Raw genomic sequence first — 576,716 nt, forward strand, 5'->3', positions numbered from 1 at the left:
TTGGTGGGAATGTAAATTAGTACATTATGGAAAGCAGTATGGAGGTTCATCAAAAAACTAAAAATAAATTACCATTTGATCCAACAATCCCAGTTCTGGATATGTATCAAAAAATTAAAATTAATAAATCAAAGCGATATCTGTACCTCCATGTTCATTGGGATATTATTTGCAATAGCCAATATCAACCTAAGTGTGTATCAATAGGTGAATGGATAAAGAAAATGTGGCATATATTAATAGTATATACAAAATGAAATACTATTCAGCCTTAAAGGAAATCCTGCCATTTGCAACAACATGGAAGAACCCAAAGAACATTATGCTAAGTGAAATAAACCAGGCACAGAAAGACAAACATCTAAAAATGTCAAACTCATAGAAGTAGTAATTGAATGGTGGCTACCAGAGGGTCAGGGAGAGAGTAAATGGAAGACTGGGGAGATGGTGATCAAAGGATACAAAGTTTCAGTTAGACAGGAGGAATAAGTCTTTGATATCTTTTACACAGCATGGTGAGTATAGTTTATAATGAATTGTATATTTCAAAATTGCTAAGAGTAAATTTTAAATGTGCCACCATGTAAATAAATTAGGTAATGGATATGTGAATTCACTTGATTTAGTCATTCCACATTGTATATTTCTATGAAAATATCACATTGTACCCCATAAATATACACTATTATTCATCAGTTAAAATAATTTTTAAAGGAGGATTTGTAGGAGTAGCAGGTCTCTAGACCTCTGGAGTTGAACAATTTGGCTGATGAGATTAGCTTGCATGAGAATTTCAGGAAGGAAAAAGCAGGTGTGTTGACCGGCAAGCACCGACTATGACTTGGGCCTACTAAATTCCTTCCAGTTCTTCCAACAAACTAAAAGTCTAATGACTTGGAGTCTTTGTCCATGCTATCCCCTCTGTCCGGGATGCACTACCACCTTTTACACCATTTTTGGTGACACACAGCCACAGGGCTTTCAGACACAAACCAAATATAATCTTCTGAATATTTCACAGGAATAGAGGCACTTTAGTGTTTACATGGCTTCCTCTATTATATACCTTCCTCACATGCCACTATCATTACTTTTTAGCTTTTCTTCCTCCATTCAGACTCTTAAGATCTTCTAGGGTAGAAGCCACGGGCATTCCTTTAAATTCAGTACCTATCACAAAATAAGCACATGAGCATTAATATTCTGTTTTTAGTCTTTGTTATGCCTTTTCTAAATTAATTTTAATAGTGCCAAAATTGATTAGCTTCAAATCATGTTTTCTGTCAGTAGAAAAACGTGCATACATCTTAAGAATCAGCTATAGGCAGGTTATTGACCTTTGCCTATAAATCTTGCCACTTTTCCTGTGTGCATGTAAGCATACATTTTGGTAAGCATATATGTACATTGAATAGTCATGATGAGAAATAAAAATAATATCCTTGGATTTTTCTCCCAGCACCCAATTCATCTGAATAGCCAATTGGTTGTTGTAGTTGTTGGCAAATGATGTCTGAATTTGTATGTTTCTAGTCAGCCCAGAGAAACAGGAATCAATGAATTTGTCACTTTCTATCTCTTCTAGCTTCGTTGTTTTTGTGATCCTTTATTCCACTGCAGTAAAGTGTTAATGCAATTGACTGGTAGTGCCTACAAAATAAACTCGCTCCTCCTTTTGATAGGCCATGCTTTGAAGAGCTAAACGGCAAATCTTTTTGATCTAAACAGTTTAATTACCTTGCTAAAAAAAAAAAGAATGTGTATCCCATGCGTTGATTATCTTTCTTAGTCATCTCTCTAGGAGCATGCCATTTTTTCCTTACTAGGCTCTCTGTTTCTTTAAACTACTCTCCAGATTTTCCAAAAAAGTATAAAAACCCCATAGTGTGTGAAAACTTTGCAATTTTCACTGGGTACAATTCCAATTAACTCAAATATAAGGATCAGTCCTAAGGGCTGCATGATATGTCTATGTTAGAACAAACTAATAAGTGAAACAAAAACATCACAGCCTAGAGAACAGAAAGGAGCACTTTTCCTGAAATGCTTATAATCTGAATATGAGCTCTAATGACCATGTTTTGATTAATTTCCAACAGAGATGCCTACCCAGGCATGAGAATTTTTCCACTACAGCCTGCTCAAAAAAGACTTCTGTGTTTTGAAACAACACAACAACACTCATGACTGCTGCTTTTTGTTGCTTTATTTTTCTAGAAAAGCACTTCTTAGCTTGACAGATGTTCAGCCATTCTGTCAAAAGGATTTCCTCAGAAAAGTTAGGGGATACTGTGTAGGCCATGTCTTCCCATAATGTCATTGGAAAACTAACAGGGAGTCTTAGCAGGCTTTCATTCACTCTCAACCACCATTACTGCTGAATACATTAAATAATACTTCCCTCTTTAGTACATTTCAATGTGAAAAAGCAACCCTGGATTTTAATGTGTTTGTGAATTTGAACTGGATACGTTTTTTTAAAAATCATTCAAAACTTCAGAATTATACATTGCTGCTACTGCTTTACCAATACTGTTCTGAAGCAACCAAGGATTATGGGGCATAAAATTCTGGAAATTTCTGTTAGGCCTGGTTTGGTTTCAAGTAGATTTCTCTAGTGAAAAAGAATATTCAGAGTGCTTGAGGATATTAACATGATACTTTATGAGGAATTTCCAGATAGTTATAATTAACCCCAAACCAAACGCTAATCTCCTGAAGCTGTTCTACATAAGGGTGGTTCTCTCAGATTTAGCCCTGTTCAATCAGGGTACCAGACTGGGTATTCTGGCTACCTCTGAAGGCCAGCACCCATCCAGGATGTCTCTGTGATAATATTAGGCTTCCTCCTTAATGGTTGGCTCAAGGATGTCCCTGGATTGGAAAGTCATATTCTTGAAAAGCCTTTATTTTCCCCTAGCAATGCCAGTCAGCATTAACTTACTATTAGACAAGAAATTCTTAAATACAGAGCCGATTTTACTTATCTAGGATCAAGAAGGAAAATAACATTTAAGAGTCTATAACGTACCAGAAACCTTGTTTAGTATTTTGTATCTTTAGTCTTCCTAAGAAAACTAAAAGGAAGTCACCATTATTTTCATTTTCTGTATGAGAAAATTCCTAATAATCATAGAAGGCAATATCCTAAATATGATAGCTGCTTTCTTCGTATATTGTTTCATTTCCCAGTTTTTTCTTCATTTTTTAACATTCTAAACAAAAGAGATCCTGTAAAGAAATTACAACTGTTTCCTGTCACTTACATATTTATAACCATGTACTAATTTTCGTAAAAGGATGGTGACAAAACTCAACACAGTCCCGAAGCTCTCCATATCATCTCTCCCATGTCTCCATGGACCACGTTCCTTTCTTCTCTCTAATGTTCCTTCTGCTTCTAATGCCCCAAATGTGCTGACTCCTCCCTGCCCTAGAGAGCATATGCTGTTTATTCCATCCAAAAAGATCTCTCTAATCCTCTCCACTCCCAACTCATCAAGCAAACTTGTATTCATTCTTTAATTCTTAGAAAAAAAAGAACTTCTTTAAGGTAGTTAAAAATATCATTTCTGCAAATATATTGAAATATATCTTTTGCTGCTATGAGGGCATATAATAAATCCTGTTTTATATTGTATAGCAAGATACATTGTTTTACGCCCTCATAGCATCCTCTACGTAGTTGCCAGAGAATGTATTTTGATTTCAATTAATATTTACCTAATCATATGCTTTTCATATTGCCTGTAACTGCAAGAGCCACGAGGGCAAAATCTATGTCTACTTTATTTACTGCTGAAACCCCATGGCCTAGAACAGTGTTTGAAACATAGTAGGTGCTCAGTGAATACTTGTTGAATGAATAAATGAGCCACTGCTCTGCATAATTAGTGTCTTTATTTTACTTAAAAAGCCATAGGTGAGTTTACCCTGAATTAATATTTCCAAGGATTTTTTCCAATTTTTTCCATATCTGAGTGTTTAGCCATCTTTCTGTGAAATATGAGAAATCACAAGATTGTAACATGTTAGAAAATAAAATGAAACAGGGCTGTTTTCAGTCTTGAGCTCCAGATTTGTATTTATATCAATATATCTTATTATTGATTATATAATTTAACCTACATTCCACAAAACATAATTTTGCTTCTTGACCCTTTCATTTAATGTACACTTGTTGGTTCTGGTAAACACATACTTTGGAGAGTTAGAAAGGAAATTTGAAGTTGAATAAAAAGAAATTTATCTACAAAAAACACAGCCTGACTTTCATTCAACTATTAAGATTTCATTAAATATAAATAAAAATGAAATACACGTATTTGGGTTTGTGCATAAAAGAAGAACCACACATGTTCTGGTTTTACAATTTCTATCTTATTTCACCCCTTTGTAGCATTAAACACTGTTGATAAGTCTTTTTTCAAAGTCTTTTCTCTGGGCTTCCATGACACCAGGTTTTCCTCCTAATTTTCTTCCTTTCTTTCTATTGCTACCCATCACTCATTTTCCTGGCTTTTCTTCAACTCTTTCTTCCTTAAACAGCATGTATTGAAAGCTCACTGTGTATCTGGTGCTGAGCTATATTCTGGAATCAAAAAATCTTACTCTTTTTTCATCTCACTAAACCCTCTGGAAGGGATTAAACACAATTTTTGTTTTATGCTGATTACTTCCAAATCTGTACATAGTCTACACTGTTCTCCTAAGCTTAAGGCTCACATGGCCATCTGTATAATGGGCATAAACTATCTCAGACTCAGCATGTCCAAAGTGAACTTGCTATTCTCTCCCCAAAACCTTTCCACACTCTATCTCATAACTGGATAATTGTACCCAGTGCCATAGTCTCCCAAACAAGGAACATGCAACTCATTCTGACTTTCCTTCTTTATTCTTCAAATGCAATTGGTTCTAGAGTCCTAAGTGATTAACCTTTTCTTTATTTCCTTTGCACTGTCACTGTCCTAATTTTAATGCTCATCACCCCTTTTCTGTATTGCAATATTTAACTCATAACTGGTCTTCTCTCCCTCATTTCTTTTTCTCTCAAATCCATTTTTCATACTGCCACCAGAGTGCTATTTCTAAATTTAAATACGGCCATATGGCCCAAACTTAAAACTCATCCATGGCTTCAAATTTCCTCTAGGGTAAAGCCTAAGCTTTGTAGCACCATATTTTGTCATGATCTGATCATAATTTACCTCTCCATCTTCCTACACCTTATCTTGCACCTATGATGCTATCACAACATAAAGTGTCCTCCATAAGACATTGTATTTTTATATTTCTGTACTTTCAAAATGCTTTTCCTCTGCCAGAAATGTCTTCCTCACCTTGTACACTAGAAAACCTAACCACCAGAATTCATATTAGACATCTTTTCTGTTAAGCTTTCCATGGCCTCTTCAGAAAACGCTGTGCCACCACAGATGTTCATAAATATAGAACATATTGTTCCCTAATGCAATTACAAATGTACACATTTGTCTCCAACTGTATGTTTAGAACTATAGGACCTAGCACCATAAGCCATGGCACATAATGGGTCCTGAAGACCAAAATAAAATAAAACTCCTAAATTTCTCCAACAGACACTCCTTCGACTATAAAAACCCAAAATTTTAAGTTCCCTTCCAAGGTAAGATGGGAGGCTAATTACGTCCCATTTGCTTTCACCTTCTTTTACTCATTCATCATTACTAGATTTTCTCAAAAGCCAGCTTGAGAAAACAAAAGATTGGAAGGCCCCTCAGCTCCTCCTGTTGTTATGGCTCCAGCATAACAGCTATTCCAGTTCACAAGGAATTTCTTCTTCAATACTGACTACCGGCTGTGGACTGGTTTTGGCCAGTGTCCTGAGGATGCACAGAACTTGTACACTATATTTCACCTTTTTATGTATAGAACCTAATTATAATGCATGTAAATGTTAAATTGCCACCCCAAAGTGAAAATGGGTCATAATGTATGTTTCACACATGTAAACCTAAAGTGCACACATGTGAGCATCTTTCATGAATATTGATAAGTCCTCCCATCTCCTGTTAAATATGTACACCCTGCCACCCCATTTAGAATATATACCTATCTCTTCTTTCTCTCCCTTTGAAGCATGGCTTTATGGTTTTGGCCAGAGGCTTACTTCCCACCTGCGCACCTGCAGGATGGAACCCCCTTGAAATAAATCTCTCCATTTAAATTTATTGACTCAACAGTATATAACAAACTTCTGTGGAAGGAGTGAATTAATGATCATAAGTAAACTAGTAATAAATTAGACTTCTCCTTTGACAAAAAGTCTTTTCAAATAAAAAGTCAACTGGGAAAGCAAGATTAGTATAATGAAATCACATTTATGGGAATTCAAACTAATATTTTATTAACAATTACAAATCAGAAGATAAACAGATGGGCTGCAGAAAAGGTTTGAGTTTTGTTCATGAGGTGAAAAGGTCATCCTTGAGTATTACCAGTACATATGCTCCTCTACTTATGATGGGGTTAGTTCCAACAAACCCACTGTAAATTGGAAATACCATAAGTCAAAAATGCATTTAATACACCTAACCTACCAAACATCATAGCTTAGCCTAGCCTACTTTAACCATGCTTGGAATACTTACATTAGCCCACAACAGGGCAAAATAATCTAACACAAAGCCTATTTAAAAAGAAAGTGTTGGATATCTCATGTAATTTATTGAATACCGTACTGAAAGTGAAAAACAAAATGGTTGTAAGGATAAAGTACGGTTTCTACTGAATGTTTATCACTTTTGTACCATTACAAAGTTGAAAATTTTAAGTCAAACTGTTATAAGTTTGAGACCATCCTTATTAAACTTGGCATTTTATTTCTGAAATACCACCTTATCCCTATCCTAGTTCTGAATGGTCACCAATAGCCTCCCTCATAAATGTAGAAATTCAGGAAGATATGCTCCTTCTCCTTCCAATGGAGATACAGATTTTTTGTTAATTTATGACATAATCGTTCCTGTCTGAGCCTTTCTTTCAGGAATTAATTTCCTAGGGAACATGAACCATTTTCTGTTGTTCTTAATAACATTATGGTCTTGTCAATAAACATGATGATCACAGAGTTCTAAGCATCTTTAATTCCTATCCAAAACTTGCTGTAAGTGTGCTCTATGTTGGTTTGTCTAAAATTGGTCACAACGGACACATTTCTGCTCTTGTAGTTGATATTATTTGCATAGAGAAAAAGTTGTTGCTAGTAAATGCTTAATAATTTCCTATAAAATAGTGATAGTATCTCACTTTGGGGAAGGGAAAACTGAGTCACGTGGAATACATTTTGTTTTGGAATTCATTTCTCTTGGAAAACTAATTAGAGTTCATTTCATTCTGGTACATGGGACAGGGACACAAAAATGCTAAGGTTCCCAGTATTAATTAAGTTGTGTATATCTAAGCAAAACAATCTGTTGATCCAAAAGTAATTAAGCCCACACTTCTTTAAGAAGTATTAAGAAAAAATAAGAAAACGAGAAGTAAGCCTTAGCTTCTGATGTGGCAGCCTTGGGGAGATGGACCAGTGGGAAGCTAATCTTGCCATAATGGACAGGAATGTGAGAATATTATAGAAGGGCTGAGATATGAAGCAAAATTACTGCTACTGGTTAATACCATCTATCTTGTTTGGGTGCTTCTACATCTCAAACATCCTCCTCTGTGTTAGTCTCTTTTTGCAGCTAGCCTAATCTACCTCCAGGGGACTAATTCCTGGAACATTTTAAACATCCTGCTCTGGGAAAATACGATGGGCAAATGGTTAATACGACTTCCTTCTTTGTGCATTGTGCTAATAAATATGCCTCTTTTCCACTTTTTAAAGCCCCAACGTACAGTGTGCTCCATCTATCCAAAACAGATAGGATAGGACTATATGAATCAGAGAGGACTAAGACAACCAGTCCTTAACATGTACGTCAATATTATTCAGAAGTCTCTGCAGCAATGAAGACAATGGTGATGGCGAAATCTAGGATGTTGCTGCAGTCTAGACTGCAATCTCAATCTAGGATGTTGCTGCTGTAACACACAGACAGGTGGAAAATCCCACGATAATTTTTAAATGAAGGAATCCCCAGGAATTCCCATGACCTTTTCACCATCTTTCAAGCTTCTGAATGTGGTCTATTCATTTATTTTGATTAATCCAATAAATTAGCTTTGAATCTCTACCTTTCTATAAAATAAATTTAGTTAGCTCTATTATTGTTTTATTTAAAAGAAAGTATAAAAACCTAAGATATATAGAAAAAGGTACCAAATAATAAATAAAGTAAGCTCTATCATTTTAAAGAAATAACTGGATTGCAAAGGAAAATTGCTGTTAATGGAATTGTAACATAGTCCCCAAACCAAAGATGTAGTAATCCAGACAAGTATATTGTAGACTAGAGATCAGGGCACAGTTTCTATAACACATAAAACTAGGTTTTATTCTCTAAATCTGTGTTTAATATATTTTACCAAAATATAAAGTCAAATTGGTCTAATATAAATTTATAGCATTGAAAAGTTATAAAAGGGAGTTGCTATGCATTTAGAAAGGATCTAAGTTGAGTAAAAATTTGATAAATTTTGCAACTTTAAATTACCTGAGTTTATTAGTAAAACACTTGAAATCTTCTCTGTAATTCTCTCATTTCTCTAGATCCCTTAAGAGCTGTCAGGTGCATCCTTGGAAGTATCATTGCTTTTGTTTTCATCAGTTCACATATTCATGGCATTTCCCTGCTGCTTGTCAAAATAATTAATATCTGGAGTGGAAGAAATAGGTATACTGCATTTTAATAAAAAATTTTATACAAACATGGTTAGAGAAATAGTCTATTAAAAGTGTGAGCTTTCAGTCTTTGACCTTTTGTTACATTGCAAAAACATTTCTGATCTGCTTAAAGAATTATGGACACAGCTGTCATCTCTGTAGCATTAATGAAGGGTTTATTTTCAAAAGAATTATCTTGCTAAAGTTTTGAAAAAGTCTGGATATTCATCAATTTAGGATCTGCCTCACAGTCAATAAGAATAAATAAGAAAAAAAAAATCTGCTCTATGGAACTGTACTGAAAGCTTATGAGAACTTAAAGTGCCTATCACCTTGAATATACAATTTTTGCTCATTTACGAATAAATGTATTTAATTCCATCATATATTCTTGCTAGCTACAAGTAGGTTATCAGCCACTTCCCTGGGTGACCTATGGAATCAAAATAACTGTGATATATTAGATCAAGTTCTTTTCACAATCCATTATAAAACACAATGATTCACTTTCCCAAAATATGACACCACCCAATATCTTGTATTCTTCCTACTGATGCTGGGAACATTTAGATTTATATCATCCTCCATATAACACACCTGAAGTTTTTAGGTCCCATTGCCTCTGCTTTTAGTCTATGGTTAGGAACATTTTGTTCTTTTGTATGAAATCACTCTCTCTCAAGAGTTACTTAAATCAACACAGAATACACAGTCCCATAAAATGGGCAAGTGAAATATATTAGTCCAGCAAACAAGCATCAAAAGTACTAACACAATGACAAATTATTGGAAAAGAAGGGAATATGGTCTTCCTCCTGGTGTATTACATTTAAAAAAATAAGTCTTTTAGGAAAAATTGAAAATAATTGAGTCTAAATAACAAAAAGGATTGCAAATATCATACAAATTCTTAGCACACTTCATAACACACTTTTCTCCACAGATACCCAATGACATAGGAAACAAAAAGGTGTCTGATGTTTTTAAAAGGCTCCTAATTTTATATAGTCCATAACTTTAGCTTCTGAATTTCAGATAACCAAAAACAATGTATTTTTTAAAATCTCGATTTCCTGAATCCTTAAAAATAATGCACATACATACTATTTTTAAAGAAAGAATTATTAAAGTAAAATAATAATAATATATGTAGAAGCATCTAGGAGATATCTGGCACAAAGCAGACACAGGAAAATCAACATTCTCATTCTTTATCCTTTTCTTAACCAAAAGAATGTAGATACAATTTTGCAATATACAAGCATACAGACTTTTCATAGATGCTAAAATCTCTTCAAGCAGCACACCATGGAATTTTATTTTAATTTTACCTATTACTGATCTGTAAAATCCTGAATTGGCATAATAGATGACAATTAAGTCAAATCAGAAAATAATTTTATATGCTTTCATTAAAGTTTAAAGTAAATTGATGTAGAATTTGATCTAGTTTTTTTTTTTTGAAGCAGACAGCCATCTGTATCTGTGTGGGTTCTACATCCACAGATTCAATCAACTGTGGACTGAAAATATTCAGTTGAAGGCTGAGGCAGGAGGGTCACCTGAGGCCGGGAGTTCAAGACCACCCTGAGCAACATAATAAAATCCCATGTCTAAAAAAGAAAACAATTAGTCAAGTGTAGTGGCACATAGTTGTAGTCCCAACTGCTCAGGAGGCTGAGGTAGGATTCCTTGTGCTCAGGAGTTTGACACAGCAATGAGCTGTGGTAGCACCACTGCACTCCAGCCTAGGCAACAGAATAATGTCTCGTCTCTTAAAAATTCACAGAAAATACAATTTAAAAATACAGTATAAAGACTATTTGCCTAACATTTATATTGTATTAGATATTATAAGTAATCTAGAAATGATTTAAAGTATATTGGAGGAGACGCATAGATAATATGCAAATATTATGCCATTTTATACCAGAGACAAGCATCTGTGGATTTTGGTTCCCTAGGGGTTCTGCAACCAATCCACTGCAGATTCCAAGGGACAATGGGATACAATTTCATTTAACTACATAGCCTCCCAAATAATAAACATTTCTCCAGTTGCGTGTTGATGCTTAAAAATGCTTTGGCAGAAGACAAATCTTACTCCACGATGGTAGACTACACTTAAAATATGTAAATATAATGTTTTAAAACCAGCAGTTTAACTTCAACTCACCACAAAGTTATAGGGACTGATGTGTGAGCCCCTCTGGAAGTGAGTTTTGATAGGAGTCAGACAAGAACACTGAAGAGAGGTGAAGAAAGAAGGAAGGTGAGGAGAAGAAAGGGATATAAGTTAAGGGTAAACATTGCCTTCTATTTGCAAAGCCTCCTCTTCTGCCTTTCCATTTTCCTGTCTCTCTTTCCCTTTGTCTTAGCTCTAAACACTTCTTTCCTCATAAGGGTGACAGCATGTGCACATTTTAAAGGTCAAGAGGTGCTAAGCTAGACATTTCCTCAAGCATTCTTTTATAGGTGTTCCAGATAAAAGAGTTGGTGTTAGGCCGGGATTTAAAAGACTGAGAGAAAGAAAACCATGATAATTTCCCTTATGGCTTTTTTTCTAGCCCTGGAATTATAAAAGTTATAAAAGTGATTCCCTTACCCCCTGGTTTAAAAAAAAAAAAGTGACTACTATGGTAACATGTTTACATCCAGTCTTAATGTACAGAAGTCAAGAAAAGCTGAGTTCATGAATATTTTCCAGAGCTATGATACAAATTTTTCCAATTTAAAGCCAATTTCTTTTTATAATTCATTCACTTCCTGTCTCAGTTAAAATAAAAACAAAAAAATTAAATATATTCCTGGAATTTACAAGACATGGTCACTATTTTATTCCACTCTGAATTATTTTGCCCTTCTATCCTTCTTGAAATTTGCTGAAGGTCAGGCTATGTGAATATTTGCTTCTATTGATTAGAATTGAATAACCAGCATGTGGTAAAGTTGAGTAAAGTTCAGAAGATTGCACAGCAGACAACAAGACAGAGATGCCAAGGAATAATGGATTTCCAGAACAGCACAGACCTGTGTAATTTAGCATGAACTTTCTGGTTTTCTATGTACAAGTGTACTATTCATTGGCAATTAGGAGAATTTGTATGAACTGTGTGAAGTTTATTAAGTCTCAAGTTTTATATTGAATTTCTGGGTCTGATTGCATAGCAGCTCCAAAGTTTGCTACTGAGAGATACTTAGATTTTTGTTTGTCGAAAAGTGATCTAGATCCTAATCTCTCTTCTGCTCTTTTTCTTTTTTTCTGCTCTTTTCCCTACTTCAAACACTACCACCTCGGGAAGAGCTCACTTAAGAAATAATTTTCTGAAGATTAAAACTACTTAAAGAGCATCTTAATATTTAACATTTATAATGAGAGCTCTTCCCTTTGGGTCCAAGAAAGATTGTAGCCAAAAATAACTAAATATCAAACGCTAAAAAAAAAAAGAGAGAGAGAAAAAGATGTACACATTCAGATTGTTTTTCTCTTCTAGAAAGGTGAATTCATATACCTTGTTAACTTGTGCTTATGGTATAAAATTATTTATTATGGATCAATATTTACCTTATCAACTATAAGTAGAAGTTGATTTCTTTAATTGGAGTTCTCTTTGACTGCCTACATTGCATTTGTGTAATGGCATTGGTCTTATTTTAGTTATTCTTTCCTGTATATATTCTCAAGCTGTTTGGTATAATTAACCCCTTGACTTATAAATTGATAGAGATTTAACCATTTGTGCCTTGCGGATGCCCAAGCTTTAATTACAGTGCATATTTTCTATATGTTTTAATTTTGAAAACAAATCAGAATATCCAGAATAATTATTCCTTCTCAAAAAGCACAAAAGTAGGTGGACAGCAGTAACTTAAGAAGAAAACTAAGTTTACCATAAATGTCTCTCTTTTCTATTACACAGTTGGAAAAAGTATAAGGCAACAGTGCTGAGCCATTCAGAGAAATATTGTGTTTAATGTCTTTGAGAAGCTTTGAAAAGAGGGAAATATTTTTTCCTTTTATTGATGCTTTGGGAGTTTAGCCCAATAGCACTATAGTTGTGACTTGAATTGCATTGGAAATTGGATTCTGTACACTAAATTAATCTTTAAAAGTGTTCAAATAGTATTATAATTTATTGACAGTGTGACGGTATAATATACTAAAGAACTAGACAATATTCTCCAGCAATACATTAAACAAAAACTTGATTATAGTTCAGATTATATTGGTGCTAATTGATCTTTATTTAGATAGCTGAAAATTTTCTATTTCTGTTTCTGATAAAGAAAAAGTAGCAGCATCTACTTTCTTAGAATTCCAGGGTTTTTTTTTGTTTTTTTTTGTTTTGTATTGCTTGTACTTAATCTTGCTATTTAAAAAAATGAGAAACTAGCTAGAATTTAGGAGCCAGGAAATGTATTTTTGATTTGGTCTACTTTAATGTTTCTGGGCTGATTTGGTTGACCCTGTTGATCAAATAATTGGCCTTGTTTGCAATCCCATTACTGGGCATATACCCAAAGGATTATAAATCATGCTGCTATAAAGACACATGCACACGTATGTTTATTGCAGCACTATTCACAATAGCAAAGACTTGGAACCAAGCCAAATGTCCAACAATGATAGACTGGGTTAAGAAAATGTGGCACATATACACCATGGAATACTCTGCAGCCATAAAAAACGATGAGTTCATGTCCTTTGTAGGGACATGGATGAAGCTGGAAACCATCATTCTCAGCAAACTATCACAAGGACAAAAAACCAAACACCGCATGTTCTCACTCATAGGTGGGAATTGAACAATGAGAACACATGGACACAGGAAGGGGAACATCACACTCTGGGGCCTGTTGTGGGGTGGGGGTAGCGGGGAGGGATAGCATTAGGAGATATACCTAATGTTAAATGACGAGTTACTAGGTGCAGCACACCAACATGGCACATGTATACAAATGTAACTAACCTGCACGTTGTGCACATGTACCCTAAAACTTAAAGTATAATAATAATAAAAAAGAAGTAAACAACACAGAGCTTCAGGCTGATATAGTTACAAATATTTTAAAATGGGAGTCTGATATGGAAATGATAATTCTTCATTTGCCTTCCCAGACAGGCCTTCTTAAAATAGTTATACCCACTATCACAAAACACCTTATACTTATAAACATTCTTCCCTTTGCTTGACATGTACTTGGAATAAGTTTTGAAGTATCTGTAATACAAATAATTGAGTTCAGTAAAAGAACACTGGGATTAGAAGAGTGTGTGTAGTCTCACCATTAAATAGCTCAGCACTCTTAGATAAATGACAACGTCTCTCAACCACGATTTCTCTCTCAGCTCTAAAATGAGGCATTAGACTTAATCATCTATAGTCTCTGGCAGCTCAAATTCCTGTAACCTGTTCCAATTATACTCTCTTGCCCAATTTATCTTCTGTCAGTGGTCCCATTTAAAAGATTGTTGGCCAGTCAATATTTGCAATGAAAATAAGAGAGAAATATATTCAATTGTTATAGAAAAAAATCAGAGTTCTTACTCTCATTTTATTAATTTATTATATAATCAAGACTGAGACAGAGAGATAAACAGAAAGAGAAACAGAGAGAAAGAAAGAGGTAGAAAGAAAAGCACTGTAACAGTTAGTACTCCATAGTATTTCTTTTATAAAATTATCATCAAGGTTCTAGTATATGAGGAAGTTTAAGAGAAAAACCATATATAAAAAAAATTTGCAACTGGGTAACATTTTATAGGAAAATTTATAAAAATATAGACTATGCAAATATAATTAATTTTTATTATAGACGATGGCTTACAGTGCGATTTAGTGTTTTATCTTAATTTTCCTAAAAAAAAGGAAACTAAAATATTGACAATCATAACCTCTTTTATTAGGTACAATGTGTTTTTCACGATGTATTCCTGCCAGAGAACCAGCTTTCTAGTAGTATTTGGTTATATGGTTTGGAAATTAAAAGAACTCCATTAACCTCCTGGGTCCATGAGCTGATGAGTAGCATTCTTATACCATCATTTCAAAATGACTTCTTATTACTAACACTAGTTGTTCCATTATAGTTAAAATTAAAGACTATGGAAGCTTGTTTAAAGGAAGCTTAATGTGGACTTTTACACTGAAAGAGTGCTAATTCGCCACAGCAAATATACGACTACATACAGCAGTTATTCATCATTTTGACTTTAGAGCAAAATGAGAATTTGTGGCCATGCTATTAAAAGACTTAAAGGGCATCTTTAGTATCTTTTTCCTCTCCCAGACCTCTAGATACATTAAAATACTAAAGAGACACAGTCATGCAATCTCCTATGATTTGAATGTGTCTCCCAAAGTTTATGTACTGGAAACTTAATCCCCAATGCAACAGTGTTAAAAGAGACGGCTAAGAGGTGATTAGGGCATGAAGACTCTGCCCTCACCAATGGATTAATGCTATTATCATGAGAGTAGGTTAGTTATTGTTATAGAAAGATGCAGCAAGAAGGCCCTTGCCAGATGTGGGCTTCTCCACCTTAGACTTCCCGGACTCTAAAACTGTAAGAAATAAGTCTCTGTTCTTTATAAATTATGCAATCCCAGGTATTCTGTTATAGCATCACAAAACAGGCTAAGACAAAATCTTAAGAGTATTTGTTTGTCTGTAGAAAACAATTTGGGGCTGAGTTATGAGGTATGAAAAACAATCTATTCATTAAGTTAATCATCAGTATGAAAGGAAATTAGGAGTTGGTTATCCATAAATAAATAAGCATATGAACTTTGAATCTTAATTGAAGATTACTAAACAATGAAACTATATAAACATTTAATTTCTCTATTTCCTGAAGTAGCAGGAATCTCTCTCCTCTTAAAAAGTTTAAAATAATCAATATATAAAAGATTGAGGTGGTAGATGGATTACTTGAGGTCAGGAGGTCGAGACCAGCCTGGCCAACACAGTGAAACCCCGTCCCTAGTAAGAATACAAAAATCAGCCAGGCACGGTGGTGTGTGCCTGTAGTCCCAGCCTCTCGGGAGGCTGAGGCAGGGAAATCACTTGAACCCAGGAGGCAGAGGTTGCAGTGAGCTGAGATCACGCCACTGCACTTCAGCCTGGGCAACAGAGTGAGACTCTGCCTCAAAAAATATAAATAAATAAATAAATAAATAATTCAAGAAAATATATTTTTGTTGTTATTTTTCAGAATATCAGTCTTTTAGAGAGTGAAGTCAAAAGACTAATCATCTATTGGATGCCAGACTTTTGCGTGGTTTTGGTTGATGTTAAAAAATAAATTAGGCTTAAAAACATAAAGCAACTGACCTTTACTGACCATCTAGTGTGAGCCTGGTCCTGTGCTAAATATTCCAAAATCATCCTATTTCATTTGATTTCATCAAGAGACTGAAGGAAGATTTTGCTCTTTTGATCCACAGGTCAGATCTCTTACACAGTCATGAGAAACTAAAATGGCTTTGACTTGTTATACATACTAACAGCAGCAATAATTTAAACGTATTTAGGTTTTTTTTAAGATTTGATTTTTTAAATAACTTTTTATCAACATACATAAAACATATGGCCAAGTTGACTGCATCATTAACAGTTGTATCTAACCTGTAGTCACAGAATCAACATATAGGAAATATTAAAGAGTTAACTAGTAAAGCTATTGCAGCAGGTAGTGGATGTGTATTAGGCTGTTCACACTGCTAATAAAGACTGGGTGATTTATCAAGAAAAAATGGTTTAATGGACTCACAGTTCCACATGGCTGGGGAGGCCTCACAACCATGGTGGAAGGCAAATGAGGAGCAAAGTCACATCTTACATGGCATCAGGCAAGATAACTTGTATAGGGGAACTCCCCTTTGTAAAACCATCAGATCTTGTGAGACTTATTCACTATCACGAAAACAGCATGGGAAAGAACCTACCTCCATGATTCAATTACCTTCCACCAGGTCCCTCCTACAACACATGGGAATTATGGGAGCCACAATTCAAGATGAGATTTGGGTGGGGACACAGCCAAACCATATCAGGGTGTGTGACAAGAAGGGGGATAATGTAATCAAATATTCCATCCAACACAGGAATAGCTCCCAGTTACTCTGGTGTAGTGAAGAGATATTCATTAACAATGTTTTCTTCTTTTCTGTATTCTCAATGCTCTGGCATCCGGGCCTTGAAGACTGGGGAGAGACTGCCCCTCTCAGGGCTAGCCAATTCTTAGAAATACCAGATGACTTACCCAGGAGCATGCCTTTGATTTGCAAACCAACTAATCCAGACCCCATACCTCAATCATCTATTTTATCTAATTCTCACACACCAAGCCAATGTTCCCTGTTCCATAATCACCCTGGGGTCAGGTACTATACAACCAGGGGCCACTCATATAGCCCAGAGTCTACCAAAATTATTCAAACTATCCAATCCTAAACCTGTACAGCTGCTTACCCTGCCTCTCTCACTGCATCCCACAACAATCACAATAAAGGTTCTGATCCATGCATTCCCCCTGCTCCATCTGTCTCCTGATCAACTTTGGTGCTTCTCCATGTGGCCCTGAATGGCTTGTTGTGCCCCTACTCTTGGAAGCTATAAGTAACAAACTACCTTTTCAATGGAAATTTTCTCCTGATCTGTTGGCCTCACCATATCTGAAAGAAAAGAAAATTTCGGGTGCATTTTAAAACAGAGTAATTTTTAAATAACAGTCAGTTCTGAAGATGTTCTCTTCTACCCAAAATGTCAAGGAGCATAAGTTTAGATATAAGTCAGGGTCCTCCAGAGAAACAGAATGAATAGGATGTGGCTCTATCTATCTATCTATCTATCTATCTATCTATCTATCTATCTATCTGATATATATACATATATATATATACACACATATATTTATGGAGAGAGACATATTGATTATTAGGAATTAGCTCATGAAATTATGGAAGGTGGAAAGTCCACCATCTGCTGCATGCCACCTGGAGACCCAAGAAAGCCAGTGGTGTGATTCAGTCCCAATCAGAAGGCCTGAGAACAAGGTGAGCCAGTGATTACGTAAATCTCATTCTGAAAGCAGGAAGAGATGAGATGAGCTATCCCAGCTCAAACAGTGAGGAAGGAAAAAGGTGAATTTCTGTTTACTCCACCTTTTATTCTATTCAGGCCCTCCACAGATTGGATGATGCCGACCTACATTGGGGAGGGCAGGCTACCATATTAAATCCACCAATTCAAATGCCAATGTCATCCAGAAACACCCTTACAGACACACACAGAAACAATGTTTATCCTGAGCACCCCATAACTCACTCAAGTTGACACATAAAATAACCCATTGCAAGGGGGAAAAATATCTTCCCATTCCACCACTGCAGCTCTTTGCAACAGAGAACTACTGAAGATAGGCCAAAAGGTCACAGCAAAGTTCCGAAAAGCCATTCCTGGAGTAAATGAGTAATCAGTTGTAGGGATCTTTTTCAAAGAATATTGGCAACTTCCCTATATTTTTTTTGTAGTTGCAACTGGTGGTATCTAGAATTATATAAATATACTCAATAAAAACTATGTTCTAAGGATTTAATGTGTGTAATTTGAGCATTTACAAAAGAAGACAGAGAATTTGCTGTAATTTTTACAAAAGCCTTGGTGCAGTTAGGCAATAGATAATGCAGAACTCAGAAGCATATCACTGGAGAATACTTAAGTAAAATCATGAAAGAAAAAGGGGCATTTTCTGAGAATTGAAGAAGGAAACGTCCCCCTAAACCACTGGCCCATGATTCTAATAGGAAGGGCTTGGAAGAAAACATGAGAACCATATTCAGTATGAACTATATATAGTTCTCCTTCCACAGCATGGGTTTAGACACTTCATTGCCTTTAGTTTTAATCAGTTTTTCAGGTCTTTTAAAAAATAGCTGCAAAAGCAGTGGACCCAATTGACAACTATGGTCATGATACTATACTAGTACTCCATCTAAACACACCAGGTAGGCATTTCATTCATCTATGCTGCCTTAAAAAAATAATTCCAGCTATGTACCAGTAATTTTGTTCAATTCCTTCATTTTTATCCATTAAACTGCCAGAGATTAAGGAAGAGGAAGAGAAGAAGGCTATCTGGGGAATAGTCAAATTTATTGATTAGATACACTGCATTTACAATTAATTTGATTTACTGACTTGACTAGTTCATGTATTTATTTGTTTATTCACTAGCAAATATAGATGGAGCACTACTTTGTGGTAAGCACTCTGCTAACTTCTAGGTAGCAATAATGGACAAACTAAGCATGTTCTTTTTAATTTAGGGTCTATTCGGAGAAGCAGACGTTGAAAAAGCAAACTCACAGAAACAATCTAGAATTGTGGTAATGCTATAAAGAAAAGGAAAAGTCCTATGAAAGGGAAGAGTCAGGAGGCTGTGTAGACATATTCTGCATCAGAAATTAATCAGTCACATAAATGAGCTGATGTTACAGAATATTTTTTAAATAATTAAATTTTTGTATTTCATAAGTACGTGTTTTGCTTTTTGAAGATTTTGGTGGTAAAATCCACTCAATTTGACAGCTCCTTTTCTCTTTCTGTTCTTTCTTCATACCAAACAAGGGTTTTCTGATTATTTAAAAAATTTTTTTCTCAGAACAGTTTGACTTAAGATTTCCCCAAGCATTTTATTGGGCAAGAGATGATATAAATTATTCATTTTATAAAATGTCTTACTATTCTACCAATACCCATAGGAATATATGTTTTAGAACTTATTTTCTAGTCCAATAAAAATTAATCTCTACATGAGCATTACAGGCTATGTCATTCAGAACTTGTTTATATGATATGTTAGTATTTCTGTGGTGTATTGAGCTTATATTTCTGTTTAGATAACCAATAATTTAAAAAACAAAGATTTTTATTTTATTTTAATTAATTAGACATGGGGTCTTGTTATATTGCCCAGGCCGAAACACAGTGGCTATTCACAGGCATGATCATAGCATACTACAACCTCATACTCTGGCCTCAAGTGATCCTCCCACTTCAGCCTCCCAAGTAGCTGGGAGCACAGTTGCATGCCACCACACCTGAACAAGAATCTTAATAACAATAATAATAATGATAAAGTATCCCATAATTTAATACTTATTTAGAAGATCTATATAATTATATGCTTTTAACCAGAAGGGAATACACAGTATAATATTTATTAACCCTTTACACTATGGTATGCACTGTGAATCTTCTGATCAAATGCAGTTTGATTAGACAAGCTTAAAAATCTTTTCATATTACCAATATTTTACCAATAATTCAAGTTTGTGTGTGTGCATGTGCACATATCTTTAACAGGAGAATTATTTATAATCATATTTAGTATAATGACTAATATACTTAATTTCATTACTTCAATATTAATTCATATATGCTTATTAGCTCTTTTCAGCATTTTTTTCCTCCTCGTGGCAGCACTGAAATGTAGTATTGTATCCACAGTCAAATGAGAGAGTTGAGGTTCTGATTTTGATGGGAATGCTTCATGCATATTTTCATCTTTGAGTGTGATTTGGCTTTATCATGTTAAGAAAACATCTTTCCAGTTTAAGAAGCTTTATATCAGGACTTGATGTCAAATTTTATCACATCTATTTGGAACTGTTAAAATAATTACATTTAATTTTTCTTTGATTTAGTGATAAACTGAGCTGCGAGTTTCTAATATTGACCATTTGCCTATGCCTGAAACAAAAGCTTCTTGATCATAACATGGTGTTCTTTTAGCATGTGGTGAGTTTTCAATTGTATTATTTTATTTGTGCTTTTACATCTATAATCATGAGAGAAATTGGTTGGCTTTTCATGCTTTCTCAGGTTTGGGTAACAAAAAAGTAGCACTTGCGGCATCTTTATATAAATTCCCAGTGTCTGGAGTAGACCGGGCAGGGCTCACAGCTGATAAGCAGGATATAACAGACTATATTCAACACCTACCGCTGCTCGCACCCTTGGCCAGGGACTCCTGGTCAGTAAACTTTGATATGTTGTGACCCCAGTATCGAGGTTACATTCACTACCTTAAGTTTGGCAACTTCTCTTCTTTTTGTGTTTATTCTTTGTCTTTCATGACATTAATAATCTTGAAAAATATGGCCAGCTGCATTACAGAATATCCCTCAGTGTGTGCTTTCTGATTTTTCTTTTTGATTTGATTTAGATTATGCATTTTAGCTGAAATAGTACAGTGATGCTATGTACACACGTCATTCAGAGGCACATGATATTCACTGCTTCTTATTGAGGATGTTAATTTTGATCAGTTGTTGACTGTTTTCTGCACAGCATTAAATGTTTTTTTAAATTTTTTTATTAGTAAATAATTTGTGGAAAGATACAGTCATGCTTACCTTAATAACAGGAATATGTTCTGAGTAATATATTGTTTGGCAATTGTGTCATTGTGTGAATATCACAGAGTGTACTTACACAAACCTAGCCTCTATAGCCTATACACACCTAGGCTACATAGTATAGGCTATTGCTCCTAAACTAGAAACCTGTATAGCACGTTACCATACTGAATACTGCAGGTGACTATAACACAATGGTATTTATGTATCTAAACATCTAAGCACAAAAAAATACAGTAAAAATACAGTATCATAATTTTATGAAATCACTGCTGCTTGTGTGGTGGGTCCATTGTTGGTCCAATGGTCCAAAACATTGTTAAGCGTGCATGACTGTATTTTGGGACTATTAAATACATGTTCCTCATTAAATTTCCCCACTCTCAGAATCTATTAATTATTCTTTTTGTTGGAAACCTGAATTCATTTTTACCATTATGGTTGTAAAGTGGTGATGCTTAAATTCCCATCATTCTTTTTTGGTTGTCATTCTGCTATTGTTATTCTCAAGACAAAAAAAAAAAGACCTTTCATTTGAGCAAGTTCTCAACCTGTCTGTACCTCAGCTTCCTTATCTCCAGAACGGTTAAGAACTATATCTCTTAGGGTTTATGTGAAATTGAAAGAAGATAATGTATATAAGTATATTAACATAATGGCTAGTATAAAGTAGCATGCAATAAACGTTAGTTTCCCGATCTATTCTTTCCAACATAAGTTTTTAATTTATTTACTTTAAAAGTTCTTGCCTCTTTAATGTATAATAGATATTCTAATAAATAATAACATTCTAATAAAATGATTTCTAGATAAAAATACTTCAGCAAATCATGTGATTTCATCCTCCTTGATTTAAGCAAATTGTTAATATGACCATTTATTGAAACAATTGCAGATTCATTTGATACTAATCTTTGGAGTTTCCTGATTAGTAAATGTGGGGTTTACACAATTCTGTAATGCAGCTGTTATTGGAAAAGTCAGTACAAAGTTCAGCTGCAGTCTTGGAAATAGATTTCATTGTGTTTTATTTTTAGATGGTTCTTTAATTTCTGTTCCCTTTCTAAAGAAAGACTCAATTTCACTGTCCCTGGTATGTATTATTTCCATTCTCTTGGCTCAATATTTTCTATTATTTATTTTTCCAAGTATAAAATTTCATTTGTGGTAGCCCCTTGGGTCATGGTTATCAGAAACAAACAACTGAAATAGATACGTGGACGAGATTGGACTCACATACCATATTGGTTGGCAAACTACAGTAAGCCAATAAGGGGTTTTAGGACATATATTTTAAAAGTCCCAGAATCATTGTAGATATCAAAGATCTCTGAATCCCCTTTCAATTTGCCTTGGGTCCTTTGCTAACATGCCACACAAATCAGTCAACATAGTCTTTAAACTTTTGCTTCCCCTCTAGTTTCATGAATGTGAGCCTGGGGAAAATATGTCAAGCCTGGGGAAAATATGTTCCTCCCTCACCTGTCTTTTTTCTTAAAAGTCACACCCATTGGGTAATGAGTGAATACACTGGGTATTCTTTTTAATAAAGAACTATTTTGTGCCAAAGTGACCATTTCAGTTGTTCCTATGCTATGTCATTAAAAGAAATACATAAAAGGGGCTACTTCCCACTTAGACATTCTAAAATGTTACCTCAAAAGATAGCCCCCTACCAATCATATTATCAATTTCCTGCCAATCCCACTATAATCAAACTTTTTTCTTTCAACTAATTTATCCCCCTGTTAAATTCCAATTCTTTCCCAACTTTACCACTAAATGCTCCCTCTATACAGTTAGCAGTCCCATTCATACCAAGTTGCAGTAACTGGAGTTGATGCGGCATAAAGAGAGCCTTAGTCTCCTTCCCTTCCTGATTCAATTTGATCAATGAGACCCCCTTTGTCTTATTCATGTCGGGTTTACAGTTGCTTGGGTCTTGCTTCTACTCAGTCATCCTCACTTGAGCCAGGGTACTGATCCCTGACCTCCTAAGAGAACTATTGTTATCTAAAGAGTTCTTCCACGCTGCCTCCTTCCCATATTCATTGGAACCTTGTGATCTCCTTTCAAGCCCAGACCAAATGGTCATCTTCCATTTTCACTGTAAAATAGGAGTTGAAAGCTTTACTCCTCTCCCAGGAGCCAGCTCTAGACCTGATAGTCTAACTTTTACTCCCTCATGCCTGCTGGCCATAAAAAGGAAAGTGGGACCCACGGGGTATCATCAATTTATATCTCAAAATAATATAATTCTTCCCTGTCCCACAACAAGACAAAGTTCAAGCCCTTTCCACAAGTGAAAATTAACGGAGAAACCAAAAACAAAAAAATTTAACAGTTCAGCTAAACGTGTACACACATGAAATCTCTTCATTTTTTTTTAGCTGCTGTTGGGAAACTCTTAAGCAGATACCAGGTAAGCATGTGGTACTTTGTATTTCAATCATTTTGATTAAAAGGATGGAGGCACACTCATCAACATATGCCAAGATAGATGAGCCTACAATAATAGAGCACCCTGGTCCTTGAGGTTTCTGCAGTCAGCTTCCTTTATACTCCAGATTCCCATGGTACAAATGTAAGTGACCTGGCAGCATTCTGTTAAAAGTGTTTTATGCCCTTTGCCCTCGGAAGACAAACACATTCACTTTAGCCTTTGCACCAGAATATAGCAAGCTGGACACCAATGTCTCCCCAGGCATAAGGAACTATTACTCCGTCTCCATTCTCTAGAGGAATAATACAGTGCCCACAGAATCCATGGGAGTTAAATAAATATTTGCTACAAATAACACTGGTGTTTGGAATTCATTATTAGGGAATTGTTGTAATGGATTTTTCAGACTGTTCCTCAGATAAATCTTCTGACTACCCCCTGATGAGCAGCAGAAGTGCAGCAACTCTTAAATTGACATGATTAACCTAAATTGTAAGTTGTCACCATGTTCTATGCTATATATCCTTTCAGCTTTGAGGCTAACAAGCCTTTCCTAGAAAAATACAAAAATGCCATGCATTTTACCACTTCAACACATGATTATTTATTGCATCACTTCACTTGAATCCCAGGAGTTAGATCTGCATACATAACTCTGGAATCACCGACATAAACTGTAAACCACTATACAAATATAAGCATCCTCATTGCCATCATCACCATCATCATCCTCATCATCATTATTCATAAAATCTGTTCTTTTTCCCTCCAGTATTTCCCTATGAATCACCATTTCCTCTCCGGTACACAATCACTGTCCTTCTGGACCCTCATTGCCTCATGCCTGAATATCACAATGCATTTGTAAACAACTTTTCTAACTCCGTGATCTCCCAGCCCCCAATTCATCTCATACAGGACTATCAGATGCAGCTCACTAAAAATCTGCATTTACTATGTTTGAAACGCTCTAATTCATTCAATATTCACTTATTGAGAACATACCATGTAGAAACATTCACTATGAGGGAAGCAAAGATGAACAAGACAAGAGAGCAAAATATGTATACACAAATTACTATAGTCCTAGGCAGAACTGAGAGCTGACAGAACAGAATTAAAACACAGTTCTATGCAAACTCAGAGATGGTAGGATTTAATTCTCATTGAGTACATTCGGAAAGGTGTAATTGAGGTGGTGGGATCTGGAGGCAGCTTCAAAGAAAATAATAAATTTTTTGAATGGTAGAGATAGGAAAACCTATAGGAGGAGAAAAATGTGAGCTAAGGTACAAAAGCAGAAGATCATAGGTTATATATTTTAGATATATATATTTACAGCAATGCCATGATTACACCGAAAATGCAGTGTGTGTGAGTTTCCTATACCAATTTATACTGTAGATTTATAGATCACATATCCTCCTCGACCCGTCCACCCTTCATCAGCCAGTACCCACATTAGAAATAACAGGGGGAGAGTTGAAAAAATGGAAGAAAAATTAAGATTCCCTTATCTTTTTATCACCTGTTAGTTTTTTTTTTTTTAATTAATTTTGCCAGATCAAACATTTTAACTTACCTTAAGGTGGGACAAAGCTGTTTCCAACAGACCCTTAGTTCTTCCAGAAGAAAGCAAAAGGTGATTCAGCTGACTAGTTAGGAAAAAGCTGAGGACAGTTGTTTTCCTTATAAGTTGATTTTCTTGCTACTCTGCCAATTTAATCTAATAACCTACCTCTGCTTCTAAAAGTCACAAGCACCATAGCCACCTCCAAACAAGAAACAGGTCATGTTCTCTTTTTGGTGCTGTCATTTGCCTTGCAGTTTACTGCCCCAACTCTGACACCAATTGCTCCCACTGCCTAGTCTCTAGTTGCTATGTATTTGTGTTTATAAAAGTATAGTATAGGAAATACCCAATAATTTGTTTTATTTTGTTCTGTGAGTCTTGTTTTATGTTTTTCCTTGATTATGAATCACTATGATTATAGTGATTTGGGGGGATAATACCAAAACCTATGTTTTTATCAGGCATCTCAGAAGAATTCAAGCAAGAGCAATTCATTGTTTAAATTGAATTTATGGCTGCTGAATGAAGACAAAACTTATGTAAAAAGGCTAAAGTTAAGTATAGAAAAGATAAGAAATCCTGCTCTTGGAGCTCCATATTAGCCAAATGACAGAAAGCTGAATTCTGACTAAGTTTAAAAAAAACTGTTCAAGTCCTTAACTGTGAACTCTTCAGTGTTATGCGAAACCCTGTCTCTACCAAAAATACAAAAAAATTAGCCGGACATAATGGTGCACACCTGTGGTCCCGGCTACACAGGAGACTGAGGTGGGAGGATCACCTGGGCCTGGGAGGCGGAGGTTGTGGTGCACTGAGATCACACCACTGCAGCCCAGCCTGGGCAACACAGTGAGGCACCATCTCAAAACCTCCCCCCGCCAAAAACAAAACAAAACAAACAAACGAAAAAAAAAAAAACTAAAAAAATTAACCCCTTCTTTGCTCAGGAACTGAAAACCACCTTTGTAAAGCTAATGAAAGGCCACAAGAAAAAGGTTATGGGAGGCGTCTGAACTTTGTCACCTTGGCTGGAGTACAGAGGCATGATCTTGGCTCACTGTAGCCTCTGCCTCCTGGGCTCAGGAGATCTTTTCACCTCAGCCTCCTGAGTAGTGGGAACTACAGGAGTGCGCCAAAACCGCAACCCCTGCCCAGGTAGTTTTTTGTGTTTTTGGTAGAGAGGGGGTTCTGCCATGATGCTCAGGCTGGTCTTGAACTCCTGGCCTCAAATGATCCACCCACTTCAGCCTGCAAAGTGCTGGGATTATAGGTCTGAGCCACCATGCTGGCCCAGCGTTGTATATTAAACAAGATCAACAAAAAGTCCAATTCATTCTCACAAAAGTGGCTAAAAGAATATTCCTCTGTTACCATCTTGCTGACTCTTCTTCGACTTTCTGATTTTTCTGTTTGTACCTCATGTTATTTTTATTCATCAGCATCTGCACCTCATACCCGCTACTGCTTCAGGGCTCTTCTTGGAGCTGCTTCTTGGCCTTTCCTTATATCAATGCTTTAAAAAACTTCATTTAATGTTGGGTGCGATGGCTCACGCCTGTAATCCCAGCACTTTGGGAGGTCGAGGTGGCCATATCACGAGGTCAAGAGATCGAAACTATCCTGGCCAACATGGTGAAACCCTGTCTCTACTGAAAATACAAAAATTAGCTGGGTGTGGTAGCAGGAACCTGTAGTCCCAGTACTTGGGAGGCTGAGGGAGGAGAATCGCTTGAACCCAGGAGGTAGAGGTTGCAGTGAGCCCAGATCGTGTCACTGCACTCCAGCCTGGCGACAGAGTGAGACTCCATCTCAAAAAAAAGAAAAAAAAAACAAATAACAAAACACACAAAAAAACTGCATTTAAGTACAAAATATGTATAAGTTAAATTTACATATTCTCATTTGTCCAAGGAGTTAAATTAATCCTCTGCCTCCATTTTGGCACACTCATCACAGGATTGTGCAAGAACCCCGTCTTGATGTATTTATTTAATTTCATTTTATTTCCATTCTAATAAGCTTTGATATTCTTTTCATATTAATATATCCTACAAAAACATGTATCATAGTTTGAAGTGCATAAACTTTTTATTTCATTGACAGTATTGTTCTATAGCTCCTATTGTAGTTCTTAGGCATATAGAGCAAACATTTTGCAACCAGATGCCCAAGTTCAGATCTAGAATGTCCACTTACAATGTCACCTTATATACCTCAGCTTCTTCATCTATATAAAACATGGATGTAATAATCCATCACACGGTTGTTATGAGCTCTGAACAGTAACTGGCACATAGTAAATACTAGTAAGTGTTTTCTATTATTGTTAACATTACTATATGTTTCATATATCCTTATTTCATAAGATCTCTCCATGTTACTACACAAAGCTGGGCTATGACTTCTAACTGCCACATCATATCCCATATTGTATGTCCACTATATTCCATTTCTCCATTATCCCTACTAGACTTGATATTGAACATCCCCTTACATGCCTGATAACTGAGTAATTTTTCTGCAAATAGTCTGCTCCTACTTTTCCTATATTTTATTGTTTTTTCCTATATTTTTCTTATTTATTTGTAAAGTTCCCTGTGTGTTGTAGACATATATCTCCTGTCAGATATAGACATTATAAATACCTTTCCCATTCTTTTCTTTTTTTTTTTTTTTTTTTTTTTTTTTTTTGAGACGGAGTCTCGCTCTGTCGCCCAGGCTGGAGTGCAGTGGCGCGATCTCGGCTCACTGCAAGCTCCGCCTCCCGGGTTCACGCCATTCTCCTGCCTCAGCCTCCCGAGTAGCTACACAGGCGCCCGCTACCACGCCCGGCTAATGTTTTGTATTTTTAGTAGAGACGGGGTTTCACCGTGTTAGCCAGGATGGTCTCGATCTCCTGACCTCGTGATCCGCCCGCCTCGGCCTCCCAAAGTGCTGGGATTACAGGCGTGAGCCACCGCGCCCGGCCCCTTTCCCATTCTTATATCTGTTTATTTTGTTCATGACACCCGTAATTTAAAAGAAATCTTTAATTTTAACACAATCAAATAAATCCATTCTTTCAGCTCATGATTTGTGCTTTTCAGATTTTCTTTATGAAGTCGTTCCTCAACCTTAGGTGACAAAAATAGTCTCCTATATCATAGACGGTTAACTTTGCAGGATTATTCTACCTGAAATCCAACTTTGTAGTGTTAGGCAGAAATTTAGTTTCATTTTGCTCCACGGAGTGATCCAGTTTTTGCAAACTATTTACTAAACAATCTGTCCTTTCTTCATTAATTTGGGCTGGGATGATTTCTATGAAACACTCTGGATGGCAAAAGCCAGCTGCCTAATATATAAAAACCTATCCTAATGCTAAATTCTGTATGTTTCTCTCTAAGACTATTGAGTTCTTTTGGTCGGGTGTGTACACAAAGCTTTCATGCATAATCATTTCCTCTCAAGTTTATGTGGGCATTTCTTTTACCAAGTTCACATGGGACAATAAATTCAAAGCAAATATTCAACTTGCCTACTCGTTCACTTGCAGAGACTGGTATGCTTGTTTAAAGAACAAACTTAAACAGGGCCTAGTTTGGCCCTTGTTTTGGATTCTGTTTCTGAGAAGTGGCTTTCCATTTTTCTTATGCCAAAACTAGCCTTTTCTTGGAAGCCTCCTTGAATTTATTTTCCTCTAGCTACCATGTTTCTCCCGAGTCTCCAGAAGGATTTTATCATTCAACCAATTTTGAGTAACTACTATGCACTAGGCAAAGTACAAGTTAAGCTGTGTGAACAAGACAGTGAATAACAGTAAACTGCACAGAGGCTCTGATCCAATGGAACTAACAGTGAAGAGACTAATTAAATGAATAATCAAATATATCTACAAATTATAAACTATGGTAAGTGCTAAGAAGGAAATCACTGAGGTACTGTGTGAGAATATAATTGAGGAGGTAGATGCCTTACTTAGACAAGGGATTTTTAAGGCATTTTTGAAGAAGTGGAGTTTAAGATATGAGCTGATGAAGTAGGAGTTATCCAAGTGGAGGAGCCACATGTGAAGGCCCTGAGAGGGAAACGAGCTTGGTGGGTAACTGTGAAGCCCTGAAAGAGAGTCTAATGGCTGCCAGAAAGGTTTTATATTGTATGATTAGACTGTGATTTGAGATCATGGGAATTGGAACCATTTAAGTCTTTCTAAACCAAAATTCTCACAAAGACCAGGATTCCATGGTGTTTCTGGAGGAAACTACCGATTAAGCAAAATTGTTTAAAATCCTCAGAGATTCTTAGAAGTTCTCTAAAGCTGAGAGTTCCAAATCAGGATACGAAGATTGAAAAGATAGTTCTCCTTCCACTTACAATGTACATAGATGCAAGAGAGTATCACTTTCATCCTAAGTACAAGGAAAATTCAGAAAATCTATAAAGTCATAATTTTTTTGGAACCTATGAGAGCCAAGTTTTCAAAACAACCAAATATATAGAATTCTAAAATGCTTTTCCAAGAATTGGGAACTATTAACTGTTGTGCCCCTGGCAGAACATGGGAAGAAGAGGTAGCAGCAATAGAAGTGAGTAAAAAGGAAACAACGAATCTTTTAATGTATCTTAAAGGCTAACTGTGGGCTAACACGATAATTTAGAATCCCTGAGAGCTCCAGACACAAAGGGAGTCTGCACAAACTCACCAGCAATTTTACACCTCCTTCTACCAGCTGCTCACAAGAAAGACTGAGAGGCAGAAGACATGAGAGAGTCTCTCTCAGGGGTACCATCATAGAAGTGGCACAGTAGTATGGAGAATTGGCACAAACCCAGCAGTGTCCTAGACTCATATATCTTAGAAAGTAAAACCCTCACACTCACCTCCCCCTTACCAGGTGAATGATGATAAGCACTGGGGCAGTGTTGGAAATTAGTGTCCCATGATGTTGGAAAAAAGACTAGAAAGCGCTCCTAAAAACGAACCCCCTGGAAAAAAAAAAGTCTTTAATTGCTGGGGTGTGACAGAAATCCACCCTTCCCACGCTGCACCGAAATGAAGCAAAAATAAAAACATCTGTCACTAGGGGAAGGACAGGAAGTGCATTCATGTTCAGGATCTTAAATTAATACAAAGCAGAGGGCTGCTGCAATAAAAGAGAAACAGGAAATTTGGCTGTACCCAAGATCCCCCAAAGACAGAAAGCAGAGTTTGGCTGACATAGGAAGAAAGGTCAGGAATGTTAAGAAAGCCCACTGCTCAGGCTCAAGAACAAAAAGCTACCTAAGACTGATGCCGGATAAGAAAAACAAAGGTATCCTCTAATATCACCACAAACAGTCTTGAAGCAAGTAAAAAACAATGGCACATTACCACAAGGGAGGTGAAAGAGCACCACTGCGAGAGACACATCTGACCTGCAGGCACAGAAGGCCTGCTAAAAAGAAGGATGGATCTGAGGATGGATGAGGAAGACTCAGGACTACCACTCCCTCCCATTTCACTCTGGAAATCTAGAACTTCCACTAAGAACAAAATAACATGTTTTCTACTGTAGGAATTTGAAGTCTATGTCACAATAAAATAACTAGCAACAACAAAATTCAAACCCAGTGAAACTACTGGGATTAATTTAACTCCCCATGCTAATGACCTGATAGGAAAAGAGGTGTGGCAATTGCAAGGCATAAATACTATTTCCTTCAGTTTCTACTGACCTATATACAATGTCAGCAGTAAAAAAATATGAGACACAAACATGACAAACTCACAGCTAACATCATACTGAAAAGGTAAAAACTGAAAACCTTTTCTGTAAGATCTGGATTAAGACAAAGATGCCCACTTTCACTACTTTTATTCCACATAGTGTTAGAAGTCCTAGCCAATTAGACAAGAGAAAGAAATAAAAGGCATTCAATTTGTAAAAAAAAAAAAAAAAAAAAAAATCATATTAGCTTTCCTTGCAGATGACACGATCTTATACTTGGGAAAACCTAGACTCCATCAAAAAAGTTTTAGAGCTGATAAACAAATTCAGTAAAGTTACAGAATATGAAATTAACATAAAATGTCAGTAGCATTTCTATATGCTAACAGCAAACAATCTGAAAAAGAAACCAAAAGGGTAAAACCATTTACAATAGCTTCAAATAAAATAAAATATAAGAAGTAAACTTAGCCAAAAAAGTAAAATATCTCTACAATGAAATCTGTAAAACATTAATAAGAGAAATTGAAGAGGACACAAAAAAATGGAAACATAGTCTCTGTTTACGGATTGGAAGAATCAATATTGTTAAAAATGTCAATACTATGCAAAGCAATCTACAGATTCATTGCAATCCCTATCAGAATACTAATGACATTCTTCACAAAAATAAAAATAGTAATATTAAAATTTATATGGCAACACACACACATAAAATAATAGCTAAACCAATCCTGAGCAAACAGAACAAAGCTGGAGGCATTGCACTACCTGACTTTGAAATGAACTACAAAGATATAATAACAAAAACAGTATGGTACTGGCATAAAAACAAACAAATAGACCAAGAGAACAGAACAAAGAAGCCAGAAATAAATCCATGCATTTACAGTCAACACACTTTTGATAAAGGGACCAAGAACATACATTGTAGAAAGAACAGTCTTCTCAATAAGTGGTGCTAGAAAAACCAGATATCCATATGCCAAAGAATAAAATTAGACCTCTATCTCTTGCCATATATAAAAATCAAATTAAAGTGGATTAAATAGTTAAATGTAAGACCTGAAACTGAAAACACTAGAAGAAAATATTGGGGAAACAATCTAGGACATTGGTCTGAGCAAAGATTTCTTGTGTAAGAACTCAAAAGCATAGGCAATGAAAGCAAACATGGACAAATGGGATCACAGCAAGCTAAAAAGATTATCCACAGCAAAGGAAACCATCAACAAAGTGAAGATACCACCTACAAATGGGAGAAAATATTTGCAAACTACCTATATGACAAGAGATTAATAACCAGAATATACAAGGAACTCAAATAACTCAATAGTAAAAAAAAAAATAATAATAATCCAATTTAAGAATGAGCCAAAAATATGAATACGTATTTCTCAAAAGAAGACATACAAATGGCCAAGAGCCATATCAAAAAAATGCTCAGTATCACTGCTTATCAGAGAAAGGCAAAACTACAATGAGATACCATATCACCCCAGTGAAAATACTTTTATCAAAAAGATAGTCAATAATAGATACGGGTGAGGATGTGGAGAAAAGGAAATGCTTACATTGTTGGTGGGAATACAAATGAGTACAGTCACTATGGAGAACAGTATGGCAGTTTCTCAGAAAACTAAAAATAGAACCATCATATGATCCCATATGATCCAGCAATCCCCTTGGTGGGTATACATCCAAAAGAAAAGAAATCATTATATGGAAGAGATTTCTGCAATCCCATGTTTATTGCAGCACTATTCACAATAGCCAATATATGGAATTAACCTACATGTCCATCAACGGATGAATAAACAAAATATTGTGCATATTCACAAGACAATATTATTCTGCTATAGAAAAGAATAAAATTCTGTTATTTGCAAAAACTTAGATGAAACTGAAGGACATTATGTTAAATGAAATAAGCCAGGCACAGAAACAGAAATATCACATGTTCTCATTTATCTCTGGAAGCTGAAAAGTTTGATCTCATAGAGATAGAGAGTAGAATGATGGTTATCAGAGGCTGCAAAGGGTAGTGGGGAGGGATGAACAAAGATGGCTTGGTTAATAGGTACAAAAATACAGTTAGATATAAGGAATATGATCTAGTGTTTGGTAGCACAATAGAGTGACTATAGTTAACAATGATTTATTGTGTATTTCAAAATAGCTAGAAGAATAGAATTGGAATGTTAATAACACAAAGAAATGATAAATGTTTAAGGTGATGGATATTTTAATTACAATTTGATCATTATACATTGTATGCTTATATCAAAATATCACATGTACCCCATAATTATGTGCAACTACCATGTATCCATAAAAATTTTAAAACTTAAAAAATTATGAGACATAAAATATCAGCAAGAAAAATAGATCCATTGTCAAGAAATTAAGCAGTCAACAGAACTAGACCCAGAGATGGTCCAGATAATGGTACAACCAGATAGAGACTTTAAAATGAATATGGGCTGGGCACAGTGGCTCACACCTATAATCCCAAAGCTTTAGGAGGCCAATGCAAGAGGATCACTTGAGGCTAAGAGTTCCAGAGCAGCACTGGGCAACATAGCAAGACCCCATCTCTTCAAAACATTTAAACTTTAGCCAGATGTAGTGGTGTATGCCTATAGTCCTAGCTACTTGGGAGGCAGAGGCAGGAGGATTGCTTGAACCCAGGAGTTCGAGGTTACAGTAAGCTATGATCGTGCCACTGCACTCTGGTCTGGGTGACAGAGCAAGACCCTGCCTCAAATAAATAAATTAATTTAATTTAATGAATATGATTAGTATGTTAAAAGCTAGATGAAATGGGCAAACTCTTGGAAAGAACAGATAATAATCATAATAGCTCTACATCTACTAAAGAAATTAAAGACTCCTCCAAAGAAAACTCTAGACCAAAATGGCTTCACAGAATGAAATCAACCAAAAATTTAGGAAAGAATTAATATAAATTTTAGATCACCTCTTTAAGAAAGTCGACAAGGCTTGACACTTGACAACTCATTTTATTAGGCCAGCATAAACCTATCACCAATACCAGAAAAACACTGCAAAAAAACACACAAAGATATACTTTATAAATATAGAAGTAAAAAAAATATAAATATTCAAATCTAAACACAGTTTTTAAAATTACTAGCAGTCCAATCCAGCAACATACAAAAAGGACAATACAACACAATTCAGTTAGCTTATCCTAGGAAAGCAAAGTTGGTTCAACATTAAAACTTCAATTAATTTAATTCATCATATTAACATACTAAGAAAGCAAAAGTAACATATGACTATCTTGATTGATGCAGAAAAAAATTTAACAAAATTCAACATCCATTCACACAAAAATTCCCAACTTGAAACATAAGGGAATTCTTTAGTCTTAAAAGGAACATGTGTAAAATACTACAGAATACATACAACGGTGAAAGACTGAATATTTTATCCCTAAGATCATAAAAAAGACAAGTTGATCCACCCTCACCACTCCTAATGAACACTGAATTGGAGTAAATTTGCACATTCATGCATGTGGGAACACATATACATACACACACACACATACACACACACACACACACACACATACGCACCATACAGGTTGGAAAGAAGGAAGTATAACTCTCTCTCTCCACAGACTACATGATTGTTTACATAGAGAATCCCAGGAAATCCACAATAATGCTACTATAGCAAATTTGTTTATAATATCAAAAAGCTGGAAATAGTTAAATGTCCATTAATTGGTGAATGAATAAACACATTGTGGTGCATAAACGCAAAAGAATATTCCTTATTAACATCAAGTAAAAATAATTGATACATGCAACATGGATAAACCTCAAAATCATTATGGCCAGTAAAGAAGTCAGACATGAAAAGCTGCATATTGTAAAATTCTTCTTATACGACATTCTAAAATTTTTACAAAAAGCAAAACAAGTTTAGAAAATGGATCAATGCTTGCCAGCAGCTGGGGCTAGAAACAAGAGATTGACTGCAAAAAAGCATGAGTGAACTTTTTGGGGTAATAGATAATAGATATATGCTATATCTTGATTGTGGTGGTGGTTATGGTAACTATAAATCTGTCAAAATTCATTGTTTACTCTAAAAGGTATATTTTAGGGTCTTTAAATTGTACCTTAATAAATATAGCTTTTAAATGAAAGATGACTAGGACAGTCTCTGTATCATGGAGTTTGCAATTTAGTGTTGGAGACAGATAAATGAACTAACTATAATATAATGTGTTAAAGGTAGCATTTCAACAAATATTTCATTTGACATGTATTTGTGGAGGTCATACTAAGTGCTAAGCACTGTTTTAGTCCTTAAGATACATCAGCAAAAAAACCAAAATTTTTAAATGAAGTTTACATTGTATTGAGGGCACATGCATAATAAGTTTAAAAAAATAAAGAAATTATAATATATTAAGTAATAAGTGCTATCAAAAAAGGAAAATTAGTACAGGGTAAGGGAGATAGGAATATGAAGGTGGAGGAGGTAAAGGTCTTGTTGCAATGTAAAATCAGGTGGTAAGGGTAAATTGCACTGAGAAAGTGATATTGGAGCAAAGAAATGTGAGCCATGTAAACCATGGGAAAGCATGTTCGAGGCAGAGGTAAAATCCCATGAACTGGCCAATGAATTTGGTGAGAGAATGTGTGATGTGTTCCAGGAATAGCGAGTAGGTCTGGAACAGACTGAGCAAGGCAAAGAATAGTAGAAAACAAGGTTAGAAAGGTCATAGGAAGGTGAATTGTGTGGGACCTTTATAGACCGTTGTAAGTGATATAGTTTGGCTGTGCCCCACCCAAATCTCATCTTGAATTGTAGTTCCCATAATCTCCACGTGTCATGGGAGGAACCAGGTGGAGATAATTTTGAATCATGGGAGCTGTTTCCGCCATCCTGTTCTCATGTAGTGACTTAGTTCTCATGAAATCTGATGGTTTTATAAGGGGTTTCCCCCTTCACTCATTCTCCCTTTCCTGCTGTCCTGTGAAGAGGTGACTTCCTCAATGATTGTAAGTTTCCTGAGGCCTCACCAGCCTCAGGAACTGTGAGTCAGTTAAACCTATTTTTTTTTTTTTTACATAAATTACCCAGTCTCAGCTATGTCCTTATAGCAACCTGAGAATGGACTAATACAGTAAGGATTGGGGTTTTTATCCTGTCAAATGGGAGACATTGAAATCAACCTAAATGCCTATCAATGACAGATTAGATAAAGTGTGGTACATACACACCATAAAATACTTTGCAGCCACAAAAAAGAATGAGATCATGTCTTTTGTGGGAACATGGATGGAGCTGTAGGCTATTATCCTTAGCAAACTAATGCAGGAACAGAAAACCAAATATCGCATGTTCTCACTTGTAAGTGGGAACTAAATGATGACAACTCATGGACACAAAGAAAGGAACAACAGACACTGGGGCCTACTTGAGGGTGGAAGGTGGGAGGAGGGACAGGAGCAGAAAAAATAACGATTGGGTACTTGGTTTAGCACCTGCGTAATAAAATAATCTGTACAACAAACCCCCATGACACGAGTTTACCTATATAACAAACTTGCACTGTACACCCAAATCTAAAATAAAAGTTAAAAAAAATTTTGTTTTATTTTGTAAATTTCTATATTTAATAATTTTATAATTTTAAGTTACATAATAAAATATAATTCCAACTGTACAGCAATATAAACAATGCAAAATTACAAAATTGATAACAAATAACTTCTGTCCATTGCAGGATCTTGAGAGGAATATATCATGATCCGACTTTCATTTTAAAAGGATCACTCTGGTCTTCATGTTGAGAATGGAAGGTTGGGACAAGGGTAGAAACCACTTAGGAAACTATTAGAGTAATCCTAGGGAAAAGATAATGATGACTTAAAGATGGTGATAAAGGATATAGAGAGAAAGGTTCCAATTCTGAATGTATTTCAGATGTTGAGCCAACAAGATTTCTTGATGGATTGAATATAGATATAAAGCAGAGGCAAGAATGAATGATTTTGGACCTGATCAATGACAATTATGAAGTTGTAAATAACTAATGGAAAACCTTGTTACAGAAGTTGGGAGTAACGCAGGGGTTTGGTCTGAGATATTTGGGGGTAAAATTTGTACTACACATTGAAGTGAAAGTGTAGAGTATATAGATATATGCCTCTGGGGTTTGGGAGAGAGGTATAGGGTGGAGATATACATTTAAGAGTTGATGGCTATATATCATTTAAAACTTTATGAATGGATAAAATCACTAAGGGAATAAATTTAAAAAGAAAAGAGTACCAATCACTGAGCCTTGAGTTTCTGAAGTTAAGGAGACTGAGAAGATGAACCTGAGAGGAAAAGGAAAGGAAGAAAATCAGAAGAGTGTGGTGAAGGAAGTATGTCAAGAATTATGTCAAATTCTGCTGATGGAATAGTAACTAAGGATAGTCCACTGGGTTCAGTAACATGGTAACATGAATAAGCTTTAAAAAGTGTAACTTCAAAGGAGTGGAGGGGCAAACATCTAAAAGAGGTAGGTTAAAAGAGAATTAAGGAACACAATTAAAGACAAGGACTATAGATGACTCTTTCAAGGAATTCAATAATAAAAGTGAGCAAAGAAATAGTATGGTAGCTGGTAGGGAAAGTAGGGTCAATAGGTTTTCTTATTGTTTGTTTTACTTTTTATTATCAAGAATTTTATATATACACGTAAGTACAGAGAATAGTATAGTACTCATCACCAAGCTTTGATCATTATCAATATTTTGCTAATCTAATTTCATCTATATCCCACCTCACTCTTAAAGCGTATCTTATGTTTCATATTATTTCACCTAAAAATACTTTAGAATGTAATTTCAACTGATGAGAGCATTTTGGCATAACCACAATACCACTGTCACAGCAAACAAAATTTATGACAAGTCCTTAATATTGTCTAGGACCTAATAAGTTTTGTTTTGCTTTGTTTTTTGAGATAGGGGAAACAATAGAATGTATTTATGATAATTACAATAATCTAGTAGGAAAAAAATTGACTGATATAAAAGAGACAAAAAATATGGTTGGAATTGTATCCTTGAGTAGGCAAGACAGGCATGTGATCTAGTGCACAAGCAGAGGAATAGCTTTAGATAAGAGTATGGATAGTTTATGATAATAGATGAGAAAGCATAGTATTTGGTGTGGTTACAGGTGCTGGCTGGGCACTTTGGCAAATAGGGTAGTGGGATAATGTGTAATATCTCTTACATCTGCTTTTATTTTTAGTGAATAAGATGCAAGGTCACTAGGTAAAATAGAGGATGGGCTTGGAGATGCTGGGAATTTGCAGAGAGAAAATAAGATGTCAAATAATAATCCAAGATATTTAGACAGTAAATAGCTAGGGACATCCACTATGCTTTTATGAGCTTACTTGAAAGTTGTGGTCATATATTTAAGGTGAGAGTAATCAATGTGGTTGAGAATTTTTCTCTAGCTAGAATCAGTTCCAGAATGGTGGAGCTACCCACAGAATATTATACATTTATGTGGGTCTGGCTAGCCCCAATGACCAGGGGAAATGTATTTTGAATGATGCAATAACCAACATGAGCCTAAAATAATAAAGATGAATCAGAAAAAGAAATGTGGTGAATGGCAGGGTGAGAACACAAGAAGAGGCACTGAAAACACACAAGGCAAAGAAGTGAGGGAAAAATGTTTGAGTTTAAGAAAATACATCAGTTTGATTTTGCTGAAATTTAAAATGTAAAGAATGGAGTAGTAACACATCAAGCTAGAAAAGGATGTAGACCACACAGAGCTTTATAACAGACCTGGGTTTTATCCAGCAGACAATGAAAGGTTAACAAATGGTTTTAAAAAGGGAAGTGTAAAGATTCCATTGTACAGTTTGAATAAAAATAAATAAAATAAGACATGTGAGGATTTGGGAAAGACACACGCAAAGTCAGGAACCACCATGAAGTGAGGCGTTTGGAGCAGGAATCCCCCAGTCAAGAAACAACAAGTTTCTGAACCAGAGCAGGGGAAAGGAAAAAGGCAGGAAATGAAAGAAGGAAATCAATTAAACAAATATTTAGATGTGGAATTAGCAGGATTTAATAATTATTTCAGGGATCTCCAAAATGGAGTAGAATGACTATATAGTAGTTATAGGAAATAAATATTAGAACTTCTTTTATCTTAATAAATAGAGTTTTCTTATATTTAATACATTGATTGATAATGCATGTAAATAATAACTAAATGAACTCATTTTGAAGTGCCTGATTAACATTTTTTACTATTAGGGTGCAAGTTCACAATAGTTTGGAGACCACTGTTTAGATGTGGATAGAGTGTAGGAAGAAAAAGGAATAGAGAAGACTGGTTTCTATTCAAGTGACAGGTATATATTTTTGCCACCAAATAAGACAGAAAATAACAGATTAGAAGACAGTTTTAGGGAAGAGTGACAATAGATTTAATTTTGGATGTATGTTTAGGTATCTGAGGACATCTTGGTAGAGCTTTCCAGCTGACAATTGAATAAATTGGTTTGAAACTCATTAGTTAAACGTACAGATTTGGAAACTAATAAGGTACAATGCTGGTTAAAACTCTGGAAGTGGGTAAGTGGAAGACCACTAAGTGGCAGGTCCAGGTGGAGGTGAAAGGGATAACGATATTTGCTGGCAGGAATGGTAGTGTCAGTGTTGATAGGGTTGAGGTGTATGGAAAAGATAGTCATGAGAAATTCAAAAAGAAATAAAGATGAGCAGAACTAGAAAAGCTGAATACAGAAAACAACAGTGCAGAATATTTTAAGAAGTAGCAGGTATCAATAGCATCAATGCAGGAAAGGCACAATGAAAATAAAGAAGGGAAGAATAAATTTTGCCAGCTGGAACATTTGTATCCTTCATGTAAGCAATATTTTAGAAAAAGTAATTGGTAGCAGAAAGGTAAGTGCATGGCGGAGTAAATAGAAATAAAGAAGGAGAGGCAGTGAATATAAACTACCTTTTGAGAATTCTGGATAAGTAGGAGGAAAAGATATTTATTTTGCTCATATCCACTTCAATTCTTCTTTGTCTCCATGTCTGTAAGTCTTCATCGTCTTTAACAGTACTATTATAATAATTACTGCCCTCTAGGGATGAAAGAGACAAAGAAAAAAAAAGAAGAGACAATATTAGCAGTTACAATAACAACAATTGCAATGATACTATTTAATATTTAAATACCACAGCAACCCACTTAGGTAGGCCCTTAATTTTTATTCAATTTTTGTAGGTGAACTAAGACTGAAAGTGACAAGTGATTAGATCGAAGTATACAGCTTGTAATGTAGAAATGATTGCTATGCACCTTGAGATCAAACTTTGTACAATCCAGAGTGAGTCTGGTTCACTCCGCCTTACAGGAATAAGACTGGCCTGAAGGCCCAGGAATTTTCCTCTTCTAGAACCACCTCTGGCTATCCTTTTCTATATATACTGAATTTTTAGTCTTCATTCTGTGTTATGAAGTTGTTCCTTTCTGTCTGCTCTGTACTAGGACTTCAATCCCTCTTCTTTAGCTTTCACCAGAAAGAAATCCCATTCCATGTGTGTTTAAAGGCCACACTTCACAGAGAGTTTGGCTAGATGGAGAGCAGGAAGTAACATCACAGCAAAGAAAACAACTTCATACTTGTTATCTTTGTTTTTTTTTAAGTCTTTTAGACAATTCTGGCCATTCTGGTTCCGGGTTCTTTCCATGTTATTTGACTCCATCTCTCTCTTTCCCTTCTCATTGCTACTTTCAAGATTCAAAATGCTGGCTTATCATCCTATATATATATATATAGAGAGAGAGAGAGAGAGTAATGTCACTCTAGTATTTTTGTTAAATCTTCTTCAATTCCTGGTGTTTTTCTTTCCAACTCCAAGTGACCTAAAATTTGCATATCTTTATTTTCCTAAGTAAGGACTGTTCCTTCCCTAAAAGGAATTTTATTTTCAGTGAATAAAAATATGCTTTCTCATTCAGTCACACATGTAAAAGCTTTGGTCATGCATCTTTTGATCTATAATCACAATTGATTAAATCAGCTGTTTTTGCTGACCATAGTTGGAAAACTGCCAAAATTCATGGTTAACAATTTAATTATTTCTCTAATTGAATATATGTTTAATGACATTTGCAATTTATGGTTTACTACAAATATGAACTTTGCAAGAACCCACAGATCTAGAATTTGAATATACACTTAATATAACCCCCCTGCAGATCTAATTAAACTAAAGAGCTTCTGCACAGCAAAAGAAACTACCGTCAGAGTGAACAGGCAACCTACAGAATGGGAGAAAAGTTTTGCAATCTAGCCATCTGACAAAGGGCTAATATCCAGAATCTACAAAGAAATTAAACAAATTTACAAGAAAAAATCAAACAACCCCATCAAAAAGTGGGCGAAGGATATGAACAGACACTTCCCAAAAGAAGACATTTATGCAGCCAACAGACACATGAAAAAAATGCTCGTCATCACCGGCCATCAGAGAAATGCAAATCAAAACCACAATGAGATACTATCTCACACCAGTTAGAATGGCGATCATTAAAAAGTCAGGAAACAACAGGTGCTGGAGAGGATGTGGAGAAATAGGAACACTTTTACACTGTTGGTGGGACTGTAAACTAGTTCAACCATTGTGGTAGACAGTGTGGCGATTCCTCAAGGATCTAGAACTAGAAATACCATTTGACCCAGCCATCCCATTTCTGGGTATATACCCAAAGGATTATAAATCATGCTGCTATAAAGACACATGCACACATATGTTTATTGCAGCACTATTCACAATAGCAAAGACTTGGAACCAACCCAAATGTCTATCAATGATAGACTGGATTAAGAAAATGTGGCACATATACACCATGGAATACTATGCAGCCATAAAAAAGGATGAGTTCATGTCCTTTGTAGGGACATGGACGAAGCTGGAAACCATCATTCTCAGCAAACTATCGCAAGGACAGAAAACCAAACACCGCATGTTCTCACTCATAGGCAGGAATTGAACCATGAGAACACTTGGACACAGGAAGGAGAAGATCACACACTGGGGCCTGTCGTGGGGTGGGCAGAGCGGGGAGGGATAGCATTAGGATGTATACCTAATGTAAATGACCAGTTAGTGGGTGCAGCACACCAACATGGCACATGTGTATATATGTAACAAACCTGCACGTTGTGCACATGTACCCTAGAACTTAAAGTATAATAATAAAAAATATATATATAAGCCCCCTACAGGAAAACAATAATTAAAACAATACTAAAAGAAAAAGGTACTCCTTAAGCAAATAATGCTATTCTTTGCACATAAAGAATAGGCATAAGAAAGATGACAATTTACTTTCAAGACTGAATTCAGTTGAAAGCCACATGGATGCTCAGCTGATTTATTTACTACTGAACCCCCAGTGCCCAGAAGAGTGCCTGGCTCATATTAGCCACTACATAAATATTTGTTGGATGGACAAGGTTCAGTTCTAAGTTAAAAACTAAATGCTTGAATGTGAGCTTATTTTGACCCAATTCACATACTTCTTCAATAATTTTAAGTTAGGTTCAGATAGCTAGGGAAATTAAGAAAACTATTTAACAGTTTTAATAAATGAGTCTAAAGTAACATCTACCAAGTCACTATATTTAATTTGGATAGTGTAACCATTGGAACATGTCAAAGGAGATAAAAGGAATTAAATATGAGATTGAACTCCAAAGAGAAAAAACTCTGTTAACATTTACTACATTATGCTATATATTTATATTTCACCAATTATATTAATATAATCCTTGCAAGGTAAGTGGCTGTGATAAGCAAAATAAGGCAACCTCCCTACAACCACCAAAAGATATCCATATCCTGATCTCCTGAACTTGTGAATATATTGCCCTACATCGTAAAAAAGTATTTTGAAGCTGTAATTAAGAATCTCAAGATGAGGGGGTGGGTCTAATTTAATCACATGAATACTTAAAAGTGGATAAACTTTCCTGGCTGTAGTTTGTCAGGGAAAGATGCAGTGTTGCTGAATTTGGAGAGGAAGGAATGCATCCAGCATCTAAGAATGCGTGTAATCTTTATAAGCTGAAAAAGGCAAGGAAACAGATTTTCTCTAGTGCTTCCAGAAGGAAATGCAGCCCTGTTGACACATTGATTTTCACACAAGACCCATATCAAATTTATCAAATTTGATAATAAATTATCCTATAGTTCTGGATGTGAGAACTCTGAAATAGATTTCACTGGGCTAAAATCAAGATGTCAGTACTGGTCAGCAATTTCATCACTCCAATCTCTGCTTCCTTCATCACATCTCTTTCTTTCTGGACTTGTTGGCCTCCCTCTGATAAAGTCTCACATAGGCCAGTCACAGTGGCTCATTCCAGTAATCTCAGCATTTTGGGAGGCCAAGATGGAAGGATTGCTTGAGCCCAGGAGCTTGAGACCAGCCTGGGCAACATAGTGAGAGTCCATATCTGCAAAAAAAAAAAAATTTAATTAGTTAGGCATAGTGGCATGCAGCTGTAGTCCCAGCTATCCAGGAGGCTGAGGTGGGAGGATCACTTGAGCCCAGGAGTCTGAGACTACAGAGAGCCATGTTTTCACCACTGCACTCTAGCTTGACAGTGACAGGGAAAGACCGTGTCTCTGGGTTGGGGGGCAGGGAATCATGATTGCATTGGGTCTACCCAAATAATCCAGAATAATCTTTCCATTTCAAAATCCTTAACTTTATCACATTTTTAAAATCTCTTTTACCATGTAAAGTAACATATTCACAGGTACTGGCAATAAGTTTGTGGACATATTTGGAGAGCCATTATTCTGTGCACCACACCTACAGAACTGTAAAATAATAAATTTGCATTGTAAATTCACTAAATTTGTAGTAATTTATTATAGTAGCAATTATAAACTACTACAGTTGCATTATCCTTCATATGCTTTCAAAGAAACAAAGTTTCATAGAAATTAAACATTTTACCCTAGTCACACAACTAAAGAAGGCTGAATTTTCTGAGAATCATCTTTGTCCTAAATACCATACTAACTTGGATATTAGTAGCAGTACGAAAATTAGAATATACTACTAAACATTTCATTCATGCATTGATTCAACAAACAATTATAGAGTGTCCACTATACACCTGGACCTGTTCTGGATAATGAGTTGTCTTGGTTATTAAGCATCTCTCTTCCTAACTTTCCTGTTAATAATCCCTAATCGATAAAGTCCAATTTCTGTATAAAATAAATTTATTTTAATATTATTTTCTTTACATACTACAATATACTCTGATATTTTATGAAACCTTTCAGAAGAAGTTTTACTGAAAATTATATTTAGAAGTTGGAAAGTAAATTGGCAAATTTAAGATAAAGAAGGCCACTCCCGAGCTACTCAGGTAGCTTCCTAAGGGCATGTGTACTCACCTTCTCCAATCCACTACTGTCTTAGTGTATTAATTAGTTTTCACACTGCTATAAAGATACTACCTGAGACTGGGTAATTTAGAAAGGAAAGAGGTTTAATTGACTTACAGTTCCACATGGCTGGGGAGGCCTCAGGAAACACAATCATGGCAGAAGGGGAAGGAGAAGCAAGCACCTTCTTCACAAGGCATCAGGAGAAAAAGAGAGCAGGGAAGCTGCCATGTTTATTTCTTTTAATTTTTATTTTTTTATTTTTATTTTTTTGAGACAGAGTCTTGCTTTGTCACCCAGGCTGGAGTGCAGTGGCGCAGTCTTGACTCACTGCAGCCTCAACCACCCGGCTTCAAGTAATCTTCCCACCTCAGTCTCCCAAGTAGCTGGGACCACAGGTACACACCACCATGCTCGGCTAACTTTTTGTATTTTTGGTAGAGACAGAGTCTTGCCATGTTGCCCACGGTGGTCTCAAACTCCTGAGCTCCAGCAATCCACCTGTCTTGGCCTCCCAAAGTGGTGGGATTACAGGTGTGAGCCACCATGCCCGGCAGGAACTGCCACCTTGAAACCAATCAGATCTTGTGAAACCTTCCTCACTATCACAAGAACAGCATGGGGAAACTGCCCCCATGATAAATCACCTCCCACCAGACGCCTCCTTCGACACATGGCGATTACAATTCAACATGAGATTTGGGGGGGACACAGAGCCAAACCATATTACTTAGTTTGAGTACTCAGAGAACAGACTCTGTGACAGAAATTTACGTGTAGTAGTTTTCTTAAAGGTTGCTCCTAGGAACAAGATTTGTAAGGAAGTGAAGGAAGCAGAATTAGGCAGAAATGGAAACTGAACTGTTACAGACAACAGGGGACTGAGAAAATCACACAGGAAGTCCAAGAGCTGAGGTTACCCCTCATATGTGCCTGGAATTGAGGCAAAAGGGCTGAGTCCCTGAAACCCCATATTGACTAGTCATTGGATAGCAGGGTTGTTCCCAAAGAAAGGGCATGACCTTTTTAAGGCAGGTCCCTTTGGATAAAAACAATCGGTAGAGAGGTATTCAACTCTAAGCTAAGAGCAGCCAATACTCCTGGCAGCCAAAGTGACCATACAGCAGCCATACCTTCAATTTTAATATGATTCATACTGTGTCTCCTGGTAGACCCATCCCCACTCTGTGGAACAAGAATTCTAGTTGCTCAGAACCTAGAATTTGAGGACAGGAAGCACAAATTATCCCAGTAGACCACCAGGAATGATAAGCGAGGCCACTCCTGCCTCATACTCTGTCAGTTCACAAGTACTGATGTTGGCTGAGGCTTAGTTTCAGGAAATGCAAAAAACCCCAGACTATTATGTCAATTCCATCCTGGACCTGCTCTGAGCCCTAGTGAAAACTAAAATCTTTCAGTCACTTGTAAATGGGTCTGAGCACTATTACTAAGTAATGAGAATTATAAGATGAAACAATTTGTACTATACATTTGAGGGGATGCCCCACCAGTTTGCAGACCATTCTGTAGGTGATGAAATAGACCAATTACGTTTTGTAGAGTTTAAATCACACCACTAGGCATGTCGTGTTCTAGTAAACATTTCCATAGCTTTCTGTAAGTCAGCACACACATACACAGAAACACACACACATACTCATGCACAAACATACACATACACATGCCTCTCTGACACTGCCACTCATTTATCTTGCTTCAAATGGTTTAAATACTGTAAGCTGGCTTTGATTATTCCAAAATCCTAACATTTCCATTGCAATTAGGGACTCCAGTTCTGTAACACCAATTCTATCATCAGCCATAACCCACAGAGGACGGCCACCACTGAGCTTCTCAGTGAAGCTGGTTCCTTTCACGAGAACATTACTTACGGCTGTGGAAAATGGAGTATCCTCTGTGCTTACCTAATACATCCCTCCTGCATGTTCTCCGAGTCTCTTGGTTTCTTCTTCCATTGTCTGCTATAGCAACTCTAGCATTTCTGCTTCTTTAAATGTGTGCCATTGCTTTCTCCAAACTTCTAAGAACCAACTTATTTGCATTTTAATAGCATTTCTTGGGGTCTTTGATGCAGTGTTAAATCCTATATCAGAAGAAAGCATTTCCATATCAATAAACTATCTTATCCAACTAAGTTCTGTTCTCCCTCAATTCAGTTATCCCCAGAATCCAGCCCCACACATATTCTCCAGGCTCTTCCTGAAACACATTAACTAGGTCCTTTCTTTTCTATAGAAAGTCCAGCATTATCCCAGTTGGGTTATGTTAATACAAGAGGAGAGATGGAGGTCAGCATGTGTTGTCTATATCATCTTCCAGAAGATGGTAGAACATTTGTCTTCAACAAGGAAAAGTCGGCCATATCTGCACGCTGAGATTTCAGAGGAATGTGAGGATTCAGGTTTTCAAGTGTTTTGACTCAAATGTCCCCATCCCAAATCTCAGGATTCTATACCTTCTCAATAAGAGTTTTGACCCTGATACAGTAGACTTACAAGGCAAGGAGTAAATATTCTCTGGATCTCTGCTGCCCTCATAAATAAATTTTAGGCCTAATTGTCAGCATGCTCCCTGCTGCATTTACAGAATATGAAACTATTCTAAATTTACCTTTACTCAACTTGACCAATAAACATGGAGATCACTATGGCACTCAACATCTATACATCTACACCCCTGAAATTTTGAACTACTGAAATTCCCTTCTCTGATTCAACTTCCTCCTCCTACAGCTGGATTTACTGATCTTGTTTTACAACCTCAACATAATTTACCGTTAAATTATCCATTCCTAGTCTCATTTCCTTCCCAATCCAGTCTAAACCCTACTTCAACTCCTTTCTTACCAGCTTTCACAAATCTCCTGGCCATCCAAACTTTTACCATAACAAGTTCTCCTATCCTCAACTTTGAAGAACAAAAATACCTGTTTTTCTATTTCTTTCTGCTGGACTATTGCAAACTACTGGAGAAAAATGACATAACAGTAAAGATCACCTACAATAAAATTTATGTTTTTCAACTTTAGTAGTCTTCAATGTTTTCCACCCATTATTTTACTTATCATTATTGCATAATTCTCTTTGTCAACGGAACAAAGTTGTTTCAAACCAAATCTAGTATGATTAAGCATTTGTTCCCAATTGATAATCTAACTCCCTTCTTTGAAAAAAAAACAAACAAACAAACAAAACTTGAGTCCATCTGATATTTTCTCCTTCATTTTACCTCGTACATGTAAACTATAACATCATCAGTACTATCTTCCTCAGTAAGAAAAGGTGATGCTTATTTACTTTTTTACACCAATACCTTCATCTATGATTTCTGTTTAGGAGCTTTCTAACAACAACAATAATAATAGCTGTTGTGTATCTCATGTTTACCACATGCCACTGGACTAAGCACTTTAAAGTACTGTAACACCTAATCTTCACAACAACCCTAAATTATCCCTCTTTAAGTAAGTGACAAAACTGAAGTTTGTCCAGGTCCACAGAACTAATAAAAATATTTTTATAAATATCTATTATAAATTCAAGTTTCAAACTCTAGTGGTCTGGTACCAGATCACACATGATTAGCACTGACTGATAATGTCTCCTCTATTGCTTATCCCCAATCTATTCCCAACCTCTTATTCCTTCTGTTTCATCTCTAAACATGCTCAAGTATTTTATCTGAAAACTACCTGTCCTTGGTTTTAATTTCCCTTCAAGTCACCACACCAACTTTTTCCACTCCTTTATCATCAAGCTTCTAGAAAAATAAGATAATACATACTTTTTGCCTCCATATTCTCATCTCCAGTTCATTCATCAACACTCTATAGTCTGCTTTAATTTCTCATCAGTCTAGTAAAATTGTCAATGATCACTTTCTTAAAAACAAGTAGCCTTTTGTCAACCCCATGCTTCTCAACCTCTCTGCAGTATTTGGTTCTCCTCTCATTCTAGATCTCTTTCTTTTGACTCATGATATCATTCTCTTTGGCTTTCCTAACTTCTTATGTTCACTACCTCTCAGTCTTATATGTTGCTCTACATATTTTACTAAAATATTGGCCTCCTTGCCCTTCTCTCCCATTATGCCTCTCCCTGATGCACCCCAGTAAAACATTTAAAGAGCTGATCACTGCCCTGAAAAAGCTTATTAACCAGTTCACTGAATAGTATATGTAATACTCCAAACACATTTACAGAACCTGGGTGACCAGGCATAAATCACTTGCAAAGTATTATGGTACATTAAGTGTTTGAGGAAGCACAGGATAAAAGATTCAATTGTTAGAATAATTCATAAAGGTATACTTAGTTGTTGAAGAAACTATGAAGAATATATTCTCTCTCATCTACTTAACTTGGAAAAGATGGTAATTTATGTTCCCCCATTCTCAAAGAGAGCCAAAGAAAATCATTCAGCAAGATGCTTTAGTTATCAATCCTGTGTGTTTAATGACCCTTCAGTTATTTTAACTTAGTCATCTATGAAATCATGAATGTCTCATTAAGTTCAAATTCAGTCTTTACCATCACTTTGAACATATCCACATCACAACTAATTGAATTATACTTGCTCAGCTTTCATCAAACACTAAAATGGATAGATTTGAAGATAGCTAAATATTCTTTCAATGAATGACACATTAATGCGCTCAAGCTGTTCTACGGATGCCACATGCTTCTTTTCCTTCTCACGCCCCACCACATAGTGTCATAGTCATCCAGAGTTGATGTCACATTGAGTTAATTCAAATCCCTTTATGGCTTCTTGTTAGCAATTCAACCTTTGGTTCATTACTTGAACTGAGTCTTCATTTCCTCATACATATGGTGGAAAAAATTATACACACATAGGAATCAGAACATTGCTGTGAGAATCAACGAGGCAATTTATGTGAAATCTTGACCCAAAGAGGTTGGTCAAAAAATGTTGATTCTCTCGTTTCCTTCCATCTCCACTGCAAATTGAGAATTTTTTTTGCCTATTCCTCCCATACATTGTGTAGAAAATAGAGGGGATAGAGCAAAGAAAGCATTAATTTTGAAAAAAGAAATTTTAAATTAGGTTGTTTCCAATTTGTTGGCATTATGAATGTGCGGCAATATGCCTTGCACCTCTCTCTAGCATATTGTGTTTGACATTCCCAAGGAAACTTAAATACGTATATCTTCTATTGAAGTCATTGTGTGTTATCACTGTAAGAGTTATGATAGAAATAATTACAAAGATATTGCCAATCTATCACTGTGATGGCTCTGCACACTTTCCTGCTGCTTATTATCTCTTTTCTGTTCTATTTAAAGAAATATTACTTGGTTCTTTTTACCATAGAGAAGATAGTGATACTTAAAAATCTGAGTGGAAAAATACGCAAGGAAAATTATGCATATGTCAATTCAGCAAACATTAAAATATGGAAGAAAATATAAGCATTATGGGAGTCCACATAAAATACGGAAAACACCTTTGCAGGTAAAATAGTTAAGTTACCAATATATCCCGAAACCCAATAACAATAAGATGGTGTTATGGAAAGGGGTTAAAATTAAGAGACACCAAAAAGCTCTAAGATAGGCCAGGGTTAATATAATGACAGAATATAGTGCTTCTTGGGGGAAAATGAATGTATTTTCTTTTATTGTCCACTGAAAACGGCCATACAGGACATGCTGCAGAAACAGAGATGTCCGTTTTTCTAGAAGACAAAGAAATGGATTTGAAGGAGATCAATATTGCTTGAAGAGCAGAGAAAACATGTAACTTATAATACCAATTCCAATTGGGATTCATTCCAAAGCTGAAGGAAGTGGTAAATGTTAAGAAAAATCTCTATCAGCTATATGTCATGTTTTCCTATAAATTGGGGTGGGACCTACAAGCTACAGAAGAATGAATGTAGCTCTATATAGAAAAGAACCATTAAAAACCATAATGAAGGTATTTTATTTTCAGAGAGCAGTAGTCTTTTAGAATGTGCTAGAATTTTTTTCCTCTGACCCATTTTATCTCACAGGTTTCAGTTTTTGGCTCTAAACTGTATATCTCCTCAGCAATTTCTAAATTTTTAAAGCTAAGATTGCTTTGCATTAAGCTGCTTTGGCAAAGCCCATAATGAGAATTTTAAATCTGAGCAAAATTTCTTGAAGTTCTAAATGATGCCATCAAAGAGAACATTCACCATATGGAACCAGTGATTGATCTAAAGACTGGAGTCTGGCTTTTAATCTCTTGTTTTCCAGCAAAGAGAAATTTTGTAGAATCTTCTCTCTGCATAAAGACTTAAACTAAAATAGGTAGTTAAAATGGAAGGAATATATATACCTCATGTATATTTACAGAATGGAAAGTAGTACATTGTTAGCCATATCCCAATAAAGAGGCAAGGCTCTCTAAAGAGAATGTGAATTCCTCCTAATTGGAGTTCCTGTTCTGTTACGACTCCCATGTTCACTGCTGGATAGAGGGCAGTCCCAACAAATGCCATGTCCCTAAATGATGGCCTCTGTCTGAGCCTAAGATTGTTCACTAATGTTTATGATTTCCTCTGATTCTTGGAGACACTTGTAAATGTATTTCGCACCTCCCTTCCATCTCAGCAAGGCTTCTTCTTTACTGTCTCCCTTTCCCTATATACCAGCTGAGTAGAAAGGATGCTGAAAATAGAGAAGAAGGCAGAGGCATAACTAAAAAGAGCCTACATGTCTGATTTATCTCAGGGACATTAGGCATTTGTGTGAGCAATAAATTTGCATTGCGTTAAGCCACTACAATGTTGGGTTTACTAGTGTAGTTAGCCTGACACTGTAACACCATGTCTCATTCAGGATCTTGCACATACAGAGTCAATTCAGCAAAGAGGAAATTGTGGAATGCAGACATAGTTATTTCAGATAACTTCATGAATAAAGTCTCTGTCTGATGTGGGTTTAAAGTTTTTAAATGTTCCTAGTGAAAGCACTGACCAACCCTGTCATTAGTGTCTGTGATGATTAAGTTTATGTGTCAACTTGGCTAGGTCATGATACCAAGATATATGGTCAAACACATTTGGATGTTGCTGTGAAAGCATTTTTCAGATGAGATTAACATTTAAATCATAGACTTTGAGTAAAGTGGACTAACCTCCATTATGTAGATGGGCCTCATCTCATCAGTTAAAGCCCTTAAGCAAATGACTGACCTATCCTGAACAAGAGAAAATTCTGACAGAAGACTGCTTTGGGATTTGAGCTGCAGCATCAACTCATCCTTGGGTTCCCAGGATGTCTAAAGACTAAGAATTTTTTAAAAATCTTTTTCTCTCTCTCTCTCTGTGTGTGTGTGTGTGTGTGCACGCGCGCATCTGTTGCTTTTGTTCATCTGGAGAACCCTTACTTCTAAAGTGTCTATTTTAAAATAAAGAGGTAGACCATAAAAGAGATCCAGTATGAAGACAATAACCATTGTCAATTAGCCAATGTCAAGTAAAATGGCATCCTAGGTTGATTCTGGATTTAGTACACTTGACATGGAAATATGTTTAAGTATTCTTCATGAGTCCTACTACTGCTTTTGTATCCTAAATATCTCTTATCTTTTCAATTATAACTATAAACAACAATGAGTGAAACAAAAAAGACTTTCATAGAAGGTTCCATTGGAAAAACATATGCACATGAGCTAACAGTAATTAACCAATTTGAAAATTATTTATAGGACATATTCCCTTATTGGGCCTGTGTTAGACATGGCGGTAAGAAAACTGATGGAAACCTGGGTCCTTCCTACCTATGACAAATCATATTTTCCAAAAATAGCAGCAATAATGCCAACAAACCAATATGCTCTTCTTACTATATGACTTTGATATTTCTCCAATCCAAAGGTAGAGTCTATGCCTCCTATACCTCTGTGGGATTTTGCCTCAAGAAATACAGTATGTTAGAAGGGATGCAATCTCAAAACAAGGCCATAATAATGCCATGTTCTTCTGCCTTGCTGTCTTGAGACACTTGGTCTGGGGGAAGTCAGATGCCATATAAGCAGTCCAATAATCCCAAACAGGTCAACCTGGAGGCAGTGCAGAGCGATCCTATAAATATGTGGAGAGAGAAAGAGTAGGGGGAGAGGGAATAACACAAGAGCAAGAACAAGGGAATCAGCTCCCAGCTTCTCCAACCCCCTATATTTCAGCTCCATCCACTATCTGACTAAACCACATAAGAGACTATTGAATTGTGTCCCTTCTCATTCTTATGTAGAAGCCCTAACCCCCAAAGCAACTATATCTGGAGATAGGGTCTTTAAGGGGGTAATTAGGATTAAATGAGGTAATAAGAGTGGGGCTCTAGTCCAATAGATTTGGTGTCCATACAAGAAGAGAAAGAGATATCAGAGACCTTTCTCTCGCCACACATGTACAGAAGAAAGGCCAAAGAAGAAAGTAAGAAGTTAGTGTCTGCAAGCCAGAAAAAGAGGCCTCACAAGAAACCAATCCTGCTGGCACCTTAATCTTGGACTTCTTGTTATGGCAGCCCAAGAAGACTATTACAAAGACTTTAAGCAAGAACCATCCAGCCAAGCCCTCCCCTAATTCCTGACTCACAAAACTATGCAAAATAATCAAACAGTGATTCTCATTTTAGGTCACTAAGTTTTTCTGTGATTTGTAACACAGCAATGGATCATTGGAACGCCACCCTTGAGGTGCTTATTGTTTATCAGGGGAGATAAAACACATAACTAATTATATATCAAAGTGCTATGGTACTTATGTATCAAATTCTATGAGTGAGGAGGTAAAAAAACAGAAGACAGAAGGTTTTTGAACTGGAAATTATTTAATATTAAATAATTGACCAGAGTGGTTAGACTAGAATGATGGAACCTTAGATGGGTTCAAAGTGGGAGAAGAGAAACATCACTGAAGAGTCACTTGGGTAATGCCATGGTCCAAACTGTGTTTTCCTAAAATTTGTATGTTGAAGTCTTAACCCTTCATGTGATTGTATTGGAAATAGAGTCATGAAAGTGATAATGTTACATGAGGTCATAATGGTAGAGCCCTGAACAAATAGAACTGGTATCCTTATAATTAGAGGAAGAGACACCAGAACTCTCTCTCCACCATGTGAAGACACAGCAAGAAGGCAGCCATCTACAAGCCAGACAAGATCTCTCACCAGAATCTACCCATGCTGCCACCTTGATGTTGGAATTCTAGCCTCCAGAACTGTGAAGAAATAAATTTCTGTTGCTTAAGCCACGCTATCTATGGAATTTTGTTATGACAGCCCAAGCTGACTAATACAGGTGACTTCACAATTTTTTCAGTGTTTAATTAGATTGGGTATCAAATCCTTAGTGGATGTGAAGAAAAATAAAAATATATGTAAAATTTGTTTTATTAACACAACAGTTTATGAGCAACCCCAAGGCAAGAATTATGTTCACTGAAGTATCTCCAGCACCTAGATTATGGACTGTATCTGAGCTGTATTAATTGCTAAAGGAAAGGAGAAAGGGAGGAAAAGGAGGTAGAAAACTGAATCTTGCAGTGATACAGAACTTACTACCACCTAGTAGAATCTCTAAGAAAGGAGCCATCTGGAAAAAAGTAGGCCAGGCGCAGAGGCTCATTGGGAGGCCAAGGCAGGTGGATCACCTGAGGTCAGGAGTTCAAGACCAGTCTGACCAACATGGAGAAACCTGACTCTACCAAAAATACAAAATTAGCCGGGTGTGGTGGCACATGCCTGTAATCCCAGCTACTCAGGAGGCTGAGGCAGGAGAATCACTTGAACCCGGGAGGTGGAGGTTGCAGTGAGCTGAGATCACGCCATTGCACTCCAGCCTGGGCAACAAGAGTGAGACTCTGTCTCAAAAAAAAAAAAAAAAAAAAAAGAAAGAAAGAGGAAGTAGAACAGATCAAGTGATAGACTGGAACATGCCGAACATATACACCATGGAATACTATGCAGCCGTAAAAAAGGATGAGTTCATGTCCTTTGTAGGGACATGGATGAAGCTGGAAACCATCATTCTCAGCAAACTATCACAAGGACAGAAAACCAAACACCGCATGTTCTCACTCATAGGTGGGAACTGAACAATGAAAACACTTGGATACAGGATGGGAAACATCACACACCAGGGACTGTTGTGGGGTGGGGGAATGGGGAAGGGATAGCATTAGGAGATATACCTAATGTAAATGACGAGTTAACGGGTGCAGCACACCAACATGGCACATGTATACATATGTAACAAACCTGCACATTGTACACATGTACCCTAGAACTTAAAGTATAATAATAAAAATATATATAAAAAGATATTGAATAAGAAAAAAATAAAAATTACATTCATAATGGCCAAAAAAAAAAAAAAAAGAATGGAACATGCCAAAATGGAGAAAGCCTCTATGAGTCATTGGCTTAACCAGTGTAGGCATATGCAAAAGGCTGGTTTTATTTGTGCCTATGCTTTAGCCTGCTCATTTTCAAAAATCTCTTCCTACTCATTATTCCCTAAAAATTATTCAGTGCTGATAGAACTATTTGTTGTGACCAACCTGGGCTGCATGGCCTCCCACTAGTTCCTGCCTCGTTTTTCATCCTCCAACAGCTCTTTCTCTGTTGGCTTCAGTGTTTCTCCGTAAGCTTCCCTGTACTTACTGTTCAGTTCTTAAATGTTAATCCACATCTAGTTTTGGACACTTTCAAATGTAAAGAGTGTAAAGAAATGCACCACACTCAAGTGTTGTTAAAAGAGTTTAAAACTTGTTAAAGACTAACTACATGCAAAATAATCACTAAAAGAGAAAGGCCATTAATTGTGGACTTAAGAATTCAAAGACTGGTGTAAAGCAGGAAATGAAAGATAAGCAGAAGGGTATATAACCAAAGGAATATAAATCATGCTGCTATAAAGACACATGCACACATATGTTTATTGCAGCACTATTCACAATAGCAAAGACTTGGAACCAACCCAAATGTCCAACAATGATAGACTGGATTAAGAAAATGTGGCACATATACACCATGGAATACTATGCAGCCATAAAAAATGATGAGTTCATGTCTTTTGTAGGGACACGGATGAAGCTGGAAACCATCATTCTCAGCAAACTATTGCAAGGACAAAAAAACCAAACACCGTATATTCTCACTCATAGGTGGGAATTGAACAATGAGAATACATGGACACAGGAAGGGGAACATCACACACCGGGGCCTGTTGTGGGGTGGGGGTAGGGGGGAGGGATAGCATTAGGAGATATACCTAATGTAAATGATGAGTTAATGGGTGCAGCACACCAACATGGCACATGTATACATATGTAACAAACCTGTACGTTGTGCACATGTACACATATGTAACAAACCTGTACGTTGTGCACATGTACCCTAGAACTTAAAGTATAATAAAAAATATATATTAAAAAAAGAAAGATAAGCAGAAATAGAAAATCAAGTCCAAGATCTCACAGTACAACATTTTTCTTTGTCTTTGTGATTGTAAGCACTTATTTATAAGAAGCAGTTTCTTTAGTGAACTTACTCGAGGCCCAATTTTCACCTGGTCTTTTGATTATAATCTAGTGCCAAGATAGGAAGATAGACCAGGCCAACTCTTAATGACCCTGTTCTGGTCCTTTCATTCCACAGCCCTAGGACAGATTTGGCCTGACTAGTTTGATTGCATATAGGGTTTCATAGGAAGACAAATTGAACTGAAACTTCAGTTCCCTTTAACCTGAATATCACTTTGTAGTGGTTTGCTATTTAATCTCATGTGTAACTTGAGCAGTCATACTCCACGGTTTCTCCAAAAGGGAGTTACTGTTTAATGAAATGGGACTAGGTTTCCAAATTTGCTTTTTACATAGACACGTATTTCCTTACGGGTCTTTTATTGGATCATAGCAGCAGTGGAGCCTACTGAAATGTGAATTATATATGAGGGATACATCCTTATTTCTGAATGCAATTCAATTCCAAATGTGTGCTAAGAGGTGAGTCCTAGTAGGATGAGCAACATCAGCAAGACTGTTGACTAGAGGTAACTGGTGCTCATCCTCCCACAAAAACAAAACAACAAGTAAACAACTAAAATTCAACTAGAGTCTCCGAAAGAGAGTACTGCTGTACAGCGATGAACTGGTGAAATCACTGTGGTGCACATAAACCCATGACAGCAGTAAGGAGAGGGAAACAAAGCATCCCATCTCTGCTCCCTCGTATCCCCCATAAGGATTATTTAAGAGCCAGGAGAGACTTCCTCATGCAGGGAAGAAGTAAACAGAGGACCCCCCAAAAGCCTCCACCGTGACTTCAGATACCTGCAGTCCTTGCTTCAGAAGAATCCAGCAGTCATCACAGACACTGAGCATAATTTAGGGAGCTGCCTTGAAATCATGTAGCTGCATTGCTCCAGAGTAGGGGCCCAAGTTGAGCACCTCCCTCACCCTCAGTGACTGTAAGTGCCACTGCATGGTGCAATCTTGAAATCAGAGCCACTGCTAGACTCTGGCCTTTGGATTCTGGGCTCAGCAAAACAGCCATGACTATGTTGCCCAAATCCACAGAATGCCCTACCCCTAAGGAATAGGCAGTCCTGCACAGTGTGGAAACCAAACACAGGCCAGCTGAACACATGAAAGTATAAAAGTAAAAGTATAAAACTCACTAGTAAAGGTAATTTCATAATCAAACTCAGAATAAAACAATACTGTAATGGTGCTATGTGAATCCTTCAAACCTCTAGTATAAATGTTAAGAGTGAAAAGTCTCAAATATAACTAAGCTACAATTACTTGTTAAAGAACACACAATATATACAAAGGTATAAATTAAGGCAATAAAAATATAAATTGAGGGGGAGAGTAGAAGTCTAGAGTATTTTTAGATGACCAAAGTTTAAGTTGTCATCAGCTTAAATAGTATATTATAACAAGATTCTTTATGTTAATCCTGTTGTAACCACAAAGACATTGGAGCAGACACATAAATGAGAAAGATAAAAGAGTCAAATAACTAACATCAATTATTCTCAAACTATTCCAGAAAATTGAAGAAGAAAGTACTCCTAAAATTATTCTACAAGCGCACTGTTACCCTGATGCCAAAACCAGAGAAGGACACACACACAAAAAGAGAGCTATAGGCCAGTATTACTAATGAACATAGATGCAAAAATCTTCAACAAGTTGCTAGCAAACCAAGTTCAACAGCACATTTAAAGGATCATCCACCATGATAAGATGGAATTCATCCCAAGGATGCAAGGATGGTTTAGAACATGCAAATCAAGAAATGTGATATACCATATTTACAGAAAGGAGGACAAAAATCATATGATCATTTCAATAGATGCAGAAAAATGCATGTGATAAAATCCAACATCTCTTCATAATAGAAACTCAGCAAATTAGGTATAGAAGGCACATACCTCAACACCATAAAGGCTATATATGAAAAATCCACAGCTAAATCATAGTAATCAGGGAAAAATTGAAAGCTTTTCCTCTAAGATCTGGAAGAAGGCAAGTATGCCCACTTTCACCACTTCTATTCTACACAGTACTGGAAGTCTTAGAGCAATTAGACGAGAGAAAAAAAATAGAGGCATTTGAATGGGAAAGTAGGAAATCAAACTGTCTCTGTTTACAGATATGATTTAATAAATACAAAACCTTAAAGACTCCACTAGAAAAACTGTTAGAACTAACACACAAATTCAGTAAAGTTGCAGGATATAAAATCAACATGCAAAAATCAGTAGTATTTCTGTACCTGAGTAATGAACTATCTGAAAAAGAAATCAAGAAAACAATTCCATTTACAAAAGATTTAAAAAAAACAAGATACCTAGGAACAAGTTTAACCAAGGAGGGGAAAGATCTCTACAATGAAATCTATAAAACATTGATGAAAAAATTGAAGAGGACACAAATAAATGGAAATATATCCAGTGTTCATTGATTGGGAGAATTAATATTGCTAAAGCGTCCACACTACCCAAAACAATCTACAGAGTCAATGCAATTCCCACCAAAATACTAGTAACTTTTTACAGAATATACAAAACAATCCTAAAATTCACATGGTACCACAAAAGACTACTAATAGGCAAATCAAATCTTAAGAAAACAAAAGCTGAAGCCATGAAACTACCTGACTTCACAATATACTGCCAAGCTATCATAACCAAAACAATATGGTATTGGCATTTAAAAAGAAACACAGACGACCAGAACAGAATACAGAGTTATGAAATAAGTTCATACATAAACTGTCAATTGATTTTTGACAACCAAGAACACATATTGGGGAAAGAACAGTCTTGTCAGTATATGGTGCTGGGAAAATCATATGTCCACATGCAGAAAAATGAAAATGGACCTCTATATTTTATCATATGCCAAAAATCAACTCAAAATAAATTAAGGACTTAAATGTAAGACCAGGAACTATGAAACCACTAGAAGAAAACCATAACAAAAAGTGCTTCATGACACTGGACTAGTGAAATATCTTTTTTTGGGATGAGGATTCAGAAGCACAGGTAACAGAAGCAAACATAGACAAATGAGACTACATCAAACTAATGAAGCTTTTGCACTGCGATAAAAACATTTAACAGAGTAAAGGTACAACCTACAGAATTAGAGAAAATATTTGCAAACTATACATCTGACAAGGGGTTAATATCCAGAATATAAAAGGAACTCAAACAACTCTATAGCAAATAGACCAATAATTCAATTTTAAATGGGCAAAAGATTTTAAGAGACATTTCTCAAAAAAAAACCACAGCCAACAGGTATATTAAAAATTGCTCAACATCACTAATCATCAGGGAAATGCAAATCAAAACCACAGTGAGATATCATCTTATTCCAGTTGCAATGACTATTATCAAAAAGAAAAAAAGATAACAAGTGTTGGTGAGAATATGGAGAAAAGGGAACCCTTGTACATTGCTGATAGGAATGTAAATTAGCACAGCCATTATGGAAAATAGTAGAGAGATTTCTCAAAAATTTAAAAACAGAACTACCATATGATCCAGCAATGCCACTACTGGGTATATACATCCAAAGTAACTGAAATCAGTGTGTCAAAGAGATATCTTCACTCCAAAGTTTAGTGTGGTACTATTTCCAATAACCAAGATATGGAATCAAACAGTGTCTAATAATGGATGAATGGATAAAGAAAATGTGGTGCATATATATAATATATAAATTTACATAAACATATATATATTGCTTATATAAATTGTATATATTATATAACCATTACCTATAACATATAATAAAATACTACTAATATATACATAAAAATACCATTCTTTCATAAAAAATAATGAAATCCTGTCATCTGTAACATGAGTGAACTTGGAGGACATTACGTTGAATGAAATAAACCTGATAGAGAAAGACAAATACCACATGTTCTCAACTCATATATAGAATCGAAAAAAAGTTGATCTCATAAATAGTGAATATAACAGTGGTTACAGAGACTTGAGAGGGTAAGGGGAAAGGGCAACAGGGAGAAGATAGTAAACGGGTATAGAGTTAGAAAGGAAGAACAAGTTCTGGTGTCCTATTGTGCAGTAGATGTCTACATTCAACAACAAGGTATTGTCTATATCAAAACAGCTAGAAGAGAGGATTTTGTTCTCACCACTAAGAAACTATAAATGGTTGTATATGCTAATTACCCTGATTTGATCATTATACGATGTATACGTGTATCAAAACAACACATTGTACCCTGAAAATATATAAAATTTGTCAATTTTTAAAAATTGAACAAATGATTCAAATAGGCATCTCAAAAATAAAGATATACAGATGGCAAATAAGCACATGAAAATATGCTTAACATCATATATCATTAGTGAATTGCAAATGAAAATGAGAAATCGCTACACTTCTATTAGAATGGCTAAAATAAAAAAATTTAAAAAAACACTGAAAATACCAAATGCTGGAGAGCATGTACAGCAACAGAAACTCTCATTGATTGTTGTTGAGAAGTCATTTTGGAAGAGGTTGATGTTTCACATAAAGTTAAATGTAGTCTTAACCTATGATCTAGCAATCATGCTCCTAGGCATTTACCCAAATAAGTTGAAAATTAATGTTCACACAAATTTTGCACACAAATGTTTATTGCACACTTTTTTTCATTAAAAATGCCAAATTGCCAAACTTGGATGCAAACAAAATACTTTCCATAGATAAATTGCCAAATTGCCAAACTTGGATGCAAACAAAATATTTTTCCATAGATAAATGGATAAACAAACTTCGGCACGTCCATTTAATGAAGTGTTTATTATTCAGAAATAAAAATAAATGAGCTATACAGCTACAAAAGGACATGAAGTAAACTTAAATGCATATTTCTAAGTGAAAGAAGCCAACTTACAAAGATTATATGCTGTATGACTACAGGTATATGACATTCTGGAAAAGACAAAGCTATGGAGACAGTAGAAATAATAATATAATAGCCAGTGTTCTTGCAGGAGGCAAGAAGAGGATGAATTGGTAGAACATAGGATTTTTAGGAAAATGAAACCTCTTTAGGATACTGTAATGGTGGGAACATGACATGTGTTTGTGAAAGCCCATTGAATAGTCAATACATACAGTGTGTACTAATGTAAACGATGGACTTTTGTTAGTTATAATGTGTCAATATTGGATTAATTATATTGCCAATATAATTAATCAATATAATCAATAACAACTGTAACATATGTACCTCACTAATGGAGGATATTAACAATAGCAGAAACTGTGTGGTCTGGGAGGAAAAGTGAGTATTTGGGAATTATATTTTTTGCTGAATTTTTCTGTAAACCTAAAACTTAGCTAAAAAATAAAGTCTATTAATTTTTGTAAAAGTTATTTCTTAAAAAGGGTTGAATCCTGCATTGCAGAATAAACTAGTACATTGATGTTCCCCAGCTACAAGCCACATAAGAACTCTCTGGTCCAGATAAACCCTGACATAAAACAGGATTGAATTATGGATAAGCTATGAAGACATTACTTTCTAGATAGAAGACAAAACCCCTGTGTTTTTGGTTAAGATAAGTGACATCACATCCTCCATGACTGCTGCAGACATGGGAGAGCAGAACTATTCTGACTACAGCTCATCCTCAAAACCAACTTCAAATACAACTGAGCAACATAGATTATAAATATTCACTGAAAATCTGAATGAGAATAAAAGGTGGCTCAAATTGGCTCAAAAGGTAAAGAATTTTTCTTACAAAATTGTACTAGACACAACTATAATTTTAATTTTTTCACAAATCCTAAAACACAATTGGATTTTCTAATGCTTACAGAGTATAAAATAATCTATAATCTGATAGATTGAATGCTAATCATTTCAAAGTTCAATCTCTGACAGGAATGTTTTAACATGCAACCTACTGGGTGCTGCTTCTAGTTTACGATTATTTTTATTCTTGAGAAGATTTGAAACTGGAATTGCCATGAATTTGTGTTTATATCTCTAATGAAGTTAGATTTTAGCTTGTGGAAAAAATAATTTCTAGGCTCTGATGACTTCACATGGCTTTAGCCTATTTCTGTAGCACTGATATGCTAGTTTGATAGTAGTTCCATTGCAAGTCTGTGGCTCCAGATTTCATGTTTTCCCTGGCATCAGTTGGACTTATTAAACAGCACTCTGCTTTTGTGCATTCCAGCATTTCTCTGCAACTTACATGGCAAAGCTGCTCACTCACACCACATCTTTGCTGCTCACATCCTATTCCCTGACAACCTGTGAATAACGAGTGAGTCTTCACTGGGTGATTGCTTTGTGAAGAGAAATGAATAGTTTACCTGATAATCATGGTCATCTATCAGACTATGCATTTTCCCCTAATAAGTGATTTTGCTATGCTTTGCTAAACTTATGCTGAATTTTTCATGAGCTGGATGAGTGCATTCTGGCATCTGTTTATAATGTCAACTAACATTTTTTTATGAAATGAAACCTTGGGACATGAGAACAGGAAAACTGGGTGTTTAAAAAGATATATTACCTTTCAGAATGGGGGCTCTCTGTGCCTGAATTATAAAAAGGTCTCCAGGGGTTTCACAGTAACTCACTGTTTTCAAATCTTTTGCTCAAATGATCACATGCTGCTCAGTATATTGTGCATCATTTGCACACTTTTTGGAAGATCAATTTGTACTTAGTGCTTTGAAAGATGGGAGTCACAGGAGTTGAGTACCTATATTCAAGTATTCTCAATGAGTGACACCTGAAAAATTGAGCACTATAATCTCCTATTTAAAAACTGAGCTTGAAACCTTAGGAAGCAAGCTAACTTGCTAGTCTCTGAGAATATCAAAGTCATAAAAGATTATTTTATTCACTGAGTGATTACTACTGAGAAATGGAACATTAAATGGAAAAATAATCTAGAGCAGGGAATTTTAAATAATTATCTTATAAAATAATACCAGCTACTTACACAGTTCTAAGAAAATTTTAATAGCGTAAACATATCATTTAAATAATAACATATATTATTAAAATATCATTTAAATAATCTAAATAAATAATCATTTAAATAATAACTTGCAGTTTCAAAGGTACTGCTGTGATGATCAAGTTTAATATATTTTTTAATTATCTGAAATTCAAAGTTTTATTTTTTTTTTAAATTAACCTAGAATAACTTTTAACTTCCGGAAGCTTAGTAGAAGCAAAATGGAGGTAAATTAATTTCGTTTGAATATCAACTAAAGTTATTTTTTAGTTTTGTTTTCAATGTATAATAATCATTTTGGCTTCTGCCATTTAAAAATTCTGGAATATAGTGCAACTGAAGTATCGTAATTGAGTTTTAGACTAAAATGTGAAGACATGAAAAGAAGAGATAATGTCTCGTGTAAATATGTGTCACCAGTACCTAGCACAATGTTTGGCATATAGTAGGCACTCAACTAACATTTGTGTGAACATTTGGCAACTGCAAATTAATAGAAATATACAATTTTCCACTATCAGTGAAAAGGGAAAATTGATAGGAATTAGGTTATGACAAGGCTTAGTTCAAAAAAAGATTAGAGTAAAAGATGAGCCAAATTTAGTATAATACAAATAATAACAATGCTTGTCACAATGTGAAAATAAAATCTTGCTTTTTGCAAAAATTTTGAGGTTTAGCTTAGAAAATGATAATTATGAAATTTGTATAGTGTTTTATAATTTATTAAATAATTCCATATTTTCATATTTGCTCTTCTTTCCTGGGATTTGAATATTAATATTTTTGTTTTATTTATTCTATTTAATTGAAAGATAGCATGGAATACAGGAACGTGCATAAAGCACTCTCATCTTAAGTAAAGAATGATATTTTTTACATATATATGTATATGCCTGAGTAAAAATCAAGATATAAAGGCTGGGTGCAGTGGCTCACGCCTGTAATCCCAGCACTTTGGAAGGCCGAGGTAGGCGGATCACGAGGTCAAGAGATCGAGACCATCATAGCCAACATGGTGAAACCTCATCTCTACTAAAAATACAAAAATTAGCTGGGCATGGTGGTACACGCCTGTAATCCCAGCTACTAGAGAGGCTGAGGTAAGAGAATCACTTGAACCTGGGAGGTGGAGGTTGCAGTGAGCCGAGCTCATGCCACTGCACTCCAGCCTGGCAACAGAGCAAGATTCCATCTCAAAAAAAAAAAAAATAATAATTCACAGAATAAAGATGTCTTTGTGCCAGACTACTTTCCCTCAGTATTACATAACATCTATGAGTTCAATCCATTTTGTTACATATACCAGAGTTGGTCATTTTTTACTGTTGCACACCACTTAAGAAACAAACATTTGTTTCTTTATTCACCTGTTGATAGACATCTGGTTGTTTTCAGTTTTGTGCTATTATGAATAAAACTGCTATGAACATTTTGAACATATATTTTGTTGACGTGCATTTATTTGCTTTTTTGTATGTAACTAGGAGTGAAATTGCTTGGCCATATATTACATATGTATTTAGTAAAAGATGTTATACAATTTTCCAAAGTGGTTATACAATTTTAAATTCCTACTAGCAACATATGTTTAATTTGCTCCATTTACTTGTCAACGCTTTATATTGTCAGTCTTTTTTATTTTAACCATCTAGTAGATATGTCACAGCATTTCATTTTAGATTATCCCCATTTTAAAAATAGGAAAACTAAATTCAGATCAATTACATGTCTTTCCCATAATTGCATATGTAGCAGAAGCTACAACCTCTATTTTGGTTTCTGATTCTATATTCATTTATTTGCTTTTCTTATTACTCACTCCTGTTTTTCTTTATTTCACTCCTTTCCTTCTGTCTTCACTTGTCTTTGTAATTTTCATTACAAAATATTTCAAACATACAGAAAAGTACAGAGAAGAGTATAAGAAATATCCATATATCCATAACTTAGATTCAACATGTTATATTTAATTTGTGTAGTTTTTTGGTTAAACATTTAAAATTAAAAGTAAATCATACAGATCATGACATTTCACACTAAATTTATTATGATATTTTATTATGTGAAATGAAGGAATTATCATAATTAAACAATAAACCATAAATTCTACTATTATCTAACACCCACTCTCTAATCAAATTTTTTCAATCATTATAAGAATGTCTTTTATAGCTATTTTGTACACAATAAGAATTAAAGACCATGAATTCATTTTACTACTACTATGTGATACTTTTAAGAATTGAAATTTTATTGTTATCATCAATGTTGCTATTTAGTAAAGTATTATATTAAGCATATATAAGGTTCTTCTCTTCTTAAACACTTTTTAAAGTTTAAGTATTAAAGAACATAGCACAGCTAAATATTTTGTTAAGTATTTACTTGACATTTAAACTCTCCAATGTGCTATACACTGGATAGAGTGCAAGACAGTAGATACTGCACCAAAATACTAAATATTTTTTAAAAACAAAAGAAACAAAAAATCCAGAGATGCTTAGACAAAAGAATATGAAAATTTCAAGTGATATTGGGCAAAAGAATTCGTAAATTAAAAAAACTAATTTTGGTCTTACTTCTCTAAAAGCATTACTATTAACTATCAGTCTTTTTTTCTCACATATAATTTCCATTCTCAGTAAGAATGAGTTAACCTTTTATTGCTACTATTATTACTAGTGAGAGGAACACCAGATGAAAGGAGTCTATATTCATTTTGAATATAAAATCAAATAAACCATGAACATCTTTCTCAGTGCAAAATTGCATTAGATTTTTCTTGTTGCTCCAATTAAAATTAGAGTTTGGTAAAATGTTTATGACATATCTAGAGCAAATATGCGCAATAAAAATTTACCATATTCTTTTGTATCTATTTCCTATAAAAGCTTGGGCCACTGAGTATGCTGGGAAGAATGGCCCAGATGTTCATAAAATATCAAAGGGCTGACCAGCTAGTTTGAGACTGCGATTTTTTTTTTTTTTCTCAGACAGGGCCTTGTTCTGTCATCCAGGCTAGAATGCCATGGCGGATCTCATCTCGGCTCTTAAGCCATCCTGCCACCTCATCCTCCCTCCTCAGCCTCCAGAATAGCTAGGACTACAGATGCCCACCAACACACTCGGCTAAACCTTTTTTTGTTTTGGTAGAGATGGGGTTCCACTATATTGCCCAGGCTGGTCTCCAACACATAAGCTCAAGTGATCTGCCATCACTGGCCTCCCAAAGTGCTGGGATTACAGGCCTGTGCCTGCGCCACTGGCCTGTCCAAGGCTGTGCTATTTTTTATTGACTACCACATATCACTGCTCAATTACTCTGGAGTTATTCAGATTTGCACAATCCTTACCTTGAAAAGAAAAAAAAATCAAGGATTCCTACTTGCTGGAAAGTTTTCTTCTGAATATAAGACAAAAATGAAGATGGTTTCTTCTTAAGAAGGAATTACTCGTGGCCCTTTTGACGTTTTAACAACACATCTGACAGCTATCTCTGTAAAGTATTGCCAATCAGTTTTCTCAACCATTTCTCTTTTCTAGAGGACATACCAGGAGCACAACAGGGACCACCCTTTCTAAATAGAGGAAGTGAGCACTCTGTTGAGGGTTATTAGGCAAACAGGCGTTGACTCTCACAAGCTGATTCAGTCCTTGATATGAACACAAGAAAGGCCAGGAGACTATTCCAACAGCTGGAAACGAGTGCAGAAAGCAATTGTTTTACTTGTAAGGGTAATTGGTTCTCCCCTGATGTTCAACATGTTGGTGAGAATATTTTTCAGGGGGTGCAGGGGATGTGTGTCAGGATATGAACTTTATTGAGCTTATCGACCAGAGTAAAAGTAAAGTCTTAAAGTCAGTAAAAACTAAATATTTATTGCTAAGACTTTCGCATAGCAATTAAACTCTTAACAGATTTTTTAAACAATCAATTCAATTAAAACCCACTACTTCAGAATCAATAGCTTGTTTGAAGCCACAGTAATACCTAACTATGTTTAAGACTCAAATGCATAAATTTGTTGGCTGGAAAGCTCCCAAATTGCCAAAACGTAATTCAAAAAAATAAAAGGGTAAAAAAATACAGTCCACTGACGTCAACATTGGACGGCTGTTAGAATAGTTAGTCTTGAATTGAATATTTATTTAGGTAACAAGGAATCCAGTCAACTGCTGACCGTCCTTTCTTCAGAATCAGTTTTGAGGATGTGAGGAATTACATGCCACTGGCAGTAATTCACTCAGATGAGAGTCCAATTCTTCCTCTCCATGAACAGCAAGATGCCAGTGAGAATGGGTAACACTGACAAATGGTTTTTAGAAGCCTTTTCCTCACTCCCAGCTTCTCAGTGATGAGGGGTTCCAGTAGGCTTACGCCATTCCCAATAGCACCCACACTTCTGTGACTGGATGTACCGGATTTCCGGTGTCGGTCAGCATGGCCTTGCATGGACTGCACGTTGGCTCTGGCAGGGAAGCCACTCTCTGTCTTGGCTTTCACACTAGCAAGGCAGAGAAAGTGCGCGTCAAACACCGCCAGAGACCCCATTGCTTCTCATGCCGCTCCACCATTCACATGCCTGCCTCCAGCCTTCCTACTCATTTCCCACTAGAACTGAGTTTTGTTGGGAGAAACAGGAAGAGAACTCAAGGGACTGTTGTGGGGTGGGGGGAGGGGGAAAGGATAGCTTTAGGAGATATACCTAATGCTAAATGACGAGTTAATGGGTGCAGCACACCAACATGGCACATGTATACATATGTAACAAACCTGCACGTTGTGCACATGTACCCTAAAACTTAAAGTATAATAAAAAAAAAAAAGGAGTAGCCAAACCACAGGTTTGAGGCATTTATACAGATATATATTTTCCTTTTCCCAAAGTGCTAATATTTTTACCTATGAATTTGCTATTATGCTGCCCTTAAATTATGGAATTTCTGCTAAACATAAGGAGAATAAAATTCTTTAGTGCATGGTGTTTGCTTATTGAGAATGACTTTTGGAATTGAGAAGCTCTATTTACAGTGATGTGACAGTTCAGCAACAGAAATACGTAGGAAAGCAAGTTGGCACAGAATCTGTTAAAAAAGGTTACTGTGTTAAAAGTGAAACTTTGGAGATGTTGAAGTTGAAGTTTAATAAAATATTATGGGACTTTTGTTTAAAATCTCTCAATTCAGTTCAAGGCAATAAGGAGAATAAGAAATATAAACAAAATACTATCTTTAAACTAGAGAGTATAACAATCCAGGACTAGGAACACCCACTTGGACAAATATTTAAGTGAGAAATAAAATTCTCTTAGGTTTGAGATATTATTTCAGTTTAGCACATGTATGTCTAATATTGTCATAAAGCTAATAGAGCCTGTATTTCAACAGTAAGACTGATTCTAAAGCTGATATGCTCTCTCCCATTCTTTCCTTTTGTAGCAACCTTTCTAATAATTTTTTAAAACACGTGCTAAAGTTTCTTATAAAAGTAAACATTTACTGAATCTATGACTTAGTGAATCGACTCCTAGGTATTTTCCCAAAAGAAATAAATATACATTCACAAAGGTTTGTATAAGAATGTTCATAGCAGCTTTGTTCATAATAGCCCAAGACAAGAACCAACACAGGTGTCCATCAATAGAATGGATAAATGAACTGTGGTATATACATGCAATGGAATACTACTCAGCAATAAAAACTAACAAACTCATACACTCCAAAACGCAAGTCTCAAAAACATTATATTAGTATACTATATGCTGAAAGAAGCCTTACACAAATCATTAAATATTGTATGACTAAATATCTATTAATTTAGATGAAATTCTAGAACAGGCAAAACTATTCTGTGGTGCATAAAATCAGATTAATAGTTTCTTATGGGGATCGGGGTACAGAGACTAATTGGGAAGAGGAAAAAGGAACTTATCTGGATTGGTGATGATGTTCAATGTCTTCTTAGGGATTTAGGTTACACAGGTGTATGCATTTGTCAAAGGTCATGCAAAGGCACACTTACTGTTTGTGCATTTCTTTATTCGTTAATTTTACATAAAATGTAAGCAAATATAGAACTGTAGTTCATGATATGCATGCTAAAGCCTTTAGAGGGAAAAGTACTAATATATGAAATCTATTTTGAAAAACAAGATGGATTAAGGATACAGAGAGGGATGCGGATTTGGAGATATATATTGTGTCTGGAATTGGTTCCTTTCGGTGGGTTCTTGGTCTCGCTGACTTCAAGAGTGAAGCCGCAGACCCTTGCGGTGAGTGTTAAAGTTTTTAAAGATGGTGTCTGGAGTTTGTTCCTTCAGATGTTCAGATGTGTCTGGAGTTTCTTCCTTCTGGTGGGTTCATGGTCTTGCTGACTTCAGGAATGAAGCTGCAGACCTTCGCAGTGAGTGTTACAGCTCTTAAAGGTGGCGCATCCAGAGTTGTTCATTCCTCCTGGTGGGTTTGTGTTCTCACTGACTTCAGGAGTGAAGCTGCATACCTGAGCGTTACAGCTCTTGAAGGTGGCGCATCCAGAGTTGCTCATTCCTCCCGGTAGGTTCGTGGTCTCACTGACTTCAGGAGTGAAGCTGCAGACCTTCACCGTGAATGCTACAGCTCATAAAGGTAGTGCGGACCCAAAGAGTGAGCAGCATCAAGATTTATTGCAAAGAGCGAAAAAACACACCTTCCACAGCATGAAAGGGGAACCAAGGCGTGTTGTTGCTGCTGGCTGGGGGGTGGCCAGCTTTTATTCCCTTATTTGGCCCTGCCCACGTCCTCCTGATTGGTCCATTTTACAGAGCACTGATTGGTCCATTTACCAGAGTGCTGATTGGTCCATTTACAGAGTGCTGACTGGTCCGTTTTTACAGAGTGATGACTGGTGCGTTTACAAACCTTTAGCTAGACACAGAGCGCTGATTGTTGCATTTTTACAGAGTGCTGGTTGGTGCATTGACAAACCTTTAGCTAGACAGAAAAGTTCTCGAAGTCCCCACTCGACCCAGGAAGTCCAGCTGGCTTCACCTCTCAATATGATAATGCAAATATAGTAAAATGTTAAAGGTAGCATGTTGGTGGTGGGTATTTGGGTATTTACTGTAAAATTCTTTCAACTTTGCTGCACACTTGACAATTTTCTCAATAAAATGCTGGAGAAAAAACTGTGTGCTTACCATTTCATATCAATTATCAAATCAGCAAATAGTTGATTATTCTCAGACTTTTTAAACTACCTACTTTTATATTCATATATTCTAAAGGATCTTTTCTGCTTTCTTAAATCTAGCCAAACGATGATATGTTTCCACTTCTATAAGATATCGCAATTAGATTATGTGAAAATGACCCAGTAGGAAAAGCTAAGAAGACTTTGTTTTTTGAGTTTCATCCATTTACGCAATTTCTTTGGCTGTTTTGTTAAATACTAAGCAGTTGTTATGAGTGTAATAATAATTAATTAAAAGACACCAGCTGACACCAGTTTATAATAACTCATCCATACAGGCAGCTTTACTTCACAAACAAGGATACATAGCAACATACTACTACGTAAAATTGCGTACTTCTCTAGACCTCAGATTCCTCCCTAGAGAGACTCAAAGCTTCCTGTGGCACAGTCTGATCAGGATGAGGATCTCAACAAGCTCTTCAAGAAGCTTAAATCTCCTGTTTAAAGGTAGTATTTATATTCTTTTGACCTCTCTTAATTATTCTGAGAACTCTGGGTAAGTATTTGTCTGTTGACTTGCACATTTCTGAATGTTTCCAGAGTCTACATGAATGGATTGGCAATTTCCCAGGTACAGAATTTTCGAGCCAGGCATGATGTACTTTCCTGAATAGTCAGTGATATTTGAATACTTAGGATTGTTTGTAAACGTCTCATTCCAAAAAGGTCTTCAGATGACTTTTTTTTTTTACTTCTACAGAAGTAAAAAACAGCAATAATTATATATAATTATATTTTTTAAAGTCCAACACATTCGATCTTCAAGGTAACAGGCTGTCTTGATTGTGAACTTGCTTTTGTTTCTCCTTTAGATCTATTTCTAACTTAATAAACCTAGTAATCAGTTTATCAGTTTTATGTGTTTTAAGGTATAGTTATTTATTTATTGCATTAGGAAAAAAAAAAAAGCAGGCTTTATTTCCTGTCAGTACAACAACGACAAAATTAGCAGAGGATGTGATTCCTTTCTTAAAGTCATCCAAAGAGAAACCAGAGGAAAACAAAATATCCAGAAATAACAAATAGGAACAAAAAAAATAAGTCCATGAAAAATCCTTAGAGAAAATTATTTTTCTTTCCTCACGGTTCGTATATAATTATGCTTGTAAGCAATTTACAAATGTATTTTTCCTTTTCTTATACTTTTTCTTTTAACATAATGGTGAATCAGAACTGTGTTGAAATCTTCCATATAATGGCAGATTTATTCATTTATTCCTGTGATTTAATTTTTGCTTTATATATTTATTTTGAGAGCGTTTTATTTTATATTTCCATATTTAGAACGGTTTTATATCTTCTTGATGAATTAAATATTTCAGTATTCACATCTGTAATCCCAGCACTTTGGGAGGCCAAGGCAGATGGATCACGAGGTCAGGAGATGGAGATCGTCCTGGCTAACAGAGTGAAACCCCATCTCTACTAAAAATACAAAAAATTAGCCAGATGTGGTGGCAGGTGCCTGTAGTCCCAGCAACTCGGGAGGCTGAGGCAGGAGAATGGCGTGAACCTGGGAAGCAGTGCTTGCAGTGAGCCAGGATCATGGCACTGCACTCCAGCTGGGGCGACAGAGCAAGACACCAGCTCAAAAAATAAATAAATAAATAAATTGTAGGGAGACCCCCTGAAATGATTGCTACGGAATAAAACATGAAATGCTCCTGGTAATTATAAATACAAAATTGCATACAGGATTGTGTAAAGACAATGCCAGGTTGGACTGCCAGAATGAGCCAACAGTGCATGATGTGCTTCCCCCTGCAGAGAGCCTATGAACGGATGTGCAGTCAGGAAGGTTTCACGTCACCAAGATTCCTATCCCAGAAAAGCAGATGTTCATAGCTCTGGGATTGGATTGCGACCCTTGTGAAGAGTCTATAAGTGGATGAAGGCCGGCCCCTGTTCATATGGATAAGATAGGGCTATAAATGCCCTCATCTTGCCATGAGGCCTCTTTAGGATTAAGGCATACTCCCTTCTGAGAATTTCTGGTCTAACCGGTTGTCTAGCTTCACATGCTGTTTCTATGGATTGTTTGTAACCAGTTTTTGCTGCAACTGTTACTGCTGATTAATATCTTGCTAATCATAGGTTATGGAAAGACTGTATTTCTGTTTCAAGGCTCTGTTAGAAATTACTGATGCACACACTGTATTGTAACATCTTATCTCTGTATACTGTACTTCTGCATACAGATGTTATGCTAAATAATTACTTCATCCCCATGTGGCCATCTCACCTCATAATCAAATGACCCTAAATCCCTCACTAACCTACCCCCACCCTAACTAAACTTAATAATAAATGCTGATATATACAGTGCATTGGCGGCATCATGGGACCAGAAGGCGGTGACGCCCCTGGACCCAGCTTTCACTATCTTGTATGTGTCTATTATTTCTCGACCTGCCAATCTGCCTGGGAACAAAGAAAGAGCCCTGTTGCATTGCGGGCTGCTGGCCAGATCCCACAATATCTGGTGCCTAACGTGGCCTTCTTTGTTCCTCGGCTCAGTGCACTCCGAGTGCGGGTTTGTGATGACTAGTCTTCAGTCTCAACAGTAAGGTCTCCGGGTACGCTTTTTCCGACCCTCCCCTCTTTTTGGTTTTGTCGACTGGTATTATTCCAGGGTTATTATGGGACAATCACCATCTAAACACCAGGCTTATCTGTATTTTATTAAACTTCTTCTTAAACAGGGTGCAATCAAGGCTGATTCCAATAACCTTATTCTCTTATTTCAGACTATTGAAAAATATTGTCCTTGGTTCCCTGACAAAGGTTCTGTGGACCTGTTAGACTGGGATAGAGTTGGCACCACTCTCTGCCAACTCATGAGAGATGGTGTTTTACTTCCTATTTCTGTTTGGACTGACTGGGCTCTTATTCGTGTTGCTTTACTTCCTTTTCAGTCTGGTGATACTCTTCAACTGCCACAAGTTAACGCGGATGTTGAACCACTCCCTTTACCTCGGGTAGCTGACTCCCTACCAATCCTCCTTGTGATGATGAGGAGGAATTCGATCTCTCCTTGTTTTCTCCCCAGGAGAAGGAACCTGGTGATGATACCCTCCCTCCGCCTCCTATCTTGGAACCTGTATATGTTAACTCTTCTTCTACTAAGCCATTGCCCCCTCTGCCAGAGGAGGATGTGTGGCATTCATCTGAATGGCCTGTTTCTTGTTCCTCTTGTCCTTTTGGACCTCTCCCCTCTTCTAAGCCTACTGTTTCTTTCGACGCTCCGGGACCCCTTCTTTCAGAAGCTTGGAATCCTCCTTCCACCTCGTCTGTGTGCCGGCGCCCTCACTCTCCTTCTCTCTTTTCCTCTGCCTCTGCACAATGGATGTGTGAATCACCTGTTTAGGTAGAGCAGTGGCCACTTTTCAAACACAAGTTGGAGGCTTTAATTGAAATTGTTAATGATTTACTACAAGCAAACACTATTGAGCCCTCCTTGTCTCCATGGAACTCGCCTGTGTTTGTTGTACAAAAAAAGTCAGGAAAATGGAGAATGGTAACAGACTTAAGAGCTGTTAATGCAGTTATTAAACCTATGGGGGCGTTATAACCCAGTATGCCCTCCCCCTCCATGATTCCTAAGGAATGGCCTTTAATTATCATTGACCTTAAAGACTGCTTTTTTCATATTCCTTTAGACAAGTCAGACTGTGAAAAATTTGCTTTCACTATAGCTTCCATTAACAATTCAGCTTCTGCAGCTAGATATCAATGGAAAGTTTTATCTCAAGGAATGATTAACAGTCCTACTATTTGTCAGTTTGTCGGTACTGTGTTACAACCTATCCGACAGACTTTTAAAAATAATTACATTCTTCATTATATGGATGATATACTGATAGCTGCTCCCACTAAAGATGAATTAATTCAATGTTTTACCTCTATAGAATAAGCTGTCGCCAATGCAGGACTCAACATTGCTCCTGATAAAATTCAACAAGCCACTCCTTTTCTGTACTTAGGAATGCAGCTAGAAGCTCGCTCCACTAAGCCCCAAAAAGTCCAACTTCATACGACAATTTAAATACCTTCAATGATTTTCAAAAATTACTAGTGACATCAATTATCTCAGACCAACCCTAGGCATCCCTACTTATGCATTGTCTCATCTATTTGCTACTTTATCAGGAGATTCAGATTTAAACAGTCCTCACTCTCTAACTGAACCAGCAAAACAGGAGTTGTCTTTTGTAGAATGAGTGAGAGAGGCACAAATCTCTTGTATTGACCCAAATTTGCCTTTACAATTTTTAGTTTTTCCTTCCATCCACTCTCCTATGGAACTTATAGTACAAAATGATTCTCTAGTTGAATGGGTATTTCTTCCTAATTCAGCCTCTAAAACTCTTTCAATATATCTTGATCAAATGGCCACGTCATTTGATTTAGTGATACGTCAACGTATCACTAAAATTTCCAGCTTTGATCCAGACATTTTTGTGGTCCCTTTGTCAAAAAATGAAGTTAAAAATGCCTTTTCTACATCTTTATGCTGGCAGACTAATCTGGCTGACTTCATTGGCACTATTGATAATCATTTGCCTAAGTCAAAATTCTTTCAATTTCTATGAAATACTTCCTGGACCCTAAAAAAACTTAACTCGTTCATCACCACTAGAGGCAGCCACTACCATTTTTACTGATGGATCCAGTAATGGGAAGGCAAGGTATGTAGGACCAAAAGATAAAGTCATTTCTACTCCATACACTTCTGCTCAAAAAACCTAGTTGTTTGCTGTTATCTCTGCATTACAGGATTTTGATCAGCCTCTTAATATTGTCTCCGACTCAGCTTATGTAGTCCATGCCACTAAGGCAATAGAAACAGCTACCATCAAAAATATTACTGACACTAATATATTTTCCTTGTTCTCTTTGTTACAAAAAACTACCAGAAACTGAAACCACCCTTTTTTCATCACTCACATTCGTTCTCATACTAATTTACCTGGACCTTTATCCAGTGGTAATCATAAAGTTGATACTCTAGTTTCTCTAGCCATTATAGATGCAGAACAATTTCATCAACTCACTCATACTAATGTCTCAGGTCTTAAACATAAATATTCTCTCAGTTGGAAACAACCTAAACAAATTGTACAACACTGTTCTCAATGTCAGGTTCTTGTCTTACCCACACAATCTCCCGGAGTTAATCCCCGAGGCCTTTCTCCTAATGCTATTTGGCAAATGGATGTTACTCATGTTCCTTCTTTTGGAAAATTAGCTTACGTGCATGTCACTGTTGACACCTTTTCCAATTTCATCTGGGCTACCTGTCAAACTAGAGAAGCCATTTCTCATGTTAAAAAACATATGTTTTCATGTTTTGCGGTTATGGAAATTCCTGGTGAGCTCAAAACAGACAATGGTCCAGCCTATTGCAGTAAAGCTTTTAAAAATTTTCCTGATCAGTGGCATATTAAACATGTTACTGGTATTCCTTATAACCCACAAGGCCAAGCTATTGTAGAAAAAAGTAACAGAACTTTAAAATTACAATTACTTAAACAAAAAGAGGGGGATAAGGAGTTGTCTACCCACCACATACAACTAAACTTGGCATTGCTCACATTAAATTTTCTTAATATTCCTAAATCTAGTTCTGTTACTGCTGCCAAAAAAACATTTCTCTGGTAACCGTCCCACAGTAAACCAAGGAAGGGAAGTATGGTAGAAAGATGTTCAATCTACTATATGTTCAAAAGTTTCTATTTTAATGTGGGGAAGAGGCTATGCTTGTGTTTCCCCAGGTGAACATCAATCTCCTGTTTGGATTCCTACTAGACACCTGAAATTGTGGCCTGAAGATGCATGCAAAAAGGAGACGGAGAAATTTGCTGAGAAAACGCCAGAGCAGGAAACACCTAACACATCCAACCATCAAAAAGAAAAAGTAACCATGCTAACTCCTTTACAACAGACAACCCAGTCAGTCATCCTGAACAACTCGTCTCCAGAGATCCAGATCTGGCTCAACCTCTGTCTCCTCCTGATGACACTGATCCTTCTACCCTCTGTCACTCCACAGACTGTTAAAAACTATATATATTGGGCCTATATTCCTTTTCCTCCTCTTATTTGAGCTATGACATGGATGGACGCTCCTATCGAGGTCTATGTTAATGATAGTATTCGGATGCCTGGTTCTGTAGATGATCGTTTTTCTGCCCAACCTGCAGAAGAAGGAACCCCTTTCAATATCACTTTAGGTTTTAGGTATCCACCTTTGTGCCTGGGACCCACTAACGGATGTCTCTCATTAGATATTCAAACTTGGGCAGTCACACTACCATCTGGTCACTCTGTCCCTCCTTTGGGACACTTGGTATCAGGGCTCTCATTAAAACCTCTAAGGCAGATCAAAATAGGAATCGCTGATTATATTCATACATCCCAACATAAGCCTTTATGTTGGCTCAACTTGTCTTCAAATGCTGAAGAATTAATATGGAAGGATTGTGTTAGTTCAGAAGGAACTGTGTTATTTAATTCTTCTCACTACAGCATTGTTGATTGGGCCCCTAAAGGTCATATTACTAATGATTGCTCTCAAGGTCACAGAGATTGTCAACATTTTCTCTATGATATTACTTATCAAAACAATAGTGACAACCCTCCCCTATTATATCGTAGATTTAACTCCTTTTTTCCTTTTAAGTAGAAAGGGGCAGGGGCTGCCCCTCCAAAGCCAAGGCTGGTTGTTCCCCACTTAGGACCTGAACATTCAGAATTATGGAGATTAACCTTAGCTATGACTGGTATGAGAGTTTGGGCTGGAGAAAGTGTTATAAGTAAATTCACTTTGTCACCTCAAAAACTAAGACAACAGATTAATTTATACTACTATTTCCACACAGCCAAAAATATCACTATGGCAATCATCAAAAGGTCAATTCAAAGCTGGGACAGTAAAGATTATGAGGACTTATACCCCCCCCCCCATTGCTAATGTCCCCCCACCACCTCTCATACAACCTATTCCCTCCACCCCACAATCACAAAAAAGAGTACCATCCCAAAATATATATACTATCTATATGGAATCCAACAAGACTATACCACTTAAAAGTTGTGTTAAACCACCATATATGTTATTAGTAGGAAAGATCTAGGTTAGTTCAAAAACCAACATAATTACGTGTTAATTGTTACTTGTATGCTTGTATTGACTCATCCTTTAATCAATATCATAGTATTTTAATAGTCAGAGCCAGAGAAGGTATTTGGCTCCCTGTAGCCTTACATAGGCCTTGGGAATCTTCCCCTTCTCTCCATGTTATTAATAATATTCTACAAAAAATTCTTAGAAAGAGTAAACGATTTATTTTTACATTAATTGCAGTAATAATGGGCTTGATTGCTGTTACTGTGACTGCTGCTACTGCTGGAGTTGCATTACATCAATCTATTCAAACTGTTCATTTTGTGGATAAATGGCAAAAAAATTATACTCAGATGTGGAATTCTCAGTCAGGTATTGATCAAAAATTGGTCAATCAAATTAATGATCTAAGACAAACTGTTATGTGAGTGGGAGATAGAATTATGAGTTTAGAACATAGATTACAAATGCAATGTGATTGGAATACTTCTGATTTTTGTATAACTCTGTTTCAATATAATGAGTCTGTTCACAATTGGGAATCAGTAAAATGCCATTTACAAGGAAGTGAAGATAATTTAAGTTTAGACATAAGCAAGCTAAAAGAACAGATTTTTGAGGCCTCTCAAGCACACTTAACTGCTTTACCTGGTGCTGAAGTTTTAGATGGTATCTCTGAGGGGTTATCTAATCTCAACCCCATTCAATGGGTAAAATCTTTGGAAGGATCTACTATCGTTAATTTTGTTCTGAGTACAATTTGTGCCATTGGTTTTTGTTCATGTGTAAAATTGGAAAAAATTTTCTTCAATCCAATCATGATCAGTGCCAAGCTATGATTGCTATGGTTCATTTAAATCAGAGAAAAGGGAGAGATGTAGGGAGACCCCCTGAAACTATTGCTACGGAATAAAACATGAAATGCTCCTGGTTATTGTAAATACAAAATTGCATACAGGATTGTGTGAAGACAACGCCAGGTTGGGCTGCCAGAATGAGCCAACAGTGCATGATGTGCTTCCCCCTGCAGAGAGCCTATGAACAGACATGCAGTCAGGGAGGTTTCACATCACCAAGATTCCTATCCCAGAAAAGCAGATGTTCATAGCTCTGGGAATGGAATGTGACCCTTGTGGAGAGCCTATAAATGGACGCATGAGGGGTGCCTGTTCATATGGATAAGATAGGGCTATAAACGCTTTCATCTTGCCACGGCTCTTCTAGGCCTCTTTAGGGTTAAGGCATACTCCCTTCTGAGAATTTCTGGTCTAACCGGTTGTCTAGCTTCACATCCTGTTTCTATGGATTACTTGTAACCAGCTTTTGCTGCAACTGTTACTGATGATTAATATCTTGCTAATCATAGGTTATGGAAAGACTGTGTTTCTGTTTTAAGGCTCTGTTAGAAATTACTGATGCACACACTATATTGTAAATTCTTATCTCTGTATACTGTACTTATGCATACAGATGTTATGTTAAAGAATTACTTCATCCCCATGTGACCATCTCACCTCATAATCAAATGACCCTAAATCCCTCACTAACCTACCCCCGCCCTCACTAAACTTAATAATAAATGCTGGTATATACAGTGCATTGGCGGCATCACGGGACCAGAAGGCGGTGACCCCCCTGGACCCAGCTTTCACTATCTTGTGGGTGTCTATTATTTCTTGACCTGCCGATCCACCTGGGAACAAAGAAAGAGCCCCGTTGCATTGCGGGCTGCTGGCCAGATCCCGCAATAATAAATAAATAATTCAGTATTATTTAGTGACTATAATGTTGTTTGGTTTAAAGTTGTGTAGTCTAATGTTAGTAGAGCAACACCATATGGCTGGTTTTTTCCTGATATATCCTTTTCCATTCTTTAATTTTCAGTCTTTGCATATTACATGTTTTAGATGTATCTTTCATAAAAAGCATGAAGCTAGATTTTTTCATAGTGTGACAGCCTGTGCTTTTTAACTGTAATTCTAATCACTATTTATTGACAATGATTATATATTTGCACATTTTTATCTAACCTTTTTATTTTAATTTTTACCCCACTTTCCATGTTTGTTTCTTCTATTTCCTTACCTATATAAAAATTAATATCTATATATTTCTTTAAGCAAAACAAAAACTTTAACATTTTCTAAATATCTCTAGTTTTGCCTTTTCCTCTTTTAAATGTGCATGATTTTATATTAAGTAGGTATTTTCATCCTAGGCTATCATGAAAATATATATTTTTTTCTTTTGTGGAAAAATGCCATACATTTTTAAATAACAATTTTACCAAGGTATCTTAAAACTCTTAATTTTTTTTATGAAAAAATATGCAGCATTGTCAGTATATTTTTTAGAAGTTCCTTCAAAAAGTTCTTTCGATGAAGGCTTTTATGTAGTATAACTTCAGAGGTTTAAGTAGCTGAATATATGATTGCTCGAACATTGAAATATCAACATGGAAGATAAATGGTTCTAAATCCAAGTTATATGCCTTCAATATGTTAAAAATATGACTCCGTTGTCCTTTTGTATACAATGTTGCTATAATGAAGACTGCTGTTCATCTTCGAATATGTTTTGCTCCTTCAGGAGTCTTAAAATTTTCCTACTAAGTACTGCACTTTATTATAACATGTCTGGATGTCAACTTTTTCTTGTCTCTCCTGTTTAACACTCTGTGCCTTGTTCATCTGAGGCCATTTATTTTTCTTTAATTCTGTCATGTTCATCTACATTATGTTTTCAATATTTGCTACTCTTTATTTTAATAATTTCCTCACTACAATTTATATTAGCTGTATCGTACTAGATCTACTTCTATAATCTATGTGTCTTAACATTTTCCTTCTTTAAAAAAAAATTTTAATTGTTCTACACTTCATTCCAAGAGAGCTCCTTAGATTGTTATTTTAACTCCTTAATTTATCTTTCACCCTCACCCATTCTATTTATTATATGTATTGCATTATTTATTTTAACTATTATAGTTTTATATCTAATATTTTTGTTAATTCTTAAAATTACTTTTTTATATTGAGAATATATTATTGATATATCTTCCCCTGGAGAGATAAAGAGTGGATTGAACTACTAAGCATGACAGTAGTCTAAAGCAAAGTTTGGCTTATGGTAGCAATTGTAAAATAGATAACAGATATGTCTTTTAAGCTTTTCTCTTGTAGCACTCTGCTATTAGCTTGAAATCATGCCTGCATCCTCACTAGAGAAATTAAGGAGATTGATCCTATGTTGGTAAAGGTGACTATGAGAACAATACAAAGCCTGTGCAAAAATTCTACTTGGGTGAGGTACTGATTAAAACAACCATTGTAACTATCTGGGCAGTCATTCTTCGGCCCTTCCATCTGGAAACTCCTGGGGCTCTCAGGTAACGAACTAGAAGGACAACCTCCTTCGAGTGCTATTTCTTCCAGTGAAAAGCCCTCATCTAAGGAGATGCTTAGTGGAGAGATGAATGGCAAACATTACCCATTCTAATGTGGAACCCAGTGCCTTCTGCCTTAAGGGTTATCGCCTCCCTTTATCCTGGAACTCACTAGGGGTAAATAATATTGTTAAGAGCAGAATTTTTTAAAATTGAAATTACAGACAAGGTGATGATCAACAAAGTTGGTACTTTGAAAGAGTAATATATTAGACAAACATCTGATAAAATCTCATGAAGTAAGAGAGAATAGAGGGAAGCCATGGATAAATTGTATTTTGAATGCCAAAAGGGACATAAGTACAGAAATAGAAAATAATTTTTAAATAAAACTACTACTAATTTTATGCCAATATAGCTAAATACTTAATAGACACATTTCTAAAAATTAATGTTTATCAACTTACAGAAAAAATAATAGAAAGTCAAGTAGTTTTATAAATTTTTTATAAAGAAAACACCTGATAGTTTTATAGGCAAATTCCACCAAATTTCCACGAAAAGATCATTTTAATTCTATGACTACTTTTCAAAAAAAATAGACAAAATAAATATTTTCTTACTTATTTAATGAATCCAGGATAATCCTGATACAAAATTGAAAAAGCACATTATAAGAAAGAAAATGTTACATGAAACTGTGATGCAGAAAACTGTATCAACACTATTGAGATTAAAAACAAAAACAACACTATTGAGATTAAAAACAAAAAAAAATTGGAAGATTCAATGTTATAAAAATGTCAATTCTCCCAAAACTGATCTATGAATTCAGTGCAATGCCAAACAAAACCCTATTAAATTTTCATTTTGGGTGCTGGGGTATAAATTGATAAGCTGATCCTAAAATTTGTATGTGAATGCAAACCAACTAAAAATATCCATGAAACTCAAGAAAAACGAAGTGAGTTAAAATTAATTCCTATGTTCCATATCAAGCTTATAAAAGTATAACAATTAGGTCAGTGAGGTATTGATGCAAAAGAACGAACAAATATAGGAAAGAAATCAAATAAGGAGCCCAAGAACAAATCTCCAACATACCTGACACTTGATAATTGAAAAAAGTCACTTTAGAGTAAAATAACTCATATTAAGTAATAAGAACGTATGCAACCCACTTATAAATAAACAAAAGAAATGGCCAAGAGACTTTAACACACAATTTACAAATCGGGATAGCCAAACAGCCAGAAAGTATATTAAAGGGTTTCCAACCATAGTAGTAACCAGAGAATTAAATTAAATCAAATTAAAACCACAATGAACCATTGTGGGTTTGGGTAAGATGAAGCATACTCTAGCCTGTCTCCCTCCATGAACACAGGTATAAAATCTTGTCAGAATGCATGAAGCAGCTGTTTGAAGGCACAGAAAATTAAATAGCAGCGGAAGAACTGGGGGAGAAGACCAGAATCAAAGTGTCACTGAATTGGCAGTATTCAATATTGTTTTCTTTCAATATACCCTGACCTGAACTCAAAGCTCCAGTGCCCCCAAAAATTAGCACTGGGATACAAATGGATAATATATCTAGTTTGAGGGGCTGGAAAAGGAACTGCTAATGTTCAGTAAGAGAGCAGCATTATGTGTTTTGTTTGTTGTTTGTTGTTTGTTTTTTTTTTGTTTTTTTCTCTTTCTCTCATCTCTTCATTGTCTGGCCCCACAGTTTCCAAGAAGTTCCATGGTCATGGTGGTGGTGGTGATGTTGGCAATGACTGGTAGAAAGAGCCCCACAGGAACCAAAACTCTGAAAGTTTCTTTCTAGTTGGTGAAGTAGGGGTTTCCAGAAGGTGGGACCAACCCCATTGCTTTTTTTCTCTGTCCGTCCTCTCATTGCTTGACCCAGATGTGAGCACAGTTGTGTAATTACAAAGCAGAAAGGCATAGTTAAACCCTCAACTTCTTGCCAGAAGGCCAAAAAATAAAATAAAGTACTTGATGACCTATAGTAAAAGTAGTAGCAATGGAGTAAAATGTATGACAACACTGCAAAAAGGATGTGAAGAATTGGGAATGTACTGTTGTATGTGAAGTGAAGCAGAATGTGATATTATGATATAAGAAAGTGTATTGGGTCTTTGTGCCAGTTCCTAACATAAGAACTTCTAAAACGCTTGGAAATGTGTAAGTGACAGGGGTGACAGGAATACCTTTTGTTACTCTTAATAAGCTTCCTTCAACCATACTGGATTTTATGCTAATGAAGTGACTTTTGGTGGACCCATAGATAGCTTCATATGCAAACGGGCTGCTCAAGGACCAACCATGTCGTTAGAGGGTTGGAACTTTCAGCCCTATCCCCTGATCTCCCAGAAGTGGAGAGGATCTGGAGATTGAGTAATCACCAAAAGCCAATGATTTAATCATTCGTGCCTACATAAAGAAATATCCGTTAAAAATGCCTAGCCAATAAAATTTGGATAGCTTCTAGTCTGGTGAACACACTGAGGTACTGAAAGAGTGATATGCCTAAAAAGGACATAAAAGCACCTCTTCCCATATACGCTGCCCTGTGCATCTCCTCCATTCGACTGTTTCTGACTGATATCCTTTAAAATAAGAACTGTTAATAGTAAATTGTTAATACTAAAAGAACTGTTAATAGTAAATAAATAGTAAATAGTAAATAAATGATAAGAACTGTTAATAGGAAATAAAATAGTAAATAAAGCACTCTCCTCAGTTCTGTGAGCCATTCTAGCCAATTACAGAACCTGAGGAAGGGGTTGTGCACCCCTGACTTATAGTTGGTCAGAAATATGGGTTGCCCAGACTTGTGACTGACATCTGAAGTGGAGACAGTCTTGTGGGATTGAACCCTTAACAATGTGGGATTTGTGCTAACTCCAGGTAGTGTCTACATTGAATTGATTGATTGGCAGGACATTGAGTTGGGTCAAGGGAGTTGAAAAATTGATTGGTGTGAGGAAAACCCTACACATTTTGTGTCAGAAGTATTGTGAGTACAAACAGTTTAGACAGTATATTATTCGAAGATAGATTGTGACTAATTAAAGACATAATTATATACATATATGCACTCACACTAACGAGACAGTAGTGAAGATAAAACAATCATGAAACATAAATAATCCAAAATTAGAAGAAAGTAATTAGAACAAAGAGGAAAAGGAAAAAAATCTAGCAAGATGGCATGATTTCATCTAATGATATCCATAATTACATTAAATATAAAAGACTTAAACACTAATCGAAACGAAGTTTGGATCTAAAGACCAATCAAAAGAAAGATTGGATAAAAAGTGAGACTCACATACCTGCTGTTTACAAGAAACTCACATTAAAGAGAAAACAGATAGGTTAAAAGTATAGAACAAGATGCACCATGCAAACACTAATCAAAGGGGAGCAGGTGTATTTGTCTTAATAAAAGGCAAAGTAGACTTGAGAACAAAGGATATTGCCAGGGCATTAAGATAGATATTACATACTCATAACAAGGCCAATTCATTTATAATATCCTAAATGTGCATCCATCTAATAGCAGAGCTTAAAAATGAAGCAAAACTGATAAAATTTAAAGCAGAATAGATAATCTACAATTACAATTGTAGACTTTATCACTCTTATCTCAGTAATCGGTACAGCAAGTAGACGGAAAATCATTTAGCATGCAGAAGACATGAATAAGACTATGCACCAACTTGACCTAGTTAATATTTATTGGATACTTCATCCAACAACATCAGAAAATACAATCTTAAACTGTACATCAATTACCAGGATAGCCCATATACTAGGCCTTTAAAAAGGCCTCACAGATTTTTAAATGACTTACATCATACAAAATATGTTCTCTTATCATAATGGAACTAAACTAGAAATCAATAACAAAAAGATATATGAAAATTTTCCAAATATTGGGAAATTAAATAGCATACTTCTAATGAACTCAAGTCAAAGAATCAAAAAGGAAATTAGAAAATATTCTCTTTTTTGACTGAGTTGTGATTACATGGAATTTCATGTCACAAAAATTTATCATGTATACATTTTGTTTGTTGTACTTTTCTATATGTATATTATACTTCTCAACACAGTGAAATAAGAACTATAATGGACAAATGTCTAGAAAAATGTAATTTAGCGAAATAGAGTCAAGATGAACTAGAAAGAGAAGTTGGAGCAAGACTGGAGCTGCAGTAGGCAGCCTAGTTGGGTAAATTCCACAAGCCCCCAACCAGTCAAAGAAAATGATATAGCAAAGAAAAAAATCCACGGACAACATTTCAACAAAACTATATGACATGTTATCTCCATAGATTCCAAAATACAAGTGGGTGCCATCAAATTTCAACAGTAATAATAAAATGTGTGGCATCAGCAAAGTGCCCAACAATGAAAGCAAAGGAAAAGCAAAATGACTTTTGAGAATCCCATATATTGAATTGTTGACAGGTAGTCATCTCTGCAGCAGAGTCCCTGCTCAATAAAGCTCAGCAGGCCAATCTGCAAAGAGCAGACAAATCTAGAAAGAGGTTAAGTGAGAGTGAGGGGAACACAAAATTCAGGTGGTGCTGGAGGGATATGGGTTTATGAACTTTTGAAACTAACCAACTGAAGTTCTCTCAAGCTAGAATGAGCAAAACAGGGACAACAGTGGCTAAGGGATGGTACAGATAAAAACTGGAGAAGGAGAGCAGAGGAGACACATCTCAGAAAGGTCATATTTTTAGCACTTCACAATAAGAACAGAAGAGGGAGCTCTAGAGCCATGAAACTAGGAGCGTCTCCGGACCCATACTTCCCTACTAATAATAGTTTAGGAAAATCCATCTTACTTAGTACTTGAGCAGCAGAAAATGGTGGCAGTTAAATCTCAAAGTATGTCACAAAGTTTTGTAAAAATCCACCTTTTAAAAAGGCAAAAGAAACCTTTATCAAACGAAGGCTTTTATTAAGTGTTAACAATGTATCGTTACAAGATTATGTGACACATAAGAGACTAAGATGATGTTTTATGTGGCACTTATTAGCATCTATTGTTCTTTAGTTTTGATTAAGAAATAATTTTATGCCAATATAACTACCATAATATACATAAAACTCAGAGTCCTGGAATTTTTGCTTGGTGGTTTCTTGTAGTTAAAATGCATCGCTGGGTCAAATAAAATATCTTAAAACACTTAAAGAAACTTTTGGTAATAGCAGAGAAGATAGAAGATGTTGCACAGTGATGGATGACAACATAAACCTAGATCTATTAAATTCAGGAGCTTGCATCATTAATGTCAGTAATTATTTCAAGCAGTGACTGCCCAGAGGAAAAGTGGTCTGTGCTGCTGCAGAAAACAGCAGAGCAATAGCTTTTGGCCATTGCACAGATTTACAACACTATAAAAACTGATTAGTTTGGGCTTTCCCATTCTTTCTTCAAACACCTATAGTGAGTATAATGGAATTGGACTAAATAGCCAAAAGAAAGAGGCACATGGTTTTACAAGTGGCAGTTATGGGTAGAGTTTAGGTTCTGATTGAATATGAAGACTTTTGATACTGTTTCTAACTGGGCCCTAACTGAGTTCCCATTTTTGAAGATCCAGTTCTGAAACTCAGCCTACATTTTACTTTGCTTTTCAATTTCACTAGTTGGTGCCTCTTTATTTAAAAAAAGTATTTGTTTTTGTTAACTGTACAAATATTTGTCTGTCTAGTATAATTGCAGGAATTTATGTAACTGCCAAAGTAAGTCCTTTCAAAATGGAAGTTTGAGATAATTATATAGACTCAGATATTAAAAATATGTACTTTTAATAGTATCAGCAGTAATATTTTCAACTGAGAAGTGATTCCATTAAAACATGACAAAACATGATAAATCTATTAATAAAAACTCTGAAATAAGACTGTTACACAGTGTTTAATAATTAAATTAACTTTTTTACTGTTTTACATACTTGAATCCAATTTTCCTCCTAGCTATTAAAAGAAAAATCATATTTCAAATAAAACAGAAGCAAAATCTTTTGGCTTGTACTATTACAGTAGTCTCTTCATCTAATCTCCTCACCTCTGCTCCTTTTCTTACCCTAACCATCACCTGTTCTATTTCCAATATAAAATACCTTCCTGTCATATTTATCATTCCTCTTTTCAAAATCCCATCAATATAATAGCAAGTGGGTTAAAAGATTTAATCCATAACAGCAATGAGGATTGAAGTTAGAAATATCAGAAGACCTAAGATCATGATGAATTTATGCAACAGGGGATAAAGGGACTGTGTTGACAGATAAGCCAGGGATGGAGGTAGATCTTGAATAGATACAAAGAAAGATGGATCAAAGACAAAAGCTGTTCCTGGTATGAAGGACAGGTGAGGGAACTGTGGCATAAATCAAGATTGAGTACTTTCTGGAAACACAGAATATTATACTTAGGAAGAGCTAGTGCTCCCGGGTTGGGGCCTAGGGAGCATGGGTGAATGCATAGCTAATCTATCTGCTTGGTTTACATATACACAAAGTAAAATCTGCCATGGACAAGCTTAATACATATTTGTTGAACAAATTAATAAATGAATGCAGAGATATTATTTCTATTACACACCAGTCATGAGGAAAATCAATGGCCTAAGCTGTTATCCTGGAAACACTGAGCTCCAGACCCACAGTTAGAAAAATTTTAACTCCTCCAACTCCTCCCAAGAGACTAGAAAGGTTAGAAGGGAAAAAATACCCAGTGGCAACTTTTCCAAGGGTTCACACTATCTCAATTCCCAATATCAACTCACTATTGCTCCCATACCTTACATTTCCCAGCCTCAACCATTACTGCAGTTTATGACTCCTCTCCAGTTGCTCCTAATTACTCAGTCAGGTGAGCGTTACCATCCCTGCTCCAGCTTATCACCTAGGAGCCATAGCTCCTTCCACCCGACAGAGAAATTTCTCTCTGTGTGACAGTGATTTCAATCCACGTTAGATAATTGGATTTCTAAGTGATAAAATTCTTTCATTCTACCCAAAGTAGCCATATTCTTTTAGGGTAAGTTGCATTTGTCAAGGAGCGGGCTAAAGAGTTCTTTGTGTGACACGCCCCTGCCTCCCATGTTTAGACTTACTCTAAAGCAATTACTTTGTCCCCTTGAGAGTGTACTGAAACTTGAGCTGTGTTTTGCCTTCTTTCTCCTGCCATAGTAAGAGACTCTGACCTGGTGTGGACCGACCATTATTACCCATGTCCCTTAATCCTGATATTTGCTCATACAATCATCAATTACCGGCTTTCCTTGACTCTTCCAAATTGCCTAGGGAATCTTATGCACAAAGGAACCCAGCGGTCTGCTGAGATGACCAAGAATTCTTGAAATGAATGGTCCTGTAAGGTAAACTAAATTGTAATTATTATAATTATATATTCAATACATTTAGAAGTTTTTCATTTGAAAAGCATACTGGCTATATTTTATCACTAGAATTATTTTAGCAACAATTATTTCTTATAATTTAAAAGCAATGGAGTATAATATTATGAAGTTATTAGACTGGCTTACTCACATGAAGATATCAGTCCTCTATCTTTTTGGTTATATCATGTTATTTTGACTTCACATTCCTCACTTTCTTCATTTACTTTACATATCTAATTTTTTCACTGTGTTCATTGAGAATCTCAAGTCAAGATGATCTTATGATAGCTCTCAGTGGCTTGAGCATCAATAAGTCAAAACGGGAGCTTTTACAGCTTTAAAAGTTGAAAGAATTTCTGTGATAAAGAAACTTGATCCCCCAAAATAATGAATTACAGTTGTAAATTTTGTATTTCTTGACATTTTTATTCCACTGCTAAAGATTTTACTTACTCTTTTTAATAATTTTTGTGTTTCCTTCCATGCAAATCAGAATCCCTAGTTTTATTTTTCATTTTTTCTTTTGTGTTCATGTAACAATTTGCTGACACAGAAACATCTACAATGTATATGCATACAGGTTTTGTTTAACAAAAAATAGTCTTATACACATACTTTTGTGTTTTCTTGCTCTCTCTTCATGTGACATGCAGGCTCTCTTCTGCCTTCCACCATAATTGTAAGCTTCCTAAAGTCCTCACCAGAAGCACATGCTGGCAGTGTGCTTTATGTATAGCCTAACTAACTATAAGAGAAATAAACTTCTTTTCTTTATAATTTACCCAGCCTTAGATATTTCTTTACAGCAACACAAATGGACCAACACACTTGGTTTGTGCATTCAACAATATGGGGATCCCGTGAAGTGGGATAAAACTCTTAGGTCATTTGCTTTAATGGATGTGCCATGATTTAGTCAGCTCTTTTCCCATTCATTGATGGGCATTCATTTTGTTTTCAATTTTTCCTGATTACAAACAATGTTGCCATAAATATTTGTTTCAATTTTTGATTTTTTCCTAATTACAAACAATGCTGCCATAAATATTCTGTACCAATATATTCAGTACAGGTGCTTTTATTTCTGTGGGAGTCAATTCCTAGGGGGAAGATTGCTGAATCTAAAGGTACGTGTATTTTTAATTTTAATACAGGTTGCCAGATTGCTTTCCAACACTTTGCTTCTCTGCCAACTATACATAAAAGTACTGCTCTAGGTTTCCCTTCTTTTAAAGTACAGATTTTTAAATTTCTGTCTTAGCAAATTTCAAATGTTCAATATATTAGAAGGATTATTACTGATAATACTGCTTTCCATTAAGCACTGTTCAATATGAATTTTATGAATCCAAGCACTATAGTTTCTCTTCATTTTCTACCCTTACCTGTATTGGTAATTTTGTCATCAAATAAAACAAAATAACCTAGACAGATGGCCTTTCCTACTATTTTCCTGAGAAGCTAATATCATTAAAACTCAATTTACTCCCAAAGTTATTGTAATGGTTTCAAATCTTGCCTTGCAGTGTTTGAGTAAAGAATTGCTCCCCTCCCTACCTCTATGCTAACAATAATTTTACTGATGATTAGTTTTATTTATACTGAAACTAAAGAGAATGGGAGTAAGAAAGCAGATAATAACACTTCAGTCATAGTGGATTCTCAATATAAGGGATGCTAATGAGCAGCAGTTTTTTAATATTGTTGATATCCAAAGGCAAACTGCTTGAGGACAGTCTTAATTCCTGTGTGTCATTTTTGAAGTGTCAAATACTCATTAAGTACTGGTTAATTATGATTATAGATCAGATTCGAAAAGTTCTCTTTTATTTCACTAATATATCTGTAGAAAAAGAGGTAGCTCAGGACTATCACATTCTCACAAATTATCTTAAAATAACATTTTCTTATTTAAATGGAATGTACATGTGTACTTATAAAATAGGTGACGTTTCCACTAATAACACAATAAAAATATTGTTCCATCAGTATTCCACATTGTCTACAACTCTCACCAAGATTCCTTTTAATAAGGAAGGCAAAGGCAATTCATATTTTAGTATCTACTATGCCCACAGCCCTTACTGTTTTATAATCTCATTTAATAAGTTTATTTTGAAAATGCCAGTGGAATCTGGGAAGATCATCTGAAACTTTTATCAGCCATCTGTGCCTCACTGGAAATTAAGCGTCAGTACCATAGCACAGAATATTAGAACCAATAGTTAGACAAGATGATCCCAATAAGTCATGTAGGTCAGTAACTCTTGTTTTACACCGGAAGAAACTGAGGCCTACAAACATTCAGGTGCTAAGATGAAAAGGTTAGTTCACAGTAGCAAGACTAGAATACACATTTATTGACATTCTGTCTTAGTGTTCTTCTCTGCACTATCTAACATGATTAAACCTGAAAGGAGATTAAAGTTGAGTAAAGCTCTAGACTGCAGAATGTAAGAACCGGGGTGTATTGGAAGGAGAACGGAAAGAAATCAATTGGTTCCCTAAGGAAAATTAATGGCAAATAAAGAGAAGGTAGGTGGGTGATGGAGAAGGGGTACTGATAAATTCCTTACAGAGCAGTTTTGTCAGGGCCATCACAGCAGCTACACAGCATTTTAAAACAGCATTAAACCTATTGTCAAGATCCTCTCACACAGTAAAACTAGTATGGATGGGGGCCTTTCAAGGTTATATCCTTTCATCTACTCTCTAAAGCTGTTTTATAATAGTCAAGAGGATTCTGTACAGTGCTTTATTTCAGCTTTGCTCTCATTAAGGACTCATAAACTTAATTACTAAATATTCCTTAAGAAACCCAGCTTGAAATAATTACTTCATTAGAGAAATTTAGCAGTGTTCATTCTAACTCTCTTGAATAGATTCTTATTTTAGAGTTGCTGAAGGTTTTACTTGTCCTTTTATTCTAAATGCAAACCTTTCTCACCTTCATGTCGCTCATAGAACTGCATTTCAAATACCATGTAAGGAGAAATTTTTAAAATACTACATGATGTCATTTTGAAGGCTATTCCAAATTAGCATGAACTACAGCTTAAAGAGTTCTAGATACATGTATTGTTGGTAAATATTATATAATATATGGTAAAATAAGAAAAGGAAAAGTTGGTTTTAAAAGAAATTGTGTTTCACTGTGGCAATTCCTTAAAGAACTAAAAGTAGCAATCTCATTACTAGTTACCTACCCAGAGGAAAATAAGTCATTATACAAAAAAGATACTTGCACATTTATAGCAGCACAATTTGCAATAGCAAAAATGTGGAACCAACCCAAATGCCCATCTATGAATGAGTGGATAGGGAAAATGTTTTATATATATATATATATATATATATACACACACACACACACACACACACACACTGTGGAATACTACTCAGCCATGAAAAGGAATGAAATAATGGCATTCACAGCAACCTGTATGGGATTGGAGACTATCATTCTAAGAGAAGTAATTCAGGAACGGAAAGTCAAACATCATATGCTCTCACTCATAAGTGGGAACTAAGCTCTGAGGAAGCAAAGGCATAAGAATGATACAATGGATTTGGGGACTCGCGGGAAAGGGTAGAAGGGGGATGAACGACAAAAGACTACACATTGGGTACAGTATACACTGCTTGGGTTATGGGTGCACCAAAATCTTAGAAATCACCACTAAAGGACTTACTTATGTAACCAAACACCACCTGTTCCCCAAACTAAATATTTTCTTGAAATTAAAAAAAGAAAAAAAAAGTTTTTGACTACGGCATTTTACTCATAATAAAAATAATTATTTAATAATATTTGTCAAAAAAATAAACTGATTGTTAAACCTGAAAATTCTCTAAAGAGTATTAAATAAATCAAGTTAGGTCTAATATTAGCTACTGGAATATTAAAAGATAGTTGTTTTAAGTTTCAAGGTGAATTGCTGCATGTTACTCCTTTGCTGAAAAATCTTCAGTATTTACTTAGCCTACAGGAGAGAGTCTAAATTACTTGACCAATAAGCTTATCTTCTAGTATTTTTCCTTAAACAAATCTCCACCCTCGTCACAGGACCTTACTCAAGCTCCTTTCATTGCTCCTCTACAGCCTCACTGTCTTCAAGCTATTCTCAATATTCCCTCTCTGCCTCCATCCTGTGTGCTCCTCACTGTTTCGCTTTATTCCTATCCATTCCACATGAGCCAATTAAAATTCTGTTTCTCACTTGATTACTCAGCTCAAAGTAATGTCTCCTACCTCGAATATTCCTATCACCAAATGCCCTTGATATACAGCTCAGGATATACAAAGTATGAAATTGTACCCTTACCTTTTGTGCTGCACATGTTTTATCACTCTGAAGCATACTATAAACTCCTTGCAAGTAGAGATCATCTTATATTTGATGTCCTAACAGAGTAGACTCAGATACTCTTGATAGATTGAAATTAGAGCTTATTATCAAGGGATCCTATAATATGAAGGGTATGTATGTAATTTTCACGTGGAACATATTTTCGAGTTCAATCATTTTTGAGTTTAAATAATCACTGCTTCTAATATCAAAATGAATTTAAAAATTTATCTGCATAGTATGATCACAATTTTGTCCAAATGTAAAGATTAAATTTCAGTTCATGAGAAATATTTTCTTAAATCTGAATACAACATATCTGGGTGGTAGAGTTGTTGGAAAGACAAAATGTACATGCAGATATTTTGAAAACAATAAATCACTATACAAAGGTACAGAGCATACTGTCTTTTCAGTGTTGATGTATTAGGCACATACTGTCTATTCAGTACCTGTCACTTCTATTTCTTCCCTGTTTTTTGCATTTAGCAATCTGAAGAGAATTGGGCTTTATGAAATCCTGCTGAGCTCATGGCTGAGATATGGCTCCAGTATGGTTGAATCCTAATCAAGTTTTCTTCCCCAGAGTAGGGATGGGGGCAGTTTCTCCAATACTGTTCTTGTGGTAGTGAATAATTCTCACAAGATCTGATGGTTTTATCCAGGATTTCTGCTTTTGCATCTTCCTCATTCTCTCTTTGCCTGCTGCCATCCATGTAAGATGTGACTTGCTCCTCCTTGCCTTCTGCTGTGATTGTGAGGCTTCCCCAGCCATGTGGAACTGTAAATCCAATTAAACTTCTTTTGTAAATTGCCTAGTCTTGGGTATGTCTTTATCAGCAGCATGAAAATAGACTGATATGGTAAATTAGTACCAGTAGAGTGGGGCGTTGCTGAAAAGATACCTGAAAATGTGGAAGTGATTTCCAAACTGGGTAACAGGCAGAGGTTGGAACAGTTTGGAGAACTCAGAAGAAAATTAAAAAAAAAACAAAAAACTGTGGGAAAGGTTGGAACTTCCTAGAAACTTGTTCAATGGCTTTGCCCAAAATATTGATAGTCATAGGGACAATAAGTTCCAGGCTGAAGTGGTCTCAGATGGAGATGAGGAACTTGTTGGGAACTGAAGCAACTTGTTGGGAACCCAGTGGGAGATAACTGAATCATGGGGGCAGTTTCTCCCATACTGTTCTCATGGTAGTGAGTAAGTCTCATGAGATCTGATGGTTTTATCTGGGGTTTCTGCTTTTGCATCTTCCTCATTCTTTCTTTGCTGCCATACATGTAAGATGGGGCTTGCTCCTCCTTGCCTTCCACCATGATTGTGAGGCTTCCTCAGCCACGTGGAACTGTAAGTTATATGACTCTTGTTACGTTTTAGCAAACAGACTGGTGGCATTTTGCCCCTGCCCTAGAGATTTGTGGAACTTTGCATTGAGAGAGATGATTTAGGGTATCTGGTGGAAGAAATTTCTAAGCAGCAAAACATTCAAGAGGTGACTTGGGTGCTGTTAAAAGCATTTCCATTTTAAAGGGGAAACAGAGCATAAAAGTTTTTAAAAATTGCAGCCTGACGAGATGGAAAGGAAAATCCCATTTTGTGAGGAGAGATTCAAGCCTGCTGCGGAAATTTCCATAAGTAATGAGGAGCCAAATGTTAATTCCCAAGACAATGGGGAACATGTCTCCAGGGCATGTCAGAAGTCTTCATGGCAGCCCCTCCCATGACAGGTGCAGAGGCCTAGGAGGAAAAAGTGGTTTTCTCGGCAGGGCCTAGGGTCCCTCAGCTGTGTGCAGCCTAGGGAATTGGTGCCCTGTGTCCCAGCTGCTCTACCCATGGCTGAAAGGGGCCAACGTAGAACTCAGACCATGGTTTCAAATGGTGCAAGCCACAGCCTTGGAAGCTCCCATGTGGTGTTGAGCCTGTGGGTGCACAGAAATCAAGGATTGAGGTTTGGGAACATCTGCCTAGATTTCAGAAGATGTATGGAAATACCTGGATGCTGAGGCAGAGGTGTGCTTCAGGGGCAGGGCCCTCATGGAGAACCTCTGCTAGGGCAGTTCAGAAGGGAGATTTGGAGTCAGAGCCCCCACACAGAGTCCCTGTTGGGGCACTGCCTAGTGGAACTGTGAGAAGAGGATCACCATCCTCCAGACCCCAGAATAGTAGATCCACTGAGGGCTTGCACTGTGTGCCTGGAAAAACTGCAGGCACTCAATGCCAGCCTGTGAAAGCAGCCAGGAGAGAGACTGTACCCTGCAGAACCACAGGCGTGGAGCTGCCCAAGACCATGGGAACCCACCTCTTGCATCAGTGTGACCCAGATGTGAGACATGGAGTCAAAGAAGATCATTTTGGACCTTTGAGATTTGAGTGCCCCGCTGGATTTCGGACATCCATGGGCCCTGTATCCCCTCTGTTTTGGCTAATGTCTCCCATTTGGAATGGTTGTATTTACCCAATGTCTGTAACCCCATTGTATCTAGAAAATAACTAGCTTGTTTTTGATTTTACAGACTCACAGGGGGAAAGAACTTGCCTTGTCTTAAATGAGACTTTGGACTGTGGCCTTTTTGAGTTAATGCTGAAATAAGACTTTGGGGGACTGTTGGGAAGGCATGATTAATTTTGAAATATGAGGACATGAGATTTGAAAGGGGCCAGGGGCAGAATGATACGGTTTGGCTCTGTGTCCCCACCCAAATCTCATCTTGAATTGTACTCCCATAATTCCCACATTCTGTGGGAGGGACCCAGTGGGAGATAATTGAATAATGGGGGCAGTTTCTCCCATACTATTCTCGTGGCAGTGAATAAGTCTCACGAGATCTGATGGTTTTATCTGGGGTTTCTGCTTTTGCATCTTCCTCATTCTCTCTTTGCTGCCATACATGTAAGATGGGGTTTGCTCCTCCTTGCCTTCCACCATGTTTGTGAGGCTTCCTCAGCCACATGGAACTGTAAGTTAAATTAAACCTCTTTCTTTTGTAAATTGCCCAGTCTCAGGTGTGTCTTTATCAACAGCGTGAAAATGGGCTAATACAACTCTCTACACTAAACATGCTGCATCTGATCCTCAAACCTAAACATTTCTATATCTGTGACTAAATGAATCAGGAACTTAATCTGACCTCATCTTACATGTGTGGGTACGTGTAGTTTTCCTGGCAATCCTTAGCCCAACTGAAATATGTTTCTTCTATTTGCACACTAAAGTGCTTTCTAAAATTCCCATTAATTTTCCAGTAAGAAGTAAGTTAATTTTCATTGTATGCAAAAGGCTTGGAAAATTTTTCAGTGTACAAATGAGAACCTAAGTGTCAAAATGAAAAAAAAATGATGTAGAAAGAAATTCTAGGCTAAAGCTTATCATATAGAATATTCAAAATACATAACTGTCATCAAATTTGAGTTAATTGATGAGACTGATACCCTAATGGCAATCTTTAAATGTCTCAGCCTTCACCTACAGAAACAAAGCTTCCTTGATACTATATATAACTGCTAGTCAAATAGTATCTACCATGTCCAAAACTGTTTGCTAATGGGCACAAATATCAATGAAACTTTTAAATTTAATTTGTGCTAGACAGCTTTGCCTCATTCATGCACACTTGAACTCTCATATGAAATCTAATAAGACTGAATTAAGAACATGACTGCTAGCTAGGCATATCAAAAACTATTCAGAAAAGCGGGAAAACATGGGGAAACTCAAAGATGGTGACAGGGTGTTAATGCTTAGATGAAATAATATGATTTCAAACATTTAATGTAAGATTTATATTTCTTCTTCAGGTCATAGTAGAGGCTTTCCTCTTCACGAATTCAGGGATTTAAGTTTCCAAAGGCACCAAGGAAACAGAGAAGAGAGCTCATAGAGAAGCCAACCTGGTCTTTATTCTTTGGGCTACTCACTTTACAGTGGTTAAGCTGATTAGACACCCTGCAATATTCTTTGCCTAGAAAAAGGAAACTGATTGTTGAAGATTAGTCAGTCTTTACCATACTCGTCACTTATTTTAATCAAGAATTTTTTCAACGCAAAATTATTTCATGTCTGAGTGCACAGGCTCATGCCTGTAATCCCAGCACTTTGGGAGGCTGAGGTGGAAGGATTCTTTGAGCCCAAGAGTTCGAGACCAGCCTGAGCAACAGAGCAAGATCCCATCTCTACAAATAATAGAAAAATAATTAGTCAGGTGTTACGGCAGGTGCCTGTGATCCCAACTACTCAGGAGGTTAAGGCAGGAGGATTGCTGGAGCCTGGGTAGTCAAGGCTGCAGTGAGCTGTGATCATGCCACTATACTCCAGCCTGGGCAACAGAGTGAGATACCATCAAAAACAAAATCATGTTAGTAAGCACCTCGGTGACAGTGAGATCCCACCAAAAAAAAAAAAAATACTCTGAGGAAAATTAAAATAAAAATTTAGACAGTGATGAAGACAATTTGACCAAAAAAGTGTTTTCATTATCTGAGTATTTCCATTAAAACTGTAGATGATTATGTTAGATGTTGTAAGAAAAAGGACTTAAAGATGCTTTTATAAAAAAAGATGAACTTTGGAATTTTAGGACAGGGCTAAATATAAATGTATTATTAAATAAAGAACAGTTAACACATATTCTGATAGTACATCAATGCTTAAATCTTGCACTAGATGATTAAACTTAAACAGCCAGCATTTTAATGACTGTGTCCCCCAATGTATCTCAAATGCACTCTATTAGCAAACATGACAGTCCAAGTATTTCCATGGCACTTAGCACTTCATGGTGACTATTGCCAATAGTAGAATATAGGGTGGGAAACATGCCAAAGAAGTTAACTGATTTTAAAGGCTAAAATATTGCTCACATTGAAAATTCAGGGTTTCTGTAAGGCTAATTCCCTTGACCCTGTTTAAACTCACCAGATAAGTAAATACATTGTCACCTACTTAAGTAATAACTTTTTCCCTTTATATTATGCAAAAAAGTACATAAGCCAATTTTTCCACAAAGAACATGTTAGTAAAATTTTATGTCATATAAAATCAAACATTTGTTTTACTTATCACTGGAGAATAGAAAACCACTCAAAAATACATTGCTAATCCATTATACATTGACTTGGTCAACATCAATAAATCTAGAGAAAAAAAATAGCCTTTCATTTCAACTGATGCTTGATATGATTTGGCTGTGTCCCCACCCAAATCTCATCATAAATTGTAGCTCCCACAAGCCCCAGTTATGGTGGGAGGGACCTTTTGGGAGGTAATTGAAGCATGGGGGTGGGTTTTTCCCATGCTGTTCTCATAATAGTGAATAGGTCTCATGAGATCTGATGGCTTTATAAAGAGGAGTTCTTCTGCACATGCTCTCTTGCTTGCTGTCATGCCTTTGCTTCTCCTTCACCTTCTGTCATTATTGTGATGCCTCCCCAGCCATGTGGAACTGTGAGCCCATTAAACCTCATTTTCTTTATAATTTATGCAGTCTCTGGTATTTCATCATAGCAGTATGAAAATAGACTAATACAGTAAATTGGGACTGGGAGTGGGGCACTGCTGAAAAGATACCCAAAAATGTGAAAGTGACTTTGGAATTGGGGAACCAGCAGAGGTTGGAATCACATGGAGGGCTCAGAAGAAGACAGGAAAATGTAGGAAAGTTTGGAACTTCCTAGAGACTTGGAGGGCTCAGAAGAAGACAAGAAGATGTGGGAAAGTTTGGAGCTTCCTAGAAACTTGTGGAATGGTTTTTGCCAAAAAGTCTAGGCTGAGGTGGTTTCAGATGGAGGTGAGGAACTTGGGAACTGGAGCAAAGGTGATTCTTATTGTGCTTTAGCAAAGAGACTGGCAGCATTTTGCTCCTGCTCTAGAGATCTGTGGAACTTTGAATGTGAGAGAGATGATCTAGGGTACCTGGCAGAAGAAATTTCTAAGTGGCAAAGCATTCAAGAGGAAGCAGAGTATAAAAGGTTGAAAAATTTGCAGGCTGATGATGCAGTAGAAAAGGAAAACCCATTTTCTGGGGAGAAATTCAAGCCAGCTGCAGAAATTTGCTTAAGTAACAATGAGCAGAATGTTATTCACCAAGAAAATGAGGAAAATGTCTCCAGGGCATGCCAGAGACCTTCACAGCAGCCCCTCCCATCACAGGCCTGGAGGCCTAGGAGGGAAAAATGGTTTCCAGGGCTGGGTTCAGATCCCCCCTGCTGTGCGCAGCCTTGGGATTTGGTAACCAGCATCTCAGCTGTTCCAACCATGGCTAAAAGGGGTCAAGATACATTTCAGGCCATGGCTTCAGAGGGTGCAAGCCCCAAGCCTTGGCAGCTTCCATGTGGTGTTGAGCCTGTGGGTGTACAGAAGTCAAAAATTGAGGTTTGAGAATCTCTGACTAGATTCCAGAGGCTGTATGAAAACACCTGGATGTCCAGGCAGAGGTGTGCTGCAGAGGCAAAGCCCTCATGGACAACTTCTGCTAGGGCAGTGCAGAGGGAAATGTGGGGTGGGAGCACCCACACAGGGTCTCCACTGGGACACTGCCTAGTGGAGCTGTGCAAAGAGGACCACTGCCCTCCAGACCCCAGAATAGTAGGATCCACTGACAGCTTGCACCGTGTACCTGGAAAAGCCACAGACAGACATTCAATGCCAGCCTGTTAAAGCAGCTAGGAGCGGGGCTGTACCCTGCAAAGCCAGAGGGGTGGAGCTGTCCAAGGCCATGAAACCCACCTCTTACATCAAGGTGGCCTGGATATGAGACATGGAATCAAAGATCATTTTGGAACTTTAAGATTTGACTGCCCTGGTCATGCACGGTGGCTCACGCCTGTAATCCCAGCACTTTGGGAGGCCGAGGCGGGCGGATCACGAGGTCAGGAGATCGAGACCATCCTGGCTAACATGGTAAAACCCTGTCTCTACTACAAATACAAAAAATTAGCCGGGTGTGGTGGCGGGCACCTGCAGACCCAGCTACTCTGGAGGCTGAGGCAAAAGAATGGCATGAACCTGGGAGGTGGAGCTTGCAATGAGCTGTGATCACACCACTGCACTCCAGCCTGGGTGACAGAGTGAGACTCCATCTCAAAAAAAAAAAAAAAAAAAATTTGACTGCCCCACTGGATTTTGGACTTAACATGGGGCCTGTAGCCCTTTCATTTTGGCCAATTTCTCCCATTTGGAAAGGGTGTATTTACCTAATACCTGTATCTCCATTGTATCTGGGAAGTAATTAATTTGCTTTTAATTTTACAGGCTCATAGGTGGAAGGGACTTGCCTTGTCTTGGATAAGACTTGGGACTTGGACTTTTGGGTTAATAAGACTCTGGGAATGAGTTAAGACTTTGGGAGACTGTTTGGAAGGCATGATTGTGTTTGGAAGGCATTATTGTGTTTTGAAATGTGAGTACATGAGATTTGGGAGGGGCTGGGGTAGAATGGTTTGGCTGTGTCCCCACCACATCTCATTCTGAACTATAGCTCCCATAATCCCACATATTGTGGGAGGCACCCGGTGGGAGGTAATTGAATCATGGGGGTGGGTTTTTCCCATGCTGTTATCATAGTAGTGAATAAGTCTCATGAGATCTGATGGTTTTATAAATGGGAGTTCTCCTACACATGCTCTCTTGCTTGCTGCCATGTAAGATGTGCATTTGCTCCTCCTTCACCTTCTGGTGAAAACCTAAATACTTCATCAAAAAACTATCAGAACTTATAAACAAATTAATTAAAGTTGCAGCATACAAAAATCAGTAGCATTTCTATATGACAACAGAGAACCATCCGAAAATGAAATCAAGACAGTAATCTCATTTACAATAGTTAAAAATAAAATAAAATACCTAAGAGTACACTTAACCAAAGAAGTAAAAAATCTCTGGAATGAAAACTATAAAACATTGATGAAAGAAACTGAAGAAGACACAAAAATTGGTAAGATATTCCATGTGCATGGATTTGAAGAATCACAATTGTTAAAGTGTCCATATTACCCAAGGCAATCTACAGATTAAATGCAATGTCTATCAAAATACCAATGACATTCTTCACAGAAATAGAGAAAACAATTGTAAAATTTATATGGACCCACAAAAGACCAAGAATAGCCAAAGCTATCCTGAACAATAAGAACGAAACTGGAGGAATCAAATTACCTGACGTCAAATTTTACTACAGAGCTATAGTACCAAAACAGCATGGTACTGGCAAAAAAAAAAAAAAAAGACACATATACCAATGGAACAGATAGAGAACCCATAAACAAATCCACACACCTACAGTGAACTCATTTTCAACAAAGGTGCCAAGAACATAAATTGGGGAAAAGACAGTCTCTTCCATAAATGGTGCTGAGAAAACCAGATATCCACGTGCAGAAGGATGAAACTAGACCCCTATCTCTCACCATATACAAAAACCAAGTCAAATAGATTAAAGACTTAAAGACCTCTAACTATGAAACTACTAAAATAAAACATTGGACACTGGAGTGGGCTGCACAGGCAACCAATGGAAAAATGGACAAATCAGATCACATCAAATTAAAAAGCTTCTGCACAACAAAGGAAATAAATAACAAAGTGAAGAGACAATCTACATAATGGGAGAAAACATTCGCAAACTAACCATCTGACAAGGGATTAATAAGCAGAATACGAAAGGAGCTCAAACAACTCAATAGGACAAAGTGTGACAATCCAATTTAAAAATGGGCAAAATATCTGAATAGACATTTCTCAAAAGAAGGCATACAAATGGCCAACAGGTATATGAAAAGGGGCTCCATCATTGATCATCAAAGAAATGCAAATCAAAACTACAAAGAGATATCATCTCACCCCAGTTAAAATGGCTTTTATCCAAAAGACAGGCAATAAAAAGGCTGGTGAGGATGTGGAGAAAAGGGAACCCTTGTACTCTTGTGATGGCGGGAAATTAAATTAGTACAACCACAATATAGAACAGTTTGAAGGTTCCTCATAAAATCAAAAATAGATATAATTTATAATAGCTATAATACTATATAATTATAATAGCTATAATTGATAGAGTACTTAAAGAAGTTGTCATAAACACAGGCATTCGTCATAAGCCTATGAGGCAGGTATACTCTTATGCTCATTTTACCAACAAGTAAATCGAGGCACAGAGGAAATAACTTGCTGATGGCAGAGATGGGATACAAATCCAGATAGCCTTGTCCCCCAGGCTCTCTATCTACCTACTGCATATTTCCCCTCTGCATGACCTTGGGTCACCTCTTCCCTTGTACCTCTAAAAAGTTGATTCTTCCTAAAGTGGATTTGGATTTATATATGTAATTAGGATTCTAAAGTAGATGTTGGCAAACTTCCTGTAAATGGCCAGATAATAAGTATTTTAGGCTTTACAAATCAAGCGGTCTCTCTCAAAACTCTGCCACTGTAGTATGAAAGCAGCCATGGAAAGCAAATTGACATTAGGTTCCAAATAAAACCTTTATTTACAAAAACAGGCAGTGGGCTGGATTTGACTAGCAGGCTGTAGTTTGTCAACCCATGTGCAAACTATCATATGTAATAATGGAATGATTCGGCTAGCTTTAGCAAGAACAAATTTAGGAATATTCAACATCATTGTGATAGAAGAGATCTTGACACATCAGACTTTCATGTTTTCTGCCTTCACAACTACATTATTTGGGACATATGATGTCTGACTGACTCTTGGTTTCTAGGAAGAAAGACTATATAGATTCAAACACCAAATTAATCCCTGTCAGTTTTTATAAGTTCAAGACAGGTGCACATTTGCACTCATTGCTGTATTTCAAAAAGCTATAGTCTGGTAACCAAATCATGATTAGGCTATCAGGATAGTTCACTCAACTCTATCAGATGCATGTTATGGTAAAAATACTACTCATGTGCAATAATATACACACACTCATACACATACATTTCCACAGAAAGAAAATCTTACACATACATATTTTAGTTACATTTGCTAAATAAAATGTAGTAAACTTTTATTATCTTTAATAAAAATATAATCTGCAGAAAACATATTTGTACCAAGAACATAGATAATCTCCTCCTTAAGGGAGCTGAGGGGAAAATCTTGTCTAATGTTTCAATCTCTGTTATAGCTGTATCTATATGATAATTCAAAACAACTTAGACATTTCATTCAGTAAACAGTCTGATATTCTGCTTTATGTCTAGCACTAGAACAGAATTTCTGGGGAATATGAATTAAATGATTTTGTCTCTTTCCTTAAGCTGCTTATACTTAATTTTGATATATAACATTCCCAAAGAAAAAATGTTTACTAATGATACATATGTTGAATAATAATGCTGGGATTAAATCACAATAATAGCTAAAAAGGAATTAAAAATAAGAATACTATATATGACTATATTATATTTACCAGTTGAGGGTTAAGAAACCTTATATAACTTAAGAGGAAGAAGAGAATCCTATGGATTAGAGTACCAGCAACGATCTGGAATTTCATAGTTGTACAGTTCCTTTACTAAACTTGAAGTGGAGTGACATTATTTGACTGTGATAACTAAAAAGAACAAAAATAGGAAAAATATAATACAAATGGAAAGAAAAATGTAAATGTAAATTCCAACACATCAATAATTATGTGAAATGTAAATGGTCTAAACACTCCAATTAAAAGGCATGATATGCCAGATTGGAAAAGGATGGGATAGTTAGACCCAATTCTATACTGCCTACAATAAAGCCACTTTAAATATAAAGATACGTAGAGATTAAAAGAATATTTTGTAAATCAATGAAAAAAGACTATGCAAATCCTAGTAACAACAACAAAAAAGACAAAAACAAACAACAATAAAAAACCCCAGCAACAAAACCAAAAACTTGGAGTGGTTATACTAATATCAAATGAAGTAGACTTCAGAGCAAAGAATATCACTAGGAACAAAGGCAATCATTTTCTAAGGATAAAACAGTCAATTTATCAAGAAGCTGTCACAATCATAAAAGGTTATATGCCTAATTATTGAGCTTCAAATACAAGAAGCAAAAGCTGATAGAACTGAAAGGAGAAACAGAAAAATCCACAAATTTAATTTCAATATTACTCTCATGATAATTGATAAAACAAGTAGCCAGAAATATCAGGAAAGATACAACTTAAACAATAATATAAACCAATTTAATCTAATTGAGATTTATGAAACACCTAATGAAAAATATACTATACAATCAGGTTAAGTGCACATGAAACTTTACCAAGATAGATAATATTCTGAAACATAAAACATAAAACAAGTTTAAACAAATCTAAAAGGATTAAAATAATATAAAAAAATGTTCCAACCACAATGATATCATACTAGAAATAAATAACAGAAGCTTACCTGGAAAATTCCAAATTATTTGGAAACTAAATCACAGATTTCTAAATAACCCATGGTTCAGAGAAAATAACAAAGGTAAATTAGAAAGTGTTTCTAACTAAATGAAAAAATAACATTAAAATTTGTAGATGTAACTAAAGCAGTAGTTACAGAGAAATTTTAGTACTAAACACCTGTACTAGGAAAAAAGAAGGTTCTCAAATGAATAACCTTAAGAAACTAGAAAAAGAGTAAATGAAACTGAAAGTAGAATAAAGGAAATAATAAAGATCAGAATGAAAATCAATAAAACAGAGATCAAAATACAAGATAAAATGGATGCAACTAAAAGTTGGTTCTTTGAAAACATTAATATGTAATCCCAGCACTCTGGGAGGTGGATCACGAGGTCAGGAGATCGAGATCATCCTGGCTAACACGGTGAAACCCCATCTGTACTAAAAATACAAGAAAAATTAGCCGGGCGTGGTGGCGGGAACCTGTAGTCCCAGCTACTCGGGAGGCTGAGGCAGGAGAATGGCATGAATCTGGGACGCCAAGCTTGCAATGAGCCAAGATCGCGCCACTGCCCTCTAGCCTGGGTGACAGAGCAAGACTCCATCTCAAAAAAAAAAAAAAAATTTAATAAAATTCATAAACTTCTAGCTAAACTGATCAAGAAAAAAAGAACATACAAGTTACAAATATCAAGAATGTGAGCAGTGACATCAACACAAATTATAGATATTAAAAAGGATAAGGAACCATCATGAATAACTTGATGTCAATAATTTGACAATTTAGAAGAAATGGAGAAATCCCTTAAATGAAACTACCAAAACTCTCTTAAGAAGAAATCATTTGAATAGATAGATAGCTATGATATAAATTGAATTTTTAGTTTTGCTTATCACAAAGGTTTCACTGGGGAATTCCATCACACATTTAGAAAAACATACCATTTTATACACAAACTCTTCCACAAAATAGATGAAAGAGCACTTCAAAACTGATTTTATAAAGCCAGCATTACCCTGCTACCAAAACCAAAAAAAGAAAACTACGGATAAATATATTTCATGATGAGAACACATGGACACAGAGAGGAATAACACACACTGGGGCCTTTTGGACGGTGGGAGTGTAGGAGGAGGGAGGGGATTAGCAAAAATAACTAATGGGTACCAGGCTTAATACCTGGATGATGAAATAATCTGTACAAGCTCCGATGACACAAGTTTGCCTATGTAACAAACCTGCACTTGTACAGTTGTTTAAAAGATTTTTTAAACTTTTAAAAAAATCCTTCATAAACATAGATATAAAAATACTTAGCAAAATTTTACCAAATCAAATCTGACAATACGTAAAAATGATAAAATCATGACCAGGTAGAGTTAATCTTAGGAAAGCAAGAATGGTTGAGCATTCAAAAATCAGCATGTCAATATATAGACAGAAAAAAAGAAAAAAAGGATCATTTTTATATAAAGTATTTGATAAATCACTTCCAAATAAAAAATGTATTCTTGATTTAAAAAAAAAAAACAAACTCACACCAAGGTAGGAATAGAAGGGATCTTCCTCTACCTGGTTATGGCATCCCTGGGAAACCTACAGCTAACATATTGCTATGTTAAACTCATTAGGATAAACTGTCAGTTTTTATTTGTAGTATTTATCCTTTTTTGATAAAGCTTTATTGATGTGGAATTTACATATAATAAAATTCACCCATTTTAAGCATACATGTCAAAATGTTTTTAAAAATGTATCCAGTCATGTAGCTATCACTACAATTATGATATACAAGTCCTTTCTTCTATGAAGTCAATCTTCTTTCCTCACCTGCTGGCCCCTGGAAACCACAAATATTCTTTCTGCCTTTTCTAGAATTTCATATACATGACATCATATAGCATGTACTCTTTTGTGTCCAGCTTATTTCACTCACCATAATGCTTTTCAGATTTATCCACGATTTTGTGTGCATCGGTAGCTAGCTGGCTATATTTATTGCTAAATTGTTGTCCATTTTATGGCTGAACCACAATTTGTTTATCTATTGATCAGTTGAAAGAAACTTAGGTTGGTTTCCAGTTAGGGCTATTATGAATAAAGCTGTAATTAATCACATTTAAATCTGCATATGGAAATGTATTTTCTTCTGGGTAAATACCTAGAGGGGTTATTACTGAGTCCTCGCTGAGTCATATACTGAGTTAAGCATTTAACTCAAAAAATAACAACAACAAAAAAACAAAAACGAAAAACTCAGCTTCCAAAATGGCTATTGTACTTCCTGTTCCTATAAGAGACCATGTGTTCCAATTGCTCCACCTCTTGCCAGCCATTGAAATTAGGTTTTTGTTTTGTTTTATGTATTTTAGTGTTAGACATTTTAGTGAGTGTGTAGTGGTTATCTCCTTGTGGATTTAATTTGCATTTCTCTAAAACTAATGGTGATAAGTTTCTTTTTGTGTGCTTGTCAATTGTGTATATTTTCTTTGGTGAAGTGTCTGTTCAGAAATTTTCTATTTTGTTGTTTGTTCATTCTCTTACTGTTGAGTGGTTAGAAATTTCATATATTCTGAATATAAGGTTCTTTACTAGCTATGTTCTGCAAATCTATTATCTTACAGCTTTTTTCATTTATTTGAGAGTATATTTTGAGTGCTTTTTTATTTTAAAGAAGTACATAAAATGTAACAATTTTTCTTTTGTGGCTTATACTTTATGTGTAAGAAATGCCAGACTAATCAAAGGCCTCAAAGAAATTAGGTATGTTTTATTAACAAATTAGATACTATATTAAAATAATGATTATGTACCATTGCCTTTGGTTTCCATTTATTTTTGCATCTCAGATGTCCTCTTGTCATTTTTTTCTTTCTAGACCAATCCTTGAAGATTTTAGCTTTTGGCTCATTTTCAAGCTATTCAAAATAATTCCTTGTCACAATTTTGGTAACTCCAGTATCCAAAAAGACAATTCTTCCAAAACCAAAACCTCAGCTCCTTGACTTCCTTTATTCACATAATCTCATCTCTCTTCTTTCCTCTAGTTGTTCATTCTCATGGTCAACCCCTTCTAAAATCTCAATTTTAAGCATTTTACTTAACAATTGTTAGGTCTAATCATTTCACCTTCCTCTCTGGAGGATTTCAAATCAAATAATCTTTCAATACATAAGAACCTACAATCAATTGATCCTATCAACTTTTCACTGTACCATACATATCCACCCTCTTGTCTCCACCTTCCTTTTGATCCAGCTTAAACACCACGGTCACAATATTATAAAAATTAACTTGCATATAACATCAACTCCCTTGTGCCCTTCCTTGCTTACTGTATTCTCTTGGCTTAAGCAAAACTCTGGTTAAACCCAACTCACCACTTACTCCTTGCCAACCCATGCACAGTGTAAGGTAGCTGGAGAAAAACATAAAACTTTGCTAACTCATCTCATGACCAGTAAATCACAATAACACTTATTTTCCTATTCCATTCACTCTTTGACAATTATTTCACATACTCTTATCTCCTAAAAACTACCAAAGCTTTTACTATTCTAATTTTTAGTAGATGACCTTGTTTCCTACATCACTGAGAAAAAAAACCCACAAATGCCTACTCTATGTCTGTGCCCATTTATTCTGTTTCCCCTTCTGTTACTTTAAATGCAGTGTCCATGCTCCTAGCAAAGGCTAATTCCACTACTTACTCACTAAATCCTATTCCCCTTACATCTATTCATGACATTTACTCCAGCTCTTCCTCTCTACCATCAATTTTCCTTCTCTACTGCATCATTTCCATCCAAATATAAACATGTTTCCATTTCACATTTCAAAAACAAAACACACTCACAAAAACAAACAAAAAGCATCTTTTGGTCCCCGTCTGCATTAGCTGCCATTCCTATTCCACCCATTACAGCAATATTCCTAGAAAGAGCAGTTTCTAAAATCTTTCTTCTCACCGTCATTTAAACCGAATCCAATCAAAACTTTTGCCCTCACTTACTTAATCAAAACTACTCTTATCAAGGTCAAGGTCATCACATCCGGAGGTCAATTCACATTGGTCATCTTTATCACTATTTTTCCATGGTTTTAAAATTATTCACCTCCCCATGCTGACTGTGAACTCTTTGAGATGCTGTATATCATTTATTGTGCTATCTTGAATATTTAAAAAAATTCATTATATGTGTAACCCTTAAAATGTATCTGCTTAATGAACAAACAACAAAATTTAACATCTGAAAATTGGAAATTCCAATGAGAGCACATCATTATTTACTAATCACAAATTCATGTAGAACCTTGTGTGAAAGTTCAGATAAATTTCTGAGGCTTATTTTACCTCCAGTGATACTTTAGGAGAGTATTATGAGGAGATAGAACTAAAAATATGAAATTTTGAAAGCAGATATTCCAATATTTTTATATATGAATTTTTTCATAAACCTTTTTACATTATATCATAACATATTTTATTGTAATTGAATCCTATAAAATGTATGAGTTACCCCTCCACAAATTAGAAATAAAGTCTAAGGACTTACATTTTAAATAATTAAAAATAAAACCAAGGGGCATGACAGGGTGTGATTGTTCTAAAGGGTACTCTAAAAGTAAGTATAGAAATAACTCATAATGATAGCTACACTACCTACTATATTTTACATTTTCTTTCACCAAACAAATTGCTAGGTCATTGTTCATAAGACACTTATATGTCAAATGAAGATGAAAGCCTTCTAGCTGTAGCTGAAGTTATTTTTTTTCAAAAATGTAATTGTTAGAATCTAGATCTTACCTCAGTTTCCAATGAAAATCACCAATGGACATCATAAAATTAAATTACAGTTCATTCTTCTCCATTTGTATTTCCAACTACCGTGTACACAATTATAAAAAGAAATAAAGCTGCACGATTCTTAGGACCTATAACAATAACTCAGGAAAATAATGCGAAGAAATGGAACCATAAACATGTATTACAGCTTCCATGGAACAGCTTTTCAAAATTAAGTTTGAAAGTAGACAAAGCTTAGTATTTTGAGTCATCTATGACTCTCTTTTAACTCACAGCGGCTGAAGTGAAAGTGCGCAATATGTCAAATTAACTTGCTAAAATTACTTTTCTCAACTTTACAATGCCCTTTAGGAACACTATTACTGAGAAGCTATTGTTGGCATTTACAGCATAAAACTTGATTTTGGAAGGCTGATATTGCAATAGCCTAAATATTACTAAATTGAAAACTGTATAGTACCAGTTATTTGATCATGCTACATGAAAAACTTAGTTTGTCAATGATCCACTTTTAGTTGAAAACGAAAAAAAAAGCAGGGTTAGAGTTAGAATGATTTTAATGGTTGATTTATATTTAGATACAAGGAAAGAATAAAAAACAGTATCTACAATTAGAAAAACTTATTGAAATAAACTCATGACTAAAAATGAATAATGTAATATATTCGTGTATTATCTTTCATATACTCATTGTGAGTTAAGATATAAAAAATAGACATTCACATATTGTATTAATCTTACCGGTGCAGAGACATCTATTTAAATAAGACAAATCATAGTGTTAGCCATTTAAAATAATTTAGAAATGTATTCTCCTTTATATTTTCAAGTTCAGTACAAGTAAAATATATCACTAAGGAAAATGCATAACAAATAAGAGTAGAATGCTTATCAGTATGAAATAACCAATCTATCTCTTCAATGAACCATGTAAAGACTTCATTTCAAACAAAGAATTATAAATTGATATGGGTATCAAAAGCAACTCCTAAAAAACAATTATGTCCAAGGACAACAGTTTTCCTACCACTTGCCATGGTAAATAGTATCATTGTTCTTCCACATGTAAAAGAAGCAGCTGTAGTTTTATCCATTTTCCTTTACATGTACAGACATAAAGAATGGAAGAAATACTGTCTTTTCCTTGTCTTATGGGCTTTCTGCAGCTAGTCAAAATATTATTTACACTATTACTTCTCCTTTCCAAATTCACTGGAAACAATATTTAAATCATCTGAATAAAGGAGATGTAAGTTGGGACTTTTTTTTTTTTTTTTTTTTTGAGACAGAGTCTCACTCTGTGGCCTGGCTGGAGTACAGTGGCACAATCTTGGCTCACTGCAACCTCCGCCTCCCGGGTTCAAGCGATTCTCCTGCCTCAGCCTCCCAAGTAGCAGGGACTACAGGCGCATCACTGCACCCAGCTAATTTCAGTATTGTTAGCAGAGACGAGGTTTCACCATTTTGGCCAGGATGGTCTCGATCTCTTGACCTCGTGATCCGCCCACCTCAGACTCCCAAAGTGCTGGGATTACAGGCATGAGCCACCGCGCCTGGCCAGGACTAACTCTTAAACATGAATAAGAACTAAAAGTAAGCTAGATCTGATTCTATAATAACCTTACAAAACAACAAATTTACAAAAATGAATTCACAAATTGAGCTCATACCTACTTAAATATATCGTTATACTTCTCAGTATTTACAATATGTATATTCACAAAGTAAATGTTGTTACAGACACAGAAAAACATCAAGCCCCCCTGCTGTGTTTAAAAATAAATAAAACCTAAATTTAAACCGTGTGTCTCATGATCTATGTGCTCTGCAGTCTAATGTTCCGCATGTCTCTCAGCAGCACTGTTCGGTAGTTTTGTTCCAAAATTTCCATGTATTCAAAATAATCACTCACTCGAAACCCATGCAGTGCTTCTTCCTGCCAAAAATTACAAAGGGAAAATTATTTACTTGAGTAAGACACACAATTCCAAGTTAATGAATTTTAAATAATTGATATACCATTTATTTTCAGCTATAGATGGGGTGGGCTGTTTATGTTGCCAGTAAATGTGTCATTGCTTTTTATTTAGTGAGCTGTGCATATATGTGACAGGAAGAAACTATATGTCCCCCTTAAATAAAGTTTTCTATTTTCAAAACCAAAAATGATTTACAGCTACCAAAAAAACAAAAGCAGATAAGGAAATCTTTCTAATTTTAAATATAGTATCATGTTATACAATGATTGTTCAAATTTGTAATTAGTAAAGACCCTAAAACTTATCTACCAAAGGATACTATAATAGTGCAAGAAATATCTGTTGTATAAGCTACTGTCCATAAAACCTCCAAGAATCTGCAATTACTAATGTTGGTACTATGCACATCTATACTAATTTGGAATTTAATGGTTAGTGTTCCAAACGAGACACTCAAGAATAAACAGTAAGAACACCCGTTTAACAGTTTAGAGTCTTTTAGGGAATTTTATGACCATTCCTTTTAGTACCTCCAAATACAATCTACGCAGTACCTACACTCAAGGCAAAACAAAATATGCGAAGAAAAGTCATCTTTGATTCAGTGTAATTAATATTTATAATGTTAGGAGTTGCAGAGGTTACAAAAACTTTGGAAAATTCATGCCTTTCAGGAGTTTATAGTTTAAAGGCAAGAATTACTATAAGAAGAAGAAAAAAAAGCAACCCAAAAGAATAAAAGACAATGCATATCATATACTAGATACTGTGTTAGAGGCAGTTTATACAGAAGAAACCTCAATATAGAAATAGCTAGGAAAACATTACACAATCTCGATGAGAACAGATGTTTTTAAAGGCTTCAGATATCACTTATCACTTATGGTTAGTAACCATTCACAGCTTGCATATAACTTGGGGTAACTTTATTCTTATTTTGCCATCATTACCAAAAATCTACATAGTTTGAGGGAAAGGTTAGTTGGGACATTCTAAAAAATTAACGACTGATCTACAAGGCTGATATTACAGCTGAAGAAATGAAATGGTGTTGTTATATACTTAATACCATTAAGGCTAGAACAAATACCTTCCAATGTAAGTATCTGAGCTCTAATCTCAAGATAATTGTGAAATTATTTCAATCCTTCTTTCACTTCTTCACTCATTCATTCTCTTATTATACGTAAGGTTCTTGATTAGCACTGAAGACACGAAGATGAGTGAGAAGAGCCCTGCCCTAAAATGTTGACAACTGAGGTGTATATCATGTCTCTGATTTTATGTATAAGTAACTGAGTCAAAGGGAATATTTTTATCCTATGAATAGCAGAAATACTTGGTCTTTGTAAATTCCTGTCCCATTAAAAATATTTCACTTTTTTCTTTGGGGAAAAAATAGGATCAGAGTAAGAACAATCCTACTGTTCAAGAACTCATTTTAAACAGTTATTGTTATAGTCGTGGAACAATTATGAATTTATCCATTCATTTCATTCAAATTATGTGTGACGTGGCTTTAACTACCTCTTCACTAAAACTATACCTAAGATGGGGAGGGATTATGGTAATGTCTTATTCTAACCAGAGACTAAAGATCCAATGGCAGAAGAACTGTTTCAGGACATATTATTTTCAAAGGAATACTTATTGTTCATTAAATACGAATTATAATAGGAGATGACAGCACTTGAACAAAGCTCTAATAATTCATTTCTGGGCAAAAAATAAGCAATATCTATTTAACATCTTTTAATTATTGTTTCACTTTAATAAAAACCACCTAGGGACAGCCACAGTTATAACTCAATTTAAATATATTTTTTCCTCAGAATGTATTTTTTGAAATCATGGTTTCCATTTTAAACATTAATTGTAAATGCCCTGATAACTACACCAAAGAGATACCCATAAAAATGACACATAAGGCTATTAACGTCTTATTTCATAAGAGAAAAATTTTAATACACATTTAAAAAGGAGTGTTTTCAAATGATATAGTTCATTATTGAAAATCTGTAGGCAATTTTAGCTCTGAATAAAATTCCAAAATATCTACATTTTACATTTTGTCTTCAAAGTAGAACATTTTTTCATCTTATCCTAAATGTTCTCTAATGGCCTTTTTAGTGGATAACTTTTACTTGTAATTATGACTATTTAGACTGCCAGCTTATCGTTCAAGTTGTAACAGACTAATTCCTCAGACTAGTGCTTCATTATAATTTCATCTATAGACCAAAGTATATCAAACTCTATATAAAATATAAATGCCTTGATTATTTAAGTAGCAGATGCATTAATTACATAAGGTAATAACACTATTCCACTTTATATTAACCGTATAGTATTTGCTCAAGAAATTTTTTTAATAGATTACTACTAGAATGATTTAAGTTTTAGTTAGGAAGTTCATTTTGAGCTTATTGCATTTCGTTTGTTGTATCTAATGCTAATCAACTGGTATGTTTTTAATAATTTGCTGCCTTCATTAATTCTGAGTTTCAAATGTTGAATCATCCAAAAGTATTAAAAATTCCCATTCTAAACCACAATGTTGGATGTATTCAATATTATATAATATGGTATATACGTAGTTTCCCTCTTTGCTTTGTGTACAGAAGTCCAGTTTCAAATTTCAAATATGCATTCATCTGTTTTCTTTTAACTATTGAGAGCATTTGATTTGGGACCACTGAATCTAGGACATTGATTAAAATATCAGACTAGTCAATGAAAAACAACTTGATATAGTAAAAGGAACACGGGATTTGGATTCAGACCAAATGAAAGGGTTTGAATTCTCCTATGTTAGTTACTAGATGTATGAACTTGGGTAAGTTTATTGACTCTAAGCCTCAATTTTTCATGTGTTAAATGTAGACAATAATATCATATGATTGCTCTCTGGATTAAATATTCTGAAATCTGAACTTCTTACCATAGATTAGGGTATCTTATATGATTTGGTCCCTGTCTCATCTCTTACCTTTCTCATTCCTTCACCTTGTTCTGGTCACAGTGGTCTTCTTGACACTCTCTAAGTGAGCCAGCTCATTCCGACCTCTGAGATCTTGCACTTGCCTTCATTCCTATTTAAGGAGGCTTTTGCCTAGGAATTCTTTGTATGACTTTTTCTTTTGCTTCATTCAGGTAGCTGTTTACCCCATCAAGGGTGGTCTTGCCTGGCCTCTTTATCTAACTGGCACCTTAGACTCCTCCATGTTTGATTTCCTTATTAGAAATAGAATAAGGTCTACAATACTTAAGATATTATGTATTTGTTCATTTATTTGCCTTCCAGGAGAATTTAAGGTCAATGTGGGCAGAGTAGTTGGTTCACGGTTGTTCCACAATAAATAGGTTAATAAGTCCATGAGTGAATGAGCAATACCTGTAAAGCTCTTTGCCCAGTGTGTGGCATACAATAAGCACTCAAGATATTCATAGTGGTCATAAATAATGAGAACACATTTTTATTAATGATGGTCTTTGAAATGGCTTGCCTACATTTTCTTGATCACACTACAGACATATGATGTTAGGCATGGGTTGGCCTATCATGGATTACTGACTCCAGTCTCTGCTCCTCAACCCCTTGCCAGGAATATAAGGGAGCCATTTATCTAAAATATTAGGATGTTACTGGCTTTTCTTGCAACTTCAAAAATGTGTCTATTTTGAAAAGAAAGCTATACCAATACCTTGAAAAGTTATTTGTATCAGTTGATGTTTGCAAAAATACTGAAGATACTAATTTTTAGCAGAAATTTGTTTAGAACTCCTGCAAGCCATGTGAGCTTAAAATCTGAATTGAAGATAAGGCCTTTTGCAGTAGTAAACAGATAAAAAGCACAAAAAGATCAAGTGTGCTAACATGGTATACCCTGGTTTATGAATTCAGGACCAAGTTTAGATATTCTCTGATATATTCTTTCCCAAATATTTAATTATTAATGCCCTTGCAAAATGATGATTTTTAAAATATAATATAGCTCTTTATAAATTACAGAGAAAAAAGGGTAAGGTAAGTTACTTTGAGTGGGTTAAACTGGAAGAGTTGACTTTTATTAATAACACTATGAGACATATAGAATAAAAAATTACCACAAAAGGTACAGAACTTAACATATACTTAACAAAAGTTAAAGACTTGCATTAATGTCAAATCTCATATAGAAAGCTCTTGAGAGAAGGAGGATTTATGAATATAGTTCTGCTCTTTACCCTTACTAGAGATAATCTTTTTGTGTGTTGTGTCTTACATATATATACACATATATATACACATATATATATACACATATACATACGTATATATATACACATATATACATATATACGTATATATATACATATATACATACATATATATACATATATACACATATATATATACATACATATATATACATACATATATATACATATATATATGTGTATATATATATATATATTCTTCTTGATCAAAGTGATAGAAACATAACAACCGGTAAGCAATGTTTCTTCCACTATGTTCCTTCTGGGGTGTTCAGTAAAACTAGAAACTCCTGGATGCAGTCCCTTAAATTTTCGAATCCTTGGCATTGGCATTGGCATTCTGGATTCTGATTTACCAACCAACTCCAAAGGTCACAGTTTTATGTATTTTAAAGGTTTTCAAGCTACTTAAGATTTTCTACTACAATCTGACAACTCATGCTTCTGCCAAATAAATTCTGATTTAACAGGTCTGGGAAGGAATCTAAATACATTAATTTTCATAAGTACCCTAAGTGATTCTTAGGACCAGAGAGTTTATATAGTGTTTGTAATTCTGGATAGAATGTGAAGTTCTTACAGATTCAGGACATAGTATGTGGTTCTTGAAGATTTAAACTCAGCTGAAGGGTACTTGGAAATATGTGATTGTACCAGAGACTTGACTTAGTCTTGGCTAGGTTAATGAGGGAATAGGTCCTGATCAGAAACAGTATAAGAGGGTATTTCTGACCAAGGTGTGAAGGTAATGTCATTGACAGGTATTACTATTACATGATATCTTAAGAAGTCTCAGGAGCTGGAGAAAAATGGGAGCAAAAGTACACCAAAGTGTAGGTATGCACTCAGAAAATTCTGTTTCCTTTGCTTGTATTCTCTACATATCTTCTTCTGTTAACAAAGAAATAAGAAGAATCTAGTAGAGGGATGTAGCAACTTAATAACCGCTAAGTTTTTTTAAGTACTTACTATGTTCCAGATAATGGTCTAAAAGTATTTTACAAATATCATCTCATTTAATTCTTCAACAACCCTATGTGATGAAGAAACAAGCATAAAAGTCTAAGCAATGTACTCGAGCTCACACAGTGAGTGGCAAAGTTAGAATTTGAAACCAGATAGAATCAAGTAATATAAGGACAATGCAGAAAACGTATCTGCAAAACACAGCTGACAGTGTACTGAATACCTTTAAAATATTTGCTCAGATGGTGAACTGTTTTAAATATTATGTATACTTTTATCTTATAAAAGCTTAGTATTCAATCAGATTTTCTCAGTCCGATCTTCATTTCTCACCCTGTCAACATTCTCTGGTAATAGCAGCTGCAATAGCACCAACAAAAAATCCCTCTTGACAATTTACTGATTGAGTTGAAATTAATCTGATTTTTTCATAATTATAAATTGATTTTGTTACAATATGCAAGATTTAGTTGATGCATTTTAATTAAGTATTTTAAGGCTTCACAACCTGATTTTCACAGAAAGGCAATCTTTTTCTAGGCTGGTATGTCAGTGAAGTTTGTCCCCAGGTTGAATTCACAAACTAAAGCCAAGATTGCTGACAGCCTATTAGCATGTTAGAGAAGAATACAACACAGCTCACTAAAACACTAGGACATCCACATATGAACTACTATTAAACTGTCACTAAACCTGTTTGTGTGTGTGTATGCGCGCTACAGATGAGTTGAAAGAATATCCCAGTTGCTGGGATATTACAGAATATTTACTTTGTTGGATGTTTTTCCCCTTGGAAATATCTACAGACTTTCTGAACCATCATCTGTCACAGATAAAAATGTTTAGAATTCCGGGCCCAAGGACTGAGCTCTTTCTTCAGCATATCTTCAGAGGCTGCCTTCTAGCTCGGTACTAATCCATTAATCACCACAGCATGAAAATGATGCAGTTAACTGCTCTAATATCCAGCCCACATTCTTGTTGTGTCTAAAAGGATACTGTGAAACAATCAGACAATGTTTTGTTGATATCAACTTATACCCAAGGCGTTCATCTAATCTTTCAGTGGTCTAATCTGAAGAGGAAAAATAAGTTTTTCTTTCCCCCATAAACCAGTTCTGCCTATTAGTGTTCACACCACCTTCTGATCCAAGAAATTCCAACTTATCTTTTTAATATATTGATTTGGAATCATGAAGAGCTCTTTAGTGACCTATTAGAAATGTAGGCAATAAGTCTATATCCTCAATTACCTCATTTAAAATCTTGAGCCTAAACCAAAGTGACTACAAATGGACTGATATTTTCTTGATACTGAATATTGCACACAGATTTTTATTTCTAAAACAATGCTTTTATCATGTCATTTTATCTCAATACATGAAATTTAAATCAGGAAAAGAATTGTGTATCTTCACTTCCTCAATACAACTGATAATAACTGAAAGTATAACATATTTGTGGTTTTCAATATTTTGAAAATGAATTCTGTTAGGCCCGATTATTTGAACTCATTTATAACAGTCAGATGCTTGATCTATTTATTTTTATATACTTATTCAATTTCTTCTTAAAAATAGTTTTATGATAAAAGAAGTATGAGCTCATTCCTCAAATATAAAATAAAGCCCACATAAATATTTACAACAAAAAGTAGAAGTATCTTGTTTTACTTTATCTTCATTCTTCTTGGAAGCAATCATTATTAAATATGTAGAGCGAGGGGATAATGTGATTAAATAATCTATACAAGAATATTATTATGGCTGTGGTATGCAGTTACATGGGGAATTTTTTTTTTTTTTTTTTGAGACAGGGTCTTGTTCTGTAGCCCAGGCTGGAGTGCACTGGTACAATCATGGCCCACTGCGGCCTCGACCTCCTGGGCTCAATTGATCCTCCCACCTCAGCCTCCTCAGTAGCTGGGACTATAGGTGTGTGCCACCACACCTAGCTAATTTTTGTACTTTTTTTTGGTAGAGATGGGATTTTGCCATGTTGCCCAGGCTGGTCTCAAACCCCTGAGTTCAAGCTATCCTCTCGCCTTGACCTCCCAAGATATGGGGATTACACGTGTGAGCCACTGCACCTGGCCTATATAAAGAATTATTGATAAGTCTTTTTTCCCTCTGTACAAATCTGAGATTTTGAATAGGAAAGTGTAAAACATAATTTCCAAGGTTCAATCTCTATAGCTTCAGTTGAATGAGGAATTCTTAAATCATGTGAGTATTTTTGACAGGGGATGTTTCTAGGGTAGGCAAAATAAAATCAGTTCATTAATCAATACTTCATTATTGGTTATTATATGAATAAGTGAAAAATGCTGTACATATATACTTCACAGACAAGAGACTATTTCAGGGCCAAATGGAGTAGTTAAAGGGATATGTAAATACATATTTAAATAAACTATACCAGAGTTTATCTCACAAGAAAAATGAGTGCCCATTAAAAGAGAACAGTGAATTTTGACACCTACCCACTGAAAATAAAACAACAAAAAAAGTAAAGTTATGGTATCTATCAAAAAAACATTTGTCCTAATCTCTCAGATAAATGAAAACAACAAGGGTAAAAAGTAAGGTTAGTTCTAGGACACACGCTAAAATTAATTCCTTGCCTACATGTTCTTAGTTTGGATTTAAACCAACGCTATTCAAATTTTAGTAATTTAACAGAGGCTTAGGTCATAATCTCCTCTCCCCATTTAATCCTTTAGTTTTAAACTGACAGCATTATGCTGAAAACACAATGGAGAATGGTTTGGGAACATTTAAAGAGGTTAATATTTGCAAACTCTATTATAATTTTTCCCTCAAATAGTCAAAAGAGAGATGAAACTGTAAATCAACATTAATCAAATTTAAAGATGATGCTTTTGATAGGAAGAAAAATAAGTGGTAGGCACTTAATGAATTTAGTAATGTTTGTTATTTGATGTGAATAAAACAAAGTTTATTCATCTTTCCCATTTATTTATTTACATTATTTACTTACACAATCAACAAATATGTATTGAATACCTATTATCTACCAGGTATTGTTTGATATATTGTTGAAAATACATCAGTAAATGAAACAGACCAAGTCACAGTCCTTATAGAGCTTACACATTTTACCAGAGAAGACAGACAAAAACACATATAAAATAATTTCGGATGGTGATAAAAACTGTGAGAAAAACTAAAGTAGGATAAGATGTTAGAGAATTATGGGTTGGGGGATACAGACAGATAAGAGTACAGGAAAATTTCAGACTCTGAAATTCCTATAACTGACCACTATAGATGATGAAAACGTCCCTTACTGAAAATGAACCTACATTTTGTATTCAACATAATTTCAATTTGCTTAACACTTCCTGTATTCCAAATCACCTCTTAGAGAGCATTCTTTTATTTTTCTATCTTAGTTTTTCCTCTACATGTGCAATCATTTTTCTCAGCATACTTTTTCATTAAGACTGTTTCTAATCTAGTGATATATATCGAAAGTTTAAAACCTTTTGAATTCTGAATTGATGAAATAAAAATGATAATTTGGCAATCTTAAATGATCAATGGTATTTATTTAAAGAAAAATATCGTTAAATGGAAAATAACCCTGGCAGGTATTTAATGGTAAAAAATAAAATTAATTTACATAGAAACTGTTTGTTGACCTAGAGAAAGCCTAGCAAATGATGAATGTTGTTTTTAGTGTATACGTGTATATGTGTTCCTGTGGGATGGCAAAGGTAGTAGGGATAAGGAAACATTTTAAGTTCAAAGATTCTTTTTTTTTTTTTTTGGAGACGAGTCTCACTCTGTCCCCCAGGCTGGAGTGCAGTGGTGCGATCTCGGCTCATGCAAGCTCCGCCTCCTGGGTTCACGCCATTCTCCTGCCTCAGCCTCCTGAGTAGCTGGGACTACAGGCGCCCGCCAACACAGCCAGCTAATTTTTTGTATTTTTGGTAGAGACGGGGTTTCACCGTGTTAGCCAGGATGGTCTCGATCTCCTGACCTTGTGATCCGCCCGTCTCGGCCTCCCAAAGTGCTGGGATTACAGGCGTGAGCCACTGTGCCCAGCCAAGTTCAAAGATTCTTAACTGTAAACAAATAGCTAGATTTCCACCAAAAAATGAACACTGGGATGTATTTATATCTCATGTACTTTCTAAAGTCCCCAACTTCCAAAATGACATTATTGTAATTGAGAAAGTAACTATATCTTTTTTAAAAATAGCACCACATTTGGTGATAACTTTTTAAAATGAGTGCTATGATAAAATAATCTTTCATGAAAATCTTTTATAAAAATGGAAGTTTAGAAAAATATAAAAATATGAAAGCATAGGAAATTAATATATTAAATATATTTAAAAAGTATCAAACCAATAAATTAAACTTTTATTGACCAAATAGCCCATAGGAATATTTTTACAATATTTCTTTTTTGGCATAGCATGTGGGTTACAAAGTGTTGGATCCAGACAGCTTATTTCATATTCCAGTTCCACTTTAGCTATACGGTTTGGGGCAACTTAACTCTGTGCCTCAGTTTACTCATCTCTAAAATGGGGATGATAATAGTATCTACCTCTCACCATTGGTTTTTAGGATTAAATGAGTGCCTAGAAAAAGTATCTAATATTAAGCAACCAAAGTTAGCTATTAACTCAACATTTTCCTCTCCATATAAACATACTTACTTTTAGGAAAACTTGCAGATCTTGAGTCTGAGTGTGCTGTAGAATGTCTTGCTGTAAATGTTTGAATACAGCTATACAGATATACACTTGATAATCAGGACCAAGGAAAACACAAGTAGCAATATAATGGCAGATTTCTATCCAATCTAAGTAATTCCAAAAACACTGGGTTATCCATTGCAGGCAAATCTTTAAAAAAAAAAAGTAGTAAGTTCATTAAAAAATTTATAAAACCACATTTGACTTTTAAAAAACATTAACCAATAACTCATACAAAACCAGTGAAAAGCTTAGGGCTTAATCAAAATACAAAGACAGTCTTCATAGATGCCTAAAAAGGATGCTTCTCCTATTTGCTTCAGTTGTGAAAAAAACTTTCATGGCCTTGGAATTCAGGCCTTAAGGGTAACTGATAGTGGTCACACTCCTCATATACCTATTACTCAATGCCTTTTTTATTCTTATTGTGCTCCTCTTACCCAAAACACCAATCTGCTCTCTACAGATAACAAATGCTAAGAGACTATTTTAATTCAGAGATGGGAGTTTTTTTTTTCTATACTACCTACAACCACAGATGTATAATTATGCAGATGACAGATTGCTAAATGTTACATTAATGCAAATGGACTCTTCCTGAATCAGAAAACAATTTAAACCTAACGGAATTACATAACATAAAATCTGGGAGCTAATGCAGAGAATATTTTAAAAATGAGACTTTTACAAAAGGAATTTTTTTTCCTGTTTATTTTTTGAATAACATTTGTTCAGATTATAAAAGCAATGCGTGCCCACTGTGGAAAACAGGAAAGTTTCAGAAAAAACAATAGCAATGACACAGAGATTATAAATACTGGAAACATTTTGATACATCAATGTTATGGGTAAAGTTGAGCCCCACTCAAAAGATATGTCAAAGCCCTAACCCCCAGAACCTCATAATACAACTTTATTCGAAAATAGGGTCTTTACAGACGTAATCAGGTTAAAATGAGGTCATTACGGTGAGCCCTAATCCAATACGACTGGTGTCTTTATAAGAAGGGGAAATACAGTCACAAAGACAGGCAGACAAAAGGAAGACAATGAAAAGACACAAATGGAGAACACCATGTGAAGAAGCAATATGTATCTGCAAGCTAAGATTCTAAAGGCTGCTAGAAACCAGGAGAGAGGTAAGTAACAGTTCTTTCCTTAGCAACTATGGAGTGAACATAGCCTTGTTAACACTTTGATTATGGCCTTTTGGCTCCAGAACTGTGAGAAAATAAATTTCTGTTGTTTTTAGCCACCAAGTTCATGGTACTTTGTTACTATAGTCATAAGAAACAAACACAACTACTTTCCAATATTTTCATTTTCATTTATGATTTACAAATTACTTTACCTTCGACAAAAGATTCCCCTTATTGAATATCTCTTCTCCTTCAGTTTTATGTTTTTTTTTTTTTTTTTTTTTTTTTTTTTTGGAGATGTGGGGAGGAAAAGGGAAAAGATTTAATGGCTTATCTCAATTTGTCATAGGTATAGAGGATACAGATATACAAAATTTCCTTTTGTTTTCTATCATTTTGTTTTTCTAAAAACATATTCTTGAAAAGGTTCTAAAAGTTGTTTTTTATATCCTTGATTCAACCTTTTGGCATGCTGATCCTGCTTTTAACTGACTTGAACAAACTAACACGTATTAGTTTGCTAGAACCACAGGCAGGGGGGGCTTAAACAATAAAAAATTATTTTCTCACTATTCTGGAAAAATCCAAGATCAAGCTATTGGCAGGGCTGGTTTCTTCTGAAGCCTCTCTGAGGCTTATAGATGGTTGTCTTTCCCTGTGTCTTCACATGGACTTCCCTTAGTACATGTCTGTGTCCCAATTTCCGCTTTAATAAAGACACTTGTGATATTGGATTACGGTCCAACTTAATGACCTCATTTTAACTTAATTACTTCTTTAAAGGCCCTATTCAAATATAGTCACATTCTGAAGTAGTGGGGTTAGGATTTCAACAGGTGAGTTTTGAACAGACACAATTCAGCCTATACCAGAGGGTATTATTGAATTTTTGTTTTCCAGACATTATTACTCATATCAATTATTAACCTTTAAATAAGGCTATTAATTCTGTTCTCAGGTGTTAAGAGTTTCCTTTACAACTATAATGTTCCCCTCCTGTTAAGTTCCAAAATCTTTCCAAAGAGCCCATAAGTTTTAACTCAATATTAAATTAGAATATATCTATGAATACCCAATATTTGTCAACAGGCAGTATATATTAAATTCTCCTTGGTCCTACTTTACTGTTTACTTGGAATTAATAGGATGCATCTCCCAAATTGCAACATGGAGGGTAGGTTGGCATGCAGAGTACGTTACTAAATCTCCATTGCCCAGACCCCAATAAATCCCTGTAATATGGCTCTAGTGGACTGAGGAAGAAGTATCTCCTGCTCCCTCTCGACTAGGCAGACTGAAGCAGTCAGTAGTACTTTGACTAGAAGCAATAATTCCTTAATTGCCTGTTGCCCTGCTGCCAAGATTCTCTCTCTGTTCTTTGCTACAGCTATTAATGCCAATCAACTTAAGGCCATACTGTGTTAATGAAAATCTAGAGTCTCTGGATGGATAACGAAGGAGAAACAATTCGAGAATGAAAATAAATACAAACGATCTCCACAGCTAGAGAAAACAGTTCCCACTCAATTGTTAGTTTCAGGAGTGAATGGGAAGTTGATAAAGGTGTGGGGTCTCAGCTTCTGTCCACCATATGCATTGGTTAAAGGAAAGTCACCCTAGAATCTGCAACAGTTCATTATTATACATAGTTTCTAATGCAGTTATAATTTTTTGGCATGTATATACATTCAAGCATTGTTTCCTGTACATTGTCTTTTTCTTCATTAAATGGATATAATACCTATATTTTTCCATCACATGGGAGGGAAATTTCGAGGAGGAAAACTGAGAGACTGTAACAGAAAGTACTTTGAAAAAGTGCTATATAAATGTTATTTTATAACAAAGGTATAGATGTTATTATTTAACAAATATTTTTTGACCACCTAATATGTACAAGGTAATATTATCATTTTTTATGTGAACAAAAGAAATTTATCCCAGTTTCACAAAGTTTACAATTAAAGGGGAGACATCCTTTTTAAACATATGACCCTCTTTGCTTGGTAGAAATTATATTGGCTTTACTATATTTGCAAGTACTTCAGACTTACATTGAAACAGCAGAATTCCAAAACACCATATCCCTGGAAGAATGCTGAGCTATGAGTCATAAATTTTAATCTCTGAGCAAGTAACTTCTGTATTTTTTTTTTTGAGACAGTCTCACTCCATCACCCAGGCTGGAGTGCAGTGGTGCAATCTCAGCTCACTGCAACCTCTGCCTCCTGAGTTCAAATGATTCTCATGCCTCAGCCTCTTGAGTAGGTGGGATTACAGGTGTGTGCCAAGACCCCAGCTAATTTTTGTACTTTTAGTAGAGACAGGGTTTCACCATGTTGGTCAGGCTGGTCTCAAACTCCTGACCTCAAGTGATCCATCCATCTCAGCCTCCCAAAGTGGTGGGATTACCTGCATGAACCACCACACCTGGCCACTTCTGTATTTTTATAAAGTTCTGCAAATCAACTGACAACCTAGAATTCTAATAGGACAGAAGAAATAGTATGTGTCCAAACAAACATGATGTAGTTTTTTCTTTAACAATTATTATGGAATTTTTAAAAACATATATAAAGGAAGATAGAATAGTACATGAACTAGACAATTTCAAATTTTGCTTGGTTGATTTGTGTCTTAAGTTACTTTTCTCCTATAGGTTCCCCTCCTTTCCTCCATCCCTTTCTCCTACTAAAGATGTTTCCTCCAACTGCATAATATTCCATTGTAGATAAACCACAATTTATTCAATCAAGCCCCATTCATGGACATTTGCAGTGTTTCTAGTCTTTAGATACTATAAAGAATACTATAATAACATATTTGTGGATACGTATTTTCAAATTTTTTTCCCAGTGTATTCCTCGGTTAGAGCTCTACAAATGAGTCTGCTGTGTTAAACAATAAATAGACATGTAATTCTGCCAGAAAATGACAAATTACCATTTATATGTCTCAAAAATACATTATTACATTTTCAAAAACGATCAGTTGAGTCTTTATATTCACTGGAAAAAAATGCTATTATCAATAGTAATGAAATGGGCTTATAAAGAAAGTGAAACAAATGAATTTTGTTTTATGGTAAACCACCATTCCATAAATAATATAGAACTAATTACACTTTAAGACATTTAAATAGCTTTTTAGGTTTGTAAGGAAGGAAAATCACTTGCACAATATGCATTGAAATCTACCACAGCTTTCCTAGGCAATTTTGTTCTTGAACCATACTTAACATTATGCCAGAGGACATTAAGATGCCACACTGAGGTGCACATTATTTTATCTGAGGTAAATTATTCCTCCTTGTAACTAGAATTAAAAAACAATCTTCAAAGGTTCTCATAAGAACATTACATCTTCCTCTTTTCCTATTTGAATACCCTTTATTTCTTTCTCTTGCCTGATTGCCCTGGCCAGAACTTCCAACACTATGTTGAATAGGAGTGGTGAGAGAGGACATCCTTGTCTTGTGTTGGTATTCAAAGGGAATGCTTCCAGTTTCTGCCCATTCAGCATGATATTGGCTGTGAGTTTGTCATAAATAGCTCTTATTATTTTGAGATACGTTCCATCAATACCTAGTTTATTGCGAGTTTTTAGCATGAAGGGGTGCTGAATTTTGTCGAAGGCTTTTACTGCACCTATTGAGATAATCGTGGTTTTTGTCATTAGTTCTGTTTACGTGATGGATTACATTTATTGATTTGCGTATGTTGAACCAGTCTTGCATCCCAGGGATGAAGCCGACTTGATTGTGGTGGATAAGCTTTTCGATGTGCTACTGGATTTGCTTTGCCAGTATTTTATTGAGGATTTTTGCATCGATATTCATCAGGCATATTGGCCTAAAATTTTCTTTTTTGTGTGTGTCTCTGCCAGGTTTTGGTATCAGGATGATGCTGGCCTTATAAAATGAGTTAGGGAGGATTCCCTCTTCTTCTATTGTTTGGAATAGTTTCAGAAGGAATGGCACCAGCTCCTCTTTGTACCTCTGGGTAGAATTCGGCTGTGAATTGGTCTGGTTCTGGACTTTTTTTGGTTGGTAGGGTATTAATTACTGCCATAATTTTTGAACTTATTATTGATCTATTCAGGGATTCAATTTCTTCCTGGTTTAGTCTTGGGAGGGTGTATGTGTCCAGGAATTTATCCATTTCTTCTAGATTTTCTAGTTTATTTGTGTAGAGGTGTTTATAATATTCTCTGATGGTACTTTGTATTTCTGTGGGATCAATGGTGATACTGTACATTTAGAAAACCCCACCATCTCAGCCCAAAATCTCCTTAAGCTGATAAGCAACTTCAGCAAAGTCTCAGGATACAAAATCAACATGCAAAAATCACAAGCATTCCTATACACCAATAACAGACAAACAGAGAGCCAAATCATGAGTGAACTTCCATTCACAATTGCTACAAAGAAAATAAAATACCTAGGAATACAATTTACAAGGGATGTGAAGGACCTCTGCAAGTAGAACTACAAACCACTGATCAAGGAAATAAGAGAGGACACAAACAAATGGAAAAACATTCCATGCTCATGGATAGGAAGAATCAATATCATGAAAATGGCCATACTGCCCAAAGTAATTTATAGATTCAATGCTATTCCCATCAAGCTACCAATGACTTTCTTCATAGAACTGGAAAAAACTACTTTAAAGTTCATACGGAACCAAAAAAGATCCCACATTGCCAAGACAATCCTAAGCCAAAAGAACAAAGCTGGAGGCATCACGCTACCTGACTTCAAACTATACTACAAGGCTACAGTAACCAAAACAACATGGTAGTGGTACCAAAACAGATATATAGACCAATTGAACAGAACAGAGGCCTCAGAAATAACACCACACATCTACAACCATCTGTTCTTTAACAAACCTGACAAAAACAAGCAGTGGGGAAAGGATTCCCTATTTAATAAATGGTGCTGGGAAAACTGGCTAGCCATATGCAGAAAACTGAAACTGGACCCCTTCCTTATACTTTATACAAAAATTAACTCAAGATTGATTAAAGACTTAAACATAAGACCTCAAATTATAAAAACCCTAGAAGAAAACCTAGGCAATACCATTCAGAACATAGGCATGGGCAAGGACTTCATGACTAAAACACCAAAAGCAATGGCAATAAAAGCCGAAATTGACAAATGGGATCTAATTAAACTAAAGAGCTTCTGCACAGAAAAAGAAAATATCATCAAAGTGAATAGGCAACCTACAGAATGGGAAAAAATTTTTGCAATCTATCCATCTGACAGAGGGCTAATATCCAGAATCTACAAAGAACTCAAAAAAATTTACAAGAAAAAACAACCCCATCAAAAAGTGGGCAAAGGATATGAACAGACACTTCTCAAAAGAAGACATTTATGCAGCCAACAAACATATGAAAAAAAGTTCATTATCACTGGTCATTAAAGAAATGCAAATCAAAACCACAATGAGATACCATCTCATGCCAGTTAGAATGGCAATCATTCAAAAGTCAGGAAACAACAGATGCTGGAGAGGATGTGGAGAAATAGGAACACTTTTACACTTTTGGTGGGAGTGTAAATTAGTTCAACCATTGTGGAAGACAGTGTGGAGATTCCTCAAGGATCTAGAACTAGAAATACCATTTGACCCAGCCATCCCATTACTGGTTATATACTGAAAGGATTATAAATCATGCTGCTATAAAGACACATGCACACGTATGTTTATAGCGGCACTATTCACAATAGCAAAGACTTGGAACCAACCCAAATTTCCATCAATGATAATAGACTGGATTAGGAAAATGTGGCACATATACACCATGGAATAGTATGCAGCCATAAAAAGGATGAGTTCATGTCCTTTGTAGGGACATGGATGAAGCTGGAAACCATCATTCTCAGCAAACTAACACAAGAACAGAAAACTAAACACTGCATCTTCTCACTCATAAGTGGGAGGTGAACAATGAGAACACATGGACACAGGGGAGGGGAACATGACAGACTGGGGCCTATTGGGGAGTGGGGGCCTAGGGGAGGGAGAGCATTAGGAGAAATACCTAATGTAGATGATGGGTTGATGGGTGCAACAAACCACCATGGTATATGTATACCTATGTAACAAACCTGTATGTTCTGCACATGTATCCCAGAACTTAAAGTAGAATAATAATAATAATAATAATAATAATAAAACATTAAGTCAAAAAAGTTTGGTTAAAACAATTACCTACAGATGCTTGATTAAGCCAAAATAGGTATGATTTATAAATGATAAAGTTTTCTGATTCAAAGACACTATTTTTAACAACTCCTCTGGCTTCATCTGCTTTCATCATAGAAGAAGTACCAGTAAAGTAAGGAAGAAAACTAACTTTGGAATAAAAGTGGTTTCAAGTCCTTACACTATCGGAATGACCTCCGCAAGTCAATTCACTTCATTGATCGTGAATTTCTCCATGTGTCACACAATAAAGGTTAAAATTTTAAATGAAAAAAGAACCACTCTTTATACTATGAAGCAACATGAAAAACGTAAGACTATTTCTGTTGCACTTCTAGGCAAAACACTGTGTCAGAAAATCAAGGGACCTGAAGTGAGGCACATATATATCCATACCTTTAAAGATCTTCAACTAAAAAGAGCAAGACAAAGAATACAAATAATGCACATGTGTTTCTACTAAAAGAGGGGTACAGAAGCAGTGTACAAAGTGTGTACAAAGCAGTGTACAAACACAGAGCAAAATCATCCACTTGTATATGATCCAGGATATTTCCATTTGGACATATATTAAAGGATAAGTACTGACAAGCAAAAATAACTCACAGGAAGGGAGAAGGTATCATCTCAAGGCGCAACATCCAAAACATGAAGAGAGTGAAGACATACACATTTATAAAGACATATGCCTTTATAAATCTGACTCTGAACAAGGGCCATGCCCAGCATTCATATCCTGCTTTGCATTTGTATAATTTTACATTTTCAAAAAGCAATGTGTCACAAAAAAATAATGAAACAGTTTTCTATAATCCTGCTTTCATAATAGGGGGAAAAAGAGCAAATGAGAAAATCCATGCAGGTTTTTATACTTTATATCCAGGGGATTATCTGTGTTAGCCTAATTGTTGACATAGTACAATATAATAATCAAAGATGTGCAGGATAGTGACTCCAAGGAATTATAAAAGATGAATCATTAAAGATACATGGTACTTCTTAAGCCAGGAAAATGAACAAAATACAGTAAGACTTTTTTTAACAGAAGATAAAATTGGTCATAAAGTTAATTAGAATATGTGATTTTCTGTTGCTCATTTAAAAATAATATATATTCAAATTTCTATTTTCTTTCCAAACTTAGTAATTACCAAAAGAAACTATACAACAAATATGCATTTCTTGCTACATTTAATTTTTTGTACTCTAGTTGAGCTTATTTTTACTTTAGAGATCTGTGTATTTCATTTAGCAATCTGCCTACAAATCCTTCACTAATCAACCAATTCCTCAGTGCCTAAAAATACACAACTTCAAAAAGCACTGCTTCTAATTAGATCAAAATGAATAAGGTATGAAATTTGTATCCAAATAATTACTTAATCACATATACCCACTTAGTTACTTAAAAGCTGTTTTCATATTTTATAATTAGCAATAAAATGGTAAATAATATCAACAGAGCAATGATACGATTTCTTAAGACAGATTAACTCACATGGGGAGTCATTAAAAGGACATTTTTACATTACCTTAAAAGAAAGAATAGCATTACTGTTTCAAAATAATGAAGTGGTTGTTATTAAATAAATCTGCTATTTGTATGTAGTTTCAAACTAATACAAATATATAAAACTGATAAAGATATATCCAATTACTAGATGGATAGTCTCTTTTTAATCACTAAATTAATATAGCAGGGCTTGAGGTATAGCAAGGTTTTCCCATAGTCTTTGTTAGTCAAGTTTTAAATTAAAGAGTATATGGTATGTACCCAGTAGTCATTCAGGAGCAGATCGTTTGGTTTCCATGTAGTTGAGCGGTTTTGAGTGAGTTTCTTAATCCTGAGTTCTACTTTAATTGCACTGTGGTCTGAGAGACAGTTTGTTACAATTTCTGTTCTTTTACATTTGCTGAAGAGTGCTTTACTTCCAACTATGTGGTCAATTTTGGAATAAGTGCGATGTGGTGCTGAGAAGAATGTATATTCTGCTGATATGGGGTGGAGAGTTCTGTAGATGTCTATTAGGTCCGATTGGTGCAGAGCTGAGTTCAATTCCTGGATATCCTTTTTAACTTTCTGTCTCATTGATCTGTCTAATGTTGACAGTGGTGTGTTAAAGTCTCCCATTATTATTGTGTGGGAGTCTCAGTCTCTTTGTAGGTCTCTAAGGACTTGCTTTATGAATCTGAGTGCTCCTGTATTGGGTGCATATATATTTAGGATACTTAGCTCTTCTTGTTGAATTGATCCCTTTCAGAAATAAAGATGTTCTTTGAAACCAATGAGAACAAAGACACAACATACCAGAATCTCTGGGACACATTTAAAGCAGTGTGTAGAGGGAAATTTATAGCACTAAATGCCCACAAGAAAAAGCAGGAAAGATCTAAAATTGACACCCTAACATCACAATTAAAAGAACTAGAGAAGCAAGAGCAAACACATTCAAAAGCTAGCAGAAGGCAAGAAATAACGAAGATCAGAGCAGACCTGAAGGAGACAGAGAAACAAAAAACCCTTCAAAAAATCAATGAATCCAGGAGCTGTTTTTTTGAAAAGATCAACAAGATTGATAGACTGCTAGCCAGACTAATAAAGAAGGAAAGAGAGAAGCATCAAATAGACGCAATAAAAAATGATAAAGGGGATATCAACACCGATCCCACAGAAATACAAACTACCATCAGAGAATACTATAAACAACTCTATACAAATAAACTAGAAAATCTAGAAGAAATGGATAAATTCCTGGACACATACACCCTCCCAAGACTAAACCAGGAAGAAGTTGAATTCCTGAATCGACCAATAACGGGCTCTGAAATTGAGGCAATAATTAATAGCTTACCAACCAAAAAAAGTCCAGGACCAGATGGATTCACAGCCGAATTCTACCAGAGGTACAAGGAGGAGCTGGTACCATTCCTTCTGAAACTATTCCAATTAATAGAAAAAGAGGGAATCCTCCCGAACTCATTTTATGAGGCCAGCATCATCCTGATATCAAAGCCGGTCAGAGACACAACAAAAAGAGAGAATTTTAGACCAATATCCCTGATGAACATGGATGCAAAAATCCTCAATAAAATACTGGCAAACCAAATCCAGTAGCAAATCAAAAAGTTGATCCACCAAGATCAAGTGGGCTTCATCCATGGGATGCGAAGCTGGTTCAACATATGAAAATCAATAAATGTAATCCATCACATAAACTGAACCAAAGACAAAAACCACATGGTTACCTCAATAGATGCAGAAAAGGCCTTTGACAAAATTCAACAGCCCTTCATGCTAAAAACTCTCAATAAATTAGGTATTGATGGGACGTATCTCAAAATAATAAGAGCTATTTATGGAAAACTCACAGCCAGTATCACACTGAATGGGCAAAAACTGGAAGCATTCCCTTTGAAAACTGGCACAAGACAGGGATGCCCTCTCTCACCACTCCTATTCAACATAGTGTTGGAAGTTCTGGCCAGGGCATTCAGGCAAGAGAAAGAAATAAAGGGTATTCAATTAGGAAAAGAGGAAGTCAAATTGTCCCTGTTTGCAGATGACATGATTGTATATTTAGAAAACCCCATTGTCTCAGCCCAAAATCTCCTTAAGCTGAAAAGCAACTTCAGCAAAGTCTCAGGATACAAAATCATTGTACAAAAATCACAAGCATTCTTATACACCGATAACAGACAAACAGAGAGCCAAATCCTGAGTGAACTCCCATTCACAATTGCTTCAAAGAGAATAAAATACCTAGGAATCCAACTTACAAGAGATGTGAAGGACCTCGTCAAGGAGAACTACAAACCACTACTCAACGAAATAAAAGAGAATACAAACAAATGAAAGAACATTCCATGCTCATGGATAGGAAGAATCAACACCGTGAAAATGGCCATACTGCCCGAGGTAACTGATAGATTCAGTGCCATCCCCATCTAGCTACCAATGACTTTCTTCACAGAATTGGATAAAACTACTTTAAAGTTCATGTGGAACCAGAAAAGATCCCACATTGCCAAGACAATCCTAAGCCAAAAGAACAAAGCTGGAGGCATCATGCTACCTGACTTCAAACTATACTACAAGGCTACAGTAACCAAAACAGCATGGTACTGGTACCAAAACAGAGACACAGACCAATGGAACAGAACACAGCCCTCAGAAATAATACCACACATCTACAACCATCTGATCTTTGACAAACCTGACAAAAACAAGAAATGGGGAAACAATTCCCTATTTAATAAATGGTGCTGGGAAAACTGGCTAGCCATATGTAGAAAGCTGAAACTGCATCCCTTCCTTACATCTTATACAAAAATTAATTCAAGATGGATTAAAGACTTAAATGTTAGACCTAAAACCATAAAAACCCTGGAAGAAAACCTAGGCAATACCATTCAGGACATAGGCATGGGCAAGGACTTCATGACTAAGACACCAAAAGCAATGGCAACAAAAGCCAAAATTGACAAATGGGATCTAATTAAACTAAAGAGCTTCTGCACAGCAAAAGAAACTACCATCAGAGTGAACAGGCAACCTACAGAATGAGAGAAAATTTTTGCAATCTACTCATCTGACAAAGGGCTAATATCCAGAATCTACAAAGAACTCAAACAAACTTACAAGAAAAGAACAAATAACCCCATCAAAAAGAAGGATATGAACAGACACTTCTCAAAAGAAGACATTTATGCAGCCAACAGACACATGAAAAACTGCTCATCATCACTGGCCATCAGAGAAATGCAAATCAAAACCACAATGAGATACCATCTCATGCCAGTTAGAATGGAGATCATTAAAAAGTCAAGAAACAACAGGTGCTGGAGAGGATGTGGAGAAATAGGAACACTTTTACACTGTTGGTGGGACTGTAAACTAGTTCAACCATTGTGGAAGACAGTGTGGCAATTCCTCAACGATCTAGAACTAGAAATACCATTTGACCCAGCCATCCCATTACTGGTTATATACTGAAAGGATTATAAATCATGCTGCTGTAAGGACACATGCACACGTATGTTTATAGCGACACTATTCACAATAGCAAAGACTTGGAACCAACCCAAATATCCATCAATGATAGACTCGATTAGGAAAATGTGGCACATATATACCATGGAATACTATGCAGCCATAAAAAAGGATGAGTTCATGTCCTTTGTAGGGACATGGATGAAGCTGGAAACCATCATTCTCAGCAAACTATTGCAAGGACAGAAAACCAAACACTGCATGTTCTCACTCATAGGTGGGAATTGAACAACGAGAACACATAGACACAGGAAGGGGAACATTACACTCTGGGGCCTGTTGTAGGGAGGGGGGAGGGGGGAGGGATAGCTTTAGGAGATATACCTAATGTAAATGACGAGTTAATGGGTGCAGAACACCAACATGGCACATGTATACATATATAACAAACCTGCACGTTGTGCACATGTACCCTAGAACTTAAAGAATATATAACAAAAGAGTATATGGTAGAGATTTATAAATTATTGGATGCTTTAGACAATACACATTACACTAACGTAGATTAGAAAAGCAAAAGGGAACTCTCAGGAAGATACTGTTCCCAGTTGAGCTTTTTAGAAGAATAGAAAGAATTGATTATTGAGCTTATGGTAAATGTTTAAACAACTGCCTCTGACTAGACTTAAAAAATTTTGTGATTTAAAGTTCTAAAAAATGTTTTAGGTATATATAGCAAGAGCAAAAATTGGCCAAGGAAGAGTATTCCTTTACACTACATGCAATTCATTGCTATATTTAAATTTCTTATTAACTTCAGAAAGTTTAAAATAGGAAGAATAATCTCATACAAATAAATTTAATAAATGATATAAAGTTTCTTCAAAATAAATATGAAAGCTCATATCATAATATCAAGAAAAACTACTGTCTAATTAAGTGGAAAAGATTCCCTATAGGATAAATCTAAGGAATGCAAGGATATTTTACTATTAAGAAGTCTATTACTGTATCACATAAAAATATCAAAGAAGTCCCAGGATCAACTTAATCTTAATCATAGAATATATTGGTGAAATTCAACACTATAATTTAATTAAAAGAAATGAGATAAAATTCAATACTTTAGAAACCAAGACTGGAAGGATTCTTCTATAGCACTGATGTAGAATAATTCTCTCTAATAGACTCTACTTAACGATAACATGCTGGATAAATTCTCAATAATTCAAGTCTAAAACATATAAACAATTATGTAGAATTATTTTGGAAGAACTAGATAATTTAATAAAAATAAAATGAAACAAAGTACATTAACATTACAAAGATGGAGAAGATAAGTAAGTTGACACAAGTCTAGAAAAAATATAACAATGAATATAAAAAGATATATATTTAGTAATTATTAACCATAGGCAAAGAGAAAATAAAATTGAAACAGATCTCAAACTACACTCACTGGCAATATCTGTAATGAGAAATGTACCATATCCATGTGGAAAAAGAAATGGTTTTACTAGATATGATACAGAACAAACAAATGGAAAAGCTTACTATCTTCCTAGATAGACTGAGTATAATAACACAATTTTTCTCCAAGTAATTTATAATTTAACATAATAGCAATCTAAGTCTGATCCAAATTTAAATGGCCAGTTTAAATTGAGCAAACTCATCTCAAAGTATATGTAGTATATACAGAAATAGTTAATTAACTTTTTAGAGGAAAGTAGAAAGTAAATGATAGGCTTATTCTTACTCAACATTAAGACATAATACAAAGTTACAATAAGTAATATATAATTTAGGAATTGAAGCAATTTGGACAGTTGTTGCTACTTTAAAATATCTACAAATCAATAAGAAACACTCTAAGATAGGTGGGCAATTAATGACATTCAATTAGTTAACAAAATTATGGACATATCATTAAACTTACTAATGTTCAAAGAAACACAAAATTTTTAAAAGGGTAACAATTTTCACCTATTAAATTAGTGATTATTTTTGAAAAAACCAAATACCCAAACATGAAGAATAGGGACAGTCTTCATTTCCGTTAGGAGAATAAAATCAAATTCATTTGATAATATGAGTCACGAGCCTTAAAACTATTAATAGTTACAACTTTAGATGAAGTATCTCTGCTCTCTCAGACCCTGACCTAAAGATTTAATTCTAAAGAGAGATGAAGGTTTAAACCCTACAATATTAATTTTAGCCTAATTATAACATAGTGAAGCAACAATGCACACCTCCACCAACGAAGGACTGGCTATACACAGAAAGAAGGATCTGTGGCTGTATATGACCACCAAGGTTGTGCACTGTGTAACTTGAGGCCCTAGAAAAAAACATTAAGCCTTCCTAGATCCCGACAGTAGAAACCAAGCTGAGGCATACAGGTTAATCCGCGGGGATTTTTTGTTAGATAAGACACAGTATATCATATACAAAACAATGCTGGTAAGAATTCTTGCCCTCTGTTACCTCAGTTAATCACTGGCATTACAAAGCAAGTATTACCATCTCCATTAAAAAGCCTACATGTCATACAGACTTTCAGAAGGTCTATGCCCTGAATAGCTGAAATTCTGTGAATGGTAGAAAGCATTATAAAGCAAACTTACATCATAACAGGCCTGGGGAGAAAAGCTAGCTTGAGGATTTTAAATACACTTTTATTAATTTAAAGGTATTTCCTTATTTGATGAGAACACAGTTTTATTTGAAGACACTGAGATAAAGGAGTTGGAGAAATGCTACTCCCTTATGGATTACCTGTGATGGTGCAAAACCAGACATGTGAAAAGCTGAAAACACAAGAGGCAACTCAGCCTTCAGTAGCATTTCAATATAATGGGTGCTGCAAAAATATACTGGATGGATGCCAGATTCTACAGTGTCATTAGGAAGGTAACTCTGCATAAAAGAGAAAAATTAAAAATTTTATTAATTTTATTATTTAATAAATATAGATCATTTAAAATAATCCAACATACCTATTTTCCTTTTGCTGTAAATTGCTGCTTCAAAATTAATATGGTGGCATAACAAATCACTGTAAATAAAATTATGTAAAGTAAAAAGTCAGAATGTTAAACAGTGTTGAAAGAAGAAATTTTGATAAAGGCAGTGTTATATACCTTCCAAGACTCAGGAAAAAAGTTAATAATTTATAATCTTGGCAACTTAAATCCTTGTGGAAAGATGAGGAGGGCTGTTACATGAAAGAATAAATACACATATAAGTGAGTACACGAGTAATACTTTACATTTTAATACTAAGTGTACTGAAATATGCTTAATATTCTTGGCTTTGGCCAATGATTCTATAATGTCAAAGGATTTTAGCTTTGTCAGCTGTTGAAGATATTTGCATTGTACCCTTTACTATGTTGATATTAGCCTAAATCTGACCCTGAATTAATAATAATTCAAATTGGGAATGATTTGAGAAACTCATCTCTAAAACTGGGAAAGAAGTGCACAAGGCATTCCCATCAAGGTTCTCAGGCCAACTATTTTGTATAAAATTTATGTTTATTTCCATATAATTTTATATTGATAGTTACTTATATATATGTGAATATATACACACATCTATATTTACAAACATATTGTTTATTTTTTCAATTTAGTTCTTAGGCACAATTTATCATTGCAAATGATCAATAATGTACTGTGTATTACTATAAAGCCAACATATACCCATAATAATTGTTTTTTAACAAAGAGTAATAAACCTGAAGATACAATTTTAGGTAAAGAAAAACTGTTCAACTAGCAATTATATCAACAAAAAAAGTTAATCAAATTAGATCTGAAGACTTTACATAGTTAAAAGACTGCCAAAAAGGCATCTTATCTTCTTGCTTTTACTGGACAAATCTTATTTTCAAACTTTTTAAATAAAGTTAATGCTTTTAAATTAAAACAAATTAAACTCATAGCAATTATATGAGTTGAAATACAGAAGATTTATGTAAAGCCTTATTGCTAATGCTAGGATGCTTTTAAGAATTTAGGTTTGAGTTATACACTAAAGTTTCTGAAATCAGCAAGTTGATTTACAGTGGTTTTTCGGTTTTATCATTCATCATAAATGACTTATTTCACATTGCAGAAATATATATTTGTAGAAACATAAATATTTATGTAAATGTATATTTATGAAGGTTTCTCCAGGAGATACCTCACAGCACTTGAAAAAAACATTATTTTTGTGCATTAATGAATGAAGCATAGCACAGTAAATGGATATCTTGTAGCCAACTTTATATCGATATGTAGAACAAAAAGAAAACTTTTTACTGAGTTGTTAAAATAATAATATGGACTGAATGAGAAACAGTATCCATTGATTTATCTTCTTTTGTGAAATATTGCAATGTGTTTCACTAATGACTATTTGTAGAATGACTAAATCTAATAGGCATATATGAAAACAAAAATCAACTCATAAGTGTATTTTAGTTTTTCCATGCAAACTTAGGTAATAATTTTCTGAATACATGTCTAATAGTAGCATAAGAGTTCTATGTATAGGAAATGATTCATATGCAGTGTCTTTTCTAGGCTACATTAGAAATACCTTTAGAGTAGGTCCATTAAGAGATAAAGACAATAGATTTATTAATTATATTTTCAAGGAAAATAAGTTATTGTTATGTAATGGACTCCCTGAATTGAGGTAAGAGTTCTTCTACTCTTATAAATTAGACTCTGTTGGAAGAAAGTTTGCCATACTTTGTGGTAACACAGCTCCTGATACCAAGCCTTGCATAGAATAGATGCTCAACATATTATTGACTGAATGCCAAGAAGAAAATACACTAATGATTGCACACACAGACTGCACAGTATGCAATCATTAGTGTTTTTTCTTTTTGTCATAAAGTAAGCTCACTTATATAAAAAGTTTCATTAGTTGGTCTATTAATTACCATTTCATGCCTCTATTTTACAGTAAACATTGTTCATAAAACTAGATCAATAGTGAGAGCTCTAAGTCACATGAATATAATACGAGGTCTTCTGAATCATCAAATGATAAATTGTTTATTATACTTATAGAGTTTTGATGTAATTTGTTTATCACTCTCTGAAAGGACAGTAACTCTCTGTCCTGTTTACCACTCTCTGAAAAGACAGTCACCACTCTCTGAAAGGACAGTAACTCTTTATCATTCAGAATATTGGATTAATGGAACACATGCAGGACAACAGCATTTAGCATCATCTAATTAATAGTCTAATATATAAACTACGCTAAGACAAAGTGCAAAAAAATTGTCAATAAAGACATTGGCTTTGAGATCCTAGAAAGTGACATAACATGAAGCAAGGACTTTACAACAAAACACTCTTCAGAATACTGTATATTACTTTAGTGATTAATAATAAAAGATTTATGCTTAAAAAAAAACATAACAGTCTTAGTTTTTTTTCTTCCATTATAGATCTTTTGGGGAGTCATTTTATTCCTGATATTAAGAAAAAAACTAGTTCTACTTTGCTATGAAAATTAAATAGAAAGACCCCATTAGAAAGATTTGAAACTCTCCAATTCAAATGGATTCAGTCTAGTCTGGTCCAGTCTAGTCCTCCATCTTTCAGACTTTGTGGGCTAAGGATGTGCCACGCTTTACAGCAATGTTGTAGTTAACTTGTGCATCATGCATAGAGGTAAACAAAAAATTTTGCAGATTTTTTAAAACTTTGATTCTATAATTCTAGATAATATCAATCTTTCTCCTCTCAGAAAAAAATGGGAAAACTGAATCGGCAAATATGATTAAGACTTATAGTCACATATAAGAAAGGGAAGGGGTTTTACACTAGACATCTTTCCTACAAGTGATTGGTCACATGGCTTACATTTGTTGATGTTCTACAAAGGGGTAACAAGTATGTCATGCCATTCTAATAACTGTAAAATTTAAATGTAAATTTATACTTGAATACAATTAGAATTTTTAAATCCACGAACTTTCTGAACTAGGTAATTGTTATTTTAAGAAGAGTAAGGGAAGGCTTCTGTAGTGATTACCCTACATTATAACTATTGCATGAATTTCCTGTTGAACTATATTACTTCATTTGAGCATTACTTTAGCCTGATTTATCATAAGTGGAGTTTTGTTTGTATGTGCATGTAAAATACTCTGGTTTTTATTTCAGTTTAATTAGATTTCCTTTTTCATATGCTTTTACAGAGAAAGGAAATTTATGATCACTACTTTAATTTATTCTTTGAAATTAGATATTTCTACTATGAAAATAATTTCCTGATTTTTTAAAATATATCATTTTATTAATGGCTTCAATGTTAACAACTGGCCAAACTCTGATTCTTGATCAAACTCCATAAAGAATAACTATTTCAACATTTACAAAGTTTTTTTCTTAGTAGCAAAGAATAATTGAAGATAATTTAATTAAATCAATACATTAAAGGGTTCTTCCGGTGTAAATGATTTCAAAGGATAATTTTTCAAACTATTTTTATCTCATATGAGTAATATAGTCATAGTTTATAAAATTTTAAGAACTTCAAATTAATTTTTCATTACTTCCTGTTTTGCTTATCCTAAGCTTATTTTTTTTTAAACCTTTTTAAGGTCATTTGTTTACAACATTCTTATGAATGCAGGGGATCTAATATCTTTCAAATACATTTTCTAGAGTAATAAAAGCTTACAGATCCTTACATATTTCTATTAAAATATTAATTTATGTGGCTCATGCCTGTAATCCCAGCACTTTGGGAGGCCGAGGCTGGCAGAGCACGAAGTCAGGAGATCGAGACCATCCTGGCTAACACGGTGAAACCTGGTCTCTACTAAAAATACAAAACATTATCTGGGCGTGGTGGCAGGCACCTGTAGTCCCAGCTACTCGGGAGGCTGAGGCAGGAGAATGGCGTGAACCCAGGAGGCGGAGCTTGCAGTGTGCCGAGATCATGCCACTGCAGTCCAGGCTGGGCGACAGAGTGAGACTCTGTCTCAAAAAAAAAAAAATTTTATATATATATATAAAAATATATAAATTTACACACTCAACATACATTTATTGAGTGATTACTATGGGCCTATAGTTTGGGACACATCTATGAACAAAACAGAAAACTGTTTTCAAAGGACTTTCATTAAGTGTACAGATAGATAAATAAATATTAGGACTTGATATAGGCTATAAAAAAGGTAAAAAAATAGGACAGGGTAATGAGGTTGGGGTAAGTAGAATTGAGGAAATAGGTTGATTTCTTTTGAGGTTGATTACAATAATGTGAGGCTGAGCTAAAGAAGGTAGACAAGTTTGTACTATCAACAGCTATAGCCAATGTGTCTGTCACCATGCTGCAGATTTGTTCATATTATCAAATTGCATAGAAACCATCACCACAATGTTTGAGACAATGGAACAAATGAAATAGAAAAGGTATCACTTTTAAATAATATATTAAGACTTACTGAATGTACTATCAAGTCAAGTGACATAGGGGAAATAGCAATTCAAAAGATTGTTAGTCAAAAACATTTATACTGTCGTATAAATGTAAGATATTAGTAGCAGCACTTAGCTAACAGTTCTAGATAGAATTCCTGTCGAGGAATCTTAACAGCATGTCATCTGTTTTACAAAGAAGCATCAAAACAAACTACTGGTAATAAAACATTCAACTTGATGTATTTGTAATTGAAAAGAAAAAATGATGCTATGGAAGGCACTGCATTAAGTCTTCACTGACAGTGTAGCTGCATCAGTAGAAAGGTGTCAAGGCTTTACATCAAGAGATCATTCCGAAAACCCCGAGCCAGTAATGTGTCACTCCCTTCCATTCATATATTCCATATTCAATGATGCTATCAAAATGGTAAGTCAAATAAAATTCAAGCTGCTGGAGTCCTGCTTGTTTTCAGTTTTATAGAAAGAAATGCTATCAGAACACAAGATCATTGATGTTATGAAAAAAAGTACGATTTTATAGGCTCAAAGTATAAATGCAACTTTACAAAATTATGGTTCAATATGATTCACTGGTGATGTTTAGATGGTGTCATAATCTGAACACTAAAGGCAGAACTGTTAAGACTAGTGGAATGTAGACATTACTTTAAAATATTTCACAGAAGAATGAATGATTGGACACAAAATCCATACCCATTATCAAAAGATTTTCAACATTACATTTGAAAGTGAAAAAGAGAAAAGGCTGTTAGATTTTTTAAAATCTTCAAGTACAGTTTAAAGGAATAGAATTACTCAAATTCTGGTTAACAGCAGGAAAATAGTTCTACTGATTGCAGAAAAACTAGTGCATGCTTTTTTTGCCATTAGTTTCTCTGTGTTCATGGGAGGAAAATTTCTCATTATGGTGAAGAACAAGAATTGGATGATCTTTTTAAGTAACTGTATATAGCTACTTGAAGCATAACATTATAAAATTTTAATATTTATTGTATTCCATGATGAATTGATTTTATTTTCCTTATCACAAATATATATTGTAAAAAACACCTAATGAATATTTTCATCTCCACATAGATACTTGCCAATCTCCTTAGTTTATCCTTGACTGTCATGTGATTTCACTGTCCAAATGCAACATGTCATGGAAAAGGTTTGAGAAACATTAGCATAGCTGATATTTTTGGCAGTTTCCCCTAGTTGGAAATCTTAACAGCAAGCAATAAACAAATAAATAAAATAAACATAAACATTATAAATTGATTGAAGGATATACTTACCTCTAAAGTAACCTCTGAGATTGCATAAGACTAGTAAAATCTTTTAAAATACATTACGATACTTTAATAAACACTCAGTATAGATTTACAAAATGTATATAATTTTCTATAGAAAATAGTTACAATATCTTCCTAATAAATGATTTTCTTATACCATAATCAGCCAGAGATTCTTTTTAACCAAGCAACAATACAAAACACAAGTCAATAGTTCTCTTTTTAGGTGCAGAATTTAACTGATATAACTATCATTTTAATTTCATTATCATGTTTCTACTTCATGAAAATGCTTCTAATATAAATCATTCAGTTACTATTAGGTAAGACACCAAGTATTTGAGAAAATATCAAATCTATATAATCAAAGAGAATTAGTCAAAAAACATTCAAGTAGAAAAATGAGTATAATTTATTACAAAGTCCTTCACAAATAAAATTATGCCCCAGTGAATGTAAGTATAATGTTCTTAAAATTTCAAACCCTCCTTTAAAAACAGATTGAAGTCTTACAGAAATATGTAGCCTTGGCAACCAAAGAAAAGCAGAAGTCAGAAGCCTGGAGAATTGATGAAGAAATTGGAATGTTTTTTCTTTGTCTCCCAACATTATCATGAACAGAGAAGATACAAACCAGTCATGGCCAGCATAATTCCCTTGCAGGCAGACTGAAAAACACAGTTAAGAAAACTTTACAATATTTTGTAAGATAAAATATTAAAATTCTGTAAATAAAATAAAATGAATATATTAAATAAAAAGCAGACATTCTTATTCTGAATTTATGAAACTTAGTTTTTAAATATTCTTAGACATGTCTGAAAATACATTCTAATGTCTTTATTCAGTTTAAGATTCAATGAATGAGACTAAATATAATGATTACAACTCAATTTAACAAAATTCATATTTAAAATACAGAATAAAATACTGTAAGAATATATCATAACAAATCACTAATATAGCTTAAAGTACTACTTTACTATAAATGTGTCAAGGTATATCATCAAAGAATCATGAAAAATATGTGAAAAAAATTAAGCTATTGTGAATATACTCAAAAAGGATATGAAGAGAAGATTTTATGGAAGTTTGCTGCTGTTTCAGGAATCTCTCACAATGCTTTAAAACCCAGGTAAGATCATTTTCTGCACCATCTTTTAAGAGACTGAGGAATTTGCCATACCTATATTAAAAGCCCACAAAACATAAAACATATCAGGTCTTGCATTGAATGTTTTAAAATTACTTCTTTTAGCATAACTATGTTATACAGAGCACTTATGAAAGATTAGCTCTCAATACATGTTTCTGATGATTATGATATATTTGGATTAACAGTATTCATCTGGCAAATACTGATAACTTTAAAGGAAGATGAAACAGTAATGAGAGAACAACATGATGATATCCTGTAGATGAAACGTATAATATAAGCATTTTTTCCTGAACTTAATCTAAAACATGGAATGTTGACAGGTTAGTTTTACAAAATGTTGAGTCTAGAAGTACCTTTAGAGTTCAAACAGTCTAATGGTCCTAAATGGAGGTGGTACTTCCCTCAGGGGCCACTCTGGAAATGTGTAGGACTATTTTTGATTGTCATAGTGACTAGGGGGCACTACTGGTACTTAATGAGCAAGGGCCAGGTGATTAGACATGGGACAGTCCTGAACAGCAACTTGCAAATGTCCTATTTGTTACTGGTATGGATGAAAAAGTTGTTTATAATTGTCTGAAACTAATTCTGTCTTACAAAAACTTCTGTACTTTTTAGTATACATACAATGCAACTATGTATAAATCAAGCAAAGGTAGTGCTTTTGTAATTTTTCTTTTGTACTTCTGTACTTTTGAAACCTTACTAATAATTGTTCACCATTTTTTAAAAAGTCTCTTTTTAAAGAGACTTGGTGGCTCACACCCGTAATCCCAGAACTTTGGGAGGCCGAGGTGGGTGGATCATGAGGTCAGGAGTTTGAGACCAGCCTGACCAACATGGTGAAAACCCATCTCTGCTAAAAATACAAAAATTAGCTGGGCATGGTGGCATGCACCTGTAATCCCAGCTACTCAGCAGCCTGAGGCAGGAGAATCACCTGAACCTGGGAGGCAGAGGCTGCAGTGAGCCGAGATCGTGCCACTGCACTCCAGCCTGGGTGACAGAGCGAGATTCCATCACACACACACACACAAAATCTCTTTGCTCGTGGCCACACTGTAGTATTTGAGGCATGAAAAGAAAAATCCGTCTGTATTTGTAGCTGCTGGAGTCAAAATTATTTTACACTTGGATGCCAGCTATATCTTATACTGTAATATATTCAAACATTTCATAATAACTTTGCTTATTTCTTACAAATAAGATATTATATTGAGTTAAAAAATAGGTGACTAGCCTGCTTATATTATCTACGAAGTCCATTTCAGAATAGCAATAGGGCATTATAAAATATTTGTACAAAAAGCAGGCACAACATCACAAAACATAATTAAGAGAATCATATGCCCTATGTGATACAGGCATGTAAGTTCAAATTATTAAAAAAATCACTTTCATCATGCTGTGAATTTATAAAAATACCCAGCTTTTTAAACAAATCTTACACGTATCTTTTTAAAATTTGATTCTGAAGATGACCCTATAAGTAAAATGGGAATGTTAAAATCCCCATTTAATAAGCAAGAAAGGGAAGTTTCAAGGTTTCAGTCCTTAACTCTCTGTTCACTGTTTAGCTTACCTGTTTCTTTTCAAAATTACAACTTGAGTATTAAAAATTCAAACTGCAATAAGTTTTTTAATTTTAACTTCTGCATCTGTCCTTCAGGTACTTTTGTACTCATCACCATGGAATTAATCATATTCTAGAAAATAGTATGACTGTGTTACCAACGTGCTGACTTTTACAATGTTATTTTTGTAAAAAACCTGATAGTCATGAGGGCTTAAACACACTGTAATTGGCCTCTGGAATAACAATGAACTGTAACTGATTTACCTAGAGAGGTAATTTAATCATGTGCCAATATCCTCAAAAACAAAGTCATTTTCCGAATGATAAACTCTGCATTTAAAGTATACAAAATAGTTGGTTGTTAAATTAAATACTACTGAGCACATATGAGGCAGATAAAACAAATTCTAGAAATGCACAAGGGAGCTATTTCCCTATAATATACCTGACAGTCATTTTAATGCCAAGCTGCTGCACAGATGAAAGACTTTCATTCTTCACATTTGCATCAGTAGCTAAAGACAACAGAAAACTGAGTTATAAAGTGCAGAAAAGTTTGCATAATAATCACATTTTAATTGAAAATTGATGAAAGCAATATTTTTACATATTTTAATGTGAATTTTGAAAACACTGATGAATTTATTCTTTTAGGAACTGTCAGTTACATTTTCAAAGGAATTAACAGAAAACTTTTTACAAATAACTTTTTCCCATAAAAAGCATTGGAAAACATATTAAATACATAACAATAGTAGTTTTAAAACAATCTATTTTACTTGGCTCTCAGAATAAAAAGAGCCATTGACCCAAAAAGTGGTCTAGAAATACTACTTTCATCATGCAATGCATACATAAAACTCTGAATTACAAATATATACAAGAATGGTTATTTCGTTCCTGATACTAATCTTTAAGTAATCAGTGTTCCACTTTTAATGTATGGTAACGTATGAGGGTAGAATGAATGAATTTCTTCCTGCAGGCCAAGTTTTCTTTGCGAAGTAGTTGTTGTAATCATCTAACCAAAAGTGAAGAAAGGGTTAGTTATATTTTATACTGTAATATATCCAAACATTTCATAATGAATCACTTTTCATTTATTTCTTACAAATAAGATAGTGATTAGCTTGCTTATATTATCTACAAAGTCCATTTCAGAATAGAAATAGCATAGTACAGAGGACTGCAGGTGAGGCTGAAAGTCTGGATTAGTTCTTGAGAACAGTAGAGGACCAAACTAACAGTGAACCCTCAAAGGCACAACTAAATAGCATTCAGGGTCTAGCTGAAACTTTCAATTTCTGGCTGAGAAAACTGTAGCATGCATACATACACACAAACACATGAACACACAGTGCATGCACACACAATTAAGAGACTCATCACATAGTTATCTAGTGGTAGAGAAGACCAAAACCTAGGTTTTCAGAATATCATGAAGTTTTTTTTTTTTTTCCTTCATTACACATTGGTGTTTCTCATACTATCAGTATAATCTATTTCACTTCCAGGCTCATTCATCCCCTTAGTAAATCATCTCTGATATAGTAAGTATGGAACACCATGCAAGAAGCTATGAGGGATAAAAGATAAATCATACCCTAAAAACCTGTCCAAGTAGTGTCAGAGATCAAATGTATATAGATAACTCTGATAAAGGTATTTTAAAGCCCTATATGAAATAGGAATGATACAGATAAAGTGTTACATGAATTCAGAAGATGAAAAGATTATGTCTAGCTAGGAAGAAGTGGTATTTAAGTTGAACCTTAACATATAGATCTGTGTGCCTATAGTAATACTAATGTTTTTTCTCTTCTGGAAAGTATGATATAGATAGATATCTTACTGGTAAAGGATGAGTGTGCAGTGGGTGGAGAAAGGTGTTAAGAATGGGCATTCCCATCATGATGTGTTCCACAGACCACAGTGGATTCTATCAGGAAACACTGACCTAGCACATCAGTGAAGAATGTAATAAAGTTATGCAGCAAGGTGAGAGGAGTTGTCCAAAGGAATTGGATGTGTTAAATAGTTCTTCCCTGTGAAAGAAAAGAGTTCTTACATAGTGGTCTAGTTGTGAGGCCTGAGATGAGTCCTTTCACTTTCCTAGAGTTGTACAAATAATTTCCAAAGTCTAGACCCTCTCTAAAACTTTATGACAGTGTATCTTCAGAGTAAAAAATTAACTCTGAACATTTCAACAGATAATGGTTCTAAACTATGGTGGTTCATCTTCTGAGGGACTTTTTAAAACTAAAGATAAATAGACTCGACTCCAGACTACTAAATAAGATTGCCAAGAGGGAATGTCCAGTCATTTGTATTTTTAAAGGCCTCTACAGCTTATTTGTTATACAATAAAGTTGAGATTTACATTTGAAGGAATAAAAGTTAAATTTAGATAGAGTTACAATTGGACAGTTATACAACACTATCCAAATTTCACTTTAATGTAGTGTAGCAAATTCTCAAAAAAGCTTTTAAATGAGAATATATGGAGGTGTTGGCATACCAAAACAAACATCGAACATCCATTTTAAAAAATCACTGATGTGAAAGAGATGTATATAACTTTGGTATGAACAAAACTATGCAGATAAAAATATGCAAGGAATAAAAACTTCCCCAAAGCAGCAATGAAGACATCAGAAAATGGGTTAGGGGCATATATTTAAAAAGGGGCTTCAAGTCAGGCTTGGTGGCACAAGCCTGTAATCCCAGCACTTTGGGAGGCTGAGAGGGATGGATTACTTGAGGTCATGAGTTCAAGACCAGCCTCGCCAACATGGTGAAACCTGGTCTCTACTAAAAATACAAAAATTAGCCAGGCGTGGTGGCACATGTCTGTAATCCCAGATGCTTGGGAGGCTGAAGCAGAAGAATTGCCTGAACCTGGGAGACAGTGGTGGGAGTGGGCTGAGATCATGCCACTGAACTCCAGCCTGCGTGACAGAGTGAGAGTCCATCTCAAAAAAACAAAAACAAAAAAAAGAGGTTTCCATTTTAAATTTGTATTATATTTGATATACAGTATCAATATACAATAAATCACTGTATATCATTGATACACAATGATAACTTAGCAAGCAAATTTTATATTCCAAATACATCTCAGACAACAAAAGTTAGGTGGAAGAAACTTTTATTATACAAAACTCTGGACTACATTAACTTATAAAGCAGGAACTGAAATCTCAAAAATAAAATCGATGGGGAAAAATGAATAAGTAAAATTAAATAATTTTAAAAATGGACGTCTTCAGAGGATTTTGATCCATATGCATGGCTGGTAACGAGTAATTAATTGATCTAGGAAAAACAGTGTGTAGGATACATAACACATACTTAATAAACAATGAATGAATGAATGAGTAAATGAATGAACCAACATCCAATGAATAGCAACAAAAGAAATTATACTTTAAATATCAAACTAGAAGCAAGATGGAGAAGAAAACAGACATAGACTTAAAAATATTTTCTGTATATTAAAATCAAGTAACACATAGAAGAGATAGCTCCCACTCCCTGAAGTCACTGTGAAAAGAATAATGAAAAGAATAATGTATGATGCTGTACATGCTAATGACATGTATAGCATCATACTTACCCACTTACTAACAATGCTTAATTCAATCTAAGCTAGAGTTAATCATTAAATTATTCAAAATAACCAATACTTTTAACTATAAATGCAATAGTTTCAAAATAAAATGAGTTGACAAAATTTATGTCACATGAACTGATATCACTCAGTGTGGGTCATGCATTCTGTTCTGTTTTTGGTTTGCAAAGCTAGCACATACAACAGCAGTAGAAGAAATTAAATCTATTCTGCCTGGCACCTAATAGTATGGAAAAAAATAAATTTTCAGAAGAGTAAAGAATTTCTCCACTGGAGGACAAATCCATGGTTGGAGAGGCAGTTACTGGTTGGCTGCTTACTGACTCTCCTAATGCCCTCCCTTACCTGTCCTAACTTAAGAAAACTCTTACTACCCAAAGGAATCAACGGACTACATTTCTTCCTCCCTGCTTCCTTTCCCAAAGTCAGTCTGTAAGTTCTGTTGCTTCTTTTCTAATATGTAATTGTATCCATGCATTTTATTCAGTTCTTACTACCACAGAATTCAGTACCTTGTGACCAGTCTACTGTACATGTCTCAGCCTCCTAATTGATGTAGTCAGTGTAATTTGGGAAAAATAGCATTTCCATGTCTTGATTATGCAATTACCCCTGCCTGGAAGACTTTTCCCCTCTTCTCTTGCTTATTTCCATTCTAATATCCCAGGAGGCAGCACAAGTACTACGCCTGCTCTCTATTAACGCTTCCTCCTCTTATTTTCCATGATGGCACCAATTTGACACTGATGTCATTTTCTACTGGACACCTGTGGCCCTTAAAATAAAACCCTTCATTGACAATTACCAAATTCAAATAGCATATTAAAAAGCACATTGCCTGAAACCAAGTAGCCAGCTGAAAAACTGTTTCTTTTATTTTCTACCTTACTATATGCTGCAATTTGTTTAATTCCTAATTTTAGGTATATGTCCTATTTTTCCTTCCTGAGGAAAGGTTCATATTAAATATCTCTTTGCAATTATCACACACTGTGCTTTACTCACAAACGTTTCATAAATGTAAGATAGAAGAGAGCATTTTTGCTTTTCAAAGAAAATATAAAAGGTGTTTAAGAATATTTAATTAAATTTAAAACTATATTTTAATAATCAAAAGGTGAAACAAGCAAAATGTTGATTTTTTTTCTAACATTTTGATTAACTAGCATTACGAAGAGAAAAGAAATAAAAATACACATCACCCTGAAAGGGCCATTTAATTTATCATTTCAAAGAAGCAATTACACTAGAAAAAAATTCCCAACTTGTTCCAGGGAATTGAACCAACAAAAAGGAAATGTCTGTTAAGATATGGAAAGATACCTATATGAATTTACAAACTGCAAATGTGCAGAAGTTTATCTGTTTGTTCTTTCCTCTTTCTTTAAAGGGATAAACAGCCAAACTAATTTGATTTTTCCAGATTTGCAAATTTTATAATGGATTGAAATCCTGAGGGAGCTAACAACAGATGGATGATTGTGTAATTCTAATTTCAACTACCTTAGGGTTTAGAAGGCTGTCTGTCATTTCTTAAAAGATAATCAATTTCTCATTTCCAGAAACCTAAAAAAACATTGAATACATCTATCCAGTATTTGTTTTAAAACATTTTATATCAAAACAATTTTTAATTTAAAGCAAATACAGTGAAATTCTATAATAAAAAAATCATTGTTCCACCAGCCAAAAAAATACTTGATAAAGGATGAGAATACCTAAAGCCTTGGGAAGAAAACAATGTACTAGCAACAAGCTCAGTATATCAAAATAATAAATATTAAACAATCAATCAACAGAAAGTCACTTCATTTTTTGGCTTTACTATAAGACTGGTGAATAGCTTCAGCTGGAACCTTTAAGGAATTTAAATCCGCATTCAGGGTTTATCTGCCTAGCTAATACATTCAACAAAGCCGACATCTGAGATCTCACTCGGCATAATTTAGAAACATAACAGAGGGCAGTAACGCATGCACACTGAGCAATCAGTTTTGCTGAATATTTAGGTAATATATACAATATAATTTTAATTTTAGATTTTCTACAGAAAATATGGTCCAATAAAGCAATGTGAAAAAGAGAGCTATACGAATTGGAGATTATTATGCTTAAGTCTAAAGAAATGCCCACTTTGGTCATGCAAATTTCCATGACTATCACACTTCTTACTCATTTCCTATTACTTCCCAACTTAACCATTAATAGCTGTATGTTTTTCACATAAATTTTTATGTTCATTCATAAGTTCATAATTTTCTTCACAAATGCTTTCCTTTAAAATCTCTTCCCAATTTATGTTTTCTTTCCTCTATGCCTCAATTTCCTCATTTTAAATATGATGATTATGTCTAGTTCAGAGAACAGTTATAGGGTTGAATGACACAAGGTATATCAAGTGCCTCAACATAATACCTAATTTAAAAGAGGTGATCAATAGATATCAATTCCTTTCACCTACCTTAACTTTCGTTTAATAGTATCTTGTATTTTCTTCTCATTTCTTTGTTTTAATTCTCTTAAGTCTCTTTTACCCCTTTCCCAGGTTTGCATTAGATATCATTATGTGTAAATAAATATAGGGTCATCTGTATATTCACATGTATCTAATTATGTGAATTGTTAGATATTTAGAATTGTTACAGAACTATAATACGTTTCTTTGAATATAGATGTGAATATAGTATGTGTATATATATATAATTAAATCTCATATTGAAGATACAAAGGAGTTTGACACCTAATGTAACAATTTAGCCATATACAATATAATAAAACTATCAAAATGGTAGTTTAAAGTGAATGCAGTAGGAGCAGAGAAGAGAGAATCCTGCTTAGGAATAAGAGAGGTTACATTCTAGCTGAAACTTTACAGGTGAGTCGGGCATTATCATGTGGATGTCATGGAGAGGGAAGCATCCATCTAGAAGGAACAACAGGAGCAAAAATTTAGTGAGGCAAATGCGCAGAATGTGTTTGGGCAGTTAATGGTAATAAGGCTAGAAAGATATGTCTAACTTGAATAAATAACACATATTTGAATGATGGTTTCTTCAGCAAAAGAAGAAATCATATCACCCTTACAGGAAAGATGATCTGTTATCAGTAGTATATGCTAACTCTACTTTCTTCACTGTCTCTTTATTCACTGCCCCTTAAGTATTGGATATTCATCCGTGGAAAACTTCATTTCTGTACTCCATTTTTTTCCTTTACACAGTTACTATTATCGAATAATCTTTGTAAGGTACAGGTGAATCAAGTAAAGTTTCTGCTCAGAAATCTTAAATGGTTTACTCTATTGCCTATTAAATTAAGACACTAATTGACACATTTTATAAAGCCTTCCTCCATCATTCTTTTATCCATTCTTTCCTTTATTTGACAAACATTTATTGACGTTATTGTTCTAGGTGCAGAGAATGAAATGATAGGTAAAACACAAAAACAACCCTAAAGAAATTTACAGGAATGAGAAGAATTAGACACTAAGTCAGAATTTGAGAAAGAAATTACAATGAGATGTATTGGCTTTATATACCAAGCTGATGGCTTAGTAATTTGTATTTGTAGCCCACACTTTTCCTCTAAACTCGATTCACATGTCCAGAATGTATAAAGCATATTTACTTGAATGTCCAACAAGTATCTCAAACAACAAAAAAGCCAGCACCTAATCTCCCCTTCCTTTCCTATTCTTCCTCTCAATGTACAATCATTCCATCCTCCTAGTAACTCAGAAAAATAGCCTGTTGTCCTCCTTGACTTCTTTCTTTCTCTCATACCCCACATTCAATCTGTTAACCAATTCTGTTGGCCCTATCTTTAAAATATATCCAGAATCCAAAAACTTCTCACCGTCTCCATTACTGACATCCTCATCTCAGCCATTCCTGTTTTTCAATAGCCTCTTAACTCATTTCCCTGCTTCAGTCGTTTCTCTTCCTTCAGTCATTTCTCAACACCACAGCCACAATGCTCTTATAAAATGCAAATTAGGATGTCATGCCTATGTTCAAAACCCTGCAATGACTTTCAAGATCCTGTATCATGCTCTCCTATCTGACTTTTAACACCACCAATTCCTCTCCTTTACTCCTTTCTAGCCATATTAGTCTCCTTTGTGGCCATTTGTTAGCACTCTCTTGCCCTGAAAATACCCATATATCTTGCCTGCACATCCCCTGCTGAAGTGTGGTAAAAAAAAAAGAAAAATGCATCATCAATAAAACTTTATATGAAAACTATTTAATACTTTAATCTTCACTCCTAACTAAAACTTCCCAGATCCTTTTTCTGTTGTGTATTTCCTCATTTATCATTACACCTTTTAACTTACTGAATATTCTACTTATTTTCTGTCTTCCCACTAGAAAGTAAACTCCATGAGCAGAAGACTTTTTCTGTCACAGTGTCAGTACCTAATACAGGATAATTTGTTGCATAATGAACACATGTGTGTCTGGGACAGGGGGTAGTTGGGAGTGATGTGAAGAGTTTAGTGTTCTGCATGGAAAGAAAGTATGATGCTTGAGAAAAGGAAGGGGCAGGATAATGTAAGATCATGGGTACCATGATAATAAGCTGAGACTTTATGCTATGGTCAATGGTGAGAAATGGCAGAGGAATGAGTGGGTTAGATTTACATGTCAAAGATCACTCTGAGAGCAGTGTAAAGAGCACCTTTGAAAAAGAACCAGACTCCAAGTAGAGATATCAACTAAAAAGGTTATTATGACAACTTCTCTTGTTACAGATCTTAATGGAAGAGCTTTCTATTTTTCCTCACTCAGTATGATGTTAGCTGTGAGTTTATCACATATGGGCTTTACTGTGTTGAGGTATGTTCCTTCTATACCCAATTTGTTAACAGTTTTTTATTATAAATGATGTTGAATTGTATCAAATGCATTTTCAGCATCTATTGAAATGATTCTACAGTTTTTCCCTGGATGATCTATCCTTGGCCAAAAGTAGAGTGAAGTCCTCTACAGCTGTATTGCAGTTAATCTCTCACATAAAGTCTAGCAATATTTGTTTTATGAATCTGGGTGCTCCAGTGTTAGGTGCATGTATATTTATTACTGTTATATCCTCTCACTGAAGTGATCCCTTTACCATTATATAATGACCTTTTTGGTCTCTTTTTATAGTCTTTGCCTTAAAGTCTATTTCATCTGATATAAGTATAGTTACTCCTATCCTTTTATGGCTGCCATTGGCATAAAATATCTTTTTCCATTACTTCATTTTCAGTCTATGTGAGTCTTGATAAGTGGAGTGAGTTTCTTGTAGAAAGTATATAGTTAGGTCCTGTTTTGATATTCAGCCATTTTGTATCTTTCAATAGAAAAATTCAGTCTGTTTACATTCAATGTTACTATTAATAATAACCATTTTAATACTTGTTTACTAGTTATTGTGTGACTCCTCTCTTCCTCTATCCTTTCTTACTACCTTCTTTTGCATTTATTTTTTTCTGCTAGTATTTTTTTTGGGTATCTATTATAGGTTTTTTTTTGTTTGTGTTTACCATGAGGCTTACAAAGCCTTCCTATAGTTATTATGATGTTATTTTAAAAAGATAACTTGATTGCAAAAACAAACAAAAAAAACTATACACATTAATTCCTTTCTACCACCATTTTGAATTTTTGACTTCACAATTTATATTATTTATATTGCCTATCCCTTAAAAAATTGTTGTAGTTATCAGTTTTTAATAGTTTGTCTTTTAGTCTTCTTAGTAAAGATTAAGTGGTTAACATACCATGACTAAATATTAGTGCAATAATCATGTTAGCATCCTTTTCCTTCCATTTTAAAACTCCCTTTAGCACTTCTTGTATGTAGGTCTGAAAGTGATAAGTTCCCTCAACATTTGTTTGTCTGGGAAAGTCTTATTCTCCTTCATTTCTTAAGGATAGCTTTCCTGGATATGGTATTCTTGGTTTACATGTTTTTATTTTTTACTTTTTTTTCCCAACATTTTGAGTATATTGTCCTACTCATTCTTGTCCTGTAAAGTATCTGTTGTCAGGCATATTGGAGCTCCCTAATATATTATTTGCTTATTTTCTCTCACTGTTTTCAGGATCTTCTCTTTGTCTTTGACTTTTGAGAGTTTGATTATAATATGTATTGGGGTATTCTTATTTGAGTGGAATCTAATTGTTGACCTTTGACCTTCTTGTATCTAGTCATCTGTACATTTTTCCAGGTTTGGAAATATTTCTGTTATTTTTCCTGGAATAAACTTTCTAGCCCTTGTCTTTCTCAGTTCTCTCTTTAATTACAATAACTCAAATCTTTGTTTTTTTGATGTTGTTATATATCCTATAAGCTTTCTTTATTCCTTTTCATCATTTTTTCTCCTCAGACTATGTATTTTCAAATTGTCTTCAAGCTCACTGATTTTTTTTTCTTCTGTGTGATCAATTCTGCTGTTGATGCTCTTTATTACATTTTTTCATTTTCCTTTCAATCATTGTATTTTTCAGTTCCAGGATTTCTGGTTAATTTTTAAGAATGATTTCAATCTCTCTATTAAATTTCTCTGATAAGTTTCTGAATTGATCTTAGTGTTTTCTTGAAGTATGTTGAACTTCCTTAAAACAATTTAGAAATCTTTGTGAGATCACACATCTCTGTCATTTTATGATTGGTCTTCGGCATCTCATTTTGTCCATTTGGTGAGGTCGTATTTCCATGAATGTTCTTAATACTTGTGGACACCCGATGATATCTACATGCTGCAGAATTATGTATTTATTTTACTCTTTGCAGTCTAGCTTTATTTGTGCCTATCTTTCTAGAGGGCCTTCCAGGGATTCTAAGCAGACTAAGCAGACTGAGCCTGCGACTATTGTACCCATCTAGAGAACATTCTAAGCCCAGGCTTGCTGCATGTTTTGCAAGGCCTGAGATTGACATAGCTTTCCAGCCCAGAAAGACATGGGGAAGATCCAAAGAGAGCACTGGAGCTATGCAGGAACTCTGGCCAGGAATCAGAGTCCAGATGACTGTAAGCCCCAGATAGGTGCGCTTCCCAGCAGGTCTCTGTATAAGGAAGACTGGAGTTGAGACTAGGCCCCTCGGTATCTCCTGTAGGAAGGAGGCTGATAGGCTATCTCGTTGGCTCAGACAGGGATGTGTAAGCCAGCAGGTCTCTGCACAAGTGGGGGTAGTTCCTCAGTTGCAACGGGGGGGTCAGAGCTGATACTACGCTCCTCAAGATCTGCTGTGAGATGGAGCCTCATGTGCCTATCATGCTGGCTCAGATGTGCACACATCTCCTAGCAGGTCCCTGCACTGAAAAGACAGCTCCCCAACTGCTGTAGAAGAGACTAGAGCTGATACTAGTACCCTAGGGATCTGCTATGAGATAGAAGCTGGAGAGACATGTCTCAGCTCAGAGGTGTACATGTCACCCAGTAATTCCCTGCACAGTTAAGATTGCAGCAGAAGAAGCCAGGGCTGAGACTGGGCCCTCTGAGTATCTGCTGTGGGACACAGGCTAGCATGCCCATCACACCGACCCAGACAAATGCATGTATCTTTTGTGAGACATAGTGAGTTTGAGGGATTCTGTGGCATATCCAGGTGATGTTTACTTACTAGGCCACTGGAAATACAAGAATAAAGCCTATAGTAGATCTTTGAGTGAACGATGTAAATTTTGAAATCATCAATATATGAGAGATAGGTAAAACAGTATAAGCAGAGGAGACCACTAGGGAATAAATGATAGAATCAGAAGAATAGAAGACATTGCTTAAGGCAAAACAACTTTTAGTGGATAGAGAGAGAAAAAGAAAGCTCAAGAAAGAATCACAGAGTTACAAGGAAACCTAGACATTTACAAAGAAAAGAGGCTTAATGATATCTGGAATGTATATGGCACCAAGTAAGAGATTGTTAGGATGAGAAAACTGCCTATCTGTAATATCATTACACATCTCCATTAATTATCTAGTTACATACTGAGTCTTTTTCAAACTTCACAATGTTTAAAATGTACCTGTATACTCCACTGAAGGGAAGTAGCATTCAGATGGGCTTTCAGTGAGATGAAGCACAAATTTTTCAAGTAATTCTATTAAGGCTGTAATAAACAAAGGAATAATTAGGATATTAAAGGTCAGAATAATATGTGACAATGCATCCTTAAATCACAGAACTAGTAGGTAAAAGTCATCTGAACTTCACAGATACACTCTAAGGGAGTTCAATTCAAATGCGTACTGTTTTAGTATTCATAACACTGTTTCTGATGCAAATTAAACTTTAATAGCTTAGCTAAGAACCTAGTCAATATAAAACTGAAAAAGGATCATCTGTTTTCTTTAGATCCTCTAAGAATTATTTCAGAATTTGCTAAATGATTTCAAAACTGAAAAAAAAAATCACTAATTATGCTATAATACCTTACCTTTGTTCTTTATGCATAACAAAAAAAAAGTATTAGTGGGTTCTAAGGCTAGGATCAATGCATAGCTCATTCAAAATCAGGACATATTATATGTTTTATATGCTTTGCAACTGACGGTATCTATTCAAGGCAACCAATATCAAAAGAAGGCTTGACCTATCTGGCTTGGAAGTGATAAAATGGTTATTTTCTAGGCTGGTTTGATAATGCCACTAGGCTTGCATCTAATACCCCTGAAATGGATATAAACAGGTACAATATAATTAATATGCAACCCAGAGTTTGTTGTGGTTTTGAGTTTTTTGTTGTTGTTGTTGACAATAAATAAATTTGTAGAGTCAATGTTATGCTTTAAATAACAAGTACACTTTACTCACTATGTAAAATTGTCCCTTAATTATATCCAGGATATTAACTCTAACCTATATTAACTAAATGAACCCTATTCCACAAACAAGTACATTTTAAGAATATAATTCTTGGAGAACAATTAGTGTTCAACAGGTGAAAAGTCCAAAATCAAAGAGGAATAACATATGCTTTTCAGCAATTGTAGCTGACAAGCTCTATCTCATAATATTTTAATGGCTTAGGACAAAAATGAAATGATTTTATTCATTGAACTCTATTCATATGATGATTTCAAAGTTGAATAAGTATTAAAAGTATAAGAATCCAATTGTCAAGGGTCAGAAAGGACATCAGTATTGTAAGCTATTTATGTTTATAGTTGCTTAGACTGGTTCTATCTTCATGTGTAGACACAAATTTTGCCATATTTATAAAAATGTTTCAAGTCTCTCTTCTATGAATTAACAAATTAAATAGCCCTCAGGTGAGAGCATTTCAATTCTATGTGTACAAACTTCTTTCTTTATAAATCACTTAATACTGTCTCGAGATTATAAATTTTACAGAAAGAACAATGTCTTGATGAAGTTCAGATATAATCATTCTTAGTTTAATGATAATAATTTAAGATGCAAGATATACATTAGTAACAAAGGTTATACAGAAAGACACTTTTATAACTCCAAACATAATGTAATTATTTTTACTTTGGCACAACCATGTTTGCTACACGCTATGTATTTAAGTAAAGTGCTTGAGTTAATGGGAAAAGACAAAGCATATTGCTAAGCAATTCTTTGAATCCTGTGCCTGAGATTAGGTCAGAAATACAGAAAATTCATTACATCTGTGAGGGAACTACACACAAAATAATCTGATACTTAAGAGTCACATGACCAACTTCATACGTAGCAAGCCACACTATTTTCTGGCAAGTACTGATATTCAAATATAATGTTATTGGATCAGTACATTAGAGGATTACGGAGGAACAAATTCTATATTGCATAGGTAAAAATGACATTACTAAAGTACTCCAAGAAGGTTCTAGATTTCTACTGATGCCTATTTATTCATTTTGCCCAGCAACCCTTATGAACAGCAACATATATTTTCAGGTATTTTGAGGGATAGGCTGTACTCATGTAACAATGCTAAAAATTGATCTATATGTGGTCATTGAACCTATGACTCTTATCTCAGTACATCTTTCTAACCAATTGTAAGTGTAGCTGAACTACATAATTACTAGAGTGGCTACTTATCTCAGTATGACCAACAGCCTCACTGTCAACCCACTGAAAATTCCATTAACACAAGGAAATTAATTCATGTCACAAAACAATCCTTAATTATAAAACAAATTAATTCTAGGATGTTACTGTCCAGAAAGTAAACTATAGAATATTGTTCCTCTAAAGTAAATTTTTACATTTTAAATGACAGATCTGGAATTTCTATAGAGGGTTTTAAATTATGGGCCTTCTCCCTTTAATCACATCTATTTCCTGGGGTAGGAATACGACATGAATAGTCTATAAAACCAAAATTTATAATATTTATATACTAAGAAGAACACGTGGGTTTTCTGCTGAGAAAAAACTAAGGCAGACTGTTCAAGGATACTTGGGTATTGATTCTACTTTCTCCTTGGGCTTTGCCATCTGCTATGGTCTGAAGGTCGGTATCCCTGAAAATTTCTTACGTTAAAATCCAATACATATCCAAACAGATAGTACTCAGAAGTTTTGCCTTTGGGAAGTGAGCAAGTCATGAGGGCTCTGTCCTCATGAAAGGAATTAGTGCCCTTATAATAGAGGCTGAAGGGAGCTGTCCTTCCCTGTATTTCACCATGTGAGGATGTAGTAAGAAGGCACCATCTTTGAAGTAGACAGCAATTCCTTACAAGACACTGAATCTGCTCTTGCCTTGATCTTGGTGTTCCCTGCCTCCAGAACTGTAAGAAATAATTTTCTAATGATTATAAATTACCCAACCTCAAGTATTTTGCTTTGGCAGCCTGAAGAAACTAAGATATCATCATAACAATAACTGATTCCAAAACTAGGACAGCTCTATGCTTTGAGTACCCATACAACCATTCTGTTTTTCACTTTCAGTATAGTATTCAAGAAATTACACTTTATTATAAGATAGTTTTGTGTTAGATTTTGCCCAGCCATAGGATAACTTAAGTATTCTGAGCACATTTAAGCTAGGCTAGGTTAAGCTATGATATTCAGTAGGTTAGGTATGTTAAACGCATTTTCAACTTATGATGCATTTATTAGGATGTAGCTTCATTGTAAGTTGAAAAGCATCTGTATAATATTGTACTGAGTGAAATGTCCAATGAAATAGTATAGTTTATATTGACTGATTTTGATTAAAAATAAAAAGTGATAATATATGAAGGATGAAATTACAGGCAAATTTTAGCTCTTTATTTTGCTTATTTATAATTTCTGATTTTCCTAAAATAAACATGTTAGATAATTGTCCAGTTGCTAAATGATGAATACTTAAAGTAGTGGCAGAAGATATGAATGAGAAAGAACAAATTAGAGACAGACTTAGGAATAGCATCTGTAAGACTTGATGACTAAGAGGACAGGTATCATTCAGGGGATAAAAGGAAGAAGTCAAGGAAAATTAAGTTTCTCCTTTCAATGATTGAGTAGATACTATTGGTAATAATCAGAAAAGAGAAAGCAACAGGAAGAACATACTTCATTTTATACTCTCGATGGTATCTCACACAGGAAAAACCTAAAAATTGGGAGCACTAAAATTTAAACAAAGGGGACAACAGGATTAAATTACAAGAGCAAAATAAAAAGAAACTTAAATATAACCAAAGGTAAATTAGAAATCACAAAAACATATCCCTTTTTTAAAAAGAAGACTCTTATATAAGAAGACTTTTTATAATTATGAGTAATTATGTGGAATCACCTAATGCTCATTGCTAGAGACGAGATTTTGCCCCAAAACTATAGCCCATAAAAAGGAACCAAAAACTTTTAGACTCTATTTTTAAGAGTATCAAAGTAATGAATAGGCAGGGCGCGGTGGCTCATGCCTGTAATCTCAGCATTTTGGGAGGCTGAGGCGGGTGGATCACCTGAGATCAGGAGTTTGAGACCAGTCTGGTCAACATGGTGAAACCCCGTCTCTACTAAAAATACAAAAATTAACTAGGTGTCGTGACATGCGCCTGTAATCCCAGCTACTCAGGAGGCTGAAGCAGGAGAATCGCCTGAACCCAGGAGGCGGAGGTTGTAGTGAGCCAAGATCGCACCATGGCACTCCAGCCTGGACGACAGAGCAAGACTCTGTCTCAAAAACTAAACAAAGTAATAAATAACTGAGGTCCAGAATTGTGGAAAGTGCCCTAAGATACCCAGATTCCAAAGAGAACACAGTTTTAATGGTAATGTTCTACATGTTTGTCCTGTTTCAGAGGAATGAGTAAGAGTTAAACAGCTGATACTTCTCTTTTGTCTTACTATCCCTGTTAGAGATAAACTCAGAACGACATACGAATTTAGTTCCTGTATTTAAACTGAACATCATTCCAGTCTGCTGCTTTCTTAATTTGTTGTGCAAATTAAGAGTTTATATTAAACTGTGCAGCCCACCATTTATATTAAATATTCTCTATTATTCAATCAATGGTAAATATATACTTAGAATAGATATTTTATAAATATCTGGGGGGATAAAACATAGTTTAACTGCTCACTTTATACTCAAACTTTGGAGAACAACATTTGATTTCTTAGCCATAAATATATAACATTATTCTCTGGAAATATTTCTCCAAGAACTAACAATATAAAAACTTTTCTATGAAAACTATAAAGCATTGCTGATAAAGTACACAATACCTTTTAAATTACGGTTTTCAGGAAATCTAGCTTATATTGACATTAGAACTTTTTTCTAAGCACTTCTTTTTACATTATTCAAAATAAATATGTTAATTTAAAAAATGATGATTTCAGAAAACAAATGCGCAAGTAGATAACTGAATACAAATAAACTTGTTTGCTAATTTAGAAAACATAGCTGTTCCCTTAAAACAAAATTTCCTTAGGAGTCACTAAATTTACTTCCATGAATATAAAAGTGATTCAGAATAACAATGTTGATTAAAAAATCAATAAAATTTCTAAAAAATATAACAATATGTCATATTCAGGTAAAAACTGAATATGAAAAAAAAAACCAAGCAAATTGCTACCTAGTCTAGTTTTGCTCACCAAGACTGTTTAGACAGTTCCAAAAAGAAAAAAACAATGCTTAGTAGTGTCTCATATTTTAATTTGTGTTCTCTCAGGATCCCAATTTTCTCAGAAATCAGCAAACTTCTGGATTTAGCATTATGTTTTCTACATATGCCAATACTAATCTTTAAGAACCACAGATTCTATTAATATAATTTTCATACATAAGAAAACCCACAATGGAAACAATGTACTTACCCTCTCCACTGATTATATCAGGTTTGGCTTTCATCATTTTGCAAAATTGTCTTTGGCAGTTTTCTATCCATTCAGTTTGTTTATCAGATATTTTGAGGCATAATAAAAGCTTGTCAAGATCATTGTCTAATCAGAAAGATAACATACTATTATAATAAGACATGCTAGATATACTGAAAAATTATTAATGTTAACTATGTAAACAGTTGAAAATTCCATATGGAATACATATGGCTTTCAAAGGAAAACAGATATTCTTCTGTAATTACATCTTATACCATCAATTGTTTGTTACATGTATTAAAAGTTGACAACAATGAATTACTGAATTATTAAAAGCTCATAAAATGGATTGTGATTTGTAACCATAATTCTTGAATAGTCTTTTTCTTATATGAATATGGCTCATTACTGAGTATCTGTTTTAATAGACAGCGTGAACCTTAAAATTTCACTATGTGGACTGACAGGAACACTACACTCATTCCTCATGTACTTTCAGATACAATTTTTTATTCACTTCTTTAAAAAGCAAAAAGAAAGCATAAGTGTAAAAAATCTTTAGTCAATCATTTATTCATCTTGGAAAAAATATGCTGCTGAAGGGGTTAAAACATGCTATTCTGGCATATTGATTATTTAAATTAAAGACACTGAAAAACAGCAAGTGCAAGATCACGTTGAGCTTCGTGTTGTTTCTCTATAAAGAAAATGAAATTCTCATGTGAAAGACACTCTCTATACTAGAAGAAAAGACAACATATTTACCTTCAAGGATGAGAAGTTGAGACCAGAGAATACTTTGCAAACCTTATTAAAATGACTTATCTTTTAAGCCTCCCACATAATTTAGTCACATTTTCACAGTTTATTATTCTTTGTTCAACTCAGTATATAGGTAACTGCTTCTTTGAGTCTTCATTTCCCTATGAGAACTCTCATGCCATGTAAAACTTGTATTATGCTTTTCTCCTGTTAATCTGTTATTTCAGTTTAATTCTCAGATTCTGCTGGGACCCAAAGAGGATGGAGGTAGAGATTTTCTGCACATAAACTGAAGATAATGAATAGAGCTAAAGAAAGTATTTATGGCTAAAATGTAACTTTTCTTCTAAGTGAACTCATTAATACATAGCAGATTCCATTTAATTGCATAGCTTTAAAGGTACTTATACCCATGAGATTTTATTTTTAAAAAATCAACGAATAATATAGTAAATGAATAGTTAAGTGTTGTTAAAAAAGATATATGCATATGTATTCATATACACATATACATATGTAAAAATTCAAAGGTGACGAAAGAGGCAAAGATGTTCTCTTATTTTCTAGAATAAAATGGGAGAACCAGTAGCCAGATTAATTCATACCTTTTTCTTTACCACTTCTCTTGAAAGAGATTTTGATAAAAAGAGAACAAGAACCTTTTGAAATTATAGGGTTAAAGGCTTAATTGTTTCTGCTCTAAATTATGGTATGGGAAGATTAACACTACAAAATCATCTACCTAAGCTCTATTTTAGGTTAATTAACCCCACCAGCAAGATACTAGTGGTAAACGTGATACTTGAGAGGGTTTCAGCTAACAATGTCTTACTTTTTTCTTAAAGAAAATTATAATGATGAAAACAAGTCTTTATTGTTCCAGGTTTTAAAAATCAAAGAAGCTTTCCAGCATAATACAACTATTTAAATTTAACTTTTCAGCCCAATTTTTATAAAATTCCATTTACTATATACAGAAGTCCTCCTGTGTGGATATAATAATCAAGACAATATCACTGCCCTCATGAAATGCACATGTCATATAAAGCATATGCATGTATATGTGTGTATATACATGTAAACAAACAGAAAATAATACTGTAATCAAGGTATGTCATTCCTGTGATGTAAAATTTCAGTGTTATTTAGCCCTAAGAAAACTGCTACGTATTGCTGCATGATCCTCATGATTATCATATATAAAATCAGATTTATGTAAGTATTTCCCTATTTGACATTTACGTCAGAAAAACCCTTTTTATACCAAAGCTACATACATACTCTCTCATACAAACACATGAATACACAGATACATACACCAAACACATGTGGACTCACATAAATACACACATAAAGCAAAAAGCTCTTTTGTTGAAAGCATATGTAATTCTGCTATTCAGTACTAATCTATTTTATTTGAATACCAAGACTACAATGATACGTTTCACAAATAGCCTCTGTCAGAAGCAATAACTAGAGAAAAATTATCAAGCATTAAATCAAAAGAGAAAATGATTCTTTTTAATAAAAACACTTAAAACTATAAACTCATAAAATTTCAACACAGCTAATAATTTTACTGAAAATTATGTTATTGCTAACAAAAAAGTTTTAATGTTAAATGTATCTTGACAAGAATTAGGTAAAGACTTAATTCGACATTATTGAAATTGAATTTTTATTGTTTTCATTTAAAATATCCACATTACATATTGCCAAGAATAAAATATCTACAGTCTAATAAGAAACACTAGTGACACATGATTGCAAAGATAATGCAGTTTTTTCATCTTTGTTTCCTCCTGTTTTCTTCTTCTACTCATGTGTAACTCCATCTTTTACCTCCTTCAAACAAAGGATGTTACTACCTCCTTCAGAGGACATCCATATAGCCCTTTCATAGGCTATCTGTTATTTATAAATCTGTTTTCTTTTTACTCCTCCCTCCTCTTGCTCTCCATTCTCTCTCCTTTCACACTTGCTATTCTGTTTTGCTTTCTCATCATCTCATTCTAAGGAAAAGAACACAAGGCACTATAATTGTAAACAGCACCGAGGCAGCAGATGTGGTATGCGCCTGAATCTACCAGTTGGTAGACAGCCTGAAGGACCCAGTTTAGATAGCTGGAAATTGGATTTGAGGCAATAAAGAAATGCTGAGCTGAAAACAGGCTGACTAAAAGACTATTAGAGAGACAGCTTTGTACCCTGCATTATACTTCTGGCTACTCTTCCCCCAGCCACCATTGAGAGTATATGCTTTACAATTTGCATTACTCAAAGTTAAAAATATGAAATGATGTGATATGATATTAACTGAAAAACATGTATATCTGTGATATTACTGAGTTTGAGGGGAACAATAAATAATTCATTTATCTTCTCCAAATTTGGGACCAACTGAGAAGCCAATAGGTATAGATAAACAGAGTTCAAAGTTATCAGTGTTAGTATATAAACAGCTAAATTAAGCATCATTGCTTGCATCTACTGCCACATGGCCTTCTAGATGTCTTCCCTGAACTGAATACCATAAATCTATTCAGCCATAGGCAGACAGAGACAAAGGCCCCCCTGACTGTTCTTGCTAGAAAAAGTGCAAAAATAATCTAAAGACTGGCTAAATTAAAAGTGCAGCCTACAAGTAGGCTAGCCCATGACCTTCTATTCCTTCTTCCAGATTCACTTATCAGCCATTCCTCTTAACTTATGCAGAATGAGTAAGGAAGTCCAGGGAGAGGCCAGTGGTATTACTCCAGCAAAGGCCCTTTGATATGGAGACATGAGGTAAGGGAAAATGAAAGCTCCTCCATAATAGATATTTTATATGACAATTCTAAATTAGTGACTGTGAGTGTAATATGAAAAATACATAGAATTCCATATTTCCCAAAATTTATATATGGAACATTTCTATATTTATAATCAGGAAAAAAAGAATATTAAAAAAAGTTTTCCTTCTGGCCACGATGGAGGAACTAGGAATAGACTTGCCTTCTGCTGTAAATAACCAGACTGGATAAAATATATCAAATAACTGTTTTCAGACATTAGCCAATGGGCAGTGCAGGACTGTAATGTCTGAGAAAAGGGAAACCAATGAGGTGAGCTTTATGGTTGTCCACTTTCTTCCTGGAGGTTTTGCTGAATTAAGGAGACAGGTGTCAGATTTCAAAGAGATTAAAGAGGCTAAAATTTGTGGATTAGAATACTGGAGAGAAAGAGCTCTAGCAAACTGGCTAACTATTTGTCAAGTTGGCTGCTGATTAATCAGCTGTGGAAACTAAGGGTGAAATTTCACAAGGCTGAGAAAGCAACAGCTGGGGGTTATAAACTGAATAATTCCCAGAGCACACCTAGAGTTACAAGATGTCCAAGTTCCAAACAGAATGGAGAGTACTAGTTAACTACCTGGGTTTTCCACAGAGGTCCCAGAAAGGTCACACCTTGGTAACAGGTAAAATTAGTCTTAAAGTAAGGCAATTATACATCCACCCTAACAAAAAAATGGAAGCCCTGACAGTCAAGCTGATCCACAAGCAACTTAGATGCCCACCAAAAAAATGTCCACCACTCCTTAAGGAAAGGCAACAAAATTTAGCACTCAATGTAAAGCTAATAATGTCTAATGCCCCCCAAAACTCCCCTAACATGAATAAAAAGAAAGAATGTGACTCATAACTTGCAGATACATCAATTAACAGATTAATAGACACAGATTCACAAAAGATTGAAATTATCAAGGACATAAGAGCAATTATTTTTAGGGATTTAAAGAAAACACAAACCAAAAGTAGATGTTTAAACAAACTGTGGTTTTTCAATACTGCCATCTCAGTAAAAAGAGACAAGTGAATGGGACATGTAACAACCTGGGTCAATCTCAAAAACATGATGCTAAGAGAAAGGAAACAGGTACAAAGAATGTATCCTATGTAATTCTATTTGTATGAAATGCTGGAACAGGAAAAACTAATCTTATAGCAGTGGTTCTCAAGTGGACATGGTTTTGCTCCCCAGGGAACATTTGGCAGTGTCTATAGACATTTCTGATTGTCACAACTGAGAAGAGAGAGGGAGAGTTTTATTGGCATCAAGTGGATTGGAGCCAGGGAGGCTGCTAAAAATCCCACAATGCACAGGAAAATCCCCCCCTGGCAAAGAAAAGCAAATTACCCAAAATATTAATAGTGCTAAGACTGAGAAGCCCTGACTTATAGTAACGAAAAAAATTAATGGTAGTATGCAAGTGGGTGGAGAGAAGCTGACTGCAAAAGACAAAGGGAATTAATGTGAGATCATGAGAAAATGTTCTATATTTGATTATGGTGGTGGCGATCTGTGTATGAATATTTCTAAAAATTCAAACTCCTTTCTTAAAACAGATGTATTCTGTTGTATATAGAAATTTTATTATATACACATGTGTATGTAAACAAGTATGTGTATGTAAACAAGTATGTGTATAATTGAAGGTTACTTAAGTGATTGAAATTAAGCATACTAGTACGTTACTAAAATATGAGCAGTTATAGTTCATAATTAGTTATAAAGTCTATATCAGAACTCACTAAGATTTAATTAAAAGTATATGCATGTGTAAAATGATTCACTTACAAGAACTCTAATGACTATATTATGGTAAAGTGTTTTAAAGTATACATTTTTAAAATCCTCATTAATATGTCCTGATAAGAGGTTCTGACTGCTTTCTGAATGAAATACAGGCTCCTGTAATGAAATGAACATTCACTTCTTAAGACTAAATAAGAAAGTAATTTATATTTTCTAGGTGATTAAATATAATAATCCCTTTTAAACTCACAATGCTTTATTTTTATAGCAACCATGTCTACATTCCTCTAAAAGTGCAGTATTATTTCTAGAGACAGAATATAATAAATGATGTCTCAGTATATCCATTCTATATCCAGTTATGATGAAGTCACCATGGAAAACTACCAGTTTGTTTTCCCAAGAAAGGTTTGATTTATCTAATGAGTAAGGTAGAGAAAGAAATAGTCTTCTTCTCTATATTCTTTAAGACCACTATGATTTATAGACAACTATGAAAAATTGGAAGAAGGTAAAAAAAAAAAAAAACAACTACTTTATTCTCTGTCCTTACCACCACTGAGGAAAAGGAAAACAAAAAAGAACACATCAAGTTTCATGTTTAAAAAATCGATTGATAGTTGAAAATATTTCAAAAACTCTAAAATTCTTTGTTATGGTAAGCATTATAATCTTTTTATATTTGGGGATATTATATAATTATTTTCTCAGGTCATACAGGAAAAAAGAGTATATTAAAAATGTAAGATTATTATAGATGATGTAGAAAGAGAGACTATACAGAAAGAACTTCTGTATAGTTCTTTCATTTCAAGGGGAGGGAAACAGTAAGGTCGACATAAATATAAAGGAAAACATGCAATCTACACAGAAAAAGTTTAATAATTACTTTCTAGGATGTCAGTCAGTAATTTTGAGTGCCCATTTTTGAAATAACAACTGACATTTCTAAAGGGAGAAAAAGTAAAATAAAGACTTTATAAACTAGCAAGAGATTCCTAGGCTTAATTTAGATAGCCAACATTGTATTATCCTGAAGTTTATTTTTGTGTTTCTACTTACTTTCTCTTCCTCCATTTAGATTAATGCAGTCAGCATTTCACTTTACTCTTACCATAATAAGCAAGGAAAAACATTGGAGTGGTCCCTGAGAAGCAATTCTACAGAAAACTAATACAAAGAATTTATACATCATTCCATCTATAAATTTGGGAGTATCCAAATTCTGACAAGTCTCTATTTTGTGTGAACAACTGTGGATTAAGGTATGTCATCCATATCTTACATAGATTATTCCTTATTTTGGATTTATCATCCCACGTTTGCTTTTCATTAATATTTGATAACTAAGCACTTACTATGGGAGAAATCGGTGGAAATAAACAAATGAAGAATTAGTCTTCCCTTGTCATCTTACTGCACCTGCACTAGTAGAAGATCTATTTTCTCTGCTATAGATAGATATGACAGTAAAAATACATGAAAACTAAGTTTTACTTATCAAAAGAAAATACTTATTCTGATTTTCTAGTCATCTCAATAGCTGCAGCTCAAGATTTACTACAGAGGGGAAAAACCATAATCTCAGTCATACTACCACTTCCCTCAGTTCATAGGTTGATGTCAAATAAAAGTCAATTACCTTTATCTGCAGAAAATAAATCTTAATTCCAAGGTTAGAAACAATAAGAAAAGAAAAAAGCATGAGAAAATGCCTGACTTGACATAAAGGCCTAGATAAATATTTGATAAAAGACTATATCAACAAAAAGTATTTATAGACTATATGTGTAAGACAGAATACAAAAGGCTTTTAAAATAAGCACACACAATATCTGTCATCATGTTATATTACACTTCATATAGTACCATATTATTTTTCTTTTTTTTTTTTTTGAGACGGAGTCTCGCTCTGTCGCCCAGGCTGGAGTGCAGTAGAGCAATCTCGGCTCACTGCAAGCTCCGCCTCCCGGGTTCACGCCATTCTCCTCCCTCAGCCTCTGGAGTAGCTGGGACTACAGGCACCCGCCACCACGCCTGGCTAATTTTTTTTGTATTTTTAGTAGAGACAGGGTTTCACTGTGTTAGCCAGGATGGTCTCCATCTCCTGACCTTGTGGTCCGCCCGCCTCGGCCTCCCAAAGTGCTGGGATTACAGGAGTGAGCTACCGTGCCCAGCCATACCATATTATTTTTCAAAGAATTTTTACTCATGCCTAGGGGATTCTATTTTTAGTTGATTGGGGGGAATTAGTAATCCTAAATTTTACATAATTCATCACACTTGCAAAGGCAATCCAGTCCAGTCATTCGTTAAATAGGCAATTTTCATTATTTTATCAAAATGCAATTGCAATTACAGTCCATCTCATTCTCCCCTTTTCTCTCTTAAAAAGTTTATTTCCACATACTATGCAGGTAATATTCCAATTTTAAATCTTTACTATTAGAATTGGAGAATGGATTGTCATCAATTTGTAAATGAAATGGCAATAATTCATCAGAGACATGAACGGAGACTTAATTTCTGAAAAGGCAGAAAGTATCAGCAAGAATCAACACCAGTGAATAAGGATATATATCCAATAAGAACAAGAAAAATTGTTAAACAAAATCAGTATAGATTAATGAAAACTATCTTGCTAAATTAAGGATATTGTTCTAGTGAAAAAAATAGACATTTGTAGTTAAGAAGGCTAAATTTCAACATCTTTTAATGCAAAAAAAACCTTAATATCAGCATAAGGTGATAAAATATGTAGGCATCCTAAGATTATAATTATAAAACCCAAGAACTTTTTTACTCACTCACTGAACGCTGCATAGCTCCAGAGACACAGAATATGGTATTCTTGTTCTTTGGCCCCATCTCTGATTTAGAAATGTTATCTATCATTAGTTTTGTTATTAACCAAAATGCATTGCAACAATTTTCTAACTGTTCTATAAACAGTACTTTGCAACTATAAAATATTTAAAATAAACTTTATATATAGTAATACCTACAAAAGGAATACCTTTTCCATTCCCCAAAATATTAATGCATTAACATTGCCAGGGGTTTGTATTTTCACTTGTCTACTTTTATAAAATGCCAAAACTATGCAAATAATACAGATGCAATATAGTGGCTTAGCATCATGGTCTTTACCTAAGAGCATAATATGGTTTTCAAGGACATTTGACTCATACATAGAACCCAATGATTCAAGACATATTTTATACTGAATTCATTCAGAGCTGAAAATTTACAAATGATGAAAAACAAGTTCTAACTAGAATTCGCTTCTGTTTTATATAATATATACCTCCCCCCACCCTGATCTCATTTAATTTGTAGTAAAAAAAATTACATCAGGTTGGGGCAAAAAAAAAAAAAGATACTATAGAGGGATATTTATATTTTACATATTATTAACTTTAAAATGATCTGTTTTCTCATAGAGGAATAATATCATCTGAAACTATCTGGCTAAAAGTATTGGAATGATCTGACTGTAAAGATTTTAATATTATTTGGTATATTACATTAAAAGGAATGATTATAACCATATAACTTACTCTTTTATATAGTATTTGAAAAAGAATATTTTACCAGGCAGAAAATCAATTTCCTATCAGATAAGCAGAAATGTGATGGAGAAGGTAGTCAAGTAAGATACTGAAGCTATAAAAGACTAAATTTGAAGTAATCGCAGACTAAAAGGCTGTACATTTTTTAGTTATTTTTTTCAATTGTGAAAAAATAGGATGTAATGCTAACAATGCACACCTTTTATGTGCCATAAAAATGTAAAGTACCACTTGCTAAATGATGAAATAACTATAATAAAGGTGTCTACTTCATGAATAATATATATGGAAGTCTAACTCAAGAAGCTTTCTAACTGCAAACTTTTGCATACTCTAGAACATGAGTCAAATCAGAGGTTATTCCAAATATGAGTAAAAATTCCTAAATTTACTTTAGATTAGCCTGAACAAAAGTTTTAATGTCCAGTGACAGAGTCGAAGAGAGAGCTTGATAATGGAAAAAATACAGGAGAAAGAAATCCAGCATTGATTATTTACTTTTTCATTCAATAAATATTTATGTACTGCCTACTACTTAAGGCAAACAGCATCTTTGCTTCATAGAAATTACATTTTAGGGTAGTAGACTATACATAAATACATAAACTCACTGTAAGGTACAAATACTCTTAGAGAAATAAACAAAGGTCCAGAGAGAGAAATAAGGAAGAGAAGAAATATATTTTAGATAAGGTGGAGATAACTTCTCTGAAGAAGTGACATTTAGACTAAGCTCAAAAGGTTTAAACAGGACACCCATGGGAAGAGTAGGAATTAGTATTCCAGGAAAAGGGAGTATCAAGAGCAAAGGATCAGAGGCATAAGCCTAATGTCTTTTAAGGAGTGAAGTTTGCAAAGCACTTATCTCAAAAGAAACTTATGTCTAGAATACATAAAGTGCTCTTACAACTCAATTATTAAAAAACAAATAACTCAATTAAAAATGGGCAAAGTGATGGAACAGTCACTCTCAAAGGAAGATACCAAATGGCCAAAAAGCACATGAAAAGTCTTCAGCAAAATACAAATCAAAATCACAATGAGATACCACTTCATAGCCACTGGAATAGTTAGATCAAAAGGTCAGATGAAGAGATATAGAAAATAATTTATGTCAGCTGCTCAAATGATTAAACATAGATTATCATATAATCCAGCGACTCCAATCCTAGGTATACTGAAGAGAAATGAAATGCATGTTCACACAGAAACTTATGCATGAATGTGTAGGAGTTCGGTCAGGGTGGTGGGAAAAGTTGTAAAAAAAAAAAGTTACAGGAAAGACACAAACCTTTTTAAAAAGCCGGAAGGTTTTGCAAAAGCTTTAGGAAAAGGTTATGGCTAAAGGCAGCCTAATCCTCTTACCTTTAGCTAATAGCAAAAAGCAAATAACAAGGGAATGTAGAGGAGTTTATCTAGATAGCTTGTTTACTTATGTTGTCCTAAAACCGACTTTTGATCATTCATGTGCAAGACTGCTCTCTACTCGAGGGGTCAACAATGTTTATTACCGACAAATTGTGTTTGCTCCAAGCCTTTGTCATTAAATCTGTACTAAATAAATGCGAGCATCGCCAGCTTAGGGGGGCTGCAAACTCTTTTTGACCCCTAGTGCCGGCAGTCCCCTAGCCCGCTCTTTCACTGGATACCTTTGTCTAAGTACTCCTTTCATCTGTCACTCAGCCAGTGTCTGCAGGGCAGACTTGGCATGAATGTTTATGCATAAGATCAGAGAAAGGCAATCTAATGCCAAGTGGCATGACTGCCAGTAACCTTGTGAGTCAGCGCCACTTCGGATGTTCTATTGGTCTCATTAGTAGCACTAGAAACATATAAAAAATGACCAGAAAAATTACTCTCCTCTTTAAAGATAGCAGCCTCAACTGAGTAAATATACATCCAAAAGGTTTCTTGATAAAGATAGAAATTCCATGATAGTAAGATAAATAGGATATAGATGTAATTTAGAATGCTGATTATTTTATAGGTCATCCTGAATAAACATTATAAAAGTATTTTTAAGTAATAAAATGGATATAGGAAGCTAGATGGGGAAATAAGAACAACAAACATCTCATCTTCTTGAGATGTGTCTCTGTGATGCTTTCAATGACTGGAGTATGCTATCTAATTCCTCAAGCTATTTTTAATTTTCTATATGGAAGTTCTGAATTTCCCATACTCCTCTGAGAAAGAAGTCCTCATTCTGAGCATGCTGAAATGCAACATAGTAGAGTGGACTAGCCAATGGGGTAATAACTCCCGGGAAATCTAATTTTAGCTCAGAAAAACAAAAACAAAAGAAATTAAATTACTATTTTACTACCTTCCTGTTCCATACAGAAGGGAATTATGAGGCAATCTCCAGTAGTTCACCTTAACAGCTCCTAACATGCTAACTGGTACTTGCTTTTGACCATAGTATGACTATTCTTTTCCACCCAATCTGCTTGCGTCTTCTTTGTCTTTTGCAGAGGCAGTAAGTTATAACACTAGTACATATAACTAGTGCTTATATTATAGTACTAGCTATAACATTAGTACCATAATATAAGTTACAACATTAGTACGTATTATACTACCTATCTATACCCTCAGGTAACAGAGAAATGATATTCTAAGTAGAAATGATATTCTAAGTAGATATTCTAAGTGAATTTTTTGTGTGTGATGATCCATACATATACTCATATACATGTATTCAAGTGTACATATATACACATATGTATACATACATACACAGAGAATGTATAGATCAATAGCTTTTAAATGGCCACTTACATTTTAATATGATGACCCTAAAAATGTTCATAAAGAAAAACAATTGAACCAGATGATGTCTCAAAATTCTTATTTATAGATGAAGAAGAATCATCTAATGGTTAACACTGATGCCAATGAGCTAACAAGAGGCAATCTAACAGATGAGATGCTAACTGTAGCAAACAGAATAAATCTAGAAGCTGGGAGACAAATGAAGAGGATGCCACCATGTGCACACAACCGAAGTGATTTTTTTCCCACAACAATGAAATTATATCCCAAAATTGTGCAGTGCAAATGATGACTAAACTAACACCTTACAAAATCTGTGAATCATTACATGTGAATCACAAAACAAGAATGGAAAGTAGATGACTCTTGCTGTTAAAATAACTTTGGTGTCTTAAATATTGCTACCTTAAGCATAGTATTTTTTAAAGTGCACTATTAATGTTTAGCTTTATTTAACGGTATTTAACCAGACACATACCTGTTAGAAACACATTTAGCTCTATTTTTTTTTTCATTGAGTTCACAGAAAAAGCATCACTCTACTCTCTTAGGTACAAAATGAAGCTGGACATGCTTCTGACTTTCCCATTTTCTGCTAAGAGTATATGGTCAGTGACACAGATATCAGCAATATCAGAATGAGATATTATGAATTGACTAAATCCCTGTAAAAATATCTTCCTAGGCTATCTATTGCTGCCTAGATCATGCTGTCTTCCTTAACAAAACCACAATAATATCAGGATCACTCTTATTATGAGGAAGTATCAGGTACTAGTTTCAAATTGGGAATAATGTCTTATTCAAACACTTGTGCTTTAGAAACAGAAAGAAAGTAAGAGTTCCTATCCAGTATGGTGGGAAAATAAGCAATCAAATAAGGCTTAAGATAGTACTACACTCCCTAAAACAGAGCATATGCCAGTAAAGATGTCACAAATGTGTTAGGCCTTGTAAGCTACAGGGAAGTCACTGAAGGATTTCGATTAGAAGAGTAATATGATCTAACCCATGTTTCAGCAGCATTCCTCTGGCTGCTGTGTTGAGAATAGACTAAACACTTGGCAGGACATTGCAGCAGGTAAGAAATGTGAGTGGTAGTAGATGAGTGAGAGTGGTTTTATTTTAGATATGTAAAGATTTGCTGACAGATTAGATGTGGGGTATAAAGACAGAGACGAGTGCATGAATGCCGTTAGGTTTATTATCTGGAGAACTGGGAGCAAACAGTTGCCATTTCTGAAAGGGGAAAAAATGCCAAAGGAACAAATTTTGGGGGAGTATTAAAAATTTATCTGAGACATGTTAAGTTTGATATATATATTCAACTTACTAGGAGAAATGTCAAGTAGACAGTTTAATACATGAGATATGAGTTCAAGGCAAAGATAAGTATTAGAGATATAAATCTGAGAGCCATCAGCATATTGGATAGTATTTCAGTCATGAGATCCTCACAACAGTAATGCAGCTAGAAAAAAAGAAGACAACTGAGAACTGACTATGGGGCATTCCAAAGTTTAAACGTTAGAGAGATGTGAAAGATCCAACAAATGAGACAAAAGAATTCATCAGAGATGCAGGAGGAAAACCAAACAAGAGTATTTTCTGGAAGTCAAATGAAGAAATTGTTTCAAAAAAGAGGGCAGGTTTGAGTGATACTGCTAGGTAATGAGGACTGAGATCTTACCAGTGGGCTGAAAGCCGGTGGAGTATTAGGGTGAAAGCCTGATTAGCTTACAAGTGGGTCCAAGAGAGAATGGAAAGAGAGTAATGGGAATACTCAGCTAACTCCTTCAAGGAATTCTGAAGTAAAAGGCAGGCCAGAAGTGAGATTTTAGTGAGGGGAAAGTAGTCCAAGAGAAGATATTTTAAATATAAGAGAATAAACACCATGCTTGTTGGCATATCAAAAAGATCAAGTAAAGATGCTCCAAGCCAAAACATGATAATAAAGAGGAAGATCAGGCTTTAAAAAGAGAGAAATCCTATCATTTGTGACAACATGGATGAACCTTGAGGACACTGTGTTTGGTAAAATAACCCAGGCACAGAAAGAAAAACACTCTATATAATCTCGCTTATGTGCAAACTGAAAAATTTAAACTCATAGAAATGGGGCATAGAATGGTTACCAGAAGCTGGAGGGCAGGGTATTGGGGGAGATGGTCCAATGATACAAAATTTCAGTTAAATAAAAGGAATATGTTTTAAGATGTCTATTGTACAACATGGTGACTATGTTATTAACAATGTATTATATATTTGAAAATTGCCAAGAAAGTCATTTTAAATATTATCATCAGAAAAATAAGCATGTGAGATTATGCATATGTTAATTGGCTGAATTTAGCCATTCCACAATGTACACATATTTCAAAACATGTTGTACATGATAAATATATAGAATGCTTATCAATTAAAAAATAAATTAATTTTTAAAATTGCAGTGGTAAAAATCAGGTTCACTCAGGAGACTGGTGATAATATAGAAGTCCCTGGTCAAGGAGATCTACCTGAATAGGATTCAATAACAACCAGAAAAGGGTTAATGGATTAATGGTCTGTATAAAGTTGATGAAAAGTGATATTAAATGACTATATGATTTGCAGAGGTTAAAGAGTAGACATAGGGCAAGTAGAACAGATAGGTGTGGAGGCTCTAGCTGGAGAGAGAAAACAGTTTAAAGCCTTGAAAGTAAACAAAGCTGGGGTAGGCAAGATCAAAAGTGAGGCAATGCTAGTTGAAGACTGATGTGAAGGATGGATGCCTTCCATCATGCTATGCTATAGATGCTAAAAATCAACTGTATTAGGGTTCTCCAAGAAACAGAACCAATAGAATTTGTACATATATAGAAGGAGATTTATTATAAGTAACTGGCTCATGTGATTATAGAGGCTGATGAGTCCAAAATCTACAGTGTTGGCCAGTAGTCTGGAGATCCAGAAATAAGGGAGAAAAGAAAAAGGGAGAACTGCTAGAAGCAAAATCTTTCAGAAGAAACCAGATGGAATGTAGCGCACAAATGGAGAAATTGGTTTTCACAAGTCACACTGGCAGTTCCTTCATGATAATAATAGAAAGCCTAAATTGGCACCGATGTAGTTAAGTGAGTTGATATGCCTCAGGAACACATGGAAGCTCTTTACTGGCTATTTCTATATCATTGATAAAATAGGAAACATGGCTATTAACTAAACGAAGCATGGGGAAGGAGAAGAAGGTTTGAGAAGAGAGAAATTTTGAAAACAGTCATCTAGGAGACTAGAAAAGTAACCTGGAGACACACCATACTGGGTATACTGGCAGCAGTACATTCACGCCTAAGTCAGTCATCTGCAGTTATATTCTGGGTTACACAGAGAAACTATTATTACTCCTTTTCCTGAATCATAGATAAGAGGAGAAAATAAAATTATACTTCTCTGAGCACTGATTCCTAGGAACTAATAATATATTTTTCTACTCAAAAGTGTTCATTTAACCTAATTTTCTCATTTGTATTTTTTAAATTTTAGATTCAGGGGAAATATGTACAGGGTTGCTATATGGGTATATTGAGCGACAGTGAGGTTTGGGATACAGATGGTCCTGTCACCAGGGTGATGAGCACAGCAGCCAACAGCAGCTTTTCATCCCATGCTCCCCCTTCCTCCCTCCATCACCCTATCTAGTAGTCCCTAGTGTATATTGTTTCTATCTTTATGTGTATGTGTTTTCAATGTTTAGCTCCCACTTATGAGAATATGCAGTATTTGGTTTTCTGTTCTTGCATTAATGCACTTAGAATAATGGCATCCAGCTGCATCCATGTTGCTGCAAAGGACATGATTTCATTCCTTTTTATGGCTGTGTAGTATTCCATGGTGAATATGCACCATATTCTCTTTATCCAATCCACAATTGTTGGGCACCTATGTTGATTCCATGTCTTTGCTATTGTGAATAGCTGCAATGAAAACACGAGTGCATGTGTGTTTTTGATAGAATGAGTTATTTCCTTTGGATATATAGTCAGTAGTGGGATTGCTAGGTTGAAGGGCAGTTCTGTTTTAAGTTCTTTGAGAAATCTCCAGAATGCTTTCCACAGTGGCTGAACTAATTTGCATTTGCACCAAAAGTGTGTAAGTGTTCTCTTTTCTCGGAAGCCCTGCCAACATCTGTTATTTTTTGACTTTTAAATTATTGCCATTCTGACTGGTGAGAGATGGTATCTGTTGATTTGGTTGCATTTATCTGATGATTAGTGATGGTGAGCATTTTTAATATTTTTTTATTTTTTTATTTTTTTTGAGACGGAGTCTTGCTCTGTCACCCAGGCTGGAGTGCAGTGGTGCAATCTCGGCTCACTGCAAACTCCACCTCCCGGGTTCACGCCATTCTCCTGCCTCAGCCTCCTGAGTAGCTGGGACTACAGGTGCCTGCCACCACACCTGGCTAATTTTTTTGTATTTTTAGTAGAGACAGGGTTTAACCATGTTAGTCAGGATGGTCTTGATCTCCTGATCTCAGGATCGGCCTGCCTCGGCCTCTCAAAGTGCTGGGATTACAGGCGTGAGCCACCGCGCCCAGTCTCATATTATTTTTGTAACTTGTATGTCTTTTTTTTTTTTTTTGAGAAGTATCAGTCCATGTCCTTTGCCCATTTTTTAATTGGAATATTTGTTTGTTGGTTGGTTTTATTATACTTTAAGTTCTGGGATACATGTGCAGAACGTGCAGGTTTGTTACATAGGTATACATGTGCCATGGTGGTTTCCTGTACCCATCAACCTGTCATCTACATTAGGTATTTCTCCTAATGCTATCCCACCCCTTGCCTCCCAACCCCCGACAGGCCCCAGTGTGTGATGTTCCCCTCCCTGTGCCCATATGTTCTCATTGTTCAATTCCCACTTACGAGTGAGAACATGCAGTGTTTGGTTTCCTGTTCCTGTGTTAGTTTGCTGAGAATAATGGTTTCCAGCTTCATCCCTGTCCCTGAAAAGGACATGAACTAATTTTTTTTTATGGTTGCATAGTATTCCATGGTGTACATATGCCACATTTTCTTTATCAAGTCTATCACTGATGGGCATTTGGGTTGGTTTCAAGTCTTTGCTATTGTGAACAGTGCTGCAATAAACATACGTGTGCATGTGTCTTTATAACAGAATCACTTAAAATCCTCTGGGTATATACACACTAATGGAATTGCTGGGTCAAATGCTATTTCCAGTTCTATATCCTTGAGGAATTGCCACACCATCTTCCACAACGGTTGAAGTTTACACTGTGACCAACAGTGTAAAAGCGTCCCTATTTCTTTTTTTTTTAGATGGAGTCTCGCTCTGTCACCTGGGCTGGAGTATAGTGGCACTATCTCAGCTCACTGCAGCCTCTGCCTAGCAGGTTGCAGCAATTCTCCTGCCTCAGCCTCCCGGGTAGCTGGGATTACAGGCATGTGCCACCATGCCCAGCGAATGTTTGGATTTTTAGTAAAGATGTGGTTTCACCATGTTGGCCAGGCTGGTGTTGAACTCCTGACCTCAGGTGATCTGCCTGCCTCAGCCTCCCAAAGTGAAAAGCAGTCCTATATCACCACATCCTCTCCAGCATCCATTGTTACCTGACTTTTTAATGATCACCATTCTAACAGGCATGAGATGGTATCTCACTGTGGTTTTGATTTGCATCTCTCTAATGGCCAGTGATGATGAGCTATTTTTTTTCATGTTTATTGGCTGCATAAATGTCTTCTTTTGAAAACTGTCTGTTCATATCCTTTGCTCACTGTTTGATGGGGTTGGTTTTTTTCTTGTAAATTTGTTTAAGTTCTTTGTAGATTCTGGGTATTATTATCCGTTGTCAGATGGATAGATTGAAAATTTTTTCTCCCATTCTGTAGGTTGCCTGTTCACTCTGATGATAGTTTCTTTTGCTGTGCAGGAACTCTGTAGTTTAATTAGATCCCATTTGTCAATTTTGGCTTTTGCTGGAATTGCTTTTGGTGTTTTAGTCATGAAGTCTTTGCCCATGTCTATGTCCTGAATGGTATTGCCTAGGTTTTCTTCTGGGGTCTTTACGGTTTTAAGTCTTACATTTAAATCTTTAATCTATCTTGAGTTAATCTTTGTATAAGTTATAACAAAGGGGTCCAGTTTCATTTTTTGGCATATGGGGTCCAGTTTTCTCAATACCATTTATTAAATAGGGAATCCTTTCCCCATTTCTTGTTTTTGTCAGGTTTGTCAAAGATCAGATGATTGTAGATGTGTAGTGCTATTTCTGAGGCCTCTGTTCTGTTCCATTGGTCTATATATTTGTTTTGGTACCAGTACCATGCTGTTTCAGTTACTGTAGCCTTGTAGTATAGTTTGAAGTCAGGTAGCATGATGCCTCCAGCTTTGTTCTTATTGCTTAGAATTGTCTTTGCTATACGGGCTCTCTATCGGTTCCACATGAAATTTAAAGTACATTTTTTTAGTTCTGTGAAGAAAGTCAATGGTAGCCTGATGGGAATAGCATTGAATCTATAAATTGCTTTGGGCAGTATGGCCATTTTCATGATATTGATTATTCCTATGCATGAGCATGGAATGTTTTTCCATTCGTTTGTGTCCTCTCTTATTTCCTTAAGCAGTGGTTTGTAGTTCTCTTTGAAGAGATCCTTCACATCCCTTGTAAGTTGGATTCCTAGGTATTTTATACCCTCTCTTGCTAGACTGCCCTGGCCAAAACTTCCAACACTATGTTGAATAGGATTGGTGAGAGAGGGCATCCTTATCTGTGCCAGTTTTCAAAGGGAATGCTTCCAAATTTTGCCCATTCAGTATGACATTGGCTGTGGGTTTCTCATAAATAACTCTTATTATTTTGAGATACGTTCCATCAATTCCTAGTTTATTAAAAGTTTTTAGCATGAAGGGGTGTTGCATTTTATCAGACTTTCCTGCATCTATTGAGATCATCAATGTTTTTGTCTGTTCTGTTTATGTGATGGATTATATTTATTGATTTGCATATGTTGAACCAGCCTTGCATCCCAGGGATGAAGCCGACTTGATTGTAGTGGATAAGCTTTTAATATGCTGCTGGGTTCAGTTTGCCAGTATTTTATTGAGGATTTTTACGTCGATGTTCATCAAGGATATTGGCCTGAAATTTTATTTTTGTTGTGTCTCTGCCAGGTTTTGGTATCAGGATGATGCTGGCCTCATGAAATGAGTTGGGGAGGAGTCCTTCTTTTTCTATTGATTGGAATAGTTTCAGAAGGAATGGGTACCAGCTCCTCTTTGTACCTCTGGCAGAATTTGGCTGTGAATCCATCTGGTCCTGGGCTTATTTTGGTTGGTAGACTATTAATTATTGCCTCAATTTCAGAACTTGCTATTGGTCTATTCAAGGATTCAACTTCTTCCTGGTTTAGTCTTGGGAGGGTGTATGTGTCCAAGAATTTATCAATTTCTTCTAGATTTTCTAGTTTATTTGCATATAAGTGTTTATAATATTCTCTGTCGGTAGTTTGTATTTCTGTGGGATCAGTGGTGATATCCCCTTTATCATTTTTTATTGTGTCTATTTGATTCTTCTCTTTTTTCTTCTTTAGTAGTCTGGCTAGTGGTCTATCTATTTTGTTAATCTTTTCAAAAAACCAACTCCTGGATTCATTGATTTTCTGAAGGGTCTTTTCTGTCTCTATCTCCTTCAGGTCTGCTCTGATCTTAGTTGTTTCTTGTCTTCTGCTAGCTTTTGAATCTGTTTGCTCTTGCTTCTCTAGTTCTTTTAATTGTGATATCAGGGTGTCGATTTTAGGTCTTTCCCACTTTCTCTTGTGGGCATTTAGTGCTATAAATTTCCCTCTAACACTGCTTTAGCTGTGTCCCAGAGATTCTGGTACATTGTGTCTATTCTCATTGGTTTCAAAGAATTTACTTGTTACTGCCTAAATTTTATTATTTACCCAGTAGTCATGCAGGAGCAGGTTGTTCAGTTTCCATGTAGTTGTGCGGTTTTGAGTGAATTTCTTAATCCTGAGTTCTAATTTGATTGCACTGTGGTCTGAGAGACTGTTTATTATGATTTCCATTCTTTTGGATTTGCTGAGGAGTGTTTTACTTCTAATTATGTGGTTGATTTTAGAATAAGTGCTATGTGGTGCTGAGAAGAATGTATATTCTGTTGATTTGGGGTGGAGAGTTCTGTAGATGTCTATTAGATCTGCTTGTTCTACAGCTGAGTGCAAGTCCTGAATATTCTCGTTAATTTTCTGTCTCGATCAACTGTCTAATATTGACAGTAGGGTGCTAAAGTCTCCCACTATTATTGTGTGTGAGTCTAAGTCTCTTTGTAGGTCTCTAAGAACTTGCTTTATGAATCTAGGTGCTCTTGTATTGGGTGCACATATATTTAGGATAGTTAGCTCTTCTTGTTGCATTGATTCCTTCACCATTATGTAATGCCCTTCATTGTCTTTTTTGATCTTTGTTGGTTTAAAGTCTGTTTTATCAGAAACTAGGATTGCAACTCCTGCTTTTTTATGCTTTCCATTTGCCTGGTAAATCTTCGTCCATGCCTTTATTTTGAGCCTATGTGTGTCTTTGTATATGAGATGGGTCTCCTGAATACAGCACATTGATGGGTCTTAACTCTTTATCCAATTTGCCAGTCTGTGTCTTTTAATTGGGGCATTTAGCTTGTTTACAGTTAAGGTTAATATTGTTATGTGTGAATTTGTTTCTGTCATTATGATGCTAGCTGGTTATTTTGCCCATTAGTTGGCGTAGTTTCTTCACAGTGTTGATGGTCTTCACATTTTGGTTTGTTTTTGCAGTGGCTGGTACTGGTTTTTCCTTTCAATATTTAGTGCTTTCTTCAGGAGCTCTTGTAAGGCAGGCCTGGAGTGACAAAATCCCTCAGCATTTGTTTGTCTGTAAAGGATTTTATTCTTTCTTCACTTATGAAGCTTAGTTTAGCTGGGTATGAAATTCTGGTTGAAAATTATTTTCTTAAGAATGTTGAACATTGGCCTCCACTCTCTTCTGGCTTGTAGGGTTTCTGCAGAGAGATCTGCTGTTAGTCTAATGGGCTCCTCTTTGTGGGTAACCTGACCTTTCTCTCTGACTGCCTTAAAATTTTTTCCTTTATTTCAACCTTGGTGATTCTGTCGATTATGTGTCTTGGGGTTGCTCTTCTCAAGGAGCATCTTTGTGGTGTTCTCTGTATTTCCTGAATTTGAATGTTGGCCTGTCTTGCTAGGTTGGGGAAGGGTTCTCCTCGGTAATATCCTGAAGAGTGTTTTCCAACATGGTTCCATTCTCCCCATCACTTTCAGGTACACCAATCAAATGTAGGTTTGGTCTTTTCTCATAGTCTCATATTTTTTGGAGGCTTTGTTCATTCCTTTTCATTCTTTTTTCTCTAATCTTGTCTTCATGCTTTATTTCATGAAGCTCATCTTCAATCCCTGATACACTTTCTTCCGCTTGATTGATTTGGCTACTGATACTTGTGTATGCTTCACAATTTTCTCGTGCTGTGTTTTTCAGTTCCATCAGGTCACTTATGTTCTTCTCTTAACTGGTTAGTCTAGTAGCAATTCCTGTAACCTTTTATCAAGGTTCTTAGCTTACTTGCATTGGATTAGAAAGTGCTCCTTTAGCTTGGAGGAGTTTGTTATTACCCACCTTCTAAAGCCTACTGTCAATTTGTCAAACTCATTCTCTGTCCAAAGTTTTGTTCCCTGGCTGGAGAGGAGTTGTAATCCTTTGCAGGAGAAAAGGTGTTCTGGTTTTTGGACTTGTTGGCTTTTTTTTACTGGTTTTTCCTCACCTTTGTGGATTTATCTACCTTTGGTCTTTGCTATTGGTGACCTTGGGATGGAGTTTTTGCGTGGTCCTTCTTGATGTTGATGCCATTGCTTTCTGTTTGTTAGTTTTCCTTCTAACAGACCCCTCTTCTGCACATCTGCTGGAGTTTGCTGGGAGTCCACTCCAGGCCATGTTTGCCTGGGTATCACCATTGGAGGTTGCAGAACAGCAAAGATTGCTGCCTGTTCCTTCTTATGGAATCTTCGTCCCAGAGGGGCACCCACCAGATGCCAGCTGAAGCTCTCCTGTATAAGGTGTCTGTTGAACCCTGCTGTGAGGTTTCTCCCCATCTGGAGGTATGGGGTCAGGGACCCACTTGAGGAGGCAGTCTGTCCCTTACCAGAGGTCAAGCACTGTGCTTGGAGATCCACTCCTCTCTTCAGAGCCAGCAAGCAGGAACGTTTAAGTCTGCTGTAGCTGCACCCACAACCGCCCCTTCCCCCTGGGGCTCTGTCCCATGGAGATGCGAGTTTTATCTATAAGCCCCTGACTGGGGCTGCTGCCTTTCTTTCAGAGATGCCCTGCCCGGAGAGGAGGAATCTAGAGAGGCAGTGTGGCTACAGGGGCTTTGAGGCACTGAGGTGGGCTCCACCCAGTCCTAATATCCAGGTGGCTTGTTTTACATTGTGAGGGGAAAACCACCACTCAAGCCTTAATAAGGTGGATGCCCCTCCCACCACCAAGCTTGCGTATACCAGGTCGACTTCAGACTGCTGTACTGTCAGTGAGAATTTCAAGCCAGTAGATCTTAGCTTGCTGGGCTCCATGGGGGTAGGATCTGCTGGGCAAGACCACTTGGATCCCTGGCTTCAGCCCCCTTTCCAGGGAAGTGAATGGTTCTGTCTTGATGGCATTCCAGGAGACACTAGGGTACAAAAAAAAAAAAAAAACCTCCTGCACCTAGCTTGGTGTCTGTCCAAATGGCTGCACAGTTTTGTGCTTGAAACCTTGTGGTGTAGGCACCCAAGGGAATCTCCTAGTCTCTGGGTTGCGAAGATGGTGGGAAAAGCGTAGTACCTGGACTGGATAGCACCGTCCCTCATGGCACAGTCTCTAATGGCCTCCCTTGGCTAGGGGAGGGAGTTCCCCAAACTCTTGAGCTTCCTAGGTGAGAACAGAGCTACCCTGCTTCTGTTCACCCTCCGTGGGCTTCACCCACTGTCTAACCAGTCCCAGTGAGATGAACCAGGTACCTCAGTTGGAAGTGCAGAAATCACCCGCCTTCTGCATTGGTCTCACTGGGATCTGAGGACTGGAGCTGTTCCTATTACGCCATCTTGTCAGGGAATCAGATTATTTGTTTTTTACTTGTTGATTTGTTCAAGGCCCTGTTAGATTCTTGATATTAGCTCCCTACCTTACCATATACAAAAATTAACTCAAGATGGATTAATGATTTACATTTAAGATCTCAAACTATAAAATTCCTAGAAGAAAATCTGGAAAACACCCTTCTCGACATAGGCTTTGGCAAAAAACTTATGGCTAAGTTCCCAAAAGCCATTGTAACAAAAACAAAAATTGATAAGTGCAACCTAATTAAAGAGTTTCTGCACAGCAAAAGTAATTACCAACAGAGTAAACAGACAACCTGCAGAATAGGAGAAAATGTTCACAAACTATTCATCTGAAAAAGGTCTAATAGTAAGTGTGTAGGCTTGTTTCTGGGTTCTCTATTCTGTTTTATTGGTCTATGTGTCTGTTTCTGCACCAGTACCATGCCATGTTGGTTACTTTCACCTTATAGTATAGTTTGAAGTCAGGTAATGTGATGCCTCCAACTTTGTTGTTTTTACTTAGTATTGCTTTGGTATTCCAGCTCTTTTTTGGTTCCATATGAATTTCAGAATACATATTTCTAATTCTGTGAAAAATGATATTGGTATTTTAATAGGGATAGCACTGAATCTATAAATTGCTTTGGGAAGTATGGCCATTTTAACAATATTGATTCCTACAATCCATGAGCAGAAATATTCTTCCATTTATTCATGTCATCTCTGATTTCTTTCAGCAATGTTTGTAGTTCTCCTTGTAGAACTACTTCCCATCATTAGTTAGATGCATTCCTAGGCTTTACTGTGTGTGGGTGTGTGTGTGGCTATAGCAAATGGGATTATGTTCTTGATTTGGCTTTCAATCTATACTGTTGTATAGAAAAGCTGACTTTTGTTCATTGATTTTTTATCTTGAAATTTTACTGAAATCATTTATCATTCCTAGGGTCCTTTTATTAGAATCCTAGGGTTTTCTATGTATAGAATTGTATCATCAGCAAGGGGAGATAGTTTAACTTCTTCTTTTCCTATTTGGATGCTTTTTCTTTCTTTCTCTTGCCTAATTGTTCTAGCAAGCACTTTCAGTACTATGTTGAACAAGTGTAGTGAGAGTAGGCATAGTTGTCTTTTTTCAGTTCTCAAAGGGAATGATTCCACTTTTTACCCATTCAGTATAATGCTGTGATGTTAGCTGTGGATTTGTCATAGATGGCTCTTATTATTTTGAGATATGTTCCTTTATGCCTAGCCTATTGAGGGTTTTTATCATGAAGAGATGTTGGATTTTACTGAGGGCTTTTTCTGTGTCTATTGAAACGGTAATGTAGTTTTTGTTTTTTATTCTGTTTATGTGGTGAATCACATTCATTGATTTGCATATGATGAACCAAACTTGCATCTCAGGAATAAACTCTAACTTGTGGTGAATTAACTTTTGCTGCTGGATAAAAATATGCTGCTGGATTTCATTTACTAGTATTTTGCTGAAATTTTTTTTGCCTATGTTCATCAAGAATATTTGGCCTAAAGTTTCTTTTTTTGTTGTCTCTGTCAGAGTTTGGTATCAGGATAATATTGGCTTTGTAAAATAAGTTATAAAGAAGCTCCTCCTCTTCAACTTTTTGGAATAGTTTCATAAGGATTGCTATCAGTTCTTTATACATCTAGTAGAATTCTGTATGAATCCATCTGGTCCCAGGCTTTTTTTTTTTGGTTGTTAGGCTTTGTATTACTGATTCAGTTTTGAAATTTGTTATTGGTATGTTCAGAATTTTACTTTCTTCCTGGTTCAATCTTAGGATATCATGTTTTCAGGAACTTATCAATATCCTATAGACTTTCTAATTTGTGTGCATTGAAGTGTTCATAATAGTCTCTTTGTATTTTGATCTTTTGTATTTCTGTGGGATCAGTTGTAATGTCATTTTTGTCATTTTTGACTGTGCTTATTTGGATCTTCTTTTTTTTTTCTTTGTTAATCCAGCTAGCAGTCTATCTATCTTGTTTTTCCTTTTAAAAAATCAATTATTGGTCTCACTTATCTTTTTTATGGATGTTTGTGTCACAATTTCATTCAGTTTTCTTTGATTTTAATTATTTATTTTCTTTTGCTAACTCTGGAGTCAGGTGGGTTTTTTTTCCATTTCCTCTAGGTATGATGTTAGATCATTAATTTAAGGTCTTTCTAACCTCTTGATGAAAGCCATAGGACTATAAACTTATCTCTTAGCACAAATTTAGCTGCATCCCAAAGATGTTAGTAAGTTGCATCTCTACTTTGATTAGTTTCAAAGAAAGTTTTTATTTCTGACTTAATTTCATTGTTCACTCAAGGGTTATAAAGAGCTAGTTGTTTAATTTCCATGTTTTTGTGTAGTTTTGAGAAATCTTCTTAGTATTAATTTCCATTTTTATGGCACTGTGGTCTGAGAGTGTGCTTGGCATCATTTTTAAAAATTCACTGAGATTTGTTTTATGGCCAAGCATATGGTCAATCACAGAATATGTTGCATGTGTAGAAGACAAGAATGTATATTCTATCATTGTTAGGTGGAGTATTCTTTGGATACTTATTAGGTCTACTTCACCAAGTGTCAAGTTTAATTCCACAATATCTTTGTGGAATTTTCTGCCTCAGTGATCTGCCTAATGTTGTCAATGGGGTGTTGAAGTCCATCACTATAATTTAGGGGCTATATAAGTCTTTTCCAGTGTCAAGAAAAACTTGTTTTGTGAATCTGAGTGCTCTAATGTTGAGTGCATACATATGTAGGATAGCTAAGTCTTCTTGTTTACTTGAACACTTTATCATTATGTTATGGCCTTCTTTATTCTTCCTGGTTGTTGTTGGTTAAAAGTCTATTTTATCTGATACAAGAACTGCAACACCTGCTCTTTTATGTTTTCCATTTGTGTGGTTGTTTTTCTGCATCCCTTTGAGCCTGTGAGTGCCATTACATGTGAGATGTGTCTCTTGAAGACAGCAGACAGTTGGGTCTTATCTTTTTATCCAGCTTGCCACTCTATGCTTTTTAAGTGGGGTGTTTAGGCCAGTTACATTCAGGGTATTAGTACTGATATGTGAGATTCTGATCCTGTCATTCGGTTGGCAGTTGGTTGTTTTATAGACTTGATGGTGTAATTCCTTTATACTGTCTGTGAGTTATGTGCTTTAGTGTGTCTTTGCGGTAGCAGGTTTTGATCTTCCATTTCCATGTTTAGCACTCTCTTAATGACCTCTTGTAAGGCTGGTCTGGTAGTAATGAATTCCCTTAGTAGTTGCTTATCTGAGAAGGATTTTATATTTCCTTTACCCTGAAGCTGAGTTTGGTGGGATATTAAATTCTTGGTTGAAATTTCTTTACCTTAAAAATGCTGAAAATAGGCCTCCAATCTCTTCTGGCTTTAAGGTTTCTGCTGAAAAGTCTGTTGCTAGCATGATGAGGTTCCCTTTGTAGGTGACCCAACCTTTCTCTCTAGCTGCCTTTAAGTTTTTTCTTTTGCAATGATTTTGGTAAATCTGATGATGATGTGCCTTGGGGATCGTCATCCTGTATAGTATCTTGCAAGTGATCTCTGTATTTCTTAAATTCTTGTGTCTACATCTCTAGCAAACTTGGGAAAATTTTGATGGACTTCAAATGTTTTCCAAGTTACTTACACTCTCTCCTTCCCTCTCAAGAATGCAAATGAGTCATAGATTTGGTCTCTTTACATAATCTCATATTTCTTGGAAGTTTTGTCACTTTTAAAAATTATTTTTTCTTTGTGTCTGACTTAGTTGATTCAAGAACCAGTCTTCAAGCTTTGAGATTCTTTCCTTAGCTTGGTCTATTCTGCTATTAATACTTCTGACTATGCTTTAGGACTAATTATGAAATTCTTAAGGTGAATTATTCAATTCCAGAGGTTCAGTTTAGTTCTTTCTTGAAATGGTTATTTTTTCTTTTAGCTCCTGGATCATTGCACTGGATTCCTTGGATTTCTAGGACTGGGTTTCAACTTTCTCCTGGATCTCAATGATCTTCCTTACCAGCCAGATTCTGAATCCTAGGTCTGTCATTTCATTCCTTTCAATATGGTTAAGAACCACTGCTGGGAAACTAGTGCATTTGGTTGGAGGTAAGAGGACACTCCAGCTTTTTGAATTGCCATGTGGAGTGCTGGTGTTCCTTTAACTGTGAGGTAAGTTGAGTATACTCAGTTGGCTTTGTTTCTGGGTGCTTTCAGAGAGCTACAACCCTATACAGAAACTTTATTTGTGGCTGAATTTTTGCCTTAAGTGTCACAGGCACTGTATACTGGCAAAATGTTTTTGGTGTTGTAATTTGGGCTTCTATCCAGTAGGTAGAGTTTAAGAGTGGTGGCCTGCAGATAGGCCATGTAGCTTCATCTTTCATCTTAGAATTCTCTAGCCTAAAAATTCTGTTTGAATTTTAGTGGCTCATAAGATAATGTCTAAACACCTGAGTTTGATCTCCACTGGTCTTATGGCTGGGCTTACATGTTCAGTCTTACTTCCTGTCACTCTTGCTGTCACATTCCAAATCTCAGACATTGTTCAACTACCACAGTTCTCTGACTATAACTTGCTTCTTCCAGCCCCTCTGCTTTTTCCTCTGCCAAAAAGAAAAAATGCTCTTCTCTTACTCAGAAAATAAATATTTAAACTACATGCCTCATTATATACATATTCTTCTTTGGAAGAGTATCCTGCTTATGGACTATCCTAGCAGGCTATACATTTTTCTATTTAGTTCCCATCACATTGTACTGCTATACAATTATCTAATTATTTGAATGCATTCTGTAAGAGTTCATGACTCCACAAAGGTGGGAACCATAATCTTCACTAATTTCAGTTGTTGAGTATACAAGACCTGTGTATAGCACATAGCAGTTACTAAAAATTACTACTCTGTTGATACATACCTAGAATTAATTGCACAAATCAAAGACCATTACTTTTTTTTTAATCAAACAGCTGTTGCTACTGGACAGATCAGCTACAGCTTAGCAACAAGAAATAAGAATAATTAGCCTCATACAAATAGTCATGCATTGCTTAATATAATGAGAATACATTCTGAGAATTGCATCCTCAAGCAATTTTGTCACTTTGTGAACACTGTAGAGTGATCTTACACAAACCTAGAGGGTATAGTCTAACTCTACACCTAGGCTACACGGTGTAGCCTATTGCTCCTAGGCTACAAGTCTATACAGCATGTTACTGTACTGAATACTGTAGGCAATTATAGCACAATGGTATTGTGCATCTAAACATATTTAAAGATTTTAAAAGGTACAGTAAAAATGTGGTATAATAATCTTATAAGACCACCTTTGTATACTTGGTCCATCATTAACCAAAATGTCATTATGCAGTGCATGACTGTACCAAGTTAGTAAGAAACATGAGGAAAAAAATACAAAGAAATAGGCATAAATGCACACATGTATACATGCTAAATGCAGTCAATATTCATCTTCCTTAATATTTTCTTTTTTTCAAATTATAACAAAAGCTTTAAAAATAATATGGCATTTGATGGTAAATATTTTACCTTGTTTTATACCAGCATTTCTTGTAATGTCTGACAGATAGCAGTTTGGCAATGGATATGATGAAAACATTGGCCAAGGATATGGATTATCACTCTAAAAAAGAAGCAAGACAGATGACTTTAGGAAGTGGTCTAAAATAATATTGAATTTTAAAGCTATCTGAAATATTGTTAACTTAAACTGGCTTTTCTTGCTCATAAATTCTGCAGTTGTTGCCCAGTTAACCAAAAGCTATTTGATACTATACTTCAATATTCCAATGGGTAATACTTAAAACAAGCTGTAACAGAAACAATATTAAATTAGTACTGAGGACAAACATATGGTAACTTGTAGTAAGCAGAATTGATAATGATAAATTTACTGTGTTTTTTTTCATAAAAGGAAAATTGTAATCTTCAAAAGAAACCTGTGGTTTTTTCCACAAAACTTTTTCTCGTGCTGTCAGTCATTTCTATCTTATCTTTCCGAGAGTGACAGTCAAAGCAAGAAGGTTCTTAACAACAATGAAAACAAATGAAAAACCTTCATGAGAAACCCATACTTGAATACTGATGGAAGGAGAGGTACTCAATGTTTCCAATAAAATAAAAAATAATGTCATTTAATAATAAAAGTTAAGTATCATGAATGAGAAAGACATTGAAAGTAAAATATTCAAAGGCGCATAAGAAAAATAACTTTTTAATAAAACAATACCTACTCTACTACACATGCAAACAATACATACCCTACTTTAGCATTCATGACCCTTAGACATCAAAAATATTATTTTAGTTTGAAAGTATTTATTTGCATCCTAAATATTCTCAAGTAATAAGTTCAACTCTGTGATGTAGACATTTAAGAGGTAAAGTTTAGGGTGACTTTGAGTTGGCTATCTTGCTTCAAAATATGTCAGAAAAACACATCCCACTTCTCTTTGCCCCACACTCACCTTTTCGAGTAACCTCGGAGGCAAAATCCGTTCCAATGGCCCACCAACAAGATTTATTCTAACAAGAACATGATTTCTCTCCACTGATAAGCCATCAATTATAAAGTCCCTGAAAAAATAAATATATCACCTTTGTCATCCTTTTGATTGAATATGTGTTAATTTTTAAATCAAGTCTCTGGATTGTAAAGAAAAAAGGCAAAAATATTTATCAATCTATTTCTTTTTCTTTACTGCATTTAGCATTTATATAATTTTATTAAGTTCAGGGTACCTGTGCAGGATGTGCAGGTTTGTTACATAGGCAAACGTGTGCCATGGTGGTTTGCTGCACAGATCATCCCATCACCCAGGTATTAAGCCCAGCATCCATGAGCTATTCTTTCTGATGCTCTCCCTCCTCCCCAGCTTCACCCTCTAACAGGCCCCAGTGTGTGTTGTTCCCCACCATGTGTCCATATGTTCTCATCATTCAGCTCCCACTTATAAGTGAGAACATAGAGTATTTGGTTTTCCATTCCTATATTAATTTGCTGAGGATAATGGCCTCCAGCTCCATTCATGTCCCTGCAAAGGACATGATCCTTTCTATAGCTGCATAGTATTACATGCTGTATATGTATCACATTTTCTATCATTGATGGGCATTTGTGTTGATTCCGTGTCTTTGCTATTGTGAATAGTGCTGCAATGAACATAAGTGTGCCTGTATTTGTCTAATAGAAGGATTTATATTATTTTGGGTATATACCCAGTAATGGGATTGCTGGGTCAAATGCTATTTCTGTCTTCAGGTCTTTGAGGAATTGCCACACTGTCTTCCACAACGGTTGAACTAATTTACACTCCCAACAGTGTAAAAGCATTCTTTTTTCTCCACAACCATGCCAGCATCTGTTGTTTTTTGACTTTTTAATAATAGCCATTCTGACTGGTGCGAGATGATATCTCATTGTGGTTTTCATTTGCATTTCTCTAATGATCAGTGATGTTAAACTTTTTTTCATATGTTTGTTGGCCACATGTATGTCTTCTTTTGAGAAGCATCTGTTCATGTCCTTTGCCCACTTTTTAATGGGACTGTTTGCTTTTCTCTTGTAAATTTGTTTACATTCCTTGTACATGCTGGATATTAGGTGTTGTTAGATCTTTGTCAGATGGCCAGATTGCAAAAAGTCTTCCCTATTCTATAGGTTGTCTGTCCACTCTGATGATAGTTTATTTTGTTGTACAGAAGCTTTTTAGTCTAATTAGATCCCATTTGTCAGTTTTTGTGTTTGTTGCCATTGCTTTTGGCATCTTCCTCATGAAATCTTTGCCCATGACTATGCCCTGAATGGTATTGCCTAGATTTTCTCCAAGGGTTTTTATAGTTTTGGGTTTTGGGTTTACATTGAAGTATTTAATCCACCTTGAGTTGATTTTTGTATACAATGTAACTGAAGGAACGTATCACAAAATAATAAGCACCATATATGACAAACCCACAGACAGTATCATACTAAATGAGCAAAAGCTGTGAGCATTAGCCTTGAAAACTGGCACAAGACAAGGATAGCTTCTCTCACCACTCCTATTAAACATAGTATTGGAAATTCTAGCCAGGGCAATCATGCAAGAGAAAGAAATCAAGTGCATTCAAACAGAAAGAGAGGAAGTCAAACTATATTTGTAGATGACATGATGCTATATCTAGAAAACCCCATCATCTCAGCCCAAAAGCTTCTTAAGCTGACAAGCAAAGTCTCAGGATACAAAATCAACATGCAGAGCCAAGATGGCCGAATAGGAACAGCTCCAGTCTACAGCTCCCAGCGTGAGCGACGCAGAAAACAGGTGATTTCTGCATTTCCATCTGAGGTACCGGGTGCATCTCACTAGGGAGTGCCAGACAGTGGGCGCAGGCCAGTGTGTGTGCGCACCGTGCGCGAGCCGAAGCAGGGCGAGGCATTGCCTCACCTGGGAAGCGCAAGGGGTCAGGGAGTTCCCTTTCCGAGTCAAAGAAAGGGGTGACGGACGCACCTGGAAAATCGGGTCACTCCCACCCGAATATTGCGCTTTTCAGACCGGCTTAAGAAACGGCGCACCACGAGACTATATCCCACACCTGGCTCAGAGGGTCCTACGCCCACGGAATCTCGCTGATTGCTAGCACAGCAGTCTGAGATCAAACTGCAAGGCGGCAACGAGGCTGGGGGAGGGGCGCCCGCCATTGCCCAGGCTTGCTTAGGTAAACAAAGCAGCCGGGAAGCTCGAACTGGGTGGAGCCCACCACAGCTCAAGGAGGCCTGCCTGCCTCTGTAGGCTCCACCTCTGGGGGCAGGGCACAGACAAACAAAAAGACAGCAGTAACCTCTGCAGACTTAAGTGTCCCTGTCTGACAGCTTTGAAGAGAGCAGTGGTTCTCCCAGCACGCAGCTGGAGATCTGAGAACGGGCAGACTGCCTCCTCAAGTGGGTCCCTGACCCCTGACCCCCGAGCAGCCTAACTGGGAGGCACACTGACACCTCACACGGCAGGGTATTCCAACAGACCTGCAGCTGAGGGTCCTGTCTGTTAGAAGGAAAACTAACAACCAGAAAGGACATCTACACCGAAAACCCATCTGTACATCACCATCATCAAAGACCAAAAGTAGATAAAACCACAAAGATGGGGAAAAAACAGAACAGAAAAACTGGAAACTCTAAAACGCAGAGCGCCTCTCCTCCTCCAAAGGAACGCAGTTCCTCACCAGCAACAGAACAAAGCTGGATGGAGAATGATTTTGACGAGCTGAGAGAAGAAGGCTTCAGACGATCAAATTACTCTGAGCTACGGGAGGACATTCAAACCAAAGGCAAAGAAGTTGAAAACTTTGAAAAAAATTTAGAAGAATGTATAACTAGAATAACCAATACAGAGAAGTGCTTAAAGGAGCTGATGGAGCTGAAAACCAAGGCTCGAGAACTACGTGAAGAATGCAGAAGCCTCAGGAGCCGATGCGATCAACTGGAAGAAAGGGTATCAGCCATGGAAGATGAAATGAATGAAATGAAGCAAGAAGGGAAGTTTAGAGAAAAAAGAATAAAAAGAAATGAGCAAAGCCTCCAAGAAATATGGGACTATGTGAAAAGACCAAATCTACGTCTGATTGGTGTACCTGAAAGTGATGGGGAGAATGGAACCAAGTTGGAAAACACTCTGCAGGATATTATCCAGGAGAACTTCCCCAATCTAGCAAGGCAGGCCAACGTTCAGATTCAGGAAATACAGAGAACGCCACAAAGATACTCCTCGAGAAGAGCAACTCCAAGACACATAATTGTCAGATTCACCAAAGTTGAAATGAAGGAAAAAATGTTAAGGGCAGCCAGAGAGAAAGGTCGGGTTACCCTCAAAGGAAAGCCCATCAGACTAACAGCGGATCTCTCGGCAGAAACCCTACAAGCCACAAGAGAGTGGGGGCCAATATTCAACATTCTTAAAGAAAAGAATTTTCAACCCAGAATTTCATATCCAGCCAAACTAAGCTTCATAAGTGAAGGAGAAATAAAATACTTTATAGACAAGCAAATGCTGAGAGATTGTGTCACCACCAGGCCTGCCCTATAAGAGCTCCTGAAGGAAGCGCTAAACCTGGAAAGGAACAACCGGTACCAGCCGCTGCAAAATCATGCCAAAATGTAAAGACCATCGAGACTAGGAAGAAACTGCATCAACTAATGAGCAAAATCACCAGCTAACATCATAATGACAGGATCAAATTCACACATAACAATATTAACTTTAAATATAAATGGACTAAATTCTGCAATTAAAAGACACAGACTGGCAAGTTGGATAAAGAGTCAAGACCCATCAGTGTGCTGTATTCAGGAAACCCATCTCACGTGCAGAGACACACATAGGCTCAAAATAAAAGGATGGAGGAAGATCTACCAAGCCAATGGAAAACAAAAAAAGGCAGGGGTTGCAATCCTAGTCTCTGATAAAACAGACTTTAAACCAACAAAGATCAAAAGAGACAAAGAAGGCCATTACATAATGGTAAAGGGATCAATTCAACAAGAGGAGCTAACTATCCTAAATATTTATGCACCCAATACAGGAGCACCCAGATTCATAAAGCAAGTCCTGAGTGACCTACAAAGAGACTTAGACTCCCACACATTAATAATGGGAGACTTTAACACCCCACTGTCAACATTAGACAGATCAACGAGACAGAAAGTCAACAAGGATACCCAGGAATTGAACTCAGCTCTGCACCAAGCAGACCTAATAGACATCTACAGAACTCTCCACCCCAAATCAACAGAATATACATTTTTTTCAGCACCACACCACACCTATTCCAAAATTGACCACATAGTTGGAAGTAAAGCTCTCCTCAGCAAATGTAAAAGAACAGAAATTATAACAAACTATCTCTCAGACCACAGTGCAATCAAACTAGAACTCAGGATTAAGAATCTCACTCAAAGCCGCTCAACTACATGGAAACTGAACAACCTGCTCCTGAATGACTACTGGGTACATAATGAAATGAAGGCAGAAATAAAGATGTTCTTTGAAACCAACGAGAACAAAGACACCACATACCAGAATCTCTGGGACGCATTCAAAGCAGTGTGTAGAGGGAAATTTATAGCACTAAATGCCTACAAGAGAAAGCAGGAAAGATCCAAAATTGACACCCTAACATCACAACTAAAAGAACTAGAAAAGCAAGAGCAAACACATTCAAAAGCTAGCAGAAGGCAAGAAATAACTAAAATCAGAGCAGAACTGAAGGAAATAGAGACACAAAAAACCCTTCAAAAAATCAATGAATCCAGGAGCTGGTTTTTTGAAAGGATCAACAAAATTGATAGACCGCTAGCAAGACTAATAAAGAAAAAAAGAGACAAGAATCAAATAGACACAATAAAAAATGATAAAGGGGATATCACCACCGATCCCACAGAAATACAAACTACCATCAGAGAATACTACAAACACCTCTACGCAAATAAACTAGAAAATCTAGAAGAAATGGATACATTCCTCGACACATACACTCTCCCAAGACTAAACCAGGAAGAAGTTGAATCTCTGAATAGACCAATAACAGGATCTGAAATTGTGGCAATAATCAATAGTTTACCAACCAAAAAGAGTCCAGGACCAGATGGATTCACAGCCGAATTCTACCAGAGGTACAAGGAGGAACTGGTACCATTCCTTCTGAAACTATTCCAATCAATAGAAAAAGAGGGAATCCTCCCTAACTCATTTTATGAGGCCAGCATCATTCTGACACCAAAGCCGGGCAGAGACACAACCAAAAAAGAGAATTTTAGACCAATATCCTTGATGAACATTGATGCAAAAATCCTCAATAAAATACTGGCAAACCGAATCCAGCAGCACATCAAAAAGCTTATCCACCATGATCAAGTGGGCTTCATCCCTGGGATGCAAGGCTGGTTCAATATACGCAAATCAATAAATGTAATCCAGCATATAAACAGAGCCAAAGACAAAAACCACATGATTATCTCAATAGATGCAGAAAAAGCCTTTGACAAAAGTCAACAACCCTTCATGCTAAAAACTCTCAATAAATTAGGTATTGATGGGACGTATTTCAAAATAATAAGAGCTATCTATGACAAACCCACAGCCAATATCATACTGAATGGGCAAAAACTGGAAGCATTCCCTTTGAAAACTGGCACAAGACAGGGATGCCCTCTCTCACCGCTCCTATTCAACATAGTGTTGGAAGTTCTGGCCAGGGCAATCAGGCAGGAGAAGGAAATAAAGGGTATTCAATTAGGAAAAGAGGAAGTCAAATTGTCCCTGTTTGCAGACGACATGATTGTTTATCTAGAAAACCCCATCGTCTCAGCCCAAAATCTCCTTAAGCTGATAAGCAACTTCAGCAAAGTCTCAGGATACAAAATCAATGTACAAAAATCACAAGCATTCTTATACACCAACAACAGACAAACAGAGAGCCAAATCATGGGTGAACTCCCATTCACAATTGCTTCAAAGAGAATAAAATACCTAGGAATCCAACTTACAAGGGATGTGAAGGACCTCTTCAAGGAGAACTACAAACCACTGCTCAAGGAAATAAAAGAGGACACAAACAAATGGAAGAACGTTCCATGCTCATGGGTAGGAAGAATCAATATCGTGAAAATGGCCATACTGCCCAAGGTAATTTACAGATTCAATGCCATCCCCATCAAGCTACCAATGACTTTCTTCACAGAATTGGAAAAAACTACTTTAAAGTTCATATGGAACCAAAAAAGAGCCCGCATCGCCAAGTCAATCCTAAGCCAAAAGAACAAAGCTGGAGGCATCACACTACCTGACTTCAAACTATACTACAAGGCTACAGTAACCAAAACAGCATGGTACTGGTACCAAAACAGAGATATAGATCAATGGAACAGAACAGAGCCCTCAGAAATAATGCCGCATATCTACAACTATCTGATCTTTGACAAACCTGAGAAAAACAAGCAATGGGGAAAGGATTCCCTATTTAATAAATGGTGCTGGGAAAACTGGCTAGCCATATGTAGAAAGCTGAAACTGGATCCCTTCCTTACACCTTATACAAAAATCAATTCAAGATGGATTAAAGATTTAAACGTTAGACCTAAAACCATAAAAACCCTAGAAGAAAACCTAGGCATTACCATTCAGGACATAGGCGTGGGCAAGGACTTCATGTCCAAAACACCAAAAGCAATGGCAACAAAAGCCAAAATTGACAAATGGGATCTAATTAAACTAAAGAGCTTCTGCACAGCAAAAGAAACTACCATCAGAGTGAACAGGCAACCTACAACATGGGAGAAAATTTTCGCAACCTACTCATCTGACAAAGGGCTAATATCCAGAATCTACAATGAACTCAAACAAATTTACAAGAAAAAAACAAACAACCCCATCAAAAAGTGGGCGAAGGACATGAACAGACACTTCTCAAAAGAAGACATTTATGCAGCCAAAAAACACATGAAGAAATGCTCATCATCACTGGCCATCAGAGAAATGCAAATCAAAACCACTATGAGATATCATCTCACACCAGTTAGAATGGCGATCATTAAAAAGTCAGGAAACAACAGGTGCTGGAGAGGATGTGGAGAAATAGGAACACTTTTACACTGTTGGTGGGACTGTAAACTAGTTCAACCATTGTGGAAGTCAGTGTGGCGATTCCTCAGGGATCTAGAACTAGAAATACCATTTGACCCAGCCATCCCATTACTGGGTATATACCCAAAGGACTATAAATCATGCTGCTATAAAGACACATGCACACGTATGTTTATTGCGGCAGTATTCACTATAGCAAAGACTTGGAACCAACCCAAATGTCCAACAATGATAGACTGGATTAAGAAAATGTGGCACATATACACCATGGAATACTATACAGCCATAAAAAATGATGAGTTCATGTCCTTTGTAGGGACATGGATGAAATTGGAAACCATCATTCTCAGTAACCTATCACAAGAACAAAAAACCAAACACCACATATGCTCACTCATAGGTGGGAATTGAACAATGAGATCACATGGACACAGGAAGGGGAATATCACACTCTGGGGACTGTGGTGGGGTCGGGGGAGGGGGGAGGGATAGCATTGGGAGATATACCTAATGCTAGATGACACGTTAGTGGGTGCAGCGCACCAGCATGGCACATGTATACATATGTAACTAACCTGCACAATGTGCACATGTACCCTAAAACTTAGAGTATAATAAAAAAAAAAAAAAAAAAAAAATCAACATGCAAAAATCGCTTGCATTCCTATACACCACCAACAGGCAAGCCAAGAGCCAAATTATAAATGAACTCCTGTTCACAACTGCCACAAAAAGAATAAAATACCTAGAACTACAGCTAACAAGAGAAGTGAAGGACCTCTTCAAGGTGAACTACAAGCCACTGCTCAAAGAAATCAGAGATGATACAAACAAATGGAAAAACATTCCATGCTCATGAATAGGAAGAATCAGTATTGAGAAAATGACCATGCTGCCCAAAGCAATTTATAGATTCAATGCTATTCGTATTAAACTATATTGACATTCTTTACAGAATCAGAAAAAAAATATTTTAAAATTCACGTGGAACCAAAAAAGACCTCAAATAGCCAACACAATCTTAAGCAAAAAGAACAAAGCTGGAAGCATCACACTACCTGACTTCAAACTATACTACAAGGCTACACTAACCAAAATAGCATGGTACTGGTACAAGAACAGACACATAGACCAATGGAACAGAATAGAGAACCTAGAAATAAGGCCAAACTTCTACAACAATCTGATCTTTGACAAACCTGACAAAAATAAGCAATGAGGAAAGGATTCTCTACTTAATAAATAGTGCTGGGAGAACTGGCTATCTATTTGCAGAAAATTGAAACTGGACCCCCTCCTTATACCATATACAAAAGTCAATGTATTTCTTAAAATACAAAAGCTAAATTCACTTTTCATTTTAAGTTCTCTTTGCTAGACAGCAAAAAATTGATGGAGATACAATGACATTAATTAAAGAATACTTTCCTTGATAAATTTTACTGCATTTAAAGAAATGGAATTAGGACACGCATTATTTCTACAGTGACTTCAACAATCATAGTTTCAGTCAAGGTTTTCTTAAGTTTTAAAGCTGGTGCCTTAAATTCAAAATCTAAATGTTGCTTATGAGCAGCTTCCATACTCAGCAGCTGTTAATCTTTTCCTTCTACAAAAAACCTAGAGTATCAAGTAATATACTCCATAATAATTTTCCAAGACCTGGCTAAGATGCAGACATACTCTTTTTAAAAATTAATTACAGACATAAAGGCAATGCCAGCTATTGAATGTGTATTTGACAACAGTCAGCCAAATTGAGGTAATGGCAAGTGTGATTTATTAATGAAAAAAATTATCAGGATATTACCATAACCTCATTTTGGAAATAATCAGAATTTATGACTATGAACTAACATAATTAAGAGGATGGAATAAAGAGTGCCTCTGCAAAGGACACAAAATCAAAAATTTTGTTCAATGGGTCATCTTACAATAGCAGCTGAATTAAAAGGCGATATGGTTTATGGAACCATTAATAAAGTTATTATTGAACCATTAATAAAGTTAGGTCTTACCTAGTATTTTATGTATTACATATATATACACACATACCACACACATACACACACACACACACACGACAAAAGCAACAGACTTGAAAGTAGTACTCTGCAAGCACTCTCCAAACACTTCTATCATAATCTTTCTGTGACATTTACACTTTAGCTGCTTTGTATTCTGTTATTTAAATTGATTGAATTTAGAAAGCAGAAAAACATTAAACAAGCTATATCAAAAATTACTGTCTTAACAAAACATCTCTAAAGAAAACTGCTGTTACTCTGTTTTAATCACCCATTTTTACCTGTGGCTCTCAGAAATCTCCAAGATATTTTCTTCTTGAGCATTTAGTAACATTTCAGATACCTGATACTGAGCCTCTAACAGGAGAAGAGTGTCCAGATCACAGCATATCACACTTAATAACCTATATAAAAAAGAAAAATAAACGTAGATTGTGTAAAATATGTCCCAAAAGCATAATTACATCCTTGATGTCTCAAAGTAATACCTGTACATCAAAATCTAAATCTAACAGAAAGTATCATTTAGTTATTTCAGATATATTTTTAATAAATTAGAATAGTAATCTCCTCTTCAAAAGTTGTTCTGAGTATTTTTAAAAGACCATGGGTAATTTCCAATCTAGATTTTTTAAAATGTATCTAAATCTACATAAATAGTAAATTTTCCTCTCAACTGCCACTTAATTTAAAAATTCATCAGAGAATTTTAGCAAATCCAGAAAAACTCCAAATTGCCACAACTTTTTATTCAGCAGTTAATTACCAAAGTTATGACAGAATCATCATTTTGCTGCCAATCTAGAAAATGTTCATTAGATAAAATGTCAGTGGCTAATTTTATAATTGTCAGATCAAGCTAAGAACACCTAAGCCCACTTATCTATCTTAATATTATTAAAAGATACAAGCAGAAATCATGTGTCTCCTATTATAATGCAAGAGGACATACACTGCACTGTCTATGAAGTACTCTTGCCCAGAAAACTGAACCTCAATCTAATCAATCCTATACATCTCATTATCAGTTTACAGGAAACACAGGCATTAGAGAAACATATTTAAAAACACTGTAAGGAGAAAACAGTCAACCAAATTCAGAGTTTTGAGAATCCTACACATTATTATATATATATTATTTGTTCAGAAAACAAAAAGTCTTAAAAGAAACAGAGACGAAAAGAAACTCTTACAAGTTAAAAAAAAAAAAAAAAGGACCAAATGTCAAGATTTTGTTTTGATCTTTGATTCAAGCAAACTTTAAAAGTGCATTTTTAAATCACACAGGAAAATGTGGCAGTAATACGAGATGAGATGAGAAAAATATTGTTAATTTTGTTAGATGTAACAATGGCACAGTAATGAAGGTTTTTTGTTTTGTTTTTTAAAACATGTCCTTACTTATTAGAGATATGCACTGAATGTTTTATATGTATCAGATATTTGCCTTATCTAAATATCAGCATATCAGATATTTGCAGGTCTAACATGATTACATATTAAAACAGATATTTGCCTTAAAGTACTTAAGAAAAAAATGTATGTGGAGGGAGGGAGATGAAACAAGACTGGTGAAATACTGATAATTAATAAAGATGAGTGGTGGGCACATGAAAGATTATACTATTCACTACATTTTTATATGTTTAAAAATTCTATGATTATAAAAAGTGTTCAAACAAACATATCATGAGAATGCTAGGGGGCTATGGTAGAGTGGGTGGTTAGGTAAGGTCTCTCTGAAAGGTGGTATTTGAGGAAATAGGCGATCCAAGAAGAAACCAATCTTCCAGTAACACTGGAAGGTTATATATCCACTTAGAAATAACCCAAAAGCATGGAGGAGGGAGAAAAACAGCATATCACAGAAATGTTTAACCACAAAATAAACTGAAGGGCAGCCAAAGGCAGTAAAAATAGGACAAATGGTGCTGGGGAAGGGAACGAATGAGACAGGATATTGTGGCTGTTCATGATATATATATATTCTCTCTTGAATGCCACCACGTAAGATGTGCCTTTCACCTTCCACCATGATTATGAGGCCTCCCCAGCCACGTGGGAACTGTGAGTCCATTAAACCTCTTTTTCTTTGTAAACTACCCAGTCTCAGGTATGTCTTTATCAGCAGCATGAAAATAGACTAATACAGTAAATTTTGGGCTCCTCCTACCTTTAAGTCAACAGGCTAAGGAGTTACAATGTTGGCTGGGGTGACTGACCTGGACTATCAAGATGAAATCAGTGTACTACTCCACAATGGAGGTAAGGAAGAGTATGCATGGAATACAGGAGATCCATTAGGGTGTCTCCTGGTATTACCATGCCCTGTGATTAAGATCAATGGGAAAATACAACAGCCAAATCTAGGCAGGACTACAAATGGCTCAGACCCTTCAGGAATGAAGGTTTGGGTCACTCCACCAGGTAAAAAAACCATGACCTGCTGAGGTGCTTGCTGAAGGTAAACAGAATACAGAATGGGTAGTAGAAGAAGGTAGTCATCAATACCAGCTATGACCATGTGACCAGCTGCAGAAATGAGAACTGTAATTGTCATGAGTATTTCCTCCTTATTTTGTTAAGAACATGCTTGTGCATGTATACACTTGTACTAAGAAAATATCTTCATTTTATTTCCTTTCTCCTTTATCATGTGACGTAGAGTTATTGACTTCATATCAGCATTTAAGTGTTGTTAACTTTATATAGCATTTGGGTTGGGGATTGGTGTGTTTCCGGTTGTATAAAGGATAGTTATATTATGTTAGGTGTAATTATAATCTTTTTGTTGCCTTTATTTGAAGATTACATATGATTTCAGATGTTTATGAGCTCACACTGACGAAGGGTGGACTTGTGATGGTTAATATTGAGTGTTAACTTGATTGTATTGAAGGATGCAAAATATTGTTTCTGGGTGGGTCTGTGAGGGTGTTGCCAAATGAGATTAACATTTGAGTCAGTGGGCTAGGAAAGGCAGATCCACCCTCAGTCTGGGTGGGCACAATCTAATCAGCTACCAGCGCAGCCAGAATAAAAGCAGGTAGAAGAGCGTGGAAAGACTAGACTGATTTACTCTTCCAACCTACATCTTTCTCCCATGCTGGATGCTTTTTGGCCTCCAACATTGAACTCCAAGTTCTTCAGCTTTGGGACTCAGACTGGCTTCCTTGCTCTTTGCAGGAGGAAGGCTTCCTTGAAGATGGCCTATTGTGGGATGTCACCTTATGATTGCATGAGTCAATACTCCTTAATGAACTCCCTTTTATATATACTTGTATCCTATTGGTTCTGTCCCTCTAAAGAACCCTGACCAATATGAAAATAAAAGCAAAATAAATTTCTAAGAAGAAAAACAAAATAAAATTCCCAAAAATGAGGAGTATAACCCAAGAGGCAATGCCTAATCCTCTGTTTTCAACAGTGGAAATGGAGTACACAAGACCCCCAATATGACACCAAGAAGCAGAAGGAGCACAGTGGAACCAGAAGTCACAAAAAACTCTATTAATAATTAATTACTAGTTAGATTACAGAGACAATTACTAACAGAAAACTGTCTACCTCCATATCAAGATATATGGGGGGTACCAGGGGAGGGGAGAGGATGGCCGGAAAAAGGAGCAAACACACACATACAAAATTTGGGCCTTTAGAAAAATTCCATCTAACCAGGAGCATGACCCTAGCTTCTCTAGCTTCTCTTAAGCATAAGCCTCCTACAAACAGCTGCTGTGAAAAAGCTCACATCTCTCCAAAAAGAAGTACCATACAAAGGTGCTATAAGAAAAAATAAAAAAAAAAGATAAAAAGATGGAAGATACATACTAAAAAAAAAGTTGCCTTTAAATATTAAACTGTGAACACACAATTTTCTATGAATTAAACAAGTTTGATAAAGCAGTGGTCTCCATTAAGCTCCTTGCACAAAATAAAAATCTATGAACACAGGGAAGAAATGGCAACCAGAAAAAGTAAAACATGAGCTGGCAGAGCTAAGGAATGAAATAGAAGAATAAAACTGTCATAGAAATGAAAGTATAATTGCAAACAGTAAAAAAGAAAACAGATACTGTTAAGAAGATAATAACAAATATAAGGAACAGAATGACAAAAATGTGAAAAATATAATGGAAATAAGGAGTTTAAATTATTGATTTCTTGAAGAGAAAACTGAAATAATCTAACATGATATATCTTTAAAGATATTAGTCAAGAAATTCTCCCCGGGAGAAAAAAAAGTCATCAATCTAAGTACATAAACTGTACAATATGTCCCAGAGTAAACTGAATCAAAAGAGTCAGCACGGAGACAGAACCTGGTAAAGTTAAGCTTAACAAGTAACAAAGAACCATTGGGGTATCCAGGCAAAACGACCAAGTTACTACAAGAGTGGGGCGAGTGACATGGAAGGAGGGGAAATCAAATTGTTCCAGACATAGCTGCAGCAACATTCAATACCAGAACAGTAGGACAAAACTGGAAGGAGGTCTAACATGATTAGATATTAAAACATATTACAAACTGTAAGAATTTAAACAGCTTTAATGACAAAGCAAAAGAAAGTCAAGACATAGACTCTAATACACACAGGAATTTTAAATTATGTTAAGAGTAAAGGGACCAGGCATACTGAATCATGCCTGTAATCCCAGCATTTTGGGAGGCTGAAGCAGACAGATCACTTGATTCCACGAATTCGAGGCCAGCCTGGGCAACATAGCAAAACCTGTCTCTATTAAAAATACAAAAAATTAGCTGCTCATGGTGGCACACACCCATAGGTCCCAGCTACCGGAGAGGCTGAGGTGGGAGAATCACCTGAGCCCAGGGGGTCGAGGTTGCAGTGAGCTGTGACTGCACCACTGTACTCTAGCCTGCGTGACAGACCTTGTCAAAAAAAAAAAAAAACTGATAAGATTTCCTGGTGAACTAATTATGATGTAGAGTAAAAGAAGAAAGAAATCAAGAATGACTCTTGGGTGTTTAGTTTGAACAATAGGGAGGATCAATGTTATCATCAACCCAGATATATAAGGCTGTAGGTTAAGAAGGTTTAGGGAGACACTTTTCTTTCTTTAGGCTACTAAACCACTGAATAGATAATGAAAATGACTGTCAGTGGATTTTGAGTTAAGATTTGAAAAGAGAGGTCTACAGGATCTGGATGTACAATGAGGTGATCCAAGGTGAATTAGGGCAACTGTATGAGTAAATACATACCTGGACTGAATTCTGCTAATTAGGGAATGAGTAAATCTAAAATAACAAATGACGTAAGACTTTTAAAATCTTACAAGTACTAGAAATAATGTAAAGCTTAGCAAATTTAATCCAGCAGTTAATTAAAATAGTACCATATTGTGACCAAGCACAGCTCATTCCAGGGATAAAAAGAGAGTTTAATATTAAAGTATCTCCTGATGTAATTTATGACATCAATATGTAACAGAAGAGAGCCATATAATCATCGGAACAGATGCTTAAAAGCTCTTTGATTTAAGATTCAACATCTACTTTCTATTCCTTGTCCCCCAAAACATTCTGAGTAAATTAAAGAAAGGTTACCTCTTTAATTTGATTTTTTAGAAGACAAATCTATCTCAATACAAGATCTAAAAGCATAAACAGGAAAAGCATTCCCATTAAAGTCATCAGGAAGGCAAAACTGCCAATTATTTTTTAACATCGTTCTAGAAATTCAAGATAATGCAAAAAGACAAGAATAAAATAAAGAGGCATGCTATGCAAAAGGAGATAGAATGTTCATTATTAGAAGACAATAAAACTGTTTGTGAATCCATCTCCTAATCACATAAATTTCAATTTACTAAGAAAAACACTGGTTGAATACCTACTAAGTGCCTACTACTGTTTTAAATGTTGGCAATTCGCCAATAAACACACATACATACAAATATCCCAGTCTTTATGGAACCCTAAATAGTAGGGGAAGGGAACAACGAACAAAATTAAAAATTAAACAACAAAGTAATGGATACTACTAAAACAAGAAAGTGAAAAATGAGTTTTAACAAGCAGTGAAAAAAATATATCACTGTGTGTAATTTTAAATAACGTGGTCAGGAAAGAGCTCACTAAGAAGGTGATAACCTTCTTAGGAAAGACCTAAAAGTAGTGAGGAAGCAAGCCATGTAGCTATTGGGGGAAAAGGTGTTCCAGGTACAGCAAATAGCTTCAGTCAAATACCTAAGGTGAGAGAATTTCTAACCTGTTTGAACAGGAAGGGGGCCAATATAGCTGAAGTGGAATAACAAAGGGAGAAGTACACATTGAGCATCCCAAACTCCAAAATCCAAAATGCTTCAAAATCCAAAATGTTTTGAGCACCAACATGATGCCACAAGTGGACAATTCCACACCATGTTATGGATCACGGTCACAACACAGTCAAAATGCACAACACACAGTTTACTTGGCATCCCTACTGTTCAATGTACATTACCTGTTTTTCTCCCCCCACCCCCGAGATGGAGTTTCACTCTTGTCCCCCAGGCTGGAGTGCAGTGGTGTGATCTTGGCTCACTGCAACCTCCACCTCCCAGGTTTAAGCAATTCTCCTGCCTCAGCCTCTGGAGTAGCTGGAATTACAGGCACGCGCCACCACGCCCAGCTAATTTTTGTATTTTTAGTAGAGATGGGGTTTCACCATGTTGGCCAGGCTGATCTCAAACTCCTGACCTCGTGATCTGCCCACCCGCCTCAGCCTCCCAAAGTGCTGGGATTACAGGTGTGAGCCACCACACCCAGCCCAAGGTATAGTAACCTTTTAATCAAAACACGGCATCATAGGTGGAGACCGAAAGCCTGCAGTTTTATGTTCAACAGCTAAGAAAGGTGTTCTGGTGATGCTACTGTGCTGCCAGTTATCCTGAATATGTCATTTTTTTTTTACTGTATAAATGGTATGTTACATTTTTTAGTGTTAAATACTATGTGTGAATAAGTGTAAGGAAATGATTGCTTATCAGTAGCTGATATAGTCTGGATATGTGTCCCTGCCCATATCTCATGTCAAATTGTGATCCACAATGTTGGAGGTGGGGCTTGGTGGGAAGTGACTGGGTCATACGGGTGAATTTCTCAATGGTTTAGCACCATCCCCTTGGTGCTGTTCTCATGATAGTGAGCGAGTTTCTCATGATAGTGAATGAGTTCTCATGAGATCTGGTTGTTTAAAAGTCTGTAGCATCTTCCCTCTTGCTCCTGCTCCTGCCATGTAGGACGCTTGCTTCTCCTTTGCCTTCCACCATGATTGGACGCTTCCTGAGGCCTCCCCAGAAGCAGAAGCTGCTATGCTTCTCGTATAGTCTGCAGAACCATGAGCCAATTAAACCTCTTTTCTTCATAAATTACCCAATCTCAGGTATTTCTTTATAGCAATGTAAGAATGGACTAATATAGTAGCATACAAATTTAGAGTCAGGAAAGATGGTGACAGCAGGCAACCATAGATTGCCTACATTGGTGGCTGAGATAGTGACACCTTTGCTTTCTAATGGTTCAATGTACACAAACTTTGTTTCATGTATAAAATTATTTTAAAATATTGTATAAAACTACATTCAGGCTTTGTGTAATAAGGTTTATATGAAACATAAATGTATTTCATGTTTAGAATTGGGCCCTACCCCCAAGATATCAAACTATGGATATGCAAGTATTTCAAAATCTGCAATCTGAAATACTTCTGATCCCAAGCATTTCAGATAAGGATACTCAACTTGCATTAGGAGATGAGGTCAAAACAATACTAGGTAGGTGTATTAGTCCTTTTTCACACTGCTGATAAAGACATACCCAAGACTGGGTAATTTATAAAGGAAAGAGGTTTAATGGACTCATAGTTCCACATGCCTGGGGAAGACTCACAATCATGGCAGAAAGTGGAAGGCACATCTTACATGGCAGCAGGCAAGGGAAGAAGTGCCAGCAGGGGAAATGCCAGACACTTGTGAAACCATCACATCTCATAAGAACTCACTATCTTGATAACAGTATGGGGGAAACTGCGCCCATGATTCAATTATCTCTGCCTGGTCCCGCCCTTGACACGTGGGGATTATTACAATTCAACATGAGATTTGGGTGGGGACAGAGAGCCAAACCACATCAGTAGGGGTCCTGATTACATAGTCATCCATTGTGATGACTCTGGATTTTGTTATGGTGACATGAGAAATCACTGGGGATGGTTTCATACTGATGATATGAAAAACTTTGTGAGTACAGGACTGAGATTACCTGATTTGTATTTTAATGGGATCACTACAGCTGCTATGCACGTAATAGGCTAAAATTAGCTAGGAGCAGACAAAAAGAAACCAGTTAAAAAGCTATAGCAATAATTTAGATAAGATAGTAGCTTAAAACAGGGTATTCCTAGGATTTCTGGACTGAAAGAATGGCTCTGCATTGTCCAGATTCTTAGGGTAGCCCCCAAGATCCCCACCTCCTGGTGCTCATGTTCTTGTGTGATCCCCTTTTCCTGAGTGTAGGCAGGTCCTATGATATGTCTCTAACCAATGGAGTATGGTATAGGTGATACAATGGATGTGATTACAAGATTACATTCCATAAGACTGTAGTGCTCTTCTTGTTGGGTGTCTCCTGTGCTAGGAGTTGAGGGCAACTTTCAATAGACAGCTGTAAGAAAGGACCTCCAGACTTTAGCTAGCAAGAAAATAAAGCCTTCAGTCCTAAATCTGTAAAGAACTAAACTCAGCCAACAACCTGTGTGAGTTAGGAAGCAGATCTTTCTCGAGTTTCACATGAGACCACGGCCACAGCCAACATCTTGATTTCAGCCTTGTGAGACTGTGAACAGAGGAACCAGCTAAGACGTGTCCAGACAAAAACTGAGATAGTAAACAGGTGTTGCTTTAAGTCACAAAGTTTATAGAAATTTTTTAATAGAGCAATAAAAAATAATACAAACTCCAACTTTAACACCTAAGCAATTAAAAGTATGATAATGCTATTTGGTTGATAAGGAGAAAACAATTGGAAATGGCAGGGGGGATACATATACACACATACATACATATATATACACACACACACTAAATATATAGATATTTACTTTACATATAAATATGTATATTTATTTTATATATGAAGACAAAAACATATATATATATGTATAGTTTGTGTGTGTGTGTGTGTGCATGTGTGTGAAAATTACATAGGTGGCCTGTAAAAAAAAAAGTACCAAAAATAAAACTCCAATAAATTTACTTATAACATACCAGCAATAACCAATGAAGCATTACCATGGAAGAAGAGACCCCATTAACAATAGCAAAAAATATAACAGATGATAATAAAACAAATGATAATAATAGACGATATAATATTACAGATGATAATACACAATATAAAAAGGACAGGATCTATATGAAGAAAGCTACAATGTATGACTGAAAAATGTGAAGAGTTCAATAAATAAAGTCAAAGCACCTACAGGATGAGAATGTTAAATATTTTAAAGACGTGCATTCTCGACTAACTTTATTTATAAATTTAAATAAACATTATGTAACAATTTAATCAAAACTGTACAAAATATTTGTGCAGAATGTAACAAAATAACTGCACTAATAATCTAATCTAACAGACACTTATCACTACTTATCAAGTGCTTACCATGTTCTAAATTTGGGAGAGTTGTAGTGTATTTAGTTTCATGAAAACTTGGTAAGAAACATACAGCTTTTGTCTCCATATATAAAAGAAACAGAGGCACAGAGAGGTTAAGGACCTTCCCTAATATCAGTCTTGCAATGTGCTTCCAGTGTCCATGCTCTTAACTGCTCACTGATATTGTCACACATTATAATATACACTGGGGAACATACTATCAAGCTAAAAAAATTAAATCCATGAAAGATATATGAGACTTCTACATAGAAAACTACAAAATTTTAATGAGGGTAATTAAAGAATACCTAATTAAACAGAGATATATGTCATGTTTATAGATTGGAAAACGGTATTATGCAGATGTCAATTCATCCACCATTGATCTCTAGACTCAATACAATGATAATTAAAATCTCAGCGACTTGGTTTATGTGATAAGCTGATTCTGGAATTTATATGGAAAGAAAAGGACTAAAAATAGCTGAGATATTTTTGAAAAGACCAAAGCAAGAAGAATTGCTCTATCAGTTATTTTAACTTATTACAAAGCTATAGTAACTAAAATGAAGTTCAAAAAGTAACAAAATTAAAATATATTGTTTAGTCAGACACACAGACCAACGGAACAGAATGAAGAACCCAGAAATAAATCTACACACTTACAGCCAACTCCTTTTTGACAAAGTTTCCAAGAACATACAGTGGGGAAGAAACACTCTCTAATAAATGGTGCTGGGAAAACTGAATATTCATATGTAGAAGAATGAAACTAGATCTTTCACCATATGAAAAGTAAAGGCTTAAAGACCTAAATGTAAAACCTGAAACTATGAAACTACTAGGAGAAAACGCTGGGGAAACACTACAGGACACTGATCCAGGGAAAGATTTTTTGGGTAAGCCTTCAAAAGCAAAGGCGACAATGCAAACGTAGACAAATGAGATTACATCAAGCTAAAAAGCTTCTGTGCAGTAAAGAAAACAGTGGACAAACTGAAGAGACAACCTGCTGAATGTGAGAAGATATTTGTAAACTATCCATACAATAAAAATTTAATAAGCATAATATATAAGGAATTCAAACAACTCAGTAACAAATAATGATAATAATAATAACCCAATTTAAAAATGGGCAAAAGATATAAACAGGTATTTCTCAAAAGAAGACATACAAATGGCCAAGAGGTATATGAAAAAATGCTTAACATCACTAATCACCAGGGAAATGCAAATCAAAACCCAAACAAGATAACATTTCACTTCAGTTGGAATGGCTATTATCAAAAAGACAAAAAATAACAAGTGCTGGTGAGGATGCAGAGAAAGGGGAACATTCATACACTATTGGTGGGAATGTAAAGTAGAACAGCCATTAGGGAAAAGAGTATGGAGGTTCCTCAAAAACTAAAAATATAACTACCATATTGATATGGTTTGAATCTGTGTCCCCACCCAAATCTCATGTCAAATTGTAATCCCCATTTTTGGAGGAGAGCCTGGTGGGAGGTGATTGGATCATGAGGGCAGATTCCTCCCCCTCCTCTTCCCGTAATAGTGAGTTCTCATAAGATCTAGTTGTTTAAAAGTGTGTGGCACCTCCCACTTCTCTCTCTCTTCCTCCTGCTCCAGCCATGTAAGATGTGCCTGCTTCCCCTTTACCTTCCGCCATGATTGTAGATTTCCTGAGGCCTCTTCAACCATCCTTCTTGTACAGCCTGCAGAACCATAAGCCAATGAAACCTCTTTTCTTTATGAATTACCCAGTCTCAGGTATTTCTTTGTATCAGTGTGAGAACAGACTAATAAACATATGATTCAGCAATCCCACTGCTGGGTATATATGCAAAGAAGAGGAAATCAGTATATCAAAGAAGTATCTGCACTTCCATGTTTACTGCAGCACTATCCACAATGGCCAAGATATGGAATCAGCCTAAGTGTCCATCAACAAATAAATAAAGAAAACGTAATACATTTACTAAACGGAATATTATTCAGCCATCAAAAAGAATGCAATCCTCTCATTTGCAACAACATCGATGGAACTGGACATCATTATGTTAAGTGAAATAAACCAGGCACAAAAAGGCATATATCACATGTTCTTACTCACATGTGGGAGTTTAAAAAGCAGATTTCATGGAAGTAGGGAGTAAAATGGTGGTTCACAATTACTCTGATTTGATTACTACACATTGTATACATGGATCAAAATATCACACATATCCCCAAAATGTGTACCACTATGACATATAAATGTAAAAACCCAAAAATATATACACTGTCTAGCAATATATGACTAGGTAGTAAAATATATATAAGTAAACCAAAGAAGTAAACATCATAAAAGTCAAAATAATTGTTACCATTAGAGGGAAGGGACAGAGTCATGACCAACAAATGCAAATAGTACTTGCAAATTCTCTGTTTACTTGATTGAGATTTCATGAGTATTTATTTTATAACAATTTGTTAAGTTGTATGTTTATATTTTATCACATATTTATATTTGTACTATTTCATTAAAAACTGAAGTGTTATGCTAGGGTAGGTAATGAGAAAAAGTATATATTATATCAACAAGAAGTCTAAATGGGTATGCAACAAATGAACAAACTCAGAATACTAATAAAAGAATGCATACTTTCATGATTATGTATAAAGATTCCTGTAAGATTTGATATCAGCTAAATGCCATTTGGTACTCAATTATGTAATCATCTAATAAACAGACTTAATGGCTCATTAATTATACCAGCATATTTGTATAAGCTAGCAGTTAGACTAAACATAGAAGGAAACAGCACTTGAGTAACAGAATTTATTATTTTGCTTAACCATAATATTAAGGCTAGGTTTACAAAGTGAATGGAAGTATACAGGTTATGTTATATCCACCAATCTAGCAAAATTACCAGAAAAATACATCTGAAAACATTCCTATTATTAGAATTATAAGCAACAAATTGTCAGGTTTTATTTTTGTTGGCCCCAACCCAAATTTCCCAATTATGAAAAAAAATCAGGTATGTATTTCACATATAAAGCAGGCTGAAAAAAAAAGTCAACAATTATCCGTGTTAAATCCAAATTAACAGGTAAATGGATACAAGTTTTAATGGTGTATTTTTAGATTTTTTTAATGAAAAAGATAAAGTATTAAAAATCATTTAAAGTAAATTTATATAAAGATATCAACAGTATATTAACAGGGAAATTTCAGAAAACAGAGAGAAAGAGACAGACTGTGTGTGTGTGTGTTTGTGAGTGTGTGTAAATACACCAGAGCATCTCTATGTATGTGTCTCTTAGGACACAGTTAGAAAAATAGACTAATTCTGTCTATCCCACACAAAAACAGTCTTACAGTAGGCATTATGAAGTTACTTTTATCAAGATTTAGAGAAGTTTCTGTACACCGAAGGAAAGACAGTAAAATTCCCAGCTGTTCCTTTATTCCCTATTTCATACAATGCTAAGCAGTGTTCAACTATTATTCCACTATTATAATTTTAAGGCTCTCAGAGGCTCCAAAAGTCTAGTACCCTTGAGGATACGGGATGATGTTTGAAGATGATAAAGACATAACAGTTTGTTTGCTTGCAGCAAAGCTTTAGAGGCACGGCAGGTGGCTAGAGGTGGGAAGTATCTAGACTCTTCTGGTAAGACTAGGAAAGCATTTGTACACTTGAGGTGATATTCAGTCAAGTGTCTCACCTCCCTTGAGTCAGGTTTATCAACTTTCTCACTTCACCTCAGGTGTTGAAGGCCAAGTCCTTATTTCTATTAGGCATCTTGTGCTACACATAAGTATGATCTTACACAAATAATTTTCACAGAAACCTATCATCATTACATCTTCTCTTCCCTTTTTGTAATAAGTGAATTAAACCTTCTGTGAAGAAATACAGAAATCTCTAAAATATATTACATAAATAAAATGGTCAAAATTTATGAACTGTATGTATACCCATTGGAAAGAAAAAAACATAGTACAAGACGTCAATGGAGAGTTGCAGAATTTCTCCAACAGTCTTCTCACAGCAATAAAAAAACTACCCATATGATTTTATGGCTGCTATCAAAACCCTCTGAAATACTAAACACAGACAATACACACTATGTGCTTCAGGGAACAAACTTCCCATATACACCACAGAAGCTGGAAGTATTGCTCAATCTGCCCAATGATCTTAGGTTTCCTTAAGCTTTACAATAGTGTATCTGTTCATTACATGTAACAAAAGACATCATCAATATAAAAATTTCTTCACAAGAGTGAATCAACACAGTCTCTATGACTGGGAAGATACTACTGACTTGGCCAAATGTGAATGTCAGAAACAGGTACTTTCACCAGGCACGGACAATGTATCTTTACCATTTTATCAAAATTTGGTCTAGGGTAGCCTTGATTGTCCTAGCAAGCCAGAGGTCATGATGAAAAACTACTTCATTGGTGATATAATATTAACTGGACTTAGGTGGGCAGGAAGTAGCTGGTACTCCATATGCTTTAGTAAAACAAGAATTCCAGAGGGTAAGTAATCCATAAAAATTGAGAGGCTTGCCATCTCAGTAAAGTTTCTGAGTTCTAGTAGCCTAGAATCACCTGTAAAATGCATGACAAATTGCTACATCTCACATTAACTACCACCAAGAAAATGGCATAATGCACGATTTTAGCCTCTTCCAATTTTGGAAGCAACTTCTCTAATATTTGGGTGTACTGCTCAGAACTACTTATGACATCACCTGTAATTCTGTCAACTTTATGACCTACAGCAAAAACAAATAAAAAACAAAACTCATGCAGCCTCCAAGTTCAGATAGTCTATCACTTGGACCTTTACTCCAGCAGGTTCAATGCTGGTCATGGTTTCAATGACAGATTGGATAGTACAGGAACTTCTGACAAGGTGCAATACGAGATCACACACAGATTTCTAGGATTTTGGAGTGAATCTATGTTCCCTTTGTTAAATAACTATTCTTATTTTGTGATCCTCAATTTGATAAACATAATTTTGAGCTCCCACCATCGTGGCCACTTTGCACATAATCCCATTCAAGCAAGCACTAGGGCAGCTGAGGAAAGAGGCCGACCTATCCATGAAAGGGATTATTTTGCCTCCTTTGCAGGAAGAGGAAGCCCTTGAAGAACATTCACAAGTCAAAATTATTCCCTCAACCTGTATGTATTCTCAGAGGACCATGTATATACTTTTTTCCACCAATCTTCTCATACTATTCTGTAAGTTTTTTTTTTTTAATTCTGAGCCCCTGACCATCTAGACCAACCATTAGCAATGGTCCATAAACCTATACAAATCAGTACCTGAAGTCTCATCTGTCTCCAAAGTAAATGAGTAGATATGCTACTTCAAAATTTTCCCTCTTTGAAAAGTAATCCAATTCTAGCAGGTACTAATATATGATACAACCTATAAATCAGATTTAGTAACCGTTTTTCTTCTCTGGTCACCTAGTTAGAGAAAATTTCCCATGAGCCAGAGGTATACGTTGTGAATGTGAGTCATATGCTCATACAATTCACTTGTGTTATCAGGGCTAATTTAAACTTATCTTACAAATGCCACTTTCACTTGATGATGGAGTGCTATTGTGCACATATAAACTATATTTTAGAAAGTCATATAATGCACAATGCCAGATTGGTTGCCAAATTTGTATAGGAAATATCTGTGAGTTGAACAATATGGATTCCCTTATCAGAGATGATCTGACTACAGCTATTACTGAACATCCAGATTGCCATAGGCAGAGACCAACCCTGGACTCAGAAGATAGTAAATAACCCTGGGGAGACCAACAAGCTACCTAGTGGCAGGGTGATTACATTAAAAATGCCTTCTTACACCATACACAAAACTTCACATCCTTGGCTACTATGCTTTTCTATCAAACATTATCTTACTATGGACTTTCTAGGGGTGATGGCATCCACAAAACACTGTTTCTGACCAAGAAACTAGTTTAACAATAAAAAAAAGTAAGGCACTGAGCAAATATTCACTGGTCTTATGATGTGCCCTAGCTCCCAGAAGCAGATGATCATAGATATTGGTGGAATGGCATGTTGAAAACTCAGTAGGATATCACGCAGGACACAACACCTTGGAAAACTGAGGTGCTGTCCCACAAAATGCTCTGAACTAGAAACCAATGTATGATGTTATTTCTCTTATACCTGTAATACATGAGTCTATGAACTAAAGAGTAGAAGGGAAAATGATTTTCTTTGGTTTTCTAACCCTTTAACTTTGTGAAGCGTAGCGAGAAAGTTGATGGTTTAGAGATCTTATTCCAAACTAGAGTACTTCTACTAGAACTGAAAATTTAAACTTTCTTCTAATGTTTGAAGCTTCTCATATTCCTAAATCAATAGCAGAGTAAATTAACTGCGTTGGCTAGAGGAATTGATCATGATTATCAATGAAAGAAAGACTGCTCCTATGCAATGGAGGCAGAGGTAAATAAAGCCTGGTGCCCCAGGGATGCTCTGTAGCACCTACTAGTACTGCCATATCTAGTGGTAAAAATTGATGGAAGACTAACGCAAACCAATACAGAGAAGATGACAAAGGGCTCAAGAACCTCAATAACAAAGCTTTAGATATAAAAAAACAAAACTTAGATATAGATAATATATAGCATCCTAACCAGTGGGGTTGTTTGAATTACAAGAGAAAACAGAATGGGAAGAAGGGGAAAAGTTATAAATACCCACTAAAGCCATACGTCCACTTATAGAGACAAAGACTGTACTAACTAACCATATTTTAAACTTTGCTCTGTTAAGTAAGCATTTATATATTAAAAAGGAAATTTATAATTTCCTTTTTCTCCATCTCTCTCCTGCTTTACGTAGGGTGTTGATTTTGTAATTTAGTCTGTAGGTTAAAGGATATGAAGATACGACTAGAACTAAAGTAACAAAGAAGAAATACCACCAAATAAATACTGATGGGACTCTAGATTTCCCTGTTAGGGAAGAGGGTAAGGCCATTTTTGTTGTGGAAGGAAAATTACACTGTATTAGCTGAAAGAATGTTACTGCTATTGCTGTTGACTAAAACTTTAATGCTCTGAGGTTTAAATGACTCAAAATATTCAAAGAGCTTAGAATGGTCCTGCCAACAGTAAGCACTCTTGTAACTACTAGATATTAGTACTGAATTATTATATTTTGTAATAACAATCTTGGGATAAATTACCACTAGATATATAGAAAAACTAAGCAAATGAGAAATAGGAATAAATGATTCCTTACTAATTCTAGAAAAAAAATTGGGGAAGGAAATAAAATATAATCATAATATATCTTTGAATTGGCAGTGAATAACATTTAACCATTTTTAGCACAGTATCCCTTCTCTCAGGGGCACTTAGTATCTCTGATTCATTATTTTTCAGAAGGCAAAACCCTCCAATGTTCTGCTTAAGCAGGAGAAAAACAGTCACTCAGCTAAATGGTGTAGGAATGCAGGAAATCTGAAAGCATAACTAAGTCTTATAATTGGAACTAGTCTTATTATTGAAAGGGTTAGACTTTCACCTAATCCTCTACTTTCATCTGCATTCTCAGTAGTGCCCTTAATTCTAGTACCTCTGGAATGTTGTAATATGCAAATAAGTAGCTTCTGAGTTTTCCCTACTGCCAGCTTGGGTTTTAGCTTTCCTGGCCTAATAAATCAGTTACAACTTGTCCATTGGTTTTTCAGCTCCTGAAATTATATTGTGGAAGCCTCCAACCCATTCCCACCTTGAAAAACTTCCTCCGTACATCTCTTCCTACTGAGAAAGTGGCTCCATGAAAACAAGGGAGTAAACCAAGATAGGTAATTGGATCCCAGGTAACAGGGGATCTAACCCACAAGAGAGAAAAGAAATTCCCAGGATGATGATGAAGGGAAATCCCATGAAGGCTGATGCTCAGGGCCAAAAAAAAAAAAAAAAAAAGTCCTACAGTACAAAGTGGAACAAAAGAATGTGATAAAAGGAAAAAAAATAGATTATCTGATGCCCTTTAGCTGGTTGAGAGTTTATGTTTTCACAAATATGAATAGGATATTGTCCCTGCCCTCAAGAATGTGAAAGCCTTGTAGTTATAAAACATAATTGGAAAGAATGATTGTGGGGCACCTTGACATATATTCTGTGAAGCAGTACAATATATGGGTTAGGCATTACATTCTTTGGAACCGGTCTATCTGGATTCAAATACCAACTATACCAACTACCAGTTTTGTCACTTTAATTGAATGGCTTAACTTCTCTGTGTCCCAGTTGAATCATTTGTTTTAAAAAACAAAACAAAACAAAGGAGATATTAAGAGTACCTACTTCATAAGTTTGTTCTGAAATTGAGTGACTCAAATATAAAACCAATACAAATACCTGAGACATAATGAGCACTATATTAGTATTATGCAGTAGCAGAGGTTAGCAGTATATTTTTAGGATAGTCTAGGGATATATTACTAGCATGTACTTTGAAAATAAAGTAAATGTAAAATATTATGTAATTATTAACTCCAAGGAAAGTAAAGTTTTAGGAAAAAGGATACATAGTCATAACATACTACTTAAACTACCAATAAATAATATTTATACAGACATTATAATGGAAGCTTTTAATAGAGATTTAATCAAGAATATGACAAAACTATAGAACAGAGAGAGAAGGAGAGCCAATGAAATCTAAGTCCTAAGCTTCTAAATCCCTAAAGATAAGAGATGAAGGCTGAAAGTTAAACAAATCAAGATAGTGTAAGCGTGTTATTTTTAAAACCTGGAGATGAATCCTCCCCCCAACAAAAACAAAACAAAATAAGGAATTAAAAGTGGCAGCCTCTGAGGAGTGGAACTTGGGAGTACAGTAGAATGAGTAGGGGATTACTCTTCATTCTTAAAAACCTTCCCATACTTTTTGACTTTTTAAAATATGTACATTTATTACTTCAATAAAAATAAAAAATAGTGGTTAGTAGACATCACACAGACCATGAACTATTATCTTCTCTAGCTGCTCTGCCAAAAAGATAAATGTGGGCTCTGGGCTGGAAGTGGAAAGGAACTGAAGCCACACAGAATCTGGACCTTTATTTGGCCTTTGCTCCAATAGATAAAACAAAAACAAACATATTTGTTTTCTAAGCTCTAAACTGTCTTTTTTAAAAAATTATTTTCACCTTATTAAATTTTATCTCTAATGTAACAAAACCGAATTAATATGATTTAATTGTTGTCATAAAGAAAAATATTTGAGGTAAATAAGTTATTTTGTTTTAAAGAAACAAATGCCAATTTGACATCCCAAAGAAGTTTATCTTGTTTACATTAAAAACCTGAAATAAAATTCCTTCTGGGTAAAAGATTTCAGTTTAACCATAGGAAACTGGCATTTTTGACATCCCAAAATGGAAGCGTACTCAGGAACAAATCACAGCATACTCAATCAGAACTTCAGGGCAAAGAATTATAACCAGGGTCAGTCCAGAGCCCTGAGACTCACAGGATTTCCATGCTGAACATTAAGACTGACACAGTGAGTCTAACTGAGCATTTCCAACAGATAATATATTGTTACATGATATTAATATTGTATTAGTATAATTTTATATTTAAATATTAAATATTATTATAGTTAATATTAATGTTCATTATATTGACCCTATAAACGTTTATATGTTTATATGTTATATCTATATATTATAAAATGTAAATACACTAATTAAGGGCTTCTTATGCACTAGAAAAAAATGCTTGTAACATGTTTGATTCTAGAGCCCCAAGTAGTTTACAGACATCTAATTTATCATCATAACACTATACACAGCTGCATAGCATGTCAGCATTACCCAGGAGACATCAATATATATTTGAATATGCACCAAAAACACAACTAGCATAACCTAGTTATAATCAAAAGAGCAGTCTAAGGACAAGATATACATATACCAGCTCATACTAACCATACTGTGAGCCCTCCCTGGGGTTTTCCCATCAGTCCTGAAGAGACTGCTAGGCCCAGAACATATACCCTAAGTAAGACAGGACACTAAGAATTTTGCACTTGATCCTCATGTCCAATTATGGAATTATGGACAAGATACATTGTTTTGCTTCAGATACTAAGGGGCATTCCCAACTAAATGCCCATTTTAGTGTGAAAATGGGCATTTAGCATCACTGCAAAGAGGTAGATTTTAAAACACCACACACTATATAATTTCTTTCTTTCTCCTAGCCCAATACAGACACACACACACACACACACACACACACACACACACACACACACACACACACACACACGACCCTCTCCGTCCCCCACCACCCTCCTTACCTCTCCTTCCCAACTTCCCGGCAAGCCTCCCGCTCTTTCTCTCACCTGACCTCCCTCCTTTCCTCCCCACCAGTTCCAACCTCCCTCCTTCCCCCTCCACCTCATCCTTTCCTCATTCCCCCTCCACCTTATCCTTTCTTCCTACTCTCCCATGCTCCCTCCTCCTCCTCTCCCTGCCCCCCACCGTTCTTCCCTCTGTCTTCCTTCCCACCTCTCCTCTGCACACATACCCCTTCCCCCCACACACATCCACTCTCTCTACCCCCCTACACACCCACTCTCTCTACCTCCACCCCACATCTACCTACTCTCCCTTCCCTCCTCACTATCATCTTCCCGCCTCTAATTTTATCTCTGGAAATGAAAATCAGTGTCTCCTTTATGTTAAATGCTTATTTGAACTATCTGGAGGAATAAAATAAACTGTAAGATGAGGGACTAGCCTTTTCATCTGTTTTGGGACATATTTTGGATATGGTGAATCCTCTAGGAGTTTACTTAAAACCCAAACCAAATCTCACCAGAAACATGATAACTCTCTGGTCTTAATTACTATAAACTTTTTATGTTGCTGTTAAAATATTATCACATCATTAATGTGTGGAGGCAGGCGTTTGTCTGGGGTAACGAATGATTCTATGAAGTTTAGTGTTAGCTTTCTATCATTTCCACTTGAAAGAATCCCAAACATGTTCTTGGTTTATCTCACAACTACAGTCATAAGCCCCTTCTCTTTATCCCGCCACTTTCTCCTAGTACTAATTTAATATATACAGGGAAGAAAAACATTTCTTTTCTATTAACAGTCTAAATAATTCCATCTATACATCACCATAAATTATACTTTTACAAACTCTAAGCAAATACAATGTGTGTATGCATATATATATATATATATATGCACACATATGTATATGTGCTTGGTTAAGATACATATGCATGTGTGGATATGTAATATACATTTACATGTACATATATACATATATTTGGATATATACACATATCTGCATATATGGAAATTTTTGTTATATACATGCATGCACACCCATGTGCACACATATGTATCTTACTTAACCAAACACATTTCATTCCCCTAACATAAAAGTTTTCCTTCTGATTGGCACACACAAAAGTAGCAGAAATGTAAATCGCAATTCCTTTTCTGTCTGCTATCAAAATCAAGAGAAGAACATAAATTACATACAGTAACCACACCCTCAAATCTGAAGCTTTCAATTTTTATTTTTTATTTTTTATTATACTTTAAGTTTTAGGAAGCTTTCAATTTTCAATACACATACAACCATATCTGGAGAAGAGAAATAGGGAGCAGGGTCAGCTTGCCGATAAAATTGTGTAAGAATTTACACAATTCTGCAAAGAATGAGCGGAGACTATAGGAGGCCTGCTCACTTACTCTATGTACCAAATTCAGATCTGTGTTTTAGAAAATGTTCTGGATTGCCTGCAGTTGGATATTAGTTGGAGCTTTTGTAAACACACAGAGTATGGTTTTCGGGCATGTGGTGATTAATACTAAGTGTCAACTTGATTGGATTTAAGGATGCAAAGTACTGATCCTGGTGTGTCTGTGAGGGTGTTGCCGATGGAGATGAACATTTGAGTCAGTGGGCTGGGAAAGGCAGACCCACCCTTAATCTGGTGGGCACCATCTAATCAGCTGCCAGCGAACACAAAGCAGGCAGAAAAACGTGAAAAGGCGAGACTGGCCTAGGCTCCCAGCCTACATCTTTCTCCTGTGCTGGATGCTTCCTGCCCTCAAACATTGGACTCCAAGTTCTTCAGTTTTCAGACTTGGACTGGCTCTCCTTGCTCTTCAAGCTCACAGACAGCCTATTGTGGGACTTGTGATCATGTAAGTTAATACTTAATAAACTACCCTTTATATATATATATATATCCTATTAGTTCTATCCTTCTGGGGAACCCTGACTAATACATATTTTGGTACCAGGAATGGTTCTAAAGGAATAGAATATTAAGGATGTTCTTTCATTGGTTTTGGGGTTTCTGGAGTTGGCTGCTTAATATGTTCAGATCCAAAAATGCTAAGGACTCTACTTGTAATAGTATGGAGAACACTGATATTCCTTGGCATGAACTGTTTAGAGAGTTACATAAAATAAATAGATTTGACACTCCTGATTCACCTCTCATGAGAGGAAAGGAGTTTAGTGACTCTACATAATACCTTTGACCATATGTGGAGAACCAAGGAACATAATGAAGTTGGTTGGTTGCTCCTAAGTTCAGTGGACAAAGTAATGAAAGAAAATGATGAACTCTGGGATTCTGTCTCCTGGCTTCAGAAGCTGAGGCTCAAATCCGCTAAGATTGCCCATAGTGAGTGGCTTATTTCCTGTAGAGAAAGAGATGAAACTGTAGAAAAACACATGCAAGCTCTTATGCCAGTGGCTGACCTGCAACAAAATGTGCATGCACAGCCTCACCAGATATCTACTGTTAAAGTGAGGTCATTGATTGGAAAAGAATGGGACCCTGCAATTTGGAATGGAGATGTGTGGTAGGACCATGATGAAGCTGAGGACACTGAGTTTGTAAACTCAGATGAAACTTTTTTGCCAAAAGAAACAGCTTCCCCATCCCCAGTAGTGGCAACATCTCCTCCCTGACCCATGCTGCCATCAGTCTTTCCATCTTTGTCTGAGGAGACAAACCTTGTGCTACCTAAGACAACAATGATGGCCTCCCCTGAGACAGTTGCCCAGAAAATAATGTTGATTCTCCTCAGGAGCCACCTCCAACACCCCTGTTTACTTCTAGACATATAACTAAAGTCCTGGCAGGCCTCTAGAGGTGAGATTGAGATTGTGACCCAAGAGGTGGTGCACTACACTAGAAAAGAACTGCTTGAGTTCTCCAATCTCTATACACAGAAATCTGGAGAACAGGCATGGGAATGGATATTAAGGGTATGGGAAAATGGTGGGAGGAACATAGAATTGGATCAGGCTGAATTTATTGATTTAGGTCCACTAAGTAGGGACTCTGCATTTAATGTTGCAGCTCAGGGAGTTAAAAAAGGTCTAACAGTCTATTTGCTTGATTAGCTGAAATACAGATTAAATGATGGCCCACTGTGAGAAAGCTGGATATGACTGATCTCCTTTGGTTTAACATAGAGGAGGGGATCCAACATCTTAGGGAGACTGAGATGGTGGAGTGGATTAGTAACTAGACCTACTCATCCCAGTTGGGAGGGTCCAGAAGATACACCCTTGACCACTGCCTTGTGAAATAGATTTGAGGGCTGCACCTGAATCTTTGAAGAGCCCTGTAATTGTTCTTCTCTGTATGTCAGGTCTAACAGTGGGAACTGAAGTCATTCAACTACAAAATTTAAATACAATAAGAATAATTGGATCCCTATGTGGCAAGGGCCAAGTGGTGGCACTCAACCATCAAAGGCAAGGTGGGCCTAGCTACCGTAATGGACAACAGAAACAAAGCAGCAAACAGAACAGTCTGACTCATGTAGAGCTCTGACATTAACTAATTAATCACAGTGTTTTCAGAAGTGAAATTGTCGGGAAGCCTAATGCATTCTTGCTTAATTTATATTAGCAGAAAACTTTTAGGTCAAATGGACAAAAGATTAATTTGAATTATAAAAAGAGAATCACAGCGCCTCAATCAATTTCCAGACTGGAGCCAGTTTACAGACCCAGAACCCCTTAAGTGAAGGAGAGACTGGGTCCCCCTGAGGAAGCACCCCACTTCAGTACCAACAATCTAGGCTGTGAATATTTCTCCCATCCTTCCCTAAAGAGACCTTCAGCTTTGTACCTTCAGCAATGTAGAGGGTAACTGTGAATTGGGGAAAGGAAAATGATCAGACATTTTGGGAACTACTGGACACTGGCTCTGAGCTGACATTGATTCCAGGGAAAAAAAAACATCACTGTGGTACTCCAGTTGAAGTAGTGGCTTATGGAGGTCAGGTAATTAACGGAGTTTTAGCTCACGTTGACTTACAGTGTGTCCAGTTGGTCCCCAGAATCATCTGTGGTCATTTCCTCAGTGCCAGAATGCATAATTGGCATAGACATACTTAGAAGCTGGCAGAATGCCCACATTGACTCTCTGACTGGTAGGGTGAGGGCTACTATGGTGGGAAAGGCCAAATGGAAGCCATTAGAGCTGCCTCTACCTAGAAAAATACTAAATCAAAAACAGTATCACATCCCTGCAGGGATTGCGGAGATTAGTGCCACCATGAAGGACTTGAAGGATGCATAGGTGGTGATTCCCACCATATCCCCATTCAACTCTCCCATCTGGCCTGTGCAGAAGACAGACAGATCTTGGAGAATGACACTGGGTTATTGTAAGCTTAACGAAGTGGTGACTCCAACTGCAGCTGCTGTACTAGATGTGGTTTCATTACTTGAGCAAATTAACACATCTCCTTGTACCTGGTATGCAGCCATTGACTTGGCAAATGCCTTTTTCTCCATTCCTGTCCATAAGGCCCACCAGAAGCAATTTTTCTTCAGTGGCAAGGCCAGCAATATACCTTTACTGTCCCACCTCAGAGGTATATCTCTCCAGCTTTATATCATAATCTTACCCAGAGAGAACTTGATTGCTTTTTGTTTCCAAAAGATATCACACTGGTCCATTACACTGAGGACATTATGCCTATTGGATCCAGTGAGCAAGAAGTAGCAAACACACTGGAATTATTGCTGAGACATATGTCTGCAAGAAGATGGGAAATAAATCCAACTAAAATTCAGGGACCTTCCACCTCAGTAAAATGTCTAGGGGTCCAGTGGTGTGGGGCCTGTCGAGATATTACTTCTAAAGTGAAGGATAAGTTGCTGCATTTGGCCTCTCCTACAAACAAGAAAGAGGCACAACACCTAGTGGGCCTATTTGGATTTCGGAGGCAACACATTCCTCACTTGGGTGTGTTACTCCAGCCCATTTATTAAGTGACCTGAAAGGCTGCCAGTTTTGAGTGGTGTCCAGAACAGGAGAAGGCTCTGCAACAGGTCCAGGCTGCTGTGCAAGCTGCTCTGCCACTTGGGCCATATGATCCAGCAGATCCAATGAGGCTTAAGATATCTGTTACAGATAGGGATGCTGTTTGGAGCCTTTGGCTGGCCCCCATAAGTGAATCACAGCAGAGGCCTCTAGGATTTTGGAAAGTCCCTACCATCTTCTGCAGATAACCACTCTACTTCTGAGAGACAGCTCTTGGCATGTTACTGGGCTTTGGTGGAAACTGAATGTTTGACTGTGGGTCAAGTCACCATGTGACCTGAACTGCCTATCATGAACTGGGTTCTTTTTGACCCATTAGCCATAAAGTGGGTCATACACAGCAGCATTCCATCATCAAGTGGAAGTTGTACATATGTGATCGGGCTCGAGCAGGTCCTGAAGGCACAAGAAAGTTACATGAGGAAGTGACTCAAATGCCCTTAATTTCCACTCCTGCCACCCTGCCTTCTCTCCCCCAGCTTGCACAGATGGCCTCATGGTGAGTTCCCTATGATCAGTTGACAGAGGAAGGGAAGACTAGGGCCTGGTTCACAGATGGTTCTGCACGATATGCAGGCACCACCTGAAAGTGGACAGCTGCAGCACTAATAGCCCCTTTCTAGCACATCCCTGAAGGACAGTGTTGAAGGGAAATCTTCCCAGTGGGCAGAACTTCGAGCAGTGCACCAGGTTGTGCACTTTGCATGGAAGGAGAAATGGCCAGATGTGTAATTATACACTGATTCATGGGCTGTAGCCAGTGGTTTGGCTGGATGGTAAGGGACTTGGAAGACACATGATTGGAAAACTGGTGAGAAATAAATTTGGGGAAGAAGTATGTGGATGGACCTCTTTGAGTGGTCAAAAACCATGAAGATACTTGTATCCCATATGAGTGCTCACCAACAGGTGACCTCAGCAGAGGAGGATTTTAATAATCAAGTGGATAGGATGACCCGTTCTGTGGACACCATTCAGCTTCTTTCCCCAGCCACCCCTGTCATCACCCAACGGGCCCATGAACAAAGTGGCCACTGTGGCAGGGATGCCATGGTAGCAGGGATGGAGGTTACTCATGGGATCACCAACATGGACTTCCACTCACCAAGGCTGACCTGGCTACGGCCACTGCTGAGTGCCCAATTTGCCAGCAGCAGAGACCAACACTGAGTCCTTGATATGGCACCGTTCCTTGGAGTGATCAGCCAGCTACCTGGTGGCAAGCTGCTTACAATGGACCTCTTCCATTATGGAAAGGGCAGAGGTTTGTCCTCACTGGAATAGACACTTACTCCAGATATGGGTTTGCCTATCCTGCACACAATGCTTCTGCTAAGACTACTATCCGTGGACTCATGGAATGCCTTATCCACTATCATGGTATTACACACAGCATTGCCTCTGACCAAGGCACTCACTTTACGGCTAAAGAAGCAGGGCAGTGGCTTATGCTCATGAAATTCACTGGTCTTACAATGTTCCTCATCATCTTGAAGCAGATGGATTGATTGATAGGAGGGTGGAATGGCCTTTTGAAGTCACAAATACAATGTCAACTAGGTAACAATACTTTGCAGGGCTGGGGCAAATTCTACAGAAGGCCACGTGTGCTCTGAATCAGCATCCAATATATGATACTGTTTTTGCCATAGCCAGGATTCATGATTCCAGGAATTAAGGAGTAGAAGTGGAGGTAGCACCACTCACCATCACCCCTAGTGATCCATTAGCAAAATGTTTGCCTCCTGTTCCCACAAGATTACATTCTCTTGGCCTAGAGGTCTTAGTTCCAGAGGGAGGAACATTGCCACCAGGAGACAAAACAATGATTCCATTAAACTGGAAGTTAAGGTTGCCACCTGGATACTTTGGGTTTCTCCTACATTTAAGTCAACAGACTAAGAAGGGAGTTACAGTGTTCACTGGGGTGACTGACCCAGACTATCAAGACGAAATCAGTCTACTACTCCATAATGAATGTAAGGAAGAGTATGTACGGAATACAGGAGATCCATTAGGGCATCTCTTAGTATTACCATGCCCTGTGATTAAGGTCAATGGGAAACTACAACAGCCCAATCCAGGCAGGACTACAAATGGTCCAGACCCCTCAGGAATGAAGGTTTGGGTCACTTCACCAAGAAAAAAACCATGACCTCCTGAGGTACTGAAGGCAAAGGGAATACAGAATGGGTAGTAGGAGAAGGTAGTCATCAATACCAGTTACGACCACGTGACCAGCTACAGAAAAGAGGACTGTAATTGTCATGAGTATTTCCTCCTCCTTTTGTTAAAAACATGTTTGTGATTGTATACACTTGTACTAAGACATTATCTTCATTTTATTTCCTTTTCCTTTATCATGTGACATAAGATTTATTGACTTCATATCAGCATTTAAGTATTGTTAACTTCATGTAATAGTATTTGGGTTCAGGATTGAGGCGTTTCTGAGTGTAAGAAGGATAGCTGTATTATGTTAGGCGTAATTATGATCTTATTATTGTCTTTATTTGAAGATTATGTATAATCTCAGGAGATGTGTATGGGTTCAAGCTGACAACAGGTGGACTTGTGATGGTTAATACTGCATGTCAACTTGATTGGACTGTATGATACAAAGTACTGATCCCGGGTATGCCTGTGAGGGTGCTGCCAATGAAGATTAACATTTGAGTCAGTGAGCTGAGGAAGGCAGACCCACCCTTAATCTGGTGGGCACCATCTAATCAGCTGCTAGAGAATATAAAGCAGGCAGAAAAACATGAAAAGGTGAGACTGGCCTAGCCTCCCAGCCTACATCTTTCTCCTGCGCTGGATGCTTCCTGCCCTTGAACATTGGACTCCAAGTTCTTCAGTTTTGAGAGTTGGACCGGCTCTCCTTGCTCCTCAAGTTTGCAGACAGCCTATTGTGAAACCTTGTGATCAGGTAAGTTAATACTTAATAAACTCCCCTTTGTAGATATATAATATATATACACATATCCCTTTGTGTATAATATATATTTTATATATTATATATATGTGTGTATAATATATATAAATATATATATTATATATATATATAATATATATATATAATATACACACACACACACATATATATGTATCCTATAAGTTTGGTCCCTCTAAGGAACTCTGACTAATACAGGGCATATTGAGTTTGTGGAGCTTGCATGATACACAGATCCAAATGCCACATAAAACTTGCAAATATGCTCAGGACAGGCTTAGGGCTGGACATACAGATATAGGGGTAGTCAGTAAAGAGTGACCGGCCTGGCACGGTGGCTCATGCCAGTAATCCCAGCACTTTGGGAGGCCGAGATGGATGGATCACGAGCTCAGGAGATGGAGACCATCCTGGCTAACACGGTGAAACCCTGTCTCTACTGAAAATACAAAAAATTAGCCAGGCATGGTGGCAGGCGCCTGTAGTCCCAGCTACTCGGGAGGCTGAGGCAGGAGAATGGCATGAACCCGGGAGGCGGAGCTTGCAGTGAGCCGAGATCCCGCCACTGCACTCTAGCCTGGGCGACAGAGCGAGACTCTTGTCTCAAAAATAAAAAATAAAAAAAAGAAGTGATCATCGAAGGCACTGTAGATAAAATGGAGGGTGAACTAAAGACATAACTCTAGGAGACAATTCAAATTGAAAGTTTAATAAAGGAGGAAAATAAAGAATTAGCAAAAATGAACGACACAAAAGGAATCCCAAAATAAAAGAGAATAAAGTCACTGATGCTGCCAAAAAGACTGTATCTAAGAAAGTATGGCACTTAGCAAAGACGCAATAAATATTTTCTGAATGAATGAACAAAAATGAAAGGAATACATTTCATTAAGTAGGCAGAATATAAAATGCTACAGAGAGCTCAAGAAAATTAAATCATAATAAGGGTGTAGATAAAAATACATAAGGTTGGAAAATGTGCCTATCCTTTGACTTAGCAAGTGTATTTCTACAGATTTGTTGTGGAGCAACAATTATAAACATCAAGATATTTATCCATAGATATTTAAAAATAAAAAAACACCTACGTGTGTAAAAACAGAAAATTGAGATTCAATCGTGTACTGGAATATTACTTAATCCTTTAAAATTATGATACAGATTAATATTTATAGGTGTGAATGGATAATTTTAAATACTGAAGTAAAAAAGGAAGTCTCAAAACAATAACACTCCTATTTTTCAAAAAAAAATCTGTAGCTAAAGATCAAAATATGAGCATAATAGGGTTAACAGTGGTTACCATGAAGAGGTAGGGTAATGAGTGTTGCTTTCTCCTTTTGTTTTCAGCATTCTTGAATTTTTCTATGTAAACAAGAATTGTTTGATTAAATTAGAATTTTGAATTAGTTACTGTCTTCAATCAGTAATCGATCATTTTATTATTTTTATTATTAACTTGAAAAAATAAATTCTAGATGTGTGTGTATATGTATATATGTATACATGTGTATATAAAATCTAAAATATGGATGGTTTTGTCATCATGTTATATTCTAATTTCTGATATTAAAAAAAGATTACAAGAGGTAATTGTGAGATTATTTCTTGTTACTAAGGTTAATCACATTTAAGTCTAGTTAGCAACTGGGTCACTGGAAATAAATAATTTGGTGATTTGTTGTGATGAAATACTAACATTTGGCTATGTTTGTTACTTGTTAAAATAACCAAACTGCTTTTAATTACACTAATTTTTAAAACAAATATGAATTTTTAACTTTTCATATTAAAGTCATCTCAGAGGTCAGACTTTTTTAACAAAGAAGCTAATGATGCATAAACCTGTTCATTGTACTATATATAAAACTTACTGTTGGTGGGTAAATATAAAATAATAACAAATGGCAAATGATTAATTTTAAAGGCTGTTCTGTAAGTATAGACTCCCAAGTTTTGTTTTTAAGAAAATTAACAATAAATAGGCCACATTATAGTTTCAAATGAGCAAAGAAGAAATAGGTTTTAGAAGGACAATATTAACATTTTTAAACCATGTTAAATTTTAATATATATTTAACTAAGAGTTACTACGTAAGATTTAAATTGTTAAAACTAAGTACATCTTTAGCATTGAAGATAATTCAAAGTTAAAAAAAAAGCTGCAATTCCACAGCCTATAATAAAACTTAATGTGGTCAGTTTGATATAAAGAAAACTATTAATGTTAAATGATGATATAATGTTTCCCCACGATATTTACAGCTTTTGTTTTGAAATAAAATGTCCAAGAAGGAATATAACATTACTCTAAACCTACTAAAAATGGTTAAGAAAAGTTTAAGCTGCTAAGCCTTGGGCAGTATCAAAAGTTTCCAGGCAACTGTTTTAATCAGTCAGCAGATTTAACAAATAAATGCTAACCAAATAACTCAAAACGATCTGGCAATGTGGTAGACACGAAAGTAGAAGAAAATAATACTCCCTTAGGAAACTGAAGTTTTATTCAGAAGAAGAAATAAATTAACTATTAAATCTGTGGGAAGGACCATAAAGGCAAGAGGCATGCAAAGAGAAGACAAGATCAGAATGGGCTATAAGTAATTCATAGAGCAAGCTTTGTGTTGAAGGATGGGTTGAATTTGTATAAGTAGACAAAAGCAAAGACAGTAGTCAAGACATAAAAAACAAGTACAGAAGCAGGAATAAATGCTGTTTTGTCCTTGAGGGAGATAAGGAGTCTAACCTCCTCGGAGCATTAGTTCAGGCTAAGGAAGGGTAGGAACTATTGTACACAGGAAAGGTAGAGATACATTAGGGTAAGACACACAATGGTGTCCAGAATTGCCAGTAACTTAAAATGATAAAAGATGGGTGAGGGCTTTATAAGAACATGTTTCTTTTCTGCCTTAATTACTTCACATTCTTCGATTAACTAATTATCTTACTCCTCACTAGATAACAAGGTTAAAGAGAATGAGCACCACATCTGATTCACTCATCATTGCATTCCCCATACTAGCACAGTCTGTAGCTCAGAATACGTATTCAATAAATACTGGTTGAGTAAATATAGAAGAGTACATTTTTAAATTGTAAATTTACTGTGTAGTCATACATAAAAGGCACTTCACATATTAGGTAACTACACTGAAAAATGCAGATTAGCTTATTGCTTAATCACACTCCTGGAGAGGGAGGAAGATAGGGTCTCTGACTCATGACGGTGGGTTAGGAAATGGGCAAAGGAACTACTTTTTAACACAGGTGAGGACAGGGGAAGTGGGCAGCTGACAAGAGCATGAATGTCTTCATCTATCATAGCAGAGTTGATCAGTACTGTCCAAAAGTGAAAAATCACACTCAAACCTCTTGAAATGTTTTACACAATGTTTTCTCTTTACCTTAGAGGAATCTCTTCGAAAATAATGACCCCTGGAGAGAAAAAACAGTTATTTGAAATTCAGCAATTCCTTCAGTCTCACACTGGGGCTTCTTTTTTTTTGTTTTCCTATAAAATTCAGTTCAAATTTAAAGTGGCAACTGTACTATAATTCTATTTTTATAAAAGAATTTATTTTTATATATCTGCATATCTTTCTGTCTGTATATGTACAGAAAGATGCCTAGAATGATTTTCCACAGTGTTAATAATGACCGTTTTAGAATTACAAGGAATTTCATTATATTTAATTTTCTGCATTGGTTAATTTATTTATAATAAAGATCAACTATTGTTTAAAAAAACAGAAAAAAGTTATGATGACTTTCAAAATTAAGCAATTAAAGAGACGGTTGGGTCACTTAATGAGACAGAAATGAAAGATGTATTTTGTTTGTTTTTGTAGAAGGAGGTTTGGGAGACCCAAGAGTTCAATTTTCAACATGTTTAAGTGAGAAATGTATAAATTGAGATGTCAGAAGGCAGGTGTATATATAGGTTTGGTAGCTGAAAAGAGAGGTCTGGGCTAGAGATATAAATGGGGGCATCTACTAGCATATAAATGATATTTAAAGGCAAATGTTTAAGTGTAATAAATTAAGAGTAGAGTGCACAGAAACCTAGGATCCTTGGTCCTGGGTCCAGGACTAAATCCTGAGTATTCCAACATTCAGAGGTTGACTAGAGAATGAAAAAAAAAAAAAAGAAAGAAAGAAAAAGAAACCGCAGCAATAAGAGTGTGTGATACACAGAAATGAAGAGAATTTTTCACACAGGAAAAAAAAAAAAATGGTCCCCTATATCAAATGCTACTGACAGTTATAGTAAGATGAGAAAAGAGAAGAATTCACTAGATTCATTAGCATGGAAGTTACAAGTGATCTAGCGATGAGCAGGATGAATAGTTCTGACAAAATTATAAAGTCAATGTCAAATCAAAGTGAGTTGAGTAAATACGGGTGAGCAACTGAGGACAGTTTGTATAGACATATTTTGCTATATAGATCAGTGGCTGCAAGGAGACACAAGGTCAAGGATATTTCTTTGGGTGGTTTGTTGTATTTCATTGTAAGATGGGACATATGAAGGCATGTCTTCACACTAATAGGAATGATCTAGCATAAAAGGATAAGTTGGAAGAGGGAGAAAAGGCGTAGGGGTGAAGGAGGGAGGCTAATCAAAGGAGCACCCTTCTTGAGTATTAGTCATTTACAATGTAAGATTTGTAAGATCTTGGCAATTTAAAATTCAGAACTTTAAACAGAATGTGATGCTGTTCACGCCACATTTCACTAAGCCTCATATTAGCTTCATCTGAGTGTTGTGATAAATAAGTTGTACCAAGCATTACACTTAATGCTACTGCTACAGTTTTGAGGCAGAAGAAAATATAAAGCAAATGGAACAAGCAATGAAAAACATAGATTCAGACACATTAATGGATAATCCACTGAAGAGAAAGGTACAAGGAAGGCTTAACTAGAAACAAACAAAAAATACTATGGGAATAAGAGAGAAACATATGGGTAAAAATCCCAAACACACAGAAACACAAGGTTTATGAAAAATGCAAAGCTATGATCTAGATTTATCACCATTAGATATCAATGACCAATAATAGAAATTAGTAGAAAAATGAAAGTAAATTATTAGCTTAAAATGTATGACTTACAAATATACCTGACCTAAAGATTATTATGAATAGAAATCTCAAAACTACATTTGTGTAAGAAAAACTTGTTAAAAAGCCAATAAGGTTAAAATACAAACTTTTCCTCAAAAAGTAATTTTGTCATTTTCTCTTTTTGAATGCTGATACAAAACAAGCAAATTACTAGGTAGCATGTTTATGACTACTGAGATACCGAAAAAATGAAGACAAAAATTATTTCATAGTAAAACACAAAAACAGCATAGATCAAGTAGATATAAAGAAAGACATGAAGAACTGCTATTAGAACTATTAATACTACTGTTTTTACAGTGTTTTCTGTGTGCCAGGTACTATTTTAAGCCTTTTTAATTTTTCATATCAATTATGAAAATAACTCTGTAAGGAAAATAATGTAATTATCCTCCACTTTACAGATGAGTAACTGAGACCCCATCTCACACAACCAGTAAAGAGCAGGCAGTTTGATCACAACGTCCATGTTGCTAACCACCATACTGCACTATTCTTTTATCTATCAACAATGGGACAGTAAATTCTTTACAGTAGCATAGAATGATAACATTTGGATATTATGAGAAAGCACATACTATGAAAATTAATGTATGTTATTCCCAGGAGCATTTCACTTCTTGGATTGCTTTTTATATAACTTAATAAAGTCTTATTGTTAAATCTTCTTCCAAAGAACACTACAGAAAATATTATTCCATACAAGCAAGAAAATATACAGGAAAAAAAAAAAGAAATTTGCTCAGTATATCAACAACAAGAGGCCAAAATCGATGTTCTATAACTGCAAAACTCAGAAACATACTTGTTATGCAAAAGGAAATTCTACTGTAGTTTTTCCTAGTTTCCCCCATCAAAACTTGCTATCTGATGTATCTGAGACTATAGACTAAAAATTAAAATTTAATGTGAAAACACATTTTGAGATAAAGGGCACGCCACCCAAAGAACTACAATAGTAGCACCTTTGTTATACCTTCTTTGTACTATAAAGTCCAAACACGAAGCTCATCTATTAATATACGGTTAAAAGTTAAAAATATACTATCATCAGAGAATTCTAACTTTAGAAAAATAATTGCTTCCTTTCTTAGGTGGCGAATTATCATTGATCTCCCTCAAGTCTAAAAAAGTTACTTTGCTAATAGAAAAGAAAGAAAAATCATGAAACTATGAAAATGGAAAATTTCCTTAATTCACCTGCTTTTAAAGGTAGTAATTTACAGGAAGGGAAGCAAATTCTATGTTTACATATGACCAAAAGACTGTGAATTTCATGAGTCCCTGTAGCCCTACCAACTACGCCTTATTTCCCATTTGAACATGGAAAATAAAATGTCAAGGAATATGAACTCAACTAGAAAGATTTAAACTTCAGGCAAAGTAAAGTTGAAAAGTAATGATTAACACCAAAGAGCAAAACTTGGGCCTCAGGATAAATCATCCTTTTCTAGGCCTCTTTTGAGGGTATATTGTGACAAGAATCTAACCAAATACCAACCCAGGGAAGGTCAAGTTGACTCCTGAGTACACTAAATGAAATAGTCCCTAAAATGCCTCTATTAAATTAGGGAATGGGAGACACTATAATAATATAGAATCCAAATTCAGACAAAGGCCATGGTACACATATCTAATTGCCTTAATTTACTTTGTTTATAATGTTACAGGAAGACAAATTACCTTTAAGCATGCTTTTAAATATTAGCTAATTTTAAATACTTTTTTAAAGTATACAGGACAAATGCTTATTTTTTGTGGAACATAAAATATAATATCAAAAGTAAAATGTAGCATTTTACCTTAGACCAAAGATATGTGATTGTTCATAGTTGAATAAAGAACGAATCTTAGCTTCAGAATTCAAAATTATAAGTCTATCAATAATATCCTGAAAAAGACAGACAAAATGAGACTGTATTTAACTGATATCATTTAAAGAAAATTAAGTCAACAACAATTTATTTAGATTTGTGGCTCTCAAATTTGCCTTTACAAGGAAATCACCTGGGGAGCTGTAAATAATAAGAAGAAGAAGAAGAAGAAGAATAATAGTATAATGCCTGGGTCCTAACCCTCAAAGTTTCTGAATTAACTGGTCTGAGTGTGGCCTAGATTTACATTAGGACTGTAAAAGTTTCCGAAGTGAATCCAGTATTCAGCCAAAGTGGAAAACACTGATTTTGACCCTACTCTGGCACTAGTGAGCACCTTATACCATCAGTTAAATACTGATAAAATTGCCAAAAATGTAAACTACTTTGAAAAACAAATATAAAATCCACAAATTAGAAGAATGAACAACGGATCAAAATGTTGTAACTAGTAACTAGATTTTCTCAATAGAGACTATCTGCCTCATGTAAATCAGTGGTTTCCAACCCTGGTTGAACATTAGACTCACGTAGGGAACTTAAGAAAGATACACAGGTGCCCAGGCTCAACCCCAGGCCAATTAAATCACTATGTCTAGGGGTGGGAATCTGGCATCAATACTCTTTTAAAAGCTCCCTGTGATGTTCCAGTGTGTAGCCAAGTCTTCAAAACCACTGATGCAAATATACACAGAACCTGATGATCTAGGTGCCAGCAGCTGTCCTAGCACTGACAATTTTAGCCAACCACACAATTTTGAACATGTTTTAAAAGGCTTTCTTGGCCAGGTGTGGTCGCTCATGCCTGTAATCCCAGCACTTTGGGAGGCCGAGGTGGGCAGACCACAAGGTCAGGAGTTCGAGACCAGCCTGGCCAACATGGTGAAACACCGTCTCTAGTAAAAATACAAAAATTAGCCAGGTGTGGTGATGGGTGCCTGTAATCCCAGCTACTCGGGAGGCTGAGGCAGGAGAATTGCTTGAATCCAGGAGGCGGAGGTTGCAGTGAGCCAAGATCATGCCACTGCACTCCAGCCTAGGTGACAAAGCAAGACTCTGTCTCAGAAAAGAAAAAAAAAAAAAAAAGGAAGGCTTTCTTTCTACAATGCCCTGCTTTTACATATATCTTTGGGTTCAGGCCTAAGAAATTTATTTATAGACAAATATATATCTCTCTCATTGCTCATTTTCCTGACCAAGAAACTTGCTACTCTCCAGTGAGTTTAAATTCAGGATATTTCTGTTACCAATAGGGCAAAAGAAGAAAGGTTTTGCTAGGGAGTAAAGTCACATAATATTTATTGAGGAATTTGTGGCTTATGGTACAAAGACTATTTCATCAAATTAAAAAAAGAGGCAAAGGAATGAGTTTGTAAAAAGAAAATAATAGATATTTCAAAATCACACTTGAAAAACACTAATCAGATACTGATCAATATTAATACAACAACTGGACTGTGGGTAGAGCTACCTAGTAAAAATTTGTACCCAACATATAAGAATATATTTACCATTCTATAGATTATTTTGTAGAAGTGTGTAAATAATACTAGCATGAGAGTTTAAATTGGTAAATATTAATAGACTACCTAGTAATGATGAATAAAAAGACTATTATTTTTAAATGAATTGTTGCTGTTATCTACTACTTTGCTGGGCACTACTTGCTTCAAACATTACAATAGAATGTGAGCTAAACAACTCATATTCATATTCCCAGCTGCACAGTCACTCTCATTAATTGCATCACAACTCTTTCTATCTCCTTTAACCTCTCTACTTTTTCCTGAATTAGCTACATGACAGAGCCACAGAGATTGCTATGACTTGCTCCAGCATCTGAATACTATTAAATAAATAGTCTTTGCCCTGGACATAGTGATGAAACTTGTTTACTATCTACCTATTCTACAAATAGGTAAATGTTTTATTACTTAATAATTATTGTAATTTTAGAGAAATGACCTATTATCACTATTTTTAACCACTGTTAATCTTCACAGAACAATCCAGAATTGATTAGGAATCATTATACTTCTTGTACCTGAGGTGAGAGAGGTTGCCAATTAGTTCTATGCATAGTAGTTTCTAAAAGTATTATAATAAATATTTCTTCAATAGTAGGGAATTCGTATAGGTGACTGAAATTTGCAGGGCTATTTGAATATAATGCAGAGCTCAAACTATTTGATAGCCACTGACATCTTGTAACTGAGATTCTAGTTCTGAATCTAAGTACTAGGTACTGTTATAATAAAAATGATAGACTGTATTACCAACAAGCTAATGGAAGAGTAGATTACAGTAATCTATCAATGAGAATGCATTTTCAAAGAACAAATGTTATGGCAAATAATTTTTTCAAAGAAGAAGATTACATTGATGTATCACCACTTAGTGAAAAAAACAAAACTCCTGGGAAGCCTCATGGAGAGCTTCAGTTTCTAAACACCATAACATGTGTCAATAAGGGAATCAGCTTCCTAAATCAAGAAGCAGCTTCCCAGCAACAAACTAGTGCAAGAAGACCCAGGACTTACAAAAAGTAGACAGAAATTCTGTATATTTTTAAAAGATACTGTCCAGCTTGAGAATATTTTCAATAACCTACTAGGTCAGACTGAGGCCATACTGGAAAAACAAAAAGGAATATCAGTTCTATATAAAGATATGTTTGAGTGCCTACTGTTTACAACTGCCCCAATAGCTAGGTTTGGGCTATGTGACTGACTTGTTTTTTTGAAGAAATAGGCAAGTGAAGGGTGAGGACAGGTCAAATGTAATGTCCCAATAGTTCCGCACTTCCACTTCTAGAAGTGGCTTATGATTGGTTAGCCTATGAATAAAACTAAGCTAATCAAACTCCTTCCTTGGGATTTTTCAACATGGAAAAGTAGAGGAAAAGGCTGCTCTCCTGTTTGGGGTTTTAGAGAGTTAAATGGTGACCCCTCACACACACACCAAAAAAAAAAAAAGATATGTCCAAGGCCTAATCCCCAGAACCTGTAAATGTCACCCTATTCAGAAAAAGAGTCATTGCAGAGGTTAAGAGTCTTGAGGTATGTATTAGCCCATTCTCACGCTGTTAATAAAGACATACCTGAGACTGGGTAATTTATTTAAAAAAAAAGGAGGTTTAATTAACTCACAGTTCAACATGGCTGGGGAGACCTCAGGAAACTTGCAATCATGGTGGAGGGGAAAGCAAACACATCCTTCTTCACATGGCAGCAGGAAGGAGAAGTGTGGAGCAAAGTGGGGAAAAGCTCCTTATAAAATCTTATGAGAAGTCAGTTGCTATCATGAGAACAGCATGGGGGAAATCACCCCATAATTCAGTTACCTCCTGTCAAGCCCCTCCCATGACACATGGGGATTACGGAAACTATAATTCAAGACGAGATCTGGGTAGGGACACAGCCAAACCATATCATCCTGGATTACCAAAGTAGACCTTTAATCTAAGACAAGTGTCCTTATAACAGAAAAACAGAGGGAGATTTAAGACAGAGAAGAAAAAATAGACATGTAAAGATAGAGGCACAAACTGGATTTATGTAGCAACAAGACACGAAACACCTGGAAAAAAAAAAAAAAAAAACAGAAATTAAACCAAAGGATTCTTCCCTGGAGCCTTGGGAGGAAGCATGGCCCTGCTGGCACCTTGTTTTCAAACTTCTGGCCTTCAGAATTGGGAAAGAATAAATTTTTGTGATTTAAAGCCACCCAGTTACCCGGTTTGTGGTAATGTGTTACGACAGACCTAGGAAATTAATAAAAGGGGAGAGGGTGAAGATATCCCCATAGAATAACAGGTAGCCCCTCCTATGGGGAATGGAGGACTATGGAATCCTCTCCTATGGAGAATACCATCTAGAGAAGAAGAGAATAATTATAGCAAATATTTATATATCACTTATTATCTGCCAGGTAGTGATCTAAAAGCATTTAGTCTTCACAACAACCCTGAGATGAAAATATTACAGCTCTTCTTAAAAAAAAAAAAAACTCACTTCATTGAGGTATAATTGACATAAATAAGCTATACTAATACTGTATAAATTTGATAAGTTTGGAGATATGTATACACCTGTGAAACCATAACCACAATCTATGCCATAAGCCCATCTATCACCTCCCAAAGTTTCCTCCTGCCTTATTGATTAGTGTGTGTGAGAGATAAGAACATTTAGCATGAGATCTGCCCCCTTAGCAAGTTTTTAAGTATATAATACTGTATTGCTAACTATAGGCACTATGTTGTACAGTAGATCTTTAGGATTTAATCATCTTGTATAACCAAAACTTCATACACTTTGACCAATACTTGCCTGCTTTCCCCCTTTCCCATCCCTAGCCACCACCATTCCACTCTCTACTTCCACGGGTTTAACTATTTTAGATTCATCATACAAGTGGTATTATGTGGTATTTGTCCTTCCTGTGTCTGGCTTATTTCATTTAGCATAAGGCACTCTTGCAACAAGAAAAAACTGAGGTCTAACTTGTTCAGGGTCACACAACTAGTAAGAGGCAGAACCAGGAAACTAATGCAGGCAGTCTGGCTTCAGAATTCAAACTCTTAACCATTATTACCCTGTGCTTGCCTTTCAACAAAGTCAACATGAAATGCAATAATAAGCAAAGGTGGAGGGCATAGGAGGACAGAAACAGAGAGACAGATGTAGACCTGACAGCACTTGCAGTCCTGTTTCCAGTTGTCCGTGCTTTTTCTGAAAGTTAGTTATATAAATCAAAAAATGTCCCATTTTGCCTAAACTAATTCAATTTGCATCTTTCTACCTAATACAATACCATGTTTACACATCATTATCGTAGAGCTGGATGGTAAGTCATAGAAACTGAAAGCAATTAAAAAATTGTGTATATTAAAGGAAAAGGGTATTTTGTATCATTCACCTTTAATTTAATAAAGTACAACTTGAGAGTTGTTCACAGGCGTTAGAATTTTGGTAGATACCTGACATGAAGCCATGAAAAGTTAAGACCTAATATCCCTAAAAGCTAAAGAATCTCTTAAAATTTAGAAGAAAAAGAACTACACAAATAGAAAAACAGGCAAAAATGAATGAAAAGACCATTAATGGATAAGTAAATGTCAATGGCTATTAAGCATAGAAAAGGATGTTCTGTTCAGATGAAAAAATACATAAATTAACATTTTTCACTTGTCAGACAAATATCTAAATTTTTGAACACATAATCTTCTTAATCAGCCTACCAGGAAACAGGCACTATAATATCTTACTGACGGGAATGCAAAAGGATTATTCTCTGTGAATGGAAATCTAGCAACAAGAACCATATACTGGAATATATTACACGTGAATTTACCTTTCAACCCAGTAATCATGCTTCTAGAAATCTAGCCTGAAGATACTGTGGTAGGCAGAATTCGAAAATGGCCCTCAAGATTCTCAGGCCTCAAACACAAATGCAAGCACTGCTGTGAAGGAATTTTTGCAGATGTAACTAAAATCCTTAATAAGTTGACTTAAAGATAGGAGATTATGGGGGTGGGCTTGACCTAATCAAACAAGCAATTTAAAAGTGGAATTTTGTCTAACTGGTCACAAAAGGTCAGAGAGATTCAAAGAATGAGAGAAATATGGTATAAGGGAAGTTCTCCAATTCTGAAATGCAAAAGGACAACAGGACAAAGACCCGAGAGTAGCCTCCAGAAACTACAAAGAAGTCCCTAGCTAACAGCCACAGAAAATTCAGGCACACCATACTGAACTTCTGACCTACAAAACTGTGAGTTAATAAACGGGTGTTGTTTTAATCCACTGGATTTGTAAGAATTTGTTATACGACAATAAAAAAAATATAGACACACTGGCAAGTACAATATAAGCCAAGGCTATTAATTTTGGAATCATTTATAATAATAAAAGACTTGAAAGAACCCAAGTGTCCACCAGTAAAAGACTGGATAAACTCTAGCACATCCACATAATGGACTATTATGCAACTGTGGGCGGGGCGGAGGGAGGGGGCGGCGAGGAAAGGATAAGAAAGAGCTCTGTATACTGCTATAGAGTCATCTCCAAGATAAGTAACAGAAAAATGCAAAGGGCAGGTGAGTATAGCAGGCTATATTTCACTTACATCTAGAGGGAAAGAAAATATGGATTTTTTAAAATTTCTAAACAGTTGTATTTATTCCAACAAAAATAAACGTCACTTTCATTTACCAGGGAAATGAAATCCCTGGTGACTTCTGAGATTCTAATGAACCCATCACCCAAGCAGTGTACACTGTACACAGTGTGTAGTCTTTTATCCCTCACCCCTCTCCTATCCTTTCCCATTGAGTCCCCCAAGTCCACTGTATCATTCTTATGCCTTTGCGTCCTCATAGCTAAGATCCCATATCTGGGTGAGAACATATGATGTTTGGTTTTCCATTCCAGTGTTACTTAACTTTGAGTAATCGTCTCCAATTCCATCCAGGTTGCTGTGAATGCCATTATTTCATTCCTTTATTATGGCTGAGTAGTATTACATGGTACCTATATACCACATTTTCTTTATCCACTCGGTGATTACCCAGCCCCATACAAGTAAAATGCTGTGGAAGACCCGCTGGAAAGACTACACCCCTCACTGGTTTGGGGAACACCACTGTCCCAGTGGAACCTTGACCACACCCTGGAGCCCCCTACTCTTCCTCTCTGGACCTGAGCCAAACTGTGAGTGTCACAGAGCAAGGATAGTATGTGCTCCACTCAACACTGCACACACAGTTCCTCGACCACAGTGCCGAGCAAATGGCAGGCACTCCCTGTGTATCTGCTGAATAAATAAATGAATGAACAAACACAACACACACACACACACACACACACACACACACACGACAAAAGGGACGTAGTTACTGACCTAACAGAAATACAAATAACAATCAAAGACTACTATGAACATCTCTATGCAAACAACCTAGAAAACCTAGAAGAAATGGATAAATTCCTGGACACATATGCCCCCCCAAGACTGAACCAGGAACAAAGTGATTCCCAGAAAAGGCCAATAACAAGCTCCGAAATTGAATCAGCAATAAATAGCCTACCAACCAAAAAAAGCCCAGGACCAGGTGGATTCACAGCTGAATTCTACCAGATGTACAAATAAGAGCTGGTATCATTCCTAATAAAATTATTCCAAAAAACTGCAGAGAAGGACTCCTACCTAACTTACCTAACTCATTCTATGAGGCCAGCATCATTCTGATAACAAAACCTGGCAGAGACACAACAAAAAAAACTTCAGGTCAATATCTCTTTTTTTTTTTTTTTTTTTTTGAGATGGAGTTTCCCTCTTGTTTCCCAGGCTGGAGTGTAGTGGCACAATCTCAGCTCACTGCAATCTCTGCCTCCCAGGTTCAAGCAATTCTCCTGCCTCAGCATCCTGGGTAGCTGGGATTACAGGCATGTGCCACCACACCTGGCTAGTTTTGTATTTTTAGTAGAGACAGGGTTTCACCACGTTGGGCAGGCTGGTCTCAAACTCCTGACCTCAGACCTCAGGTGATCCACCTGCCTCGGGCCCCCAAAATACTGGGATTACAGGTGTGAGCCACCGCACCCAGCCCAGGCCAATATCTTTGATGAACTTGATGCAAAAATCCTCAACAAAATACTTGCAAACAAAATACAGCAGCACATCAAAAAACTAATCCACCACCATCAGGTAGGCTTTACCCTTTGGATGCAAGGTTGGTTCAACATATGCAAATCAATAAACATAATCCATCACATAAACAGGACTAAAGACAAAAACCAAATGATTATCTCAATAGATGCAGAAAAGGCTTTCAATAAACTTCAACATCCTTCGTGTTAAAAACTCTCAATAAACTAGATATTGAAGGAACATATCTCAAAATAATAAGAACCTTCTATGACAAACCCACAGCCAACATCATACCATTCAGGCAAAAGCAGGAAACATTTTCCTTGAAAACTGGCACAAGACAAGGATGTCCTCTCTCACCATCTCTATTCAACATAGTATTGGAAGTCTTGGCCACAGCAATCAGGTAAGAGAAACAAATAAAGGTCATCCAAATAGGAAGACAGGAAGCCAAACTATCCCTGTTTGCAGACGGCATGATTCTATATCTAGAGAACCCCACAGTCTTGGTCCAAAAGCTCCTTCAGCTGATAAACAACTTCAGAAAAGATTCAGGATACAAAATCAATGCACAAAAATCACTAGCATTCCTATACTCCAACAATAGCCAAGTCAAGAGCCAAATCAGGAATTCAATCCTATTCACAACTGCCACAAAAATAATAATAAAATAAAATAAAATAAAATAAAATAAAATAAAATAAAATAAAATAAAATAAAATAAATAAAATAAAATAAAATAAAATAAAATAAAATAAAATAAAATACCTAGGAATACAGCAAACCAGGAAGATGAAAGAACTCTACAATGAGAATTACAAAACATGGCTTAAAGAACTCAGAGATGATACAAACAAATGGAAACACATTCGATGCTTATGGATAGAATCAATATCATTACGATGGGCATACTGCCCAAAGCAATTTATAGATTCAACGATATTCCTATCAAACTAACAATGACATCCTTCACAGAACTAGAAAAAAACTATTTGAAAATTCATATGAAACCAAAAAAGAGCCTGAATAGCCAAGGCAATCCTAAGCAAAAAGAACAAAGCTGGAGGCATCATGTTACCTGACTTGGAAGGACTATAGTAATCAAAATAGTATAATATTGGTACAAAAATAGACACACAAACCAATGGAAAAGAATAGAAAGCCCAGCAATAAGACTGCACACTTACAACTATCTGATCATCAACAAAGTTGACAAAAACAAGCAATGAGGAAAGAACTCCCTGTTTGATAAACGTGCTGAGATAACTGGCTAGCCATAAGCAGAAAATTGAAACTGGACCCCTTTTCCTTATATCATATACAAAAATTAGCTCAAGATGGATTAAAGACTTAAATGTAAAACCCAAAACTATAAAAACCCTGAAAGACAGTATAGGCAATACCATTCCAACATACAAACAGCCAAAGATTTTGCCTTTGGATGCTTGGAGTGTTGATTCACCAGCTGGAAACCTGTGTGGCCTGTGGCACCTTTGCCTGAATTTTGCTCAGGCCCACTGGGCTCATTCCACCCATTCGGCCTGGCAAGCTGTGCTCAGCTCATGCTACCAACCCAGATCCCATGCCTGCCCAGGATGAGCCAGACATGAAGTGGTGAGGGTTATGTGTGTGAGTGAATGAGCATGGGGTCCAGCCACTGCTCAAAACCAGGCAGGCCAGCTGCAGCAGGGTGGGCAGCTGCAGGCACTGGCATGGGTGCCAGCTCCCTGTGAGGCTGCACCTAGACAAGGCATAAAGCAAGCAGCTTCTACTACGGGCACCAGGGAACACAGCAGGGCCCAAAATCCTGGAGATGCCAGGAACCACAGAGCCCCAAAGAGGGTGTCACAGCCATGGATCAAGGATCTCCTAGATCTGGGCTACATGAAGGGCTAAAGCTCTTCTCTCTTTCTCTCTTCTCTCCTTCTCATTGCCCACAACAGGGTGAGCATGAGCAGGAGGCATGTTTCGGTCCTGTTTGTGTTACTGCTCTTTCAGTCCTCCCATTTGGTGGGTTCCAAGCTCTTGTCCCACATCCAGGAAGAATGAGGTATGTAGACAACTGGAGGGTGAGCAAAGCAAAGAGGTGCTTTACTGAGCAACAATACAGCTCTCAGGAGACCAGAAGTGGGTAAAGACTTTCTGCAGGCACCAGCCTGCATGTCTGCTCAGCACTCAGCTGAGAGAAGACCCACAATGTATATCTCCTCTCCACAGGCAGGTCATCCTGATGTCTGCTCAGCTCTCAGCAGAGAGGAGATGCACAGGCATAGCTCCTCTCCACAGTCAGGGTGTCCCAACATCTGCCCAAGTCTGGCTGAGTCTGGGGCTTTTATGGGCTTCAGAGGGAACAAAGTGCATGCTGATTGGTCCATGGGCAACCACAGTCAGGCTCGGAAAAAGCACTGTAAGTCCTCACTCCAGTCTGCAGAATTGGCAGCTCGGCCCTCATACTTCAGGCCAACCATGGCTTGAAGGTGGGGCTTCACCAGGGATCCACCACTATCTACCCACAGGCAGCTGAGTGCCTGCAGCTGTGCCTGGGAGGGTGGGACTCCCACCAGCATCATGGGGCATGCAGGCCCAGCCTTGTCTTCCACAATGAAGCTGGCATCATGGCAGCCACTGCTCCAGATGGGCCACCACTGCCATCAATTTCATGACAAAGACGCCAAAACCAATTGCGACAAGAGCAAAAATTCACAAATGGGATCTAATTAACTTTAAGTGCTTCCTCACAGCATAAGTATCAACACATTAAACAGACAACCTATAGTATGAGAGAAAATATTTACAAACTATGCATCTGACAAGTATCTAATATCCAGCATCTATAAGAAACTTAAAGAAATTTGCAAAAAAAAAATCCCATTAAAAGGTGGGCAAAGGACATGAACAGGCACTTTTCAAAAGAAGACATATATGTGGCCAAGAAGCATACGAAAAAAGCACAATATTACTGATCATTAGAGACATGCAAATCAAAACCAAAATAAGATGCCATCTCACACCAGTCAGAATGGCTATTATCAAAAAAGTAAAAGAGTAACAGATGATGGTGAAATTGTGGAGAAAAGAGAACACTTATGCACTATTGCTGAGAGTATAAATTAGTTCAACCATTGTGGAAAGCATTGTAGCAATTGTCCCCAAACAGCGATAAATAGAACTACCATTCAACCCAGCAATCCCATTACTGGGTGTGATGGTTAATACTGAGTGTCAACTTGTTGAATTGAAGGATGCGAAGTATTGATCCTGGGTGTGTCTGTGAGGATGCTGCCAAAGGAAATTAACATTTGAGTCAGTGGGCTGGGGAAGGCAGACCCACTGTTAATCTGATGGGAACCATCAAATCAGCTGCCAGCAAATATAAAGCAGGCAGAAAAACATGAAAAGACAAGACTGGCATAGCCTCCCAGCCTACATCTTTCTCCCGTGATGAATGCTTCCTTCCCTCAGATATCAGACTCCAAGTTCTTTAGTTTTGAGACTCAAACTGGCTCTCCTTGCTCCTCAAGCTTGAAGGCAGCCTATTGTGCCTTCTGATTGTGTAAGTTAATATTTAATATACTCCCCTCTATAGGTATATTTATGTCTATCGTATTAGCTCTGCTCTCTAGGGATCCCTGACTAATACAGATTTTGGTACCAGGAGTAGTTCTAGAGGAAGAGAATATTAAGGTTGGAATTCTTTCATTGGTTTTGGGGTTTCTGGAGGACTCTATTTCTAAAAGTATGGAGAACACTGATAGTCATTGGCGTGAACTGTTTAGAGAGTTATGCAAAATAAATGCATTTGACACTCCTGATTCACTGCTCATGAGAGGCAAGGAATTTAGTGACTCTATATGTAATACATTTGACCATATGTGGAAAACCAAGGAACATAATGAAGCTGGTTGGTTGCTTCTAAGTTCAGTGAACAAAGTGATGAAAGAAAATGATGAACTCAGAGATTCTGTCTCCTGGCTTCAGAAGAAGATACTGAGCCTCAAATCTGCTAAAATTGCCCTGATTGAGAGTTTTATCTCCTGCAGAGAAAGAGCTGAAATTGTGGCAGAACCCCCACATAGGCTCTCTGACTGCTAAGGTGAGGGCTATTATGTTGGGAAAGATAAAATAGAAGCCATTACAGCTGCCTCTACCTAGAAAAACACTAAATCAAAAATAGTATTGCATCCCTGGAGAAACTGCAAAGATTAGTGCCACCATCAAGGACTTGAAAGATGCAGGGATGAGGATTCCTAACACAGCCCCATTCAACTCTCCCATTTGGCCTGTGCAGAAGACAGATGGATCTTCAAGAATGCTACTGGATTATCCTAAGCTTAACCAAGTGGTGACTCAAACTGCAGCTGCTGTACCAGATGTGGTTTCATTGCTTGAGTAAATTAACACATCTCCTGGTATGCAGCCACTGACTTGGCAAATGCCTTTATCTCCGTTCCTGTCCATAAGGCCCACCAGAAGCAATTTGCCTTCAGCTGGCAAGGCCAGCAATATACCTTTTCTGTCCTACCTCAGAAGTATATCAACTCTCCGGCTTTGTGTCATAATCTTATCCAGAGAGAACATGGATAAGGTGAGACATGGAATCAACCTAAATGCCCATCAATGACAAATTGAATAAAGAAAATGTGGACATATATACCATAGAATACTATGCAGCATTTAAGAAGAACAAGATCATGTCTTTCATGGCAACATGGATGGAGCTGGAGACAATCTAATACACAAACAGAAAATCAAATACCACATGTTCTCAGGTATAAGTGGGAGCTAAATGATGAGAACTCATGGACACAAAGAGGGGAACAACAGACACTGGGGCCTATTAGAGGGTAGGAGGTGGAGAAGGGAGAGGAACAGAAAAGATAACTATTAGGTACAAGGCTTAGTACCTGGGTGATGAAATAATCTGTACAACAAATCTCTGTAACATGAGTTTACCTATATAACAATCCTACACATGTACCACTGAAGCTAAAATAAGAGTTTTTAAAAAAAAGAATACAAAAAGAAAACAAGATCAAGGTGTTAGGGAGGCAAATTCTATCAGGTGGTAATTTGTTGCCTATAGAAAGGGAAGAATCATAATGATTTCCAGGTTTCTGGTTCATTAAATTGTGTGGCTAATAGTACCATACACTGAGAAAAACAGGAAACAGAATTGATTTGGGAAGGAGAAAACATTACATTCAGTTGTACACAGTAAGACTAAGATGCCTGTGATTGTTCCAGATGCCCATTGTCTGGTAGGGTTCTAAATATAAAACTGGCAGTCAAGTCATATAGCTCAAAGAGTTGTCAGTGTGTAACTGAAGCCACTGAATTGGATGAGATCACTCTGGAGGCCATAGGACAAACAAAGCAAAAGAAGTCTACAAAGACAACTATGCAGGAGAGACCAGAAAAGAAGGAAGAGAACAAGAAGTAAATAATGCCACAGCCATAGAAACAAAGAATTACACTAAGGAGTGGACAAACCATGTCAAATATTCCAAAGTGGTAAATTAAGCTAAAGGAGGTGGGGATGTGACATGATTTGGTTGTGTCCCCACCCAAATCTCACCTTGAACTGTAGTTCCCATAATCCCCACATGTGACGGTTAACACTGAGTGTCAACTTGATTGGATTGAAGGATGCAAAGTTTTGATCCTGGGTGTGTCTGTGAGGGTGTTGCCAAAGGAGATTAACATTTGAGTCAGTGGGCTGGGAAAGGCAGACCCACCCTTAATCTGGGTAGGCACCCTCTAATCAGCTGTCTGTGTGCCTAGAATATAAAGCAGGCAGAAAAATGTGAAAAGACTAGACTGGCCTAGCCTCTCAGCCTACATCTTTCTCCCCTTGATATATAGATATATATATAGATACATAGAGAGATATATCCTATTAGTTCTGTCCCTCTAAAGAACGCTGACTAATACACCATATGTCATGGAAGAGACATGGTGGTAATTGAATCATGGGGGCAGTTACCCCCATGCTGTTTTCATGATAGTGAGTTATCATGAGATATGATGGTTTTATAAGGGATTTTTCCCCCTTTGCTCAGCACTTCTCTTGCCTGCTGCCATGTGATGAAGGATGTGTTTTCTTCCCCTTCCACCATGATTGTAAGTTTCCTGAGTCTCCCCAGCCATGCTGAACTGTGAGTCAACTAAACCTCTTTCCTTTTACGTTATCCAGTCTCAAGTATGTCTTTATTAGCAGCATGACAAACTAATACAGGGAGGTTCCATTACATTAGGGAATTACATATTTATTGGGTTTTGGCAGAACAATTTAAGTTAGGTAGTTGGGCAAAGATGCCAGATTATGGTGGCTTCCATGGTTGACAGAAGAGAAAGAAACATAGAGACTTAAAGCACAGACAAATTTTCCAGGAAGCTTAGGGTGGAGGGGAAGAAAGCAAACTACAGTGTGGTAAATAAAAGAAGGCATAGATCAAAAGAGTTGTTTGTTTTAAAAGGAACTCATATACATGTCTAAATCATGACAGAAAGCAGTGATCTTTCTACAGGGTTAAAATATAATGCCTTTGGGAGAAACAGAATAATATAACTGCAGTTAACTGTCTTAAGACCAAACAGAAAACAAATTTTTCCGTAAGTGGAAAGATATATTTGAATACGCCCCACAGAGATACATGAAAACTTAAGAGAACAAACATTGAAGCCATCATTTTGGACTATATCATAAAACTAATTTGTACTTGTTTCCCATAATCTAAATAAAACCAATCATATTAGAATAATTATTTTCACTGGATCCGTATAATGTGCTAGATTTATATACCTCTAAGACAGCCTACTTTCTCTAAGGTACTCCCACTGTAGTGGGAAATACAGGCACATAAATGACTAACGATAAAACTACAGGCATACCTTGTTTTATTGCATGTCACTTATTATACTTTGCAGATAATATGCTTTTTTGAATATTTAAGATGTGTAGCAACGCTACGTCAAACAAGTCTACTGGGGTCATTTTTCTAACAGCATGTGTTCACTTTGTGTCTCTGCATCACATTTTGGTAACTGTCACAATATTACAAACTTTTCATAATTATTCCGTTATGAGGACCTGTGATTGGTAATCTTTGATGTTACTATTTTAATTATTTTGGGGCACCATGAACTGTATCCAGATAAGACAACAAACTTAACAGATAAATGTTGTTCTGATTGTTCCACCAACTGGTCATCCACCTATCTTTCTCTTTCTCCTGGGGCCTCCTTATTACCTGAGACACAACAATATTAAGATTAGCGCAATTAGTAACCTTACAAAACCTCTAAGGGTTCAAATAAAAGGAAAAGTTGAGTGTCTCTCACTGTACATCAAAACCTAAAAGTGACTAAGCTTGTTGAGGAAAGCATGTCAAAAACTGAGACAGGCCAAAAGCTGGGCCTCTTGTGCCAATTAGCCAAGTTGTGCATGCAAAGAAAAAGTTCTTTAAGGAAATTAAAAGTGTTACTCCAGGAAACACATGAATAATAACAAAATGAAACAAACTTATTACTGATATGAAGAAAGTTTGAGTGATTTGAAGAGAAAAATCAAACCAACCACAGCATTCCCTTAAGCCAAACCCTAATCCAGAGAAGGCTCTAACTCTCTTTAGTTTTACGAAGGCTGAGAGAAATGAGGAAGCTACAGAAGAAAAGTTTGAAATTAACAGGTTGGTTCATGGGATTCAAGGAAAGAAGCTGTCTGAATAACATGAAAGTACAAGATGAAGTAGCAAGTGCTGATGTAGAAGTTGCAAGTTATCCAGATCTAGCTAAGATAATTGATGAAGTTAGCTACATTAAAGAGATTTTTCTTTTTCTTTTTTTTTTTTTTTTTTGAGATTGAGTCTCATTCTATCGCCTAGGCTGGAGTGTAGTGGCATGATCCTGGCTCACTGCGACCTCTACCTCCCAGGTTCGAGTGATTCTCCTGCCTCATCCTCCCATGTAGCTGGGATTACAGACATGCGCCACCACGTCCAGCTAATTTTTGTATTTTTACTAGACACGGGGTTTCACCATGTTGGCCAGGCTGCTCTCGAACTCCAGACCTCAGGTGATCTCCCCACCTCGGCCTCCCAAAGTGCTGGGATTACAGGCATGAACAACGACGCCCGGCCAAGAGATTTTCAATGCAAACAAAACAGCCTTATATTGGAAGAAGATACCGTCTAGGATTTTCATAGCTAGAAAGGAGAAGTCAGTGCCTGGATCCAAAGCATCAAAAGACAGGCGAACTCTCTTCTTAAGAGCTAATGCAGATGGTGACTTTAAGCAGAAGCCAATGCTCATTTACCATTCCAAAAATCCTGGAGCACTGGAAAATTATGCTAAATCTACTCTGCCTATGCTATATAAATGGAAAAATAAAGTAAATGACAGTACATATGTGACTGCATGGGTTTACTGCAGATTTTAAGCCTACCATTGAAAACTACTGCTCAGTAAAAAGATTCCTTTCAAAATACTACTGCTCACTGACAACACAACAGGTCACCTAAGAGCTCTGATGGAGATGTTTAAGGAGATTAATATTGTTTTTGTGCCTGCTAACATAACATCCATTCTGTAGCCCATAAATCAAGGAGTAATTTTGACTTTCAAATATTTAAGAAATATATTTTGTAAGGCTATAACTGCCATAAATAGTGATTCCTCTGACAGATCTGGGCAAAGTAAATTGAAAACCTTCTGGAAAGGATTCACCATTAAGATGCCACATCTGTGATTCACGAGAAGAGGCCAAAATATCAACATTAACAGGAGTTTGGAAGAAGCTGATTCCAACCCTAATGGATGACTTAAAGAAGTTCAGTACTTCAGTAGAACAAGTAACTACAGACATGGTGGAAATAGCAAGAAAACTAGAATTAAAAGTGGAGCCTGAAGATGTGACTGAATTGCTGCAATCTTAAGATCAAAATCAAACAGATGAGGAGTTGAGTGGTTTCTTATGGATGAGCAAAGATGGAATCCACTCCTGGTGAAGATGCTGTGAACACTGTTGAAATAACAACAAAGGACTTAAAATATTACATAAACTTAGTTGATAAAGCAGTGAGTGGGTTGAGAGGATTGACCTCAATTCTGAAAGAAGTTCTACTGTGGGTAAAATGCTATCAAAAAGTATCAAATACTTCAGAGAAATATTTCACGAAAGGTGTCAAGTGATGCAGTGAACTTCACTGTTCTCTTATTTTCAGAAATTGCCAGAGCCACCCCAGCCCACAACAACCAACACACTGATCAGTCAGCTGCCATCGACAATGAGGTAAGACTCTCCACCAGCAAAACAGAATACAACTCACTGAAGGCTCAGATGTTCATTAGCATTTTTTTGGCAACAAAGTATTTTTAATTAAGCAATAAACTTTTTTAGACGTAATTCTATTGCACATTTTAGACTAAAGTATAGTGTAAACATAACTTTTACATGGGAAAACAAAAAATTTGTGTGACTTCCTTTATTGCAATATTCATGTTATTGCGGTGGTATGGAACTGAACCCGCAATAATTCTGAGGTATACCTGTACTTAAGAAGTGCCAACATACAAGTAAGCACAAAATACAATTGAAAAACTTCAACGAAAAGAAGATAAGAGAATCTAAGTTAATGTTAAATGATAGAAGTACCTATCTTTGTATTTCACGTCATATAAGCTATTAAAAGTTTCCCAAAGTAGACAAAATTTTTAAAAATCCAAGTATTTAGGGTTAACAGGTTTAAAGGTATTCAAAAGGGCAAAACTATGTTTATGAAAAAAAAATATCACATAGGACAAAGCAACCAGAAAATGAAAAAGAATGATCAATAATAAAATTTCAATATCAAGTCTTTATTAATCCTTATATGCATATACACGTTTCTATGTGTTTAATTCATAAATGTACCCAAAGTTAAGGAACTAAATATCCCTTAATGATTAAAACAAGTTACTTATCTGTGAATATTAGTACAACATAGTTCTCAAATTAAATAAATTTGTATATACTGCCCTCATGGGGCAATAATATGTAGTTCATTCAAATATAAGCAGAAAACGCAGTGGACTCCGTGGATACAATTTATTCCTAATTATCCTAGCCAATGAAGCAGCATCACTGGTTTGACTAATAATGTAATGAGTCATCTAAAAATCACTCACATGTATACTTCTATTTATGCCAAGTATCTTTCCTGGTTGGAGTTAGCCTTGTATTCTGATAGGTCTTGGGAATGTTAGGTGACCTGGATCAAAGATTCCACGCATAGAAAATTCAAAAGTTGATATAATTCATGCATGATTAATCAAATCAGCCCTTAAATGCCATTACATAATGTTTCTTTTTTCTCTTTTTGGTCAAATTACCTTTTTACTACCAATCTCAAATAGTAGCATTTATAACAGAGAAAGATTTAAAGAAAATGACTTACAATAACACATGTTGGGACTTCACGAAGAGAATATTCTGTTTTATTAGGAAGATCTTGATTCCTTACAAGCTCATAAATAGCAGGATAGGATAACAAGTTCACCAGTGCTAAAAAAGACTAGAGGGAAAGAAAACAGTCATTTAAATGATTCACTTTTGTCAACCACATCCATGGAGAGTCATTAATGTAGTTTCCTATCTGTATGACTTTGAGGGCTCATTTTTAAATATACCTAATTCCCATACGTTTGAAATATGTACATATATAAGTACAAAACAGTTAACATGCACAGCAATAATCTATAAGCTGACAATGCATGATGTAACAACCATTACATACATACATGAAATTTGGAATATGCTTTAAAATGTCATATATCTCTTAAAAGTTTGGTTCTGACAAAAATTCAATAATCCATCTTTCTCATTCTTTGCACTTTCATATCCAATATGTAAGAAAATGCAAGGGAATAATAATTAGGGACTCTGGGGCAAGATAATAAATTCTATATATTTTTGCCCTCAGACCATGAGGCTATCTTTTAACTACATTCACTGAAAATCCAACTAACCTAAATATGATAGCTAATTTTTAAAAGCCATGCCTTTTCCTATCAAAGCTAACCCATTTTCTGGTGCAATTTTACCAATCTCTCCATGAAATATTTAAGCTCTTCACTCTCATTGCATCTTATTAAACACAACTAGAATATTTTTCTCAGGCACATTTACTCTTGGGCTCCCCAGCTCAAAAGCATGCTGTGGTTGCCCATCACTAAGCATCAAATCTAAACTCCTTAGCATGGCTTTCAAGGCACTTCTCTAATTGACACGATTCTACTCTTCACAGTCTCAAAAGCCTCATTTCCTAGTATTCCTCAGCATGAAGTCGTCACTTCAGTCAATCAAATCTGCCTGTGGTCTTCAACTGACTGCCACCTATACATACTTTTTTATCCTAGTAACACACTTCTCCTGCCCTCCACTTACTCATTATCTCACTTGATATGCTTTCAAAATATGTCACATCTGTTCTGAAGACTTTCCAATTAACTCTATGCACATCTAGAAGTCCTATGTTCTGTCAATACTTATATCTTTTGCTTGCATTATATTAATTGTACTTACTTGCAACTGTAAAGTTTACTGCTTTACATTTTCTAAAAATTTTCACTAGAGTCAGAAACTTGGAGAACCAGACATACTGAGATATTTCACTAGAACCAGAAATTTGAAAATTCAGAAAATTAAAAAGAACATTTCATTCAATCTCATTTAATAGATGAAAAAAATTGAGCTCAAGTGAAGTGGCTTGGCCAAAGACACATACTCAGAAAGTTGGTAGCAAAAATAATCTGTATTTTCTTATTTCCAGACTCAAGTTACTCATTAGAAATTATAATATAATCTTCAGACACTATTTGACACCGACACCCTTGTTCTACATCCTTCTTTGAGGACCTATGAAGTCAAGTCCATGTTATATCTCCTCCCTTAGTATGCCAAAATGCAATGTTATTTAGCACATAACAGTGGCTACATAATGAATATATTTAACACACAGTGGTTTTTAATAAAGGCTATTTCTGTCTAAAAAATGAATTCACATTAAACTTATTGAAATCATCCTTATTTTTCCCTATAATACAATATTCCCTAAAATGAAGAAGGAATTTCTAACCAATTCAAGAAGAAAATAATCCATGATTAAAAGCTAATAACTATTTGGATAGTAATGAAGTTATAAAAAATAACTGATACAATAAATTAGTTGCCATTTAATGAATGCCTCTGTAAAGAGAACACTACATGAGAAGTATGCACTATAGAAAAGGAAGAAAAAAATTGCCAAGGAAAGAATGTTTAAGAAATATGTCTATTAATTATACATAAAATGAACTGCAGAAAAACTGGAGGGTTCATAGTCACCTAGGAAACTACTGTATAAACTTCTCTAATCACCGGCTATTAACTAGAAAGATGATTAATAGAACAGATTTCATTATAGCTTTATTTTTAATCCAATTTAGTTTATCCTGAGAACACAGATGAACCAAAAAATACAAGCTAATAATGCTTTATAATTTAAATCTGCAAAGATGTTTTAATGTCCTTAATATTAATCCAGCAATATTTGGATACTATCATGAATAAATCCTTTATTTTATGTTTAAAGAATCTTTTCTACCATAATCATAAAAGATTACAAAAAAGCCTTTTAAAATGTCTATTTTGGTAGAAAAATAAATATAACCTTTATAAATCACATATATCAATAGTATATTGAGCATTTTTGTATTATTTATACATGAAGAATTCAATTGATGATTATGGAACCTCTCTTCATGTAAGAAATAAAATGATGTGGACCACATACAATCAAGGTAAGGTGTGATATGCTACTCTAAGCAAATCAAGTAAAACTTTAGGTAAAAATAATTCAACAACTGTATTCAAACTAAAACAACCTGAACAGAATTTTAAAGAAGTTTGAGAAGATTTCAGCAGCTTGTTTCTAGAAGAAATACATTCATTTCTCACACATCGGGCATTTTAAAAGATGTTAGCTTAGTGCAAAATTGTGATGTATTATGCATTTCTGGAATAAAAATATATACAATGTAATTATTGGTTCCCACAAACACACATTATAAGATGTTGCTAATATCAGATATTAACTATCTTAAAATTTAAAGTAGCACAAAACATAAATCTATGTCATCAATGTTTTGAATAGAAGAATGAGATTTTATGCAATAATGATAAGGAAACTAATGAAAAGTCAACGTTTGATATATTTTTAAGACTAAAGCATAAAATTAATTCCCCAAGTCAAGAAGTTTTCTTATAAATTAAAATCTTTCAGGTTGATAATGATCTTCTATTCACTTATTCACTAAAAATATTGTAGTGCCAGCTGCTTATCAGTAATTGTGCCAAATGCTAACGATAAAAATAGGAATAAAGGCATGGTCCCTGCCCTCAAGGACTCATAGTATAGTGCAGGACAAAATACACTATTAAATCACTTACAATAGCGCCTAAATGTTCTGACTTTACTGCAATATGGAGAGCAATGGGGGGATATAAGGATGACACTCTTCAGCAATGTAGGGAGAGGTGAAAGGTAAGTCTGTATAAGTAGCAGGCAGGCAGTCAGGCAGAGATGTGCTACATTAATGAGCAGTATCTTTATCCTCTAGGGAAAGAAAAGGGCAAAGTGTTTTCAGAAAAGTAGTGGGAATTAAATTTTACATTTTAAATAGAATGCTCTAAAGAAAAATGGTTTTGGAGGGCAGACAATATAAAGGAGTAAAGAACAAATTAGAATTTGGAAGCTGTAAGACTGTCAGAGATACATTACACCTATTAGAACACAGATGTATTAAAAACATGTCCAATAGACAGAATAATCAAATAGTTACTCATAAGGTTAGTGTTCGGGGAATACATGTCTTAGGAGTAAAGGAAAGGTCTGTGAAGACTATGTGTATAAAGTATTCTATTCTTTAAAGTAGTATGGTCACGAAGGGGAGAAGGAAGACTGAATAGTGATAATAATTTAACTGCTGTCATTATATGAGCACTTACTTTTGGCCAAATGCTATAGTATCAATATTTATACACATTATCTATTTTAATCCTTAATATGTACAACTGTAAGACCATTGTAAGGAACACCAGGCTTCTGAAGCCAAGTCTCACTGACTCTAAAGTAGGGGTGTCCAATATTTTGGCTTCCCTGGGCCACATTGGAAGAAGAAGAATTGTCTTGGGCCACACATAAAATACAGTAACAATAGCTAATGAGCTAAGAAAATAAAAATAAAAACTGCAAAAAAAATCTCATAATGTTTTAAGAAAGGCTATGAATTTGTGCTGCGCCACATTCAAAGCTGTCCTGGGCTGAATGCAGCCCATGGGCCGCAGGTTCAACAAGCTTGTTCTAAAGTCTCTGCTATGATGTAAACCACTAGAAGACACTAAGAATGCATTTAGATTCAGGGAGAGGATCTTTTGTTTGTGCTGGTGGAGTGAGAGGGATGTTACTTGTTTTTGGATGAGAGAATCAAGCCATCTTCAAATAGTTTTACATCTTTTTTTCCAATCTGTATGCCTTCTATTTTTTCTTGCCTTATTATACTTACATAATATAATGTAAATAAAAGTGGTAAGAGTCAACCAAATTTAGAGTCAATATTTTACCATTAAATATGATACAAACTGTATGTTTTCCAAACACAGCATTTATCAGATTATGGATTAAATCATTTGAATTTTTATCATAAATGTATATGAAATTTAGTAAAATGTTTCTACATATGTTGAAATAATATTAAGAGTTTTCTTTTTATTCTTTAATATGGTTAAGTCGTATTTTCATACTGAAACATTTAACCAACTTTATGTTCCTGGAATAAATCCCACTTGATCATAATAAATGGTCCTTTTATATACTGCTGAATTCCAATCGATAATATAGTATTTTAAAAAAACATTCTGTCCATATTCATCAGGCTATAGAGCTATAATTTTCTTCTTTTTTGGTGATGTTTTTATATCAGTGTTATGCTGGCCTCATAAATTAGAAATGGTTTCCTCTACCTGTTTTCTGAAAAAGCTTGTGTGAGATCAGTGCTCTTTCTCCTACAAATGTTTCATAGAATCCACTGGTGAAACCATCTGTTTTTCTCTGTGTAAGGAGGTTCTTACTGACAAATTCAATTTCTTTAACAAATGCATACCTATTTTTTTAATTGAGTCAGTTTTGGTAACCCTACTTTTAAAGAAAATTTGCCAATTAGATCTTAGTTGTTGAGTTAATGACCTAAAACAAATCATAATATTCACTTATTATCCTTTAATATCTGTGGAATCATTAGTCTTACCCCTGTTTCATTCTTGATATTGGTAATTTTGGATCTCTCTTATTTTTGTCATCAATCTAGTGAGGGGTTTATCACCTTTAATAATCATTTCCAAAAATCACATTTGGATTTGTTATTTCTCTTTAGTTTGTTCTGTTTCATTGATTTCTGCTCTAATGTTTATTATTTCCCTTGTTGTATTGGTTTTGGCTGTAATTTGCTCTTCTTTTTCTACTCCCTTTGGGTAGAAACTTGAGTCAGTAATTTTAGATCCTTCTTATTTTCTAATACAAATATTAAAGTTAAAAATATCTCTCTTAGCACTGCTTCAACTATAACCACAAATTCTGATGTATTTTTATTTGCATCCAGTTTGAAATATTTCCTAATTTCCCTTGTGACTTCTTTGAGCTACAAGTTATTTGTAAGTATGTGGCTTAATTTCCAAGTATCTTTTTTTCTAGTTTCTAGTTCTTGATTTTTAATTAATTTCATTGTGGTTATAGAATGTACTTCATATTATTCCAATTATCTTAAATTTATTTAGACTTGCATTTAGCCCAACATGGTCTATCTTTGAGGACATGCCATGTGTTCTTGAAAAGAATGCGTATTCTGTAGTCACCGAGTATAATATTCTATAAATATCAAATGGTTAATAGTGGTATTCATATCATGTAATTCCTAACAGAGAGCTCTTGATCTGTTCTATCAGTTGCTAACAGAAATGTTAAAATCTTCAACTCTGATTGCAGATTTGCCTATTTCTTCCTTAAATTCTATTTTAATACTACATATATTTTAGATATTTTATTAGGATCATACTGATTTATGATTATGTCTTTCTGGCGTATTGACCATATTCATATTATCATTATAAAATGTGTCTCTTAATCTGATAGTTTTTCCTTTACTTTATCTCTGACACTAAATGTGGCTGTGTCAGTTTTCTAATGTTTATTGCTTCTTTGTACATATTTTTTCCATCCAACTTATCTTTATCTTTAAAGTGAACTTCTTCTAGAACTCTGCCACCTGCCCCAGAGAGCCTTCTCTGTGCCTACAATTACCTCGCCTGCCCTCCCTCCATAACACCCAGTATCCTGACCTTTACAATAATCATTTTCAAAGGTTTTCTTGTGGTTTTATTTCTCAGGTGTACATATCTAGACACTATAATTTTGTCTTTCCCATTTTCAAGACTTGATATGTCATTTAAAGTTTCTTTTAATCTACAGGCATTCATCTTCTCCCTCTCCCTTCTTTTCATTTCATCTGTTGACAAGCTCAGGCCATTTGACCTGTAAAGTTTCCACCAGTCTGGATTTCAGGAAGTGCACAGTCAGGGAGCAGTTCAGCCTGTTCTTCCATCCTTTGGATATATGCAGTTTCCATATTCTGCAAACTGGCAGCTGAATCTAAAGGCTTGATCAAATTAGATACCTTGGTAAGACTAGAGGTGGTGGTTTATTCTTTCATTAGAGGGCACATTAATAATGTTTAGCCATTTCTGTTTTAATGATGTTAAGGTGACTCAATTAATTCTCGCAGACTGCAAATGATGACGTTCTACTTCCATCATTTTAAAAAAATTATTAGTTGGGATAATTCATGAAAAAGAGGCACTATCTTCACCTACTATTTGGTTACCCAGTGGTAGAGTTCTGATATGGTTTAGCTCTTTGTCCCTACCCAAATCTCATCTCAAATTGTAATCCCTACATGCCAAAGGAAGGACCTGGTGGGAGCTGATTGGATCATGGGTGCAGTTCCCCCATGCTGTTCCCATGATAGTGAGTTCTCCTGAGATCTCATGGTTTAAATGTGTTTGGCAGTTCCCCTTCACTCTCTCTCTCTCCAGCAGCCATGTAAGATGTGTGCCTTGCTTCCCCTCCGCCTTCCTTCCTGAATGTAAGTTTCCTGAGGCCTCCCCAGACATGTGGAACTATGAGTCAATTAAACCTCTTTTCTTTATAAATTACCCAGTCTCGGGTAGTTCTTCATAGTAGTGAAAATGGACCAAAACAAGTTCATACAGGAAAGGCACAATAAATGCTGTTATTTTATTAAACAAGTTTCAAGATAATCAATTGATTCTCGATCATCCTCTGAGCATAACCAATTTTTAAAAATACTATTTAATAGTTTTGCTTTCATATCCACACTATGCATCATGACTAATTAAACATACGGATGCTGATAATACTTTCTACCATTTATTGAGTGCCTACTATATGCCAAGCATTCTGCCATATACTTTTATAAATTATCACAGTTTGACATGCTAAAGGTTATTGGTAAATATATTATCATCTTTAACACTGGTTAACTACATTTGCCTACCACCTAAAATGTAATTTCATTTTGTTTCTAATTATAGTTCAGTACAGACAGTTATCAACAACCTGCAACTTAGGTGATGTTAAGCCACCTGTAATTAAAGTGAATCAGAACATATTTATTTTACTGTGTCCACAGAAAAAATAAAGTTAATTTCTTTTTTACTGGTAAATGTTATTGAAATCTGATATGTATATATCTGATATATATATATACATATATACACACACGTGTATATATACACATGTGTGTATATATATTTGCCACTTGTGCAGTGTTTTTAGTTATTTAATTTATTTTTATTTCAATAGGTTTTTGGGGAACAGATTGTATGGTGTTTCTAGTCATTTATTTTTATTTCAATAGGTTTTTGGGGAACCGATAGTGTATGGTTACATGAACAAGTTCTCTTAGTAGTGATTGCTGAGACTCTGGTGCACCCATCACCTGAGTAGTGTACCCTGTACCCAGTGTGTAGTCTCTTATCCATCACCATCCCCAACCCTTTTCCCTGAGTCCCCAAAGACTGATGTATCATTCTTATGCCTTGGTGTCCTCATAGCTTAGCTCACACATATGAGTGAGAACATACAATGTTTGGTTTTCAATTCCTAAATATTTCACTTAGAATAATAGTCTCCAATTCCATCCAGGTTCCTGGATGTTGCTGGAGTTGATTTTTGCATAAGGTGAAAGAGGAAGATCCAGTTTCATTCTTCTACATGTGGCTTGCTAATTATCCCAGCACCATTTTTTGAATAGGGTGTGCTTCCCCCACCTTATGTTTTTGTTTGCTTTGTCAAAGATCAGCTGGCTGATCTTTTTATGGCTGAGTAGTATTCCATGGTATACATATACCGTATTTTCTTTACTCATTGATTGATGTGCATGTGGGCAGTTCCATATTTTTGCAATTGCAAATTGTGCTGCTATGAACATGCATTTGCAAGTATCTTTTTTGTATAATGACTTCTTTTCCTCTGGGTAGATACCTAGTAGTGGGATTGCAGAATCAAATAGTAGATCTACTTTTAGTTCTTTAAGGAATCTCCACGCTGTTTCCCATAGTGGTTATACTAGTTTACATTCCCACTGACAGTGTAAAAGTGTTCCCTTTTCACTGCATCCACGCCAACATCTATTTTTTTTTCATTTTTTGATTATGGCCATTCTTCCAGGAATAAGGTGGTATCACATTGTGGTTTTGATATGGATTTCCCTATTAGTGATATTGCACATTTTTCCATGTGCTTGTTGGCCATTTGTGTATCTTCTTTTGAGAATTGTCTATTCACGTCCTCAGCCCACTTTTTGATATGGTTGCTTGTGTTTTTCTTGCTGATTTGTTTGAGTTCTTTGTAGATTCTGGAAATTAGTCTTTTGTCAGATGTATAGATTGTGAAGATTTTCTCCCACTCTGTGGGTTGTCTGTTTACTCTGCTGATTATTTCTTTTGCTGGGCAGAAGCTTTTTAATTTAATTAAGTCCCATCTATTTATCTTTGTTTTTCTTGCATTTGCTTTTGAATTCCTAGTCATAAAGTCTTTACCTAAGCTAATGTCTAGAAGGATTTGGTTTTTCTGATGTTATCTTCTGGAATCTTTATGGTTTCAGATCTTAGATTTAAGTGTTTGATTGATCTAGAGTTGATTTTTCTATATAAGGTGAGAGATGAGGATCCAGTTTCATTCTTCTACATGTGGCTTGCTAATTACCCCAGCACTATTTTTTGAATAGGGTATACTTACCACTTTATGTTTTTGTTTACTTTGTCGAAGATCAGTTGGCTGTATTTGGCTTTATTTCTGAGTTCTCTATTTCTGTTACATTTGGTCTGTGTGCCTATTTTTATACCAGTACCACGTCATTCTGTTAACTGTAGCCTTGTAAAATAATGTGAAGTTGGGTAATGTGATGCCTCCAGATTTGTTCTTTTTGCTTAGTCTTGCTTTGGCTATGCGGGCTCTTTGTTGGCTCCATATACATTTTAGGATTGTTTGTTCTAGTTGTGTGAAGTATTATGGTGGTATTTTGATAGGAATTGCATTGAATCTGTAAATTGCTTTGGGAAGTATAGCCATTTTCACAATATTGATTCTACCCATTCATGAACATGAAATGTCTTTCCATTTGTTTGTGTTGTCTGATTTCTTTCAGCAGTGTTTTGTAGTTTTCCCTGTAGAGGTCTTTCATGTCTTTGGTTAGGTATGTTCCTAAGTATTTTATTTATTTATTTATTTTTGCAACTATTGTAAACCAGGTTGAATTTTTTATTTGATTCTCAGCTTGGTGTTCATTATTTCTTTTTTCCTGCTGGGTTTGGTTTTGGATTATTCTTGTTTCTCTAGTTCCATGAGTTGTGACATTTGATTGTATATTTGTGCTCTTTCAGGCATTTTGATGTAGGCATTTAATGCTATAAACTTTCCTCTTAGCCCCGCTTTTGCTGTATCTAGAGGTTTTGTCACTATTATCATTTGTTCAAAAATGTTTTTAATTTCCATCTTGATATCATTGTTGGTCCAATGATCACTTAGGAGCAGGTTATTTAATTTCCATGTATTTGCATGGTTTTGAGGGTTCCTTTTGAAGTTAATATCCAATTTTATTCCACTGTGGTCTGAGAGAGTACCTGATATAATTTTGATTTTCTTAAATTTACTGAGACTTGTTTTTGTGGCCTCTCATATGGTCTATCTTGGAGGATGTTCTATGTGTTGATGAAAGAATGTATATTCTGTAGTTGTTCGGTAAAATGTTCTGTAAATATCTGTTAAGTCCATTTGTTCTACGGTATAGTTTAACTTCACTGCTTCTTTGTTGACTTTCTATCCTGATGACCTGTCTAGTGTTGTCAATGGAGTATTAAAGTTCCACACTATTATTGTGTTGCCATCTATCTCATTTCTTAGGTCTACTAGTAATTGCTTTATAAATTAGGGAGCTCCAGTGCTAAGTGCTTATATATTTAGGATTTTGATATTTTCCTGTGGGACTAGTCTTTTTATCATTATATAATATCCTTCTTTGTCTTTTTAACTGCTGTTGCTTTAAAGTTTGCTTTGTCTGATATAAGAATAGCTACTCCTGCTCACTTTTAGTGTCCACTGCACGGAATATCTTTTTCCACCCCTTTATCTTAAGTTTATGTGAGTCCTTATGGGTTAGGTGAGTCTCCTGAAGATAGCAGTACCTTGGTTAGTAAATTCTTATCCGTTCTGCCATTCTGTATCTTTTAAGTGGAGCATTTAGGCCATTTACATTCAACGATAGTATTGAGACGTGAGGTACTGTTCTATTCATCAAGCTATTTGTTCCCTGAATACCTTGGTTTTTTTGTCATTGTGTTTTTGTTAGATAGGTGCTGTGAGATTTATTCTTTAAGGATGTTCTATTTTGGTGTATTTCGAGAATTTGTTTCAAGATTTAGAGCTCCTTTTAGCAGTTCTTATAGTGCTGGCTTGGTAGTGGTGAATTCTCTCAGCAGTTGTTTGTCTGAAAAAGACTGTATCTTTCTTTCATTGATGAAGCCTAGTTTTACTGGATAAAAAATTCTGGCTGATACTGTTTTGTTTAATGAGGCTAAAAATAGGACCCCAATCCCTTCTAGCTTGTAGGGTTTCTGGTGAGAAATCTGTTGTTAATCTGATAGGTTTTCCTTTATAAGTTACCTAATGCTTTTGCTTCACAGCTCTTAAGATTTTTTTCCTTCATCTTGATTTTAGATAACCTGATGACCATATGCCTAGGCAATGATCTTTTTGCGATGAATTTCCCAGGTGTTCTTTCAGTTTCTTGTATTTGGATGTCTAGATCCTTAGCAAGGCTGGGGTTAGTTTTCCTTTATTATTACCTCAAATATGTTTTCCAAACTTTCAAATTTCTCTTCTTCCTAGGGAACACCAATTATTCTTAGGCTCAGACATTTAGCATAGTCCCAAGCCTCTTGGAGGCTTTGTTCATTTTTAAAAATTTTTTTCTTTATCTTTGATGGGTTGAGTTAATGTGAAAGCCTTGTCTTTGAGCTCTGAAGTTCTTTCTTCTGCTTGTTCGATTCTATTACTGAGACTTTCCAGTGCATTTTGCATTTCTCTAAGTGTATCCTTGATTTCCAGAAGTTGTGATTGTTCTTAATTTGTGCTCTCTATTTCACTGAAGAATTTTCCTTTCATATCCTGTATCATGTTTTTTATTTCTTTAAGTTGGACTTCATCTTTCTCTGATGACTCCTTGATTAGCTGAGTAATCAACCTTCTGAATTCTTTTTCTGGCAATTCAGAGATTTTGTCTTGGTTTGGATCTATTGCTGATGAGCTGGTATGATCATTTGGGAGTGTTAAAGAAACTTATTTTGTCATATTACCAGAATCATTTTCTGGTTCCTTCTCATTTGAGTAGACTACGTCAGAGGGAAGATGTGGGATTCAAGGGCTGCTGTTCAGATTCTGTTATCCCAACACTACTTGATGTAGTGTTCTCCTCTTCCCCTAGGAATGGGGCTTCCTGAGAGCTGAACTATAGTAATTGTTTTTGCTCTTCTGGGTCTAGCCATCCAGCAGAGCTACCGGGCTCTGGGCTGGTAGTAGGGAGTGCCTGCAAAGGGTCTTGTGATGTGATCCGTCTTCAGGTCTTGCAGCTATGGATATCAGTACCTGCTCTGGTGGAGGTGGCAGGGGAGTCACTCTGTGAGGCTCCTTGGTTGTGTTTTTGTTTAGTGTGCTGGTTTTGTGTTGCTTGGCCTCCAGCCAGGAGGTGGCACTTTCAAGAGGGCATCAGCTGTGATCCTGTAGGGAGGATGCAACCTTGCCCTAGGGACACCTGGTTAAGCATTCAGGATTCTCAGGCAGTGGGCAGGGCCATAGAGTTCCAAAGAGATTATGACCTTTGTCTTCAGCTACCAGGGAGGGTAAAAAAAGACCACCAGGAGGGGGCAGGGAGAGGCGTGTCTGAGCTCAGCCTCTCCTTGGGCGAAGTTTGCTGTGGCTGCTGTGGGGGATGGGTGAGTGGTTCCCAGTCCAATGGAGTTATATTTCCAGGGGGATTATGGCTGCCTCTCCTGAGTCATACAAATCACCAGGCAAGTGAGGAAAGCTGGCAGTCACCAGCCTCACCATGCTCTCATGCAGCTGACAGTCCTAAATGCCGGTCTCACTCCTATCTTGCCCCTCAACAGCACCAAGTCTATTTCCAGGCAGCTGGTGATCAGGGCGGAGAACTTGACCCAGACCACAAGCCTCTTTGTTGAGAAAGCAAGCAGACTCAGTTTTTCCACATCTCAGTGAGCCTGCAGCAGTGATCCAGTTCCTTCAAAGGTTCTGTGGATTCTGTCATCTTTCCTAGTATGTTCCTGTGGTAGTTCTTGAAGCAACAGTTCACGATGTAAGTCTCCACACAATGTTCTGTCTGTCTGAGCAGGAGCTGCAAGCTAGTCCTACCTCCTATCCACCATCTTAATCCTAAAGTTAATTTCTTAAAGATGGCACATAGTTGTATCTTCCTTTTTTATACATGCTGAAAATCTGTATTTTAATTAGAATATTTAGTTCATTTGCATTTAGTGTAATTATTGATATGGATGCATTTAGAGCTACTATTTTCCTACTTGTTTTCTTTTTTTCCATCCATTTCCTGTTCTTTTATTCTTTCCTCCCCACCTTATTCTGTGTTTGGTTTGTGTTTTTATTTTTGTTTTTTTTTTTTAATTGTAAAATTTATGTATGAGCTATACCTCTTTGCACTAATTTTTAGTGCTTTCCTAAGGAAGTACTGTCCAATAGAACTTTCTGTAATGATAGAAATATTATATAACCTGAATTTTACAATATGGTAACCACTAGCTACATGTGCTATTGAGCACTTATGACTAATATAATTAAGGAACTGAATTTTTAATTTTAATTAATACAAGTTTGTATAGCTGCATAGGGCAATTGTCTACCATGTTTAACAGAAGCCACAGAGGGAAGATGAAGGATGGGGACTAGAATGGACATATGTTTCTGAAGGTATCTAGTTATATATCGAAACTACATAACTGTTTTCCACAATTTAAAAGACCAAATTAGATTATAAATGAAAAAAGAATCCCTTAGGGAATAAGACTTAGAGACTAGAAGCTGGACTCTAGGGCTGTTTACTACAATGAGTTGTCATTTCTAGGTCTTTCTGTATATAGATTAGCAGAATACAAAATATTTTTTAAAAAATCCTTAGTTTATACTGACATTTCTATTGCAAAGTCAAACAAATTGAATAAAATCCCTGTAACCTTCTATTTGAATTATAAATATTTCCAAGGGATTAGGAATATTGTGCCATTTTATATAAAATGTGAGGAAGTTGAACCATATAGATTGATTTACCATTATACAATTCCCCTGTCCTTTATGCTACAGCTATCCTATGTACGATTTTATTTCTAAGTACAAAATAAACCCCACTATGTATCATAATTTTGTTTTAAAAAACCAATCATATGTATTTAAAATAAGTTAAAAGGAAAAATAATAGGCTTCTATACTCACTTACCTATTTGCAATTCCCTGTTTCCATCCTGAAAATCCAGCTATCCATCTGGTAGCACTGTCTTTCAACATGAAGAATTTTCTTCATCATTATTTGAAAGGCAGGTCTGCTGACAAATATTTTCTTAGCCTTTGTTTATTTTAAAATTTCTTTCACTTTCATTATTGGAGTATATTTTAACTATATGTAGAATTCTAAATTGACTGCTTCTGTTTCCTTTTCCATTTAGCACATTTAAGATGCTCTACTGCCTCCTGGTTTCCACTATTGTAATGAGATATGAAAAATTTTTCTGCTAATCTCTTATATGTAATATGTGATTTTCTTAAGCTTCTTTCAAAATTTTCTCTTTATCTTTGGTTTTTAGCAGTTTGTCTATGATGAGCCTTAGTGTAGTTTCCTTTATATTTTCATTCTCTACATAAATTCTCTTTGAAATTTACTAAGTTTTTCATCTATAAATTTCTACTTGTCAATAAATTTGAAGATTTTCCACTATTATTTAGTCAAATGTATTTCTGATATTCCAATTACATACATGTTAAACATTTTGACATGGTCTCACAAATCACTGAAGTTTTTCTTTTATTTCATTCTCTGCTCTTCAGACTGTATAATTTCTATTGATCTGATTCAAGTTCACTACTTCTTCTATTATGTTTAAATCTGTGAAGGCCATGTAGAAATTTTTATTTCATGTAAGTTTTTTTTAATTCTAGAATGGCTATCTGGTTCTTTTACATAGTTTTATTTCTCTACTCTGATTTCTAATTTTTTTATTCATTATAAGGATATTTCCCTTTATATTCTATTTATAATAACTGCTTTAAAATCCTAAATTCTTCATTTCACAATCAATCTGTATTAGTTGCCTTCTTCTCAAGAATGAATCACATTTCCATTTTCCTTCATATGTCTACTGATTTTGGATTGTATCCCATACATTGTGAGATACGCCATAGAGATCCTGGATTCTATTATACTCCCTGACAAAGAGTACATTAAAAAATAAATTTAGCAGTTACATTGGCCAGATTCAAACTGAACTCTCTAACACCTATGATAGGTAGCATCTGATATTTCTTTACAGTTCACAGGCATACTTGAGTGATTAGTCACATTTCTGGGCAAAGTATATACACAGAGTTTGGAGTGTCCCCTCTGTGGGTCTATTTTCCAGGGACCTCCTTTAATTTTCCACCTGCTGTGTAGTCCTAAGCTTTCTATTCTGGTGCTTCAAGCATTTTAGATTTCTATCAGTGGAGCACAAATTTTCTACCTTAAGCAAAAATCTGTTAAATCCAGAATCTCAAGAAATACCACTCTATTCATCCATATATTAACTTCCCTCTATTTTCTGCCTATTTTTGGTCATTTCAATGCTTTTAGCTACTTGATTTTTAACTTATTTTTTCCAGAATTTGTGTTTTCTATGGGAGTGAACTAGTCCAGAAAGAGAAACTTCTGAAACATTGGAGTGTTTTGCTTTTTAAGCAATCTTATGACATCTTTTGAATAAAAATTGTCTAAGCTACCATACAATCAAAGTTAGGAATCGTCACTTTATTTTAGTGAACTTTGGAGAATATGTTAAATGTAAAAAGCCATTGAATTATGATAGAACATTGGGTGACTGATTTTAAAAATTTTGTGACCTCACTCTAAATGATAGCATCTTCTCTCTGTCTGTACTTCCTTCAAATATTCCTGACAATTTTCTATTAGATTCAAGCTATAGGGCAAAACATTTCTTGGATTTTTATATTCATTGGTTGGTTGGTTGGTTTTTCTTTGTTCCAATGATTTTTTTTTTGTAACATGTCTGGTACATTATTACTCTTCATTAAGGGAGAAAAACTTTAATAGACATAAAGTAAAAGAAAATAATTCTTGCAAAATATTATTCCCACAAAACACTGGGATTTCTATCATTTGCTAAACTTATTTTGAAAATAAAAATAATAGTTTGAAAATTAAAAAGAGGAGAAATAAATATATTAAAAAGTCTGCTGGTTGTAACTGAATATGGATAAAGTATGAACGAATTCATTTCTGTGAAATACTTTTCAAATCTGTGTATTATTAGTCAAATAACTTCTTACCTTTTGACAGCTTCGGTCAATAGGATCCACTGGAGTAGTTCTGGGATGGGTTACCCTAACATCATCTCTTCCATATTCCAGATTGGACCATAATTCAGTTATAAGTTCATTAATAAACCCTAAAAAGAATTATTACTTCAAGTCATTTATAGCATAATATTTCTTTGGATTATGAAGGAAAGATATGATGATCCCTCTGATGAATCTGGTCTACTCTGACAGAAGACACATACTTGCATCTTATATAAAAAATAATCTCTTCTTGGTAGAAATTATATCTGCTATTGTTAATATACTTTTATGATACTTCATTATCATAAAACTCTGTAATAACTAAATTCTGAGAGACAATTTCCCTGGAAGACTGCTGAATTTTGAGTCCCAGCTTCTTCACTTTGGCCTATAACTTCTCTGAGCATGTTTTCTGAAACATAATAAAGTTTATACTTTGCTTTGCAAATCAGCCAGCAAAGTAAGGCAGTCTGAAATCAGACTGTGTTTTTCAGAGGTGAGGGGAGGAGAGAAAGAGGTAACAGGAGGCCAGGTAGGCATCCAAAGAGTGTATGCTCCCTTATTCCAATATAACTAATTTTTTTTTGTAATTCCATACACTAAGAAGAATTCTGCATTTCATACAACTTTTGCTTCAACCCAGTCTTTAAATTCTTACGAGTCATACTATACAACTAAACGAAAATGAATATAAAACCTGATTCTCAAATTAGTCTATTAAAAAATCAAGTAGAAAAATCATGTGGAAAAGTGTCAAACACAACATTGAATCCTAAAATAAGTAAGTTCATAACAACAATATTCGATCAGAAAGGGTCTTCTGGTATGAGAGAAAAAAATATGGGCTCTAAAATCAAGAATATTAGAGTTTAAATTCCAAATATGCCAGTTTATTAGCTGTTCATCCTTGCAAAAATCCTGTGACTTCTTGGAGCCTTAGTTCCCCCATTTGAAAATTGAAATAATGATGCCATAATCCAAGGTTGCCATGAAGTATCAACAGGACAATACATGTGAAGTTCCTAATATAGTACCTACGACATCGGAGAAGCTCAAGAAACTGTAGTCTTCCTCCTTCTGTCCTTTGAAAACTACACTTACCCCTCTCATGAAAAGTTTGAGACTCTGATGCTCAGAAGCTTAATGATTTTACCAAGGGTGAGATCTGAGATTAAATCTAGTCTCCAAATACTTCAGTTAATGTGCTCTGGATACTGCACTACATGAATTTTATTCTAAGTAGAAGAAAAAAAATTAGTGGTTCAGTTTAGGACAATTTTTTTTTTTTTTTTTTTTTTTTTTTTACCAAGAAACATGTTTCATAATACAAGTAGTCCAAATTAGTTCAGCCCAAAAAATAAATGTAAAATATACTATAGGAAAAATATTTGTATTTAAAGAGAGAATCAGTAGTGATCACTCATGTTATAATTCAACTCTAAGCCTTGAAAAAATATTGTCATAGCATCTCTATCAGGGATTATATATTGTTCAGAGCTCAGATAACCTTAATATAAGACATATTGGCCGGGTGCGGTGGTTCACACTTGTAATCCTAGCATTCTGGGAGGCCAAGGCGGGCGAATCACCTGAGGTCAGAGTTCAAGACCAGCCTGGCCAACATGGTGAAACCCCATCTCTACCAAAGATACAAAAATTAGCCAGGCGTGGTGGTGGCCTCCTGTAATCTCAGCTACTCAGCAGAATTGCTTGAACCCAGGAGGCGGAGGTTGCAGTGAGCTGAGACTATGCCATTGTACTCCAGCCTGGGCGACAAAAGTGAAATTCTGTCTCACAAAAAAAAAAAAAAAAAAAAAGACATACTAAATTTCCAATGTTTTAACTTCTTACAAATCAAATGGACAGGGAAGAATATGTACTTAACTGTCAACTTCAAAGATAATGTGAAAGCTAAGTGGTAAGACAAATGCTTTCAAGAAGAAAAGAGGGAGAAAGGGAATTAGGAAATGTTATGTAAATGAGTGTAAATTTTGAAGCATATGTAAGCCACTGACAATAAGCATTAGATAATCCTATCAGATGGGACTGTACTGAGAGAAGATGATATTCTTCTGATTTATAAGATGAAGGAAGATTCTTAAAGCATTAAGTACGTTTCTCCTGAGTTCATTATTTGCCATTGGTCCGAGGCAACAGAACAAGGTTGTATATATATCACAGAAACACAAAACCGTATTGGAATTTCATGGAAAAAGAAAGACAAAAAGAAAATCCTGTAACTTTCTTTTACATAAGGTCTAACTTAGTAAAAAGAATTTTAGAGTAAATATCCTGATACTTAATTGTGCCAGTTAAATTTTCAGTTGGCTTGCTCATTTTATCTTTAAAATAATTATAATTCTAATGAAAAGAAAACATTTACCTGACTTTTTTAGTGCAATGCCACCTGCTGCTGTTGATGCCACTCGTGTAACCAAAACTCCATAGCCAAATTTTTTATGCCTGCTGACCTAACAGCATAAATAAGGAACAGCAATGAAAAGCAACAAAACATGGCATGCTAACTAGACATTCCTTCAAGATGGTAAGAACTGCAAAAACAAACTCTGAAAAATATTTTAAAATCATACCTAAGATCTTAAAAAGCCCAAAAGTCTAGGGATATTTAGTATGACAGAAAAAAAGCTGATTACAACTCAGTGACCTTTGACCTTTGACTGTTAAAGACTAAATTATATTGTAAATTTATTTAATAGTAGAATAATAGAATGCCTCTACAAATATTTTTGTTTCCTTTAAAATGTGAGGCCTAAATCTTCACTGACATATACATTTAGACACAATAGGTTTATTTCCTTAGGAAATTCACCCAGTTTCACTACATCCAGATGTTTGATATCATAATTATAAAACATACGATAATTAACTGCATTCTTCAATTCCATCTGGTTGTTTGCAATTCTGTAAATACAGCCACAGACACTAATATCAACTCTCTAATGTTTTCCTAAAAAAAAATCAAGTTGACTATTACAATGCTATATGGTCTTTTAACAGAGGCTTAATAACTTCTTCATACACAGAAAACAGAATGATGTTCTTAATGGCTTTTAAAACCACAAAAATTCCCTTTGCCTTTGGCAGATGGTAATTCATACCTGTAATTTTTTTGCATATCGATTGAATATAAATGTCACACATTCATTGATAGCACCTGTTCTTTGAAGAAGTAGTAATCCTTTGGGGGTGGCAGCAAAATGTAGTAAATCATCTAACAAATTATCTTCCCAAGCCATACTGAAATAGGTAAAAGAAAGGTAGAGCTTTCTTTAAGATACTAAAAACTGAAAACAAAGAGTATGTCTTAGCTGAGCTTAACCCTGTTTACAATTAAAGTTACACAGTATATATTGGTTGCAAATTAATCAATAAAGGTTTAAAATTAAATAAAAACATGGTTTCTTTGGTAGTGAATTCTTTTATTCTTACATTTTCTATACCTATAATTTCTCTTCACTGAATGAAAAAAATGTTAACTGCATATGTCAGCATTTTTATTATACCCAGGTTCTCTCATCCACACACTAATTTCCTTCTATTTTCCTATTAAAATTCTGCTGTGCATGAATTCTCCAAACCTCAACACCCCATTATTTCTGTACTTTCTTTTCATTATAAAGTATCTGTCTTCTGCTTTCAAAAGCACGTGATAGATATTATCTCTTTTCGATTTTCATAGGTGTTAATTTATTTTACTTTTGGGGAAAGATATTTTTTCTCAGAACACTTCTATAAGAAAGATCAACATATATTTATAAAACTAAAATTCTAGATAACTATAAGACTGGGAATTATGGATGTTTGGAGAATCAATGCTTAGTCCAAGTGTGCTAAAACCCATGTTGCATTTGAAAACATGACACAAATACCTAATTACTTTTTACTTTCTTTGAAAATATATATAAATATATACATTAATGTCTTAGGAATAACCACTTTTTAAAAAATGGAAATACAACTTATAAATTCAAAACCAGCAGAGAAGGAAAAAATAGGTATAATGAAAATTTTATCCATCTAACACAAAGCAATAGAGGAAAGAAGCAAAGAAAATATAATTACAAAACACAAAATAAGAAAATAACCCCAAACATATGAATATCTCAAAAATGTAAAAAAAACTAAACTCACCTAATAAAAAATATAGAGAAATTTGGAGGCTGGGTAAAAATACAAAATTTGCTACTCAGAACAGTAGAAAGTAAAAGGGTTGGGGGAAGGAAAACTATGTGTAACTGATAATATTGACTGGCTGACCCAATCCCCATCTACAGCCACTTTTTCACCAACCACCATCTGGCCAGAGGTGGCCATATGAAAAGTCCAATAGGATGTTCACAAAAAATCTGATGAGAAGAGATTCCTTTCCTAAATAAAAGACAAGGCATCATGACTTTGGATCATGACAAATCTACCCTATAGTGAGAGATTATATATCAAAATATTAGTAGAGATATTAAAAGTTTTAGTAACAAAACACACACACACACAAACACACACAAACAATATCAGCATCCAATGAAGAATATATTGTCTTTTCAAGCAGACAGATTTTTTTTTCAACTGACCCTGTAATGGGTCACAAAGTAAGTTCAACCAACCTAAAAACATACATAACATGAAATCCATGTTCTCTAAAAAGAATATATATAAAAGTCAACAAAATAAAATAGTAAAAACAACTATGTTTGAAGACCAAAAAAAAAACACAGACGCACTTCCAATATTTAATGAATTAAGGAGTAAAATGAAAATAGAAATTACAAAAATATTTAGAACAGCTTAATAATGGAAGTATCACATATCAAAATGTATTCATTGCTACAGTTAATATAGATTGCTTCTCTCAACATCCATTCTCAAACCCCTTCCACTTACTTTCCTCTACTATAAAGGCAAACGAGGGAGTAAGAGAGGGAGAAAAGCAAGCATTAACAAGACCAAAACCTAGTCTGCATAAACTAATGCAATAAATTGGTCAAGAAGGGGAGAAAAGGACAAAAAATACTAAGAATCCAAAAAGGGGAAATAATTACAGCAGGAAAACAATTACTTTTAAATCACACACAAATATTTTTTAAAAATTTATATAATAAATAAATATACAAGTAAAAAAGTATTGTTATTTTTTAGAAAATGTAATCATAAGTCATTCAAGCAGAAATAGAAAATCAGAATGAGACATTACCCATTAAAGAAAATGAATCAATAAAAGAAGTCTATGTGAGTCCTCCCAAAGAAAACAGAAGCAAAAACTTCCAAGTTGTATCATTATATGACGTGAAAGAGTACACATATGTCCTTTGTGTTAAGCTACCAGGGCAGGTGGAGAAATACCACTAAGTGGGGGCAGGGTCTGAGCTCAGACTCCTTAGGTGGGACCTGCTGTGGGGGTGGTTTTCAGGCCACTGAGGTAAAGTTCCAGAGGGGAGTATAACTGCCTCTGCTGTGCTGTGTTTTTAGTTTGAAATCCTCTACTATGATTTGTCACTTTTTCATTTTTATTCATGCACTTATTTTCTACTCACTTATTAAATTACTTATTGGGCCAAGTGCTCTGCTGAGTTCTGAAGATACACATGAGCATATTATGTAGTGTAGAATACAAATAAGTAAATATGGTATGGCAATACAGTATGCTAAATTTATATGATATGGGTTATGCAGGGTCCATTGGGAGCCAATTTGTGGGAGAGGTCTTTCTGGAAGTTATTGTCCAATACGTTATAAAGAATATATAGCTTAACACAAGGGACATAAACTTTTGGGAGCTTTATGGCCTTGCCCATCACCTAAGAAATCAGAACACTTGTCCTGGCCAACTTAAAGCAAACTTAAAACTCACTGCTACTATCACAGCTGGTACTCCTCTTGCAAGTGCCACTTCCTGGCTGGAGGCCAACAAACTCAGGCCATTACAGCACCTCACTGCAGTGTAACACTGTGCCTAGGAAGGAGAAAATGGCTGTGGGACTTCAGCTAACACCACTGCCTGCAACACCCTGGCTACCCAGAAGTCCTGAGTCTGTCCACATGACAAATCACTACAATTATAACCCACCTTCAAGAAAGCCAGCACATTAAGACTATCTACAATCAAGGAATCAGAGAGTCTACATCTACCAGAGCAGGTGCTGGTATCCACTGCTGGGAGACTTGAAGACAGGTCACATCACTGAATCCTTTGCAGATATTCACAGCACCAGCCTGGAGCCTGGCAGCCCTACTGGGTGGCTAGACCCAGAAGAGCAATAACAATCACTGCAGTCCAGCTCTCAGGAAGTCCCATTCTTAGAGTAAGGAGGAGAGCACCACATCAAGGGAACACCCTGTGGGATGAAAGAATCTGAATGGCAGGCCTTGAGTCCCAGATCTTTCTGCTGGTGGGAAATTTCTTACATCACAAACATAATTGCAGTGCTGGGCACAGTAAGGAAAGTCTACCTCTCTATCCAATAGGCAGACAGCCTCTGTGATAATGGTCTTGGAGAAGGGATCCTTGGTCCCCCCGGTACATTACTGCAGACAAAACTGAGCCTTCTTTCATGGGAACGGAGCATGGATGCACCTACAGACAGCCTTCCTAGAACAATTCAGGGTGACTTCAGCCCCACGGGAGGAGCAAACTCCCCTCCCCCCATCCCCAGATTCAGGCCTGCACAAGAGGGAGAGTGACTATTACTCCCTACTTGAAACATCAACATTCCCACAGATGAAAAGAGGTGTGTGTCTGGTCTGAATAGCTGAACACTGGAACAGTTGTGAGGCTGTAAGGTGGATAGATTTCCTGCTGGCCTGGGAGGGAAGCTGAGGTAGCTCCTACCCTTTGCCCTAATAAAACCTCAGTACATCTAATTGAGAGCTCCCCCAGTCACCACCATCATGGCTGGGACCTCTGACCACTATTGGGTATTACATCTACTCACCTGCCTTAGCTACAACTGGTGCATACCCAGGGGTGCCTCTCCTATTAACCTGAAGCCCAAATCCTCAGTAAATAAAATACTGGAGAAAAATTAAATAAATAAATAAAGTGTACAACACAGGAGAATGAGATAAGCCTCAGGAGATCCCTGCCATTCCAGTCCTGCCGGAGACAGTGAACTTGCCCACACACCAAGTATATAACTACTACAACTGGCATCTGGGAAAGACAGTGCACAAAGATTCTCCATAACTAAAGAAATCACACCGACTCTTCAACCTAAAAGCACGAAGAATTAAATTAGGCTAAAATGAACAATACACATTAAAGTCAGATCCTTAAGAGAAAAAAAATTTTTCTAATCCGATCAAAAATAAATTCAAAAAACAAGTTGAAGAAACAGTCTACCCAAATGAAAAAAGTAATTCTGGTAATTTGACATAAAAGGGTTCTGTAACACCCCCAAAAGGTCACAGTAGGCCCCAGCAATGGATCCAAACCAAGAAGAAATCTCTGAAATGCCAGGTAAATAATTCGGGAGGTTGACTATTAAGCTACTCAAGGAGATAACAGAGAAATGCAAAAAACAAGTTAAAGAAATTTAAAAAACAATTCAGTATATGAAAGAAAACTTTTCCAGAGAAATAGATATAATAAAGAAAAAAATCACAATTTCTGGAAATGAAAGACACACTGGGACATAAAAAATACACTGGAAAGTTTCAACAACAGACTAGAACAAGCAGAAGAAAGAATATGAGAGCTCAAAGAAAAGGTTTTCAAATTAACACAATCAGACAAAGACAAAGAAAAACTCTCCAAGAAATATGGGATTATGTAAAATGGCCAAACCTATGAATAACTGGTGTTCCTGGGGCAGAAGACAAGTCTAAAAGTTTGGAAAACTCATTTTAGGGAATAATTGAGGAAAAGAAGCTCAAAGAACACCTGGAAAATTCATTGGGAAAAGATCACCACCAAGGCACATAGTCATAAGGTTATCTAAAGTCAAGATGAAGGACAGAATCTTAAGAGCTCTGAGAAAAAAGCATCAGGTAACCTGTAAAAGAAAACCTATCAGACTAACAGTAGATTTCTCAGTAGAAACCTTACAAGCCAGAAGGAACTGGGGTCTTATTTATAGCTCCCTTAAGCAAAATAATTGTCAGCCAATAATTTTGTATCCAGCAAAACTAAGCTTCATAAATGAAAAACAGATAAAATCTTTTTCAGACAAACAAATGCTAATTAAATTTGCTACCACCAAACAAGCACTACAAGAAATGCTAAAAGGAGTTCTAAATCTTGAAATAAATCTTGATATACACCAAAATAGAACCTCCAAAGGCATAAATCTCACAGGGCTTATAAAACATAACACAATGAAAAAAAAAAGTATCAAGGCAAAAACTAACATGATGAATAAAAAAGTACCTCACATCTCAATATTAATGTTGAAAGTAAATGGACTAAATGCTCCACTTCAAAGAAACAGAGTAGGAGAATGGATAACCACCAGCAAAATATCTGCTGTCTTCAAGAGACTCACTTAACACATGACTCACATAAACTTGAGGTAAAGGGGTGAAAAAAGACATTCCACACAAATAGAAACCAAAACCAAGTAGAAGTAGCTATTCTTATATCAGATAAAACAGGCTTTAAAGCAAAAAAAAAAAAAAAAAAAAAAAGACAAAGAAGGACATTATACAATAATGGATTAGTACAACAGGAAGATATTAAAATCTTAAATTTATATGCACCTAACACTGGAGCTCCCACATTTATAAAACCATTACTACTAGACCTAAGAAATGAGATTGACAACAACACAGGAATATTGGGAGACTTTAATACTCCACTGACAGCACTAGACAGGTCATCAAGACAGAAAGTCAACAAAGAAAAAATGGACTTAAACTATACTCTACAACAAATGGACTTAACAGATATTTACAAAACATTCTACCCAACAACTGCAGAATATGCATTCTATTCATCAGCATATGGAACATTCCCCAAGATAGACCACACGATAAGCCACAAAACAAGTCTCAGCAAATTTAAGAAAATCAAAATTATACCAAGTACTCTCTCAGACTGCAGTGGAATAAAATTGGAAATCAACTCCAAAAGGAACCCTCAAAACTATACAAATACATGGAAATTAAACAATCTTTTCTTGAATGATTTATAGTTTAACAAAATCAACATAGATATTAAAAAATCATTTGAAATAAATGATAATAGTGACACAACTTGTCAAAACGCCTGGGATACAACAAAAGCAGTGTTAAAAGGAAAGTTCATAGCATTAAATGCCTACATCAAAAAGTCTGAAAGAGCACAAATAGACAACCTAATGTCACACCTCAAGGAATTAGAGAGACAAGAACAAACTAAACCCAAACCCAGCAGAAGAAAAGATATAACCAAGATCAGAGGAGAATTAAATGAAATTGAAAGAAAAAAATACAAAAGATAAATGAAGGAAAAAGCTAGTTTTCTGAAAAGATAAAACTGATAACCATTAGCAAGATTAACCAAGAAAAAAGCAGATCCAAATAAGCTCAATTAGAAATAAAACTGGAGTTATTACAGACAATATCACAGAAATATAAAAGATCATTCAAGGCTACTATGAACACCTTTATGTGCACAAACTAGAAAATCTAGAGGAGATAAATAAATTTGTGGAAATATACAACCATCCTAGATTAAATTAAGAAGAAACAGAAACCCTGAACAGACCAATAACAGCAACAAGATTTAATCAGCAATTAAAAAAAACTGCCAACAGAAAAAAGTCCAGGACTAGATAAATTCATAGCTGAATTCTATCAGACATTCAAAGAGAAACAGTACCAATCCTACTGAAACTATTCCAAAAGATAAAGAGAGAATCCTTCCTAAATCTATCTATGAAGTCAGTATCACCCTAATACCAAAACACAAAAGGACATAACATAAAAAGAAAACTACAGACCAATATCTCTGATAAACACAGATGCAAAAAAATCCTCAAAATAATACTTGCTAATCAAATCTAACAACATATCAAATAGGTAATACACCATGATCAAGATAGGTAATACATCATGATCACAATGTAGGGATGGTTTAACATACACACATCAGTAAATATGATATATCACATAAACGGAATTAAAAACAATAAAATTATTATTATTATTATTATCTCAATAAAAACAAAAAAAGCATGTGATAAAATCTAGCACCCCTTTAGATTAAAACCCTTAACAAAATAGGCATAGACAGGACTTACCTCAAAGTAATAAAAGCCATACAGAACAAACCCACAGCCAACATCATAGAGAATCGGAAAAAGTTGAAAGCATTCCCCCTGAGAGCTGAAAAAAGACAAGGATACCCACTTTCACCACTTCTATTTGACATAGCACTAGAAGTTCTAGCCAGAGCAATCACACAAGAAAAAGAAATAAAGGGCATCCAAACTAGAAAAGAGGAAGTCAAACTGTCACTTTCTGCTGATTATATGATCATATACCTCAAAAACTCTGAAGAGTCATCCAAAAAGCTCCCAGATCTGATAAATAAATTCATTCAAGATTCAGGATACAAAATCAAAGTACACAAATCAGTAGCACTGCTATACATCAGCAACAACCAAGCTGGGAATCAAATTAAAAACTAAATCCCTTTTACAACAGCTAAAAAACAAAAACAAAAACCAAAACAAAACAAACTTTAGGAATATACTTAACCAAGGAAGTAAAGATCTCTACAAAAAAAAACTACAAAACACTGTTGAAAGATATCACAGATGACACAAACAAATGAAAACACATCCCATGCTCATAGATGGGTAGAATCAATATTATGAAAATGACCATACTGCCAAAAGCAATCCACAGATTCAATGCAATTCCCATAAAAATACCACCATCATTCTTCACAAAACTAGAAAAAAAAATCTCAAAATTCATATGGAGCCAATAAAGAGCCCACACAGCCAAAGCAAAACTAAGCAAAAAGAACAAATCTGAAGGCATCTCATTACCCACCTTCAAATTATTATACAAGGCTATAGTTACCAAAACTGCATGGTACTGGTATAAAAATAGGCAAGTACGAATTCTACCAGAGATACAAAGAGAAGCTGGTACCATTCCTTCTGCAATATTCCAAACAATAGAAATAGAGGGACTCTTCCCTAACTCATTTTATGAGGCCAGCATCATCCTGATACCAAAACCTGGCAGAGACACAATAAAAAATGAAAATTTCAGGCCAATATCCCTGATGAACATGGATGTGAAAATCCTCAATAAAATACTGACAAACCAAATCCAGCAGCATATCAAAAAGCTTATCCACCATGATCAAGTCGGCTTCATTCCTGGGAAGCAAGGATGGTTCAACATATGCAAATAAATAAAAGTAATCCATCAAATAAACAGAACCAATGACAAAAATCACATGATTATCTCAACAGATGCAGAAAAGGCCTTCGATAAAATTCAACACCCCTTTATGCTAAAAACTCTCAATAAACTAGGTATTGATGGAACATATCTCAAAATAATAAGAGCTATGTATGATAAACTTACAGCCAAGATCATACTGAATGGGCAAAAACTGGAAGCATTCCCTCTCAAAACTGGCACAAGACAAGGGTGGTCTCTCTCACCACTCCTACTGAACATAGTATTGGAAGTTCTGGCCAAAACAATCAGGCAAGAGAAAGAAATAAAAGGTATTCAAATAGAAAGAGAGGAAGTCAAATTTTCTCTGCAGATGACATGATTATATATTTAGAAAACTCCATCACCTCAGCCCAAAAACTCTTTAAGCTGATAAGCAACTTCAGCAAAGTCTCAGGATACAAAATCAACGTGCAAAAATCACAGGCATTCCTATACACCAATAATAGACAGAGAGTCAAATCATGAGTGAACTCCCATTCACAACTGCTGCGAGGAAAATAAAATACCTAGGAATACAACTTACAAAGGACATGAAGGACCTCTTCAGGGAGAGCTACAAACTACTACTCAAGGAAATAAGAGAGGAGACAAACAAATGGGAAAACATTCCATGCTCATGAATAGGAAGAATCAATATTGTGAAAATGGTCATACTGCCCAAAGTTATTTGATTCAATGCTATTCCCATCAAGCTACCATTGACTTTCCTCATAGAATTAAAAAAAAACTACTTTAAATTTCATATGGAACCAAAAAAGAGCCCACTTAGCCAAGACAATCCCAAGCAAAAAGAACAAAGCTGGAGGCATCATGCTACCTGACTTCAAGCTATACTACAAGGCTATGATAACCAAAAGAGATATATAGACCAATGGAACAGAACAGAGGCCTCAGAGATAACACCACATATCCATAACCATGTGATCTTCAACAAACCTGATAAAAACAAGCAATGGGGAAAGGATTCCCTACTTAATAAATGGTGCTGGGAAAACTAGTAGCAATATGCAGAAAACTGAAACTAGATGCCTCCCTTACACCTTATACAAAAATTAACTCAAGATGGATTAAAGACTTAAACATAAAATCTAAAACCATAAAAACTATAGAAGAAAACCTAGGCAATACCATTCAGGACATAGGCATGGGCAAAAACTTCATGACTAAAACACCAAAAGCAATTGCAGCAAAAGCCAAAATTGACAAATGGGATCTAATTAAACTACAGAGTTTCTGCAAAGCAAAAGAAACTATCATCAGAGTGAACAGGCAACCTACAGAATGGGAGAAAATTTTTGCCATCTATCCATCTGACAAAGGTCTAATATCCAGAATCTATAAGCAACTTAAGGAAATTTACAAGAAAAAACAACCCCATCAAAAAGTGGGCAAAGGATATGAACAGACACTTCTGAAAAGAAGACAGCCAACAAACATATGAAACATATTTATGCGGCCAAGAAACATATGAAAAAAAGTTCATCACCACTGGTCATTAGAGAAATGCAAATCAAAACCACAGTGAGATACCATCTCATGCCAGTTAGAATGACAATCATTAAAAAGTCAGGAAAAAACAGGTGCTAGAGAGGATGTCGAGAAATAGGGACGATTTTACACTGTTGGCGGGAGTGTAAATTAGTTCAACCATTGTAGAAGACAGTGTGACGATTCCTCAAGAATCTAGAACCAGAAATACCATTTGACCCCTCAATCCCATTACTGGGTATATACCCGAAGGATTATGAATCATTCTACTATAAAGACACATGCACACATATGTTTATTGCAGCATTGTTCACAATAACTAAGACTTGGAACTAATGCAAATGCCCATTAAAATGACAGACTGGATAAAGAAAATGTGGCACATACACAACATGAAATACAGCCATAAAATGAATGAGTTCATGTCCTTCGCAGGGAGATGGATGAAGCTGGAAACCATCATTCTCAGCAAACTAACACAGGAACAGAAAACCAAACACTGCATGTTCTCACTCATAAGTAGGAGTCAAACGATGAGAACACATGGACACAGGGAGGAGAATATCACACACCAGGGCCTCTCAGGGGGTGGAGAGCCAGGGGAGGGAGAGCATTAGGACAAATACCCAATATATGCAGGAATTACAACCTAGATGACGGGTTGATGGGTGCAGCAAACCACCATGGCACATGTATACCTATGTAACAAACCTGCATATTCTGCACATGTATCCCAGAACTTAATGTATAATAAATAAAAAAATAAAAACAGACATGTAGACCAATGGAACAGAATAGAGAACCCAGAAATAAAGCCAAATACTTACAGCCAACTGATCTTCAACAAAGCATAAGAAAAAAACATTAATTGGGGAAAGGACATTATTTAATAAATGGTGCTGGGAAAACTGGCAAGCCACATGTAGAAGAAAGAACCAGATCCTCATCTCTCACCTTATATAAAAATCAACACATGATGGATCAAAGACTTAATCTAAGACATGAAATCATAAAAATTCTAGAAGATAACATTGGAAAAACTCTTCTGGGCATTAGCTTAGGCAAAGAATTCATGACTAAGACCTCAAAAGCAATTGCAACAAAACCAAAAATAAATAAATGGGACATAATTAAACTAAAGAGCTTCTGCACAGCAAAAAAAATAAGCGGAGTAACCACAACCCAATGTGGGAGAAAATATTCACAAACTATGCAATGTCTAACAAAGGACTAATTTCCAGAATCTACAAAGAAGCCAAAGAAATCAGCAAGAAAACAAAAAACAAATAATCTCATTAAAAAGTGGGCAAAGGACATGAAGAAACAATTCTCAAAACGTACAAACAGCCAACGAGCACTTGAAAAAAAATGTTCAACATCACTAATCATCAGGGAAATGCAAATTAAAACCACTTATTCCCGCAAGAAAAAAAGGCCGTAATTAAAAAGTCAAGGCCGGCACGGTGGCTCACGCCTGTAATCCCCGCACTTTGGGAGGCCGAGGCGGGCGGATCACGAGGTCAGAAGATCAAGACCATCCTGGCTAACATGGTGAAACCCCGTCTCTACTAAAAATACAAAAACATTAGCCGGGCGTGGTGGTGGGCGCCTGTAGTCCCAGCTCCTCAGGAGGCTGAGGCAGGAGAATGGCGTCAATCTGGGAGGCGGAGCTTTCAGTGAGCCGAGATCACTCCACTGCACTCCAGCCTGGGCGACAGAGCGAGATTCCGTCTCAAAAAAAAAAGTCAAAAAAACAATAGATGTTGGTATGCATGTGGTGGGACACTTTTATACTGCTGGTGGGAATGTAAACTAGTACGACCACTATTGAAAACAGTATGGAGATTCCTTAAAGAACTAAAAGTAGAACTACAATTTGATCCAGCAATCCCACTACTGGGTATCTCACTCAAAGGAAAAGAAGACATTATATGAAAAAGACATAGGCACAAGCATGTTTATAGGAGCACAATTCACAATTGCAAAGATATGAAACCAATCTAAGTGCCCATCAACCAACAAGTGAATAAAGAAAATGTGGTACATATATGCCATGGAATACTACTCAGTCATAAAAAAAAAAGGAAATAATGTCTTTTGCACCAAGTTGGATGGAGCTGGAGGCCGATTTTTCTAAGTTAAGTAACTCAGAAATAAAAATCCAAATGTCATATGTTCTCACTTATAAGTGGGAGCTAAGCTCTGAGGATGCAAAGGCATAAGCATGATATAATGGACTCTGCGGGTACAGAAGGAAAATTTGGAAGGAGGGTAAGGGATAAAAAATTACATATTGGGTACAGTGTACACTGCTTGAGTGATGGATGCACAAAAAGCTCAGAAATCACCACTGAAGAATGCATCCATGTAACCAAAAGCACCTGTACCCCAAAAACTATTGAAATAAAAATTGAAATCACTACTGAAATTAAAAATGAAAATTAATTATTAAAAAATGAGATCTAAAAATTACCTCAAAAATAAACTATAGAAATGCATTTTTGTCACCCTTTAATGCAAAAAACAAAGCAGCTCATTGTGTGACAACTATATTAGAAAATAAATTATAGAAAATGTTTAGGGAATTAACTATTTGTTGAACCATTATACTGTTAAGGAAATGCAGAAGGCTTTTTGATTGTTTTGTAAGTTAAACTATACCTACCTTAAAAAAATTCAAATTCCACTTCAACATCTCTTTAACAAAGAATAGCCCTTCAAGTTCTCCCTAATTATTATCATTTTAGACTATGCCAATATTTGATTATAAAATAAGAACAGAACCCAGAAAAACATGTTGCCCGAGTTTAGTTCAAAAAATCTATTTTCCCCATTAATCTGACTCCATATCCTACTGATATCTGTAAAGAAACATGGAGACATATAAATTAAAATTTGATATAAATATTGATTTAAATAATTTTCCAAAGCCAAAACCTAACTGAAATGTACTCCCACCACTTTTAGAAAAATAATATTTTAAATATAAATAGACTTCATTGGCATTTGAGAACATATTATTTCTACTAAACTCTCCAGTTAACTTTCCAACTTTGGTATTTGGTAATTCTCCAAATTTTCTGGAAACACGATAATATCACATTTCCTAATCTAAGATGTAAAAACAGAATGAAACAAGTATAATAAATATTGTTAGATTTTAAAAAGGTTATGAGTATTACATGATCTCTAAAGTTTTTCCAAACTAATTTTCCTTGAAGCTGTATATATACATTTACCATCCTGTAAAACATTTTTGCCATAGTATTCTATTACATTTTAATAATTTTAAATTTATTTCAGCAAATATAATAAATGCATGACTTTCATCAATTGTACTTACATGTTTTGGGATTCCTGGCTTACTGAAGAAACAGAATCAGAACCCTCTACTGGAGTAGGAATTCTTTCTGATAGCAAACTTGTCTAAAAAATAGTAGAATAATTTATATTGCTTACTGATAGCACTAGCCATATATTTATATTTTATAATTATATTTATAATTATATTTTATAATTATATTTATAATTATATTTTATATTTCTTACTGATAGCACTACCCATAAGATTTCTTATGTTGCATTTTTGTTTTATCCTTAATGTTATTAAAATCAAAATTATCTTCAAATTTTAAATTATTTGGTTGTTAATGAAATATCATATAACATATTTTACAAATAAACCATATCAAATGGGGGGAAAAGACTTAGTTGTCCACTGATATACACATATATGGCTATTGCTACATTACGATCTCTAGTATCCACAACAAAAACCCAGCTGTCTCTAAAAATTACTTTAAAATAACTCCCAAAGAGTGTTAGTCTATGTAAGGAAAATTAACCTAAAGCCTCATCTACGAGAAGAAAAGAATCTGTAGTACCCATTTAAGTCTTAGAACTTTGTCCCACTGGGAAAGGAAATACTGCAGTCATCCTGTGCCAAATTAAGATGCATTATGTCCCCTAGAGTACTGTGATGCTAAAGAAGTCATATTTGCCCCAGTTAAATATTTCATCCAAAGTACAACACTATAATGGTGCTTATATTTGAAATAAAGATTTGCAGGGAGAAAAAACGAAGCTTGAAAATACTTACCTTTTTCCATGCCTTTGCTATAGATTCATGCAAATTATAAGTGATTAACACCTGCAAACCTTCACATGTACTATATATGTGACGACACACAGAAATAAAAGCTCCTTTAACCACAGGCAACATTTCTGATCCAGAAAATATAGAAATATCTTCATCGAGAAGTTTTTTCGAAAACTGGGCAATTATATGAGCACCTGTAGGACTAAAAGATGATACCTGAAAGTGATTCCAAGGTTATATTAATCTTGACTTCATAAAGCTCTACCAAAAAGGCTAGTCTTGTCACAAAAACTTAGTCCTCCTCTAACTTTTCTCAGACATGTCAATATTCACGTTCCCACCCATGCACAGATGTCTAGTAATGAGAACAGTTTCCGTGGGATGGAAGGAAAAAAATACAGAGACAGGGAAAAAGCAGGAAAACTTTACAATGAAAAGATTATAGACGCATTGAGACCACAGCCATGTAGATAAGTATTGTCAATTCTACAGTGAAAACATAATCCTAAATGCTCCATTCCTAGCACTTATTGACACATTCCCCATCCCATTAACAGGACTTAGTTCCCCTATATCAAAGGCTGAGAAACTTTTTTTTTTCTTTTTTTTTTTGAGATGGAGTGTCCTCTGTCAACCAGACTGGAGTGCAATGGCGCGGTCTTGGCTCACTCTGCCTGCTGGGTTCAAGCGATTCTCCTGCCTCAGCCTCCTGAGTAGCTGGGATTACAGGGGCATGCTACCATGCCTGGCTAATTTTTGTACTTTTTTAGTAGAGATGGGGTTTCACCATATTGGCCAGACTGGTCTCGAACTCCTGACCTCAGGTGATAAACCCGCCTCAGCCTCCCAAAGTGCTGGGATTACAGGTGTGAGCCACCATGCCCGGCCGGCTGAGACACTTTTAAAAGTAATAATAGATAAGTATTTAATAAATGCTCAGAATTTACACAAGTTCAATGGTGCGCATTAGATTGTTGTAGTTACAGGTCCTAATATTTTTCCCTATGCCACTGATTTGTTGGAAAAACAGTCATGTTTATTTGGATAACTACTTTACCATGGTGTCATTTAACTTTTTTCTCTAGTTCTCCATATATCCTATAAAGTGATCATCAGATCTAGAGAATTATTTAAAGTTTAACTTCTTTTGTTTCGTTTCCTTTTTTTTTCCTTGGTAAAATAACTTCATAGTTGGTTGCCGCTGTCTACCTCCTACTGCATGAAGCACTATCTGGATGTCCCAATTTTAGTGGTGCTAAAGATCACTGGTCAGATGGTATCACACTGACCTCTCTAGTACGTAGTCCTCCCCATCAACCTTTCACCTAATGATTTTAGCATCCATTAATGATCATTGCCTACATCCACTATTTCACTAAGGATTACCAAATTACGATTTTTCTGATTATAGCATTTAGTTTGCATTTATTAGCTAGAATTCTTCTGTGAAGAACTTTTCCTCAGTAACATTTTAGTTACACTAAAATACAGTTTGTAAAGAAAAGGCTGGAAAAAAATGCTTAAATTTTCTTTTTATCAATTTGCATACTAACAAGTTGGTGTCCTAGTGACTTCAGCAGGTAACCGATAAAGTGTATTTTTTGTTTGTTTTCTGTTTTAGTGCCTTTTCAAACCCATGTTTTTTTTTATATACTTTATGTATGTCAATCCATTGCAGTCATTATTTTTCTGATTCTCAAATTGTCCATCTTAAGCCAGTAGGAGGCCCCTTCTGGTTGGCTCTGGGGTACTTTTGACACTATCCCATTGGTCTTAGATAGCTTCTAAAATGGTAAGATACCCCAGGATCATCCTCCATACTTCCTGGCCCAGACCCAGAATCAGCCACTCCTGTCTCTTCTTAGAACAAAAAGATGTTTAGACAATACAGATAACAGCTCACAGTAAAGTAGTTGCTACCATTCCAGTGATAGTGCTGGGAAAAATATAACAAGAGAAAAATAAGTTCATAATTTTATTTCTATTATGAAGATTTAGGTTTCTTATTTAACCTCTTTAACTTTATACTTTTATCTTTTTCTCTTATATTAAAAAATCTTAGTTCCTTATGACATTACTATAATTACTTATTTGCTCTGTTATAATTATGTATAATAATTTCAAAACAGCAACAGCAATATTACTTCTAAACATACACTAAATGCAGTTTAAGATTACTTTGAGGAATTTTTTTTAACCTTAGAATATATCCCACTGGAAATTTTCAATCAAAATTAGATTATTTGAAGTAATTCTTTTCTCTGCATGAATATGTCACTAACTCGATTGATATTTAAACTTACTAATCCCTTTGTTTGCAGCTTTTAAATACTGTGGCTTCACTTTTTCTTTTTTTTTTCTGTTTTTTGTTTTTTGTTTTACATTTAGTATGTAAACAGCAAGATGAGTCCAAAGTCAAATCTAAGTATAATCAAGGTATAATCCTAGATATCTTGTTTCCATATCTGTTTCTCCACATTTTTCTCTCCCCTCTCCTAAAATTAACCATTTTCATTAGTTTTCACTTTGTCCATTCATCATTCTCTTTTAAAAATATAAACAAATATGATCATTCATATTTCTTTGTATCATACAAAAGGTAGCATTCTATTAACATTCTTCTGTTCCTTTATTCACTTAACAACATATCCTGAAAATAACTCCACAGAAGTACACAAAAATATTCCCTTTTATAGACAGCTCAGTGCTCCATTGTGTAAACATAATTCAATCAACTAGCCTCTTCTTATTGAACATTTGAGATGATTCCAGTCTTCCATTAATATAAATAATCAGAATCTATACTTTTAACTGGACCATGAAGATTCAGAAGAAAATCTAACATTTTATGCCTTATCTGTTTAACTTCAATGTGAGGGAGACTTTCTTTAATATTAAAAAAAAAAAGAAAGAAAGAGAAGAAAGAAAAAAGAGCCAGGTGCAGTGGTTCATGACTGTAATCCCAGCACTTTCGGAGGCAAAGTCGGGTGGATCACTTGAGGTCAGGAGTTCGAGACCAGCCTGGACAACATGGCGAAACTCCATCTCTACTAAAAATACAAAAATTAGCCCAGCACGGTGGCGCACACCTATAGTCTCAGCTACTCTGGAGGCTGAGGCAGGAGAATCGCTTGAACCCAGGAGGTGGAGGTTGCAGTGAGCAGAGATCGCACAACTGCACTCCAACCTGGGCGGCAGACTGAGACTCCACCTCAAAAAAATAAACAAAATAAAAAGAACCCAGATCTCATAAAGATAATGATTGGGAAAAATTTGACTACATGTAAATTAATAATATCTATATAGAAAAAAACACTTAAATAGGGTTAAGTGGTAGACAATAAAAAGAAGTCTTGGAACTCATGACAAAGAATTAGTCTTCCTAATTTTAAAAACAGTTGTTATTGATAAAGACCTCTAGTGAAATATGGCAGACTGAACATATACATTCACTGCTCCCTTCATAAATACTAAAATTCAAAGTAAAAGGATTTTCCAGTAGGCAATAAAACCCCCAAAGACAAGGAGAATGGAAAGGATGTGGTAGTAAAATTTTAGAACCTGAAAATCAAAATAACAAGCAGTAATTCAGGACATAGAGAAACCTGAATTATCAGCCACAATGTGAAAAACAGAATAAACCTGATTCATTTTATAGAACCTCTCAAAAAACTCAAGAATTGGTGGTAACAAATATCTCTAAATTGGGGGGTAAAAGTGAAATTGAAAACAGAAGAGCTGCCTGAAAGCCAGTTTTAGGAGTCTGACCTCCAGATTCCCCCCAACATTTCATGCAGCTAACCCAGTGTGCTTCTTGAAAGGTAGGCAGAGCTCAAGAAATAGAAGACAACAGAGGGTATCACAGGATTCAATCGAAGTTTATATACTAACACTTGAGACCCATCACCATTTCCACCCAGCCTTCTTCTCCCACTAGGCTTATACTCCTCAGGCAGCTAACAGTAAGAGGTTTCTCTATGGAATCCCTTAAGAACAAAGGAGAAACCAAATATACTGACATTAGGGGTTCCCAAACAAAATGCCACAGAAAGGGCCCACTAAAGTAAAGACCACAAATTACAAGTCCCACTTTCTTGTATCGTTTCCAAGCATCTTTTTACTGACTTTCAAATATTTGAATAAACCTCCAATTTAAAAAAGACCATGATGAGAAATACAGAAAGCAATTTAGAAGGAAAAAAGAAAATATGACAGATTAAAGCTTTATTATCTTTATGTAGGTAAAAAGAACTTACACTCAAAAAAAAATGGGGGCAGGAGGCAAATGGCCAACTAGAAGCAGCGGCCATCAGAGGCTCCCACTGAAAAGAACCAAAACAGCATTTGAATCCTGCACTGGCAACTGAGGTATCCAGGTTTTATCATCAGAACTGACTAGGCGGCTGGCATGACCCATGGAGAGGAAGGAAGAGCAGGGTGGTATGGCAGCCCACCTTAGATCTACACAGGGCAAGGAGCTGCCTCCCCTCAGCCAAGTGGGATGGTGATTGAGCATGCTACCCAGCCTGGGAAGCTGTGCTTTTCCATGGAACTGTGCTGCCCATGGTTCAGAAGATCCCACTGGTGAGCCCACGCCACTGAGGCCTTCAGTCCAAACCACAGAGCCATGCAGACTCTCAACAGCCACTCGGCTGGAATCATCCTAGGCCTGCCAAGTTCCTGGAGGGAGGGGTGGCCATCACCACTGCTGCTGCTGATTGCTGTCTAAGCCATCTGAGCTCGCTGGGGGAGAGGCAGAGCCAACACTGCTGCGGCTAGCTACCTAAGACACTAAGCTCCCATGGGCGAAGGACTGCAGCTATCACTATAGCTCCAGGCCGTGCTTTTCCCTGCTAGAGCCAGGGAAATTCAGGAGGCTGAACGGCTTGGTCCCAAGAGGTATTCCCCACAGCGCAGCACACCAGCTGTGGCAGATCTTGGCCAGATTGCCTCTTCAGAACGGATGCTGACTCAACCCTCCTCACTGGGTGGGGTCTCCCTACAGGAACTCCAACAACTCCAGCCAGTGGCTCAGGGACAGAACTCTGATCTCCCTGGCCTGAGCCCCTAGAAGAAGGGGTGACCGCAGTCTCTATGGAACAGCAGACTTAGTCTTTCCTCCTGCTAGCTCTGAGGAATCTGGGCAGACCGGAAGAGTTGGTTTCCCCCCAGTGCAGCACACCCTCTGCCAAGGAGCAGTCAAAGTGGGTCCTGGTTCCCATGCCCCCCAACTGGGTGAGACACCCCAAAAGGGGTCACCAGACACCCTACACAGGAGCGTTCCTACTGGCATCAGGTTGGTGCCCCTCAAGGTCAGAGATCCCAGAGGAAAGAGCCAGGCACCCATCTTTGCTGTTCTCCAGCCTCCTCAGGTGACATCTCCAGGTGTGGAAGCGAACCAGATGAATAGGGCCTGAAGTGAACCCCCAGCAAACCACAGCAGCCCTACAGAAGAGGGACCTGACAATTGAAAGAAAAACAAACAGAAAGCTACAACAACAGCATCAACTAAAAAAATCCTCAAAAAAACCTCATCCAAGGGTCAGCAGCCTCAAAGATCCAAAGTGAACAAACTCATGAAGATGAGAAAGAATCAATGAAAAAAATGCTGAAAACCCAAAAGGCCAGATTGTCTCTTTTCCTCCAAATGATCACAACACCTCTCCAGCAAGGGCACAGAACTGGACGGAGGATGAGATGGATGAACTGACAGAAGTGGGCTTCAGAAGGCAGGTAATAACAAACTTCAATGAGGTAAAGGAGCATGTTCTAACCCAATGCAAAGATGCTTAGAACCATGATACTAGGTTACAGGAGCTGCTAACTAGAATAACCAGCTTAGAGAGGAACATTTTAAATGACCTGATGGAGTTGAAAAACACAACACGAAAACTCTGTGAATCATACACAAGAATCAATAGCCAAATCAATCAAGTGGAAGAAAAAATACCAGTGTTTGAAGACTATCTTGCTGAAATAAGGCAGGCTTAGAGAAAAAAGAGTAAGAAGTAATGTACAAAACCTACAAGAATTATGGGACTATGTAAAAAGACTGAACCTATGACTGATTGGAGTACCTAAAAGAAACGGGAAGAATGGAACCAAGTTAGAAAACACACTTCAGGATATCATCCAGGAGAACTTCCCCAACCTAGCAGGACAGGCCAACATTCAAATTCAGGAAATACAGAGAACCTCACTAAGATACTCCACGAGAAGATCAACCACAAGACACATAATCATCAGATTCTCCAAGGTTGAAATGAAAGAAAAAATGTTAAGGGCAGCCAGAGAGAAAGGCCAGGTCACCTACAAAGGGAAGCCCATCAGAGTAATAGCAGATATCTCAGCAAAAAATCTATAGGCCAGAAGAGAATAGAGGCCAATATTAAATACTTTTTTTTTTTTTTTGAGACAGAGTCTCGCTCTGTCACCCAGGCTGGAATGCAGTGGCATGATCTCGACCCACTGCAACCTCCTCCTCCCAGGTTCAAGCAATTCTCCTGCCTCAGCCTCCTGAGTAGCTGGGACTATAGGCATGTGCCACCATACCTGGCTAATTTTTCTATTTTTAGTACAGACAGAGTTTCGCCATGTTGGCCAGGCTGGTCTCGAACTCCTGACCTCAGGTGATCTGCCCGCCTCAACCTCCCAAAGTGCGAGGATTACAGGCATGAGCTATGGCACCCAGCCATTGAACATTCTTAAAGAAAAAAATTTTCAACTCAGAATTTCATATCTGGCCAAACGAAGCTTCATAAATAAATAAAATCCTTTACAGACAATCAAATGCTAAGGGAGTTCATCACCACCAGGCCTGCCTTGCAAGAGTTCCTGAAGCAAGCACTAAATAGGGAGAGGAAAAATCAGTACCAGCCACTGAAAAAAAACACACTAAACTACAAAGACCAATGACATTATGAAGAAACTGGATTAACTAGTGTGCAAAATAACCAGCTGGCATCATGATGACAGGATCAAATTCACACATAACAATATTAACCTACAATGTAAATGGGCTAACTGCCTCAATTAAAAGATACAGACTGGAAAATTGGATAAAGAGTCAAGACGAATCAGTGTGCTGTATTCAAGAGACTCATCTCATATGCAAATATACACATAGGCTCAAAAAACAAAACAAAAAAAAGATAGAGGTAAATCTACCTAGCAAATGGAGAGCAGAAAAAAAGCAGGGGTTTCAACACCAGTTTCTGACAAAACAGACTTTAAACCAACAAAGATCAAAAAAGACAAAGAAGGCCATTACATAATGGTAAAGGGATCAATTCAACAAGAAGAGCTAACTATCCGAAATATACATGCACCCAATATAGGAGCACCCAGTTTGATAAAACAAGTTTTTAGAGACCTAAAAGCGGCTTAGACTACCACACAATAATAGTGGGAGACTTTAATACCCCACTGACAATATGAGACAGTGGGGTATTAACGAGACAGAAAATTAACAAGGATACTCAGGACTTGAACTCAGCTCTGGATCAAGAGGACCTAATAGATATCTACAGAACTCTCCACCCGAAAACAACAGAATATACATTCTTCTCAGTGCCACATGGCACTTACTTTAAAATCAACCACATAATTGGAATTAAAATACTCCTCAGCAAATGCAAAAGAAATGAAATCATTATAGACAGTCTCTCAAACCACAGTGCAAAACTCAAGATTAAGAAACTCACCCAAAACCACACAAATACATCAAAATTGAACAACCTGCTCCTGAATGACTCCTAGGTAAATAATGAAAGTAAGGCAGAAATCAAGAATTTCTTTGAAGCCAATGAAAACAAAAAGACAATGTACCAAAATCACTGGGATGCAGCTAAAGCAGTGTTAGGAGGGAAATTGATAGCACTAAATGCCCACATCAGGAAGCTAGAAAGATCTCAAATCGACACCATAACATCAAAACTAAAATAACTAGCGAATCAAGAGCAAACAAATACAAAAGCTAGAAGACAGGAAATAACTAAGAACAGAGCAGAAATGAAGGAGAGACGGACATGAAAACCCTTCAGAAAAAATCAATGAATCCAGGAGCTGTTTTCTTGAAAAAATAAAATAGACCACTAGTTAGATTAATAAAGAAGAAAAGAGAGAAGAATCAAATAGATGCAATAAAAAATGAAAAAAGAGATATCACCACCAACCCCACAGAGTCAAACTACCATCAGAGAATACTACAAACATCTCTGTGTAAATAAACTAGAAAATCTAGAAGAAATGGTTAAATTCCTGGACACATAAACCCTCCCAAGAAGAAGTCAAATCCTTGAATAGACCAATAACAAGCTCTGAAATTGAGGCAGTAATAAATAGCCTAGCAACTAAAAAAAGCCAAGGACCAAATGGATTCACAGCCAAATTCTACCACAGGTACCAAGAGGAGCTGGTACCATTCCTGCTGAAACTATTCCTAACAATTAAAAGGAAGGGATTCCTTCCTAACTCATTTTATGAGGCCACCATCATCCTGATACCAAAGCCTGGCAGAGACACAACAAAAAAAGAAAACTTCAGGCCAATATCCCTAATGAACATCAGTGTGAAAATCCTCAACAAAATACTCACAAACCAAATCCAGCAGCACATCAAAAAGCTTATCCACCATGATCAAGCTGGCTTCATCCCTGGGATGCAAGGCTGGTTCAACATACACAAATCAATAAACATAATTCATCACGTAAACAGAACCAATGACAAAAATCATGATTACCTCAATAGATGCAGAAAAGACCTTCGATAAAATTCAACATCCCTTCATGCTAAAAACTCTCAATAAACTAGGTATTGATGGAACATATCTCAAAATAATAAGAGCTATTTATGACAAACTTACAGACAATATTATACTGAATGGACAAAAGCTAGAAGCACTCCCTTTCAAAACCAGCAAAAGACAAGGATGCCCTCTCTCACCACTCCTATTAAACATAGTATTGGAAGTTCTGGCCAAGGCAATCAGGCAATAGAAACAAATAAAGGGTATTCAAATAGGAAGAGAGGAAGTCAAATTGTCTCTGTTTGCAGATGACATGATCCTATATTTAGAAAACCCCATCGTGTCAGCCCAAAAGCTCCTTAAGCTGACAAGCAACTTTAGCAAAGTCCCAGTATATAAAATCAATGTGCAAAAATCAGAACCATTACTATACATCAACAACAGACAGAGAGCCAAATCATGAATGAACTCCCATTCACAATTGCTACAAAAAGAATAAAATACCTAGGAATACAGCTAACAAGGGACGTGAAGGAACTCTTCAAAGTGAACTATAAGCCACTGCTCAAGGCAATAAGAGAGGACATAAACAAATGGAAAAACATTCTATCCTCATGGATAGCAAGAATCAACATTGTGAAAATGGCCATACTGCCCAAAGTAAATCATAGATTCAATGCTATTCCCATCAAACTACCATTGACATTCTTCACAGAATTAGAAAAAAAACTACTTAAAAAAAATTCATATGGAACCAAAAAAGAAAAAAAAAAGAGCCCATATAGCCAAGTCAATCCTAAACAAAAAGAACAAATCTGGAGGCATCATGCTACGTGACTTCAACTATACTAAAAGACTACAGTAACCAAAACTGCATAGTACTGGTACAAAAACAGACATATAGACCAATGGAAAAGAATAGAGGCCTCAGAAATAAGACCACATCTACAACCATTTGATCTTTGACAAACCTAACAAAAACAAGCAATGAAGAAAGGAATCCCTATCTAATAAATGGTGGTGGGAAAACTGGCTAATCATATGCAGAAAACTGAAAATGGAAGCCTTCCTTACACCTTATATAAAAATTAACTCAAAATGGATTAAAGACTTGAATGCAAAACTCAAAACCATAAAACCACAGAAGAAAACCTAGACAATACCATTCAGGACATGGGCATGAGCAAAGATTTTATGATGAAATCGCAAAAAGCAATTGCAACAAAAGCTAAAACTGATAAATAAGATCTAATTAAACTAAAGAGCTTCTGCAAAGCAAAAGAAACTATTATCAGCATGAACAGGCAACCTGCAGAATGGGAGAAAATTTTTGCAATGTACCATCTGACAACATATAATACCCAGAATTTACAAGGAACTTAAACAAATTTACAAGAAAAAAATAAGCAACCCCATCAAAAAGTAGACATGAATGGACACTTCTCAAAAGAAGACATTTATGCAGCCAACAAACCTATGAAAAAAAGCTCAATATTAGTGATCATTAGAGAAATGCAAATCAAAACCACAATGAGATACCATCTCATGCCAGTTAGAATGGCAATTATTAAAAAGTCAAGGAACAACAGATGCTAGAGTGGATGTGGAGAAATAGGAATGCTTTTACACTGTTGGTGGGAATGTAAATTAGTTCAACCACTTCTGACAGTGTGGCAATTCCTCAAGGATCTAGACGCAGAAATATCATTTGAGTCAGCAATCCCACTACTGGGTATATACCCAAAGGAATATAAATCATTCTATTATAAAGATACATGGACATGTATGTTTACTGCAGCACTATTCACAATAGCAAAGATGTGGAACCAACCCAAACGCCTATTAATTATAGACTGGATAAGAAAATGTGGCACACATACACCATGGAATACTATGCAGCCATAAAAATGAATGAGCTCATGTCCTTTGCAGGCAGATGGATGAAGCTGGAAACCATCATCCTCAGCAAACTAACACGGAAACAAAAAACCAAATACCACATGTTCTCACTCATAAGTGGGAGATGAAAAATGAGAACACATGGACACAGAGAGGAGAACAACACACACCAGGGCCTGTCGGTGGGGAAGGGGCAAGGGGAGGGAGAGTGTCAGGACAAATAGATAATGCATGCAGGGCTTAATACCTAAGTGAGGTTGATATGTGCAGCAAACCATCATGGCACACATTTACCTATGTAACAAACATGCATGTTCTGCACATGTATCCTGGAACTTAAAAGTAAAATTAAAAAAAAAAAAAAAAGAATAGGACACTAAAATAACAATGTGCTCTTCTAAAAAAAAAAAAAGGTCGGGGGGAGGTTCCAAGATGGCTGAATAGGAACAGCTCCAGTCTACAACTCCCAGCGTGAGCGACGCAGAAGATGGGTGATTTCTGCATTTCCAACTAAGGTACCAGATTCATCTCACTGGGGCTTGTCGTACACTGGGTGCAGCCCATGGAGTGTGAACCGAAGCAGGGCGGGGCATCGCCTTGAAAGCGAAGCCCAAGGGGTCAGGGAATTCCCTTTCCTAGCCAAGGGAAGCTATGACAGACGGTACCTGGAAAATTGGGACACTCCCACCCAAATACTGCACTTTTCCAACGGTCTTAGCAACAGCACACCAGGAGATTATATCCTGCACCTGGCTTGGAGGGTCCCAAGCCCACAGAGCCTCCCTCACGGCTAGCACAGCAGTCTGAGATCAAACTGCAAGGTGACAGCAAGGCTGGGGGAGGGGCATCTGCCATTGCTGAGGCTTCAGTAGATAAACAAAGTGGCTGGAAAGCTTGAACTGGAGCCCACCGTAGCTCAAGGAGGCCTGCCTGCCTCTGTAGATGCCACCTCTGGGGACAGGGCATAGCTGAACAAAAGGCAGCAGAAACTTCTGCAGACTTAAATGTCCCTGTCTGACAGCTTTGAAGAGAGTAGTGGTTCTCCCTCTCTCCTCCTCCTCAAGTGGGTCCCTCCCTCCTCAAGTGGGTCCCTGTCTCCCAAGTAGCCTAACTGGCAGACAACTCTCAGTAGGGGCCAATGGACACCTCATATAACCGGGTGCCCTCCTGAGATGAAGCTTCCAGTGGAACGATCAGGCAGCAACATTTGCCATTCTGCAATATTTGCTGTTCTGCAGCCTCCACTGGTGATACCCAGGCAAACAGCGTCTGGAGTGGACCTCCAGCAAACTCCAACAGACCTGCACCGGAGGGTCCTACTGTTAGAAGGAAAACTAACAAACAGAAAGAATATCCACACCAAAACCCCATCTGTACGTCACCATCATAAAAGAAAAAAGGTAGATAAAATCACAAAGATGGGGAGAAACCAGAGCAGAAAAGCGAAAATTCTAAAAATCAGAGCACTTCTTCTCCTCCAAAGGAATGCAGCTCCTCGCCAGCAACAGAACAAAGCTGAATGGAGAATGACATTGATGAGTTGAGAGAAGAAGGCTTCAGATGATCGGTAATAACAAACTGCTCCAAGCTAAAGGAGGATGTTCAAACCCATTGCAAACAAGCTAAAAATCTTCAGAAAAGATTAGATGAATGGCTAACTAGAATAAACAGCACAGAGAAGATCTTAAATGACCTGATGGAACTGAAAACCATGGCATGAGAACTACGTGACGCATGCAAAAGCTTCAGTAGCCAGTTCGATCAACTGGAAGAAAGGGTAACAGTGAATGAAGATCAAATGCATGAAATTACGCAAGAAGAGAAGTTTAGAGAAAAGGACTAAAAAGAAATGAACAAAGCCTCCAAGAAATATGGGACTACGTGAAAAGACCAAATCTACGTCTGACTGATGTACCTGAAAGTGACGGGGAGAATGAAACCAAGTTGGAAAACGTTCTTCAGGATATTATCCAGGAGAACTTCCCCAACCTAGCAAGGCAGGCCAACATTCAAATTCAGGAAGTACAGAGAACACCACAAAGATACTCCTCAAGAAGAGCAACTGCAAGACACATAATTGTCAGATTCACCAAAGTTCAAATGAAGGAAAAAAATGTTAAGGGCAGCCAGAGATAAAGGTCGGGTTATTCACAAAGAGAAGCCCATCAGACTAACAGCGGATCTCTCGGCAGACACTCTGCAAGCCAGAAGAGAGTAGCAGCCAATATTCAACCTTCTTGAAGAAAAGAATTTTCAACCCAGAATTTCATGTCCAGCCAAACTAAGCTTCAAAAGTGAAGGAGAAATCAAATCCTTTGCAGACAAACAAATGCTGAGAGATTTTGTCACCACCAGGCCTGCCTTACAAGAGCTGCTGAAGGAAGCACTAAACATGGAATGGAACAACTGGTACCAGCCACTGCAAAAACATGCCAACTTGTACAGACCATCGAGGCTCGGAAGAAACTGCATCAACTAACAAGCAAAATAACCAGCTAACATCATAATGACAGGATCAAATTCACATATAACAATATTAACCTTAAATGAAAATGGGCTAAATGCTCCAATTAAAAGACATAGACTGGCAAATTGGATAAAGAGTCAAGACCCATCAGTGTGCTATATTCAGGAGACCCATATCATGAGAGAGACACACATAGGCTGAAAATAAAGGGATGGAGGAAGATCTACCAAGCAAATGGAAAACAAAAAAAAGCAGGGGTTGCAATCCTAGTCTCTGATAAAACAGACTTTAAACCAACAAAGATCAGAAGAGACAAAGAAGGACATTACATAATGGTAAAGGGATCAATTCAACAGGAAGAGCTAACTATCCGAAACATATATGTACCCAATACAGGAGCACCCAGATTCATAAAGCAAGTCCTTAGTGACCTACAAAGAGACTTACACTCCCACACAATAATAATGGGAGACTTTAACACCCCACTGTCAACATTAGACAGATCAAAGAGATAGAAAGTTAACAAGGATATCCAGGAATTGAACTCAGCTCTGCACCAAGTAGACCTAATAGACATCTACAGAACTCTCCACCCCAAATCAACAGAATATACATTCTTCTCAGCACCACATTGCACTTATTCCAAAATTGACCACATAGTTGGAAGTAAAGCACTCCTCAGGAAATGTAAAAGAACAGAAATTATAACAAACTGTCTCTCAGACCACAGTGCAATCAAACTAGAACTCAGGATTAAGAAACTCACTCAAAACTGCTCAACTACATGGAAACTGAACAACCTGCTCCTGAATGACTACTGGGTACATAATGAAATGAAGGCAGAAATAAAGATGTTCTTTGAAACCAACGAGAACAAAGACACAACATACCAGAATCTCTGGGACACATTCAAAGCAGTATGCAGAGGGAAATTTATAGCACTAAATGCCCACAAGAGAAAGCAGGAAAGATTTAAAATTGACACCCTAACATCACAATTAAAAGAACTAGAGAAGCAAGAGCAAACATATTCAAAAGTTAGCAGAAGGCAAAAAATAACTAAGATCAGAGCAGAACTGAAGGAGATAGAGACACAAAAAAACCCTTCAAAAAAAATCAATGAATCCAGGAGCTGGTTTTTTGAAAAGATCAACAAAATTGATAAACTGATAGCCAGACTAAAAGAAAAGAGAGAAGAATCAAATAGATGTAATAAAAAATGATAAAGGGTATATCACCACCAATCCCACAGAAATACAAACTACCATCAGAGAATACTATAAACACCTCTACGCAAATAAACTAGAAAATCTAGAAGAAATGGATAAATTCATGGACACATACACCCTCCCAAGACTAAACCAAGAAGAAGCTGAATCCCTGAATAGACCAATATCAGGCTCTGAACTTGAGGCAATAATTAATAGCCTACCAACCAAAAAAAGTCCAGGACCAGACGGATTCACAGCCAAAATCTACCAGAAGTACAAAGAGGAGCTGGTACCATTACTTCTGAAACTATTCCAATCAATAGAAAAAGAGGGAATCCTCTCTAACTCATTTTATGAGGCCAGCATCATCCTGATACTAAAGCCTGGCAGAAACACAACAAAAACAGGGAATTTTAGACCAATATTCCTGATGAACATCGATGCAAAAATCCTCAATAAAATACTGGCAAACCGAATCCAGCAGCACATCAAAAAGCTTATCCACCACAAACAAGTTGACTTCATCCCTGGGATGCAAGGCTGGTTCAACATATGCAAATCAATAAAGGTAATCCCTCATATAAACAGAACCAAAGACAAAAACCACATGATTATCTCAATAGATGCAGAAAAGGCCTTCAATAAAAATTCAACAGCCCTTCATGCTAAAAACTCTCAATAAACTAGGTATAGATGGGACGTATCTCAAAATAATAAGAGCTATTTATGACAAACCCACAGCCAATATCATATTGAATGGGCAAAAACTGGAAGCATTCCCTTTGAAAACTGGCACAAGACAGGGATGCCCTCTTTCACCACTCCTATTCAACAGAGTTTTGGAAGTTCTGGCCAGGGCAATCAGGCAGGAGAAAGAAATAAAGGGTATTCAATTAGGAAAAGAGGAAGTCAAATTGTCCCTGTTTGCAGATGACATGATTGTATATTTAGAAAACCCAATCGTCTTGGCCCAAAATCTCCTTAAGCTGATAAGCAACTTCAGCAAAGTCTCAGGATACAAAATCAACGTGTAAAAATCACAGGCATTCCTATACACCAATAACAGACAAACAGAGAGCCACATCCTGAGTGAACTCCCATTCACAATTGCTTCAAAGAGAATAAAATACCTAGGAATCCAACTTACAAGGGATGTGAAGGATCTCTTCAAGGAGAACTACAAACCACTGCTCAATGAAATAAAAGAGGACACAAACAAATGGAAGAACATTCCATGGTCATGGATAGGAAGAATCAATATCATGAAAATGGCCATACTGCCCAAGGTAATTTATATATTCAATGCCATCCCCATCAAGCTACCAATGACTTTCTTCACAGAATTGGATAAAACTACTTTAAAGTTCATATGGAATCAAAAAAGAGCCTGCATTGCCAAGACAATCCTAAGACAAAAGCTGGAGGCACCATGCCACCTGACTTCAAACTGTACTACAAGGCTACAGTAACCAAAACAGCATGGTACTGGTACCAAAACAGAGATATAGACCCATGGAACAGAACAGAGCCCTCAGAAATAATACCACACATCTACAACCATTTGATCTTTGAGAAACCTGACAAAAACAAGAAATGGGGAAACGATTCCCTATTTAATAAATGGTGCTGGGAAAACTGGCTAGCCATATATAGAAAGCTGAAACTGGATCCCTTCCTCACACCTTATACAAAAATTAATTCAAGATGGATTAAAGACTTAAATGTTAGACCTAAAACCATAAAAACCCTAGAAGAAAACCTAGGCATTACCATTCAGGACATAGACATGGGCAAGGACTTCATGACTAAAACACCAAAAGCAATGGCAACAAAAGCCAAAATTGACAAATGGGATCTAACTAAACTAAGGAGCTTCTGCACAGCAAAAGAAACTACCATCAGAGTGAACAGGCAACCTACAGAAAGGGAGAAACTTTTTACAATCTATCCATCTGACAAAGGGCTAATATCCAGAATCTACAAAGAACTCAAACAAATTTACAAGAAAAAAAACAAACAACCCCATCAAAAAGAGGGCAAAGGATATGAATAGACACTTATCAAAAGAAGACATTTATGCAGCCCACAGACACATGAAAAAATGCTCATCATCACCGGCCATCAGAGAAATGCAAATCAAAACCACAATGAGATACCATCTCACACCAGTTAGAATGGCGATCATTAAAAAGTCAGGAAACAACAGGTGCTGGAGAGGATGTGGAGAAATAGGAACACTTTTACACTGTTGGTGGGACTGTAAACTAGTTCAACCATTGTGGAAGACAGTGTGGCAATTCATCAAGGATCTAGAACTAGAAATACCATTTGACCCGGCCATCCCCTTACTGGGTATATACCCAAAGGATTATAAATCATGCTGCTGTAAAGACACATGCACACGTATGTTTACTGCAGTACTATTCACAATAGCAAAGACTTGGAACCAACCCAAATGTCCATCAATGATAGACTGGATGAAGAAAATGTGGCACATATACACCATGGAATACTACGCAGCCATAAAAACGGATGAGTTCATGTCCTTTGTAGGAACATGGATGAAACTGGAAACCATCATTCTGAGCAAACTATCACAAGGAGAAAAAACCAAACACTGCATGTTCTCACTCATAGGTGGGAATTGAACAATGAGAACTCTTGGACACAGGGTGGGGAACATCACACACCAGGGCTTGTTGTGGGGTGGGGTGCTAGGGGAGGGATAGTTTTAGGAGATATACCTAATGTAAATGACAAGTTAATGGGTGCAGCACACCAACATAGCACACGTATACATATGTAACAAACTTGCACGTTCTGCACATGTACCCTAGAACTTAAAGTATAATTAAAAAGAAAAGAAAATGTGGCACATATACACCATGGAATACTATGCAGCCATAAAAAAGTATGAGGTCATGTCCTTTGTAGGGACATGGATGAAGCTGGAAACCATCATTCTCAGCAAACTATCACAGGGACAGAAAACCAAACACTGCATGTTCTCACTCATAGGTGAGAACTGAACAATGAGAACACTTGGACACAGGGTGGGGAACATCACACACCGGGGCCTGTCGTGGGGTTGGGGGGGTTAGGGATAGCATTAAGAGATATACCTAATGTAAATGACGAGTTAATGGGTGCAGCACACCAACATGACACACATATACATATGTAAAAAACCTGCACATTGTGCACATGTACCCTAGAACTTAAAGTATAATTTAAAAAAAAAAAAAAAGCTGTTGAATCAAGTTTGGCCTAAAACTGTCTGCTTATGCATTTTAAGTTCAGCCTAAATGTTTCTCTGTACATAGTGAACTATAACCTTGATGGAAGTATAAACAGACTGTAACCTACTCTTGTGCCAATCACCACTGGCCAATTAAAGGGGGCCAACTGTTCAAACTGTGTTCAAATAATGCAAAACGGCAAGCTGTAACCAAAATGACTGTTTCTGTACCTCACTTCCATTTTCTGTGCATCATTTTCCTGTTTCTGTTCATAAATCTTCTTCCACCATGTGGCTGTGCTGGAGTTTCTCTGAGCCTACTCTGGTTGAGGAGGCTGCTTGATTCACAAAGTGTTCTTTGCTCAATTAAACTCTGTTAAATTAAAACAAAACAAAACAAAACAAAAAAGCCGGGCATGGTGGCTCATGCCTGTAATCCCAGCACTTTAGTAGGCCAAGGCGGGCAGATCATGAGGTCGGGAGGTGGAGACCAGCCTGGCCAATATAGTGAAACCCCATCTCTACTAAAAATACAAAAATGAGCCAGGCGTGGTGGCACACACCTATAGTCCCAGCTACTCGGGAGGCTGAGGCAAAAGAATTGCTTGAACCCAGGAGGCGGAGGTTGCAGTGAGCCAAGATCATGCGACTGCACTCCAGCCTGGGCGACAGAGTCATGAGACTCTGTCTCAAAAACAAACAAACAAACAACAACAAAAAAAAAACCCACACAACTTAAATGAAAAATTCAATTTCAACAGAAAGGCTAGAAAATGAAAGCAGAAAAAAATTCCCAGAAAAAAAGATTTTAAAAGGAATAGAAAATAGAACAGATAAGAATGTCCAAGTTCAAATAATAGAATTTCAGAAAAAAAAAAAGAAGAAATCCAACTATTTTCCCTAAAAGGCATGAATCTTCAAATTTACAATGTCCATCAATACATGTACAATTATTATGTGTCAATTTAAAAAGACACTCATCAAGTACATAAAAGTAGAACTTCATCAAGAAACATCATAACATTTTGGATAATTAAACACCAAAAAAAGACAAAAAAGACTTCTAGAAAAAGGAAAATGAAAAATAAGGCTACTCCATAATGATGACAAAATACATTTCAGCGTAAAAGTTATGCACAAAACTGAGGCAGAAACCCATTCTGAATAAAGTAGGTGGGAAGGCTCAAAAACAGATGTCTTTAATTAAACTCCTGGACTTTGGTATTTTAACATGCTGAGAGAGGATTTAGTCAATTAGAAAAAAACATGTAGATGGCTTAGCACTGCAGTGACAGCTAAGTACATTGAAAATTGTAGCAACAAACAAAAAAAAAGATTAACTCCAGAGAAGGCAAAAATTGTGAAAGAATAGAAAAGTAACAAAAGAATACCACATGGCTCAGCTGTGAAAAGTGTTCACAATGTGAATACAGTAAAACATTAAATAAGTCGATTGCACAACAGTATTGCACCGATGGAGAATGAAGGAACTAGGTACCTATATGTATTTGTATGTTTGGTGGGGAAAGCAGGCAAGAGAGATAAATTGTTGTAATGTAAGTCAATGAACAATTGACAATTTAGCCTTAAGCTAAAAGAAATTATATGCACATTACTTGATAATATAAACACTAAAGAAAACATCAAAAATAGCTGAAAGTAGTTGTCTCTAGAGAGCAAGAAAGGAACTGCTACTTTTTATAATAAACCTTTATGTTTCCTGTATGCATACATAACTCAATGAACAATAAATCAAGTTTTAAATGGACAAATGATATGGAAAGGAACATTACTATCAAGGAAATGGAAATAGCCAATAACCCTATTGCCACAGGAGCAATGAGATGCTCAAACTCAGTGAGATGACACATGAAATATGAATCAAATAAGTAAATATAAATCAAAACAAGATCTTTCATTCATTAGGTTGCCAAAACATTTACAAACTGATTATGCAGTCCTGACAAGAATATAAAAAGGAGGGGATACCTCGTACTTCCCATAGACTGCTGGCAAGAAGGTAAAATTCAACTATTTTGAAAAGTAATCTGGCAGGATCTACAAGATATAAAATGTACAGGCCCTCTGACCCAGCAATATCACTTTCAGGACTATCTTACTAAAATTAAAAAGACTAGCAATATAAAGCATTTGATAACCCATAAAATCTTTATTTTTCTTATTAATTAATCTAATGAGGCTGGGTGAGGTGGCTGACACCTGTAATCCCAGCACTTGGGGAAGCCAAGGCAGGCAGATCGCTTGAGCTCAGGAGTTCAAGACCAGTCTGGGAAACGTGGTGAAACCGTGTCTCTGCTAAAAAAATTAACCGGGCAAGGTGGTGCACACCTATAGGTCCCAGCTACTTGGGAGACTGAAGCACGAGAATCACTTGAGCCTGGGAGGCAGACATTGCAGTGAGCCGAGTTCACGCCACAGCACTCCAGCCTGGGCAACAGAGTGAGACCTTGTCTCAAAAAAAAAAAAAAAACAAACGACAATAACAAAAAAACATCTAACGGACAAGTTTATTCAAAGTAATTATTGCAAAAAAGTATTTGGTGATTATAGTTTATGAAAAAGTAAATGAGTAACAGAAACGATATAAGGGACAGAAGGGAGGAAATGACTTCTTATAAGGTCATTGCGCTAGATGTTAAGTGATACAGTGTTATTTGAAAGAGGACTAAATACAACTAAAACAATATAATTAGCAATTACAACTAATTCTGTTGTAAATGTATATTACAAACTTAATAGCAACCATTAAAAAGAGTGACAAAAAAGTATAATTGATATACTAAGAGAGGAGATAAAATGAAATCACATAGAACGCTCAATCAAAGCCAGATAAGGCAAAAAGAGTAGAACACAAAAAAAGGGCAAAAAATACAGTAAATATTAACCTAATTATATCAATAATTAATTGTTAATGTCATAAATACATCAATAAAAGACTATCAAAGTAGATTAAAAGTCAAGACCCAACTACATGTTGTCTATAAAAATCCCACTTTACACTTTAAACATAAAGACGAAGATAAATTAAAAGGAAAAGGATGGAGGAAAGACATACCATGCTAACTATAATCAAAAGAAAGCTGGAGTAGCTGTATTAGTTTCAGACAAAGCAGACTGCAAAGCAAGGAAAATTATCAAGGGTAAAAAGGAACATTAAATAACAATAAAGGGGTCAATTTTCCAAGAAGACATAACAATCCTTAATGTGTATGCACCTAACAACAAAGCATCAAAATACTTAAATGAAAAACTGATAGAACTGCAGGGAGAAATAGATGAATTCACTAATATAGCTGGAGCTTTCAACATACCTCTATCAGTAATTGACAGATTCAGCAGGATGTCAGTAAGGACAAAGTTGAACCAAACAGTACCATCAATCAGCTGAATATAATTGACATCCAACAATAGTAGAATATATATTATATAAGCTTACAGAGATAATTCACTAAGATGTCACTTTCTGGGCCATAAAACATAAAATACACTTTGAAAACTAGAAATTATATAAAGTGTGCTGTCAGATCTGTAAAAACACAAGGGTTGGGAGCAGTGGCTCATGCCTATAATCCCAGTACTTTGGGGGCCAAGGCAGGTGAATCACTTGAGGTCAGGAGTTCCAGACCAGCCTGGCCAGCATGGTGAAAGCCCATCTCTAACAAAAATACAAAAATTAGCCAGGCATGGTGGCATGCACCTGTAGTCCCAGCTACTTGGGAGGTTGAGGCACTAGAATCGCTTGAACCCAGAAGGTGGAGTTTGCAGTGAGCCAAGATTGTGCTATTGTACTCCAGCCTGGGCGACAGAGAAAGACTCCATCTCAAAAAAAAAAAAAAAAAAAAAAACCACAAGGGTCAAAGAAATCTCAAGAGAAAATAAAAATATTTTGAACTAAATGAAAAATGAAGATACAACTTATCAAAACTATGAGATGTAGGAAAGATGTGGTTTAGAGGGAAATTTATAGCATTAAGTACAAATATAAAAGCACAAATATTATAAAAAAAGAAAAGAGCTAAAACGAATCATGTAAGCTTCCACCATAGAAAACTAGGAAGAGAAAATTAAATCCAAAGTAAGAAGAAATAAAAAATTAGAAGAGAAATCAATAAAATTAAAAACATGAAATCAATAGAGAAAAATCAACAAAACCAGAAGTTAGTTTTTTGAAAAGAACAGTAAAATTTATAAGCCTCTAGTCAGGTTAACTAAGAAAAAAAAAAAGAGAAGACACAAATTACTAACATCAGAAGTGAAAGAGGAGCCATCACTACTCATTTCAATGATATTAACAGGATAAGGAAATATTATGAACAATTCTGTGCCCACAGATTTGATAATTTAGATAAATTCACCAATTCCTTGAAAGACATATTTTGCCAACATTCACATAAGAGCAAGTAGGCAATCTGAATAGGCCTCTGTTTATTAAATAAATTGAATGAATAACTAATAACCTTCCAAAATAGAAAACACCAGGCTAAAATTGGTTTGCTGGTGAATTTTATAAAATATTTTATGAAGAAATTAAACCAATTCTGTGTCATATCCTCCAGAAGATAGAAAGAATAACTTCTCATTTATTATAAGGTCACCATTCCAATAATACCAAAACCAGCCAAAGATTACATATTCTACAGACTGATATATCTCATGAACATAGAGGCAAAAATCCTCAATAAATATTAGCAAATGAAAGCCAACAAAGTGTAAGAATGATTTATATATCATGAACAAGTGGGATTTATTTCAGGTATGTAAAACTGGCTCAACATTTGAACATCAATTAATGTAATATCAACAAGCTAAATAAGAAAAAGAGCATTTATTGCAGTGTTATTTATGGAGAGAAAATTCCTAGACACAATCTGATGTTCACTAAGAGGGAAATGTTTGAATAAATTGTGGTACAGCTATACACAAAAGTGTAATGCAGACATTAAAAATCATGTTTCATTCTGTATTCACCTAAGAAAATTCCCATAGTTATAAAATAAATCAAGCTGCAGGGTAATGTATAAAATATAATACCATTTTTGTAAAGAGAAGATAAAATATGACTGTTTATATGTAGGTTTGTCTGATTATAAGCACAGAGAAAGTCTAGAAGTGTAAACACAAAAATATTACCATTGGTTAAGTGAGAAAATAGGAACTAGAGGAGGAAGAAAAAATAGCTAGCTTCTTTGCACAACTTTGGTTTGACTTAATCATGTGTGACAAAAGTCTGTAAGTGAAAATACAAGGGAGCAGATAATGGGGGAGTAAGGAAACCCATCGAGAGTGAACTCTCCTATTCTTATTTTGAAATTACAGACGTCAAGTTCTACTCTGGCTGCATAGTCCATAATCCTGGTTACTCCAGCTTTTTTAGATCATTTAATATATTATTAGCAGCTTGTCAGAAAACCAAACTATACCTGGAATAATTATCCGGATTTAAAATAGCACATACCTTTCTTCAGAAGAGTTCATATTTGCTCCATAAAGGAGTAAAATAAGCCCTTCTTCTACAGATGCAATTCTTGCCAAAATACCAGCTATATGAATTAAAGCTGTCTCAGAGCAATTTGGAGATGCCTGTACATTAAAAAGAAAACAAGACAAATCACATAATTTTATGACATGCTAACATATCACAGACTAAAATCCGAGGATTGTAAGTAGTCTTATAAAGTTATATTACAACAAAAAACAAGCTTAATGATTTGTTTGGCTGTGAAATAATATGTCTGAAAAAAATGTGTTATTAGATTATATTCTTTTACCAGCCCAACTGATGAAGCAAATAAATACAGATTTTTTTTCACCCAAACTATTGAGAATTGCTGCTCTTGTTACAGTTTTATATATAATTCTGGTTGGCAAATGTAGTAGCTCTTGTATTTCCACTTTGCCCTTTATTTCCCACCCACTGGGCTCCTGAGTATCCAATATAATTACATTATATATGGTATCTAACACACTGCCATCCCTTCTAAGGGTGTCATTCTCTTACACACATGTTTGCGTCATGAATGTACATCCAACTAGGGATAGCCAATTCATGGGCTGGTCAATAGGCAATAATGTCACCTAATAAGAAAACAAAGACTGAACTAACCATATTTGCTCACTTTTGCTTTCAAATGGAAGTACTAAAATACCTTTGCCAATATATTACAAAGCAGCACAAAGCACATACTGAAAACCAGAGAGCCATGTTAATGCTAGAGTGTATCTACAGTATTATAATTCCTGCTCTTTGTGGGGTCTGCTTATTTACCTGTACCTGCATGGATGCCAACACACATATTATCTATAATACATTTGAAAACGTAAATGTTGCAACCAACACATTCTAATAAATTTAGTGGGCTAGCCTAACTAATGATTAGTCAGGTATACTCACCTAAAGAAGTCCTAATTATTACTAATCATACTGTTTAGCATGAATAGCACTATTCATACTACTTAGCACAAAAAGTATATCACTTTTCCTATTAAATATCTTTCTTAAAACAACTTCTCTCCTTAGAATACATTCCTTCTTTCACGAGACTATATATATTCTCTCATGTCTATATAAATATAAACACAGTATTTTAAAACTTTCTATTCCTCATTTTAAATATTTTTTGTTTAAAGGTCTGTCTTGCCTATTACAGTAGGCTTCTTACAGGCAATAAACACGTATTATTCACTTCTATATTTGCAGTACCCAGCAGAGAGCTAATGATATAGTAGAGGTTCAATGGTTGATGCTGGATGTCTTAAACTAGATACTGAGTGTCCACTATGTGCCAGAGGGCTACTGTCAAGAATAAATAATTCAAACATAATGTAAGTACAACTGCAGAATTACATAACATGGGAACACAGAGAAAAAACCCACCTAACTTTGCAAAGGAGAACTGGGAGGAAATTTCAAAGATAAACTCTAGTCTAAAGGGGAATTTTTCATATGGACCAAGCGTAAAATTTTCTAGGGTGAAGAAAAACCATACAAACACAAGGAGATATAATAACCTTATTTAGAAAGTGCAAACTATCTATTATAACTGGACTATATAAGAAAGAAAGTAATTAGGGGACAGAAAACTTGGCATTTGCCAAGTTAACCTAGCAAGCAACAAGCAGAAAAGCATGTGACAGCCCATTGATGGGTGAACATAAGAGGAAGATGAAAACAGTAAAAACACCTCAAAATAGATATGAAAAAGCAAAAGCTTTTAACCTATTGATAAGCCTTAAAAATCACTGCCCAGAAGCTTAAGTCATACAAGTAGAGGGAGGTACTGAACAGACACCCAAACTAGTGACAATAGCAACTCTGCCACTTGTTAAATGTCTGACCTAAAGCAAGTCACTTATTTCAGCCTCAGTTGTGATTATTAAATTATATAATGTAAGGGAATATATTGTGCAAACTGTAAAGAGACATACATCTGTTCAAATTGGAATTCTATATAAGTGTTCTCTCTAAAGTAGTTCTTCTTAATATAAAACAGAGTTGGTTACTAAGGAAAATAATCACATTTCCAAAACCTATAACAATGCCATAAAACAAATAACAAAACATTTATGAGATTTATTAGATTTGCAAAACAAATAACTTCTTAATAGAATAACTTTTCTAAATTATTTGCATCAGCAGATCTAGTCCAATTAAAAAAAAACTTAGATATTCTATGTTCTTTCCCTCTGCATATCATAATAAATCAATCAACTGCATAAGCTATAATTTAATAATAAATAAAAATATATATCAACACAAAATACATTCATATATGGAAGGACAGCATAATAAAATATTTCAAATTTAGAAATAAAGTCCCACTGAGTATCCACTAATACCCAGGTAAGAGACTCTTTTTCTCCTTAGTAAATAATACGAACCTCATTTCCTTTCATTAAATTGTGAATAGGCTGAAGAAGTGTCTCTATTACAATGTTGTTATATAAGCATTCCACTGCACATTCTTTTTGATCACTGAGTATCCACAGAACTTCAGTCACCATACTTGCAGGAGAGTAATTCTCTAATAAACAATAAATATTTTTTAATACCAAAACATTAAATACTTAGAACTATTTTATGTTAGCTGTTGTTGTTCCAAAAAGTTCAACATCAAAGTTAATTCAGTACTTCAAAAGTCATACAACTCAATATCCAAAGGAAGATGTACTACCAAATTATAACCTGACTTAGGGGAATCTCAATTGGCTTAAAATAAAAAGTAAGCAAATGACAACAAACATGAATGCCAAAAGACGAGAATACAAAATTATTTACTGTCCAACATTAAATTACTGCTTAATATTAAAGATTTGGTCTGAAGCAAATGTACAGCTTTTTTCCTCCTAGAAAACATGTTTTTCTCCCTAGAATACACTTTTACCATACTCATATTTATTTTTTCTTAAATAATATACTCAAGTATTGAGCCTACAGGAAAATTACATTCAAACAAGAAAATGGGAAAAAGGAGGCAGAAGAGAATGGAAATTTCATAAACTTTTATAGACACTAGTATACTTCTTGTATTACCATAAAGCCAGTGAAAACAAAGATCATTTTTTAGATTTTCTTTCAAAATATAGTATATACAGGAAAACACAATACACAAAAGTTTAACATGGTTGGAATCATCACTGAATTAAATGATTTTCAGTTTCATAAATTGACAAATTTTCAGATATATAATCTAATATCCTCAAAACAATAGTTTTTAAGGTAAGATTGTCCTAGTAAGATACAACACTTTAGTATTTAGACACTGTATGTCTATGCATTATTGGTGTGTTTTATTATTAAGTGTTTTACTTTGGAAACTATTCTAACTTATGTTACAATATTCCATAGTCAATAAACACGCTGACTTCAGGTCAATATCTGACAAAAAGAAAATGGAAAAGGAAAGTTCAGTGATTTTTCAACCAGCTTCAAGTGAGAAACCCTGTTTACAAGGACAGATATTATTGATGAGCATATGGTCATTCTTTCACTCATCCAATCATCTTCTATTTATTAAGTGCCTAATACATACCAGACACTGTACTAGGAACTAACTATGAACAGAAAAGTAAATAAGACAAAAACAGTCCACATCATGGTAAACCAATATATAAACAAGTATTTAGAACAAAGAAAGATGATTTTAATCATAAAAGATGTCTATGCTGTAAGAGTGTATAGTCAGAAGACCTAAGCTAGTTCTTTATACATGTAAATGCTGTAAAGACAGAAAAAAGTCTGAGAACCACTGTGAAGATCAATAGGCTAATATAATTGCTTGGATAAAAACTATTAGTTTCATATTTTTTTAAATAGATTCAGAAGGTACATGTGTCAGCTTGTTACATGGATATACTGAATAATGGTGAGATTTGGGCTTCTGGTGTACCCGTCACCTGAACAGTGAACACTGTACTGAATAATAACCTACCAGTTGATAGATATGTTATAGCACTAATATACATCCCAAACCATTTTTTTCTTTGATTCACTTGAGTTCGTCTCAGAATTTGTGTCAGCAATTCTAGGGTTATTTCCTAGTTTTAGAACACTGTATGTCTATGCACACTGGTGTGTTTTATTATTAAGTGTTTTACTTTGGAAACTATTCTTGATACTCAAAGGAAAAATATAAGTTATTTAGAACATTTTTAAAAGCTAGTCAACAGCCATAAAACTAAAAGGCATTTTTCTGAAAAACATGAACGGTTTTTTCTTTATTCTTCAATAAAAGAAGACCCTGAAAAGATTGGAGTTTTGGATGTAAGCCAAAACAAGTGAGTTGATCAAAACATTTTAGAAAGTATAAAGAATGGAAAATAACAGGAAAAAAAAATCACATTATGACCTATCATCAAATATCCCCCAGTATCATGTCTTGAGAACATTTTGATCTTAATAAAGAACATCATTAAAATTCTCACTGATACTGATTCTAAATAAAAAGAGTAGTAGAGTGGAAACATCTTAAAACATCAGTGAACAAAATTAAATTTCATGGCTTACTTCAGGACCAATGTAATTTCTCTTAATACTGTATCTTAATGAAACCTACTTACCAAAGTAGGTCAGGCACTCAAAACATCTAGACAATAGAATACTTAAATATTTTTAGATGTTTTATATTTCTCTATTTAAAATAGAAACAGAATTACCTGAATGGGCAGCTGATGTCATCTTTGGACAACTTGGTGAGTAATAGATAAGTTGGGTAAAAAGAACAAGCAGATCTATGAGGGATACCAAACCTTTAAAAAGAAAATAAAGAGAAAATTAATTTCTAGCATATTCTTTCAACTTAAGAGAAATTTAACTGAGCTTTCATCCATCTATATAGTTGAGGTTTTGTACAGACTACGAGGCAATCAGGAAGAAGGGAGCTATAATCTCAGATAGAAGACTCCATAACAAATTACATACAAATTAAAACACGGCAAGGCAAGCAATGCTGTAGGTGCTATGTAAAGGTACAGTTTTACCACTTATTTCGAACCAATCACTTAAGATAAACCTATGCTAGGAAGATGTATGAATCTGATTAAGGCTATTTGAGTTTATTCAATTAGGAGTAGTAAAATTCAGCTTACCAAGTTGGTCCAGCTAACTTATCTACACAAAACTGTAGAACAGGGCTTAGCAAACTTTCTCTTTAAAGGACTCCAGAGTAAATATTTTAGATTTTGTGGCCAAATGGTCTCTGTCACAAATACTCAAGTCTGCCATGGTAGCACTAAGTATATGTAGATGATATGCAAATGAATGAGTATGGCTATTTTCCAATAAAACTTTGTGTGCACTAAAATTTAATGTATATTTCTTACATATCACAAAACACCCTTTTCTGAACAATTTAAAAAGATAAAAACCATTCTTAGCTCACAACTGTACAAACAAGATAGTGGACCAAATGTGGCCCATAGACAAAATTTATCAACTCTTGCTATAGAGGCTTACATTAAAAGAGTCTGGTGAAATCACATGTGAAACTTAAAGGTGAAAGTTGACCTATGCTAATATAGTAGAATAAACCACTACAAACTCAATTTTCAGGTGGTCTATAATATCTGGTAGGCCAAAATGTAGATGTTAAAAGTCAATATAAAATGATAAATAAATTATAGACATATAAATGTAAGCTGAATACTGCATCAACATCACAAGTATACATTAGTATATTTCTGTAAAGTTCAACAGTATCCTATAAAATAATAGCTTTTTTATTAAAAGTCAATTACCTACTGAGTGCTCATTATGCATAGAATTATGTGGCACTACCATGGGAACTACAAGAGATGTATATAAGGCAATGTCTTTTCTCAAGGAGCTCACAATCAATGAGAAGAAAAGATTTAGAGAAATAAAAAAGCTACAAAACAGTATAAAAGAGTATTCAAAATAAATATACTGTGTAACGGGGTCAGCAAACTATAGCCATTGTGGGCTGATTTCATAAGGCTCACAAGATAAGAATGGATTTCACATTTTTTAAATGTGTCAGAGGTCCACAAAACCATGCCCAGATTCAATGATTCACTAAGAAGACTCAGAGGATTCAACATGTAACTGTATTCACAGCTATGATTTATTATAACAAAAGGATACAAAGCAAAATCAAAGGGCAAAAGTGCATGGGTTGAAGTCCAGAGCTAACCAGTATAAACTTCTAAGTGTCCTCTCCTGGTTGAGTCATACAGAATACATTTAATTATTTCAGCAGCAAGTTATGACAACACATGTGAAATGTCATCTACCAGGAAAATTCATTAGAGACCCAGTCCCTTAGGTTTTTGGGGGATCTAAGCATGTAACCACACTCTACCTAGCACATGCCAAAATTTTAAACTCCCAAAAGAAAACCAGGTACGAGGGGTGGAGCCAAGATGGCCAAATAGGAACAGCTCCAGTCTACAGCTCCCAGCGTGAGCGACGCAGAAGACGGGTGATTTCTGCATTTCCAACTGAGCCTTGAAGAGAGTAATGGTTCTCCCAGCAAGCAGCTGGACATCTGAGAACTGACAGACTGCCTCCTCAAGTGGGTCCCTGACCCCCGAGTAGCCTAACTGGGAGGCACCCCCCAGTAGGGGCAGACTGACACCTCACACGGCCAGGTACTCCTCTGAGACAAAACTTCCAAAGGAACAATCAGGCAGCAACATCTGCTGTTCACCAATATCCGCTGTTCTGCAGCCTCTGCTGCTGATACCCAGGCAAACAGGGTCTGGAGTGGACCTCCAGCAAACTACAACAGACCTGTAGCTGAGGGTCCTGACTGTTAAAAGGAAAACTAACAAACAGAAAGAACATCCACACCAAAACCCCATCTATACGTCACCATCATCAAAGACCAAAGGTAGATAAAACCACAAAGATGGGGAAAAAACAGAGGAGAAAAACTGGAAACTCTAAAAATCAGAGCGCCTCTCCTCCTCCAAAGGAACGCAGCTCCTAACCAGCAACGGAACAAAGCTGGATGGAGAATGACTTTGACGAGTTGAGAGAGGAAGCCTTCAGAAGATCAAACTACTCCAAACTAAAGGAGGAAGTTCGAACCCATGGCAAAGAAGTTGAAAACCTTGAAAAAAAATTGGATAAATGGCTAACTAGAACAACCAATGCAGAGAAGTCCTTAAAGGACCTGATGGAGCTGAAAACCAATGCACGAGAACTACGTGACGAATGCACAAGCCTCAGTAGCCGATTTGATCAACTGGAAGAAACGGTATCAGTGATGGAAGATGAAATGAATGAAATGAAGCGAGAAGAGAAGTTTAGAGAAAAAAGAATAAAAAGAAATGAACAAAGCCTCCAAGAAATATGGGACTATATGAATGGGACTATATGAAAAGACCAAATCTACGTCTGATTGGTGTACCTGAAAGTGATGGGGAGAATGGAACCAAGTTGGAAAACACTCTACAGGATATTATCCAGGAGAACTTCCCCAACCTAGCAAGGCAGGCCAACATTCAAATTCAGGAAATACAGAGAACGCCACAAAGATATTCCTCGAGAAGAGCAACTCCAAGACACATAATTGTCAGATTCACCAAAGTTCAAATGAAGGAAAAAATGTAAAGGGCAGCCAGAGAGAAAGGTCGGGTTACGCACAAAGGGAAGCCCATCAGACTAACAGTTGATCTCTCAGCAGAAACTCTACAAGCCAGAAGAGAGTGGGGGCCAATATTCAACATTCTTAAAGAAAATAATTTTCAACCCAGAATTTCATATCCAGCCAAACTAAGCTTCAAAAGTGAAGGAGAAATAAAATTCTTTACAGACAAGCAAATGCTGAGAGATTTTGTCACCACCAGGCCTGCCCTAAAAGAGCTCCTGAAGGAAGCACTAAACATGGAAAGGAACAACCGGTACCAGCCACTGCAAAAACATGCCAAATTGTAGAGACCATCAAGGCTAGGAAGAAACTGCATCAACTAACAAGCAAAATAACCAGCTAACATCATAATGACAGGATCAAATTCACACATAACAATATTAACCTTAAATGTAAATGGGCTAAATGCTCCAATTAAAAGACACGGAGTAGCAAATTAGATAAGGAGTCAAGGCCCATCAGTGTGCTGTATTCAAGAAACCCACCTAACGTACAGAGAAACACATAGGCTGAAAATAAAAGGATGAAGGAAGATCTACCAAGCAAATGGAAAACAAAAAAAGGCAGGGGTTGCAATCCTAGTCTCTAATAAAACAGACTTTAAACCAACAAAGATTAGAAGAGACAAAAAAGGCCATTACATAATGGTAAAGGGATCAATTCAACAAGAAGAGCTAACTATCCTAAATATATATGCACCCAATACAGGAGCACCCAGATTCATAAAGAAAGTCCTTAGAGACCTACAAAGAGACTTACACTCCCACACAATAATAATGGGAGACTTTAACACCCCACTGTCAACATTAGATGGATCAACAAGACGGAAAGTTAACAAGGATATCCAGGAATTGAACTCAGCTCTGCACCAAGCAGACCTAATAGACATCTACAGAACTCTCCACCCCAAATCAACAGAATATACATTCTTCCCAACACCACACCGCACTTATTCCAAATTGACCACATAGTTGGAAGTAAAGTACTCTTCAGCAAATGTAAAAGAACAGAAATTATAACAAACTGTCTCTCAGACCACAGTGCAATCAAACTAGAACTCAGGATTAGGAAACTCACTCAAAACCGCTCATCTATATGGAAACTGAACAACCTGCTCCTGAACGACTACTGGGTACATAACAAAATGAAGGCAGAAATAAAGATGTTCTTTGAAACCAATGAGAACAAAGACACAACATACCAGAATCTCTGGGACACATTCAAAACAGTGTGTAGAGGGAAATTTATAGCTCTAAATGCCCACAAGAGAAATCAGGAAAGATCTAAAATTGACACCCTAACATCACAATTAAAAGAACTAGAGAAGCAAGAGCAAACACATTCAAAAGCTAGCAGAAGGCAAGAAATAACTAAGACCAGGGCAGAACTGAAGGAAATAAAGACACAAAAAACTCTTCAAAAAATCAATGAATCCAGGAGCTGGTTTTTTGAAAAGATCAACAAAATTGATAAACTGCTAACAAGACTAATAAAGAAGAAAAGAGAGAAGAATCAAATAGACGCAATAAAAAATGATAAAGGGGATATCAACACCGATCCCACAGAAATACAAACTACCATCAGAGAATACTATAAACACCTCTACACAAATAAACTAGAAAATCTAGAAGAAATAGATAAATTCCTCAACACATACACCCTCCCAAGACTAAATCAGGAAGAAGTTGAATCTCTGAATAGACCAATAACAGGCTCTGAAATTCAGGCAATAATTAATACCTTGCCAACCAAAAAAAGTCCAGGACCAGATGGATTCACAGCCGAATTCTACCAGAGGTACAAGGAGGAGCTGGTACCATTCCTTCTAAAACTATTCCAATCAATAGAAAAAGAGGGAATCCTCTCTAACTCATTTTATGAGGCCAGCATCATCCTGATACCAAAGCCTGGCAGAGACACAACAAAAAAAGAGAATTTTAGACCAATATCCCACATGAACATCGATGCAAAAATCCTCAATAAAATACTGGCAAACCAAATCCAGCAGCACATCAAAAAGCTTATCCACCACAATCAAGTGGGCTTCATCCCTGGGATGCAAGGCTGGTTCAACATACACAAATCAATAAACGTAATCCAGCATATAAACAGAACCAACGACAAAAACCATATGATTATCTCAATAGATGCAGAAAAGGCCTTTGACAAAATTCAACAGCCCTTCATGCTAAAAACTCTCAATAAATTAGGTATTGATGGGACGTATCTCAAAATAATAAGAGCTATCTATGACAAACCTACAGCCAATATCATACTGAATGGGCAAAAACTGGAAGCATTCCTTTTCAAAACTGGCACAAGACAAGGATGCCCTCTCTCACCACTCCTATTCAACAATAGTGTTGGAAGTTCTGGCAAGGGCAATCAGGCAAGGGAAAGAAATAAAGGGTATTCAATTAGGAAAAGAGGAAGGCAAATTGTCCCTGTTTGCAGAAGACATGATTGTATATCTAGAAAACCCCATCATCTCAGCCCAGAATCTCCTTAAGCTGATAGGCAACTTCAGCAAAGTCTCAGGATACAAAATCAATGTACAAAAATCACAGGCATTCCTATACACCAATAACAGACAAACAGCCAAATCATGAGTGAACTCCCATTCACAATTGCTTCAAAGGGAATAAAATACCTAGGAATCCAACTTACGAGGGACGTGAAGGACCTCCTCAAGGAGAACTACAAACCACTGCTCAATGAAATAAAAGATACAAACAAATGGAAGAACATTCCATGCTCATGGGTAGGAAGAATCAATATCGTGACAATGGCCATACTGCCCAAGGCAATTTATAGATTCAATCCCATCCCCATTAAGCTACCAATGACTTTCCTCACAGAATTGGAAAAAACTACTTTAAAGTTCATATGGAACCAAAAAAGAGCCCGCATTGCCAAGTCAATCCTAAGCCAAAAGAACAAAGCTGGAGGCATCAGGCTACCTGACTTCAAACTATACTACAAGGCTACAGTAACCAAAACAGCATGGTACTGGTACCAAAACAGAGATATAGACCAATGGAACAGAACAGAGCCCTCAGAAATAATGCCGCATATCTACAACCATCTGATCTTTGCCAAACCTGACAAAAACAAGAAATGGGGAAACGATTCCCTATTCAATAAATGGTGCTGGGAAAACTGGATAGACATATGTAGAAAGCTGAAACTGGATCCCTTCCTTACACCTTATACAAAAATTAATTCAAGGTGGATTAAAGACTTAAATATTAGACCTAAAACCATAAAAACCCTAGAAGAAAACCTAGGCAATACCATTCAGGACATAGGCATGGACAAGGACTTCATGTCTAAAACACCAAAAGCAATGGCAACAAAAGACAAAATTGACAAATGGGATCTAATTAAGCTAAAGAGCTTCTGCACAGCAAAAGAAACTACCATCAGAGTCAATGGGCAACCTACAGAATGGGAGAAAAGTTTTGCAATCTATTCATCTGACAAAGGGCTAATATCCAGAATCCACAATGAACTCAAACAAATTTACAAGAAAAAAACAAACAACCCCATCAACAAGTGGGCAAAGGATATAAACAGACACTTCTCAAAAGAAGACATTTATGCAGCCAAAAGACACATGAAAAAATGCTCATCATCACTGGCCATCAGAGAAATGCAAATCAAAACCACAATGAGATACCATCTCACACCAGTTAGAATGGCGATCATTAAAAAGTCAGGAAACAACAGGTGCTGGAGAGGATGTGGAGAAATAGGAACACTTTTACACTGTTGGTGGGACTGTGAACTAGTTCAACCATTGTGGAAGTCAGTGTGGCGATTCCTCAGGGATCGTGAACTAGAAATACCATTTGACCCAGCAGTCCCATTACTGGGTATATACCCAAAGGATTATAAATCATGCTGCTATAAAGACACATGCACACATATGTTTATTGCGGCACTATTCACAATAGCAAAGACTTGGAACCAACCCAAATGTCCAACAATGATAGACTGGATTAAGAAAATGTGGCACACATACACCATGGAATACTATGCAGCCATAAAAAATGATGAGTTCATGTCTTTTGTAGGGACACAGATGAAGCTAGAAACCATCATTCTCTGCAAACTATCTCAAGGACAAAAAAACCAAACACCACATGTTCTCACTCATAGGTGGGAATTGAACAATGAGAACACATGGACACAGGAAGGGGAGCATCACACTGGGGCCTGTTGTGGGGTTGGGGGAGGGTGGATGGATAGCATTAGGAGATATACCTAATGTTAAATGACGAGTTAATGGGTGCAGTTTACCAACATGGCACATGTATACATATGTAACTAACCTGCACGTTGTGCACATGTACCCTAAAACTTAAAGTATAATAAAAAAAAAAAGAAAGAAAGAAAACCAGGTACTCCACATAAATCACACTGTACAGTTTAGGCGGTGATCAGTGCACAGTTGAGGCACTCATCAGTTCTAGGAACAATAGGAAATCTAAGTTCCTAGGTCCCAGCCAAGGTCCAACCTTGCAAGCTGGCCTTTCTAAGGATAGTTGTTTCAGGCCTGCTACATTAATTCTTTTTTGTACACACACAGAGAGAATATACAAAAGCAGTATGTGGTCAAAACAGCCCAAAATATTTACTATGTGGTGCTTTACAAAAAAAAACAAAAAAACAAAAAACAGTTTGCTGTTCCCTGCCATATACTATATTCTTAGTTATCATTTTTACTTCCCTTAAGAGTTTAAGTATATACTAACAGCATGTGCTGAAGTTTGATGGGGAAAAAGTAAATGAGACTTAGGGTAAAAATTATATGGTAATATACAAAATGACACAGGGCTTTGCAGTTTATAAAACAGTATTTGCAACCTCATTTCTCTGTAATCACAAAAATTCTGTAACTTAAATATTACCAATTTCACTATTCAATTTTTACAGATAAAGAAATGGAAACAACAAAGGTTAAGTGATTTTCCCAAAAGATCACTGCTAGTTTATAATGGAATGAGAACTTAAACAAGGTCTTCTAGCTCTAAATCTATATCTGGATCCCTAAAGGCTGAAGGAATAATAATAAAAAAAAAATACATGTAGAAAGAAGCACATACTGAAAACTAAAAGAAAACAAATACTTCAAAGTGTATAAGCTATCAATAGACTAAAAGGTATGTAGCTAAGTACCGTAGAAAGGAACATGCCAAATTTCCAAGTTTGAATACTCCACCATATATAAATCTTAGCATATCTTAACAAATTTATTTCTCCTAATTGTACTTACCTTTTTTATTCTTCAGCTTAATAGGAAATAGTTTTCTGCCTTGTTTATAGATCAATAATCTTCCTAAAAGGCACAGTGAGTGAATGAAATAAATATATTGTAATTCTTGTCCTAAGTAGTAGAAAGTTTTCTGCTTGTTTCCTTAAAAGAGAAGCAAACACGAATATTTATTTAGTATCATTATATTTTACAGTACCTGTCTTCATTCCCTTCTAGACATTAAACAAGGCTACAGGCTAGAATGGAGACATTACTGGTCAAAAATTTTTTAATTATTTGTTTTCCTTATTGTTTCCTAAGATCCTTTACAATAAATCCCCAAAGAAAAGCAATCATCTTAAAAAGCAGCCTCAGAAAAGAATAGTATACATATAGTGTCCATTCTAAAATAAATACCATAAGACTGCCAGAGTTATCTGCCACTGAAGAGGAACTTCAAAAGTAAGTTAAGGGCAGAAGAAAGTTAATAGAAAATGTTAGTTACTGTTTAATTCCACCAATTAAAAGCCAGTATTACAAAAGATCATATTAACAAGCACGTCTAAGTGAAATTAGAATCTCTACAATATAGACATCTCCCAATATGTATTTGTCATTCACATATATATACACAGAAGATAACAGAATTAAGACACCAATCTAAAACAAAACATCTCTTCTTTGCAGGCTAAGAAAAGGAAATATTGATTAGGGCGCATATGTATTTGCATACAAAGAAGCAAGACACTTAGAGAATTCACATCAGCAAAGTTCTATTTTTCTTAGTGAAAGAGTAAGCAAGGGCTCCTCCTCCTGAGAGAGAACTGGGCAGGAGCAAAGCAGAAGGTTCGACGAGACTGACAAGGGCTTGTAATAGCTGTTACGGAACGCTGAAGAAAGAACATCTAGGAGGATTCCAAAGCAACAGAGAGAGAGCAGCTGAAGCTAGAAAATATATATTTACTCTCAAGCCATGTCATATACTCTCTGCTCAATTTCTTGAGTACCAGAAAAGATAGAGAATTGAATTGACCTAAAGTTGGGCAACTGCAGGCAGAAAACTCTGAAAGAGAAATGAGCAAGAATTTTTTTAAAAACATGGCAAAAAAAAAAAATGTAATGAAGCACCCTGAGGTCTTTAGTAGATAGAGAAGAGAGCAAAACCATGAAGGACTAAGAAAGTAATGAGGGGAAAGGAGCTAAATATTACATTTTAATATCAAGAAATTAGAAAAATCTGTAAGTTTGTAAATGAGATAACATATGAACTTATATGTCCTTTTCCTTCTCTTGAAGAATAAATTATAACTTCTACACTTTCTCCTCCCCTACAAAACACTAGCTTTTGAAACCCATTAATTATTGGTCTATCACCATCTCCCTTGCTTTGAGTTAGATAAAGAAATTCACCTGAGAATGAAGAAAAGTATAAGATATCGTCATACTCTCAAAAGAGCTTACTATATGCTTAAGGAAACAATATAAAAACAACAGAACAATAAAAGCTATCAGGTTCACATGGCCAATTGTGTGATATAAGCAAGAGCAAGAAAAATTCAGAATAAGCAGGGAGGCCTTGAAATTTAAAATACAGTTTCTGCAGGGCGCGGTGGCTCATGCCTGTAATCCCAGTGCTTTGGGAGGCCAAGGTGGGTGGATCACAACGTCAGGAGTTCAAGAGCAGCCTGGCCAGCACAGTGAAACCCCATCTCTACTAAAAATACAAAAACTTAGCCAGATGTGGTGGCAGGCACCTGTACTCCCAGCTACTTGGGAGGCTGAGGCAGGAGAGTCGCTTGAACCCAGGAGGCAGAGGTTGCAGTGAGTCCAGATCATGCCACTGCATTCCAGCCTGGGTGATACAGCGAGACTCTGTCTAAAAAAATAAATAAATAAAATACAGTTTCTTCTTTCATGATAAATAAGATATCTATTAGTGTAGGGAATTACAGATGGGGCAGTAGGAGTAAAAATAATGTTGTATAGGCATTGGAATGCAAAAAAAAGACTAAGAGAAGATTCATTTTAGTCAATAACTACAGAAGAGATTGTATCAAGAAATTGGGGCCAGATTACGAAGCATCCAAGACATTTTAGCTCAGACACAGAATAAGCAAAGAAGGATCACGGGGTGACACAGGGTGTTCAAAAATAAAAACAACATTTTATGGAAGTTTTTTTCCCATTAAAGTGCATATATGCCTGATTAGATGACTGATACATTATTGAAGGGGAAAGGATGGACTGTATATTGTTGTAATATAACAGATTAGGATACATGCCCTAGTATGAATCAAAGAACTGCATCTAATAAGAATCAGTATGGTTGTACATTAATTTCAAATGTAGATCTGTTATAAAAAATAATGATTATAGTGTATCTTATAAATGTGTAAAATATATTTTACAGCATCATTAGTAAAAGTGACCTAATTTACCATACTAACAATCATTAAAAAATAAAAGTTCCTACTAAACTGTATTTACTAATAAAATTTACCATTTTTAAAAGTATGTAATAGAGGAAATAATACTTACTGCAATGCTTTGAATGTCCCAAAGTTTCATCAGCTTTCCTAGTCTTACACATTTCAAAGTACTGAACACACTGTTGAATGGCTGTAGTTACCTGATGAAATAATAAGTTATTAATTCCAGAACTTTGCAGCCCTCAAGTCCAAGAATTAAAAGAAATTAGTCAAAGCTGTAAAAATACTTTGGAGAAATATTTGAGAAAAATATTTAGTACAGTACCTTTCTAGCCCTTAAAGCTCAGCCTCCTCAATTACATTTTAACTATGGCATCACTCTGGTGAACACTGTGAAAATATTTGTGGACCAACAAATATGATAATGTTATAATGTTGGTGTCATTGGACAGAAATAAATATGTAATTTATATTTTATAGTGAAAAACGCAAAAACTCTGTGGCCATTGCCATAACTTTAGAAACTATCTTGTCCAGTTCCTTTGCCTTAGAATCTTTTCCTCCTACCCAGCTAGCAAAATATCAAGTGGATCAAGTCTTTATTTCCATCTCAAATACCAGAAATGCTAAAAACTGATAAAAGAAAATTCTCATAATTCAAAGAAAAGAGTCACAATAAAAAATGATCTCCAACCCCTACTGTACTCAGTGATTCTCCTATTAGTCTCCATTCTAACTCCTCCTCTCATTCTCCACAAGCAGAGACTTCAAACCTTCTCCCCTTTCCTCAGCACCTGCCTACCCATCGATGGCCTCTTATCCTAATTCCAAAAAAAAAAAAAAAAAAGCCACCAGTGATATACGGTGTGATAATTATTAAATCTGGTAACAAGGCAGTTGTTGGTGACCTTGAAAAGATCACTTTCAGAGGAGTTTGGTGAATAAAGCCAGACTATACCAAATAAAGGAATAGGAAGTGAAAAAGTAAAGGCAGTTAGCATAATTTTTATTTTCAGGAAAGACAGCTGAGAAAAATTTAAAAAATAGACCAGCAACTGTATCTTAGAGTCAAGATTAAACTCTTTTTCAGCTAAGAAGGATATGGTTATGCTTAAATGTTACTGGGGGAAGCCAACAGAGGGGAAGAGTTTGACTATATAGGAGAGAAAGGGGATAGTTGATAGAAAAAAAAAATACACAAGAGGAAGAAGCAGATGGAATCCAAGTGGAAGGAATGATTAATTAAGCTTTAGATAGGAAAAAAATAAAGGTTTGAAAAGAAGCAAGTTCATAATTGTAGCGCCAAGGAATCAATGGATTTTCCCATCTCATTCTTTCTTATGGCCTCAGTTGTATGCAGAAAAGAGGTAACATGGCAGGACTTCTGTCTTTAGAAAGGCCTCCTTACAAGGTGGGATTTTGATAGCATCTAGGAACTTGGATTTCAGGAGGGCTCTCATCATTCTGAGAACTGAGAATGGCTGACAATGTTTGCACAAATAATGTGGTTTATGAGGAATACCTGCTTTCCTTCTAGGAGTCTTGGACCCTGGTATGTACCAGGCAGAGGGTTTCTATGTGAACAGCACCCCCACCTCAAAAACAAAAACCAGGCACTGAGTTTCTAATGAGCTTCCCTGGTATATAACATTTCACATAAGTTGCCACAATTCAATGCTGAAAGAGTTAAGCATGTCTTATGTGATTCTAGTGGGAAAAAGACTCTTGGAAGCTTATACTTTCATATCTTCCATACTTCACTCAATGAACTTTTTCCTTTTTGCTGATTTTTCTTTGTATCCTTTCATTGTTATAAATGACAGCTGAGAGCATAACTATATGCTGAATCCTACGAATCCTTCTAGCAAATCATCAAACCTGGGGGGTTGTCTTGGGGACCCTCCCCCTCCCATATCTACCTGTCTTTTCTAAATCAAACGTCAGGGATCCAGACCCATGCCTCCTAGAAATCTGCATTTCAAATATGATTAAACCTACCAAATCTAAAAATCATTATCTTTTCCAGCAAATGTTTGCCTCCTACTGTGTTACTTATCTCAATGAATGACATTAGTCAATTGTCTGAGGCCTCAATCACAACCCCCTCATTCAAAAGTCCTCTAAATCCTACATTCTAAATAAAGTATTTTGAGTCCATCCATTTATCCCAATTCTGTCTTATCCTTCTTCCATGGTTCCATCATCTTTTGCTTGCACTATTATACAATGTCTTAAACATCGTTTTGCTTCAATACTTCTCCTTTGACCCATTTTCTAACAAAAAACAAAACAAAACAAAGTGGATTAAAATAACAACTGACACTTTAGGAAACTTTTGACATGAAAAATTTATAAAATAATACACTTAAGAGAAGCTCTTAAGAATTAGAAGACAAAAGAACAAACAATAGTCCGCTTCTTTAACTGAAAACTCAAAACACTGTCTCCAAAATAATCTCTCTCAAAGACTCTTTCGTTCATTTGAACCTTTAGAAATCCACCCTCCTTGCATCCATTACTACCCAGCTTTATCTTCACCATCCACTTACTTACACTCCCTTCTTTTCCTTATACTCTTTCCCTTATATTTTCTTAAACATGCTATCTTTATTTGAGAAAAGGTAGCAATCACAGGAAAGAAAAGGAATAATCTCAGGACATGAACAATCACATTACATGACATCCCTTTAAACCACAGTAGCAGAAAGCAGATCTATAGTAGGTGAATTTAAAGAGTCAAGTTGAGAGTATAATGAATGATTTTTCTAACCCCTGTGAAAATAGACAGAAATTTGCTATAAAACTCAGGATTGTATTTGATACTTATTGCCCTATACTATCAAATATATACCAGCCAGTTCATTTAATTGTTAACCCCTAAGACAGAAATTTTAAAAAAGGTTAAATACAATAAGACACGAAAAACCAAGGGAGAATTTAAATAACCAAGCCGTCAAGTCATTTTTAAAATGACTTTCAGAGAGCAGTAAAAATGGCACTACATAAAACCATTTCAGAAACCATTCCTTTAGGGGTTGACTGAATCAAGATTCAAACTGTTAAAAATTAAAGGTTAAATATTTAGGCCGACAGCCAAAACTTTTAACCAGTTCATGTCTTTCAGATTCTATGGGAACAAAGACTATCTTAACTTTTTCAGGGATATCTATAAAAAACCAACAGCATATACAAAAATTGATAGCTTAATGCTACCTACTAAAAATGTCATAAACATAAGATAGAATAGAACCACACAAATACAGTAGCCACCAACCACATGCCTATTTAAATTTAAATTAATAAAAACTAAATAAAATTAAAAATACAGTTTCTCATTTACTCTAGTCTCATTTCAAGTTTTCAGCAGTCATATGTGGCTTGTGGTTACCATATTGTACAACACAGATATTTCATCATTGCAGAAAACGACATCAGAGAGCACTGATGAGAAGCTAGAGGAAATACATCAGCAGGTCATCATGCTAAACAGGCTGCTATGAGTAAAGTTCTTATACAAGAATCTCTTTTAGAACAGAAACACAAATGGATGGAGTGGTCTGCAATTTCCATCACAGATGCACAAAATTTGACCCTTGATTCTGAAAATACAATGGGAATAAACAGATCTTGCATCATTTTCCCCAATGTTTATTTTCAAAAGTGGGGCCAAGTTTACTTTTAAAAAATAAATATAAAATGAATAATATTTTGATATTTTGTAAATGTAGGAAAGCTTTTTAGTGCAAATGAGGTTTAAGTTGAAATGTCAAACAAGTTTGACATACTATATACATAAAATATTTGACTAAGTTGATAAAAATATTAAGATGATTTATAATGACATAATTCCATTTGCAGGTTAAAAGTCAAGGTATAGTTAACTTTTCAAATAAGAAACCAATTTTAAGAATTAATCTATAAAAAACCTTATTTGAAATACTTTCACTGGGGCCTCTGTGATAGCAACAGTGAGTCATTATCTGTACATAAACCATGGGGAAAATCATCCTGTTCTTTATTTTTCCTTTCTCTATTCTAGCAAGATCAGTCTATGCTCATAAAGCAACAACAAATTTTTATTTAAAATGGGAATGAGAGAAAAATCAAATGTGGAAAAACCTATTTAAATTCAATTTCTTTAAAAATTTTGAAGTATATTTTACCTTTACAAATAAATTCTTATCCTATTATTCAATATCCCTCTCTTCTTCTGCTGCTCAATTCTCTGGATTCTCAAACACACAACAATTATTGTTCTCCTTCCTTCATTTTATGCTCTACTGCACTCAACCAAAAATCACAATTCCGGAATCTTTTCTTCACCTGACTTCCAAACTCAAGGTTCTGCCTAACTACATAAAAGATGTTTATTGACCCAAAGCTATATCAGTATAACATTTGAATGTCTTAATAAATTTTGTGTTTTTCATTTTGTCAATTATTTATTAGACTTGCTGATTTCTTTTTAATTATTTTCAGTACCCTTACATTGTTCTACTAATAGTAACAAATGTAGATGATTTTGGTAACATATTTTAGAGTATTAAGTCTACATTTGGTATAACTCAAACCAATTATTGAAAATGCAAAAGTATTTATCATTTTGAGTTTTTCCATGTAATTTTCACTGAAAAACATGGGTCTATATTATAAAAGTAATGGCTTTATGAATACTTGATGTGAATCGAACTACATGCTACTGCTTAAAAATATGGCTTCTCTCAAACTAGCTTGTTATATATAGAAGCCAATTTACTATATATATAAAACATATTTTCTAATTGTTATCCTGACTGCATTCATTTTAAGTCTCTATTTTTATCCCTTTATGTGTCACAGGATGGTAGTTTAAGATCACATAAAAGGCGAATTGCTTCATTATCCAATATTAATTATCACCACACAACTTTGCATAGTCAAGTTATTACATCATATATATTCTGGTGATATTATTTCTCAACATAAAAACAGAATTACAGACTTACCAGAGACTTATATTTCGTTTCAAGAAGTCTTAATACTGTAGTTCTGCTATAATGTGCATGCTAAAATTAAAAGGAAATGATATTTAATACTCAAGCTGTGCCACTCAAAATCTATTTTTCCTGCATGATTTCTAATGACAACATCATAAATCACACAATAGCTTAGGTTTAAACCCTTATAGTCAATGACAGACAGGTGTTTATGTGTGCATTGTATTAGGAGCAAAGCAATCACAAGAATGCAAATCGTATCAAAAAACTTGCAGATCATTTAGTGACTGACCAGTAGAAGAACATTCTATCCATCGATTGTGTCCAATTTCCATGCTAAACTATTTTAAAACCACCACCAAAAAAGTATACCTATGACAGAATCCAAAAAAAGATACATAGTGGGGAAAAAAAATTAAAAAGCACAACTCTTATACTGAAGAGGATACTGTACGGTCTACATGTGCAGAAATGTGCCAACACTGAAATGCTCCAAAGTGACAGTACCCTAATCATTTTCTGCCAACCATATTTAAAAATGATTCAAAGTGTCAAAAGAGCTTTAAATCTCTCCTTGGAGCAAAATATAGATGTAATTAAAACATGTAAATGCATAGCATTGTACAAAGCCAGGGAAAACTATAAATATTGTTTAGCTGGATTATATAAGATATCATTAGTGTTCAAAATATAGTTTCTTCATTTCACTTAGGAATAAAAATATTGGCCGGGCACAGTGGCTCACACCTGTAATCCCAGCACTTTGAGAGGATGAGGCGGGCAAATCACGAGGTCAGGAGTTCGAGTATGGTCTCGAAATGGCCAATATGGTGAAACCCCTCTCTACTAAAAATATAAGAATTAGCCAGGAGTGGTGGCATGCATCTGTAGTCCCAGCTACTCAGGAGGCTGAGGCAGAAGAATCGCTTGAACCCAGGAGGCAGATGTTGCAGTGAACCGAGATTGCGCCACTGCACTCCAGCCTGGGTGACAGAGTGAGACTCCATCTCAAAAAAAAGAATAAAGCTTTGACAAACCTAACAAAAACAAGCAATGAGGAAAGGATTTCCTATTTAATAAATGGTGTTGGGAAAACTTAACTCAAGATGGATTAAAGACTTAAACATAAGCTCTAAAACCATAAAAACCCTAGAAGAAAACCTAGGCAATACCATTCAGGACATAGGCATGGGCAAAGACTTCATGACTAAAACACCAAAAGCAATGACAACAAAAGCCAAAATTGACAAATGGGACCTGATTAAACTAAAGAGCTTCTGCACAGCAAAACAAACTATCATCAGAGTGAACAGGCAGCCTATGGAATGGGAGAAAATTTTTGCAATCTATCCATCTGACAAAGGGCTAATATCCAGAATCTACAAAAAACTTAAACAGATTTAGAAGAAAAAAACTAACAACCCCATCAAAAAGTGGGCAAAGGATATGAACAGACACTTCTCAAAAGAAGACATTTATGCAGCCAAAAGACACATGAAAAAATGCTCATCATCACTAGTCACTGGAGAAATGCAAATCAAAACCACAATGAGATACCATCTCACATCAGTTAGAATGGTGATCATTAAAAGGTCAGGAAACAACGGATGCTGGAGAGGATGTGGAGAAATGGGAACACTTTTACACTTTTGGTGGGAGTGTAAATTAGTTCAACCATTGTGGAAGGCAGTGTGGCGATTCCTCAAGGATCTAGAACTAGAAATACCATTTGACCCAGCAATCCCATTACCGGGTATATACCCAAAGGATTATAAATCATTCTACTATAAAGACACATGCACACATATGTTTATTGCAGCACTGTTCACAATAGTATAGACTTGGAACCAACCCAAATGCCCAATGATAGACTGGATAAAGAAAATGTGGCACATAAACACCATGGAATACTACACAGCCATAAAAAAGGATGAGTTCATGTCCTTTGCAGGGACACGGATGATGCTGGAAACCATCATTCTCAGCAAACTTTCAGAAGAACAGAAAACCAAACACAGCGTGTTCTCACTCATAAGTGAGAGTTGAGCAATGAAAACACATGGACACAGGGAGGGGAACATCACACACCAGGGCCTGTTTGGGGGTGGGGTGCTAGGGGATGGATAGCATTAGGAAAAATACCTAATGTAGATGATGGGTTGATGGGTGCAGCAAACCACCATGGCACGTGTATACCTATGCAACAAACCTGCACGTTCTGCACATGTACCCTGGAACTTAAAGTATAGTAAAAAAATTTTTTTGAAAAATAAAAATATTAAACAGAATAATACAAGTCAAAACTTTTTCAGAATTCTAGGGAATAGAGGATTTTTGTATTGTTTTTCTTTTTTTTCCTTTTTTTGCTTTTTAAATAGAGATGAGGTTTTGCTATGTTGGCCAAGCTGGTCTCAAACTCCCAACCTCAAGTGATCTGCCCACCTTGGCCTCCCAAAGTGCTGGGATTACAGGCGTGACCCACCGCACCTGGCCGGGAATACAATTTTTAATTAAACATTCATTAAATTGTGTTTTGGTTAACCAAAGGTTAATCAAAACCTTGGGTTTTAAACCTTGTAGCTTAAAATGTTTTCAAAAACTATTAATCCTTTTTCCAACTTAATAATAAGAGAAGTTGATATAGTATTAAGCTATTTTTAATATTGACCATGTTCTGAAAAGAAATCCTCATAGTATATCTCTTAGACCAGGGTCAACAAACTACAGCCCTCAGATTAAATTCTGCCTAGACCCACTTTTGCAAAAAAAATTCACTGGAACAGTCAAGTCCATTCATTTACCTATTATGTATAGATGCTCTGGAGCTACAACAATTGGGATGAATAGCTACAATAGGGACTGTAGGCCCACAACGCCAAAAATATTTATGGTCTGGCTCTTTACATAAAAAGTGTGACAACTCCTGCCTTAGATGCAAAAATTATAGGAGGATGTAATGAATTTTCATGTATACTAGAACACACTTCAGAATGTGATTTTTAAATAAATTTGTACCCCGTTATCTTAAGAATCAACTCCCAGCAATAAGAATGTCAAATGAAAAAAAGTTAATTACAAAGTTAGTAAAATATGACTGATTTTGTTAAAAAAAAGATGACCTAAACAGATAAATATAAAAGTATATATAACATATCTACATGAAACAAAATCTTAACAGTTGTTATCCCTGTATTGTATAATTAGAAAAATTTAATTTTATTTAAGCTTTTACATATTTTGCATATTTTCTCAAATAATGATATAATTTGATAATCAAGAAAAAAATTTAACTGTTAGATGTAAGGAACAAAGGGTTCATCTTAAATTAATTTAATTTAATTGAGTAAACATGAATCACATACTAGACAGGCCAGGTAAGGGCTAACCACTAGAGACAGAATTGTGTTCTGGTTAATTGGGCATTTATGATACAACTTAGCAGAAGGCACAAAGCACCATTGCTAGATAACATCCAAACTGTGCTGAAGAGTAAATGAATGCCCCAACCCCTCTCTTCTCAAGTGCAAGAAATATAGTACCTAGGTGCCCAGTACAGATTGAGAAAGAAGACAATGTGAGCATAAAAGCCAGTCCTGTTGCTGCTATTGACAAACACAGACCTCTCTTAGTTAACAGAGGTTGAGGGAGGTAACAGTATAAAGATCTCTCTACTCTTACTAGTAGTTTCAGTTTCAGCTTCATAAGAAATTGCCAGGTTCAGGTATTAAACACATTCCCCAAACTTCAGGTTCAGGAGGAAGGCAAATGAAAGAATACTTTCAGAAATATCTCCTAAGCCTGAAAAAAAATACATATTGAATCCTTATGTTCTACCACATTTGCTTAAAATTTTTGAAGCTTTCACATTAAAGAAAAAATAGATTTTTGAATAGGTCATTCAGCTTAGATTCAAATGAAATATCACTTAAAATCCTATTCTGGCTCTGACACTTAATAGGTGAAAAATCTTGGGCAAGTTAACTTCTCCATATCTCAGTTACTGCATCTGAAAAATGGGGGTATTAATACCACCAACCTCGTAAAGTTTTATAAGAAATAAATGAGCTAACACATGTAAAAGTGATTAGAACTCTTAGCACACAGTATTCAAACATTAACTATTTATTAAAATGATATAGCAATGCACTAAAAGGTATAAAAATATTCTATTTTTCCTTACCATCCACTTTTTGAACCACACAGCCTTGGTATCAACTAATGCAAAAAAGTAGATCGGATCCAAAATCTTTTGTGAGACAACATGGCTTTGATTATGTTTAACTGTTAACAAGGACAAAGTACTCTCCACAATTTCTTCCATATACCTTAAAGTTTGGGAAAAAAGAAATACAATTACACATATAGTTCTGGTGGTATACTTTATATTCATGGAATGATAAAGTAGCATATAATCTTCAGAAACATTTTTTCTATTTCAGTAAATGACAGGTAGGATTCATACTCAATGTTTCTGCTTTAACTACAGGTTCTTTCTACTTCAACACTGGATCTGTGAATTTAACTTTCCTTTTCAGACTCACAGATTATCTTACAACTTAGTATAAATTTTAGAGCTGAAAGGAAAAAGTTTAAAGAATATTTAAGGAACTTGTCCAAAATGCAATAGCAAAGACCAATAAGAACCTAACGCAGACCTTCAAATCACTGATACATTAAAAAAAAAAAAAAACTAATGCTACATTTTTTTTACCTTGTGATAAATGATGTAAAGTGGTACCTGTATACAGTAATTCACATAGCTAAGTATAAAACATGACAAGCTGAAGAAAAATAAAAATAAAAATTTTATTAATCCCTTCCCAATCAGGTAAGTCCATTAAGACTGTCTTTACTCTTTCTGTCTGAAACGTATATGGGGCAGTAACACCGCTAGGTTTTATGCTGGCATACATTGGGAGGGGACTTACTTCTCTGGATGACGAATCCAGAAAGATGGAGCTTCTTTCTGATATTCATTTAGAAGACGAACCTACAAAGCAGTGCACAATAGTTCTCAAAAAATTAGCATCCTCAAATATAAAACTAAATAAATAAAAATGAAAGCATATTGTAGTAAATGGATACCTTTTTAAGTAAGCGAGTCATATTAGGATTAGTTATATCTACACCAGCTGAAAGAGTAGGAATATGATTTTCCCTAGAAAGAAAGTATGACTCCAAATACTTAGCTGAAAAAAAAGGGAAAACATAAAATTACATCATTCATTTACAGTGCTTTCTGAAAAAAATTATTTCCTATCCATTCTTAAGTACATGCAAATGACAAAAAACATTTTTAAATGTTTTCACAAACATACCTAAGCTTGTATAAATTTCCTTGGTCATATGTAATGGAGAAAGCAAAAATGTCTGTGCACAGAATTTTAAAATCCGGTCCTACGGAAATGAGACAGAAAATTTGCATCTAAGATCTCACAAGAATAGAATAGAGATGAAACATTTTTCACACAGTAAAAACTCAGAAAATAAAATAAATACAAATAAACCATTCAGAAACTAGAGTCAGAATGTACTTATTTAAAAAGGGCACACTCTGTGTCAGCAAAAATTAAAACTGACCAAAACTAATATGTGAATCTAATAACAGAAAGCTATTACTGCACAATCCGGTCATAGTATATACTGACATGGTGAGGAGGGGGTAAGGTGAGGTTTCATAGAGGAGACAATGTAAAGGTGTCAAACAAAGGAACAGAGTAGGCAGTACTAAATTTTTTTAACACCCCGTATTTCCAAATCGAAAATTCATCATTTTTAATTGCTTACATGGGTAGCTTCAGTAATTAGAGATTTAGAATTATTTCTAATAATTTTGCCTATTCCCAAGAAAATTACTCTATGTTTAAATTTTTACATTATTAAAACTCTAAAATAGAAACCATTAGAAGGTAAATAAGTTAAAAGTGGCAACAGATGTAGTTAGCATAATGCCTGGCACTAAGAGTTACTTTAAAATGGTAGCTATTATTATCCCTTTAATTATACCTACTTTATTAATATCATGATAAGATTAATCCTAATAGTGAAATTCAACTTTCCATTAAATAAAAACATAAAATTGCCTTAAATAGTCTAATCTGGGGGGGGATTAATAACACTGTTGATACCAGTTTAGATAATCCACTTACAAGAAATAGTTCCCCAAGTTACTGAAAATATCTTCTAATGGCCCCAAGAAATTCCTACTGAACAAAGGATATTAAATACTTTGGGAAGTCTATTTTTATAGTTGCAGCAACTGATAGGTATCTGTCATACTTTTCAACCCTATAGGCTTCACTCAGTTGCATGTAAGAGTCCTTTAGAGGAGGAGATGAAGAAATAGAATTGAACTCAAAAAGAATTTGGATCAAGCACAAATTTAAAATGAAAAAAACTCCATGCCTTGTTTTCTACTTCAAAATGACTAATTTTATTACCATCTCTCCTCTATAATAATTGCTTCCAATTTTATTAGCGTAAGTAATAAAACTGAACCTTGCTGCATAATAATTTAAAATGGCTACAATTTGCTATTTTGTAAAGTTATTTCATAATTTATAAAATAAAGGAAACCTATTCTGCTACTATTCTGTATTTATTAAGTAAAAGAAAAAATACGGGGAAATTTACAATTGCATCCGTCGTTAGAGAGCATGAAATGTTAAAGATAACCCTGAGATAATATGTTTTCACCTTGAAGTTCTTGGATCATTGAGCTGTTCCAGAAGTCTACAATACCCTCTGGTGTTAACAAGGTTGAACTGCATCCAAGTATTAGGTAAACACCTTCCCTTTATGAGAATTACAAACAGTGATTCCCAAACCACTTCTGTTTACCAGTATAATCATATCTTTATTAATGGTAGACAGTAGACTGATTTTAAATAGACAAACATATTGCGATACCTTAAATTTTTCTACAACTATTTATTTATCGTCTGTGTTATCTACTGAAATCTAAGTTCTCTGAGGGTGAAGATTTTGTGTCCTGTCCATGGTGTGTTCCCAGTGTCTAAACGAGAATGATACACACTGTAGATACTCAATATATATTTGCTGAACAAAGAGCAAAATGTAACTCTTCTGCTAATGCCTTAAATTCTATGCCAAACATCATATCGATTTTAAAGCCAAAACTATCTTCACTGATATATCAATTAGGAAGAAAAGATCCTCTATAAGGAAATCCAATTTGTGTTTAAAATGCAATTCTTGGATAATCAGGGGTTTTCTTTTCATTCCCATCATAGATACTACCTGTAGAATTACTGCACTTGTTAATGTAAAGCTTACTTTTCATCATATGATAACTGTTCCTAAAAAGTCATATGCAAACCAATTTTTAAATAAAATCATATCTACTGACTTCATAATTTTACAATTTTAGAAACTTTCTATATTTGCTTTATGATTCACCTCAAATTATTTTCTAAAATCTCAACATTAGTTTTCTAGCTTCTTTCTTTAAGCAGTTAAGCAATCTCTAAGTAAACACTTAAATACAAGAGGAAAATGTTTATAAGCCCTTTCGAATAAACCATAATTCATCATTTTTCATTCAAATTTTCATATACCATGAATCCTTTTAAAATATTTTTCTTTTTTTTTAATTTGAGAGTATCATAAAACAGCATCATTCAAAAGCAATGACACAGCCAGGCGTGGTGGCTCAAGCCTGTAATCCCAGCACTTTGGGAGGCTGAGGCTGGAGGATCGCTTGAGCCCAGGAGTTCAAGACCAGCCTGGGCAATGTGGTGAGGCTCCATCTCTACAAAAAATACAAAAATCAGCCAGGCATGGTAGTGCATGCCTATAATACCCAGCTACTTGGGAGACTGAGGTGGGAAGGTCACTTGAGTTTGGGAGGTTGAGGCTGAAGTGAGCTGTGATCATGCCACTACACTCTAGCCTGAGTGACAGAGCAAGACCCTGTCTCAAAAAACAAAATGAAACAAAAATAAAATACTAGGATATTCCTTTACAAGATAAAATGCACAAGGTAGCAGTGTATTATTTGGCAATGAAATATGACCATATTTTGACTCTAATCACAAAATTTTGTTAAGAAAAATTTTGACAATTAGAAAGCTGAAACTGAAGTTCCATAAATGTGTCAGCTACTATTAAAGAAAACTATCGGCCAGACACCGTGGCCCATGCCTGTAATCCCAGCACTTTGGGAGGCCAAGGTGGGCGGATCACCTGAGGTCAGGAGTTCGAGACCAGCCCGGCCAACATGGTCAAACCGCATCTCTGCTAAAAATACAAAAATTAGCCAGGCTTGGTGGTGGCATGCCTATAATCCCAGCTACTCAGGAGGCTGAGGCAGGAGAATCTACTTGAACCTGGGAGGCAGAGGTTAAAGTGAGCCAAGGTAGTACCAGTGCACTCCAGCCTGGGCAAAAAGAGTGAAACTCGGTCTCAAAAAAAACAAAAAAGAAAAGAAAAGAAAACTATCGTAACTATCATATTCTATTTATTTCCAGAATGGTGGGAAAACAAATTATTTTTAATATTTCTATAACCATTTTCTTACACTAAACACAGGATCAGGATCTGAAAGAGACACGGTCAGTTTTTCGCAGAGAGTAGTCCAATTTTCACAGTTGAGGACATCAGATGGAGGAGCTGAACATAATGTTTGCAAGGCTTCATATCTCACCTACAATTTTTTTAAAAGACTTTTATTAACACTCAGTCACTAAAATAATGCCACTTTTCCAAAACAATATTTAACAAACTACTAAAAGGTAAAGTCTGGATAATTTATAAAGAATGATTTATCAGATGCCTTTATATTAAAAAGCTCTTGAGAAATCATTTTTTAAACTAAGTGCTAAGCAGAGAAAAAAAACAGTTGCTGTTTGTGTAAAGCAAAAATTAAAATACTAAATGTGGTAGCAGATTTTAGGTATCATGTCTAAGAGGAATGGGAGGAAGAATGGTAGTTGAATCAGAATCACCAATGCAACATTTTCCAGTAGCCTTGTCCTACAGGCTTTCCCTATTCTAGGCCGTTCCTACAGTTTGAGGGCTTTAATTTCAAAACATTGCCCAGATATGCCCCTGGCAAAGCATTTCCATTCTAGGATATATGAACAATTCTCACAAAACAATCAGTTTGAACTTGTTTTTTCTGCTACACCATATTTTCTGGCCTTCTGACTACTTAGGTAGAAAAAAAAGTAAGTCTTTCAGCAGTGGGATGCAAAATTGTATTTCTGTATTTTCACAGAAAGCTTACTTCTTTTTTTTTTTTTTTTTTTTGAGACGGAGTCTCGCTCTGTCGCCCAGGCCAGACTGCGGACTGCAGTGGCGCAATCTCGGCTCGCTGCAGAAAGCTTACTTCTTAATCAGTCTTCTCAAAATGCAATCAGAATTCACTCAAAACAGTATGACCCAAGGGAAAGTAGTAGAGAATAGTTCCACTCCAATGAAGAATGGAACAAAGCTTTTCTCCCACTCAATATCCAAGTCGTGAATAATAACACACTAATTCCAGCCTCATCCTCAAAACCTGGTCATTTCCCAACTGAAACAACTAAAGCCTAGTCATTAAAAAGGTGAGGCCTAAGAGACAGGAGCCAAAACCTCAGCAAATCAGACACTCTGAACCAGGGCCCAACTTTTAGACAAAATAGACAAAGAATATACATATATTTGAAACTGTCTATATATTCATATGAAAGAACTCCTCAATATAACTTTATTTGTGATAGGCAGCAAGGGAAATATTGAGAGATTTAAGATTAGGAATTCATTTACAATGTTAAGTAATTTTTCCATTTCAGGAAATTTTTAGGAAAAAATGCCATTAAGAATTTACTACTTGCAGAAGCAAAATGTAGGTTTCTAAACAAGTATAGTTTCCAAATCATCCATTTAAATTGAAGGCAACAGGATTTTTATCATATAAAATTTAAAACTCATTTCCGATATTTTTGAAAGATGTTATTATTTACTATGAACCCAGAAAATAAATCATAATGCAAAATGTTGAGAAGAAAAAAATTATTCTTCTCTATGAGTTTTTTAAAAATTTCAGTAGGAGTAAATCACAACTATTCATTTAGTTTAAATTTAATAGTTTGAGAAAAATAATTTTAAAAATTGAGACCAAATGGCAAGATACGCATACCAATACATAAAAAGGCTTAGGTTAAAAAAAAAATCTTCAAAAATCCTATCATATTTTCTATTTCATGCTGACTTTCAAATGAAATAATTCTTCATAAACAGTGATTTGTACAATCTCTTAAAATATAAACAGACACAATTCAATATAATTGCTTCTCTTAAAAATCCTTTTTCTGGCCAGGCACAGTGGCTCACACTTATAATCCCAGCACTTTGGGAGGCCAAGGGAGGTGGATCACTTGAGCACAGTATTTTGAGATCTTCCTAAGTGATGTGACAAAACCCCATCTGTACAAAAAATACAAAATTTCACCAGGTGCAGTGGCGTGCATCTGTAGTCACAGCTACTTAGAAGGCTGAGGTGGGAAAATCACCTGAGCCTGGGGAGGTAGAGGCTGCAGTGATTCATGATTGCGCCACTGTGCTTCAGCCTGGGTGACAGAGTAAGACCCTATCTTAAATATATATATATATAAAATTTTTCTAAAAAATAAACAAATGGGTCAAAATTGCTCAGATAGTTAGGGAAGGCATGGGTAACTGCTGGTCAAAGGATACAAAATTTCAGTTAGGAGAAGTAAATTCAAGAGATCTACTGTATAACATGATGACATGATGACTATGTTAATAACAATGTTTTATTCTTGAAAACTGCTAAGAGAGTAGATTTTAAATGTTCTCACCACAAAAATGATAAGTATGTGAGGCAATGCATGTTAGAACAGCTCAACTTAGCCATTCCTCAGTGTATACATATTTCAAAACATGTTGTACAAGACGAATATACACGATTTTTATTTGATCATTAAAAATAATTATTTTAAAAAGCTGTTCACATTTTCTGAAAGTAAAAAAAGAATTAAAAATCTTTTTCTTAAGAAATGACTAACTACAATGTTACATATAAAATAACAGTGAAAGAACAGTTTGGGGGACAACTGCCTATAACTTTATCCCTTTGAAATTGATGCTGAAGATAAAAATTTCCTCTTCCAAACCACGACAATTCTCTGAGGAAAGCCTCCCTTATTCTGTGACTTTTCATTTGGACTTTAAAGTTTACCAGGGATATCAGTCCAGGATTGCCCATAATCATAAAGGCTTAGCCTCAAGGGAAACAACCTGGTTGCTACTGATTGTAATCTCATATATTGTAAATGTATGTTATCTGCATGAACTTGACAGCTATCCTTGAAACTTACCTCTTTAGGTTGCCCAGGATCCAACTGGTCTAAAATCAATTGTAATTTTCCTTGACAAAATTTGTAACTCTGTAACACAATTGTCAGGACATTCATTTATTTAGAAGGCTTTTAGAACTATTGCTATAAGTTATTTTTTCAATATAATTCCAAGCACAAAACACAATCCAGACAAGAGAAGGAGATGATCTATTTTGATTTGGCAGCAACTTAGAATTTTTCTTCCCAAGGCTTTTAAATGGGAACTGAATGTCCCAGTAGAAAGTGTACCTTCATGTATATGAAAACTATTATTTGCCAAGCAATTAAAGTATATATAACATTATAAGACTCAAAAGACACAAAGCCAAAATGCTGCATACTCAGAAATGTGAGATGAATGAAACAGACATAAACAAAACAAGTAAAAAAAGAGCTACCAATAGTACCCTAGGCACAGCTACAGTGCTGTTTGGACTGTTCTGTTCTCTTTCTTTCCTATACTTTTCCTTAGCCTTTCTCCATAGTTCTTTGGTGAAAAAACTCCTGAAGTAAAAACTTCCATCTATAAAAAAGTTTATAGTAGATTATAAGATATTTTGGAGAAAGAAAGGGTCTTTTTCCTACTAAAGACAATTTAAACATGTATAATATCTAAAACTTCATCTGAAAATAAAAATTATAATAGTAGGCTGGGCGCAGTGGCTCACACCCATAATCCCAGCACTTTGGGAGTCCAAGGCGGGCGGATCACGAGGTCAAGAGATCTAGACCATCCTGGCCAACATGGTGAAACCCTGTCTCTACTAAAAATACAAAAACTACCTGGGCATGGTGGCACGTGCCCGTACTCCCAGCTACTCGGGAGGCCGAGGCAGGAGAATCACTTGAACCAGGAGACGGAGGTTTCAGTGAGCCAAAATCATGCCACTGCACTCCAGCCTGGCAACTGAGTGAGACTCCACCTCAAAAAAAAAAAAAAAAATGTAAGGAAACAACAGATTCTGGCAAGGCTGTGGAGAAATAGGAATGCTTTTACAGTTTTGGTGGGAGTGTAAATTAGTTCAACCATTGTGGAAGACAGCGTGGCTATTCCTCAAGGATCTAGAACCAGAAATACCATTTGACCCAGCAATCCCATGCACACGTATGTTTATTGTGGCACTGTTCACAACAGCAAAGACTTGGAACCAAACCAAATGCCTATCAATGATAGGTTGGATAAAGAAAATGCGGCACACATACACCATGGAATACTACGCAGCCATAAAAAAGGATGAGTTAATGTCCTTTGCAGGGACTTGGATGAAGCTGGAAATCATCATCTGTCTTGGAACAAAAAACCAAACACCGCATCTTCTCACTCATAAGTGGGAGTTGAACAATGAGAACACATGGACACAGAGAGGGGAACATCACACACTGGGGCCTGTCAGGGAATGAGGGGCAAGGGGAGGGAGAGCATTAGGACAAATACCAAATGCATGCAGGGCTTAAAACCTAGATGATGGGTTGATAGGTACAACAAATCACAATGGCACATATATACCTATGTAACTAACCTGCACATTCTGCACATGTATCCCAGAACTTAAAGTAATTTTTTTAAGTGCTACATTAAGAATAAAAAAAGTCTATTAATTCTTTTTTTAAGATGGTGTCTTGCTGCAGCCCAGGCTGGACAGCAGTAGTATAATCATAGTTCAATGTGGCCTCGAACTCCTGGGCTCATGCAATTAGGGAAGCAGGAGCCTAGGAGAGCCACAGTGACCTCATTTTAAAGTCAACTCCAACTTGAGACTAACAAGGCACATTCCTTGCCAGTCACAATCCATGGTCCTAAGATGTTTACAGCTAAGGAACCAGCTTGGTAATTCCTGAAAGGCAAATTCCTACAACAGAAAGTCCAGATGTCTCAGTACACATAGCAATATATGCTATCAAGATAATTATAGTTATGCTTTGATGTACTTACATGCTAAAATGTCAAGGATAGTTTTCTTTAAATCAAGAGAAAAATAAATTGTGCCATGCTGTCAGCCCACTTGCATGTAGACACAGCTTAGTTTAGTCTTTACATAGACAATATAAGAAAAGCTTGTAAAAAAGATAGTGCGTTCCTCCACTTGCTTTCTGAGGACTCCCTACTCTGTAACTGAGTAGCTTTCAATAAACTATCTCCTCTCACTGCACTCTGCAACTTGCCTTGAATTCCTTCCTGCACAAAATCCAAGAACTCCCTCTTGGGTTCTGGGTCAAGACCACTTTTCCCGTAACAAAGCAGTCCTCCTGCCTCAGCTCCCCATCACTGGGAATACAGGCACACAATGCCATGCCAAGCTAAGGTGGTGTGTGTGTGTGTGTGTGTGTGTGTGTGTGTGTGTGTGTGTGTGTGTGTGTGTGTGTGTGTGTAGAGACCTTGTCTCTATGTTGCCCAGACTGGTCTCAAGCAATCCTCCTGCCTTGCTCTCCCAAAGTGCTGGGATTACAGGGATGAACTACCATGCCTGGCCTTAATTTTTTTTTTTTTTTTTTTGAGACGGCATCTCACTCTGTCGCCCAGGTTGGAGTGTTGGAGTGCAGTGGTGCAATCTTGGCTCACTGCAACCTCCACCACCCGAGTTCAAGTGATTCTTCTGCCTCAGCCTCCCGAGTAGCTGAAACTACAGGCACGCGCCACTATACCTGGCTGATTTTTGTACTTTTACCAAACAAACAAGCCAGCAAGCAAAAATAAGTTCACATCTGCCCCTACACATTCCTCTTCCAAATAATCCACCTGTCCCAGGCCTAACTCTAGGCAGCTGCAGAATCAATGCTACTATGTTCATCTTTTAAAAATCCTAGCTATCTTTCCCTTTCACTTCTACAGAAGTGAAATTCTGCAGAGATTTTTAAGATTTTATGACTCCATCTTTTTGTGCTTACAAAACAAATAATAATTAAAATCTTATCAAGTGAGGGTAGCCAGACATGGAGGAACTTCTGAAGTACAGGCTGGGATGTAGCTAATCCTACTGCTCTGAGTGATGTTGCCAAAAAAAGAGATAAGTGTCTTGCCATTTCTCAGCAGTAGTATAAAATCCTTACAAGCAGAATTCTTCACCAAAAAGAGCATTGTAGAGCTTTGAAGATTTTAGTAGAGGCCAGAAAACAGTTGTTGAACTCAAGAAATTCTGATTAAGATTTGAAGACTAATAGCATAAAATAAATTAGGAAAATTGAAAGGACATACTCTGAATGAGAGGAGAAAGGCCATGTACCCAATAAGGAAAAAAACCTACTCAAGAAAAATCTTACTGGAAGAATCCAAAGCCTAGCAACAAAATAGAGCTCAGGTTGTTCCCAGGAAAGACAGAATCTGTTTCTTTGCCTTTTCCAGCTTCTAGAGGCTGCCCTCATTCCTTGGCTCATGGCCTACTTCCATCTTCAAAAACAGCAATCACATCACTACAACCTCTATGTCAGCCTTCACAGCACCTTCTCTGACACTGACTCTCCTGGGTTTCTCTTACACAGACCCTTGTGATGAGATGGGTCCCGCCTGGATAACTCGAGATCATCCTGCAATCTGAAGGTCCTGAACTTAATCACATCAGCAAAGTCCCTTTTGTCATGTCATGTGACATGTTCACAAGTTCTAGGGATTAGGACATGGACATCTTTGAGAGGACCATTATTCTGTGTACCACAGGTACCAAAGGATGAGTTTCAAGGAGAAGTTGCTTGGAAAACAAAGGAACAGTGACTGCTTTAAACATGTTTGTGTCAGGCAAGAGTAATAGGTGACTATTATCCTAAACTCACCTGCATAAGGTATACACCCTGGGGTGAAGTTCCCTTGGAAGGTTATAAAATAGCTTGCACGCTATAAAACAGCACAATGCCCGTGCTGTACTATACTAATTACTGCGGAGGAAGAGAAAGACAGAAAAACTGCAAGAGGAAAGGATACAAATTCTGAAAGCTTAATGTATATCAGAGGTAATCCTCTAATTTCCCAAGCAGTTAAAAATGGCCCAGAGATGTTCAGTTTGAAATTATATAGGACCACAGCTGAGAAATTTTCTATTTGAGTGTGTCTCTGAATGGTGTCCATTTCAGCATTCCCTTTAAGAGATATCAACAATAAAAGCTAACCTGTATAAAGCAGTGTCTGTGTGCCAGGCACTGTTCTAAGCACAAGACATACATTAACTCAGTTAATCTTCTCAACATCCCTATACGGGAAGTAGTATTTTCATCCCCATTTACAAATGGGAAACACTACAGCACAAAGAAGTTAAGAAATTTGTCCAAGGCCACATCGCTGGTAAGCGGTGGAACCATAACTTACACCCAAGCTCTCTCCAGGTAGCTGGGAAAAGAATAAAAATAACTCGCTTTGCAGGGAGAGAGGCTAGTTTTAAACTCAAAGTCCCCCTCTCACTAGCTATTCAAGTTTGGGTAAATTACTTAACTATTATTAAAAGGCTCACTTTTTTCTGTAGAATGGACTAATAATACCTATAGTGAATATAAAGCTAAGTACAGGGACCAGTATATGGCAGGTATTATTATTATAGCTGGTATTATTATTTCTATCTTTCTGGCATTATTTTGCAGAGACTTGTTCCAGGTTTAATCACAATACCAAATATTTTCATAGCAATGCTCACAACTATGGTAATAACTACTTATCTCCCCTTTGTTCTTCAATATCCTCATACTTACACTAACAGTCTCCTGTTTTTCAATAATGGGTCAAAAGTCCAAATACAATCAGGCTGCAATTTTTTAAGTAATAACAATGAATTAAAGCCCATTCTATTCACAAAATGAAAGTGTTTCACTAATATCAAAACAGTAACATCAGCATTGTTTACAATGTTATTCATAGGAAAATTCAGACCTTTTTTTTCACCCCACAGCAAGAAACAACAATTTTGAAGGCATGAATAAGATTGTCAATATTTATTGGAATGAATAATATATTTTTAGAGATCTTTTCAATTCTGAACATATTCAGCCTCTCTTTGGTCAGCTATATGAAAGAGAGTCTCTTTTCACTATAAGCAAAAGTATACACAATATCTCCTAGAACTTGGACATACTGAAACAGCTTTCAGGACAGTTCTGGCACTCATATGTTTCTTCCCAAAAGTCCAGGGATACCATGCCTTCTTGATGGGCAGAGCTCACTTTCAACCCAATTAGTGCCTTCTAAAGCAAAGTCATATTTACAGGGTAGACACTTGAAAATTTATATATACCCTGCGGACATCCCAAAGAAATCCAGGGAAACTTAAAGCATGATTCCTCCTCAAGAACTGAAACAAAACAAGATAAAAAACAAGAACATCTTCTAAAATTATGACCCCATTTCTACCAAAGCTTTGCATTTTTCAAAAATCTATCATTTTAATGACTGGAAATAATTCAGCATTTGGAATTCGACAAGGTCTTAACTGCCAGCTATGAAATCAGTTCTATTTAGATCTGAATACCTGTACTTCTTAGAACAAATGCTCCATTATTTTTCTTATGTTCCCATTTCAATGTATTCAGGTGGTTCAGCAAATAAGTAAGAGCATATAATCTTGTGAGCCCCCAGAGTCATAAAATTGGGTTTTCTGTGCCTTTTAAGTCCAGAAAGTCCTTGATTTGAAGAAGCAACTCAATAAACTTACTAAACAAGCCATCTGACTGTATTAAACTAAAATCTCTATACCCCACCTTTTTCCACACAGTTCCTCAGCAAGAAATGATTAAGGGTTACAGCATGAAGAAAATTCACAATCTTTGTCACGTCCTCCATCACATCAGGTAATCAATTTGACTTGTAAAGTTCACTACTCAGCATACTCTCTCCTGCTAAATGATGCAATGGTGGCAATGCACAGCGACTTTTAAGTTATGCTTCCACTATTTCCAAAACCAATTTTCCTTCAATCATGCAGTCCCAACTTGACCAATGTACATATTTGTTCATGTTTTCACCCAAACTCCTCAAATCCCTTCTTGGTATATGGTTAGGATCTATTTTACAGTTATGCCCCTGTGGTATAGCTAATTAGGTGAAAAATGTTTGACTAAAAATACCAGGTGAGATCGACACCAGGGTCAGACAGGCTTCTTTTGGCCTGATAGCCTCTGTGTACAAGTTCATGGCACATGCATAGGCTCTAGTCTAGCTAGTTTTCCTTGTCTTCTATTAGGGCCAATCCAGCCACTGGCCCATCTTTCTGTTAACTTTGCTGCAGCCAAATGACAAGGGTTCCTATAAACTGGCAGTAGAAAATGTAATACCTCAAATCTCTTGACATTAAAAAAAGCTTAATGTTTTAAAACTAACAATTCACAACAACTTTCACCTCCAGAGAATGTATAAGGGAAATGTTTTATTGTCACACCTCATCTCTATTTTAGTTAAATTTTAATGTAGATTAACTGGGAATAAGATGTTTTAATTAGAGCTTAAGCAGATTTGGTTCAACACATTATTTTTTTTAATTCTAACATACATTAATTTTCTCATATCACCAAGAATTATCTCAGATATAACGTAGCTACTCACCAAATATAATTCTATAAGATGTTATTTCATGGACTAAATATTTAATATTAGGTTATTTAGTTTTATTATTTTTCTCCTGAATCTTAAGAAGGCAGGAAAAATATGGCTAAGAAATAATTTATTGAAGCTAATTATTATTAAACAGCATTTCAAGACATAAATGCAAAACTGAACAACACACCTGATTCAATGATGAATCACTATCAGAGCAATTGTCTGTGCGGTAACTATGGCTTTTCTCCTTTTGGATTTTTTTCTGCCTTTCTTGATTTCGTGTCTCATCTTCTTCAAACTTGTTAATCATAGACTCGACCACAGCTATCATAATGTTCTTCAGGTAATGCATCATTTCTTTGTACCTTTAAATTCAAGGTAGTCTTAATAAGAGAAAGACGATCAGAAATTAAAACAGTCAACTAGTTAAATTATCTAATTTTTTTTCTATAAAAAGGGAAGTCCCTTTAAGAACACAATGCTAAGGAGAAAAATCGAACTCAATTTTTCTTAAAGAAGAAGTGGTAGAACAGAATTCACAAAACAGCAATAAAAATTAATAGAGAATTCAAAAAGTATGTTATTTCCTAGGTTTTTTCATGGTTACATGGATCAAGGTAGTAAAATTAAAAGAACCTAAGGCAAGAGGTTTCAATGGCATGGATTCCAATTGCTAGCAACAAAGTCAACTATTAATATTATACTACCAAAACCCAGGCTATTTTATACATCACCTTCATCCTCTTACCTTATACCTATCTCTTTCTCCACCCCCCTATCCTTTATTTTCTTTCCTTCTCTTCTCCCTTGCCCATACTTTATATACACCCATAGCCACAACTGAGAGCTCTTGTATACTCCCAAGACCTATGTAAGAGTTAAGCTATCAACGTGTCCTTTCAAACAGAGGCTGGGAAATCCACTCTCAGGATGTTAGGAAAAAGATTCCTGAAATCATTAGGAGTGTGAATTGGATAATATTTAAAATCTCTTTCGGAAGGTCTAAAAATCTCAAAAAGAACTGGTATCAAATTTCTCTACTTTGTAAGTTCAAACTCTCAAGCATCCATATGAATATGAGACTGAAATCCTCAAAAGAACTAAGAATAGAATTTTAGAGCTAGAAAGAACCATAAATATAGTCTAGCTCTTTATTTTACAAATGAGGCATATGTGACCTGAACCACTGAAATTTCTATATTTAAAACAAAAAAGGCATAAAGATGTAAGTAAAAATAGTGAATAAATTATAAAATTTGAAATTAGAAAACTTGAATGGGGATCCTGACTATTTTACCAGCCAGCTCTGTCATCATAAATAAGTTTCAATTTCCTCAACTATAAAATGAGATTAAAAAATACAATCTAGCTAACCTATTTCATATGACTATAGCAAGAAATAAACATATGTTTATGTGTATATATATATATACACATATATATCCAAAATGATAATAAATACATGTATAGTGTGTGTGTATATATACATATATACACGTATTTATTATCATTAAAATAATGAAAATACACTAGGAAAATATGCACAGAAATGTCCTTTTCTGTATAATTCTGAATAATGCGTCATTGCAACTCTATAAATCAAAAGAAGAAAAGGTAGTTTATCTCTCATAAGAGAAATCAAACCTGCTGGGGAATCTGAATAGAAATCATAGACTGAGATTTTATATAAAAAGTATAAAATATATTTTAAAATTTTGTTAGATATAATTTCTACATAATTTAAAATATATTAATATATTTAAATGTAATATTTAATATGTATATCATACAGAACTAAAAGTTTTAAAATATATGTATTTAACATATTTCTTTAAGTACCAGAAATTACGAGAAAACACAAAAATACTGAAAGCAGATGGAAATAAATTAGGAACCGCTAGGGGGAGAAACATACAGAAGGTAACTCAATAGAGGTAACAGAGTCCGAGGAATATCCCAGTTTAACGTAAAGGGACATAAAGAGCAAAAAGAAGTCCTGAGACACACACAATAATTTGCAAAGTATATATAAGGATAACTGAGCCCAGAGGCCCAGCTTCTGCCTCTATAGATTCTGGGCAGCAAAAAACAGGGAAACAAAACAGTGCCCTGGCAGCAATCAATACACATCCACCAAAAGCTGTTCTCTCCTTCCACAGTGATTGAATTCTAGCTGGTCACAGGACTAAACTACACTCCCCAGCCTCCTTTGCAGCTAGGTAAGACTGTGTGAACAACATAAAGTCCCTATCCCCTTAAAACTTATAATCTGGTGATTTAATAAAGAACTATAAAAGTAAATCTTAATGATATACAGGGTAGGGATAATGGTACTTAAAATCCATAGAAAATCTATAAGTTTCGCTTTGAACATGAATGTTTCCAACAGACCTTTTAGAAAAGACCAGCATAAATTGTGCTGTACGAAATACTAACAGAATGGCCACAGGCAGTAGCTAATAATTCTACAATGTAAATTTAAAAATAATGTCATATCATCAATATCAAGAGTTAAATGAACTAAAACTCAATAGCAGCCATTGCAGTTTTGAAAAGACTAAGAAAAAACAGATATAAAATAGAATATAAACACCATTGAGTAGATTCCTTCATGCTTTGCAAGTTTTAAAGACTACAGAAAGAAAAAGCTCTAAGAAATAGTGAATAAAAACCACATCAATTAACAATGAAATTCTACAGAGTAAGTACTTCCACTCATTATATGAGGAATAGTGTATATTATATAGATCCTACAAATGAATTCTTCTGTGTGCAAATATCTGCTTAAAAAATAAATATAAAAATGTTTAATTACAAAAATACTTTATAACAATTGAAATGCTGTTTACAGATGTAGTGTTGCTACATTAGCCCTAAGTGATTTCTAAAGAATCACCAAAAAGAAAAAGAAAAAAAAAACTGGGAAAAAAAAAAAAAAGCTGTACAATGTAAAATCTTTTATCCATGGTTCATAAAGTGGAAAATAAACATTTACCGAGTCATTTAAAATCTTTGTGAGGTAATTATTACTGTACTAATTTTAACACATGGATGAACTGAAACACAGGAAAATCAAATAGCTTAAGTAGAGATAAAAAGTAATTTCCTAGCAGTACCATATAAAATTCTGCTCTTAACCATGAAAATACTTTCATTAACCGTCTAATAAAGTATTTTAGTATTCCTTCTAGAATTAAGTTTAATGATACTGCTAGAAACAGACTTACTAGGAATTATATTATCCAAAGATAAAGGTGATTCTGTTTTTGGTTTTCTCAAATCAAGAAATAAGAAATCTTAGCCTCTACAACTTATGCTTGATATAGATTAGTGAATCGAACTTGCTAAATTTACTAAAATAGCTGTATGATGTCAATTTGTCAATTGCTAACATATTAATTTAAATAATACAATCAGTTGTCCCAAAGAGGAAGAGCTCCTGTCCAAAATAATTTTTTAAAGTTTACCTAATTAAAAGTAAATTAGATTTAATACTTTAAAATACAGTCATTAATATAAGCTCAGGTATATATTCAAACGTTTCCGATACTGGAAATATGAACCACAGCAAGTTTTCAAATGACATCATGTAATTCAACATCTTTTCATTATAACACTGACGAGAAAAAAAAATTGACAATGGCATCCTGCCTAGGGCTGGTTCCCACCTTGTACCCTGAGATGCCAGGCAGGATAGGCTACCAGCAACTCTGAAGTGGAATAATTATTCCAGTTAAATAATTATCTTGCTCTTATTAATCTTTCTTAAACATATATATAGCTCACACTTATTTCAATGTTTAATATTAGAAGTGTTTTTATCTTTATTTAGAAGTTTGGTGATGTTTCTTTGACCAGAAATATGCTGTAGGAACTTAACTGTTTATATCAATTAACCTAGACCCCAAAAAAAGTGAAGGAGCAAGTTATGCAAATATTTAGGAAAAGGGCATTCTAGGTAGCAGGAGCAACATGAGTGCAAATCCCTCCGGGAGGGACTTACTTGGTTTTTTGCAAAAGAGCAGGCAAGACCACAGTGGCTAGAGCAGTATGAGGGAGAAAATGATAAGAAATGGGGTAGGAGAGGGAGCAAAAGGCCCATGGTAGGCCTCGTTGACTACAAAAAGAATTCTGGGTTTTACTCAAAAGGAGATGCGAAGCCTTTGGAGAGTCTGGGTGAAAGGGTGTCATGATCTGACTCATTGTTTTAAAGAATCATTCTGGCTGCTATGAGGGAAATAGACTGTGAGGGACAGAGATCAGGGTGCTGTCAAGACGTCTTGTTGAAGAAGGTTATTTGAAGATATTATTATGGCCATACTCACTCTTTAGATTCTTGAGTTCTTTTAGTGACCTGCTGTACAACTGTATCATAGCCGCATTCTTCACCCTGATTCCGATCAGATGTGCATTTTTCCATTTCTTCTTCAATCATAGAACCCAAAGTGTTGCCTATATGCTGCCTGAGGTATTTCACAAATTCATAGCTGAAACAAATATTTAGAAAATAAATGCGGTAAATATCATAAGCATATTCAGAAAAAAAAATCAACACAGAAAGGTAACATATTAAGATTTCTTACCTTAAACTAGGATTAAATTAGTCATTCATCACAAATCATCAAGCTAATCTACTAATTTTTGGCTTTTTTTTTTCTGAGACACTTGGCAAAAATCATCATTTAAAGATTACCACAGTAGGGAAAAGCAAATTTCAGAAGCAGCCCAAACTTCAGCAGGTTAGAAGTCTCTTTACATTTCTTTTTTATGCTCCTATCTTTAACATGTGACAGTGAAGAGTATGAAAAGCAGTTGTTAAGGATTTTCAGTTATTCGAGCTGATGAGGAAAATCATCTAGAATACAGTAATCATGAAATAAGAAATTGGAAAAAGTTAACTTCCATCATCAGAAGAGTTTTGTGTACATTTTGAAAGTAGTAACTGATGTAACTTCCACCTAAACAGTTCTTATGTTACTAAGATTATCACTATTATTAAATTCAAGACACACTTTGCCATTGGTATTTAAAGCCCTCATAGATTCCAATTTATCCTACCAGATCTATGTCCCATTACTACCTTACACATGCCCAACTCTCCATGTGATGTTTATTCCCAATACCTTTGAAAACATTATTTCACCCACTTAAGAGTGTTTTACCACCACTCGTATAGATTGTCTTCTACAGCCTAAAATGTTACCTTCTGATAAAAGCTTTCCTTGTTTCTCAACGACTGATATCCTTTCTCACCTAAGACCCAAAAGTACTCTGTCCTTCTCTATTAGCATGCAAAACATTTTCTTGGATGCAGTTATATGACCTGCTTTATCCCCTGCTTCATTCCTGACCACCTCTACACCTAGATTTCTACACTGTTGGTAGACTTGACAACAGAACAAATCCATTTATCTATCATCTGCAATATCTTGTACATAGTAAACACTTTATAAATACTTGTTAGGTTGAAATATAGCATTGGGGAAAGGTTTATCTCTTCATTTTCTACATCAGTGGCTGTGAATTTGAATTTGCTTATCTTTTCTAAATGTTTGTTTTAGTTGTTAATTCCTTGTTCATGTAATGTCTATTAGCAAATTTCTGATGACATTATGCTATAATTATACCCCCCATATATGGCCTCTTATCCTTCCTATAATTCGCCTATAAGAAAAAGAGAAGAGGAATGAAAAGAAGAAAAAAAAAGTGTACAGCAAAAAGCACTCTCCTCTTTCCAGCTACCCACCACATTTTTGGCACTAACAGCATTATTTTTCAATACTCCCAAACTTGACAACATAGGATGCTCTTTAATGTCTGCATCTTCTGCACCCCTTGCCCATCCACTCAATCATATCCATGCAGTCACCAACATGTGTTAATGTTCCTGTACATCCCTGACTTTCATTACTGCCTCCCTTTTTTCTCTATCAATCAGTACAAAGCCATATCACTTCAGAGATTACTGCAGCAGCCTTCTTGTTTAACTTCTCACTTCCCTCTCTCCTCTCATATTTTCTTCCCTCTCATATTCATCCCAAACACTGTAGTCATATTAGCCTTCCAAAAGAACTTATTTTATTATTTCAGTCAGAGCTAGAGCCATTTTACTCATACCAATACCTCATACCATGTCATGCATGCACATAATGCCTCAATAAATATTTGCTGAATTTATAACAATTGGCTGCCTATTATCTTTCATGGTCAAATACTGCTTCCTTGGCCTGGACTTTAAATACCTAATCAATCAAATCTCTTTATAAGAGTATCTCTACTTAAACGAGGCTACATTCAAAATTCCCAACAAACCTTCAACCATGTTGATCTTCATATGAGAAAGCGATAAACTGGCCGGGTGCAGTGACTCACGCCTGTGATCCCAGCACTTTGGGAGGCCAACGTGGGCGGATCACAAGGTCAGGAGATCGAGACCATCCTGGCCAGTATGGTGAAATCCCATTTCTACCAAAAATACAAAAATTAGCTGGGCGTGGTGGCATGTGGCTGTAGTCCCAGTTACTCGGGAGGCTGAGGCAGGAGAATCACTTGAACCCGGGAGGCGGAGGTTGCAGTGAGCCAAGATTGCGCCACTGCACTCCAGCTTGGTGACAGAGCAAGACTCCACCTCAAAAAGAAAAAGGTGATAAACTAACTTGTAAGTAACTACCATGCTAAACTCTGTGCTAAGCACTTTATTGATATTATTCTATTTACCATATGATAGGTAAAATAGATGAGGACACAGATTCAAAACATGAAAAAACCTAGTTAAATTCATAAGCTACTAATTCATTCACTTTACTCCAAAGCCCATGTTAATCCCATAATCCCAGAGTCCCAAAGATGTAAAAATATCAGAAGTGTTATAAGATATTTTATAGTTGTAAATTGAGTGAAAAGGGAAATAAATAAATGTAATACTCATATCTTTACCAATTTGTAATTATTTCAATTTCTTTCATTTTGCAACAAAAATTACATTTTATTCCCCCAAAATTATAACTAGCATATTAAATTTAAAAGTATAATTTACTTAAATATTTTAATTATTGATTGAATTTTCTTTAAAATGTTCAATATTTATATTCGATGTTTAGATAGTAAATTCTATGCTTTAAGGGAATAAGTATTTAGAATAGCAGAAGAGGAAGCCTAAGCTATTTTGTAAATCTAATGTCTTATAACATTAGATTGAAATAGCAAACATTAATTTTCAGAAATACAGTCCAAGAAAAACAAAACCCAAAGTTTACTGAATCATATATCATAGAAAACAGCCTCTAATCATCATGTAAATAGTCTGTGCTTCTTTTGGTAATTCATCATTGCCTTATATTATTTGAAGATCTTCCCATATACATGGAAACTTCCTATGTATACTAAATATTTATTCATTATTTCATTTGTGTATGTCTAATTTTAAACCAAATCTTTGCACATTCCATACAAAACAGTGAAATCACACTGGTAAGAAAAAAATTCAAAAATTAAGGTTTCAAGAGAACCCTTTAAATATGTCCTCAATTTTGTAATATCTGACAACTGCTTCTACACACAGTTGGCTCTGAAACAGACTTGGCAGATGTGCACGATGAGGTAAGTCAAAAAAGCTCTTTGGGCTGGGCACAGCGGCTCACGCCTGTAATCCCAGTACTTTGGGAGGCCGAAGCAGGTGGATCACCAGAGGTCAGGAGTTCAAGACCAGCCTGGGCAACATGGTGAAACCCCAGCTCTACTAAAAATACAAAAAAATTAGCTGGGCATGGTGGCACATGCTTATAATCCCAGCTACTTGGGAGGCTGAGGCAGGAGAATCGCTTGAGCCCAGGAGGTGGAAGTTGCAGTGAGCCGAGATTGTGCCATTACACTCCAGCCTGGGTGACACAGCAAGACTCCATCTCAAAAAAAAAAAAAAAAAGCTCTTTGTTCTCTACCACAACCATGCATCACAACTAGGAACCCAATGAATCAAGAATCAGAACATCTGATATTTCAATTCCATAAAAGTATCACTACTTTCCAAAAAGAACAAAGCTGGAGGCATCACGCTACCTGACTTCAAACTATAAGATACAAGGCTAACCAAAACAGCATGGTACTAGTACCAAAACAGATATATAGACCAATGGAACAGAACAGAGGCCTCAGAAATAATGCCACACATGTAAAACCATCTGATCTTTGACAAACCTGACAAAAACAAGCAATGGGGAAAGGATTCCCTGTTTAATAAATGGTGTTGGGAAAACTGGCTAGCCATACGCAGAAAGCTGAAACTGGATCCCTTCCTTACGCCTTATACAAAAATTAACTCAAGATGAATTGAAGACTTAAACGTAAGACCTAAAACCATAAAAACCCTAGAAGAAAACTTGGGCAATATCATTCAGGACATAGGCATGGGCAAAGACTTCATGACTAAAATACCAAAAGCAATGGCAACAAAAGTCAAAATTGACAAATGCGATCTAATTAAACTAAAGAGCTTCTGCACAGCAAAAGAAACTATCACCAGAATGAACAGGCAACCTACAGAATGGGAGAAAATTTTTGCAATCTACTCATCTGACTAAGGGCTAATATCCAGAATCTACAAAGAACTTTAACAAATTTACAAGAAAAAAACAACTCCATCAAAAAGTGGGTGAAGCATATGAACAGACACTTCTCAAAAGAAGACATTTACGCAGCCAACAAACATATGAAAAAATGCTCATTATCACTGGTCATTAGAGAAATGCAAATCAAAACCACAATGAGAAGTAGAACTCTTGGGTATGCTTTGTTATAAAGCCCAATCTGTAAGCAACACAAAGGATATATCTGTAATTGAGGCCGTGAGGAAATTTAACACAAGCACATTAACAAAATGTAGTCAATAAAGCTAAGAAAAACACAATTCTAAAATAAAAGACACATCAAAAAAATCCCTATAGAGAAGGAAGGGATACAGCTAGACAGGAGGAGTAAGTTCTAGTGTTCTATTCTAGGGTAGGATGACCATAGTAACAATAATACATTATACAGTTTCAAATACCTAGAAGGAAGATACTGAATTGAAAGAAATGATAAATGTCTGAGATGATGAATACACTAATTACCTTGATCTGACCGCTATACATGTATGGAAACATCACTATGTACTCCATAAATATGTTCAATTATTATTTGTCATTTTAAAAATAAAATTCATTTTTTAAAAAAATCTCCACCATTTAGCAACAGCTGTAAATAGCAAATATCCTGGAAAACTTTTAAATCTACTCTGTGGAAATCGGAATAACCTCATGCTTTTTTCTAGTGACTTAATTTTTACCTATGACCACAGTAATATCTCCAGAAGACTCATTCAAAATGCTTCCAGGTTTTAGTCCAAGTTCTAAATTAAATGAACCCAAGGACCCCAGGGTTAAATCTTGTCTTAAGAGGTTACTGCTCTTTTCAAAAGAATCTTCTAGGGAAAAAAAAAAAATCTCCAGGAGTGGCAAGCCCCTTTACAATGAAAGGACTGCCAGGCTGCCCATAGCTAAGGGTATTCTACTGACTCAGGGACCATTGAGAAACTTTCAGAGCCTCCAATTCCAAATTAATGAACAGAGTCATTTCTTCAAGTGGGCCTTCTACTCTTTAGGTAAGAGTATCTCAAGACTTTAAATACTCATCCAACAATTAATTTTATGTTGTTTCTTTTACCATCGGAATTCATGGCAACACCCCATAAAATACTAAATGAAGCTGCTATTCTATAATGGTGCCCCAGGATAGAAAATATTGTTGCAACGATGGGAACAACAGACACCAGGACTCCAAAAGATGGGAGACAGGGAGGGAGCAAGAGTTAAAAAAAACTACCTATCAAAATACTATGTTCACTATTTAAGTGACATGATCAATAGAAGCCCAAACCTCAGCATCACGCAATATACCCATGTAACAAACCTAGGCATGAATCCCATGAATCTAAAAAAGGAAAATTATTATTGCAATGGAGCTGGGATAAATACAGTTCTACAAAATTAAGTACTGTGTTTCCTACATTGTAATCCTGATAGTATTGGTGCTATGTACTAGCTCTTATGAAATCTATATCTAATCCCAAAGATTGATAGTACTACTGATTTTTTAATCAAATATTCCCGTTGCATCATTTTTAGAAAATAATCTGGAGATATAATATATTCTAGTTATTTTGTACAAAAGCCCTGGATACCTCAAGAAGACTTTCAAAAGGCCCTTATACTTATCCCAGGGAGTGCAAACTCAGATGCTACAGAGGGTAGTCTGGTAAAGGAAAGCAAGCCATGTATGAGAGAGAATGGATAGAGGTTGTGGTAAAATAAAGACATGCCCCAACTAAAGGCAAAGCTTCTATATAGTTCCAGCAACTGTCTTTAAGAAATATGAGCCTGGTGTTAACCTTTTAACATTTTAAGGAAAGCCAGAAAACTGATTTTTATACATTATCTCTCAATTTTTAAATGGTACTTTTCTTCTTTTTTTTAATGTAGTCAAAGTAAACATGTCCACAGACCAAATATGGTCTGCACAATGCTAGTCTGGCCTTTCAATAGCGTCTCTCCCGAAGAATTACAAAATTCCAACCACTAAAGATACTATGAATGTCCTATATGTTTAAAATTTCTATTCAAGAAACACAAAAGCTCTCTGAAAAACCTATATCATGCTTAATAACTTATTTTAGAATATCCTTACAAGGTTTAATTTAAATCAATTCTGCTAAAATTTAGGTCCTATCCTTTCAGATCTTTAAGCAGGCTGTTAACATTTTCAGATTTCACATATTCCAATTGTGCTTAAAATATCGAGACTATAATAGGAATAATATAGCTTTGACTGACATGGGTTACAATAAATACAACTTCCACTTATTTCTATTTTAATTAAAGTCTATTAGTATTCACTATTCATTTTAAATTTTTCTAACTGGTTTTTCTAGTTTTTTATTTTTTATTTATTTATTTATTTATTTTTTGTGACGGAGTCTCGCTCTGTCACCCAGGCTGGAGTGCAGTGACGCGATCTCGGCTCTCTGCAAGCTCCGCCTCCCAGGTTCACGCCATTCTCCTGCCTCAGCCTACCGAGTAGCGACGACTACAGATGCCCGCCACCACACCTGGCTAATTTTTTTTTTTTTAGTAGAGACGGGGTTTCACCGTGTTAGCCAGGATGGTCTCGATCTCCTGACCTCGTGATCCACTCGCCTCGGCCTCCCAAAGTGTTGGGATTACAGGCGTGAGCCACCATGCCCGGCCTCTAGTTTTTTAAGATATAGTCTGTACAACGAATAAACAAGTTTATAATTGCTATACTTCTTTTAATAATCTGTGAAGCAGGTTTGCTTCAGGTTTAAATTCTGAAGTTTACACTGACCAATCTTGCAACCTTAGGCAAAACACCTGACCTTACTTTCAATTGCCCACTACTTAATGGTGATGATAATCTTAATATTAAAATGTTTTTTACATAATAGTGTTTTCATATACTTTGACATTTTTCTCACCAAATATACTATGCATACATTTGACTAACCTTGTTACTTTAGAAGTAATTTAATGAGAAAAAATAAAAATTTGGTACCAATGACACTATTACCAAATGAATGCAAAATATCTTTTACAAAATATTCTTCAAAGAGGGACATTAAAACCTAAAAAGACAGCTGTTTGTTAATAAAGAAAGACATGTGGAGTGGAGCTCACCACACTTCAGAAGCAGCTCAATTAAAACATACAGCAATGTGTCTGATTATTCATCAGTAGTAACTGATTATTTGAAATTCTTCACATTTACATTGAAAAACTTTACCAAATTGAGTAAAAGAACATTCACTTTTTCCATTCTCTTTTTGCCAGATTTCTTACCTATATTTCCCAAAAAAATGCAATTTTTTTTTCTATGATAAACTTCTGACATGTTCGTAATGTTTATATAAAAATACGGAGAGGTTACTCTTACAACATAAGTACATTAAAAAATCTCATTGGTACAAGTTTGTTTCAAAAAAGTCATCCTTTTAGCTATTTAAAAAGGCAAGCGGTCAGGAGCAGTGGCTCACACCTGTAATCCCAGCACTTTGGAAGGCCAAGGTGGTGGGCAGATCACCTGAGGTCAGGAGTTCAAGACCAGCCTGACCAACATGGTGAAACCTCGTCTCTACTAAAAATACAAAAATTAGCCAGGCGTGGTGGCAAACACCTGTAATCTTAGCTACTTGGGAGGCTGAGGCAAGAGAATCACTTGAACCTGGGAGGCAGAGGTTGCAGCGAGCTGAGATCATGCCATTGCACTCCAGCCTGGGGGACAAGAGTGAGACATCGTCTCAAAAAAAATAAATAAATAAAATAAAAAAATAAAAAGGCAAGAAATATTCAATCATATATGGAAAAAATTATCACTAATTTTTTAAAAAATATTTTATTAGTGGTTATGAATTGTAATGTTGACATGAGGAATTCTTAAAATAGGCTGTATTTTAGAATCATTGAATTTATTATATGATGAACTTAATCTTATATATCACATTAGTATACATAAGGCCATATAATAGAAAGAACAAGTATTTTACATCTCCTACAACTTTTTAGGTCAAAAAATAAGCTTTTGGCTCATAATAAAGTTACTAGGAATGCATTCATTAATTATAGAAGGACACATAATTCTTGGTAATTTTCTCCATACAGGTAAATCACCTTACAGAATGAATACTTTCTTATTTTATTTTATTTTATTTATTTTGTTTTATTTTGTGACAGGGTCTCGCTCTGTTACCTAGGCTCACTGCAGCCTTGACATTCTGGGCACAAGAGATCCTCCCACCTCAGCTTTCTGAGTAGCTGGGACTACAGGCACATGCCACTGCACCCAACTAATTTTTATATTTTTTGTAGAGACAGGGTTTTGCCATGTTGTCCAAGCTGGTCTTGAACTCCTGGTGTTAAGTGATCTGCCCACCTCGACTTCTCAAAGTGCTGGGTTTACAGGTGTGAGCCACTGAGCCCAGCCCCGAGGGAATATTTTCTTGAATTACCTCTTAAACATACTAGAGTTCCCTAATTAAAAAGTCACCGGTGAATTCTTCTGTAAAACAAAGAATAACACTCAATTCAATAAATATTACTATGGTCCCTCTGTATCAAAAACATATCAAGTGAGAAGGCTATAACGATGACCCTCTGCATTAGAGACTGTTAAAATCATTAGAATTGGTAGGTACTTTTAAAAAAACAACAAAACACTCTATTTCTCACTGAAATGCCAGTAACTATGCTCTAATTCTGAGGTCTCAACTCTAACTGCACATTAGACTTACATAGAAAGCTTTGCTTTAAAACCTCCAGGGCCCAGCCTCTACCACTTCCCTCTGCCAAAACCCCCAGGAAATTTTGATTCATCTGTGGTGGGGACTAAGCATCAGTATTTTTCTAAATAGCCCCCAGATGGTTCCAGTGCAGCAAAGGTTGAAAAGCAATGCTGCTTTACAGGGAGCCAGTCTGCGTGTAAAAATTTACACAACACATACACACATAATGAAAGCAACGTACTCTTCTCTCTCTCCCCTCCCACCAGGCCTCAAATCCTTGCTGCCATTCTTAGAGAAAGGCAGGAGAGCTTGGATCTTTTAGAGAGTGTATACAGTTTACTGTAGAAAAAGAGAAGTGCCTATGAAAAGCAGAGATAGTATGTTAGCTGTCCCATAAAACAAATGTCTAGATATGGCTGTACTGCCTACACTGTAGTTTCTCCCCAAATGACACTTTCCCTCACTTTATTATACCACCTGAAATTACATTAACTGTCTTAAAAACCATCTTCTTACAAAAATGTTAACAGCCCAGCAACAATTTCCCCTATAAGTCTTTTTGGTTTTTTGTTGTTGTTGTTGTTGTTGTTTTTGAGACGGAGTCTCTCTCTCTGTCACCCAGGCTGGAGTGCAGTGGCACGATCTCGGCTCACTGCAACCTCTGCCTCCCAGGGTCAAGCAATTCTCCTGCCTCAGCCTCCTGAGTAGCTGGGATTACCAGCACCCACTACCATGCCCGGCTAATTTTTTTTTTTTTTTTGTATTTTCAGTAGAGACAGGGTTTCACCATGTTCGCTAGGCTGGTCTTGAACTCCTGAACTCAAGTGATTCACCTGCCTTGGCCTCTCAAAGTGCTGGGATTACAGGCATGAGCCACCATGCCCAGCCTCCCCTATAAGTCTTTTAATTAGATTATTTTTCTTGCTAATTACAGGTCAACATCACTTGGATTTAACGAATCAATGTTCTAATAGTGGAGGTGGAAAAATGAGTAATTCTGAAATAAACACTTTGGAAAGGAAGACACACCTAAGTGACTCTAGAATAAGTGTTGAAGGAGAGTCAGGTCACTGAAAGAAAAAGAAATGGAAATATGAGCACCTGAAATAACTGACCTTTAAGATCCCTTCCAACTCTGAGATTGTAAAATTCCATGGAGAGACCAAAGTTAAGCAGCTCCTCTTTTCCTTTCTCATATAAAAGAGTTCCCTCCTCCTAAGACACAGATCTCAGACTACTGCAGCTAAGACATTATAAATTTTATCCTATTATTAAGACTAAAAATGACTTTTAGGATTCTATGTCAAGTCTTACCTTTAAGACTATAAACTAGCTATAATTTGAGTCTCTCTGGATTGTTTTTTAGGAGGCCACAAGTAAATCTCTTTAGTAAATAGTAACTATTAACTGTGCATGTCATGCAACAAGCATTTATTTAATCTACCTAATGAGCTGTTGAAGGGTAATACAGTATTACAAGAGTCATTAGACTTCGGAGAGGAACTACAATGACCCAATTTTAACTTGAAAAAAAGTTTTAAATTGATACAGATAAAGCAATAATTATAGGCAAACGTGTAGCTTTAAATGCTTCTATTAAAAAAGAAAAAAGAGCTGCAAATTAATGAGCTAGTATTCAGTACAATAAGGTTAAAGGTTTCCCACATAGAAAAAAACAAAGAGCAGAAATTGATAAAACAAAAAATAATATATGTGTCTATATAACGAGGAGAAAAAGCCAAAAGTTGGTTCTTTGAAAAGGCTAATAAACTTCTAGCATAACAGATGAAGAGCAAAAGTGGGAAGATACAAATAAAAACAAAAGGGAACATGACTACAGATACTGGAAATACTAAAAAGATAACAGGATATTCATGAAAACCTTTTTATAAATAAGTTTGAAAATCTAGATGAAATGGCCAAATTCCCAGAATATGATACTAGCAAAAACTTACTCAGTAATTTACAGATGACTTAAACAACTCCATGTAAAATAAAAACCAGAAATGAAATCCCAAACATAATGCTTTATGTGGATGTGTGTGAGGTAAATTATTACATGAGTTTACAAAACATTAATCACCCAGCCTATATTTGAAAAAGTTCTAATTTTTCTGTACTCCACTGTTTAATAAATCTGTAGCTAACCAGTAAAAGCTAGTCTCTGGTAGCACCAAAATAAATAACGTTATCATCTAATAACAGGTATTAGTAGTGAATTTAATGAGAAAATAAACAAGAAAATCATGGAAATACAAAAGAAAAAGAAACCGTAAGTATAATCGTAAATACCAAAGAAATTAGAAACTCCATTATTAATGAAGATTCCTTTCACACTTTTTAAAACTCAATTGAGAAGGTAGTGAAAACTGTAAATACTCCCCCTATAAAACTGCAAGTAAACACAAACTTGTACATAGAATTTCAAAGAACTCAAAAATACCCTGATGCACATATATGATATTGACAGGAGTTCCAGATAAGTAGAACTTCAGGGTACCCAAGGGTATCCAAGAGACAGTAAAGGTAGTATAACTAGAAAAATTTCCAGTGTCATCTCTGTCAGATCAAAATGAAATGCAAACACTGGGTTAAAAACATTAGTAATAATAATGAATGGAAGCACCTGGAGGTAGACTTGTAAATTCAGAGGCTTAACTTAAATTATATGAACCAAAAGAAAAACATAAGTCTCTAAAGATCTTCAAGATCTACCTCAAATGGCACTTCTATCATTAAACCTCTTTTTCCTACTGCTCCCACACGCAGAGCACTCTGACCCCCCTTCTCTGTCTCTTATATTTCTGACATGTATCACAGACATTTAGTTATGTGGCTTACTCCTCTAGACAAACTTAAGAAACTATTCCAGAGGAAACTAATGATCTCACTTCGGTATTCCCTTTGCAGTGCTCAGAGTGAGTAATTCGTGCGGCCACTTAAAATATCAGCAGATATTTTCAAGGAACAAAGATCGTTGGAACTCATTGCTTTTAAGTACTGTATACTGACAGGAATCCCTTGAAATCGTGGAAGTATTCTTTCAAAGAACATGAATAATTTATAATTAATATTACTGTGCTGCCCGGGTGAGGCGCGGGGGAATGGATTATTAGGATATGCTGGTTGTGGCAGTAAAAATATAGAGGCGGCGGCCGGGCGCGGTGGCTCACGCCTGTGATCCCAGCACTTTGGGAGGCCGAGACGGGCGGATCACTTGAGGTAGGGAGTTCGAGACCAACCTAGCCCACATGGTGAAACACCGTCTCTACTAAAAACACAAAAATTAGCCGGCCGCGGTGGCGGGCACCTGCAATCCCAGCTACTCGGGAGGCTGAGGCTGGAGAATCGCTTGAACCCGGGAGGCGGAGGTTGTAGTGAGCGGAGATCGAGCCATTACATTCCGGCCTGGGCGACAGAGCGAGACTCCCCCTCAAAAAATATAGAGAGAAAGAGGCGGCAGAAGCTTTAGGAAATAAGAATAAATGTTAAATAAATTCGACGTTTTGGCAAATAAGAGAAAAAGTAAACCTCCAAGTTGGGCACTATTTTAAAAACAATAAATAAATTAACACTGTTGACCCTTCTCTGGACCCTCTCTGGATCGATGGTTTATAGGCTTAAAACATCAAAAGCAATTTTACTTGTGAAAATTTTCATCAGTTTCCTCCAGATGTAAAAGAATCTCTTCGGCACACTCCAGGGAAGGGGCACCCGTGATTTTCTCCTTCACGCTCTGGAACAACCGCCTCAGCATCGCCTGCAGCATCGCCTGGTCCTCGCTGGAGAAATGGGCCATCCTGTTGGAATCAAACGTCCACTCTCATTACTCCAGGTCCGAGCAAAAGCCGCGCACTGCGCACGCGCACGCGCACCCCCACCCAGCCCCGGCTACGTGCGGCGTCGTTCCCAGGGATACCGCGGCGAGCGCCTGTGCCTGCGCCCTCAGCTGCCAGTGCGTCATTTCGGAAAACGAGTCACCTTACTTTGGGGAAGCAGGGGTCCGCGAGGTCTCGCCTCTGGTACTCTTAGTTGCTAGCCTTCAGTACCAGCAGACCTCAGGCTCTCCCGACTAACAACAAAAGAGACATCAGGAATGATCTGATGGGAGGACCCGACGACGGAACGCCACGATGCGCGTGACGTCAGCTCGCTGATGTGGCTTCCTTGGTGGGAGGGAGTGCAACTGGTGTCCTGGGGGCGCCCAGAGAATGTTCGGGTGAGCCACTCTCCTTCGCCGCCGCGTTGTAGGTGGGAGGGAAGAGAGTACGAAGAGAAAGTGATCAATAAAAGAAAGATAGTAAAAGTGAAACTGAAAGTAGCCTGACGAGCCTCAGTTGAAGAGTGAATGGTATTGAAAAGTTGCAGTGTTGTTTTCCTCTAACGGCTAACACCTATTGAGCTCCTACGCCCTACCAAACACTTTCCTTACCAAGCACCCTGCTAGGAGCTATGAAGAACTCCCTCACTAAGTAACAGAGAGAAAAATAAATTAACGATTACAATACAGTGCAATTAAATGTCATGCTAGAAAAAAAAGATATGCCAAGTCGGTGCTGTGGAGACCCAGAATTAGTTTCAACCCAATAGAGGAGTTGAGGAAAGAAGCAAAGAGAGTAAACTGGACATGCAAAGAATAGGGGCCTCAGAGTGTAGGATATACTGGCACTTGAGGTAATCGGGTTAGAAAGAGGAGATGAGGAAGCTAAAGAAGTAAATTGGTCACATCTGGAAGGGTCTAATCTTTTGGCACGTTAAGGGATTCGAGATTTTTCTGCAAGTAATAGGACGCAATGGGATTCCAGAGAGACACCATGTGATGGTATCATATATAAAGATCGTTCTGCGGGAAGCTGCAGTGGATATTCATGGTCCCTCATCCAGTTTCCAGTCTAGATCAATTCCCCAGACCATGGTTATGTCCAGGCTATAAGGAACCGTCCCACTGATGAGTGGTTCAATGTCAATGAATTCTCCTTTATCCAGCCTTATATTTTACTCCCCTAGTATCAGGTACACATCACATGTTAGACAGAATTAACGTCCTCTTTGATGTTTACGCTATTATTTTCTGAAGCAAAAGTATGATACATCTTTGCCAGCTCTAGCGGCATGTAACTCCATGAAATGTCTGCTAATTGTCTAACTACTGCATTAGGGGAAAAAAATATTAGCAGAGTAGGCATATTTGCAACTTTATTTGTGGGTGAGGGCTAAAACCCAATATGTATATGTACAAGTATGTGTGTGCACATACATAGAGTTACCAGCAATGTGACAGCTGCATATTCAAATTAACAGATGGTTGTATTGACAACTCAGACACGAAGACTGAGATAGCCATTAGTGATGTGATTTTCTGAAATATTGCTATTATTGGTAAGATTCAGAACAAAATTCCTTGGTTTACATGGCTTTTGCATTCCTGAAAAATTCAGTGTGTTAAAACTGTGCCAAATATTCCATTTATGTTTATATAATATTCATATTTATAATATGTATATTTCTAATTCCATGTTTATAAGTATTATATCTATTTATATACATGGAATTAGATCCTATTTATAAATATTATATCTATTTATATACATGGAATTAGATCCTAGACTCAAATACTTATCAAGAGTGTTTTTTCTGCATGAAATACCCAGAAAGACCATTGAAACCACTGAGAGTCATGGAAGAACCAGAACAATCCTTTTGTGTAGGTGACTGTCCTGGGTGTATTTTAATTTGTTTAAGTGTCCCTGTCTCACACTACAGATGCCAGTAAGTGCCCTGAAGCCACTGTGATGACAAAATGTCCCCAAATATTTCAAAAAGCCTTCTACGGGAGAATAGAACTGGACAGATTAACAACTACTGTTCTAGATATTATACCTTAGGAAGAAGGAAAATAAACTTAGAATACCTGAGATACAAGAAGGAAAGAGAGCAAAAACAGGAGGGATGCTTTAAGGTAAAATTCAATAAATATTGTTTTCATAAAATAATGATTATAAAATATTCTAATTTGTGAAGATTAAAAATACATAGTACTAAAATACTAGAAACAATAATTAGAAAGTAGGAAATAGAATAAGTTGAAATGTTCTGCAATCTTTGTATTTTTGTGTTTTTTTTTCTTTTTTTAGAGATGGAGTTTCACTATGTTGCTCAGTCTGGACTCAAATTCCTGGGCTCAAATGATCCCCCAACTTCAGACTCCCAAGTAGCTAGGACTGCAGATATGTACCACTGCACCCAGCATCTTGTGCTTTTCTAAAGGGAGTTTAAGATGTTAAACTTGACTGAGTCAGCATGGTAAAATTTCAAATGTAACCACTTGAAAATTAGAAATAGAGAATTTTAATTTAAAAATAGAAAAATTAAATAAGAGAACAATGAATACTTTTTTAAAAAAAAAAGCATTAGAAAAGTAGGAAAAATAAAAATATACAAAGAAACATTATAGAAAAAGCCCCAAACACTGATAAATTTAAATGAACTCAACACTCCACTTAAAAGCCAGAACTGCCAGATTGGATTTTAAAATGACCAACTGTATGCTATTTATTAGAATCCTAAAATCCTAGAAAAGTAAGAATTTAAAAGACGGGAAAAGATAAAATAGGTGAATATTATCCAAAATGAAGCTGTTGAAGCTATACTCATATCAGCAAAAATAAAGATGTCAGGGATACTGAGTGTCGCACCATAATTTTTAAAAGTAGTTTAATTCAACAGGAAGATACAAAAATGTTGAACTTTTAATATTTTGAGAATTTTTAATAAGTAAACAAAGTTCTTAATCTCTCCAAAAGTTTTTAATATTTTCCAGAGAATATTTCTGCACATGTTCTTATATATCCTTAAATAAGATACACTCAACCTAGGAAGCTGAATTCCCAAGATATCCATGGGACACCTCTGAAGCACCATCTCAGCTTCAGAGCTCCTCATAAGATTGGCTGGAGACTTTTTTGCAAGAGCATTACAGCTGAACTTCTCCTTATACCTAATTCTTCCTCCCAGACTCTTCCCAGACATTGTTCCCAAGAGTACACCCCAGTAAGTCTACTGCATATGAATCTCTGAGTTTGAGTCTATTTCCGAGGGAATCTGATTCAGTCAATCAGATATTATCCCATTATCCAACACATGGTGTTCTTACAATAATAACATGAGTTTCTGATCGTGTCATAGACTGCCAGGTCATCCTTATGTCTGTTCTGTACACAGTGGACTCTTGTCAAAGAACTAATTTTTGTCCCAAAGAGATATGGCCACAGTAGCAATGTCAATGATCTAAATTTTTTTATGTATTTTCTTTACTTTTTTGAAAAGCTGTGAGCATAGTATTTCATACCCATGGATTTGCAGTGAGATAACACATGTAAAATACTAGCAAAGGCCTTGAATTTTGGAAAAGTGTTCAATAACTATTGAATATTATTATCATCGTTGCCCATTTCTACAACTTTGAATTGGATATTTTCATAGAACTTAGCCAGCCAGATGCAACTTTTATAAACTGATAAGAGAGTAAAGTATTTCAAATCTTCCAAGTTTTGAAATTGGCTTTTTCTTCTCTAGGTAACAAATCAGAATGAAATTAGGGAGCTATAAACCTCTAACATCTCTACTTAAAGACTTTTTATTTTTGGGATCTCCCATTTTAAAATGACTTTTGTTTTTTCCCAGGGAGATATTTGGTTGGAAAACCAAACACTTACAGATGAAAAATTTCTTCAAAAGTCTGACATAGAGTTTGGCCATTACACAAAACATAGTTCTTGGCTTTGAAAATTTGCTCGCATGTCTGGAGAAATAATTTGAATTGGTATAAATAACTATGTTTCCTTATTTACAGGAAACATAACATTCCTTATTTACAGGGATCACTTACTGATCCCTCCTAAATTATTGGCCTAAGCAATTTTCCAAATAAGCCTCTTGAGCTAATGTCCTAGCCTAATCCTGCTTTTAGTATGATGCCAGCAAGACAAGAATCTCACTGCTCTGAAAGCAAGGCTAAAATATATTCACTCTCATGTTTCCAGCATTGAATCCAACTTTGAAGATATTTGTTATGTGGTCTACAAAATTCTGTACATCAGGTGTAACTGAACCTTGCTTCTTAAGACTTGATTTTAATACACGTTCCCCCTTCTTTGGTTTTATTAATTTGAGACCATATTCAGTCAAATTCAATCTACTCTCATGTCTAAACAAGTCTCTAAACTACATGTGCATTGTGTGTGCATGTGAATTTCTTCTTTCACTTTAAGAAAAAATATAATATAAAAAACATATTTGTTCCTTAATAGAGTTATAAGATGAATTAATTTATCACAAACAATTTTAGTAATAGAATTTTCAATAAAAATAGGATTTGTCTTGAGTTTGTTACTAAATAAAAACTTGAATAATTAGCCACTTACACGTATAGAGTTACATCTTTAGGAAAGAACATTAAAATGTCTTATGTGCTGGGAAATTTTCCATATTGCTCTAAGAAAAGAACACAAAGTTGGAGAAAATGACTTTCATGCCAACATTCCTATGCATAAATCATAGAATTCAAATGTTTTCATTAACTGTTTAGTAATTTGTTGCAAAGAAAAGAAAGTAATAATTCGGTGTTGAAAACAGAATTTACTACAAAGAAAATAACTGTTTATAGAATGCATGTTAACAATTATATATATATATTAAAAAATACACACACATACATTTTCCTTCTTTCCATTACAAAAAACATTTTAAAAACTTTACAAAAGTATAGAGAATAAAATGATGAACCTCTCAGATTTAAAAATGTTCAGTATCTTGCCAATCTTATGTCAACTATTACCCCCCGCCCCATTTGTTCTAAATACATTAAACCTCAAACATCTCGTCATTTGATCTATAAACACCGTGGCCTGCATCTTTCATAGATCAGGTCTATTCCCGCATAACCACTATATATATGATTATCCTTTACTACTAACTAAATTCATAAGACTTCCTTTATAGCATCAAATACAAGTTAACATCCAAATTTCCCTAATTGTCCAGAAATGTGTTTTCAGCGTTGGTTTATTTCAATCAGGAGCCAAACAAGTTCGCGTTTCATTTCGTTGAGTCTGTTTCAGCCTTTTCTCTCTCCTGTTCCCCCACTGGCTTGTTGGAGCAGTCAGGTCATTGACTCTGCATCGCCCCATGCCCTGGATTTGCGGACTGTGTCCTTGTGGTGTCATTTAACATGCTCCTCTAACCTTGAATTCCCTGTGGATTGCAGTTAAGACTAGAGAACTGCTGGCTTCACGGAGGTACAATCTGCGCAGTCATGGGGGGCCCTGCACTCAGAAGGGCTCTGTGCTGGGCTTAATGCTTGGCCAGGTCTGCCTTGAGTCTTAATACTATTTACCTTTGAACTTGTGTTTTGGAAGGACTACACAGCAGGAGCACAAAGCAGAGGAGAGGAGTTGATGATGCTGTGAGCGCAATATTCCAGTGCCCCTAGGATGCGCAGGTTAGCGGAACTCCAGGCCAGTAACAGGTCATCGTGTATGTCTATAACTGAGTCTGCAGGGAGGCCACACTTACCATGTGAGGTCTTGCTTCAAACGCAGAAAGAAGGCAATGACCTTGTGAATAACACCACAGACTAATGACCCTAGTCATACCTTTTCCTACTTATTTTATTTCCTATATTAATCAGGCACTTATGCCAAAAGTAATGGCATAGAAAGATAGGGAAAGACAGGAAAAGCCATAGTTCCTTTCTTTCAGTTCTTCCTTATTCACCAATAAGCTGAAGGCAGCATCAAGAAGGCAGTATCGTTGCCACTATCAGGAAGTGAAATAAAAATCCTTGATTTAGTTTTGCACAGCATTTCTGCTGTTCTAATAAGGACAAAATGTATATGCGTGTATGAGCTGCAAAATATGAATTGTGTAATTTCAGTGTTTCTGCATAGGAATATAATACTCATATTTGTATTTAAAATTATCATTGCACAATATGAAGATGAACACTAAAATTCAGCTAAAAATTTAGAATTAAAACTTTCTTTACTCAGAATGACCTTAAATAGCAAATAACAATGGTAAATTATTAGAACAAAGGGAAAGAAAAGGTTTTGTATTTGTGTACCATTTAGAGTAGTTTTTCCTGTTTTGTGAACAAGGGACTCCATGTTTTCATTTTTCAATACCTCCCCACGACCCTTGACAAATGAAGTCGCCAGCCCTGGCTCCAGAATTTATGAGTGTGGGGTAAATCCCTGCATGCACCTGCACAGAGCCCAGGCTCCCCTCCTCACTTACACGCTTGTGGTCATTGTCCGTTTCTTTGTCTCTGGGTCCCAGCAGACCAGGAACACAGACCAGTCAGCCTGCTCAGTTCTCCACTGTGCTTCCTGTGCTGAGCACAATCTGTGCATGGAGAAGACTTCTAAGTCCCTGGGAATAAGTGAGTGAATGGAGACAGGGGCCTCGCAGGCATCCTGGAGAGGGAGGATGAGATGTGGACTAGGTTAGTGATGGATGGTGGTGATAAAGAAGGGAGGATGAAGGCAAGATTCTCTTTTTTTTTTTCGTTTGAGATGGAGTCTCACTCTGTCACCCAGGCTGGAGTGCAATGGCATGATCTCGGCTCACTGCAACCTCTGACACCCGGGTTCAAGCAATTCTCCAGCCTCAGCTTCCCGAGTAGCTGGGACTACAGGCACCTGCCACCGTGCCCAGCTAATTTTTGTAGTTTTAGTAGAGACGGGGTTTCACCATCTTGGCCAGGCTGGTCTCAAACTCCTGACCTCATGATCCACTTACCTCAGCCTCCCAAAGTGCTGGGATTACAGGCCTGAGCCACCAAGCCCAGCCTAACGCAAGGTTCTTATCTACAAGGCACTGAAGGCCCACATAAGGCTAGGATGGATGTGTATGTGAAGGAGAGGCAGGGAAACTGGGTTCTGGCTTTCTGGTTCGGGCAACTGGGTAGATGGAGTGTCTTTACCTGAGATATTGCCCGAAAAAGGGGTCAGGTTTGTGAGAGGAGACTTTGTCTTACAAAATTTGTAAGTTTTGTTTACCTGACTGTTACTTGAGGGCATGTTATCAGCCTACAGCAAGAAGTCTTTTTGTATAAGAATTATGGATGAGCTATTTCAAGTCTTTTTGTGCTTTATTTTGTTTTTTGTTTTGTTTTGAGACGGAGTCTCACTCTGTCGCCCAGGCTGGAGTGAAGTGGAGCCATCTTGGCTTACTGCAACCTCCACCTCCCAGGTTCAAGCGATTCTCCTGCCTCAGCCTCCCAAGTAGCTGGGATTACAGGTATGTGCCACCACACCTGGCTAATTTTTTGTATTTTTCGTAGAGATGGGGTTTCACCATGTTGGCTAGGCTGGTCTCGAACTCCTGACCTCAAGTGATCTGTCCGCCTCAGCCTCCCAAAGTGCTGGGATTACAGGCGTGAGCCACCACGCCCGGCTTGAGCTATTCCAAGTCTTATTCCTATAAATATATTATATATGCTACCTCATTAAACTAATTAATAGTTGTTAATAGAGTAACATACATTTTCAGACTTGGGCTCAAATTTCATAGCTCACTTAGATCTTAGCTTAGGTTACAGTCTAAGCTGCTAGAAAAAACAGGCAGAGAGTGGGGGGCACCCAAAAATGTAGTAACTTCAGAAAGATAGCCATTTATTTACCTCTTATGTGTGGATCCAGATCTAGTCAGTCCCAATCTGGTAGAGTGGCTTTGCCATCATCAACAAGGATTTTTCATCTTTGGATCCAGGATGGCTTCTCCAATTCTCACCACTGCATCTGCTTCTTAGCCAGTGGAAAATATAAGCAGGCAAAGGCACAACCAAAAAGTGACATATGCTACTTCTGTTTAATCTCATTGGCCAGGACATACTTACATGAACACATGTAGCTGGAGAGGCTAAAAAGTGGAGTCTTTGCTTGAATAATAAAACTAGGATCTTGAGTGACTCAGAGAAGAAAGGCAGAATGGATATTGGTAGATAGCCAGCAGTCTCTGCCATATATACCTATGGTAATATTCTGGCTTTCCCCAAATTGTACACATTATTATTTACTGGCTAGATCAGATATTATTCACTTCAGGAGACAGAAACCAGTCTAGATATTTTAAGAAGTACAGGGGCTGGGTGTGGTGGCTCACGCCTGTAATCCCAGCACTTTGAGACGCCGAGGCAAGCAGATCACAAGGTCAGGAGATCGAGACCATCCTGGCTAACACAGCAAAACCCTATCTCTACTAAAAATACAAAAAAAAAAAAAATTAGCCAGGTGTGGTGGTGAGTGCCTGTAGTCCCAGCTACTCGGGAGGCTGAGGCAGGAGAATGGCGTGAACCTGGGAGGTGGAGCTTGCAGTGAGCTGAGATCCTGCCACTGTACTCCAGCCTGGGCAACAGAGCGAGACTCCATCTCAGGAAAAAAAAAAAAAAAAAAAGGAAGAAGTACTACAGGGATTTAGGAGTTTATAAAATTGCCAGAAAGACCAAAGAAGAAGGCTCTAAACTGAGCCTCAAGAAATTATTCCCAGAGCACTACAGAACTGAGCCTCTAGTAGCAATACTACTTCTGTGCTACTGTAGAACTATGAAATTTATGAATAAATAGCAATAGCCAAATTCAGGGATAGGAGATTTAGGTCTGGAAGCCTCTGTGATCCTCACAAATCCCCATCAAATCCCATAGAGCTGCTTATTGGGTACTGAAATATAGCCACCATCTCCACTGAAATTGCTTCCCAACACATAGGAAGCTGGAGATAAGTGTATGGAAGGATGCTACAGAAAATGTCACATTTCCATGACTGTGTTTGCCAGCATATACAGAACCAAGAAAAGGCATAAAACTTCTGCCTTCTCAATTGTGTAAGTGTGCTTAATTTGCAGAACCAAATTCACATGGAACACTAGCTGCACAGAAGTCTGAAAATGTCATTGATAGTGCCACAGCCTTTATAGGACAAGAAAGCACAGTAGACGGAGGGTGGATTTGAAGATGAGATGGCCAATCTACCATTCCTATGGTAGATAGCAACATATATTCTAGAAAATAAATTGATTGTCTATGGACACAGCTAAGTCAAAACTCAATTAAAATTCTCACAGATGGATGACTGGCTGAATTTTATTTTACTCATTCAATTAGCCAGATTCTGCTTATGAGTCCTAAGTTTTCATCTTTGACATTGATCTCTTATCATCTCACATACCTGTAACTACCCATTTAAAAATATATATATATTTTATATCCACATGCCAAACTCACCATTGCCAGCTACTGGTGATCATTTCTAAGATCAATGTTATCTCCACTATTCCTAAACCTCTTCCCACTATCCACACTTTATCTACCAGTTCCCAAAGTAAAAGCAGCTCTGAAGTCATTCTTCACTGTTTCTTCTACTTCAACTCCCAAATCCAATCTATCACCAAGTGCTGTTGATTCTGCTTCCTGAATCTCTCTCCAATCTGTATGTGTCTTCTAATCCTACTGCCACTGTTTATATTTTATATATATTATACTATATTACATATATATTAGGATATACTAAACAAATAGTAAGTTATATCATTTGTGGATTCTTCATAATATTTCTTTGTTTTTATTTCATTCTGATGGCCAATGTACAATTTCACATTGATAGGCATGTTAATTTTTTAATAGCTTTTGTGGTACAAGTGGTTTTTGGTTACATAGATGAATTGTATAGTGGTGAAGTCATATCAATAGACTTGTATATAACCAAGAAATGTTAAACTCATGAAATAAAAATAAGGCCAGCCAGTTCTTCTGTAAAGATACAATTCTTTCAATACAAACATTTATTTCAAGAAACATATAATGCTATGAGAAAAAATAATAAAATTGAAAACCAAAAAATGCATACATAAATTAGTATACGGCACTATTTATAGTTTTATATTGCCAGTAATAATGAAGAGCTATTACATATTTCATTGCTTTTTTTGCATCTTTAAAGTGTTTCATTTGGTAAGTTTTGATATATGTATATACATGTGAAACTAATGCTCAATGAAGATAATGAATATACCCATCACCCCAAAAGTTTCCTGGAACCGTATTGTAATCTGTACTTCCCATTCCTCCCCACTCTTCCTTCACTGTCCCTTGTCAGCCACTCATCTGCTTTGTGTCACTATAGATTAGTTTGCATTTTCTAGTATTATATATAAGTGGAACATATAATATGTACTATTTGTCTTTCTTCTTTCATTCAGCATAATTATTTTGAGATTCATCCATGTTGTGTGTGTATCAATAGTTCTTTCTTATGTATGGTTTAGTAGTATTCCATTGTATTGATATGCCACAAACTGTTCACCCATTGACTTTTAATGGACATTTGGCTATTAAAACTATTACATTTTTCTGAGACAATTTTTCATGTACTAAATACTACTGAATTAATTTAAACAACATTTAATTAGTGTGTTTATAGAGTATAACTGAAAGTTCAAACCAGAATAGTTATAAAGCAGTATCAATTCATGCCCAACTTGACACTAGTAATAAATTTCAAGATTCATACCTTATCTGACTAGCACAAGTATTAGTGTTCAGATGAGAAATAGGTTTAAGGAAGCTTTGTGTAGTTAATGCTCAAAAACAAATGGTTATCTAGATTACTGGAGACCAAGATTATACATTATATCAGAAGAATAAGACTTTATCCTGCAGATAATAGCACCATTGAAAATTTTTTAGCAAAGACAATGTAGTTGATAATCTTTTCTACTGTTCAGGGTTCTACCCCATCACAAGTTTTGGGAGAATATCCAATTACACCTTTCATTTCTGAAGCCACATTAGGAAGATTCCCCTTCTGCCAATCCCAGGCCAGCAAATACAGGCAAGTAATATAGCCTGAGTCAATCAGCTCCTACCACATGGAACTTTGTTAATAATCCAAGGGTTTATTATCTCACTACAGTAATGGGAAAAGCTTGCTATCTTCCCTTCTTACTGCTCCTGATCATATGTTACTACAGGCGTTTTTTTTTAACCACAAAAAGCATACATATCACCCCAGTCAAATGGCAAAAAGTAAATGGAATAGACAATGGGAAAGAAAGTATAAGATTAACACAATGATTATCAATCATTTAACACGTAAGCATGATAACCATTGCCACTGCCCTTCTAATTTATAAAAGCCATCTCACCTTAAGATTATACAAATTTTGGCCAGGCTTGGTGGCTCACACCTGTAATCCCAGTACTTTGAGAGGTCACGGTGGTAGATCACGAGGTCAGGAGTTCAAAACCAGCCTGGCCAACATGGTGAAACCCTGTCTCTACTAAAAATACAAAAATTATCCCGGTGTGGTGGCACGCACCTGTAGTACCAGCTACTCGGGAGGCTGAGGCAGGAGAATTGCTTGAAGCCAGGAGGTGGAGGTTGCAGTGAGCTGAGATTGCACCACTGTACTCCAGCCTGGGCGACAGAGCAAGACTCCATCTCGGAAAAAAAAAAAAAAAGAAGATTATACAAATTTCAGTACCCACAATTTTTTATTTTCCTAAGCTAGTTTTATAGCACTATTTCTGGGGAGAATTCTTATTGATATATGAAAGTTTTTATTAAAATTTGATTGCCCACATAATATATTAAAAGGCAAAATAAATACAAGTAGCCATGCAACTAATTTTTAATTCACTGTGAATTTCTAATAAGATTGCTAACCCTTAAAATTACTTTTCTTTAGGATATTTTTAAATGTAAAGAATTGCCAATAATGATAAAGTTGAGAAATAAATTAACTCATAAAACTTCTCTGAAATATTAAAAATTCAAATTAGTCATAGAACCAAATGTTAAACTGAAAAAAATTTAAATGTTGTATAATAACAAATAATGGATATATGAAGAAATCTTCAGCAATACTGGTAATCAAAAATCTCAAGCTAGATCTATAAAATTAGAAGTTTTAGAGCATATATGTATTTAGGGTTAAATAATATGGAATAAAATGATTACTCTTTTACAGTGCTGTTAGAAATGCAAATAAGCAAAATCTTCCTGTAAGGGAAGCTGGCAATATGTACCAAGAATTTTTGATTCAGTAATTCTATTTCTAGGAATCTACTTCAAGGATCAGATATGCAGTTGATGATTAATTATAAAGATGTTTACAGACAGGTTATTTGTAACACTAAAAAAATGGAAACCTACATATTTCATAATAGGTTGAAGGTTAAATAAATTTGGTTCAGCCATATGCTGTTAATGTCAGCCACTAAAAAAAAAATTTCCTATGAATATTTAACAACATGGAAAATATTCACAACATTGTAAGTGAAAAAGCTTGAACCTAAAATAACATACCTTCATTGAATATATATTCATTGAATGTCATACTGTGCAATTTTATACATTATACAATTATGTGTAATGCATTGCATACCAAACAATACACACATGTGTGTATATATATGTGAAGTGTGTGTATATCATAATTATAAGTGGAAATTCCTTTGCCCACAATTGTGATATTAGTATAGATAATGCTGGACCCAACAAAATCGTAGTACGGGGATCATGTAAGTGCATTAAATCCTCATGCATTATGAAGAAAGCCAACAGATTATATCTAAAGTAGACAGGTTGGTAAATAATGGCATAGTTGCATTATAATGAATTAATAAGAAAACTACCAAGACAATTAAAAATGAAACGTTTGAATATGGTTGCCTATGAGAAGTTGAAACTCCCGGGCAACCACAGCAAGAGAGGCAATGAAGCAGAGGCACTTCCTTTTGCTATAAGCCTAATACACTATTTTATTTTATTAATGTATATTTGTACTTTCATTTTATAAAGAGAATGCACTTTTAGAAGTTGGTAAAAGAAGCCCATAAAAAAATTCCTCTTTCCCACTCAAGGTCGAAAACTGAGATATAGAGATAGGAATCAGATAACTGGAGATAAAGTATCAACTTTATTAAAAGTTTAATTGAAGGAAGTGACTTAGGTATGTGGCATGACAATCTTGCTAATATTTCACCACTACTTAGCCTTTACCCACCTAGTCACTTGCATAGCTATAAAATAGCAGGCCACCCCTATAAAGGGAGGCAGAGAGCAGAACAGAATCCATGCTTTCTGTACGTAGGCTAGATTTAAAAATCAAAAGGAAAACAAAGTTGAAACAAACATATTGTTTCTTCTTCCAGGGTCAGTGATCGTCTCTATAAAATCACTAACCATCTATTACTCAAACACATGCAGTAAAAGACATCTGCTTTGTGTTAGGTACTTTGCTATGTGCTATGGTAAGCCCAATGAACAATAAAATAGGTAAGACTGCTGTCCCTACGAACTCACAGTCTGGTAAGGGAGACATGTTAACACATAAGGGAGACATATATACAAATAATTCAACAACATCCTGCATATAATTTTCAGTTCTAAGAATCTTTGTTTTGGGAGATCTTTCAGTTCAATTATTTTTTCATATAAAGATAGGAGTTTTGTTGATTTCCATTAACCTTGGTATGTAATACGTAACATCATCTCAGTGAAGTTGTAATAGTCTAATTTAAAGTATTCAGCTGTGCTATATTTAGCCCTTTACCACTTTCAATATGTTTTCCAGGCCAGTTTTTCCATACATGGATTTAAAATAGCCTTTGTGTTTTGTAATATTTAATATTTTAGTGGCAGTTTTCAAATTTATTCATATATTTTTCTAAACAATAAAATTGATTATATTCTTTCATTTCCCAGGTACTTTTCCTGTAGATACTAACCGTGAATATTAGAATAACCCATTTTAAAGACATCAGAGCACTAAAAAAATTTGAATTGGAAGAAGTAATCTATGTAATAGAATTGGGCGACTTGAGTTTTCTATCTGTAAAAGCTAAGTAATCTTTTTTCCAATACAGGTACAAAAACAATACTACTATAACCCAATAATGCTCACAACATTCTGGTAGATTACAAAATTATAGTAAAATGTCAAAAGTATTGTTAGACTACCATCAATAAGCACTGAGTAATTTTTAAAACCTTCTTTTATCATTTGAAGAAGGTTATTTGCTATTAAGTAAGGTCAGCCATATAATATACATTTGTTATAACTAGAAACACCCTATAAAAAACATTTTACTGGATTCTTATGATATAAAAATGATTTGGCCTGTTAAATGTGACAGCTTGAACAAATGCATTTATTTCTGTTCCATTCAAAAACACCACTAAAATGATAAATACAAAAGACATAAACTCACAAGGACAAAGAGAATGTTAGAAATCACAGAGAATTTGGTTTGTTCAAGTGTGGAGACTGCAGGTTAGGGTTTACCTACTCGGACATAAGCTGATGAATCTGGGAAGAATTTTTCAAAGTTGTGACAAGGATTTAGCTTGTCATCTCACCTCATCCTATTCAAGGAAGCATATTTTAGAAAGAATACTTATAGTACATGTATGTAAGGATTTGCCTTAAGTCAAGCCATAACATACAAGAAGACAGAGTTCAGTGGAGGCCTTACATGTATTCTGAGTGTAGGCAGGCTTCTTTTTTACACCAAGAAACAACCAAAGGAGATTATGCATCCTCCGAGTATGGGTAAAAATATATGCTAAAGTCAGGCCTTATCAGACATAGGCGGATATACTCAGAGGAAAAGCATTTGGTAAGGAATATAGACATAGGTTTAATGAAATGTCAAGGCAAACTAACCTAAAAGAGAAATGTTATTTGTTTGGGAAGAGAGAAATAAATTGGAAGATATAGCTCACCAAATGTAGGCAGCTTATACCCTACAGGAACTTAGCTATCCACGACTTTAAAATACCAGGCCTACCGTAATGACTCCCATACTTTTATCTCCAGCCCCTAATGTTGCACCTGCACTGTACACTCCTATATGCAACTGCCACCTGGATATTTCCATTTGCTTAGATAATAGGACTTTTATCATTTAACATTTCCAAATTGAACTTTGGAATATGTGCTATCTCTTCTTCCTTCTGGAGTCTTCCCCATCTCAGTAAATGCCCTACCTCCATTTCCAGTTACTCAGGCTAAAACACTGAAATCATTCTTGACTCCTCTCTTTCAGTCATGCATCATATCCAAGCTATCAGGAAATCCTGCCAGTTCCACTGTCAAGCATATCCAGAATCTGTCCATTTCTTATCACATCCAGTGATCCACATTCCAGTCAAGCCACCATCTCACTTTCTGATTTCATCTACATCTAATCTTCCTCCTGCCTCCTCCAAGCCCTTCTAATCCGTAGAGACTTCCCTGCTATTCCTAAACACATTAAGCATTTTCTTACCTCAAAGCCTTTGAAGTTTTGATTTCCTCTGACTGGAATGCTCTTCCCTTTAGGTATTCATATGGCTTATTCACTCACTTCCTTTAGATTTCTGCCCAAATATCAGTAACATAAAGAGAGATCTTTACTGATCACCTAATATTAAAAAATAAATAGCAAGACATCCTTTCCTGATCCTTTATCACAAAGTTTTCTATAATCTGATTATTTTCTGAGCAGTTAAAGAATCAAGCAAGAACTTTTCAACTCTCTTGTGAAAATTTTAATACTGATTTTTTACCTCACTTTGGTACTTACATGCCTTATTGGAAACTTAAAGTTTAACATCTTACCACATTTTTTAAAGTTATGCTTTTCTCATTAGATGTTAGCTCCATCAAAGTAGCTAATCAGTTTTCATCAGTTTATTGCCAGCATCCATAATATTGCCTGGTACATACCTTTCTAGGGTATTTGTTGAATGAAAGAAAACAGAAGAGAGGTGAAGGAATTACCTGTATGACAGTAAAAGGAAAGATCTGAATAGCAGACCTTGAAAGCAGTCATAATGGAATAGAGGGTAAAATAGTTCTGGAATTTTTTCTACAAAATAAAAATGGAAATGATTGATCAACTGAAACATTTGGCCATATTGTGATGACTTGCTTGCAATTATCTTGGAGAGTTTGGAGAGAAGTAGTGATAGGATTATAGAAAAACAAAGCCAACAATAACAATACAACAAGGCAAATGTTGCTCCTAGAAAAACAAAACATTGTACAGAAAAGTAACTATAACTGTAGCATACTATGTGGCTCACCATTGAGCAGTATTTCCATATCACAAAAATAAAAGCGATGAATATGACTTATTAAAAATCATGATATAACTACATAAGCAGAATGAAGAGGGAACATATGTGTTATAGTACTACATCTTTATCTTCTATATTAGAAAGTCAATATATGCTTGAAATTGAAAAAATCAAGGAATACCAGTATATATGTAGTATTTAAAAATACAGAGGTGGCCAGGCATGGTGGCTCATGCCTATAATCCCAACACTTTGGGAGGCTGAGGTGGGAGGATAGCTTGAGTCCAGGAGTCAGCCTGGGCAACATAATGAGACTCAAGTCTCTAACAATATATATTTTTAAATTTTATATATACATATATATTTTTTAAATAAAATAAAAATACAGAGGCAAATGAAAGAAGAAAAAAATTAAGTATTGTTATTGCTTACCTCTAATTAAAATTACATTCCATGGGTGGGGAGAGGTACGGCCGAGGATTAGGGCTTGTTGATTAGAAACCTTGCACTGTTTGCTCTTTTAAACTATATGCATATATTACTTTTAAAAATAAAAATTATACTTAAATACATTTTTTTGTATTATGAAGTGACAACAAGTAATGATATAAAAAGATGACATAAAATTCAGATCCTCTGTAGGACCAGAATCTACACCATGTTTATCAAAGAGGAAACCCTCAAAGCACTTTCAATGAAATTCAATGCCAAGTAGAGTTCAAAATTTCTTTTGTCAAAGCTGTATTTAATGTCTTTTCTTTTATAATAATCTTTCTTTTACTTTTCTTCATCTTTGTACCTTCAAAAATTGTACTCCTAACCAACAAGTTGTTTAGTGTTGCCTGTTTTTGACTTTCTATAAATGAATCCCTATTTATACAAATGAGGGTCTTCCATGACTTGCTCCATTTGCTCATATATATTGATACATTTGTGCGATTCATCCAAGACAATATGTAGCTGCCATTACTTCTGTTTTGCCGCTGTACACTATTCAAATATTTGCCTGTACTAAAATTTTTGTTCAATTCACTTTTGGTTGACATGAGTTGTTTACATATTTTTGCCATTACAAACAAAACTACTAGATCACATAGGATTGGAATTGCTTCTTGTATATTCATTTTAAATCCAGTAACATTATTTTTTCTTAATTCTATTTGTAAACTTTTTACTATTATATGTCTATTCATATCTTCTGCAAATAATGACAATTTTTTTTTCCCCCAGTCCTTTATTTTCCTGTCTTACTCTGCTGGACCTCTACTACACATTGAGCCTGAGGGTTGGATTGTAATTCATATTCTCAGCTATGTTAGCTATGTGTTTTCACCCTTCCCAGGACAGCCATTATGTCCAAGAATGTTGATTATCCTTGTTTCCTTGGGGAGTAAAGTGAGGAGGGAAGGTCTGATTTTGGCTCACCCTTACATAGCCATTTGACATCCCACTTTTATGGGGGAGGAATGTCCTCCTATTAGACTCCTTATCTTAGATATATGCCTTGAATTTGTTTCTTGTTCCAATACCCTGTGAGGCCATCGAGAAATGTGGTTAGGAAGGAAGCCAGTTCCATTTCTCCACTTACCTTTCTGAGTTCCTGACTTCGCTTAGATAACAGACCTAAGATTTTCTTAGTTTACTGTCAGTTCATTGATACATTTAAGAAAATATTATTAAATATATTTTACCAGAAATGTTCTCTTGTTTTTATCAGAGAATTAAGGTAGGCATCTAGCCTGCCATGTGGTCAGAAACGGGCAAATGAATTTTAGAACTAAAAAAGAAAAAAAAAACAGACTAAACTTCTGATTCTTCAGACAAGGTGCAATAACTAGTTTACATGTGCTCTTTGAAGTAAGGCCAGTTTTCTAAGCCATTTTGAAATCCTTTTTCAATGACAATGCTAAGGTTCTTTTGTTTGTTTGTTTTTGTTTTGGTTGTTGTTGTTTTGTTTTGTTGTTTGCCTCTTCCAACAAAAGCCATATACTATGTATTCCACAACAGAAGGGAGGAAAAGAAACAGTGCATTGATTGCACCCTGAGGTCATTTTTTTTTTCTAATGAAAACACATTATTCCAGAAAAAATATCTCCATGCCAACACATGTTAAACCAGTGAGTTGCACATCAAGTTTTGAAAAAAAACCCTACACAAAGTTCTTCACAATTGGTTGACATTTCTTAAAAATAACAGTAATGTTTCAGCATTCCTCAGAGATCACATTATTCTTTTATAGTCCATTTGAGTTACTTCTGCATGCCACATCAAAAACCAATAATGTCTTCAGAAACAGTGCCAAATAAACAGAGTTAAGATTACTCAAATAAATAATGTTAATCTTAAAAATTTTTGCTATTTTTTTAGAACAAAAAAGGGCATTCATAAAATTTTATGTCTGATTTAATTTGTTTACTCTGTGGGTGTGGCCCTTCGTTATTTATTTGTGTTGCTATTCAATTCAACATTTGCAGAACAAAATGACAGGAATTTTGAGTCCCATGTTATTGCATGGATTGCAACTAAAATTGTCAGATTTGACTCATATTCAAAGGAGAAAATCAGTCACTAAAATAAGTAGTATCAATGAGATTTTTAACTGTAAAATAAATTGCTAAAAAATTATTTATTGTTTGAAATTCAACAACATCTGTCAGTTTTCAGAAGCAAGACTCCTTTTTTTACCCATAATATCTAGAACTAACTGTGGCATATGGGAGAAGCTAAATACTCATGAAATGAGTAATAGTATTAAGGAATATTAAATTAGTAGGTTTTCACACTGCTAAAGAACTGTCTGAGACTGGGTAATTTAAAAAGGAAAGAGGTTGAATTGACTCACAGTTCCACATGGCTAGGGAGGTCTCAGAAAACTTACAATCATGGTGGAAGGTGAAGGGGAAGCAAGCTTGGACCTTTTCACATGGCAGCAGGGAGAGAAGAGCAAGCAGGGGAAATACCAGATGCCTATAAAACCATCAGATCTCATGAGAATTCACTCACTATCACAAGAACAGCATTGGGGAAACCTCCCCCCGCCACCCTGCCCCATAGAATCGCCTCCCACTGGGTCCCTCCCTTGACATGTGAGGATTATGGGGATTACAATTCAAGATGAGATTTGGGTGGAGACACAGTCAAACCATATCAGATATGAAATAGAATTCTTCATTTGTATCAGAAAGGGAATTACAGAGAGAAGAGAAGCTTTGGGGTCCCACATATCTGGGGTTGCATTTCAGCAATATTGCTTATTAACTCCTTGGCACTAACAAGTGAGCATCAGATTCCTAATCTGCAAAAGGAGAGTCAAATGCCTAACTCACAGGGTTGTTGTGGGTATTAAATGAGATGGTGCATAAGCAGTTAGCATAGTGTCTGGCAAAGAATGGTTATTCAGTAACAGCTATTTTGCTCCACTCCCCACCCACTTTTTCAAACATGATTTTAAAATGACCTCTTTTACTACTGACATTGAATATGTTGCCTATATCTGATTTCCATTATGGTAACTTTTCTTCTTTATGACAGCACTCCTTTCGTAGTCCATCAGATCTTCTTTAGTTTCTAGCCAAGTGATAAAATATTTTTATTAAAAGTGTTCACTTCAGCAGCATATATACTAAAATTGGAATGATATGGAGAAGAGTAGCATGGCTCTTGCACAAGGAAGTCATGCAAGTTTGTGAAGTATTCCATTTTAAAAAATAAAAAAGTAATAAAAATAAATAAAAAGAAGGAGAAAGGTGTACAGGACTCCCATTTTATTCACTAATTTCGTCACTGATCATGGCATCTTCAGTGAACATGCATTTGAACATAAATGGAATTCATACTGATCCTTGTCATAATTACATTCTTTATCACCTTAATGGTCATTGGTAATGATAGTATTCGGGTGTGGGGCTTTTTTTTTGAGACAGGGTCTCACTCTGTTGTCCAGGCTGCAGTGCAATGGTATGATTACAGCTCACTACAGCCTTGACTCTCAGGCTCAAGTGATCCTCCCACCTTAGTCTCCCAAATAGCTAGGACAGCGGGCATTCACCACCGACCCAGCTAATTTTTTAATTTTCGTAGAAATGGGATGTCACTATACTACCCAGGCTGGCCTTGAACTCCTGAGCTCAAGTGATCCTCCTGCCTGGCTTCCCGAAGTGCTAGGATTACAGGCATGAGCCACCGCACGTGGCCACTGGGGGGCATTTAATACACTGAAATTTCATTTGAAATTTTGTGATTTAAAGGTTTATCTTCGCTAATTCAGAACAATATAAAAATATACAGACTAATAACATGGAAAGTAATTTGAAATTTAACAAATTGAGAATGTAGGACATTCATTAATAGCCATTAATAACATCATAAGATAGCAATTCATGAATGGAAGAAAGGAAAATATTCATATTCATTCTTTATAATTTGATCTATATAAAATGCCAAAAGCACTAATAATACATGGATATAAAATATTCTTTTTGCCCTGTGTTAAGAGAATACTGCTATATTCAGCTGTGTTGCTTGTCTTTTCTCATGAAAATATGTATATATTTTTAAGAAAACCAAAAAGTCTTGTTGTATTTGCTTGTTATCTATTGCTGCATAAAACATTATTCCAAAACCTAGCATTTAAAACAACATTTATCATCTCATAGTTTTTGTGGGTCAAGATCCAGACATGACTAAGCTAGGTATCTCTCCCTGAAGGTCACTCGTAAAGCTACAAACAATGTGTTGGCTGGGGCTGAAAAATAAAGGAGCATTCAGAGAACAAGAACGTATTCTTAGAAATTAGAAACACAGTTGTCAAATTAAAAAAATATGCTAAGTTGAACTTCTAAATGTTAATGTTGAGACTATTTCTTATTAATATAACAAAATTATGAAAAATTTCACCACTGAAGAAAACAAATAAAGTTAAATGACCAAAACCAAGAGATCTCTGTTTAACCAACAGAATTTTCAGAAACAAAAAAAAGAAAATGCATGAGATACAATTATTAAAGATACAATTTAAGTAAAAATATCAGAATGAGAAAATATACATTTCCACATGAAAAAGGCCGCCAAATGCCCAGAACAATGACTGAAAAAAAAAAATCATACAAAGTGTGCTGGAAGCAAGACCCTGACTCACCAAAAAAAAAAAAAAAAAGGAAAAAAATGACATTTTTATATACGCAAGTCCATAAACCTTTTCTTAGAAAACAACTGGAAGATGAGTTTTGCTGAAATGAGGTAGTCAACCACAAAGTAAAAGACATGAAACTCAGAAAATATAAACTTCAACATAGCAAACAGGTAAGGGATTTCTTAAATGATCGTGAGTGGATGGCCCAGAATGACAGCTCTGAGGCAGGCACTGAAATTTACCACTCTAGACTGAAGCAGGAAGATGAAGGATGCCTAGTGTGATTTCTCAAGGATCCAAAGGAAACTACTGAATTTCCTGATTTTTAAAACATGATTAAGAGTTTATTTCAGCTTTTTAAAAAGATTTTTGTTGCAGAGTTTGTGGATAAATCAATCACAGTTATAAAAAAAACTAAACCCTCCCAAAATGAGGCAGTCATTAATTCCAAAAGGAAATATAAGAATTGTACAATTTATGTCACAGCAATGAACAATATAGAGTAAAAGTACATAGCCATAATCATAATAATGCAAAACTAAATGTTGACTTCACCAAAACTTATGATGTAATTCTGCTGGAAGAATGGATGGAGGACAATTGGTAAAAGGTGGCTTTCACAGTAGGAAATAAGTTATAATGATCAAACTGATATAATAAGAAATAGGAATTTAAGCAGAAGTTTTCAAATAACAGGTAAATTATAAATTTAAAAAAATAAAACAATTTAAGAGTTGAAAATGGTAGGTTCAGGAGAGAAATTATCTGGGAGTAAGCCATAGGTGAAGCAGTGTATGACCTGCTACTTTTCATTATCAACTCTGACTTTTAAACTATGTACATGTATTACTTTACTATATACAATTAAAAATGTTTAAAGCCTGAAACACTAAATGTCACACCCTAGTGTTAGACTGTGGTAAATTCCTCAAGGTAGCGTTTAGTCTATGAGATCTCTTAATTTTAGCTAACCTTCCTTGATCTAATAATTATGGGTTTGCATATTCAAACAAAATATCACTAGTAAAAAGTCTACAATACTATTCTTGTACAAAGAAAACTATATAAATATTGAAGATTTTAATTAACAGTAAAATATGAAATGTCACCAACTTTTGCTTTCTCAACCAATTTTTTTTTCCAGTCGTTTGTGAGGAGACACAAATGGAGAAGTCCAAAAAGTTTGAGAAGTAATAGTGAGGCGGGAAGGGCATGGGAGTGGTATGAGTAAAAGTACTCACCAATTATCAAAAACCTAGCAATTTTGGATTTTACAGATTACAAAGATAGTGATGGAATTCAAAATCTTCTATCTCTAATATGTGTCATAGATGTCACACTGGCTTCCTGTGTAGTTTTCTCTGAAGAATATCTGGGCTTTACTTCGAATGTGAAGACATACAATACAACAACAATGATCATTGATACTCATTACAACTTTGATTGTCTACAGTAGACATAAGCAAAGAATGATAGTATGGCAGTGTAAGCACTTGCATTAAAGTAGCTATACAACATGTAGATAGAAAAAAGTGCTTTTAAGACACAAAAATACAAGATTACTCACTTCCTCACTAATGAAGACCCCCAGAAAAGCAATTTTTAAAAAATAGTTCATAATTTCACATGATAATTAGTATACAATGTATATGTATATCAAGTCATCATATTGTATATCTTGGGTATATACAATTTTAATTTGTCAATTAAAAATACTTTAAAATTTCAAAAAGAAAAAGAAATAGCTGGGCTTGCTGGATTCAAAATTTTGAGACAAGAAAAAGCACAAAACACAAGGAAATTTGTTCCCTCAAATTTAATCTTACACTATTCTACCTAATGTCAAATAATTTATTCTACCAATACTTCATTTTTTTAGCTTGATAGGTTGGGGAAGGACATTAATAATTCATAATATATTTAATAATGTCTTTATAAACTCTCTACCTTGTCCAATAGCCAGTGATATAGAAATATATTACTTTCCAACTTAGTAAACCAATGAAATAAGCATATTATATACATTCTTCTGTCACTTGCTAGGTAGCTTATATCTACCAGATGTCTGCTCCTACTTTTTTATATCAAGATGGAGCTTTCCTAGGGCAAACTTTCAAGACTAGTAATTTATTTTTTGACAGCACTAGATAGACCTAAAGTAAGGATCAGAATCCTATTGGAGAAAATACACTGCTATCAGCTACTTCACTATACATTTCATAACAGAGCAGACAATTTCAGAGACCTGTGGGTAAACAGTGAATGACAAACAGGATTCTGCCCCCTATTAAGTCAGTACCTTGCTGTTTGATTTTCTGCATACCCAAAGCACATTATTAATCTTGGCAGTTGAGAGCTTACTATTGTCCTCTCTCTACTTTGTGTTGAACTTTTTGCTTTCTTTTGCTTTAAATATCATAAGACAATAATTTCATATGAGTAAAAAAAGAATCCAATAGAAGAGAAGCTAAACACGATTGCATTAACTTGTATTCTGTGTACTCTTGTAATGACTTTAATTTATGACACAAGTTTACATTTTGCATATATCTTCAGTACTTACTAAATGTTACTAACAGGAATTAAGGGTGACTCTATGGAATAAGTCTTAACATTATCTGACAACTAGTCTATGGGTAAAAGAGTAAGAGGACTTTCTCTAAATCACTGACATTATATAATGGTGCTTAAAAGAGAGCTTATCCTCCTGATGAACCAATAAAACAACAGTACTTTGTTTCTAGACAAACTTCTCTCATAGTTAAACATAAGGCACTACCTATAGTGACTATGAAATATTGTTAATATACAGTTGTGATGAAAGCAATAAGTCACACAGGAAAGATATGAATAATTCATTTTTTCCTAAAGGTTTAATCGTTAGGTCTACTTCAAAACATTTTCTAAGGCAAAAAATCAAGACAAATAATTCTTTTGATACCTAGCTGTTAAGGCTTTGCATACCAGAAAAATATATCTGCTTCACAAAGTCAGATAAATATCCTGAGGTACAAAAACTGTGGCTATTGATTGTGTATATTTTTATTCAAAGGATCCCTGTATTTCAGATGCTTCTCTGTGGTAAAGAATAAAAATATAGCTCATAATTTTCTTCTAAAGATCTAAATAAATGCTCATGAGCCAAAAAAAAAAGTGTCAGTTTCATCCCTAGAATGCTTTTTATTTTTTACACCAAGAATATTTTCAGCTATTGATTTATCTTCACTTTAACTCCAAACATTTATCACATCATTATACCATCTGTAACCTATTTCAGAAATTATTCCTAACCTGAAAACTCATTTGGGGGTGTAGCTAGGCAGTAGTATAAAGCAATCAACATTTTATCACTTGGTAACAGCTAAATGTCATATCCAGTTATCTACATCTGATTCTACTATGTCATTATGAAAGGATGCATTAACAATAAACTAGGTACTATGCAGTATTGCTGATCTCACTCTCCTCTTCTATGTTCCAACAGAATGTTTTAATTTCACAGGAATTACTTACTAAATTTTGAAAATCACTTGACTGTAAATTCCCCCATTCTCTCATTTTTCAAAAAAAAACCAAAATAAGTAATAAAATGAGCAGTGATTCCAAACAAGGATCCAGATTCTAAAAGGACAGTTCAACTAAATATTCTGATAAAGCAGGATTTTAATACTACACTTTACAATGTTTAGAAACAAGGACACTATCCAAAACACATGCTTAATTGTGCTACTATTGGTATGTAAACACTTCAAGATGTAACAAATTAGTACTTTTTGACCAGAATCAGTTGACCATCAAGGTCTTTCTAAAATTAGACTTCTCATGTCTAAAGAAAGACACCACAATTTGTCATTATAGCTGTTTTTGCATATATGTTTTGTCAGTTAACTAGTAAGCATAAGTGTGGACTGAAAAATAAATACTAGGTATGTATACAAGTATGTGTCTTTATTAATCACATAGTCTATTTTTCTATGTTATAACTCCAATTGTTGTAGAAAAATATTACGTTTTATTTATTAAAAAAATATTTATTTATTTATTGAGTCAGGGTCTTGCTCTGTTGCCCACGCTGGAGTGCAGTGGTATAATCACAGTTCACTGCAGCCTCGATCTCCTGTGCTCAAGCATTTCTGTCACCTCAGCCTCCCAAGTAGCTGCAACTACAGGTACGTGACACCATGCCCAGCTATATTTTTTATTTTTTGTAGAGATAGGGTCTCACTATGTTGTCAAGGCTGATGTCAAACTCCTAGACTCAAGTGATCCTCCTGCCTCAGCATCCCAAAGTGCTGGGTTTACAAGTGTAAGCCAACATATAAACCTTCATATCCTCTTTCTTGGCCTGACCACTATGAATAATTTTCTTAAGTCTTAAATGCCTAGGTTTTGTTGTGCATATCAGAGTACCAAATAAAGAAATAACTGAAAGGGGTTTGAGCTAGATTGCTTTATACTGGAAATGACAAAGAGTTGCTTGCAGAAGAAAAATATGGATCCTAAAGGAAAGGAGGGCAAGAAAGGTAAGGACTAATCCAGGCTGTCTTTAGGGCATATTTTAAGAAATTCTGAGCCGGGCGTGGCGGCTCACGCCTGTAATCCCAGCACTTTGGGAAGCCAAGGCGGGTGGATCACCTGAGGTCAGGGGTTCGAGACCAGCCTGACCAACATGGAGAAATCTCGTCTCTACTAAAAATACAAAATCAGCCGGGCGTGGTGGCGCATGCCTGTAATCCCAGCTACTCAGGAGGCTGAGGCAGGAGAATTGCTTGAACCCGGGAGGTGGAGGTTGCAGTGAGCCGAGATCGTGTCATTGCACTTGCACTCCAGCCTGAGTAACAAGAGTGAAACTCCGTCTCAAAAAAAAAAAAAATCTTAGGATGAATACACAGTGAGCTGCTCTACCATGTGGTACAGGACTTTAAGAAGATAGGTGAAAAAGGATTTAAATATATTTTGTTGTGTATTATGACCAAAAATCCTTTTTGGTGTTTTTTCAGAGATATTAGTAAATGAAATTGCTTTCTGAATTGTTATGTTTTTGTTTGTATGTTTGTTCTCTAGTTACATGTTATGCTCAGGTTGACTTCAGAGTGAGAGCAGGAGGTCCAGCTTTATACGGATTACAATATAGATTATTGATTATTACTCCAATAGGTGGTAGATATTTAAACGGTAATTTCAAAGAAAAGTAGTCCAATTTTTCAATTTCTTCAAAGTTTTGCTGTGGGCTATAACATAATAAACCAGACTATTAGGAATTTGATATATTCTGCAACTTCTATTTGGTTACAAACACCATATACTTTATGAATAACTATTTAAAACCAAAGCATATTACCACACAAATTAAAATAGACTGTGTGATAATAGGTGCACAGTAATGAGTAACTGACATTTATTAAATGTTTACTCTGTATCAATATTTTTTCTAAATAGCTGACACATATTAATTCTTTTGCTATGCCCACCATAACTGTAATGTAGAACTAGTTTTTGCCCATTTTTTAAAAGTGGAAACTGAAGTACCAAAAAGATAAATAACATGCTTAAGGTCACATAATACCAATTGGTAAGTAGTGCAGTTGGGTTGAAAACCAGGCAGTCTGGTTCCAGAGCCTACCTTCTTAACCTCTTATATTATCCTGTTTCTTTAAAACAGTATGTTTAAACCTTATAGAAAAAGAAATCAAATCTAAAGATATTTCATTATTAATAACAAAAGAAATCAATTTTCACAATATAAATTTTAAAACAATCCTATTCTCAATGATACAAATAATGTGCTCTGAATGGGATTTTGTTTATGTGCTACCCCAATTCATGTGCTCACCTTGCTTTCTGGCTAGAGTTGCCATTTTTATCAATGGTGTAACAACTTGTCTGAGAAAAAAAAAACAAAAGTCACTTTTTTTGCATGTTTTCCTAAATAAGAAAGAAAATAAGTAGTATGTCAGGGTGTTTCAGATTTATAAAGTAAAATTTAACCAAGAGCTTCTAGAAACACCTGGCTTGTGGCCATGTACAGTACAGATGGACATAAGCTGTCTGCAGAGAGTGGAGAAAGAGAAAGAGAGAGAGAAAAAATTATGTATTACATATTGTAATTTAATATATATTGTATATATTTGGAAAAACTAATAGATACAAATCATACCGTTGAGCCTGGGTTGTTTCGTGAGAAAGTTGTATAGGATTTCCTTACTATTGCTCCTGGGGCATAATAGGGTCAATGAGTATGAATTCTAGGGACACAATATCAGTTAAAATTCATGGGGAGTAATGCAGTTAACAGAAACGTGGAAATGATCCCAGTAGGGGACTAAAAGGACCAGTCTGTAAACAAATATATACAATGCTCATCATGGCAAGAAATCCTGATCAAATAGCTATGGAGTAACCTTTCCTTTATCTCAAAAGAGAATTACACTGCGGGTGATCTGTACTAAGGTTTTACCAGGATCATCTCTGTAGTTGTTGAAATTAAATTGCCACTTCCATAGGGAATTGCCTAGAAAATGACTTTATCATGGAACAGTAACCTAAGAGCTTACTTCAAAATACAGTCCTTAAGGATTGTTTTAAGAATGATAAGAGCATTGGTAACATCCTAAAAGGGTGTTCTCAGAATCACCTAAATGAGGCTGATTTTTAAATCATTCTATTGTGTAGTTCAATGAGACTCCCTACATGTGAAATTTAATACCCAAGAACTTTTCAATATGTGGATGCGTTCGTCCACAAAACCATTTATTTGACTCCAAACATATTTGTGTTTGGTTTCCGTGCAGTTTTTTCAGTGTAGAGAGATGAATGTCTTATAGTAGACCTTGAGAAAAATCTCATTTGGGGAACTTGAAATATCTGCCACCACCATGTGTAAGCCAGCAGTGTGTAAATCCTCAGCTCAAAGTGCCCGTGTTGTTTTTCTAGACATCAGCCTTGTTTTTTGTGTGTCTATGAAGGACAAGAAGAAATTTGCCCTCTGTGATCCAAATGAGATCATAGGATTATGAGTGAGTCTCACCATGAGCCCACAATTTCTTGCCTGAAAAAAGTAATAAAAAGAAATGGAACATTTTTACCCCTTCTGACATTAATCCAGTCCTGCTGGTAGAGGCTGTGCTGTAGGTGTTGAGCAAACCCTTTGTCATTCACCTGAACCTCTGGAACGCCAGACCATCTGGAAAATTAAAGAATCTCACGTTCAAGCAGAGGGCAGGAAAGTGCAGGTAATATCTGGATATTGCTCGTCACTGTGTTTGAAGTAGAATAAAGAGACAATAAAACATTTTGGCTGGTTTCTACACCTTGAGGACTTATTTTTCTCTTTGTGATGTGACAGTTTAAATGAGCAAACTAACTTAAAATGGGAAAATATCTCTAATTTTTGCAAGACCTACAACAATACAGAACCCACCCAACATTTGACTAAAATTTTCCAAATATTTACCCCATGTAAATGCACATCTAAATTAATATAATGATTTTTCCAAAAAATTAACAAATTATAAAACAAATGTTTAGAGTAGGGGAAAAGTATGCTGACTTAATTAACTTTGGAAGTATGTGGTGTCTATAGGACTAAAAGCAAAAGAAAGTGTAAATAAGCACGGTACTCTGGTTGATAAAACATTTTCTCCGCAGTAGTATAGTTTAACAGTTCTAATATTAATATCCATGTATACTGTAATTGAAAAATTAAGTAAAAGGATGGCAGATGGTAGAAGCCAGATGTCTCACTGTTAGAGTGGGAGTTTACAAATAAGCCAGTAGGAGAGGCTAGAATGATCCATGTGGTAATGGAATAGAGTTGGAGACATCTGTATGAACTCATGTTTAGTTTAATATGGATAAAGATGATTAATTAGAAATATTTATAGATAGGCATATATACATGGGTTAGTATACACAAGTATATCCTTGTTCTACCAGTTGAAATGGCTTAGAAGCAACAATAAAGATGATTAATTAGAAATATTTATAGATAGGTATATATACATGGGTTAGTATACACAAGTATATCCTTGTTCTACCAGTTGAGATGGCTTAGAAGCAACAACACCCTGAAAGCAAAGAACAGCCGGGCACAGTGGCTCATGCATGTAATCCCAGCACTTTGGGAGACTGAGGTGGGCAGATCACGAAGTCAAGAGATCAAGACCATCCTGGCCAACATGGTGAAAACCTGTCTACTAAAAATACAAAAATTAGCCAGGCATGGTGGCGCACGCCTGTAGTCCCAGCTACTCAGGAGGCTGAGGCAAGAGAATCACTTGAACCCAGAAGGCGGAGGTTGCAGTGAGCCGAGATCATGCCACTGCACTCCAGCCTGGCGACAGAGTGAAAGACTCCATCTCAAAAAAAAAAAAGAAAAAGAAAAAGCAAAGAACATGCCCAGCACTCAGATCTGATTTCTAAGATCATTCTCTAATAAAAGGAACAATGGGTCCTTGGATAAATGGCTGATTCTAGTACTAATGAAGGTGATATAGAATATGAATTGGACCATCTTGTAGTGTTAGAAAAGTAAGTGCTCAAAATAAAACAAAAACCCACAATGATGGAGATATGTCAAAGGGACAGAGAAGCCAAGTGAAAGCCCTCCCATTGGCTCAAACTTTCACAATTTTAGCAACAAAATAAAGTAGTATTAGGTTATTACCCAGTATAAAATAAATATCCAAGAGTCCATATTAAAATAAATAAATGATTGAATAAATAAATAGGGGAGAAGATACAAATTTCTCATACAGAATAATTTCAAATAATATATGTATATACTCTGTTCCCAGGGAAGTGGAACATAACTCCTATACCTTAAATGTGGGCTTTGCGTAGTGACTTTATTCAAAAAATTACAATATGAAAAAAGAGAAAGAAAAAAGTAAACTTAAAGTAAAAAAAAAAATTGATGAACGCTACCTAGGCAGGTGATCAAGGTCAACATGAACTGTTTGCATTATGTTGATAGTACCCTTGATACAACATGATAAAAATATCATTTTTACCTCTGTGATCTTTCTCCCCAAACCCAAAATGCCAGTCTAATCATGAGAAAAATACCAGAAAAATCATAATTGATGAAGCAATTCTACAAAATACCTACCTAATATTCTTCAAAACTGGCAGTCATCAAAAGCAAGTCTGAGAAACTGTTACAGCCAAGAAGAACATAAGGAGGTGTGACAACTAAATGTAATGTAGAGGAGGCAGAGCAACAATAGAAGCCTCCACTGATTGTTCTTTTGTAGGAACACCAAATTTAACAGCTATACACACACACACACACACACACACACACACACACACACACACCCCTTCATAAAAACAAAAAATCAGGTGAGTCATAGCAGTACCTGGTTTTAACTTCATATCACTGAAAGAGGCACTGAAGTGGGTAGGAAAGATAGTCTTGGATTGCTGCCACCATCCCTCCCCCATCCGCAAGCAGTGACTGCATGCCATGGAGGGAGAATCTGCACTTACAGTGGAGAGAGCACAGCAATTGTGGGTCTCTGCACTGGAACTCAGTGCTGCTGTGTCACAGCAGAAAGCAAAACTGGGCAGAACTCAGCCTGTGCCCATGGAGGGTGCATTTAGACCAGCTTTAGCCATACAGGAATTGCTCATTTTAGCACTCAGAATCTGAGTTCCAGTAAGTCCTGTCATTTCAGGCTAAAGGGCTCTGGGGTTCTAAATAAACTCGCAAGGCCAACTAAGCCACAAGGACTGCAATTCACAGGCAAATACTGATGTTACGTTGGGCTCAGAGCCAGTGGACTTGGGGAGCATGCAACCTAGTGAGACACCAGCCAGGGTGGCCATGGAAGTGCTTGCGCCACCCCTCTCTGAAACCCAGGCAGCACCGCTCACAGCTCCAGGAGAGACAACTTTTCTCCACCTGAGGAGAGAAGAGAGAAGAGTAAAGAGGACTTTGTCTTGCAACTTAGATAACAGCTTATCTACTGTAGGATAGGGAAACAGGCAGAGTCCTGAGGACCCCATTCCAGGTCCTTGCCCCTGAATGATATTTCTAGACACACTCTGGTTAAAAAAAAAAGCCCTCTGTCTTAGGCAAGGAACCAGTCCTGGAAGGATTCATCATCTGCTGATGAAATACCCCTTAGGCCCCTGAGCAATCAGCAGTCTTAGCCAGGTAGTACTTTCCGTAGGCCTTGGGTGAAGACTCAGAGATGTGCTGGCTTCAGGTGTGACCCAGCACATTTCCAGCTATGCTGGCTATGGGGAGACACCCGTTCTTCTTGAGAAAAGAACAGGGAAGAGCACATGGATATATAAAGCAAATATTACTAGAACTAAAGAGGGAGATAGACCACAATAATAGCTAGAAACTTCAACACCCCACTTGAAGCATTGGACAGATCATTCAAGACAGAAAATCAACAAAGGAACCTTGGACTTAATCTGCACTAAGACCAAATCGAACTAATATTTACAGAACATTTTATCCAACAACCTCAGAATACATATTCTCCTCAGCACATGGATCATTCTCAAGGATAAACCATATGTTAGGCCACAAAACAAGTCTTAAAGCATTTTAAAAATTGAAATAATATCAAGTATCTTCTCTGACCACAATAGAATAAAACTAGAAATCAATAACGAGGAATTTTGGAAGCTGTACAAACACATGGAAATTAAACAATACACTCCAGAATGATGAGTGGGTCAATGAAAAAATTAAGAAGGAAACTGAAAAATTTCTTGAAACAAATGATAATGGAAACATAACATAGCAAAACCTATGCAATACAGTGAAAGCAGTATTAAAAGGGAAATTTATAGCCATAAGTGCATACATCATTAAAGAAGAAAAACATCAAATAAACAACCTAACAATGCATCTTAAAGAGTGAGAAAAGCAAGAGCAAACCAAACCCAAAATTAGGAGAAAAAAAGAAATAATAAAGATCAGAGAAGGGCCAGGCATGGTGGCTCACACTGTAATCCCAGAACTTTGGGAGGCTGAGGTGGGCAGATTGCTTGAGCTCAGGAGTTTGAGACCAGCCTGAGCAACATGGTGAAATGTCGTCTCTGCAAAAAAATTTTTGCTGGGTATGGCGGCATATTACTGTGGTCCCAGCTACTTGGCAGGCTGAGGTGGGAGGATCACTTGACCCCAGGTGGTCAAGGCTGCAGTGAGCCATGATCACGTCACTGCACTCCAGTCTGGGTGACAGAGTGAGACCCTGTCTCTAAAGGAAAAAAAAAAAAAGATCAGAGAAGAAATAAATGAAATTGAAATGAAGAAAACAATATAAAAAATCAACGAGGCAGGTAAAGTGGCTCATGCCTGTAGTCCCATCACATATGGAGGCCAAGGAGGGTGAATCCCTTGAGCCCAGGAGTTTGAGAGGAGACTGGGCACCATGGTAAAAACCTGCCTCTATAAGAAATATGAAAATAAAAAAATTAGCCAGATGTGGTGACATGTGCCTGTAGTCACAGCTACTCAGGAGGCTGAGGTGAGAGGATCGCTTGAGCCCAAGAGGTCAAAGCTGCATCGAGTCAAAATGTCACCCATGCACTCCAGCCTGGGAGACAAAAATGAGACCCTGTGTCAGAAAAAAATAAAGTACAATAAAAAATATGTAATAAAATAAACAAAATGAATAGTTTTTAAAAAAGTAAGCAAACTGACAAACCTTAACCAGACTAAGTAAGAAAAAAAGAGAGATGACTCAAATAAAATTAGAGATGAAAAAGGACACATTACAACTGATACTGCAGAAATTCAAAGGATCATTAGAAACCTAGAATAAATGGAAAATGGATAAATTTCCAGACACATATAACCTATCTGTAATTGAATCATGAAAAAAATCCAAAACCTAAACAGATCAATAACAAGTAATAAGATTAAAGCTGTAATAAAAAGTCTCCCGGCAAAGAAAAGCCCAGGACCGGATGGCTTGACTGCTGAATTTCACCAAACATCGAAAGAAGTAAAACCAATCCTACTGAAAGTATTCAGAAAAATAGAAGAAGGAATATTTTCCACGCATTCTATGATGCCAGTATTACGCTAATACCAAAACCAGACAAAGACACACACACACACACACACACACACACACACACACACACACACACAGACTACAGGCCAACATTTCCGATGAAAATTGATGCAAAACTCCTCAACAAAATACCAGCAAACCTAATTCAACAATACATTACAAAGATCATTCATCACAACAAAGTGGGATCTATCCCTGAGATGCAAGCATGGCTCAACATACACAATAAATGTGATACATCATTGATTGTATACAACAGAATAAAGGACAAAAACCATATGATCATTTCAATTTGATGCTGAAAAGGCATTTGATAAAATTCAACATCCTTTCATAATAAAAACTCTCCAAATAATGGGTATAAAAGGAACATATCTCAACACAATAAAAGTCATATATGACAGACCTACAGCTAGTATCATACCAAATGGGGAAAACTGAAAGCCTTTCCTCTATCTGGAACACAACAAAGATGTTCACTTTCCCCACTGTTATTCAGCACAGTATTGGAGGTCCTACTTAGGGCAATAAAACAAGAGAAAGAAATACAGGGCATAAATATTAAAAAGAAAGAAGTCAAATTATCCTTGTTTGCAGATGATACGATCATATATTTGGAAAAACCTAAAGATTTCATTAAAAAACTGTTAGAACTCTTGAACAAATTTGTTAAAGTTGCAGGATACAAAGTCAATATATAAAAATTAGTAACATTTCCATATGCCAACAGAGAACAATATGAAAAAGAAATTTAAAAAGCAATCCCATTTACAATAATTAAAAATAAAATTAAATATCTAGAAATTAACCAGGGAAGTGAAAGTTCTCTACAAAGAAAACTAAAACACATTGATGTAAGAAATTGAATAAGAAGAGACTTAAATGTTCCCGCCTGCCGGCTCTGGAGAGAACAGTGCATCTTCCAGCACAGTGCTCAAGCTCTGCTAAGGGATAGATTGCCTCCACAAGTGGGTCCCTGACCCCCATGCCTCCTGACTGGGAGACACCTCTCAGCAGGGGTCTACAGACACCTCATACAGGAGAGCTCTGGCTGACATCTGGCAGGGGTGCCCCACTGGGATGAAGCTTCCAAAAGAAGGATCAGGCAGCATAATTTGCTGTTCTGCAGCCTCCACTGGTGATACCCAGGAAAACAGGGTCTGGAGTGGATCTCCAGCAAACTCCAGCAGACCTGCAGCAGAGGGGCCTGACTGTTAGAAGGAAAACTAACAAATGGAAAGGAATAGCGTCAACATCAACAAAAAGGACATCCACAAAGAAACCCCATCTGATGGTCACCAACATCAAAGACCAAAGGTAGATAAATCCATGAAGATAAGGAAAAACCAGCACAAAAAGGCTGAAAATTCCAATTACCAGAATGCCTCTTCTCCTCCAAAGGATCACAACTCCTCTCTAGCAAGGGAACAAAACTGGATGGAGAATGAGTGAAAAATTAACAAAAGTAGGCTTCAGAAGGTAGGTAATAACAAACTCCATTGAGGTAAAGGAGCATGTTCAAACTCAATGCAAAGATGCTTAGAATCATGATACTAGGTTACAAGAGCTGCAAACTAGAATAACCAGTTTAGAGAAGAACACAAATGACCTAATGGAGCTGAAAATCATAGCACAAGAACTTCGTGAAGCATACACAAGTATCAATAGCCGAATCAATCAAGCAAAAGAAGGGATATCAGAGATTGAAAATCAACTTAAGAAATAATGTGTGAAGACAAGATTAGAGAAAAAATAATGAAAAGAAACAAACAAATCCTCCAAGAAATATAGGACGATATGAAAAGACCAAACCTATGTTTGATTGGTGTGCCTGAAAGTGACGAGGAGAATGGAACCAAGTTGGAAAACACTCTTCAAAATATTATCCAGGAGAACTTCCCCAACCTAGCAAGACGGGCCAACATTCAAATTCAGGAAATACAGAGAACACCAAAAGATATTCCTCAAGAAGAGCAACCCCAAGACACATAATCGTCAGATTCACCAAGATTGAAATTAAGGAAAAAATGTTAAGGGCAGCCAGAGAGAAAGGTCAGGTTACACACAAAAGGAAGCCCACCAGACTAATAGCAGATCTCTCTTCAGAAACACTACAAGCCAGTAGAGAGTGGAGGCCAATATTCAACATTCTTGAAGAAAAGAATTTTCAACCAAGAATTTCACATCCAGCCAAACTAAACTTCATAAGTGAAGAAGAAATAAAATCCTTTACAGACAAGCAAATGCTGAGAGACTTTGTCACCACCAGGCCTGCCTTACAAGAGCTCCTAAAGGAAGCAGTAAATATGGAAAGGCACAACCAGTACCAGCCACTGCAAAAAAATACCAAATTGTAAGGACCACTCTATGAAGAAACTTCATCAACTAACAGGCAAAATAACCAGCTAGCATCATAATGACAGGATCAAATTCACACATAACAATATTAACCTTAAATGTAAATGGGCTAAATGCCCCAATTATAAGACATTTGATAGAGTCAAATGTCAAATTGGATAGAGTCAAGACCCATTGGTGTGCTGTATGCAGGAGACCCATCTCACGTGCAAAGACACACACATAGGCTCAAAATAAAAGGATGGAGAAAAGTAAATGGAAAGCAAAAAAAAAAAACAAACAAAAAACAGATGTTGCAATCCTAGTCTCTAATAAAACAGACTTTAAACCAACAAAGATCAAAAGAGACAAAGAACACCATTACATAATGGTAAAGGGATCAATGCAACAAGAAGAGCTAACTATCCTAAATATATATATATACCCAATACAGGAGCACCCAGATTCATAAAGCAAGTTCTTAGAGACCTAGGAAGAGACTTACACTCCCACACAATAATAGAGGGAGACTTTAATACCACACTGTCATTATTACACAGATCAACAAGACAGAAAATTAACAAGGATATTCAGGACTTGAACTCAGCTCTGGACCAAGCCAACCTAATAGACATCTACAGAATTCTTCATCTCAAATAAACAGAATATGCATTCTTCTCAGCACCACATCGCACTTATTCTAAAATTGACCACGTAATTGGAGGTAAAACACTCCTCAGCAAATGCAAAAGAACAGAAATCATAACCAACAGTCTCTCAGACCACAGTGCAATCAAATTAGAACTCAGGATTAAGAAACTCACTCAAAACTGCACAACTATGTGGAAACTGAACAACCTGCTCCTGAATGATTACTGGGTAAATAACGAAATTAAGGTAGATTAAAGAAGTTTTTTGAAACCAAGGAGAACAAAGATACAACATACCAGAAACTCTGGGACACATTTAAAGCAGTGTTTAGAGGGAAATTTATAGCACTAAATGCCTACAGGAGAAACAGGAAAGATCTAAAATCAACACCCTAACATCACAATTGAAAGAACTAGAGAAGCAAGAGCAAACAAATTCAAAAGTTAGCAGAAGACAAAAAATAACTAAGATCAGAACAGAACTGAAAAATAGAAAGAGACATGAAAAACCTTTCAAAAAATCAATGAATCAAGGAGGTGGGTTTTTGAAAAGATTAACAAAAGAGCTAGACCACTAGCCAGACTAATAAAGAAGAAAAGAGAGAAGAATCAAATAGACACACACAAAAAAATAATAAAGAGGAGATCACCACTGATCCCACAGAAATACAAACTACTATCAGAGAATACTGTAAACACCTCTACACAAATAAACTAGGAAATCTATAAGAAATGGATAAATTCCTGGACAAATACACCCTCCCAAAACTCAACAAGGAAGAAGTCGAATCCCTGAATAGACCCATAACAAGTTCTAAAATTGAGGCAGTAATTAATAGCCTACCAACCAAAAAAAAAGCCCAGGACCAGACAGATTCACAGCCAAGTACTACCAGAGGTACAAAGGGGAGCTGGTAACATTCCTTCTGAAACTATTGCAAACAATAGAAAAAGAGGGACTCCTGCATAACTCATTTTATGAGGCCAGCATCATCCTGATAGCAAAACCTGGCGGAGACACAACAAAAAAAGAAAATTTCAGGCCAATATCCCTGATGAACATCAATGCAAAAATCCTCAATAAAATACTGGCAAACTGAATCCAGCAGCACATCAAAAAGCTTATCCACCATAATCAAGTCAGCTTCATCCCTGGGATGCAAGGCTGGTTCAACATATGCAAACTATTAAACGTAATCCATCACATAAACAGACCCAGTGACAATAACCACATGATTATCTCAATAGATGCAGAAAAGGCCTTCGATAAAATTCAACATCCCTTCATGCTAAAAACTCTCAATAAACTAGGTATTGATGGAATGTATCTCAAAATAATAAGAGCTATCTATGACAAACCCACAGCAAATATCATACTGAATGGGCCAAAGCTGGAAGCATTCCCTTTGAAAACCTGCACAAGACAAGGATGCTGTCTCTCACCCCTCCTATTCAACATAGTATTGGAAGTTCTAGCCAGGACAATCAGGCAACAGAAGGAAATAAAGGGGATTCAATTAGGAAAAGAGGAAGTCAAATTGTCTCTGTTTGCAGATAACATGATTGTATATTTAGAAAACCCCATGGTCTTGGCCCAAAATCTTCTTAAGCTGATAAGCAACTTCAGCAAAGTCTCAGTATACAAAATCAATGTGCAAAAATCACTAGCATTCCTATACACCAATAATAGACAAACAGAGAGCCAAATCATAAATGAACTCCCATTCACAGTTGCTACAAAGAGAATAAAATACCTAGGAACACAAATTACAAGGTATGTGAAGGACTTCTTCAAGGAGAACTACAAAGCACTACTCAAGGAAATAAGAGAGGACACAAACGAATGGAAAAATATTCCATGCTTATAGATAGGAAGAATCAGTATCATGAAAATGGCCATACTGCCCAAAGTAATTGATAGATTCAATGCCATCCCCATCAAGCTACCATTCACTTTCTTCACAGAATTAGAAAAAAACTACTTTAAATTTCATATGAAACCAAAAAAAGAGCCCGTAAAGTCAAGACAATCCTAAGCAAAAAGAACAAAGCTGGAGGCATCATGCTATCTGACTTCAAACTACACTACAAGGCTACAGTAACCGAAACAGCATGGTACTGGTACCAAAACAGATACATAGACCAATGGAACAGAACAGAGGCCTCAGGAATAACACCACACGTCTATAACCATCTGATCTTTGACAAACCTGACAAAAACAAGCAATGGGGAAAGAATTCCCTATTTAATAAATGGTGGTGGGAAAACTGGCTAGCCATATGCAGAAAACTGAAACTGGACCCCTTCCTTATGCAAAAGTTAACTTATGCAAAAGTTAACTCAAGATGGATTAAAGACTTAAACATAAGACCTAAAACCATAAAAACCCTAGAAGAAAACCTAAGCAATACTATTCAGGACATAGGCATGTGAAAAGACTTCATGACTAAAACACTAAAAGCAATGGCAACAAGAGACAAAATTGACAAATGGGATCCAATAAAACTAAACAGCTTCTGCACAGCAAAATAAACTAACATCAGAGTGAACAGGAAACCTACAGAATGGGAGAAAATTTATGCAATCTACCCATCTGACAAAGGGCTACTATCCAGAATCTACAAAGTACTTAAACAAATTTACAAGAAAAAAACAAACAACCCCATCAAACAGTGGGTAAAGGATATGAAAAGACACTTCTCAAAAGAAGACATTTATGCAGCCAACGGACACATGAAAAAATGCTCATCATCACCGGCCATCAGAGAAATGCAAATGAAAACCACAAGATACCATCTCACGCCAGTTAGAATGGTGATCATTAAAAAGTCAGGAAACAGTCGGGCTTGCTGGCTCACACCTGTAATTCCAGCACTTTGGGAGGCCAAGGCAGGTGGATCACTAGGTCAAGAGTTCAAGACCAGCCTGGCCAAGATGGTGAAACCCTGTGTTTTCTAAAAATACAAAAAGTAACTGGGTGTGGTGCCGGGCACCTGTAATCCCAGCTACTTGGGAGGCTGAGGCAGAGAATTGCTTGAACTGGGAGGCGGAGTTTGCAGTGAACTGAGATTGTACCACTGCACTCCAGCCTGGGTGACAGAGTGAGGCTTCATCTCAAAAAAAAAAAAAAGGAAACAACAGATGCTGGAGAGGATGTGGAGAAATAGGAACACTTTTACACAGTTGGTGGGAGTGTAAATTAGTTCAACCATTTTGGAAGACAATGTGGTGATTCCTCAAGGATCCAGAACCACTAGAACCAGAAATACCATTTGACTAAGCAATCCCATTATTTGTTATCTACCCAAAGGATTATAAATCATTCTACTATAAAGACACATGCACACATATGTTTATTGCAGCACTTTTCACAATAGCAAAGACTTGGAACCAACCCAAATGCCCATCAATGATAGACTGGATAAAGAAAATGTGGCACATATACACCATGGAATACTATGCAGCCATAAAAAAGGATGAGTTCATGTCCTTTGCAGGGACATGGATGAAGCTGGAAACCATCATTCTCATCAAACTAACACAAGATCAGAAAACCAAACACCACATGTTCTCACTCATAAGTGGTAGTTGAACAATGAGAACACATGGACACAGGGAGGGGAACATCACACACTGGGGCCTGTCAGGGGATGCGGAGCCTAGTGAAGGGAAAACATTAGGAAAAATGTCTAATGTAGATGACGGGTTGATGGGTGCAGCAAACCACCATGGCACATGTATACCTATGTAACAAACCTGCACATTCTGCACATGTATCCCAGAACTGAAAGTATAATAAAAAATAAATAAATAATAATGATGACGGAAAAAATAATATGTTGGCTGTAAATACTTGCCAAAATGCTTTAATCCCAATGCCTTTTGCTCTCCAAAAGCAACCTCAAGACATATATTTTGGTTTTTCACCCCTCAAAATGGATAAGCTCTATTTTAAGGCATTATTAGCTTTATTTATTATTAGCTCTTTCTCTCACGTATTTTCAAAATTATTAGCTTTATATTTATGTTTAAAAGAACTTTCTTTAATAATTATCATTTCAAAAATAAATTTAAGAAGAAATTGAATAAGACATCAAAAAATGGAAAAATATTACATGTTCATGGATTGGAAGAATAAATATTGTTAAAATGCTCATACTAGCCAAAGCAATCTATAAATTCAATGCAGTTCCTATCAAAATACCAGTGACATTCTTCAGAGAAATTTAAAAACATTCAACAAATTATATGGATCCACAAAGGGCTCAGAATAGCCAAAGAGCTATCCTTAGCAAAAAGAACAAAACTGGAGGAATCACATTACCTGAATTCAATTATACTACAGAGCTATAGCAACTGAAACAGCATGGTATTGGCATAACAACAGACACATAGACTTGTGAAACAGTATAGAGAATGCAGAAACAAATTTATACATGTACAGTTAACTCATTTTCAATGAAGTTGTGAAAAATATGCATTTGGGAAAAAAACAGTCTCTTCAATAAATGGTGCTGGAAAAAGTGGATATCCATGTGCAGAAGAATGAAACTAGACACTTATCTCTTGTAACATACAAAAATCAAATCAAAATGGATTAAAATCTTAACTTGAAAACCTCAAACTATGAAACTACTACAAGAAAACATTGAGGAAACTCCCTATGACATTGGATTGGGCAAAGATTTCCTGAGTAATACCCCACAAGCACAAACAACTGATGCAAAAATGGACAAATGGAATCACTTCAAGTTAAAAAGCTTCTGCACAGCAGAAGAAACAGTTAACACAGTGAAGAATGAATCCACAGAATCAGAGAAAATTATTTGCAAACTATCCATCTGACAAGAGATTAATAACCAAAATATGTAAGGAACTTAAACAACTATTTAGGAAAAAATTTAATAATCTGATTTTAAAATGGCCAAAAGATCTGAATAGACATTTTTCAGAAAAAGACATACAGGCCATTCGCAGTGGCTCACACCTGTAATCCCAGCACTTTGGGAGGCCAAGACAGGTAGATTGCTTGAGCTCAGGAGTTCCAGACCAGCCTGGGCAACACGGTGAAACCTTGTCTCCACCAAAAATACAAAAAAATAGCTGGGAATGATTGTGCGTACCTGTAGTCCCAGCTGCTCGAGAGGCTCAGGTGGGAGATCACTTGAGCCCAGAAGGTGGAGGCTGCCATGAGCCAAGATTGTGCCACTGCACTCCAGCCTAGGTGACAGAGTGAGACCACATCTCAAAAAAAAAAAAAAAGACATACAAATGGCAAACAGGCATATGAAAGGTGCTCAACATCATTGATTATCAAAGAAATGCAGATCAAAGCTACAATGAGATATCCTCTCAGCCCAGTTAAAATGGCTTTATATCCAAAGTGTGAACCCAAAAGTATCTGAGATAGGTCTCAATCAATTTAAAAACGTATTTGCCAAGGTTAAGGATGTACCTGTGACACAGCCTCAGGAGGTCCTGATGACTTGGGCCCAAGGTGGTTGGGGTACAGCTTGATTGTATACGTTTCAGGGATGTGTGAGACATCAACCAATATGTATAAGAGGTATATTGGTTCAGTCCAGAAAGGTGGGACAACTTGAAAGGAGTGAGTGTTGCGGGGGTGGGGGGGCTCACATTTCTTACATGTGAGAGAAGGATAGAGGATTAGTCACATGCCTCAGTCTGGGTTAGTGAATCTGCATTTTTACATAAACAGTAGGACAGAGGAAGCAATCAAATACGCATTTGTCGCAGGTGAGGATGACTTTGAGTTCTGTCCTTTTTCCTGAACCTGTGAAGATAAGCTATCAATTTATATTGCCAAGGTGGAATTCAGCAGAACTGTTTTAGGGTAAAGATATTGAGGCCCACAGGAATTTCCTTGTGGGCAAATTTTAAGGGAGGTATGTAGCTTTTTAAAAAAAATATTCGTACCTACCTTATTTAGGAATAAAATGGTAGGCAGATTTGCCTGATGCAGTTCCCAGCTTGACTTTTCCCATTGGCTCAGTGATTTGGAGGGTCCTGAGGTTTATTTTCCTTTCACGAAAGACAGGCAATAACATATGTTGGAGAGAATGTGGAGAAAAGGGAACCCTCATATCCTCATACTGGCAAGAATGTAAATTAGCACAACCACGATGAAGAACGTTTGGAGATTCCTCAAAAAACTAAAAATAGAGCCATTGCATCCAGTATATTTAGACCTTTGATCAATCTTGGATGTAGTTTTATGTATGGGGTAAGATAGAGGTCCTGTTGTTCTGGGCTGGGCATTTTTTTCCCAGATGAATAACCCATCATGTTAACATAATTTATTAAATAATCTTTCACATAATTAATATAAAATAATTATATTTTCTGTATATCCTTGTGTCTATTTCCAATTTGGTTACACTGGATTTTATCACAAGTTTTAATGTCTAGTAAAGCAATTTCCTCATCATTGAATTTTTAAATTTATATTGTGTGCTACTGACTATTTTTCCATTTGACTTTTAAATAAAACTATTATTTTTATGTGGAGAATTCCAGGAGAGGGAGGAATGCTTTCTGCATGCCTTTTAGGAGGCCATGGTGGATCTCAGCCCCATCGGTCACAACAGCAACAGCAATCACCTTATCAGCCTTATTTCTATCATCTCTTCCTCTTTTCTTGTCTTGTTTTGCACACGATTGCACCCCTACTTTCTGCCAGATAAACTCTCTGCTGCCAAGACTTGTCTCAGGCCCTTATTTTGGAGCACTTAAAAACTAGGATATTTTATTTTTTTAATAAAATAAAAACATTTCACAGCTTTGATTTATCCTATGAGAGCAGCTTTAGCTGCTATGAGGTGTACTCTCTTTCAATAATTTCTACATAATTAGTAATTGGTAATTTTAGCTCCTCTTTTCATCAGATGAATATTTTGGAGAGTTTTTATTTATTTAAAAGTAGCTAAGCATTCTGGAATTGTAATGAAAGAATGTAGTCTATAAAAATCTCTATTTTAAAAAAGTATTATATTTGTTATTATTAATATTATTTTTGATTGACCAATCATAATTGCATATGTTTATGGGGTACTATGTGATGTTTTGATATATGTGTACAATGTGAAATGATTAAATCAGGCTCATTAACATATCCATCACCTCACTTACCAAATATATATATATATATATATATATATATATATATACATATATATGTTTCTTTTTTTGAGACAGGGTCTCACTCGTTGCCCAAGCTTGAGTTCAATGGTGTGATCTTGGCTTACTGCAGTCTCAACCTCCCAGGCTCAAGGAATCCTCTTTCCTCAGCCTCCTGAGTAGCTGGGACCACAGGCACATGCCATCATGCCTGGCTAAACCTATCATTTTCAATGATGAGACATTTTAAATGTACTGTTTTATTTTGAAATATACTATACATTGTTCTCTATAAAGTACATTATACATAATAGACCTCAAACCTATTTCTCCTACCTGAAACTTTGTACTCTTGGATCAACAACTCCCTATTCCTTCCTTTCCTACTGCCCCTCCTTTCCCAGTCTCTGGTAGCCATCATTCTACTCTCTGCTTCTATGAGTTCAACTTTATTAGATTCTACATGTAAGTGAGATCATGTGGCATTTGTTTTCTGCATTTTCTTTGGTATTTGGATTATTTTACTTAGAATAATATCCTCCAGATTTATCTATGTTGTCATAAATGACAGAATTTCACCCTAGTTTTAGACTTAATAGTATCTCATTGTGTATATATCTTACATTTTCTATGCATTCATCCATTGATGGACACTTAAGTTGATTCTACATCTTAGCTTTTGTGAATAATCATGCAATGAACATGGGAATGCAGGTATTCCTTTGACATATTCTTTTTTATTTAATGCTAGTTTTGTGAAGCAGTGGGAGTGGAGAAGGAACAAAGAAATGTGTAACTAGTTTTGATCAATTAGTTGTGAACACCACTGCATTCAGATCAGCCTCCTTCAACATATTCATTTCAATTTCTTTGACTGTATACCCAAAAGTGTAATTACTGTACCATATGGTAGTTCAATTTTTAGTTTTTTGAGGAACCTCCATACCGTTTTCCATAATGACTGTACTAATTTACATTCCCACCAGCAATATACAAGAGTTTTGTATTCTCCACATCTTCTCCAACATTTATCTTTCATTATTTTTATAAAAGCCATTCTAATGAGTGTGAGATGATATCTCATTGTGATTTTACTATAATTCATGTTTCTCTGATGATTACTGATACTGAGCATTTTTTTTCATGTACCTATTGGCCATTTGTATATCTTCTTTTGAAAAATGTGTATTCAGGTCCTTTGTCTATTTTTAATTAGGTTATTTGTTTTCTGTCTATTGAGTTGTTTTTTTACTTCTTTATATATTTTGGATATTAACTCCTTATTAGATGTATGGTTGAAAATATTTCCTTCCATTCTGTGGGTTGTCTCTTCACTGTGTTAATTGTTTCCTTTGCTGGGCAGAAGTTTTTTAGTTTGAGCCCATCCCATTTTTTTATTTTATTTTATTTTTAGAGACAGGGTCTCACTCTGCCATCTAGGCTAAAGTGCAGTGGCATAATCATAGCTCACTGTAGCCACAGACTCTTGAGCTCAAGTGATCCTCCCACTTCATCCTTTCAAGAAGCTGGGACTTTAGATGTGTGCCACCATGCCTAGCTAATGTTTTAATTTTTTTGTAGGCACAGGGCCTCACTATGTTGCCCAGGCTGGTCTCAAACTCCTGGCCTCAAACGATCCTCCTGCTTTGGCCTCCAAAGAACTGGGATTACAGGTGTGAGCCACCCCACCTGGCCCTGTCTATTTTTGCTTTTGTTGCCTACGTTTTTAGGGTCATATCAAAAAAGTCATTGCCCAAACTGTGACCTGCAGGCCAAATCTGGCCTGCCTCCAGTTTTTATGTGACTCTCACACTAAGAATGGTTTTTACCTTTTATATGGTTGGAGATAAAAAGCAAAAGAAGAAAATTATTTTGTGAAACATAAAAATTATAGAAAATTCAAATTTCAGTGTCCATCAATAAAGCCTTAGTGGAACACACACACACACGTGCACGCACACACACACACACACGTTATTGAACACACACACACACACACACACACACACACTTTATTGTCCAGAAAAATGTCATGGAAATTTTCCACTATGTTTTCTTCTAGTGGCTTAACAGTTTCAGGTCTTATATGTGTTTAAGTCTTTAATTCATTTTGAGTTGATTTTTTTATATGGTGTAAGGCAAGAGTCTAACTTCATTATTCTGCATGTGGATATCCAGTTTTCTCAAAACCATCTGTTGAAGAGACTGACATTTCCCCACTGTGAGTTATTGGCATGTTTGTCAAAAATCAATTGACCATAAATGCATAGGTTTATTTCTGAATTTTCTATACTGTTTCATTGGTTGATATGTCTGCTTTTTTTGCCAGTACTATCCTCCTCTGATTTTAATCACTTTATAATACGTTTTGAAATCAGAAAATATATGGCTAGGCACAGTGGCTCACGCCTGTAATCCCAGCACTTTGGGAGGCCGAGGTGGGTGGATCACTTCAGGTCAGGAGTTTGAGACCAGCCTGGCTAACATGGTGAAACCCTATCTCTACTAAAAATACAAAAAATTAGCCACGCCTGGTGGCGAGTGCCTGTAATCCTAGCTACTCTGGAGGCTGAGGTGGGAGAATCGCTGGAACCCGGGAGGCGGAGGTTGCAGTGAGCTGAGATCGCCCTACTGCACTCTAGCCTGGGAAACGGAGTGAGACTCTGTCTCAAAAAAAAAAAAAAAAAGAAAGAAATCAGAAAATATGATTCCTCCACCTTTGTTCTGACTGGGAAGAGTAACAAAATTATTTCTGGAATTCTAATTGTTATTATGTTCTGACTCTTTTTTTTTTTTTTTGAGACAGAATCTCACTCTGTCACCCAGGCTGGAGTGCAGTGGCGCGATCTCAGCTCACTGCAACCTCCGCCTCCCAGGTTCAAGCGATTCTCCTGCCTCAGCCTCCCAAGTTGCTGAGATTACAGGCACGTGCCACCATGCCCAGCTAATTTTTGTATTTTTAGTAGAGACAGGGTTTCACCAGATTGGTCAGGCTGGTCTTGAACTCCTGACCTTGTGATCTGCCCACCTCGGCCTCCCAAAGTGCTGGGATTACAGACGTGAGCCACCGCACCCAGCCCTATGTTCTGACTCTTGAAATGTTCCCAAGTTTCTTCTCTTTACCTCATGATTTCTGTCTTTTTGTGTTTTGTTTTGCATTTGTTTTCTTTAATGTAATCTCCAAAACTATCAATTTAATTTTCAGCAACAACCATTCTCTTTGTTTATTTAGTCTAATGATATTTATTTTTGAAAATCGTGTTTCATAATTCCAGCAAGTCTTTTTATGTATGTGTATATACTGTAAGTTTGTCACAAAAAGTCCTCATTGGTTCTTTGTAAAGGTTTATTCTGGATAACTCCGTGTACTCTCCCTTCCTGTTCTCTTTCCGCCATCTTTCTGCACTGCCACAACGGTGTGCATAAATGTCCTGGCTGATGATCTCAAGAGCATCAACAATGCTGAAAAGAGAGGCAAATGCTAGGTTCTTATTAGGCCGTGCTCCAAAGTTATTGTCTGATTCCTAACTGTGATGATGAAGCATGGTTACATTGACAAATTTAAAGTCACTGATGATCACAGAGCAGGGATAATTGTTGTGAACCTCACAGGAAGTCTAAACTAGTGTGGAGTGATCGGCCCCAAATTTGATATGCAACTCAAAGATCTAGAAAAATGGCAGAATAATTTGCTTCCATCCTGCTAGTTTAGGTTTGTTGTACTGACAACCTCAGCTGGCATCATGGACCACAAAGAATCAGGATGAAAACACACAGGAGGGAAGATCCTGGGAATTTTTTCTAGAGGTGTAATCCATATTTACAAAGAAAATTCCTCATGAGAAAAAAAGATTTATTCTGCCTCTCCCGAAAATTTTAGTTCAACGACATCCATCAGGTTTTAGCTGTTCTTCATCTTTCTGGTTACCAAACCTGTTTAAGTCTTTAGCACTTTTCCTTTGCTTGCTCACATCTGATCTCCCTCAGCTATTTGGTCAGTCTGTTAGGCTCTTTCAGAGACAAACCAGCAAGTGATAGAAAGTACAAAAGTTGGCTGGGCGCAGTGGCTCACGCCTGTAATCCCAGCACTTTGGGAGGCCGTGATGGGTGAATCATGAGGTCAGAAGTTCGAGACCAGACTGGCCAACGTAGTGAAACTCTGTCTCTACTAAAAATACAAAAAAATTAGCCAGGCGTGGTGGCAGGCACCTGTAATCCCAGCTACTAAGGAAGCTGAGGCAGGAGAATCGCTTGAACCTGAGAGGCGGAGGTTGCGGTGAACTGAGATCACGCCATTGAACTCCAGCCCGGGCAACAGTGCAAGACTCAGTCTCAAAAAAAAAAAAAAAAGAAAGAAAGAAAGAAAGTACAAAAGTTGATTTGTTTGTTCATTTTTACAATGTGCCAGTCTTTTCTTATATTACATCTCTGCTGATGCAAAAGAAAAGGACATCTTTTCTCTCTGGTCACACCAGATGCAAACAATAGCCATTTTCCAACCATAGGGACCACACACAAATCAGCCCAGTGGTTTATTTCCAACATTGCTGGGTTAGGTGTGTCTCCTAAGTCCATAGGTCATTGAAAAATACAGCCCTCCATATGGGAATTCAAAGATATGGTTGAACTGCCTCATGGAAAACTGGGCTTCGTGCCAAAGCTTGTAAAGACACAGGCTGCCTCGTCTCTTGCTGCTCCCTCAGATACTGCCTAGCACTAGGGAGAATGAATTCTTTTACCTGAACTCTAATGCACTGGACATATTTGCTCCTCCAACAGTATTGGTGTGACTGAAGAAAGGACAACAGGGCAGCCAGTGGTCCTGTTAAGAACTGTATCAAATCCACCAACAGTCACAGCCTCACTAATGTAATTTACCTCAGAGATTATTTGGACTAATCTAATCTCATGCCCTACAGCCCTGATTCATCTGCCTGGAAGTCTTTTCCCCCCTCTTACTTTTCTCACTTTCTTCAGGTCTCTGATTAAAAGTGACCTTCCAGAGAGACCTTCCCTATTCATTCTATATAAAATAGCAGAACCACATCCTTCTGTCCTCTTAACCGGCTTTATTTTTCTTTGCAGCCTCATTGTCTGTGTCCTTTTATTAGAATATAAAGAACAGGGGATTTCATGTTTGCTACTGATGTATCTCCATCACCTAAAACAGTGCCAGAAATGTTATTGATGCTCAAAATATAACTGTTGAGTGAAGAAATAAATGAGATTCTTGTGCAAATTGTGGACTCATATGCATCGTCTTGATTTGGAAATCTGGCTGTTTTTTTATTCCATATGTAGACAGAATAAGGAAAAAGAGAAAAGCCAGGATATGTGCTCAAGCTACTTTATATCTGAATGTTCCCATCATGGGCCATGTGAACATTTTTTAAAAATCAATCTTTTTTTATTTCCAAGGGGATAAAATAAGTTCGTGTGCACTCCCAGCCAAAGATGGCATATTGAACACATGTACCTGTTTTTACTTGCTCTTTAAAGCATTCTAAAGTGACAATAGAAGTTTTTGAGGGTATAAATTCACAAAAGGAAGCAGAATAGATACAGAGATTATAGTTATAACATTTCATAATCTAGCAATCAAATACATAAGAAGAAATGACTCAGCAAAACTGAGAAAAACTAATTTTAAAGTAGCAGAGGAAGAAGCCAATAGCTAAAGTGGTTTAAGTCACAGAATTGCCCAAATGCTCAGAAACTGGCTGTCCCAGATACTTGTAGAAATACGGATAATCCCAGCTATATCTTGAAAAAAAAAAACTGAGGATATAGTCTTTCAAGAAATAACCAGAGAACTTTAGACTTGAGAACTAGAGTTGGGGCAGGAAAAGTGCACTCAAAACAAAGATATTATACAAGTATATACGTAATCACAGCTAAGGCCACCCCTCTATCTTCCTCTCTCCTTGGTAGCCAGCCACAGTTCCCCAGGTCTTTACTCTCTGTGCAGCAAACAGATAGAGTCTTCTCTGAGAACTTGACTGGTCCAAAAAGAAAAATTAAGCATCCCAAACAGATCACCCTACAATAACATTCACAGTCCATATGCTATATTGTTCTACTGCTGACTTGGGTAGGTTGGGAGTCACATTTTTCTTTCTCTTTGTGGTTCTGAGTGAGAACTAGTCATGAGAAAAAAAAACTTACATGAAATTTAGGGGTGGAGATTAAGCAATGATCATTACTCTCTTAAGAATCCACAGTTAAATGTAATGCTGGAAAAGTGCAGAGTTGCCTCGCAGATTCCAGCTTATCTTCCCATATCCTCAACTCCATGTCATGTTCTTCTTCCCATCTATAGGCCCTGGTAACAAACAGCATTCCCAGGCTCATCACCAGATACCTGGTGGCAAACCTACAGTGATAGTACAGAGGTAAGAGTTTCCCACAGTCTCCCCCTTGACCTCTTGTTTGTAGTCCCGCTCCGGTGACTGGACATGCTAGGCTTCTTAGATTTCCCTAGAGACCCTGATTTTTCCACCCACTTCAGTGCCTGAAGAGGACTTGCTAATGACGTTTTATCTGATCTGCTAGTCCTTTGCTTCCCTAGCTCACCCCACAAATATTTAGGTCTAATTCCTATGACAAATCCCTTAATATTTATAGAGGTTCTGCTTCCCTATTGGACACTGACTAATAGTATCGACAAGCCATATTCAGGTGCTTAGTTTTCAGTCACCTTTTAAAATGCCCCCATGCTTTTTAATTGCCTTGACAAAGCTACTATCATGAATCTCCTTTGAGAGAAAAGAGACAATATTACAGACACACACAAAAAGACTGGATTTTATTATAAATAAATATTCAGCCAACAGAGAAAGCTCTTAGGAATTGAAAATCTAATAGCAAAAATGAAATAGTCATCAGAAGAACTGGAATATAATATTGAATCTATCTCCAGAAAATAGAAAAACAAATAAATAAAGAGATGAAGAAGACAAAAAATATTTTGGAAAATAGAAGACTAGTCCAGAGAACCTAATATTTGAAAACACAGAGTTTGACAAAGAGAAGAAAGAGGAAAGAGAAAGGAAGACATCAACAATGAAATAACTCAATCCAAGTTGTCAGAACTGAAGAGTTTCTAGATTAAAATGACTCATATACTGCCAAAAAAATTGATGAAAATAGACCCACATCAAGATACATCATTTGAAATTCCACAACACAGGAGAAAGACGATCCTAGCACCTTCTGGAGAATAAACACTGGTTACATGCAAAGAATTAGAAGTAAAAATGGGTTTAGGCTTCTACATTTCAATACCAGAGCAATGTCTTTAAATTTTGAAGGAAAAATCTTTCCCATATACAAATTCTATACCTTTCTACAAAGGAAGGTAGACTTTCACACCTGGTCAAGTAAGAATTTTACTCCCATTCATCCTTTTAGGGAGCTACTAGAAAAAAAAGTCAACCTAAGAGAGAAATTAAACCAAGAGGGAGAATTCATGGCTCAGAACAAAAAGGAGAGGTGGTAAGAATCTAGGTGATGCTAAAGGGAGAACATGTACTAGGCAAGGAGAGTACCCAGCAGATTGCAAAGTATAAAAACAACACACACACACACATATATATATACACACACACACACATCATATATATAGACACACACATACATACATATACACTCACACATATATACGTATGTGTACATACACATACATATATATGTACATACACATACAAATACATATATATGTACATACACATACATATACATATATATGGATTCAAAACAAAGATATTATGCAAGTATATACATAATCACAGCTGAGGCCACCCCTCTATTTTCCTCTCTCCTTGGTAGCCAGCCACAGTTCTCCAGGTCTTTACTCTCTGTGCAGCAAACAGATAGAGTCTTCTCTGAGAACTTGACTGGTCCAAAAAGAAAAATTAAGCATCCCAAACAGATCACCCTACAATAACATTCACAGTCCATATGCTATATTGTTCTACTGCTGACTTGGGTAGGTTGGGAGTTACATTTTTCTTTCTCTTTGTGGTTCTGAGTGAGAACTAGTCATGTATATATACATACATACATATATATGTACATACACATACATATATATGTGTGTGTCTATATATATGTGTGTGTGTGTCTATATATATGAAGGGCATAGATACTCTTTTTTCCACAATGCACAGATAATATTTTAAAAATAATAAAACCATTGCTTTTGTTGAAGAGATCCACAATATTGATGATGTATAGCAGAGATTGAATGATGTGTCAATGAACACATCATTGACATCAATTGTTATATCAAGCCTTGTGCCTCTCTTTTAACCAGTATCTTAGCCAAAGTATTCTGATTCCTGCAGAGATAATGCATAAAATACACACACACCCACACACCCCACCACACAAAAATTTGTGCAAATGACAGGATTTAGGTTGATATAATAATTGATACATAGATATAGATATACATAGAATATCCTCAAAAGTTAGATATTACAAAAAGCTGGTAATAGTTCTTGCAATCCTGAAAACAGGAAACGAGTTGACTGTGGGGGGAAGGAAATGTGAGGAAGACCAACTTTTCTCTTCTCAGTTACCATTTTTTTGCTTCTAAATTTTGTGTTGTGTGCATATTACCTATATATAATTAATAAAACATTCTCCTCCCCCCACAAACAAAGAATAACTTATTTATTTATTTATTTATTTATTTATTTATTTATTTATTTATTTTTTGAGGCAGAGTTTCACTCTTGTTGCCCAGGCTGGAATGCAATGGCAAGGTCTTGGCTCACTGCAATCTCTACCTCCCGGGTTCAAGTGATTCTCCTGCCTCAGTCTCCCAAGTAGCTGGGATTACAGGTGCCTGCTACCACACCCAGCTAACTTCTTATATTTTTAGTCGAGACAGGGTTTTACCATGTTGGGTAGGCTGGTCTCGAACTCCTGACCTCAGGTGATCCGCCCGCCTTGGCCTACCAAAGTGCTGGGATTACAGGCATGAGCCACCGCACCCAGCAGAATTACTTTAGACTTCTCAATGGCCAGTGGAAGATAGAAGGCCATGGAATAATGACTTTAAAATTCTAAAGAAAAATTGTTACAATCTAGAATTCCATATATAGTTATACAATTAGGGATTAGATAGAATAAAGATAATTAGATATTTTTAGGCAAAATAGCCTCAAAATATACTTCCTGGTACAATTTCTCAAAAAATTACTAGAAAATATGTTTTAACGATTGAACAAACAAACCTGGAAAAACAAAGATATAGTACATGGAAAATGGAAAATGGAAAATACAACCCATGAGAAGGACAAAGGGAATCCTCAGATGAAGGGCGATCCCCGGATAAACACTGTAAGCCAAGTCTAGCAGATATTCAACCTAGATTACAACAGCTCAGAAATCTCAGAGAGATTGCTTCCAAAAGTTGAAATTAGTAGGGCACCTGGTGGACCTGAAATCCAGAGACATCTCAGGATGTGTTATTCCTGGTCCTGCTTGCTCTCAGATCCATTTCCTGCCAATCCTCTGCTCTGCTCTGTGTTTCAGGGAGGGATGGTCCCTGCAGGTTGGCTTTCTCGGGCTTCTACGTTAGTACATTTCTCACTGAGACCACTGGTAACAGTTTGGAGAAGAGGAAAGGAAGGAAAACCAGGTTATTTTCTATGTCTCTTTCTTGGGCAACTCCCTTAGTATTATAAGTTTCCTTTTTTTTTTTTTTTTTCTTGAGGCAAACTGTCACTCTGCTGCCCAGGCTGGAGTGCAGTGGCTTGATCATGGCTCACTGCAGCCTCAACCTCCCAGCCTCAGGTAATCCCTCCACCCCAGCCTCCCGAGTAGCTGGGACAACAGGTGCACACTACCACACCCAGCTAACTTTTTGATTATCTGTAGAGATGGGGTTTCCCTGTGTTGCCCAGGCTGGTCTCAAACTTCTGGGCTCAAGCAATCCTCCTGCCTCATCCAAAGTGCTGGGATTATAGGTATGAGCCACCAGACCCAGCCTAAGTTACCATTTTGATTCCATCTATCGCTGGATATTAATGCTATGGCTTCAGACACCACTTTTCTCCTTTTTCTCTCAAACCTAGAGAGAAAAGCTACTGATAGCATTCTGGTGTTACCAAAGTGTTTAGTTACTTCACTGCCCCCTTTAACTTCTCGCCTCCTCCCTGCATTCCAGTTCCTTAAATTCAATTCCTTTGTTGTAAATTCTTTTTTTTTCCAGTTTGAGAAATTAATGTGTATCAGTGATATAAGTTTCAAATACATTTCCAATATTTCATGTGGCTTTTTCTTAGATGTCCTTGATTTACAATATGCAGGGATGTATTTATTTCTACAGTTGCATTTATCAATCTCTTCTATGGATTCTGATTTCCCCCACTGAGTTTATTAAAACAAATCCCCCTGCTTTTCCTTCTGGGTCCCTTCTCTGGACTTAACCTCCATGCTGAATACCCCCTCTCCTTCCATCCCTGCAGGTCTACTCTCCCTTTTCCCTGGATGTGCACAGGCCTTGGTCATCTTTGTACTCTCTGTTACTCCTTCCTGGAAAACCCTTCTACCCCTTATCTTCTAGCCTCCCAGGATCATCCTTCACATCTTACTTCAGAAGTGAAGTAGCTGTGCCTCCAGGAAGCCCTCCTGGACCACAACATGTACTGCCTTATTTACATTTACTGATTTACATCGTCATCCCCAGGGCTTGTGCAGCTGAGTCACCTCCATCATGTGTCATGTGGCCTTGTGAGCACCTGTTCCTAAATCCCCACTCCTTACCAGACTCTGAATTTCCTGGAGTGAGCCCCTGTCAGAGGCATGGTGATAGGTCAGTAAACTAGTGTCAGGTGAGTATATGGATAGAGAACAAGAACGTTCAGGGTCAACCTGGATGCTAAAGTGTCAGTAACAGCATTGAAGAGGGTGTGGAATATGGGTCTAATCTGACATCCTATCTGGGTGTCCTGTGAAGCCTGAGACCTCTGTACTTTCTGGGGCCTCAAGCAAGCTGAACAGGGCCCATCAGTGCAGAGACCAAACTATATCACCCTTCACAGAGAAACTGGGGCCTGAGCCAGGCTCTGGGCTGCTGCTCACTCCTCTCTTTGGATCCATCCCATAGTCTCTGTTTCTCTCAGTCCATGTCTGTGTGTCTGAATCTGTCCCTCTATTTGCTCTTCTTCAGAGCTCTCCTTCTTTCTCAATGTCTTTGTCACTCTGACCCTCTGTCTCCTTCTCTCCAGAATCCATAACCCTGAAAGATGGTTTACCACTTCACTTCAGGTCCTGGAAGGACAGTCTCTGCACCTGGTCTGTGCCGTCAATAGCAACCCTCCAGCCAGACTGAGCTGGGTCCAGAAGAGCCTGACCCTGAGCCCCTCCCAATCCAACACTGGGGTGCTAGAGCTGCAAGCGCACCTCAGAGATGAAGGATAATTTACCTGCCAAGCTCAGAGCCGTCTCGGAACAGCAGAGCTCCTTGACACTCTCTCTGCAGAGTGAGTGTCAAGGGGCTACTTGCCAGACTGCAGCCTCCCACAAACTGCAGCTCCCAGGTGGCTAAGCAAGTGGCCCCCTGGGGTCACCCAGGGAAATAGCAGTGTGCTCAGCCCAGATTCAAAGACAGCTTTGAGGCCTGGACTGACACTGAGGCCAGAGCCCTCTGTTTACTGCTGGTCAGTCTTGAGAGGGGTTGAGGTGAGGCCTGGACTGACATGTTCTTACATCCAGAGATTCAGGAATGATCTGGAGAATAAATGTCCAAGTCTTATAGGAACAGGAAAAACAAGGAATTGTGGTTTAGCAGATGAATCTGCCTTGTCCCATTTTTCCCAGTAAAACCAGGGCCCATGGTGGAGGTGTTTATTTTGGCCATCGGGGAGGCAACTGTGAAGATCTCGTTTCTCTGTCTCTGCCTCATCTTCCTCAGGTGAGTGCTGCCCCAGGACCAAAGCAGGAGGTGTGGGGCAGGCAGGGACATGATGCTGAATTTGAGTCCTAGTGCTGGAGGGACCTGAACCAGTCAAGAGGGCCCAAGGCCAGCAGAAGTTGAGTTGTGGTGAGAATTCTGCATGGGCCAGTTGTTGTCTGTCCCCAACTCTGGGTGAGAGTCCAGCTCTCATCATGGAGATCTTGGAGGTTAGGCCTGCTTTCTCCACCTCAGTCCCTTCCAGCCCCTTAGCAGGGCACAGGGAGGTGAGTTTGCTGCTCTCTACACCCTGATCTGGCCACACTGACAGGCCCTGGGCCCTTTGCTTATTGTCAGGTCCTGCAGTAGGAAGGCAGCAAGGGCAGCAGCAGGTGTGGAGGCTGCAAACACCGTCACGGGCTAATCTCTCAGATGAGTGTCATGGAGGTCTCACCCTCCAACATCCCACTAGACACCTCTCCCTAGATGGCTCCTAGGATTGCTCCGCTCAACGTGGCCAAAGTTGAACCAACCATCTACCCCCCCCCAACCAACTTTCTCTGCTGGGACTCACATCTCACTGATGACACAGTGATCCCCTCTTTAAAGTCATAACAAGGGTGTGGTTCTCCACCTTGAGCTTCCTCCCTCCCTTCTCCACATCCCGTACATCACTAATTCTTGTCCCTCCTTCTCCTAAGCAGGGCTCACCTTGGAGCCCTTTTCTCCATCCTAATCCTGGTCATTCCTGGAGCCTCACCTCTTCTCTGGTCACTGAACCCTCCTGACTTCCTGCCTCTATCTCTCCCCAACACAGGCCTGCACACAGAGCTTCCAGATGCCTCTGTGTCCAGTTCCTCCACAGTCTGAATGGCCATGTTTCCTTTCCATGGCTGTAGAATGAGGTGCAAACACTACAGCACAGTCTGTTTCCTGCTAGACTCTGCTCCCAAATGGTACACAAATGGCCAAAGAGCACACGAGAAGATGCTCAACATCATTAGTCATTTGACAAATGCAGATCAAAACTGTAAAGGAGATGCTACTTCACACTAATTAAAACAGCTGTACTATTTTCCCATTGCTTCTGTAACAAATTACCCCAACATTAGTGGTTTGAAACACCACCACTTACTTCCTTACAGTTCTGCAGGTCAGAAGGATGAAACAGGACTCACTGGACTATAAAATCAAGGATGGTTCCTTCTGGATGCTTTTTGAAGCAAGGGTTTTATTGTTGGGTCTGCAGGCTATACAAGAAGCATAGTGGCTTCTGATTTTGCTTGACTTCTGGGAAGGCCTCAGGAAACTTAAAATCATGGCAAAAGGTGAAGGGGGAGCCAGCACTTCACACGGCTAGAGAAGGAGGAAAAGCTTTGTTGTAAATTCTTAAAATGGTTTCATTTTTCCTGGTGAGATGTATGGTTAAATTACAAAGTAATACCTAGAAATCTAAGAAAAACAATAAAATAAAATAATTAATAGCAAGGAACAAAATTTGCGTAAGAAAGAGAAGGTTCTCGGCTAGGTGCAGTGGCTCACACCTGTAATCCCAGGACTCTGGGAGGCTGAGGCAGGTGGATCACGAGGTCAGGAGTTCGCAAGCAGCCTGGCCAACATGGTGAAACCCTGTCTCTACTAAAAATACAAAAAATTAGCCAGGCGTGGTGGTGAATGCCTGTAATTCCAGCTACTTGGGAGGCTGAGGCAGGAGAATCACTTGAACCCAGGAGGCGGAGGTTGCAGTGAGCTGAGATCGCGCGATTGCGCTCCAGCCTGAGTGACAGAGCAAGACTCCATCCTGAAAAACAAGAAGAAAGCGAAGGCTCTCATTTTTTACTATATGGTTTAGCTCTTACTTTTATTTAAATGATCAAAGTAATATAAATAATTAATATTTGCTCTAACAAAGATTAGACTCACTTTTCATAACCCAAACCCTACAAAATGATAGACCAGATCATAGAAATTCTCCTATAGAGCAAAAAGATACTCCTATTTATAATAGGTAAGTCTTGCAGCTCTGTTGAGAAAAGGACAATATGATGTACAGGAAATTAAAGAAAAGCTCTTCCTTTCTAGTGGGAGGGGTAGAGGAAGGATGGTAGAGAGAAGAAAGAAAAGGGAGAAAGGAAGTATGGGACATATAACATGTGGATCCTGATATAGTTTTCTCCAGTCTTCTTTCCGAAAAACACAGGTATATTGGGTAAACTCCAAATGAGGAGATCTGGCCCCTTCTCTATCTTTGGGACTTTAGAAAGAGACTACCTCTCAAAACTGGAGAGAGAAGCATACCAAGTAAATTTGATAGCAACTCCGAGTTCTATCTGAGAGCTTGTCAGAAGTAGCTGCTGTAATTAGGATGAGAGTTCTTGGAGCTGGGGTTTGAAGGGCAGAACACTCTAACTGGAGTTAAGGAGTTCAGACAGTACTAAAGGGGTGCCAAGGTGGAACCAAATCAATGGAAAGAGAACACAAAGTCCTCACTGAGTTGAGGACAAAGAGAACACAAGCTCATGGCCATAATTGTCAGCAATAAATACCATCAATGGAGACAGCTCATAAATGAATTAAACCAGCCAGTGCACCCCCCCACCCACAAGGACCAGCCTAGGGTCAAGGAGACTCGTTTCCCTTAATTCTCTCAATAACCCCAACTAATAACTTCAACACACTGCAAAAGATGCTACTAGTGGTCCAGTAACCCCACTATTCTTCCAAAAGATGCTACTTGGGGAGGAACCCAGAAGGGAAGCAGAATCCTAAAAGAACCTGAGTAATATAAGATAAACAAAGTTACCTAAAGAGAAAAATTATGTTTGGATACTACTGCTTCATGCTAACTTGGGCTATAATTGGTTTATGTATATTTTCTGACTACCTAGAGATATCAAGAAGCACATTTGAGTTGTTGTAGTCCATTGGCAACCTCACAATACAGAAGTTTAGCTACAATGTGACAATTTTATTCATGAAAATACGGAAGCACAGAGGGCTTAAATGTCTTTGCCAAGGTTAAAGCTGAAAATAGAATGATGATTTCAACTACAGTTGACCTTAGTAAAAAGCGGATCCTCTTTACCAAATACGAGTACCTTGATCCCTCAGCAAAGGCTCTTTTTCCTGCACCTTCACTCTCCAGCCACTAGCTTTCTTTTCCTACCCCAACTTCTAGTTAATGATACAGCTCTTCATTCTGCTCATGACCATGTGTCTGATGTTTACTACAGATACAATTAGCTTAAAGTTTGCTTAAAGTTACAGATAAAAAAAGCTAACAAGTTACTTTACATCAGGCCATCTATAAAAACAAATGAAAGAGGAACTCACAGTCACTTGTAGACTCTGAACAGATGTCTTTGGCAAGAATAGAATGTAGAAAGGAGAAAATTCCATACCACGATGCCACTTGGACAGTTCTGAGAACACTGATACAGCTTCCCCATTTTTAAATTTATAATTACAGTAAAACTCTGGTGAAAATACAAGTCAAGAATATATCAGCTGACAAGAGAATATTTTCAACAAGAATGACCACTCAGACTTAGAATCTATGATGGTTAAAATAGAAAGGTAGCTAATTTGAGATGTGCAAGGATGCTGAACAGGAGGCATTCTACAGCACCCGTCACTTGACCTCCTTTCACAATTTGTGGTGCTCCTGGGTATCAAAGATCTAATTATTTTAATCATTATTCTTTCTGTGGGTTTTAAAATAATTAATTTGTTTCCTATTCCGTCTAAGCTCTCAAGAAAACTGTGGAGTCTTGTCATAATACTTTGTAATTTATAACTTTCCTTTAGTTATATTGTTTCCTGGTATTCTCACAATACTTCATGTGATAGATGATAGGGATGAGAAACTGTGGTTCCAAGAATTCAAGCAATTTCTGCAAGGCCCCATTACTGGAACATGAGGAGCTGGGATTCCAAACCCAGTCTTCCAACTGCAAATCCCTTTCCACTCTAATTCCTTCCTGAATTTATCTGATTTACAGCAGGGCAATGACTCCCAAACCTTAATTCTGCCCTAGGAAATTACTCATACTTTCTCTTTATCATCAAAAGGGAGTCTGTCAAGAATCAGTATCAAAAATTCTTAATCTGGTGAACTGTATTGCTCTTCCAAATTTAACTCTACACCAAATTATGCATAGAAAGAGATTCTTTGGCCTGCAGACCTGAGATTCTGAAATTTTTTATAGTGCCTAACAGACCTTTTTGATCCATCACATTTAGTCACATCAATCATATCAACTCAAAGAACACACTGTAGAGAAAATAATGTAACTTGATTGATGTGAACAGATGTGACATGGGACAATTAAGTTTCAGTTTAAGGACCCAAGGAGAAGAAACACCTGATGCTCTATAAGGTTCACTAAACAAAGACCCCATTGCTAACAGTATAAATAGGATTTATAGGCTTTGTTTTCCCAAGTGGAAGAGAGAAGAAATACAATATATGTTAATAGTATAATATGTGTTTATCTACCGTGCATGGGCAGAAAATTCCCTGCCTGTCTGAAATCTAATATTTCCTATGGCATTCTAGAGCCAAGTCTAACCTAGCAATGCTAATCAACAGGGAAAATAATACTGTATTTTAGGAAATAAATTGTCATTATTTTACATATGGATGAAAACATTTCAAAATAATTCAATATATTACTTTAAGAAAAATAAGGAATTTTAATAGACTTGAAATGTAAATAATCCTTTATTGGGAATATTTTTGAAGCATTTTAGATGGTGAATATTTAAAGGCATTTATATTGATACAAAGATTATAACCATTCCTTTCAAAGTCTTCTTTTTCTTGAGTTCCACTTCATAATTTAAGCCTAAGTAAAACAAAGATCAAAATATACTGGGAGTTGAGTCCATTCTCTACCTCCCACCGCAAGACCGAGTTGCAGTGGTTCCAATACCTAGCACCATGGCGTCCTTGAATAAAGTCTGCCTTACCACCTTAAGAAAATACACACACATAAGTGTGTATTGTTTTGTTTTTGTTTTGAGACGGAGTCTCACTCTGTCGCCCAGGCTGGAGTGCAGTGGCGCTATCTCGGCTCACTGCAAGCTCTGCCTCCTGGGTTCACGCCATTCTCCTGCCTCAGCCTTCCGAGTAGCAGGGACTACAGGCGCCCGCCACCACCCCGGCTAATTTTTTGTATTTTTTTAGTAGAGACGGGGTTTCACCATGTTAGCCAGGATGGTCTCAATCTCCTGACCTCATGATTCGCCCACCTGGGCCTCCCAAAGTGCAGGGATTATAGGCGTGAGCCACTGCGCCCGGCCATAAGTGTGTATTTTTTAATGGAAGAAACAGGAAAACATTTGGTAGTTTTATATATATATATATACATATACATACACACATATACATACCCACACATACACACATACTTATATACCTAATATATCTAATATAGGTATATATATCTACATATGAAAACAACAAAAAGAAGACATATAGGTATATGTATATATATATGTGTGTATATATACACTTGTGTGTATATATACACTTGTGTGTATATATCTACTTGAACGTATATATATATATATATATGCATATACATACTTAAAACTACCAAAGTTTTCCTGTTTTATTCCCCATTAAATACTGAGAAAAGTAACACTTGTATCTTATATATCTTATTAGAGAGAATAATAATTTATAATCAATCTAATGTTTTTAAAGCATATCTTTATTTTCTCTTTTTAACGTTTCTCTCTTTCTTATCTCTAATACTCTTTCCCTTTTTTTCAGTCATCTTTCTCAGGTTAAATAATCCTCTTTTTATTTGGCTTTCCTCCCTCTTTTATTTCCTCAATGATTTACGAAAGGAGCACCCAGGATTTCAGTGCCCAATTCTTAGATGCTGTGTTTCTGGCTCCTGGCGTGCACAGTTAGTGCTTCCTAGGAAGCTGGTGTACAGAAGCAAAGTGTGGAGACAGAGCGTGCCACCTCACAGCAGCTGTGTGGCCTTGGCCATAGACTGGATTCCTGTGCTTAAGGTTTCTTATCTTTATACTTGAGATAATCACAGTTACACTCCCCATTGAGTAATTAGTGAGAATTAAATGAGTTGATTCTAAAGAGCTTTATATATTTAGTAGTGGTAGTAGACGCTCAGTATGTTAGTTTATTTTCTTCTTAGTTGAGGGATTGAGTTTCATCTTTTTATAGAAGCTACAGTTTTTCTACCAATTTTGTTTCTTCCTCTCTCCATTAATGCCCAAGAAAGGAGATGAAGATGAAAATTGCAGGTTTCTTCTCTTTCCCCTCTCTAATTTTGTTCATATTACAAAGCATTTCAGCATGGTAGGGTATAGCATCATGCTGAATGCTTTGTAACATGAACAGAAATTAGTTTACAAGAATGAAAGAAGAATAAAGCAATTTATAGGGAAGTGAAAATCAGGGGGAGATGTAGAGAGGCATTATAATTACGAGACAAAAAATTTGTGTATGGGCCAGGAATGGTGGTTCACACATGTAATCCTAGCACTTTGGGAGGCTGAGGAAGGAGTTTGTTTGAGCCCAGGAGTTCAAGACTAGCCTGGGCAACATAGCGAGATTTCACTCTTCATAAAAATCAAAAAAATTAGCCAGGCTTGGTGACACATGTCTGTAGTTCCAGCTACTCGGGAAGCTGAGGTTAGAGGATTTCTTGAGCCCGGGAGGTCAAGGCTGCAGTGAGCTGTGATCATGCCACTGTACTCCAGCCTGGGCAACAGAGTGAGACCGCATCTCAAAAAAACAAAACAAAACAAAAACAAAGTTGTGTATGGCATCCCAGGCCCTTCACAGTAATCCTATCCAAATGCTCACGCTTCTGGCCTCTATTCCTGAGAAGCACTTGCTTTAGCCACATGAGAAGGCTTTTTATGCTCCAACTTTTCCTTTCCCCCTTTTCTACCTGTCAGAATTCTATTCACCCTTCAAGAACCATCTGAAATGTTACCACCCCTGGGAACCTCACCCCATTCCGGCAGATGAGATTAATAACGGCTTCTCTCTGGCTCCACAGCTTGGTTACCACACTAGCGCAGCCCCATTGTTTACTTGCCCATCTCCCCTGCTAACCTCTTTGAAGAAGGGATCTTTTTTTTTCTTTTTTCTTTTCTTTTTTTTTTTTTTAGACAGAGCCTCACAGTGTCACCCAGCCTGGAGTGCAGTGGCACGATCCTGGCTCACTGCAACCTCCGCCTTCTGGGGTTCAAGCAATTCTCCTGCCTCAGCCTCCTGAGTAGCTGAGATTACAGGCATGTGCCACCATGCCCGGCTAATTTTTGTATTTTTAGTAAAGATGGGTTTTCACCATGTTCACCAGGCTGGTCTCAAAACTGACCTTAAGTGATCCGCTCGCCTTGGCCTCCCAAAGTGCTGGAATTACAGGCATGAGTCACCACGCCCAGCCAAGAAGAGATCTTGTCTTATTAACTTAACCCCAGCGAGAAAACCCAGTACATTTTTTTCAACTTTTATTTTAGACTTAGAGGGTACACGTTCAGATTTGTTACCTGGGTATATTGTGTGATGCTGAGGTTTGGGGTATGAATGATCCTGTCACCCAGGTACTGAGCATAGTACTTGGTAGTTAGTTTAGTACATTTATATAGAGTTGATTTTGTAAAATATAGAGATCTCGATAATAATTCTCTGTAACAATCACATTGTTCTTAAAATGTATGTAAAATGATATTTCATGGATGTTGAGAGCTTAAGGCATTTTTTTTTAACTTGTCTGCATAGCACTCAATTTGTAAGATTCCCTCATGTAACCACAGCCTTGTTCAAATGTTTCATTGGAGGGGTGTTTTCAGGAGAAGAGGAGTGAAGGAAAAGGAATAAAGGAGGAGAAAATAAAGTTTAGAAACAATGTGGTGTCAGCTAAACAGCAGCTTTAGTTTGTTTCACTGGAGAAGATCTGGGACATGAATTACAACACAGATTTGAGTTACCTTGAGACAAGGAGGAGGACTTTTGGATTCCCACATCAGTCAGCCATTGGTCAAGGTTAAGACAGTGTAGCTTTCAAGGTAGAGGAGGCAGTTTCTGGGTGCCATTTGACCTAGGGAAATTCTCTGTAAAGAGAAACGGAAAACTTTGAGTTGTTACTAGCTAACACTCAAGAATCTTTGCAGAATGGGTGCTTCAGTTAATAAAAAGAATTTCCACAGAAGACCATGCCATCCTCTAATTAAAATTTCCTTGAATCCTAGAGCAAATGCTCAGAAAAATTAGAAGTGTTTCCATGTTTGAGGACAAATGTTAATATTAGACTATTCTAAGCTCTGAGTGTAGCCATGCATTTACTCATTTAATTATCCATGCACTCAGTTAATTAACATTTATTGAGCCCTGCTTACTATGACTCACTCCAGTAAACAATGCAACGATGTTTAAGCCAGATGCCCTTGAATGTGACAGTCTAATGGTTTTTAGTGATTTAGTATTAGAATCCATACTTTAACAAAAGAGCTGATCATCGGGTGGTGTATTAGGATTCTCTAGAGGGAAAGAACTAATAGAATAGATGTATATATAAAGGGGAGTTGATTAAGGAGTATTGATTCACACGATCACAAAGTGAGGTCCCACAATGGCTATCTGCAAGCCAGGGAGCAAGGAAGCTAGGCCAAGCCCCAAAGCTGAAGAACTTGGGGTCTGATGTTGGAGGGCAGGAAGCATTCAACACGGGAGAAAGATGTAGGCCAGAAGACTAAACCAGACTAGTCTTTCCATGTTCTTCTGCCTGCTTTTATTCTGGCTGTGCTGGCAGCTGATTAGACTGTGCCCACCCAGATTGAAGGTGGGTCTGCCTTTCTCAATCCACTGGGAAACACCTTCACAGACCATGCCTAGGAACAATACTTTTCATCCTTTAATCCAAACAAGTTGAAACTCAGGTAAGATGGATCCGTATACTATCCTTTCTGCAAACTGCCTCTGGAGATGTGAATGGATAACTTAGACTGAGTCCCAGCTGTACTAAAGGGTGGATCTGAGCCTATTAGGAGCACTAACCAGTGACCTACCTGTTGGTGTTAAGACCCTGGACCCATGACTATTACCTTTGCCAAATACAGAGTTCCTGGCAGTATAAGAGACTCTGCATAACATTACAGAATATGTGGGTCTTTGAATTCACGTGCTTTACAAGTTGTATATTATTAGTTTGGTTTTTTCCCTGTTATCTAGTATTAGTTTGAGTCTTCCTTCTTGATTAAACTTATTTTAGGTTGTGGTAGTCAGCATGCTTGCAAGGAAAGAAGTTGTTGCCAGCCTGCTAGAACATGCAATGAAAAGTGTTCCTTACAACCCTCAAAGTAAACTAGGTTCCATTATGAGCATGGATGTTTCTATTAGACAAGAAAATTCACATTTAAATCCCTTCCTTTAGGCTGGGCGTGGTGGCTCACGCCTCTAATCCCAGCACTTTGGAAGGCTGAGGCAAGCGGATCACCTGAGGTCAGGAGTTTGAGACTAGCCTGGACAACATGATGAAACCTGGTCTCTACTAAAAATACAAAAATTAGCCCGGCATGGTGGCGCTTGCCTGTAATCTCAGCTACTCAGGAGGCTGAGGCAGGAGAATCGCTTGAACCCAGGAGGCGGAGATTGCGGTGAGCTGAGATCGTGCCATTGCACTCCAGAGCCTGGGCCACAAGAGCGAAATTCCGTCAAAAAAAAAAAAAAGCCTTCCTTCCTGAAGAGAGTCACTGCAAAAAAAATGACTCCAAGGTTTCTAAAATGAGGGCTGAGGGACAACAAAACTAGTAAGTGAGACAGAAAATACTGGAAGATGAAAGTTGAGAGAGAAGTGTTTGAATAGGCTAAAATAATTTCACAGCTTCTTCCTATCCATACAGATATAAGAGTTCTTCCCTTGTGGGGGGCTTTGCTTCTTGAGCCTGATCACCCCATCTTGTCAGAGATCATCTCTACTTCCTCCCTTTTGATCCGGTTTCCATTCTTTTCTCCCCACTCGTAAAGTTTCAAGCTGCTTCTTACTTCTTTCATCACTCTGCCTGGTGTTAAGATACTGGTTGCCCTTTGTCCATACTTCGTTTATGGACTGTGCCTAACTCCATTCATTGCATGCATACCTTTGAACTGTGGAATCCCAGAACAAGAAGAGCCCTAGATTTCCTAGTCACCAGGAAGAGAATATCTTTACTTATCTTCTAAGGCCTCAGGTCTTCAGGAGATCTCAGATCTCTAGGATAGTGTTTTTCAATCAGTGTTAATTTTGCTCCCCTGGGGACATTTAGCAATGCCTGGAGATGTTTTTGATTGTCACAGCTGGGGCAGTAAGGAGGGTGCTACTGATGTCTGGTTGGGAAAGGCCAGGGATATTACTAAACACCTTACAATGCACAGAACAGCCCCCAACAACAAGGGATTATTTGGTCTAAAAAGCCAATAGTGCTGAAGTTGAGAAACCCAGCTCAGCCAGGCACTGCAGTTCACACCTGTAATCGCAGAACTTTGGGAGGCCAAGGTGGAAGTATTGCTTAAGCCCAGGAGTTCAAGACCAGCATGGGCAACATAGGGAAACCCTGTCTAAAAAAAAATTTTAAAGTAGCTGGGTGAGGTGGCACAGGCCTGTGGTGCTAGCTACTCAGGAGGCTGAGGTGGGAGGATCATCTGATCCCAGGATGTTGAGGCTGCAGTAAGCTGTCATCATGCCACTACACTTCAGCTGGGGCAACACAGTGAGATCCTGTCTCAAAAAACAAAAACAGAAAAAGAGAAACTTGGCTGTAGAATACTAAGCAAGTTAGGTTTTTTCACTTCAAGTCCCTACAAACTGGCACTTCCCCTCACTGGGATTGCAAACTCCTCTCTTCCAGATAACAAGAAGACATCTGCTTTCATTAACAAAGGGTTCATGAGGTTCATGCTCAATCTACTTCCAGCTGCCAAAGATCATGAAGTAACCAAGGAGTTCCTTAGCCTGGTCTTGCTGCTCCTCTCCACAGTCTGATCCCTCCCTCTATTGGTAAGCATTGCAAATGCAGCTTAAAGGACAGAATTCCCCAATCCCTACTATAAATATGTGGAGGGTGGCATGGGAATTGGGGTACTGTATTCAACAGGCTATCTTCTATCTCCTCAGCTTCCAAGAACAAAAATCTGTTGGAGACACAATAGAACTTTTTTTGTTTTTTTTTTTTTTTTGAGACAGAATCTCAATATTGTTGCCCAGGCTGGAGTGCAGTGGCACGATCTCGGCTCACTGCAACCTCTGCCTCCCAGGTTCAAGCGATTCTCCTGCCTCAGCCTTCCGAGTAGCTGAGATTACAGGTGTGTGCCACCATGCCCTGCTAATTTTTGTATTTTTAGTAGAGACAGGGATTTGCCTTGTTGGCCAGACTTGTCTTGAACTCCTGACCTCAGGTGATCCACCCACCTTGGCCTCCCAAAGTGCTAGGATTACAGGCGTGAGCCACTGCGCCCGGCCTACACAATAAAACTTTTAAGAAAATACATGAGTTCAGCTTGAAGGAAATTTTATTTCTTCAGGTACAGTATAAAATCATGCATTTTTCATAAAGACAGAATGAAAACCTACTATTATCAAGTATAACTTGTCTGCGTAACTTCAGAATTTTAGAAGCCATATTGGGAGCTCAAAGCATAAATTCAAGTACATTTATTAGCTGTGGAATCTTGGGCAAGTAATTCTGGAAGCATTAGTTCCTTCATTTGTTTTATATATATATATATATATATATATATATATATATATATATATATATATATTCAGCTGTATAACAGTAACTACCCTATATGGTTTAGTGAGACGCTAAGTAAACTATTGTGCATGAATCATTAAGAACAGTGTTTGGAATTCAATAAATGGCAGATATAATGAGTATGAAGTTATCAGGACACACTAAGCTCTGGTCCTATAGATAGGTAGCATCTGTCACCCTCTTGCTTTGCATTAGGTGGGGAAAAGAAGCAGCCGCATTGCCTCTCCTCTGATCTGCTCAAAAACTACCCTAAGCCACTGAAGCACAAAACTGGCTGTGTCTCTACTAAAAAAAAAAAAAAGTCTTTAGTGGTTACTATTGACAACCCCATCAGAGGTCAGATTAGTGGCCTACACCACTTTATAGTTCTGACTGCTAACCGGGAGATTGAATGGATTGACTAGCTCCTAGTTTCAAGTCTGGGAAGAACCCATTACATACATCAATGACCTGGTAGGAATCATTGATGGTAGGAGTCATTCCTGGTAGGAATCCCCCACCAACTCTGGATGGGCTTGACTTCATGACTGTATTCAACACAATCTACCTGTCATGGGATGAGGCCCAGGCACTTGTCTAATTCAGAACCCACTGTAACACAGAAAGAGAAAGGTGGGGAACAGAGACAAATCTTTGTTTTTAGATGCAAATGTACTTGATAAAACTGTAGAAAAAAGCAAAGAAATAATTATCATAAAAACAGACTGTAGTTATTATAAGGGGAAAAGAGAGTACATTTTGGGGCCAGGAGTGGTGGCTCATGCCTCTAATCCCAGCACTTTGGGAGGCCGAGGTGGGCGGATCACTTGAGGTCAGGAGTTCGAGACCAGCCTGGACAACATAGTGAAACCCCATCTCTACTAAAAATTAAAAATGAGCTAGGCATGGTGGTGCATGCCTGTAATCCCAGCTACTCAGGAGGCTGAGGCAGGAGAATTGCTTGAACCTGGGAGGCAGAGGTTGCAGTGAGCCAAGATTGCACCACTGCACTCCAGCCTGGGCAACAGAGCGAGACTCCATCTTAAAAAAAAAAAAAAAAAAAGAAAGAAAGCACATCATGGGCTCTGGGGTGGTCATAATATTCTCTTGATATAGGAGTTTATATTTAACTATTTGTTCAACTGTACTGATATGTTACATATTCTTTTTTGTATGTGTATTTCACAATTGAGTTGAAAATATACCACATCACTAATACTCTTCATTACACAAAGGATTATATTTTTCTAAGGAAAAGCTGGGGTATCAATAACTCAGTCTCTCAAAAGAATTAGACTTCAAATATGAGAAAGTTTCAAGTAATATTTTAACCTATGTATTCTGCTTATATTTTTCTTTTTGTACATGCCCAGGACTGATATATAATAAAAATTAGTATTTAAATCCATAAAAATTATTTCATTTATTTACTTATTTTTTTCTTTTTAGTGACAGAGACTTGTTCCATTGCCCAGATTGGAGTGCATTGGCATGATCATAGGTCACTGCAGCCTCAAATTCCTAGGCTCAAGTGATCCTCCAGCCTCAGCATCCTGAGTAGCTGAGATTACAGGAGTGTGCCACCATGTCCAGTTAATTTTTTTTTTTTTGATCATGCTATTTTGCCCTCGGCCTCCCAAGTGGTGGGGTTACAGAGAGGCATGAGCTACTGTGTTTGGCCAAATTTCAGTAAATATATATTAAAAATTCTAGGTCATAATAAAAAGGAAAGAAAGTTTCTTATGCATGTTGGTGTTGGCTCCCTTAACCATCACCCTAATACTGATCCAGTTAGTCTTATATAGCCAAGATCACTGCCTCCAGTTGGCCTTAAGGGTCATTCTACATTCTCTCCTAATAGAATCTTGACTAGAAAACCTCTGCTATCCTTCTTTTTTTGTGGGAGTTGGCCACAGTAGTCTCTGAGGCTTGGAGGCACTACTTCCTCTCATGAAGCTGAAGTTTCAGGGAGTAGCAGGTACAAATACCCTTTGACCAGAAATTCCACCTCAACCAGCAGATGCAATAAAAATCATTCATAAGTGAATGTGTAGAAAATTAATTAACTCTGAATATATTTAGTATATAAGTGTTATATTTGACATTCATAATATATTTAAAAATTAATTGTAGGATACATTTCTGAAATCTTGCAGAAAAACCACTCTTGTAAATGATTTTTATGATTGTAATAGAATGCTATCATGAGCGTAACCTCTTCACACACAGTGACGTTGACAGAATTGCTGACATTCATTTAGCTCTTCATTTACTTAAAAAGAATAATTAACATATTCTAATCACTGCAAAAACCTGTTCACTGACCCAAGATAATTTAAAAGCTTTCTTACCTTCCTAATTTTAGCAAATTCCTTTAGGGGTTATTTTTTAATCCCTCCAACAATTCATAGGTAGTTGGATGAATGAACAAATGAATCACTCTGTCAATCAACAGATTTTATTTATGGCTCCTATAGAAGAACAATAGCCTCATGGAGCAAATCAAACTGACAACTGACTACTTAAGAGACATTAAATGAGACAGCGTACCCGAAAGCACCTTAAAATGATGTTTGCAATGTCATAATAATTTAAGTAAAGTTATTAGAATTTCTATTTAAATGCAGGGCACCTCTCAGTTTCTTATTGTAACATATGTAAAGTATGGAAATTATAAAGAAATAATATTCAGAAGAAAAATTCTTGCCATTAAATAACACTCAAAAAAAAACCTGTTTTATGAATAAGTAAAGTCCAACAGTTCTTGGAACTAATTATTATTTTAACAGATTTTCCTAGGTTTGTTTTCTGCACATTTTTTTACATAGGTGAGCTCTTACTGTATGTATGACATTCTGCCTTTATGACTTTATATCATAAAGTATACTTTCCTCATAAGCACTAAAAGGTATTTAAAATATAATTTTATGGCTCCCTAATACATTTTGTACTTTTTAATTTACAATTTGCCTATTGTCAAATAATAGTATTATTCAAGGTTTTGGGGTTTTGTTTTTTTTTTTAAGTATTGTAACTGTACCAGGACAAGCTGCAGACAAAACCCCTCAGACACCGAGTTAAAGAAGGAAGAGCTTTATTTGGCCGGGAGCTTCGGCAAGACCCACGTCTCCAACAACCGAGCTCCCCGAGTGAGCAATTCCTGTCCCTTTCAAGGGCTCACAACTCTAAGGGGGTCCGCGTGAGAGGATCGTGATTGATTGAGCAAGCAGGAGCTACGTGACTGAGGGCTGAATGCACCGGTAATTAGAACGGAACAGAACAGGACAGGCATTTTCACAGTGCTTTTCTATACAGTGTCTGTAATCTATAGATAACACAACTGATTAGATCAGGGGTCGATCTTTAACTACCAGGCCCAGGGTGTGGCACCGGGCTATCTGCTTGTGGATTTCATTTCTGCCTTTTAGTTTTTACTTCTACTTTCTTTGGAGGCAGAAATTGGACATAAGACAATATGAGGCGTGGTCTCCTCCCTTATAACCAAAGCTATATTAAACATTTGGATGTTAATCTTTGCATTTATTATTTCTTAACATTGATTTACAGGAGTGTTATTAAAGGATGAAATTGTGCAGTGAATATCGGTTGATTTTTCCTGACTCGCTTCCATTTCCCCTTCTTTTGGTGGTAACATCTTACTTTGGAGAATCACACTGTATCCCAAGGAGCTTGGATAAAGCTGACTCCGTCCCTGGCTTCAAGGCTTGTGCAGGACCCCAGCGTGGGCAGTCAGGGCATTCTACCCCCCTGGCTGCAGTGGCTGGTTCGGGACTGAATATGAGACCTAACTCAGGCAACGAGGCTCACTCTTGGGCTTTTCCAGGAAAAGCCATTCCCTTTCGTTAGGGTTGGCTATCTGATATCAGCCTGTGAAAGGAAAATAAACCTTGGGGCCCCGAAATCACTAAGCCAAGGGAAAAGTCAAGCTGGGAACTACAATCACGCAAACCTTCTTCCCATATTAATTCCTAAATAAGATAACTACAAAGGTAAAAGAGCTACATACCTCCCTCACAATTTGCCCAGAAGGAAATTTCTTGTGGCCTCAAAATCTTTACCCTGAATCAGCTGCGTTGAATTTCACTCCCCACCCCAACCCCCCGCATCCCCCACCGCATACCTTCACAGGTGCAGGACAGAAAGTCCTCCCTCTGCTCACCTGAGACAAATGCATATCTGATTGCCTCCTCTGCTCTATTGTTTATGTAAAAATACAGACTCACTGAGCCAGAATAAATTGTGTAGTCAGTAAAAGGCTCATCAAGGACTCAGAAGAATGCAACCTTTTGTCTCTTATCTACCTATGACCTGGAAGTCTCCCCCACCACCACCTTGGGAACATGATCCTCAGAACCTCCTTAACCTTGGCAAAATAAACTTTCTACATTGATTGAAACCTGTTATTTTGGGTTGACCAGCCCAGCTTTCCAGCAATCACTGAGAGAGCTTGCCTTGGTATGAAGCTAACACAGAGGAGAGATGGAAGCTAGAGATGAAAAGGGGCAGATTCCTAACAATATAATTTCAGTAACAGAATCTATCCTGATGTAATCCACAAGAAATAATTCCCTGTTTAGCCTAAGCTAGTATGGAGTGGAGGTTTCTATCATGTGCATCCTTCAGAGACTAGATTGATAAAAAGAGTGTATGCGGGTTTAAGACTAATGCTTGGCTGGGCACAGTGGCTCACGCCTGTAATCCCAGAACTTTGGGAGACCGAGGCAGGAAGATTGTTGGAGCCTAGGAGTTCAAGAACAGCCTGAGCAACACAGCAAGACCCTGTCTCAAAAACATACATACATACAGAAGACTGAGGCTTTATTACTAACACTTTCAAAAAATTGTCATTTATAAACATGGCTGCATTGAATAAGGGTATCATCACACCCTTATCAGTGTTATATATTGCTATTTTGAAATCTCTACTTATTTCTATGAACCTATGGATTATAAAAAAGAAAAAAATTATACTAATTTTATAGAAAAATGTGATTTCACTTTAATCTGTATTTCTTAAATAACTAGTGGTAATAATGTTTTTAATGGGCTAGCCATTTTGATTTTGTTAATATATTTTGTTCATTATCTATTGTTGTTATTAATGTTGTTTCATGAAACCTGAATTAGTTTTCTACTAGGTATTTTTTAGATTTTATTTTCCATTTGTGTTACAAATATTTTTTAAATTTATTATTTGACTTCTCTGTAAGTAAGATCTATTTTTTCTCCCCTAGGGAAATTTCTTCAATTCACACTTGAGGAGGAGAGATCTGATAAGAAAAGGAAGTATGTTCAATCTATATTCTTATTCAACTTAGTAGAAAACATAAGTTTTAGTTTACAGAACAATAAGCATGACATCTTTGAATATTCTTAGTGGTATTTTTAACAAAAGAAACATTGATATTGTACATGTTCATGATAATCTAACCATTTCCCATGCCTCATATGCTTTCTAGAAGGAATTTATCAGAAGCAATAACGGAATTCTCAAAGGAAGACTGTTTAAATGATGAAAAGTCTATTAACACTATTTTTATTAAGTCTTTAAAATTATAGCAACAAGGATCATAAACCTTTATAAAAGTCAAAGACAGTGAGTGCCATCAGAATGAGAACTTAATTGAACCCTCTTAGCTCATTTTATCTAAGCTACTCATACGCAATGAGTTCTCCAAAAATACAATATTATCTAATATGTGTATGCCACACTACTCAAGAAGAGAGATGAACTATTTAATAGAAGTTATTATCATCTTTGTGGAAGTGGGTGAAATGGCTTTTCAGCAAACACTTTTGACTTTCTTTAGAAAAAGTAGCAGCTTCAATATTTGGCTATACATATTATATCTTTTGACAGGAGGATATAATCTTTTTTTTTTCTTTTTTTTTTTTTGAGACAGAGTCTCACTCTGTCACCCAGGCTGGAGTGCAGTAGCACAATCTCGGTTCGCTGCAACCTCTGCCTCCCGGGTTGAAGCGATTCTCTGGCCTCAGCCTCCCAAGTAGCTGGGATTACAGGCACCCGCCACCATGCCCAGCTAATTTTTGTATTTTTGGTAGAGACTGGGTTTCACCATGTTAGCCAGGCTGGTCTTGAACTCCTGACCTCAGGTATCTGCCCGCCTCAGCCTCCCAATGTGCTGGGATTGCAGGCATGAGCCACCACACCAGCCACTGGGCTATCAGTCTTTTAAGGTCAGAGACCCCATAGTATCCAATCCTGTGTCCTGAGTTTAGTGCAGTACCTGGACCCTGGTGGGTAGCAACAATTACTTATCTAAATGAATGAATGAGGCCAGCTCTTTATTGGTTGTGTAGGGAAATATAGTATGTCTATTATACTGAATTATAGTTCTGTATCATTTTGGCATCAATATTAATAATGATTATAAAAATAATAAAATCTAACAAGTTAACTTTTGAGTTGTTATTATGTGACGAGCAATTTCCTTACAGCAAACCCAAGGTAAATAATGTTATGTCCTCCTTTTTACAGTTGAGAAAACTAAAAAAATTGAACAACTATGAAAAAAAACAAGGACCTTCCACAGGAGACCCCTTCCTCCTTTTTGGCTACTTATCCAAGCGACTTGTTCAAGGCCACATTGCAATTTTACAAGACAGCCAGGATTAGAACCCAGTTTTCCAGATTGTCATGTGAAAAGTTTCACTTTATAAACCCCCCGGAGCCCGAGCAGTGAAGAAGAAGAGACAAGAACGACACCCTGACTGACCAAAGCCTGGGCGCCGCTGCGTCCCGCGCCCAGCGCCTACATCCCGCCGCCGTCGACGCCGCCACCATGCCCAAGACAAAGGCTGAAGGGGATGCTAAAGGAGATAAAGCCAAGGTGAAGGACGAACCACAGAGAAGATCCGCAAGGTTGTATGCTAAACCCGCTCCTCCAAAGCCAAAGCCAAAGCCTAAAAAGGCCCCTGCAAAGAAGGAAGAAGAGGTACCCACAGAGAAAAAGGGGAAAAGCTGATTCTGGCAAGGAGGGGAATAACCTTCCAGAAAATGCAGATGCCAAAACAGACCAGGCACAGAAAGCCTAAGGTGCTGGAGAGGCCAAGTGAAGTGTGTGCATTTTTGATAACTGTGTACTTCTGTACACAGTTTGTACCGTTTGAAATACTATTTTTTATCAAGTTTTATAAAAATGCAGAATTTTGTTTTACTTTTTTTTGTAAGCTATGTTGTTAGCACACAGAACACTTCATTGTTTTGGGGGGAAGGGGCACATGTCACTAATAGAATGTCTCCAGAGCTGGATTGATGGGGGAAAACACCTTTCCCTTCTAGTTTTGAGAGACTTCCTCTTGGCCCCCAGGAGGAGGGAGTCCCTGACTTTGACACACATGGCCAGCTTGGCACAAAAGCCTTGTGGTATGGAAAAACAAACTCATTTTTATGTCATCTTCCCCCTTTCCATCTCTCAGCATAGACTTAACTCCCTTAAGCCCAGATATCCACTGGGACCTGACCCTTAGTCATTGGTTACCAGCGTGTCAGGCAATCTGGACTCTCTCTTTTTTTTTTTTTTTTTTTTGAGATGGAGTCTCGCTCTGTTGCCCAGGCTGGAGTGCAGTGGCGCCATCTCGGCTCACTGCAAGCTCCGCCTCCCGGGTTCACGCTATTCTCCTGCCTCAGCCTCCCCAGTAAGCTGGGACTACAGGCGCCCGCCACCACACCCGGCTAATTTTTTTTGTATTTTTAGTAGAGACGGGGTTTCACCATGGTCTCGATCTCCTGACTTCGTGATCCACCCGCCTCGGCCTCCCAAAGTGCTGGGATTACAGGCGTGAGGCACAGTGCCCGGCCAATCTGGACTTTCCAGTGATGCCGCTGAGATGGCACCTGTCAAAAGAACAGTGGTTATCTTTCTAGATTGTGAGTCTTCAGAAAAATTCTGTTTTCATTTCACTTCCTAAAAGTCAGGGTCGGCTTGTGAAAAGTTGTTAAACAACAGGCTAAATGTGAAATGTCAACCCTCACCCTGTTCAGAGCATCAGATGAAGACTTCATTGCGTCTTTTATTGGCTTTCTGATTTTTGATAGTCCATTGAAGATGGGAATTTGAAAGTTGTTGTATACTGTTAACAATCGTCTGCCCATGTCCTGCCTGAAATACCATGATTGTTTATGCAAAGTATCTTTAATAAAGCTGTATACAGTTTGGCTTGGAAAAAAAATAAAATAAAACAAAAAATAAAAATAAAAAATTTTCCTCAATACCAGAGAAACTTTGGTGTGCTTCAGAATCACCTGCAGAGCTTTTAAAAAATACAGATCCCTGACTACTCCCATCCCACAACTCACATTCAGTGTATCTCTGGTGGATTCCAGTCATCTGCATTTAAAATAAATTCACCAATTAAATATCATATTCTGCCAACTTTTGGACCACTATTCCATAGTAAATGGCCTATTAAAAAGTGAGAGGGGCCGGGCACGGTGGCTCACACCTGTAATCTCAGCACTTTGGGAGGCCTAGGCGGGTGGATCACGAGGTCAGGAGATCGAGACCATCTTGGCTAACATGGTGAAACCCCGTCTCAACTAAAAATACAAAAAATTAGCCAGGCTTGGTGGCGGATGCCTGTAGTCCCAGTTACTCAGGAGGCTGAGGCAGGAGAATGGTGTGAACCCAGGAGGCGGAGCTTGCAGTGAGCCGAGGTTGCACCACCGCACTCCAGCCTGGGTGATAGAGCGAGACTCCGTCTCAAAAAAAAAAAAAAAAAAAAAAAAAAAAAAAGTGAGAGGGATTCCAATGACCCATTGCAAGTAAAAGGCTTTGTAAAAAAAATGTTTAGACCAAGATTTTAATAGTAACAATGTTTTTCATTGTGCAGCAGGGGCTGCCGTCCCATCATCACAGTTTGTGCCAACCCATGGGAGGCTTGGCACGTATACACACGTAAAATTGTAAGCCTGAAGTCTTTAGTTTTTATCCCATTTGGTTTTTAAGGGAAATCAAGGTTGAGAATAAGACCTCACACCTTGGAAACATAGAAAGTAAATTTATGGCCGGGCGCAGTGGCTCATGCCTGTAATCCCAGCACTTTGGTAGGCCGAGGCGGGCAGATGACAAGGTCGGGAGTCCGAGATCAGCCTGGCCAACAGGGTGAAATCCTGTCTCTACTAAAAATACAAAAATTAGCCAGGCATGGTGGCGCACACCTGTAGTCCCAGCTACTCAGGAGTCTGAGGCAGAAGAATCACTTGAACCCAGGGGGTAGAAGTTGCAGTGAGCCGAGATTGCTCCACTGTACTCCAGCCTGGGTGACAGAGCAAGACTCCGTCTCAAAAAAAAAAAAAAAAAAAAAAAAAAAGAGTAAATTTATGTACATGTTACATTAGAATGACACTGTGGACATATTTTTCTTCTTAAATATATGACTGCTAACTTTCTGAAATGTTTATTATCAATCTTAAAGCTTTGGAAATTAGCACAGTAAAACCAGCAACCACCTTTAAAAAGGTCAATTACACTCTTGAAAATTTCAGTAAATAGGAAGGTTAGATAACCTGAGAAAAGCAGGCATAGAGTGAAAAAACTGTTTTCTCTCCACTGGCATTGGTTTTCAAAATGATAGTCTATCAAATTGTGCGTTATCTGGGTAAAAATGTAACCTTTTAAAACAGGTTGCATTGTAATATGATTTTGTGTTTGTGAACCTGAAAGAAAAACTTTTCTAGATGATGAACCTAATTTACCATGTGGGAAATGATTTTAAAATAGGAAAAGAAATCCACTAAGAGGCCCTCTCTTTCTGTGAACATGAGCCTTAAGTTTCCTATAAGGGTAGGAGTCAGCAAACCTTCTCTGAAAGGGTCAGAGAGTGAATGCTGTAGGCTTGGAGACTATACAGTATTGACTGCGACTACTCAACTCTGCCGTTGTCGCACAAAAGTAGCCATAGAAAAGACATAAAAAGGCCGGGCGCGGTGGCTCACGCCTGTAATCCCAGCGCTTTGGGAGGCCGAGGCGGCAGATCACGAGGTCAGGAGATCGAGACCATCCTGGCTAACATGGTGAAACCCCATCTCTACTAAAACTACAAAAAATTAGCCGGGCGTGGTGGCGGGCGCCTGTAGTCCCAGATACTGGGAAGGCTGAGGCAGGAGAATGGCTTGAACCCGGGAGGCGGAGCTTGCAGTGAGCCGAGATGGCGCCACTGCACTCCAGCCTGGGCGAGAGAGTGAGACTCTGTCTCCAAAAAAAAAAAAAAAAGAAAATACATAAAAAATGACCATGGCTGTGTTCCAATCACGGAATGGAATGGAATGGAATGGAATGGAATGGAATAGAATAGAATAGAATAGAATAGAATAGAATAGAATTTACAGCAATAAGTATTGGGCGGAATTTGGCCTGCAAATTGTATTTTGCCAACTGTTGCTTTTCAGGCCTAAAACTATGACACTATGAAATACACTATTTGGGCTTCTAGAGGTAATAACTATAGGACATAATTATTTTAAATATTGTAAAGAAAATTAAATAACTTTGGTGTAAATGTTTATATTTCTCATACAAAACACATTCATTTCTTGATAAATTTAATACCAGTGTATACAACTTTTATAGAGTTAAGATCAGGCAGTAACTTTTTCTTTAATAATGCTTTTTTTCCTGTGTTGGGAGTATCACTTACTAAAAATATCCTAAAAGCATATTTACACACACATACACAGACCCATATCCACATATATACTTATAAGTGTCAACTAACTCGTAGTAATTAATCATGTAGTACATGTAATTAAGAGCCCGGCTTAGGAATCAAACAGGCCAGGGGTTATCTTTTAGTATGTGTCTCCCTCCCTATAATGTCTGTTTGCTCATCTACTAAATGGATAGGTAATACTTATCTCATTGGATTATTATGAGAATTAAAGAAGACAGTACATTAACATTGTGAAAAAGAAACAAAGATTAAATATTCATGTAGCATGTATAGCAATCTTTCTTTCTAGTTGTCATTGGCAACTGCTTGTCATCATCTAATAATGTCAGGACTGTAGTGTGTCAAGTACTTCATAATACCACTTAGGTACAATTAGCAGACAACTGATCAATGCTTTTTTTGGTAAAAATAATTTTTATGACCAATTCTTGTCTTGAAAAAAATAACATGATCATTTTTAGGATGAAACAGGGTTCTCCTTTAAATGCTGTGTTTCTAAGACACTCTGTTAGCTCATGGTTGGCAATAGATTTTCTCTGCTGAAAACTAAACTAAAATTTAGCTTTTTTTTTTTCATTTTAAGACAACTTTCATGGAAAAGGGCAATATTTTAAAAATCTCATCAGAAGTCTCACTTCATTAGTGATGAAGTAAGATCAAACCAGACTGAATTCTCCATAGAAAATAACCATAAACTCTGAACCTAAAACAAACAACAGCTAACCAAATCACTGGAGAGTAAGCAGAAAAGAGACTCTACGGGAGTGTACTTGTTTGGAAGAGGGGAATTCTACAAAGTGAGTTCTCATTTTCTGGAACTTTCAGCCTGAGACCAAGTGCAGATGATGCCAGAAGCAGCGGGGCTTAGAAAAGTGTGGTGGAAAATGGTCTGGAGAACCAGAAAACTGAAGTTCAGGAAATGGTTGCCATTGAAGGGAGTAAGTAAATGTTGGAAGGAAAGAGTCAGAAAGGGAGTATCTAAATTCTGCCTGCCTGTATCTTTCACTGGCTCCTTAACCACACACGTGTGGAGCAGATACAAAGCATCTCTGCCAGTAGTAATAGATCTGAAAGTGAGGCTGGGGATGGTGGCTCACACCTGTAATCCGAGCACTTTGGGAGGCCGAGGTGGGTGGATCACTTAGCCCAGGAGTTCAAGACAACCTGGGCAACTTATTGAAACCCCATCTTTAGAAAAAGTACAAAAATTAGTTGGGCATGATGACGTGTGCCTGTGGTCCCCACCACTTGGGAGGTGGAAGGATTGCTTGAACCCCAGAGGCTGAGGCTGCAGTGAGTTGAGATCATGCCACTGCACCTTAGCCTGGGTGACAGAGTGAGATCTTGGCTAAAAAAAAAAAAAAAAATTGATTTGAAAGGGGACTGAAGCTGCCACCCAACAACCAGATTTCACAGTTCAATTTTGCAAGGATTACAACAGATTAGACCACTGAAAGAACTTGAAAAGCTCCAAAGAGTACATTCATGTAAGAGTTTTATTAAAGGTAAAGAATTTGGTATATCAGGAGAAAGTACCAGCAATCATTGAGAGTCTGGGAGACTTCCAGGCACAGCTCCTTGGGTCTGACATACTCTCAATGAATATGTGCTTTATCTCAGGATTGAGTTGCAAGAGTTGTGTAATAAATCTTGGTTTCAGGAAAGCTGCCTAAAAGTTTCCAGCCAGTTTTTTCTAGTGACCTCTTAAATATAAAAGCCAAGACGAAAAGTGTAACTGGTCACACCGGGTGTCATTCATTCATAAACAAACCAGCTTTAGGTGCCTTCAGGGGAGTTTTGAACTAAAAACAGTACATTTACAAATCATTAGTTAGTCCACTGTTCTTTTCTCGGCCAAGATATAGTGCCAGACTTTCAGACATCCTAGAGGTAAACATAGAATTGTCTCAGTCCAGCCGAAAAATAATTTTGTCCTACATAAATTCTAATACAACAGTTGTCTGCTAATAAAATAACAGAGAAAAATAACAAAACCTACAATCTTAACAACTTAACATATCTAGAACACTATTAAAAATTGCCTGACATGAAAAGCCATATAAATGGAGCATAGAACCACTAGAAAAGAAAATCAACTAAGAGGAATATTGAGATGAGCCGAGTGTTAAAACAAGGGCTTTGAAGTGCTTATTTTAACTAATCTCAATAAATTAAAACAAAATATGTCCACAACTGAAGTAGAGAAATAGGAAATCTCATCAGAGAAATAAAAATAATTAAACAAAGAAAACAAATGGAAGTTCTGGAGCTGAAAAATAAAATATGTGAAAAAAATCAATAGATGGATTTAACAGCAGAATGAAGATAACAGAAGAATAAAGGAAATGAATTTGAAGATAGATTAAAAGAAAATATCCAATATGACAAAAAGGAAAAAAAAAATAAACAGAACCTCAGGGTTCTTTTTTTTTTGAGACGGAGTCTCGCTCTGTCACCCAGGCTGGAGTGCAGTGGTGCAGTCTCGGCTCACTGCAAGCTCCGCCTCCCAGGTTCACACCATTCTCCTGCCTCAGCCTCCCAAGTAGCTGGGACTACATGTGCCCGCCACCACGCCCAGCTGATTTTTTGTATTTTTAGTAGAGACGGGGTTTCACCATATTAGCCAGGATGGTCTTGATCTCCTGACCTCGTGATCCGCCCTCCTCGGCCTCCCAAAGTGCTGGGATTACAGGCGTGAGCCACTGAGCCCAGCCAGAAACTCAGGGTTCTGCTAGATGATAACCAGTGATTCTATCTATAAAATGGTTCCAGATAAACATGAAAAAGAGAATGTAGCAGAAAAAAAAATTTAATTGAAGATATAATGGTGAAAATGTCCCAAAATTTATGAAAAATAGAAATTTACAGTTTAATAGTTATACTGTTGAAAACCAAGATAAAGGGCAAGTCTTGAGAGCAGCAAGAGAAAAATAACACAGAAAAATGACATAGAAGGTAATGATAATTTAATTAACAGCTCACCACTCAGAAATTTTGAGGCCAGAAAAGAGTGAAACATTATGTGTGAAATTAAGAAAAATCTGTCCACCCAAAATTATATAACCTGTGAAAGTATTCTTCAAGAATGAAGGCAAAATAAAGATATTTTTCAGATACAAGAAAACAAGAGATTGCATCCTGATATAGTTTGTTTATTGGTCCCTGCCCAAATCTCTTGTTAAATTGTAATCCCCAGTGCTAGAGGTGGGGCCTGCTGGGAGGTGTTGGATCCTGGGGGTGGATCCCTCATGAATGGCTTGAGCCATCCCTTGGTGATAAGTGAACTCTCATGAGATCTGGTGGTTTAAAAGTATGTGGTACCACCTCCTGTCTTGTTCCTGCTACTGCCATGTGACCTGCAAGTTCCCTACTTCACCTTCTGCCATAATTGTGAGTTCCCTGAGGCCTCCCAGAAGCTGAGCAGATGCCAGCACTGTGCTTCCTGAAAGCCTGCAGAACGATGTGCCAAGAAAATGTCTTTTCTTGATAAATTTTACCCAGTCTCAAGCTTTTTGTTTGTTTGTTTTTGTTTTTTGATACAGGGTCTTGCTCTGTTGCCCAGGGTTGTGTACAGTAGCATGATTACAGCTCACTGCAGAGATCACAGCTCACTGCAGCCTCAACCTCCCAGGCTCAAGCAATTCTCCCACCTCGGCCTCCCAAGTAGCTGGGACTACAGGCATGCGTCAGCACACTCAGCTAATTTTTGTATTTTTTGTAGAGATGGGGTTTCACCGTGTTGCCCAGGCTGGTCTCAAACTCTTGGGCCCAAGCAATCCTCCCACCTTAGTCTCCCAGAGTGCTGGGATTACAGGTGTGGGCCACCGTGCCAAGTCTACAGGTATTTCTCTAAAGCAATGCAAGAATGGCCTAATATACATCCCCAGCAAAACTACACTACAAGAAATGCTGAAGGAAGATCTTCAGGCCAGAGAAAAATGTTGTCAGATGAAAAATGAGATCCTCAGAATTAGGAACATTAAAAATAGTAAATACCTGTGTAAATGCAAAAAAGTATTTCATTGATTTATTTTGCTTTTTCCCTTTTAATTTTACTATAATTTAAATAATGGTTTTAAACCACAATTAAGATATTGTCTTATGACATATATAATGCATTTTGGGTCTTGCTTTTTTATAGCAAAAAAGACAGAGGGGAATATGAAACAGTATGCTTGGAAAGATTTTTTATTCTACATGAAGTGGTATAATATTAAGCGTAAGTGGACCATGAAACATTTGAGACATAATTCCCACAGCAATCACTAAAAATGTATAATAAGGAAGTATATCTAAAATGTCAATGGGAAAATTAAAATGTAACTTTTAAAAATATTCAAATAAGAAAACAGAAAAGGCAGAGCAGAGCATGAGAAAACAGAGAGACAAGTAACAATCAAAAAAACAAAGTGATATACCTAAACCTACTCAAATAAATGATTATAATAAATGCTAATGAACTAAAGATGACAATTAAGGCTGGGCTCAGCTGCTCATGCCAGTAATCTCAGCACTTTGGGAGGCCGAAGTGGGCAGATCATGACTCCAGGAGTTCAAGACCAGCCTGAACAACATGGTGAAACCCCATCGCTACTAAAAATACGAAAATTAGCCAGGTGTGGTAGTGGGTGCCTGTAATCTCAGCTACTCAGGAGGCTGAGGCAGGAGAATCGCTTGAACCCAGGAGGCGGAGGTTGCAGTGAGCCTAGATCATGCCATTGCACTCCAGCCCGGAAGACAGAGTAAAACTCTGTCTCAAAAAAAAAAAAGATGACAATTAAAATGTTTCTCAGAATAATGCATACAGCAAAACTTAATTGTAATCTGTCTACAAGAGATATACTTTGAACACAAAGGTATAGACAGATAGGCTAAGAATAAGTAAATAGATGGAAAATGGCATACCACATAAATAGTACACAAAAGAAGATTGGAGCAGCTATATTAATATCAAATAAAATAGATCTCAAGACAAGAAATATTATCAGACATTAAGAAGGATATTTCATGATGACCAAAAGGTCAATGTAAGCTGAGCACATTGGCACGCACCTGTAGTCCCAACTACTAGGGAGGCTGAGGCAGAAGGATCACTTGAGCCCAGGAGTTTGTGTCCAGCCTGAGGCACTTAGAGAGATCTCATTTCTAGATAAATAAAAAGGTTAATTTATTAGGAATACTTACTAACCAAAAATGTGCTTACCTCTAATAATAGAGCTTCAAATATATGAAGCAAAAATTGAAAAAATTAAAGTGAGAAATAGACAATTCCACAATCATACATGAGGGTTTAACATTTATCTCAACAATTGATTCCATCAAACCACTACACAAAATTCATCAAAGACATAGGTGATTTGAAAAACACTATTAATCACCTGGATAATACTATCTATAGAACTCTATATCCAAGAGTAGTATAACATTTCTTTTAAGTTCACATGGTACGCTTACTAGGTAAACTATATTCTGGGCCATAAAAAAAACCTCAGTAAATTTAAAAAGATTGCAATAATACAGATTACACCTAACCAAAATAGAACTGAATTAGAAATCAATAGCAATAGATACCTAGGGAAATCCAAAATATTTGAATATTTAAAATTAAACTTCTAAATAATCAGTGGGTTTAAAAATAACAAGGTAATTAAATTTTTTCCACTAAATTATAATAAAAATATAGCATATTAAAAATTGTGGGCTGGGCATGGTGGCTCATGCCTGTAATCCCAGCACTTTGGAGACAGAGGCAGGTGGGTCACCTGATGTCAGGAGTTCAAGACCAGCTTAGACAACATCGTGAAACCTCATCTCTACTGAAAATACAAAAATTAGCTGGGCGTGGTGGCACGTGCCTGTAATTCCAGCTACTCAGGAGGTGGAGACAGGAGAGTTACTTGAACCCAGGAGGTGGAGGTTGCAGTGAGCCAAGACTGCGCCTCTGCACTCCAGCCTGGGTGACACAGCGAGACTCCATCTCAAAAAAAAAAAAAAATTATGGGATGCAACTAAAACAGTGCCTAGAAAAAATATAGCATTGAATACTTATATTAGAAATGAAGAGGCCAGGAGTTGTGACTCATGCTTGTAATACCAATACTTCAGGAGGCCGAGGCAGGAGGATTGCTTGAGGCTAGGAGTTTCAACTCCAGGAGTTCCAGACTCCTGAGTAACAAAGGCAGACTTCAGCTCTACAAAAAAAAAAAAACTTTAAAAAAAAGAAAAAGAAAAAAAGAAAGAAATGAAGAAAGGAATGAAATCAACTATCAGCGTTTCTACTTGAAGAAATTAGAAAAAGAGTAAATTAGACTGGGTATGGTGGCTCATGCCTGTAATCCCAACACTTTGGGAGGCCTAGGCAGGCGATTGCTTGAGTTCAAGAATTCAAGACCAGCCTAGGCAACATGGCAAAACCCCATCTCTAGTAAAAATACAAAACATTAGCCGGGTGTGGTGGCACACACCTTTGGTCCCAGCTACTTGGGAGACTGAGGTGGGAGGATTGCTTGAGCCCAAGAGGTGGAGGTTGCAGAGTCAAGATCACACCACTGTACTCCAGCCCAGGTGACAGGGCAAGACTGTTTCCAAAAAAAAAAAAAAAGGCTGGGCGCAGTGACTCACACCTGTAATCCCAGCACTTTGGGAGGCCGAGGTGGGTGGATCACAAGGTCAGGAGTTCGAGACCAACCTGGCCTATATGGTGAAACTCCATCTCGACTAAAAAGTACAAAAATTAGCCAGGCGTGGTGGCAGGTGCCTGTAATCCCAGCTACTAGGGAGGCTGAGGGAGGAGAATCGCTTGAACCCGGGAGGCAGAGGTTGCAGTGAGCTGAGAACGCACCACTGCACTCCAGCCTGGGTGACAGAGCGAGACTCCATCTCAAAAAAAAAAAAAACATAAACTCAAACTAGGAAAAAAGAATGGAAATAATATAAAGATAAGAAATAAGTGAAACAGGAAATAAATGGGAAAATATCAATGAAACCAAAAGTTGTTTCTTTGAAAGGATCAATTAAATTGATGAAAATGATCCTTAGATTTATTAAGAAAAAAAGAGACAATGCAAATGCACATGATCAATATCAGTAATGATAGAGGAAGCATCAGCACAAATCATGCAGATATTAAATGACAAAGATCATAAACAATTTTTGACAAAAATCTGAAAAACTAGATAGTTGGACAAATTACTTGAAAGATGCAAATTAACATAACTGATCAAGAAAAAGAAGAAAACTTGCATAGCCATATATCCATTATAGAAATTGAATTCGTAATTAGAATCCTTCCCACAAAAAAATCTTCAGGCTTTAATGGCTTCACTGGTGAATTCTATTAAGAATTTAAGGGGTCAAGCATGGTGGCTCATGCCTGTAAGCCTAGCACTTTGGGAGGCCAAGGTGGGTGGATCATGAGGTCAGGAGTTCCAGACCAGCCTGGTCAACATGGTGAAACCCCATCTCTACTAAAAATACAAAAATTAGCCAGGCATGGTGGCACACACCTGTAGTCTCAGCTATTCAGGAGGCTGAGGCAGGAGAATCACTTGTACTCAGGAGGTGGAGGTTGCAGTGAGGCAAGATCGCACCACTGTACTCCAGCCTGGGTGGCAGGGTGAGACTCCATCTCAAAAAAAAAAAAAAGAATTTAAGGAAGAGTATGGACATAGTGGCTTTGAGGGGTCAAGGTGGAGGAATAGCTTGAGGTCAGGAGTTTGAGACCAGCCTGGGCAACATAGTGAGACCCCATCTCTACCAAAAAGAAACAGAATTCGCCAGGTATGGTGTTGCCTGCCTTTGGTCCTAGCTACCCTGGAGGCTGAGGTGGGAGGATCACTTGAGCCAAGGAATTTTAGCCTGTAGTAGGCTATGATTGTGACACTGCATTCCAGCTTCAGCAACAGAGACCCTGTCTCAAGAAAAAAAAAAAAAAAAAAAAAAAAAGCCCAATAATCCTATTGAAATGGATTCAGAAGATTATTTTCTGGTACTAAAAAAAGGCAAAGATAACACAAGCAAAGACAACTACAAGCAAAGACAGCTATAGGCCAATATCCCTTTTGAACATAGATGCCAAAATTTTTTTTTTTTTTTTTTTTTTTTTTAGATGAAGTCTCGCTCTGTCGCCCAGGCTGGAGTGCGGCAGTGTGATCTCGGCTCACTGCAAGCTCTGCCTCCCGGGTTCACACCATTTTCCTGCCTCAGCCTCCCAAGTAGCTGGGACTACAGGCGCCTGCCACCACGCCTGGCTAATTTTTTTGTATTTTTAGTAGAGACGGGTTTCACCATGTTAGCCAGGAAGGTCTTGATCTCTGATCTGCCTGCCTCGGCCTCCCAAAGTGCTGGGATTACAGACTTGAGCCACCATGCCCAGCCATAGATGCCAAAATTCTTAACAAAATTTTAGTAAATCAAACTCAGTTACAGAGAAGAAAAAGATTAATGCATCACAACTAAACAGGATTCATTCTGGAAATGCAAGGCTGATTCAACTCATTAAAAGTATTCAATTTCAGCATATCAACAAACTGATGAAAAAACTACAAGTCATTTAAATAGGTGTAAGCCGAGTCTGGCAACTCACGCTTGTAATCCCAGCACTTCAGGAGGCTGAGGTGGGCAGATAGCTTAAGCCCAGGAGTTACAGACTAGCCTGGGCAACGTGGCAAAACCCTCTACAAAAACATACAAAAATTAGCTGGGCATGGTGGTGGGTGCCTATCATCCCAGCTACTTGGAAGACTGAGAGGTGGGAGGATTGCTTGAGCCCAGGAGTTCAAGGCTGCAGTAAGCCATGATGGTGCCATTGTACTCCAGCCTGGCTGACAGAGTGAGACCCTGTCTCAAAATAAATAAATAAATAATAAATAGATTTTTTAAAAAATCATTTTGCCGGGCGCGGTGGCTCACGCCTGTAATCCCAGCACTTTGGGAGGCCGAGGCAGGTGGATCATGAGGTCAGGAGATCGAGACCATCCTGGCTAACATTGTGAAACCCTGTCTCTACTAAAAATACAAAAAAATTAGCCGAGCATGGTGGCAGGCACCTGTAGTCCCAGCTACTCAGGAGGCTGAGGCAGGCGAATGGCATGAATCCGGGAGGCGGAGGTTGCAGTGAGCCAAGATTGCGCCATTGCACTCCAGCCTGGGCGACAGAGCAAGACTCCATCTCAAAAAAAAAAAAAATCATTTTACAAAATGCATAATCTATTCTGATAAAAGCCAGCAAATTAGAAGTAAAAAAAAATTTCTTCGATCTGATAAAGAACATCAACAAAAGATCTATAGCTAACATCATACTCAGTGATGAAAGAATGCCTTTTACCTAAAATCAGGAAGAAGAGAAGAATGTCTGCTTTCATCACTTACATTAAACATTGTATTGGGCATTCTTTTTTTTTTTTTTTTTGAGACAGAGTCTCACTCTGTCACCCAGGCTGGAGTACAGTGGTGTGATCTCGGCTTACTGCAACCTCCATCTCCCAGGTTCAAGCGATTCTCCTGCCTCAGCCTCCCAAGTAGCTGGGACTACAGGCGTCCCCCCAACACAACTGGCTAATTTTTGTATTTTTAGTATAGACGGGGTTTCACCATATTGGCCAGGCTTGTCTCGAACTCCTAACCTTGTGATCCGCCCACCTCAGCCTCCCAAAGTGCTGGGATTACAGACGTGAGCCATCACACCTGGCCTGTATTGGTCATTCTAATCAGTACAACAAGGCAAGTAAAAGAAATAAAAGGCATAGAGTTGGAAAAAAATAAGTAAAACTTTTTTTTTTAACATTTTTCACTTTCAATACCATAAACCTTGAAAAACTATTTGTCAAAAATATGATCATGTATCTAGAAAAATCCTAAAGAATCTACATAATAGTTACTAATAATGAATTTTATGAGATCATAGAAGACCAAAATAAAATAATTAACTCTATAATTAAATACTAGTAATGAATAACATAAAACTTTAAAAACTGTTTTTTATAAGATATCAAAAGAAAAGCAATAACATTTAGATTTAACAAAAGATCTGTAGATGGAAAACTATCAAATATTAAAGAAAACCTAAATAAATTAACAAATACATCATATTCATGAATTGAAAGACCAGTAAAGATGTAGATTCTCCCTAAATCTATGTCATCCTAATCAAAACCCCAACAGATATTTAATAATAGTGTGTGTGTGAAAACTGAGAAATTGATTTTTAAAACATATGAAATATGTGGTCACACAAAATTAGTACAATCTAGAAGAACAACAACAACAAAACTGGAAGACTTATGCTACTATATTTCAAGGCTTCTTATATGGTCAAAAGGGATATGAGGGAAAAAAGACTTATTATGAAGGTATAGTAATTAGAAAAGCATGTTACTGGCAATAGTAGATGAACTGACCAATGGAACAGAGTAGGTGGTTCAGAAACAGACCCACATACACTGTCACCTAATTTTTGACAAAGATGACACTGCAGTACAATGGGAACAGAAAGGTCTTTTTAATAAATTATGCTGGATGAACTGAATTTTCATATTGAGAAGCAGGTAACTTGACCTCTACTTTATACCATACACAAAATCAATTTTATAAGTAAAATTACAGATCTAAATCTAAGAGAGAAAACAAAAACTTTTAGAGGAAAACGTAGGAAAAAAGTCTTGATTTTTGATTAGGCAAAGATTTATTTAAAAGATCATAAAAAAAGAGCTATAAAGAAAAAAACGCTGATAAACTAGATTATATTAAACGTACATACTTCCATTTATCACAAGAAACAAGAGACTAGAAAAGCAAGCCAGAGGAAGAAAAGTTATTTGCTACACACATAACTGACAAAGGACTCATAGCCAGAATTAAAAAGAACTCTTGGCTGGGCACGGTGACTCACAACTGTAATCCCAGCACTTTGGGAGGCTGCGACGGGTGGATCGCCTAAGGTCAAGAGTTCGAGACCAGCCTGGCTAACATGATGAAACCCCATCTCTACTAAAAATACAAAAATTAGCTGGGTGTGGTAGCAGGTGCCTGTTATCCCAGCTACTCAGGAGGCTGAGGCAGGAGAATCGCTTGAACCCGGGAGGCAGACGTTGCAGTGAACTTAGATTGTGCCCTTACACTCCAGCCTGGGCAACAGAGTGAGACTCCGTCTCAAAAAAAAAAGAACTCTTACAAATTAATTTTTTTTAAAAAGATAGACAACTCAAAAGACCTGTTCTAGAATGTTCAGAGGATTATTATTCATAATACCCCCAAACTAGAAATTACCCAAAAGCCTATTACCAGAAGAAAAGATAAATAAGTCATAGTCTATTCACATAATAAATCATCTAGGACTGTCTGCAACAATACAGATGAAAATGAAAGAAGTCGGGCCGGGCAAGGTGGCTCATGCCTGTAATCCCAGCACTTTGGGAGGCCAAGGCAGGTGAATCACGAGGTTAGGAGTTCAAGACCAGCCTGGCCAACATGGTGAAACCCCGTCTCTACTAAAAATACAAAAAATTAGCCAGGTGTGGTGGTGGGCGCCTGTAACCCCAGCTACTCAGGAGGCTGAGGCAGGAGAATTGCTTGAACCTGAGAGGCAGAGGTTGCAGTGAGCCGAGATCGCACCATTGCACTCCAGCGCAGGCGACAGTGCGAGACTTTGTGTCAAAAAAAAAAAAAAAAGAAAAAAAAAAAAAGAAAAAAGAAAAAGAAGTCAGACACACACAAAAAAGTATATTTTTTAAGACTTCATTTAATTAAAGAGGGGAAAACTAGAATAGTAATACATTTATCCTTATGGGGGAAGTAATGGAAAGGAGAGGGCTCATAGAGGACTACAGGGATGTTCATGTCATGTTCTATTTCTTGATATGTCAGCTGATTAAATAGGTGTATTCAATTTGCAAAAACCCTTCAAACTACACACTTAGAAGATGTTCCTTCTTCTGTAGGTACATTACACTTCAGAAAATTAGAATAAAAGAAAAGAGGGAGAGGGAATTTTTCAAAGCAAAAGTGAGTAGCAAGTCAGTGGCCAAAGAAGAACTCCAGCTTCTTGCTTGGAGTCTGGCTTTTTCCCTCCCAGAGACCAGGGGACAGGGTGAGGCAGGAGGGAAAGGCCATTATCAGAAAGGCCATTTGGACTGGGCCACCTGTTCAAGAAATGTCTCAAATGTTAAATTTTGATATCATTTCCAAATAAAATTATACATATAGTTAGGAGATAAACTGACAATTTGAAAAGAAGAATACATTCCTCCAAAAACTTTAAAATAAGGCACTTGACAGTGAACTATTAGGTAATTTTTAATTTTTACAATACCTCCTATTTTCATATAAGTAGTAAAATAATATAGCTGCATGGGTGTATTAGTCTGTTTTCACACTGCTATAACGAACTGCCCAAGACTGGGTAATTTACAAAGGAAATAGGTTTAATTGATTCACAGTTCAACAAGGCTGGGGAAGCCTCAGGAAACTTACAATCATGGCAGAAGGCGAAGGGGAAGCAAGGCACCTTCATCATAAGGCAGCATGAAGGAGAAGCACCAAGCGAAGGAGGAAGAGCCCCATGCAAAACCATCAGATCTTGTGAGAACTCACTCACTATTACGAGAATAGCATGGGGGAAACCACCCCCATCATTCAATTACCTCCACCTGGTCTCTCCTTGATACGTGGGGATTACAGGGATTATGGGGATCGCAATTCAAGATGGGTGGGGACACAAAGCCTAACCATATCAGTGGGTTTTTAAAATTAAAATTGTTTACTAGTTAAGTATTAAAGTACTCCATAAATTTTTAAATCTGGTTTTGGCATATCTTTATTTTTAAGTATATTGGAATACCTCCTGCCCACAGGCCCCACTCCCCTGGCTCAATAGAACTGACTCTGACTTCACCTCTGAGAGGCCAAGTTTATCAGGATTGCCTGTGCACAAAATCACCGAAATACTAAAATAAATAATAGGCTTTCCATAACCATTTCTTACATCTGAATCCAAAATTGCAGTTTTCATTGCCTAATTAAGGTCTAAAATGAAGATTGATTTTATGTCCTATCTGGTTTAGTGGTCAATTAACTAAAACGTCTGTTAAAACTGGCTACATTTTAGAATTAGTCTAAAACACAATATGCTGCCTTTCTATGGATGGGTGTAATCAAAAGGTCTGCTTCGCAACTCTACAGTCTTTTCCCCAGTGGGTAAACTGTTTCATAAAAGGCTAAGCTACTGAAAGCCAAGAATCACATCTCAGAGCTGCTCTTATGACCTCTATTAGAAATTTCTAAAATATTCTATCATCTATGGTAATCATAACTTGCTTTCTTTCACTTTCTTTAATATTTTAAATTTCAATATTTAAAATCCACTGTACTTCAAGAATGAACATAAAAGAACTACTAAAATTACTGCAGGGAAATCAGTTACTGGAATGAATCCCACTCAATATCACACAAATCCGTAAGAGATTAAAAAGTCACCTGAACTTTCCAAACATATCAAGTCTACTATTTTGATTGGGAATTTTATAAAATGGGAAATATTGAATACCAACTGTCTCTGCTGTTTGCAACGTGTGTTAGAAGTTTAGTGAGAACAGGCCGGGCGCGGTGGCCCACTCCTCTAATCCCAGCACTTTGGGAGGCCAAGGTGGGTGGATCACGAGGCCAGGAGTGCGAGACCATCCTGGCTAACACGGTGAAACCCCGTCTCTACTAAAAATACAAAAAATTAGCTGGGCATGATGGCATGCGCCTATAGTCTCAGCTACTCAGGAGGCTGAGGCAGGAGAATTGCTTGAACCTGGGAGGCAGAGGTTGCAGTGAGCCGAGATGGCGCCACTGCACTCCAGCTTGGGTGACAGAGTGAGACTCTGTCTCATTAAAAAAAAAAAAAAGAAAAAAAGTTTAGTGAGAACAACCTGCCTACAAGTATCTCACCATTCAGGGCCAGGAAAATGGCAGGGTTTGGGGAGAGGAGGGGTCAAGTGTGAAACATAAAGGAAAACATTTTGAATATGAATAAATCTGAACACTATACTATGTTGGAGTCAAGTTATTTCTGAAGTATTAAGATTGAATACATATTAACTTTAAAAGCATTTAAACATCCTTTTTTTTTTTTAATATTTAATAGTAGAAGTGGGGCCTCACTATGCTGCCCAGGCTGGTCTCTAACTTCTGGCCTCAAATGATCCTCCCACCACAGCCTCCCAAAGTGCTGGGATTACAGGCATGAGCCACCACACCCAGTTCAAAAAACATTCATTCTTTTTTAGGAATACATACATAACTTCTTCAGATTAGGGTCATCCAAGTGTAAAATTGTTAAGTTATTCCTACATGTTATTCAATGTTTCCAATTCTGGTATCTCATTTCAGCTCACAGCTTTTACTTTAACCACTTATCATCAAGAACCAAAGAGCTAATAATCCACTTTCTAGTGTACTGAATTGCACTTGTATAAACAGTGTCGAGTTTCTCTGTTATCTCTGTAATTTACTTTAAAATACTTCCGCAAAGATGTAGTACTATAAATGTGTGTGTTGGTTACTTTAAGCTACATGTAGGGTAGCTGAATACTTTAATCAATAATTCGTGGCCTAGGGGTGAATAGCAAATATTTATGAGAAAGGTTGCCTCAGAGAAGGTTACAAGTGCTTCTGTATCCATGTTTCTGAAACACCTCAGACATCTTATTAACTGAATGTAAAACCTGGATTTTCACTGGTGAACTTAGTGTTGTGTTAATAACCATAATGAAGTTTTTAAAAAGAAAGCGTGGCAACAGGATGGAACCTGAGGTCATTAAGTTAAGTGAAATAAGCCAGGCACAGGAAGACAAATGTTACATATTCTCACTCACATGTTGCAGCCAAAAAAAAAAAAAAATGGATTTCATGAGATACCCATGCAGAATATCTCATTCTCCCCTTATGCAGGTTGTCTCTTTACTGTTACCAGAGGCTTGGGAGGAAAAGAGGGAGGTGGGGAGATAGTTTGCAAATATTTTCTCCTCTTATGCAGGTTGTCTCTTTACTGTTACCAGAGGCTTGGGAGGGAAAGAGGGAGATGGGGAGATAAAGAGAAGTTGGTTAGTGGGTATAAAATACAGTTAGGTTAGGCCGGGCGCGGTGGCTCACGCCTGTAATCCCAGCACTTTGGGAGGCCGAGGAGGGTGGATCACAAGGTCAGGAGTTTGAGACCATCCTGGCTAACACGGTGAAACCCCGTCTCTACTAAAAATACAAAAAAATTAGCCGGGCGTGGTGGCAGGTGCCTGTAATCCCAACTACTTGGGAGGCTGAGGCAGGAGAATGGCGTGAACCCGGGAGCTGACATCATGCCACTGCACTCCAGCCTGGGCGACAGAGTGAGACTCCGTCTCAAAAAAAAAAAAAAAAAATACAGTTAGATTAGACTTGGAAGTTCTGTGGAGAAAAATAAATAAATAAATAAAAATAAAAATACAGTTAGAATGAATAAGTTATTTGGTAGTACAGTAGGGAAATCACAGTTAATAGAAATTTATGGTATATTTCAAAACAGTGAGAAGAATTGTAATGTTCCCAACACAAAAAAAAGATAAATATTTGAGGTGATGGATATCCCAGTTACCCTGATTTGATCATTACACATTGTATACATGTAACAAAACATCAAATGTACCTCCAAAATATGTACAACTAAGGTATATGAATTTTTTTTTAATAATTCCTTTGGGGAAAAAAAAGAACTTTTTATGTAAGATGGTAGTCTCCTCATCTAAAATGAACACAGTCAGGATTTCATAGAGAATTCAAAATAAGTTGTATAAAATGGTTAAATGCCTGCTTGCTAATAATTGCTTATTAAATAAGCAACTGGGCCGGGCGCAGTGGCTCATGCCTATAATCCCAGCACTTTGGGAGGCCAAAGCAGGGCGGATCACAAGGTCAGGAGTTTGAGACCAGCCTGGCCAATGTGGTGAAACCCCATCTCTACTAAAAATACAAAAATTAGCCGGGCGTAGTGGCGGGCGCCTGTAGTCCCAGCTACTTGGGAAGCTGAGGCAGGAGAATTCTTGAACCCGGGAGACAGAGGTTGCAGTGAGCTGAGATCGAGCCACTGGACTCCAGCCTGGGACACAGAGTAGAACTCCGTCTCAAAAAATAAATAAATAAATAAGCAACTGTGTTAATCTATTTCATGTGTCAACTTGACTGACCGCAGGGTGCCCAAATTAAACATTATTTCTGGGTGTACCTGAGAAGGTGTTTCTGGATGAGATTAGCACTAGAATCTTCCAAACACGTCAAGCCTACTACATTTGGATTTCACTTTTAAATCAGTAACCATCTGACACTAAAGTACTACTCATTGCCAGTTATTAATAACAAACAAACAAAAGGCTCTCTTAGAGATCTAACAGGGTTCCTAAATGTTGCCATTCTTAGAGCTATGAGGGCTGAAATGTTTCTAATACACATAGAACTTATAATTGCCATGATGCATGATTTCTTAGAGATAATTGTGTTGTTTACACTATCTATCCTAAATGAAAACGGTATTAAATTTGTTAGTGTCTATAAAGGACATGTACTATATAAAGTTGTCCATAGGTACCTCATCCTGTGCACCAAAGCAGACTTAGACATACAACAGAAAGGCATTTTAACGACTTTGGTAAGTGGTGCTATAACCAAGCATTGTAAATATTTCATTTGGGAATTTTTATCTCAGCTGACTTTTGAAGCAATGCTAAGTTTTTTTCTTTTTCTTTGGCATCAGTTCAACAAGTATGTAAATAATTTGTTCGTGCATTTGTTATTTTTAACTACACATTTGTTCATATTCTGGATAAAGCCTGCATAAAAAATGTGCACATAAGGAATCACCTCCACTTGCAAAATGTTCTCTATATTTTTCAAGTTTCCACTTCGTGTAGTATAATGCTAAACATAAAATGATGGCAAGTGGTCATCTTGAGGAGGTTAGTACTTGGCTAAGTGATTTTTAGATAATAAATAATATTCATTCTATCTGCCCTAAAATAAACATATTGAAATATTTCTTTATTTGCTACATGATCTTCAAAAGATTTAAATTCTTAGCATAAGGCCGGGTGCGGTGGTTCACGCCTGTAATCCCTAGCACTTTGGGAGGGCGAGGCAGGCGAATCACATGAGGTCAGAAGTTGGAGACTAGCTTGGCCAACATAGTGAAACCCTGGTCTCCACTAAAAATACAAAAATTAGCTGGGCGTGGTGGGACACGCCTGTAATCCTAGCTACTGGGGAGGCTGAGGCAGGAGAATCGCTTAAACCCGGGAGGCGGAGCTTGCAGTGAGCCGAGATCATGCCATTGCACTCCAGCCTGGAGAACAAGAGCGAAACTCCATCTCAAAAAAAAATTATTAGCATAAAGAGCCAAGATTTAGTTTTAGACTGTCATTCAGTACAAATGACCTGTTAGTTCTCTTCCTATAAAAAAACTAATATACATGGAAAATCAAGAGTTGCAGATTCCAAACCTCTAGACTTTCTTCTGATCATTTTTTAAAGTGAATATACTATTGATAGGATTCTTTTTTTTTTTTTTTTTTTTTTGAGAGGGAGTCTCACTCTGTGGCCCAGGCTGGAGGGCAGCAGCACAATCTTGGCTCACTGCAACCTCTGCCTCCCGGGTTCAAGCGATTCTCCTGCCTCAGCCTCCTGAGTAGCTGGGATTACAGGCATGCACCACCATGCCTAGCTCATTTTTAATTTTTAGTAGAGACTAGGTTTCACTATGTTGTCCAGGCTGGTCTCGAACTCCTGACCTCAAGTGATCCGCCCACCTCGGCCTCCCAAAGTGCTGGGATTACAGGCGTGAGCCACCGCGCCCGACCTGCATGTTTCTTTTTTAAAGAATCGAACTAGTATTTCTCTGTTTTCCTACCATTGTTTGCTTGCTTTTTCAAAATTCCCTTAAAGAAAACTCAAAGGCTAAAGTTGAATGAAGTTCAACTCTGATATTGGCTTTGTTATTAACTGCATAACTAAAAAATAATAATGTCTACCATAGTCCCTGAGGCATAATAAATATTTACTGAATGAATGAATTCACAAGTGATCATAAAAAATTAACCAAGCTTCATTGAAAAGGTAAAATTAAACAAATAAACATGAAATAGTAAATGATTTACCAGTTTCTCTTTGCAATGTTCATTTTCACTCTGCACAGAAGGTGGAGCCAAAGACATATTTATCCACTGGCTGGAATTCTTTCCCACTCAACAAAGCAAAACAAATTCTTCCCTTTACAAATACCTTTTTGTGTAGTTTGGTTTACATAAGATTCGCTTGGAGGTAAATGTGGGCTACAAAAATGAGTTGAAATTTTACACAGCTCAAATCAATCTTTGATCCTTAAACATTTTTCAAGGATGATAGAATGCTAAGTAAATGGGAAAGACGTTCTCAGTTAAGTTGAATACTTCAGGGTTATGAAGCGAATTGACGGACCCCAGAAACTTATCTTTTGAAAAAGGGATACCAGCACAAGTGGTAATACGATGAGAAATCTTCACTGCTCTGAAAGATGTAATTGACCAACAGTCACATAAAGAACACATTTTCTGGCAAGTTTTACCAATTTGGGTAGAGCACTTCTAAACTTGCAAACTTATGACTTCCAAATTAACTTTTACTTCTTTCTTGCTGTCTGGTAAACGTTAGTTAAAATGGAAATTTGGTGCATAGAAAGGATTATTCTGATGCGAAGGAAAGGAAATCTGTAAGATAATGCCATCTTATCTCATTACAAAATCAACCTACACCCGCCTAGTCTCAGATAGTCTTTCTATTCTTCTACAAATGCCTTGAATTGCCCCAGAGGGATTGCAAATTTTCTGATTCTTCTTCACTTACTTTCATCTCAGCCAGCTGATAACCTTAGCTACTTTGAGAAAATACCTTCAAACCCTAGTTTCATGCGGCCTATACTGTCTGAAAACATTTTCTTTATGTTGCACTCATTCTCTTTTTAACGGAGTAGCTGTCCTTTCAAAGTTAACTACTCCTCCAGTGCACAAGTAATATTTTCCCACAAATAAGCCCACTTGTAGCTATTTTAAATACCTTTCCCTTTCCCAGATGTTACCTTGCCTCTTTTTTCATTCTTTTTGTCTGCATTAAATGAGGAAATCCACCAAGGCTGTGTGTGTGCTTTTTGGTACACTGCCTATATCCCATCTCTTAGTAATTTCATCTGTACCTGTGGCTTCTAATTACAAATCTTTTTTTTTTCTTTCTTTTTTTTTTCAGATCCTCTCACCTCAGCCTCCTGAGTAGTTGGGACTACAGAGGCCTGCCACTATGTCTAAATAACCTTTTTATTTGTTGTAGACACAGGGTCTCCCTATGTTGCCCAGGGTGGTCTTGAACTCTTGGGTTCAAGTTGTCATCCCACCTCAGCCTCCCAAGTGCTGGGATTACAGAGTTGAACCACTGTGTCTTCCCAATCACAAATCTTATAACAATTTTTTTTTTTTTTGAGACTGAGTCTCACTCTGTTGCCCAGTTGTAGTGCATTGGTGTTATCTTGGCTCACTGCAACCTCCACCTTTCAGGTTCAGGCAACTCTCGTGCCTCAGCCTCCCGGGAGGCTGGGACTACAGGTGTGTGCCACCACGCCCAGCTAATTTTTGTATTTTTAGTAGAGACGGGATTTCTCCATGTTGGTCAGGCTGGTCTCGAACACCTGACCTCAGGTGATCTGCCCGCCTTGGCCACCCAAAGTGCTGGGATTACAAGCATGAGCCACTGTGCCCCGCTGTAACAATTTTAAAGTGAACGCCACAGCTCCTGTTTTAAATTGTCAGTCATCGGTCTTTACCTAGATATTTCAGTTCTTCATACCAAAATATTTCAAACAAATCTTTGTATCTCTTTCAGCAGGTCAGTCCCTCCCCGAGCTTCCTTTTTTTGTGTTAGTAACATTTTCCCAATCAAAACTCCAAAAATCGGTTTCCACAGCCTCCTCTTCCTTGTCTTCCCATTCATCCATCATCAAGTTCTGGTAATTCTACCTTCCTTTCCTTTCTTTCTGCTAGTATTGCCTTTCAAGTTCCTATAGCTTACTGCTCTCCCATTACAATACTCTTCTTACAAGTCTAATCCGGAGCCACCAATTATTTAACGTTTATGCTACTCAATGAGGTGAAAGTAATCCATCAGAGTTTATGTGGGATAGGCATTTAAAGGCCTTAAAAATCACTCCATTCATTTCTTAAAATTTCAGAAATTCCTATTTTGAAACAAAGGTAAAAATCCAAAAAAGGAGGTGGTTCTCATATTAAGAAATATTTCTCACAATTCTGAAAAAAACTTACCCTCCATTGTGCCAACAATGTGCATTTTGCAAAATATATATAGCTACATGGAGAAAACAGAATCAAAGGCCTGGCAGGTCATTTGGCCTAAAGAAGCCCTGCAGAAGACAGAAACTGTAAATAACTGTTTCTAGTTCTCCAAAGAGCAGTGTTAATCAGGCTGCATCCATTTCTTCTACATAGACAAGGTCTGGCAATCAGAGAAGACACAGTTCTAGGAAGTCAGTGTTTATATTAAAGAAATGGCATTGACATTTCTGAGAATATGAGAAAAACACATTTAAAAAAAAAAAACTATTCCACAATTTTTGCAAAACATTCCAATGGAGACAAGCTTCTAAGGTCAGATAAGTGAGATACTTTTGAACAATTTTGCTATTGATAAAAATATAACTCACCAACACTGCTAGAGTATGAGTTATAATAGAAGTTGCTACCTGTCATTTAGAGACCCTGTTAGTTGTCCATGAGAGAAAACTGTGGGGCCTTTTGCAAAACCTAGTTTGTCTTGCACATGATTACTCATAGCATTGCATTTCAGTGCCATTATCCCAAAAGAAGAGAAGCTTCTTCAGAATGTCTTATCAATGATATTTTCATGAAATCATGTTGAGATCTTGTATCAATGATCATGGAAAAATGATTTTAGAAAGAAAAGACATAGTACGTTCATGTATTAAGAGAAGTAACTAATTACTGGCTCATGCTATGAGTAATTCCTTTGGCTCAGAAAATAGTTCAAGTGATATCCATGAATAATTTAACTTGTTATAAGGAAGTTCTTTAGCTCTATTTCCAATTGGTCACATAGGTAATAGATTAAAAAGAAAAGAATACTTTACAAGAATATTTAAACATCAACATTCATCTATAGACCTAACAAAACATAACAGAAATAAACACAATTTTTTTTGCTTTAAAAATCCTATTATAAAACAGTCAATGACAACTTTTCTTTCATGTAACTTATTCTGAATTAGCATCATGGTAATGTTTTTTATAATTGTAGTTGATAAATAATTTTACAAAAATAAATTGTTATGTAAATTAAATGAAGCATACTTTTTTGAAAAGAAGACATGTATTTTCTTACGATAAAAAGAATAAATCATTTTCATGAATATGTTCTAAGTCCAATGAAATAATTTTTAGTTAAGACAAAACAATAGATTTATTTAAAGAACAATATAAATACAAGACCAAAACAACATTTATAGGTTGCTGAACCTGAAGACTCGAAAGTCAGGTTACAATTTCTACTTCCAGAAGATTGTTTTTCCCCTTTCTTAATTTAAAGAAAAATGTACTCTTGGAAATAGGATAGCCAACAAGTAAAAGCAAAATTGTTCCTTAAAATTGCAACATTTGGGCCCAGCGCGGCGGCTCACGCCTGTGATCCCAGCACTTTGGGAGGCGGAGGCCTGTAATCCCAGCCACCCAGGAGGCTGAGGCAGGAGAATCACTTGAAGCCGGAAGGCGGAGGTTGCGGTGAGCAGAGATGGCGCCACTGCACTCTAGTTTGGGCAACAAGAGCGAAACTCCGTCTCAGAAAAGAAAAAAAAAAACCTGCAACATTTCAAAAGATGTTATATTAGTCATTTCAGTGAAAGTTTAATTAGGGAACGGTGTCTACCAGAATATATTTGGCATCCTTCTTTTTTCTGGTATTTGCCTGAGTGAGAAAAGTGTTAGGAATAGGAAGGCCAGATGAGTTTGCTTTCCCTCCAGAGAATACTGGCCAAGAAATTTCCTGTCCAACCTCAGGAGCATCACTGAAGCCTGTTTATGAGGAATTGTCCTACCACAACACTGTGTTATGGCATTTGGGAAGCCCTCAGAGGAGCTGCCTGCTCTAAGATTGAGGCCACATGACTCAGGCCATTATAAACCCTAATGCAGAGCCCTGAAGAGGGAGAGCATTTGGAAGGGGATAGGGAAGCACATAAAGATGATATGCTCAGCTTTACTGTCGTTGGGCAGAAAACTCTCTAGTGGGCTTGAGAGGGGGAACTGATTTTAAGGAGGGCTGAATAGTTTGGGAACCTACTTAATGCAACCATAGTCTGTATTTTTAAAATCCTCACATTTCACTACAGATTTGGGTTTTAGTGTCTTGGCATAAATAGGGCCTTAATATAAATTCTTAGTTTTCTGGAGACATGGTAGAGGTCAGATATCAAGATTTCATAGGCAAACAAAACATGCTATATATGTAAAAAATGTATATACACACACAGCCTTTTGCTAAACTGAAAGAAAGTAAAAATTCAAAGCAGTCAAGGGGTTGAAAGATGGATTGGGTATGGACTTTTCTTCATCTATGTCAATTTTTGAAATCTCTCTCCCATCTCCACCATTCCCTTTGTTAATTGTCCTTGCTTACATTTAAAGGAAGGGAATTAGATCATCAAACAGGTCACTCACACCTACCTCTAACTTCACACACCTTGGTCAATGTGAAACAAGCTTGAACTGGTTATATGCTTCCCCACCATTTTTATTTATTGTAAGCTACTTTAAAAATTTTAGACAATGTTGTAATAAAAATATACACCTTTTTCCCCCATTATCCCTGGTCTTCTGGTGAAGCAAGCAGTGTAATCAATGATTCTTATGTGTGAGGAGCAACTCCAAGTAGAGGCGTTCATGTCCCTAATGCTTTTTTATTTTTCCTCATCAGCAAATTTAAACTACAACTTTATCCTGATCCCACTGCTGCTCTTTGCCTCTTCTCCCCCCAGCCCTTCCACATTTACCAGCCTCCTCCCTACCTCCTCCCAGCCTTTCCCTTTGCCCTCCCCTTTCTTCTAGCCCCTCCTCCCAGTTGAGTCAGTGGCTTGAAACTTTTAAAAGCTCTGTGCTCCAAGTTACAAAAAAGCTTTTACGAGGTATCAGCACTTTTCTTTCATTAGGGGGAAGGCGTGAGGAAAGTACCAAACAGCAGCGGAGTTTTAAACTTTAAATAGACAGGTCTGAGTGCCTGAACTTGCCTTTTCATTTTACTTCATCCTCCAAGGAGTTCAATCACTTGGCGTGACTTCACTACTTTTAAGCAAAAGAGTAAGTTTTTAAAAAATGAGAACACGTTACCTATTAGTTTCTTTTTCTACAAGTAAAACTTTTCTAAAGTTTTAAAATGTGTTAAATGTAATTTTGAATTATGATACTGTAAATGGATTGATGGATTTGAAAGTGTTTCTATAGTTTTAAAGTTAAAATTTATTGTACCAAATATATATTTTGACTGTTAAAAAAGTTTCTATTAACATTGCAACAGGTGAAAAGGTTCAAACCTTTCCGATTAGAATAAAGGATTAGTTTACTGGATGTTTGGTTTTTCATTTTAGAGTATCATTTTATTTTGTTTTTTTTTTGTAATCAGTAATAGTCTAGGTGCTATCATTTGTTGGGTGGGGGGGGGGCGGTTAGGCGCCTGGGTTGGGGGATTTGACTGACTACATCGGAAAAATCAAAGTGCAAATTTGCTTAGCGTGCTTCCTATAGTATTCTACACTTCATAGAATAAAGTGCTTTTTTCATATGGAAATCTTGATTGATGTTCTATAGCTTTGCAAAGCCAACTTCTTTTGTGACGAAGTGCTTTGTTAAAACATCGTGGTTACTTGACTTCCACGTGGTTCCTTCCTAGAATTTTCCCCATTAAACAAAAAGGTATAAAATTCAAGAGTATTAATATTATGCTTTAAAAATCAACAGTAAATTGTTACTTTGTGTTAGCAACCGCTATGGAAAGATTTGAGACCCTCAGGAGAGACAGCTTTTACTCGACCACGTTGGCAGTTTAGGAGATGAAATCTCTTGAATGGGTGGTGGCTAGTTACAGAGCATTAGAGATCAGACGTTTAAAAAAGAGTGTATGCCAGGGTACTTTTCCAAAACCGTCTCCTAAAACGGGAGCTCCTAGAAAGAGCAGGAAAAAAACTTTCTTAAACAGCGCTTTGGGAGCTCCCCCCGCCAACACCCGCCGCCCCGCACCTTCCCTCTGCTCGAACCTGTAACAGAATTCAGAACTCTGGGGCAGTTCTTTGGAGTTGGAGCTCCTAGGGCAAAGATAACGCTAATGCGTTGTTTAAAAGGGTTCAATTTTTAAAATACTTTTATTGGTAACACCCATTCTGTTCATCAGAAATGCAGCCATGCATTTTTGTGCCCGGTAAAGATTTTCTGTTCTGTGTAAATCTACAAACTAAAATAATTAGTTTAGATTCTTGACGTGACCCTGCAGTGGAAGTATTTGCACCAGTGAATGCTGAAAAGCAAATAAAAATGAAAGCTTTGCGGAGGCCGTGGGCCGGACGGGCGCGGGGCGCCTCCTGCCATCTTAGCGTCTGCCGGGATCCTTCCCGCGCCTTCGCTGCCCGAACCAGCTCGGTCTTGGGACGTTTCCCCCAAATCCTCACAAGTCAAATCGAACTCAGGTCCGAGTTCGTCACTGCAAAGGAACCCGGGGTGCGGGGTGGGAGGGATAGGAGGAGAGATGGGCTGGGTGCCAAATGGTAGAACAAATGGTTGATTTAATTAAAGTTGTCAATCTAATTTCCCATCCCTCTCACACCAGCCCTTTTTTTTTTTCTTTTTCTTTTTTCCTCTTAAACTTGCTGAATCCCACTATCTCCGCGTTGGTAAGAAAACCTGAATACCTTGGGAATTGTGCTTAAATTGCACTTGCAACTCCCCTGGAAGTTCCTGAAACTTCCCGAGAATGAGGCGGGGCGGCTCAAGGGGAAAGGGCAGGGAGGAGAGACCCTCGGGAAGCTGATGACGCGTCCGGGGCAAGTCAGCCTGTTTCCGAGACGCGCGCCTCACGGTCGTAGCAGCGCTGCGCCCACCCTGCCCCTTTAGTGACCCAGCCAGCCTTTGCTGGGGGTTTCTGATAACGCTCATCGATAAGCTCTCCTTGCTCCCAAAAGGCGTGCTTCTCTTTCTCTCCAGGTACAAAGTAGGGGTGGGAAGGGGAGAGCTACACAATGTTGTAAAAAGAAGCGTGGCTTTATTTGGAAGACGGTTGAATTTCTTTTGCTTCCTCGACCCAGTTAGTAACGACAAGAAAGATACTGAATATCGCCCTCCGAAAATCGGGCGCATTTGAACTCGGTGAAAAGTGTCCCTGTGAGGAAGCCTAATGTTTACTTTTGTGCAAGGATAACTGGAAATTAAAGCGTCTAGTAATGCAGAGATTTCATTAAGCGAGCGCTCCCCTCCCCCCCGCGCCAGGAATGAAATAAGCCAGTTAGACAGAAAACACTTTTGGGAGAAGACTAATTACTTCTGGGTAGGCCGAATTGACTGGAAATTATACCAAGCAAAGGCAGTACATTCCATTCCGTCCTGGCGATGTTGATTCTATATTATTAGAACATTGTTCCCCCAGTGTGGGGGTGCTTTGTACTTCCCAAAGTCAGGGTAGACTGGTTACCTGGGAAAATGCAGTGTTAGTGCTTTGCTCCTACTTTCTTCACTGTTTAAACATGTTCCACATTTTTCTAATGCCTTCTGAGGGTTCTCAACCCAGCCACTGAGTTCCTCACCCTTGGCGACTGTGATACCAACAATGCTGTCACCCTCCTTGGGAAACATGGTTGCAAAGATGCTCCGCAGGAGGCAGATAAAAGGCTGTGCTTTCAGATACTGAAGGTTGCTTTGTTACTTAGATGTTTCCAATTCCTGCATAGAGAAGGAGGGAAAACACGGGGTGCATTCTTTCTTTTCTTTTCTCTACATCCAGGGGTGTAGCTTGGTTTGAGCCTTTATATATGATACCCGCAGGGAAGGGAATGATAGGACAGTCACCAGTGATTAATACCTTCCACTCCGCCTTTCCTGTTGTTCTGACTTATCTTCAGGATTCTCAGTTATTTGAAGAGATGTGTGGGAGCTTATCCGCACACACCAGTTCAACTCTGGAGAGAAAAAGTAATTATCTAGTGTTTATTATTAATGTAATATTCTGTATGGATAATTCAAGTTTTAAAAAATCTCCAGAGCATCTCTTCCATGGGAGATTAATGTATATATTTTTTAAATTCTTAGCATAATTGTCTAAACCTCCATCTAAAGTCACCTTTTAACTATGTATGTACAGATTGTCTTTTACCTATTTTCAAACTGTGGTTAGCTCTTTTTTTTTAATACATCAGTGGCTTATACAATTTCATAAATTTCACATTCCAATTTCCCTATGCTTTTAAAATAATATTTTAAGAAAAATATATGTTTATCGTCAGCTGGGCATGATGGCTCATGCCTGTAATCCTAGCCCTTTGAGAGGCTGAGGTGGGAGGATCGCTTGGGGCCAGGAGTTTAAAACCAGCCTGAGCAACATAGCAAGACCCCACCTCTATAAAAAAAAATTTTAAAAAGAAAATGTATGTTTGTCAATCATTTCTTAGTTGCTGTTTTGCTAAAGAAAAGATGAAAAATTTAAAACCAAATGAGCTATATCTAAAGGTCGTCTAAAGAGTAAGAACCAAACTTTACTGAGCTGTTACTAAGAGCATCACATGCATGAGTTATTTATTAAATTCTCATTGAAAAAAATAGACTATCTTAATCAATACACTTGTGAGGGCCCTAAGGGTGTCTTTATATGATTATAAAATAACAAGGCTATTCACTAAAAATAGTCAATTTGGAGGTGGAAGTAAGAGTAGGGGCAGAGGAAACGCCAAGGACTGATAGAAATATATTAAGTTACATCACAATTGAAGAACATGGCTTTTAGCCTCAGCTTCTGACTTGGGATTTTCTCTCTGGTAGCCCTAAATTGATCTTGAGAAACTTGTTTTGGGGGAGAATTGAGTAGTAGCTGTTGAACTAGGGAGAGGATTGTCTTTTATGGGATGCACCATCCTCTCTTTGGATGGAGTTCCTCACACCTCAATTCCCATCTCATCTCATTAAGTGGATGCTAATGTAAGTTCAGTGATGAGGAGGGGTAAGAGCTGGGGAAGGAAGGCTTGTTGGTGTTTTTATGTTGTCCTCCCCTCTGCCCCCAAAATAAGCAGTTCACAACATCAAATACCTACACAAATGTGCAATTATTTATAAATATATTTTTACATACAGTAAGTTTGATACACTATAGTTAGGCCATCTAGGTATAAATAAGGAAGTAAAGGTTGGGTATTATCTGATGAACTGGGAATCTTTTCCATGGTACTTGAATCTAATCACTTTAGTGCCTGCATAGACTCAGACTGTAAAGATGTTACATTAACCAGGGTTAATATCAACTGCTGCTCTTCCCCTTCAGAGCCCTAGCCTTCCCCGATATTTATCATTCTTGAAATAAACACGATTTTAAACAGGCTATTTCTTCTTGTAATAGTGTCCTTGTCTACAATAAAATTGTGTGGTGCAATCGGAGTTAGAACATCGTAGAACTAGGGGACAACCACACAGTTGTGTTTTTTCCTTTTTTTTTTTGTTTTGTGTTTTAAATCTTAACCTGCAACAACCTAACAGTGAACTGAATGTACAAGCATGATACCTGATGCAGTTCTACAAGAATCCTAACCCTCATTAGGATCTCATTTAACAAATTCAGGAAGCTCTTTGTTAAAAAGCCTTTTTTCTTTTTTCTTTTAAGCCTGTCAAATTTAGCAGTGGGGGTTGCAAAGAGCCTTTTTTCTTAATTTAGCTCTTTTGCCTGCTCAGGAATCATTTGAAGCATGTTGTTTCAACAAACAGTTCTCTGTTTCAGCAATTGTCACTTGAAAATTTAACAGTATGAGAATGAGATGATGACAATAGTTTTTTACTGTGAAGTTTCCTTTTTAATTAATTTGAAACTTTAGAAATTTGAGATATAACTACAATTAAGAGAATCCCAAAGAGACAGAAAAAAACAAACTTTTTTTTTTTTTTTGCACAGTATCTTTCTATTTTTTGTGGAAGCCCCATTTAATTCATTTAACATGTAGCTATACCCCAATTAATTAATTCTTTTCTTTTCTTTTCTTTTTTTGAGACGGAGTTTCACTCTATCACCCGGGTTGGAGTGCAGTGGTGTGATCTCTGCTCACTGCAGCCTCCGCCTCCCGGGTTCAAGCAATTCTCCTGCCTCAGCCTCCAGAGTAGCTGGGATTACAGGCACCCGCCACCACGCCTGGCTACTTTTTTGTTGTTGTTGTTGTTGTTGTTGTTGTTGTTTGTCGTTTTTTTCTTTGAGACGGAGTCTCGCTCTGTCGCCCAGGCTGGAGTGCAGTGGCGCGATCCCGGCTCACTGCAAGCTCCGCCTCCCGGGTTCACGCCATTCTCCTGCCTCAGCCTCCCGAGTAGCTGGGACTACAGGTGCCCGCCACCACGCCCGGCTAATTTTTTTGTATTTTTTTTATTTTTAGTAGAGACGGGGTTTCACTGTGTTAGCCAGGATGGTCTCTATCTCCTAACCTCGTGATCCGCCCGCCTCGGCCTCCCAAAGTGCTGGGACTACAGGCTTAAGCCACCGCACCCGGTCTACTTTTTTGTGTTTTTAGTAGAGATGGGATTTCACTATGTTGGCCAGGCTGATCTCAAACTCTTGACCTCAGATGATCCTCCCACCTCGGCCTCCCAAAGTGCTGGAATTACAGGTGTGAGCCACATCTCTTACTCTTTCAAGCACTGGGGATACAGCAGTGAACAAAGCAAACTCCCTCGTATTGTTCACATTCCAGTTAAGGAAGACAAATAATAAATCCTTCTCATGGAAGGAGGTACATAGTAATCAGGCAAATATTTACTATATCAAGTAGAGAGAAAGTCTATTAAAATAATAATTTTTTAAAAACCAGGGCAAAGGGAATAGGAAATGACAGGACTGGGGAAAGGATGTTGCTATTTCATATTTGGTGGTCAGGAAAGTTGGCTGATGAGGTGAGACCTGCAACAAGTGAGGACGTGAGCTGCGTGGATGGAGCAGAGCTCATCAAACCAAGCTGATTGTTGGTTTGTTTTCTCAAGATTGACTGATTACTCGGAGTATAGGTTGGCAAGTAGGGTGACCAGGCTAATGACATGAAACCTAGCAAACTGATGATGGCTGAGATCAAGCTAAGGGTGGCTGTTTTAAGTGCGGAGGAATAGACAACTGAGTTCACTCAATGACATTTACTGGAGGGGCAGAGGTTATTATAAAAGTGAAAGAAAACATTACAAGGGTTTGCATTTGAGTTTTTGGGCATGAATATTTTTGGGTGTTAGTACATTAGACACACACATGATTTCCCTTTCCTCCCAAAAAATCCATTAAATGATTTTATCGGGAACTTCCATAGACATTTCCTTATGTAGGTTTAGACTCTGATTTTATTCTTTCAGATATTAAAGTCCTTCACCTTCTCTTTTCTTTCAATCATAAAAAGATGCTGGATATCAAATTTCACTTTAGTTTTCAATAATCCTATTTACCTTTATTTAAGTCTCCATTCTCAACTCATTACATTTGTCTCTTCTTGAGAAAAATATTTAAAGTCGATAGTAAAATACTTAATTCTAATAACTATTAGTATATTAATGGCATGGAAAGACTTGACTGCAACTTCGGCACATGCTCTAGCAAAAGGCATAGTCAAATGTAATTTAAAATCAAAGCTTTATTTTTAAGAGATCTCATTTGAATTAAAGCGTTTAAGTTCTTCTGCTCTCAGGGAGCTGCAGATGGAGATGTAAGGAGTGACAAGGGGCTGTGGAGCCAAGGCTGACCTCAATGCCGGGTGCCCAGAGAGCTGCTGCTCCTGGTACTCAGCCCCTTGGATTTTTTAGACTGTTCCTTCTGCTTTCCTGACATTTCTCCCACTCCTAAATATTTTGAACAAGAAAGGGCCAGAAATGTCAAGAATAGTAACAAACACCAAAAAAACCTTACTTCCTAGGCCCCACCTCCAGAAATTCAGATTCATTCAGACTGGTGAAGACCAGGAATGTATGTTTTTAACAAATGCTGCCAAGTGACTGTGATGCAGTTCAGGAAAGGGGCCAGAGGAGCCTCAGGCTGGTCACACTTAGTGCCTGTAGCTTTGGGCATCCATCCAGTCTAGGGGGCCATGAAGAGCAATGGAAATGTAATCTAACATGGTGCATAGACGGCAAAAAGCGTGGTCCAGCTGCTAAGACTCTGCTCTTAACAAGAACTTTGCACAACTCCTCTTAGACAGACCTTGGTCTACATATAAAGCACCAACTCAGTATCCTAGAGGTGAAGGCATGAATATATGTGATATGTCCAGCTGCGTTGGTCTTCTCATGTATCAAATAAGAAATATACCTGTTTCCCCCTGGTGAATAAAAGTGCAGTTTATAGTCTGTAGATCAATGCCAGGGATTCTGTAAACATATAATTATGCCCTTTTATTATAAGAGGGTATTAACTTACCATACAAGACTTGGAAAAATGAAGATATTAAACTAGTTTGGGAAGGTGCAGCAGGGAGGAACAACCAGTTGCCAAAATTTGATTCATGGCAAAGTGAGCAACTACCAAAAAAAAAGGGAACAATTTTTGTTACCTGTTTTTGGGCAGCTGTCACATTAAACATTATTTGATGGTATCTATGATAGTGGAGATCGACAGGTAGCTACATGTTACAGGATACTCGGTGTCCAATTCGATAATTCGTATCTTATTAAGATGAAAGAGTATAACTCATTAATGCAAATGACAACTGCATGGGTGCTTAAAGAAAAGACAACTTTGCAATTAAGTTACTAGAGTATTAAAAAAGAACTAATGAAGAGCTGTCTGATGACTTAGTTCACATACTATGGAACTGTGGAGTGTTTTTGTAGAATCTCAAAATTATATGAAAGTCATGTATCATGAATTTTTTTATAGAATGTAAATAAAGACTATACTTTCAGGGATCATTTCTATAGTTTGTTACTAGAATGTAAATAAACTTAGTGATGAATTACTATAAGCATCTACACAATCATATTTTACTTTGAGTAATGATGAAATCCTAGCTAAAATAACTTCTGTTCTGCCTGGTCATATTTCTAGATATGATAGGTTTGTCTTCAGCTCTATCGTTGCATGAATGTGATGAGATGTATGCAAAGTTTATCTTTTTATACTTGATTGTTTTTGTTATTTTTCCCCTAGCAATTGAAATATGTGAGCAAAAGCAGATGACACTGGCAAAATACTGTAATTTTTTACAAACAGAATTAGGGCCAATTTTACACATCATCACATAGAAACTGTCTATTGATATAGCTCCAAAGATTCTGTTTGTCTGACCCTCATGGACTATACTTCTTCATTTCCAGTCTAGTATTTTCTGCTAAATTGTAGGGTTTTTTTTTCTTTCACATTCTCTCACCATCAAACTGTCCATCACGGCTAAATTACTCCCTCACTTCAAGCCTTTCCTTGGCTATTCAACTGTCTTTGTCAGCCTTTCAAGCCTTTGTTCTTATTTGACTGCTGTTTTAAATTGATGCTGTTTTCATACATCAATTTCACTTCCTAACTTGTCACTTCAGAATCTAAAATGACCCTTCCTAAGTAAAAGGGAAGCTCCCTTTCTTATGACCACTGGGGGAGTGTTATTTCTGTGGCCTTCACACCCACCTCCCACTCTTACTCAGCATTCTTTGGCACTAGTCCCTGGGCTGTCATCAAATGTACCCATGATACCGTGGTACCATCTAGCTGGTGCATAGTTTAGCTTTATGGCTCAGCCATCTCTTCTTTGTTCGGTCCAGGAAATCCCAGGTCAGGTGCCCATTTCATTTTTTCTTGTTCTCTATGGCCAGAAGATGCAGTCATTAGACAGAAATGTAATGTTGCTTACTGAGGAAGAAGACTCCCCTGGATTTCATTTACTTCCTACAAGGAGATACAGCTCAATAGTTCAACACCAGAAGAGAAACTCCTTTATATTCAGATAGTGAACATATTTCTAAGAAGCCTAAATAATCCTACCTTTAGATACTCTATTTAGAATTCATTACTAAGCTCCTGCAAAGTCTTAGCTTTGCTTGTTTTTAATTATTAAACAATCTTTGACTAATTTGTCCTTTTCTAAATCCTCCAATTACTACTATGTGCTGAAAATTAGCCTATATTCCCTATGCCTGCCACATCATGTTACTCACTTCTTCCCAGCTTTCAGCCCTGGCTAAGGTTGTGTATATCAAAGCCTGGAAACATTTCTAGCTTTAGCGCAGCCTTACTGTACTTTTAAAACCAGTGTGAGGCATTGAAAAGACTTGCCCGGGGATTGTGAATCTTCTTCTGGCTCTGTCTATAGCTAAATATTTCCTATACCCTGAGAACCTCTGAGAACCTCAATTTTTATCAGCTAAATGGATAATCGGCAATTAGAAGCATAAATTGAACTAGACAACTTTGGGGATTCTTGTTGGTTTCTACTGACTTACATCTTTTTAGTGAGACGGAGTCTCTCTTTGTCACCCAGGCTGGAGTGCAGTGGCGTGATCTCTGCAAGCTCCGCCTCCCGGGTTCAAGCGATTCTCTTGCCTTAGCCTCCCGAGTAGCTGGGACTACAGGCTCCCACCACCACACCTGGCTAATTTCTTGTATTTTTTGTAGAGACGGGGTTTCACCATGTTAGCCAGGATGGTCTGAATCTCCTGACCTCATGATCCACCCGCCTCCCAAAGTGCTTATAGGCGTGAGTGCATTATAGGCGTGAGCCACCACGCCTGGCCAGATCTTTTTCTTATCCTCAGTAATGGAGAAGGCGTGGACTTTAGATAGCTAGATATTGATAAGAAGTTAAATGGGATGTATAGCCTGAGGGTCCAAAGCCCAGTAAGGGAACTTTAAAGTATATAACAATGAAAGATGAAAACCAATCTTTTCTGGCTGGAGAAAACACCCTGAAGTAGGTTTTGTTTGTTTGTTTTTTAATAAGGCTGTGAGTAGTATTGAGACAAAATGAACTTTTTACATGAAGTGTGATGTGTATTTAGTCTTTGTTTTTCAAAGTAGGTTACTACATATAATGACACATTGTAGCAAAAGAGTATATTTCCATACAGCCTACTTTTTCTCTGGACAGAAGGCTGACTTCTGAGCTACATAAGTCACTGCTTAAGAAAAAAATAGTCACCATTGCTTGGGAGGCTAAGGCAGGAGGATTTCTTGAGCCCAGGGGCCTGGGCAACATAGTGAAATCCTATCTCTAAAAAAAGAAACAGAAAAGTGTAAATGACAATAATATAGGGTATGCACAAATTACACTTGATATACCATTGAAAAATCTTCCAGAGGCCAGGCGTGGTGGCTCACACCTGTAATCCCAGCACTTTGGGAGGCTGAGGTAGATGGATCACCTGAGGTCAGGAGTTCGAGACCAGCCTGAGCAACATGGAGAAACCTCATCTCTACTAAAAATACAAAATTAGCCAGGCGTGATGGCACATGCCTGTAATCCCAGCTACTTAGGAGGCTGAGGCAGGAGAATCGCTGGAACCTAAGAGGCGGAAGTTGTGGTGAGCTGAGATTGTGCCATTGCACTCCAGCCTGGGCAACAAGAGGGAAACACCATCTTAAAAAAAAAATCTTTCAGAGTGAAATTAGTAATAAAATGATATATAATAGCATTAAGGTTTTGGAAAGAAGGTTATGGATGTGTGTTTATAGGTATTCTTACCTGGATTCTTGATACCTATGCTTTGAATAACACACATCAGGATTTTGCTTAGCAAACACAGATCTACCAGGCAAAAACTGTCCTCATTTATCAGACAAATAAAAGGAGCAGAGGCTTAGCACAGGTGGCTTCTCAAGTCACACAGCAAGGCAGTGGTTGAGCAAGCAATACACCTTCCCAGGTTAAAGACTGCAACTCATCATCTGTTGCTTCTAAGACTTACTTTGTCTCAACAAACAAAACAAAACACTTGTTAGATCTTTTCTTCGTTGGCAAAAATGGGACAGGAAGAGTTTGCACTTGGTTTTTTGTGAAAGAATGTTAGAAATACGTGAAACCGTTGGTAGTATTTTGACTATCACCTGAAAGGTACTAAATGTTAAACTAGTAATTTGCAATCTGTGATCCTTGAATTGTCTCTTTGTTTCTTTCAGGTGGTGCCCAGGCAACATGGGTGACTGGAGCGCCTTAGGCAAACTCCTTGACAAGGTTCAAGCCTACTCAACTGCTGGAGGGAAGGTGTGGCTGTCAGTACTTTTCATTTTCCGAATCCTGCTGCTGGGGACAGCGGTTGAGTCAGCCTGGGGAGATGAGCAGTCTGCCTTTCGTTGTAACACTCAGCAACCTGGTTGTGAAAATGTCTGCTATGACAAGTCTTTCCCAATCTCTCATGTGCGCTTCTGGGTCCTGCAGATCATATTTGTGTCTGTACCCACACTCTTGTACCTGGCTCATGTGTTCTATGTGATGCGAAAGGAAGAGAAACTGAACAAGAAAGAGGAAGAACTCAAGGTTGCCCAAACTGATGGTGTCAATGTGGACATGCACTTGAAGCAGATTGAGATAAAGAAGTTCAAGTACGGTATTGAAGAGCATGGTAAGGTGAAAATGCGAGGGGGGTTGCTGCGAACCTACATCATCAGTATCCTCTTCAAGTCTATCTTTGAGGTGGCCTTCTTGCTGATCCAGTGGTACATCTATGGATTCAGCTTGAGTGCTGTTTACACTTGCAAAAGAGATCCCTGCCCACATCAGGTGGACTGTTTCCTCTCTCGCCCCACGGAGAAAACCATCTTCATCATCTTCATGCTGGTGGTGTCCTTGGTGTCCCTGGCCTTGAATATCATTGAACTCTTCTATGTTTTCTTCAAGGGCGTTAAGGATCGGGTTAAGGGAAAGAGCGACCCTTACCATGCGACCAGTGGTGCGCTGAGCCCTGCCAAAGACTGTGGGTCTCAAAAATATGCTTATTTCAATGGCTGCTCCTCACCAACCGCTCCCCTCTCGCCTATGTCTCCTCCTGGGTACAAGCTGGTTACTGGCGACAGAAACAATTCTTCTTGCCGCAATTACAACAAGCAAGCAAGTGAGCAAAACTGGGCTAATTACAGTGCAGAACAAAATCGAATGGGGCAGGCGGGAAGCACCATCTCTAACTCCCATGCACAGCCTTTTGATTTCCCCGATGATAACCAGAATTCTAAAAAACTAGCTGCTGGACATGAATTACAGCCACTAGCCATTGTGGACCAGCGACCTTCAAGCAGAGCCAGCAGTCGTGCCAGCAGCAGACCTCGGCCTGATGACCTGGAGATCTAGATACAGGCTTGAAAGCATCAAGATTCCACTCAATTGTGGAGAAGAAAAAAGGTGCTGTAGAAAGTGCACCAGGTGTTAATTTTGATCCGGTGGAGGTGGTACTCAACAGCCTTATTCATGAGGCTTAGAAAACACAAAGACATTAGAATACCTAGGTTCACTGGGGGTGTATGGGGTAGATGGGTGGAGAGGGAGGGGATAAGAGAGGTGCATGTTGGTATTTAAAGTAGTGGATTCAAAGAACTTAGATTATAAATAAGAGTTCCATTAGGTGATACATAGATAAGGGCTTTTTCTCCCCGCAAACACCCCTAAGAATGGTTCTGTGTATGTGAATGAGCGGGTGGTAATTGTGGCTAAATATTTTTGTTTTACCAAGAAACTGAAATAATTCTGGCCAGGAATAAATACTTCCTGAACATCTTAGGTCTTTTCAACAAGAAAAAGACAGAGGATTGTCCTTAAGTCCCTGCTAAAACATTCCATTGTTAAAATTTGCACTTTGAAGGTAAGCTTTCTAGGCCTGACCCTCCAGGTGTCAATGGACTTGTGCTACTATATTTTTTTATTCTTGGTATCAGTTTAAAATTCAGACAAGGCCCACAGAATAAGATTTTCCATGCATTTGCAAATACGTATATTCTTTTTCCATCCACTTGCACAATATCATTACCATCACTTTTTCATCATTCCTCAGCTACTACTCACATTCATTTAATGGTTTCTGTAAACATTTTTAAGACAGTTGGGATGTCACTTAACATTTTTTTTTTGAGCTAAAGTCAGGGAATCAAGCCATGCTTAATATTTAACAATCACTTATATGTGTGTCGAAGAGTTTGTTTTGTTTGTCATGTATTGGTACAAGCAGATACAGTATAAACTCACAAACACAGATTTGAAAATAATGCACATATGGTGTTCAAATTTGAACCTTTCTCATGGATTTTTGTGGTGTGGGCCAATATGGTGTTTACATTATATAATTCCTGCTGTGGCAAGTAAAGCACACTTTTTTTTTCTCCTAAAATGTTTTTCCCTGTGTATCCTATTATGGATACTGGTTTTGTTAATTATGATTCTTTATTTTCTCTCCTTTTTTTAGGATATAGCAGTAATGCTATTACTGAAATGAATTTCCTTTTTCTGAAATGTAATCATTGATGCTTGAATGATAGAATTTTAGTACTGTAAACAGGCTTTAGTCATTAATGTGAGAGACTTAGAAAAAATGCTTAGAGTGGACTATTAAATGTGCCTAAATGAATTTTGCAGTAACTGGTATTCTTGGGTTTTCCTACTTAATACACAGTAATTCAGAACTTGTATTCTATTATGAGTTTAGCAGTCTTTTGGAGTGACCAGCAACTTTGATGTTTGCACTAAGATTTTATTTGGAATGCAAGAGAGGTTGAAAGAGGATTCAGTAGTACACATACAACTAATTTATTTGAACTATATGTTGAAGACATCTACCAGTTTCTCCAAATGCCTTTTTTAAAACTCATCACAGAAGATTGGTGAAAATGCTGAGTATGACACTTTTCTTCTTGCATGCATGTCAGCTACATAAACAGTTTTGTACAATGAAAATTACTAATTTGTTTGACATTCCATGTTAAACTACGGTCATGTTCAGCTTCATTGCATGTAATGTAGACCTAGTCCATCAGATCATGTGTTCTGGAGAGTGTTCTTTATTCAATAAAGTTTTAATTTAGTATAAACATAGCTTCTATATTCCGTGTGATTTGTTTCCCCTGCCGAGATGGAGTCTTGCTCTGTCACCCAGGCTGGAGTGCAGTGGCGCGATCTCGTCTCACTGCAACCCTTGCCTCCCGGGTTCAAGCAATTCTCCTGCCTCACCCTCCCGAATAGCTGGGATTACAGGCACCGCCACCGCACCTGGCTAATTTTTGTATTTTTAGTAGAGATGGGGTTTCACCATGTTGGCCAGGCTGGTCTGGAACTCCTGACCTCGTGATCCGCCCACCTCAGCCTCCCAAAGTGTTGGGATTACAGGGGTGAGCCACCGCACCTGGCCTATATTTAAAACTCATTGACGGCATCTATTTGAGATTATTTAAACACATTTCTATTGGTTATCAGAACTTCAGCAAATAACAGTCATGTTTTCAGGGACAATATTTATCATTAGCTCTGTTCAGTGCAACATAAATTGTAAACATTTTTGGATATTTATTGAACCAAAAGGAAGATAAAGTGTTGAATTTGAAATATATCTTTAATGGGATGTGTGATAGAGTTTGAAATAAGGAAATATTGAGTCCGTAATCCCAGCACTTTGGGAGGCCGAGGTGGGTGGATCACCAGACGTTGGGAGTTCCAGACCAGCCTGACCAACATGGAGAAACCCTGTCTCTACCAAAAATACAAAATTAGCTGGGCATAGTGGCATATGCCTGTAATCCCAGCTACTCGGGAGGCGGAGGTTGCAATGAGCCGAGATCGCCCCATAGCACTCCAGCACGGGCAACAAGAGCGAAACTCCGTCTAAAGAAAAAAAAAAAGGAAATAGTAATTTAGTAGATCAGACATGACACGAATAAGCACAAAATCTTAATGATGATGAAATTTTAAAGTTGGAAAGCCTCCTGGAGAAACAAGAATAATAATGGGGTCAGTTTGAGTATAGTTACGTGAAGCAGCAAAAGAATAAAATTCATCTTAATTTCAGTACACAATATTGTGTAAAAATACAGAAAACAAGGTTTAAAAAATTCAAGATACCGAAGAAAAACAACCATTCAAAGGGAGTAGAACAATTCTGGGCAATTGATAATATTGTTGTAGTTTTAAATATAAAATTGACACTTGAAGTCACACTTCAAGGATGTTTTCTGTTATAACTTATTAAAATTATTTACATTAACATCTATTATCCACCACAAAGCAAACTGGTGAGTTACTGGAGCAGAAAATATCAGTAATTTAGAAGTAATCTACGCCGGGCGCAGTGGCTCAGGCCTGTAATCCCAGCACTTTGGGAGGCCGAGGCGGGTGGATCACGAGGTCAGGAGATCGAGACCATCCTGGCTAACACGGTGAAACCCTGTCTCTACTAAAAATACAAAAAAAAATTAGCCAGGCGTGGTGGCATATGCCTGTTGTCCCAGCTACTTGGGAGGCTGAGGCAGGAGAATGGCGTGAAACCAGGAGGCGGAGCTTGCAGTGAGCCGAGATCGCGCCACTGCACTCCAGCCTGGGCGACAGAGCGAGACTCCGTCTCAAAAAAAAAAAAAGGTGCTTAGTTCTGTTCAGTTGCTCCTTTATAATTTGTTTTTGGATGAAAAAAGATTGTGTCATTTGTTTAAAGTCAGAGGATTATCTAAAAGCCAGTTTCCCAGTCAATTTGATATAATTGGTAGTGTGAATACTTCTTCAAGTACTATTACTTGAGTGGTTGAGAATTATATGGAAGAGGCAAATGCTCTGCACTCACCTCCCACTATGTGTCTGTGCATGTTTGCATTTAATATGGGGAATAGACATGATTTGAGTGTATGTGTGTATTTATATAGGGTAAGATGTGGATGGACAAATGATAAGACAAGTGGTAGGGCAGAAGTATAAAATAAATTTCTGATGCATGTATATGGAGGAGGGAAAGCAAGTTCATCTTTCAGAAATAGTCATATAGGTCATCCTAAACATTTCCCAACTTTAAGATTTTACCATTTTAAAATATTTTATGTACATCTCATATATATATCTATATTATACATATCATATATGTACACAGCTTAAGGAACTACAATCTACAATGGAGAGTTAGGTATCTCACCTCTTTCTATACCTCAACATACACACCAGAAAAGTCCTAATTCTCAGCAGAAATCACTGTTAAAAATTTTAGACATCAACTAAGTATCGGGCACTTTGTTAAGCAGTGGGGATTCATAGAATGACCACAGCTTTCACTCCCATGAAGCTTATAATGTGAATTCTTCCAGTTTTATTTTTTATTTTTTTGAGACGGAGTTTCACTCTTGTTGCTAAGGCTGGAGTGCAATGGCACAATCTTGTCTCACCGCAACCTCCACCTCCCAGGTTCAAGTGATTCTCCTGCCTCAGCCTCCCAAGTAGCTGGGATTACAGGTGCCCGCCACCACACCTGGCTAATTTTGTATTTTTAGTAGAGACAGAGTTTCTCCATGTTGGTCAGGCTAGTCTCGAACTCCCCATCACAGGTGACCCGCCCGCCTCGGCCTCCCAAAATGCTAGGATTACAGGTGTGAGCCTCCGCGCCCAACAAATTCTTCCAGTTTTAAAAAAATTTTCCTTTTTTCATCTTAATTGGCTGCCTGCCTGGTTTTACCTACTAAAAAGTAAATTGAACTGTGTTTAAAAAGTATTAGAAAGGTATGCAGTTTTATTCTGCAAATATTTATTTGACACTCAGTTTTTGCATAAAATTTTAAGTTTAAAAAATTTGAGCCGGGTGTGTTGACTCATGCCTGTCATCCCAGCAACTTTGGGAGGCTGAGGCAGGTGGATAACTTGAGGTCCGGAGTTCGAGACCATCCTGGCCAACATAGTAAAACCCCATCTCTACTAAAAATACAAAAATTAGCCTGGCATGGTGGCACACACCTGTGATCCCAGCTACTTAGGAGGCCGAGACATGAGAATCACTTAAACCCTGGAGGCAGATGTTGCAGTGAGCTGAGAACACACCACTGCACTCCAGCCTGGGTGACAGAGTGAGACTCAGTCTCAAAAAAAAAAAAAAAAAAAAGAAAGAAAGAAAAAAGAAACTTCCAGGCCAAGAGCTGGTTTTTTACTTTATTTTATGAAAATGGCTGAACCTCTCAATTTGCCTAGGGTGCTAGTTCTCTGCCCACACGTGGCCTCTTCTAAAAATTCCAAACTTCGGATTCCAACATGCCAAAACATCTGTGCTTTGTACTTGGAGGGAGAGCAAAATAATGAAGTTTGGGGACTTATTAAAGTCTGAAAGTAAGTTCTTTTTATAAACAGCACACCAACAGTGTAGAAAAATGTTTCTAATCTTTACCGGCTCCAAGATTCTGTTTTTACCTTTTCTTGGTTGGGCAAATATAGCTTAGCCCTTGGCATGTCAGAATTGGCAGCTGGCAATTTTCAGAACTGAAGAGGAGACGTGGAAGAAATACCACAGAAACACTGCTTCAAGAAGACCAGAAAAAAGAAGACTATTGTATAGAGAAGAAAGCTAATTTCTTTTAACATTAAGGAGGGAAATTATGCATTAGTTTCTTGGTCTTCAAAAGTGTTGAAATTTTAATTCGGATTATTTCTTCTGGTCTCCGGATGTTTCCTTGCAATGACTAAATGCTTATTTGGGTTATGACGTGTAGTGTAATTTCAATGCCCACACACTTTCCTGTTGAATATAAAAACAGTCTCATGAGGCACCGACTTTAGAAGGTAAACCCTATGCCCAAGTCTTATTGAATGCAATGTGTCATCTGTCCCTATGCATATGGAACAAAATGGAGCCTGATCTGGCTTTCATGCTGGAGTCTTTTGTCAGTCAGTTACTCTTTACAAAACCGTTCATCAGAATTAGTAAAGACAGTAAAATAGTTTCTAGAGGCTACATTAGCAGAAACCCTAAGTGTTATTTTATCTTATTTTTTATTTAGAGACTGGGTCTCACATTGTCACTCAGGCTGGAGTGCAATCACAGCTAAGGTGCAATCACAGCTCACTGTAGCCTCGAACTCCTGGACTCAAGGGATCGTCCTGAGTCAGCCTCCTGAGTAGGTGGGATTACTGAGCAGGTGGCACCAATGCACTCTAGTGGTAATTTTTAATTTTCTTTTTTGTAGAGGCTGAGTCTTCCTTGGTTGCCCAGGCTGGTCTCCAACTCTGGCCTCCAGCGATCTCCCACCTTGACATTCCAATGTGCTGGGATTACAGGTGTGAGTGACCCTATCAAACCAATTTTATTTTTATTTTTTATTTATTTTTTTGTTCAGCCTCTGCAGAGACTGTCAAAAATTGTCAATGCCAACTATATTTCTGGTCATCATGGTGGAGTATTGGGAAAAATTTTCAATTAGCAGTAATCGCACCCTGGATAAACCTCATTGACTACGATCATGCCACTGTGCAAAGCCTGCGTATTTTATTTTAAAAGCAAATAAAGAGAAATGTAAGATTGCTTTCTGCTTTGAAAAACTTAGAGTTATACATTTCAGATTTTCAGGAATATTTATTAATCCTAAACACAGTTAACTAATTTAGAAACCCTTCCCTACAAGAATTTAACCTTCAGGTCAAATTATCAGAAAATGGCTGCAACTGAGGCTAACTCAAAGAACTCTAGAGGGTAAGCGTAAAATACTGAGATTTGTTAACACAGAACTTAAAGCTTTAACTCTCACCAGAGTCTCAGAATCTAAATTGGCCATTGCCTTGGAAGACTTTGATGTAGTTGTGGCTCAATTTCAACTTTCCCTCAATTTAGAGCAACTAGAATTAAATGGACTTAATAATTCTCTAGCATATTAAATGCTAATCATCCAAGCTACTCACTATAGGACCTATTCAAAGATAGACACCAGCAGACACCTGATTAAAGACAGTGGTTCTTCTGGGACAATTTTCTATATTTTTCAAAAGCTTGTCAATGACTCCCTTTTGGGGGGCAGGTAATTTAAAAATCTTTGAGGGGAACCACCTTGCATTTATGAGTTTCAAATTTCAGTGAGACTGAAGCAATCTGGAAATTAAATGTAAATACATCCAGCATCCTGTCATCTATAGTTAAATGTAAGTTAAAACTACCACAGATGTTTGCCTGTTACATTATGTTCTGTATATTTGAAATACCTTATAATTTATAATTTTATAATTCATAATTTTAAAAATGACTGCAGATATAAGAAATTATACAATGATTGAAGTTATTTATTTCAGTTTAGAGCTTTTAATTGTATATTTCTTCTTCATTTTCATACCCTTTTCATACCCTTAGTTTCTTTTTTTTTTTTTTTTTTTTTTTTTGAGACGGAGTCTTTCTTCGTCGCCCAGGCTAGAGTGCAGAGGCGCAAGATCTCGGCTCACAACAAGCTCCACCTCCCGGGTTCACACCATTCTCCTGCCTCAGCCTCCCGAGTAGCTGGGACTACAGGAGCCGGCCACCACGCCCCGTGAATTTTTTGTATTTTTAGTACAGACGGGGTTTCACCATGTTAGCCAGGATGGTCTCGATCTCCTGACCTCGTGATCCGCCCTCCTTGGCCTCCCAAAGTGCTGGGATTACAGGCTTGAGCCACCGTGCCTGGCCCATACCCTTAGTCTCTTCAGTCTAGCCTCTCGCTAGAATTTTTTGATTCATGAGGTCTTAAAAGATCTACTTTCCTCTCACGTTTTGTTCAAAACTAAAGTTTCGACTGTCATTTTTTTTCACCCTTAATCTACAGTTGAAGTCAAAACAGATTAAATGGTATAAAGCTTCTATCAAATTCCTTCCACCCTTGCTCTAACATTTAGAACAGCTTGTCAGATTTTGTTTGCTCATGTGTGGTATCAAACACTTTTCTTTGCCATCTATACCTTGACATCTTATACCTTGCTGTCCTTTTAACAAACAAGTGCCAAGTTAAATAATTCAATAGTAACTTCGGAATAATGTAGCAGACGTTTAACCTTTGTAATTAAAAAGTGTCATTGGCCGAGCACGGTGGCTCATGCCTGTGATCCCAGCACTTCCAGAGGCCGAGGCGGGTGGGTCACGAGGTCAGGAGATGGAGACCATCCTGGCTAACACTGTGAAACCCCGTCTCTACTAAAAACACACACACACACACACACACACGTAAAAAATTAGCCAGGCGTGGTGGCACAGGCCTGTAGTCCCAGCTCCTCGGGAAGCTGAGGCAGGAGAATCACTTGAACCCGGGAGGTGGCGGTTGCAGTGAGTCGAGCTTGTGCCACTGCACTCCAACCTAGGTGACAGAGTGAGACTATGTCTCAAAAAAAAAAAAAAAAAAAGTGTCATTGAAAACCATTAAAATTTGTCTTTAATTTTCATCTTTATTCTGGTGCTCACTTGTCTGAAGGACTTGCAGTATTTTATAATTAAAGGGTATAAGAACTGTAGGTGATGGTTATCTAAAACTCCAAACATGGCAAATGTGGGCATGAGGGTGCCACTTGGCTTCTGACCAGTGATTTTTAGTCAGCAATATAACAAAGCTCTGCCTTTAAACTGATGATTCTGCATGATAATTAGCTATTATGAGTGAGACAAAAGGAGCTAAAGAATCTATTACAAGTTATACCTAATTAAAGAAAAATTTTACTGTAGGAATCTATATATAAAAGTAAAAATCTTTATATACTTCTTATATGTAAGAAGGAAAAAGCAGTTCTAATAAAAAAGAAAAATGAACAAATCAGAGGAATTTACAGTTTTTTCTTTGTTTGCCAACTGCATGTTTGCTTTGGAAATGAATTATTAAAAGAAAAAAATCACTCCTTCAATTTGTTATGAATCAGCCTAACACAGTGCTAAGCACATAGTTTGTGGTGACAAAGATAACCTGATGATCACTTCAGGTTTTAGTCTGCATTTTGTTTTTCATTTAAAATATATCTTGGCCGGGCGCGATAGCTCATGCCTGTAATCCCAGCACTTTGGGAGGCCAAGACAGGCAGATCACAAGGTCAGGAGATCGAGACCATCCTGGCTAACACGGTGAAACCCCGTCTCTACTAAAAATAGAAAAATTCACCAGGCGTGGTGGCAGGCGCCTGTAGTCCCAGCTACTCGGGAGGCTGAGGCAGAAGAATGGTGTGAACCCGGCAGGCGGAGCTTGTTGTGAGCCGAGATCTTGCGCCCCTGCACTCCAGCCTGGGTGACAGAGCGAGACTCCGTCTCAAAAAAAAAAAAAAAAAATATATATGTGTATATATATATATATATATATATACATAAAACAACAACCCTCCCAATTTGTAACTAAATACAAGATGATCTTTAAAAGACAGGCTCTATTTTTAAAAGCCACAGTACATTAACACTACAAATATTTTCAAGAATTAGAAACATACATGTCTTAAGATTTTCCAAAAATCTCAGGATTTCTGGGGAATTTCCAACATTTGTAGGACATAAACTCTGTTGCCTCACAAAACTTGGATAATCAATAAAAATATGCTCTATAGTGAAAAGATATTTCAAGCAAAAATGATGTAAATAGGATTAGATGAGAAATTTGCAAGAAACGTGTATCTGAAAAAATTCTTGCCATGTTCAATAAGATTTGGCTTTATGTTCATCCTTATACACTAAACATTTTAAAAGATGGTACTTTAAACAAGTCTTGTGTCCTTTCTTGTTTATTTTCGTATCCCCCCAAAAACCATAAATACAACCATATGTCAGGGCAAAGCTGTATTGAGGGTTTGGACATAGTGCTCTTACTTTTATTTTTACCATTCATTTCTATGTATAGCAAGTAATATGTGTTTTTCATCAATGATCAAATTTTGTATATTTTTAGTTGCTTGTGGGCTAGAGGCTTAAGGAATAGAATACTTTTCCTTTCGTGTTTTTCAATGACCACAATGTCAAACATGAATTTAATGAAAGTCTATCCAGTGATATATATAGTTTTAATTTGAAATTTATGGATCTAGGAATTTTTGAGGCTGGCAGAAGCACAGGTAAGCAGAAACTGATTACTCAAGGAAATGTTTCTCATGTATTAACTATATGACCTTGAATAAGATGCATAACCTTTGATGCTCAGTCTCCAAACTATAAACAAAAATAAAAATTCATTCCTGCAAAGTTGTTGTGATGATTTAATGAGGTGTGTGTAAAGCGCATAGGACATGTGGTAAGTCCTTGATAAATGAGAGGCATTAGCTAATGGTTACAATTTATTTCAAGGGAAATGAACAAAGGGAAAAGTAGTGCTTCCAGGAAAAAAAAATCCAGTACACAGTCAAATTCTGAAAGTCAAAACGTTATGTCGGTGTTTTCTACTTCTGCAGAGTTTTAATAAGTAAAACAAGGATATGTCAATTTGTGTAATCACAAGACCACTGGAAAACAAGTCTTAGTGTCTTACACTACGTTAAATGTGATATGTGAGGGCTAGAAAATAACAGTGTAAATATAAAAAGTAAACAAGCTCAGAAGAGCTTCACTTTTTTTTTCAGAGACACAGTCTCATTCTGTCACCCAGGCTGGCATGCAGTGGCTCGAGACACAATCACAGTTCAAACTCCTGGGCTTAAGCCATCCTCCTGCCTCTTGAGTAGCTAAGACTACAGGTGCACATGCCTGGCTAATTTTTTTTGTTTTGTTTTGTTTTGTTTTTTTTAGAGACAGAATCTCGCTATGTTGCCCAGGTTGGTCTCAAACTCCTGGCCTCAAGAGATTCTCTTGCCTAGGCCTCCCTAAATTCTGGGATTGCAGGCGTCGGCTACCATGCCCAGCCAAGAACTTTAAATAAATTTAGTACCTACAACAGATAGGCAGGTATAGTAAGTCACCTTCAGAATTCTGAGAATTTGATGAGTAAAAAATCAACCTACAAAAAGGTTAGAATGTGTCCCCACCATAAAGTAGCTAGAAGTATTATTATTACTGTTATTAGAGACAGGGTCTTGCTATGCTGGAGTGTAGCAGTGGCTATTCACAGATGTAATCATAGTGCATTACAGCCTTGAACTCTTGGGGCTCAAGCTAACCTCCTGCCTTAGCCTCCTGAGTAGCTGAGTTTACAGGTGTGTGCCACTGCATCTGGCTAGAAGAAATATTATTAACAGATCAAGGAAAGGAATAGAGAAGGGAAATAAAATTAATTTTCATTAGAAATTTATAATGGCTTCCTTTGTCTTTATTTTATATATATATAAATATATGTATATATATAAAATATATATACATATATAAATACATATATATGTATTTATATATATTATATATATAAATATATATATTATATATAAATATATATTATATATAATATATATACATATATAATATATATAAATATATATAACATATATAAATATATATATTATATATATGTACATATATATTATATATAAATATATATAACATATATAAATATATATATTATATATATACATATATATAATATATATGTATATATATACACACACACACACATATATTTATTTATTTATTTATTTTTTTTTTTTTGAGATGGAGTCTCACTGTGTCGCCCAGGCTGGAGTGCAGTGGCATGATCTCGGCTCTCTGCAAGCTCTGTCTCCCGGGTTCACGCCTTTCTCCTGCCTCAGCCTCCTGAGTAGCTGGGACTACAGGCACCCGCCACCACGCCTGGCCAATTTTTTGTATTTTTAGTAGAGACGGGGTTTCACCATGTTAGCCAGGATGGTTTCGATCTCCTGACCTCATGATCTGCCCACCTCGGCCTCCCAAAGTGCTGGGATTACAGGTGTGAGCCACCACACCAGGCCCTTTTGTCTTTGTTGAAATGATGACTGTAATCCTTCAGTAGGCCTCAAAGCTATTACATTCTCTGGATCCTGGCTCTTGTTGCAGTCTCATCCATCATCATTCATAGTTTTCTGAGCTGTGGCTGTTGTAGAGGTTTTCCAGTATCTCCAAAGCTCTGAGTTTCTTCCTACCTGTGGTCTTTGCCCTCTGCCGAAATCACATTCCTCCCCATTCACCTAGGTAACTCCTGTTCTTCAATTCCCAGCTAAATCTTGCTTCCTCCTAGATCCTTTCTCTGATTCCCTGGGCTGCCCATTTTACGCTCCCATGGCATCTTGCTCTCTTCTTATCATTATGTGTACTGAATTGTTCAGTGTATTTTATTTACCTAGTATATCGTACTCACAATGAAAACAAAAGCCATTTCTGTCTTACTCTCTGCTGTGTCTCCAGAGTCTAACAGTTTGTGCAGTGTAGTACTAACAACAATACCTACCAATTGTCACCTGCTAATTAATAAATGCAGTTGAAGCAGGTAGAACTCTTTGTTTTTTTGTCAGATATATCTCTGTTAAGGAAATAGATAAATAGGTTGAAATTAGTCATTCACATCATCAAAATTCTTTTCCCTTTTTCTGTGCTTCCCAAACTACCTCATTAGTATGTTAGTATTTGCTTTTCTACACAACAACCCTGAGACATAAGTACTGGTATCTTCACTTGATGAGTAAACTGAGGGTAAGTAACTTACCCAAAGTGGTCCAGTCAAGGTCTGCATACTGTTAACTACTCTACTCTCAGCTAATAATGACCTTATTGTAGTAGGGACTAGGACAATTAAAGAATGTGAGGCTCTGGTTCAGTACTGACACCTATTTCTAATTATAAATGTATGCAGTGGTTTCCTAGTTTTCATATCTTACTCATATTTGGAGACAACATAAGACGTGCCTTCCAGAAATAGGCCTTTTCTTGGTAAACTGCCATTTCACCTGCAAAATTTGGACCCATACCCTGGCCTGCAGTGATTTTACTAAGATAGTGCCGGGGTGTAACACCCTGTTTGGATAGTCAAGGTGAGCTCTAAGGAATTACCCTACATTTAAATGGTGACAGTGGCTGCAAATTCTCTTTCCTTTTTTCCTTCCTCCCTTCCTTTTTATTTATTTATTTTTTTCTTTGAGACAGAGGCTTGCTGTTGCCAGGCTGGATTGCAATGGTGCTCTCGGCTCCCTGCAACCTCCGCCTCCCGGGTTCAAGCAATTCTCCTGCCTCAGCCTCCCGAGTAGCTGGGCGCACGTCACAACACCCAGCTAATTTTTAGTATTTTTACTTTCACCTGGTTGGCCAGGATGGTCTTGATCGCCTGACCTCGTGATCCGCCTGCCTTAGCCTCCCAAAGTGCTGGAATTACAGGTGTGGGCCACAGCGCCCGGCCCTCCCTTCTTTTTTATTCTTCCTTCCCTTCTTGCCCTCCCTCCCACTCTTCCTTTCTTTTCTTTTTCTTTTCCTTTTCCTCCCTTAGTTGTAAAAGAAATCCTCTTATCACAAAAATGCAAACAAAAGTAGAGGTATGTAAAAAGCAAAGGCCCCTTTCAATCCTCTTCCTAAAGGTAGCCAGATTATACATAGATATACCTATAGCTTGTAAGTCATTTTATTTATATTTATAATAATCTTTCATGTTAAAATATATGGACCTTACTGGCCAGGCGCGGTGTCTCCACCTATAATCCCAGCACTTTGGGAGGCCAAGGTGGGCGGATCACCTAAGGTCAGAGTTCGAGACCAGCCTGGCCAACATGGTGAAACCCTGTCTCTACTAAAAATACAAAATTAGTTGGGCATGGTGGCGCATGCCTATAATCCCAGCTACTTGGGAGGCTGAGGCAGGAGAATCGCTTGAACCCGGGAGGCGGAGGTTGCAGTGAGCCGAGATCACGCCATTGCACTCCAACCTCGGCAACAAAAGCAAAAACTTTTTCTCAAAAAAAAAAAAAAAAAAAAAATATATATATATATATATATATATATATGGACCTTACAAATGGGATCCCATTTGTAATCCCAGCACTTTGGGAAGCTGAGGTGAGAGGATTGCTTGAGCTCAGGAGTTCAAGACCAGCCTGGGCAACATAGTGAGATACTGTTTCTATAAATTTAAAAAATAAATTAATAAAAAAATTTTTAAAAACAAAAAATATATGGACCTACCTCATTTTTAATGGCTGCATAATATGCCACAGGGTGATTATTCTGTAGTAAACTTATTTATTTATTATTGGGCTTCTCAAGTTTTTCCTCCATTTGACATTATTACAAATAATACTGACAATACTTGCACATATCTCAGATATGTCACTGCACTCCATAAACAGCATGTGGCTATATAATATACTGATATTATGTTTGGCTCATGATAGAAAAAGTCATGAATATGATGGCAGTTATTTGTTCAGAATAATATGAAATTTTGTCTTTCATAATTTCTGAGAATTTTGTTAAGGGAAAAATAAGAGCTCAGTCAGAGACCTCTAATTCATCTGCCCTCAGCAATTCCTATTCACTTTCTGCCTAGCTACCTGCTTGATACAAAGAGCTGTAATTTTTTTCTTTTTTCTTTTTTTACTTGGAGTTTCACTCTTGTTGCCTAGGCTGGAGTGCAGTGGCGTGATCTTGGCTCACTGCAACCTCTGCCTCCCAGGTTCAAGCAATTGTCCTGCCTCAGCCTCCTGAGTAGCTGGGATTACAGGCATAGGCCACCATGCCTGGCTAATTTTGTATTTTTGGTACAGACAGGATTTCTCCATGTTGGTCAGGCTGGTCTCGAACTCCGGACCTCAGGTGATCCGCCCACCTCGGCCTCCCAAAATGCTGGGATTACAGGCGTGAGCCACCGTGCCCAGCCCAAAGGGCTGTAACTTAAGGACAAGATACATTTTAATATGACAAATTGTATTAGCATGAATATCAAGAAGCAGCTCAGATAGCCTAACTTCTATTTTATTCTATTTTATTCTTTTGTAAATAAATGAATCATTCAATTGTGAATGTAGCATATATATGTCAAATATAGCATATATATATCAAATATAACACACACACACACACACACACACACACACACATATATATATATATACTTTTTTTTTAAGACAAGGGTTTCATTCTATTGTCCAAGCAGAAGTGCAGTGGTGTGATTTCGGTTCACTACAGCCTCAGCCTCCTGGGCTCAAGCAATCCTCCCACTTTAGCCCCCGAGTAGCTGGGACTACAGGTGTGCACCACTTCACCCAGCCAATTTTTAAAGTCCTTTTAGAAACAGAGTCTCACTTTATTACCCAGGCTGGTTTCAAACTCCGTTGCTCAAGTGATCCTCCCACCTCAGCCTCCCATAGTGCTGGGATTACAGGTGTGAGCTATAATATAATGCTCAGCCAGCATATACCTTTTCTTTTTAAAAAATTTTCTTTTCTGGTGATGGGTGGGAGCAGAGAAGGGCAGGAGGGAGGAATTGCATGAGCATATAACTTTTCTAAATAATTTTAACTAAATGATAAAAGTAATAAATATCTATTATAGAAAACTTTAAAGAAACTTAAATGTTAACAAAAGACAAGAAGAAAACAATGTCCTTTAATCTGAACATCCAAAGGAGAGAATGACTATACAGTTTTTGTTTCAATATTCTTGAATCTATGAATTGTTTTGCCTTTAAATTGAAAATATTAGTGATAGTTTTAATATGAAAATCGACATCCTTCTTTTTTTTTAGACTTAACCTTTAACATAAGCATTTTTGCATTAACATGAGCTTTATTTATTTATTTATTTATTTATTTATTTATTTATTTATTTTTGAGACAGAGTTTTGCTCTATTTCCCAGGCTGGAGTGCAGTGTCACAGTCTTGGCTCACTGCAAACTTGGCCTCCCAGGTTCAAGCAATTCTCCTGCCTCAGCCTCCCGAAGAGCTGGGATTATAGGTGTGTGCCACCACGCCCAGCACATTTTTGTATTTTAGTAGAGATGGGGTTTTCCATGTTGGCCAAGCTGCTCTCGAATTCCTGACCTCAAGTGATCTGCCCACCTCCGCCTCCCAAAGTGCTGGAAATACAGGCATGAGCCACCATGCCTGGCCAACATAGCATTTTTTTTTTTTTTTTTTTTTTTTTTCTGAGACAGAGTCTCACTCTGTCACCCAGGCTAGAGTGCAGTGGTGCAATTTTGGCTTACTGCGACCTCCATGTCCTGGGTTCAACGGATTCTCCTGCCTCAGCCTGCTGAGTAGCTGGGATTACAGGCATGTGCCACCCACACCTGGCTAATTTTTGTATTTTTAGTAGAGATGGGGTTTCACCATGTTGTCCAGGCTGGTTTTGAACTCCTGGTCTCAAGTGATCTGCCCTCTTCGGCCGCCCAAAGTGCTGGGATTACAGGGATGAGCCACCACGCCCAGTCTTTTTTTTTTTTTTTTTTAGATGGAGTTTTGCTCTTGTTGCCCAGGCTGGAGTGCAATGGTGCGATCTCGGCTCACTGCAACCTCCGCCTTCTGGGTTCAAGCGATTCTCCTGTCTCAGCCTCCCGAGTTGCTGGGATTACAGGCATGCACCACCAAGCCTGGCTAATTTTATATTTTTATTAGAGACAAGGTTTCTCCATGTTGGTCAGGCTGGTCTTGAACTCCCGAACTCAGGCAATCTGCTTGCCTTGGCCTCCCAAAGTGCTGGGATTACAGGTGTGAGCCACTGCACCCGGCCAACATAAGCATTTTTCAAATGTCGTTTGGAACAACAAAGCAAGACCCTAACTCTACAGAAAATTTAAAAAAAAAAAAAAATTTAGGTGCAGTGACATGCCTCTAGTACCAGCTACTCAGGAGGCTGAGGCAGGAGGATCCCTTGAGCCCAGGTGTTCGAGGTTGCAATGACCTTTGAACATGCCATTGCACTCCAGCCAGGGTGACAGAGCAAGACCCCATCTCAAGAAAATAAATAAATAAATAAAAATGTCATTGGGCATTTGTGCCATTATTTATCCAATCATTCTATTGTTAAATATTTAGTTTCTTTTGAATTTTTTGCTATTATAGGTGACACTTGATGAACAACTTTGTTCATTTTTTTAATTTAATTTTTTTAGGTTAAATTCTAAGAATTAGAATCAAAGTTTTGAACAGTCTAAAGACTCTTTGAACCTAACAAGAATTATATTAGTACTTAAAAAAAAATTCCTGTTTTGTATGTGAAAACTCTCATATTTAAATTTACATTTAATTAATAGCTATATTAATAATATGTATGTAAACATGTATATGCTATTTTTCTCACTTAAAATGCCTATGATCATTGCCTCTTATTCTTTTGTGGTGGTGATGATTTTACGAGCTCTTTTATATAATAAAAACGTTAACTATGTTTTTTTTTTGCTATGACTCTTTTTCTAGCTTATTATGTGATTTTAAGTTTTAAAACATTTGCATTTTTGACATGAAATTTCTGTAGCCAAAATTCTTGATCTTTACTTTCAAAATTCCAAGGTTTCATCTTTCTTTCACCCAGGGATTTGATATTTAACCACAGTATTTTAGCTGTTCATTATATGCTTTTGTTTTTATTTCACATTTGACTTTTTGTTACCTTTGTGTCTTCAGAGTACAGTGTACGTTAAGACATATATCGATTTTCTTCTCAGTAGTTGACCAATTGCCTCAATACTCTTTTCTTTCCAACAACAGTTCTTTATTAAGATGGAAACTACCCTGGTTAGTCCTATGGTGAAATATTCTGCATACAAAGGATACTAATGGAATGATGAGTAACATATTTACCAAGTTGTCAGGCCCCAAGAGCAAGGGAAGGGTGAAGTCAGTGTGGTGTACATGAGGCAGATCCCTACCTGGGAAGGTGAAGAGGGGATTGGGCAGGGAGGTGAGTACAGCAGGCGCTCACAAAGCGGTCAGCTGTGGGATGGGAATGGTCAACTCTGAAGCTACGGGACTTGGAGAGAGCCTCAGCTGTTGGATGAAAGAGCGAAAACAGATGCAGTAGTTTTCAAACCAAGTTCCATGGAGGCATTTTAGGGGCTTTCCTGGGAAAGCATGAAGAGCTGGAAGAGGTTTATAGCCCTCTCCTCTCTTTCCACCAGAAATATAAATGCTTTTTCTTTCTGTTTCAACATGAGATTTTATTTGAAAAAATGATTTCAGTGTTTTTGTAATAACTTATTTATTGTAGACATTTTTAAGTACATGAAAATAGCAAGAATAATATAATAAATTCTCATTCTTCACCAATGATAATTTGCCTTCCTTATTTCATCTCTTTCCCTCTATTTTTCTTTTCTTTTTTATTTTATTTTATTATGATGGGTGGGCAAGTACAGCAGAGAAGGGGCTGTCTGCCTGTTTTTTCTTTATAACCTGAAACATCTAGTCATTTCACTTGTAAATAATCTAGTATGTTTCTTTGCCTGAGAAAGACATCTTGTTTTTAAAAATATAATTTTCATGCCTTTATCTCACCTAACAAAATTTACAATAATTATTATTAACAATAATTCCTAGCCCAGGCACATTGACTCATGCCTGTAATCCCAGCACTTTGGGAGGCCAAGATAACAGAGTAGCTTAAACCCAGGAATTCAAGATCAGCCTGGGCAACATAGCAAGACTCTGTCTCTCCGAAAAGTTAAAAAATTAGCTGGGCATGGTGACGAGTACCTATGGTCCCAGCTACTCAGGAGGCTAAGGTGGGGGATTGCTTGAGCCTGGGACGTTGAGGCTGCAGTGAGCTGTGATTGTGCAGCTGCACTCCAGCCTAGGCAATGAAGTTGGTTTGTTTTTGTTTTTAAAAATGTTTTGTTTTGTTTTTAAATAAAAACAAAAATAAACAATAATTCTTTACTATCACCTAAGTCCATATACAGATTTTTCTGATAGCTCAAGAGTATCTTTTTATAATGGATTTGTTTGTCTCTGAGACCAAACAAAGTCCATATGTTACATTTTGTTGTGTCTTTTAGTCCCTTCCAACCCTTTCTATGACATTGATTTTTTTAGCCAACGTGGTTTTTTGAATTGTCCATCTGTTCTCATTGATTTGTGATGCTTCCTATAGTATAATTTACATATAATAGAGTCAGTTCTGGTCCATCAAATCTGTTTCATTGAACTGTGTCTAGTATTATGTTATAATGGGCTCACAAAAGTTATTTTATTTTTAGTGGAGACGGGGGCAACAGAGCGAGACTCCATCTCAAAAAAAAAAAGTTATTTTAATTTCAGAGTAAGTTTCATTATCTAGAAGGGAAGAGGAGGTTTCAATATTTATTTATTATCTAGATAGCTTTATTATCTAGAAGGGCATTAATCTACCATTTTAACATCAGTTTTTAAAGATGTTCTTATTTGTTCTTCTAGATGCTACCTTAGGTTCTTTTAACTTTTTTTTTTTTTTTTTTTTTTTTGAGATGGAGTCTTACTCTGTCGCCCAGGCTAGAGTGCAGTGGCGCTATCTTGGCTCACTGCAACCTCCGCCCTCCGAGTTCAAGCGATTCTCCTGCCTCAGCCACCCGAGTAGCTGGGATTACAGGTGTCTGCCACTGTGCCCAGCTAATTTTTTGTGTTTTTTGTAGAGATGGGGTTTCACCATCTTGGCCAGGCTGGTCTTGAACTCCTGACCTCATGCTCCACCCGCCTCAGCCTCCCAAAGTGCTGGGATTACAGGCATGAGCCACCACGCCCAGCCTCAGGTTCTTTTAACTTTACAAGAGTAAAAATAATGTTTCTAAATCCAAATTTTGGGGTCACAGGCTCACATCAAACATAAAAGATTTAGGCAAACCAGTTATTTCTGGAGTAATGTACTATTTCCCTGCCTTCTCCACATCAAAATTTCTAAAAACAAATCTAGAAACCAAATCTACTCAATACTTCCACTTATGTCAAAAGTTAATTCAAGGAAAGAAATTACTTTATAGTAAACCACTGGGACATAATGCAAAATAAAATAAATACTGTGAAGGAGAATTGCACTTCTGTGATTTAAGCAACAGATGAGAACACTTTCCTCTGCTGGCTTTTGAATCGAATCCAGGGGAAAAGTGAGAAGATGTGAAGCTAGAGATAAAAATGCTTATGAAATCAAGGTAAGAGTTCAAAAACATATTATTGATTTAGAAACCTTGATCAAGAAGGAACAGAATAGGAAGGAAAGGTGAGGAGTTAAGCTTATGCACATTCATTCATGCCATAAAAAATTATTTCCTTTGAGATTAAGCCCCATTGCAGAAAGAACTTGAGATGACCAATTATTTTAGTTTCATGCTCTACCTTGACATGTTAAGTTCATGATTTATTGAAATTTGTACATACCGTGTGGATGAAATTTCTAGCTTTTGCAATTTGCTTAACTTGTTTATAGTAAGGGGTATAAGAGGTTTTGACATCTCAGGTTGTTTAGGGGTAACTGGTTGATTTCTCAACTCAGGGTAGGACACTGTGTATCAAGGTGAAAAGGAAATTAAAGACAAATTAGCTGGATTTTCTGGGGATACTGAAATGTGGGAGTCCAGGATATAGGCCTCAAAAAACACAACTAACAATCTTCTACTGGCAAACATCTTGCATGTTAGGTCAACTGAATAATGAAGACTAACATAGGACATCAGATCATTAGATACATTCAGGAGTTATTTTTTAATTTTTTAAAAATTTTTATTATTATTTAAAAATAATTTTTTGTAGAGAGGGGCTGTCACTATGTTGTCCAGGCTGGTCTGGGCCATCCTCCTTGGCCTCCCAAAGTGCTGAGATTGCAGGTGTGCACTACCATGCCTGGTTGGAGTTGTCTATGCAGCAAAGAGTGACAACTTGCTGGATAGGGTCATATTAGAAAAGGTAGCACCATCATTTTGCTCAGTTGCTGATAAAGGCTTGTGTTTTCTCACACTTTACAAAAGTATTGGCAGCTCTCAATTCACAAATGTGCTAATACAAATATCTTCTGCATGGTCTGATTGCACACCATCTCCTCAGGCCACCCATTGTCCTAGAACCAAACATCTGGAGCATGGTACCTCCTGACATCTTGGTGGAAAGTGGTGGTGGTGGTGGTTAGGCGCTGACTCTTTTCTATCAACTCTTTTTTTCCTCCTAATTTTACGTCTTGTATTCTCTTTTTAAAAATGCTGTTGATTTTTGTTCAGGCATAATTCCACTTTGCAATTTAACTATTGACCCTCTACTTAAGAATTGCCCCTGTACATTTGATAGATTGAGGTGCAGGTCCAGAAAGGGGTCACAATGTAAAAAGAACAAAGGAGCCTTCTGGAAAAGAAATTATTCTAAGGGTGCTAGCATAGCCCTGGAAATGTCAGGCTCTGTCAACTCCATGTTTCTGCATATGTTGTCCACACTGTCTACAACACATTTCTTCATGTAGGTAATCCTTTCTCATCTTTCAAGACTCACCTTGATCACACACCTTTTCTAGATCATTCCTGTCATCTACGCTATGTTTCTACAATCATCTGTAATTCTCTCTGCCATAGCATTTATTATACTATATTTCAATTAGTTTTTTCTTTTTCTTTCTTTTTTTTTTTTTCTTGAGACAGGGTCTCTCTCTGTGACCCAGACTGGAGTGCAGTGGTGGTGCGATCTCGGCTCACTGCAACCTCCACCTCCTGGGTTCAACTGATTCACCCACCTCAGCCTTCTGAGTAGCTGGGATTACAGGCGCCCGCCACCACAGGCTGGCTAGTTTTTTTGTGTGTGTTTTTAGTAGAGATGGGGTTTCACCATATTGGTCAGGCTGGTCTCGAACTCCCAACCTCAGGTGATCCACCCATCTCAGCCTCCCAAAGTGCTGGGATTACAAGCAAGAACCACCACGCTTGGCCTAATTTGTTATTTTTGTTCTCTACCTTCACTATTAGAATGTAAACTTCTTGAGGGCAGGAACTGAGTTATATTCACTACTGGTCAGCAGTACCTTCCATGATGTGGAGAACACATAATATCTTCTCAGAGTAAATGAATAGAGTTTGATTTAATGACATTATCTCAGCGAGAGAAGGAAGGGGCAGTGATTCAGACTACAGTGATGTGTCTGTCATACAGATGATCCTTGACCCAGTTTCTATGCATTTATGTCTTTATCCTAGAGAGAAGTTTTGGGGAATAGCAAAGGAGTATCTCACTGAAACTCCTATAAGAGGTTAGAAGCTCAAGGCAGCTCTGCTTTAAGATATACATCACTGAATGTGTATCTATAACCAAATGTGTACATTCTTTCCACTCTTCTGATAACCAGGAACAGCAGGAACAATTTCTAAGTATTAGAATCCTTGGCAACAGGTGACCAGAATGATCCAAACAGAAGAAATAAAAATTGTAGCCACCACCATAGTAATAGTCCCATGTTTCTGAGCACTTGGGAAACAAATATCAAGCATATTGTACCTATTTTCTATCATTGCTCCTGTTCTTTTTTTCTTGCACTCTTTTTCTGCCACCTCTGGCTTTAACTGAGTATTTTATGTAATTCAATTTTCTCTCTTCTCTTAGCATATCAATTATACTTCTTAAACAATTTTTAGTGGTTGCTTTAGAGTTTGCAATATACATTTACGACTAACCTAAATCCAACTTCAAATAACACTATAACAGTTGGGCATGGTGGCTCGTGCCTAAAATCCCAGTACTTTGGGAGGCCAAAGCAGGAATATTGCTTAAGGCCAGGAGTTCAAGACCTGCCTGGGCAAAACAGCCAGGTCCCACGTCTGCAAAAAGTAAAAAATAAATAAATAAAAATTAGCCAAGTGTGGTGGTGTGCACCTGTTGTCCTAGCTACTTCGGAGGTAGAGGTGGGAGGATTGCTTGAGCCCAGGAGTTCAAGGCTGCAGTGAGTCATGATCATGCCACTGCACTCCTAGCCTGGGCAACAGAGCAAGACCTTTGTTGCTAAAAAAAAAAAAAAAAAAAAAAAAATTAGATTTCCTTTCTCAAAAATTATTTTGCAATGATAATATGTTAACTCTATAATAAGAAAAATTGAGCCAGGCATGGTGGCTTATGCCTGTAATCCCAGCACTTTGGGAGATTGAGGAAGGCCAATTGTTTGAGCTTAGGAGTTTGAGACCGTTCTGGACAACATAGTGAGACCTCATTTCTATAAAAAATAAGCAAAAAAATTTAGTTGTATACAGTGGTGTACAACTTGGGAGGCTGAGGTGGGAGTTTCACTGGACCCAGGAGTTTAAGGCTTCAGTGAGCTGAGACTGTGCCACTGCACTCCAGCCAGGGCAACAGAGCGAGACCTTGTCTCAAAAAACAAAACAAAAAACAAGGAAAAGAGAAAAAATGTTAGTTTAAATTTTGTTAAATTTTATTTTCAAATAACTTGAAACCTTAGAAAAGTTGCAAGTATAAAGAATTTCAATATACCTCATATCCCAGTTCACCAGCTGTTAACATTTGCCATGTTTCTTTTATCATTTTCTCTGGAACACCAGGAAAAATTTATATACACACAAACACAAACACATTGTGTGGGTATTTTTTCTGAAACATGTGAGGGTAAGTTAATATCATGTCCTTTTACCACTTCATATTTAAAGTGGATTTGTTTGCTTATTTATTTGTTTATTTATTGAAAGAATACCACAGAAGTAAGGTGTCCTCTCACACTTTCTTGAGGAGTATACGGTATCAGCATAACTTATCACTGGGTGCTGTTAACCTTGATCGCTTGCTAAATATAGTGTCCGCCAGGTCTCTCTCTATTGTAAAGCTACTATTTTTTTCCTTTTCCATACTCTGTTCTTTGACACTGAATCACTAAGTCCAGCCCACACTCAAGGAGAGAAGGGATTAATTTCCATCTCCTGGTGGGAGAATAGCTGCATACATTATTTGGAATTCATCTATAAGAGGAGAATTGCCTATCATCTCATCTCCTTCATTTGTTAATTCAGTTATTTGTTTATATAAGTATGATTTCAGGATTTCAGGGCCGGGCATGGTGGCTCACACTTTGGGAGACTGAGGTGGACAGATCCCTTGAAGCCAGGAGTTTGCGACCAGCTTGGCCAACATGGTGAAACCCCATCTCTACTCAAAATACAAAAATTATCCAGGCAAGGTGGCCTGTGCCAGTAATCTCAATTACTCGGGAGGCTGAGGCATGAGAATCACTTGAACCTGGGAGGCAGATGTTGCAGTGAGTCAAGATCGAGCCACCACACTCTAGCCTGGGCGACAGAGTGAGACTCTGTCCAAACAAACAAAAAAAAAGAAAGTGTGCGCTCAGGTGTATTTTACATTTTGGAATCTAATCCAATACTATTTTATTTATGGTGTTACTCAAATCTTTTCAGCTTTGGCTAATAAGAGATCTTTCAGGTTGGCTACTGTATACCTTTGACATGTCCCTATGTTTTTGTTTTTTGTGTAATTGTACTAAAAAATGCTCCAGGTTCATCGTGTACTTTCTTTGCCCTGGTCCTAGAAAAGCATTTTTTTCTTTCTATTGAAAATAGCATTGGAAACCAAGATCTGGACGAAGGTGTACTTGTCGTTACTGGAATATCATTGACCCTAAGTAAACAGTACTAGGGAATATGTATGTGTCTATTAACCAATGAATATACATATATCTATAGTTATATCTATCTATCTACCTATCTATCGTCTATAAAACTAAATTTACATGGGTTCATACTGAGGTCTCCAACTCAACTCCCGGTACCACATGGTTCATTCTAGACTCCCGTCTTGATTGTAATTTCTCTGACAGTGAGAAACCTGGCTTCCATTATCTACCATTAATTTGCTTATGTGTTCATCTCTACTATAGATGTAAAGTACTTCAGAATTGTCAAACTATACTCCAGTAAGACACAAATTTACAAACTAGAGTATAATGTGAATGCACTTTTTTTTTAGTCTTCAGTCTTACAGCTTCCATCAAAATACTGTTTTATTTATTTATTTATTTATTTTATTTATTTATTTAAGACAGAGTCTCACTCTGTTGCCCAGGCTGGAGTGCAGTGGTGCAATTAGGCTCACTGCAACCTCTGCCTCCCAGGCTCAAGTGATTCTCCTGCCTCAGTCTCCTTAGTAGCTGGGATTACAGGCACATGCAACCACACCTGGCTGATTTTTGTATTTTTTAGTAGAAACGGGGTTTCACCATGTTGACCAGAGGCTGCCCTTGAACTCCCAACCTCAAGTGATCCTCCTGCCTCAGCCTCCCAAAGTGCTGAGATTATAGGCGTGAGCCACCACACCCAGCCAAAATACTGTTTTTTAAAGATCTTTAGGACAGCTTTTTTTTTTTCCACCTTACTTCAGAGACATTATGTCCTACATTTGTAATAGTTAGATTCATTTGTCACATCCTGAATTTTGATAATCAAATTGTCCCAGATTTGGCCTGTGGGAACCATTTCAGTCTTGCTCTTGTGTTCTTCGATATACCTCCATCACTTTCTGAGCACTTCTTTACTTTATGGCACCACAAGATGTTCAAGTTCATATTTAACCCTCTATCCCAGCCCTAGAATATGTCATTTCTTCAAGGAGCCCTGAAGGTGATACTACTTTTAGGACCTTTTATTGAATAGATGTAGAAAAGATGCCATGGATTGTGTACATGGGCTGTTTGTGTGTTGTGTGTGTGTGTGTCTAATAGTTATTTGAATTTAAAAGCATATTGAATTTAAAAGCATAAAAGGAGAACCACAAGAATTAGCTGCCAATGTGCTTGGAAATGTATCACCATCTCCTTCACAAACATTGCCTTTTTTATTGTTTTCTAAATAAATATGTTTTCCTTCATGAATCATGAGCTACTTTTCAATCTGTTATTAATTTTTTCTTTTCCATTCTTACCATGTTAAATTATTTGCTTTTCATTGCCAATTCTGACACAGTATTATTATCTGCCTTTTATTCTTCCTTAAAAATAAGTTCTTGGCTGTGTGTGGTGGCTCATGCCAGTAATCCCAGCACTTTGGGAGACTGAGGCAGGCAGATCACTTGAGCCCAGGAGTTCAAGACCACCCTGGGCAACATGGCAAAACCTCCTCTCTACAAAAAAATACAAAAATTAGCCAGGTGTGGGCCAGGCGCGGTGGCTCATGCCTGTAATCCCAGCACTTTGGGAGGCTAAGACAGGCGGATCACGAGGTCAGGAGATCGAGACCATCCTGGTTAACACGGCAAAACCCCGTCTCTACTAAAAGTACAAAAAAATTAGCTGGGCATAGTGGCATGCACCTGTAGTTCCAGATGCTGTGGAGGCTGAGGCAGGAGAATGGTGTGAACTCGGGAGGCAGAGCTTGCAGTGAGCCAAGATCGCACCACTGCGCTCCAGCCTGGGTGACAGAGCAAGACTCCATCTAAAAAAAAAAATTAGCCAGGTGTGGTGGTATGTACTGTAGTCCCAGCTACCATAGAGGCTGAGGTGGGAGGTTTGCTAGAGCCCGGGAGGTTGAGGCTCCGTGAGCCATGATCCAACCACTGCATGCCAGCTTGAGTGACGAGTAAGACCCCGTCTCAAAATAAATAAGTAAATACATAAATAAATAAATATAAGTTCTTACAGCATTGTATGGAAAACTGCATTCACTTAAAAAATGCTTAAAAATGAGATTTTGGAATTTGCATAATTTAGGGACTTTTATACACTGAATTACAAAATGTAAGACTTTAGTCCTCTTGAAAATTTTTATTTTATTTTTATTATATTATTTTTTTAAGACAGGGTTTCATTCTGTCACCCAGGCTGGCGTGCAATGGTGAGATCACAGCTCACTGAAGCCTCAATCTTCTGGGCTTAAGTGATCCTCTCATCTCAGCCTCCCAAATAGCTGGGACCACAGGCACACACCACCATACCCAGCTATTTTATTATTAGTAGTATTTGCAGAGATGGGGTCTGGCCATGTTGCCCAGGCTGATCTCAAACTCCTTGGGCTCAAACCAGCCTGGCCAACATGGTGAAACTCCATCTCTACTAAAAATACAAAAATTAGCCAGGTGTGGTGGCACGCACCTGTAATCCCAGCTACTTGGGAGGCTGAGGCAGGAGAATGGCATGAACTCAGGAGGCAGAGCTTGCAGTGAGCAGAGATCGCGACACTGCACTCTAGCCTAACAGTGCGAGACTCTGTCTCAAAAAAAAAAAAGAATTAAATTTTAATTAAATAAATTTTAAAATTAATATTTACAGAAAATGTTAAATATTACCTCAAATAGATATTCTAATTTTGTAATTGGAGGTTTTCAGACAATTTTAGTCCTCTATATCACGTTCAAATTGGTCTCATCAGTGACCTTCCTCCAAAGTAGATACATGATTTGCAAATGATAAATAGAAGATTTAGGAGAAGGGAGAAAAATGTTTTCATGCTCATTTCTTATCTTTTTGTTTTTGGGTTTTTTGTTTTTGATTTTTGATACAGGGTCTCGCTCTGTCACACAAGCTGGAGTGCAGTGGTGAGATCATGGCTCACTGCAGGCTTGACCTCCCAGGCTCAAACAATCCTCCAGCCTCAGCTTCCCCAAGTAGCTGGGACTACAGCCACACACCACTATGCCTGGCTAATTTTTGTGCTTTTGGTAGGACGTGGTTTCACCACGTTGCCCAGGCTGGTCTCAAACCCCTGGGCTCAAGCAATGCTTCCCAGCTCGGCCTCCCAAAGTGTTGGGATTACAAGCATGAGCCGCCTCACCTGGACACTTTTTATCTTATAGTCATTTGAATTAGGCAATTGGTTATATTTTGAAAACTCAGTACAATTCTTGGAGAGTTGTCTGGGGTAAATTTTTTCACTGTCACTTTGAAAACTAAAGATAAATTTTAACATCATAACCTCATCATCTCACAGCTTAATAAATATTTAAACTTTACTCTGTTTAATAACATTGATAATTAGACCATTATTAATTAAATTTTAAATATACCTGTAAAATGAAATTAAAACAATAATTAAAAATCTGGAAATATTTTTTATGTCAAAGAATCTAGGTTGGACACTAACATAATGTAAACACTTGTACAAGTATCTGGTGACTGTAATTTCTCAGTTATTTTGAACAAAGTAAAAATTTGGGATATTAAAATTGATTTGTGATGATTATAGATTTAATAATCAGTGTTACAACTAGATAACCATAAACAACCTTATTATATAATTAGTGTTTAAAATTTTTTTTTTTAATTTTCATTGTAACTATAATGAATCTGATTTGAAGGAGAAGGTTCATTAAATTGTTTGGAAATTTGCAATTGCTCTTTAAACATTCATTTTCCTTGATCGCTAATTTTATGTAAGAAACATTCATCACTGAGTTGTAAAATCAACCACAGTAAATAAATACCAACTGCTTACAAGACTTAAGACCATTTATAATTACAAGTTGAGCATCCCAAATCTGAAAATTCAAAATGTAAAATGTTCCAAGATCAGAAACATTTTTGTTATTTTGTTTTGTTTTTGAGACGGAGTCTTGCTCTTGTCGCCCAGGCTGGAGTGCAATGGCGTGATCTCAGCTCACTGCAACCTCCGCCTCCCAGGTTCAAGCAATTCTCCTGCCTCAGCCTCCCGAGTAGCTGGGATTACAGACACGCGCCACTACGCCCGGCTAACTTTTGTATTTTTAGTAGAGACGGGGTTTCACCATGTTGGCCAGGCTGGTATCAAGTTCTGACCTCATGATCCACCCGCCTCGGCTTCCCAAAATGCTGGGATTACAGGCGTGAGCCACCGTGCACAGCCTCAAAATTGGAAACTTTAAAATATAACACATTTAATGTACTAGTCTTTTAGATGCGTGACCTGTGTGTTACAACTGAGTCTTTAATCTTGGAGCTTCATCAACTTAACTGGTTTGCTTTCATGACCCTCCCTCAGTCCTTTCTGCAGAGGTTCAAGAGGAAGACCTTTTGAGAAGTATGCAAGTTTTTTTTAATATATGTATGAAAACTTTATTCACTCTGTTAACTTTTTCATCATTCACAATGTTTATCTTTTTAAGAATAGTGGTAACTGGGCTGGGCACGGTGGCTCAAGCCTGTAATCTCAGCACTTTGGGAGGCCCAGGTGGGTGGATCAGGAGGTCAGGAGTTTGAGACCAGCCTGACCAACATGGTGAAACCCCATCTCTACTAAAAAAATACAAAAATTAGCTGGGCACAGTGGTGCGTGCCTGTAGTCCCAGCTACTCGGGAGGCTGAGGCAGTAGAATCGCTTGAACCCGGGAAGTGGAGGTTGCAGTGAGCCGAGATCGTGCCACTGCACTCCAGTCTGGGCAACACAGTGAGACTCCGTCTCAAAAAAAAAAAAAAAATTAGTGGTAACTGGTTTTATTTTCTTTTTAGCCTTAAAGATTTTTTGGCTGGCAATGCGAATACATTCCTATACTTCTGCCCACTTAATTTGTTCTTGGCCATTGTCTTTGATACTCATGTGTAGCCACTCAAGCTCCAGGTGACACCATCTACACACACTGGAAATATGAAATTTTTTGAGGCCCAACATGTTGTTCAAAGGAAATGCTCACTGCAGCATTTTGAATTTTAATTTTCAGATTAGGGATGCTGAACCGATAAGCATAATATGAATATTCCAAAATCTGCCCAAACACTTCTGGTCCAAAGTATTTCAGATAAGGGATACTGAACCTGTATAAGCTGTTCATCTAAGCTATATTAGATATGTCTTCTTATCAAATTGTTCCATTAAACTATAATAAAGATAAATCAATGGCATACTATGAATTTCCTCAGGCTTATTTGATCTTCTTTTAAGCAAAGGTTGCAATTTTTATTCTGTACAATATAAAACCATATTACAGGCCAGTCACAGTGGCTTGCACCTGTAATCCCAGCACTTTGGGAGGCCCAGGTGGGCAGATCACCTGAGGTAAGGAGTTCAAGACCAGTTTGACCAACATGGTGAAACCCCATCTCTACTAAAAATAGAAAAATTAACCGGGCATGGTGACGGGCGCCTATAATCCCAGCTACTCAGGGGGCTCAGGCATGAGAATTGCTTGAACCCAGGAGGCGGAGGTTGCAGTGAGCTGAGATTGCCCCATTGCACTCCAGCCTGGGCGACAGAGAGAGATTACCTCTCAAAATAAATAAGTAAATGAATAAATAGATAAATAAATCCATATACATAGATTTGATGTATAGGTTCTACATTTTTTACTTTTGGAAAAAATATGTAGGGAAAAAGTTTACAAATCTCTCATTCTCTGCTATAAAAAGTTATAAATGAAACCAACAATTATTTGTGCAGTTATCAGTTCTGAATACAATATGAATTATACCTAGAAATTAGAATTTATCTAGATGCCTCTGCCTGCTTGTGAAGAACACAAAATTATATCACAGAACACTCTGGCTTCTATAATTTGGGGCAATTTTGAAAAGCAGACTTCTTCCTAATGTAAGGAAAGAATAATTTTTCCATAAGTCACCCAGCATAAAAAAAGTTCATGGTCTGATTTATCTTTTTTAAAAGGCGAAGTGATTCACTATTATATTTGCATGGATTATTTTGATCCTTACTAGTCCCTAATTGTGAAATCAATTTAGCATGTGTTATATCTGTTTGGGTTTTCCCAGCAAGAGACTGATATAAAATGTAGCAAATTGGCTGAAGTACATGGGCTAAAGTAAAATGAATTGAATAATTAAATATAAAATGTTTACCAACTTTATTCTTCCTAATTTTACAACTGTCTTGTATATTGAGATTAACTGTTTCTTGAGTCTATGAACACAACTGAATCTGATATTTTAACACCCTGCAGTGCCACTGCTTGTTTGATGTTTCATTTTGCAATGCATATGGTCATTTTGCCCAACTTCAATTCTTCTCCAGACTTCATTATCATAAAAATCTTATCATCAGCCGGGTGTGGTGGCTCACGCCTGTAATCCCAACACTTTGGGAGGCTGAGGTGGGTGGATCACCTGAGGTTAGGAGTTTGAGACCAGCCTGGACAACATGGCGAAACCGGCCTGTATTAAAAATACAAAAATTAGCCAGGTGTGGTGGCATGCGCCTGTAATTCTAGCTATTCAGGAGGCTGAGGCAATGGAATCACTTGAACCTGGGAGGCGGAGTTTGCGGTGAGCGGAGATCGTGCCATTACACTCCAGCCTGGGTGACAGAACAGGACTCTGTCTCAAAAAACAAAAAAACAAAACAAAAAAAAACTTTATCATCTTTAGCAAGTTAAATACATACTTGCTTTTGAGACTAGACAGAATTTTTTAAATTTTCATTTACAATCATTAACATTGCCTGTGATGAACCATCCTTAGCATCTTGGAAGCTTTCAGATATAAAAATGTTATAAGCTGAGCAAAGTCTTTTCAGTTTTTCAAGCATTATTAATGCTTTCTTTTTAAAAATTAATAGTTTTTTCTTTTTTTTATTTTGAGACAGAGTCTCGCTCTGTCACCCAGGCTGGAGTGCAGTGGCTCGATCTCGGCTCACTGCAAACTCCGCCTCCCGGGTTCATGCCATTCTCCCACCTCGGCCTCCCGAGTAGATGGGACTACAGGCGCCCGCCACCACACCCGGCTAATTATTGTATTTTTTTAGTAGAGACAAGGCTTCACCATGTTAACCAGGATGGTCTTGATCTCCTGACCTCGTGATCTGCCTGCCTCGGCCTCCCAAAGTGCGGAGATTACAGGCGTGAGCCACCTCGCCAGGCCAAAATTAACAGTTTTTAAAAGTTTTTGCATTATTTCTTTTTCTAAAGTTATGATATGGCTTGGAGATAGCTGTTCATGAATTCTGCTCCCTTTAAGCACCTTCATAAATCTGGATTTTTAAGCTTTATTTATTTATTTATTTTAAAAGTACATCCACAGAGTGATATAGATATTGAGCTTTAAATATGGGTAGCTGTGGGGTTTTTTTATTTTTATTTTTATTTATTTTATTTATTTTGGGAAGGAGTCTGGCTCTGTTGCCCAGGCTGGAGTGCAGTGGCACGATCTTGGCTCATTGCAACCTCCGCCTCCTGGTTCAAACGATTCTCCTGCCTCAGCCTCCGGAGTAGGTGGGATTACAGGCGGCCGCCACCACGCCCGGTTTTTGTATTTTATTAGAGACGGAGTTTCACCTTGTTAGCCAGGCTGATCTGGAACTCCTGACCTCAAGTGATCTGCCCGCCTCGGCCTCCCAAAGTGCTGGAATTACAGGCATGAGTCACCACGCTCGGCCTTGTTTTTGTTTTGAAAATCAAAGATATGAAGTCAAAGGCTTCTTTGGATAATTAGCCAAGATGGATGAAAACTATGTGGGCATATACATCAAACAGGGGAAACTGCAGTCGCTTTCCACAGCAGGCGCTGAGCTCCACTCCTGACTTTTCCTGGGCACTCACTGACATTTGCACATCCTGAGAAGCCACTACCGCACCTGCAGACGATGCAGTGGCCCGCCCCAGTCTCTTAGAGTCCCCCCAGCAGTAAAACAATCCCAATGACGATACTTCCCACTTGAGTGTGTGACCCTCCTAACACTCACTCCGCCTCTCTGTTTTCGTTTTGTTTTTAAAGATCCCTTTTAGAAAATATCACACGATTTTGTTTTACAGTTGAGTAATGCGTAAAAAAGACATCAAGTTTTTAAATTTCTATGCAAATATTTGTAATGTTAATATTTTAATAGAATGTCTGCAGTGTCTTCAACCTCTTCTTTTCTTAGGCACTTTGCATTCAGCGTTCAAACATGCCGACTTCCTCCTGCGGAAACACCAAACGAAAGGGAACTTCTCCCACCTCAGCCTCCGTCCAGTAACAACCGGGCTATCCTTTCCCTCCGGTTCACCGCCAAACTTCTTGAAAGATTCTCATCTATACTTTGTTTAAACAAGGCCAACTTACCTTTTCACACGCTGAAATCGTGCTTCTGCTGAGTGTTCAAGAGGAACTATTCTCACCGTGGTCACCAGCGACTCATGAATTGTCAAAACTGAGGGACAGGCCGGGATCACATCTGTAATCCCGGCACATTGGGAGACCAAGGTGGGCGGATCACTTGAGGTCAGGAGTTCAAGACCAGCCTGGGCAGCATGGCAAAACCCCGTCTCTACTAAAAATACAAAAATTAGCTTGGTGTGCTGGCACAAACCTGTAATCCAGGTACTCCAGAAGCTGAGGTGGGAGGATTGCTTGAACCCAGGAGGCAAAGGTAGCAGTGAGTCGAGACTGTACCACTACACTCCAGCCTGGGTGACTGAGTGACAGCTTGTCTCAAAAAAACACAAAGAAAAACAAAACAAAAAAATACTGAGGGGCAGTTTCTGTCCTTGCCTGATCCTTGGGAAGCATGTGTCAGCATAAACAGTTCCCTCCTTTGGGCCCAGAACTGTCTCCTGGAAAATACATGAATATCTCACAGGAATGCGAAACATAACATGTTCAGGATAAAACTAACCATATTCCCCCCAAATCTGCTTCTTAGCAGGGGTCCTGTAGGAATGGCCCCACTATCTACTTAATGAGTGAGTACAATTTTAGCCATTAATATTTGCCTTGTCATTACTTCGTAACATGTAGATGTACAGTTTTGAGGATACAAATATATTTTGTGGAGTAGAAGTAAAAAATAGCATATTTTTATTAATTAAATGAGACAAAATTTATACCTTTTTTTCCAATCAAATTCTACTCAAAAGGTTAATGTATGACCAAAAATAAAGTTTGTAAGTGGTACCTGGAAAAAATGTGTGCTACTCCAAACATGTGGAAATTAGAGAAATAAGATGGACCCTGAAAGAAAAACTAGTAAAATCCACAATATTGAATGAGATTAGTTATCTGTGGGAGTAACCCAAACACAGCTTAAATTCCTAATTAAGGAAGTTGGAAATGCCCAAAACTCTACCAAAGCATTCTGAGTGTCTCACTGGAATATTTATTAAATTCAAACCTAACAGATTGTAAAATGTAGAGAAAGGATCAAACTGAAAAGAGATATTTAGCTAGAAAACAGAAAACTAAATTGCAATGAGTCAGGTATTGACATGTATATCTGTGAAGGTCTTGAGGCAGGTGTCTCATCCCTTTGGTGCAAATGTAGGCTTCAGACTCTTGGAACCTGGTGTCGTTAAATATTTCAATCATATAATTGACTTCCCATTTATGTTCCATAGTCTAATCATAAACTAAATTTCGATGGAGACCAGCCTACATGAAGAGTATAGCTATGCCACATGAATTTACTGTTTCCAAAATATAAATAAATACACCAATACATTGGCCTTGAAGTTATAGCTCAGTCTCTTTGAGGTACCTTAACCTGAATATAGTCATCCATGACTTCTGAATTTCCAATTCATCTATAACTTCTAAGATTTGACTCTAGAATATGAAGGTCTAATTGATGTACTGCTACTCCTTTGTAGAGAGATTTCTTTTACTTAGAAATCCTTATATTTTTGTGTCATTGATAAACTTTCAACCAGTGTTTTGCTGGCAACTCTGGAAATAAATGTTTGCAATTACATATTACTGAATTGATTTTTTCTTTGCCATTTCTATAAAAACAGCACCTTTCATGTTTAACTTCTATTAGTATTAAAGCTTAAAATACTCTTACTATATCAGGATAGTAACTGTATTTATGCTTTTAGCATTATTACTCATCTGGTAACTATGCCAATTCATCTCGCCCTACCATTGTGCTTCACCGGGATGATCTCATTCCATTCCAACATTCAACATGAATTTCAGGATGAGAATGAAGCCCAAACATGATTTCAAACACACCCTTCTGTCTGATTCTAGTCTCTTGACTCTTTTTGACATTTCTTCTTATATTTTTTATTATTGATTTTTCAAAACTGGAAGATTTAAATTTTTCTTCTTAAATATATTAACCTTTAATAATCACAACTATCAAAGCCATAAACAAAAATCACTGTTTTTATTTTTTCATTTATTAATTTTTCTATTTTTTTGAGATAATCTTACTCTATGAGTCAGGCTGAAGTACAATGGCGTAATCTGGGCTCACGGCAACCTCCGCCTCCCAGGCTCAAGCAATTCTCCTGCCTCAGCCTCCTAAGTAGCTGGGATTACAGGTGCCTGCCACCATGCTCAGCTAATTTTTGTTTTTTTAGTAGACACAGGGGTTCACCATGTTGGCCAGCCTGGTCTCGAACTCCTGACCTCAAGTGATCTGCCTGCCTCAGCCTCCCAAAGTACTGAGATTACAGGCATGAGCCACTGTGCCTGGATTCATTCTTCCTTTTTATATTCCCAACTGTCAACACACCTGTCAGTTTGAACTCCTTTTTTTCAAACTATGTTCCCTCTCCTAGTGATGTATGCAGTATTAATTAATTTTTTCCTAAATTTTTTTTGGTTGCCTTTTCTTCTAAGTCATTTCCAATATTCAACAAGAAGAATATTATCCTGGTTGCTGAAGATGCAGTTTCCAATTTGTTCTTTGACACATAAAGACAGTTTTGTTCTCTGTAAGTTAGTAGATTAAATTGAGAACAAGCAGTCTGTGTTTTAAGTTTTCAGTGCCCAGTACTTTAAAACAAAGTGGGACCCAATGGTAGATATCAATCATATAATAATGAGCCCCACAACAAAATATATCTTTATTTTTCTTTACATTTAATAATTTTAAAACAGTATGGGTGTATGCAGGGTAGTCTCATGAAGATAAGACCTATGAAACCCCTTGAAAGGCTGAAAGTATTGCCCTATTTGTGTTTCTTGTTATTTGTGCATTCATTTTCGTGTTCTCTAGCAATAGCTCATCTCCTATTTTTTCCATCATGCTTTTAAAAGGGCCAGAATTTGGATCACTATTTAAGTAATCCAAAGGACAATATATTACCATATAATGTAGAATTTTGTGTGTGTGATTTCGTAAGAAAGATATTTGAAAAAAAATTGTTTTGTCTGCCTTTTACTTCCTGCCATGTCTTCCCATAGACCAAAATCGTAGTAGGTATTGATAATATATTTTGATTTTTTGTTCTGTGCCATGCACTGTTCTAAGAGTGTGTGTGTATATATATACATAATTTTACACATTTAATCTCAAAACAACCACAATCCTTATTCTCATATTTTTCAGGGAAAAAAGGGTCAGAAATTTTCTTTGTTGAGCATCATACAAAGCCATTTCTTTTTATGTGACATAGTACATTTTTTTTTTATTATACTTTAAGTTCTTGGATACATGTGCAGAACATGCAGGTTTATTACATAGGTATACACATGCCATGGTGGTTTGCTGTGCCCATCAACCCTTCATCTACATTAAGTATTTCTCCTAATGCTATCCCTCCCAAACCCCCCCTCCGACAGGCCCCAGTGTGTGGTGTTCCCCTCGCTGTGTCCATGTGTTCTTATTGTTCAGTTCCCACTTAATGCGTGAGAACATGCAGTGACAAAGCCATTTTTTCACTCCTGCCTTTTGTATGCTAGAGGTTCCATACTTCTATAGCACATATAGTGTATAGAACTTCTAGCATCCTTGTTAAATTATCCTCCTAATTTGGTTGCCCTTACCTGCTCTAACATTCTTTTTTCTTTGTCTTTTTTGTTTGTTTGTTTGTTTTTGTTTTTGTTTGTTTGTTTTTGCAGAGTCTCATTCTGTTGCCTAGGCTGGAGTGCAATGGCGCAATCTTGGCTCACTGCAATCTCCGTCTCCTGGGTTCAAGCGATTCTCTTGCCTCAGACTCCCAAGTAGCTGGGATTACAGCCACCTGCCACCATGCCCAGCTAATTTTTTTTTTTTTTGGATTTTTAGTACACACAGGGTTACACCATGTTGGCCAGCCTGGTCACGGACTCCTGACCTCAGGTGATCCACCCCCGTCAGCCTCTCAAAGTGCTGGGATTACAGGCATGAGCCACCATGCCCAACCTTCTAAACCTAATTAATTAGGATTTTTGCTATCTTTGTAAGTCATTTCTGGGGCTACTACCAGATATGAAAATACGATGTGAAATACTTTTAACATCTACTGACATGTTTATACACTAGCCAAGAAATGGCAGTGCACTGACATGGCGTCTTTATTCTATTGAGAAGATAGATATTTTATTTGCTCACTACAATTCCTCATTGAGTGGTCAAACACTTATTAATATAGAGATGATGTAGGTTGAGATTAAGTTTAATTATTTTTTGTTTCTGAATAATTTTATACTGTTCACAGCAGCATACCTTTATTAGTCCATATCTTCTGTTCTAAAATAGTATCATAACTAATTTTCATTTATCTACCCAGTTTTCTTGAGATACGGATAATATATGATGTGGCATATATAATCTATTTTAATAACCTAAAACTGGAATATTTTATGTTTTTTTACTACTTTTACAAAACTAAATAATAGGCGGAATAAGAGTCATTGCAAAATCTAGAATATTTTGGTAAATTTTTATCACATCTTCTTTTCTGCTGTCCCATTTCACTTCAGTTGCTTGGGTTCATTTTAATTCTACATGATTACTAATTACAATAATTGATTATTATACATACATATATAGTTTTTAAGACAGCAATTTAATACATTTCAGAAGAATTTTCATAGTCCCCTGGCTAACCAATTCTCTCTCCAGAATAAAATCCTGGCTCATTCTCTAATTTTTACAATGAAGTAATTTCTGTTTGGAAGTTAATTGTGGGAATAAGGGGAGGATTGATGTTGACCTCTTTGAGAAGCAATCGTCTATGATTAGAAGAACCTAGGGAAAAGCGGTGGTGGGGGAGATAAGTGTCTCTATTGAGAAAGTGTTAATTATGTTAATTAACACTGAGGCAACCTGGTTAGTTTTCATAAAGGAAGATTTTTATAATGAGGTAGGTGCTTAATCTTGTCAGAGAGAGTGGGTGTAGTCAGGTTTGGTCTTGTCTCAAAATCTGGAAGAGAGCACACTGTGTTTGGTAGATGTGAGTCAATCAGAGGATTACTTGCGATAGCTCTTCAATGACATTCTTGCATTGTCAGATTTGTTTACACAACTCCTCCTAGAGCCTCTGAGGGGATTAAATGATGATAAACAGCCTTTTATTTTCTTCAATTTAAGTCTTTAAAAAGTCTGTCCATTGCTCCGGGTCAATAAAAGGAGTATGTTTTGAACCAGTAGCTGTGTGAACTTTTTTTGCAGTAGATAGCAGTAGGAAAAAGTGAAGACTTTTTGCTTGTAAAAACATTTACTGTCTCCTAGCAATCTGCAGTGATGCTATGCAAGTCTGACAATAGATTAATGTTTTCCAATGTCATAAAACTTTACAGTAATACAGGAAGATTACTTAACTGTTTGCCTCAGAAGTTGATGCTCTGATTCTGGAGTCTCAGAAACTCTTGACTACAAACTAACATCATAGAATTATCAATTATTAACAGCAACAGAGATTTAAAGCCATAGTTGTTTTGTCCAAACTTATATTTTTCATACAAGAAAACAGATTCTTATTTATTTTTCACCATTCTTATTTATGTATTTATAGGTGTGTATGTATGTATTTATTTATTTTTCAGAGACACAGTTTCGCTATGTTGCCAAGCTGGCCTCGAACTCCTGGTCTCAAGTGATCCTCCTGCCTCAGCCTTTCATGTAGCTGGGACTGTAGGCTTGTGTCACTGTGCCCAGCTTCACCATTCTCATTTAAACTCCACTGCTTTTTTCGCCATGGTATATTATCTCACCTGAAATGTGTAGGGCTGAGGCTGACTTGGATGATAGGGTGAAGAAAATAAGAACTATAGAGTATCTGAGAAATAACTTGTTTTGCTTTTTTGTTTGTTTGTTTGTTTGAGATGGAGTCTCACTGTGTCACCCAGGCTGGAGTGCAGTGGCACGATCTCGGCTCACTGCAGCCTCTGCCTCCTAGGTTCAAGCAATTCTCCTGTCTCAACCTCCCAAGTAGCTGGGATCACAGGCATGTGCCACCACACCCAGCTAACTTTTGTATTTTCAGTAGAGACGGGGTTTTGCCAAGTTGGCCAGGCTGGTCTTGAACTCCTGACCTCAAGCAATCTGCCCACCTCAGCCTCCCAAAGTGCTGGGATTATAGGCATGAGCCACCATGTGCAGCCAGTATTTTTTTTTTTTTTTTTTTTTTTGAGACAGAGTCTCGCTCTGTCGCCCAGGCCGGAGTGCAGTGGTGTGATCTCGGCTCACTGCAGCCTCCGCCTCCCAGGTTCAAGTGATTCTCCTGCCTCAGCCTCCTGAGTAGTTGGGACTACAGTCGCGTGCCACCACGCCCAGCTATTTTTTGTATTTTTAGTGGAGATGGGGTTTCACCATTTTGGCCAGGATGGTCTCGATCTCTTGACATCTTGATCCGCCCGCCTCAGCCTCCCAAAGTGCTGGGATTACAGGCGTGAGCCACAGTGCCCGGCCGAAGCCAGTATTTTTAAGTCATATAAAATGGCATCTGGCAGGACGTGGTGGCTCATGCCTGTAATCTCAGCACTTTGGGAGGCCAAGGCAGGTGGATCACTTGAGGTCAGGAGTTCGAGACCAGCCTGGCCAACATGGTGAAACCCCATCTCTACTAAAAATAAAAAAACAAAAATCAAAAAATATTAGCTAGCCTTGTGGTGTGCACCTGTAATCCCAGCTACTCAGGAGGCTGAGGCAGGAGAATCACTTGAACCTGGGAGGTGGAGGTTGCAGTAAGCCGAGATTGTGCCACTGCACTCCAGCCTGGGTGACAAAGCAACAGTCCATCTCAAAAAAATTAAAATTAAAAATAAATAAATAAATAAATAAATTGGAATCTAACAATGTATATTCAGTACAGATGTGCTATTCTAATAAAATTACCTGCTTCTCAACTAGAATTAGACATGGTCAACATACAGATGCCACAGCTGCTGGGTGTCTGCAACTAAATAGTTTGTAAACAAAAAGAGCGGGTAAGACCAGAATGGAAAAACTCTGGCCTACAGGATCCAGGAATCAGGAAAGGGCCAGGTAGCAACTGCATTGAATTGGAGAGCAAATCATCATCTAGCAAAGGGACAGTACATACTCAGCTCCAGCTGATATAATGCAAGAATGTGAGACCAATCTTGCCAGATCTTTGTCTTTTTCAAAAAAAAAATTGATATCTGGGTGCTTTTTAAAAACAGTATGTGTACTAGATAAAATCAGCCTACAAGTGGGTTGCTAGGCCCAGCAAAGAAAAACACACAATTCCCAGTTAAATGTTAATTTGTTTATCTGTATTTTACCTAACAAAGCTAACTACAGCTACCCATCAGTTTGCAGACTCTAGTTTAAGAAAACAGAAGGTGGCCAGGCGCGGTGGCTCATGCCTGTAATCCCAGCACTTTGGGAAGCTGAGGCGGGTGGATCACGAGGTCAAGAGATCAAGACCATCCTGGCCAACAGGGTGAAACCCCATCTCTACTAAAAAATACAAAAATTAGCTGGACATGGTGGCGTGTGCCTGTAGTTCCAGATACTTGGGAGGCTGAGGCAGGAGAATCGCTTGAACCCGAGAGGCGGAGGTTGCAGTAAGCCGAGATTGCGCCGCTGCATTCCAGCCTGGTGACAAAGGGAGACTCCATCTCAAAAAAAAAAGAAAACAAAAGGTATGTTGACTCTTGTGGTCTGTCTCTGTCTCTATCTCTGAGGCTTGCCAATGACCTTGACTTAGTTTTAGAAGTGGCTGCCCTCCTTTTACACAACAGTAAATTATTTCATTATATTTTTGAATTGACAAATTTTACAGTAATATATAGGAACAAAATATATGCGTTCCTTTCAGTTACCTGAAGAATATATATCAAAATTGAATAGAGACAATTTTATTGTTAGCTTCTAGTAAAGGGTAATGTTTTCAGTGAAATAAATATTTATATGAAAGTTTCCTGGGAAGAAAAAAATTCCTATGTATTATTACAGGCAAACATAATAATAGAGTTAGAATGCTCAGTCTCCTTGAAGCTTTGCTCCTGTCTGTTCGTAAAATCAGATAGGCTGACAACAAGCTGCAACACATCCACCAAAGTTATAATTAACATTAACTTGAGAAAGAGTCCTACCTCCGCTTCATGTTAAATTCCGTTTGATCTTAATTGAAAGGAGGCACAGAGTTACAGGAAACAGACCCCTGCATTGAAAATGCTATGGTAATATGTTTAGAATTTCCCAAGGAACAGAAGATCTTTAGAGCACAGACATTTGGAAGCAGAGAAATTAAGCCCTTAACACCTCACAGCAGCAAAACTCTTCTATCATGCTTTGAAGGCCTTCGTTTTGGGATTTATTTTCGCCTTATCTAGGACAGGTCTAGAAACTGAATTTCGCTTTTGAAGCTTGTAATTCTTTATAGCACTTTGTCAATTTGTTTTCAATTACCTTCCTTCTAATGCTTACTTACCTCGCATAGGCTACCCATCTCTTTGGCTTTTTCTTTATAGTTAAGATTTTTCAGAGAAAGTAGTGAAATAGAAACAGGCAAAATAAAGCCATTTTAAAAAATTAGTCAATTTATCAAATGTGTATTTAAGTTTCCCAAGCACTAGGCACCATACTGGGCCAGAGTTCCTGCTCTCAAGGAACACTAATTTGAAGAGACAGACAGGGACACAATAGGGACCACAGTACAGGACCCCATTATCCATGGGGGATACATTCCAAGACCCCCGGTGAATGCCTGAAACCAAAGATTGTACTGAACTCAATATGTGCTATGTTTCTTCCCGGTACATACATACATGTGCCATTTTGTGGCATTCATGATGAGCTCAGGTCTGTTGTTTTGTAGACTGACCCTTAATTTTGATTTGTCTGGTTGGTTTCCTCATGATTCTATTCGGGTTAAACCTTTTGGAAACTCTAGTGCACGCACCACTGATTTGTAGCAGAGTCACATAATGTAAGTTTGTTCAGTTATTATTACTGGTGATGCTAAGTTTGACCACTTGCTCAAGGTGGTCTATAGCAGGCTTCTCCATTGTAAACGTGCCTTTTCCCTTTTGTAATTAATAAGTAATTCGTGGGGCGATACATTAAAATGTGATGTCCATAGTGCCTCACAACTTTTCAGCCAATGCTTTGCATCCATTAGTGATTCTTTTTTTTTGTTTTTTGAGATGGAGTCTCACTCTGTTGCCCAGGCTGGAGTCCAGTGGCACAGTCTCGGCTCACTGCAACCTCTGCTTCTCAGATTCAAGCAATTCTTGTGCCTCAGCCTCCTGAGTAGCTGGGATTACAGGCATGCACCACCACTCCTGGCTAAGTTTTGCATTTTTAGTAGAGATGGGGTTTTGCCAGGCTCGTCTCGAACACTGACCTCGGGTGATCCATCCGCCTTAGGCTCCCAAAGTGCTGGGATGGTGTGAGCTACCAGCCTGGCCTCCACTGGTGATTCTTGACTGGCTGTACAGTGTTTTAAAAATTAGGAAATTTGGGCATGGCAGCTCACGCCTATAATCCCAACACTTTGGGATGTGGAGGCAGAGGCAGCTGGATCACCTGAGGTCAGGAGTTTGAGACCAGCCTGGCCAACATGTTGAAACCCTGCCTCGAGCTTGCAGTGAGCCGAGATCGTGCCACTGCACTCCAGCCTGGGCGACAGAGCAAGACTCTGTCTCAAAAAAAAAAAAAAAAAGAAACCCCGCCTCTACTAAAAAATAAAAAAAGAATAAATAAATAAAAATTAGCCAGGCATGGTGTTTCGCACCTGTAATTCCAGCTACTCAGGAGGCTGAGGCAGGAGAATCGCTTGAAAACAGGAGGCAGAGGTTGCAATGAGCTGAGATTGTGCCACTATGCTCCAGCCTGGGTGACAGAGTGAAGCTCCATCTCAAAAAAAAAAAAAAAAGAAATCACTCGCAAACATCTGGACTTTTAAATTCTTGTAAAAATTGAAAGATATGCAGGAGACAGTGGTTCACGCCTGCAACCCCAGCACTTTGGGAGGCCGAGGCGGGCAGATCATCTGAGGTCAGGAGTTCGAGACCAGCCTGACCAACATGGAGAAACCCTGTCTCTACTAAAAATACAAAATTAACCGGGCGTGGTGGCGCATGCCTGTAATCCCAGCTACTCAGGAAGGCTGAGGCAGGAGAATTGCTTGAACCCAGGAGGCGGAGGTTGCGGTGAGCCGAGATTGCGCCATTGCACTCCAGCCTGGGCAACAAGAGCAAAACTCGGTCTCAAAAAAAAAAAAAATTAAAAGATATGGCCAACACTGAGTCTGTGTTCCTGGGTTGCAGTAACTGGTAGGAAATGAGTAGTGATTGTCTCCTAAAAATGAGGCTAAGATTTTCAGTTGACCACGGTTGTCATCATTCCCCATTGTTTACACTGCCCTGCTTCACTCACTTATGAATTCTTTTTCTCCTCTGTGACCATTTGAGCTCACTATCCTTGTATTATGGTTTCTAATTAAGGAATTTGCATAGCTGATGATGATGAGGTATATGGAAGACAGGAGAAGGAGCTTAGTAGAAAATACTAAAATTTTTGGTTTTAGATGTTTGATAAGCATTGACAATTCTTGTCATTAAGTCAAAGAGAACTCTGAACTGGAGGTAAGATTTGGAATTCTAAGGTGCTAGTTGAATGCACGGATGTAATCATTTCTTCAATATATTACATTGTATTATTACAACAATAGTTTGCAATATAATCATTTACTTACTATTTCACTTACTGGCTTATCATTAATCTTTTATTTCCTGCACCTGATATAATAAAAATTCAATAAATTTTATTGAATGAATAAATAAATGAGTGATTCATATGAATAAAGACACTTATTGGTCAAGAGGCATTTGAGGAGGAAAACATTCATGAGTCAGATAACGTGAACCTCAAAGGATAGTGAAGTTAGGGGAAGGTCGATATGATCTTTAGACTGTAGAAAAAGTGATGTGGTAGAATGAGCTGCCTCTACTCCAGGTAGCCTGTGGTGGAAGAGAGACCATCAGAGGAAAAACATTTCAGTGAAGACAGGATGGTGATCAGAGGGATATATGAATGAGAGATTCGTGGGATAGGCCTTAGCAGTGAGGTTAGTAGGCAAGAAATAGTTTCATTCAGTCAGGATTTTGTGACTCAGTAATAGGGAAAAGCAGAATGGTGGGGTTGATCAGCTTTTGTTCGGGCTGGTATAGGCTGACATTCTAGGTAGTGGCAGAAACCTGATAAGGTAGAAGTTGATAGGGTTTGTTCCAGGTTTCACATACAATGCTAGCAGAAGATTATTCTGTAGGGACTTCCCTAAAGTGTTTAGGGTTGGGATTAACTTGATCCATGGATTCAAGCATTCCAAGGGAAATAACAACAGCCTGCAGTAATGTGAAGATCTACACTTAGGTTGTAATCTGAAACCACATTTAGGTGGTTAAAGTTGAGACAGTCTGCAGCAATTGGAGAGACAGACCCCAGAAAAAAAGGAGCCAGTTGGTCAGGTTACTACAGTGATTCTCCAATTTTTTTGTGCAGCAGAATCACTGAGGGAGTTTTTCAAATGTACAGGTTCCTGAGCACAATCTCAGAACATTCTGATTCACCAGGGCTGCCAAGTCCAAAAATCTGCCTAACAAGCAAGTCAGCTAATTACAAGGGCCACACTTAGAAAACAATGTTTTAAATTTTAGAAGATGCTCTCCCCTTGATGAAGAATTACTGCTTCTGAAGGGCTTCTGGTTTAAACAATCAGGAATGGCAACGTTTATCTCTCTTTAATAGCCAGTTTTCTCATGGTATTTGTACTTGAAAGCAGTAGCTTGCTAAAAATGAAATACAACTTTGTATACTTGGCTACATAGTTACATATCCATCAAAATATTATTATTATTATTATTTGAGACAGAGTCTTGCTCTGTTGCCCAGGCCAGAGTGTAATGGCGCAATCTCCACTCACTACTACCTCTGCCTCCAGGGTTCAAGCAATAATCTGGCCTCAGCCTTCCGAGTAGCTGGGATTACAGGCATGCGCCACCCCATACCTGGCTAATTTTTGTATTTTTAGTAGAGACGGAGTTTCACCAAGTTGGCCAGGCTGGTTTCAAGCTCCTGACCTCAAGTAATCCACCTGCCTTGGCATCCCAAAGTGCTGGGATTACAGGCATGAGTCACCATGCCTGTCCTCAAAATATTATATTATTCCCCAAATAACCTTAAGTTGTACCTTTTAGGGAAAATTATGTTGTTAAATTAATGACCAGCTAGGAAACATTCCATTGTTATCAAAAGGAAAAGATTCCTTTCAGGGTATGTGTGTTTGTGCGTTTCTACATTCTTCACATGTCTCTTTTTCATTATTTTGCTGTTTTTGAACAGCTAACTATTTGCTTGAAGGGATTATAATGTACAAGCTACATAAGGCTATTTAGCAACACATTGCCTGGGTCTATTTTTGAATTTGGCAAACTCCTGTAGGACATCAAATCAATAGATTCTTTCAGTTCATCTCAGCTGTCACTGAGTACCTGCCTCAAAAGTTTCAAGGCTATGAGTTGCTCTGGGACTGTGGGGATAAATAAGATGCAGAACCTGTCTTTAGAAAACCCAAATTCTAGAAGAGGAAATCAAGAGGTAAATAACAATGAACAATATGTAGTGCCAAAAAGTGCAACAAGAAAAGTGTGTATAAGGGGTATAGGTAGCTCGTGAATCAACCTCTTTTCACCTCGGGAAGTGGCATAAGTGGTATAGAGAGGATAAGAGCATGCCCTCTGATTTAGACAGCAGTAGGCTCAAATCTTTTTTTTTTTTTTTTGAGACAGAGTCTTGCTCTGTCGACCAGGCTGGAGTGCAGTGGTGCGATCTTGGCTCACTGCAACTTCCACTTCCTGGGTTCAAGCAATTCTCCTGCCTCAGGCTCCCCAGTAGCTGGGATTACAGGCATGCTCCACCAAGCCCGGATAATTTTTGTACTTTTAGTAGAGATGGGGTTTCACCATGTGAGCCAGGCTGGTCTCAAACTCCTGACCTCTTGATCCGCCTGCCTCTGTCTCCCAAAGTGCTGGGATTACAAGCGTGAGCCACTGTGCCTGGCCAAGCTCAAATCTTTAAAACTACCTCTTACTGGCTGTACAGTTGACCTCTTCAAGCTTCAGTTTCTTATTCTGTAAAGTGGGAATAACCCTCATGCAGCTATTATAAGGTGTAATGAAATAACACTTAAACAGCACGTAGCATGCTGGTGCTTGGCATTGAGGACTAAGCTCTGATTTTTTTTTTATTTTGCCCAAATTCCTATCTAAGGGGTCTGAAGAGTCATGCCCTACACACCATAAATTTTAATCAGATGGATTTTATTTAACCCTATATATCGTGACTTACCTTCCAATCTGACTCTGGCATAACATTATGTGACAAAGAAGAAAGTCAAAATATTTTACCCTGAAACATGCTACTTTGTCATATATTGAAATGGCTCTGCAAAGCTGTCCTTTGTGGGGGAAAATTTGCACCTGTAAATATCTCTGTTAACATAGCTAGATCTTTTTCTTTCAGGCCATCCCAATCCTAAAGAGATTAACTAAAAGTCTAGCACCTTTTAAAGATCTGAATAGGAAACATCTAATGTCTCTAAAGGCAGCCACTATAAAACTTCAAAAGAACCTCGGTCTCCACAATCTTTTACGTTAACCTTTCCTTTCTATCAATCCCAAGTCTTTAGACAAACATTTCCTTTCTATCGATCCCAAGTCTTTAGACAAACTCAATCAATTGTCAGCCAGAAAATCAGAAAATGTTTAAATTTACCTGTAAGCCTAGAAGCATTCTTATCCCGTGAGTTGTCCCTCCTGCCTTTCTGGACCAAACCAATGTATTTTCTTAAATGTATTTGATTGATGTCTCATGCCTCTCTAAAATGTATAAAACCAAGCTGCGCCCCGACCACCTTGGGCACATGTTCTCAGGACTTCCTGAGGACTGTGTCACAGGCCATGGTCACTCATATTTGGCTCAGAATAAATCTCTTCAAATATTTTACAGAGTTTGACTCTTTTGTTGACAGCATTCAGTAAGGAGATGATACCTTCATCGAAGACATCCTCCTATTAGCATTCTAGAGCAGAGGTAGGGGCATGGGGCACTGGGGCTTGATACTTTTAAGATCTCGTTTTACTTTTAGAGCATTATATAACTTATGGTGTCTTAGCACAAATAAATAATTTCCTTTTGCATTTATTTATTTAGAGACAGAATCTCACTCTGTCACTCAGGCTGGAGACAGCAATGGCACGATCATGGCTTAATGCAGCCTTGACTTCCTGGGTTCCAGTGATCCTCCCACCTCAGTTTCTTGGCTAATTTTTGTATTTTTGGTAGAGACAGGGTTTTGCCATTTTGCCCAGGCTGGTCTCGAACTCCTGAGCTCAAGGAATCCACCCACCTAGGTCTCCCAAAGTGTTGAAATTACAGGCGTAAACCACCATACTGTCCTTTTTTTGTCTTTTAAATGACCTTTCATCTTTGTACATTTTGAGGGCTTTTCTTTTGTTAACTAAGCTATTTAATGAGAAAATTTATAATTTATATAAGAGAGTTTACATTTTTTTGGATGCAAGAAGCATTTTTTTACCTGCTAGGAACAGAGTCTCTTGACTTTTTCCTTGTTCTGGGGTAAGGACATTAACCAGCAGTGTTTATTTAAAATACCGAGTGAATTTCCTTGAACTTCTCATTTTGAATAGACACAGGAGACATAACACAAATGGGTTGTTGACCCTGGCTGTTGACATCTTTAAAATACAGGTTCTGAGTAGAAAAAGTATGTAGTTCCTTTTTATGACTGCCACATGGGCATTCTGTTTTAGAGTTACTCCTCACTGTAATGTTCCATATCATCATCATTTTCTCAGATTTTCACCTGAAGATTGATCTGTGGATCTAAAGGTCATGTTGCTTTTTAGGTAGCCTCATTATAAATATAATATTTGTAAGTTCTGAGCATAACAGAGGCCAGGAAAAATTGTAGCATTGACAATTGAAGTTCTGTTTTTGCAAACAATGTAACCTCAAATCATAGATATGAGATACTTGGTTAGCTCAAAATGACCAAGTCACTCCCTGGTTGGACATTCTGTGCTTCACAAAATGTAATCTCTCTTTCAGAATTTTAGAAATAATGCAGCATTTTAGAAGGATGATTTTACCTTCTTTAGTGCCAGATATTAGTCTGGACTGAGCAATGGGTAGGTAGGCTAGAGCCATAAAAAGTAAATCATGATCGATGAATGACATATGTATGTATGTGAGAGTCTGGAAAGTATAAAGCTATCATAAATATTATAAGAGAAAAGCTAAACCCTAGGAATTGTTTGTTATTATTTTCTGTGTCTCACTAATTAGATTGGCTGTTTTTCTGAGTTAATGTAATGTGAGTCTTATCTCATTGATGTATTAAGAATCTTTTATGTGCCTAGAAACAGGTTAGGTAATTTGAGAATTTAATAACTATAATAACAAGCATTCAATGAGTCAATAAAGCTGCCTTAAATTATTTCAAAACATGAGGGGGTGGAAATAAATAGAAAATAAAACAAATAAGGATCCTTATCCACTGTGACCTATAATGTTCTTCAAAAGATTTGGGCCAGGTGCGGTGGCTCATGCCTGTAATCCCAGCACTTTGGGAGGCCAAGGAAGGTGAATCACAAGGTTCGAGACCAGCCTGGCCAACATGGTGAAAACCTGTCTCTACTAAAAATACAAAAAATTAGCTGGGCGTGGTGACGGGCGCCTGTAATCCCAGCTACTTGGGAGGCTGAGGCAGGAGAATAACTTGAACTCAGGAGGTGGAGGTTGCAGTGAGCTGAGATCACACCACTGCACTCCAGCCTGGGTGGCAGAGCAAGACTCCATCTCAAAAAAAATAAATAAATAAAAAGATTGGTCTTCAAGGATCTCTAAGTTGAGTTACTAACAGTTAACTAAAACCAACATTCACCCATCTATTTCTTTAAAGTGGATTTTAAGTTTATCATCAAAATATTAATAAAGTATTTTGATATTGATATTAAATGATTAAATGTTTGATAAACAGTAGATATGATATATCAACTATTTGACATTGATATATCTAATGTTTAATTTGTTTAATTATGTTAAACTAATGTTTCTTTCTCAAATGGAGGCTAGAAAGGAAAAAATAATTTTAAGCTGTACAAGGGAAGGATTTTAAGTTAGAATTTAGGCATACCATTTAAATGATAGCTCATCTTTTGATTTGTTTGTTGAACAAATTTTTTTTTCTTTTTCTTTTTGAGAAAGAGTCTTGCTCTGTCGCCTAGGCTGGAGTGTAATGGCACAATCTCAGCTCACTGCAACCTTGGTCTCCCGGGGTCAAGCGATTCTTCTGCCTCAGCCTCCCAAGTAGCTGGGATTACAGGCGTGTGCCACCATGCCTAGCTAATTTTTGTACTTTTAGTAGAGACAGGGTTTTGCCATGTTGCTCAGGCTGGTCTCAAACTCCTGACCTCAAGTGATCTGTCTGCCTCAGCCTCCCAAAGTGCTAGGATTGGAGCCACCACACCCAGCCTGAACAAATATTTAATAAGAACTTAACCTGACACCCTGAAACGTACTGGTGCATAAGGTGTTGAGCAAAATAGACAAAGACACTACTCTCATCAGCTTAGTTGAGGAGAAAAAGAATAAAGTAGACATATTGTTGAACAAGATTATTTCAGATTTTTTCTTTTTTTTTTGAGATGGAGTCTTGCTCTGTCACCCAGGCTGGAGTGCAGTGGTGCAATCTCAGCTCACTGCAACCTCCGCCGCCTGGGTTCCAGCTATTCTCCTGCTTCAGCTTCCGGGTAGCTGGGACTACGGGCGCCTGCCACCATGTCCAGCTAATTTTGTATTTTCAATAGAGACAAGGTGTCACCATGTTGGCCAGGCTGGTCTCCATCTCCTGACCTCGTGATCCGCCCGCCTTGGACTCCCAAAGTGCTGGGATTACAGGCATGAGCCACCGTGCCTGGCCTATTTCAGATTTTTTTTTTTCTTTTTTTTTTTGAGACGGTGTTTCGCTCTTGTTGCCCAGGCTGGAGTGCAATGGCGCAATCTCGGCTCACCACAACCTCCGCCTCCCAGCTTCAAGAGATTCTCTTGCCTCAGCCTCCTAAGTAGCTGGGATTACAGGCCAGCCACCGTGCCCTGCTAATTTTGTATTTTTAGTAGAGATGGGGTTTCACCATGTTGGTCAGGCTGGTCTCGAACTCCTAACCTCAGGTGATCCACCCGCCTCAGCCTCCCAAAGTGCCAGGATTCCAGGCGTGAGCCACCACACCCGGCCTTTTTTTTTTGAGACAGAGTCTTGCTCTGTTGCCCAGGCTGCAGTGTAGTGGCGTGATCTCGGCTCACTGCAACCTCTGCCTCCTGGCTTCAAGCGATTCTCCTGTCTTAGCCTCCTGAGTAGCTGGGATTACAGTTGCACGCTGCCACACCCAGCTAATTTTTGTAGTTTTAGTAGAGACTGGGTTTCACCATGTTGGCCAGGCTGGTCTTGAACTCCTGACCTCAGGTGATCCGCCCGCCTTGGCCTCCCAAGGCACTGGGATTACAGGCGTTAGCTACCACGCCCAGCCTTATTTCAGATTCATAACACACTATGTGCATCTGAAGTAACATTAAGAACCTTTTGTCTTGGTTTATTGCTCTTTTTCCCTGGACTGCTTTCAATTTTATTTTATTGGCTACATGAACTTGCTCCTAAAACTGTAGGTAAGAGAAAAAAAAAACATAAAAATTAAAATGTCATTAATCTGGCTTTAAGAGCAAAAGGAAATGGATACTTGGCTGAAGATTAAGTAAGAAAACAGTGGAGAAATTTTCAACAGTTACAGATTTAGCCAGCAGTTATGCCTCGACTGGGACTGTAAACAATTTGTACTTTTAAGTTCTCCAAATTCTGTCATATTCATTAATCATATTTTACAATTAAAACATTGCCAAATTTATGCCCTTGGAAGTTTTTCTAAGCCTTTCCCCCTTTTTCCCTCCTCCCCTCATAATTATTTAAATTTTATTTTTGTACATTCTGAAGCTTCTATTTTATAATTCTATTCCCCTATGAATCCAGTTTGGCCCACCGTTCAACTTAGTAAAGCCATGTTTCACCAGATCACCTAACCTATTTCTTTTTCTTTTCTTTTTTTTTTTTTTTTTTTTTTGGTGAGACGGAGTCTCACTCTGTCGCCCAGGCTACAGTGTAATGGAATGGTCTTGGCTCACTGCAACCTCCGCCTCCTGGATTCAAGCGATTGTCCTGCCTCAGCCAACCAAGTAGCTGGGATTACAGGCACCTGCCACCACGCCTGGCTAATTTTTGTATTTTTGTAGAGACAGGATTTCACTGTGTTGGGCAGGCTAGTCTTGAACTCCTCACCTCAGGTGATCCGCCCACCTCTGCCTCCCAAAGTGTTGGGATTACAGTTGTGAGCCACCGCGCCTGGCCCACCTAACCCATTTCTTGACAACACATTGTTCATTATATTCTTACAGATACATGTATGGATAGAATTGTAGTTGGCATACAACAAAGGACCAAATATACCACAAAGGATCAGAAATTTAGTGGTTGTACTTTGTAGGCTGTTTCCACTTCAGCGCTTTACTTTTAACATCGTAATGAATGACTCATTTGGACACATGAAAGGTTGTTTTGAAAATCAGTAAGCCTTAGGAACACGGGAGTCAATGTAGAGTGCTTTATTTTGTCAATCATTTAACTATAAAACCCTTTTTTTTGGTATCCATTTCTTTTATATTTCTGAAGGTTTTTTTGTTTATTTTCATTATTATTTTCTGTCTGGTCCCCAAATAATGTAACTTTCTTGAAAGTGGGACATTTCTCTCTCTCTCTCTTTTTTTTTTTTTTTTGAGACAGTGTTTTTCTCTGTCGCCCAGGCTGAAGTGCAGTGGCACAATCATGGCTCACTGCAACCTCCACCTCCAGGGTTCAAGTGATCCTCCCACCTCATCCACCTGTGTAGCTGGGATTTTAGGTGTGTGCCACCACACCTGGCTAATTTTTGTATTTTTAGTAGAGATGGGGTTTTTCCACGTTGAACATGTTGGTCTCGTACTCCTGACCTCAAGTGATCCGCCTGGAAATTTCTCTTTTTAATTCAGTGCTGTCTCTGCAGAGCCTAGTCTGTCATAGTAATCACTCAACAAATATTTGTTTATAATTTGACTAACTTTACCTATCAGTTTATTGATAAAGCACACTTTTGGAGCTAAAAGAATGGCAAAGTTAAATACACTCAGTAATTTTCATCCTTAAGTTTAAATTAATTAATAAATTATTATTATTGCTGTTTTATGTTATAGAGATAGGGTCTTGCTCTGTCACCCAGAGTGGAGTGCGCTGTGATCATAGCTCACTGTAGCCTTAAACTCCTGAGCTCAAGTGATCCTCCTGCATCAGCCTGCCAAGTTGCTGGGACTTCAGACACAAGTCATCACATCCAGCTAATATGTTGAAATTTATGAGTATTTATTCTATCATAGATATTACGTGAACATGTCATGAATTTGTGAAGAAAACCACCCCATTTTTTTCCCTCATTCCTCTTCTTTGGATCCATTCTTCCTTTTACTCACAAATCCCCAGACCCTACATAGTTTTTAGAAGAACTGCAACTTCACTATCAGACAGAAAAGTTAAAATCATCCTTAGGTGAGCCACAGTATCTGAACAATCCCCTTAGAATCTTGCAACTTTTTTTTTCTTTTATTTACTTTCTTTTCTTTTCTTTTTTGTTTTTCTTTCTTTCTTTCTTTCTTTCTTTTTTTTTTTGTTTGTTTTTTGAGACAAGGTCTCACTTTGTTGCCTAGGAAGGAGTGAAGGGGCATGATCATGGCTCACTGCAGGCTGGAGCTCCTGGGCTGAAGGGATCCTCCCACCTCAGCCCCACTACAGTAGATGGGCTGCAGGAGAGCACCACCGCACCTGGCTAATTTTTAAATTTTTTGTAGATATGAGGTTTCACTATGTTGTCCAGATTGGTCTCAAACTCCTGGCCTTAAGCAATTCTTCCACCTCAGCTTCCCAAAATGTTGGGATTACAGGCGTGAGCCACCACGCCCAGCTCTCTTTTTCATCTACTTCACGGAATAATGATTTTGTTTCAGGTCCAAATAGTTCATGGCATCCCCTGGACTGATTATAATTCGGGGTTAAAAAGCACTCAGGGAAAAAAAAAATGGAGAAAAATGTAATTCCTGATAGTTTTGAGAGAAATTGGATTACTGAATGCAATATTTCTAACAAATAAATAAAACATGCAGTGGCAACTGACATTTAGCATTATTATTTAGTAGAAAAAATTAAAAAGAAAAATTTAAAAATATTTTCAATGTCATAGAATTTAGGATTGATTAGAGAAAATCATGTAGATGTCTGTAAATTTATTAATTTTTATCATGTATGATAAAAAACATCATATGACAGAGAAAATGACCATTACTTGAGGTTTACTTTAACTACTTAGAAAAAAATTTTAACGCCGAGTTTTCTTGAGGTAGTTGATTATTGGGTACATTTTTTTTCTTTTTCTTTTTATAGAGATTGAGTCTCGTTCTGTTGCCCAGGCTGGAGTGCAGTTGTGTAATCTTGGCTTAGTGGAACCTCTGCCTCCCGGGTTCAAGCAATTTCCCTGTCTCAGTCTCCCAAGTAGGTGGGACTACAGGTGCATACCACCATGCCTGGCTAATTTTTGTGTTTTTAGTAGAGATGGGGTTTCACCATATTGGCCAGGCTGGTCTTGAATTCCTGATCTCAGGTGTTCCGCCTGCCTCGGCCTCCCAAAGCGTTGGGATTACAGCCATGAGTCATCATGCCTAGCCATGAGTACATAATTAAATTAAACATTCTATGTGTTGATGAATGTTTTATAATAAATCTCATTTGTTTAGAGAATCTAAAGCTATTCCAAATTGTGAGTACTCTAAAAACAGTCATACTATGAACAGACAAAAGAAGAAATAAAAAGGTAAGATGCCCAAATTCATAAGATAAGAAGTAGATAAAATTATAAGATAGAAGTAGATAAAATTACACAGAGATACAATTTTTTACCTATCAGACTTACAAAGATCAACTAAATTGAGGACATAGTTGGCTAGGCTGTTTGATATATCAGTTGCCAAAATCTATAAAAACTGCAAATATACATATCCCTTGTCCTAATAATTCAACTTCTAGTTTATCCTACAGATATACTTGGACATTTGTCTGGAAAATAATAACATTTACATGGAAACATTTCCTATGATTCAACATAGTAGTAGAAGATTGGAAACAGAAGTCTAAATGTTCAAAACAGAGAATTGATTAAATACATTATGATATTTCCCTATAATGAAATGCAATGCAGCCATAAAAAAGAATGAGGAAGATCACTATAAACTGATATAAAAAGTTCTTTCTGCTATATTAAGTGTGTGTGGTGGGGGGGCATGGGAAGGACAGAATAGTTTATATAAGATGCTACCATTTGTTCAAAGAGGAAGAAGAAAATAATGTGTGAATGGATTTGCATAAAAGACCTAGGGAAGGATAGACAAGAATGTGACAGCTCTGATTGTTGTTGGTTGGAGGAGAGGGTTTGTGGGAGGGTAGAGAACTGGGTGGACAGAATATAAGTGTGGGGCTGGGTGCGGTGGCTCATGCCTGTAATCCCAGCACTTTGGGAGGCCGAGGTGGGTGGATCACCTGAGGTCAGGAGTTTGAGACCAGCCTGGCCAACATGGTGAAACCCCATCTTTACTAAAAATACAAAATTAGCTGGATGTGGTGGCAGGCGCCTGTAGTCTCAGCTATGTGGGAGGCTGAGGCAGGAGAATTGCTTGAACCCGGGAGGAGGAGGTTGCAGTGAGCTGAGACCACGCCATTGCACTCCAGCCTGGGCAACAAAAGCAAAACTCCGTCACACACACACACAAAAAAGTGTAGGAAGAAGGCCTCACTTTTATCTTCTTGGCTTTGCTGATTTTCGAATCATGGGAATGCTTTAGCTTTAAAGATGTAAGCATATAGATCATTAAAATAAACTTTACAAGCCGTAAAGTACATCATTGGTGTATAATTACAATTTAACACACAAATTATCATTTAAAACACAGACCTGATGGCCTGGTGTAGTGGCTCACACTTGTAATCCCAACACTTTAGGAGGCCAAGGCCAGAGGATCACTTGAGCCTAGGAGTTCAAGACCAGACTGGGCAACACAGTGAGACTCCGTCTCCACAAAAGAAAATTAAACAATTTGTCAGGCACATTGGCATGCACCTGTATTCTCAGCTACTCAGGAGGCTGAGGCAGAAGGATCCTTTGAGTCCAGAAGTTTGAGGCTTCAGTGAGCTATGATAGTGATACTGCACTCCAGCCTGGGTGATAGAATGAGACCCTGTCTCATAAAATAAAATAAGAACACAAAAAAAAAACCCCACACAGACCTTAAAACTTAAATTTATAAAAAAGCCAGTCATATTTAGCAGTGGGGAAAAATTTTAGAGTAGGATATAGAACCACTAATACATTAATCTTGACTTTAACATTTCCTCAAACTCTCGAAAAGTATTTATCCTGTGTGTTTGATTTTAGAGCGTTTCACCTGATTCTCCTTTAGGAGTTGATAATGCAAAACAGTGAAATTTATGTAATTGTAAAGGTAGAAAACACTCCTTCATATTCCATATCATTTCTAGAATTTGATTCAGACCAAAATTATACCTAGCTCAAGTGGAAAATTTCTGATTCACAATTAGCAGCCTCCATCTTTATAAGCTAACAATGGCTCCTAAGTGTATTCAGTTTCACCCAGGAAACTGTCAGTTAAGAACATCCAAAATCTGTAGCCATATCTGGGTATGTGTAGCAGGAGATGAGGCCTTTTGCCTGCTTCTAATCATGAACCCACACTCATAGGAGACCAACTTTCTATGTCTGCACGATGCTGTATCCCACCCTAGGGTTGCATACATACTTGGGAAGGACACAGAGGAGTTATAGGGGAGTGAGTGTGGCAATGGGGGAACAAGTAGACAGTAGAAAATCATGGGTGGCACTTGGCTTTCCCCAAAGCCTAGAGGATCGGTCTGAATGAAAAATGTGTTCTTCCACTTATGCTGCATTTCTTCTATGTCAACTGCCTGTTTAAATCCCATCCCATGAATAAGCTGAAGAGTCATAGTTTATCTAATAGAGACAAAATCTGACGACAGGATATCACTCTAACTTGATGCTGGATTTGTTGACATTTGAGACAAAACTCTGGAACATTTATTTAAATAGAATTGTCACTATATTTTAATTTAGTTGATAAATTTATGGCTAGGGTGGAAATGCTTTCTGTGTGGTTGAAAACTTCAGGCAGTTTGCCAGGACATTTGCCTTTTAAACTTTGATGATGATGTTGTTTGGAAGAAAGACAGGCTCTGAGAGAACTAAGAGTGAAGGTTACACACACCAAGTGAGGTAGGGAGAGAACTAAGGCTCAGGATAGTTCGAAAACAATGAAATTTACTGTTTTAAAACAATGTGCTTTGAGAGAAAAATGATATTTGGTGAACTGGGTGACTCAGTTTATTGCTTCAACTTTCTACCTTATTCTGTATAGGTCTACTTTTATAACATACCCTTAGTTTTTACTAAGAAGTATGTAAGTGATATTTCATCTTCTATTGAATTAACATGTGCTTTTTAAATTTACATACTTTAGATTTTTTTAAGGCTGTTGGGACAAATCATTCCACCTCTCTGTGTCTTTTCTCTGTGAAAAAAATCTACCTCCAGAAACAACTAAGAGTATTTACTTACCAAATACAGAAATGATTCTTGAAAATGATTCACAGAGTGTGGTAGAGAGGGATGAGGAAGTGATGTCAGTGTTGCTTAAGAAGACATGCAAATATAATGATTTAGGTCATGTCTCAGCAGATAGCCTTGTGGAGTTCCGGTGCCAATTTCTAGTATTTGTTTTCCTTACCCTTCCTACTTTGTCTTGTCTAAAGAATCTGAGACATTTATTGATTCTACTTCTGGGAAGAAAATTGGAGTTCCCCCACAGGAAACTACAAAAGCTTACAAAGATAATTAGGAAAGAGCAGTTGGCTCCTAGAAAAGTTATCAATGAATCCTGTTTGCAAGTAAACTCTGCACTAGAATTAAGACATTTTCTAGGTTGTGTATATAGTGAGATATAGAATCATAGAGCTGGCAGAAGCATTTAAAATCTTGTTTAAAAATTTTATAGATGGGCCAGGTGTCCTGGCTAACACATGCCAGCACTTTGGGAGGCTGAAGCGGGCGGATCACTTGAGCTCAGGAGTTTGAGACCAGCCAGGGCAACATGGCAAAAATCAGTTTCTACAAAAAAATACAAAATTAGCTAGGCACAGTGGAGCGTGCCTGTAGTCCCAGCTATTTGGGAAGTTGAGGCCGGAAGATCTCTTGAGACTGGGAGGTGGAGGTTACAGTGAGCCATTATCTCACCACTGTACTCCAGCATGGGTGACAGAATGAGACCCTGTCTCAAAATAATAATAATAGTTTAAAAATTTTATGGATGAAGAAATAAAAATTTAAAGAGGCGAAATAATTATGCCATTGTAGAAGTTTAAAGTTTTAGCTTAAGACCTGTGTTTTGTGCCTATATACTCAATGGCTTGCAATTGTTCTGCAAGGTTTAATGATGTGGATTTAGAGCTATCTTTCAAGACCGAGAGCAAATTTCTAATAATCTCATAGGTAATCTCTAAATTCCCAATCCTTTTAACATTTCTTGATTCTCAGTGGATTTGCTGTTTTCCAGCGAAGTGTAGATCCAGAAAGCTGCCTTTATTTTATGCCTTCTCTGGCCTTAAAAATCAAGATCCCACCTTCTTCTCCCTCTCCTTTCCTATCATGCTGGCAAAGCTGACACTGCAGATGCTCCTGGGCTGTGGACACATGCTTCGAAAGCGGGTTTAGAAAGGGAATCAAATGTGTCACCATGCCAGGTAACCATTTATCCCTCCTACTTTCATCAGGTTACAACCTGGTATCTGAGTCATGGTGGGGCTGAAGGCTCTGCACCTAAGGCAGTGTTAGTTTAATAGAGCATATTGGGAAGTAGCTGTGGTGGGCACATTGAGAAGTGAAAGGCTGTGGGACATCTATGAAGGAATGGCCATAAGTAGTTAAATATCTTACATCTGACTTCCTTTGACCTTAAAAACCTATACCTGACTGGAGATTTCAATTACCTCCTGCCCTTCAAATCTTCAATAATGAGAAGCACTTAAAAAGTTTCCTTTATTCAACACCTCTTAATTGAGTAACACAGGCATAAATAGCATAGATGCAGTAGGGCCATAATATTCCATCAGGTGGCCTGCAACCCTGCTCCTCATAAGTGCAACAGCTCATCACTATCTCTGGGATTTGTTCATGTAATTCCTCCTCTGTTACTGATCTTTTTATTTTCAAACTTGGAAATGCATGTTTCAGTGTAAACAGCTTTTCACTCAAATCAGGAGATAAGAATATTTAAATATATATAGGAAAAATAAAAAATGTTATGGCAGTCTGCAGATTCGAGATGTTTGGATTTTCCGTTCCATGCTGTTCATGTTCTCAAGCCCCCTCCCCCAAATCTCCACATCCCATTTGCACTCCTATATAACAGAACTCAGGATAATCAAGTTAATCCTTTCTTTTTTCTTGACACCAGTGATATTCGGAGGGCTGTCTCACCCCAACATTTTTTGAACTAAATATATAGAAGTTGTCACATTTTGACCAATTGATCCTGAAACTCTAGCTTGGACCCAAGATTGGGATCTGAGTCAAGGGCAGCTGTGTGCTGGCCAGTAGGAAATGGTCTGGTGTGGAATTTCTTATTTTAATTGCTTTTTCTTTCTTTCTTTTTTTTTTTTTTTTTTGAGATGGAGTCTCGCTCTGTCGCCCAGGCTGGAGTGCAGTGGTACAATCTCGGCTCACTGCAACCTCCGCCTCCAGGGTTCAAGCTATTCTCCTGCCTCAGCCTCCCGAGTAGCTGGGATTACCGAGTAGCTGGGATTACAGGCGCGTGCCACCATGCCAGCTAATTTTGTATTTTTAGTAGAGACGGGGTTTCACCATGTTGGTCAGGCTGGTCTCTAACTCCTACCTCAGGTGATCCACCTACCTTGGCCTCCCAAAGTGCTGGTATTACAGTCGTGAGCCACCTTGCCCAGCCTTGTGTGGAATTTCTTACAGAAGCTGTGCTTACATCAGATAGTGAGGAAATGAGCAAAGGATATTTTCTCTCCTGGTGAATCTTTTCCAATCAGATTTGTTCTATTCTGGTAAGTCTGAATAGCAGATATACAAAAATCCTCACAGAGCTGAGTGGCACTGAAACAAAGACTGTCATCTGTAGCCGGCCATCAGTGGAACCGTAAGTGCAGTTGAGTTGCTCTAGAAAGTGATGCAGCAAGGAATTGAATCACAAGACCAGCTTTCTCTACATAGGGTACTGTGCTATCCCAGGACTCCAGGAGGCCGAGAAGTTTAAGATTTCCTGTGCTGCGTTTCTTGTTTATTCCTACAGCAAACACTCATGGCCTATGTCAACTTGAGAGTATCTTTTCTTCCTTAACAACCTGAAAAGACCCAATACACTATTAAATGTCTAACTGCTTAAAGTGCTGAATGCAGATATGCTCAGACTTTCCCCTGAGCTATGCCAGGACAAGGTATTTTTTAACTTCACGTGACAAGGGCTAATGATAGTGCTCTTTCTTGACTCATCTTTTGAACACTGCCAGAGCTGTAACCCAAGATTACAACCTTATTTTACCACAAGTTCAAGCACTGTGAATAAGAATTGCAGAGGCAAGGACAGAAAAAGCCACAGATATGGTTCTGGCTTGTGATGTCCTAGATTTCCCTTAAGTATATTAACTATTGCAAGATAAAGGTCAGCAGAATTGGAGAGATAAACCACAAAATTATTAGATTTCAACTCTTATCATGGCAAGATTTAAGCCATAGGAACAAATAAGAAGTAGATATCTATTACCTTTTTTTTTTCCTTTGAGTCAGAGTCTCATGCTGTTGCCCAGGCTGGAGTGCAATGGCGCAATCTCGGCTCACTGCAACCTCCACCTCCTGGGTTTAAGCAATTCTCTTTCCTCAGCTTCCTGAGTAGCTGGGATTACAGGCACACACCACCATGCCTGGCTAAATTTTGTGTATATATATATATACATATATATATACACACACACACACACAAATATATACATATAAAATATATGTATATTTTAAGTAGAGATGGGGTTTCACCATGTTGGCCAGGCTGGTCTCACACTCCTAACCTCAGGTGAGCCACCCACCTTGGCCTCCCAAAATGTTGGGATTACAGATGTGAGCCACTGTGTCCAGCCTCTATTATCATTTTGATAGTAGATTTTATTTTATTTATTTTCAAAAGCATAAAAGATCTCCTGAATGCTATCAGTCTTCACAATATTCAGTCTGTATATTCCTTATCACACAACTAATAAAATTTTATTAATTGCACATAATGCTTTTATTCTCTATAAATGATCTGAGGGAGGAAACTATGTCTTTATTGTTCCCTTCTGTATCTTCAATAGCTGGCACTTAATTTGTGGGGTCCAGTGCAAAGTTGAAATATGTCCCCAACTCAAAAATTATGAGAATTTTAAGACAACAACAGCAGAGCTTCAAAACAAATGCAGATCCCTTCTGAAGACAAGCCCTGTGCAACTGTACAGGTTTCATGCCTATGAAGTTGGTGTTGCTAGCACGTAATCGGCGTTCATTATTTATATGTTGACTTGAATGAGTTAGTGACTAAATATTCTGAATGAATATACTTTTTGTTCTGAAGACTAGAAGTGAAATACCTATAGGCAAGATTAGGTCTATAATACCAGATACTTTTTCAATAATCAATCTCAAACTTTCCTACTTTTAGTTCTGCTTTTTTCCCAATGGTCTAGAATGTTGAAACCTGGTCAGTCTTAAGGAAATTGATTAACTTGACTGCTATCTTTCATTTCATTCTTGTTCATGCACAATCTCAATAATTTTGGTAGCACTATCTTCCAATTACTTTGGATGCATGAAGTTTAAACTCAGAAAGATCCAAATTAACACACAAAGAAATATAAGTTGATGTATTTTAAAAATTATTATTATGCATATACTGCCTTAGTATCAATAATATTCAAATGACAGGATAGAAGAAAGTGCAGTTACTTGCAAAACTAGTGTACTTTGTATCTGGGAAGTCTCATATCGCTGATAAAGACCAGACTACTTTGGAAAGAATAATAGCTTGAAGCTAAAATTTACTCAGTACTTCACAAAACAGTGACAAATAAGTTTCTCCACTAACTCTCCTACAAAGTATTTTCCTTCAATTGAAGGTACACACTTGACTTTTTCCAGAAATGATCTTATTCTGGAGCTGTCAGAGGAAGCTTCTTATAAAATCTATATACCCACTTGTAGTAATATGCTAAATCAGTTCATGCAGGATGATGAGATTTTAAAAATAAGCTTCAATTCTGTTCCCTTATAGTTTTTAACAAATTAATCTAACAATAAATCATGATGGTTTGCCTAAAGTAAGTTGCAGAAGACTTCTTTTTCTCCAGAGTCCAGTTTCTTATTGCATGTTGGTCTCATGAGACTTTGGGTCTATTGCAAATGTTGTATCCATGTGAACTTTTTTTAATCCTTAAAGTTACTGAGTTTTATTTTTCTTCCTCAGTATTTCTTCAAAATGTATTGCAGGAGCGGAAACTACATGAATCATTCCAAATCTCTGCTTGCCTTCAATAGCATAATGGAAAGAGAACAATCTTTGAAGACAGGCAAACTTGTATTTGAATCTTTGTTTTGTCAGTTTCTTCCTGTGTTGCTTTGGAAAAGTTATATAATCTCGCTGAATCTCAGTTTTACCTTCTGAAAAATGAAGATGCTTCCCTTGCAATGTTTGTGGTAAAGATTCGTGATGATACAGGTGAATCGAATAACACATGATAAGCATTTAATACCTGGTAGATGTGATGATGATTATGATGATAAATTCTCTTTGTAGACCATTTTCCTTTCACAATTTTTTTTCCTTCATTTTCAGAGGAAGACATGCTCATCATAGAAGGCTAGTTTTATATATATATGTGTATATATATGTATATATATGTGCATATATATGTGTATATGTATATATGCACATATATATGTGTATATATGTATATATGTGCATATATATGTATATATGTATATATGTGCATATATATGTATATATGTATATATATAAATCTTAAGCAAAAAAAGTTATTCGCCATATTAAGATAACAATTTGAGAGATTTGTATTTTATGTTTTTTTGCATGAATCTTTTTTTCTTTACCCAGTTAAGATCATACTTAACAAATATATGTATTTTTTAAATTTAGAGACAGGGTCTTGCTATGTTCCCAGGCTGAAATGCAGTGGCTATTCACAGGTGTGATCATAGTGCACTGTAGCTTTGAACTCCTGGGCTCAAGCAATCTTTCTGCTTCAACCTTCCAACTAGTTGGGACTACAGGCTCATGCCACTGTGCCTGGCTATATCTTTTATTTTTTGCTTAACATTATATTATAAACATGTTCCCATATCATTAAAAATTCTGAATAAATACCAGTTCAACTGCTGCTGAATAGTCTGTTGAATGAATGTTTCATTTCAGTGACAAACACACAGGAAAGACCTAAATAATTATCTTTTTTTTTTTTTGGTGACACAGTCTCACTCTGTCGCCTGGCTATATATATTATATCTTTTGACAAGGGGATATAATCTTTTTTCTTTCTTTTTTTCTTTTTCTCTGTCACCCGGGCCAGAGTGCAGTAGCACAATCTCGGCTCACTGCAACCTCCGCCTCCTGGGTTCAAGCGATTCTCCTACCGCAGCCTCCTGAGTAGCTGGGATTACAAGCATGTGCCACCACACCCGGCCAATTTTTATATTTGTAGTAGAGATGTTCACCATGTTGGTCAGGCTGGTCTTGAACTCCTGACCTCATGATTCACCAGCCTCAGCCTCCCAAAGTGTTGGGATTACAGGCATGAGCCACCGTGCCCGGCCTAAATAATTATCTTTTAAATGTTGTGGTAGTTTGAAAGAATAGGGAGCTTTTGACCTTACACTATCAGATACGGCTTCCTAATTCCCGGGCACTTTTTCTTCAGTGACCTCACCTTCAAGCAGCCTCTTAGAACCAGTGAACAATAAAGTTGACTCTACCGACTATGCACACTCCCACACTAGAAAAAAACTACAGCCATTTAAACAAGGCCATGAGTGTTTCTGAAATGGCATGTAGTCATTGGCAAGTTGACAGAAATAAAGGTGAAGGAGGCTTATAAAGATATAATCTGAAACATTCAGCCGTTTGACTTTTTGGGGCACAAGACTTTTAGAATTCAAAAGAACAAACAACAGAGAGAGAAAAGAATGTGTCTGGAGGAGCTTTGTGGCTGCTCTAGGATGGTAGGTGGAGAGACAGCAGCTTCTATTTGTTCAAGTCCATACAGGCGGCTTTTGGTGACAGAAACATAGATAAGACATTGGATTAGACCAGAAGTATAAAATTACTAACCCTTCGATAGTTTGAAAATTGACAGCTGAATACAATGAAAAGTGTTACAATCATACATGTTGTTTGATACCAGAAATTAAGCCCTCATAGTTTAATATGTGTCAGTGAATAACAAGAATGAGAAGTTTGCTTGCTGCTTCCACTGCCTGTGCTAACTGCCCTTTAAGATAAACTTGTATTGGTAGCAAAATAACAGATATCATAAGAAAGAATAATTGTCAGATTTAAAATCTTATTTTTAAATTAATTATTTACAAACAATGTTAAATAGTCTTGCTGTCTCCTTTGTGATGTGGGACTTTTTACAGGCGGGTGACAAAAGTAAGGGAAAATTGAGGCATCAGTTGCTAAATCAGAAAGCTGATCTTACTAACAAGTCTGAAAAGACAAATAATAGCAATTGATTTTATATGTAAAAATGATTCTATTTGAATGTATCTCAATAGTGACTTTGTTTTGTTTGAGGCAGAGTTTTGCTCTGTAGCTCAGTCTGGAGTACACTGGCACGATCACAGCTACTGCAACCTCTGCCTCTCAGCCTCAAGCGATCCTCCTACCTCAGCCTCCTGAGTAGCTGGGACTACAGGTTCATACCACCATGCCCAGCTAATTTTTCGTATTTTTTTGTAGAGACAGGATTTCAACCTGTTGCCCCGGCTGGTCTTGAACTCCTGGACTCAAGCAATCGACCTGTCTTGGACTCTCAGAGTGCTGGGATTATAGGCCTGAGCCACTGCTCCCAGCAGGTAGTGGTTCTAATTTCATTGTAGCTTCATGTTTTCCAGGAAGGATAGTGTACCTCAGCAGCTAACTCTAGAGAGTAGGTAAAATTTTCCTGAAGAGATTTGGAAAGCTTTGAATCACATAAATTAATCAGAGCTTCAGTACTGATGCAAGCATTGATTGATACATTGGTGACCTGCTATGTAGATTTTTATGGTAAGTGACTTCAATGACATCAACAATCTATTACTAACTTTAACTTGAGGCAGAATTTAAAATATGAAAACTATATCTGGGTTGGAAAGGAATTAATAGATAATTTAGTGATAATCTAATAGATAACTTATTGATGTAACTGGTAGTAAAGCTCTGGACTAGGAACTATGACTATGTGACCAAAAGAAAAATAGTGTGATCAATAGAGAGAACCAACTTGGATAATTCAAGTTACTGAATAATTTTTTTTCCAAAGCCAAAATTTGGGTCAAAAATACTGTGACTGCTATAACCCTGTGTTTGAATGGAAACAAAATCTGATCTGGCAAAGCAGTAGCTTTTATTCACATCCAGCCTTAAATCAAATAATGGAATCAAATCACCATTAAATCAAAGAACTATAAAACGTAGGACATTGTTGATCATCTAACCCAACGCTCTATTTTTATAGTTGACAAAATTGAGAACTTTTTTTTTTTAATTTTTATTACTTTTTTTGAGACAGTCTCGCTCTGTCACCCAGGCTGGAGTGCAGCGGCAAATCTCAGCTCACTGCAAGCTCTGCCTCCTGGGTTCAAGCAATTCTCCTGCTTCAGCCTTCAGAGTAGCTGGGACTATAGGCATGTGCTACCACGCCGGACTAATTTTTTGTATTTTAGTAGAGACGGGGCTTCATCGTGCTAGCCAGGCTGGTCTCAAACTCCTGACCTCATGATCCACCGGCCTTGGCTTCCCAAAGTGCTGGGATTACAGGCGTGGGCCACTGCGCCTGGCCAAGAACTATCTTATACTTTGAAAATTACCTCTGATTTGATTTGGCTGTGTCCCTACCCAAATCTCATCTTGAATTGTAGTTCCCATAATCCACACATGCTGTGGGAGAGACCCGGTGGGAGGTAATTGAATCACGGGGGGTGATGGTTTTATAAGGGGCTTTTCTCCCTTTGCTCGGCTCTCATTCTCTCTCCTGCCACCCTGTGAAGAGGGGACTCCACCATGTTTGTTAATTTTCCTGAGGCCTCCCCAGCCATGCGAAACTGTGAGTCAATTAAACCTGTTTTCTTGATAAATTACCCAGTCTCAGGTATTTCTTCATTAGAAGCGTGAGAACGGACGAATACAACCTCCTTACGCTATTGTGTCACATATTATTTAACTTTAACTTTTAAAGAACTTATTTTACAGTTTTACATTGCTATATACTCTACTATACTTTTCTACACTCTCTTTGGCATTCTCTTTTATTATATTCTAGAGGACTTTGAAACTTGATAAAGATGATGGGCAACAGTGTAATTAAATGAGCAATGTGGGAAACCTCTAAGGGCTAAACCATGCAAAGGAACTATAGTGATTTATCGCTCCATAGAGTTTGTTCTCATAGATTCACTGAGTGTCTTACCATGAAGTAGCCGAAAATCACTACCAGGAAAAGTCAGGATATAATCTGTGGTTAACCTTTTATAAAGATAATGATAGATAAAACAGTGTAGTCTTGAATTTTTTGCTAGTTAATAGTTATAATTTGTAAACATAAACCGAGTAAACTTTGACTTTATTGTTGTAGGCAAAAAAAGGTTTACATATTGTATTTTGGAGCGTTCTTTGTATGTTTTCCCAATTTGTGTTAAAGAGTGGTTTTCCAGCTGGGCGTGGTGGCTCATGCCTGTAATCCCAGCACTTTGGGAGGCCGAGGTGGGTGGATCACTTGAGGTTAGGAGTTCGAGACCAGCCTGACCAATATGGTGAAACCCTGTCTCTACTAACAATACAAAAATTACCCAGGAGTGGTGGCATGCGCCTGTAGTCCCCAGCTACTCAGAAGGCTGAGGCAGGAGAATCGCTTGAACCGGGGAGGCAGAGGTTGCAGTGAGCCAAGATCGTGCCACTGCACTCCAGTCTGGGCGACAGAACAAGACTCCGTCACACACACACACACACACACACACACACACACACACACACACAAAAGTGGTTTTCCAAGAGAGAACTGGAGATCATTTTAAATGGATGAAAAAAATTATTTGTTTTTCTGCATCCAAGAAGTGTTTGCTGCCTGTTGAGTAGAAGTGAACTTATTTTCTACAGTTGTTGAACTTTTCTCTGCTTTATGGAATTGTGAGGAAATGCCCATAGAGGCCGATTGCTGGGCAGGGCACAGGCTTTCCAAATAAAATTCAGTTGAAGTTTCTTAAAGATATAAATGGTCTACCTGGAACTAGAATCAGTTGCCAACTGACTTGCCCTGATGACATTTTCAATTCTAATTTGTTCTTTCGTTCCACATGAAAAACATTGGCAGGGCATTCTTAATCACAGGAAGTGATAAAGGATATCCATTTTAAAAAATAAAACCAATTTCCATCTCATGTGAGTCGCTCACCAACATTCAAATCTTGCTTCAGTTTTCCCATAATGATTGATAAAAGGGCAGCCATCCTTACACAGACCTGAGGTGTCGATCAACAGTATGGCTCCCCTCCACAGCCATGATCAGAGACAGAGGAGCCCTGGAGGGTAGTGCAGGGGGCTAGGAGAGCACAGTAAGGGAGTGAGGGACACTCCAGGCTGCTGCCTGAACTTTGGGGAGTGATAGTAGGACCCAGGAGTTTCTCTGTGAAATTCCCTGATTTCCACAGAAATTCTTTTTTGTCTTCTTTGATTTTGATCCTCTCCCTGTTCTAGATCAGTTAATAGTAATCTTTTTTTTTTTTTTTTTTTGAGACGGAGTCTCCCTCTGTCACCCAGGCTGGAGTGCAGTGGCGCTATCTCGGTTCACTGCAGCCTCCACCTCCCGGGTTCAAGTGATTCTCGTGCCTCAGCCTCCTGAGTAGCTTAGACTATAGGCATGTGCCACCATGCCCGGCTAGTTTTTGTATTTTTAATAGAGAAGGGGGTTTCACCATGTTGGCCAGGCTCGTCTCAAACTCCTGACCTCAAATGATCTACCCATCTCGGCCTCCAAAAGTGCTGGGATTACAGGTGTGAGCCACCATGCCTGGTCAGTTAATACTAAACTAATTGAAGCACCTGAGGGAGAGCAGATAGAGTATGGAGGAGGGATGTAATGAGATCTGGGTTAAAATCTGTTCATATCATTCATTGGATAAGGTATTTTGCTTTTCTAATCATCAGTTTCCTTTTCTTAATGTAAGGGTTTTTTTGTTTGTTTGTTTGTTTGTTTTTAATTGTCCTGTGTTGGGGTAAAGAGAAAGGATCTGCTTGGTACCTGGCACCTACTACGTGATCAATAAACCATTTATTCAGAGTTAACAATTACTTAAAATTGCTCAATAACAATTGACAGCTGTAAAACATAAGGAAGAAAAGTGGTGAAATTGTTTTAAAGGTTTGCTTTAAAAGGTCTGACCTTTCTGAGAAGGGAGGTATTAAGGAACAAAACACGTCTCAGTTATTTGGGAGGAGGCTGGGAAACAGGAGGTGTGCATGATTGTGGGAGAAGTTGTGGAAAAACTGGGAAAGGTTTTCCGCAAGAGTCTATTAATGAATTATTTTATTGCTACCGTACAGTACAACTCTGTGATAGGCACTTAGTTTTAATATTTTTACAAGTTTGTTTTTAAGCTATCATTGTATAGAGGAAATACATATGTAAATTAACAAGTAATGTAGGAAAGTACTTTGTGGGCTTATGTATCTAAGAATAACCACACCCATACTCTAGACTTGGTAAGGATGAAGGCTGTTCCATTGTTCTTTTCCTGGTGATTTCCTTAACTGTGCAGTTTGGAGAAAAAAAAGACATGAGCTACTAAAACTTCCTGTTCATTTCTCACCATGTGATTCAATTTGTTTTGTCTAGTCAAGATTTTAATGACTTAAGAGGTTTTATCACTTTCCTTGGGAAAAAAATTCAACAGGATAGCCTGAAAGCTTACAATATAGAGGAATTATATTTATCTTTGGTGGTATCACAGATAAAAGCATCTATTGTTCTTAACTTTGCATACTTACTTTGATAAAAAAAGATTATTTGTGGCTTAGGCAACACATGAAATGACTACTTCAGTGACACACTGAGTAGAACTGTAGCAGGATCTCTAGGGAAAGTATTGTAGACAGCAAGTGTGGTTTTAGGCATCTTCTGCTACATACGCATAAATATAGGGTGACTGTGGGAAATGGGCAAGTCTGTAGAATGGAGTCTCTGAACCTCTCACTACATTTTTTTTTGTTTTGTTTTGTTTTTGAGGCAGAGTCTCACTGTGATGTCCAGGCTGGAGTGCAGTGGCATGACCTTGGCTCACTGCAATCTCCATCTCCTGGGTTCAAGCAATTCTCCTGCCTCAGCCTTCCGAGTAGCTGGGATTACAGGTCTCCACTACCATGCCTGGCTAATTTTTGTATTATTATTATTTTTTTTTCAGTAGAGACAGGTTTTTGCTATGTTGGCCAGGCTGGTCCGGAACTCCTGACCTCAGGTGATTCATCCCCCTCGGCCTCCCAAAGTGCTGGGATTGCAGGAGTGAGCCACCGCTTGGCCTATCTCACTACATCTTGATTCATGAGCATGCATGCAGGGTTGGCTGTGTTCTGACTCCTTTAGGTAAGGAGACTTTAGAAGTCAAGCAATAACTGAAATCCCTAAAAACTCAAACACAAACAAAAGCTGATTAATTCGAATACTCGTTTTCCAAACAGTGATGGGCACTTAGATGTTTTTTGAGGTTTAAGTACTTTGCTATAATAATGACTCTTGGCTGGGCACTGTGGCTCACACCTTAATCTCAGCACTTTCAGAGGCCAAGGCGGGAGGATCGCTTGAGCTCAGGATTTTGAGACAAGCCTGGGCAATATGGTGAAACCCCCTCTCTACACAAAATAATAAAATTATCTGGGCCTGGCTGCACGTGCCTGTGGTACCAGCTACTCAAGAGGCTGAGGCAGGAGAATCACTTGAACCCAGGAGGTGGAAGTTGCAGTGGGCCAAGATCGTGTCACTGCTCTCCAGCCTGGGTGACGGATTGAGACTGTCTCAAAAAAAAAAAAAAAAGGTGAAGAGAATTGGATAATTGATTTATTCTTACGATATCCTGAGTAGCTAAAAGCACTTGTATATGTAATCTCATTTCCCTTCAAAATCTATTTGGATGGGAGAAAGCAGATATGTATTCATATAATTTCTTTCATGTTTACAAATACAAATGAAGAAAATGCTTTTGAATCTTAAGTTGAAAACTGAGTGGCCATAAACTCAAGGTAAGAATCCAGGACTCTCAATCAGCTCCCTCTCTCAATCAGCTTTCACAATTTCTTTTCCTAATTTTAAAATCCTGGCAGCCAGAATTAATCACCAAATTTAGGAAAATTTCTTTACACAAGGTTCTTTCCCTTTGGTTTGTATTTTAAAAATATAATGACGCTACCTGCTTCCCGGTAATATCTATCAGAACAGGTCCTAACTGGGCCAAGGCCATTGTACTTCTCTTTAAGAGCACAATAATGGCACTGGTGGAGTTTTGAATTTAATATGTAAGCTCTATCAAGTCCTTTAAAAAAACATTATAAATGTGTGAGCTAGAAATATTTTACTAGATTATAAATGCACAATGGGTCACTTGAGAAAGGCACCATTGAGCTCAAAGATTGGTTTTGGTTCTTACATAGCCCCATAATTACTTTATTTTTATTTTTTTCGAGATGAGGTTTCACTCTTTTTGCCTAGGCTGGAGTGCAATGGCATGACCTTGGCTCATTGCAACCTCCGCCTCCCGGGTTCAAGTGATTCTCCTGCCTCGGCCTTCCGAGTAGCTGGGACTACAGGCATGAGCCACCACGCGTGGCTAATTTTTATATTTTTAGTAGAGATGGGGTTTCACCATGTTGGCCAGGCTGGTCTTGAACTCCTGACCTCAGGTGATCCGCTCACCTCAGCCTCCCAAAGTGCTAGGATTACAGGCATGAGCCATCGTGGCCAGCCTATAACTACTAATTATAAAACTTTGGACGAATCACTTAGTCTTTCTTTTAGTCAGTCTCCTTATTTGTGAAATGGGGTAATAATAATGCCAGCATTATATAGATCACAGGATATTTTTATGAGGATATATATGATAATGTACTTGATAATATATGTTCATGTACCTGAAAATATACATTATCATATATATCATAAACATTTTTGAGTGATAAAATAAATATATTAGTCTTAGGCTGGGAGCAGTGGCTCACACCTATAATCCCAGCACTTTGAAAGGTTTTGCTTAAGCCCAGGAGTTTGAGTCCAGCTGGGGCAAACATGGCAAGACCCTGCCTCTACAAAAAATTTAAAAAAAGAGCTGGAAGTGGTGGCATGTGCCTGTAGTCCCAGCTCTTGCAGGCTGAAGTGGGAGGGAGCCCAGAAATTCAAGCTTTCAGTGAACAATGATAGTGTCACTGCACTCCAACCTGGGTGACAGAGGAAAAAAAAAAGTCTTGAAGTCTGTGAGGAAAAAAAAAATTGAATTTTAGTTTACTACATTTAATGAAATCTAAGATGCCATACATTGTAAGTCATACCATTATTTTAGTTACCTCTATAAAGGAAAAGAAAACATTGTCAGTTCGATTAGAACACAAAGCTGAGATGCACCCCGACTTCAGAGATGTTAACGTCTGAAAAAAAGTGCTTTATTATAATCGAAGGAATATGGTAAGGTATATTGTCAACATCATTCGAAATGTGTATGTATCATATTCAGACTTTACTGTTATAAAAATAGCATAGTTCTTAAGTATGCAATTTGACTGCGTATTAAATTTTAAAAGGATGTATTTGAGAGTAGATTACTGGCAGTCAATAGCCCAAGTTCTGGTATGGCAGACCTGAGTTAGAATTTACTTTTTTTCTTTTCTTTTTTTTTTTTAGACAGGATCTCGCTCTGTCACCCAGGCTGGCATGCAGTGGCGCTATCACGGTTCACTGCATCCCAACTTCCCGGGCTCAAGCAATCCTCCCATCTCAGCTTCCTGAGTAGCTGAGACTACAGGTGTGCGCCACCATGCCTGGAAAATCTTTCTGTTGTTTGTAGAGACAGGGTCTTGCTATGTTGCCCAGGCTGCTCTCAAACTCCTGGCCTCAAGCAATCCTCCCACTTCGGCCTCAAAAAATGCTGGGATTGTAGGTGTGAGCCACTGTGCCCAGCCAGAAATTATTTTTCTACCATTTAACCAGCTGCGTGATCCTTGCTAAGTAGGATCATCATCATTATTATTAATATTGTATATGATATGAGAAATAGGCAATCCCTATAGTGACTCATTACTCTTGGTTAGAGAAAATTAATCCTATCAGGTATGTTTGAAATATTTTCTATTGATCACAATAAGAACGAAGTGGAAGTTTAATTGATTCAAGGTGATCACATCTTTATTTCTGGAGAAACAGCTCAGAGGTCTCATGTTGCTGACAGTGGATTAGAATCAGACAGAATGTTCATACATACATATGACTAGAGTGTGCTAATAAATCATTTCCTCCAAATGGTGCTCCCGTCATCATGTGCATCAGCGAACAGTATAACAGTTCTCAGAAAACATTTGGAACAAATGTGTACTCTTTAAAAAATATGTTATATTTTATCCAAACCCAAAACTGTCATGTTTATTTCAATTTTATTCATGACATGTAAGAATATATTCTATTTTTGCTGGAAAAAATATTCAATTGAAGTCAACATATTTTGCCTATTGTGAGACAGAATGTGATATATAAATGACATATAAATCATTTATCAATAAGCCGAGGATTAAAGAAATCATTACTTCATCTTCTTTTTCTTTTTGGATTTATTAAAGAAAAAAAAAGGAGCAGCATTTTGACTATGCCAGCCTGCATATTATGTGGAGTAGGTAAATTACAAAAACTCCTGGGCCTTCAAGTTGGTCACCCATAAAATGTAGACAGCACTAATTTAACAAAAAGTTGTGAGAATAAAGAGAGATTATAAACATAACTGGTACATAATATATGCTCAAAAATGTAATTACTATCTTTTCCTATCCTCTTAGAGGGATGAGAAATAGGAAGCGTGAGTTAAACACTCTTTTCTGTGTGTTCAAAAATGTTTTCAAAATGAACTTTGAGAATAGTTGGGATAAGTATAATTGACCCTTTCTCCAGCAATCAACTTCAAGCCTAGGTTAAATACTAGACTCCTTTTATGCCAAAGCAGAGTTGGCTTTATCATTAGTTTACACAAATATGTACATGAATACAAAAGGGTTAACTTAAGGAAACTTCACTACTCAATATAACGGTATTGGCTGCCCCTTACTTGACATGCCGTACAAGGTTCAAATCAACTGGGTAATGGAGGGAATTTTTGCAATGTCCAGACACAATGCTCATTCGATACTCTCTGGGCCACTCTGGAGATTTTAAGAACTGCACATTTTTAGGTCTTTGATCCTCAGCCTCCAGTTCAGTTCTGGTCTTGTGTGGCTTTCTGTGAAATTAAGTCTCAGCGTCATTGTCCAGAGCAACCATGAAAGAATGTTTATGCAGTAGGTACTGTTTCCCTGAACAGCAGTGAGCTTCTGGCCTCTTGATACTTATGGGCTTCTTAGTGTGACACTTTTTAAATCAATTAGCCAGAGAGAAGAGTTGTTGTGCAAAAGGAATTGGCCTATGTTAAGCTGATAGAGCTACACTGCCAATGAGGGAGACTACTGGTGTATCAGCCTCCTTGCAGGGAGGGCTAAAGTTGATTTGGCATTGGCTAATCAGTAAATAAATGATGTTTGTGATTCAAGATCACATTGTAACTTTGAGAACGTCTATGACTAACAGCAACAACAAAACTCAAGTGATTTCGTGAGTTTCAATGGTTTCTTCTCAGCATTCAACTCAACTTTGTTGTTAATTGCACAGACCTCACCGCCTGAGTATGTCAAATTCACTTTTTCCTTTCCTTTTTGGATGGCAATGCATGGAATGCCCTTGTATAAACATAGCCAGGGCATGAGCACAATTCTATTTCATTTCCTCAACTCTTTGTTTTGCTATTCACTCTCATTCTCTTGTGTCTGCATTCCTTGACTACTGATGGATTCAGTCAGCGTCACCCAGGAAGGTGTGTAGAGGGATCCATGAAGCAAAGGCCAAGGAAGAAATTCAAGTTAAAATTAAAAGAGAAAAAGGCAGGCAAATTAATGTTCTCCAGAAAAACAAAATTAATAGGCTGTATATAGACAGAGAAAGAGAGGGCTTTCTTTTTAAAAATTGGCTTATGCCACTGTGTGTGCTGGCACATTCTAAAATCTGCAGGGCAGACTAGCCGACCGAAAACCCACAGAAGAGTTGATGTGGCAGTTGTGAGTCTAAAGACTGCCTGGAGGCAGAATTCCTTCTTTTCCAGGGGACCTCAGTTTTTTCTCTTAAGGTCTTTGACTAATTAGATGAAGCCCACACACATTACAGAGGGTAATCAGGTTTTCTTAAAGTCTACTGATTTAAATGTTAAGTATATCTAAAAAATACCTTCACAGCAACATCTAGTCTAGTGTTTGACTAAATGTCTGGGTATAATAGCCTAGCCAAATTGACAGATAAAATTATAAAACTACCAAGCAATCAAATAGCTTGCTTTCTATTTGATTCTCAGATTTTCAAATTTAATGTGCTTTTTTTTTTTTTTTTTTTTTGAGACAGGGTGTTTTTCTGTTACCCAGGCTGGAGTGCCATTGCACAGTCATGGCTCACTGCAGCCTATGTCTCCTGGGCTCAAGTGATCCTCCCGCCTCAGCCTCCTCAGTAGCTAGGGCTACAAGCATGGGCCACCATGCCCAGCTTAATTGATTTCTGATAATTGGATGGAATTATAAGACATGAAATCAGTTTTGCTGGATGATTGAAATAACAATCTGCCTAGTGGCAGATGACTAGAACAAACTTCTCAAAGTCTATCTTGTTTTTTCAATAAAAAACTTTTGAGTTTAAATACCAAAAGTAAAGTCAACTGAAGATAGCTATCAATGAGAAGGGATGAATTTGAACGTGTAAACAGTAAGATAAGCAAAGCAAGAAAAACTAGTAGCCACCAAACACAGGATGTGTCATATTCATATCTCTGACCCCATTAATTTAAACTGCTAAGCAAAACAAATACAACTGCTCATTTTCAAAACACTTTGTAAAAGAAAACAAAATTAACTATTATAATACTAGGGTGATTCTCATTTTGCTCCTGAAGAAACTGATGAGAAAGTTTAATGGCCTTTGTAAGGTAGCAGTTGAGCTTTGACAAAGTTGGGATTTAAAAAATAGCTCCCTGCCCTGTCTTCACCAGGATACCTCTCTCCCTGGATCCTTCAAACGGGTACAGATGAATCACCAAGAGGGCTGGTAATCTGGCTGCCACATGAAAACAAGTGAGCTTGAGATGTTCTCAGAGTCCGAGGTTGTTGGTTCAGTCTGAGTAATGCACAGTCCAGCTGAAATTCAGCTGCCTTTTGTCTGGATAAGGCAGAAGGAAATGAGTAAAACCCTGATGGGAACCAAAAGATGCTGAAAACATTTGCAGTGCCACCCAGAACAATTCAAAACAAAGTAATAAAAGGAAAGTTTATCTCTTTGGAGCACTGCTCAGGAATTACAAGCTTTCTGTGCTGAACTCTCCTTCCTGAGGAAAGCTTTCACTTCTGAAAAATATACCCACTTTTACGAAGACTACTTTCTGAGGCAACTTTCTGACTTGATGTATTTCAGCATTGGTTTTTCCTTTGTTTTGCTGCTAATTTGCTTCATGATAGTACGATGGCCTTGGGAGCTCCATACACATTTTAAGTTTAAGAAAAACTTTGTTTTAAAAAGCCATGGATTTTTCTCAAACAGACTAGACAGTTTGTAGCTGCTTAGCCCCAGAGACATTTTTGTGGCTGTGAAAATTTCTGCCACTGTGGACACATAAAGGCATGGGACCATGTGGTCTGAGCCAAGTGTAACCACTCTGCCTCACATCCTCCCTCAGCCCCTCAGTCCATATGTGGATACGAAGTGAATTACATTTCATTCAGAGACAGAGGGAAGATTTTCTCCAGAGTCTGAAAAAGTTGATCATTTAGCTTGGCTTCCTTTTGAATAAGGTATTTCCAAAGCAACATAGACCAGATCTCACATAAATGTCATTTACCCTGACTGCAGAGAGTACAATTATCCATTAAGTAAATCACTGACACTGTTAACATTTCCCGTGCTACAATATCTAACAATGATTTTTTATAAATTGCTGGTTGCAGGAAGAAAGATGGCAGAGGTTACTGTAGAAGGAGTAAGGAGTGTTCCCTTACAATCTGTAATATTTTTTCTAAATTAACAACCAGAAAGATGTCAGAAGCAAGCAGGTCCAAGCCAATATGGTTCTGCCACAGGCTTATGGAATATAATAGACTCACAGCATCATGATTTTCCCTCCTGAGGTTCATACCCAGGGTCACAGCACCTTCTCTCAAAGAGTGGTTAAGCTCGCCTTTCAGTTAGTACTCAGTGAAGTAGATAAAGGAAAGAGGGAAAATACATGCGAAACAACTGAGAAATATTCCTGCTTATAAAAAGAGTTGTTTCTCTTTTTCTTTGCTAGCCAACATTTTGCTGTGAGGCTGTGTTCCTGTCTTTCTGTTTAGAGACACTGACTAGAGTCAGAGGAGGGTCTCCCCTAGAGGAAGGCCTTGCTGAAGAAGCCTAATTTGCGCAAGGGTACAAACAGTGAATGCACTGGAGATCCTAGAACAAGCTGCTATTGCCTCTGTTGCAGGCCATGACCCTCTGTAGGATGCAAACCACACTGCATTTATATCCTATGTGTTGGTGAATAGTGAAGTTGTAAGAAAGAAAGGGAGTGAAATAGAAACCCGTAGGAATGGGAATTCGTGCTTCCACTGATATCAGTCTCACGAAATGTCAGCCGGTGCTAATTGAAGGATGCCAGAAAACACGCACCAACCAATATTTTCCATACGAATTCCAAATCAGAGATTTCAGTGTTTCTTGACAGCGTTTTAGCCTGTCATGGTCAGAAGCTGAAATACAAATAGCTGTGGGCTTCAAGAGAAAGCGCCTCTTGGGGGAATTTATATGACAATAAAAAATGAGGCCCTGCAAGAAGGAAACAAAAACGCAGCCAGAATGACAAAGAGGTGGTAGAAGAATATCTAAGGCAAACCTTTTCTTGACTCTTCTCAGGATTAGTTATGTCTAGATGTAGTAGAGGTGGCACGCTTTCAACAGTTCACAAGGGACTGAGCTACCCATTTTCTAGACCAGGTTTTTACTCACTTCAATGAAAGCCTGCACAATTTGTGTAAGAAATATTGCACCGCCTGGCATGGTGGCTCACGCCTGTAATCCCAGCACTTTGAAAGGCCGGGGCAGGCAGATCACCTGAGGTCAGGAGTTCAAGACCAGCCTGGCCATCATGGTGAAACCCCATCTCTACTAAAAATGCAAAAATTAGCCAGGAGTGGTGGCGGGCGCCTGTAATCTCAGCTACCTGAGAAGCTGAGGAAGGATAATTGCTTGAATCCGGGAGGTGGAGGTTATAGTAAGCTGAAATTGGGCCATTGCACTTCAGCCTGAGTGACAAGAGCAAAACTTTGCTTCAAAAAATAAAAGTTAAAACAACAACAACATTGCATTGAAAGAAAGTATAATTTTTCATATTTTCATTAATTCGGAAACATGGAGGCTAATATGTTAAGCCATATTTTATAGTCCAGAAATAGAGGAGTGCTAAAAATTTCAATGCACATTTCTGTCAAAATGATCCACATGAGAGATCTAAATACCAACCTGAGAGAACCAAGCTTAATAATACCGGCTGGTAGGAGGAAATGTGCTGGTCTGCTCTAAAACCAAGTACAAATATACACGTTTAATTCAACATCAGGCACTTGATCTTTTCCTGTTTTGGCCAAATTAAGTGGAAAGAAAAGATGGTCCAATAGAACATTAATTAATAGTTTTTATTTTCCTATTTTTTTAAATTTTGTTTTTTGAAAAGCTTCTATTGGCTTCCTTAGTAATTTTTACTTTGCAAAGTAGATGGAAAAAGATAATATAAAATGCAACATACTGAGCAAGACTATTACAATAGTAATTAAATATTGTTAATGTCAATGCAAAACAGGTGTTTTTTTAAAGGAAAACAATAAATAGCTGTAAAAGATTGGAGTGGATATCTCTTGTCTTTGTGGTTCCAGCTCCATTCCCCATTTTTTGCCTGCTATTATATATTACTGTTTTGTTCCAGGAGTTAGGGCTCCATTGCCTTCATTTAGTTATTTAACAAACATTTATACAGTGCTTCATGTGACTGCCACACATTCTTCCAAGCACATCACAAAATTCACTTATTTACTATCTATAACCATACAAAATAGTATTATGATCTCAGTTTTAGAAAAAAATTAAGGCATAGAGAAATTACATAATTTACCCAAGGTTACCTATCTATTAATAGTAAGAGATGGAGCTGAAAAATGAGGTCTCATCAGCTGTCAGAGTAACTGTGTGTTATCCTATGAAGCCTCATCTCCAAATAAATATGCTTAACAGAAGCCAGTGTTTTCTCTAACTCATCATTCCTGGTCAGCATGAATGCTTTTCATTTAAACACATGGCCTTTTCTCTAGCTCACAAAAGTACATTTGTCATTAATACTTAACTTTTAGGCCGGTTGCGGTGGCTCATACCTGTAATCCCAGCACTTTGGGAGGCTGAGGTGGGTGGATCGCTTGAGCCCAGAGATTCCAAACCAGCCTGGACAGCAAGGTGAAACCCAGTCTCTACAAAAAATACAAAAATTAGCTGGGCATGATGGTGTGCACCTGTGCTCCCACCTACTCGAGAGGCTGAGGTGAGAGGATCACTTGAAGCTGGGAGGCAGAGGTTGCAGTGAACCGAGATGGTGTCACTGCATGCCAGCCTGGGTGACAAAGCCAGGCTCTGTCTTCAAACAAACAAAAACCAAAAAAATTAAAAAAACATTAACTTTTATTCCAATTGCTTTCTTCTTTGTCCTTTGTTGATGATATTTCAACTGCATGTGATGGACACCTCCGAGGCAAAAGGGCTGTTTTTGTGTAATTTTCACTATGCAGTGTCCATTCTACTCATAGAACAAGTAACTTCTTAAAAAATTCATCTGGAGATTAAAAAGTAATTCAATTCAACAAACATTTATCAAGCACCTATCAGATGTGATGCACTGTGCTACTCATGGGAGTGATAAGAGAATCTTTATCCATACTGCTAGCACATGTTAATAGATGATATTACCATGAGAAAACAAGATAGGTCAATATCCCCTCACAGTGAAAGGCTTTGCAAGGCTCCTTCCTCCTTGGTAGCCCAGAGCGAGCCTTAACTTTTGCCAGGAGCCAGACCATGCCATGAATGATGGTGCTTCAGTCTTCCTAGGCCTGGAACATGTTGCTTAGTGGGAGGCAGGCTTCTTGTCTTCTTTTACTCCCATTTGGCAAGGACACCTCATTATGTAAGACTACCACTGTTTATCTGCCCCATATTTATGATTTTTACAAGGGATATTCTAAGCTTTGGCAGATATGAGGGAACATTTTATAAGGCAAGGCTTGTAGTGGGCAAGACCTCAAATGAAATTTCTGTAGTATATCTAAATTACCTTTAAATTATTCATTTTAAGGTGATTTAATGCTTTTTTTTCCCCTGATTGGTCATATTCATCAGGTTTAGATGAGAAGTAAGCTCTCTGGGCCAGGGTACTATTACTACATTGTAATTCCTAAGTTAAAAAGAAAAAAAATCAACATTTAATTGACCCTGGAAACCTAACCAACCTAAAGAATATTTAAGTTTATCCCATCTTTGGCAAGTATTTCTAAAACCTCGGAATCAGAGCAGAACCTAACCTTTGGAAAGTCCTCTCTTCACTGGCCAACCTGAAACCTATAATATTGTTTTTAATGGCTTGTAGTTAACACCCCGATGGTTATGAATGGGAGATTTCATAAAGGTATGTTTGGGGAGATGCAGTGAAGTGCCAAGTGTCTACTAAGAATTACTTATTTATTCAAACATTATTTTATTGTTAGTTTCATTGGACATTTATACCTAACAGTTGCTACATGAATCTGGAAATTAATAAAACAAAACCCCAACACAAAAGAGCAATCAGTTTACATGTCTTTCTTCTAAAAATGATTGAATGTCTCTGGGTATATAGGAACTATTTTATGAGCAGACAACGTGAATGGTCTATTTCCAAGGCCACCCAGTGTATTCTGCACTTTAATGTACATCTGATTTAAGTTGTCTCCACCTGACTAACATCTTTTAAAAAACGAGTAGTTTAGAATTGCTTCTCAGTTATGAGCTGGAAAGTAAATATTTTCACTTAAAGGAATTATAGCATGTGAAAATAAATAAGTTTTAGAAGTACAATCAATTTTGATGCTTTCTGCAAGCCTGCCATACAATAAAGGTCAGTCTTTCAGAATTTTTAGAAAGCACAAAGCCCTTTCATTTGTGATGAAATAAAGAGAGAAAAATGTCAACCTTCTATACATATATATGTTCCTGAAAACTCTGCAATAAATCTTCCCTTTTGTAAATAAAAATCACAATTTAAGTATTTCCAAAGAGCTTTCTATTTGAAGGAATAACGTGGTCAACCCTCTTGTAAAGAATCACCTTTCAAGATACCTGTTACATAAGACTGTTTTAGCAAAGCAGGATAAAGTTTTAGTATAAGGTTTTACTAATTTGCAATCACATAAAACAAAGCAATAAGCAGTAAATTCTATACATTTGCAATAACACAACTTATCAGAACAAATTAATTGTTTTTCTTGATGAAAGGTATAGAAAAAGAAACACATTCGAGAGGATTTGCAATTAACTTTTTCAAGGCATAGTTATCAATAAGCCGGGAAAGCTAGAGGGATATGTAAAGTGGTACAGGAAAAGCAAAATCTTGGTTCAACACTGCTTTAGCCTACTAAAAGTTTTTGTGTGCGTAGCCTTCTCTCCATATAAAATTAGAAATATATTTGTCTTTTTGTAGCATCTCATGAAACACTTTCCAACCTTTGTGGAATTGTAAACTTCATTATTACCATGATTTCCGTCTTTTCTCATTGCCTCTATCTCAATTTTTCTTCATAATACATTTGTGTTTTTCTTTTATGTAAGGATAAAAACAATTCTCAAACTAATGAACTAGGCTAATAATGGTAGATTGAATAAAATCTAGTTGTCAGTTGATTATTTTTTGTGCTTACAAAATTTACATTATTTACACTATGTATATGTGTATATAAGTGTATATATATATACATAACTGTTACTTCAAAAAAGTCAGTTTATTGGTGAGTATTTTTTAGCAAAAATATTTTTAAATCTGATGTAATTTTTGTTAAATTCTAAAGTCTTAGCCCAAGAAGATGCAGTTTGCCATTTACTCAATTGATAGACATCTATGTTACATTTTTTCTTGCCAAGTTTTATACTGATGATTGGAGATATCAAATCAATATGACATAAACTTTACAATTGTAGAGATTGATCTAATGGGAGGTGGAAGTAGGGGTGATGACAAAAACTAAAAATATAAATAAATAACTAAACTGCAACGTTGAAGATATATACGCACATACATTGATAAAAGTTGTTGGAGATATAAGGCAAAGTTACAATCATAGATGCACAACTAGTTGATACATAATAATCAGTATTACATTGTCAAGGTCGAGGAAGAGGATGTGTATATTATGAGAATTCAAAATCCATAGTCACAAATCAAACATGAGCTACCAATACAGTACCATGGTAAAAAAAATTTGTGATTCAGGAATATAAATGGAACAATTAGAAACCATGAGGTAATCCTTCCATGAGATAAACTTGGTAAGGCTTTTATTATTATTCGTTATAATGCTTTGTCCAGTTTTGGTTCTCACAACTTAAGTGAGATTTAGAGAACGTGAATGGGATACAAAGAGAAAAGAAATATAGATATTTTTAAATATGGGAAAAGTCTGCCATTAAAAATATATGAAAGCGGCCGGGTGCAGTGGCTCACGCCTGTAATCCCAGCACTTTGAGAGGCCGAGGCAGGTTGATCACAAGGTCAGGAGTTCAAGACCAGCCTGCCCAAGATGGTGAAACCCCGTCTCTACTAAAAATACAAAAAAATTTAGCCAGGCGTGGTGGTGGGTGCCTGTAATCGCAGCTTCTCGGGAGGCAGTGGCAGAGAATTGCTTGAACCCAGGAGGTGGAGATTGCAGTGAGCCGAGATCTCACCACTGTACTCCAACCTGGGCGACAGAGCAAGACTCCATCTCAAAAAAAAAAAAAAAAGAAAGAAAAAAATATATAAATATATGAAAGCACGTATTATAGAAAATACCAATTAGTTTTCCTTAATGTAACTGGAACCCAGAAAAGAAAACTTGGAGAGTTTAGATGGATGCAGAAGTTTATGCTAGTCATTAGAAAAAGTATTCTGAGAATAAGAGTTGGGAGTGACTGGAGAAGCACACTAAGAATAATTAGAGTTGAGAAATAATCCTGGGAGAAAAGGCTAAAATGACAATGCTGTTTCAACTGGTGGAGAGAAAGTTATGTTTGGTTCATATGACTAGAAAGACCAGAGGACAACTCATCTGTTGCCCTGTCTTCTCCTCCCTGCTAATTACAACATTACAGTGATGTATATGATAATGAGGCAATTTTACACTGAATCCAGATATATCCCATTTAGACAAACATGAATTAAGGGTTCCAAGTTCCATATTTTCCTTAATGGTAGAAATGTGGGAGTTAGGGGTGAAGTGGGCAGTTTCATTTGTGCTTTAGTGAGAGATTCAGCATGTCTCAGTGATGATGAAGCTACAGCCTGTTCATATTGCTTCTCTGTTTACACTGGACCTGGGAGGGATAGGACAGGAACCGGGAGGTCTTGTCATGGCTGATCAGGAGAGTGGGTTGGCCTTATTACTTAGTGCTTTCTATTCCTCACTGGTCTTTTTCCCAACAACAAGAGATAAGCCTGACTTATGCTGGGAAAACAGGAGGTTTTGAAAGAGGAAGGTTCTTACTTAAAATGGACTCAATAAATGTTAATAAAAATTGATTAACAAAAAATGAGATATTTTGGGAATGAGTAGTCATTTTTCACACACTGAGAGACAGACTATACCAAGTCTATAGAAGAAAGTGTATTAACCTCAAGTGAGAACTTTCTATAACTAAGGATTTTGAGAAAAATGAGAATAAATTTATAAAAGATATTGTAAAATCTATTTTTCAAGAAACAATAATTAGAATAAAAGAAAAATCTACTTAAATGGTTTAAACGTATCCTCATACATTCAATCCTTTATAAATTACTGGAGCTCGCGGAGTAAATCTAATGCTCTAAATAGGGCTGGATCTAAGACATCAGTCTATTACAGAGATCCTGCCCCATCTTACAGGGATGGGCGGACATCACTCAGCACCTGGGCTTAAGGCCCTGAAGGAACACTGGTTCAGGGTTGCCTGATCTTTGAAAACTGGAACCTGAAACTTGGAAATCAGAATTTTTATTTAAAATATGACTTAAAAAATTCAGATTAAAATAAAAGCACAATATGGGTCATATTAAAGATGTTTACTGGGGTCAAGTAAGGCTTGTAAGGTTACCCATTTGTGATTTCTAGTTTAGACTTGTTTCTATTTCAAAGGAGGAGGCTTGAGTACATGGACCCTCATAGGACCTTGCAGCCAGATATATTTCCAGGATCAAGGACTCTTCTAAAGTTTTCTACATCTTGACACATCATCAGCACTAGTCTTTTTTTTTTTTTTTTTTTCTTTTTCACATATGTAACTGCTGGGCAAGAAAGAAAAGAGAAGTTTGGTGCCAGTTTTCATGGGCCAGAGCTGGTTTTCCTTCACACTTGCACCATGATCTGGCATCAGAGCAGAAATCTTGTGAGGAGGGTGAGCAAATGGAGTCATAATTCCAGGGAGTAAGTTGGATCCTACCTTAGAAAAATGCCCAGATAAGCCTGGGCACAGTGGTTCATGCCTGTAATCCCAGCTCTTTGGGAGGTCGAGGTGGGTGGATTGTTGGAGCCCAGGAGTTTGAGACCAGCCTGGGCAACATAGCAAAACCCTGTCTCTACAAAAAATACAAAAATTAGCTGGGGGTGGTTGCGCACGTCTGTAACCTCAGCTACCTGGGAGGCTGAGGCATGGGAATTGCTCAAACTGGGGAGGCAGAGGTTGCAGTGAGCAGAGATTGTGCCACTGCACTATAGTCTAGATGACAAAATGAGACTCTATCTCAGAAAAAAAAGAAGAGAAAAGAAAAACAAAACAAACAAACAAAAAAACAGCCCAAAAAGTCTTGATTGCAGTCAGGAGGCTGGATTAAATGGTTCCTGGAATCTCATTCCAGGCTGATTGCATGGTTCTCAGACATTTTTGGTGATGTGTTTTATTCTCCCTCAGTATGAATATTAACCCCTACCGTCAATAGAGCTTTGAAAAGCTTCTCTATTGAAGGTGGGGGATAATCATACTGGGGGAGAATAATGGCTATTATAAAAGCTTCTCTTCTGCCTTCAGAAAAAGAGTTACTCTTTTTTCTTCCCAGAGCCTTGAAAAATGAATACAAAGAAACTTTGCAACTTCTTCTAAGTGAACAGTAAACCTTGAGTGTTTTGTCTATGGATTTTTAAAATCATTGGATTGACTAACATTCTCAAATGATGCAAGTCTCTACCACTAAAGTTTTAATTCAAACCTAAAATGCTGCCATTATTTTGGGTAATGATATATAATTAAGTCTGCCGACTGTGTTCTCATGCTTTTCTATCAGTGATTCATGGCTGCTGTCACAAAGCAGCAGCATATCGGAGCTTATTTTGTCAAAGCCTTTGTTTGAAATACTCAGCAAACAGGGTTTTCTTGATTTATCAGATCGTCAAGGTGGTTCACGTGCTTTTGTGAAAACCTGAGTCTCTGCCAGGTCCATTTATATTCACTGCAACCTTTTTTTTTTTCTAGAAATGTTTATGATGTTACCATAAAATTGAATAAAAAGCTAAGTCTAGTTTTCAGCTAAGCATGTTGACTACTGTATATTCCATAAAGCAAGGTTGAAAAAGAAAACGGGTTATGGGATCTAATATCTTACCTTTTCCAAAGATTATCTGTTGGTATCCTGTTACTGTCACTCATTAGAGGATAAATACCTGGAGTGACTTGCTTCTGAGGAGCTGCTCTTCCCAACACTTTTACAACTGAAGATTCTAATAGCATATGCCAGTTTCTCCTCACATAAACTGTTGGAATAATGAATGTCTATTTTTTGGGTAGTAAGCTAATGCAGCAGACTAGCAGAAGTCAAGAACAAAAGCTTGACTCCAGCGTTTTCCATAGCAGCAATTGGACCTCTGGAGGTGACTGCAAACCAGACGACTTGTTCCATAAAGAATGGATTTACTAGCTTAGATCCTTAGAGCTGGGTAAAAAGAAACCTAGGTGTAATCCTAGCACTTTGGGAGGCCAAGGGGGGCAGATCATCTGAGGTCAGGAGTTCAAGACCAGCCAGGCCAACATGGCGAAACCACGTCTGTACTAAAAATACAAAACTTAGCCACGAGTGGTCGTGGGCACCTGTAATCCCAGCTACTCAGGAGGCTGAGGCAGGGAGAATTGCTTGAACCCGGGAGGTGGAGGTTGAAGTGAGCCAAGATCGCGCCACTGCACTCCAGTCTGGGCGACAGAGTGAGACTCCGTCTTAAAAAACAAACAAACAAACAAAAAACCTAGGTAAATTTCAGATAACACAAATAGTTTAAAGGGTAATTTGACCCCTCACAATTTAATGTAGTAGCATACAGGGGAAAAAAAGAAAAGAAAAGAAAAGAAAAAACAACAACAACAAAACACCAGGAAAATAACTTTGCTTTTTTCAAAAAAAAAAAAACTTTTCACCTTCAAAAAGTTCTTTCTGGCCATTCGATACGTATCTCACAAAACACAGCTGCTTTTCAAAAGTATTGTTAGGGGCTAGAAAGAGGTGTTTGTTTTAATAGATCTAAGAGTAGAATATAAAAAGGGAAGGAGTAGGAATTCGAGTGGTTTTTCACTTGAGAAAAAAAAAATTTCATCATGAAAGAGGGATCTGTTTTCTCTAGACCCTGGATAATTTCTGTCAGCTTTGGCTTGACTTTTATAATGAATACTTTAAACCCAAATTACAAGTTTAAATGAAGAGCTCTTAATCTAAAATTCTTTTAGTCCCAGCTAGAAATAATTTCAGGGATTCATGTGATGTTGAAATTACTAGTCATATGTTTTATTATGGTTAATCACAGCCACTATTAAAAGAAAGGTAATAATACATGTTTTCGTCTGCTAAGGTCAGCTGGTGAAACTGCAGTTCTTACACAGTTCTCACACAGCTGCAATGTTCTCACTAATTATCTAACCATCAGGACAAAGACTTGCTAGAGCCAGGCAGGTCAGGACAGCTCCTGTTGTAGGGTTCCCACTCGAAATAAGAGTTTTATAGACAATGTGACCTATTTATCATTAAATATGCTAACTTATTATAATTGCTGCCAGTTTTGAGAGTCAGTGTTATTATTCCTCTGTTTGAATAACTGCTCTTAATTGAAATACAGGTAACAAATTCTCAGGGACGGGAAATAATATTCATGAGTTTTCTCCTCTAATTCTTTCTTTTATTACCTTTTAGTTGCACATATTAACACATTTATTACTGTCACTGAGTTAATGCTTGCATTTTGAGAACACTCAAGTATTACTTGCATTTTATATTTGAATAAAACAAGATACTACAAAATCAAATGATACCATGTAAATAGAACTAATTCAGTGGCATAAATTACTTTGTTTTTCTTTTTTTGAGATCTCCTCTTGCTCTGTCACCAGGCTGGAGAGCAGTGGCACGATCTCCGCTCCCTGGGTTCAAGCGATTCCCCTGCTCAGCCTTCCAAGTAGCTGGGACTACGGGTGTGCACCACCATCCCTGAGTAATTTTTTGTATTTTAGTAGAGACGGGGTTTCACCATGTTGGCCAGGATGGTCTCGATCTCCTGACCTCGTGATCCACCAACCTCGGCCTCCCAAAGTGCTGGGATTACAGCGTGAGCCACCACGCCAGGCCCAATTACTTTGTTTTTCTAGCTGACTTATCTTGGCTGTGTGTAGTTCACCTTTCATCCTAATACTGCATTTTCATATGTCCAAAGATAGTGGTTTTTGAAAAAGCATTGTGGGGAAGAAAAGCAAATTCATTACCAGTGTGTGTTCATGCCAGTGCCCCTTCTATGATAAAAGGGATTCTGTGTAATCAATCTGCCACCAGGTGGCTGGCCGATCCCCTCCAGGAAATGGTGCCATATTGGGGATTCAGTGTTGGTCTTTGCTGCTGTCAAATTGAGCATTCATCAGTGATTTTAGCTGGATCAGCCTTAGTGAATGGCATTCCATATTGCTGAGCCCATGCATAATCTCCATCCCTATTGCAATAAGTTCTTTTGGGTGATCCCATTGGTTAAGTACTTGCATTTTGAGCTCTGTTGGTCTACAGGTCTTAGTTACCAAGGGGGATCCTCTGATTGGAGCTGCAGTTGGTTCACTTTCAGGTAAAGCCAGCTGGTCATGCAGAACCATCTGTAACTCAGGTCCCCATCTTTTCTTTCCCAATTAGCTGGTCATAGAAAACTTCCCTTAAGGACGTAGGTGCAGTTTGAGAGAAAGAAGGCTATGCTTCAGAAATGTGGGTTATGAGTATTTGTTTTACTTGCTCATGCAACTTCCTTGTGTCTTCAGGACCTCATCAAGGCAGATCTTGTGCGTACCACTTTTATTTGATTATGTAGTATTGTTATGTATATCCAGCCTTATGGCTTAGCAGGCCATAAAGGACATGATGTGCATGCAGGTCACATAGTAAGTTAGTGGCCCATTTTTAAGGGTTCAGTCTCTACTAAGGTTTAGTAGCAAGTGAGAATTTAGTTTTGTAAAAGAGGAGTAGTAGTAGTCTCCTACTAAAGGTGGCATAGCTTTGCTACCAAATCCTAACAGTTTGTGCTGTAATCCATTTATGAGAGACTGTCAAAGGCTCCATCCATACAAAAATCCTTGTCCATCACTGATGCTTTAAGTACCTTTAGATCTGTAAGGTCATAGAATCTAAGTGCACTGCAGCTTGCATGGCAGCCTGGGCCTGTTGCAAAGCCTTCTTCTGTTCTGGGCCTCCCTAAACACTGGCAGCTTTGCAGGTTGCTCCGTAAATGGGTTGTACTTGTACTCCCAAATGAGGTGTATGTTGCCTTCAAAATCTAAAGTGGTCCACTGGCATTGTGACTCTTTTTTAATGGTAGAAGGATCCAGACACAGCAACTTGTAATTCCTTTTGGAAGAGATGTGTCCCAGACAACTCAACCCCGGAAATCTCACTGAATTTTTGTAGGATGCATTTCTCACCTGCTGGCACAGAATTGTCCCACCATTATGTCTGGTATCATTGTCACTTCCTGCTTACTAGATCCAATTGGCACGATAGCATCAAATGTAATAAACTAGAGTGAAATGAGAAGTGATCAAGATTCCTTATACAAAGCTGAAAAGGTGATGTAGCCCTGAGTTAGGAAAGTGATGGTGTATAGCTAATCCCATCACTACCTCTGAGCTTCCAGCTTCCATTAACGAGGCATCCTGCAGGAGAAGCTGGATTCCTTCAATATGCACCTAGCTCAGGATTTAAAGAAGCTGAAGCAGGAGGCCCAGCAGGAGCTGGAGATGCTGTTGGCCTAGCTCCTGCCCCTGCCAATCGGTAAGCCAGCAGAAAAGTACAGATGTGCATAAGATGCATCAGGCCCTGCGCTGGCCTGAGTGTAAAGTAATATGGTCAATCTTTCACTTCAGGCTTCATTTGCAAGATGCTTCCTGTGGATCATGCTAAATAAGATATGCAGGGAAGAAGATTCTGGGAAATGTAGTTCCAGTTTAGCTACGTTGATATAAATCGGACTTATCACATCAGGATAGCTTTGATCCCAGATGTAGACAGGACAAAAGCCTTTCAGAGAAAAAAAAACCTCCCCTGAATTCCTGAAACAATGAACATGCCTATGAAGAGTAGAAAGCTCAACAAGGATTTCTTCCCATCTGCTTCATCAATAAAAAAAAGAAAGAATTACTATGATGGGCTGGTGAAGTCTGCGAAATACTACATTTGTGGGTTGAATGCCAAGAAGAGCAGGAGAAACAGTTGAAGACAGAAGAGAAAAAAAAAGAAAGAGAAAGAAAGAAAAGAAAAAGAAAAGGAAAGAAAAGAAAAGAAAGCAAAGCTGAGAAGCTATGTGATGGAGGTAACAAGCAGAGGTTAGTTTCCAGCAGAAGCAAGCAATGGTGATGAATAAAGCAACGGTGATGAATATGCAACACCTGTCAACAGAGAGGAGTGGCAGTGACCAAAAAGGGAAAAAAAGCAGCTTCTCTCTGGCTAGGAATATGTTTATCAGCCCTCAATTGAATGCTTCTAAAAATACTGGCATATGGAAACCCCATTCTTGCACATTAAAACAGGCAGAGACCAGATATGCATTGTCTCTTGCCTGCACTCTTAGCACTTTGGGAGGCCAAGACACATGGATCGTTTGAGTCCAGGAGTTCAAGAGCAGTCTGGACAATATGGTGAAACCCTGTCTCTACAAAACAAACAAACAAACAAAAACCCCCCAAAAACATAAAACAAAACAAAAAAATTTAAAAAAGCAAAAACGGAGAGGGTGGGGTGAGGTGGTGCATACCTGTAATCCTCACTTCGAGAGGTTGAGGCAGGAGGATGGCTTGAGCTCAGGAGTTCAAGGCCAGCCTCAGCAAAACAGCAAGACTCTACAAAAGATACTCTGAAAATGTCTCTATGAAAAAAAAAAAAAGCCAGGCATGATAGCACATACCTGTAGTCCCACTTATTCAGAGGCTGAGGTAGGAGGACCACTTGAGCTCAGAAATTCAAGGCTGCAGTGAACATGATCTCTGCACTCCAGCCTGGGCAAGAAGGCAAGACCCTGTCTCATAAAAATCAATCAATAAATAAGAAAACAGGCAGAAGTTAGGCAGCAAAGGGCCCCCAAGGAACAGTATTCAGGATCTTTGTCCAACATAAGAGGCACTAAATAAGATAGCTAATCTAAACTTTTTATAAAACGTACTTGTAAAAGGCCAGGTGCGGTGGCTCACACCTGTAATTTCAGCACTTGCCAGGCTGAGGCAAGAGGATCACTTGAGCCCAGGAGTTTGAGATCAGTCTGGGCAACATAGTGAGACTTCATCTTTACAAAAATTAAAAAATTAGCTGGGTGTGGTGGCTTACATCTTCAGTTCCAGCTACTTGGGAGACTGAGGCAGGAAGATCTCTTGAGCCCAGAAGATCAAGGTGCAGTGAGCTGTGATCTTACCACTGCACTCCAGCCTGGGTAGCAGAGTTAGACTGTGTCTCAGAAAAAAATAAAAAAATAAAAGTACTTGAAAACTATTCCTTCCTTAATACTTCCAGTTAAAATATTTTAATTAAATTTGGTCTAATTTTAATATTTATTTTTATATTTTAATAATAGCTATCATTAATTTAACCCATTATTGTCAAAAACTTGGATGTAACTATATATGTAACACTATAAATACTATTTAAAGTGCTGGATAGAATGGCTTTTACTGACTCTTCTGGTCCTATTTTAAGACAAACTCTCAGAAACTTAAGTGGGGAATTTGTACATCATGCAGCAAACTTAGTGTATCTCTTTCAAAAAGTCCAAAGAACTCACAAAACATTTTAATGATTTATGTGATATACAGGTAATAATTCTTACTAACTGCTAGATATAGGATACTTTAAAGATGATTATGAAGTCTGAATCTTTTAATTCAAAGAAAAATCCTGCAAAAACCACCAGTAACACTGTAAACCCCTTTATAGAAAATTATCTTTTTTTTTTTTTTTCCAGATTTTGTCTTTGGTCAATGCTCATGAGACGATTAGAGAAAAATGGGTAGGATATACCAAAGTTCTGATCTTAGTCACCCATGAGTTGTGGAACTTTTGGCAAGCTTCTTAACTTCTTTTAATTCTATTTTCTTTATCTATTACATAAAGAATCCAATAGTTAGCTCATAAGGTGTTATGAAGATTAAATTAAGTATATATGTTGACTTACAGACATGCAATACATTTTAGATGCTATTATTAACAGCAGATGATAAGAATCTTGGCCAGGTGCAGTTGCTCACGTTTGTCATCCCAGCACTTTGGGAGGCTGAGGCAGGCAGAAAACTTGAGGTCAGGAGTTCAAGACCTGGTCAACATGGTCGATATGGCAAAACCCTGTTTCTACTAAAAAAATACAAAAATTAGCTGGATGTGGTGGCGCATGCCTGTAGTCCCAGCTACTCGGGAGGTTGAGGCACAAGAATCACTTGAACCAAGGACGCAGAGGTTGCACAGTGAACTGAGATCACACCGTTGCACTCCAGCCTGGGCAACAGAGTGAGACTCTATCTCAAAAAAAAAAAAAAAAAAATTAAGGTTGTAATTATTTAAAGTAACTGAGATATTTATTATCAGTGGAAATTACTGACTGTTCTCCCTAAATTTGTACTCAAACATTCTTTGGACCTAGAGGGAGGTTTAAAGGAGAGTAACAAGAGGTGAGGATGGGATGGAATCTAGATATAAATAATTTTATTTATTTTTTATATCATTGATGACTAATTTTATCGCTATCTTTAATATTAATCTTTATCATAGGTCTCTGTGCTCATATAAATTATTCTGAAAATTATTAAATATACAAAACTAATTTAGGTATATTCTATTAAAAATGTATGCCATTTTCAAAAGCCAGTAGTTACTCTAAATTTTAAAATGTGTTTTAAAAATCTTTTTTCTACAGTAGTCCCTTAAATCATTTTCTTGTCATTTCTAAGTAGGCTCTAAAGGCGTGTAGTGTTTTTACAAAACAAAAAATTTTAAAAAGAAGAAAAATAATTTCTTAGTAGGTAAATATTGGTGTTCAAAAGTGTAGTTCTAGCAGTTAACAAATTCATGAAATTGACCGATTGTTTTTTGAAAAATGTTCATGCTTATTGACCCTGAACCAGATACGCGTGCACATTTCTGATTCAGCAGAGCTTATCATGACCTTGTTTATAATATTTGTTTAATAACGCTTATTGTGAACAGTTTCATAAAAAAAATGGTAACTTTCTTTGCCCTTGTTTCTATATTAATATAGTCACTGCCGCAGATAGGTGGAATTTGTGAAAAAATTACCTAACTGATATGTTCATGGGATTCCTGTCAGAATCACTCATATTTATTCTTCTTTCAAGGCTATCTGGGAGAGTTGGTGCAGACTAATCCAAGGCCTGAGCTTGTCAATGATTCCCTCCCTGCATTTTTTCTGGTAGTGCAAGTGAGGGAAAGAAAAAAGCTTTCAATAAATTCTTGTTACCCATGACAACATAGGCTTTCTGTATTTATTTGTTCATTTTTTAAATTTAATAACTTTATGTCGAGAAAATCAAATATCCATGTAAAATCAGTATCAAGGGAATGATGTAATACATTTCAATGACATTAGATTATTGGGGCAGATTACAAATGAGGGTGTGGCTCCTAGGCAAGCCCAAAGGGCCTCTAGGTCAAATAACTGACTGACTCAAAGCTAATTTGATATACAAGTCCACAAACAGCATAATTTTCCAGTTGGACTTTCTTATATGTATAATAAACCTGCAGTCATCTGGTAAAATGGAGTATTCTATTATCCTAGATAACAAATTCTTCTGACTATTTTCAAGTTAGCCATTAGAAAGTTTTTGTTGCAAAAGGTCATAGTTCTAAAATATATTTTATTTGTATCTGCTTTGGTAAACGGAGTTATGTGTGTATAAGTATATTTAATTTTAGTTTCAGGATCAAAAACAGTACATTGAAGGTAATTTAGCTTTTTACTTAAGTGATGGGATTATTACTGTATTCATAGTGAAAATTATCTTAATTTTTCGTGTAGGAGAACCCCATTATATTGCCATAAGTGAGGTTAAAAAAATGTCAGTAAGAAAAGGAAAGACTCAGATGATTGCAGGGATAATAAAATGACAGGTGAGCCGGTGCAGCTGGCTGGCTGGGAGGTTCGGGGGCCTAGGAGATGATTCCTAATTGCATTTTACATGGGATTTTGCATTACTATGAGGTCATGCAGTTTTACTCTACCTACTTGATTGCTTTATTGTTGCTGTTGTTGTGTTGTTTATTTTTCTTTTTAAAAAGAGCCATGAGGCTGGGCATGATGGGTCAGGCCTGCAATCCCAACACTTTGGGAGGCCAAGGAGGGAGGATTACTTGAGCCAGGAGTTTGAGACCAGCCTGGGCAACAGAGTGAGACCTCTTCTGTACAAAAAAAAAAAAAAAAAAAAAAAAAAAAAAAGCCTGGGTGTGGTGGTATGTGCCTGTATTCCCAGCTACTTGGGAGGCTAAGCTGGGAGGATTTCTTGAGCCCAGGAGGTCAAGGCTGTAGTGAGCCAAGAGCACGCCATTGCCTGGGCAACAGAGCAAGATGCTGTTTCTAAAAACAAACAAAAACGGGGCTATGAAAGATGTTTAAGTCTATGATCTTCAAAGCAGTGAGAAATAGAATTTTATATGCAAAATCTCATACAAACACCCTCTCATCCAATCCTCAGGACTCCATTATGATCTGTTACCTGTTATTACACTTTTGAAGTTGAAAATGAACTAGAGAACTAGTTATTTTGCCCACGGCCATGTAGCTAATAAGGGGCTATCACAGGATTTAAATCTAGATCTATCTGACAACAAAGTCAGTATGATTTCCACCCCACTACATTGCAAAGGCAAAGCAGTTTTTTCCCAAGGCTTTTGCTTTGCCTACATAACATCACCATTGCTGTCTTTATCTTTTTATTTTCTGTTATGACTGCATCATTAATTACCAAGTTTTTCATGTCACCTTTTACCTGTGTCTTTACTTACATGTGTGTGCATGTGTGTTTGTTGTTTTATTTTGTTGCTTTAGGAGGAGAATGTTGCATTTTCGACACCACACTCCTTACTTTTCGAATTATACATCTCCATAGTATTTATGTGCTTATTTATTTTTAAATATGTAGATTACTTTTAAAAGAATATAAAATATGGTAAAAGTGATTGTATTTTGGAAAAGGAGTTGAGCAGTAGTGTGAGAAAAAAACCTATTTTTCTTTGTATAATTTTTAGTTCCTTTGGAATATCATATAATATTGTACTATGTGCATATTTCATTGATTGAAAATTTAAAATGTTTCAGTTTTGCAGATATTTGGGATACTAAAGACTGTTAGAAACCGGTTGTAGTTCATAAATTTGAAACAGAAACAAAGACTTGGCATGTTGGCTCATGCCTGTAATTCCATCACTCTGGGGGGCTGAGGCAGGCCAGTTGCTTGAGTTCAGGAGTTCGAGACCAGCCTGGGCAACACGGCAAAACCCCCTCTCTGCAAAAAATTTAATAAAATTAGCTGGGCATGGTGACATGTGCTTGTAGGTCCAGCTCCTCTGGAGGCTGAAGTGAGAGGATCACTTGAGCCCTGGAGGCTGAGGCTGCAGTGAGTTGTGATTGTGCCTCTGCACTCCAGCATGGGCAAAAGACCTTGTCTCCAAAAAAAAAAAAAAATCTTAAATCATGGCTATGTTGCTAATTCATGGATTCACTGTTATACTAGATTTTATTAGGTGCCACATAATCCAAATTCTTTTGGTATTTAGAGCTTAAAAAACAGAATACGCATGCAACGATAACTGCAACATAGAATTTTAGAATCAGAAGATATCTTATAGATTATTTAGTAGTTGTAAGTAATCAAGAAAAAAAGCATGTCTTTGGACTCTATGTTCATCATGGCTTTTTTTTTTTTTTTTTTTTTTTTTGAGACAGGGTTCTCTTCTCATTGTGTCGCCCAGTCTGGAGTGCAGTGGTGCAATTTCGGCTCACTGCTGCCTTGACTTCCCAGGCTGAAGTGATCCTCCCACTTCAGGCTCTGGAGTAGCTGGGTCTACAGATACACACCACCACGCCTGGCCAATTTTTTTGTATCTTTTCTAAAGACAGAGTTCTGTCATGTCGCCCAGGCTAGTCTCAAACTCCTGGCTTCAAGTAATTCACCTGCCTCTACCTCTCAAAATGCTGGGATTACAGGTGTAAGCCACCATGCCCAGTCCATATGGTAAGGGTTGGCATGGTGAAATTAATTCACAGGAAAAAATGTACCCAGAAAAATGACTCTCATAATATGCTCTGAATATAATATATTTTCTCTTGGCCATATCTTCTTCTTCTTATTTATTTATTTTCTTTTGTTCAGTCTCCATAAAGACACTCAAAAATTGCCCATGCTGACTATATTTCAAGTCATCATGGTGGGGTATTGGGAAAAGTTTTCAATTAACAATAATCACACATTGGATAAACCTCATTGACTATGATACTGCCACTGTGCAGAGGTAGACCACATCTTTAGGAAAGACATTTACATGGAGAATTTGCATCGAGAAAATAATTGGCTTTATTTTCTGAAGGTTCTGACTCTGGGAATGCTTTATGTAACTGTTATGACACTTTGGAAGAAGATATTACTCAGTAGCAACAGATTATTTTAAATGTGACTATTATTAAGGTCTAGCTAAATGTGTGTATGACGGTGTGCATGTGTATTTTAAGTTTACCATGCTACCTTATCACAACCATAGTAAGCAGTGTCATGATCATAAGAAATTGACAATGGACAGTGATGCTCATGATAGCTGAAGGTATAAAACAGCAATGCCAGTTGAATATTTATTACTTTTTAAAAGGTGTTTAGAGTAAAAGAATCAGTAGTGGAAATAATTTATCAGGATAAAAATTCACTCTATTCATTTTATTTAGGTTAGATATTTTCTAATCACTTAAAAAGCATCTTAAATAAATTACTTTCACTTGGCATGAAATTTTTTTCCAGTCAGTGGTTTACATTTATTCTATTTTTGCTGTTTATTCCTTCTTGTATCTCATAATAATTTGTCTAAGAATACTTCTCTCTGAAATACATCCTTCAGATTTTTTTAAAGGTGGTGAGCTCTTTTTAGTTTTTGTCTCATATTTTGTCCTAATTCTGGTATGATATTTTATTTTTACTTTTTTTTTAAAATTTTAACATTTCTTTTAAAATTTCAATAGGTTTTCTCACCACCTGGAGGAACAGGTCATGTCTGGTTACATGAATAAGTTCTTCAGTGGTCATTTCTGAGATTTTGATGCATTCGTCACCCGGGCAGTGTACACTGTACCTGATGTGTAGTCTTTTATGCCCCGCCCCCTCCCACCCTTTCCTCTGAGTCCCCAAAGTCCATTGTATCATTCTTAGGACTTGATAAGAAATTTAAAGGCATTGAATGAATGAATTTAAAATGTATGCAACCTCGTCTTCACACGTTGGCAGTATTTCACGTTTTGGTAGTTTCTCTGGTCATTTTCCCCTGTGGCCGTCTTTAATAATGAGTCATACTCAGTGTAATAGAAATAATATCCATAAGCAAGAAAATCATTTATAGATTCTGCCAAATACATGAATTTACTGACACAGGAAAGAAAAATGGAACTATGATATGATTTTCACATCGGTAGACTATTTCCCCTAATAGCTCCTTGCTTTTAAAATTACTTATCTCCTTTCTATGTTGAGGAAAATGTGTCTTTGCTCATGGCTTTCCACTACTATGTAATGTCACATCCTGAGTTGACTCACACCCTGGCTAAACTTTCAATCTGATTTTTTTCTTTTTCCTCTCTCACTAGGGTATACTCTGACAGTTTTAACACAAGAATATCTTTGAGACAAATCTCAACATTGTTTTTTTTTTTTTTTTTTTTTTTGAGACAGAGTCTCCCTCTGTCACCCAGGCTGGAGTGCAGTGGTGTGATCTCTGCTCACTGCAACCTCTGCCTCCTGGGCTCAAGCGATTCTCCTGCCTCAGCCTCCTGAATAGCTGGGATTACGGGCACCTGCCACCAAGCCTGGCTCATTTTTGTATTTTTAGTAGAGACAGGGTTTCACCATGTTAGCCAGGCTGGTCTCAAACTCCTGACTTCAAATGATTCACCCACCTTGGCCTCCCAAAGTGCTGGGATTACAGGCATGAGCCACTGTGCCTGGCCAAATCTCAACTTTTCTGAATATTATTTTCTGTGCAACTCTAATCAATTGACTTTGAAAACTTAAAAAGATATTTCAGGAGAAATGAACAACTTTGTATTTTGGACATTATTTCTAAGGAAGTTTTGATTCAGTACATCTTACATCTGATTCTTTGACTTTTGTTTTAGGTCAGGTCAGATATAGCATATTTAGAAAAGATTGTTATATAACTTTACCTACTAAATTAACCACGTGAAAATTCCCTTTCTAAGAACAAGATAATGAGACCCTAAATCAAGTTCTGTGCAGAATTTAGGTACAGAAAATTAAATCATTTTTAGCACCCAGAGTTTTCTTTCAACACACTGGCACTTTCAACTGACTTCGCCAATTAAAAAAAATTAAATCAGTGTTTAAAAAATTGCTATTTGACACATCTGTGGTCTATTAAATAATGATTAATGTACAAAAAAACACAAACAAAATTTGTGGTTAAGTCATGACGGCACTAGTTATTTTAATCAGCATAAGTTTTCATACTTGTGAGAGCATAATGAGAATATTCTCATTAGCCTGGTATGTTATTACACTATTCTCAGAGGTACCTAGGGGTGGGTGGCCAGCAGATGATGTAACCTCTCAGGGAAAAGCAGTGCTCCTGGATATATATGGCAACCTCATTTTAGAACGTGTTCTTTTTCTAAGAAGTTTAAAGAGAGGATAACAGCAATTTCTTTCTCTGGATCATAGCATGCCACGTTAATACTCTTAAAGCATAAACGTATTTGAAGAATTAACTAAGCCACAGATCTTTTATGGATTAAAGCTTTATTGGCAATATTTTCTCTATAATTTAAATTTGTTTTTGATGGTACTTATGATAAGTTTAGCAATTAAAGAATCTTAATTGGTGTTTGGCTTAAATTTTTTTTTTGCAAAAGGGTTTCACTCTGTCACCCAAGCTGGAGTGCAATGGCTTGATCTTGGCTCACTGAAGTGTCTGCCTCCCAGGCTCAAGAGATCCTCTCACCTCAGTCTCCCAAATAGCTGGGACTATAAGCATGAGCCACCGTACCTGGCCAATTCTTAAATTTTATATAGAGACGGGCTTTTGCTATGTAGCCCAGGCTGGTCTCCAACTCCTGGGCTCAAGCAATCTTCCTACCTAGGCCTTCCAAAGTGCTGGGATTATAGTTGTGAGCCACCACCTCTGACCTGCTTGAATTTTTAAAAACACCAAAAGTCACTTATGGTCTAATAATAATAATAATTATTTTTTTTTTCAGATGGAGTCTCACTCTGTCACCCAGGATGGAGTGCAATGATGCGATCTCGGCTCACTGCAACCTCTGCCTCCCAGGTTCGTGCGATTCTCCTGCCTCAGCCTGCCAAATAGATGGGACTACAGGTGGGCGCCACCACGCCCAGCTAATTTTTGTATTTTTAGTGGAGACGGGGTTTCACCATGTTGGCCAGGGTGGTCTCGATCTCCTGACCTCGTGATCTGCCCGCTTCAGCCTCCCAAAGTGCTGGAATTACAGGCATGAGCCATCGTGCCCGGCCTGGTCTAATAATTCTATCCATTTCAGACTGAATTTACACCATCAAATCTGCCCATATATATTTGTGTGTGTTCTTAGCCATGATTCAATAAGCACCTACCAAGTTTTCATGCACTATACTTCCTGTTGGTGGTCCAAATATAAATAAAAGCTGGGCCTGCTCTCAGGGACCCTTACAGTCTAGATGAGGGAGAGACCTTCGTCGACTCTGTGGTAATAGCCTTTGTTAAATTCTATAGGAGGATAAGGTACTATGGGAACACGTAGGTAAAGTGGAGAGAGATGGTATCAAGGATTTACGAAGGGAGTAAAACTGCCGTGAGACTACAATGGCTGAACAAAAGTATCAAAAAGAGCCACTTCCGGCTCTTTTTGTTTTAGTTTTATTTTTTAAAATTTTGAAATATCAATTTGAAAACTGCTTCTAGATTCAGAAGAAGACCAATCCCACAAGTTGAGACTTGTGATTAAATAAATGTAAGGAATGCTGCATTCTCCACTTCCTTCTTAGAGATTCACTTGGCACATTAACAGATTAAAGGCCCGGAAAAACTGCATTAAATAAACCTGTTAATATTAACATGCTGTTTTTTTTAATGTACACGACTATGGAATATCCCTATTACAATCTCTCTTCTGCAGCATAATTTAGGAAAAGAATCAGTTTTCTTAAAGACAAGACAGTTACGAGGCATAGGGATAAGATAGAGAGAAATTTGAGGCTGGGGCCCATATAGAGAGATATAGATAAGATAGGATTTCATTAATAACAAATGTCTATTTTGAAATTAATATTTATTTTAAAATTATGGAATTTTTTGATGCCCTTGTGAAACGGGACAGGTTCCCTTGCCCTCTGGCACGGTGTGCGAAGGGGGTGTCGCTTGCTTCTTCAGTGCGCCACTGCTCAAACCTCCAGAGGAGCACACAGACGGGCAGGCTGCGGGGCTCTGACCCCACGGCAGTGTCTGGGGGTGAATGTTTACAGCTGAAGCCCCAGTGGGTGTGTGTTACAGTGTGCTCTTTTAGTTTTGCTCTTTTAGTTCGGCCATCTATAGGTGGCTTATGTTAGTCAGCTCAATTAGACCCCACCTTATCCCAAGGACAGAGGG

The 576,716-nt window shown here is 36.9% G+C and overlaps 2 protein-coding genes, 1 long non-coding RNA gene and 7 pseudogenes across 27 annotated transcripts, besides 20 other annotated features; 5 read left to right on the forward strand and 5 right to left on the reverse strand.

The window, feature by feature from the left end:
• Window positions 1-345: 345 nt before the first annotated feature.
• On the reverse strand, window positions 346-46,978 carry LOC105377977 (uncharacterized). Its single transcript, XR_942934.2, has 5 exons — window positions 46,362-46,978; window positions 39,971-40,100; window positions 33,915-33,999; window positions 8,637-8,798; window positions 346-1,170 (listed from the first exon to the last, which is right to left on the reverse strand). It is a non-coding gene; the product is annotated as an uncharacterized LOC105377977 (long non-coding RNA).
• On the reverse strand, window positions 109,239-364,474 carry TBC1D32 (TBC1 domain family member 32). 25 transcript variants are annotated; one of them, NR_104452.2, is made up of 36 exons: window positions 364,021-364,225; window positions 351,378-351,539; window positions 347,240-347,435; window positions 340,524-340,592; window positions 337,721-337,846; window positions 334,500-334,578; window positions 334,267-334,370; window positions 334,110-334,171; window positions 333,362-333,506; window positions 329,191-329,250; window positions 324,315-324,405; window positions 321,798-321,938; window positions 313,563-313,655; window positions 311,289-311,431; window positions 308,866-308,990; window positions 285,829-286,030; window positions 285,073-285,155; window positions 271,946-272,084; window positions 271,210-271,297; window positions 268,815-268,933; window positions 254,108-254,196; window positions 252,981-253,097; window positions 234,820-234,908; window positions 222,120-222,287; window positions 200,150-200,272; window positions 190,693-190,801; window positions 189,755-189,848; window positions 169,519-169,581; window positions 161,372-161,497; window positions 156,123-156,206; window positions 144,917-145,492; window positions 142,807-142,922; window positions 142,250-142,404; window positions 135,768-135,908; window positions 120,598-120,786; window positions 109,239-110,635 (listed from the first exon to the last, which is right to left on the reverse strand). NR_104452.2 is itself a non-coding variant. In XM_011535570.2 (35 exons), the coding sequence occupies exons 2-35, from the start codon at window positions 364,173-364,175 to the stop codon at window positions 110,516-110,518; spliced, it is 3,960 nt and encodes a 1,319-aa protein (XP_011533872.1). In that variant the 5' UTR covers window position 364,176; window positions 364,363-364,474; the 3' UTR covers window positions 109,239-110,515. The 25 variants fall into 25 exon arrangements, 23 of the variants coding, with proteins under 23 accessions (XP_011533872.1, XP_011533873.1, NP_001354688.1 ...); XM_011535570.2 differs by lacking the exons at window positions 222,120-222,287; window positions 254,108-254,196 and adding an exon at window positions 364,363-364,474 and having other exon boundaries at window positions 144,917-144,986; window positions 347,240-347,417; window positions 364,021-364,176; XM_011535571.4 differs by lacking the exons at window positions 222,120-222,287; window positions 254,108-254,196 and adding an exon at window positions 364,358-364,474 and having other exon boundaries at window positions 144,917-144,986; window positions 347,240-347,417; window positions 364,021-364,176.
• Window positions 123,815-123,984: an enhancer, noted in NCBI's record as "experimental_88787 CRE fragment used in MPRA reporter constructs". NCBI's record gives its function as "activates a minimal promoter by MPRAs in K562 erythroleukemia cells, with activity observed for the introgressed 6:121415301 or rs76392801 variant allele {active_cell/tissue: K562}" and the evidence as "EXISTENCE:reporter gene assay evidence [ECO:0000049][PMID:34662402]".
• Window position 123,900: a transcriptional cis regulatory region, noted in NCBI's record as "Neanderthal adaptively introgressed variant 6:121415301 (GRCh37/hg19 assembly coordinates) or rs76392801 in the experimental_88787 CRE". NCBI's record gives its function as "modulates activity of the experimental_88787 enhancer by MPRAs in K562 erythroleukemia cells {active_cell/tissue: K562}" and the evidence as "EXISTENCE:reporter gene assay evidence [ECO:0000049][PMID:34662402]".
• Window positions 264,722-264,891: an enhancer, noted in NCBI's record as "experimental_88931 CRE fragment used in MPRA reporter constructs". NCBI's record gives its function as "activates a minimal promoter by MPRAs in K562 erythroleukemia cells, with activity observed for both the introgressed and non-introgressed 6:121556208 variant alleles {active_cell/tissue: K562}" and the evidence as "EXISTENCE:reporter gene assay evidence [ECO:0000049][PMID:34662402]".
• Window positions 296,541-296,710: an enhancer, noted in NCBI's record as "experimental_89007 CRE fragment used in MPRA reporter constructs". NCBI's record gives its function as "activates a minimal promoter by MPRAs in K562 erythroleukemia cells, with activity observed for both the introgressed and non-introgressed 6:121588027 variant alleles {active_cell/tissue: K562}" and the evidence as "EXISTENCE:reporter gene assay evidence [ECO:0000049][PMID:34662402]".
• Window positions 313,446-313,615: an enhancer, noted in NCBI's record as "experimental_89060 CRE fragment used in MPRA reporter constructs". NCBI's record gives its function as "activates a minimal promoter by MPRAs in K562 erythroleukemia cells, with activity observed for both the introgressed and non-introgressed 6:121604932 variant alleles {active_cell/tissue: K562}" and the evidence as "EXISTENCE:reporter gene assay evidence [ECO:0000049][PMID:34662402]".
• Window positions 320,746-320,915: an enhancer, noted in NCBI's record as "experimental_89073 CRE fragment used in MPRA reporter constructs". NCBI's record gives its function as "activates a minimal promoter by MPRAs in K562 erythroleukemia cells, with activity observed for the non-introgressed 6:121612232 variant allele {active_cell/tissue: K562}" and the evidence as "EXISTENCE:reporter gene assay evidence [ECO:0000049][PMID:34662402]".
• Window positions 325,795-325,964: an enhancer, noted in NCBI's record as "experimental_89101 CRE fragment used in MPRA reporter constructs". NCBI's record gives its function as "activates a minimal promoter by MPRAs in K562 erythroleukemia cells, with activity observed for both the introgressed and non-introgressed 6:121617281 variant alleles {active_cell/tissue: K562}" and the evidence as "EXISTENCE:reporter gene assay evidence [ECO:0000049][PMID:34662402]".
• Window positions 341,518-341,687: an enhancer, noted in NCBI's record as "experimental_89176 CRE fragment used in MPRA reporter constructs". NCBI's record gives its function as "activates a minimal promoter by MPRAs in K562 erythroleukemia cells, with activity observed for both the introgressed and non-introgressed 6:121633004 variant alleles {active_cell/tissue: K562}" and the evidence as "EXISTENCE:reporter gene assay evidence [ECO:0000049][PMID:34662402]".
• Window positions 364,139-364,188: a silencer, noted in NCBI's record as "silent region_17513". NCBI's record gives its function as "represses an Ori minimal core promoter by ATAC-STARR-seq in GM12878 lymphoblastoid cells {active_cell/tissue: GM12878}" and the evidence as "EXISTENCE:reporter gene assay evidence [ECO:0000049][PMID:35858748]".
• Window positions 364,629-364,778: an enhancer, noted in NCBI's record as "active region_25019". NCBI's record gives its function as "activates an Ori minimal core promoter by ATAC-STARR-seq in GM12878 lymphoblastoid cells {active_cell/tissue: GM12878}" and the evidence as "EXISTENCE:reporter gene assay evidence [ECO:0000049][PMID:35858748]".
• On the forward strand, window positions 384,099-384,205 carry RNU6-1286P (RNA, U6 small nuclear 1286, pseudogene; annotated as a pseudogene).
• Window positions 405,698-406,199: an enhancer, noted in NCBI's record as "NANOG-H3K4me1 hESC enhancer chr6:121697099-121697600 (GRCh37/hg19 assembly coordinates)". NCBI's record gives its function as "activates a minimal SCP1, AML or CMV promoter by ChIP-STARR-seq in naive and primed H9 embryonic stem cells {active_cell/tissue: H9 hESC(naive and primed)}" and the evidence as "EXISTENCE:reporter gene assay evidence [ECO:0000049][PMID:30033119]".
• Window positions 406,200-406,699: an enhancer, noted in NCBI's record as "NANOG-H3K4me1 hESC enhancer chr6:121697601-121698100 (GRCh37/hg19 assembly coordinates)". NCBI's record gives its function as "activates a minimal SCP1, AML or CMV promoter by ChIP-STARR-seq in primed H9 embryonic stem cells {active_cell/tissue: H9 hESC(primed)}" and the evidence as "EXISTENCE:reporter gene assay evidence [ECO:0000049][PMID:30033119]".
• On the forward strand, window positions 411,184-411,641 carry RPS15AP21 (ribosomal protein S15a pseudogene 21; annotated as a pseudogene).
• On the forward strand, window positions 438,156-438,760 carry HMGN2P29 (high mobility group nucleosomal binding domain 2 pseudogene 29; annotated as a pseudogene).
• Window positions 458,704-458,873: an enhancer, noted in NCBI's record as "experimental_89339 CRE fragment used in MPRA reporter constructs". NCBI's record gives its function as "activates a minimal promoter by MPRAs in K562 erythroleukemia cells, with activity observed for the non-introgressed 6:121750190 variant allele {active_cell/tissue: K562}" and the evidence as "EXISTENCE:reporter gene assay evidence [ECO:0000049][PMID:34662402]".
• Window positions 460,379-461,361: an enhancer, noted in NCBI's record as "OCT4-NANOG-H3K27ac-H3K4me1 hESC enhancer chr6:121751780-121752762 (GRCh37/hg19 assembly coordinates)". NCBI's record gives its function as "activates a minimal SCP1, AML or CMV promoter by ChIP-STARR-seq in primed H9 embryonic stem cells {active_cell/tissue: H9 hESC(primed)}" and the evidence as "EXISTENCE:reporter gene assay evidence [ECO:0000049][PMID:30033119]".
• GJA1 (gap junction protein alpha 1) lies at window positions 465,391-479,472 on the forward strand. Its single transcript, NM_000165.5, has 2 exons — window positions 465,391-465,577; window positions 476,577-479,472. Exon 2 carries the CDS (start codon window positions 476,593-476,595, stop codon window positions 477,739-477,741), a length of 1,149 nt encoding a protein of 382 aa, NP_000156.1. The 5' UTR covers window positions 465,391-465,577; window positions 476,577-476,592; the 3' UTR covers window positions 477,742-479,472.
• Window positions 467,651-468,528: an enhancer, noted in NCBI's record as "OCT4-NANOG-H3K27ac-H3K4me1 hESC enhancer chr6:121759052-121759929 (GRCh37/hg19 assembly coordinates)". NCBI's record gives its function as "activates a minimal SCP1, AML or CMV promoter by ChIP-STARR-seq in primed H9 embryonic stem cells {active_cell/tissue: H9 hESC(primed)}" and the evidence as "EXISTENCE:reporter gene assay evidence [ECO:0000049][PMID:30033119]".
• Window positions 473,362-473,438, forward strand: LOC124901515 (uncharacterized; annotated as a pseudogene).
• Window positions 476,913-477,413: an enhancer, noted in NCBI's record as "H3K4me1 hESC enhancer chr6:121768314-121768814 (GRCh37/hg19 assembly coordinates)". NCBI's record gives its function as "activates a minimal SCP1, AML or CMV promoter by ChIP-STARR-seq in primed H9 embryonic stem cells {active_cell/tissue: H9 hESC(primed)}" and the evidence as "EXISTENCE:reporter gene assay evidence [ECO:0000049][PMID:30033119]".
• Window positions 477,414-477,914: an enhancer, noted in NCBI's record as "H3K4me1 hESC enhancer chr6:121768815-121769315 (GRCh37/hg19 assembly coordinates)". NCBI's record gives its function as "activates a minimal SCP1, AML or CMV promoter by ChIP-STARR-seq in primed H9 embryonic stem cells {active_cell/tissue: H9 hESC(primed)}" and the evidence as "EXISTENCE:reporter gene assay evidence [ECO:0000049][PMID:30033119]".
• On the reverse strand, window positions 483,726-483,866 carry RNU4-35P (RNA, U4 small nuclear 35, pseudogene; annotated as a pseudogene).
• Window positions 496,863-497,032: an enhancer, noted in NCBI's record as "experimental_89387 CRE fragment used in MPRA reporter constructs". NCBI's record gives its function as "activates a minimal promoter by MPRAs in K562 erythroleukemia cells, with activity observed for both the introgressed and non-introgressed 6:121788349 or rs4579388 variant alleles {active_cell/tissue: K562}" and the evidence as "EXISTENCE:reporter gene assay evidence [ECO:0000049][PMID:34662402]".
• Window position 496,948: a transcriptional cis regulatory region, noted in NCBI's record as "Neanderthal adaptively introgressed variant 6:121788349 (GRCh37/hg19 assembly coordinates) or rs4579388 in the experimental_89387 CRE". NCBI's record gives its function as "modulates activity of the experimental_89387 enhancer by MPRAs in K562 erythroleukemia cells {active_cell/tissue: K562}" and the evidence as "EXISTENCE:reporter gene assay evidence [ECO:0000049][PMID:34662402]".
• On the reverse strand, window positions 507,912-509,033 carry LOC260339 (transcription factor A, mitochondrial pseudogene; annotated as a pseudogene).
• RNU4-76P (RNA, U4 small nuclear 76, pseudogene) lies at window positions 572,231-572,371 on the reverse strand (annotated as a pseudogene).
• Window positions 575,570-575,739: an enhancer, noted in NCBI's record as "experimental_89523 CRE fragment used in MPRA reporter constructs". NCBI's record gives its function as "activates a minimal promoter by MPRAs in K562 erythroleukemia cells, with activity observed for the introgressed 6:121867056 variant allele {active_cell/tissue: K562}" and the evidence as "EXISTENCE:reporter gene assay evidence [ECO:0000049][PMID:34662402]".

This window comes from Homo sapiens, chromosome 6 (assembly GCF_000001405.40).
Source record: "Homo sapiens chromosome 6, GRCh38.p14 Primary Assembly".
Classification (NCBI taxonomy): Eukaryota; Metazoa; Chordata; class Mammalia; order Primates; family Hominidae; genus Homo; species Homo sapiens.

What these genes read in the sequence shown, in the direction of transcription:
- TBC1D32 (XM_011535570.2), bottom strand. Translation starts at nt 364,175, where the DNA reads ATGGCCCATTTCTCCAGCGAGGACCAGGCGATGCTGCAGGCGATGCTG. An exon ending in AAACGAAATATAAGTCTCTG is followed by an intron (nt 324,406 to 329,190) that starts GTAAGTCTGTAA and finishes TTATTTCATCAG; the next exon opens with GTAACTACAGCCATTCAACA. An exon ending in GACATCAGCTGCCCATTCAG is followed by an intron (nt 311,432 to 313,562) that starts GTAATTCTGTTT and finishes ATTGTTTATTAG; the next exon opens with AGAATTACTCTCCTGCAAGT.
- GJA1 (NM_000165.5), top strand. Translation starts at nt 476,593, where the DNA reads ATGGGTGACTGGAGCGCCTTAGGCAAACTCCTTGACAAGGTTCAAGCC.